The 493,815-nt window shown below is 39.1% G+C and overlaps 9 protein-coding genes across 23 annotated transcripts; 8 read left to right on the top strand and 1 right to left on the bottom strand.

Annotated features, from left to right (window-relative positions):
- Nucleotides 1-29,170: 29,170 nt before the first annotated feature.
- LOC139478416 (protein phosphatase EYA1-like) lies at nt 29,171-172,203 on the top strand. 8 transcript variants are annotated; one of them, XM_071260865.1, is made up of 21 exons: nt 29,171-29,501; nt 70,483-70,617; nt 121,036-121,109; nt 125,139-125,338; nt 126,387-126,473; nt 129,605-129,697; nt 132,838-132,898; nt 136,097-136,353; nt 138,281-138,376; nt 139,841-139,896; nt 144,612-144,768; nt 146,462-146,578; nt 148,124-148,183; nt 148,569-148,720; nt 161,249-161,338; nt 166,123-166,181; nt 167,039-167,199; nt 167,414-167,528; nt 167,917-168,038; nt 168,477-168,580; nt 168,772-172,203. In XM_071260865.1, the coding sequence occupies exons 2-21, from the start codon at nt 70,510-70,512 to the stop codon at nt 168,850-168,852; spliced, it is 2,250 nt and encodes a 749-aa protein (XP_071116966.1). In that variant the 5' UTR covers nt 29,171-29,501; nt 70,483-70,509; the 3' UTR covers nt 168,853-172,203. The 8 variants fall into 8 exon arrangements, with proteins under 8 accessions (XP_071116966.1, XP_071116965.1, XP_071116963.1 ...); XM_071260864.1 differs by having other exon boundaries at nt 148,121-148,183; nt 168,477-168,577; XM_071260862.1 differs by having other exon boundaries at nt 148,121-148,183.
- LOC139479441 (uncharacterized transmembrane protein DDB_G0289901-like) lies at nt 39,862-47,917 on the top strand. Its single transcript, XM_071262290.1, has 6 exons — nt 39,862-40,251; nt 41,270-41,337; nt 44,710-44,850; nt 46,444-46,635; nt 47,195-47,494; nt 47,530-47,917. The coding sequence occupies exons 1-6, from the start codon at nt 39,862-39,864 to the stop codon at nt 47,915-47,917; spliced, it is 1,479 nt and encodes a 492-aa protein (XP_071118391.1).
- Nucleotides 172,204-192,909: 20,706 nt separating the features above from the next.
- LOC139480297 (otoferlin-like) lies at nt 192,910-409,316 on the bottom strand. Of its 8 annotated transcripts, XM_071263348.1 has the most exons (51): nt 408,943-409,316; nt 344,207-344,265; nt 340,291-340,379; nt 325,696-325,795; nt 324,951-325,222; nt 323,264-323,352; nt 319,687-319,822; nt 319,511-319,565; nt 318,976-319,107; nt 318,402-318,464; nt 317,657-317,741; nt 314,768-314,883; nt 313,982-313,996; nt 313,007-313,047; nt 312,526-312,712; nt 311,304-311,490; nt 309,616-309,830; nt 309,334-309,442; nt 308,494-308,789; nt 307,928-308,122; nt 306,956-307,072; nt 306,694-306,846; nt 306,294-306,486; nt 305,842-306,101; nt 302,386-302,547; nt 298,555-298,584; nt 297,117-297,179; nt 295,166-295,297; nt 293,826-293,987; nt 293,497-293,668; nt 292,941-292,964; nt 292,302-292,394; nt 291,971-291,994; nt 282,129-282,256; nt 280,670-280,810; nt 275,329-275,355; nt 271,219-271,336; nt 269,971-270,152; nt 269,072-269,161; nt 266,400-266,534; nt 265,051-265,194; nt 264,426-264,553; nt 248,613-248,783; nt 244,878-245,035; nt 238,631-238,773; nt 237,219-237,307; nt 229,262-229,408; nt 217,774-217,964; nt 216,680-216,861; nt 201,399-201,499; nt 192,910-196,796 (listed from the first exon to the last, which is right to left on the bottom strand). In XM_071263348.1, the coding sequence occupies exons 1-51, from the start codon at nt 409,019-409,021 to the stop codon at nt 196,616-196,618; spliced, it is 6,561 nt and encodes a 2,186-aa protein (XP_071119449.1). In that variant the 5' UTR covers nt 409,022-409,316; the 3' UTR covers nt 192,910-196,615. The 8 variants fall into 8 exon arrangements, with proteins under 8 accessions (XP_071119449.1, XP_071119450.1, XP_071119452.1 ...); XM_071263349.1 differs by lacking the exons at nt 298,555-298,584; nt 317,657-317,741 and adding an exon at nt 316,246-316,330; XM_071263351.1 differs by lacking the exons at nt 298,555-298,584; nt 313,982-313,996.
- Nucleotides 409,317-429,016: 19,700 nt separating this feature from the next.
- On the top strand, nt 429,017-440,569 carry LOC139480298 (putative defense protein 3). Its single transcript, XM_071263356.1, has 5 exons — nt 429,017-429,157; nt 433,113-433,296; nt 433,614-433,774; nt 438,651-438,736; nt 439,936-440,569. Exons 1-5 carry the CDS (start codon nt 429,149-429,151, stop codon nt 440,144-440,146), a joined length of 651 nt encoding a protein of 216 aa, XP_071119457.1. The 5' UTR covers nt 429,017-429,148; the 3' UTR covers nt 440,147-440,569.
- Nucleotides 440,570-444,955: 4,386 nt separating this feature from the next.
- On the top strand, nt 444,956-450,730 carry LOC139480213 (putative defense protein). The gene is made up of 5 exons (XM_071263244.1): nt 444,956-445,091; nt 445,832-446,015; nt 447,885-448,045; nt 449,174-449,259; nt 450,199-450,730. The coding sequence occupies exons 1-5, from the start codon at nt 445,083-445,085 to the stop codon at nt 450,416-450,418; spliced, it is 660 nt and encodes a 219-aa protein (XP_071119345.1). The 5' UTR covers nt 444,956-445,082; the 3' UTR covers nt 450,419-450,730.
- Nucleotides 450,731-454,067: 3,337 nt separating this feature from the next.
- On the top strand, nt 454,068-455,480 carry LOC139479439 (uncharacterized). Its single transcript, XM_071262289.1, has one exon. It carries the CDS (start codon nt 454,068-454,070, stop codon nt 455,478-455,480), a length of 1,413 nt encoding a protein of 470 aa, XP_071118390.1.
- A 1,335-nt stretch (nt 455,481-456,815) lies between these two features.
- LOC139480558 (putative defense protein 3) lies at nt 456,816-460,122 on the top strand. Its single transcript, XM_071263697.1, has 4 exons — nt 456,816-457,005; nt 457,811-457,977; nt 458,160-458,257; nt 459,975-460,122. The coding sequence occupies exons 1-4, from the start codon at nt 456,816-456,818 to the stop codon at nt 460,120-460,122; spliced, it is 603 nt and encodes a 200-aa protein (XP_071119798.1).
- Nucleotides 460,123-464,256: 4,134 nt separating this feature from the next.
- On the top strand, nt 464,257-472,074 carry LOC139479134 (putative defense protein 3). Its single transcript, XM_071261909.1, has 5 exons — nt 464,257-464,504; nt 469,356-469,548; nt 469,851-470,014; nt 470,208-470,305; nt 471,454-472,074. Exons 2-5 carry the CDS (start codon nt 469,356-469,358, stop codon nt 471,608-471,610), a joined length of 612 nt encoding a protein of 203 aa, XP_071118010.1. The 5' UTR covers nt 464,257-464,504; the 3' UTR covers nt 471,611-472,074.
- Nucleotides 472,075-483,334: 11,260 nt separating this feature from the next.
- LOC139479216 (putative defense protein 3) lies at nt 483,335-489,443 on the top strand. Its single transcript, XM_071262068.1, has 5 exons — nt 483,335-483,415; nt 485,915-486,107; nt 488,221-488,387; nt 488,512-488,609; nt 489,011-489,443. The coding sequence occupies exons 2-5, from the start codon at nt 485,915-485,917 to the stop codon at nt 489,150-489,152; spliced, it is 600 nt and encodes a 199-aa protein (XP_071118169.1). The 5' UTR covers nt 483,335-483,415; the 3' UTR covers nt 489,153-489,443.
- The last annotated feature ends 4,372 nt before the right edge of the window (nt 489,444-493,815 follow it).

Raw genomic sequence — 493,815 nt, 5'->3', positions numbered from 1 at the left:
GTTATGTAATATGAATTGGTGGAGCTTTTCAAGACGAGATAATATTGTCCATATGTGCCTGTGTGCACGGAACTGTTAATGGAGATTGAATGACTGTTTGGTATTCATTAACACACCCCATACAATATTCACACAACTTGTTTGCAGCACAGAGCATGTTTTTTGACAGCAGGGTTTTTATGGAATGTTTTTACATTGTGAAAGAATGTTTTAGTGAACCAGATGACCCAATATGACTGATGTGGGTCTATTGTTTGTTCATGAGTACTTCGAACTTGGCTCTGTTCAGATTGCTGATAACCTAGATTAGGAACGAGTAAAACACTTGGTGCCATTTTATCATTGATGGTTTTGAGAAAAACAAATACAGATGGATTCCACACTTCATATTTCTTCATCACAAATATGGGACACTTATGCTTCATATAATTAATTACCCTTTTACCCCTTTTGGCACTAGGGTACAGATGGGTCTGACCATGATGCATACACTTACTGTGCAGGGTTGCATCCCAAGGCTGGATGGTTGAAGGGCTCGATTCCAAGATTCTTACTTATTATAAGCCTTGGTCTGCCAGCACCCAAGTTCCTGTGTTTCATCAGTGTGGTAAGGGGAGGTTGGGTAGCCTAGTGGTTAAAGCATTTGCTTGTCACGCCGAAGACCCGGGTTTGATTCCCGACATGGGTACACTGTGTGGAGCCCATTTCCGGTGTCACCGCCGTAATATTGCTGGAATATTGCTAAAAGCGGCATAAAACCATACTCACTCTCTCACTCAGTGTGGTAAACATATTCAAACTGGGTTACTTTGGACTTTGATGAAGCAGTTGATGTCTGATTTTGACTGCCACTGATGCACAAACACTAGCTATTACACATTCACAAACACTAGCTATTACACATGCACAAACACTAGCTATTACACATGCACAAACACTAGCTGTTACACTTGCACAAACACTAGCTATTACACATGCACAAACACTAGCTATTACACATGCACAAACACTAGCTATTACACTTGCACAAACACTAGCTATTACACATGCACAAACACTAGCTATTACACATGCACAAACACTAGCTATTACACAAGTTGATACCATGTCAGATCCTTCACATAGGTTTCAGTAGGTTGTACATCTTCCCGAGCCAAGTGAGTTTCCACCCTTGCCGAACTAGGCTGGTATTATGGAGTTACATTTTGGCTGGTCTAACGAGTTTATGCATAGTCCAATCAAGATCGCGCACCGAAATCGAAATCCGGTTCGTAAAGTGTCATGCTGATTTTGGTCGACTGCAGGATTTGCAAAGCATGTGCACCGCTAACTCGTTGTCAACAGATATTTTCTCACTTTTCATGCTTTTAATCAAGGTGCTTACGTGATTTGATGCACTTCGCGTTGTAAGACTCGTTTTATCACAATATAGATCTTCATTATCAATCAGATCGTCTTGACTCGGCGCCATCGTTTTGTTTGAGGCAAATGCAAGTGATACGAGAGGTTGAATCTGATTGGTCAATAGGAGAGGCATAGAAAGGGCATAACTCGTTATAGCCACTGCTGGCGCTACGATCCAGCCAAGGAATTCCAGCCTAGTTCGGCAAGGGTAGAAACTGGACTTTTAAAGTCAGTTAACTCTCTTGCCTCGGGAACATGTAGGTTGTATGACAAGACATCTAAATTCACACAGAACACATCACAACATATGCAGCTATGTTTTAAGGAAAGGAAAAACATCATTTTAAAATGTTGTTTTTGTGTGTATTTTCCCTATGTTCTGACTCAACATAAGTTTTCAACCAGGACAACAAAGTGAGCATCTTCCCGAGGCAAGTGAGTTAACTGACTATAAAAGTCCAGTTTCCACCCTTGCCACACTAGGCTGGTATTATGGAGTTGCATTTTGGCTGGTCTAACGAGTCTATGCATAGTCCAATCAAAATCGCGCACCGAAATCGAAATCCGGTTCGTAAAGTGTCATGCTGATTTCGGTCGACTGCAGGATTTGCAAAGCATGTGCGTCGCTAACTCGTTGTCAACAGATATTTTCTCAATCTTTTAATGTTTTTAATCAAGGTGCTCACGTGATTTGATGCATTTCGCGTTGTAAGACTAGTTTTATCACAATATAGATCTTCATTATCGATCAGACCGTCTTGACTGGGCGCCACCGTTTTGTTTGAAGCAAAGCAAGTGATACGAGAGGTTGAATCTGATTGGTCAATAGGAGAGGCATAGAAAGGACATAACTCGTAATAGCCACTGGTGGCACTACGATCGAGCCCAGGAATTCCAGCCTAGTTCGGCAAGGGTGAAAACTAGACTTTTAAAGTCAGTTAACTCTCTTGACTCGGGAAGATGCAAAGTGAGGGGCTGCGCTTACAATGTACATACACACAACTGGTAAATATGAAGGCACCAATTTGCATCGACATTGTCAAATCCAAGATTAGCATTGGGATTTTTATGCAACAGGGGAATTCTAAGCCATTTGCCTCCTCAGAAGTAGGGTTCTCAGCAATAAGCGGAGATTGACTTTATCAGGTAAGAGGACAGGTATGTCTCCGTGAAAATGAATATTGATAATATCAGTTTGACCACATTTGGTATGTGTAATCTCTGCAGCATGATACATACACTCTGGATCTGAATATATTTTGGGTCATTTCAATAAAGGATGTCATTATATATAAAAAAAAAAAACAGGTGCATCAATATCTACAATATGTTCTCCACAATGTCTCGTCTTTATGATTGGGTTGTTCCCGCTCTTGATATACAGTCACTTGAGCATGGGCTTCCATTAAATTTAGACCACCAGAGGTCATATCTTAAAATATGGGACAGAATATCAACAATTTTCCAATCAGTATTGATAAATTATATATGAGGATCCTTAGTCAAAAGTCAATCTGTCACTATTAAGGTCATGCGCTCATTTAAGATGCATTCAAATCAACATATCTTCAGCCAATTAGAATAACATAAAAAATTTAAGATCTCATAAAAGCTGCACTTCCCCTGATTAATCACTGAAAATGGCTTCAGAAGTAAACAGTGTCATGTAAAAACCCTCTTGCGCCTGTAGGCAGCTTGAGTTGTATACTCCCAAGGGAGTGGAGAATGATAACTGGAATACAAACAGATCAACTGGTCAGGTAGCAAATAAAACCGCATTTGAGCAGATACAATTACCTGGATACCTGTGGTATAATAATAATAATAATAATAATAATAATAATAATAATAATAATGGTGCGTTGTTGTGTAAACTGTGAACAATCTTCAAGAAATCCTAGGAAATAGCAGGAAGCTGGATGTTGGCTATGCTGTGCTGCAACACAGTGGAACTCCTCTTCATTACGGTGAATGTTTTAGACATCTTCTACCCGGAAACCAGAAGGCCCAGAGAACTTTAATAATGAGGATATGAAACAACATACACAAGATCAGATTTGTTCAGGAGATTATAATAATAGAAAGTGATTCTTTGTCATTGAATTAACATTGCTAAACTTGTACAAGCAAGCATGCTCTTTCCATGGAGATTTGAAAGAGTGTCATATTACTCTTGCTTGAAAGTTGCTTCATCAAGGTTACTCAGTAAATCTTTCAAACTGTTTTATGGACGACATGTGAAGGACGTTTCCAAATTGACACATCACTGACAAGAATGATGTCCGATGCAATTCCCTAGTTTCGCATGTAACATAGTTTCCCGTGCGTTTTTTTAGATATACAATTGACTTGGTTTTGCAAGTGTGTGACGGGTGCCACCTTTTCGCGAACACTTGGTATTATCACCATTTGATAGTTATTCATAAACGCTTGCTCATGATATGGTCGGAATCGTTCCATCCACTGTTTTTGTCAGAGATTTCTGATAAATATGGAAGGGGTTTTTTTTTGCTTTTATTTAGCAGCTAGCTGTTATGATTATGGAAACGGTATTTGTTACTTCTTATGTAAGCATCATCTCAGAAACCACAAGGTCCAAAAATATTATACCGTGTAGTATAAATGTGGCACTATATCTCGGCGTTTGATTTAAGAATTTAGTTGATTTACTTAAAATAGAAAAAGGGTTAGAAGCCACAAGTCACAGGGAGCTGAATCTATCTGTCAATGATAATGACAACACGAGTTTCAGGCACAATAGGTCATTATTAATGATGTCGATGAACAAACATGTTTAACATCTATGAAACTGCAGTACCAGATGCATTGATATTGTTATAAATGTTTCATAACATATTGATGCCTTCCACGTCCAATATACCACAGTTCACAGTGATTTGTCTTTCTCAGTAGCTTGACATTTCACTGCATATAACCTTCAGCTCACTTGGAATAGATGATGAGCAACCGTGCTGTACATTTACATTTAGGATATTACCAGATATCGTGTTATGAAACACAATATGTTTTAGTTATTAGTACATCTTTGCTAAAAACAGAGCCCATTGTATCTTTCAATTCTTTATTCATTTGTACCTACGGCCCATGGTACAATCGAAAGTCGACAGAAGACCAAACGGCGATTCATTGCGTGATGTACAAACATGGCTGTATTTCTACTTTTCCGAGAATTTTCTCGGTTTGAAATTAGCGTATTAAACATAGATAATGTGGGATGGGCATGAAACCGTTCTGGAATATACTGCTGGCGAAGGTTACCATATGCTTTACCGTTTAACAAGAAATGGTATTTGTCCTCCACCTAGCCCCTGTCACATGTTTTACAAAACCTCTGGTGTCCAGGAGTATTATTCTGTCTACCTGTTTCCATATGTAAAGCATGTGAGCTACAGAGGAAGCGAGCCATTGTCGATCTAAATGTAGCAAAATGTACAACTGATAAATAATATTCCATAGTGATGGTTGATATAAAAAAGAGCATAATGGTGCATCTTTGAGCTGCCAACAGTTGCTGAGTGCCAGTCCTGTTTACAAGCCGATTTCAAACGTTTTACAAATTGAGAAATAAACAGATAAGCCGGCACCCTGACTCCCCCAAACCAAACTTTACAGCTTAATTTTAGATGCACAATTACATTTACCATTGACAGCTTTAAGATACAGCAAATTATAACACGTTTTAGGGTAACGAGATTCAGGTATATTTGCAATCTTACACCAATATGAAATACATTGCTTAAATCCTGAGATACTAGTATACAATGAACATTTTGCACATTCACCCCCGACCCAGAGGTTTGACGTGGATGACTTTACCCTAAAAACTGCTTACATGCAAATAGATAGACAGATTAAATTTCTTTGTAAGTATCGAGGCCGCAAACGTCAGCTCCATATAATAAAAATGAGGAAACATTCGTATAAAAAAAATCTTAAAATACACATCATATTGATATAGTTTTAGATTTCTCAGGGACTTTAAAGCTGAGAACAAAACCTGTTTTGCTTGTAGCGATACATTTGACACGTTTGCTCCAATTTTTGGTTGTTGTTAATATGACCCCCAAGTGTTCATAAGATGACACACATGCCAAGGGCCAGTCACCACAATACCATTTCTCATATTTTGACCCTTTTTGAAAACAACAGTTTTTGTTTGATCAAGATTACACTGAGTGAATACAATACGACAATAACTCCGAAGAGCGTTAATACAACATAACTTTAAACAATAATGTCATGTATGAATCACTATCAGATAGTGGTGATACCAGGATGTTGCATATCCTTCCCCACCGTTGCACCCAGCACAAGCACCTGCAAAGGCAGGTCAGTTGTTCACCTGACAAAAAACAACAATACAAAATGGTTCAAGTAAATTGTAAATGTCCTCCTCATATCGACATTAAATCCTTTTGAACGCTTGACATGTCACGTAAGCCTAGGCAAAACCTAGCCATTCAATCAAATGTTTATACATGATTATTACAGGAAGATTTTAACAGTATTGTATCATTACATACTCATGATATTTGAGATAAAAATCAGTGTTTATTTACTATGTTGAGATGAGAAGACTGATGAAGACTGAGCTGTGAGATGCCCAAACCTCTGAGACACGCATGTAAGTACGGCTTCCCTGTGTCTCCCTCACAGGGAGACTGGACTAACCTTGGTGAGATTACCAAATCACAATGACCCTGTCAGAGACAGATGGTTGTATGGCATCCCCCTGTCTCCCTCACAAGGAGACTGAACTGACCTTGGAGAGATTACCAAACCACAGTGGCCCTGTCAGAGACACGCATGTAAGTACGGCTTCCCTGTGTCTCCCTCACAAGGAGACTGAACTGACCATGGAGAGATTACCAAACCACAGTGGCCCTGTCAGAGACACGCATGTAAGTACGGCTTCCCTGTGTCTCCCTCACAGGGAGACTGAGCTAACTTTGGAGAGATTACCAAACCACAGTGGCCCTGTCAGAGACACGCATGTAAGTACGGCTTCCCTGTGTCTCCCTCACACGGGGACTGAACTAACTTTGGAGAGATTACCACAGTGGCCCTGTCAGAGACAGATGGTTGTATGGCATCTCTGTATCTCCCTCACAAGGAGAATGAACTGTCCTTGGTGGGATGCTCTAAATACAGTGGCCCTGGCAGAGACACACCTGTATGTACAGATTCCCTGTGCCATCTCCTGGCTGCCTATTCGGGTGGGACTAATGCTCCTTGTGGGCATCAAGTTGCAGGTAATGCTAGATCTAGAGACAACATGAGTTGTACGCTCTGGCAAGGGTGACAGTAACAGTATATCTCCACACGACAGGGTGCGCCACTGACATGCCTCTGAAAGTACAACCTTGATGTAGAAGTAAGGTGGCGTGAGTCATGTATTGTGTGGAGTAATGCATCAACTGTTTTGTAAGGAACATACTATCTGAGTTGCCTCACCTTTGTACCTATGTGGCTGTGACCAGGGAACCTGCTCCTTGTGTAGGAATACATAGAAAAATGCAACAGGGCTAAGCGACAGTTTTTATATATCAGAAAATAACATAAAAATATTTAACATTGATTTGTTTGGCTTGGCTGCTCTATCGTTGATGGATTAGAATAATAAAAAGACACAACAACAATCTAACCAAAAGTAGCTGTTATTTTTTTTATCAGTATTGCATCATCTTGCATCCCGTCGTGATATTGCTGAAATATTCTTTTTAAAGCGGCGTAAACCCATACTCACACGCCGTGGTATTGCTGAAATATTTGTTTTAAAGCGGTGTAAAACCACACTCACTCACTCGTTAGGTCATCAATCACACCTGGACACATTCTAAGTGGAACACAGAGTTAAGCCATCAATCACACCCGGACGCTCTCTGAGTGGAACACAGAGTTAAGCCATCAATCACACCCGGACACTCTCTGAGAGGAACACAGAGTTAAGCCATCAATCACACCCGGACACTCTCTGAGAGGAACACAGAGTTAAGCCATCAATCACACCCGGACACTCTCTGAGAGGAACACAGAGTAAGGCCATCAATCACACCCGGACACTCTCTGAGAGGAACACAGAGTTAAGCCATCAATCACACCCGGACACTCTCTGAGAGGAACACAGAGTTAGGCCATCAATCACACCCGGACACTTTCGGTGAGGAATACGGGGTTAGGTCATCAATCTCACCCGGACACGGTCTAAGTGGAACACGGGGTTAGGTCATCAATCACATCTGGACACTCTCTGAGTGGAACACGGGGTTAGGTCATCAATCTCACCCGGACACGGTCTAAGTGGAACACGGGGTTAGGTCATCAATCTCACCCGGACACGGTCTAAGTGGAACACGGGGTTAGGTCATCAATCTCACCCGGACACGGTTTAAGTGGAACACGGGGTTGGGTCATCAATCTCACCCGGACACGGTCTGAGTGGAACACGGGGTTGGGTCATCAATCTCACCCGGACACGGTCTAAGTGGAACACGGGGTTGGGTCATCAATCTCACCCGGACCATGTCTAAGTGGAACACAGAGTTAGGTAATCAATCTCACCCGGACACTTTCGGCGAGGAACACGGGGTTAGGTCATCAATCACATCTGGACACTCTCTGAGTGGAACACGGGGTTAGGTCATCAATCTCACCCGGACACGGTCTAAGTGGAACACGGGGTTAGGTCATCAATCTCACCCGGACACGGTCTAAGTGGAACACGGGGTTAGGTCATCAATCTCACCCGGACACGGTTTAAGTGGAACACGGTGTTAGGTCATCAATCTCACCCGGACACGGTCTGAGTGGAACACGGGGTTGGGTCATCAATCTCACCCGGACACGGTCTAAGTGGAACACGGGGTTGGGTCATCAATCTCACCCGGACACGGTCTAAGTGGAACACGGGGTTAGGTCATCAATCTCACCCGGACACGGTTTAAGTGGAACACGGGGTTAGGTCATCAATCTCACCCGGACACGGTCTGAGTGGAACACGGGGTTGGGTCATCAATCTCACCCGGACCATGACTAAGTGGAACACAGAGTTAGGTCATCAATCTCACCCGGACACTTTCGGCGAGGAACACGGGGTTGGGTCATCAATCTCACCCGGACACGGTCTGAGTGGAACATGGGGTTAGGTCATCAATCACACCTGGACACGGTCTAAGTGGAACACGGGGTTAGGTCATCAATCACACCTGGACACTCTCTGAGTGGAACACAGACTTAGGTCACCAATCACACCTGGACACTGTCTGAGTGGAACACAGCGTTATGTCACCAATCACACCCGGGCACTGTCTGAGTGGAACACGGAGTTTATGCAAGGCAATCAGCAATATTCCAACTCTATCACTGCAGTCGGTAGTTCACCTCGTCTTAGCCTGGGTAGTCCGTGAAAAGAGCATGAGCACAACATCACTGCCAGGACACGCTGACATTCAACCAGATCACCGCCAGTTTCGACAACAAATATACGACTCGAGATTCAACTATGTAACAAGCTCACCAACACTCATCTTGACGAGCCCAGGGCCTTTTTCAGGTTTGAAGATGAGAATATGATTTCCATTTCTGACCCGATGAATGTGACAATATGGGAATACAGTCTGCAGTTATGCAGAGGACGTGGGATAAGCTGTGTGTGTTTTGCACTTGCTAAATGTCATCGGATGTGTAACAAAGAATTGGATGAGGATATTTTGACTAGATTGTGTATCATATTACAAACACAACAGAGTCTGTAGCAAGACATGGAAACGTGTATATCATCACGGGAAATGCAAGTCAGAATTCTTACACGGTTCACATGTATGGCAGTAACCAAGAAGACGCAGGCTGTCCTTTCTCAGGCCGGGAAATTGTCGAGCATTCTTGGATAAAATTTCTTCCCTTCGGATTGTCATTAATTTCTAATTACTGATCGCTCTGGTTGTTCTCAATGTTTCCGATCCAAGGGACATTAACGATCTTACAAATATGTCATCTTGGTAATTCAAGTAGAGATTATGTCTGTACCGATTCATGTGTATTTTTGTCGGGGACAGAAATAATGAAAATCATTTAGCAACCGTTGAATATTTTACTTTAACATCGCTTACCAACATATAGCAATGATACATATGTTTACTTAAACGCGTTTGCATTGTGTTTTTATGTGTATACTGATGAATTATCGTATTGCTAGATTTTGCAAGAAACGGGTGAAATGAAGATTCCTAGTAACAATTAGGATAATGTGACAGAACATTTGATTCTATTACCCACCTCAACAGATCGGGTGTGTCTCTCCAGGGGCATAAATCAGAGACACGATCCCTTCTGGTTGAAGGTTTGACATATAAACATTACCCGCAGGTAATTAAACTCAGGTGCGTAAGTCATCGTTTGATGTAATCATACCATGCACCATATGGAGGACTTTAAGTACGACGCCCATTTTCACCTAAAACATTTCAATATTTATAAAACTAAAAAACACAATAAAATTGAGATATTTAGAGGTAATATAAGCTTCCCAAACCAAACACAACAAAACAAAGACAACACTGTTAGTCTGTTTTAATTACAGAGTGTATTGCTTGAGAAATAGAAACTATGAATAAATTAGATCCCTCCAAGCCGGGGTCTAACTTTTAAAATTTGATCCCGGCTTGGAGGGATGTAATTTATTTAAACCATGTCCAACATTTATAGCACCTAAAATGCTTGAAAAACCATTGTTTTGTTAAAGGTATTTTGAAAGATATTCAGGAACTCTATGCTCAACTGTGAGAACACTGTGTTAGTCAGCCCTGCGTGAAGCACGTGAAATGTGTTCCCCGTGCCTTTCGCACGTGCACCTCGCACTTTGCCCATGTGGGTTATGAAATGCATGTCCCGGGGAAAGTATACCATTCGTTTTGGACCAACTCGAGCACATTTATCAATCAACTAAATATTACTTGCCCATGTGGATGGGCCTATTATGAGCAAATATAGCCCTGATCAAGATAATAGTAATTTCTTTTCTGTCTGTTCGTTTCGTTAAACGAAAAGCTTCAAAATCACACGTACAGTACAAATGGTAGAATGCATAGAGTAATATACTGTATAAAAGTTGCATAATACACATTTCGCAGTTGATGAAGGGATAAGCATTTGGTATTGATGTAAGTAAATATTTACTTGTTAATTTCACACCCTTTCTCCAATGTCGTCATGGCAGAAGACTACATTCGTTAGCCTTCCGTGCGGACTTCGCGGGTACGAATCCCGCTGGCGACAAACGTTTTTAATGAAATTGTTCTATCATCAAGACAAATGTTAGGGGGGAAAAGAAGTTCCGTCATTGCCAACAGGTGTTTAACTAACAATTCAGTTAGTTAGACCACGGTCAAAAGAGCCATGGTTTAAATGTAAATAAGCCCACACAGAGATATATGTTGTTTATATTTGAGAGGCGCTGAAAATATAAAACATGTTATATGAAAACAATAAATGATGTGAACTTGCAATCATAACATATACAGACAGATACACACAGAAAGGATTATTCCTCGTTTGAGCAGATTTTCCAAGGTTGTTTACGCATCGAGGTTGGCAAAACACTTTTTGAACTAAAGTACTCACGGAAATGAAAAAAACCCTGTTTTTTCGACCTCAGATCTTAAATTATTGCAGTTAATATACAAAATATGTAAATATTCCAACAACTAAATTAGTATTATTGGGCCGTGGCACAAATACAGCGTATCAAATGTTTTTATGCCTTTTTACACGTAAAAGTGTGTAAAAATGTGAATAAAACAGACTATTGTGAAACAGGGCATAACCAGGTGTAAGTAGACACCTTGACGACAGGTGAGAACAGGTGCGTAATGCCTATAGTCTGTTTCTGCTATGTCAATTTGGATTTAGTTTCATTTTTGAATGTTGAAAGTGCCGACAAATTACCTCCTGTAAAGTACATTTGGTATTGTTCACTGAGATCAAACTAGCAAATCCAGACTAGTACTTTTCGAGTTGTTTTGTTATTTCGTATTTACAGCTACGTAACACTTTGTGTCGATTTTTAAATTGAGAAAAACAGTGTTTTTTTCATTTCCGTGAGTACTTTTTAAATGTGTTTCTTCTTACTATAGTGTCTTCGAAATGATTAATGCTATCCACAATCTAGGAGTCATCCCCCGGCGGTCCTCGTTCAGCACCAAAAGAAGAAATACGTGATATTTGTCTGCGATCTCACCCATTAAATATCTGAAAAAAATTAATTTTACACACAAACATGCATAAATATTCTACTAACATCAATATTTTATTTTCACTTTCATGGAAAACTGAGCCGACAGTTAATTGCTTGCACGCGTATGTCATTGTCCGTCACACCATGGAAGCATGTATAGGAAGACAAATGCTTGCACGCGTCTGTCATTGTCCGTCACACCATGGAAGCATGTATAGGAACACAAATGCTTGCACGCGTCTGTCATTGTCCGCCACACCATGGAAGCATGTATAGGAAGACAAATGCTTGCACGCGTTTGTCATTGTCCGTCACATCCTGGAAGCATGTATAGGAAGACAAATGCTTGCACGCGTCTGTCACTGTCCTTCACACCACAGATACATTCAGATGACAATTATTGTTTGCACGCGTCTGTCACTGTCCTTCACACCACAGATACATTCAGATGACAATTATTGTTTGCACGCGTCTCTCACTGTCCTTCACACCACAGATACATTCAGATGACAATTATTGTTTGCACGCGTCTGTCATTGTCCTTCACACCACAGATACATTCAGATGACAATTATTGTTTGCACGCGTCTCTCACTGTCCTTCACACCACAGATACATTCAGATGACAATTATTGTTTGCACGCGTCTCTCACTGTCCTTCACACCACAGATACATTCAGATGACAATTATTGTTTGCACGCGTCTGTCACTGTCCTTCACACCACAGATACATTCAGATGACAGTTATTGCTTGCACGCGTCTGTCACTGTCCTTCACACCACAGATACATTCAGATGACAGTTACTGTTTGCACGCGTCTGTCATTGTCCTTCACACCACAGATACATTCAGATGACAGTTATTGTTTGCACGCGTCTCTCACTGTCCTTCACACCACAGATACATTCAGATGACAATTATTGTTTGCACGCGTCTCTCATTGTCCTTCACACCACAGATACATTCAGATGACAATTATTGTTTGCACGCGTCTCTCACTGTCCTTCACACCACAGATACATTCAGATGACAGTTATTGTTTGCACGCGTCTCTCATTGTCCTTCACACCACAGATACATTCAGATGACAATTATTGTTTGCACGCGTCTCTCACTGTCCTTCACACCACAGATACATTCAGATGACAATTATTGTTTGCACGCGTCTCTCATTGTCCTTCACACCACAGATACATTCAGATGACAATTATTGTTTGCACGCGTCTGTCACTGTCCTTCACACCACAGATACATTCAGATGACAATTATTGTTTGCACGCGTCTCTCATTGTCCTTCACACCACAGATACATTCAGATGACAATTATTGTTTGCACGCGTCTCTCACTGTCCTTCACACCACAGATACATTCAGATGACAATTACTGTTTGCACGCGTCTCTCACTGTCCTTCACACCACAAATACATTCAGATGACAATTATTGTTTGCACGCGTCTCTCATTGTCCTTCACACCACAGATACATTCAGATGACAGTTATTGTTTGCACGCGTCTCTCACTGTCCTTCACACCACAGATACATTCAGATGACAGTTATTGTTTGCACGCGTCTGTCATTGTCCTTCACACCACAGATACATTCAGATGACAATTATTGTTTGCACGCGTCTCTCATTGTCCTTCACACCACAGATACATTCAGATGACAATTATTGTTTGCACGCGTCTCTCACTGTCCTTCACACCACAGATACATTCAGATGACAATTATTGTTTGCACGCGTCTCTCATTGTCCTTCACACCACAGATACATTCAGATGACAATTATTGTTTGCACGCGTCTCTCACTGTCCTTCACACCACAGATACATTCAGATGACAGTTATTGTTTGCACGCGTCTCTCATTGTCCTTCACACCACGAACACATTTAGATGAAGGCAATTGCTTGCTTAACTTTATTCATCAATATATAATGACCCCTCAATAATAAGTATTGTCTTTCAGACAGTAATCATGTCGTTGTTCGGGTAATCGAGGGCATTAACACATGAAGCCCCTATTGAGCATGACATGAAGACACGTGTCACGATATACCGTCAATTGGCGAGCTGGCGGAGCACGTGCATTCCGTGTTTCTCGACCAGGTGAGTGTTGTTAGACAAAACACAGAGAGGAAACCCTTCCCTTCCGCCATCATGTCGCTTCCAGCATACAAGCCCGTATCATTTGGACGATTGGCAAACATTCACACAAACAAATGTGTTTTTCCAAGTTTCTTGAAAAATTAAAAACGTGAATGATTGTGTGTTGAACAGATGATGAAGCCCGCCAATCAGCTGGAAAACATCCTGAATTCTGGGGCTGTTCCATGTTGTGTTTGTGTGTAGCATCTATGCGAAGGTCGGTTTGGGCAGCTACATTAAACGTTGTAATACGCAAACCGACGGACAAGTAGACTACGACACGTGGAAGATATGCATGCCATATTTGTAATGTGCAGAAGTAAGGTGACTTTCAAAGGAGGAGGTTACTCTATTAACGCGGGATTCAGCATTCGTATCTTCAACTGTATGTAGTTCATCCTGTGAAGTTTACCTTCAATTATCTGTAGCTCATCCTGTGCAGTATATATATACACGAGTTTTACCTTCAACTGTCTGTAGTTCATCTTGTGAAATATACCTACACCGTATTCTTACCTTCAGCTGTCTGTAGTTCATCTTGTGAAGTAAACCTTCAGCTGTCTGTAGTTCATCTTGTGAAGTAAACCTTCAGCTGTCTGTAGTTCATCTTGTGAAGTATACCTTCAACTGTCTGTAGTTCATCTTGTGAAATATACCTACACCGTATTCTTACCTTCAGCTGTCTGTAGTTCATCTTGTGAAGTATACCTTCAGCTGTCTGTAGTTCATCTTGTGAAGTATACCTTCAGCTGTCTGTAGTTCATCTTGTGAAATATACCTACACCGTATTCTTACCTTCAGCTGTCTGTAGTTCATCTTGTGAAGTAAACCTTCAGCTGTCTGTAGTTCATCTTGTGAAGTAAACCTTCAGCTGTCTGTAGTTCATCTTGTGAAGTATACCTTCAACTGTCTGTAGTTCATCTTGTGAAATATACCTACACCGTATTCTTACCTTCAGCTGTCTGTAGTTCATCTTGTGAAGTATACCTTCAGCTGTCTGTAGTTCATCTTGTGAAGTATACCTTCAGCTGTCTGTAGTTCATCCTGTGAAGTATACCTTCAGCTGCCTGTAGTTCATCCTGTGAAGTATACCTTCAGCTGTCTGTAGTTCATCCTGTGAAGTATACCTTCAGCTGCCTGTAGTTCATCCTGTGAAGTATACCTTCAGCTGTCTGTAGTTCATCCTGTGAAGTATACCTTCAGCTGCCTGTAGTTCATCTTGTGAAGTATATCCACACCGTATTCTTACCTTCAGCTGTCTGTAGTTCATCTTGTGAAGTTTATCCACACCGTATTCTTACCTTCAGCTGTCTGTAGTTCATCTTGTGAAGTAAACCTTCAGCTGCCTGTAGTTCATCTTGTGAAGTATACCTTCAGCTGCCTGTAGTTCATCCTGTGAAGTATACCTTCAGCTGTCTGTAGTTCATCCTGTGATGTATACCTTCAGCTGCCTGTAGTTCATCTTGTGAAGTATATCCACACCGTATTCTTATATTCAGCTGTCTGTAGTTCATCTTGTGAAGTATACCTTCAGATGTCTGTAGCTCATCTTGTGAAGTATATCTACATCGTATTCTTACCTTCAACTGTCTGTAGTTCATCTTGTGAAGTATACCTTCAACTGTATGTAGTTCATCCTGTGAAGTATACCTTCAGCTGTCTGTAGTTCATCCAGGGGCGGTCGGGTAGCCCAGTGGTTAAAGCGTTCGCTCTTCACGCCGAGGACCCGGGTTCGATTCCCGACATGGGTACAATGTGTGAAGCCAATTTCTGGTGTCCCCCGTCGTGATATTGCTGGAATATTGCTAAAAGCGGCGTAAAACAAAACTCACTCTGTGAAGTATACCTGCACCGTGAAGGTCAGCTACCATCAATAACGCGTATGTCCCCTGTTGGAATCGATATCTGCCCGTGGAAGAGACGAGTCGAGGCGAGAATCACATCCTGGGGAATGGTATACCACTCGGCCTGCAAAGCAAAAAACAACTGCTGCAACGTCTGGGGTTGCGGTTGACGTCGGCGTAGCCGTCTATCCAATTCATCCCACAGGTGCTCTATCGGTTCAAATCCGGGGATCTGGAGGGCCAAGGGAGAACCTCAACGTTGTTGTTGTGTAGACAGGCTACTGTGATCCGTGCTGTATGCGGCCGAGCGTTGTCCTGCTGGAATACACCGTTCCCGTTGGCTGCAATTGGGCGGAGGTAGGAGAATTTCGTTGATGTATCGTTGAGCCGTGAGATTGCCCTGGAAATGGACCAAACCCTCCCTGCCAGTCGGGTGTAGCGATCTTGGGTGGGAATGGTTACTCTTGGCCGATCACGTGTTGACCCATGCTGTTGAAACCGAACCCATGGCATTGTGATGATGCTGGGCGCTACATTGAAAACTCTGGCTACAGCTGATCGGGATTCCCCTGGCTGCAAACGGCCTATGACGTTGTTTCTTTGCACTTTTGTTAATCTTGCCATGCTTTTGAACTGTCTCTGTTCGATTGACGCAGATGCGAGGCAATAAAGAAGCATGCACTTCAATTCCGTTCATAGTGCTGCTGCACGTGAAGTGCGTGCAGCCTCATGGCCCTTCTGTTAATGCACTGGGTGTGTTTTTCCGAATCGTACGTGTTTCCCGACTAATGGTTTGAATGTCCTTGTAGTGATCATTTTGATCCAGCAAATTTGTCACTGACACTTAACACATTGAACCTCTTGGTCAGCTAGTTTTGCTTTTATGGCCAAATATATCCGTATTGTGTTTCTGTTTTGAAGAGTTTATATCAACAAAAATATGTTGTTAAAACAAACATGGGCTGCTGAAGACCAGTTCTAACTCAGATCGTCGTAGGATGAGGATGAGTAGCATACATCTGTTGATCACCTTATTGGGTTTATCATATAATAAACAGTGTAATCGATGCGATAAACCGACAGGATGAATAGGATAAACTTATCACAACATGGTATCACAACCCAATAAATATGCAAATGAGGTTACCGAGCAGGAACTACTTTTCATCTAAGTGTTTAGATAGGGGTTTCCCGATGTGTGGGTGTCTCTGGACAAACATGGCCGTAAATCATTGGCACTATATAATAAATGGGCGGTTCACTCAAACATTGTATTCATATGCGGTTTCTAAAGATACTTCTTTCAGTAAAACTACATATTATTCATAGATTATGTTACAAATGACATTATATGATAAATGTTTGGAATAATAAACATGTTTTATGTTCGCTGAAGGCTCGCATAATATAATTTTTATTCTTACATATAATATTTTCGATATGGCTCGCATAATATAATTTTTATTCTTACATATAATATTTACGATATAGTAACACAATCTGTTAATAATCTCTACATGCCTACACAATAAGCGTGGATAAAGCTCTAGCAGGCTGGCCTACACCTAAATATCAAGCGCAAATGTTCTTTTGTTCTTATTCGACTAAAAGGTACCGTAGTGTATTTATTTGATTTGTAGCAATATATCCACTACTACATTGACTAGAATACTTTTTTAAATACCGTTATGCAACAACCATTTGCATTCCAAGACTACTTGGACAGCCTCCGTGGTCCAGTGGTAGAGCGTCCCCCCAGAGAGCAGAAGGTCCGGGTTTGATCCCCGGCCGCGTCATACCAAAAGAAGGTACTTGTTGTTACCCTGTCTGGCGCTCAATTGGCTAAAACAAGGACTCGGATCGGAGTCAGAATACTGTGTCTGGGTGGTTATAAATGTAAAGCTGCGGCATGGTATCTTGTGAGTTAGCACTATAAATCGGCATGAGTCCGGAATAGTACAGGCAGCTACACACACACAAACACACACACGCACGTCGCTATATCTTATTGCAATATATTAGCTGCAATAATCTTGGACGCGACGTTGAACCGCATTTCATCTCAGCTCCAAGGCTACTTTCAATACTTCAGGGATGTGCACTGTTTCTTGCCCGGCACCAATGACTCTTCCTCGCCAAGGTCCGGTTCTGTTCTGTTGTCATTGTGCGTGTTTGTTCTTGCAACAATTACACTTTTGTTTTGTATCAATATTCATAGACGTTCTTGTGCCAAATGCCAAAATAATATTAAGAATGTTCTAATTTACGTTCTTACCCCTGTATCTATGTTATCCACTGTATCTATGTTATCCCCTGTATCTATGTTATTCCTTGTATCTATGTTATTCCCCTGTATCTATGTTATTCCCCTGTATGTATGTTATCCCCCTGTATCTATGTTATTCCCCTGTATCTTTTTCATCCTCCTGTACCTATGTTATTCCCTGTATCTATGTTTAATTATTCCCCTGAATCTATGTATTCCCCTGTATCTATGTTATTCCCTGTATCTATGTTATTCCCTGTATCTATGTTATCCCCTGTACCTCTGTTACTCCCTATATCTATGTTTAATTATGCCCCTGTATCTATGTTATTCCCTGTATCTATGTTATCCACTGTATCTATGTTATCCACTGTATCTATGTTATCCCCCTATATCTATACCCTCATCCTGTATCCATGTTATTCCCTGTGCCAAATGCCGAGTTAAGTCTAATTTACGTTCTTACCCCTGTATCTATGTCATCCCCCTGTATCTATGTTATCCCCTGTACCTATATCATCCTCCTGTATCTATGTTATTCCCTATATCTATGTCATTCCCTGTATCTATGTTATTCCCCTGTATCTATGTTATCCCACTGTATCTATGTTATCCCCTGTATCTATGTTATTCTCTGTATCTATGTTATTCCCCTGTATCTATGTTATCCCATGTATCTTTGTTATTCCCAGTCTCTTTCTTATTCCCATATATCTATGTTATCCCCCTGTATCTATGTTATCCCCATGTATCCACGTTATCCCCTGTATCTATGTTATTCCCTGTATCTATGTCATCCCCCTGTATCTATGTTATCCCCTTTATCTATGTTATTCCCTATATCTATGTTAATCCCCTGTATCTATGTTATCCTCTGTATCTATGTTATCCCCTGTATCTATGTTATCCCCTGTATCTTTGTTATCCCCTGTATCTATGTTATCACCCTGTATCTATGTTATCCCCTGTATCTATGTTATCCCCCTGTATCTATGTTATCCCCTGTATCTATGTTATTCCCTGTATCTATGTTATCCCCTGTATCTATGTTATCCCCTGTATCTGTGTGTATATATATATTATCCCCTGTATCTATGCCATGTCTGAAGTGTTTACATCTTCCAATTCCATCCCAGTAGTCCGGCTCCTGGTGGGGCAGAACATTGTGTCAGGGGCATTCGGCTCAGTTCAGCATTTCATGGCGGGTTGTTCGCTTCTTCCCCCTCAGTTGGTGGGATAGCGTGTGAGGCACGACGTTCCCTTGCTGGGGTAACACCTGCACAGCCGGCCGTCAAGTGGCCTTCAACACTGACCTTCATGCTTCACCCCGGCGGACAGAAAAACTAGCTGCCCACACACAGGCACCCCTGAGAATGACGAATTACTCGAAAATGTGCATCTGATCAAATGATCTCCAAATAATTTCATGAATACTCTACTGCAAATGTTTCTATTTAATATCGTCATGTGAAAGCACATAAGAAAATACAACTTGTTAAGCAAGAGACGTTCCCAGCTCTAACCTTATAAACTAACCATGTAATCTGTACCCCCCGGCATTTACACCAAGTAAACACTTATGTGTGTATATTCTTCTTACTGTTATTTTTTCCCTGTTTACCACACATGCGAGTGTTAATTCAAGCCGAGTGTGTCATTTAGCACATCTTGTTCTTATGTCGATTTGTCTGAAGAGCCATGGCTGTCAGAAGATGTGTATGACATTTAACCAGGCAGATGAATGGTATCACTGTATACTTTCCAATGTTCTACATAGGGGATATATGTTATTTAATTAATTGCGTCCAGTTTGGTGTGAACATTGTAGCATATCCAATAATGAACGTATGACCAATGAGAGTTGGGAACAGTATGTGGTCGTGTACTTTACAGGTGCCATCAGGGGCTGCGGCAACTCTTACACATTTTTAAGCAATAAAATAAATTTCATAGTTAATCTTTCTTCTTAGTTTATTGCCCCAAACGTATCATGTTTGGGTAAACATTGTTTTCTTTATTCGTGTCATATAAAGAAACGATTCAGGATGTAATGGTGGCTGAAGATTGATTTGTTTGTATTTTTTAGTTTATTAAACTGTATACCCGTAAGGATCCGGGTTAGACTAGGTCTCCAGCAACCCAAGCATGCCGTAAAAGGCGACTATGTTTGTCGTAAGAGGCGACTAACCGGATCGGGTGGTCATGTTCGCTGACTTGGTTGATGCATGTCATCGTATCCCAATTGCTTAAATCGATGCTCATGATATCAATCACTGGAATGTCTGGTCCAGACTCAATTATTTACAGACCGCCGTTATATAGCTGGAATATTGGTGAGTGCACAACAAATAACAACAGACACACCATTAAACTGCAAGTAAAAAGCAAATTGACATGTGGTATTATTCTTATGGCTGACTTGTTTGTTTACTTGTGTAACAAAGGTCTAGAAGTATGGTTCACTAGCAGAGGAGATATAAAAAGTTGGTCATCTTGGAAGTAGATTAGCTTAAAGTGTTAGGTAAGTAGATTGACATTGATAACGAATGTCACTTATGTTACAAACAGTCATTACCAAAGTAACTTTATAGATGAAATATTATAACAAGTTAGCATGCTAAAAAACTGTTCTGTTCGTATTTAGATAACTTTATCACACGTCATAACAGGACATATTGGAAGACTGCAAAACTATCATTATTCCATCACTTGTATAAGTTATGATTATAATTACAATGTTGTGAAAAACAACAACAACTAAACGATGATTTGCGTATCTGTTCTTCTTCACTTAATGTGATACTTTATCTCGCTTACCGAACTGATACGCGTTGGTAGCACAGACAAAGAATTATCTGATTTAACGTGTGACTGAAAGTTTGACTGCATACAACCCAGATGATATCTGAGGAGACTATATAACGAAACTTTAAAAATTCCATAACTAAATCTTACCTATTTTATCTAACACATCGTTTAAACGTATTAAAAATCCTAACCAATGGAAAGTACTCCTACGTTGTGCATTTGTTTTAAACCTATATCACTTATTTAAGCTGTGTTGATATATTGTTTGAGAGAGATGCATATAATGCAATGTTGTACATAGACAGTACAGATATGTATAATAATTTAGGCACACTCCCAACCACTACCTTGACAGTAAATAGAGTGTAATAAGTGCCTATCAGGAGTGCCGCAGGACCGACAGTGACTTACTAAAACAGTCGATCGTGAAGAATGCTTGTGTGGGCACATGTTGTGAAGTGATCTGACGGTTTGATTTTTGGCGTTTCGGTATTGATCCTTATACAGAATGTCACTCTAGCTTGACAACGGTACAAGGATCTATTTAATTTCAGATAATTAATTACTAGAAGTTGGTCGACCAGATGATTCAGTGATTGTGCATATATCTGGATTCATGACAAACCTTTTCTGCTTCAGACTATTCACGTGGGTCATAGAATGTCGTATAACAAAATTACGGTCAATGACGAGTCAGATGGTGATTATTTGGCAAAAGTAGATAAACAATGTTTTCAATACTGATTGTTCCTTAGATGACAACGTTGCCATCGGTGTCAAATTACTGTTATTAGACAATCAGTATCAGACAATGAGTAGAACATTATGTATTATGCATTCTTCGAACAGGACATCCCTAGTTTGTGTAAATTGGACTCCGATCCAAACTAATACACGACTACACTGTATAAATGTTCCGTTTCATAGTTCTCTTGTTACAGAAGAGTAACCGATTATTTGTTAGCAATGGTTTTCATAGACGATTCACATGGCTGACTTTGGGATGAGTGAATGTTTGCAGTATTCCAGCAATATCATCTCATCTGGTCCAGCCAACCAGTCACCAGAGGGCAGTGTGTATGTTATAGTCACGGGCTAGCTAGGTATCCAAGCCGTCGAGAATAATATTAAGGACTGCATTAAGTTGTACAAGAAGAGATTTGTTGTTTACAATCGCTGAACAACTTTCAGCCAATATCTGTACACGTGCTATTCTTCCTTACCCAGTGAAGATCCGGGTTAGAACCGATCTTCAGCAACCCATGCTTGTCGCAAGAGACTAACGGAATCGGGTGGGCAGGTTCGCTGACATGGCTGATGTATGTCATCGTATCCCAATTGCCCAAAACAACAACAAACAATTACTCATCCTTATGATATGCTGTCATCGTGATGTCAGCTGAAAACAGTGATATTATGACACCCCGAGAATCTCACCGGCGTGTATCGGTTTTCATATGATGTGTTTTGTTTGTTGTTTGACGCCGCACCCAGCAATACTTCAGCTACTTTCAGTATATGACGGCGGTCTGTAGATAATGGAGTCGGGACCTGATAATCCAGCGATAGACATCATGAGCATCGATCTACGCGATTGGGATACGATGACATGGATCAACCAAATCAGCGAGCGTGACCAACCGATCCCGTTAGTCGCCTCTTACGACAAGCACAGTCGCCTTTACGGCAAGCATAGTCGCCTTTACGGCAAGCATAGTCGCTTAGACAATCTTGGGTGACTGGAAACCTATTCTAACCAGGAATCTTCATGATTGATGATTGGTTATTATACAGTTTTTTGGTTTTCGTGAATCTTCATGGGACTTAATATGCTGTATGCCGATCCATATGGAATATCATATCAACCATTACAATGATGTGCACTCTCCTGGCGCCTGCCAATAGCTTTACACTTGTGGTCTCACCTGCGTGCAGTTATTCTTGCCTATTATGTGCTTTAATGCGCGTAGAAGTCGGACAAATAATTCTCACATTCTGTTTCCAACTTTCCGAATCATGCGGATTCATAACAACGAGTCTCTCAAATACGAACAGCCTATCACACATTGGAAATGACCATCAATAATTGACAGTAATTTGACTTTAGTTGTGGAGAAAACAAATATGACATGCACAATCTCTCTGTCTGTCTGTCCGTCCGTCAGTCTGATGTTTGTCTGTCGGTTTCTCTCATTAAAGGGAGTCGGAAGAAATGTGGTCATGCGTATGCGGAAGTGCGTTTATTAATGCGGGATTACAATATGGACGCTTTGGACAAGGCGGATCTTCGACTGAGACCACAGTTAATTACTAGCGAACAAGCTTAGATCTATTGTGTTTAAGTGCGTCCTCGGGTGAGGCGTATATACCAGGGTTAAAGTCTCACAAAGTGTCGCCGGTAACACTAGATCTCTGGATCACCTGTCACTCGTCCCAGTAATGCTCATCGCCTTTATTTATTCTTTGTGGGCACAGTTGATCTATGTTCAGTGGAAACGATTTAAATAAATTAAACAAAGATCCGCTTAAAGCAGGATCCCGCCTCGCATTTCCTCGTGAATGCTGTGTGGCAGGATCACACTCTGGCCCGGATATAAGTTTAAGGATTTTTGTTGTTGTAAATGTGGAACAGGATTTCTATGTTACTGTTAAGACGTTGATCCGGAATTACCGCCAGCATATACTCCGGCTACAGTATATGTGGATTGTTGAAATATCACGTATTGTATTAAATATAAAGATATTTTTACTGCGGAGTACACATATAACCTGTCTTTACGAAGATTACCATGAACGGGTCACCATAGACTAACATGTAGTCTATAAAATCTTATATTACGCAATACTCTTCTCGCCTCTAAAATTGCACAAATAATTTTCCTGATGCTGATTTCATAGTGGAATAGAGCTGGCTAGACTTGCTTTTGTATACATATCTCGATTGGTTTGTTTTCATAAAATAAATATATTCCACAGTCATGGTGTGGGCCTAAGGACCCCAACGAAATGTCCGTTACCATGGTCGGGTCTCTAACATCACAATGTGTAGATGTCATCGGGGTCCCTGACATCTTTACTTGGGGTGCTCATGTAGGTTTAACAGACATTAGCAAATGTCCAAAAGGGCTGAGCTTGAATAACATACTTCCATGGCTGTTTAACAACTGATGTATGGACTTGCGGTGGTGGTCTGTTTATATCAGTGTGTCATCGTATACTACAGTATACCACTGACCGAGGTGGACCGATTGGCACACTTTGTCAGCCGGTAGGTTACTGGACAGAGAACGCTACAATGAGACACACTGCTGGCCATTGCTTGTCATGAGGTTATGAATTCAGTCACCACGAGTCTGTGCATCTACAATCGAAACATCCACGTGGTTATGCACAGGTGATACGTCGGGGATCTCCGTGCGTCAATGTTCAAATAAATTATAGCGTGACGCCTTGGAGTCGACGGAGTCACCTCTGTCTCCTTCTTGCTGGCTGGCATCAGATCGAGGTTATCCGTACACGTGACATTTTGGACACCTCAAGGATCTCCGAGTATAGATACACTGTCAACATGGACTCTCTGAAAGTATGCGTGCACTATCCTCTACTGCAAGTACTACTGACAACCACTTCGTCTACTGCAAGTACTGCTGACAACCACTTCGTCTACTGCAAGTACTACTGACAACCACCTCGTCTACTGCAAGTACCACTGACAACCACTTCGTCTACTGCAAGTACCACTGACAACCACTTCGTCTACTGCAAGTACCACTGACAACCACTTCGTCTACTGCAAGTACTGCTGACAACCACTTCGTCTACTGCAAGTACTACTGACAACCACTTCGTCTACTGCAAGTACTACTGACAACCACTTCGTCTACTGCAAGTACCACTGACAACCACTTCGTCTACTGCAAGTACTGCTGACAACCACTTCGTCTACTGCAAGTACTACTGACAACCACTTCGTTTACTGCAAGTACTACTGACAACCACTTCGTCTACTGCAAGTTCTGCTGACAACCACTTCGTCTACTGCAAGTACCACTGACAACCACTTCGTCTACTGCAAGTACTGCTGACAACCACTTCGTCTACTGCAAGTACTGCTGACAACCACTTCGTCTACTGCAAGTACTACTGAAAACCACTTCGTCTACTGCAAGTACTACTGACAACCACTTCGTCTACTGCAAGTACTACTGACAACCACTTCGTCTACTGCAAGTACTACTGACAACCACTTCGTCTACTGCAAGTACCACTGACAACCACTTCGTCTACTGCAAATACTACTGACAACCACTTCGTCTACTGCAAGTACCACTGACAACCACTTCGTCTACTGGAAGTAGCACTGACAACCACTTCGTCTACTATGGGTTCCATGTCCTTGTCCAGTAGAGAGCCAGGCCTCTCCCCGCTGTATGCAAGGGCAGGTTATGGTAGTGCAGCACCTGACGCCGTACCATCTGTGCAAGCCGGCAACATCACTGGCCAACAGACCAGCTGGCTCCTCAGAACCCTTGTCTGTGACACATTAAGTACTATTTCAATACTAGGATGTATTGATTAACGCATACCAGAATCCACGAATCATATATAACGAGGAGTATATGTACGCCCCACGTTACCAGAAGCTGGGGGAATGTAGCTAAAGAGGGCATTGGGCTTCATATGAAAGTTAGCATCCACCAAAAACGTCAGGTGCACACAATTCAGGTGCTCATCTGTAGCACATTCTCCATGTTATCTTGTAGTTCTCGGACCTATATGTAGCCTGGTGGTGGGAGTTGGGGGGAACATGTTGGCATGTGACCGGGCCGTGTCATGGGCCGCTGTTCCAGTCACTCTGATATCTGACAGACGTTCCCCCCATAACTCTCTCATATCCAGCCGGCCATTCATATCCCCATAGGACCACGTGACCTGCTATTCCCAGTCTGCCGGGCACATGTGTGCACGGGTTAACTGTTTACGCATCAACACTGAGCAAAAAATGCGGAATGCTAAATGCAAGAACATATTGATGGAATGACAAGACCGACCAGCCGACCGGAGAGAGATGCCATATGATTTGCCATATTTATAGTGCAGGTTTTGGCTAAAGTCCATACAGGCTTATCTACGCTTCTACACTTTATTACAATCGGAACCTACCGGTACGACACACAGCGACTGAACCCAAGTTTTAAACGTATTGTTAGGCACACAAAGATGTCTTATCATTGTTTATAGTGTATCTGATCAAGTGTCACATACCAATCGCGCCTATCTGTGAGACAAGGAAACACTGACGCACGTCCCCGAAACTATATCTAAGTACTTGTGACGTCATGAGCTGGTGACCGTTTTTTCTAATGAGTGACGATGACAATCTACATGACAATCTGTTAACTCCAACATGACAACAGGTCACAACTGGTTGCATGTGTTAACAGATGCATGCACGGGCAATTGGAGACATCTGTAGACATTACAAAACATATAAGGACACAAAATACTTCAAAACATGTTCATCATCTACAAAGCGGCCTCTCTGGCTTACACATGACAAGAAATACATTCCAGCTTAAAGTTTTTTCAAATGATATTTCATTTCTGAGTTCCTCCTGTTACAGATAAGACCAGACATCCAGAGTAGTGCCTGGCCCATGTAGAAAACTCATACAAACAAGTTTAGAAAACACAAGCAACTTCAGAAGCCTTTGTTATGTAAGTTGATATAAATAGTAAGGGTGAAATTAGAGGTATGGATGTTATGGACTCCGATACTTGGACAGTTGACCTATTCCCACATTGACACTTACTCTCTGTCCTGAACCGCCACACTTCACACATGACTATACATTGTGGCAGCAGTGTTGATAATAGTAGGTACATAATGTACAAAACAATGGAAGTCATGTTGTACTTTTGATAAACAGAGAAATACAAATAAGACTCAGTTGTGGAGATTAGAAGAGAGATTCCTTACGCAAATGCCAGTGATAATACATGGGGTAGGGGTATACAGTGCTAATGAATGCGGGACACTCGAGCTAATATTATTAGGTTACAGGTTTCATATTGTCGGGTTTGGCTGCACAGCCACCACACATACATTCTCCACCCTGGCAGATTGGTACGCATTAATCGATACACCCTTATCTTTAAAACATAGAAGTCCTCGATGAATAACCAGTGCAAACCGATATGGTAGAGAAATTTGAAATTTGACACGATTTATGAATAAATAACGTCGACTCGTTAAACCGCTTCATGAGTCAATGGGATACGTTTGTCATATTCTAGTAGAGTTTACACAGTGTGAGGTACTTGAGATGGAGATTGCTGCTAGATCTATGCATGGCTAAACGATGAACAGGCGATGGAATAAGGACATCCTATCTCCAATATAAATTAAAATAAAATAAATCGAGGTTAGAGAGAAATTTTCAGTCGTGTTAGGGGTTTGTATCATGTATATATATAGTCGTCATAATCTTTCATCACAAGGAGTCAAGGCGGTTGTGACAGAACATATTCATATTACTGTTCCGGGAATTTTCATTGCAGATCGGCGGTTCACTGACAAGCGGAAGAGAGTGTCATCGTGGTGATTAAAGCAGGGTTGTAGACAATTCACTTGATTCAAACACTGGGAGAATCAAAACAGTTCATTCCCGATGGGCAAACACCATAACCTATGGACCCACACCTGTTTGTTACGCTCAAATAGTCTTGCAAATAGCTTCTGTATATGCCACTGGCTAGCTCGTTTCATGAAAAATAAGATTTCTATGTCTTATAGACAAAACCAAAAGAAATACTTTGAAAAGTCATATTATAATTCCGTGCATAAAATGTACAATAATGCAAGGTGTATGCACAAATGTACAATTATACAAGGCGTATATGTAGTACAATTATACAAGGTTCTGAACTGATACAATATTGTTGTTAGAGATTAACTGATGTTGTTGACAGCTTTTGACTGATGAAATTGCCATCACCGTTAATTCACCGACGTCCCTCGCACTCACTACTACACATATACATTTAAGTGTTCTCTCTGCATGCATGCATACATAGCCGGCACAAAATTAACAGATTAATCCATGAAAGGTTCTATCTAAACGGGGACCAACATTATGCCCGGATAAAACAGCAGGGTGAAAAGATAAATCACAGGGAATAAAAATGTCACGATTTCATACGCACAATATTCATGAAGTTTTCCTGCATACAGTCTAACATAAAAAGGATTTTCCTCCTCTAAATGGGTGTCAATTGACGGGTTTTATCAGTATCACGCCGTATAAGGCATTATATTTTTCATGCTATATATCGAGGTGGATAAACGCCTAGATATATCAGGAAGATGGTTGCGTCATGCATGGCGGGCTTCTTCGTCCGTGCCAAACACGATTAACATAGTCTATTCACTTCTACCATTAAATGTGCTGAGAGAGATGACAGATATACAATCTTGAAGGGGCTGCAATAAATATTCTTCTCTGGCTGAGAGGCTGGTGTGACCAAGTCGCATTACTGTCTCCCCCGTTTGAAAGGTGATGAGCGAGACATCTGGATGTGTACACCCGCCTGGCGAGGAATTGAATTTCCAGGAATGTGTCTTGGCTGAGTCTCTTGTAAAGGCTGTAAACGTAGGGGACAGTCAATGTCGATAAAAGATATCAAACACACCTAAAATTACAGTCGGCTGAATTTATTGCATTTGAACGAGTTGAGACTGTGGATATTATACGTGCACGATTGGAAATTTAACAAGATTACGAAAAAGGTGTTTCGAGTAAATTTGTTCCGACTCTTTACAATATCTAAATATTCCGACTAAATTGATTTTTTTTACTTGCTTTATGTAAAGGTTTGAAATCATGAACGATTAATCGAAAATATATACTTTGGCATAACTGACATGATTCAAGTTGATTAAAACATAAGTTAAACGAAAACAAAATTATTTGCATGTGTACAGAGTCTATGAATCCAATTAATGAAAGCGTCTCATGTGAAAACTGTAAATTAAGCTTTATAACCCTGGTTACACAGAGCGCTAGAAAGTGCCAGTAATGATAAACAGCTGCTTATGTTAACTGTGTTGTTCGCTTGTCCAAGCAAATTAATTACATGTAAACCTCTTCGAAATAATTAAATAAAAACCTCTCTTCTTCAACAGAAGGCAGCTCGGCTGCTGTCAGATTAACTAGTGAGTGATGCGTCTTCCTAGCAGCCGATGCAAGTCAAAAAAGATAGTCCGGTGACCTAATCTAAAATCTTTCCAATTGTTGAATAAGAACATCATAATATCTTTCCACGACTATGAGGTCATATGAATAAGAAGCAGATAAATAAATACAAACTAATAATGTTATTATGGAGCCTCTTAAAGTTCTAGCGGGCGCGTAGGAATACAACAGGTGCTTTCCCATGATTCCATGCACATTCGCATGGCGAACACAGCGAAGTTTTAATTTGACAGCTGGTGTTTCCATGTTCTCCCATGCAATTGAAACGATAACGAGCTGAAGTTTCTTCAAATTTCTATTCCTATAATACCGAAATTATTAACCCTTAATTTCTGGAGTGCTACACTAGTGACAAAGGGAGATAACAGCCAAGAGCTACCACGTGCAGCGATTGTTTTGATTCAACATGGCCTCTGTGAGCGCTCTAAGACAACGAAGCAACAGTTGATTCCAGTGAGTGCGTTGGATACGAGGTGTTAGAAAGTATTCACGCGATAAGGATTTACTCCCAAGTGAACACAGGTACGTCCAGGCTCTTATTTTGACCAATACCTTGCACAATCTCTGTTAGAACCGCAGTCAAACTTTCCTGTCCCAAGTTGTGCGATGCCAGCAGAACTTTTGTCTTTGAAGTTCCATGCCGGGCCATGTCAGCTGTTCGATGTAGCACTACGCCAGGACTTGTGTTTATAGCTCTGTCTTCCATAATGGCACCTCCGGTGTTAACTGTTAATTAGCATGTCAACGGCTACACGGATCCCGTCTATGGCATCGTTGTCAAGTGCAGAAAATCATGCAAAGACCTGTGCTTCACCTGCCTCATAACGCGAAACCGTGCCTAAATGCAATCAACCGTCGGTTCCTTTGTTGTTTTGGCTTAATACACAAGTAAACAACATGAAAATAACACTCTGAATAGCAGGCGCCATTCTAAGCTCCTTCACAATACACAAGCGGTACACGTACATCACACATCATTTTCTTGAGAAATTTAAGATTCCTGAAATATGAATCATATATATCTCATTCACTTGGTGATAATTGCTGCATGTGAAGTGAACATACTTGGAAAAATTCCCGTGATGGTAGACAAAATGGCTGTTTGGTGCTACTTGTTTCCCCGTCTGCCTGTGTCTGAATGGAGACTATGTAGCTATGTATATATGGGGAGCCTAGGCTGTGGGTTCACATTGCACTACAGATCTAAAGTTACCATTTATAATGAGGAGGTATGGATGTCATGCCATGGCTAAAACAGGGCCTATCTTGGCAGTAGGAACTATCTCAGTCAGTAGGATGCACTTCGAGTTACTGTTGTATTACGTCATATTTGATTGAAACTTCACTCTTTGTTCCTCATGCCAGTTTTGATCTTTCAAAACTATTTTTAGTTTTATTTATTATTTATATCAATTCAATTGACAATTCTGGAGTCATGATATGACCTTTGTGCCTAACTGTCTGTAGATAATCATGATATATTTTCTACATCCAGTTTTCTTTGATATTTCTATGTAAGATAGTGATTCATTACCATGAAGCTACACGCTAGAAGTGTAAATATTATGTTGCTCACATATTGTCCTGTTCATCCGGTCATACTATGGACATATATTGTATTGTCAAAAGAAAAGGAATTCCATCATGTTCAGGTTGTGTCTTCATTGTCTTCCAAACAGCTTAAATTCCAGGAATGAGAAAATATTGCAATACGATCAATCATATATCTTAAAAAGGAGTTTATGATTCTCAAGGTGGATTAAACAACTAAAATTATAATAGAAATTTGAATTGTTTCTTTTTTTCAGGGAGTATGGGATTATTTCAGTTCTTAAAATGTTCTCCAGCTGTACTGATAAATATTTATTTCATACTAATAGTTACTGTGTCATGTAATAGTTTATAATACCTTGACACAGACATTGTGAAACATGAATAACAATGTATGTTATTCACATTGTTGCAGGTAATATGAACAAATGTAACACTTGCCGAAAAGATTTACCTGTCATGTAATATAATTAATGTTTATGATCACTTATATCATAGTTTACAATTAGGTATAACCAGTGATTTGTGATAATTATCGGATAAACATGTTTCATTTTGTGTGAATATTTTTAGAACAGCACTATTTGTATAAAGAAAACAGTAATGACTATTTTATCATTATGGAAACTTGATAATTAATAAATATAAATAAATGATAGTTGGAAGTTCATATGAATAGTTCTCATGAATATATTGAACTTACACATTTTTACAAATTTGTAAAATTCTAAATATCAAGTTTTCTGGTCATATAAGAAATTCATGTTAATAACAACATGGCAATCATGACTAAAGTTAATTTGAAATGTATTATGTTGCAACATACAATGAGACATTTACAGGTATTTTGTTCCTGATTTTATGACAAAACGAGTCTCTTCCCGTGAGTGAAGGTGCATGTGAGGGCAGGGCAAGGCCTAAATGGGTGCCACATGTTTGCACCCATTGGGAGAAATGAGCAAAGCTGACCTGGAGAGTTCACCACAAGACTAAGAAGAGTGGGGCTAGTGATGGCACAGATGGAGGATGCACTGATACACCTGATAATGGAGTACATGAAACTAACCATGGTCATGTGCAGTACCAACCTCTGGCCTTGAGTTCCAGAATAATCAATTAACTCAGGACAATCACAGAATTTGAAAAATACCTTACTTTTTCAAATGTCTACTTGTCATGTGTTAAACAAATTTTATATTAATGATACTTATGTCTTGAAAATTAAAAAGAAACCATGTGGTATATATTATAGAAATAGGAAAGCAATTTTCAGCAAGTGTTCTTACAAAATTACATGGACAAAATTTCTGTTTGGAGGCTGCAAGTAGCTGAAACCACTTTCTTCTATTTAATTATGCATAATTTAAAAGTTAGAACATGTGTTGAAATATTTAGTAGTCATGGGTAACCAATGGTAACATATTATGTTGTCTTCAATGTATGGGAGTGGATGGCTTCCATCCCCTCCACAATGTAAGACCTATACTAATTGTACAGGGAGATTTAATGTAAATTACACAAGCTATTTCTTCAGCTGAATGTTTATTCCAGGCTCATGCTCCCATCAAAATATGTTTATCTCAGGGTGTGTGTGATTGGTTGACTTCTGTCAGGACTGAATGTCTGACTGTTGAGGCTCTCTGCATCCGCGTGTACATCAGTGCTGTTTCATGGCAAATGTTCATTTCTTTTTGATTGTATTGATCAATGTCCTGTTTCACTATTTCTGTTCTCTTGCCAAATGAATACCTGCAACTTTCAGTAAGTACAGTTATGTAGATGAAGAAGATTCGAAGATCCACATATTGTCTTTCAGTTTGGCCATTTGTATACATTTTGTAAGCTTTGATCATCATTGCTCCTTCAGAATATTCTACATGTTCTAGATGTTATTTTTATCATTACACACATTCCAGTTAAACCTACTTTTGCTATTGGTCCCAAAACCTTTTTTGTACTGGACAAGAACATTCTGAGTATTGAGAAGCATTTATTCACATGTTCATCTGACATATTTTACTTAAATTGTGATGCAGCTGTGGTAGTAGCAGCAACATAAGCAATTATATTATGTCTGAAGTAGTTCATTTTACTGTTGAAAGCACTCACCACTACTTCTCCATGTTCTCTGCATGGAGGGTCAAATCCCTGGGGAAAGTTTTGGGGAGTATGCTCTGCTACTTCTGATTTAATTCCACTTAAATTCTGTAATAATTACTGCTGAGTACATTTGCTTACATTCTTGAAAAATATCTTTTAATAGAATTAAACATATTAAATTGAGATTTTGACATACACAATATAATTTTGAAAATACATTAGACATCTCAAAGTCTGACAAGTGATGATGAATATTTATCCAGAATTTGTCCTACAGCAAAAACTACTTTGCAGTTAAGTCTGTATTTAAGTCTGTTTGTTTTGCAACTCTGCATATGTCCCAAGGATTACGCTATCATTTCCTGACTTGTTAAACCCTGACCCTTGTACAGAGGTTATAGTTCCCAGGAGGACACAGCAAGCACCTGTTCCTAGAGCCCTGTTCAATACATCATACACAGCTTATCAAGCCTTTCCTTATCTTACAGTTTTATGTACAAAAACTCTTATTATCTTCTGAAAAAAGTCTCCCCACAGCTGGTTGCGGGTGTAATTTCCATGGTTGGAAAAGTGTGATGTGTTCATTGTTCATCGGTATTGCAAATAGTCAGGCAACACATGGGTATGTGTTCAGATATAGCTGAGAGTTAGATATATCCTGTGAATTTGTGGATTGCACAGCCATTACAAGATTCTGTTGCTTGATAATACTTGCATATGACTGGTGGCAAACATCTTCTCTAATGGGTCGAGACCCTGGTCATGCTAGCGGTATATCATAGTGATGCACAGCGGAACATGTAGCTTTGATGATACGTAAAATAAGAGAGAATAAATTTTAGCCAGTTAAAAAAGATACAAAGCAAATGAGCACTTGACCATTTCAACTTGCACAAGTCAATTTATCTAGATATTTTACATTCAAATTTACTTTTAGATAATTGACATCTTCTTTTTAAAAAAGTTGAACATTATCCCAGTAATGTCAACAATTTCTGTATTGTGATCTACCTAGCCCTACTATTGGTTCTTGTTGCAGAAATCATTTACATTTAAGTTGATGCTCACTATTTTATATACGACATGCACATGATGTTAATAGTATAGCAATCACAGTACCACATAGGCATGCAAGAATTAAGGTAGGGTTAATAATGGTGGCAAAATTAAAGGTGTCTTTTGAATTTACTCCATGGCGATAAATTACAAACTTTAATACAAAATTGACAACCTTATAGTTGTGCTAGTGTATCGATGAGATTTTCTGAAAACAAATATTTGGTTTCTTGAGAAAATAATGTAAAATGTTGAGAAATTCCTTTCAAGATATTAAGAGATGTCATTGCATTTATTTTACCTTGAGAAGTCCATTAGGACGGTATGTTGAATGTATGTCCTGGTGCTCCTTTATGGCCTGGCTTACTTTGCATGTCAAAACCCCTTTTTTGTGAAGCACTTTATTTTTCAAAGTGTCAGTACATGAGCGAGCATACTATGTACGAATATATTAAGTTTGAAACTGCACAGAGAATGACTGTTTGGTCAGTGTTGAGAGCTGTTTGTAGGATCAGCTTTGCCAGGGTTGACAAACTGATGTTGGTTAAACAAGACCTTTATTCCTGGTTCTGTGAATGAAGTTAGGCTCTATGTTTTTTTTAATACAGTGACATTCCCTCCCATGTTCAGTATTTGTGCCAAGTGTGACCAGCTCTTCATCACTGTCATTTGGCTTATTGTTTTCACACTGCTAGTAATGATATATGAAGTTCAAAATAGTAACCATGGTAATTGCTGCATATCAACATGTTAATTATGAACATGGTAAAGAGATAAATGCTTTGTGTTTTTCTACTTTGTCGTACACTGTGTCAGTAGTACAAAGTGTAATTGCAGGTGTTTTTTAATGGGAGAGTGCTGCTGGAAGTGACAGCAGTCAAACTGTAAGTAAGACATTCAATTTGGGACTCAGGAAGATTGGACATGTTGGATGTGGTATTGCCCTCCACTTCAAAGCTGCTGGTTGTGTTATCTTGAGTAGAAGTAAGTGTCATGGCATATTAATGTGGTAGGTAGAGGCCATGCCAGGAACAGGAAAATCATACTAAGGTGTGAGAGGGTGTTGTTATCTCTACTGAACTCTGTTGCATCCTTGGTATGTTAACTGTGGTCCTCTTAGACATGTTACATCATGAAGATATGGGTTGGAATATATATAAGTAATTCCCAATTATTAAAGGTGTTTTTTTCACTAAAATCTGTTTGACAGGCAAATGAGAATCCGGTAGATTCGTTTGTTATACAGAAGCCAATGTCCACCTCCTCCCTTCCCTTAACCAAGCCTGTTTTTATTTAACACAAACTGCCTTCTGCTGTTTGGGATGACTTCTGTAAGTTTCATACTTTTGAAACATATCCATGGTGACTGCTGGTGCTTGATTGGAAGATCTTGCTACCCTCTGGCTCCAGATTATTGGCAGAATATGCTGGTGTTACAGACCTGTGACCTATCATTGGCCATGTTGGCTTTTCATGGAAACAACATTTGCTGTGACGTTACATTTGATGACAAGCAAGATAAGATATATAACTGTAGTCTGTGTAACGCTTCAAGTGAGTACTGAATTATCCACTGAAGACTGATGGTAGAATACCTCTGATTATGTATTCATGCAATAAACATACTCAAATATTTCCTGAATTCAATGCTGGTGCAAAAAAACAAAACATGGCAAGAATCTTTGTTTTAGGATATTACTATGTATATTTAGTTCCCATATCCTCCTCAAGTGCTGGGCAATATTGACTTGGTTCCTTCCTATTGTTTAGTGCTCTCCTCCATAACTGAATAGAGGCAGGATATTACGAACATGGAGCCAACAGCCCCAGGAAGACACTTGTCAAAAATGGCCATGTAGTCGCCAATAGTTTGTATTTACGTATGATAAAGGCGATATATAGCTATGAACTATTAATAGCTTGGTCCATGTTTTTCACATCAATTACTGGCTAATTTTAACAGCTGAAAGGTAGGTCACTTTTCCTTTTCCTCAGTACTGTTAGATGTTATAGCCCTCAGATAGTACTACTCAAGTACAAGAAACATGCTGGAAGATTTGGTATCAAGGATTTCTGTTGTCATTTTGTTGGGAATGTTTGGTTCTGAATGTTGAGGTCTCCTTTGTTTGTTGTGTTGTAAGATTATATGAAACTTTAGTTTCCCTATAGACAACAGTTTGACAATCTGCAGTTTAAATAATTATCTTAGAGCAGCGTCAGTGCAGGAAAATACAACTCCTGTAAGTCGGTGTTCCAACATGTTACCATTAGAAACTATTCAGTATTTTATCAGCCCCAACAAAACAAGTAATAGACTACCGTGGGTATTTAGCATGCTAATATGTTTACACATGGTGTAATAAAGCATTGAATCCTGTCTGGCATAACACAGGCTTCATTGAGACCTTGGTGTCTGTGTGTGATGAGAGCAGATTGGAGATGCCTTCATTCAGTACTGATTATTTGAAGGGATTACATAGCATTCTCCTGCCTATTGACTGTTGGATGCCAGGTAAGAGAGGAGATGTAATATGAGGAGGTCCCCATGCTTCTTGGGTAAAGGTGGTTCACATCGGATTGTTCTGCTATATCCCCTGCTGGGAAGACACATGCTTTGAAGTGTAGCACACTTAATGCACAACTGGTAATTGTTTGAATTACTATCTCACAATCAGGTAGATTCGACTATGAACTGTATGGAACACGCAAAACAAGATTGACTTCCTCTGAAATTCATCTTTGGTTTGCCTTAGCATGGGAGAGACAAATTTCATGTTTCTGTTGTACATTTTTTAATTATGTCACTGGTTATAAGCATTTAGAAAGGTTGTGTTAACATGTCACTTTTTCTGAGTGTTGTTTGTATGTATTGCTGTGAAATTTGGTTGTATGACAAGGCTCGAAAATCCACTTATCTTCTTGTATTGACGAGTGGCATTATGTGCATGGCGAGAGAGGTGACCAAACGCTTGTTCTACTGGGCGATTGTATCAATTCATCTGTAATCGTTTTCAATATTTCAAACCTAACATGCATTTTCAGATCTCGTATGTTCTTATAATCTCGTATGTTCATTATGAAATGCATAATGTCATAAATAGACAGCGTACTTGGCAACTGGCTGTTGTAGAAATGAACCTGAAAGTACATTTGCACAACTTGTCTCAAAACTAGTTTTTGAAGGAAGGCCATTTATTATTTTTTTGTTGTAACTGAATTGTTACTGATCCTCAGATGACAAAGCAAAAGTGAATGATTTTGTTAGGGAAAGGGCTGATATACTTCACATTGTATAAAATATATATTAATGTTTGGGGGTTGTCTCCCTTGTTCAGCTTTGATGTTTGTATGTTTACCATTTTTGGCCAAATTATCACCCTTGGCCCTAGAGAGCGCAAGTCGCAGCACAGGAAAATTTCAAAATCACATTTCACATTTACAGAAGTATTTTTTGGGGATGGTGGGGTTGACGAAAGAAAATATGATTTGATTTCTAAACAGGTAAAGAAAGGATCTATTTATTTCAAAGGCAGTATGACTAAAAAATGAAAAGGAATTGTGCAAGCTGTATGTTTGAGTGAGTTTGAATGGGCAGAGATGAATGTAGATGCATGTGAGTGTGAAATTTTTTGTACTGACTGTTGTAAATATCCTCAACTCAAAGGTAAATTACAGAAAATGGTACCAATAACTAAAGTCATAAAACTTTATAAAAGTTAAAAATGGCAAGTGAAAATATTGCAAGACGAGTACAAAATAATACAGGCTTGCCCTTCAGCATGTTCAGGACAAGTTGGGAAAGAAAGTTTTTGTGCCCTGTATAAGATAAGGTTTTGATGCAACTGTTCAATCGGTTTATTGTTTATGGGTTTTCAAGATAGAATTCATGTTCTAATACTTCATTAATACCTGTGCATGTGTGTTGTAAAGAGTTATTAATGATTCTGTTTGAGGGTGCTGGCCTCAAAGTTGCGACTAAAACAGTCACCAATATGACCTTAATTTCAGTTTGTCAGCTATAAAAACTTCAGAGATCACAATATGACTACCTAGAAATAATATTTTGTGGTGACTAAATTTAATTGCTTCACATTTGTGGACACGAAAATAAATAACTTCACTACACTGCTTTCTTGTTTGCCATGTTTTCCCAATTGCAATGGTACTCATAACCTCACTCATCGTCTGTGTCAATGAACATTTCGATCTTTTGATGCAGCCCTGCGAGGAATCCGTTAGACAGTTATGCTAAATAATTTTATTGTGTGCATTGCTTCAAGTTTACGAACTTCTGGCATGTAGACAATTCTACTTTACTTGACAACATCATGACACAATTCTTTTCCATCTTTGCACAGCCAAAAAACGATTGTACAACAGAAAGTTGTGAGTGAAAACAGTTACAGTAACTCAGGAACTAATAGTAATGGTAGACAGCATTCCAAGCTGATGGACGCAAATAAAGACATGCAGAAACCGTCCGTCTCGGTTACATTTAAAAGTAAATCCAAATTGGTTCCGGACTGTGAAAAGAAAATTAAACAAAGAATGGCTGAAGAAGTATGAAGTATTCCAAAACTGATGCTATGACTTGCACATATAAAAGGAATTTGATTAAAATGCTTTTAAAAGATAATTTCAGATGTATTTGTTTGTCTTCAGCATTGGCTTGACCTTTTGATTTTAAGAAGCTACCTGGAAAAAGGTATTTGTATCCATATGGCTACTTGGTTAACCATTACACTTTGAGCTGTGGTGTACTGTCATATACAGGGGGAGTTGAAAAGCATGTATGAGTTGGTCAGAGTGACTTGTGTGTCATAAGAGCAGAACTGATCCCCAGACCGTGCTGACCATTCAGTACATAGGGCAGTGGGGTAGCCAAGTGGTTTAAGCGTACGCTCGTCATGCTGAAGGCCCAAGTTTGATACCCCACATGGATACAATGTGTAAAGCCCATTTTCTGGTGTCCCCTGCCATGATATTGCTGGAATATTGCTAATATTGGCGTAAAACCATATTCACTCTCTCACTCATTCAGTACATCATGATTCCTGGACTGATTGACAAAATCCTCATTGGGCAGAATCATATGACCCAAGTTGGAAGCTATCAAAACTATTTCAAGGAAATCCTAAAAGATTATGTGCCTGGAATCTTTCACAACAATACACATCAGAATGTATGTTGGTGTTATTCAAACGATGATGCATGTAACAATATGTATTTGATGAACGTGATCAGTGAGCCCCCCAAATCATTGTGCTGTCAGTGTGAGTAGTGTGTTACTCAGAGATGCCAACCATTACGTTTTTTGTAATAATTACACTTTGAGCTAAAATTATGCTTGTCCTCCCAAATTATGGTTTTGGACAATTTCTTCACAATTTTTTGAACGTGCATGAAATATGGAGATGATATCGTTAATGCATCAGTCATGCAACACATTCTACATGGAACTAGTTGCATGTACACCAATATTCCCTCGGAACTCAAAACACAACATTGACTTTCTGCTATTCAGTTGATAATAATTAATTTTATGAATGTGTGGAGCTTTGACCACATGTTTCGTCACGAATGCTTTAATACCAAACACCTGCAAGTTCTTTCGACGCTATTTTTTATTGCCCCTTTTTGTTGTGGGTGGTGTGTCTGACAATGTGTCTGACAGTGTGGGTGGTGTGTCTGACAGTGTGGGTAGTGTGTCTGATACTGTGGGTAGTGTGTCTGATACTGTGGGGTGTGTGACTGACAGTGTGGGTGGTGTGTCTGACAGTGATGGTAGTGTGTCTGACAGTGTGGGTGGTGTGTCTGATACTGTGGGTGGTGTGTCTGGGTGGTGTGTCTGATACTGTGGGTGGTGTGTCTGACAGTGTTGGTAGTGTGTCTGACAGTGTGGGTGGTGTGTCTGACAGTTGATAATAATTAATTTTATGAATGTGTGGAGCTTTGACCACATGTTTCGTCACGAATGCTTTAATACCAAACACCTGCAAGTTCTTTCGACGCTATTTTTTGTTGCCCCTTTTTGTTGTGGGTGGTGTGTCTGACAATGTGTCTGACAGTGTGGGTGGTGTGTCTGACAGTGTGGGTAGTGTGTCTGATACTGTGGGTAGTGTGTCTGATACTGTGGGGTGTGTGACTGACAGTGTGGGTGGTGTGTCTGACAGTGATGGTAGTGTGTCTGACAGTGTGGGTGGTGTGTCTGATACTGTGGGTGGTGTGTCTGGGTGGTGTGTCTGATACTGTGGGTGGTGTGTCTGACAGTGTTGGTAGTGTGTCTGACAGTGTGGGTGGTGTGTCTGACAGTGTGGGTAGTGTGTCTGACAGTGTGGGTGGTGTGTCTGATACTGTGGGTGGTGTGTCTGATACTGTGGGTGGTGTGTCTGACAGTGTGGGTGGTGTGTCTGACAGTGTGGGTGGTGAGTCTGACAGTGTGGGTAGTGTGTCTGACAGTGTGGGTGGTGTGTCTGATACTGTGGGTGGTGTGTCTGATACTGTTGGTAGTGTGTCTGACAGTGTGGGTGGTGTGTCTGACAGTGTGGGTAGTGTGTCTGATACTGTGGGTGGTGTGTCTGATACTGTGGGTGGTGTGTCTGACAGTGTGGGTGGTGTTGTCTGACAGTGTGGCCAGTGTGTCTGACAGTGTGGGTGGTGTGTCTGACAGTGTGGCCAGTGTGTCTGACAGTGTGGGTCGTGTGTCTGACACTGTTGGTAGTGTGTTGGTAGTGTCTGACAGTTTAGGTAGTGTGTGGGTAGTGTCTGACAGTTTAGGTAGTTTGTGGATAGTGTCTGACAGGGTAGGTAGTGTGTCTGACAGTGTGGCCAGTGTGTCTGACAGTGTGGGTGGTGTGTCTGACAGTGTGGGTGGTGTTGTCTGAAAGTGTGGATAGTGTGTTGGTAGTGTCTGACAGTTTAGGTAGTGTGTGGGTAGTGTCTGACAGTGTAGGTAGTGTGTTGGTAGTGTCTGACAGTTTAGGTAGTGTGTTGGTAGTGTCTGACAGTTTAGGTAGTTTGTGGGTAGTGTCAGTGTAGGTAGTGTGTAATCATCATGACCCTATTTATTGATGATATCCTGCCTTCACAAGTATTGATTGCAGTTTATTACTTTCACTCAGTCTTTGTTATTAACCTATTTGCTGCCATTACTCTAGCTTGAAAGCTCATAAAGTCCCTGATTAAACTGCAACAAGATTGCCAGTTTGTAAAAGTCATTATTAATATTTGAGCTTAAGTTGTAGTAATGATAATGCTTGTATGCCTGCAGGTAGTGTAGTTAAACCTGGTTGGATTGGCAGGGAGGTAGTACAACCATTGTGCATAGTGGGTGAATCAGGTTTCTCATTAACAGCCAGACAGTGTAATGGTGAATGAAAGCAGTGGAAGGAACAAATTACTACAAACGTAGTGGCCATGTGGCTGTTGTGAAAACGGAAACCCTGGGTGAAAGTATGAATGAAGGTAGTGAAAATGATCCTGACAGTTGTACATACAGCCAGCCTGCTACTAGTGTGGTGGAGGCCGCCTGCTGCATGGGCTGAGATGCCTCAGCCACTTTCACTTGGCTCTCTCCTACACAGAGTGCTGTCTCGCAGACCCAGGGACAGGGGCTGCCAGAACAGGGCAGTAGGCCAAGCCAGACTCTAGTGTAAGATGACGCTCCACAAGCAATGGTTAGTGTTGGTCACATGATGATGATGGGGGCAGAGAGCATCCATGAGACTTGTGAGGTCACTTGCCCTCATCTTGGCTGTGCCATTAGCTGTGACTTCATTTGCTAAAGTTGACATGTTAGAATCCAATCCCAATGTCTTAGGAGTCTTTATGATTATATTAAAAGAGGTTATTACTGTGCAATGACTGCCAAGGTTAAGTCTGAAGCCAGGGATAAGTGTTCTTCCCAACAAGTAATATGAACAAACATGTGGGCAGTGAACATTAAAATGTACATGATGATTCTCAAAATAAACTTGGGGATTTAGAAATTTAAAAGAATATTTTCAGTCTCAGTGAAACAAAAGGGCCAAACTTTCTAAATTGCAGCTGCTATCTAGCTATGGTGAATTGTCATTCTCCTAAGATGGCCCCAAGTTTGTTGGTCACAACCAGTAATTCCATAACAGCTATCACAAGCTGAAATGGTACAAATTGTACTTGAACTTTTCCACAGACTGTATCTGTGTTGAGCATGTCAGGGTTTACTGCTATAGTATCCACATAGTATAGAGGGCGATCGGGTAGTCTAGTGGTTAAAACGTGGGCTTGTCATGCCGAAGACCCGGGTTCGATTCCCGACATGGGTACAATGTGTGAAGCCCATTTCTGGTGGCCCCGCCATGATGTTGCTGGAATATTGCTAAAACCGGTGCAAAACCATACTCACACACTCGTACAGTATGGCTGTAACATTGCATTAGGGTTATGACAAGGAGCCGCAACTTGTATTTCTAGTTTCCAACATGGAATATGGTATGAACTCTAAGAGCGAACAGGGTTTGGCGTGAAATGACATCAAGCATGATGACATCTGATGTCTGCAGGCCAGCAGACTGAACTGTAACAATACAGTGATGAGTTTCTTTACCATGTTTACAAGTAGTCATACTGACTTTTCATGCAGCTGTGATATTACTATGACATTGCTGTGATGTTGTGGTAATATTGCTGACAATGATGTGGTGAAGGCCAACTCCCTTGTGCTTGAATGCGTTGAGCATGTGGAGTGTGATGGCCATGTAGGTGTGCAGGGGGCAAACAGGAGCACCAGTCATGAGAACACTGCCGGAGGAGATACAGTGTGGGAACCACAGTCAAGCCACAACCTTTATGTCATGTACTGATTAGATTCACATGTGTTCGTTTGTTAATTAATATGGATGTCAGAGCTTAATATTTGTGGAATTTTAATAGTTTCTTTTTTTGGAATAAAACCTATTGAAAAGATTAGTAAAATAAATGTAATGAAGGTTTTGATAAATGGTTTGGCATTATTATTAATCCATCATCTTTGCCGTTGTCATAGTGATTTGGAGAGAGGTAGAGTTTGGTAACTGTTAGATCATGATAGCTCCACCTTGATGACACACAATGATTAAGTCTGATGTTGTAAACGTGCTTGGCAGAGAATGATGAAAAAAGAAAGCAAGATAGAAAGGAGGTCAGAAATGTGTCCCAATGACTTCTGCCATATGTCACTTTTGGCCAGTTTCCACATTTGTTTGCATCATTTGGATTTATTTACTGATGTTTGTGGGCGTGAGTGTAAAAGGGTTTCTCCATGCTGTTCATACCAAGATGTCTGAGAGAGCCAGGGCTGGCACCCTGCCGGGCTGGATGCTACAGCCTACAGATGGTTTATAACTTGCTCAAGCAGACAACCGACAAAGTCAAGAGCTTGGGCAATCTAAAGGAGGAATGTTCCCTATCCCCATGCTGTGACCTTTGTTTAAAGCGCTCCCCCTTGCATGGAGATAAAGGCCACAGTTTTGGGCTTTCATGCAAACTTTTCCTCCTTTTTTGCCCACCAGAGCTGTGCAGACAGATTTGTCATGCTGCTCAAGTCCCAGGAACCATATGGGGAAGTTTTTTAGCAGCCTTGTTAATTGAGAACAACCAGTTTTAATAACAAGCTGGAAATGAGGCCAGAAGAGGGAGTGAGGGTCAACATGGGTGGGGTGTCTTACCAGAGTTTATGGAGAGTTTTTCCAAGGCTATTGCTTTAACGTTGTTTGCCTTAGTTAATGCTTTGTTTCAAGTGATTTCGTGGAAGTTGCATATGTGGCTTGTGGAAAATAGTATGATTGTTGTCAAGAATTTTCTATTAGTTTGCTACAATTTTGAAGTTCGATAACAAAATCTGTGTGACCAATACAATTGAACCATTTGAATATGACTTGGATGTCTTGTGATTGTGATTGATGTTCTTTGAAGACCTTCGATATAGTTTCTGTTACAAAATGGTTATTTATCCTATTACCAAAAATATGTATTATCTCATTTCGTATGATCTGAAAATATTATTTTTTGTTTTTGTTTGTCCTAACTGTCTCACTTTATCATATGTTCATATATGGATGCGCTTCTGAATCTCAAACTTTTTTGAAAAAGATGACTTAATGTACTTAACAATGTTATTGCTAAGAATCTACTGTAGTCAGAAACCAAGTCAACCATGCATTTGTTTTATAATATATACCAGTCTAGCAATATTATTACTCTTATTAGTTGTTACTAAAAGAAAATTTGGCATTCACAGCATTTAGGTTTGTAGAATACAGTTCAATAGCTTGTTTCCTGTCTCATGTAATATGAAAAAAGGGGCCTTTCATAGGTGGCCCACTTGTCTATGGCATTGCTTAGGCACACCAGAAACCTATGGTCATAGGTTTGCATTCCAGTTTGCCCAGATTATGTTTCTGGGTTTGTTAGCACCATACCCGTGGTTGTGGGTTTCACCAAAGTGGTAAACATCTAACTCTGCGATATTACTGGAATACCGTTTGAAGCGAAGTTAAACCAAACTCACTCGCTCATTTCCATTGAAATTATTCCAACAGTAAAGCACTGGTAAAGTATCTTAAGAGTTAAAGTTAGCATCTTATACTAACTGGGTAAAGAAGGATCTAGAATGGGAATCTCAATCTCATTATATTTTGGCTCATGTTGTGGAAGGCTACGAGGGTCGGCTGGAAAGTGCTGAAGCTGACTATGAAGGATGTATGGAACACCCTTAAGAGGTGCATGTTGCTTCTTTGTTTTGTTGTCTCACTCGGCAATAATTCCAGCTATATAATGGAGGTCTGTTACTAATTAAGTCTGGACCAGAGAATCCAGTGATGGATGTCATAAGCACGATTTACTCAATTGGGATACAATTTCATCAATCAAGTCACCATGTGTGACCACCCAATCCTGTACGTCTCACCTTACGACAAGCATGAGTTAGTGAAGATCAGTTCTTACCCGTATCTTCATGGGTCAAGGGTGCATGTATTAAGTGTAATACTTTCCATTCTCACAGGCTGCTTTTATACCAAATTCACAACCTGACAGCATATTTCTACCGACACCAAAGTGACAAGGTATTCTCTGTGAACATGGACATGATTGGCTTCTATGCTGTCATCAAGTATCTCCCAACTGAAAGGGGTAACTCCAATAGGTAGGCATGTGGCCATGGTGTCAACTTTAGGAGAAGATGCATTTTCCTATGCCACTGTTGGGAGACTTGAAGATAATCCAAGATCAGGACAACCTTCAATTGCCACCACTAAGGAAAGTGTTGATAACATGCGCATTATGTTCATGGATGATTCTGATGAATAAACTGGGCACAACAAAGTTTTCAGAACACTGTTCCATGGCTCCTGACTCCTGATTAGAAAGGCTCTTGGTTCATCCCCTGAGAATTCATGTTGTTTTAAGCAGTTGAGCGGTTTGTAACCAAGTGTGAGTCTTTGGTTCAGTTTGTTTCACACAGGACAAAAGTCAAAGCAGGTGGAACATCTAAGGTTAGTATTTTCCATCAGCTTTCAAAGTGATGGCTTCAATTTTCTGGGATTCCAAATGAGTAAAACTGATAAACTAGCTCCCAAAAAGTCAGATTCATGAGATTTGGCACCAAACTGAAAGAAAGAACTGTCTGGCAGTTGCATCCAGGCACTTTAGCATTGTTGGCAGAAGGGTATGGACCTTACGAAGGGATTATGATATTACTAATTAGCACCCAACTTCATCATTGCAGTCCATCATAGTCAGGCTCAGAACTTTTTAGCCACCTCTCTATTGATGTTATGCTTTATTATTCTTGTTATGGGCCAGTGGCTTCATGTACAGAAGTATTTAATTGAATTGAATGTAAAGATAACCAAATGATTCATGAAGCATCAACAGTAGGGACTTGACCAAATTCATACATGAATACAGAAGTAATTTCCAATGACATGAAAATTGTTCACAGAAAGCAGATCCAGGAAGCTGAAAGCTACCTGGGATATAAAGGCTTGTTTGTCATTTGTTCCTTTCTTTTTTCTTGACCAACTGACTGTTCTTTAATGTTAAAGATCTTCTCTGGTGTAATGCTGAGATGCAACAATAGTTAAAACGGTTGAGGAGAAATTACAAACATTTGGAGACCTATGAAGAGCCGGGGTAGAATAGCTCTACAGCAACCCATGCTTGCCGTGAAAAGGCGACTAAGCTTGTTGTAACAGGCGACTAACGGGATCGGGTGGTCAGGCTCGCTGACTTGGTTGATGCCTGTTATTGATCCCAATTGTGTGGATCGATGCTCATGATGTCAATCACTGGATTGTCTGGTCCAGACACAATTATTGACAGACCGCCGTTCCATATTGATGGAATATTGCTGAGTGTGTCGTTAAACAACAAACACACAAACAAACAGACATTTGGAAGGTTTTCTTGTATGTATGTATACATGATCATAAGCATGACGTGGACTATTGAGTTAAATGAGTAAGTTTCTCCTGTGTAATGAGATGACTGGGTGATGTCCCTTGAAGGATGTGTCCTGGTGTTGATAGTTATAGCGTGGGTCAGGGATGGATGTGTCCTGGTATTAATAGTGATGGTGTGGAGCAGGGATGGATGTGTTCTGGTGTTAATAGTGATGGTGTGGAGCAGGGATGGATGTGTCCTGGTGTTAATAGTGATGGCGTGGAGCAGGATGGATGTGTCCTGGTGTTAATAGTGATCGCGTAGTGCAGGGATGGATGTGTCCTGGTGTTAATAGTGATGGCGTGGAGGAGGGATGGCTGTGTTCTGGTGTTAATAGTGACGGTGTGGAGCAGGGATGGATGTGTCCTGGTGTTAATAGTGATGGCGTGGAGGAGGGATGGCTGTGTTCTGGTGTTAATAGTGATGGTGTGGAGCAGGGATGGATGTGTCCTGGTGTTAATAGTGATGGTGTGGAGGAGGGATGGATGTGATCTGGTGTTAATAGTGATGGCGTGGAGCAGGGATGGATGTGTTCTGGTGTTAATAGTGATGGTGTGGAGGAGGGATGGATGTGTCCTGGTGTTAATAGTGATGGCGTAGAGCAGGGATGGATGTGTCCTGGTGTTAATAGTGATGGTGTGGAGCAGGGATGGATGTATCCTAGTGTTAATAGTGATGGTGTGGAGCAGGATGGATGTGTCCTGGTGTTAATAGTGATGGTGTGGAGCAGGGATGGATGTATCCTAGTGTTAATAGTGATGGTGTGGAGCAGGATGGATGTGTCCTGGTGTTAATAGTGATGGCGTGGAGGAGGGATGGATGTGTCCTGGTGTTAATAGTGATGGTGTGGAGCAGGATGGATGTGTCCTGGTGTTAATAGTGATGGTGTGGAGCAGGGATGGATGTATCCTAGTGTTAATAGTGATGGTGTGGAGCAGGATGGATGTGTCCTGGTGTTAATAGTGATGGCGTGGAGGAGGGATGGATGTGTCCTGGTGTTAATAGTGATGGTGTGGAGCAGGATGGATGTGTCCTGGTGTTAATAGTGATGGTGTAGAGCAAGGATGGCTGTGTTCTGGTGTTAATAGTGATGGTGTGGAGGAGGGATGGCTGTGTTCTGGTGTTAATAGTGATGGCGTGGAGGAGGGGTGGCTGTGTTCTGGTGTTAATAGTGATGGTGTGGAGGAGAGATGGATGTGTTCTGGTGTTAATAGTGATGGTGTGGAGGAGGGATGGATGTTTTCTGGTGTTAATAGTGATGGCGTGGAGGAGGGATGGATGTGTCCTGGTGTTAATAGTGATGGTGTGGAGCAGGATGGATGTGTCCTGGTGTTAATAGTGATGGTGTAGAGCAAGGATGGCTGTGTTCTGGTGTTAATAGTGATGGTGTGGAGGAGGGATGGCTGTGTTCTGGTGTTAATAGTGATGGCGTGGAGGAGGGGTGGCTGTGTTCTGGTGTTAATAGTGATGGTGTGGAGGAGAGATGGATGTTTTCTGGTGTTAATAGTGATGGCGTGGAGGAGGGATGGATGTGTCCTGGTGTTAATAGTGATCGCGTAGAGCAGGGATGGATGTGTCCTGGTGTTAATAGTGATGGTATAGAGCAGGGATGGATGTATCCTAGTGTTAATAGTGATGGTGTGGAGCAGGGATGGATGTATCCTAGTGTTAATAGTGATGGTGTGGAGCAGGATGGATGTGTCCTGGTGTTAATAGTGATGGTGTGGAGCAGGGATGGATGTGTCCTGGTGTTAATAGTGATGGCGTAGAGCAGGGATGGATGTGTCCTGGTGTTAATAGTGATGGTGTGGAGCAGGGATGGATGTATCCTAGTGTTAATAGTGATGGTGTGGAGCAGGATGGATGTGTCCTGGTGTTAATAGTGATGGCGTGGAAGAGGGATGGATGTGTCCTGGTGTTAATAGTGATGGTGTGGAGCAGGATGGATGTGTCCTGGTGTTAATAGTGATGGTGTAGAGCAAGGATGGCTGTGTTCTGGTGTTAATAGTGATGGTGTGGAGGAGGGATGGCTGTGTTCTGGTGTTAATAGTGATGGCGTGGAGGAGGGGTGGCTGTGTTCTGGTGTTAATAGTGATGGTGTGGAGGAGGGATGGATGTGTTCTGGTGTTAATAGTGATGGTGTGGAGGAGGGATGGATGTTTTCTGGTGTTAATAGTGATGGCGTGGAGGAGGGATGGCTGTGTCCTGGTGTTAATAGTGATGGTGTGGAGCAGGGATGGATGTGTCCTGGTGTTAATAGTGATGGCGTGGAGGAGGGATGGATGTGTCCTGGTGTTAATAGTGATGGTGTGGAGGAGGGATGGATGTTTTCTTGAGTTGATAGTGATGGTGTGGAGCAGAGATGGATGTGTCACTGATATAAGACAGCATCATCAATGATGCAGCCTCATTATGGAGATGATGCATGTTGCAGCTGTGAGGCCAGTACTGCCCAGAACACAGACCAGCTGTTGATAAATGATGTCACCACTGCCTCATAGTCTTATCAGCTTCTCTTGTCTGTAGCTCTGAGTAATATCTACTTTGGTATGTAACTGTTATCAGTCCACTTTTTGGCTTGCCTTTTAGGCTTATACGCGCATTTGTATGTGGGTCCATCCAGACCTATGTACATATTTAGTGTCTTCACTAAAATGAAACAGTAATTTCTTCCACATTCCTGGGTCTCACTCTACTAGCATCAATGTAGAGATCTTTCATTTTTGTGTTGTATTTCTGAGATATGAGCCTTGTGCTGTACCCACACTATGAGTTGACCTTTCCTGGCTGCTGAGTGTACAGGCCACGTGATTGAACTTCTGTACATTACCAAATGTGTCGGACATATCCTTTATGCTTGCTTGTGTTATCAAACAGAGAGGAGATACCTACTTGGCCATAATCTCAGGTGCCAGAGCTTATGACTGTCCTCTCGGGGTAAAAACCTCGAACATAACCATAGGGTGACAGTCTTCTTTACAAGCCTCTGAAGCAGGCCTGGAAGTATCCCCCAAGAGGCAATTGTTCCTGATATGCTTAATCTCACTCAGAGGTCATCAAGACAGCTAAGAATTGAAATTATAACCACAAAATATGATTCTGAATTTGGAAACGCAATTCCTTTGGCTGAAAGCTTCTTTGTCAGTACTGGGAGGAAGATGTGTTTGTGAATGTGAGCACACTGCTGATATATGTGATATGGCATTCAATTTGCCTTAATATGTTGCCTATCACTCCTGATGCAGTCACTTCTTCTCATCTTCTTGGTACTGTGACATGTTACCAGGGGTCCGGAAACCGTCATATGGGCTGGACATGTCCGATTGGGAATCTCAAATGTCCGGTTTAACATATTGCTTACCGGAAATTTTAAAAAGTATTGTCCGGACATTCTTAAATTTTGATCAACAGTTAGGACTGAGCAGTTTCTGTCTGCAGTTGTAACACAATGAAGATTATCTACACTGACAAGCTTTGTTTGTTTTGATTGCTGTAAATACATCGTACCTACATGATAGTCCAATCGGTCGATCACTGTAATAGGCAATAAACTGAGTTGACACTGATTAATCGAGGATTAATTACTGAGAACATCTTGTTAATTTGAGTGAAAGGATTTTACAACCGTACATAAATACCTTGCATCATCGATGTACCTCATTATCCTCACAATGCTACGATATGTAACCTCAGACAAGAAGCAAAAGCGTTGACGACAGCCAGTCGACCAATGCAGATCAGTCGAGCGGATCTGCCAAACCCTCAAAGTCTGGACGATCATTTTGTAAGTCGTGGCTAACATCTTTCACTTGGTTGACATACAATGAGGATTTGCAGATTTTATTGTTTTCAGTAGCAAGTCGTATATTGAATCTTGATTGACCGCTATTTTGCTTTCTCGGAGGATCGATATCAATTTTTTTTATGGTCTATAATTAAGTACAGATGAAAAAAGTATTCAAATAATTATTTCTATCAACGATATTTTAGTTTTTGTGATTTAATTATCTGTCTTGTTTTTAAATAATCTTTAGTTAAAAAAAACCCTTTTCCCGTGAGGTCACGTGATAACCAAATATGGGATAATAGTCTCGATCCAAATGTTACAACGCGTACACTTGAGCAGACTTATGAATATAACTCATGAATATTAATTAGACCGTTCACTACGTTGACAGATTGTTAAACGTATGTTTTCCATGTATCTAAAATGATATTATTTGTTATTAATTGTCTGGTGAATTAAACAATTTAATTCATCATTCATCATGTTATGAATACGTAAACTTGTAATGTGTGTGAAAAGTCGTACTAACATACGCTATTTGAAGGGGGCGTGGCCTAAATGCAAATGTCTGATTGGGATTTTAAATTTTCAGGACCCCTGCATGTTACTGTCTCAGTCATTTCCAGGCAGGAGTCCTGTGTGACATAGTGGCCCTTTGGTGTGAGGTGTATCCACTCATTGTGCTTGCTGTAACTGACAGGAGCTGCTTGTCGTGCTCCAGACTTGTCCATGGAATACAAGTATCATACCCATGGTCTTGGGCCTTCCCTCTCCCTTTAGCTGACATACTCTCATGTGACCAAAAAGGTGGCAATGCAGCTCTCTCACTCACTCTTAAGTTACATTTCTGTGATAAAATTAAATATGATTACCTTACCATGGTATTTTTGTCACATAGGCAAAGGGGCAGAGTTCAATCTTCAAAAAGAAAATGAATATGTGAATGTTTTGAAATTTTATCAAATCTTTTCTTATACTACAAACATCTGAAGCTTTGTTTTAAGGATAACAACAATGTTACCTGTTCTGAAGATCTGGGGTAGAATGGTTCTTCAGCAACCCATGCTTTTAAGATGTTAGTAATAAATGCTTGTTACTGATTGTTAATTGCTATTTTAATTATTCAAAATGTCAAGATCAAAGGTCATTTTACCCATTCAACAATGTATATAATGATGTTATTGGTAGGATTAACAGAAATAGCAAAAACAGTATATGTATAACGGCTAAGAATCACAAGAAAGATTAACATATCAGGCAATGAAAACAGTTGTCACCACTGTGCCGGTAGCTTTAGGACACTTTAGGACATTTAAATACTTTCTACAAATATTTTGTTTTGTTTTGATTTTTTCTACCAGAAATTGACTAGATGTATCTAGGACAATTGATATTTGCAATAATGTTTTTCACTATACTTGCCCTTTCACATAGACTTGTGATAGTCGTAGCGCTGAGATGACTTTGCGCAAATGGTCCCTGGGCTATTGCAGATGTGACAATTTGAAACACAAGCATGCAAATCATTGCTCACAATATCAGACTCGATTATTTTTACGTCGGCATCATATAACTGGAATATTTCTGAGTACAGTGCATGTGTGTTAATTAAACAAAAAACAACTTACAACAGCAGCATCACAATTGTGGGCATCAACACCTGACAGAGACAGTTTTGTTTATATTTTGCTGACAAAACATCCAATACACAACATGATTTCAGATAAGGGGAAAGTTCCAGGTGAACTACATATCATGACTTTATTTGCAACTAATCGGATGTTGACGCTTACAGGAAGACGAAATAGTCGTTATATTTGAACATAATTGCACTGTTTCTTTACTCTAGATATTCTGAAATACTGATCTTTGCGGTGGTAGTGAGCCAGCAATAAGGCACAAAAGATGTGCCAGAGTACTGTGACTATCTGGAGATCGCTCCAGTTAATATACTGGAGAACTGTTGTGTGAACAATGGAAGAGAGGTTGTATCAGTACAGCCTTTGTCAGTCAGTTGTGTTTTCTGATCCCTGATTGTTTGCCACTCTGGCTTTGATTTATGGTGGAGTTGCTACTGTGTAGGATTTCATTTTAATCATGTTAAGATGAACAGAGAGAAAATTGTGATGCTTTCAGTATTAAATGATGTCCTTGCAAGATAATGAGAAGTTAAGTGTTCTGACTGAGATTAATGTCTTGGCATATTCCCAGGGTACTTTGGGCCCAGGTCTTGCTGTTTCTAGTTAACTAAGGGCAGCTGCAGGTCTAACAAAGCGATACAGTGATAAGTCATAGTTTACAATGGTTGATTATTGATTTGTGGCAAACATTGAAGAATTTATTTTACAATCATTTTGAAAACATTTGTAATTATTTTTTAAAAGCATTTGAATCAAATTCCTTTTATAATATGTACACGTCATAGCATTAGTCTTGGTATATATTAACCACACATACTTTGTTAGCCATTCTTGGTTTAATTTTCTTTTCACAGCAGCCAATTTTGATTTACTTTCGAATATCACAGGCATGGGCGGTTTCTCCATGTCTTTTATTTGTGTCCATCGGCTAGCAATCACGTCAACCATCACTATCATTAGTTCCAAAGTTACCGTTGTCATTGTTTTCACTCACAACTTTCACTGGTACGATTGTTTTTTCTGTGCAAAGATGGAAACTACTTGCCATATGTTGTCAAGTAACACGGAACGGTCTGGTTCGTAAACTTGATTCAGTGCATATAGTAAATTTATTTAGCTTCACCAATTCCTCGCAGTGGTGCATTGAGCTATCTTAATGTTCATTGACACAGATGATGAGGGCAGTTTTAGGATTTCCATTGCAATTGCAAACACTGGCGAATGAGAAAACATCATAGCAAATGTCAATCAAATTATTCATACCTAATTTGAAGTAAATAAAGGCATTTGGTGACCTGAATTTTTTATTGAAGACAAACTGAAATTTTGGTTGCATTGTCGGCAATTTTAGTCTCAACTTTGAGGTCTGAGTATACTAGTGTCAGTTTATTATGTCCTTCAGAGACAGTAATTAGTGCTGTGTCCCTGTGATATGTACTTAATGTGATTTGTTGAATTGTTCTTATTCAGACACCATCTTTTGTAATCTAATTTCACAAGAATCGTGAGAAAATGGATTTTTTTTCAGGCATCATCTTCATGATTCCAGTAGAAGAGCAATTAGGAGCCATTAGCTTTGATGGTAATGGGAAGGTGTAACATTAAGACTGCCCCTTGGAGAATCAAGCTCCTAAATTAACTGTGTGTTTGCCAAAAAATCAGGGATGGCCAAATTACAAGAGAAAATGCTCACCTGACTTAGCTGGCACAAAATACCAAGATCAAATTAATGCAAACCCTACCTTTAGTTGAAGAAATGATCTTGTCATAAATAAATGTCAAATGTAAAACTTTTGATATTTAAGCATTTCATTGATTATCACATTATCTTGTCATGTATGTTGTAAAGACGTATGATTTAAATACATCCAGATTTTGAAAGTGAATCATTTTGAAAAAAATATGATCCTACAATCGACAAAAAGTGGAAATGGCTGGATGTTTCCTTTCCCCCATGTCTTACATATTTTCTTAAACCTACATGTCTCAGGGTCTTCCGCGACGCACAAATGTGTGTCCAGTATGCACAGTTGTAGAGAATGGACGCAGAAAAATAATATACTGCGTCTCTAGGGAAGCACAATAATATTCATTGTACCTACAGTGCATCAAGAGCAGTTATGGGTGTCTGTTATTTCATCCATCAATCAGGTCCACGGTCTACATGATCTTTGATTCATTCCAGGTTATAAAGAAATTATCTAAATGTACAGTACACTACACCATGTCACTACTTTACAGGACCCTCATATTGTTTCCAAGGACCCTTAAAATTAATTATTGGGTCCCTGGACCACCACATTTGTAAGTAAAGGTAAAAGCCTGTTGCCTATTATAATCAGTAGTAACTGTGTTACTCCTACTGGGAATCATGAACTAACAAGGCAGAAGAGCTACCGTGCATCCCTTGGTCCCTTACTATGTTGACCTTAACTTTGTTGCTAACAATCTATAGCCCCATTTTTATCCCCCCCGGCATATAATCAGAGAGCTATGTGTCTGGTGTCTGCACCGTCAGAGAGCTATGTCCCTGGTGTCTGTGACATCAGAGAGCTATGTGTCTGGTGTCTGCACCGTCAGAGAGCTATGTCCCTGGTGTCTGTGACATCAGAGAGCTATGTGTCTGGTGTCTGCACCGTCAGAGAGCTATGTCCCTGGTGTCTGTGACATCAGAGAGCTATGTGTCTGGTGTCTGCACCGTCAGAGAGCTATGTCCCTGGTGTCTGTGACATCAGAGAGCTATGTGTCTGGTTTCTGCGACATCAGAGAGCTATGTGTCTGGTGCCTGCAACATCAGAGAGCTATGTGTCTGGTGTCTGCACCATCAGAGAGCTATGTGTCTGGTGTCTGCACCATCAGAGAGCTATGTGTCTGGTGTCTGTGACATCAGAAGGCTATGTGTCTGGTGCCTGCAACATCAGAGAGCTATGTGTCTGGTGTCTGTGACATCAAAGAGCCATGTGTCTGGTGTCTGTGACATCAGAGAGCTATGTGTCTGGTGTCTGTGACATCAGAGAGCTATGTCCCTGGTGCCTGCAACATCAGAGAGCTATGTGTCTGGTGTCTGTGACATCAGAGAACCATGTGTCTGGTGCCTGCAACATCAGAGAGCTATGTCCCTGGTGCCTGTGACATTATAGAGCTATGACTATAGCAGAAAATTATATTTAGTAGTTGAGCATGTTACTGGCCAGTGAAGCAAATGATTGTGTGCCATCCATCATGTTTTTGTTGGTCTGCCTGTTTTGATAACTCACTCAAGCAGTTTATGAGTGGGTCTTGTTTCGGTCATGATAAGTGAAACACAAGCCATGTCATAAGACTCTTCTCTCAACATGAGCAATGTTCTGTTTGAACAGCACAACTTCAATTTAATTATATGTTTTTTTCTGAACTCATGCTGAAGGTGTTCATTGTATATACACTGATAACATTGATGTAGGAAGAAATTAGGTCAAATTGTGTACACACACACTGTTTTGGATCCAGGGATTACTTTCAGCATTGTTCAGGATGGCGATGCAAGGTTTCTGTATGTGCTAGAATATTGTTGCATGCCAAAACCCAGATATTTCAGGAAAACTGTAGTAAATGCCATAATAGCCTTAATGAACAAAGCACTTTACAAGTTACATAGTTATGAACTTGTCATTTTAAATGCCAGCTGTAATGAAGATGTATTGTAACTTACAGTGAGGGATTGGCTGGAGATGCTTGTCTATGGGTTTATCAGGCCTAGCTGATGACTGAATCACTGTAGTTGTTGATGGCTGATGGAAAGGTCCTGTATGTTACATAGTTAAGCTTGGCTTCAATCTGTGGGAAATACCTGTGCAGACCAGCAATTATTGACTTCCACTTGAAGCCATGGCAGATACTCTCAGATATTCCGACCATATGTTGATGCAGATAACTAGAAAGAACAGCATCTAGATTCTTTCCATAATTATTCTAGGTAAAGATTGTTTATTTTGACCTCATATTTAGCTAGTGATCGGAGCTCCACATGGTATTCTTGTGAATGTCCAAAGATCTTTCATCCAGTACTTCAGCAATGTTCAACAAAGCCATGAATGATGGATAAATGACATCCCCCCCTCGATATGAGACAAGATGAGCCTGGTTGTCCACTTCTGGATCAGTGCTTCTTGATATGCACGTCAGTGTTTGTAATGAGTAGATGGATTATAAGTATTGCTGATGAAAGATAACGGATGTTGTGAGGTGTCACATATCACTTTAATTAATTTAAATTATTACTCATCTGTGAAGTGATCACCCATTTAGTTTAACATTATACCTTTATAAACAGTGTTTAATAGGGACAGGACTATTTTTGGCATCGGCTGGTTGTTCGAATGCGGATCTAGCATCATGGCATTATACAGGTTCAGAGCATCCTTATTAAACGAAACATTTTGTGGAAGCATTATCACTCTTCATCACCGTGTCTACTTACAACCATGAACATTGTGTTCTAAATGAGTGAATCCTCCTTTGGACCCAGAGGACAGTTGTTAGAAATGTCTCATGTCAACCTATGCAGTCTCGTGTTGTAAATCTTTCATTCTCCAAGATTGCCCAAATGGTGCAGCTTAGTGGTAATTAGAATCAATTTCATAACAGATAAACCATCTGCTCACTCTTATGAAATGAAATAGCACACATCACATGACTCGATGAGAGGATCATCATCTTGCGGGCTCCCCTCACCTACACTGAATCACATTTGAAGCAGATGTCTCTAACACATACACACACACACTCACACATATATATGTATATATGTTATTTTGAATATGTTTTTAAAATTGCCATCTTATTGGTTTTTATAATCATTCTCGGAGAAAGCTGAATTCTTGATTGCTAGGTTACTCCTTGACAGAACAGTCTATGGTCGAATCATTAGCTTCTTATGTTGTATTCATACACCACCCTTTAACCAGCAACATCTGTTTTCAACATTGAATATGTACAAAGTTTAAGTGAATAATACATATATTACTACCCTTGTCCATGTTAGATACTGTATCTAATAATCTATATATCAGGCCCCCCTGCTCCGACAAGATAGCTACCATGTTGGGATATTTAACCTTGAAAATGGACAGGGTTAAGTTCTAGAAGATGAGTTGTTAACTCATAGGATTTTCCGACCAAAAATATGAAGGAGTTTATGATAAAACATTTGGTAACATCCTTGAAAAATTAATTGATTAAGAAACAGATTCACTGTTATCTGCTAAACACTGCATATCAGAGCTCATGATTATACTATGCTTTGCCTGATAAACTGAAAAATATATCTGAACAATGGTTTTCTTGTTATTTTCTGTTTCCCAAACATGAACATAGTTTACGGGGAGAAAGGAGTATTTTGACTTTCTTGGAGATATATAAATATGCATTACTCCATGGTTGTCACCAGTCCAGCTTCAGTGTAATGAAATATGCAGACCGTTATGGAAGAAAGGTGGGGATGGGGTGGGGACCAGTTGTTGTTTGATTGGTTTATATCTACCCCCACACTCCATCCCTACCAGCTCACCTACACCCCCACAAGCTCCATCCAGGCACAAGCTCCCTCCTGGCACCAGCTCCATGCCGACACCAGCTCCATGCCGACACGAGCTCCATCCTGGCACCAGCTCCATGCCAACACCAGCTCCATCCTGGCACCAGCTCCATGCCAACACCAGCTCCATCCAGGCACCAGCTCCATGCCGACACCAGCTCCATGCCGACACGAGCTCCATCCTGGCACCAGCTCCATGCCGACACCAGCTCCATGCCGACATTAGCTCCATGCCGACACACGCTCCATGCCGACACCAGCTCTATCCTGGCACCAGCTCCATGCCGACATTAGCTCCATGCCGACACACGCTCCATGTCGACACCAGCTCTATCCTGGCACCAGCTCCATGCCAACACCAGCTCCATCCAGGCACCAGCTCCATGCCGACACCAGCTCCATGCCGACACGAGCTCCATCCTGGCACCAGCTCCATGCCGACACCAGCTCCATGCCGACATTAGCTCCATGCCGTTATGGAAGAAAGGTGGGGATGGGGTGGGGACCAGTTGTTGTTTGATTGGTTTATATCTACCCCCACACTCCATCCCTACCAGCTCACCTACACCCCCACAAGCTCCATCCAGGCACAAGCTCCCTCCTGGCACCAGCTCCATGCCGACACCAGCTCCATGCCGACACGAGCTCCATCCTGGCACCAGCTCCATGCCAACACCAGCTCCATCCTGGCACCAGCTCCATGCCAACACCAGCTCCATCCAGGCACCAGCTCCATGCCGACACCAGCTCCATGCCGACACGAGCTCCATCCTGGCACCAGCTCCATGCCGACACCAGCTCCATGCCGACATTAGCTCCATGCCGACACACGCTCCATGCCGACACCAGCTCTATCCTGGCACCAGCTCCATGCCGACATTAGCTCCATGCCGACACACGCTCCATGCCGACACCAGCTCTATCCTGGCACCAGCTCCATGCCAACACCAGCTCCATCCAGGCACCAGCTCCATGCCGACACCAGCTCCATGCCGACACGAGCTCCATCCTGGCACCAGCTCCATGCCGACACCAGCTCCATGCCGACATTAGCTCCATGCCGACACACGCTCCATGCCGACACCAGCTCTATCCTGGCACCAGCTCCATGCCGACATTAGCTCCATGCCGACACACGCTCCATGCCGACACCAGCTCTATCCTGGCACCAGCTCCATGCCAACACCAGCTCCATGCCGACACCAGCTCCATGCCGACACCAGCTCCATGCCGACACCATCTCCATCATGGCACAAGCTCCATCCTGGCACCAGCTCCATGCCGACACCAGGTCCATCCAGGCACCAGCTCCATCCTGGCACCAGGTCCATGCCAACACCAGCTCCATGCCGACACCAGCTCTATCCAGGCACCAGCTCCATCCTGGCACCAGGTCCATGCCGACACCAGCTCCATGCCGACACCAGCTCTATCCTGGCACCAGCTCCATGCCAACACCAGCTCCATCCTGGCACCAGCTCCATGCCGACACCAGCTCTATCCAGGCACCAGCTCCATCCTGGCACCAGCTCCATGCCGACACCAGCTCTATCCTGGCACCAGCTCCATGCCAACACCAGCTCTATCCTGGCACCAGTTCCATGCCGACACCAGCTTCATCCTGGCACCAGCTCCATGCCAACACCAGCTCTATCCTGGCACCAGCTCCATGCCAACACCAGCTCCATCCTGGCACCAGCTCCATGCCGACACCAGCTCCATGCCAACACCAGCTCCATCCTGGCACCAGCTCCATGCCGACACCAGCTCTATCCTGGCACCAGCTCCATGCCGACACCAGCTCTATCCAGGCACCAGCTCCATCCTGGCTCCAGCACCCAGCACCCAGCACCAACAAGAGCCTACACCAAACATAGGCCAGCTGAGTACCCATACACCAGACACATATTGCCAATATAAATCAATTAGGCTTGTAGTTGTGTGGAAGACAATATTGTTACAAACAGGTGATTAACACACACTTGTAGCATTAAATACATAAGTATCAGTGATCAGCCTGACTACATTTGCTGTTTGACAGTCCCTGGATATTAGAAATGTTAGTCAGAAAGTTTTGGGCATAATTTGTTTACAAGAATGAAAGAGGACATTTGTCATTGCTGGATATATGGTGCAGTCGGGTAGCCTAGTGGTTAAAGCGTTCGCTCATCACGCCAAAGGCTGGGTTTCAATTCCCGTCATGGGTACAATGTTTGAAGCCCATTTTCGGTGTCCCCCACCGTGATATTGCTGCAATATTGCTAAAAGCGGCATAAAACTCACTCACTCACTCATTGCTGGCCATGTTAAGTGGGAATCATGATGAGTTTGTGGTTGGGTGCCATCTCTCCTTGTTGGCCTGCATGTGCTGGAAGACTGTTACATGTAGCAGGACACCTACAGCATGAAGCGTGGGGGATTACTAATGGAACCTTCCTGCAGTCTTATTTTCCTGGTCCTGGTCACTCTGATGGCAATCGAGTCTGCATAGTCTATTTCTGTCCCCAAATTTGTTGTGAAGCTTTTATTGGTGGCTATTTCTAGTGTGCAATTGTTAATGTTCTTGTGGATAAAACCCTTTTAGATGGCCATGTGACATCTTGATAGTATTGGGATCCAGTACCTGCTATCTGATGATTCAGTGCATCTGCACATCTTTGTGGATTGTTACTTACTAATTACAAGTCGGGGTAGTTGCTAAAAATAATTTCTTTGCAAGGATGTCTTATATCTCAATATTTCTTGTACATACAAGTACCTTCTAGAAAGTTGCTTGATTTCACTAGGAGCAGAACTTGCCTGCATAAGAAGCATTGCTATCACCAGTACAGCGGCTATACCACTGATGAGATAACTTGATGGATGGCCCATTTGTAAACAGATGAAACTGAAAGTTGTTTACACGAAGCAGGCTAAATGTTTTCATTTGTTGATGTTGTATGGGGCAGCAACTGTTGGCTTGTGCTTGCAGCCAATGTGAGGGCTTCCATCTGTTCTGTGAAGGCTTCTTCCACACTGCACTGGTGGCTTACCAACCATTAAGATTTCTCTGATTAGAAAACTGACTTTTCAAATGCAGCCCAAATGCCTTTGAAGGAGGCTTCATGAACTCTAACATTTGTCTTGCGTTGTGTCTTTATTGACTTTAAAAGAAATAGGTCACATGATTTAGAAATTCAGTATGTCACCCTATGTAATTGCTTGCGTGAGACCTGGAAAACGAACTTGTGTTGTGTGAAGCTGATGTTCTTGGCTATATATATCTTATATATCGGACTGCATTTTTCATGAAGTCAGAGTTTGTTACTGTTTTCATAGAATGACAATTTGAGATAGGTAGCAGTAGTTATAAGCAGTACAACCTAAAGGTTGTGTTATCGTGGTTTTCATTGACTGATATTTTGGTTAAGCTAGCGTTTACTGCCATTTATCTTGGCTAATAGTTGCTCCAGTGTCTTAGCACATTTTATAACTACTTGAGTCATAAAACAGCAGTCTTGTCTCACACTCATACTTACATGCATCATAAAACTCCTGGAGAGATACTGGTTGCTTTAACCCTTTGTTTCATGGAGAAGTTAAAGGAACAATTATGAGTTAAAGCTTTATTAAAGGTAAAAGTCCCAATTCTTCAATACAGATTTTACATAAATTGTGATGTTTTGTACTCAATTTTGGAATGCAAATAATTTTGATAATTCTAGATTAATGAAATTTAGATATTTTCTTTTATGTTAGAAAGGGTTAATGGTATGCTTGAGCTATGTCATTTATGTGAAAGAAGCCTTCAAGTTGATTGGTCAGTCATGCTTTGATATTTCATAATGATGTTTTACCACAAGTCTTCTATGGTTCTTGCAATGATAGTTTCAAGCAGATGCTCATCTTTTGCAGTGTAGATTCTGTAGTTACGCATCACTTCATCTCCCACAATCATACTCACCAGGGATGAGAAGTGCAGGGAATATACAACATAGTATGCTTTGTGAAATTCTTTTCTTGATGTACATGCTGTGTAAATATTATGTAGGGGTTGACAATATTCCTAACAAATATTGTCCAGGCTCCTCATTAGATAGTAGGCACATATTTACCCTTGTTAACCATTGTATATTAATAACAAAAAATCATTTAGGTTCACTTTGAGTGCATGTTGACAGTGTTACTTCGGCTACCTGTCACTTATATATGCTGTATTCAATGTGTAACAGTGCCTGAAGCTATCTGTCATTGATAAGCATGTACTTCACACATAATGGACATTTGTATTCTGATCTGAGTGTCCATTCCTGATTTTCTTCAGTCAATCCCTATGTTTTCGTTGCTCAGGACTTCAGAGCATGCACAATGTTATGAGGTAATTGAAATGCTTCGAAGTCAAGTAGGTGACCTGCAGGTTGAAGTCATGTAACCTGAAGATGTCAAGTAGGTCCCATGTAGCCTGAAGATGTCAAGTAGGTCCCATGTAGCCTGAAGATGTCAAGTATGTCTCATGTAACCTGAAGATGTCAAGTATGTCCCATGTAGCCTGAAGATGTCAACTAGGTCTCATGTAACCTGAAGATGTCAAGTAGGTCTCATGTAGCCTGAAGATGTCAAGTATGTCCCATGTAACCTGAAGATGTCAAGTAGGTCCCATGTAGCCTGAAGATGTCAAGTAGGTCCCATGTAGCCTGAAGATGTCAAGTAGGTCCCATGTAGCCTGAAGATGTCAAGTAGGTCCCATGTAGCCTGAAGATGTCAAGTATGTCTCATGTAGCCTGAAGATGTCAAGTATGTCCCATGTAGCCTGAAGATGTCAACTAGGTCTCATGTAACCTGAAGATGTCAAGTAGGTCTCATGTAGCCTGAAGATGTCAAGTAGGTCTCATGTAACCTGAAGATGTCAAGTAGGTCCCATGTAGCCTGAAGATGTCAAGTAGGTCCCATGTAGCCTGAGGATGTCAAGTAGGTCTCATGTAGCCTGAAGATGTCAAGTATGTCTCATGTAGCCTGAGGATGTCAAGTAGGTCTCATGTAACCTGAAGACGTCAAGTAGGTCTCATGTAGCCTGAAGATGTCAAGTAGGTCCCATGTAGCCTGAAGATGTCAAGTACTGTTATGTCCCATGTAACCTGAAGATGTCAAGTAGGTCCCATGTAACCTGAAGATGTCAAGTAGGTCTCATGTAGCCTGAGGATGTCAAGTAGGTCCCATGTAGCCTGAAGATGTCAAGTAGGTCTCATGTAGCCTGAGGATGTCAAGTAGGTCCCATGTAGCCTGAAGATGTCAAGTAGGTCCCATGTAGCCTGAAGATGTCAAGTAGGTCCCATGTAACCTGAAGATGTCAAGTAGGTCCCATGTAGCCTGAAGATGTCAAGTAGGTCCCATGTAACCTGAAGATGTCAAGTAGGTCCCATGTAACCTGAAGATGTCAAGTAGGTCCCATGTAGCCTGAAGATGTCAAGTATGTCTCATGTAGCCTGAAGATGTCAAGTATGTCCCATGTAGCCTGAAGATGTCAAGTAGGTCTCATGTAGCCTGAAGATGTCAGGTATGTCCCATGTAGCCTGAAGATGTCAAGTAGGTCCCATGTAGCCTGAAGATGTCAAGTAGGTCTCATGTAACCTGAAGATGTCAAGTATGTCCCATGTAGCCTGAAGATGTCAAGTATGTCCCATGTAGCCTGAAGATGTCAAGTAGGTCTCATGTAGCCTGAAGATGTCAAGTAGGTCCCATGTAACCTGGAGATGTCAAGTAGGTCTCATGTAGCCTGAAGATGTCAAGTATGTCCCATGTAGCCTGAAGATGTCAAGTATGTCCCATGTAGCCTGAAGATGTCAAGTAGGTCCCATGTAGCCTGAGGATGTCAAGTAGGTCTCATGTAGCCTGAAGATGTCAAGTAGGTCTCATGTAGCCTGAGGATGTCAAGTAGGTCTCATGTAGCCTGAAGATGTCAAGTAGGTCTCATGTAGCCTGAAGATGTCAAGTAGGTCCCATGTAGCCTGAGGATGTCAAGTAGGTCTCATGTAGCCTGAAGATGTCAAGTAGGTCTCATGTAGCCTGAGGATGTCAAGTAGGTCTCATGAAGCATGAATCTGGAATCTGTCTCTGAAGAAAGACATGTTCAGGTTGTATTTCCCCACAAATTTCCACTGTAAATTCAGTACTACTTCTCTAGTAATCAGACCTCTTAGTTTGTTTTTTTATTAGGTCGCTATAATCATAGATTTAAGGCACATTGGCATTCGAAATAGTCGATATTTAGAGGGTTGGTTATTAGAGGATAATCACATAAATATATTATTTGCTGAACACTTTGTGGATGGACACTCCCTCACTCTTAGATAGACACCACAAAGTCTACCATGTCATTGCTGGTTGTTGTATGGCTGTTAGTGTAAACATGAAGTCACATGTATAGATCTAGTGCTACATGGTAGTGCTTGAGGTGTAACATTGTGATATGAAAAAGCTATTAGAATTGACTTTCACTTTCTGTAAGTTCATTGGAGTATGAACCTTCATAGAGTGAGGTCCAGGTTCTGACGTTCATACAGTTTGTCCCTCACTCTCTGAAGGTTCATACTCCAATGATCTCACACAAAGTGAAAGTCAATCCTTAAGTGGAACAGGTGGGCACAGGTGGCCCAGTTGCGTTCTTTGGGCTCGCCAGAAACCTATGATTTTTGGTGTAAATCCTGGCCCTGATATGTTTCTAGGTTAACAGCACCATACCGGTGCTCGTGGGTTTCACCAAAAGGGTAAACGTCTGAGACCTGCATAACTTCAGGCTTTTCTCCCTCCTGAAATGCCTTGATATGACTGGAAAAATGTTAAAAACGGTGTTAAACCCAACTCACTCACTCACTCACTCACTCACTCACTCACTCAAGTGAAACCCAAACCACTTGGAAATGTCAATGAGCATGACATCAGTAGCGTAATGGATGTACCTTAGATGACATACCTCACTATGAGTCAGTGTTCAGCCTGACTGACCAGAAGGTGCACCCCTATATTGTCTCTAGTTCATCATGTTCTATAACTTCTTGTTACAAGAAGCCTTGAGCTGTGTCCTCATCTCCAATCATCCACCGAAGAGAAGCTTTTGGTGGTTACAATTTGTGACGTGGCTGTTGGTGTCATTGTACCCTGATCACAGTGGCATCATCTGTTACTCATGCTCTTTACCATTGAATGGCCATTGGGCGGGGATTTTAGGTTTCAGTTCCGTCCATCTGTCCAGCAGCAATGGGAACACGTTTATTGGGGAAAGCACTATGGATTCAAAGGTGAAATGTTTAAATTCTGTTTCTTCTTTTTGATGGGTTTGTCCCCTTGTTGGTCTTGAGTAAGTTTTCTCATTAACTGGTATGGCTTTTTTTCAATCGAGTGTAAGGTACTCCAAATACAAACTGCTTTAAAAATAGATGTTTAAAGGATTATTGAAATAATGACAAATGTAACTGAAAAGGTATTCGAAACATAATCACTTTTGTGTACATTGTTGAGTGTGCTTCCACGGTGCGGGGGGGCACAGGTAGCCCAGTCGTCTAAAGCATAGCGACTCGCTGTGCAGAGTTGCGTCCCTTGGACACGCCAGAAACCTATGTTGGTTCGAATCCCGGTTCGCCCTGATTATGTTTCTAGGTTTGTCAGCACCATACCCATGCTCGTGGGTTTCACCGAAGTGGTAAACGTCTTGAGACCTGCATCAGTTCGGGCTTTCCTCCCACATTAAGCTGACACGCCGCGATATAACTGGAATATTGTTAAAAGCGGCGTTAAACCCAACTCACTCACTCACTCCACAGTGCGGAACTGGTAACATGCATGATCTCACTGTTACAGTAGTTTTATTTGTTGTTCAATCGTCGCAATATGCCTGCTGTCTGTAAATAATAGAGTCACAGCCACACAAACACACACACGTACATGCACGTCGCTATGTAAGTGCAATAATTTTGGACGCAACGTTAAACCCCATTTCACCTCACCTTTTGAAATTGAAAAGTACTGTTATGAGTCCACTCTTAGATGACAGCCAAATACTCCAGTCCCATGAATAGGACAACCTTGTGTGAAGTGAACAGTTGGGGCAAACAGCACTGTTCACCTGCCTCTGGAGGCCCACGACTGCACGGCCCAAGAGTCTGTGTTGATCTTCAGGTATATACAGCCCGAGAGACAGTGACATATAAAGTGTATTGTTTGGAGGACATTATTGGTATATGGTTATACTACACATGACCCAAATGACCAAATTTGGTGCCATTAAAAAGTAACTATTGTGCGGTGAAAAATGAGTCTAAGCGTGGATGTGTTGATGTCATTCACCATATCCTGTCTTAACTTACCTGGTTTAAACCTCTTTCAAAACTGTGTTCAATTAATTCCTTCTGAACATGATAATCTTTGTTTGATAAAATTCATGTATACTCCTTATGATGTATCTTGATACTGATGACTCTTCTTTCAACTAATCATAACAATACACTTGTGTAATTATCTCAAAGTGTCGTTAAAGAAATGGTGAATGGGTTGTGAGATTTTGAGTTCTTGATAAACATGAAAGATTGTTGAATTAGATAAAAGGGTTTGATTTGGCTGTGTCCATTTTTGTATGTAATGTGAATACCTGTCTATTTTTTCAACACAACTACTCTCAGGAATGTATAACATTTCAAGCTTGGAATGATTAAATATTGATTTCATTGTTTAAAAACATTCATATTTTTGCAGTTTCAAAGGATACTATTGCTAAATATGACAAAGGCAATCATGATATGAGTAATTCTAAACAAACAAGTTAATAAACTAATCTTGTCTCGATGGCCAGTTGATGACTAATTGGACATGTTGGAGAAATTAAGAAAAATAGAGGAAAACTGAAATGTTTAAAGAGACTAGTCTTTTCTTGTGTTTCATCATGTGGGATAGTGGTAGGCCAATGGAATATTTGAATGCACAATGTTTTGACACTTGAAATATTTAAATGCACAATGTTTTGGCTTTGTGCCTACTAATGAAACTGGTCAATTTCATCTTGACTATTCTTGTTCCAACCCCAAGAAAATGGACTTTACTGTTTATCTTTACTCTGTACAAATGTGTCATTAAAATGATTATGTACAATTTCTGTCAGTACACAGGAAGAACTGTGAAAACAGTGTTTCATTGAATCATTAGATCTAGAATCAAGATACTATTTCCCCCCACTATTCCTGACTCTCTGACTCATCCTTAAACTATTATAGGACTTGTTGATTGTCTTAAAATCTTTGACTAATCAGGCACCACATGATGAACATTTGGCAACATATCATATGGAGCTGTTTATTTGGAAAATAGGTAAAAGTTGTTAAGATTTAATTTAAGATATAAGAATCTTATCACAAATCTGAATGAATGTGTGTTGGATGTTCCTTGTCCTGAAAGTGAAAACTTTGTTGTTTAAAATTTGTATATATTTGAGTACAGAATATGGAAAGTTACACATAAATATTTGTATCCACAAAGTTCTGTGGGTTTAATCAGTGTTTGAAATAATTTAAAAACCTAACAAGACAGTTGGACGGGTGGCTCATAAATGGTTGCCTGCCCATCTTCAAAGTTACCTGCCCCCATTGAGATATTATAAGAATTGAAAAATCATGAAAAATAAGACTAGAATCATGTCTTGATTCAGTTGAAATAATGCAAACAACTACTGGAGAATCTGCAAGGAGTTGTGATAAAACTGAATATGTAAGTAGTCTTTAAATTATTTACCAGTCAGTCGGGCAGTTGGAAGAAAATTTCATGCAGCCTGACTGAAAAGTTACCAGCCACTGGCAGTTATTTTGGACACTGGTTAATCCGTCAACTTAACTTAAAAATAGTCTGCTAAAAACAAAAACAGGTGAGACTTATTGAATTGTCTTTTTCATTCAACAGTTATAGATAATGTTGATTATGTTTTGAGCTTGTTATCCTCCGTCCACAAAGTCCATTCAATATTTCTTGATCAAACTTGGCACAGATATCAGTCTAGCCATGTACTAATGCCTTTTGCTATTTAGGAACTTTTGTAATTTTAAGATTGTTTCTGATTTTCATGACAACAAATTACCATAAATAAGCCATTTATAAACCATGTGTATTTCCTAGAGGTGGGACGATAAATCGGTCCCCGAATACATTGATCTTTTTTAATTTCTGATTCTTGAATCGATTCAAAATCCTTACATAGCGATTCAGTAAAACGATTCATGCTTATCAAGTTTAACATGCTTAAAATATTTCTATGTTAATGGTGTTAGTTTTGTACCGTTTACGTGTTCCATTTCAATTTATCGTTTTTGATTGATAGATTATAAAAAATTATACTCTATTTCCCCCTATGTTATTGAGACACACTTCGACAACGGGTCAACATCGAATATGTCAAAGAGTAAAATAAGGACTTTTCTTGCAAATCTTTAAATATAGTATACAAAGAAATAAGTCAACAAAAATATATCTAAAAGTTGTCAAACTTGCGGCTAAGTTATTATTTCCATCTTTTCGTGCGATCACGTGTAATGTATATCAAATGACGTCTCGGGTTTTGTCGCCTCAAATTCTCAGCTCTGACACGATGTTTAATGCAAAAATATATGCCTGAACAATCTTAGTCACAGTTCGTAACCTAGCCTGATACATCCACGAAGCTCCATATTTTTAATGTAGATCGTGATATCCTGCTTAAAACGTTCAAAATAGCACGATTTAACAAAAATCTTTCGTCAAAATCTGAAATTTGCTGTATAGATGTAATTTGATTGGCTGCCGTTGGTCATGTGCTCAAATTTGACCAATCCCGAACATTGTAGCAGATTTCAGCAAGAAAGCGTCATTAGAAACCAATTTTTATCCAATGAAAAGACTCTAGGGCGATGTTATGAGCGTATAGATGAAAGAATAAGCTTTCTAGCAATGTGTCATATGCCAGTCTTTGACGAACGTTGTGTTATTCATACGAAGCCTCGAAAACGGGGTTATTTCTTCATGTTAATGAGTGGACAGTCGCCGTTATCGGGAAATGGGTGATGACAGATACTATTTATAATTCTTTTTAAAATGCTTTTCCAATTACATAAACAATGAAAATAAAAAAGAAATAGATAGATTCAAAGTGGGTTTTCACACTTCTTTGGCCCTAAATGTGAATGTTATGGATGTGTTAGCTAACTTGTTTTTATTTAAATAATTTATCAACTTAATTACCGTATTGGACATAATAAGCACCCAGGGCACTCTCAAAATTAGAAATAGGGGGCTCTTATTAGAATATCATTTTGGTGAAGTTTCGTAAATTTCGTGGTTTATGCTGACAGACTGAAATGTTTATGTACGACAAATATTTGTTTCCAGAATTTAATTGCCCAGAAATTAAGGGTGCATATAACACACGAGTACGTATTATACGCTGATAAATAAATCTTGTGTACATTGATCAAACGGAAGGGGTACTAACTGGGATTGTTCAGTAGCCAATATATTAGCAAATATCAGCGAGGGCGCTTATCAGAGAGGGGTGCATATTACGTCAAATACGGTAAGTTGTAAATGCATCATTCAAATAATGTGATAAACATAAACAATAGGATCAGACCTTTCAAACTGTGTGACACATATAGTAGCAAAGATGTTTTACAAGCAGATATTTTCTTTGATAAATGTTGGCTTCATCTATCACACAAGAGTCTCTGGGATCTGGGTGTCACAGCAGTAAACACTTCTGGTTGACTGGTGCTGAAAGAGTGAAGTAGTACCTGAAGTCATGTCATAAGTGCTGTTCTGCCTAGTAATACAAATTTGTTAGTTTTGAATGAGTGTTTAGGGGGTGGGGGGGGTGTTCATATGTCTTGCTGTTGATAGTAATCGATTTTTCAAGGAGCTTTCAAGAGCAAATTGATACATCTTGACAGATTTCTTCTCTTTCTTGCCATATCAAAATTAAGTTGGAATTAGAACAAATTTCTCCCAAACTAGCATATATTGTAATGAAATGTATGAGATCCCAACATGAAATTGCTACAACATGGAGGGAGGTTGGAGCTGACAGTTATTGTGAATATTGTGTGGATGATAACTCGTTCAATGTACTCCATACACTCCCCATGTGTTCAAGGTGGTGTCATGACACTGGCATTATGTTTGATAACACTGTAATGGATTCCTGCTGCTGGTCCTAATTTTCAATTTCTTCTGTAGCTGAGCAAATGTAAGAAAGAGCCATCCTGATTGGCAGACTCCAGTTGAAAGCACATCTGTAAAGTTTAACCAAGAGAGACCTTCCACTTTCCCATAATTGTTTATGTCCCATGTGTTACCTGTCAGTCAGTCAACAGTCTACCTAATTATGTCTTGCACATCTCCTGCAGTATGCTGTGTGGCTAGCTAACTGTAGGTTTCATGAGGACACTTGTGAGTCTGTGTGTTGCTTTCAATAAAATTTTGATAAAATCTCACCCAGCAGTGGGAGTGTGTGTTACTTTACGAGCACTTGATTAGTTGAAATTAAACTTGGTGACAGATGTTACTCTTTGGAAACCAAAGAAAATAATTTTTGAATAGTGCAGGTATCCTTTGAATGAATATGTTCATTTTTGCAGTTTATCTCTTCTTCGATTTCTTTTCTTCTTCAGATTTGAGATTTATAGAAACAGAAGCTGACCTATGAGTTTGCAAATTGTGTTTATCACATGCTGATGAATTCCCCATGTTTCCATTGCTTGTTTGAGCATACTGAAAGTATTGTTTCAGATGCTGTCAAGGATATTCTGTGAAGCTGATCTATCATTCATTTTGAACATGATACAAACTGATAAGATGGAGAAATGCACTCTTTCAATGTGACTTAACTGTTTGAATGTTCTTGTTTGTATTCCTAAGTAATCTTTTTAATTGTTCTGAAATAGTGCAGTGTTGCCACTAGGGATAAGAGTTCTGGAAATATTGGTGAAAAAGGGCTTTTTGGTCATGCTTTATGAATTTTGAACTCCTCAGTAAGGCAAGATATAAATAATGTGGCCTCGCAGTGAATTGTTCATGAGACAAGGGAAGTAACTCTTCTCACCATCATGTCCCCAAGCCATGATTCTCATAGTGACCAGCTATTCTGGTTGTGCATTATCCTAAAGATCTTATTGCCTTGATTGCTGATATTATTGATCAGGTTAATAATAATTTTGAGCATTTAAAGATTTGCAAACTATCAATTATCATGTTTACATTTGCTGCAGTACCTTGTTGAAGACAAATTTTTATATATGAATCCTCATAAACATTTTAACATTATATATATATATATTTGTGTTGTTGCAGAGTATTGATGTCCACTAACCAGCCCGTATGACTGAGGTGTACATAGGCCAAGTTCCGTCCCCCCTCGGTATGGAGCCCCCCCACAAGCTGGATGTGAAGCGGTCCATCTCCCCGGACCTGGACACAGGCCTGGAGGTTTGTACATCCCGGGCTGCTCAGACATTACCTTTTCTCTCTAAATAATTTGCATGATATCCATCGAGCTGTGGGAAATGTGGGTAGATTGTCTGATATTAACTCTTTCAACATCAGTCAACCAGAAGCTCCTCCTGCTATGACACCGAGTTCCCAGAGACTCTGGGGGTGATCCATGAAGCCTACAATTATCAAGGAAAATATCAGTTTGAAAAACATCGCTTGCTGCTACATGCCATTCAGCAGTAGAAAAGTCTAATCCTACTGTTCATAAATGTGAAAGTTATATTTATCACATTATTTGAGTAATGCATTTATAACTTAATAAGGCTTGTTTCATTAGATCAAGATCCAAGGAAGTGAAAAATATGGGGATTTTTAAGTATTTGTAAGATTTAATAATATCCATTTACCTATTTCTCTTTTATTTTCAATGCGCAAGTAATCAGAAAATGATGCTAAAAATAATTTTAAATATGTAACTATTATCACATATTTCCCAATATTAGTGGCTTTCTTTTCTTAGCAACATGGCAGGGTTTGTACAGACTTGAAAAAGCCTAGAATTTTAAGGTCCATTTTAAATAGTGTCAACGTTGAACAGCCTTGGAAATCACCAAAATACCTTGAAAGGACTTGAATTTGTAAAAAATGACATATACTTGTTAATCAAAGTATTAAAGCACACAAAAATATGTACCAAAGATATTTAAGTCCTGTGAAGACCTGGGTTAGAATAGGTCGTCAGCAACCCATGCTTTTCATGAGAGGCGACAAAGCTTGTCTCAAGAGGTGACTAACGGGGTTGGATGTTCAGGCTCGCTGAGTTGTTTGATACTCCGTGGATCGATGCTCATGATGTCTATGACTGGATTGTCTGGTCTGGATTATTTACAGACTGGTGTCATAATTATAGCTGGAATATTGCTGAGTACTGTGTTAAACAACAAGTGGGTGAAAAAGTAAGCTTGGTGGAAAATATGTAATGGTCATATTGCAGTTTAGGTCTTACTACTAATATATAGTATGCTGGATTTATTAAAATATTGTCAGACTAAGGCTAATGACCCAACAAAAAAAAGGCCCTGAAATGACAGTTGGCTGCCTTGAAAAGCCTTGAAAAGGACTTGAATTATAGTGTTCCATATCTGTATAAACCTTGCATGAGAACATATCGGTAAATACCTCTGTTTTTGAAACTGTTTGAATGACACATGCAAAGATTCGTTCAATGTTTTGTTATCGTTATAAAGCTCTGAACATCAACAATATTACAGTAACCTCACCAGGAGTATTTTCATAGATTTTATTGTGTCATTCTGAACATTTTAAGCTTAAAATCACAACCTACGGTTTTAAATTGTCATTTAACTTACGTTTCATGATCATACGAAAAGATTGAAACTGTAACTTTTCATAAAGTACTTTGTCATACAGTAAGTTACTTTGTCATCAAAGTACTTTGTCATACAGTAAGTTACTTTGTCATCATAAGGTTCTTTGTCATACAGTAAGTCACTTTGTCATACAGTAAGTTACTTTGTCATCATAAAGTACTTTGTCATACAGTAAGTTACTTTGTCATCATAAAGTACTTTGTCATACAGTAAGTTACTTTGTCATCATAAAGTACTTTGTCATACAGTAAGTTACTTTGTCATCTTAAGGTTCTTTGTCATACAGTAAGTTACTTTGTCATCATAAAGTTCTTTGTCATACAGTAAGTTACTTTGTCATCATAAAGTACTTTGTCATACAGTAAGTTACTTTGTCATCATAAAGTACTTTGTCATACAGTAAGTTATTTTGTCATCATGAAGTACTTTGTCATACAGTAAGTTACTTTGTCATCATAAGGTTCTTTGTCATACAGTAAGTTACTTTGTCGAGCAGTAAGTTACTTTGTCATCATAAAGTACTTTGTCATACAGTAAGTTACTTTGTCATCATAAGGTACTTTGTTATACAGTAAATTACTTTGTCATCATAAATTACTTTGTCATACAGTAAGTTACTTTGTCATCATAAGGTACTTTGTTATACAGTAAGTTACTTTGTCATCATAAATTACTTTGTCATCATAAGGTACTTTGTTATACAGAAGGTTTCTTATAAAGATATCAGAATGCTGTTGCAGTAGTGTCTATGAGGTAAAAATGTCCTCAGTAGTCACCTCTATCTGAAAGAACAAATTAAGATTACATTCAAGTTTGATCAACCATTAATTTCCGATGTAATTGTAGAGAAGACAATCCACCAAAAGTTCTCCATTTGCCATGTACAGTGTTGTTAATAACGTTTCCTCTAGTCAGACAAGTAGTATGTTGTACAGTGTATGATGCATCAGAATGTTTTAAGGCTAATAAATAATTTTTTTCTTGATTTGTAAGTTACTGACTTTAGTGTTGTTGGACATGAACATGCTAAACTGCGATGTGAACAGCTGTGGCATATGGTGGTGTGACCATCAACTGCATGTGTTGTGAATAAAAGGACAATTAAGGGGAGATGACTGGGGTTGGCCTATCGTCCCTGTCCCCCACTGCCAGTCCACACAAGGTAGGTGCTCACTGGCAGGGCAGGAAGGATTTTAAGCACTGCAGCTGTCTGGATTGATGAGTGACTTCAATAAATACTGGCGATTCACAATCTTTGCTGGTAATTACTTTTTCAGAAAGTAGAAATGAAGCAAAAGATGATGGGTCTGTGTTGCCTGTTGTTCTTGAACTAGTTGTTGTGTGAGATGGGGCATTGCTCTATTAATCACCTGTTATGAAAGAGGGAGTAGTTTGTTCACAGTCATAGCATCAATGACGATGTTAAGGTCAAGCTTTTTTCATAACATGCTATGAAAAAGGTCACCCACTCTTTCTTGTAATGAGGTAAACATTGTTCAAAGTTACCGAAAATACAAGAAAATGTCTTCATATTAATAGCATGAACAAGTGAAATATCAAAAAGGGAGGAGGATGTATTGCAGTAAAGAAGCTGGACGAATCTACTGGCACATGTCTGATGGGAATTATTCCACTGCTTATTATGTCAGTTTCCCTCTCCTGTGCTCCACTGGAAGAGGATGTTGAACAAATGAAGTGTTATTAATGTTGGAGTTTTATAGCGTTTGACACCGTTTGTTGGAATGTATAATGTGTTCTCAGTGAGGTGGGGCTAGGCTGGTGCAGGACCAGCTATCTGGGGCTCCCTGGTAAACGGCCTGTGGTTATCAGTGTTTATGTTGACAGTTCAGACAACAAGCCTTTCATGTCAAAAAGTTCACTTTTTGAATAATGATGAGAAAATTGTCCTAAATTTTATTTATTTACCATTAGAGGGTGTGTAAATGCTGATTGGGCTGTAATCTTGCACATAGCATTTCCCTGATAATGCTTCATATCAGATGGTAGGACATTAGTTATCTTGATTTACTTTTGTCAGTGAAGCATAAATTGATTAATACAGTTACATTTTGTCTGATGCTCACTGCTAATAGCCGTGTTTTATCGTATTTGCCATGCGTGCAAAGAAAAACGGTAAAGAAGTGATACAACTCAACTAGAAATGAAATTAGTGTGGAACAATTTGATTATCAAAATCCGGATGTTTCATGGATGAGAATCATAATGGTTTTAAACTTCATTTCACAGAAGTCGATGAGCAGTTTATCAAATTTCCATCTGATAATTGTTGTCATTTAAACCGAGGAAGGAAATTATTTTTTTGTAGGTTCTAGTAGAGACGTTCAAATCTATCCCATGGTTGGTGAATTCAGGTCCACTCTACCATGATAAGAAGCTATAACTCAAGTGGAGTGTCACTTCCAAAGATAGTACGTAATTGTTGCAGAGTAAAGTCCCTGTCCATTTGTTTAGAAGTTATTTATGGCGAGACATACTTGGAATTATTTTATTTGTTCCGTTGCATCCTAAGTGAACCTTAAATAAAGGTCAGAACATGATCTTGGGTCTCCTGATAGATTAGGTTTATATAGGACCACCGTATCAGCTGTTTCATCTACAGGCGTGATTAAAAATTGAAACGTCATTGTGCAACAGCTTCCCTGTTCTTGTGATCTTATCTCTCCTATGTGTGGTGGTGCTGCTTCAGCCAGGCCTCACTTGCTTTACCAGCAACACAAGTAAAAATAGTAATACTGCTGGTCTTAGAATGTTCATGTTATCGTTAAAAAAAATGTGTGGTGTTTTAATCTGTCCACTTGATCTTGAACAACTTGACTGACAGTGGTCTGCAGCAGTATGCTTCTTCATATCGGACACATGTTTTTAGGGTAATACTTATATTATGCTGTATGAAATGAGAATTTTGTATTGGAATGATAATTGTGACATTTACAGTTCAGTCATGGCCAACAAGTGATGCTTCAGGAATTCGGTAGATGATAAATTGAAAATAAAGAAAAAACATTTTGTTGTATCCAGCTAAAATCATTGAAATATTTGCTCTCTGATATATTGTCCTCCTAATGTTCTGACATGGTACTCAATATTTCCTGTTTGATAACTTCTGCTTTCTTGGCCTTGTTTAACCATGATGTGTATTTGGCTCTATTGGAGACGAGTGCCAAGTTGTAGGAGTAAAATCCCCTGTCTGTTTCCAAGCATAGCATGACTACCCCAATACATACACATCTACCTGTTCTTCTCTCTTGATTGGCTCCATGCTTTCATTCACAAAATTGTTTCAAGTGATAAGTGGATGATCTCCATATGTCAAAATGTGGGGAGTTTTCAAACACTTCTTTTTTTAAGTGGCATCCAGTGCATGTCATTATCCTATATTTTAAGGGAGAAATTCAGTCTTCGACAACATGTTTCTTGTGTAATGTTTACAATGCAATGCTTTTCACTGAAATGCCATATGCATAAAACTTATGTGATTGAATGAAAGTAATTGTTTTTCTTGGCATGAACTGAGTGGTTTTTAACATTTCAAGAAAGAAAGCATGGACATAATCAGGTGCATAGACTCACATGTGAACATCTGCCATTGATCAGCTGAATTGTTATGGATATGAATATGGGTAACGGAATGAGCTGGTTCCTTGCCCAATAACACTGACAGATATGTGCAGAAGTAGGAACTGAATGGTAAGAAGTTGGCCAATCTCACTTGCATCAATAAGATGAGTTGTTGTCTCCCAGCACACTCTGAAGCTGGCTTGTAATTTAGAACATGTTTGATGAAGTGTAACTTAGTGACTACTACCAGGATGCGTTCTATTTTCAGTAAATGTAATGTGAAACACATTAATGTTTTACAAAGATGACATTGTCACCATGTATAGCTATGGCATCAATCTAAACATTTCGTCACAAAGTGAGTGGAGCTCCAAACATAGGACATGGATAGCTGTGACATCCCCTTTGTAAACAATGCATTTCTATATGTCTCAGTCTCTTTATGAAGTCAGTTATCCGCCTTTGGCAGTTCACAATTCTAATCTAGGATGTTATGGTAACTGAAGTCCAGAAATCAATCCTCTGTCTATGTTAGTGGTCAGGTTATATGGTAGAGCAAAGCAGTCCTGCAGGCTGTGTTCTTGGTAGCTAAGGCCCATTTTCTGTGACTATATTATTTCAGAATTTATTTTGTTGATGTGGATTGAATACCTTTTTTTGGACGAGTTGGAATGAAAATGATGAAGACACTTCACTGACAACTCATATCATACAAACATATTTTTCTATGTTTGAAGAGCCAGGAAGGAATTCCATGTTTTCCTATTCTTCCACCATGCAGACAAGCCTGCATTGAATAAAGCAGTTCCAGCACACGTGGAGCCCGAACTGCAGCACTGAACTGCACACGGCAGTACACAAATGAATGTGTTACTATTTATGATATGCACCAGCTCAAATTCTGTTATGACTGTATCTGCAGGCAGATCTGTGCCTTGTTGACACACTATCTACAATCTACAGAAGCTAGCTTGTCTGTCTCGCTCTGATTTATTAAGGATATTAGCTTACTTTGCTGCATATAATTGTAATTAGTAAGTCAAAGAAGACATACACAATGATGCACTTTCCTCCAGAAAATGTCCTAGTTTTTTTGGTGAATGAAGACAATTGAAATCAGAATCAGACAGATTTATTACCAAAGCATTCTAAATGTTGTTAAAATATAAGGTTGCATGTAAAAAAATACAATTATAATTTAATATGGCTGGATACGTAACTTTTTAATAATATTGATGAAAAAGAGTGAATTGTTTTGTTTCTGGTTGATGTAGAATATTTATTTGTTGGTGCAATCTAGGTCTCCTTTAGAGTAAGGGATATGGTAGAGGTCTTGAAAGCTGGGATGACACTTGGACTACCCGCACAATTAGCTTGAAAGGCAGCGATGTTGAGGTAGGGTGTAGGATTGCATCAAGTGGGAATACCAATACCCCTCTTTTCTTCCACTTCCATCTGCCCTCCACTTGCATTGTCTTAGTTGGAGGAAATGTGACAGAGAAAATCTGCTTATGGAGATTATTTTCCTCACGTCCCCCACCTTGTAATGTCTCCATTGCCATGTGCAAAACTAAACTAGTAAGAGGCCGGGCATCAGTTGTAAGACTTTCAGCACTGGTTACTGACATGCTGCTCTCACTATAGCTGGAATACTCGCTCCTCATACAGTATTCTCACATTGGAAGTCGTTTTCTTTCTGCTGAAAAACCTGCTACATGCTATACATAATTCAGATATTCCCACATGGAAATTACCTGTGAAAGATTCAATGGGTAAGTTCTGAATAAGTGGTTATGTATGTTCTATCAGCATGAGTTGTTCTCTCTATTACACTCATGTGTTTCTAATGTGCTTAATGAAATGAGTGTTTTCTTTGCTATATTTCTGCTAGAATAACAAGGACTCTACTTTAATGCTGTCATAAAAAGCCCCTTCTGATGTGTAGGTATTCGATTGAAATCAAGACTTCATGGGATAGGAAATCAAATGGTTTGGATATTTCAGCTTTTCACACAGTTGATAAAATTCTGATAAGTGTGTCACGACTTTGGTAAATGATCGAAGTGATGAGCGGTATTCTTTGCCCTATCTCGGGATTGATCACTTTGTTCCATCTACCAAAACGAAGACACAGTCTTCAACAAAGACTGCACGCTTCAATTGTTTTGTAATCAATATTTGAAGTCAAATAGTATACAGATATCTGGGGATGTGTATTGTTCTCCAGAGAGATAGGATCATCTCAGTGTTAAATGCTGTTCAGGGGATTATGCCTGACAATATTTAGAATGGGAATTTGTCAGGACATCAACATTCTCACACATTTAACCCTATTTTTATGGTGTATTTATCTTTGTGAAAATGTTGCAAATGGTTCCTTTGTGCTTTTTTTTCCTTTTCTGAATGTATTTACAATGAATATATTTAAATAAATCATGATAGCAATTAATGAAAACATAGCAATAATCAATTTGGTATTGTAAGAAGATGTATAACAAATATATGGAATTAGGTAAAAACAATTTGCAAGATTTTGTTAATATTATGAGATATGATGTAATTCTTAATTGCAAAATTATGTATTTGTCATAGAAAAGTAAATGAGACAGTTATCACCCTATCAATAGGAAATTATGATTTCTGTTTACAATTTACTTATTTACAAATTATTATGTAGACATCTATGTTCATTTAACTAAATATTCAGCTACCAATCAATATTGTTGATATTCCTGTACATCAATATTATCTTACAGAAATAATGAAAATGTGTGTTGTGTAATATGTGTGAATACAAGCCAACAGTATTTCCTTGTATTTAAATATTTGTGAAGGCAAATGTTTGGGCCAATCTGTTTTCCTCCTTGCACTCCTTATCTCATCTAAATCTGGCTTGAAGGTTTACTTAACCCCCTACCTCTAATCTGATAAAAGTGTCATAGATGTAAGTAAAGTGTAAATATTTGTTAAGTACTTGTAGACAAAAATCACTGCAAAATACCAGTGGTCTCTGGCTAACTTGACTGACGATGTTTTGTTCCAGTTTGAAAGGAAATATAAATTTATTTCATTTATTTAGTTTCTGTGTTAATTTCTTCATCTATTTAGAGATGTTATTTATTCATTTGTTCAGCAGTGTATTTGTGGAATAATATGTCAGAGCTAGTTTTGTAATATTGTGTGTCCTCTCCTTGATTTTGTTGAAATAAGACTAGGAGGGTTTCTTCTCATTGCTTATGATGTGAAGAGAGGTAACGTGGTGAAGTAGTAGACAAGAGTGCGACTAGCTGACTCAGTCAGGAAACCCTACCCTCCGATGTTGGCCCTTTTACTAGGAGGGTCAGAGCCCCTATAAAATCCCCTGTCATGCTCATCACAAGGAACTTTACCTGTAATGCCTGTCCCAATTCTGTCAATGTTGTCTTTGGGTATTGTCGACTTGGTGGGAGATGAACCCAGATTGTTGGAGAGGTGTAAAACTGGTCTGGGTTCTTGGTAAAGTTTGAGCTTGTCTATTCATACATATTGTGGCCATGCCCCATCATACATACACAGGGATTAATCGCAGGCGGGAAGAGTATGTGTTTATGAGACGACCATGATCGGGAGCTGGCTGCGCAGATTTCCCCATGTTTGTTCATGGACCCTCATTTACATGAAGAGAGCACCCTGACAGCATAGCCGGAATGTTTCCACAATTATGTGCTCCAAACAATGTTGACTGTTCACTGGCATTATAGGTCTTTATCATCCAATTTAGATGCCTGTCAGACTCCCGGCTTTAAATAATTGCCAAATGGATTAATGCTTCTGAATTTGTCCTTTCTTCCTTGAGGTCTTGAGTCACTCCCCAAGCTCTCTCCTTAGTATCTACATAAGCTGGTAGGACTGGCCCACTAAACACTGTTCCTTGGCCAATATGTCCCTGTCCATCCAGCACAGACAATGTGTTATTGTCAAACACTGTATGTGTGAATATTTCTCTCAGACATAGCAGTCCCATATACTGAAAAACATGAAGAACTTTAGAACAGGGCACTCCCTTGTCTCAGTACTGGAATTACATCTCCCCTAGTTCTGCCCATGTGGTAGAAGTGTGTATATATCCATCATTATTGTAGGGAGGGTAATGGTATATCTTGTACCTTCATCATCAGGAGGAGCTAGTACCCTGTATAAGACTGATATAAGTGAACAGAAAGATTAATGTTGATGCACAATTGCAGCCAGGTAATTTCATATTGCAGTTTGTGAAGCATTAAAGAAATGTATTTGTGTACCCTTCCTGACATGTGATAGTTACCCCATGGCTTCATTCGGGTAATGAAGCAGAGAGCCTCATACTTCATCAGAAAGTCACCAAAATAGATCAGTTTGTGCTAATGAAGTATTTCAGATTAATGTAAAAATACAATTAATGAATGAAGGATTTTTTAATCATTTTAAAACTGAACATGATCAGTTTTCATACAATTGACCTGCTTTGAAAGTATGGCTATGTGTGTTATGAGTTGAGGCAATAGAAATTTAGGATTGTCATACCAGTGGCTCCTCCTCAACCTCCTCCTCCTATCCCAAACTCCTCCCAAACTCCTCCCAGTTGTCGTCCTTTCATTTCCGACCTCTACTAACCCAGGTGCTCTCACACTGATTACTAATCAACAATGTATTCTAAATAATTTCAATCTGAGCCAAATGGGAAGTAGAAAATGCCATAATCTTTGTGATAGATGACAATCTAATCAGAACTAATAACAATTAGTGTTGAAAAGATATTTCCTTATTTTTATTTAACACCATGAAAATGAAAAAAAAAATGTTTCTTTTTACGTAAGAAAAACTTGTGTAGGGAGGACATACAAATTTGCTTCTTAGATTGTAAACAAATGTGTTGAATGCAGAATATACAGTGCTCATGCAGTTTCATTAAAGCGCAAATGTAGAAATCATTCTTTATGGTATGTGGAGATTATATTTTGTTAGTTGTTTTGATAAAAGCTGAATATTTTGAATACTTTCAGTCTTGTTTGAAATTATGGAATATTTTTTTAATCATGTTAAGATTACTATGTACCGATGAAAATGAAACTTTTTTTTTTCAATAATTGTAATGTGTATTCTGAAGAGAAAAACAATTTAACATTATGAGTTGCCACGTCAGTTTAATAGTTAAAACTATATGTTGTATGATTCAAGGTATGGTCACAGGAAAAACAAGGCTGTTTATTTCAAGGGTGATATTACTCTTCCAATAAGCCTGAAAAAGCAGATGTTTAATGCATGAACCTGCGAGTCTGTTGAAGATAGATTATTGAAAAAAAAGAGTGTTGTCTTAAATTTTACAGGCATTATTTTTGTGTTGACCCTGATATCACAAACTCGTAGAATTCTGCTTGCAGAGCAATACTAGACAATGTTTATACACCTGTTGGCTCATAGATTGTATACTGGTATGTCGACAATGCTAATTTGGTATATTTTGTGTTTGCACACCAAAGTTCCTCTAGGCTTTAAAAAACATTGTGCATCATCAAAAAACATGCTGGACCTTTGGCGAAAAGCACATTTTACGTATTACATCGTTTTGGTCATCATTTTGCCGCATCAAGGTGTGGCAGAAGGATGAAAGATACATCGTGGGGAAATTGCTTGGAGCACTAATTTGCTGTATTACTGGCGGGAGTCTACCTTTTAGAGATTAACAAAACATTGCCTGCAGATGAAAGTTTGGGGATGTTTGTTTATTTTTGTTTCTGGCGCCACCAGAATTTGGGGTAACTATCATGAGAATCATCAGGGAGGTGACCTAGCAGAAGGTCGGGACCTGAAGGCGGATAAAAATCTTGTAGATCACCAGACTTTTGAGTCCAGTTTGGTCCTGAAGCACCTGCCAATGGGCCAGATAATATTTGGCCAATTTGTCAATGTGATGATGTTGACTGATCGACAGATACCCTGGCCCAACCCTGTTTTCTCATTGTTAAGAAATTGGAGTTAGGAGTCTTATAAAAGGTGGCTTTTTGATGCAGTGGGGAAGGAAGAAATATCTTTAAATCTGATCCACCTTCGTTGACTGATGCAATGAAGATAGTGCAGAGAAAAGCATTTTGTCAGACAAGTTATTTTATCCAAGTGTTTGGGACACAACATCAAAGGCACATAGAAAACATTAAGATTATCTTGAGATTAACACATTTGTTGTTCAAAATTATTTATAATGAGAACTTGAGAGGTTTTTGTCATCTCTTTCAATCAATTTTCCAAAACTTTTCTTTGAACAGTAAGCCATACTTCAGCATGTAATATTCAACTGACTAGATCTTTGTCAATAATTTCTTTCCAATGTTCCAATTTCCATTTGTAAGTCTGTAAGTGACATGTTCTATTTGTATGATATTGTAAATATAGTTTATCTTCATGTTTCCTTAGATGTTCTTAATAAGTGAAATTTAGTCAAGGTGGGTGTCAAGTCATTTGTTTACAGATTTTTAATATAATTATAATAAATTCCTTGCAGATTTTAGTAATACAAGCTTAGAGAATAGTATATAATTTTTAGCTTGTGTGTCATCAGACAATACATATTTTTGGTGTTCATAGAAATTAGAATATCATAGTTAAAAATGTGTATACTTTGAAAGCCATTAGAAATGTATAGAAATTACAGTTGATATTGTGAAAGAGTATCAGAAAGTTGCATCTACGTGAAATGAAATGAAATGAAATGGAAGACACATATCAGTAAGTATAGTAAAGATGATACTTGGCCTGTTATGAGATGCAAATAGAGGAGGAATGGTTTTAATCAGGGATGGATTGAAACATGACTAATTAGTCATGACAATTGGTTTGGCATTTCACTCTGTTAATATTATCTAATGGTTTTAATCAGGGATGGATTGAAACATGACTAGTTAGTCATGACAATTGGTATGGCATTTTACTATTTTGTATGCAGTAAATAATTTGATATCCACTTCATAACATATATGAAAGAAAACCAAGAGGCACTGATAAGTGAAATAGCTGTCACTCGTTCACTCTCAAATTTTTGTTGTTTAAAATTTAAGATCAAACATGTGCCCCAGGTGTGTGGAAAAGTTAAGCTAAGATCTGATAAAGTTGGGCTTCAAAATTTCATGACAGATAACAACTAACAAGACAATGGCTTTGCAACTTCAACATATCAAATTAAATTCTCCATTTCACCAACCTATCTCTCTGACAAAAGGTTTGATGTTCCTGCACAGAAATCTTGTCAAATCATATCATCCATGGTTAAGAAGTAAATGTTTGATGCACTTGTAGGCTTCAGGGGAGAAGTATTATTGGACCGATAAGGTTATTCTAAATACTTTGGGTTAAACATGAAGATCTGGTAATTGAGTCAGTTTGATGAGAGATGTTGATTTGGTTTGTTATCAGTAGGATTTTGTGGACAGTGTAGTCACAGTATACTCTTTACGTGAGTAGGCAGTAGTGTGCTAACACTATCTTCTTCACAGCAGGCCAAAATGAATTCACACAGTATTCAGAGTCAGCCATGTGCACAGGATTGTCAAGGGAGATAACTTTGATGAGAAAGGTGATAACTCTGTTTGCATGATCGTTGAGAAAAAAATGAAATGCAACTTAAATTGTGTGTAAAGTTTTTTTTGTCCAAATTATGTTAATCTATGTGCAGTCAGAGGGTATATACTTTTTATGAGATGTAGGTATTTCCTTAAGGTGGAATTTGAATGTGATTGTACAATTATTAAGACAGATTGAGGGTACTAAAGCAGTTCAAGGGATAAAATACTGGCATATATGTAGGCATGGAAAGTGACTGAAAGGGTCAGGTTCCCTGGCCAAGTATAAACACAACTGCCCTAATTCTTACACATTCATGCTCAGATAGTGAAATTTTTAGATTATTTGTTGAACATCGGGTACATCAACACACAGCTAGTGAAATTTCTATAAGGTTGTTGAATTAAAAACACTTCAAAGAAGTCGGCACTAGAGCAGCAGAGCCGTGTTTAAAGGTCCTGATAGTGAACCATGTATTTACTTTTGTCATTCAATTAAATCAAATCTTTGCTTCCCCAGGTACCTGTCTATTGTATGTGACATGATCCACAGTGGCGGAACATTTCGGCCGCAATGGGCGCGTGATGGATCGTGTTTTAGAGGACGAGGGATGTTAGACTCTTAATTCATGAGTTTCCCCTCCTCCCTCTTTCCAAATTGCTTGTACGTATAACAAGGAAGGCAAATATTATGGTTTGTCTTATAAGTAGATGAGTACACATTGGCCAAGCAAGCACATTGTCTGTAGGCAACAAAGCATTTCTAATGTGTTCTTAATAGATCACTGCAAAGATGCTGTGAATTTTTGTCAGACGCCAAAATAGCCATTCTGAATAAATTTGAGTGGAATATTGAGTTACACAAAGAAAATAGGGTAGGAGGTTTACTTGATATATTCAGAATTATTGTTTGTTTTCATTTTGGAAAAATGGTGCTTTAAAAAATCTGTTAGTGAATGGTAAAGAAGCGGTTTTATCTGAGAAAAATATGTCTTAGTGGTTTCTGATACATATATGATTGGTCATGTTCTTTTTTCCACTGTACGTTTGGATTCAGAATTTAAGGTCTTATTTAAGTGGATGGTCAGAGAAGTGTTAAATTAGTAAGGTTTTAGAATTTCAAAACAATGAGAAATGATAAGCTTTTGTTGCAATATCGTATTTGACATATTAAGTGCCCGTAATCCTTTTTAGCACCCCTACTAAGACTAAAACTTTACGAGGCAGTCCATATCTGCTTGTGTAAGTTACAGGTTAAAATTTTACAGAAAACAGCAGCACACACACACAAACACACCTCTTGTCTTTATCCAAAGTGACCCGAACACTTGCTATGGTGTTTACAGTAATTCTACAGTGGCTATTTTTTCATAAACAAAACTATGCTTTCAATGACTATTTTGTCCAACAGCTGCACAACGTGCCTGATAAGTACCACCTGTTACTGGCCGGCATCTCCATACATACCAGGGTGGCTGCAGTCAGGATCACTCATTAGAAAGCTCAATTTTAATTGATTTCTATGACTGTTATGTTGAAATGGTATTTTTTCGAAACGAATAACCAAAAAATGTTATTTGTTCACAGTTCACTACAAATTGTACTAATTGAAGAGGTGCCATTTTGAAATAGGTACTGAATACCTTTTATTACTTTTCTGATTCAATGTTTGCTATAGGTTCGTAATAGGAGTGCCTTTATTATTTGTCATGTAGCCTGAATTAATGGTCATAGGAATTTGGATATTTTGTCACTCATTCAGTATTTATAGGTTAATGAAAAGGATCATTTTGCACCCCACTTTTTGAATACATATTTGATTATTTCTGTTTTCCCAAGTTCCCTTATTGGTGAATTTCTAGATATAGTTGAATCTTTATTGTCAATTAAGTATGTTAAAATCAAATTAGTGTGTGTTTCACAAATTAATCAGCAGGTATTTCTATTTTGTTTTGAGATACCACTTGAAATTGGAAACTGCATCAAAATTGTAATGAAATTATTTGAAATTGGATGTCAATGAAAGGAGTGTTTTGTGTTAAAGTGAATTTTGGGTAATGACACGTGGTATGTAATATTGTAATGTTTGAAATTGTTCATGTGTTGCTTTAGAATTGATCAACATGTTTCAATTAACTGTCGCTATGGTGTGATGTGTAGCGAAAAGCAATGTTTATGTCAATTACTCATTAAAAGAGTAAGATCTTTTTTATGGCGCTAGGTTAAAGATAGTTGTAGGAAAGTTGTGGAAAATATTTGTTTTCCTACTCTTTTATAGAATTATAGAATTGTCAAGATAATTCTGAGAGCTGACGGTAGAGGTGCAGAGGTGACACTCAATTTGTGAACCTTGTTGATGTGAAGTGAGTTAGTCCCCTGTGTTGGACCAGGCCAGTTCTGTAGCTTCAGTGGCACAGGAAACAGCCTGAAGATCCACCTCAATGTGCAGATTATAGCCCACTGTGTATCTACTGGATTCCAAGGCAAACCTGTCCATAGCCTCATACTTACATAGGGCGGTCAGGTAGCCTAGTGGTTAAAACGTTCGCTCGCCACGACGAAGACCAGGGTTTGATTCCCGACATGGGTACAATGTGTGAAGCCCATTTCTGGTGTCCCCAGCTGTGATGTTGCTGGAATATTGCTAAAAGCGGCGTAAAACCATACTCACTCACTCATGCTTACATAGGATGCTGTGTCCTAGGTGTGGATCAGCCACTCCTCCAGGTTGAAGATCACCCCGTGTTATACAACATTCACTCACGCCTGTGTCCTAGGTGTGGATTGGCCACTCCTCCAGGTTGAAGATCACCCCGTGTTATACAACATTCACTCACGCCTGTGTCCTAGGTGTGGATCAGCCGCTCCTCCAGGTTGAAGATCACCCCGTGTTATACAACATTCACTCACGCCTGTGTCCTAGGTGTGGATCAGCCACTCCTCCAGGTTGAAGATCACCCCCTCCCGTGTTATACAACATTCACTCACGCCTGTGTCCTAGGTGTGGATCAGCCACTCCTCCAGGTTGAAGATCACCCCCTCCCATGTTATACAACATTCACTCACGCCTGTGTCCTAGGTGTGATCAGGCACACCTCCAGGTTGAAGATCACCCAAGACTGACCATGTGAAGGTCAGGATATAGCCCACTGTATGTTTAGTCTCTGAGCTGTGGAGTATGGATTTAGTAACACACGGGTGACAAAAATTTGCTATTAAGGCAGTTCCGGGTAGTTGAATGTTGACAATGAAGTAAATCCAGGATAATTACAGGCCATGGTGGGTCACATTTGATGATCTGCTAGCTGCAAGTACTAACAGAGAGAAACAGCATATTTTTGTCTCCCTCTGACGGCTGGAGAGCCCTAAAATGAGACAGAATGCCATAAATCTCTGGCCTCCATTTTAGTTTGTTTTGTAGGAGTTGTGACAGTTTTCCCAAGCCATTGTTGCACCTTTATTTATCATCCAAAGAAGAATAGGTGTCCCAACAATGACTGCGGCAAAGCATTGTGGCAGAAATTCAGGTTGATGTATGCTTCGTTGTGGAGGTCCTACATAGTCATTATGACTAAATGAACTTTTTTAGGAGGCTTTTATGAGCTGGTGGATTCTGCCACACTAGGTATAAAGGCATTTCAGTGTATTACGTTAGATGAAGGATGTTTTGCTCCAGGGAGTTTGATAAATACTAAAACATATTTTGTCAGATTTGATGTATCTCCTGTGGTAAAATCTTTGTCAGCTTGAATACTTAGATATCACAATAATGAGTGCTTTTGTTATGATTTCTGGTCTCTTTTTAGAACCGATTATAATTTCCAAGGAGCTGTATGACTGGATGTCTTAGATCGTGTTGGATTATATCTAATTTGATGCTTGAAAGAAGTACAGAAATGATTAATCATCATGGGATGGACATAAGGAATGGATTATCGTGCTGATCTTATACAATGAGACAAACCCATCTGAATGTCAACATGTAAGAAATAGGAAAGTCCTTAGTGCTGCATGAATTTTGATGAAACTTGGCACAGTGTATCCTTGGGTCAGCATTATTTGACAGAACAGGCTTGTCATGGTGGAGCCTCTCAGTGGACAGAGCTGACTTTGTAGGGGTATTCTCTATTGAGCAATCTGTGGATAGAAATGGCTTGTCCTTGGGTCAGATCAAGTTTTATGGATAAACTGGGATTTTCATGATGGGTTGGGTAGTCCAGTGGGTAAAGCGTTCGCTCGTCACACCAAAGATCTGGGTTTGATTCCCACATGGGTAGAGCTGGCTTTTCATGATGGATATTCTGGTTGGTTGTCCATGGATACAGCTGGCCTGTCATGATCAATGTTTGTGGTAACTTTATGTTTATAAACTCAGGTATTTTCTACCTGGATTTGGCAGTCCAGGAAGGGAAGGATAATGATGTCTATGTAATTTAAGTCTAGGTTGGTGGAGGACCTAGGTATTTTGAATCTTGGAAAGAGAAAGGCTTTAGAGAAGATTTAGCTGCTCAAAAACATAATTGTCCAGAACTGATGCTGCTTAGGTCCAGGAAGCAGGAAACCCAAGTTGATACACAATATTGGTCCTTGAGGGTGGTTTAGGCAACCACATGATGACAATTAGATCTTTTACAGGGGTAGAGTTCAAGGTGTGTATTGTGGACTGCCGACATTGCATTCACTATTGCTACGCTCGTTTACCCCGTAGGATCAAGCAGTGAACATAATTATGTCCAAGGAGGGCCAATCCGAATCAAACCAAACTCCTCCCTTTCCTTGCTTTGTTGTGAATGTGTGTGACTGAATTTGTTGGTATAATTGCATATTTCATGAGTAGATTTTCCACAAGGGTTCCGATTGCTAGCATCAATGTAATTAGATTTTCCAAATGAGTAGACATGTTTATGGAAGTTTGAATGAGTTTGAACAAGCACCAAGGTCATGGCTGACAGACCACCAGCTCCTTGAGGGCAAGCTTCTGGCTATACTCCAGGGAAAGCATAGTACAACTTTGTAGAAGTAGTCGGGACACAGATTATCTTTTCTGTGTAACTTTTGTTGTGTCATTTGTCAGTGCAAAGGGAACAGTCGGCAGACATGTAATTATGCTAGAGATAATTATCATAATTAACTAACAGGAGAAACGGGGACCATCACTATTAAGAAAAAGAGTTTTTCTTAATGAAAGAATTGTGATTACGTCTGATATCAAAGATTACAATTAGGAAAACTTTTGAAGAGTAATGAAGTGTTGAGGCTCCCAGATGTGATAAAATGAAAAAAGAAAGAAAAGAGTTTTAATTTTGTTTTTTCATTTTACATACTATTCTTTCAAATGAGATACTCATCATAATAATTTAGAAAATTGTTGAGAATTATCGAATGTCAATTAATGTCTTGTGACCAATTTTCTTCGATCGATCAAAAGTGGAAAGTTAATTATTGCTTAAAAACCTCATTCAAACTTTGAATCTAAACACCAATTAATGTAATCTTATTTCTGTTGGAGTTGTTAATTAGATGCCTATCACTGCCATAGTAAATGCATAATACTGTTCCATTTCTGTCAAGCCTCTTACAGAGTTGTTGATACATTGAGTAAACATCCAGATATGACAGGAGATAAGGAGGCTGTAGTTATCTAACCTTGATGTCACCAACTTTGATAGGGGGAGCCAGGGGTGAGAACACACTCCCAAGGACCTTCTCAATGTCTAGTTTTACGTCAAGCTTGTTCAGACTTTCTTTGGTGATCATATATGCCAGTCTTTCCAGGAAATGTATGTAACATCCAAATTTAAATTGAAGTTAAGCATCCCAGTGTGTTCTGTGATACACGTGTTGGATAAGATAATCCTGATCGGAGTGAGAAATGTCCCCTGGTGTAGTGAGGTTGGTATAAGCTGTCCCAGATGCTTGAAAGAAGGGAAAACTGTGGTATCATTGCCAATTAAGTTCCAATTTTCTCCAACTTGATAAGACTGCTACATCTTTTGTGTAAGCTAAGTGGGATATGAGATTGGCCTGGCCCAGTTCCCTGAATTGGTAGAGTTTCTCCGAGAAAGAGAGCCTTCCCTTTCTCAACCCTGGCCCCGGGCTAGTTTAATTGAATGGGTTAATAGAGCCAAACACTTTAAGATGGACTAAGTAGGGCTGGTTATGAGAGCTACGCATCACAGATTTCATGGCCTGTCACTATGTCCATGTAGACTAGACACAAGTGATAGCATCGCAGAAGGAGATATAGCATGATTGATGATGGCTTATGCTGGCTGTAAATCGCAATAATGGACTTACGCAAATAAAGGTTTTGAGGAAATAATACATTTCAGTTAAAAACCATTGTGTCAAACTTCGATGTGTCGAACTTACGTTTGTCTCGAAGATAAAGCTCGGTCCCTGGGTATTCCTTCTTATTCATCATTTTTGCTATTTATGTTGCTCCCTTCAACTTAGAGATAATGGTGTTTGACTGTACTTTTGTGTTTAACATATAAAGTATGTCATAGGTATTTTGGTTTGTTGAGATCAGTAGGATTATCTTGAGCAGGTTGAACAGCAGACTTCTGCTGGGTTTAATATCAGCAATTCAGCATTTCTGCAGTCACTTGTATGTTCAGTTAATAGGGGAAAACACAGACTTTCAAGGTGCTAGTTTGATATTAACTGCAATGATAGTTTGAATAACATTATTTAAGTTTATCTTCATTAGTCTCTTTCATGTTGTGCATGAACACTATTGGGTAATGTTGAAAGTTTAATTGGTTATTATGTAAATAGTAAAACGAATATTTGGGTAAAGAATTCTCAGATCATATTGCTTTTGTGATTTAGTTTGTTTTCTTCATTTTCTTAGCATGAAATAGTTAGGTTGAAATGGCGGGGAGTAAAAGTTTATCTCAATTAACGCTTTGTTATAAAGTCGCCAGGTTGTTTTCTTTGGCCACTTTGTGTGGTAACTCTATTGAGCCGCCTTGTTTGGAGGCCAGGAACAGTAATTGCTGTTGCAAAAACATTTCAGAACTATTTGTTAAAATTAGCCAAGAAAAGGGAAATGTTGGCAACCCGATAGGCCCTTTAAATAGTTTTTGTTTGGGTGTGGTTTCTTGTAGAAAAATAAATAGTGACAAAGTGAATAAATAACTGTATTGAGCATTGATCAGTTCCATGGTGGGTATGTTTTGGGTCAAGGTGCCAGAATGCCAGCTATGTCTGTAGTATTGCACAAAGCCGTCCTGAGTTGCGTTTGCCTGCAGATGGAACAGAGGCCACATGAAAACAATGATATGAAGTTAATATGTAATGGTATATATGTACATCTTGTAGCTGATCTGTCTCTGCCTTTAGGTTTAATGAAAGGATTAGTTTTCTTTCTGACGTTACATAAGTTAATTAAGTGTTGGATGATCCTACCCATAAGGAGATTTGTAAGTGAAGATGTCTGATACATAAGTATCCGCGCAGACTCCAGGGCAGGAATGAAATGAGGGGAACTCAGTTCAATGTACAGGGGGCATTTTAAATGAATGACATCAAGTTCCATAGTTGTGTTGTAAATGCTAAGCATGTGTTCATTTTAATAACCTGAGTTCTGGTTCAAAGTCATGGAGACATAGTTTTCAGTAAAACAGCCTGTGTGCGATGCTGTAAACTTTGCCTAATCAATGTAATGTTACATATGTGTTTGGAATTACGGTGCCATTTTGGTTTGGATTTGACCAGCATGTCTGCCAGTAATTAAGCTGCTAACAATTTCACGGCAGTTGGCAATCCCTAGTAAGAATAAATGGTTCAGTAAGTCCAAGTGCAGGGCATCCCATCAAGTTCAACAAATGATTTTGTTACATATGACCCTTTGTGGGGGGTAAGTAGAAACTGCAACTACTTGAATAGCTGCTCTTGTACACTGCTTGCTAGCTGGATGAATATAACACCTTTATAGAAACAAATGGACAGACAACAATAGTAACATAATTATGTAAATAAATGTGTTGTCTAAATAGTAACTTACAAACAATTAGCAATTATGGAATATCTCAGTCTTAAGTCTGTTTGAGGGACTTTAAAAATAAGTTCACTTGGGATGGAGGACATGTAACTCTGAGTGTTGAGTGTCTTGTCATTTACCCATAGATACAATTTGATTGAGTTTGTGAATAAGCCCACTACCTTTTCAGGTGGAACTGTTGAAACAGTGACCCTTGGTATTGTGTGCAGTAGGAGGTCACAATGGCAACAAGTCAGAATCATTGAAATGTTGGGACAGGACAATGGCGGTGAAATACTTGAGAAAAGAATATTCAAGCTGTCAGAATCTGTAATTCCTACAAGAGCCAGCCAAAGCAGAAACAGTTATACAAACTGAGCTGCTCTGGTTCCAATATAATGCTCAGTGTCTGTTCCAACATTGGTATTTGTCAACTTTTCATTTCAAGTCTGATCCTTGTGTGAAATAAATAAATAAATAAATAAATAAATAAATAAATAAATAAATAAATAAATAAATAAATAAATAAATAAATAAATAAATAAATAAATAAATAAATAAATAAATAAATTGATGTTCAAAGTCTTTCCATAATAAAACATTTCCCAAGAAATATTTAATAAATGTTTTGATTATAATTCCTAATGGAGGTAGTTTTAACAATAGCATTTTGACTGTGACAAAGTGGCAGGAAGATAGACAATAGAACAGAACAGTAGTGACAGTTACATGCTAGATAGAAGAAATAGGCCCTTTTCAACACAGCTGATTTGCACTAACATGTCATGTTCCTGACAACTACTATCACTTCATGAAATCACTTCCGAAAGCTTCACTTGATTATTCAGCAGTGATAACAAATCTTGGTTTAAATGTGAGGAGATTGGCACATTTGTGGAGAGCTGGATTTGTGTGTTGCTCCTATGTAGGTGATAACAAGACCCAAGATGGCAGGGGTGTGAAACGTGATGAATATTACATGAGAAGATGTGCAATCATAGCCCAGACACTTCATGAGGTAGCACAGTCATCATCGAGTGAATGGCTCATATCTCTCTCCACAAATTACTGTTTCATACTGTTTTGAGGTTACCTGAAGGTTTATGCTGGGGCAGAAGATTAAATGTCTTTCTAGAGCCACATTTGTTTTGAAATGATTACACAAATTGTTGAATGGTCTCCTTTATTAACTTTCATGTTATCTGTCACAGGAATAGGGTAAGATTGGACGAAACACCATCTGGGGACAGGCTACAAAATATATACTGTAGTACAAATATAACATATTTTACATAACTCAACATTGTACGACTTACAAAATTGCACACAGTAGATGATATGGGATTAATAACAGTATTTATGAGAATTATGTAGCAGCAATTGATGTGTTTCTGGAGACATGTCTTCTGGAGAGCATAAATAATTTTAGAAACATTTTGGCAGTGGCATGGCCAGGATTTTGTATCCTTGCCAGAGAATTGACTTTTAATTGTCATGAAGTTGAGATTAATTTTCTGCAGCAATAATTATGTAAGTGAAAATGAAGAGGAATTATTTTAAGTTAGTGAAGATGAAGAAAGTTGGGGGTAGATGGTTGTGAGTTAAATGGGGTTGGTTGAAGATGATGGTTGGTAGGGGGACAAGGGGGTAGGTGAAGTGGGGTTTTGTTGAAGGCTGTTGATGATGTGGTGGGTGGAGGAACACATTAAGGTGGTGGTAGGTGGTGTGAGGGAGGGTGAGTGAGTCAAGTGGGGTAGGGTATGTAGGGAAAGGAATTTAGGAAGGAGCTGGTGAATGAGGATGACAAAAGGTGAGGAGGACATGAACAAAGAGGAAGCTTCCTCCTGCATGGCCGGAAGAGAGCAACTTCCTCTTGTCACATGCATCTATTTCATGGTATGAAGGCCATCTCTCAATACTGGAACACTCACCACTTATTAATGTAATGGAACTCTGATTATCAGGTTATATGAAGTAGTGGAAATGACAAATTATGTTAAAAGCGAGTTATCAGTTTCTTGTTTTCTATAATTTAACATTCTGTACAACAAAAAGAAGCATTATTTCTTCATTCAGTGGTCTATAACCATTTGTCTAACTTACATGAAATGGAAAAATAGTATAAATCTCAGAAAATTCAGAAGCCCTTCTTCAGAGGGAGTGAAATATAGTGGGATGTCTTTAATAATGCACCCTAATCAGATGCCATAAATTAGATTTACTAAACCTCTCCTAATCCGAACATTTTGGATGTTGATATTTGTTATAGGAAAGGGTATGTAGTTACATTTGTTATTCTGCCTATTCAGCTTTCACATTCATTTCTTGTGTTTGATTAAATTGTCATTTTCATAAGTATTGTTTCTGAAACCTTCAAGTGATTGGCTTCTGCTTTGATTGAATCTTCATTGGTCAGAAACTGGTGGGCTCGGGTAACAGAGAAGCCTTAATTACGGAAACCATTACTGTATACCTCAATACCAGTGCAAAGATTTAATAAAATGTCTCCTATAGTCCCTTGCCTGGCAATATCACAGAAGGTCAACACATTTGTTAGTTAAGTGTTAAGTAGTTTATGAGAGGTTGAAATTGAAACAGAATTGACTGTTATTAAAAACTGGTGGTAGTAACTGTGAGTGGTTTAAAACTGTGCCCTCACTGCTGTATGTGTGAACCAGTGATGGTCCAGGTCTGCAGCCCAAGATAAGATAGCTAAAAAACACTCGATAAATAAGATTTGATGCCAATTAACTAATCATGTAACTTCTTTTCCTGAAAAAAAATTGTTTTTAGATAATCGGTTTGTGAGTGGAAAAAATGATTACGACAATTAATAATTTGTATTGTCAATAAGGGTATGTCTAATAAATATAAACAGTTTTATCATAAAGATTTAGTATTGGTATTTTATTAATAAATGAAGTTCATTGTTAATTATTATTTTACTTAGGTTGCTCAAAGTGTATGTTTTGAAGAACAGAAAATCATTTGACATTTGTTTTTAGAAGTACCTCATTTGGGTCAAGTATTTTTATCTGTCCCCACGATCATTGCACCGTTTCTGTACATTTATTGTGTGGAGTGTTTCTTTACCTGAAGCGTATCATTTTCTAATTCCTCTGTCATTTTTAAACCATTCCACTTGGCTTGATAGAGAATTTAATTTATGTAGTCAGTTTCATAATGAGTGAGTCCAGCCAACACAGAGACTAATTCTCTCACTTAGCCAACTTTCTGATTGGGCTTTCAAATTTGAGTATGAAAACCCGCCATAATTCAGTGTTTACTGACCTTAGCCACTGAGGGTTGACTGTTCTGTTCCATAGAAGGGAGATAGAGTTTCGGTAGAACATTGAACACTGAAACGGGGACTCGTATTTCTTCCCCTGTCTGCCTCTGCCCTACTGGTGGTGGCCAGCCCAAGGCAATCTCACACCCGTCCTACTGTCTCGCTTCCTTACACACCTCCAGCCTCCATCTACCACTTCCAAATTCTCACTTGGACATTGCCTTTATTGGAGTTTCTACTTCATCGTGCGTTATTGTTATGGGACATATTTGACAGGCAAGTGGACGTTCTGAATAGTTGGTGAGTTAACATTTCAAACCATATTTTAATTTTGATTTACCAAATTTTGTACAATCAGAATGTTCTGATGGTTCCATAGGTCTGGAGTTTATTTCAGTATGAAGTGATGACAACACTGTGATAAGCAACTGTTCTAAACAAGAACTGGCTATGTTCTCTTTCGATATATTGATAATTTTCATTTTGTTCAAATTACTGAAGACAAACCAGTGATCATGTTAACCTTACACAATTATTTATTTTACTCTTGCTCACACACAATTATGGTTGTGTTAGAAATGGATTTGTTCCCACATCAATTAGTTCAATTTATAGGAAGCAAATACTTAAGAAAACTGATAAAATGTTAATGTTTATAAAAAGCCATTCAATTTCAAAATATGTTCTAATTTGTAAAATGATATCAGCTGTAGTATGGCGGCTAATTGAGACAGCCAATTTAGTTTCCATTTTGAAATTTTTCAGAATTTGCTTTTAATAATTTTAAAAGTTAATGGTTATTATGGTGGAAATTTGATTTCTGACAGTTCACAATTATGGTAAATGTTAGAAGAAAATCTGATCTGTGTCTTATTGCTTGTCACTAGATAGAGTATCACAGAAATTATTTATGATAGTGCAGTTAATTATGAGTGCTACTTTCCTATAATAGGATTTATTATTGCCAAAACATTAGGACTAGTGTGTGTGTGTGTTGTATGTGCTTGAATGTAAATATATGTTGCTTTTTTGCTTCATGTAGAAATAAATAATTTGTTCTATATATACATACAGAATATAAATGTCATATATGCCACTTGGCCTTTGTCAAATTACGCGGTGAAAATTGTTTGGACACAGGAATTGGTCTAATCTTAAAATTACATAGATTTTGTCCATAATAACATTTACCATTATATAGTAATAAAATTGTTTGTGGTGTAATTTTGCTGTCAACTGCGTGACTGATTTATCAGCAGTTTGCATGGCTGTAGGATGTCTAAACGAGTTTGACACACAAAATACGCAAAGTACTGCTCCTTCCCAATGATACATTGTTTGGGATCCTAGGGGTTGTGAGTGGACAGTACATGTATATATCAATACACACAAGTAGGCATGCAGAGATGCCAGATGAATATAGTTCAGTTTATTTCTCTGAAACAGTATAGTTTATACTTGACTGTCATATAGGTAGGCTGTAGATTTGCTCTATGGACGTGTGGGCCGACTTTAGGTCAGGGTATATTAGGACATGGTGTTTACATGTTAACAATGTAGAACTTAACTTGTATTCTATAAGTTAAAACCTAACAGAGACAGGGAACATAAGCTGAAAGAAAATTGTTAGTGATGGTAATCATATATCAAATCTTTATTGTTGAAGAAAGTATGTTACTTTTAATAATTACAATATTAAATTTTCAACCTTTGTTGTATTTCTGTGTTGTGTTTGTGTGTGTGTGTCTTATTTTGCATGTAATAATCTTTATGGAAAATGGAAACTAAAATATAATTTTTTTTATGATGCAATTCAAATTTGTGGTGATAAATCTAATGTAATTTCTATCCTATTAGTACAAGAAATTAGCTTGAAGTGCATAGCACAGCTTTTCTCTGGGGACTCAGTGTTAAAACAGTATGGCATTTTGTTGACGAGAGGGGATTAACTGGCTGTTATGAGCTGGAATGCAGTAAGTTGAGGACAAACTTACCTGGGGAAAGAAAGGTTACTTGTACATGTAGTTTTTATAAATGGTGTCACATTTTCCTTCAAATTACGACTTTTTACTGGTTAGAATTCATTAGGGTATCTAGGATTAATAGCATCTAGAATGACATGATGAGAGGGTTTCTTTTTTCTTCTCCGCTCAAGAAATCCTGGGATGGGAAGAAACGTAACTGTACTCGCTAAGAATGGGATATTGTAATTTCAGAAGCATCTCCCGCTAATAACAAAAGTTAATTTGAAATTTCCAACTCTCTTTTCTTTACCCCAAGAGTGTTTATAACAGTACAGTTCCAGTTGTACAAATCATTAGATTACATTTGACTGGTTCATTTTTGTTTGTTATTACTTATTGTAAATATCTTATTGCCAATATAAATTTTGGTTTAATTTTACAGATGGTATAGTAAAAGTAATTAGAATTCAAAATCAGTACAGAATAATTTTTAAAACTAACACCAGTATCTCCAAATTATGTATTCATGTTTCCTGTTGAATTCTTCTTTATATATTTTGGAAATGTTTAGTAGGGCAATTACCAGTTGAAGTTCTTCTACCTGGAGTTATGTTTGCCAAGCTACGTTATCTTAGTACACCCAGATTCAAATGGAATACATGCATCATCAAAGACATTTGTGTTATAGTTCATGTATGTTTCAAGTCATATAAAAACTGATTTAAAATGGATGCCAAACCAACTTTTCACATTCCTCAACAGATGAAAGAAAATCACCTTCAACTAAGGTGATAATAATGCAGAAATTCATAAAGTGTAGGGGAAAATTTATGGCTTTAGAAAAAATGCAGGAATGACAGGTATGCTTAAAACAATATGGGAGGGGTATTTTTTACACCCTCAGGAATGGGAAAAATTGGGGATCAGTGTTGAAAACTCTGCACAGCCTGTCAATCCCGATGAGGGACTCTCCCGTTCTGGGCTCAACTATACATCTGGGAGACAAACGGCAATTTTGTTGGGCATATGTGCGCATAAAATATTCATTGTTCATTCAATGGTGGCTTTGTATTGTTCAAACTCTGGTTGTTTAAACATACAGTCCATCAGTCTTCACAGGTCACATTGAAAAGTGTTTACCAAAAATTAAGCTTTTGAAAATTTCAAGGTGCAATTACTTCTAAGTTCAATATGGCATTGATTTGTGAACATTTCTTTAGCTGGAGTTGTAGATAGACATCAGATTTAGGAAAATATGTTAGCCAAAGAGAACGTGCTAAGAAGCGGAATACAAGTTTGATTGTTGAGTTTGCTTGTCTTGTAATGAAGTTGATAATACACTTAACTACTTCAAATATTCATCACTCCTTGATAGCTGTTGAGTATGGAACGGAGAGCTTTGTGTGTAGACACTTTTATAAACGGGCATTTCATATTTTAGCATTGAGATCGTTAGTGTTTGGCAGGATTAGAACTTATGGCTTTCTATTTTGGATATGGTGTTATATTCCCGCTTTATACAAGCTTCCATCACACATATACATATTAGATGTAAAAATATTATTCCTATGATTGCAATACATGTTTTAACCATTATGTACAAATTCCGTGTTTAAAATGGGCTTATTGAAATAAGAATGTCTGATCGTGTTTTTGTTTTTCTTATTCTTCAAATATCAACATGAAATACTTGTTTCAGTACTTGATTTATACATTACATCCTATATATCCTGCATAGTCCAGCACAAGAGCATGTCGCATTGGGAGACTGAATTTGACTTGAGAGCATATCCAATTTTGATGTCTGCAGCAGTGTTGGGGAATCCCATCCTGAAGTTGACTTGAGAGAATCTCTAATTTTGATGTCTACAGCAGTGTTATGAAGTCCAATCCTGAAGTTGACTTGAGAGCATCTCCAAGTTTGATGTCTGCAGCAGTGTTGGAGTAGGCCAATCCTGAAGTTGACGAGAGCATCTCCAAGTTTGATGTCTGCTGCAGTGTTATGAAGTCCAATCCTGACGTTTACTTGTGAGCATCTCTAATTCTGATGACTGCAGCAGTGTTGGAATAGCCCATCCTGAAGTTGACCTGGGATCAGTAGCATGATTGTAGCAGATTTTGAAAGCCGCCTCCTGAATGAGAATGGAATCGTTAGGTTTATGTGCATGTTGTGATAGGAAGGAAAGCAAACACTGGTCAGCAGAAGACAGTAGCCTCCTTAGTTGTGTAAACACTGGGGTAATGTCAGCAGTACCACCAGCCAGCCATCTGCCACCCCTACGCTCCCAGCTAATGCACAAATGTTCGCCATCAGTTGATAGGCACTCTTTGATTCTTCCATCTTGGAAATATTGGCAATGGAACCAAAGAATTCTTGAAAATAATGTTTTGTAAAGGTGATAAGTAAAATGAAATCTTTAAAAGTTAAAAATTAATATATGTTTTATCAAAAGTTTGAATACATTTGACCACTTGACAAAATGCTACTTTAACATGTCATTCAAATAAAAAGATTTTGAAATAGAAAGCAGAATTTGACAAATATACATTATCTCCTCAAATATTTTTTGGCTTCTTATGTTTTGTTAAGGAACTAAATATGATGGTGTTCTTTCCTATGGCACATTGAATTCTGGAAGATTCTCGAGACTTAAAAATGTCACCTTGATGTTAAGTGTGTTTAAAGCTACCCACTCTCGTATTATTTTAAAATAATTTAAGACAGTCTTATGCTCATTAAGGGACAGATGGAAAGCAAACAGTGTTCTGGCCTTCAGTCTAGATTAATTATAATTTCATTCACTATTTTATGTTATTAAATATTTTTTGTTGTTGTCATATGTTCAAGTTTACTATAAGTAACAGGGGACACATTCTTGTCAAACAAGGTTGCATCCAACAGTATCACTTTAATCCAGTTGCATTTAGCTGCAAGTTGGTGTTCCATTTCATTCCAAAATTTGAAGAGGGAAGTCAAAGTAGGAAGATAGAAATCGGAAATTCTTATCAAAGTGTTTACCAGGCTCTTGACCTGCCTTCCGTCCAGGGATTAATATTTCTCAACTAAGAGGCTCATGTCTAAATTTTTTTTGCTCCAGCTTGTATAATAACGATGGTAGTTCGGAAGTTCTTAGGAAGACATACTCATTGTACATCTCTGTCTGAATTGGAAGTGAGAGATGCTTTCGCCTCTGGGTTAGAGTGAATGTAGCAGATAGTGCAGGTTGCGGTGGTAATTCTTCCTACCATGGCGCTGGAAGGCTCAATGGGTGCTACTGCTGCTGCTGCTGCTGCTGTTACTGCTGTTGCTTGTGTAAGGACTTGTTCCTCCATGTGACTCACTACACCCAGGATCAAATACCACAGTACATTGATGACACTCATGTACTGTACCACGTTGTGGGGAAAACACTCAAGTACTTCCACGTTAGATATTGTGGTGCATAATCAAACAGACCACTAAATGAACTAAAAAATATTGCATGCAAATCTTTTGTTTCACTATTTTTTACATTTGAGTGTGATGTTTCTGACTGAACTCTGCTAACTTGTAAATTGTGTGAGCCACTTAAATTTTATATAGATATGTTTGATCTTTAAACAATAATTTTGATAATAAAGCCTGAATCAAACAGTAATAAGTATTCTATATAATTTTTAAAAAAAGACCCCTTTCTCTGAAAACAATATGAAGTAAAAAAATAAAACATTCAAACAAAAACAAGAAGGGGACATTTCAGTTATATTCTACTGACATTTATTTTCTAAATTATTAATTATTAGAGCGCATGTTTTGAGTTAAATGGCACTTATATTTTTTTCAGAAAACCTGGTTATTCTGTGAGTAATCTTGTTCTGTTTTGTCCCAGGGACATCAGTTTTGGCCAGTGTATTCATGATGCAGGAGGGTATGGAAACTGTCCGACAGCTGACCCACATAATAATTACCCTGCACTGCCCCTAAACTTTACCTGTAATTAACTTTAACACCTGTAATTAAGAAGAGGAAAGACCAAATTAGCTGGCACTTGATGTGGGAAAGAGGGCTTTTTGAGGCAATTTGCCTCAAGGCCTTATTGGAAAATTTCACACCATTGTTTTTGCAGCTGAGTCGGAGTGTTTTTTGTTGAGCAAGATCAAAGCCCACACTTGAGGCTGCTTTATTGGGTATTAAGATCTGGCCAGAGTACACAGCCTCCAGAACAAAATGCACTCAGTTGATTTATTTTGGTCAGGAGGGTTTGTTTTGTACCTATAAAAAAGATCTTAAGTTACATCAAAGGTAAATTTCAAATTATTGTTGTTAATACAGTAAATAAACGGCTATTTCATTGCTATTTTGGTAAGATAGTAATAATTTCAGTACATATATGGTCAAAGCAAATTATGACGTCAATAAATTTGAACTGAATTGGTCTCATGAAATATTTTCATCAAGGGTGATGACGTGGTAAGAATTGAGGGTTTGGTATTGACATTAAAATGCTGCTGCTTCAGACATGTTTTTCATATGACAGATAATATTACTCATTCTAACCATTACGTAGTCAAATCTTCTATATAAAAATTATTGGAGTTCTATTTTTTCTAAAAGACGGGTGTCTACTTAGGGCGGAGAGAGATGGAGCCAAAGTTGATGTGTAAAAAAAAGAAGCTTTTCCCACCTTTTTTGCTTGCATTTCGCTAACATATGATAATGAGTAATGATAGGAATATGTCATTCTTTGCCAGGAATTATTGATTATGAAAACAGGCCTTGCTAGAATATGGGAAATAGAACTTTAATTTGACTTGAGATTGATCAACCTAAATTGTTTACCACATGTTCTGTATTCTAGACGTGTTACTGTATAGTTCATAAAGAGCTTTACTATTTGATATTTTATTAATTCACACTAGTTTATTAATTCAAACTTGTCTCAATCGGTGGTGATAAAATGAAGTGTAAAAACACAGCACACATTTGGTAATGTGATATAGTTTGAAAGCACCTGTGTCATATATTGAATCATGGCCCATTCTGTTGCTGCATTTTGCTTTCGGATGACTTTTTTCTCAGCACAATACGTTTTGCTTTTAAAGGCTCCACATGACCATTTCCTTCAGAGGGACGATGGAAAGGTGTTGACACTATAGCATTCATTCTCCCCCCCCAATCGTGGCTGAATACAAAGCTGTGGGATTCTCCTCTGGTTGTGGGCTAGGCAAACACAAGCTATGCAGATCAATTCGGCCTATTTATTAATATTTCAGCCAGCACGGGGATAACGTGAGCAGAACTGTGGAGGATGGCTCGGCAATATGTTTGCTCGTGTGATGCGGAATTTAAGTTAGTGGCGGTGTGTGAAGTGGGAGCGATGTTTTGGCTTGTCGGAGGAGCTAGCCAAGAGCAGATGATGGCCGCACAGAATATCATTCTGACCAAGGAAAGGAAGTTTGCCATCGACTAATCTTATTGGTCAATAAATTCTTTCCATAAGTCCTGCATAATCTCATTTTGTAGTCTGGAGTTTGTGAGAACAGGAACAGTTGGGTCGTGGAAATGCTAGTCTAAAAGCTCTTGGCTGATGTGTTGACAGTGTAGGCTTTTAGTGGGATGATGCTTAGTCAACATCCACAGTCTCTGCTGCTTTCAGAGACATGGCGCAAACTTAGGAATAGCCACAAATTACTCCGGCAAAATCAATCCCACAACAAACGCCTTTAAGTTTTACCTTTTGTAACTCTAGAGTTTGTTTAGCTCGACTGCAGAAAAATTATAATGAACACAATGATATTTTTTGTTGGGATACACTAGAAAAAAAATAATACTGAAATTGATTTACACCGTTTTGAATCCAGTTGGCTCTATAGAAAATCTTTTGAAGTTGTCCTTTTGTGTGGTGAACTCGGCTGAACCAGTGACAGACAGTGACAGTTTGGGTGACTGTCTTACATTGACTGCCTGTGCTAATGCTAGTACTGCCTTTGTGGTACTGTTTGCAAAGGAACAACACGGCAACTGTCTCACACACGGACTGACAAGGAATTGCCCACCTCATTGGAACTAATGTGGCCACAGATAGAAATCTGCCAGCAACATCTTAATTCAGTTAATATGTACATTAGTTGCCACCTGTAATCAGCAAGTGTATCAAACAGTTGTACCTGAAAGAATTATTGTATTTAAACAGTGCATGAAGTACCTTGCAGAAATGGTATGGTAATTTATGCAGTGTAACAGTTGACAGAAGCCAGTTGTCATACAAATGCTGATTTATGTCAAATGTTCCCGCTTCAGTAGGTATTTAACATGAATTAATCATCTTGGTAGGGCTGTAAATATTTCAAAGACACCCAATCAAGTGGAACAAGCCGCTGACTTGGATTCCTCTTGGGGAGACCCATTAGAAGTCGCTGTTCAGTGTGGGAAGAACAGATATGAATAATTGTGAGACACATTCTTACTGACTGTGCCCCCACTTGGCAACAGACATGAATGCGTTCATGACAGTAACTTCTGTGAGACTATTGCAGCAGTGAATCTTGAGGGACCATGGCTGGACTTCTTCATCATTATTGTAGAAACCATTAATATACACTTGTTATTGAATCATTAAATATCCCATTTAAATAATTTCACAGCAGGTCTAGTATGTGCACATGTTTATATTTTATTTGGTTTATTTAAAGCCCAATAACATCTGTTTGTTATGTTCCATCAATAACCATAGTAAGTATCCAGAGGGAAGTCAATAGACTGTACAAGTAAGATGTACATATATACATTTATGTAAAGTAAATATTTATCACTGCAGAAAGCTGTAAGTTGATGTCAAAATAAAGGACAGTATTTTCAACGAGAATCAATACATTCATCTTAACACTAATCTGAGAGCATCCATTGTGTAATGGAAGTTGAGTGAGACTGTCACAAGTTAAATTTCTAGTTCCCCCCTATGTGTCCCTCCCCTCAATGTCCCTCCCCCCCCCCCCCCAATGACCTCCCATGTCACCTGTAATCAATGGCCTGTACAGGTGACAACAGAAGGTTGATGGCCAGGTCCTTTGTCCTGATGTTCGGGACTCAGTCATATCTCCACATCTAGATCTGCAGGTCACCTCGAAATAGCTGGGAGGTTATTTGCCACTGACCTGAGCAAGTGCCATGCACGTGTGCCTGCATGTTGAGCATCATGCCTGTGATGGAAGCTCACCTTACCCATTATGCAGCTAATTTGAGGTTTTATAGATGGACACCAAGAGGCTGTATCAAAGTGATGATGAAAACACATACAGATGATGTGACTAGAATTAGCATCAGCTCCCCGCAGCTTCTTGATGGGACACAGTTTCTGTATTCTCTCGATTATTTAATGCCTATTTGAAAGACACCTGCATATCGACATGTATGTGGACTTTACGTTTACAGTACAATTTACACTCTGTCAGAGAGTGAACCAAATATTGAATGGATATTGTATAAACTGGCATTGCTCCTTTTCTGTTGTGGTAACTGTTGTTGTCTCGGGTACCTAGAACACCACCACCACCACCCTAGTGCCTGTCCCCGGAAACACCACCACCACACTAGTTTTGGTTTGGTTTGTTTGTTGTTTAACGCCACACTCAGCAATGTTCCAGCTATATGACGGCCGTCTGTAAATAATCGAATCTGGACCAGACAGTCCAGTGATTGACATCATGAGCATCGATCCACGCAATTGGGACCGATAACATGCATCAACCAAGTCAGTGAGCCTGAGCACCTGATCCCGTTAGTCGCCTTTCACGACAAGCATAGTCGCCTTTTACGGCAAGCATGGGTTGCTGAAGACCTATTCTACCCCGGATCTTCACGGGTCACCACCCTAGTGCCTGTCCCTAGAAACACCACCACCTCCACCACCCTAGTGCCTGTCCCCAGAAACGACACCACCTCCACCACCCTAGTGCCTGTCCCCTGAAACGATACCACCTCCACCACCCAAGTGCCTGTCCCTAAAAACACCTCCACCACCCTAGAGCCTGTCCCTAGAAACACCACAACCACCCTAGTGCCTGTCCCTAGAAACACCACCACCTCCACCACCCTAGTGCCTGTCTCCAGAAACGACACCACCACCCTAGTGCCTGTCCCCAAAAACGACACCACCTCCACCACCCTAGTGCCTGTTCCTAGAAACACCACCACCACCACCCTAGTGCCTGTCCCCTGAAACACCACCACCACCACCCTAGTGCCTGTCCCCTGAAACACCACCACCACCAAAGTGCCTGTCCCCAGAAATGACACCACCACCACCACCCTAGTGCCTGTCCCCAGAAACGATACCACCACCCTAGTGCCTGTCCCCAGAAACACCACCACCACCACCCTAGTGCCTGTCCCCAGAAACACCACCACCACCAAAGTGCCTGTCCCCAGAAATGACACCGACACCAAAGTGCCTGTCCCCAGAAATGACACCGACACCACCACCCTAGTGCCTGTCCCCAGAAACACCACCACCACCCTAGTGCCTGTCCCCTGAAACACCACCACCACCAAAGTGCCTGTCCCCAGAAACACCACCACCACCACCACCCTAGTGCCTGTCCCCAGAAACACCACCACCACCCTAGTGCCTGTCCCCTGAAACACCACCACTACCACCACTACCACCACCCTAGTGCCTGTCCCCTGAAACACCACCACTACCACCACCCTAGTGCCTGTCCCCTGAAACACCACCACCACCAAAGTGCCTGTCCCCAGAAACGACACCATCACCACCACCCTAGTGCCTGTCCCCTGAAAACACCACCACCACAAACCACCCTAGTGCCTGTCCCCTGAAACACCGACACCACCACCACGACCACCACCACCACCCAAGTGCCTGTCCCTAGAAACACCACCACCACCACCACCCTAGTGCCTGTCCCTAGAAACACCACCACCACCACCCTAGTGCCTGTCCCTAGAAACACCACCACCACCACCCTAGTGCCGGTCCCCAGAAACACCACCACCACCACCACCACCCTAGTGCCGGTCCCCAGAAACACCACCACCACCACCACCACCACCCTAGTGCCGGTCCCCAGAAACACCACCACCACCCTAGTGCCTGTCCCCTGAAACACCACCACTACCACCACCCTAGTGCCTGTCCCCCGAAACACCACCACTACCACCACCACCACCACCACCACCACCCTAGTGCCGGTCCCCAGAAACACCACCACCACCCTAGTGCCTGTCCCCTGAAACACCACCACTACCACCACCCTAGTGCCTGTCCCCTGAAACACAACCACCACCACCACCCAAGTGCCTGTCCACAGAAACACCGACACCACCACCCTAGTGCCTGTCCCCAGAAACACCACCACCACCCTAGTGCCTGTCTCTAGAAACAACACGACCACCCAAGTGCCTGTCCCCAGAAACACCGACACCACCACCCTAGTGCCTGTCCCCAGAAACACCACCACCACCAAAGTGCCTGTCCCCAGAAATGACACCACCACCACCACCCTAGTGCCTGTCCCCAGAAACACCACCACCACCAAAGTGCCTGTCCCCAGAAACGACACCACCACCACCACCCTAGTGCCTGTCCCCAGAAACACCACCACCACCCTAGTGCCTGTCCCCTGAAACACCACCACCACCAAAGTGCCTGTCCCCAGAAACACCACCACCACCACCACCCTAGTGCCTGTCCCCTGAAACACCACCACTACCACCACTACCACCACCCTAGTGCCTGTCCCCAGAAACACCACCACCACCAAAGTGCCTGTCCCCAGAAACACCACCACCACCAAAGTGCCTGTCCCCAGAAACGACACCACCACCACCAAAGTGCCTGTCCCCAGAAACGACACCACCACTACCACCACCCTAGTGCCTGTCCCCAGAAACGACACCACCACCACCACCACCCTAGTGCCTGTCCCCTGAAAACACCACCACCACAAACCACCCTAGTGCCTGTCCCCTGAAACACCGACACCACCACCACCCTAGTGCCTGTCCCTAGAAACACCACCACCACCACCACCCTAGTGCCTGTCCCTAGAAACACCACAACCACCACCACCCTAGTGCCTGTCCCCTGAAACGACACCACCACCACCCTAGTGCCTGTCCCCTGAAACACCACCACCACTACCACCACCCTAGTGCCTGTCCCCTGAAACACCACCACTACCACCACCCTAGTGCCTGTCCCCTGAAACACCGACACCACCAGCCTAGTGCCTGTCCCCAGAAACACCACCACCACCCTAGTGCCTGTCTCTAGAAACAACATGACCACCCTAGTGCCTGTACCTTAAAACACCACCACCACCACCACCCTAGTGCCTGTCTCTAGAAACAACACGACCACCCTAGTGCCTGTACCTTAAAACACCACCACCATATTGTCAGACACAAGGGCAATAGAAAACAAGCAAACAAACATTGTTTTGTTGAGTTACTGATTAGTAATGAGGCTATTCATTAATGTGTAGTAGCTAATGTCCTGATCTGTCCTACAAAGTGTGAAAGTTGGTGATTGTGTTATGAATGCCAGGGTCCGCCAGGGTCCACGTTGGGATGGTAATTGTGCCACCAATTTGAGACTGGTGTTTGACACTTGGCATTATAGTTGTTGTCAACTGGGTACCACTCACAGAGTTAATCACAGCCTCGGACTTCACATTGTAGTCAGTACTGTGTACCACAGAGTTTTCCTCTGTTCAACAATATTGACATTTGTAGTGTAATATTTGAGGATGATTTCACACATTTTAGTAAGAAGTACAATTTTTATTTTTTTTATGAAAACAGGAAGGACCCTTAGTTAGATTTATAAGCTTGCAGCAGGACAAAATTGCTGCCTATCCATAAGACTTGCATGATTTTTCAAGTTTGAATGTTTACAGAATATGTCAAAAATACATGTGAGCATAGTTTGCTCCTCATAAGCATCATGTGATTGGACAGTCATGCAACTTTAAAAGTTACAGCTGTCAACATATCATTTCCAGTTGCTCAAGGTAGCATCTACAGGGACATGGAGAGTGCAACCATACTTTGTTCAGTTTTGCTTTGGTATGAATGAACAAAAACACTTTTGACTTTCTAAATTAAGTCAACTGTGTGTGCTCCCATGCATAGAGACTAAATATTTAATGTCAGCTGAAGTGTATCTATGCTATTCCAGCAAGTATGTGTGTATGTTGGTACAGTGGTACGTTCTGGAATCCTGAATGTACATGATGTCCAGGCTGTAGGGACAGATGAGTGGGGAACATTTGAGCAGGGAGATTAGCATGTGTGACTGTAAGCAGATATATACATCACTAATATAACAACTATGTTCCTGTACATGTGCCTTGTGACATTGTAAACACACTCCACTTGTAGCACATTGAGATAGAAAGGAAGTATTAGTTCTCACAGATCACTCACTATATTTGTTCTTAAATTCTCTGTTGTGAAAGGAAGAGAGACAAGTGTATCATTACACACAAGTCCACCCTTCAGATTGCTGCTAATTTCCACCCTTCTTATTAGAGTCCTAGCATGGAAAGGTAATGGCAAGATATCACCAGTTTAGGAGAGAGTGTATCTTTTTCAGTGGGTCATTACTCCCAACTGTGTTGCATTTCTCTTGGTAAACACAAAAAATGTGAAGTGGGCAGGCACTGTTGTGTAGTTGCGAGCCCTGCCCTTCCCCCAGCTTACAGGGAGGCGGGCTGATGGGAGCTATGATTGACACGTGGAATTTAGCCCTGGCTTCCTGCAACCTGAAGCCCTGTTTTCTCAGCCTTCACCTGAGCCAGCAAACCCTGCCCACCTTGCACATTAATGACAGCTCATCGACCAATCACGCAGGGCCTGTAGCTCCCAGCATGCTAACATCATGCTTGGTCATTAATAAACATTTAGACAATTAATAAGCATGGATCTGGTATAGTGACTGAGGGTTAACAAAACATCAGTAAAGAATAGATCTTGCTTGATCAGGTATGTGTTATATGTGATGTTTCCTGTGTATACAGAGACTGTCCGTAAACCAAGGTAGTCGTTGATACTGCTGGATTGAGGAGGATGTTAGCATAGTAATCGCGGTGGCGGGCGATTTCTCCTCCTACTTGTGTGTGCGACTGTGTCACATGATAGTGGAGATTCGGGGTTACTTGTAGTGGTGATAGTCAGTGACCAGCTTGGTTTATATCACACTGACCAAAGTGATAGGTTCCTTCACAAATTTGGGAGTCATTGGAGGACATCGCAGTGAGTATTACGGGATGTTACGCAGCAGCTTGCTCAAAACATGTGGAATTTCCTTCCGTACATTTCTTGTGAAAGGTTAACCCGTCAGTGAAATATGGTAGTGATTATTCCGATATGTGCTTGGTGACAAGCAATGGACAGTGTCATATCTTATTGGTCTCTTGTTTCTCACAGATATTGTGTCAGGTATTGCAATATGATTCAGAGCAGTGTATGATTGATATGGCCGTCTCCAGCATTGAAACTGATAATCTACAAGAAAGTCAAGTTTCAATTTTGGGCTTGTCATATTTGATGGTGTTTAAATAATTTGGATGTTCCTTGTGCCTATGGTTTTAGAGGACATACCTGTTTTGTGTAGATAATAGTTAAGTACTTTGCCCGCTATGTTCCAAAGCGTTACTGCTACTTATTTTGTCTTGTCAAATACATTACTGAAAGATTAATTGAATTCATTCTAGGTTAATTCCTGGTAAATATGGGCAACAAGAAGGTTTATCTCTGTGATAATATCAGGATGATACTGAATCATTGCTGAACCATTTCTTAGTCCGGGTGCTGTCGGGGTGGAAATTCAAGTCATGTTAAAAGACTAATTCATTTTATGATTTTATTTGATATTTACTGTTTAGAAATCTAGCAAGTCATATTTACACGCAAGTTAAAAAATTTAATTAAACATTAACAATATGAGTGTTATTTCTTAAACAAAATCATGGACATATATTCCTAAACATCTGCAGTGTTCAAAGTTACTCTGAGTAGTCACCAATTCTTAGATCAACATTGTCTTATAACAAATTCAAAATAATATTCTGAAACTGTCCAGACAATAATTTTTAAATACCGCATTCATTTCTATTATTCAGTGGTTAGTTTTTAAAAAAAATGAAAACTGTACATGAAGAGAAACATCACAAGTGCAATGGTAAATGTGACATTTTGAAAATAGTGTGGAGCTTTTTCAAGATTACAGATGATTTTTTCCAAATATGAATAGGACACCTGAGAATACTGATTGCAAAGCCACCCCACTCTAATGTTAATATGCCAGGTAGGACATGGATCGTTAGACTGATATCATGTATGATGATTAGAATTTAAAGAATATATTACGGAACAAAAATGAGAAAATTAAACCACGAAATTTAATTTGGATGTATGCTACAGCAGTTTGATGCAAAATACACCTCTTTCATTTGCTGTTATTGTGTGAAAGCTGTTCTCAGTCAGGACTAACTTGGATATGTTTATTACTCTTCTGTATTTAATAGTTGTATGGCAAAATGACAACGGATACAACCACTGTGAAACTCCCTATTACTGTCCGCGGCAAAACTTGAGGATAATAAATCAAGCCGAGTTTTGTCAGTTTTAGGCAACAGCTGCACTGGAAATGTTTATGTCGCTTAGTGGTTATTCCAGAAAATAAACCCTAGATAAATACAACAGGATGTATTGCCTCTTAAATCTTTCTGACAATTTTATTTTCTGATCAGAAAATACCATGTGAAATTAAATATATTTAGATATGTTTTAGAAATTGTTTGGAGAGTGGTTTTAATTTTCCCCATTATTCCTACAATTTTCATTTATTTAGAAATCAGTAAGAATTACAATTCATCATCAACATAATTATTTATGTGAAAATAATTTTGTTGTTGAGGTTTTTATTTTAGTTACATTATCATATGTGTTTTTGTTAATTCTATTGATCCGATTGCAATAAACCAAATTCTTTTTACCTTTATAATAAATGTTTTAAGGGAAAAGAATAAAATCACAATATTATTAAAAACTCTGCCAGGTTGAATTTAAAATCATGTTAGTTAATATGCAGGCTATGTTCTAATTTTCCTTCATAGAAAATCACTTCTGAAAAAGAAGCAGCAAAATAGAAATCTGTTTATATATCAAATTGCAGCCAATAAATTCTGGGATGGCCATAGTCTAGGGGGATTACATGATAGGACCAAGAGGCCTCCATTTGGGCTCAGAATACAAAATTTACCGGACCTAAGTGAAAATCGTAACTTGCCATTTGCAGTAGTTCCATGGTGGACGAGATAATCTGACAAAGTATTCTCTTGAAAGTTTGGGGGAAATTGGTGTTATTATGACTGTGATGGAATCATTGATCTTTTATTACTGAATGAAATTGGTTTTCAGAAATTTTTCGCCCTAATTTTTTCCAACTTGATATTCTAAGGATTTTATGATATGGTGCGATAGGTGTGGTGAATTGGGAATTTAATGTTAGTCAGGTTGAGTCTGTTTTTTCCTCCATATTAAACATCTTGTGTATTTTGTTTCAAAGAGTTCTTGCGTGTAAGGTTACATTAAAATTTGTGAGCTTAAAAATTTAAGTAACAATTATCCAGAACATGCCGATTCATTTTTCCCCCATTACATTCTTATCTTAGGTTTATTATTTATGAATCCTTTCAATTTGAATATGGGATAAACTTGTACAACTACTACAAATATAGGTATTTAACTGGTAAAGAATTTTTTCTTTTCTGTTTTTGAATGCCCAAAATTGGTTAAAATAGACTCTTTTGAATGAACAAGTCTCCTTTAATTCACCACAATATATTTACCTTTGTTTTTTATGTGACATATTGACAAAAATTTCTTGAAAAGAAAAATATTTTCTGAACAATCCTGGTTTCTACTCCTTGAGAAACACAAAGCCACAAAGTTAGTGTAGTTGGTGTGACTTAATAACCAGTGATATATGTTTGTTTGTGAGTGTCCGTATTGTCCAGCAGACAAAGCCAGTTTGTATCAGCGCAGAGATTCTTCACACTAACATTCCAACACAACCAGCTAAAAATGCCTGGGTTTGCCTGCTTTTGTGGAACTGTGAATAGTGGCCATGATGAGCGCCCTTATAAATTACACTTGACTTGTTTTCTTGGAGTGGGAAACAGTTTTATTCAGTTATAATACAGCCAGTTCTATAGGCGGGAAGTAGAGCGAAACACGGGAACAAACGTATGAAAAGGACAGAGATTTTTCCTCTGATTATTGGCTACTCAAAGCGCACATAATTGTCAAATTTTCTACCTCCAATACCTGGAGAGGTTAGAAGAAAAAAGGCTGAGTTTTGACATGAATGCTGCCAAATTGGGCATAGGAGTGACATTATTGAGACAAAGTGTAACCATAGCATACACACTATTGAAATGCACAAAGTTCAGTCCAACCATGGCTGCAGTATTTCATAGAAAAGTCAAAATACATCACTTTTATAGCTGCGTATCACCTTTCTTCTGTATTTGCAAGCTGTTTTTCCTTTCTTTGAAAAAATTACCGAAATTGGATCTGAAAATTGGACATGTTTGTTTAAAATTGATAAGATTTAGTCTTGGTTCATGTCTATGAATTTGAGATAAGAGACACAAAGAATTACTGTGTGTTAGAACCTCTTTATTGTGACTTAGCACGTATGTGGAGGGACTGGAGTGTTTTCACACCCTGTGTCAATGTTAAACATGGAAAAATAATCACAATATATCTTTCAATCTTTTAAAGGGTTACACCGACTAAATAATTAATTTGACAGAAAAATGCATTTTTGAATAATATGGGGAAATGGCAGCAAAACCATTTCATGGTGTTTATTTTTGAATACTAAAGTACAAATTCATTCAAAAACAGTTTAAATAATTTTGAGAATAAATATCTAGTGTAAATTTCTTTTTGAGTTTTCATTTTGTGTTAGCTGTGTAAAATTATTTCTGTATGATTTTTGGTTACAAGAATTAAAATGCTGTTTTTCAGAGACTGCCTCTGGTATAATGTTAAAATCTTTATAGTTAATAGTGTATGTTAAAAAACTATTGGATAAGGAAAGGGATGAATATGGAAAGTTCAAAACATCAGATCAAATTCTGAACCATCCAGTAACTGGTATATTCTTTGTGTTACTATTTGGTAAAGATTGTTTGAATTCTGAAAATACTGAATGATAGATGATTTCCTTTGAAATGTCCGTGTTGATAGGTACTATGCCTTCCGTAGGGTATATAATGGGATCAACTGCCCGGATATTCATCGGTATTACATAGCACAAAATCAAATATTTAGTAGAAAGTGGTTACAATGCATTTCATTTTCTCTGAAGAACAGTTTCTAGAATTTTAACATGTGACCTGATATGAGACATTTGAGAAAATCACATTTTTGTGTGGCATTTATTTTGAAAAGTTTGATTGATAAATAAGACAATTTTGACATTCTGTTGTTAGAAACTCACAGTCAGAAAATACATCAATTGTTTTGCAATATCTCTGGTCTTGCCTATTGTCCATCTGCCATACTTAAAATATATTGTCACTTGTTACAATTCAGGATTTGACCTGTTTTGGAGACAAGACATTTCTCCCAGGATAAATTTGTATCTTGCTAAAAAATATCTTTTGTGGAGGGATTGTAATTCATTAAATCACTGTACCAGCATGCAATATTTGCAGTGTCTTTGTTAGATTGAGTACTGCATATCTATTTCCTGGTGATGTGCTAGATCCAGTGTGGGAAAAAGAGAATTCACAACTATATCGCAATATTGAAATGTTTCATAAACTGCTGTCCGAGGAAACACTTATAACATATATAACATGCAGCCAGCTCATTATATATGTCAAACAGGGTATGTTTGGATCTGTGATTATCTCAGGACTATCTGTCAGCAAATGATGGTAATTAACGATAGCAGGATTTAATTAGTGGTGACTTGTTAGTGCAGAGGAACAAGCTTGGTAGATTTGGACAAGATTGAGATGACATCTGGTCTAGGTTTGGGGACTATGCAACAGCAATAAACATGAAGAGAGAATGCTAAGCTGTTTTTGTATGCAGAGAACCATTAATTGATGCCAGTCCTCACTGTTTTCTTTTTCAACATTTGTCCTGGCCTTCACAAGCCTTAGTGTGGGAACTGGGTTACCTATTGTTGACCAAAACACAGTTCACACCCCAGGAATACCTTGTCCTTAATTTGAAATGATATTGACAGTGTTCCTTCTTGTCAGTCCTGGGTGAAGAGAATAGCTGGTATATACCTTTGATGGATTTGCGGCTCCTCTCTCCCCCCCCCCAACCTTTGTGTATAGCTGAGCTTTGGTCACACATCAGCTAAGTGATTATATGTGGTGCAGCAGGTTAACAAATTACTGGTTGTTTAAGGAGATGTCCTTTTAGGAAATATTGTGTAATTTTTATCTTGTGTTTTATGACAAAATAGATTGCAGGTTTTAGTAAAAGACTGGTGGCTGCCCATTTGATCATTTCCTAGTTTAGTAGTTTAGAAATTACACAGGCAGCGAAGTACATAGAAGAAGTGCAAATACACAGTAAATATCAAAGGGTTTTCTTTTTGCCAGTGTGAATGTGAATAATATTCATACTAAAGGATTTATATATTGGAGCCTTTCTGATTAAATGAAATTTATCTTTCAAGAGCTGAATATTTATGAAGAAAGTGATGAATTGTTTATATTGTAAACTTGAAGGCATGAACATGGTGTGAGTTAATGATTAGTCATTGTGACAGGCTTTATCTACTTGACAAGTAATTAATTAGACTAAGCACAGGTGTGAAAGCTTGTATAGAATTGTCATAACAGGATTCTAGGTAAATCACCTTATTTGAAAGGTCTTACAATGCAACACACATGTCAACCCTCAGTTCTGTGCCAATGACACAGTTGTCTTACATGATAAGGATGAATATTTTTCAAACATGCATGATAAGATGGGACCCATGATTTTGACTATTCTGGCAGATTAGACTATAACCTGACAATATTTGAGGATGTTATAAATAGTTTTGTTTAATTCATGTTTGAATTTTTACTTGAATCTGTTAACTTGTGTAATGTGATACCCACATTGTATTCTGAACAAACAATGAGTACGTTAGTGATTACTGTGGAGCACAAATCAGGTAAACCACGGCCAGGGTTAAGTTGACAAGAATAGTTTGAATTATAGTAAACTCAAGAATCGTTAAAAAAATATGAATCTATCAGTACTAACTTTGCTGTTGTAAGATTAACATTTTTGGTCATACAATGAGTGATCCTATTTCATTATCGATTATTTAAATAAGGCAGAAAATTATATTAAAGGGCTTTGTTCTCAATGCAGAAACAGAGGGTGTTCATAAAAATGGCTGTCAAAACCATTACTGGAATTAGAAATAGTAATTTTGTTTATAAAACTTGATCTCATTAATGATTTTAACCTGTGCTCATTCTGACATGAATTATGAAGGATTGATATTTTTTTAAGTATTATCTTTTCCCTCAAATTTGTCACTGGATGTGTTTTTAAAAAATACCGTCACATATTGTGACAAGCAATTTTGAGTGGCTTTGTGTTTTTTGTTCTATTTGTCTTCAGTTTAACTGTATTCAGGAATTGTTTCATGGCACAAGTGGTTACTTAAGATTGATAAATTTCAAAATGAGTCCTCAATATTTATCTTAGTCAAGAGAACAGAATAATGATGATTGTGGAAATATGGGATATTTTTCTTTGGAGGTACAAAATGGATCTAATTTCTAAAAAGTGTTTCATAAAAACTTTTTGTAACAGGAAAAAACAACAGCAGTTATTTCATCTGATGGTGGATGGAAACTGACTTCAGGCAGCCTTCAGACCAAATTCAAAAGGGAAATACAAGATATTAATCACTTGTAAACTAGTAACTTTCTTTGCTGCTACACATTGTCAGTTTTAAAGGAAAATTATTGAAGAAATGGTTTATTTAGGTATTTAAATATAGAGAAAATGAGGTTAGATTTTGGCATGTTTATGGCTTGGCCGAGGTGAGGCCCAGCTGTTGTAGAATGATGTCTCTGCTGTGAGGCCCTCCTCCCTCAGCTTATGGGACAGGGGGAGGAATGGAAGAGAATTTCACATGACTCTCACTCCCAGCTAGCACAGGGGCCCTACCAAGGTATATCTTATGTCTGTCAGACAGTGAAATTGGTTACTCTCAAGGTTTAGCCTTGTGAGTTGGTATTTCTTGTACTTCTAGTTGTAACATGTAAAATAATTGTCATAATACTTGCAGCAAGAAAAGGTCTATTTAGTGAGAAATCGTTCTATATTTACATCTGGCAGAATTAAATTTTTTTTTTTTTTTTTTAAAGTTATTTCTCAGTTATTTCTTAATTATGCTTCAGTGTTGAAAGCTTTAAAATTCAATATTTTCGCTTAAAAGTTATCATAATAAAACTTTCTTCTTTTTTCTTTTTTAAGTTTGTGTAGTTTTCAGTGAATATAATTGTTTAATGCAATTTGTAGAATTTTTGAGAATATGTGTCATCTGCAGTCATTTCCATAGAATGATAACAGCATGGTAGTATTAGTATTCCAGTGGAGTGAGGAATGTAGTTGTCCCCCACCTTAACAGTGCCTCTGTTCCACCAGCTCTACCAGGGGGCCAGTGATAAGGCTGGGGCCAGCAACACAACATTCATGTAAATGTCTGTAGATAGCTAAAAAGTCCTATCCTCAACTTCAAGCCCTACCTGCTTGCAGTCCAACACATTTGACAGGATAAACAGCTCAAGTTTTGATAGAAACAGGATTATAGATATTGTAACCATGGCAACAGGATGTCAGCAGCTTGTCCCAGAGTGTATCTGGTCTTGTGTGTTATTGGTAGACAGGGAATAACAGAGTGGAATCTACATACATGTCCCAGTTTGTCACAAACTTGACTAACTTCACCACAAGTCCCTGTTGTCCCTGCTGACTTGAAGTCTTGGAGGAGTTTTGTTTCATGTGTCAATTATTGGAGGAAACTGGTGGAACTCATTTGCTTGACATCCATTTTGTTGGAAAGTTCCATTTTTGAATGTGCATCTATAGAAAGTTGCTTGTATCCAGGATAGAAGAGACTGTTTCACTCCCAGGAGGCTCTACCCAGTGAATATTTGTGTGCTGTACACAACTTGCTATTTGTGCTTAGTCATCAGTTGTATCTTTGAACTAGCATTGAGTTCAACATCAGTTTAAGCTTCGTGACTGATTACATTTGAAAAAAAGCCTTTTCAAATGTTGGGTAGATATTAGGCAATCTTTGTCTGGACTTTTGCCATTTTTGCTTTCTTGAATGTTGTGAGCTTGTCAGCACATTGATCTGAGTATGGTTCTGACAGGGACCATTTAGCAAGTTGACAAGAACTGGCTGTACTGATAAAGTGTCCATCCCAGCTCTCACCACTTTATGGTGGGGCCACAGCACATGTTTACAGATTTCTGGAGAGATAAGTCCTCTCTGCTGTGATTTGCATCCATCAAATACCATAATGGACCAGCCTGATTCTCACATGCAGATATGAGAGTTATGAGGCAAACAGTTGTTCTCTAGCACTGTGATGTGCTCATTTCCCACACTCTTTTAGACACCACAACACTGAGGCCGAGTCTCCTCCTCACTGACTAGACCACGTGGGAACTACCCTCAATATTGTCATCTCAGGCCTACATTCTGTTATCATCATCCCCTTGTAGGTGTGGTACATGGATGTAGACTACAAACAAAGGGAAGATTGCCTGGAGGTGTCAACAGTCACCTGTAGCCCACAAACGCCTGTATGGATTGATATTGCTGCAAATACCCTGAAAGAAGATGAAGCTTGTTAATTTTGAGACTTGTTTATATTGTGTAAGACTGACTGCTTTAGTACAGTGAGAGTGTGTGGAGAAGGAACATGTTTACACATATCCTGGTTGTGGGAACAGACAAACACTACTCATCCTAAGTCGCTGTGCCAAGGGAAAAGTAAAATTTACTACTTTGTGTGTGAGCCATTTGACTGTACCACATCAGGGCAAGATGACACAGATCCTGCCGATATCCGCCTTCCTGGAAAACCTCACAATGGTTAGTGCTGCCATATCCTTTATGTAGGCCTCTTTCACCACCAAGTAGCACAAGAATTTGGCCAATGTACCATGCATTTCCTGCAGTATTTTCACATCATAGAGCTCAAGACTTTCATTAACTGTGACCTTTCTGTGGCATTATTATCACATGCTTAATCATACTGCAATGATGCTGTTAAAATGTGCAGTATTCTGAAGGTTAACACGTGTGCCAGTCATTATGGTGGTAATTTCATTAAGGATCCTCCGCATTTGACGACAGAAAACAATCATCTTCGATAGCCATAATAGTGTAGTAGAAATATACTTGTCTCCTGGAAAACCTGGATAAGTACTTCTGGCATTGTGTCAAACTAGATACATAAAACCCATTTCATGATCTTGTCTTTGCGTGATATTACTGTAGTTCATGCAGCTGTGTTGTGGAAGGAATAACACATATCAAATTTGATTAGTTTTGAAAAAAGAAAAGACCACAAAGTATAGTTTCATTGCAACTATTGGTGTTTTGAATAATTTGGGTTACAATTGACAACCTGTTTGAGATGAAATCCAAGGCTGCAGTGAGTGTTTTGTGGCTGGTAGTGTTTGTTAGTGTGGAGGTCACATTGCTGTTTTGTATTTAGAACTTGAACAAGGAAACTACCAATGTATTCGTTGATTTCAGCTGTAAGAACTATAATAGTTTCAGGAAATTATGTTTCAATATCTTCCTGAGTTTTGAGTGGTTGTTATGTTCCAGTGCTCCAACAAAAGAGAAACAAGAAATTAATGTTTTGTCACATACAAAAATTCAGTTGAATGTCAGAATGTTCTGTCAGTAACATCATCACCTTTTGCTTTTAACCTTTAACTACTTTTGAATATTTGATGCCTTCTATGTTCAGGATCTTGTCATTTAAACAAGTGACCACTTTGAGTTTCCCCCCAAAGTGTATTAATTGTCTTTTTGAATTTCAAAACCTAAGAAAGATTGAATCAACATGTATTTCAACATTCCCCATCTTTAGAATAGAAGTTTCGATCCTAGATATTTTAGTGTCCGATGTTTCATGTTTGATGTTGTCATTCACTTTGAGGATAAGTACACCTTGCAAGTCTATTAAACAGCCTTAAACTTTCACAAAAGAATCCTAACAGTGTTCATTGCATTGAGTGTGGATGTCGTAAAGTTATCCCATTCAGTGAGGCCTTTTGTTGAGCTTGTAGAGAGGACAATTATTATGTTTGAAGGTGCGCTAACTCTGCTGTTTCCCTGTATTGGTGAACTGCTGCAGGACAGAGGGCGTAATGACTAGGGTATATGCAACACTGGGTTATTACGGCTCCCAATAATCACAACCTCTCCATCCCAGCAGAATCAATGAACTGCTCTCCCACACCGTACCAACTATTCAAGAATCATGCTTATGATGTCACAGGATTTAGCCTGGGTTTTATGTCAAACTTTCACACACAGCTCTGTCTTCTTCACACCAGGGAACATTCTTGTGAAGTCGGAGAGTAAATCAGTGTTTCGGGTGGAAGGCATATTTCCTGTGCTTTTCTGCGGTGTATTTGCAGTAGATTTTACTTTCACTATAGGGTTGTGCTGGGTTATGTTGTGTGTGTGGGATTGTTGTTGAGGATTGACCCTCTTCCCCGTAGTCGTGACATCTCCATGGCATCCTGTAGCCGCCCTTTGACTAGGTCACAGAATTATTGCTCTATCTCTGTTTGTTAACACACTTGTTGGATATACTTGTAAGACATTATGTAGGCTTAAATGATTCGACTTCTATAGAGCATTTATGGCTTTGGAAGCTTACTTTTGTCATGGAAGAATATTACATTTCTTGTTGAGAATTTTAAGTCATTCATCTCTTTTCATTCTTTCTATCCTTAATGAGTAAAAGCTATGTACTATTATCAGTTTATTTAATTACAAATATCTGTTAAAATTTAAAGGTGGGGGGAAAAGGCTGTTATTGAATTGTCTCTGGTTCCAAAGGCATGCATGACACTACTTTGCTGAAACACAGTTATAGATTTTGTACATTAGAAATATTTTATGATATATTGAAATGCTGAGTTGTGTTTTGTTTTTCACCTACGATGTCCTGTGTATACATGAATCAGGGATCTGATTGAATGGAGGCGATGCATCATGTGTACCACTGTAGTGCAAAAGGGAGGTTAGCCATTTACCTGTGTATTGGTTGAGGGCTTGAGCAATGGACACCAGATGCAACCTGTCACAATTAATTTTACTCTGCTGAATAAATAATGCTTAGGACTCTACATGGCGGTTAATACTGTGAAATATTCATACACTTGCCACCTGTCAAATAGTGCACACAAAAATCTTGCCTTTTACCATTTTGGGCTTTGAAATAATTTTATTGTTTGAGGAAGAAATAAAATGACAAGATGAGACAATTTCTAACAGAATTGTTTTGTTGAAAAGATCTGACCTTGATGCCAGGCAGAATGTATGATATTTATTGACTGTTGATTTTGTATGTATATTCACTACAGTGGCTGAGTCATGAGAGGACAGTCCTGAGTTGTTGCCATAATCACATAATTAGAGCCTCTCTGGTCTATTTGCTTTACATGTTTGCTCTCTTGCACTTTTTGTGTAAAATCCTTGCTGTTAAGCTCTTTCAAACAAAATTATATAATGCTTTGGAGTTTTGTTGAAAGTGAACTTTGTGGCATGTTTGCTGTGAAAATAGGTCAGTGGACATAAGACTTAGCAGTGTGTAGTAAGGAGGGTTTGAGGAAGGGAATGTGGCTTTCACATTCTCCACACAGTCACAGCCAGGAGTCAAACTTGGGAGTTAGCTGCATGTGCATTTACTGTCTATGTCCAGTCCTCAAGGAGTTTCTCAATGGAAACAACTTGTGCTTTGTTCTTGGTCAAGTAGCATTTGAGAAATTGACTGTTGCAAGCTGTTTGTGGATTCCTTATACTACACCAGAGTCACTTTGTTGGTGTGTGATTTATACTGGAATGTTAGACTGGAATATTGATGTGCAAGGGATTACTGAGCCTACTTATCAGATAGTATATGAATAATATACTACAGATAATTTTGTGTGTTCAAAGTGTATTGACTCATTATTTCCATTCTGAGTGACGTTGTCCTATCCCTGAGTCTAGGAGCGTGGGCCTGGAAAGGTGTATACAGTGTTTATACAGGTTCTTAGCTAACAGTCTGCCCTTTCACCTGTACGGAGTCCACTGGACTCCCACATTCTTTTTCATTTGGCCTTTGTACTTGAGCTTATTGTTGTCTCCATCATCCCAGGCTATTAAAGTACTATCAACTCTACTGATCATTCAAGTGGCAAAGTCATATTGTCTAAGGGCAGCTTTCTAAATTGTGATTGGCTGTGTATGGCCGCATCGTTCTAGTCAAGCGGGAACAACAGAACCCTACAATGTTCTGTCAGTTTGATGAGAATCCACATTGTGTTTTTCAGGTGAAGCGGTCGCGACTTGATAACGAATCTGAGTTGGTCGACAACACCAGTCCTGTGGTGTCAGCAGCATCCAGGTATGTGTTTGAGTCTGGTGTCCCTTGCCCTCTCACATTCACTGACTACATATCACCTTGGCCTAGTGTCACCTAGCAGGAGCTACCAACAGGGGCACAGGGAAGAGAACGTAATAGCCAGGGTAATAGGAGTGTGCAGGAGATTACAGTGGAATATAATCTAGCAGACATGTTGAGGGCCACCTGTCTATAGGAGTAGGATGTGAATGGACTAGCTAGCCTGACACAGAGTCCTGCTAACTGACTGTACTACACACCCCAACATACTACTGCATGCGTTGTGGGGGAGGGACACGTGAGGTGGCCATGATTAGGATTAGGCAAGGATTATCAGAACCATAAGGTCAGGGGACACCTGTTCTACGTGTTCACATGTGCACTACATCTTGGCCTAGCCCACCTTGTTCTCTTGCAGTACCTCACTCCACTGCTGGTCCTTGGCAGTCTACTAATTTGGGCACACGCACACACCGTACGCACATGCGCCTGCACACACCACATGCACACACGCATGCACGCACACTCGCACTCACGCACATGCACGCACATGCATAGGCACAGGCACACGCACACGCGTAATTTTCATATTGATACTCAACTTCAGTCACAATTTTCTTGTTTTCATGTTTGTATCATATATTTAAATAGATTGTTCTTAAATGTCTTCGAATGAGTTCTGTAATGTACTTGTGGGTGACCACTGTGGATGATGTGTAGAGTATGCACTAAGTTGATGAGCAGAGCATGAATCAACAGAATGGCATGTGATATCTCCAAAATTCCCGTACTTTGATTATACTCATAACTTTTGTTTAGAAACTTTCACTTATAAAAGGATCCCTTGTGATTCTTGACAATCATGAACTAATTTATTTGTTAATTGCAGTGTAACCCGATGACAAGTTAAGCAATGCTTTCAGGTGCTGCAAGCTTAGTTTGGGTAACATCATCTTCATGTGGAACAATATTTTGACATCCCTGAACCAGTTCACCTATGTAGATTCTTCTGATAGCCAGTTTCTTCTGGGCCTCAGTGCACTGTCAGGAATTCCTTAATAATTAATGCAGGGATGTAACGCCTCGCCTAGCAACCCAATCATGACCTTCAGAAATAACTTCTTGACATCACTAATCTCATCAGCATAGAGATCTTCTTTCTACACTAAACTACCAGATCTAAGATCTTAGAAAATGTATATTGCCCATACCATTTGTAACTATGTGGACAGTACAATATGACTATAACATAATGCTTTTGTAACAGTCTTTTTTTTCTAGCTTACGAAGCCTACAATTACTCTCTATATATATTGGTTCATTTCACAAAGATTCAGTTTAAAGGAAAATATTGGCCTACTTGAAAAACTCTGGTTGTTTCATTGATTGGTTAGTAATGCTGATATTGCCCTTCTTTCAGGTCAATATGTGTAATAATACACTGGATCTGTTTCAGGAACAAGAACCTTTAGGAAACTGTGAATTAAACAGTGAAACAAAAACTTTCTATTTTGTGATAGATTTTCCTAATATGACATAGTGTGTCATTTTACAAATGAAATTGCTCGACTGAAACCTTTCTGTGTAGTTTAGCGTGAACATTTATTAATGCCCTGGACTGTCAGCTGTGGACATTTTTTCGGGGAATCTAAAATGTCTTCTGTTTCACTGGTTTTAATTGATAAAATATTACAGACTTGTAGGCATTGTCGCTCTTTGATATTGAGATGCACTATTGATTTCTATGCTAGGAAAGAGACTGACTGTGTTTAAAAAAATAGAAGCAAATTTTTTTGTGGGAATAATTAGGACAATTTTCTTTGGTGCTAGCGTCTAGATACGCCATTTAAAAGAAAAAGTGTCAGGATGGATTTAACTGGAAGTCATACACTTCTTTTTTGAAGATTTCATATATGTAATGTGGACATTATCTAATTTAGCCTCGGAACATGAACTTCACCAACTTCAGCTCAAACTAGTGCTAAATTTGATGTACTATTAATTATTCATCAGAATATGCGTATTCAAAGTATTCATTTCAGGAAGTGGGTAAATCTGATCTGATCTCCACCATTTGTATAAATGTCATTTCAAGGAGGGTCTTTGGCCATTTTTATGAAACACATTGTACAAATTTGTTGTTGGTTGTTTGATATGCATTGGTTTTGTTGTTATTGATAAAGTGTCTAATGCTTCATTCTACAGGGGAAGTGGGATAGGATAAAGTTTGAATATTGGCCTGAAGCTCGCTGCTCTGATGGCGCTGTCTGCCAGGGGTACTTAAACATTTATGATATGAGCAGATAATCAGGTGGACATTCCTTCAATCACTATCTGCGGGCATTATGGAGCGTTTAAACCAATCACTTGACAGTTAGGCCAAATTTGTGTCAAATTGAGATGCTTAGACAAGAGATCTCACAGTTTGATTCTAGCTAAGAAGCTTAACAGCCATAAAAAGCATTTTCACAGTCTAGATTGTATCTTGGAAAACATTCAGCAAGAAATTATATCATCAGCATTAACAATTCATATTAGATAGCTGATTCTAGTTGCATTTTACTCAGTATGGAAATTAGGGAGGGTATTAGTGATGGTGGAGGCGATGTGATGTGGTTGTATTTATTATTTTAAAAGGTTGGAGCATCAAGGAACTATTTATCGATAACTATTTGTTTGTGAAAAAAAGTAAAGAGATATTTTATTAAATGTTTCTTGAGATCGACTCCATTTTTTTGCCAGGTAACATTAAGCTTATCTATTGTTGTGAGGATCATGCATTATGGATTATACTGTACATAAACATTGAGTTAATGTATAATCATTAGCAACAATGGTAGGTGTTTAGTTGTTGCTGTTTAATGGACCATTAACATCATGCAGCCTTGGATATGATTAATTGCAGTAAAGTTTTAGAACTAAGTGAAACTGGTTTTATTGGTATAGTGGTGAATGAGTCTTTGCCCACATCCTGCTGCGTTATAATTACAGATGCCCAGTTAATGTCCCAGCTGATCTGTAACAGCTTGGGTCATAGAACTCATGATTAATTTCTTCTATCAAACTTTTAAATGAAATCTATTTTTTACACATTAACATTTGGTTGAAATATGCCCTATACCAACCTTAGCTTGCATAGATGGAATGAACGAATTCAAGGGTTTGCATCAATATTTATAAGCAAAATTTTAATTTTTGTTTTGATATAATGGTTATGCTTACAAAAGAAAGATACGTGATTATAAATGTCAATTCCTTGACGTCAGGAGATTAGGAACCCATTTAGTTCCTGCTCTGCATGGTTTAATGGTAATTTCCCCCACTGAAATTAGGTGGTGGTGTGTTTAAATAAGAGGAATATAGAAAAAGCTGGCTGGCAAAGTATTCTTGGAGACACCGGATGACAAGGCTAATTCATTAGAAATGCCAAAAACAGTTTTGAGAGAAGAAAGCATGTGATTATTGTGCATCCTGTCAAAATCCCATCCGGTTGAAATTCTTTGATAAAAAATCTCCCTGCTTTTTCAAAGAGCCTTGTATGACAAGTATGGTGTCAGACACCCTATGTAAGACTAACAATAGCCCTACTGATGAACTAGCAATATGCCCTTTTCTGGGAGAATTGATCAAAATGAGAAGTTATGTTGCTACAAAATATTTGGAGACATTTTGTAAGTATTAACGTGTTAAGTTGTTTGTAGATGGCATTAAATTAGAAATTATGTTGTGGTTCAAAATGACTTTTTTTCATGGGAGTTCGAAACACATCTGTGTCTGCCTGAGGATATCAGAAATACATGGACTGGTACCAATGAAAGAATTTTCAAATTTAGTTCAAGAGTAGTCACGATTTATTATTTGCCTAAAAATGTTATTATAACCTTGATTGGTTCTTGCATTTAGAGGCAGTTTGTAACAGACAGGTAATAACAATGTCTTGATGTGATGTTGTCTTTGACATACATAAGGGCGTGTGAAGAGGAGGATGATACCAGGATATAGATAGAACTGAAGTACATCACTGTGTTGTAGGTTAGTAGATCTGCAGCCCCTGTCCAGCAGTCCAGGCAGCAGCTCACACCTTGACAGTGCCACCAACTCCCCTCTCAACCAAGTACAGGCGCAGGCTCAAGCACAGGCTCAAGCACAAGCTCAGGCTCAAGCACAAGCTCAGGCTCAAGCACAGGCTCAGGCCCTCACTGACACTCTCAACACAAATGGCAGTGCTGAGGGTAAGACCTCTATTGTTATTTCCAACCTAACTTGTGACATCTTGAGAGCTTTTTGTACAGACGGGCCCTGTCAGCCTCCTTGTAATCCAGGATGTATCTGTGTGTTTATTTGCGATCATTCTCTCATCTCTTTAGATTTTGTATTCACTCCCATAACCCTGTGGAATTATCAATTTATCAAAAAGATGTAAGATAAATATCTTTTCAATTTCATAATAAATATTCATTTCAGGCTAACAAAAAAATGTCAATTTAAATAACTTGTCATATGCTTTTTTTATGTTTGCTATTGACTTGTAAATAAGATACAGTCTTTCCTTTGAATGTCAGTAGACTCATCCCAAAGCAAGAGAGTAATATTTTTATTTATGACACTTAATGGATTGCGCTATATACAAAGATTTAATGTCAGAATTAAATAAAGAATTGGGGCTGGGGCATTTCCGACATATTTCACCAGTTTCACATTGACACTGTGACAAGAAAATTTATGAGTTATTGTCAGAGGTCTTATCAGAGAGATGATGCGATAGAGCTGGGTAGTGTCCATTGTTATGGAACTAGGGAGACATTATGGTTGGTCTGCATCACTGAATCGCCCATCAATCTCGAGCACGCTGGTACTGACACCATTGCAACTTATCAGAATTATCACCAGGGTCCAATCATGGCCCAATCTTCTTCATCCCATGAAACCAATTTGGATGAGTTGACATATGCTCCAAAACTGTATCACGATTTGAAAAAATGATGTACGGCATGATATAACTGCCTTGCCACATTTCAGTGTTGTGATGGGGGAGGAGATTGCAACGCAGCTGTCAACAGACGTTTTTTTTTTGTTGACACCTATACTTGCTCAGGAAGGCTTCTGTCTGAAAGGTCAAATTGATTTAGAAGCCTCAAAAAACTTTGGTGGACATTTCTTTTTTGCTGACAGTCAATTTTATTTTAAAAAATTAGTGCATAGCACTCGCACTTTGTTACATACTTTGTTCATGTATGCATGGGTAAACTCAATGTTATCATGTTGTTTCTGTGTGTACAGGCAGCTTGGTCCTGCCCGTGTCAGATGGGACGACTTACACCAACCCAAACTCTTGGGTGATTAGCAACCCTGTCAATACATCCTCATGTAAGTATCAAACAAATAATCTTTAATATGTTTATCAACAGTCGTTAATACAGCTGACTCCACACCACCACTGAAATCCTCTTCAAGTCATTCCTTTTCAAATCTCTTTTTCAAGATCTTAATGACAACACTGAATCAAATAGTTTTCTTCCTTGTCCCATCAGTGACATTGCAAGTAATAGAAATATTGCCCTCATATTAGTCCAAGAAGATGTTAGCTTAATTCCTAAACATTCCCACTTCAGCTGATTGTGAGAACAAATTCTCCTTTTTACAGTCTCTAAATGGTTACACTTGTGAGACAAATAGGTGCAGGCCCTCCAGTTTGCTGTGGTAATGCCTGTGTCTGTTGTGGATCAGTTTGTCCAATTCATTAAGACCAGGGACTGGGGAACTCCCCAGCCAGAGCCCCAGCTCCCCACCAATGGCACTGATTAGATTTACCAACTCCCAGTCCATTGGGCACTTAGACACTCAATTGCTAGTAATTGCTCAGTCTCCCTCTCTGTGCTTGCTTTAAATGGAATCTCATTGTATTTATGGCCCTTCATCTCTACCTGATACAATTTGCTTCAAGTGAGTGCATGATTTTTTGTTGTCTTCTTCACCAACCACAGACGGCCATTTTGTTTTTAAGGAGCTCTCAGCATTATCACGGCGTGGTGCATAAGTCAGTACATTCTACTTGATTGCCCTGACAAGTTGGAGTGTGTTCTCTTGCTTCTGTCGTGAGAATAACTTTGCTAATTGTCAAATCAAGAGCCAAACCCTTGCAAATCATACCAGCAAAATTAGTAACACATTTTCCAAGCCAAGCATGTTAGTCCAATATAAGGGGTCTTCATTGGCCCAGTGATTTATGGGGTAATGGTGGCAGAGGTCCTGGTACTTTTTGGGTTGCATTAAAATGTGGAATTTCTATATGTGTTTTAAATTGAAGTAAGTTATTTCAGTTATTCCGTTAAATACGAACACAAGGGCAAACATTTTGAAACCTTGCACCTTCTTCTTTAGAAATAGCCTATTCATGATAATTCTTAATTTATGTTCTTACCCTAGCACTTAGTTACATCAGGGACACAAGCTGAAAGAACACCACCCTAGCTACCGTATTTTCTTGAGTATAGTGCATACTCTCCCCCCCCCAAAAAAAAACAAACACACAACTGTGTAGAAGTGGGTGCGCACTTCACACGCCGTAATGATTTTTTATGACTCTCCCCCCCCAAGACAAAGACCTTAAAGGTGAGCACGTAACATCAGAAATACCATGTCAACAAATCCGTACTTGAGTACACAAAGTAATCTTGTAATTACACTGTCTGGTTATAAAAAGTGTTCATTGTATATCTGACTTACTTTTGTAACTTTTTTCATTAATTTCCGCGAAATCATTTTTGAACTCACCGTTATTAACAGCAACCACGGTTCGATTATTCTATGTCAACATGTAGTTCTCACGATCACGTGTGCGGGAGTCTCGACGATGATTGGTCAAATTGCTCCATGTGAAAAAAAATAACCGGCAATAGCAATCAGCTGCACTGACTGAGAGTGCTGTGCTTAGAGTTATTATTATTTTAAATGTATTTAGTAAAAGCTGCAACTAAAGTGACATGATATTGGAATATATTATTCTTGGTAAATAAATAGTTTCAGATGCAATATCTCCCTATCCGTGCATCAAAATCCTTTAAAGTTATATCATTGAGTAAGTTTTAACTGAATCACCGGTAGATTCCAAGAAAAGGTGTGTACAGCTGATTGCTGTTTCCGGCTTAGTTTACAAGAAAATACACAAGGTAATCTTAATCCCTGCATATAAAACAATGCCTAGGAGAACAAAAAATACAAATTAAACGGTAAATCAACATGTCTGGGGATTTTTTTTTATCTTGGGTGCGCACTATAATCAAGAAAATATGGTACACCCAGGACACAAACTGAAAGAACACCACTCTAGTCAGGGACACAAGCTGAAAGAACACCACCCTAGTTACGTCAGGCACACAAGCTGAAAGAACACCATCCTAGTTACAGCAGGCACTCAAGCTGAAAGAACACCACCCTAGTCAGGGACACAAACTGAAAGAACACCACCCTAGTCAGGGACACAAAGTGAAAGAACACCATCCTAGTCAGGGACACAAACTGAAAGAACACCACCCTAGTCAGGGACACAAACTGAAAGAACACCATCCTAGTTACGTCAGGGACACAAACTGACAGAACACCATCCTAGTTACGTCAGGGACACAAACTCAAAGAACACCATCCTAGTTACGTCAGGGACACAAACTGAAAGAACACCACCCTAGTTATATCAGGGACACAAGCTGCCTGCTGAAAATACAGGGTTATTTATAGTTAGGTCCAGCATTGTAGAAAATTACTGTTGGTGTCTGTTTGACTCATTTGAATCTTTCAGCTGTTAATTTTATGCATGAAGCCTGTTAGGTAGAACAAAGAAGTGCCTATTTATTCTAATCTTCAAAAAGTATTTTCTGGAATTATATCCTGTATATTGGAATAGTTTTGAGCAGTCCATTTCCTAAAGCTGAATGAGGGAGTGATTTTACTTATTAAGATAATTTCCCCAAGATATCCGGGTCTTTATCAGTCCCTAAATGTCTGTAATCTAAGTTATGCCATGCTGTTCTTGCTGTAGACAAAGCAATTAATTTTGGTGAAAGATGGAGAGTTTATCCTGATGGTGATTTGGCTTGTCCGTGTGCAAAGGTTATCAGAGCAGGTCTAACTAATCATTGCCAGTTCAGGGTTGACGAATGAACAATGACTGTACTATTACATGGAAATGAGTGCAAAATTGTTTGCACATTTCATCTATCAGCAAAATGGGTTGCAATTGTTTTGATGTTTGTAGTATGCATTTTTGCATTGGACTAGTCAAAGGCAGACATATGAGTTATGTCCCCGGAGGACATATTACAATATGTAAAGCAGGAACAACAGAAGTATATTTGATACACAAATATATTTCCTTGAATGGTTGATGAAGTCCTGTAATTTTATCATGTTAGAGATCAGCTTATATTCCAAATTCAAACTCAAGACTTGATTATTGAATTTGTGAGCTTGTGATGAGGTATGGTGAAAATGGTATGTTTCAGTGATTGTAAAGAGTGAACCCTCCACAGAGAACAGCTCGTCTGAGTCTCCCTTCACGGCAAGCACAGCCAGTGATAATCTGGACACTTTCACAGGTCAGAACAACAAACTAACAAAAATTGAAACGAATAGATTTTCAGAATTTTTATTTTGGACAATTATCTGTTTGACAGTCTTCATCACATTTTCCATAGAAAATAGCCCTTTTAGATGAATTTTGTGATTCGATGGTCTAAAATGTGAGTGTGGCATCTAGACCGAGGAGGTACACAGCTAGGAATAGAGAAGCGGGACTGGACAGGTAGACAGGGGAACACAGCCGGGAACAGAGACTGTGCAGGTAGACAGGGGAACACAGCTGGGAACAGAGACTAGGCAGGTAGACAGGGAGAACACAGCTGGGAACAGAGACTGGGCAGGTAGACAGGGGGAACACAGCTGGGAACAGAGACTGGGCAGGTAGACAGGGAGAACACAGCTGGGAACAGAGACTGGGCAGGTAGACAGGGAGAACACAGCTGGGAACAGAGACTGGGCAGGTAGACAGGGGGAACACAGCTGGGAACAGAGACTGGGCAGGTAGACAGGGAGAACACAGCTGGGAACAGAGACTGGGCAGGTAGACAGGGGGAACACAGCTGGGAACAGAGACTGGGCAGGTAGACAGGGAGAACACAGCTGGGAACAGAGACTGGGCAGGTAGGCAGGGAGAACACAGCCGGGAACAGAGACTGGGCAGGTAGACAGGGAGAACACAGCCGGGAACAGAGACTGGGCAGGTAGACAGGGGGAACACAGCTGGGATCAAGGACTGGGGTGGTATATGTTTGAGGGAACGACTTGCTTAATGAATTACTGTTTTAGTGCACTGGTCAGCATGCTGCATGGGATTTCAGGGACAGAATACGCCCCAAGTTCCTAAAAGGCAATGTGATGGTCACACTATGTGGCCAGGTTGGGTGTGTGACATACCAGACAGCATGGCTTATTTTTCTCATGAACAGTGGTTTTGCTGCCCCAGGCTTGAATATACAAGCTCATGTGATATTGTTATATTACTCACTGCAGCTTAAAAAACACTGACTCTGTCCAGTTCCACTGTTTGTCAAGTTTTAATTATCACCCGCTCAATGAAGTTAGCGGGGATATAGGAAAGGGTTCCGTCCGTCACGTTTCGTTTCCCAAGCATAACTCATAAACCGTTCAATATTTTTTCATCAAACTTTGCAGGTCTGTCAGGTACATGCTGAACTGGTGCCTTTTGCTATTGAGAAATTTTAGAAATATTTATTTTTTACGTTTCCATGGCAACAAGATGGACTTAGGTTCTGTGAGGGTAGGGTTCATTTCCGGAGCATAACTCATAAACCGTTCAATATTTTTTCATCAAACTTTGCAGGTCTGTCAGGTACATGCTGAACTGGTGCCTTTTGCTATTGAGAAATTTTAGAAATTTTTATTTTATTCGTTGCCATGGCAACAAGATGGACTTAAGTTCCAAACTCATCTTTTTTTATACAATTTCCATGACAAGTTCCACCTCGGTTAAACAAGGTTAGGGTTTGTTTAGATTTAATTATGTCATAAATTCTGCAACAGGGGCAGGGGATATAGCCACGTTAGTGGCAAACTCTTGTTACATTTATTAAGCTCTTAAGGTTCCACTGTTTCAACTGCCAACTGTGACTACCAATATTCTACAAACCTGTTAATGAAATATATGCAGTGTATTCCTATCCCAAATCCTACATTCCTTTTGGAAGAAATGTTCAGTCAATTTTGTGATTTGAACCTGTCAGTATTCCTCTGCAATTGTTTTGAATGTGTTGTGCAGTGTGGTGCACCTGTTTCCACAGCCACAGTTTGATACACCCAACCCATATGCCAGCTTAGCAGTGTAGACCAGGTACAACTCCTATTATGCTGGAATTGATTATCATGATGTTATTGTGCCACTAGGGATTTCTCAAACAGACATGTTTTAATTATGAAGCTGGCACAAATAATATTGAGATTATGGGATTGATGGTGATTTTCAGTCTCTATTAATTGTTTAAGTGAGTCTCCAGTACCGTTTCCATGGTGCCATTTGTTTTGATTTGCCCACCATTTCAATCACTGGTCTACTTTATATGGACTAACGCACACTGAATCCTGGATGTTGGGCTTGGATGATTAAAAGATCTCTGTTTAGATGGAAATTGGGAAGTTAGTGGTTGTATTAGAAAGGCAATGTCTACATGGTTTATCCTCAGGCTGGTAGTGGTAAATGGTCGCAGTTAAGTATGCCATGGTTTTCTTGTTTGTTGTCTGCATGCTGTGGCAATCGTCTTTATACATACAGAATTATTTTTCATGTTATATTGTATTTTTGCCCTCTTTCCTCTAATACAAATAGCCCGGACATTATTAGAAATACGCAAATTACCTTGGGAACTAGAAATCTTAAAAGAAAGTATATTATTTTGAACATAGGTTATTGAAATATTGAATCTATCCATTAAATAATTATATAGATTTTTGAATAATTTTTTAAATACTCTTGAATGTACACTGGACATTAATTCAGTGTTTAATTTTTCTACAAGGTCTTAACAAAATAGAAATCACTTCAATACATGTAGGCACTTACTGGCATCGTGTGGGGCTCCCGTGTTTTCCTTGTTTTAAGTGTGATTGATCAGTCTGATTTACCGTGCCAAAGCCATGACCCTCAGCTTCCTACCTGGCGATTCAGGATGGACAATCAGGACATCCCTGGGGGTGTCAGTCTTGACCTAGTGGGGTGGGGGAGGTGGGCCCAGCTGCTGGGGGACTAGGAGCAGGGGGTGGGGGACCCCCAAGGAGCAGCTGGCATGTGGTGTTCACAGTTAACAAGCACTTACTTAATTGTGCTTTGTTAGTGCTGCTTATGATGAGGTGAAGATGGCCGACTGTAGAGACAGCAGAAGCAAGCTGTGTGTCATGCTGATCTGAAGCTGTGGATTTGTCATACTGGAGAGAAATTAGGGAATATGGCATTAAATACTTGGCACACAGATATGAGAAGGTTAAAGGGTTTAGCTTGCTCATGATAATTCATTAGAATATGCCAAAGGCACCCCCCCAAAATAACTGTTCCTGTGAGTTAAATGTAATTTTGTCTTCAAATCAATTTTAAAAATCAGCAGCGTTATATGAGGATTGATGCTTTATTTTTATTATAAATATGTTGTATATATTTGTTTCATTTCAGCTGATCCAAACAAGGCTTCTCCAACTTTCCAGAATTCTACATATCCAGCCAACTTTTATAAGTGAGTTGTTAATCTTGTCAACCTTTATGGATATGCTTCAGTATTGAACTGTTGGATATATAATATCACATCCCAATCAAACACATTATTTTGTTTCATCTTACTTACTAATGATGATGAATGTAAAAAACAAAGGTGAACAAGAGAGAGCATAAAATATTCAATAAACTACCTAAAACTAGGGTCAGTGTTGTGGTGTAGGAAGCAGTGAAATATCCCAACCTCCTCCAAATCTTTTACCAATATGGTAAGATTTATGGCAGTTTAAACTCCAATTCCGACTGTGATTTGCTAATTCTTATAGCTATTGTAAACAATCTAGCCAAATGAAGGTTTGCTCATAAGGCAAATGTTATTCATGTGAAGGGACTTGGAGCATTTGTCGGAAGGTCTGATCTGGCTCTCTCCGCCTCTCTCTCCCAGACTATCCCCAATGAAGCTCTCCATTGATCCCCGACTTGACCCTAAGTGGCTTGGGTAATTTTCTTGAAAGATTGCTTATTGCTAAATGGTTTTAGTATGATGCTTTACGATGATAGTTTGTCAATAATGGCTATGTGTTATGACACCTCGGAGACTCGTTAGACATGGCTGAATTTTGGTCATATACTTTCAAAACTATTTCCTAGCATGGCTGGGGACAGCCTAGAAAATGAAATTGATTGTCGAGTGTGGAATAAGGGAAATTAAATTCTGGTGGTTGTCATGGTAACAAGTCGAAGGGTCATTGGTTTGACTTTTTAAAGTGGATGCTATGGGGTTTTCCCCTAAATTTACGAGAACACAGCACATTGGGAATGGGCTATTTGCAAATTTATAGGCATGGGCTTAATAGGTTGGAGTTTATATTATGGCAAAAAATGACAGAACCTCTATGTTTCCAGTAAATAACTGGTCGTAACAAGAAGCATTTATGGCTGATGTATGGATTTGTGTTATTTACACAGTATACTTAGTAGATGTTGTAATTGATTCTGGCAAAGGAAAATAATCATGTGTTTTATTCATAGAAGTCCTGTTTATCTCCAGCCACTTGCAATGGACATTGAGCAATTGTAGGATTAGTTTCTGACAATTTACCTTTTAGTTGTGTGTCTTACTTGACGTAATAGTTACTACTGAAACAAACTTCAGATACTTCAAGCTTTGTGACCCAAACCTGCACAAACAGTGTCTCATGTTCATGGGAATAAGAAAGTCCATTCAAGAAGAAAGGATAAGGGTACTCCCCATTTGACCCCCTGGAAATGTAAAATTTGAAAGTTGTGGAAAACTTTGAAATATTGGTATGATAATTATCATATAAGTTCAAATGGCTGACAACAAGCCTTTTTGTCTTTCTTACACTTGCATTATATTTTTTTTTTAGTTCTCACATGACCAAATACATAAGCATGACTAAAATATGTGATAAAGACCAATTTTCAAACTTCAAGAGAAAGTCCATTCACCAAGAAGAATTTATTACCACATGTTTGTACTGTTTTTATCTACATCTCCTGAGAAAAACAATCCGTGGTCAAAAACTTGCTCTTGTTTAAATATTAGGGGGCAGTTGGGTAGCGCAGTGGGTTAAAGTGTAGGCTCGTCATGCCCTGAAAAACCTGGTTTAATTGACCACATGGGTACAATGGGTGAAGCCCTTTTTCTGGTGTTTTCTGCCGTGATGAAATATTGCTAAAAGCGGCATAAAACCATACTCACTCAAATATTAGCGAAACGCTTCCTGAGAACCTATAAAATCAGTCTTCTTGACACATTTTAGCCTTACCTATGCATTAAGTGATGTAAGTGCAATCCCAAATGTGAGAATTTTCATGCTGATAAGGTTTTCCTCATTTCTTAAATTAAATAGGGGCATTATCATACTTTGTTGTTTTAAAAAAAAAAAAATCTTATTTTAAAACTATATAGAACTTGGTGCATTATCGTTTAAACTAAGTGAAGCAGGTAGATAGTGTTGAGCAGCTGGCGGTCTGTGTTGGACTCGAGGGGCTTGGTGTTCACAAAGCCCCATGAAAGTGTTGGCCTGGGCTGCCAGCTTGATGCTAGTTTAGGTGACTACTGAGCGGTTCAAGTGCATGTAAATCTTCACAGGTTGAAGTCTGTATTGGTTGGAACAGCCAGTCTTATCCTACATTATGAGATACCTGTCTGTTTGATGTGAGTGGCTACTTTGTACAAATTAATAGGTGCAATCAAGTGGTATTTAGCTGTGTTGGGTCGCCACTTGAGACTGACCTGCCATCAAGGGACCGCACTTTATGTAGACCCTAGGTTAAACTTTCTGAGCTGCCATGCTGGCATTTGCTGCCTGCCCAGAGCCAGACTTTTTATTTCAGTAAGCTGTATTTTAACTTTCCTGGTTTGTTGATGGCTAAAGGGTTAAACTTGCCTTAATTCAAAGCTGGGGCGATGCAAACTTTGCTTGTCTTGTTAGGGGTTAGTGGGTTAAACTTGTCAAACTTTCTTAGTCCTGAGTAAACAGGTTTAATTTAAGTCAAACTCCCCAAGTGTAAAGAGTGTTATGTGCTGACAATGTCAAGCTCCTTGTTTGCCCAAGGTTTACAGGATTAATTTAGCCCAACTGCCCCTCTTGTTAGGTTTTGTACCTTCATATGTTCATGTTTCCCCGACATTGATGCAGAATCTAACTTGGAAATATTGTCCTGCAAAGTGACCAAAAGAAATGCAATTTCGACTTCTTCCCATCAGCTATTTAATTCACATGTCTATGAATTGTTATGTATCTGGGAGTTCTGAATGGTTGCAGTGTAAATGTATGGTTGGTCGGGTACTGCTTCACCTCATATGATGCCCAGATTCGTATATATTGGCGACTGCTGATCATCCATTACGTCTTATATGAAACACAACAAAGCTACTTGTATCACTTGGTTTAATGACATAGGTTTGTATGATAACTTCCTTGACATGCTGGTGTCTTCTCCCTACATAACTGTAAGTCACCAAGGATGTTCACAGCTCCAATGATAGACATATGCCTCTCATCACATGGTGATGTAGCAGCATATTTGTACCATCAGTCGGAGAACAGCGGAGTTGTCTCACATTATGTGCCTCTGCTATATTGTAACTGATACAACTACTCAACAGTAGAACAGGCCCTATATATCTGTAGCCAGTTTTGTGCAAGTTTGACAATTCATTACTCTATGATGTTTTACTTCATAACAGAACTGCTGGCCAGTTTGCTCAAATCCTTACAACATCAGCAGCGGCTGAGGTGAACAGCATCATCACAACAGCCTCCACACAGGACACTGCTGCCACTGTTGCTGCTGTCGCTGCTGCTGCCACAACTGCCACCACAGAAAACAACATGGCCTACGTCGGTGGGCAAAGTTCAAATTCTTTTATTCCATCAACGGGGTACCCGTATCAGGGTGGCCAGAACCCTTACAGCATGCTGCCTTCTGCCTACGGGACTGAGTGTAAGTTGTCGCAACCTTTTCCTCTTCCTGTATTGTAACACACTTTAATATTGTCACACAGGCAACAAACAGAATTATTCATGTTTTATGCTAATAAGAAGAAATGCAGTGAATTAATGATAGATCCTTTCGTAACACAAATTTATGATTTCATTGAAGTTTGGTATGGATTCAGTCCATTGAAGTTTGGTATGGATTTTTGTTAATTTATTCTTAACATTTTCTTTCTTCTTCGTGTTGTGAATGTCCATACCATTGTGAATGTCTCAATCCACGTTGCTGGGGAATGACAGCATTTTAGTGCTGTGATGTTTGAGACATACAGCTCCAGTCAACAGAATTATGCTAATTCTTTTCTTTCCATGTTGTACATTAAAGTTTCTTTTAACTCTAATGTTTACCATATTTTCAAAGGTACCAGTTCCCTTTATCAATTGCATACACACATATATCTTTGTTTTACGGTTACAATTATGATACACTGATAAATATATCTTTTTAAAGCCAAAAACATTGTGTTCAATGTAATGAAGGAACTGCTACCTTTGAAGTTAACATTGTACTGCATTTTACTTGTTGAATTAATTAAGTTTCTCTCACTTGCCTTGCATATGGTCTGCATTTTGATGGCGTTGACAAATCCATTATACCAGCTGATATGTTCTATTTGACTCTCCCCCCAACCCATTTGTTGCCTGTTGCCCCAAACTGACACAGATATGTGTGTGGTGTATGCAGCCCTGTTCTTGGTAGTCATGTCATCAAATTCAATTATCATGGTATAGTGCCTGACTTCAAGAGATTAACATGTGTATGTACACAGTGGCTATTCAACTCCTTCCACTTTGTATATGGACATTGCTTATATTAAGTTGATGGTCCTTCGTAAAAGGCACAAAATTAACACTGATATTGTGTACTCTACGAAGCATGGCTGTGTTACTATAAGAAAGCTTTTTGTCACAGCTGAGAAGTAATTTAAACTGCTTGCAGTGATGGTATGTATCTATGGAAAGTGTGAATAGAAGCAATTTTGTAGCTGATTTACCTGTCCGTACCCTCCAGCAGTGGTCGGAGGTGGCACCCATGTAAGATGCTCAGATGAAAGACTGGTCTTGAATGGAAAGCATTTTTTCTAACAAATGAGGTGTTGTATGCATAGAAAGCTGTCAGTGATCAGCTGAGAGGCTATTTATGTGCTGGTGGGGTTGAAAGGACTGATTATGATGGGTATATTGTCCTGAGACGAGGAAGTCTGACAATGTTGAGCAACACGCGCCATTCTGTCTGAGGGGTGGTGGGGAAGTTGTAGCTCACGATAGGACGTCTTTGAAACTCACTCACATGTTACATGCTTTTCAACTTAACAGAATGAGTTGGGTTTGCTCTGTCTTTGTCCACAAGCCATGCTGCGACTTTCTTGTGGGAAATCAACTTTGTTAATGCTGTGAATCCTCTTTTTTACACCTCCAAAGGATGCAACAAAGAATTGATCTCCACAAATAGTGGTCATAGGGAGAGAATTATTCATTGCAAACTCTGTAGTTTGATTTGGATATTTTCTCACATTCATCGAAATATTATTCTGTAGAAACCAAAAATAATCACAAGCAAACTGAAAAGGAAAAGATTTTAAGGTTGTTAAAAACAAGTAAAGGGTGAAAGTAACATTGAATGTGCCAGTATGTGACTTTAGCAATAGAAAAAAAAAATGGCAAATTTCTATTCTTCCTTATGATACCTTAAATATTGGACAGTTTGGAAGGACTATAGGACAAGGGACAATTTCTAGCGCTGGACTTATGTTGAAAGGAGTAGTTACGGGAGTGAAATACAGTGGCAGGATGTGTCAGTAGGATTGGGACGTGACACAAGCAGTACATTGCTTCATGGACTTTCCCCTCACCATCTTTTCCTTCTTCTTCAGTGGGGAAACTTAAAACCCAGCCCAGCCAAGTCGTGTCGCCTCCTAGCTATATGGCAGGATATAATGCTTTAAATCAACCAAGCCAAAGCTATTATGGTTCGTATACCAAGTTTCATCAAATTTACTACACTTTTCTCTTTTTTCTAAGTCACTGTAAAATTACATTTGGTTTCTTTGACTTCAAGCCATGCTAGTTGCTTAGCAAAATCCTGTAGAACTTCTCCTTTGCTTAGAAATTAGAGGTAGGTAGTCCTCTTTATTTGCATTTTAGTAAAATTTGTGTGAATGAAAAGGCCATTCTTTGAGCATAATATATTGTTAAGAAATTGTGTGCTAGGTGAATGTGTGGCAGCTTGGAGTGTGTGTGAGCTGTGCTTCAAATGGAATGGCATGTTGAGCTAGATTAATGTCATTTGTTTCTTTCAATAACTAGCCTTGCATTTGTTTGCCATGTTACCTACTGCTAATCCATCCTAGATTAACTAACACTGATGCCAAATGAATCTCCAGCCTCCATCCCTACACAGCTCCAGTAGGACAAGTGGCAGGGGTCGCCATTTACATATCTCAGATCATTTCTTTTAGGTTCTGGACATAAATGCCTAAATTTTGTATTCCAAATAATTATGAAATATGAATTATTAAGGTATTTTGTATTTGTTTCTTTATTGCAATATCTGATTATGAATGTGTTTGCAATACTGCTGGCCTACTCTGTTGAATGTCTGTGTATATGCTTTGAAAGCACAACACAAATTACTTTGCGAGTATCTTATGTAACCCATTATTTACAATATGAGATACTTTTTTGTTAACTTAAGCTAAATGTTGTGAAAATTGTGTTTGCAGAATTTATTTAATTTTTTTAACCTGATAAGAATACTTATATCTTGACCCTATTTAATGATCCCTGTCTTGACCCCATTCTTATTGATATATATTTCAACTCCTAAGTTGGGGGATTGGTCTCCTTGCGGCCGGTAAAGGTCATGCCCTTCCTCCCAAGCTCTACCTGTGTTGGGGGGCATCATGTTTCAACAGCTCAGCCTGTCACCCGAATCTTAAAATAGTCCTGTCACTGGCCCCAATAAATTTCCTCCTATAGAAGCTGAAAGTTTTACAATATGTAATCCACCTTTCAAAAGGTTTTAATGATAGCTTAATGTGTATTTTCCGCAATTTAAATTCTCATGTACGAAGCATGAACAGCTAATTTGACACTGAGAAATAGCCTTCTGTAACGGTCGTGTTTAGCCTGTATGCCCGGAAACCAGTGTGTAAAGACATTATGATGTCTAAACAAATACTAACAATAGAAACAAATTATAAATTTGCCTCGATTTGAATGTCGCTTTTGTGTTTCAAGTGAACTGTAGGTTTGTGAGTTTGTATACTTGAGAGTAAGTTAGCAGTATGCATGTGTGCCCTCCACTTAAGTACTATGCTGTGTGCAACATGAAAACCCCTTGTATTTACACTTGTGTAAGATGACAGCTCTCTTTAATCCATGTTTTCTGATTTATGGAATATAAATCTTGATCTGTTTTTGTTTGTTTTCAGGCCCTAATACAAATATCCCTTACACAAACACAGCGGGAAGTTTTACCTCACAAACGGTAAGTTGCAGAATACGCTGCTATCCCTGACTCATTCTCTATACAGGAAATCTGCTGTAGTGATCTGGCAATTCAGTACTAGGTATATTCTCTTCTAACTCGTGTGTATCAGGTATCTATGTCGCTTGTCCTACTGTCACCGGTCAGTTCGACCCTGGCCATGTCACATCCTCATATCCTGTTGTATATGTATGCTAACATAACCAACTGATATGTTAGTAACTCTGCATATTTATGCATATGCACACATTAACATACGAAATGTGATGGATTGATATATTTGTACTTGAATATAAATATTAACATACGTAATATGGGATGTTGATATCCTTCTTTATATGTATGTTAACATAGCTAACGTGATATCCTGTATATGAATGCATACATATACATATATATATTATTGGCATACATAATATAGTATGGTGATTTCTTTGTGTGTTTGTATGTTAACATAACCATGGTGATATGTTCGCATACATCTGTTAGTGCAGACAAACAGATATAGACAACGTGGCATGATAACCTCCTGTATAGTTCATTAATGGTGTATCGGTTCCTAGTGTCCAGTGACAATACATACATGTACAAGTTGAATATGTGATATCCTGCTGTATCGATGCCATGGCCAACATTGCGATACGCAGAGCCATAGTTATGTAAGATATTGATGTTTCAGGCCTATCAACTAGGAGTTTTACTGTTAGAAAAAATGTTTTTAAAACAGCATTGTTACTATATATGACATTTTGGCACCTTCAAAAACTCATACAAAGTTGAATTTATTTATGAAATTGTCACCTTATCACTACTAGTATGTATCATCATACACATTATGATTTGACCCATGTATTAGGATACATATAATATCACACCCACTACCCTATGTTATGGCAAAATGTTGAGAGAAAAAAATAGATATTGTCCTGTGTATATGTTAAAACACCCGATACAGATAATGTGATATCGTGATATCCTCCTGTGTATGTGATCACACAGATGATGTGATATCGCAATATCATCCTGTGTATATGGTCACACAGATGATATGATATCTTGATATCTTCCTGTGTATATGGTCGCACACGTGATGTGATATCGTGATATTGTCCTGTGTATATGGTCGTACACGTGATGTGATATCGTGATATCCTCCTGTTGTCCTAGCCCCAGGAAGATCTGGGTTAGAATAGGTCTTCAGCAACCCATGCTTGCTGTAAGAGTCGACTGTGCAGGATCGGGTGGTCAGGCTCGCTGATTTGGTTGATGCATGTCACCATACACCAATTGCGTGGATCGATGGTCATGACATCAATCACTGGATTGTCTGGTCCAGACTTGATTATTTACAGACTGCTGTCATATAGCTGGAATATGGCTGAGTGCTGTGTTAGACACCAAACAAAACAAACTAAGTCCCCCTATCTGCTGTACTGTGACCTGCTTGGTGTTTGTGTTTGAGATTAATGAGAGCAAATACAGGCCATCTTAAATGCAAGGTGACAGTTAAGCTTGTAATTTGATACATAGCTCTACTTTCATTATATCTCCCATGACAAACATATTGACAAACTGTAGATACACCGCACCAACGTGAAGGGTGTGTGTGTTTGGGGAAAGTTAAACTTAGTTTGGTCACAAATAAAACCAACATTGCCATGTTATTTCAATATGTACATCTGAATTATTTGACATGTTTCTTTACAATAGTCATCTGTGAACATTTCTAAGCTTCCCTATGTGATGGCAATGTGACAAGCATATTTGGAATATGTGCGCTGTCATCAAAATGTCTGATTAATGTGCCTACAAATATGGCTTTACATTTACAGTATCCATAGCCCTGCAACTGATTTAATGTCAAGCTTGGAAGGACAAAACAGGCAAAGACCCCTTCATAAATAAGTGCAGTACAGCACCAACATTTGTTCCCTGGTGGTGTCAGAGTAGTCAGTTTGGGGCAGAAACATAATTGACTGGTACTGGGTCATAGTTTTGCATTGTATATATATCACATCTTTAAACATAGTGAGAGGATTGTCACTGTTTAAAAGATTGCTATTCCTGGTGAGTTATCTGACTCTGTGGGCCACGCCACATCAGTGATGGGCCTATACAGGTGCATGATGATAATTAACACACAGGATGTTCTTTCTGGTTGAGATATATTTTGTGCCTTGAAACTTTTGGAACATTGATTATCAGTATTCACTTGGGTATGTCTGAAACAAAGATTGTATTTGTCATGGTTGCATGAATTTTTTATCTACACATTTCTATCAGCAATTATTTATTTGAATTTCGAATGAATTAGTAGCTGGCCTAGCTGATGACTGAAAGAGTCATTCTTCCTCTATCAAATGCCAGGTCAAATAACCATTATGTGAGATATTCACTCCTTTTGTAGTAATACATGCTAAATTGTTGTGTATTTATTGCTAGACTCTCGTCATTAATAACGCCAGAGGAGAGAATTGATGCATATCTTTTAGTTCTCAGATAAACATTCAGCCCATGTTAGTCATGCTATAGCTCATTCTCCTAACCTTCTTGGACCTCCCCTAACTATGTGCGGTATAGGGGACCTTCAGATCTTCCTCCGAACAGGAAAGGCCTAAATGACAAGCACTATTCATCAACTCGGAAATGATTTTAGATTGAGCATTTGTCTGAAACAGCTAAGCAGTAATTTTTCCCACTATTGTCCAAGGTGCCATGTAGACAGCTTGTGGCACTATAAATCTACAATTGTCGCCATTTTGGATGTCCTCTTTTCCTTTTTTTCGGTATCATGTTACCCTGCAGCACACTTGTTTCCATCAGCCGTGAACTTACCTTTTGTTTATGGGGAGGCAGGCAGAATGAAATCGATGGACAATCCACGTACCTGTCACTGTTATAATCAATGAGAACACCTTGTAAGGCAGACAAGGCCTGAATTCAAACAAGAAGACAAAACCAGCCTTCATTCACATCACAATGATATGGCACACTCCCCATTGTTCTGTTTGTTTTCTATGCTGATTGGTTTTGCCATCATTTAGGTGTAACAAAAGAATTTGTAATTTGTGTGTCATAACTTCAAGGCTTTCTGCCCAGTTTGTTTTGATAATATTCTGTAACAATAAATGACAATTTCCAGTAGGATGCTGATTTGAAGTAAATTAATTTTGGCTCTGTCAAATTGGCCAATGACAGTTAAGCTTTTTTGTTCTAATTGTCACCAATAACCACTAGTGAACTTGTGGCCTTTGCAGTATTTTACTTGATCAGTGCTCGTTTGTGTGAATATTTCCATTGATCAATATATATTGATAATACTTCAGCGTAATTGATATCTCATAGAAATTAATAAGGACAAAAGAACTAAATGCCAGGTTGATCCGACTTGCCTGGTTGTGTCTGTGTGGTGATAATCACCAACTCTACTGTAGTGTTGTCCTTATGTCTGTAGGGTGTGAGAGTATGGCACATAGTAATCACAGGTCAGGTAGTAAGGAGGAACACTTAGATTGGACCAGGTCTGTGTGTTAATTGTACAACTCAGGACGGTATATGCGTAGACAGGTGATTACATGTGCTAAACAGGGCTGTCCATGGATGGACCAATGTTATTTTGTTGTACCTGTAGTACAGGGTGTACATGTGATACAGTTTGTGACACACAACGGTAGTAGTGCAATCTGAATCCTGTTATTCCCAGACGCGGTAGCATTTTAGACAGATATTGAGTAAGATTTGGCTTCAGAAAATATTGGATTGTTAATTTTGTCCATGTCTGAGACAATGTCATCGAATTCTGGTCCTCAGTGATGTATGGCTTATTGATTACAAGTGAAACAGACGCTGATTGGGAAAATTAGGCACTTGGATTTGCCGGCTGAGGTCAATTATTAGAGACACTTGACTTTTGCCACATATTTTTGGTATGAAAGTCCACCATTACCTAGTTGTTGGTTTGGTAGTTGACAGGCAAGTGAATGTGATGAAGGAGTCAGCTGGAATTATGAATAGGATCAGGCAGGTAACAGATGGGGGACTATTTCTGGCGCATGGATTTCACAGTATTAAGCTGCCAGAGCTGGCACCAGATGCATTTTATTTTTATACACTCATTAGACAGAAATTATCACTTTCAACCTTTAATCACCACATCAATATTTCATTATTGTAGGCTCTTCCATTGAATTACTATTTGTCCAATGAATGTGTGTTGAAAGGAAATGTGAAATTTGTCCTAGAAATAACATCAAATATGTCAATATTTAGTTTACTAATTTATCAGTGAACTGTTTTTTATCACGATCTTGTCCAGCAATATTTGAAATTAGGATTTGCTGTGGTTAATAATATTGTGTTCCCATCATGTATACAGACCTGATTAACCAGTAGCTATTCCATTGTCCACTGATCAACAATTGGGGAAGTCATATACTGTTTTGAATGCTCTATGTTGCTAATTATTACTTTTCAGTTCAATAAATTCTGTACACAAAATAGAAATATCTCTTAAACTTTGACAAAAGAAATTATGTAAAATATTAATCATCTGTCATAGATTGATTTTCAGTTTGATGTCATATTGAGTGAGTTCTTACTCCACCCGTAGCTTCTATCTATAATGTTGATGCCAACTGTTTTTTAACATATACATACACATTATTCAAGATATGTACACTGGTGAGTGCTGTACAATTGCTGTGTTGTGTTTGCAGGCCATAGATGGGTACTATTCTGGTTATGGCACAACAAGTACAGGCTTCTATCCCCAGTACCCCTACAACATCCCCACAACGTCAGTGTCCACTGCCTCCACAGTGCCTTCTACACAGACATATCAACTCATTGATGTCCCCAATACCACCACCACAGGTGGGTACACCCAGTACTGATGTCTGTGGACCTTCTTTGATTGCACCACTCAAAATCAGGCTTTTACATTCGTGTAATTGTTTTGCATGATTGAAAAAACGTATCTGATCATTTCCAGTTACATGTCTAATACTTCAATTGTCATTTTTGTACTAAGTGTATTGGACATTGTTGGTGCAGCAAAGATGGTCCACCTGTTTCAGTTGTTGCTGTTTGATTGTGAGGACTCTGCTTGTAGTTTAGAAGCCTCTGCATGCATATATATCTTCACATGCACTCGTGACTTGCACCTCATGATTATAGTCACACAGCAATATTTGACAAAATTTACTTTTCAGAATTAGGCTTTTGCTGCAGTATCTAAGCATGAAAGCTGAGAGGAAATAAATGAGATATTTCATGTTTAATGATTGAGTAAACACGCTTTTTTATATATGTTTGAACAGTAAGTTGCTTAAGATTCATTAAGATACCCCCATATGGTACGTTATCGCATGTTGCATCACTGAATATGTAATGAGGTATTGCCTAGCCCTTATGTACAACATAAGCCAACCATGTCTGTTGTTCCTAGCCGCCTTCATTTCTTCAGGAAATATAGTTTTCTCATGAATATGTATTTCCATTATCAGTGTGATGGTTTTCACACTGCAATCTGTATTTACATATATAGGCATCATCTGAGCAATTATGTCTCAGTTATTTTAGTTATTTTATCCAAATGATAGCTGATGTTATCGGGATGTCAGTAGGAATATTACTTTTCTTTATGTTGTGTTTTCATTTATTGCCTGTAGGATTTGCTTGGCATGAGGCAGTGATCATTTGTAGCCGCCCCCACCCTGTGTGCTAGTCTTGAATCCTGGCCTAGTTGTCATGTAGTAGTATGCTCTTGCTATGTTCTGTCTGTCCAGCTGCCAGAGTGCTGCTGTGTCTTTATAGTATGCAAACCACTCACTTGAGGTACTGCGTTCTCCTCCTTCATGTGTACTGGTGCAGTTTGTTTCTTTGTCCCACCCTGGAAGAGGTGATCAGCTCCTCCGACTATAACAGCATGATGCACTCCAATGGATGACCAATTGTTTTGACATTTCATTGTATCCATGTCCTCTGTCTTACAATTCAATTGATAAATGCCTGTTTATGGGAATCTGTTAACAAAATGGCCCAATTCATGATGACTGAATGATGATGAACTGATTTGACATTTTGTAATGCCTACATTAAACAAGTACTTCAGACCAAACAAACTTGACTGTCATTTGACATTTGTTTTGTTATAATGTTTTCATTCTGAAGTTCATTTAGCTGATGCTCAGTGTAGATGATAGAAGATCTCAGAATCCTTTATTTTCTTGAAGTATTCTGTAATGCATTGCCATATCATACCTTTGCAGTGGCTTCTGATATTTATTATTTTTATCTAATAGTTTGATTGGAAGATGAGAAAGATTCCAATTTCAATCACTTAAAGTTTTAATTTTTTAGCAAATATATTTCACTTCAAGTTTGCCTTCCTTTCTAAATGCCCCCCATTTTTTTTCCATAAATTCCTTGTTTTTTTTCTTTGTACATTTTATAGTTTTAGGTAAAAATTTGAATTTTATGTCTCGTAAGTTCTGGATTTTTTCAAGCCCTATTTCAAAGGTATACTGGTGAATATCTTGTGATAACAATGCTGTTTGTTCTCTAGTCTCAACAAAGTGTGCCAATGGACTGTATCATCTGCATGGGCACCAAATAGACAGTTTACGCCAGTTGTCTAGTGAACACAGTGACCAACAACTCACACCTAGTGTGCATGAAGCAGGTGTGTCTCCCCACCACTTTCATTAGTCTCCAGTCCCACTTACTGGGCAAGTTAGTTCACTGTGTCTTACTGAACAGATATCGGCACTGTATTGGTAGATGTTCCCCTACCTGGTACTTCCATCATAGCCTATCTGGAACTTTAATTACGAAGGCAAAACTATTTAGGAGGTTGTATGGTAGTTTAATATGAAAAGAGCTAGGATTGAATCAGCAGAAGTCCCGGACCTTTCCTTTTGTATATTCTGTCAGCCTGTTACATGGGAAGTTAGCTGTGTGAGATTTTGAGTGGATTGTATAAATATTCATGTTCAGTCCAATCTCAGTGTGGCAGCTGTAACTGATGAAATTCTGCAGTCTCATGGTGATTTCAACAACATATTTTTTCAAGAAAACACATCTATGTGACATGTTTATACCACCTTATCAGAACCAATCACAAAAGGATCATAAGGATTTGAAATTATGATCAAGGTGGATTTTGTGCCCAGTCAGGTGTGACAGATTTGTCCTTAGTTTTCCGTGGCTAGTTTTAATGCTGTCCATTTTGATGTGGAGTATGACAAGAAGATCTCGCCAGCAGATTAATACTGCCGACCATTACAATAGCACTCCCTATATTGGGACAATCGCTTGGTGGCCATTGTCCTTGCTAGCTGAGAAGGAACCACATCTGACCCTTCCCTCGTAAATTCTCTTTCACCCCTGCCACCAGTGAAGAGCCGGCTAGGTCTGTCACAGGGGGATGCGCTACAGGCTGATTTATTCCCAACAAGGCCTGTAATTTGTCCTGTTGCATATTGTCTACCTCAAATAAATGCTTTTATTTTGCCTGGGTTGTAAATGTAGGTTTTGAAAGGTCTTAAAATCTCTAAGTTGATGGATGAATCTCCGACACACATGGTTGGCTTCATGTCGATGATTTGTTTATTCTAAAATGTCATCTATAAAGAATCATAGCAAAGTGTTTCCTTTCCTGGAAAGCTTGTAGGTTTGTATTCTATCAAGGATTCCTTTCAGGTCATAACCTGCAAACATAACTAAATGGTGGTGTGAATTTAGCCTTAAAGATCATGAAGTGCCTGAACATACCTACTGACTGATAAATGCTATTCAGGGCTCCACGTTTCAAGTGTCGGCTGTAGTTTTCAGAGAAGAAGAATTGTAATGATGTATGGATCATGGCCCTTTTAAATTCAGCTTCAATGCAAGAAAAGAAATAACAATTTACATGTAGTATTTGTTAGGATTTCATCAAAGCACAAGACCCAGTGCAGCATGTTAATAAGTTCAGTGCACTTATGATTATATCATGGTTGAAGGTATTAGGAGCAGTCCTTTCATTTTTGGAAACATTAGAAATGATATCATTTAGATAGACTTTGAAAGATGTTCGAACTCAAGACGTTCTCATACAAATATTAAAGTCTTATGTTTTGTCTTCAAACCTAACATACTTTGTAGATTAATTACTTGAATTTGGTAGGTTACAGAAACCTGTGATGTCTAGAACATGAAGTCATGTGATATATGTCTTTTTCAGCAGAGAGTCAATATAACATAACAAGTCCATCCCCACCTTTGAAACAAGAGAATGGTAGCACAGGTAAGACAATCACCTTTCTGCCTCATAGTGAAACAAGTAAATGATTGTGAAAAGTTACTCATTGTAAAGGGTGTGTTATAACAGACTAATTACCCCTTGTCTATACAGCATGGTCGTTTGTTATATTAATCTACTATGCTGCCATATTGTGTTTATTGATTTGTAATGCTTCCTGTTTCCAATGAACAGTTCTTTACTGATGTTCAAGCGCAATGGCCCTGTTTACTTATCCTTGAATGTTGGTGAAACATTGATTTTAATCCTTCCAAATTAAATTAACAATCAAGTAATTATTATTATTAATGTGGTTTTTTTAGACATGATGAACTGTGATGTGATGCCTGTATTTGTACTGAATGTTGCTATGGTGTTGGTGTTGTTACAGGCAAGAGAGTACCGAGAAACCGTGGGCGGCGAACTCAGCCCTCTCCGGGGCCAGAGTCGGACTTAGAGAGAGTTTTTGTATGGGATTTAGACGAAACAATAATTATCTTTCACTCGCTGCTAACTGGGTCTTATGCACAGAGATATGGCAAGGTAAGTCCAACACTTTTGCTACCCATCTTAATCAGTTTGCAGCTTGTTCATGGCTTGTTGGCAGCAGTAGATAATCAGTTTGTACATTGATAATAATTATGCCAATCATTTCATTCAGGGAAATGGCTGGTTTGAGAGGTGGTGAATTTAAAGTTAGGAGTTTGCCATTTGTTTTTCCACCACTATTGTGTGTTGTTGTTAGAGGAAAGATGTATTACCTGGTGTTTACATAGGGGTTACACTACATTCAGTAAACTAGCAGATCCTTTTGATGCAAGCTTGCCAGGGCTATTTTTATATGCTCATTTGTGCAGATTTATTACAGGTCCTGTTATATCTGTTCTTCAAATTATCAGTCTGCCCCTATGTATTGGTGATCAGCAGTCGTGAAATTAGATTTGAGGCTGTTAAAGGCCGTAAGAAAATGAAATAAACAGTGTAAATAACAGTAAGTGTCGGTTGGAGGTGTACTAATGTGCAGGTTGCCTGACTATGAAGCTGTATGTGGCACTCACCAGATTTCCCGCCCGCCAAACAACATTAGTACATGAGAATTCATCACTCTGCGTGAGGGGAAATAAAATTTATTACAGGCCAAATGAAGGCTATTCTAAATCTGCTGCTTTTCTCAATAGACTCCTGGCCCATATTGTTCTAGTGCTCTGTGGAAAGCCATTTAAGGACATAATTAGCACAAGTTAATGCTGGTCCCTAATAATACGGACAGGGACTAAATGGCCCATATGTAAATACTGGGAGTTTAATGGCCAGAGCATGTGTCCAGCTGCCTGAGAGAGGGTTAATGAGGCATGGCAGCTCTGCAAGATTGGGCCCTGATGGAGATATGTGTTAGGGTGAGAATGGCAGGGGTAGGGGTGGCCAATTGATGTATGGGACTTGTGACATTGAGGAAAGCAGGATGTAGTAGAGCCGTGTTCATGATGAAGAGTGGGTTTTAAACATGGGGGTGGAACCATAGGGTAAAGTGTGGTGTAAGAAGCTTAATGCTGAGTTCAGGTGAGAAGGAGGATTGGGTGAGCATGGGAGCCTTCTAGGTAGAGGGAAAAGAGTGCTATAGGAAGGTCAATGCTGAATTCTGGTGAAAAGAAGGATGGGGTGAGTAGGGAACTCAGTGCTGAATTCTGGTGAAAAGAAGAATGGGGTGAGTAGGGAACTCAGTGCTGAATTCTGTTAAAAAGAAAAATGGGGTGAGGTATTCTAGATATTGGGTAGAGAGCGGTGTAGGGGCTTATGATGAGTTGAGGAGAGACTGCTAGATAGTAACAGTCAATAGGCACAACAGATACAGAACTATCCTGAAGGTGCTTCATGTGCAGTTTCTCCAGTGTAGGCCTGTCCAGCTATTGTGAATGCCAGCTAGTTTGCCACTTGTGTTGTGATTAGAGGCAGCTGGCTACAAGAGGGGGTTTCCTGTAATCTCCACAACATTCCTACACAACCACTTACTGATGAATTCACATCAGCCTTCTGATTAGAAAAGTACAGGAATTGGAGCAACTTTTGACAGCTGCTTCTTGATATTTTACAAGTCTAGACAGACTATTACAATATTGTCTTTCATAATAATCTTGCTTGGGATTTGTTTTGTTACTGAACAGCACTAACTGGTGGATTAGAGGAATTGCTATGTGAAGGAATATGTGGAATGATGTTCCTATTGCATTCCTAACCCTCTGTCAAATGCTGCACAGGTCTTGTTGACAAAGATACCTATTTTAGACCAAGACGAGTAGGATTATTTAGACAACTCTCATCCCAGGAAACAACATTTTCTTTTTTTCTTGACATTTTACGCTGAAAGCCTAATTGTGAGTAGTTTGATCTTGGGAGAGTGTGAATTGAGGAGATGCAATGCTTGTGAAATATTTGTCCTTCCAGTTGGAGCAAAGCAATTGCATGAGAGTTTTGGTAAATAAATTCCAATCATTGTTAAAAATATTAGTTCAGACATGTGAACAAATATTTTGGTTATCCAAAACAATTTCAGAAACTAGTTCAATGAAATTGTAAACATTCACTTGAAACTCTATCCAAACTGAATTTTCTTGTTCTATGAACTTTGCTGGTGTATACTAGTATTAAAGAATTGGGGAGATTTATAAGAATGTTTGAAGACAAGTGAAGTGTAACCTAGCAGTGAAAACATCTTGACAGCTCTGCCTATCATCTCCGTCACCTTGTTAGTTGCGCCACACAGGTGATTCAAATTATTCGCCTCTTCACACTGCTAAGACTTGTTGCGCTGAGATCGACCTTCTGCCACAACAAGCAAGATAACATCTATGGGATACATGTGTGAAATATTTCCCATATCACCTGCTTGTAAGACGCTGTCAGGACATAAGCAGTGTTGTCATTGGCTCATCTGGTGTATGTCTGCTGCAATCTGCCCAACCCCCCATCACCAGCTTGTATAAGTGATGTTAACACATGCTGATATCACACCAGGCTTTCACCAATACAGATTACACACCCATCTGGGGGGACAAGACCACTCCTTCCATGATAAGTTCACTCCTGCAGCATGTTGACATCAGCTCTGGATCTTTGTCATCATCAGCTTCTGCTGAGTTTCACAGCATATTGTTGTATAGCATCTTGGTTTAGATAATGCTTATTGGGCACACTTGTCTAAAGTCAAAATTTCTTTGTGCATTGTGATTCAGCACCATCCATTTAGATATTAGATGCTATAATGATGGAAACTGTTTTGAGGTATTTTTTTATGTTAGTCATTTATGATTTAAAGAACTAAAATGCTGATGTCTTAATGATTGACTTCAAGTCCCAGTAGTTCCCAGGAAGAATCAGGGTGTTGTATATAAATCACCAAGGTTGTAGTCACATAAAGTAGTGGAACAGGTCACCAGATGGGTGTAAACTTTAGATCCCCCACTTGGTTCTTATCAACTGCCCTGTACACTCCAATCTTGCTCCATTTAAAAAATACACTTGTCTTTAGTAGTGCTGCAATAAAATGTGACCAATCAGTAGACATGTCAAGACAGGGAAAGAATTATGGGATGTGGTCACCTGGTGCCTGGCTGGAGACCATACACCAAGTATTGCTGGGTCATAAAGGGCTTGAGAGAAGGGATGGAAGAAACCTCCAGGCTCCCAGCAGCTTGACTTGCCATCCTTGTGGGACAAATAGACTTATCACAGAGGACTCATGTGAAAAGGAAATTTTGTTTCAAATGATATGGACCTAATCTGACTCCATTTTTTCTACATATGTATGAAGCATCGTTTCCCCTCTTTGATTAATCAATAAATTAAGTAATAAATTTACATTAGGAATAATTCATTTATCCTTTGTAATATGAAAGTTGAAGTTGGTCAGTTTTCTGTGATTATTGCCTACTAGTCCTGCTATGCACCTGGGTGTAGTGGAGGGTTGAGGGTGGTTGACTCAGTGAAGAGTGCTAAGTGGACCACCTTGGCCTAGCAACCTCAAGTGCCCTATAGTTCCTGATAGATGGGTTTGGGCGGCCTCGGGTGAGCTTCTTATCAGTGGTATAAGCCACCTTCATTCCTACAACAACATGAAAGTGGCTACTATTTATGTGTCTGGGGGCCAATTCACAGATGTTCTCATAGTGTAAAAATCCCCACATTGGGGGCATTATATGGGATAGCTGAGAAATTCCTACAGGAAAGAATTTGGGTGCTTTCAGGAACTGTTGCTAATTGACAACTGTTTTGTGAGGCAAAGATTTCCATGCCCATTTGTCTATAAATGGTTGAAGAATAAACAAGAATGATGAACCATCTTGTTCTCATAAGTACATGTATTTTGATGCCTTCTAATATCTGCTACAAGTTGATCTTTTGTCACTGATTGAAACTATTCTTTTGTTCTTAATGTAAATACAGACCAACCCTGGCAAGTAGCTCACTCTTGATCATATTAATAATATTTGAACTATACAAGATACAACAAACATTATTTGAACATGAGTACTTTTAGTCATTGTAGCCTACTGCAGACGGAGCTAGTTTGTCATAAAGGACGTACACAAGACCTCACACAGTTATTGGAATAAAGATGGAAGTTGCTGTGCGACCTTTCCTTCAAGCGATTACAAGAATTATTTATGCTGTTTCCCAATTATACTGCAAAGACTCACTTTAACTAAAAAATCATTATGAAAAGGCTTTTTCTTCAACAGTGTTAGCCAAATACTTTTTCATTTAAGACAAACTGCAGTTTTTTTGTTGTCCTTTGTAATAGATCTTCTCTAGCTTTGCAGGTGCAAGGCTCTCTGAATCATTTAATTGGGGGAGATAAAAATCTTTCATAAAGGTCCTAGCAGTTCTATTTTATACCCTCCTAGTTGTTTGATCTTCCATTAAAGCTCCAGAATCAGTGTTAAATCAGCCAGAAAACTTTTAAGTAGGCTAATTTGGAGATTTTCAACATCACAGCCCCTGGCAAACAGTTATCTTTCCCGATTGTTGTGTTTTGCTAATGGGGGATAAAGACAATATTAAGAGGCTGATGATTCCCTCCCTACACCTACTGGCAGTACTCACTTTCAGCCTTTCAACTTTCCTAACTCAAATACAACAGTTGTATTTAGAGACAAACTTTGAAAGCTGTCACCATAATAATATTCTTGGAAAGCAAAGTGATTTGTTTCTTGGTTGAAAACAATCATGTTTTATTTGTACATATGCAAACATCTAGTTTGTTGGTTTAGAGTGGCTCTGACGTCCCATATGTTGTTGATATTAAAGGAACTTTCCGTTTTTGTGTAAGAAACGTTGTTCCCAGAATGATTGGCAGCTAAAGGTGGTTGATAATCTTCTGAAATTATGAACATTCTCAAACGAAATGATCACTGATGAATTTACGCAGATCTATATAAAAATGTGTGTGACTGTTTGTTAAAGAAGTTAATTTGAAAAATATAATCAATTAACACTATGTATTACCATGTATGAGTACCCAGGAAAAATTACTTGTCAGCCTAGCAATGAAGCTTCCTGCTTGTAGCAGGATTAGTGCTGATTGGAAACAAGCACTGACAACAAGGCATGGTGCAGATGTTTGTTTCCTCTAATATGTTGATAATCAAGTGTGTTATCTGTGCTGGCAGTGAGAGTTGACAGCCATCCTGTCACCATAGGCCTGGCAGTATCGCCCAGGGAGATACCAGGACAAGCTCACAGATCTGCTTCCACGCTTTATGCTTATACTCTGCTGTGCCCAGCACACATATTCCCTCCTCCCCATCAGGCTCCCAACCCCCTGCTATTATCACGTGCTGCTAGGCCATCCAGCCCTTCATAAACCAGGACTGACAATTATTTTTCCCTCCCAGACTGCAGTTTACAGGATGCTACAATATGCTCTCTGATATTCTGTAGTAGCTACATTTGCCCTCAAGATTTGCTTTGACGTACAAGGAGAAAATCAATGACTTGCTAGACAGTATGCCCCTACTAACTTCACGTGAATCATAGAATCCTGTTTTTTCATTGGATAATTTTGCTATACATTATGTTTTCAGTTGGTTAGTCAAGCTGAACGGTTTATGAGTTCTAAAATATTAATGCTTCCTTGGAGGTGTTTTCCTTATTGTTTGCCTGTAATGATCACCCAGTGATTGATTCTGCGCCCTTGGTAGCATCTCTATTTAAATTATATAGCACTGTTAGTGTATCCCTTCAATACCATCCACATCTCAAGTCCCATCAACAATGATCAAAAGATAGTTTGTAAAGTTCCATGAAATCTCTCCGAGATACATAATAATTCTTTCATTACCTGATTATAACCATATGTGTTAGGACAAATACACTGCAGATAGACCACTTACCACATAGTTTCAATGATTTAAGACATTTCCATCAACTTTATGATACACGATCAGCCTTATATTGTAAATGTATATGATAAAAGTATGTGATGATTATCATCAGCTAGGTATTTTTTCCCAAGTGCACTTGTGAAGCATGTAGAATGGCTGTAAGATTCACACTGAACAAGCATTCCCCATGTGTTTTTCATTGAGGTAATTGCTTATCCCTTGCTTGACAAATATGTTTTCACTTGTTGAAGGAAGAGGGACTCCTCTCAGTTTGAGGCCCTGAGTGAACCTGTCTAGCTACAATGTGCACTACCTGCTAGTCACAAATCACCAGCTAACTTGTCTCTGCTGCTTCCAGTTATTGCTCTTTAAAACACCCCATATATTTCTGTAATAGCTTTCTTTTCAAAGGAAATTGGAGAGCCCATTTGCTGATGTTGGCGATTTTAAGATGTACATTCATTCTGAAATCACTCCTTTATGGATATTCATTGTGTATTATTTGAAAAAGAATGGATTTAGGAGTCATTAAGAGGTGATCCCAGTTTTACTCAACAATCCTTATTTGAAGCCATCATTGACATTTTACACACCTTAGATTTGGTTTTGAAATGACAGTCAAAATGATACACAAATATGAACACGCTAGACATTGTTAATAAGTTTGCCATGTCTGCCCCTGTTGTATTGTTGCCATAGAAGTCTTCACTAATTGCATACATCTAGCAGGATGGCGCTTACATATTAACTACTCTTTACCACTACCAATTCATGAGTTTGTGGAGGAAAACTGCATTTGTCCTGTTTACTCCTCCGTGTTTTTTTATGTTTAAACAGCATATTATTTCTGGCCGATCTTCACAATTATACTGACATGAAAAATGGCGACTCTATGACTCCGAAGGGTGTTGTCAAAGCTTGATAACTGACAGACACAGGCATTTTGGATACCATCTGTACATAGACTTGCTATCTTTTCAAAATAAACAGGCCTACACTCTACTTTGCTCAGTTTGCCACAAATCTTGAGCATTTCGCCTGTCATTTTTTTCCTTCCATTCTTGTAAAAGGCTTGCTTGGGTGAGGTGACCATCTGTTTTAGGTAGACATTTTTTTCTGTCCGATGTTGTCTGTGTACTGGGGGATGAAAAGGAATCAGCCAAGGTGCCATGCTGCTTCAGCACCGAGGTTTGAGGATTGAAAAATTTGTAAAAGTGCCTGGAGGGTTGCCCGTCAATATGTAGCAGAGTTTTGTTTATTTTCACTCCCGGCTTGACATGTAGTTCAAAACCTCAAAGGAGAAGCGAGGAATTGGCCCATGTCCACACTGATGTCAGATACCTACAAGTGTACCTCTATTTATTTTGATGTCTTTTGAATAGCTAGGAGGACCTTGTGAACATTGGTATAGGCTGGTGGGAATCAGGTATTGTTGATATCAGTAGAAATATAGCCTTCACATTTCGCTTGAGAACAAACCTTTTTCATAACAGGTAACATGTCGCTTTTATACTGTATGTATAAAAAACTACAATTCTGATAGATAGTTACTGATTTACAGTCATCTTCTTTCCGTTGCTTATTAATGTATCTGTAGTGAATATATGCATAGAATTCCAAACTTTAAAGACATTCTTGAAAAGATTGCTATGCCTATCTGTTTGTCTGAGGGTTCCTCCAGAAGGTTGTAGAAGTGTTTGTAAGTTTGGTATATACCACAACAGAGAGGGGAACTAATTGAAAGAAAAAGTGAAGTGGGTGGGTACACTTTTGATGGAAGGGAATGTCAAACTAAGTGTTAAAAGTGACAGCTTTTGTGATAGATGACTTTACACTCAACTTTAGAGGGGCAACTCTTGCTAATGAGAAACTGATTTAAAAGCCTCCCCTCACAAACCCCCCTCCATCCTTTCCAATGGCATTCTGGGAAGGGGCACCTGTCTAAGAGTTCTGGGAACCAGTAGAGGTCTATTGTTTGTGACAGCTATATGGCCATGCTAGGTCATTGTAATGGCTTTTGGCAAACTTGTTTCCTGAATTTTTCAATAAATTGCTTTCTTTTCTTATTACCTTGTTTGACAGCAGAATGGAGTAAAGATAAATGTTTCCTGTACATGAATTTTCAATCAATTTCCTAATGGTGTTAGGAAGAACGGCCTCCTGTGATGAACATGTAGTACTTTCGATCGGGATTGTTTTTGAAAATGTTGGTAACTGTTAATGTAATTCTTAGTGTGTTTATTTTGACAATATTATAAGTCCAATTACACTTTGTAGTTGAAGAATTTATTGAATGTTTCTACAATGAGCGAAGTTTTCTTTGAAGTTGTTTTGATTTCTAGGCTGTTGACATGTGTTTAGAGAAAACCTGTGGTGATTGTGGGAAGCCTGCATGCTTTCAACTGACATACAATATACTTGGCATCAGACAGCAGGAATAGTCCCTTAACTCACCATTGAAATTCTCTCTTTGATCTTCTGTCATCATGCAGAGATTGTCAAAATATGCGTACAGTTGTGAAATATGCGTATGCTAATTCATGTGCTTCTTTGAGGTACGGGATTACACCCATTAGCCAAGATGTTACTATTATTTTGCCCTTGTCAAATTGTAGCAAGACCCTCCACACTAAGTGGGCTTATCTTAATTGAAATCTTAATTGTTTGATTTGGGAGGGGGGCAGTGTAGTGTGGTGGGACGCTTGCTTGCCGTGCAAGTTGTGAAGGGGTAGAAACTTGAAATCGCTGGCCAAGACTTGCCTACATCAAATCAGTAAACATAAAGTGAAGGACTACAATGGCAGTATGTGGGGGTCTGTGGCTCACAAGTCTGTAGACAAATTCAAACTGACAGTGTGTGAGTTAGGGGTGAGCAAAGCGGTAAAGTGGAAATGATTGCCTCATTATCTTCTGTGTTTGATGTTGGATGCTCGCACCCACGGGAGACAGACTGCTTCCTCCGTCAAGGGCTTGTTTGAATTTTACTCCATTGGAAAGACTAGTCCTAATAAGATAATCCTGGAGCTAGATTTGGAGGCTATATATTGGCTTGATGTCATTAGTGGGACAGACTGCCCATCCAGCCTACCACATCCTGAATAGTGCTTGATAAACTTTATCAATATGTCATTGCAAGAGTTTCAAACACTGGTTAGGAGATACAAACTTTTTATCTCACATTTGTAAACTATCACATACTGAATAGTGTCACCATTTGCTGTCATGGCATCCTTGATTCACCCAAAAAAAATGTAATTTTTTTTTATAGGTTTCAGTCATGAGTTTTTAATGATTTTTTTTTCTCTTGAGGCAAAAAATACCTTTGTGTTGTGAGTAGATACTGTAAGGTAATACAAAACAGAAATCAAGAATTTCATGGATTTGCACCTAAAATACAAACTACAAAATTTTAGGCATTTTCAGGCACTATAAATAGCCATTAGCCATTATGAGTATCTGATATGCTTCACTTTGAATACTGATCCACAAAGTTCCTTTTAAAAGTAGTGGGTCGCATTATTAAAAGTGAGAAATTCAATTTGTCCAAGTCCATATCTATCACAATGTAGATAGAGCTTGGCAGTGCTAAAGGATGGGTCATCTGTTAGCATGTTAGAGATATAGTTCAACACACAGTACTTATCTCTTTGATTAATGGCTTGCTGATAAGGCTCCTTGTCATTCACAGAAAAAAACATTATGTCTCAAGATGTATTTGTTTTAGATGTTTTGTGATTGTTTAGGAATGTTTTCGGGTTACTCAGTGAAGTCCTTAGGCCATGTGCTTGAAAACTGTAAAATGATGAAGCTAATTTTGCAAGAATTGTTTATTTCAAGTTGATCCATACAAAGATAATCATTTGGGAAAGCTTATTTTTTAGTCACATGACTCTTATTTATTTATTTTGTTGGTGTCAGACAATGTTAAAAATTAATAGATTATTTCAGAAATTATTGGATTTACCTATTTCAATTCCAAGATATATAAAAACACATTTCACATTTTCTAAATGTCTTTGTCACTTTTCATGAGTGAAAATAATTTGATTACATTTCTGATTGTGAAATGTATGAAGGTACTTTGATTAAACATAATAAAATGTTAAATTCATTGTCATTGAGAATTTTCTTGATATAATTGTTGAGCAAATACTTGACTTTCCAATAAAAGCCAAGGAAAGAAAACATGGCCCAAGTTGAAAGCCTGTGAGTGTTGCTTGTTACCTGAACCTCCCACCATAACAGGTGCAGGGGGCAGGGGTTAGTACCCCCTAAACCCCCCCTTGTCCTGAATTACACACGAGTCTTCTATACCGCGCAATGATATGCACTTGAAGTAATTTCTCCCTAGTTTGCTGCCATTCGCAGGGATGGGGCATTATTTTCAGCAAATATCCGCCATGCTAGCGCAATAGGGGAAGACTGATAAGTAAACATCGTACACATGCGTTATAGAAATTAGGCTGTAGCTGTACACACATTTTGAATAAGTTGGAAGACGACAAGGATCGAGCAAATCTCTTGATGAATCGACCATGTGAGCCATGGCCATTCTGCGGGATGAAAATGTCGGAAAGGATTAGTGACCGTGTTTGGGACTATTCAAATTTTGTGCAATTGGAAATGTCAACAGAAAGCTAAAATGGTGTGATGGTTGATTTAGTTGCCGCCAGACATCATTGGGAGGTGAACAGCGAACATGGAAAATCAGCCGTTATAACAATAAATTTGCAGCCAGTCGCAATCGCTAATTCTTTATGAGGCTGGGGCCTCCTGTATAATCAATACCGATTAGGGGAGAATGGCCACGGGATGAATTAGAACAGACAACTTGTTATTTTACAAATAGGAGTGTCTTGAAGGTCGTACCATCTTCAAATGTGTTCTGCTTCAAATTCAAGTATTTTCCGACACCAAAACTAACACTGACAATCTGAGAAATTACAACTGACTGAAGAAGTAATGATTACTTGGAGCGAATTTTCATTGTGGCAGATACTGTCTGGTTTAATCTTAATACAGAAGTGTTGTGTTAGGATTGTTCTTTTTCTACACTGTTCGATCCTAATTGTTTGAAAATCTTGATTCAAAAATGGTGATTTTTCTCTTCCTGCTTAAATATTTGTATAAATTTCAAACAAGGACTTTGAAAATGTTAAATGTAGAAGTGTAACATGAATGGCCACCAGCATTTCTAGATAGTCCAAATTACTGATTTGAAACCTGTTTTGTGTAAATTGTTTCTTGTCTTATAATCATCATGTTTGTTCTCCAAATGTAAAGTTTGGACACATTAATAGAAAATTGAGAGATATGTTCCCCAGTTGTACCATAAAAGAGATGCCATGATCCTGGCAATGATGAGTTAATACCCCACTGCCCAGGGTTAAATTGTGAGAATTATTTCTAATATGAAAACCCTTCTAAGATTAGAGACTAGTAATTGCAAACAAGGGATTTTGAGGAAGATCAGAACATTTTGTATGATTAGACATTTATCCCTAAGGAAAACATTACGAGCACATGTGTGACTGGAAGTGGAAATCTTTAGTAGCGGAGGAAGAGAAACAAGGCATTTGAAGGCCAAGCTTGGATGTGCTGTCCCAAGAGGGGGAATTGTAATGGAAAACTGGGTGTCATCAAATCACTGTCAAACAGGCCTGATCGGGAGCGATTCCCACATTATTTTCTCTCTATTACTCCAAGCTTAATAGAATTCAAACCTATTATCCCTCATCAAAAAGCAGGTCTGTGTGCCAGAGCAGAGGGAATTTGCCGAGCAAGCCCATGTAGTAGTGAACACAGCTCACATCCAGGGTCTGGTGTGCCCACTGTCAAGCTGGTCCAAGTAACTTTCTCAATCTTAGCTTTCTACTCCTTGCCTTTCTAAATCTCATTAATCAGAGCCTCTTTTGCTGATTGTGCTCCAATGGAGAACAATTACTGGCTGTTATTGGTGATTAGCTGAGCGTCAGATAGGCCGGGTCACAGACACGACTTTCTTAGATTGGCATTTATCCTCTTTAACTAGATCTGACAGACAGTAATAAAGAAAACTAGCCCCAGATCAGCCTTATACTGCCAGGCTCAGTCATCCATTCCCCTCACTTACCTCTCACAGCCAGCCATAATTAAACTCATTTCTGCCTTTCAGCTACAAAAACTTATGATAAATAATGCTTATATCGCAATCTTTTTATTGTTGAAGAAGGTTTGGAGATGAATTTTATCAGTTTTTAATATAGAATTTTCAATATATTTTATGTAAAATGTAAACTTATTTGCAGTGTCATCTGATATATTTGATCATGTTTTTATAAAAAATACAAACAGACATTTTCTGGTGTGAAATGAACAAAAAGGTGCATTATTATGATGATGAGGGAAAGGATTATATAAAGTACCTATTGTGCAAACCAAACATTGACTAAAAATCCAGGAGTCTTACAAATCTTGCAAGTAGGTATTTTCTCCACTGTGGCATGCATTGTTAGTGGAAGGAAGGGAGGGAGGAATGTCCTTTGCCTTCTGCTTGGTAACAATGTTGAATGACTCTACATCTATAGTAAGTACTTGTGTATGCTTATAAAAACGGCTAAAAATATCTTTAGTATTCATCCAGGAAATGTGTGTATTCTTTGATGTGTGCAACTTTAGTGAATGTGTTTAACTTGATATCTGTTTGTTTCAGGACCCCCCTGCTAGTGTGTCGTTAGGATTACGCATGGAGGAGATGATTTTCAATCTAGCTGACACGCATTTGTTCTTTAATGATTTAGAGGTAGGTACATTTCTAATGGTTTATACAGTCCGTTTCTTGCAATTGTGCACATGGCTGACTACGTTTGTGCTATGTGATCCTACAGGAAACTACCTTGTGTGTGTCAATTACCATGATACTACATGCAGACCGCTGTCGTCTTGGGATGAACACCTATTAAGAGTTATGTGGACACTTTTGTCGTGTAGCCTGTCCCTCAGCTTTTTATGCATGTAATTTCATTGTAATCATTTTAAACATTTGTTACTATAGCCCTGCACAAATATATCTCTTCTGAAACAATGTCACCTATTGACAGTGTGTTGCCATATATTTGAACACAAGCTCAATAGATATTCTTAGAATAAACATGAAGAATACTTGCCCTCTATACTTGTTAATGTAATCTATTTATTATAAACCGCAGTCTCTAATTTTGAGTCACAATTTGTCGTGGTCTGTTAGCTAATTGAATTTTTTAAAATTCCTAATTGTAAAACAAATTAAACACAAAAACTAAAAGCCTTGCACAATTTGTCTTCGTTTCCCATCTGGCTTGTCTCTTCTCCCCAAATTGTCGCTCCGGATTTGGTCACATCCCAGTGATTTTGCCGTAAAGATTTACTCAACAATAGTGCTGATAATGACAGTTTTTGCTTCAGTGTTATTTTGTAAATAGCTCCTGGCAATAATTGAGTTACAGTTGAATAGCTGATTAAAATTTGCCTGTGGTGGGTTGAAGATGGCGTCTGTTGGAATAAGGCATTACTAGCAGACGGACTGGGCAGCATCATTGTCCATGGTGTTACAGTTAGTTTGAGGTGGCACAAGACAACGGGGTCTCTACTCAAACATTGATGGCTTTGTCCTGTTCTAGCCACCAATTTACACCAAAGGCCCACATTGTTGTCTAATTATGCTGAAAAATGGAAAGGTTCGTTCAAGTAAACTGTCTGGTTAATCAATTATGGCTATGGGTTTTTCTTGAGTAAATCCCTTGCGAGAAATATGCAGAAAGAAAGTTCAAAACCCCTTGAAGATCCTCGTCATATGTCTCTGAATTGCCTCACTGTCTGTGTCGTCAGAAAGCTTAATTGAAGTGGCCAGAATTCTGTGAAGTTTGGTTGGTCCACTGCTCCCGCGTCAATGCTGTGTTCCTCAGCTGTTTACTCGCCCGCGCCAGTCTGTCGCCTGAGAGCCTGACGGGCCATGAAGGGGACTTATTAAGCAATGTGTGTAAATATTTCCCCATAAAGACTTCATTTCAATCCCTCCAAGCTTTTTTGTAATGAGATTTTCATCAGGACATGATCAACTCGGACCAAAAAGGGGACGGGGCAAGATTTCAACAGGCTGAGCTTATTTCAGGCTTTGAAGTTCAGACTAGGGGGTGACATTTTTCGGGAAAGGTGTGCGCTTTTTATTAAAAGATTGACTCTAGATTGAGAATATGACCTTTCATATTGAAATAAGCCTACTATGCAGCTGCTTAGCTTAACTCTGAAAATGTACACTAGATCCGGCTGGACACCGTTTGTTTTGCTAAGCATTAATCACAAGTCTTGAGATGGATCCAGGAAATTGATGTTGATGATCTCTTGTATCATTTCAGGATTATTTTAAAAATATTCACTACTTTTGTTGTCCAACTTGATTTTCATATTTCCCTTAACTTCTGAGAGAATGATGCTGCATGTGGTAACTTGTTAATCCCCTAACCCCAACACATGCATGGTTGGCACATGATGCAATTCACCAACTGAACTGTAAACTGACTAGTAAAGAAATTAGAAGACAATTTATTAGTGTACACATGAAAACCCTTAGTGAAGCTGCTGGCTGTGTGATTAAGTTCTTGACATAAAAAGTGGAAATTGTATTTGTAGACGCATTTGAGCTTTTAGATCAGGTTTCAAAGGTATAACGGCAATAGTGCATTTACCATAATTGGCATCAAAATGTATTTCTATTGCAGACACTGTCAGTATCCCATGGCTGATAGATTAGCACAGAATTCTTAATAGAAGAATTGAAAATGTCAGAGATTTTATGTTGGTGCAAAGTAGTAAGGATTACAGTGCATAATGTTCCGACTTGATGAACACTGTCACAATTGAAATGGATGATAAAAACAGGTTTTATTTCTGAAATAACATGAATCATTAACCCATAAACGATGTATTCATGCTTAAAATAAGTAGAATCTTTTTTTTGTCCTAATAGAAAAAAGTCACACTACATATGTGCTTCTGTAGTTTGTCTGAATTCTTTAAGTACACACAGCTCTATGTCATGACTGAATCCCATATGTACAGTTATAATTCAACAAGTGAAAGTCTTTTGGCCAAGTCACGCCTCCATGTGCTCGTCAAGGAATTTGGGAATGATTAAGAAACAAGATGGTTGTTTCTTTTGTCTGAGGATCAAATTGAAGCATCTGTAGCAAGGTAATGTACTCGCGGACATTGCATCCTGACAAATATTTGAGTATAGGTGTTAGGATTTTTCACTGAATAAGGCTGTCAGCAGTCATAATTACTGTGGGTTTTCACCATGTTAGCAAACAAAACACAGCATGGATTGACTCGGGGAGAGAGGGAAAGGAGAGTTGATGGGAGGAGGATTGTCTGTATAATACCTGCAAGTCGGCTTTGTCTAGATCACATTGCAGCTTCATCGTATTGAGTTTAAGCGATCTTTATCTCGTGTACCGTAATACTGAAATGAGAACCTTCATGCCTATATACAAGTCTGACATGCAAGTCATTGGTTTGATACAATTAATTTCATACTCACACATCAGATTATTGGAAAAGAGTTTTAATGATAATAAACATTAATCATTCTTGAATATTATCATTTACCTTCTATGATTGTTGTGTGACTAACATCATGTGTAGTGACCTGAGCAAAATTCTATCTTGTGTAAGAAAAATAATTATATGAAATTAAATGATGTTATTTGTTATGTTATTTGGGGTAAACTTAATGTTGGTTGAAATGCATCAACAATGTGTCAGGTTTTCTCCATTCAACCCATCCCGATGTGCTGATGCAAACCAAAGGAGAATAATACTTCATAAATATTCAGAGATAGCCCATGCGTACCAGTGCATGTTTGCATGATTATCATTATAGCATTTATTATTTCCAGTTCTTTGTGGTTATAAATTTCAAAGCTGAAAGTGGTTGTGCTTCAGTGCTTGCATCCTGTTGTGACCCAGATTGACTTCAGTGCATCCCCGTACATATCATACAAAGGAAGAGAAAGAAAGGGTTAAAATTATGTATTTCTATTTGGTTTGTTTTTTTAAAAACCTCTTTGTTATTCCATTTATAGATAAGCTTGTATGAGGAAGTCTGATTGGTTTCATTTGAAAGATTACTTTCATCTGTTCATCCTAAATGTAGAAAATCTATAGGTAGATGGTGTAGGTTGGTTTCTCCACCTGTGATGTGGCGTAGGTGTTGTCATGTACATCTGGACACAGTGATGGTATTGTTTGTTTACGACGGCAGACACGGACATGTCTGGTCTGAAGTAGTTGTCAAAGCTTTTCTAATGAGTAAATGACCGTTGTATAGAGTTCAAACTGCGACAATGTGATTTGTTTTTGATAGTCACTTGAAGTGCTTTGTTGTTGTCAAGGTCTCTCCAGGCTACTTGTCAATGGTTGGCTTTATACAAATCAAGTGAGGCTCTTTTAGGGTTTCTGTCTGCAATATGTCCGATTGCAAGAGTGCGGGCGGGTCCAGTGCCAGAGGGTTGTTAAAGAGCGAGCCAGAGAGCACAGTGACGCAGCCATTGTCTGTCACATGGCTTTATAACACACAGCCATGTTAGTGATATTTGATAGCACGCAGTGGATAAGAGACAAAAAAATTATTTCAGTGATTGGGATTTTTCTTGTTTTAAAGATGAATGTATCAGTGTAAATAAAGCAGAACCAAAACAATGGTATACTTTGAGAAATGTATATGAGAAATAGATCAATCTATTATGTGAACACACGAAGTTAGTAGTGATATTGAGGGACTGAGGTACCTATTAATAAACAGTCCATAATGTAATTTACTGAATTGTTCGTTGGCCCAGCCCAGCCAAATCTGCCTAATGGGCAGGTCCATGCAGGGCCCCATCTACCTTCATGTGTGACGGATAGCTTGATTTTTGATGGACAGGCGTTTTATAGGGTGGTCAGTTTGATAGACTTCCCCACTCCATATCACAAGTATTTGAACACACACACTCATCATTGGCAGAAATTACTCTATTCATAGCAGGTTTTCCCTTGTCAAGCCATCAACCACCTTCTTTACTTGACCAATGACCCTTACTGCTTGTGTACAAAGAGAGAAATTACCAGGTCTTTTGTTACCACCGTGTTGTTTCGGAGGCTTCTGGCAATTTGTCCACAATACTTCGAGTAGAGCCGGGAGAGCAAGTTTGTCCATTTCTCTGAATGATTTTGTCAAAATGTCAATGTCACTTCAGTGAAAGTGATTAATTAGATCTCTCCATGGAAAGAGGTACTTAACTTGTCCAATTTGTCTCCCAGCTTGGGAAACTGGGAAAGTGGGTTCTAGGCTGACACAGAACATTATATACTCAATAGTACTGGACCAGCAGTCAAAAGAGAAATGTGAAATGCCATAATATTAATTCATACATGATATATTTTCTTTATCATGCAGGTAGGAATGAAATTAGTTTTTTAATAATATCTGGCTGGTGTTAAATGCAATATGATCTCTCTTTTCTCCCATGTTATTATGAATTCAAATGGGTTGATTTGTTTTTCCAGGAATGTGACCAGGTTCATATAGATGACGTTTCTTCTGACGACAATGGACAAGACCTAAGGTGCGTGTAGAAATAATATAGCAGCTAAGAGCATAATTGCATGTTTATGTGAGCATCTGAAAACTGTAATCACCTCAATGCATGTGGTGCCAAGTAAATCAGATGCACCAATAGAATGTGAATACATGTAGTAAAATGATGTTTAATAAATTGCCACACTCCACTAGACATGCAGTAACATATATTGTGATGTGGAATAATCTCTTAGAATTGGAGTACAGAACTGATTGCTGCAGTACCGGTAGTTATGAGAACACAGTGAAGAGGTACAGAATTGCAAGCTGTGGTACTTGGGTTCTGATGGCCTTATGTTTTGGCTTGCCTTCTAAATTGTCGGTTAATTCCACTGCTGTCAAGTTGGACCCTGCAGGGAAGAAGGCTGATTTTTCTTTCTTGTCTATCAGGCTTCAGTGTGTTAATCAGTAAAATACAATATTATTCCTGGCAGACTGACAGCCTCTCAGTTAACCTCCCATCACCTTAATCACACCTTAAACTTACACAAATACTCAAAAATGGGGGGCAAAAACATCATTATCTATTGGTTTGGATAAGTTAGAAAGCAAAAAATATGTCATCTTATGTTCCTGTTGGTCTATTTATGTTTTAAAAGTTTTCATAGCTATTTGATGATAATTTAGCTTTTGGAAGTTGATACGCATAGTGGGACCATGCAGTTATTCAATGTGTTCGGTTAGTGCGAGATTAACTGCTCTTGGTGTGTGATAACATGCTAGGAAAGGTCACCGTAGTGTGATAACCAGGCTTGTATTTAGAGGATGTATACTGCACTTCTCTCTATCGTCTATTGCCCAATCTTTTATCATCACCATTTGTTTTATTTATTTTTTTTGCAGCAATTATAATTTTGCCACTGATGGTTTCCATGCGGCGGCAAGCAATGCGAACCTGTGTCTGGCAACGGGCGTGCGGGGAGGGGTGGACTGGATGAGAAAGCTGGCCTTCAGATACAGGCGCATTAAGGAGATCTACAACAGCTATAGGAACAATGTTGGAGGTAACTATCCACCTACTCGCTCTGTGTCACACCAACTTCCAGATGCAACTGTTGCAGGATCGCTGTCACTCTCCAGACAGCCATGGTGCTCTGTGTGCAGGCAATACACAAACTGGGTTATGTGGGGGTTTTCAACATATTTATTGAATCTAATAGGAATGTTTAATATCTTGTTGTAACTAAGTGAAATTACAGTTGTGTTCCTTTGTTTCAGGTTTGTTGGGTCCCCAGAAGAGAGATCCATGGCTGCAGCTGCGACAGGAGATTGAGAGTTTAACCGACAACTGGCTCACCCTGGCTCTCAAGTCTCTCTCTATCATCAGCTCTAGGTGTGTATATCAACTACATTAGACAGAAAATATTCCCTTCAGCTAAAAACTTGTCCTTTGTGTTTATGGTGGAGGTTCAATCTTATGACTATCATAAGTCAATGCTTAAGTATGGGAGTTATGATCGTCTTAGCAGCAATGAAGGTTTGGTGTGGCATGGTGATCAGTACTTCATGGCTTAACGACAGTAGTAACAAGTTACTTGCTATTTGTTTCATAAGCTAGAGCCTACATCCTGATACCAAGGTTCCAGTAACTGTGGTTCACACCGTAGTCATCACAGGAACCTTACCAGGAATGCTTACATTTTCACTCATGCTGCATCTAGATTGCATGAATGATTTAGGATGAGAATTCTTGATGGTAACATGTTTTTATTCTTTTTCAGAAATAACTGTGTGAACGTTCTGGTTACTACGACGCAGCTTGTGCCAGCCTTGGCCAAAGTTCTATTGTATGGTCTGGGGGGTGTATTCAACATTGAAAATGTCTACAGTGCAACAAAAATAGGTAAGGAAATTTATTCATCTGTAACATCCGAGTTGTTCATGAATTCTCCCATTCATGTTTATAAGAGTTGATGTAATGAGGAATTACCATGCGTTTCTTGGCTTATTGTGTGTCATACCAGCTTAAACTTAATATAACTTGAATATTTGCCTACTGTGGTATGAAACAGCATTCATTCACTTACTCTTCATGAATTGACTAATTGAATAAGGGTAATTGCAAAACACTTTGTATCAAAATGGTTTGGCAGTGTCTTTGATGATTAGATTCCCTTTATTAGGACTTTACTCCTTCATGACAGTACTAGTCCATATTAGTGAGAAATATGTCAGAACAAAGAACAAATCATGATGCAGAAGTCATTGTAGATATGCAGCAGAGGGGATTGTCATTGACATACTTTGTTTGGAGGTCCATCATCAATTTTCCATGATGCAGGTAAAGAGAGCTGTTTTGAGCGGATCATCTCCCGGTTTGGCAGGAAGTGCACTTATGTTGTTGTTGGCGATGGGCGGGATGAGGAGTCGGCAGCCAAACAGGTAGTTAGTACCATTTGATGTATTTTTCCCTAAACTGCTTCCTAAGTGAACGTAAATACTCACAATGACACCTCAAATACGACATGCAGATATTTAATTCTATTCTAGTAATGTTTATTCGTACTATAGCTTAAAGTTTATTGTTGAAGTTGAGATGCTGAGTTTTTTCTGACAACTTATGTCTTGCGTTCCAGATGAACTGGCCTTTCTGGAGGATATCCAACCATTCCGATCTTGCAGCCCTTCACCATGCACTGGATCTAAGCTACCTCTAGACTCCCACGAGTGTTATAGCCACTATATAATACATCTTTTGATTGGTTCTCTGAGATTACTGTCCAGTGACAGACGAAGCGCCACAAGGCGGTGAATGAGTGAGCACACATCCCATAATATACTCATGATTGTGCAGTGATACTCGTGTGCCCACAAGCAGTGACTGACTTACTCAAAGGGATGGCCAGATCTGGAGCAGGACTCTCTCTAAATGACCTGATGACAAATGGATGCTTCAGAATCTGGCCTACTCATTTCCGGGTATTGTTGTGATATCCGTTACCCTGACAATCAGGAGAGAAGAGAGGACTATAATGGCAGACTGCACCTTGTGCAGAATCACCTACTCACAGTTTCTCCTTGTTTGAGAATGATGACTGTATTTATTACTGCATGTTGAACTAAAGGGATCAAACTATAAGACGATCGCACAAACTGAGCATTATCGCATATTGGTTTCTGCACGTTGGACCTCCAACACGCCTGGCTGCTGACAGCAGGATGGATGTATTGACAGTGCGTGATGCAGACATTTGACACAGTGCTATGAGGACTATCAAGTCCTGTTTACCCACACAAATGAATAGAATCCAGAAAGAAAGTTCACTTTGAAAACAATAAATTCACAAAGAACCTTATGCCTTAGGAAAATCATTCCCAGAGAATTTGTTGAAAGCCGAGATTTTATTTTGGTGCTGATCTTGAGACTGTGACCTTGACCTTGTTCTTTGTGTGCGTGTGCATGTTGCGTTACAATAACGTTGGCTTGTAGCGGACATAGTGGCATTGACCAATGAAAATGTCTGCAAGAAAAATTCACTCACAGAAGAGAGATGGCTTTCTGAATTCTGGCATGCAAAATGTGCCGGTCTCTAGCAGATTGTGAGTGTAGGTCTGTTGCCCCAGGCAACGGTGTATACCTCCTCCCTCACACGTGGACCTGCCATCATGATTTGTTTATTTTGTGTAGGTAGCCTCATTGGAATCAGTGTTGAGTGTTGTGTTTTCCTTGTTTTAATCCAGTCTTAAAACTTGTAATCTGGACAAATGTGATTTCAAACACCAATCCTAGCATTCCAATAATAATGATCTAATTTTTCCATCATTGAAAGCGCTCCTCCCTTTTAATCCACCCTTCCTTGTAACAGCGTCCGTCACTTTGAGTGTAGTGTTTCCAGTGGGCTTTAGTATTAATGTTTTGTTCCATTATGTGTCCAGTGTTGACATTACTGCAGTATAGTTGTGAGAGAGGAGGTATAGGTTTGCCACCCATGTTATATACATACATACATATATATATATATATATATATTGCCATTGGAAGAGACTTTGTGTGATGTACAGTTCCATTAACTGAAGACCTTCTCCTACCATATCGACGGACTTACAAGACTGTCCATATGTCCTGGACACAAACTACCTGTGTGTATTCTTATAATGGTTTTCTATTGTGTGCCACACAGTTTATATCAAAGATGAAACTAGATTTTGTGATGAAGGTTTTAGGTAGCCTCCCTATATTCCAGTGTGGAGTGGACATGTGATGCTCCTGCATGAGGTTCCGCTGAGGTGAAAGTGAACTGTCTTCATATCACCGTGATCATTACGTGTCAGTCAGTGCTCACTTCAAGTCAGACTGAAGGTTACTCAAAGCTTTAATTGTCATTACAAATATGTTTTATAATGCTTCATTTTAATACTTTTTAAACACATTTTATTTATCAATTTGAAAAAACAGCTTTAACATGAGTTTTTGGTAGTATCATCAAGCCGTCAGTCCTTTTAAAGGAACTTGTGAGAGAAAATATGTTTAATAAATGTTAATACTTAATTTGAAATTAAGTTAAGTCATTTAAATGTTGTATTTGATATAGGTATGTTATTGTTATTGATCTAAGAGGGAACATTTTGTAAAATGTGTGCAGGGAAAGCCTTTAAAACGATTAAGTTTAACATCCTACTAAGTGTGAAAGATTTGTAGCTAACACTATAACTGGGACAAGTGAATTGGGCAAAAAGTCTTTTCACGCAACTATTCCTAAATTCTAATTCATGTGTGACATTTCTACAGTGTAGTAAAATGGGTGTATGCTTTCCTTGTATTTTGGATCCATACGGGAACAGAGAAACATTTCCATTAAGGGAAAACTCAGACTTTTAGGCTGGCCTGGGGGTGTTGTTTGTTTGAGGTTTGGGGGAAGAGAATAAATCTGTGTCATGTCAACAACTGCTTTGAGTGACATTTGTCAACAGTCATCAAAAGGAAAAGGATTTCTTAATCTTTTACATGCGAGTTGAGTGTAATGAGACAAACCACAGTGTTAAGTAGATGAGTTTTATAGCCACTTCTTTTATCATTGATGCCACAAGATATTTAAACTTTAACTTTTAAGCAAATGACATATTTGAAAATGTGCAATATTATCATTTTAGATACAAAACGAGTGTTAGCATCATAGTGGATAGATCATGCATTCATTTCATGCATTTGTAATTAGATGTCACTATCATTCTACAATGTATGCAGCAGATACTTGAGACATATTCCCACAGCAGTTTGGCAATCCACTGTTATTTATGTACAAACAATTTAATGCATAATGATTGTTTACATCATACATCCACTGTCATTCAGACTGACTGTACATGACGTTTGTGAAATGCACAAATCTCATTATCACAAACAGTATTAATTGTTTGATTTTTGTTGATGCTTAGTAAATTATTCATGGGACTTGCCATTGAAGTTTATTTTGAAATCTTGATACACCTTTGAAAGTGAAATAAACTCTTATTATATAAAAATATTGTTTCCCAGATTGCAGTGATTACATGGTATAGTGTGGAAAGAAATACTGGCTTCTGAAACTAAGAAGAGTGTTTACCATTGCATAATGTCAAGAGGTGCAGCTTGAGACAAACCCAGTCCTTCTACTAACAGCATAGTAACCACTGTGACTTGACCACAATCTCCACTGGTGTATTTCTGTGTAACAAGTATCATTAACAATGTATAGTTTAACTGGAATATCTTCAAAACTCATAACCTCATCCACCTTCAGGTATGATGTGATGCTCTCGTCAGAATCACTGTACCTGGAGGGCGTCACATGACCTGTAGTCCCAGGCAGCGACAAGACAATCATTTGCAGGAATCGTGTAGCCTATTTTCTATGTGTCAGTCTGCAGCTGGCTGACTGTGTCCTGTACTGTCCTGTACCATGTCAGCCCATGGTAAGAGTAAAATATTACTGTCATTTGGTTTATTGGATGTTTGAGATCCAGGGGCTGTCTTAATCATAAATGGGTGCCATTTTCCACTTAGATGAAGTATTGTATAAATAAAAGATATCAGGATATATACCCTCCGTTTTCTGTGTTGTTTTTCGGGCAGTGGGGTAGCCTAGTGGTTAAAGCATTCGCTTGGCATGCTGAAGGCCCGGGTTTGATTTCCCACATGGGTACAATGTGCTGGAATATTGCTAAAAGCAGGGTAAAACAATAATCACTCACTGTGTTGTTATGTCCTGATCTGTTCTAAAATGGTAATAGCTATGTACCTATTCTGGAGAATATGTGTGTGACATTTTCGTCTGCCACTGTCTAGATGTTGTGTATTGGTAAATAAAGTTCACACTCATAAGCATAATTACCAATTAAGTAACTTTTAATTCCATGTAATATTCTATTAATTGAAATGCACTGCTGACATCTAACTGTTTTCATAAACCTAATTTATATGTAAATATATTATGGTTTTGTCTCATGACTAGAAAAATCGGGAACAGTTCAAGTTCAACTACTTTGTATTGGTTAATCATTATGTAAATGATTTCTTTTGTCTCCACAGTTGAGTGATACATGCAAATGTCCTTTTTGCAAACTTTGGTTCATTGCTAGATAAAAGAGAATGCCATCAACTGATAAATATGTTTGATGATTTCTGAAATTGTTGAAGCTGTTGCATGGACCTTGCAAACAGATGTTCCCAGCTTCTGACATAAATTTACCTTCACTGTTGTACACTGCAGCTTTCTTTACTGTCCAGTCTGGAGGCCTATGTGAGCATATGGCTAGCAGTTCTTAGCAATATTACCAGTACACCTGTTTTTACAGCTCACCTGGACTGCAGGTCCAGGGAGTGTTGTCTGGTGTATCATCTGTAAAGTTCCTCTGTAACTATGGGATCATGCTCATACACATCAGTGATAACTCCCTAATCTGTTCTCACTGTTGTAATCTGATTTTAATGTGGCTGTCAATCTCATTTAGGGTAATTATTTTCAACATTATTTCTCAAATGGAACTCGACATGTACAGCCTGTATTTTGGTGTTTTATAAATATTGACAGGACATCCATGGCTCTGAAACTTTGAAACAGCTTACTTGTCTCTGATCGCCTTATTCTGTTTCTGCTCCAGTGACCATACTGCGATCAAATGACTGGACTTTTCCCTTGTTCGTAAACAAAAGCACTCACGCTGAAATAAGAACAGACTGGCCTATTGCAAGCCTGTCAGTGCGCTTTACCTTAACCTGCATCAGTATTAGGGCTGGGACGGGTAACTTGGGTACTCGGGTCGGGTGGGTACTGCGTAGGATCCGGGTACCCACAGGACTACCCGGACCAGTGGTTAGTCAAGTGATATATTGTTTGACAAAAATTATCGAAAACTCTATGGTGACACTAATGTTCGCATTTCTTTCAGACTATGCACCCATTCCTTCTGATTTTTCATATGGTTGAATAAAGATATAACTTAATTCAACTTCAGTGTATGAATGACCAGATTGTTTAATACATGTATCTAAATATGTTTTGCCAGGGGTATGCTAAAAATGTTCCCAATCGGACATTTTGAGGCATCCTGATGCCTACAGTGGGTCCCCGGGTAGGGTCGGGTAATAGGATGGGTAGTAAATTTGGACTGATAGAGCCCTAATCAGTATATAGCTATACAACTACAACTGCGACAGTGAGGTGACCATATCGCTAGCTCCCCACAGGGCTTCGGTGGACAGCTAAGACATGGAGGATAAAGATGCAAGTGGAAATAGGTTTTTAATGTTTTAAGATATTTTCTTAAAGAAAGTTAAACATTTCATGACGTATCTTTATCTAAATGTGTAGACATTTCCAAAATGAAAAACACATGAATAGACTAGCTGTGTATGATCTGACGACAATGTGACAGAGGTACTCTCTGGCCTCTAGGAATGGCATAACTTTATTGCTTGTGTTTTCACCGAAGTGGTAAACGTCTTGAGACCTGCATCACTTTGGGCTTTCCTCCCACATTAAGCTGACACGCCGCGATATAACTGGAATATTGTTAAAAGCGGTGTTAAACCCAACTCACTCACTCACTCTTCAGTCTGCCTCTATTAAAAAACAAGATCGAAGTCAGTTTACTCAGTGCAGCACTTGCATTATCAGCTTCATTGTATGGAGCTCTAGTTGTTTCAGTTTGAGAGTTGAATCAGACATGTGACGTTACACTCAGAAATTATTTCATGCATGATTTAAAAACACAGAATCATTGACGTAATGTCCCTTTAACCTTTATCTCTCACACTGCATCTCTGCTGGAGCAAAAGAAGATGAAGTCATGACAGCATAGTCTGTTCAATTCATTTTCATTGTTATCATCCTAAAAAGGTTTAATTAATTTTTTCTGAAATAGTTTCACAAGAAAGCTGAAACTTTGTGTGAATAGCTGTGGCTGTGAGTAGATTCGATCACTATTGACACTCAACTTCTGGTGTCATGTTGCTAAACTGTTGTTCACCAAATCCTGATATTGATATCACTTCCAATTCGGGTAAAAGTATAGGTTCAGTGCAATTGGATTGAACAAAGTCCCGTGCTCTATGTTCCTTCATTAGACCGACATATGCACTTCTGCTCTTATGTTGTCTGGTTTTTAAACCCAAATGTACATGTTACTCATGAAATCACTTGATACTGGTATAACACTATACAAATGATACAATTGTATACAAAAGTTACACAGAAAAAGTGGAATTATGCTTGGGACCTGGACAGTGAATTTGTCATTGCTTATTACAATCAAGGTAATGCTACCGTTTTCAAGTCTCAGGACTGTAGCAGTAAATGTGCACAAGTGTGAGTTTGTTGTATATGGCCACTCTCTGCAATGTTCCAGCTATGTGACCACTGTGCCTGAGTATTGCAAACAGTGATACAACCACTTTTCCAAATGACCCACTTTGATACCATCACTTTCAGATATGCCAGGAGGTATTGGTTAGTTATGACAGTAGTTTGGAAAATTCATCTCAAAGCAGGGCTAGGGCATATGTATATATAAACTTGGTGATAAAAGCAGAACGCATTTCAAGACACTAACCAGAAACATTTTAATGGGCATTTTTGTCAAGCCTTGACCTGCTCTGGATGTGCCAACTACAAACATTGTAGTGACCAAACATCAATGCTGGGCTGATGTATTTGGTGCAACAGATTGAGAACATCTCCATTTTGCAATATTGTTTACGACAGTTTAAGTTGAAGGCCAATCATGTTTGACAAGTAGCTTCAAAATTGTATCTATTTGTGGTATCTATTATCCTTTGCACAAAAGTTTAGCATTTTAAGGCTTCCTGTTTCTTTGCCAAAATTAGATTTTTAGGAATATTTTTAACAAAATCATGAATACCAAATTTCTGCTTCATCTGTCCAATTTCAAGAGATGTCTTGGAACTAAGAAAGAAACATCTAATTGAAAAGGTCCAATCAAGGTCAATTTGTAATATTGCAACGTATGTTTGTGTTAAATTCAGTCACAATACACACAATATCAAATTGTAGTTGCATTTTTAAATCATGGCAGGGTAATGAGTTTGTGGTCATGGCTGCCATGTTGAATATCAGATTCAATCTCATGTACATATTCAGGTCATCCTTGGTTAGACCAAATATGTCAATGTTTTGCTTCCAGTGGATTCAGAGAAGATGTTTACTGATGCCACTTGATGGTGATGTGGGGCACGGGTGGCCCAGTTGTCTGAGGCGCCACGATTAACTGTGCAGAGTTGCACCATACCTGTGCTCATGGGGTTCACCGAAGTGGTAAATGCCTGGGACCTACATCACATCACTTCGGGCTTTCCTCCCACATTAAGCTGACATGCCCTGATATAACTGGAATATTGTTAAAAGCGGTGTTAAACCAACTCACTCACTCATGATGCTGATGGAGCAGGTCATGACATGAGCTCTCTTCACTTTTGGGTAAAGTTTGAAGATGTTTAAGAATCTGTACAATCACAAAGAGGCCTGACCTTTGATCAGGACATATAGGACACAACATGCCTTGGATTTGTTCATGTCACAGATGATTATTGTCCAAGTTCTTTTAGAAATTGAGAAAATATTCAGATTGTCAGAAATTATCAAGCCTAATCTTCTCAGATATGACATCTGATATTTGGTTTAACCACAATGGGATTCACATTTCAGCATGGCATTTTTATGAATTATAGGTGTTTGGAATGGAAACAACAAATGTCTAGAGCGTCATAGTGATTAGACTGAATGTTTGTGTAGATACTAATGATACTACTTCTACTACTACTACTACTCCTACTACTCCTGAAGATGATGATTGATGATTTTGATGATTGATAATAATTTCATACTTCCCAGAGGCCTTCCCTCATATCCACTCAGTGGTTTATTATGTTGCAAACAATAAAATAAATCAACATCTGACAAACTGTTGTACTCAACTAAATGTAGTAGTAGTTTACATTTTTACCTCTCTCAAACAGACCACATAACAGCCATTTAATATATTATCCATTCAGAACTCATGCAACAGCCACATTTTAATTACTAAATTGCATTTCAATGATATAACTTTCAGTTCTATCAGAATTACTTCAATAACAGAGCCTTGGCACCAAGTTTGCTCAACAGGCCCAAAAGTCCCAGTGATGTAATGGCACGGCACTTTGTCCATTGTCTATCCATCCCTTTACCTAATCTCAGTTGAATGGCATGGCACTTTGTCCAATGTCTATCCATCCCTTTGCCTAATCTCAGTTGAATGGTACGGCACTTTGTCCATTGTCTATCCATCCCTTTACCTAATCTCAGTTGAATGGTACGGCACTTTGTCCATTGTCTATCCATCCCTTTACCTAATCTCAGTTGAATGGCACGGCACTTTGTTCATTGTCTATCCATCCCTTTACCTAATCTCAGTTGAATGGCATGGCACTTTGTCCAATGTCTATCCATCCCTTTACCTAATCTCAGTTGAATGGTACGGCACTTTGTCCATTGTCTATCCATCCCTTTACCTAATCTCAGTTGAATGGCACGGCACTTTGTCCATTGTCTATCCATCCCTTTACCTAATCTCAGTTGAATGGCACGGCACTTTGTCCATTGTCTATCCATCCCTTTACCTAATCTCAGTTGAATGGTACGGCACTTTGTCCATTGTCTATCCATCGCTTTACCTAATCTCAGTTGAATGGCATGGCACTTTGTTCATTGTCTATCCATCCCTTTACCTAATCTCAGTTGAATGGCACGGCACTTTGTCCATTGTCTATCCATCCCTTTACCTAATCTCAGTTGAATGGCACAGCACTTTGTCCATTGTCTATCCATCCCTTTACCTAATCTCAGTTGAATGGAACGGCACTTTGTCCATTGTCTATCCATCCCTTTACCTAATTTCAGTTGAATGGTACGGCACTTTGTCCATTGTCTATCCATCCCTTTACCTAATCTCAGTTGAATGGTACGGCACTTTGTCCATTGTCTATCCATCCCTTTACCTAATCTCAGTTGAATGGCTTGGCACTTTGTCCATTGTCTATCCATCCCTTTACCTAATCTCAGTTGAATGGCACGGCACTTTGTCCATTGTCTATCCATCCCTTTACCTAATCTCAGTTGAATGGCACGGCACTTTGTCCATTGTCTATCCATCCCTTTACCTAATCTCAGTTGAATGGTACGGCACTTTGTCCATTGTCTATCCATCGCTTTACCTAATCTCAGTTGAATGGCATGGCACTTTGTTCATTGTCTATCCATCCCTTTACCTAATCTCAGTTGAATGGCACGGCACTTTGTCCATTGTCTATCCATCCCTTTACCTAATCTCAGTTGAATGGCATGGCACTTTGTCCAATGTCTATCCATCCCTTTGCCTAATCTCAGTTGAATGGTACGGCACTTTGTCCATTGTCTATCCATCCCTTTACCTAATCTCAGTTGAATGGTACGGCACTTTGTCCATTGTCTATCCATCCCTTTACCTAATCTCAGTTGAATGGCACGGCACTTTGTTCATTGTCTATCCATCCCTTTACCTAATCTCAGTTGAATGGCATGGCACTTTGTCCAATGTCTATCCATCCCTTTACCTAATCTCAGTTGAATGGCATGGCACTTTGTCCAATGTCTATCCATCCCTTTGCCTAATCTCAGTTGAATGGTACGGCACTTTGTCCATTGTCTATCCATCCCTTTACCTAATCTCAGTTGAATGGTACGGCACTTTGTCCATTGTCTATCCATCCCTTTACCTAATCTCAGTTGAATGGCACGGCACTTTGTTCATTGTCTATCCATCCCTTTACCTAATCTCAGTTGAATGGCATGGCACTTTGTCCAATGTCTATCCATCCCTTTACCTAATCTCAGTTGAATGGTACGGCACTTTGTCCATTGTCTATCCATCCCTTTACCTAATCTCAGTTGAATGGCATGGCACTTTGTCCAATGTCTGTCCATCCCTTTACCTAATCTCAGTTGAATGGCTTGGCATGAAAGGAGTATGCCTGGCATAATCTGATAAATATTTGTTAAAGGCATTAAAATAAATAAATTAGGTGGTACTTGGGTGGTAAAATATATATACCGGTACTCTTTTTTTAAAAATATAAACAGCGAGGGAGCTGAAACTACATGATGATATGTGTAAGACCATGATATGACTTTGATATGTTCATGGCATGGAATTGACACATTTTATTATTTTTTAACATTTGATAATATTTTTCAATTGTAGAAAATGTTAAATCATAAGCTCTTTATAAGAAAACCCTTGTGATTGCATATATATATATATATACCACTAAAATATGCAATCACAAGGGTGATATATATATATATATATATAGTACAACAATGGAGATAAGATTTCACAATGACATTTTGATTAGGCTTTAGGTATGTTCTCAATTGAAACAAAACTATCACGTAATAACAAATATTCATGTTAAGTATCAATACTTTTTCTTGGTCAGTTTCTCAAAAGAAACAACTACTACAGTGAATGCAGATGATTCTTGCGAATACTCTACCTCAATTACATCATTGCCACAAATCCTATATTTTGGCTGCCATCACATCACACACAACTTTCAGATTTCAACTTGGGTCCCTTTAAATGTCAACTATACAACTAGTTGTTCCTCTTTCGCACATAGCAGCCCACAGCTCTTCTGTGTGTGAAGGCAGGAAAACCTCATTTAATTCCTGTATGTGCTGGAATCAACACATCTACATATTTCCAGACACTTAACTATTAGCCACACTATTCAATATGTTTCGGTACAAGTTTCTTAATCCTACTAATGTATTAGTAGTTTTATGGGCTTTGATTCCAAAGTATTCGTCGCTCTACCAACGGTCCAACAAAGCCAGCAGGGAAGCCATCTCATGGTTCTCTCATGGACCTTGCTGGTTATTCAGCCTCCTATTTCATTGTTAAGGAGTCAGCCTTACCAGGGCCCGGCTTCCATACAGACCACATGATCTTGGGACTTGCAAGCTACCGTTAAAGAGACAACACAGCCACTATACTGTGGATTACCAACCGTTAATGGGACTTGCCACAACACAGCATGACCTCTGAACAGGTGTTTTTGTTCCGCAATAGCCATTGACAGATATTGCCAAAGTAATGGGCACCGTTAGACATTACGTGGACCTGTTTAGCTACCTGGAGTCAAACCATTTAGATGACCAGGATACAACGGCCTCCCACATCCCTTCTGATTCTGAAATGCAAGTTGAGGAAGAAATTCAGGAAGTTGAGATTTCTTCACCACAGGAATTTGGCACTCCTTTATCCTTTGTTGATTTACTAGAAACACTCTACCATAACATGCCAAGCTTAACTCCCTGTACAGACCAGGCTATTCCATCACTATGTGGGAATATGCAGGCTGTCATACCAGGTGACATTCCATGTTCACCAGACTCTCCCATGGCTGTGGTATGCGCAAGGGATTATATGACCATGCCTCAGACATTCGTCAAAAACTTATGATGACAGACTGCTTCTTCCTAACTTAAAGAGAAGACTGTACCAGATACATGAGTCACCATTCCCTGAGACTCTAGAACTGGACCAAGATTTTCTCAAGTTATTGAAGAATCCAAGCATGAGATTCTACCTGCTAATTGCCTCAATGACCTATCCACCACCAACAAATACTCCATGGACATCAGCTCCTATTTTGTAGTGGAAGTTCATCACACCACTACGATCTACGATTACCCCCCATAAACTTTTCGCCAACCCTAGGTACTGTGGGCAGACATCATCCAAGCAACCAACTGGAAATTGATCATCTCCGATAATGTAGTCTCTCATGGCTACAAACTACACTTCTGTATCCGACCTCTTTTCACATCTCGACCCCGAGGCTGCAGATTTCATCTTCATCAACACATTATTGGAGAAAAGAGCCATATGCATACTCCAGGACAAGGACGTCAGCAAGGGCTTTCACTCTCCTGTATTCCTAGTACCGTAGAAGAATACCACTGAAGATTATCATCGACCACAATATCAGAGACAAGGATTTTTCAGACCTCCTCCAAAATTCCACATGGAATCTGTCCGGGAAGCTAAGATCTACAAGGAGTCAGGGACTCAGCATAGATCTTTCAGACGCCTATCTCCACGTGCCTATTCATCCCTTTTCTCAGAAATACCTCCAGTTTGCAGAGAATGGGCATTGCTACAAGTTCCAGGTCCGTCTCTTCAAAATCTTGATTGCTTGTAGTGTTGTACTCTTCAGGATGGCTATGGTGTATCTAATGGGTATCTCCTTTATAGCCACGGCAAATCTTTTTTTGCACGTCAATATGTCACATGCAGGTCATCTTCAAGGTCATTCCCTGAAAAAAAGGGTTTACCCTACTTGAAAAGGAATTCCTATAAGTCAATAAAACTTGGTCTTCCTTAGGCCGGGCCAAGATTGAAAAAGGTCATTAGTTACCATCATATAAGGTCAAGGTCACAGTGAAACTCATTCGTAACGTTTGCCATTTTCACTTACTTGACCTTTTCTGCAGATATTTGTAGTCGTTATATTATTGGACTGCAGAATTCAGCGTATCAGAAGCAGATGTAAGACCCCAAATGACTTGACTGTTGAATACATGGACATGATAGTAGCATGTGACATATTTTTGTTGTTACATTAAAATTCCACCAAGGAAAAACATAATTCCTTCGAATCTCTATTACAACATAACCAATATTCCTGAAAAAATCCTAAGATTTTCAACAGACGTCCTCTTCACTGTCAGCTATCCCAACCAGTTGTTAGGTAAACTGTACCTTGTGGAAAAGCCTTTACAAACGGCAGACAATGTCACTTCTTTTCAGTGTGTGCAAGGAACAACACTTGAATTTTGTTTCAGTTTATACTCGCACACGTTTTTTGTGTTAACATCAGTACTAAGTTAAATTCTTGAAGGGTTCAATGGTCATATACCTATTTGTTTGTTCCAATCACAGTTTATAACACATAGTTAGAATTTTGTAAACATATTTTGGGAACATGGAACATCTACCCATTGCTGTCCAGCCTCACAAATCACTTTACAATATATGCCCAAGCTTTTCCAACAAGGAACCAGACAGCCAAAACTACAGCAGGAGTCCTTTTAAAAAATATTATGGTTTACTACGGCTTTCCGTTTGGACTGCACTCAGATCCAGGAGCCATCTTCAAGAGCAACCTTATCAAGGACCTTTGTAAATTGGCTGGAATTGACAACAGTAGGACAACACCTTATCACCCAAATGGAATGACTGGAAGATACAGCTGCACTTTAATTGGTAGGCTTGGGTCCCTACAGCCATCCCAGAAGACTAACTGGAAGTCCTACATTGCACCACTTGTCCACGCCTACAACTCAACATGACATGGAAGGAAGACAGCCTTGTCTGCCTGTGGATGTAGCTTGTGGTATTGTGAACCACATATGATGTCATAGATCCGTGACTTGAGATGCATTATTTGTTTCGTACAAGATTAGCATGTAAAGTTTAGAAATAACGTGCAGCATATTGTGATAAGAATAAGGATGCTCTGTGGTAACTCTTGACTGATTATTAGTTTTGTCATTAATTGGTACCTATCAGAAACATATCTTCTTAACTTACATACTTCTCGAGATGTTTCTATGGTTCGCGTTCTTTTGGGTGGTGAGTATAGGATCTTCCAGAAGATGCATACAGAGCCATTGTTTCTTTGACTACAGGTTCTACCTACCCAGCCATGGGACATTGAAAGTATGGACAATGTTTTCCCTGCCAGGGAGAATGTAGCAGAATGTAAATATGGTGTATTTGAATTAATGTACTTTAAACTTTGGTAAATAGTTTCGTTAAGTATGGTAGCATCTCCTCTTCACTGTCAACTACAGGTGATAAGTTGTTCCCCTAATAGCACATACAGGTCTCCTGTATGCAAGGCATGAAAAAGTCATTTCTTTCCTATGTGTGCTAGGGGACACTTCTTCTTACAGGGCCTGTCTATAGCACTGGTTGTTTTCACACTTTAGACTTTTAGTTCAGTATTTCTAGTTAAATTAGTAATATATATTTTTCTGTATAAAATTTACTATCAGAAGCCATATACTTTTATTTATTTACTCTGGTGAATTTACCTGAATACACTTGGTTGAGTGCATGAGTGTGTGTCTCCCATGGTGTCAATGGCCTCTCCTTCCAATTATAATGGAGACCTTATCGATTACTTTGACACTATGGACACCATACACCAAGCAACGTAGCTTCCTGGGGTATGTCACATGGATTCTTATTCGGACGCTCTTGAAGATTTTTACTCCCCATCATTAGACTCAGTATTATGCTCCCGGACACACATTTGTGGAACTTATTGAAGAACTTTACCATGTGATGCCGATGTTACAGCCCTACTGAATTGTCTCTGATGCCAGAGTATGCAGGTTGCCACTCACCTTCTACGTCAAACAATGTCCACAAAACTTTACCCTGGCCTATTTATGCCTGTCAGATGATCAAGCATGCTTTGGAGAATTTACACAAATTGAAACATCACGATAACCTCCCCTGACCTAATCTCAAGGAAAGGCTTTACTAGATGCATGAGAGCCCATTTCCTGATTCTCCAGTACTTGATGACGAATTCCTCAAAGGTCACCTTACCTGCAACTCAGATCAAAGATGTCAACAACAACACATTCTTGCTCAGATTTGATCTTGTGCCGTCTCGAACTAGACAAAGAAAATGATGACTCAACCTATTACTCCTCCCAAGGTCTTCAATGACAGGTTGGGAAAGGTTATTGATGAAGTCCGTCAGGGCATCACTGAGCAGTTCCAAATGTCTACGATTAATCTGGCAGCCAAGGTTCATGGTCCTACCTCCTCCTCAAGGGCGTCCATGATGCTTGTTTCAGGGAACCTCCCTGGAAAGAGTTTGTTCCTTCTGGAAACCCAGTCATCGACCTGATAGATCCCGTCATATGTCAGACTCTTTTTGTTACCCAGATTATAAATGCTTAGGGTCTAGCAAAAGAGGCCTCCACGTCGCCCCAACCCCATTGACCTGGCTTTGTGTATGGATTATGATCATCGGCTCCCTCCATTTCAAATCAAGCTGACTCGGGATGGGATGCCCACATGGATGATCCAAGGATTATGGACACTGTTGAAAAAAATCACTCCACATAAATTGCCCGGAACTGAAGGTGATTTATCATGTTCTCAAGACCTGGAAAACATTGCTATCAATCCTCATAGCCACAGACAACACTACAGTAGTGGCGTATATCCAGAAACAAGGGGGAACCAAATCTGGAAACTATTCAATTATTTGCCTTAGCCAAATCCCACAATTGCCGGATGGCATGAGACGTATACCCAGGAAGTTCAACATTCTTGTGGACAGCCTTTCCCGCAGTGGATGTATTGCATCAACATATGGACACTTACATCAAGTCAACGCGCTATCTATGGACTAGATGCATTTCTTTGCTTATGCGTTTCCCCCCTTGTTCCCTCCTTGACAAGGTATAACAGGAAATAAACCTCTTGTATTGCATGATCAACCTGACCGCATCGTTTTGGCCAAGCAGACCATGGATCCGCTCCTGCTTCTCTCCACAGTGATCTTCTCTACACAGCCCAGGTCACTCATCTTTTACCGAAATCTGCAAGGTCTTCATCTCACTGCCTGGATGTTTTTGCACAGAAAATGTAGGCATCTGGATTCCCTCAATCTGCCTCGTCAGCTGTGGCTAAATCTTTGAGACCATCTAATTCTTCCGTCTTCTTTGACAACCATTTGGATAAGTTCGCGCACTGGAGCTTAAGTTGAGGAATAGTGGTGAATTTCCTCTTATATCTGTGCCAGGATAATCAATTTTGGCATGGCACCATAGAAGGTTATCGCTCAGTGCTTCACTCTGTTCTCCAACATGATGATCTCTGTATTATCTCTTGGAATATGTTCAAACGCCTAAGATCTTACCCAAATGGAATTTATCTGTCATCTTGTCAACTCTGCTCACTGATCCCTATGAACCACTTGGTTAAACCATCTTGCTTCACAAATCCAGAAAAGTGGCTTTCCTCCTTTCCTTTCCTCCAGAGTTTCAGAACTACATGCTTTGGATCCGTTACTCAAGCACTGAATTGGACTTCCATTACGTAATGTTCTCCTCTGGAATTTGTAGCCAAGAGTCAGACACCAGCAATATATACTATCCCTGCTCTACCGCCCACTGTTGACCATCCTGATCGACTACTATGTCCCATCCAGGCAGTTTGATATTATCTCGCTGCTATGGATCCACATCGCTGCTGCAGGAAACAACTTTTTATTTTCTAGAAACCTCATTCGAACAATATCACCGAGGTTACCGTGTGCTCTAGCAACGACCGAGCATCTTGGACATCAGTATCTCTGGAACAAGTTTGTGAAGATGCCAATGGGGATCGCACCCCACTTTCACTGGTTACTGCTTACGTGATGTTTGGGGGTATCCTTTCACTGGGCTCCACAGTAGTGGCACAAACTGTCCTCAAGCCATTGTTGTCACTCCTTCTACGGAAAAAGGGGGATGGGGATATGACATCAGCAGCAACAGAAGGTGAGTACCGGTACACATTTTCTGGATCACTAGCTACTGAGTGTAAGAGAACCAAGGGATATCTGTATCCAAATTAAGTTGGATGTTGCTAACAGACCGGAAGTGATGAAAGTGAAGAGAAATTAGACCGGAAGTGACATCATATCCTTAACTATGATAGACTGGAAGTGACATCAGAGTTATAAACTGGAGCAAATGATGAGTTAGGAGAGAACAAAAGACATCTTTTATTGAACATCAGCAAATATATTGGTAATTCAAGTGAAGGTATCAGATACATGTATTTGACGGATTCATTCATGTACTTGATTTCAAGTCCTCAAGAGGTGATTCCAAGGTAATTATCTCCCAAGGTTTTGAAACAGTAATATGAAATGGTATTACAGGCGGTTTATAGGATTACTGTCAACTATGCAGGAAGTGTACTGGAGGCAGAACCCTTCCCTCAGGTATTTTCTGGCAATGATGTAACAGAGGTAGATGGTTTGTTAGAATTATCAAAACCATAGTTACCATTCTTAATGATTCTAAAAATACTACCTCCCACCTCCCAAATCATCTGTCAGTAGTAGTTTGATGATTGGAAAGTAGTGACGTTTTTCCCGCCTTACAGACAGGAGAACTGTATTTGCTGTTAGGGGAATAACTTATCATGTGTAGTTGACAGTGAAGAGGAATTCTGTTGAAATCTGAAATTTTAGTTATAGTGTGATTGCATCCAGAATACATGATTTATGGCAATGATGTAATAGAGGTAATATTCTTAGAACTATTAACAATGACTATTGTTTTGATGTTAGCTGTCAAACAAATTTGTTTGTTTCCATCAATGGTGAAGAATATTCTCTGGGCATGGAAACTGAAGCTTATATGGTGTAGAAACAATGGTCCAGAGCAAAGAAATTTTAACTGTGAAAATGTATAACAATGTCCTCAGAGGCAGGAGAGCTCAGGAAGGTGCAACTTTATGAGGAGACCACAGTGTTCTTCCATCATGCCACAGCACTCACTTGCCCATTAGACCTGCCATCATTTCTTGTCAATTTGCATCCATCTGAGTTCACACTTTGCACAATCACACAATCAGTTTGCACTTACGAATAGTGATAAGCTGAATAGTTTCCAGTTGTATGTTGCCGGATGTTTGGGGGTTTGGTAGTGACAGAGAGTGCTGAGAATGGACAGATAGATGATCACCAGGGAAGACCTGACTGATCTTATCTTCAATTTTGGCATCAATGCACATATTATCAAGGCACAATTTCATGCAACCCATATTCCAACAGTTATAACAAATTTTAAAACTTATCCTATTTCACCCTATGCATTTCATCCTTATTCTTCTGATCCTTGTCTGGAAACATCCTAAAACAAAGTTTCCAGCTTCACCAAAACACCCCATGCATCCCCATGGCAACCACCCTAACAATCAGGTCATGCACCTGAATCCTGTGCAGCCTGATGTACATGATCTGATCACCTGACACCCTCTGCCTCATCATTCTCTTTATCTTCACCTCCATGTGGAGACGTGCTATATTCTAGAGAGAATACTTCCCCTTTATTTTCTCAAAATTTGGCCGGAGTTCAGTGTACTACTTGCAACATTATGGGCAAGGATCAGCAGAAACGTTCGGCCTACAAGAAGTGTCGCCACATATTTTCACTGGTGGTTCCACACAAATTATGTTGTGAATGTCGGAGGGGTTCATGGATACCAGCCTATGTGATGTACATGGCCCATGCTAATAGGAAACCTACATGAGTAGGACCGAAAATTTAATCCAAAGCAAATTCCAGGATGTCATGGACCACCCATCAGTTGGGATCAATTCCTGCTCTATGGCAGAGAAGTCTACTTACCTACTGTCCTTGGGAGGCACATCATAAAGTTCCTCCCATCATAAAGTGAGAATCTTCCAAATGCCATGGTCATCTCCCTACCTATTCGATAACAGGATTTAGGAGGTTGAGCAGGAAGTCACAAAGGAGACTCATGTCCAAGTATCAGTAGACCTCCTCTGACCTGTAACTCTTACACCAGTAGACGATCAGTTTGCAGCCAACTGGACCATCCTGGATAACCCCATTGTGTCCCAGAACCTCTGAGACGGGTACTGGCTGCCGCTCAACAACATACCTACAACGATGTCCACTCCATTCCAGAGGGTGTATCCAGCCAAACAGTTGATGACAGTACACGACACACTATGTATGTTGATATCCAAACATGCTCCAGAGTGTTTAGGCCCCAGTCTCAGAACTCCTACTCACTGATATTGTCCCCAGATTTGTCTCTCCGATTCCGGATCAAGAGGCGTGGGAGTATGACGCCCTGGCCATATCTTGGGAGATTCTCGATGCTTACACCTCTCTACTAACAGCGCTTCTACCACAGGTGATTCTGAAGGTCGTCGTCATGACTCAGCTACATCTGATTTTGATTGCACCTTACTGGCCAGCTCGCACCAGTTGGTTCACTGTGTTGTTAGACCTCACAAAGGGAAGTCATCATCCGCTTCCTTTTCGAAGAGATCTTCTCCTTCAACCTCACCCTAGCCTTCTACATCCATTGCTGGACATCCTACATATAGGCGTCTGGTTCACCTCCAAAAGTCATTAGCAGCAAAAGGGTACTCAAGGCGAGTAGCGAAGACCATTACTGAGGCTCATCGTACTTCGACCAAAGCTTTGTACAACCATAAATGGAAAGCCTTCGAGGGATACTGCTGTGGCAGGGGTATCACCTTTCCTACTACTGCTTCCCCACCGCAAATTGCAGAATATCTTCAGCATCTTCATTCTACCACGAAGCTTAAGGGCTTAACATTATCCACATACCTAGCAGCACTTAATTCGGTTGACGCTACTACAACGGGTGTGAAGATCTCTGTCGTTGCCGAATTCCAAGGTCTCAGTTCCTACAAACTCCAAACCAGTCATCCAGATTCCGTCCACCTAAATTGGATTTGAACGATATTCTTCATAACTTGACATCCCCAGAATACAAGCCTCTGGAAACTAAAGACTTCCAGCAGATCACTCTCAAAACAGTCTTCCTTCTAGCTTTAGCTACTACTACGAGGCCACTCCTTTGTTTATCATTGTACTTCAATGATGAGGCAAAAAACTCATCTGTAGAAACAATAGTCTTTCTCTATGAAGTCACTGTAAGGTGCGACCATTTTGGTGGTGTCCCAAACCCTTACCTGCTCACCTCTGCCTCGAGCAAGTGATGTCACAGTATTGGTTTGAAGATCATCTTTTGGATGTTGATCGTTATCACATCTTGCCTAAGCATACTTCTATCATGCAGTGGCATTGATAGCTTTGAATAAGATGCCAAGCAAATCCGCCTTTCGTCCTGGAGCATATGTGGGGGTTTGTCTTGTAGAGCCAATTGACTGGTTGAATAGGTTGACTACTTCAAAACCATGTGGTCGTCATGGAATGATGTCCTATGTGAAGACACACATCTCATGTTTTAACCGATGGTATTACATTGTGTCCTAGTAGTGAAATTGCAGTGATCCACCCTTAAAATCAGGAGTCTTTGTCACTCGGAAGACAATCTTAGAGTTGAAGCATGTTTAGCACCACCTTCCTTGTGTATATCTCAAAATTATATGATGAATACAGGCTAGGGAAGTCATCACGTGTCAGCTAACACAGTTCGTCGTCGTTTAAGAGTGGCGGGAATCAGATGTCATCATCCTTACGTCAGGAGCATCAATTATCATCATAGGACCCCTGTACACTGTTCTCTCAGTGTGTGACTGCTGTTCTGTACAGGGATGATTGATATTCTTCATAATCAGGTCAGACCTCAACCTCAACTCCAGGTCTTTCAGCAGGACAATGCTCCCCAGGAGGAGACATCTTCAGGAACTGGAAGCCTTTACTGTGTGGGAATGGAACAGGATTCCTCAATCTGTCTTCCAAAGATTTTTGACTCAATGAGATGGCAACGGAGGTCATACACACTATTGATTGACATGACTGACACCTGTCATTTTTCTGTTTGGGGGTACCCTGTTTTCAGGGTGGGGTGGGGGGAGGGGATTTTTTCAATATACAAGGATGGTTGTCCTAAAACAATGTGCATTTGTTACCAAATGCTTTTCATGGTCTTTTATGGTCTCAAAGTTATCCGCATAATATGTACAAGTTTTGCTTCTTTTGTGGTTGTATAGGATCTTGCAACTCAATGCTGAAGAAATGTGGCCTGCTAACGCCATTTTCACATTTTTTTTCCCACTCAAGGCTGCCAATCACCATAAACACCATTTCATCTATCCATGAGTACAAATAAAATGTAAAAAATATTAATCGCATGATAAAAAAATAGTTTTTTGTGTGCATGTCATTCAGACTGATCTGGTTTCTGTTTTTTCCCCCTCAACCGCCCAAATATCCCCTCCCTGTCATGCCTCCTCCCATTTTGCCCCCACTAGCCAAGATGGGCTCTAGATAAGCTTGTTATTGTGGCCAGCCGGTTAAAATAAATACAAACTAAGGCGGAGTTCAGATATTATCGAGGGGAAACTTCCACATCTAGAACTGTTCTACCAGCTGCACTATATCAGTAAAACAAAGTCAGCAGCTATAGCTTAACTGTATAACAAACTTAGCAAGGGAATTTTTTGTATTGCCATCTTTGATAATTTAAAGCAAACCTAACATTGGAATAACATTGATGTCAGAGTTCAAATATAATGAACTGTTGCCGGTCATTTTCAAACGCACACTTTGAATCTCTCAAATTGTGAACACATCTTCTTATGTTCTGCATTAATCATATTAAAAAGCACTGGCTAAGAAATGTTATGGTGTTAGCAAATGAAGTAAAATATCAAACAGAACACAATCAATTGTTTTATTTGACAAATATTGATCAACTGAATGGTAAGAACAGCCAGTAAGTGTAATGCTTAACAGAATAACAATTCCTACACAACAACAGCATAACAAGATGAAGGGGCTAGGAATAATAGAGAAACAAGAAATGTGAGCATGTCATGGAGAAATGTGTCACATTGGGATATTTGGATGGAAGTCATGTCCAGGACCCTCTTTAATTCTGTATATATTTAGTCAGCCTTACAGTCAGTGCAGATATGTTCTACAGTCACAGTAGATGCCTTACAATCTGTCTGATGATGCCTTACAGTCAGTGTAGATGCCTTACAGTCAGTCAGTGTAGATGCCTTACAGTCAGTCAGTGTAGATGCCTTACATTCAGTGACGATGCCTTTGTCAGTGTAGATGCCTTGCAGTCAGTGACGATGCCTTACAGTCAGTGTAGATGCCTTGCAGTCAGTGACGATGCCTTGCAGTCAGTGACGATGCCTTACAGTCAGTGTAGATGCCTTGCAGTCAGTGACGATGCCTTACAGTCAGTGTAGATGCCTTACAGTCAGTGTAGATGCCTTACAGTCAGTGACGATGCCTTACAGTCAGTGTAGAAGCCTTTGTCAGTGTAGATGCCTTTAGCAGGGTTCATGCTTTTGTGTTGATGTCTGACACTCTCTGTTGATGCCTTTATATTTAGTTCCAAGCCCTACAATAGGGGTTAATGCCTTACAGTCAGTGTTCATTTCGTACACTACATTTCTACACTATTGATATAACACCTTATTCAGTCTGTCTTTCATGAATCTGTGTGTTTTCCCCCAAGAACAGCCTGCTTAATGCCTTAAGTTAACTGTACATTCATCGTTTATGAGCCGCATGACTCCCATCCATGCATTCCCAACTGAAGCACTGTGTCATATTGATGCATGCTGATGTCCATCCATATGTGTCTGCCAGTAGTCTACAGCTGAAAAATATCCCAGTTTGATTGACATCCTCTACTGTTTTATGTAAGAGAAATGTACAAACAAACAAGGAGATATTGTCTGTATCACATGATTGTGAATGCTAGGAAAACAACAATTAGTTAAACGTCTCATAAATTCATACTTCAGGGTGATACATATTTAAAACATCATGATAATTCCACACTCAGTCTAGAAAACCTCCCTTTTCTCTTCCTGGAAACTTATGGTCTTGTGGGATCTGTTCTGAAATCAGATCACCTCTATGTCCTTCTGAACTGTGTTACATTGATTTTACTGCATTGTCACAGTGCAGAATCTGATACGGCCCACTTCATGACAACCCTGGAAGCAACTATAACAAAACCCATGGGCGTTTGTCTCCCCAAAAGTCTGTGGTGCACCTTGGGTTGTTTTTCCATTTCTCACAATAAACATAACCTAATACAGATGTTCTATTTAGGATGTGTAAATACCAGTTCTACTTTGGTTGAATATCTGTTTAAAAAAAAGGTACTTGCAATCTCACCACTCTTACTCTACACACATAGCTTTCATTGATATTGTGAAAATTAACTTTTATAATCCCATCAATGACAACGAGAAGGAAAGTTGATGTTTCTAGACTGAATATGCTCAATAAGAAATTCAAATGATAAAAGTGTTAACAAGTAATAGGACTCAAACTCAACAGGTAACAATGTAGTCAGAGTAATCTGGCAGTTGCATCATTTCTACATATCTACACATAGTATGTATATAAACATCCTTCAAAGTGAATGTAGCTTGTCTAGGAGTGGTAAGAGCATCTTACAGAAGCATTACATAAAATTATTAAAAACATGCATTTAATAAATGTGACCTGTTCCATGAAATGGGGCTACAACTTGTCAACTCAAAAATATTGTTTCACATTTTGGGTAAAGCCAATTATCACAAAACAATATTTTCAGATTTGTGTGACAGATATTTTATAAAAGGACCAGTAAATGAAACTGACTGTTGGCATGTAAAATAGAAATAGTTTTAGTTTGGTATCTGTATTTTGATCAGGAAATTAATACCAACAAGGTGTGTTGCTTACTATAATCATACTTCTAATAATTTGAAAAGGATTAAAAGTATGTAGTAATTTATCTCAAACCCTTAAGACATTAGAAGTTCCATCACATGTGGGTTGAACTACCATTAAAAACAGAAATATAGTCACTGCAGCTCTGTATGTGTTTCGGGCAACAAGCTGTCAACACATGGAGCCATGTTATCCTAATGTGAGCCACACGCTATCACAGCAAAGGTATTGGCACAGTGAGACCGGCACAGTTGAGCATATACACATTCACATCAACTACAGACATGAAATACAGTAAATAAGGTGACAGAAAAACAAACCCCCACACACTTTGGAGAAGATTATTACAGCAACAGACAAAGAAGACAAAAATAGAGGTCCAAGAAAATTAAAATTTTGACGTTCTTGTTGCACAACATTTTCCAGAACGATATGTAAAAAAATAAAATTGCATCTTTTAGTTTCTGCCATGTTCTAGTTGTACATCGATCAGCAGTGCTAAGTTCTAAAGGACTGTTGAAAATGCTAGAGAAATGCTTTTCTGGATTCATTTAATAAATATCAATCATAGGCCTATGCATATATCATAGTAATGCAAATCCACCTAATTTAGTCTATCCTAACTGACACTGTGATTAGCCTAAATAGGTACTTGAATAGGTAAAGTGATAATAAATATTTGTGTGTTGTCATTGCATACATGAAGGGCCTTAGCCTGAGGTAATTACCTGTCCCCCGCTGATGACCTCACACCGGCCCATGTATTTGCACAGACCACATTATGATGATTATAACAGTCAGAGAATATGTGCATATTCCTTTCCCTCATTGGACTTATACTCAATATGTGAAAAGCAACCTTCTGTGAAACCATTTTTTATCAGACAAAAATAATTTTTCTAGCATTTCAGACAGTATTTTATGTATGATCTTGTTGCAAAACATTTTTTCAGAATGGTATTAAAATTGCATCTTCTAATTTCTGCCATGCCATGGCTGAAGTAACTGGCATGTTCTAGGAATATTGTTGACTCCTCAAAAAGGAAACATTACACCAGTTTACTATAGAAGTACTAATTCATCTATGTTGTTAGATTTATCATACTGTTGCTCTTCGTAAACATTTCCTGGAATGTGTTCACCCTTAAATGGAACAGGTCACATATGAATGCAAGATGGCCTCAAGATGCTCATACCTGGTTGTATATACTCAAAATAATACATCTTTGTGGAAATGTCAAAAATATTTCCATAACATATGACAAGAAGTTTCATGGACATCTAAGCTTTAAAGTTTGATATTTGCAAGTGTAAGCAAAAAAATATACATTGTAAGCAGTGTTTGAAACAAAAACAGTTTGCCAGGCTGCCATCAGGACCCATAGACTTAAGAAGCTGCAGGACTAAACTCTTTGGGTCCCCATTTAAAAAACCCTGAAGCTTATACAGATAAATCAACACTTAAATTTACTGTAGGCCATAAGGACCATACAAATGTGAAACTACTGGCAGGTGCTTATTTGGAACATTGATTGTAAGATATATGCTGTTTAACTGCAGTGACCATTCTAGCTTCATGGTGTGTTGCAACTTCAAGGCAACTAGTAAGCAAGGAATATCGATGTGTAGCAGCTTAAATAAAATGTCCTGAATTAAGCAGCTGTTGTCTTTCATCATGCATTGCAGTTTGCCTCAATAAATACAATTAGCTAAACTAGAGTGTTTGCATCACAGAAGTACACCTGAAGGTCTACCTGAAGCCTCTACAGGGAATTGGAATGTCTTGGTAAAATAGAATTATGTCCTAGGTCTTGATGTCAAATTTAAGAAAAGATAAAACTTAAAACATTACATTTACTTGTACAGTCGATTCTCATAAGTGTGGCTGTGCCAAAATACCTACTGATCTGGAATATTGCTTGTCCCACCCTAGTGATTCCAACAGTTTTTTTTTTATCTACAACAACCATATATTATCATATTATTAGACCTGTTGATAAAATAAACAAAGAGAATTTATGCTTAACAATTGTACATTCTGATAACAATTAATTCCTTATATAAATACATACTGCTTACAGCAATGCGCAATCAGTGACAACAAGGGAGTGTAACGTGTGTGTGGTGATCCAGGTGCAGTCAGTAGCTATCAGTCACTGCATTGTTCTTCAATATTTTCCAGTCGAGTTAAACGATCAAATTTTCTATGGATAGTGAGTCAGTGTTCCAGAACATCTATCTATAGATAAATACATGTGATGTGTGTGTGAGTCAATGGGTGGGGCTTAACACAGCTTGAACAGTAGTTTACTTATATTCAGGTATGTCCTCTGAATGGAACGTCCTAAGTGATGTAGGTCTTAGACATTTACCTCAATAGTAAAACCCATGGGTATAGTGGTGACAAACCTAGAAACATAATCAGGATGAAACCAGGTTTCTAACCCATGATACGATTCAGGTACACCTAGGGGATGCAACTCTTCACAGCAAATTCCAGTGTCTTCCAGTGTACAACGGGGCCATCCATGCCCCATATAGAAAGTTTCTAGTAGTCCAGGTTATCAAATTATGTGGATCCTACTTATTGAGAGTAGACTGTACTCAGTTTCCAATCCTATACAAAGTAACTATCTTTGGCAAAACATTGTGGCCTTAGAAATATATCAGAGAAATTATATTAATGTACATAAACATTGAGTAAACAGGTCGACATGGAATCATATTTTTACATGAAGAGTATAACATAACCAAGTTTGGATCACTCAGATCAACACGTTCCATGGACATTATTTGTCATCAGTATGAACACTGTAAGGGGTTGTACTTCGATGCAGACATTGAGAATGGGGACAAAAAACAACTACCTGACTACATGCTTTGTACATTTATACAATATAGAGTGGGAATGCTTTGACAAGTTCCTCTGTGCAATGTCTAAATTATGTGGATCTATATAAGTCAACAAATCTTTATCCTCTGTGAACAGATTTGATATCTGTGCACACTCAATCAAGGGTACAATGATTTTGGAAAAAAAAGAAAATACATTTCTCAACAATGCTTTTAAATACATGATGTACATGACTGCATTAATGGGATGATATTTATTTTGTTTTGGAACAAGTACAAATTAACAGCTTCCAGTTTACTATTTCAAGTAATGTATTCTTATTCACTCGAGGATATTTAAAAAATAAATTCTGTGTTTTATGACATCTAAAATTGATGTGTTGTAAGGTCCTGGTGAAGTGTTATCATAGTGTAAATTAGTACAATGATCAAAGACTTAACTTATCAAAGCACATATTGAATTACATATTTTGATTGAAACAAGTTGAATGTGTAAATTAATTTAATAATGCATTTAAGTGAAATACTGAGACTGTCTTGGTTCTGATTCAGTACTGATACGTTCCTTACAAGGCATAAGGTCAGGAACTCTTTTGGCACAAATGGTCAATAAAGTACATTCTCTAATCCTTGATTGAGTGTGACAACTAAACAATCTGAACTCCTGCAAACTGTACACAGCTGTTAATCTTTATACATGATATGACATTTTGTCACGCACTTCACAGAAGATATAGGTGGCAAGGAGACAGACAACAACAATATTAAGATGTTATTGCACAGACTTGGGTGGTGTTCCCAACATTGTATAGTTGATGTGGGTGAGCAGTGATGCTGCTGTAACCAAGGACCTCTCACAAGGTGAGTTCACATCTCAGAAAATTACGACATCTTCAGAACAGCATCTCTGTACTTAGGTTCAAAAATCTCCCTCCTTCTTTAATACATTTGAACAATTACAACTGACAAGAATCCAAGTGACTATTGTGTGTTCTACTGCTGTGATATTTCTGACGTTGGCTGGAACTAAGGGTTCAAGGTCTCTACAACCTACTTGTGAGTCACTGCTTTTGGAAATAGAATATAACTGTGTAGATCATGTGATGTGAACCAAACTCACAACTGCTACATGTAAACGGTTCCACCTATTCAGAAACATCATTCTTATTGTCATGACAACACTTTATGCACCAATGCAGCCAATCAGATGCCAGTTTTCATTATTTCAACCAATCAGTTCCAAAGCATATGCCAATAACTGATACCATGCTGATTGTGGTAAAATTGCCAAAGCATACACAGATGCACTGGTTGAAAATGCTATAGCAAGTTTACAATCACAGTTGTATTCAACCAATCACAGACAGCTTTCTCTTCAAATCAACCACTCTCATACATTGCTCACTGATTTAATTGGTCCAGATTAAGTTCAAATGCCTGAGATCCATCCAATGAAAGGTCAATGGCACCTTTCAGTCATCCAGCCACAATCCAGTATTGAATTGATTGACTAAAGGCTACCAGAAATCTTCTAGACTGCAGTAGCCTTCAGCCAATCAACTGATTGCTGGTAAGTGACCAGTTATCAAGCTCCAAACATTTTCTTGACTGTGTAGCCAGGCATGGAGTAGAAGAAGAGGACCAGTATGGCAGACAGAAGGAGAACGATGAACACCTTCAAGATGACCCACTTGTAGTTGTGCCACAAAATGTAGCGGATGGACTTGAGTGGATTGAGGAACCAGATAAAGGATGAGTCAGGTCGGCTGAAAGAAGAAACATATTTTACATTCAAATGTAAATTTCTACAAAATTCACCTCAGGCAATTTATCAACATATGTATTTATTAACATACAATAACTAGATTTCAAGTGATTCCGTCGCATTTGTTTTGTTAACCATGTAAAAGGTTTTGGCATTAATGTTTCATTAATATAAAAAAAAATATGGCTGCGCCCACTAATGGACTACTGCTTCCTGATTGGCTGATTATAGAATGGGTGGGTCTTTTGTTGCATTATTGCGCTGAACGATGTCACTTATTTCATATTGTTGTCTATATCATTTATGTGTGTTAATGAATAAATAAGCAGTCTGTGAAGTCATTATTGCTGTTTAATTATATTATATATATTATTTACTTATAAAAAGTAAATAAGGATGTGTCTATGGAGGTTAAACGTAAAAACTGGTGTCCAGATTTACACAGTATACACATTAATACCCCCAAATCACAAAAAATATTGTGAAGTCAATTCTTTATTAACCATATTGAAATTTGGATTGATACTTTAAATCTAACATTTAAAGTTACATTGAAAATCAGCTGGGAATGAATCCAACAATTCCTGGTATTCTCTACAGAGGATTTCATCTTCAGTGTGGACAAACTTGCTGACATCTACAGCTTTTGGGGGCACTTGATGGTCACATAGTTACCGTTAAACAGTTGGATTGCAATTGGAAACAGCTCTGTATAACGTATGTATTGGGCAGTGGGATGTAACATACATCATCAAAGTGCTTGGGCACAGCAACAATGCCCAGTAATGCTTATAATGGCATCAATGATAAAGAATGATAAAAAAACATTTGGGCAAATTATTATTTTATCACTCATGGTCACTCATGGTTAAAACATATTTGCATTTGATATAACTAATAATGTCATTTCAGAGCATGGCCATCGGGATGTTTACATATGACAAGAGATGACAGTCAATGGCATTTATATAAGTATTCATGTATTAAACATCAATTATATGACATATGTCAAGAAACAGAAACATGTTTGTACATACAAGACATATTTTCCAAACAGTATGAACCAAAGTGTAAATAATAAATGTTTTGAAAGGACTGTGAAAGTGATCTTTTTTCAAACATTAAATACATGGCAATGAAAATAAAACAATTTACTACAGCAACAAAGAATTTAAATAGATGACATAGTTAAAAGGTTCAAATGTATAATATGGTAATATTATTTTGCTCAAAATCTTTATCTACCAGTGATATTGAAATATGATTGGAGCATTATCCTCGGGGAGTTTTATCTTCCTCCAGAGAATGTTTACACAGGTGAGGAGAATGTTCTCAACATGTGTTTTTGCTTGTGACATGCATTTCATTACCCCACAGGCCTCCTAAATCATAGCCGTTCTATCATTCCTCGCATCATTATGTGTCTTTAAGTGTTTTTGCACTCTTTAAAAACTTGAATTGTCTCAATCGAGCCACAGAAAGGGGAATGAAAATGTTGGACCTATGTTGTGGAAATCACTAAGTAAAACAAACAACTCAGGAGATGCAGTATAAGTATAGTTTTACTGCCTATTTGGGTAGCCACGTTAGTTCTGATACTTAACTATCCTCTACTGAAGCCAAATGAAGCACATCTTCTATGCTAAACAAGATGTATATTCAGATCCACTTTTTCTCATTTGATAAGGAAAACTCGCAAAAACAATTGTTGTGAAAATAGTCATAGTCATTAAGTGTCTAGACATCTTCATGAAAAGTTATGCCTGAGAAACCCACATCAAATGCCTTAGGTGAATTAAGCAGTCAATTCATATACTAATACTTCAATAACATTCAAGTGATACATTATATATATTTATGGTTTCACCAACCAGCCAGCATGTCCACTTGCCCTGGTAGGTGTGGGCTAAGTTCAACACTTCCCTGGTTACTACTGTACATGCTGTGTATGTCACAGCAAGTCAGAGATCAGGTACAGATTGCACTGTTCAGCTAATCCTAGCGATTCATGTGAAAACCCATCACTCATCTCAATAATCCTCCCTGTGTCCCCACAAAACACCCAGCATTATTGGCCAAAATTGTGAAAAGGCTTGTGTGAGGTAAAAGAAAAGGGAGAGGTTTTGGTTCTTTTTGTAAATTAAAGGCAATGATGAAGGAGACGTAAGATAAGATAAAAGCGGCCTTGGGTCCAGACCTACATGCCATATAGTATACCTCCCTGGACTCCTCCTACTCACAACTAAATGATAATCTCTCCATTATCAAATCCACCCTTGTTAAAGTTACCATGGTTTCCATTGTAAACAAATAAAACAGAATAAAACAATTGTATTTATCGTGACCAATGATGGATACGCAGGATTAGTTGATCCCATAATGCAGTCTCCTGTCCTCTCTCTCTCTGACGCTAATCCTGCCAATGCGGAATAATAGAAATGCTGCGATGATTGTGATCTAGGGATTTCCTCCAACCCTGACCTTTCACCTTTGCCTCATTAATCAAGATTGCAATTTCCTGTAAAATCTGTGTTTTTAGGCCCTATTATGAAGTCTGTCCCACCCATCCAACTGAAAATGATTTGTCAAATCTTGTCACAAGACGGCTTCCCCACTTTCCTTAATGAAAACAACTTCTGTGAATGGTTATTCAAGGTAACATAAGTGAACTAGGTACAAGACAAAAACACTCCTGCTCTCAGACAAGCGAGACCACATCTGTCCACATTACCTACTGACTCGACAAAAAAAAAACTTGAGAAAAGATTTCAAAAAACTATAACCTCATTTGTTACACCTGTGATTTGGGATGCAGGTTAAGTGATTGATTGTGTTCCTATCTGTCTGAACACAATGCTGTCACAGATATGTCAAACAAACTTTTAGTCAAATTAGCTTATATCAGCTTAAACTTTCTCAAATTTCACTGCACTATCTTTCTTAGCAGAGGAAAAAAACACTCAAGGGCACAAAAGTTTAAGCAAAGTACAAAATAATTAGGTCATGGACAAAAAAAACTGTATTTCAGTACAGTATAAGAGGTAATTTTTAGATGACTTTTTCTACAAATATTACAAATATGGACATTTTGTAGACTTAAATTCCATCAATATTTCATATCAAATGATTTCTGCTTAACTAAGGAATTACATAATGTGTAGTGTTAGAATTAGGGAGGAATGAAAACTTGTCAGAAGGCTAGTGTTTGGGGTCCTTGAGGTTTCTAGCTTCTGAGCCTCTCTAAATATTCAGTTGTTAACATGAGGGTTATGATAAGAACCCATTGACTTTCATCCCAAATTTAAAAAACAAAGCAGCAAAATAACTTAAATAATGTTCATTAAACCACTATTGACCACTTGACCACATATTTCTTTAAATATATGATTTTCTAAAATTTATCTGGACGGTGTCAGGTTTTCTTGAAGAAATGCATGGCAGGGTATTGGGTCTTCTTAAGGAAATGCATGGCAGGGTATCGGGTCTTCTTAAGGAAATGCATGGCAGGGTATCAGGTCTTCTTAAGGAAATGCATGGCAGGGTATCGGGTCTTCTTAAGGAAATGCATGGTAGGGTATCAGGTCTTCTTAAGGAAATGCATGGCAGGGTATCGGGTCTTCTTAAGGAAATACATGGCAGGGTATCAGGTCTTCTTAAGGAAATGCATGGCAGGGTATCGGGTCTTCTTAAGGAAATACATGGCAGGGTATCAGGTCTTCTTAAGGAAATGCATGGCAGGGTATCGGGTCTTCTTAAGGAAATACATGGCAGGGTATCAGGTCTTCTTAAGGAAATGCATGGCAGGGTATCGGGTCTTCTTAAGGAAATACATGGCAGGGTATCAGGTCTTCTTAAGGAAATGCATGGTAGGGTATCAGGTCTTCTTAAGGAAATGCATGGCAGGGTATTGGGTCTTCTTAAGGAAATGCATGGTAGGGTATCTGGTCTTCTTAAGGAAATGCATGGTAGGGTAACAGGTCTTAAGGAAATGCATGGTAGGGTATCAGGTCTTCTTAAGGAAATGCATGGCAGGGTATCAGGTCCTCTTAAGGAAATGCATGGCAGGGTATCAGGTGTTCTTAAGGAAATGCATGGCAGAGTATCAGGTCTTCTTAAGGAAATGCATGGCAGGGTATCGGGTATTCTTAAGGAAATGCATGGCAGGGTATCAGGTCTTCTTAAGGAAATGCATGGCAGGGTATAAGGTCTCCACGAAGAAGTGTAGGCAGAATGTCCTTTCTACAGAGGATAGTATAGGGCTGGGGTGTCATGCTTTCAGGAAGACAGGTAGGGTAGGGTGTGGGTCTCACATCTCCAGGAGGTAGGGTAGGGTAGGGTACATCTCCATGGAAGATTGGTAGGGTAGGGTAGGGTAGGGTAGGGTAGGGTAGGGTAGGGTAGGGTAGGGTGCGGGTACATCTCAAGGGAAGATGGGTAGGGTAAGGGTCTCAGATCTCCAGGAAGAAGGGTAGGCAGGACGTCATTTCTACAGAGGAGAATATAGTGATAGGGTGTTTTCAGGAAGAAGGAAAGAGTAGGGTGGAGTGTCAGGTATCAAGAAATTATCAGGAAGGATATAACATTAGAATCTATATCATCTTACTTTGGTTTTTCGAGTGGGTCCGGCTCATTCCGCCCAAGTCCTGCTGGGTGTTTCTCTGCCTCCTCTACAGACAGCAGATGCAGCTCTGCCTCTACCTTCCCCTGAAGTAGAAGAACATCATGATAAGTCTAAGGTAAATCCACTCTCAGGAGATATCTAGCTGACAGTGAAGATCTTAACATCACCAGACAGTAGTAACATAGGCCTGGTGAATAGCTTGTACATTTCATATGGATTCCAAGTAAAAACTAGTCCCCAGTGCTCTTCCCTTGTCCTACAGGCAGGCACAATTGTAGCGCTGAGTGTGGATAACGCATGGGTGGTTCTTTGAATGTGTTTTGTACCTCTGATCATGAAAGGTTTGGCTGATCCATCCCCAGGAATTCAGTGAGAGTGATACCACTGAAATGCTGGTGCAGACAAACCATATAATTTCAGTAGCCTCTTCACTGATGATTGAACTAAGGTCTGTATTTGGTAGTTTCAGTAGGCAATGATTGTTTTACTTCAAGAAATGACAGGAGGTTTTGTTTGAGACACTAACATTGCCACTAAGAATCCCTGCTTTATATGGTCATTCTTCATTTCATTCAAAAAAAGATCAAACAATTTTTTCCAGTAATTTCTTTTTGCTTTTAATGAATATTTTCAGAAAAATCTCAGATTTCATTTCCCCAGATATAAAATGTATCCCTTAACAAGCTTGTCATATGCATGTACTACATCAAAATGATGGTATAAAAATATACTCAAGCTGACCTTTCAGTTTCTAAACTTCATACGCTCAAAAACAGATATAAGATTTCTATCTACAAACACATGTATCTTCAGATTATATCTTGAGATAAAATGATCTGATAATGACCAATTGCATGCATAAAAAACAGAAATGTGCGACAGGGAAGTAAATATTAAAGTGAAACTTATAGAAAAGCTCCATGCTTAGAGAAAATGCTAATTCAGATTCTTTTCAATCTAGTGTGACTTTTAAATGTTTTAAGACTTGATTCCAACCCTGTTACAATGTCTCTTTCGGGCCACTACAACAGATGGCAATATTTCTAAGCATAGAGCATTGGCTGCACATTTATTTTCTCAGTGAAATGGAGGAATAAGCGTTTATTTGGAATCCACTTTGTTGTGAGTTGGTTGTCTGGAGGGCTTTTTCTGAGTGTTGCACATTTGCTTTTGTAATACAAGTTGTGTAAAGGAAAGGCACCTCCTGTTTTATAACAATCTATTGTCAGGGCAAGGGCCGGGGAGATACTGCAGGCCATTTCCCAAGCATGAGGCTTCAAAATAGGGTCACCGTATAACACAGTATGTCTGAAATATTGCATATCATTCAGGATAATTGTAAAAATCAAAATCCTCCAGTTCTTACAATATAGAATACATAATCAGATAAATTGTGTAATCCTCCACACTGCTCGTTCATCTCATACGAACAAATGAGGTTATAATTAAAGGATCACATAATTGTAGTTTTCAATAAGATGAAGTTTATTGAGACTGAACATATAAATGGAAATCAGATGCATTTTGGGCGTTATTTTTACTGATGAAAAATGGGCAAGAGCTATCAAGTAATGACCTCTGAGAGGTCACTTAAAAAATAGGGTAACACATCTACGCCTAAAACCTGGGAATAAAAACAGCTGAAAGTCATTGGAAAATTTTATGTGAGATTTTAATCTACCTTAAACAAGCCAAATTAGCTTTCAAGTTGGATTGAGCAGGCATAACTAGCCAATATTGAAAGAGTAATTTGGTGAGGTTGTGATATGGTGGCGACGGAATGACAGATATAAGTAAAAAGGCTTCAGTAATGGGCGAGGTGGTGTGGTGGTACCAGTGACAAGAATGCCAGATAAGAAGGAGGAATCATGGTTGGGGCTAAGAAAACAAGCTGTTACAAGGGAAGAAAGCACACTGCATTCGCAGGACTGTCAGTTAGAGTTTATCACCATCATCAAGAATTTCTTTGAATTCTGCCCCTGTTCTCTGTCTTCACTGTTCTTGGTGAGGCTCCATAACTATGGTAAGCGGTGGATATAGGTTGGGTATGCAGAAGAGAGAAGAGAGGAGAGTGGTAGTGGTGGTGGTTATTAATGGAACAAAAGATAGGCTGTCGTTTACAGTTGGCCTGGGTGGCTTATTGTAAATATAGAACATTGTTCTGAGTATAAATGGAAAACACAGGCTAGTCTTATGACTGCTTTGTCCAGATGGAAACAAATATTGGTCTGAGTAATCACATGATGTAGAGCTCATGATGTTGAGCTCATGATGTCATTAGACCAAATGTAGTACAGTGAATGTTGTCTGTCACGGGATGAGAAATGTATAGCCAAAGTAGTGTCCTCCAACAACAACGATGGATAGGTGAAATCAGTGTTGTTATCAGACAACAACATGATGGGCAGGTGAATCCAGTGTTATCAGACAACATGATGGGCAGGTGAAATCAGTGTTATCAGACAACAACATGATGGGCAGGTGAAATCAGTGTTATCAGACAACATGATGGGCAGGTGAAATCAGTGTTGTTATCAGACAACAACATGATGGGCAAGTGAAATCAGTGTTATCAGACAACATGATGGGCAGGTGAAATCAGTGTTATCAGACAACATGATGGGCAGGTGAAATCAGTGTTGTTATCAGACAACAACATGATGGGCAGGTGAAATCAGTGTTATCAGACAACATGATGAGCAGGTGAAATCAGTGTTGTTATCAGACAACCACATGATGGGAAGGTGAAATCAGTGTTATCAGACAACATGATGGGCAGGTGAAATCAGTGTTATCAGACAACATGATGGGCAGGTGAAATCAGTGTTGTTATCAGACAACAACATGATGGGCAAGTGAAATCAGTGTTATCAGACAACATGATGGGCAGGTGAAATCAGTGTTATCAGACAACATGATGGGCAGGTGAAATCAGTGTTGTTATCAGACAACAACATGATGGGCAGGTGAAATCAGTGTTATCAGACAACATGATGAGCAGGTGAAATCAGTGTTATCAGACAACATGATGAGCAGGTGAAATCAGTGTTATCAGACAACATGATGGGCAGGTGAAATCAGTGTTATCAGACAACCACATGATGGGCAGGTGAAATCAGTGTTGTTATCAGACAACAACATGATGGGCAGGTGAAATCAGTGTTATCAGACAACATGATGAGCAGGTGAAATCAGTGTTGTTATCAGACAACCACATGATGGGAAGGTGAAATCAGTGTTATCAGACAACATGATGGGCAGGTGAAATCAGTGTTGTTATCAGACAACAACATGATGGGCAAGTGAAATCAGTGTTATCAGACAACATGATGGGCAGGTGAAATCAGTGTTATCAGACAACATGATGGGCAGGTGAAATCAGTGTTGTTATCAGACAACAACATGATGGGCAGGTGAAATCAGTGTTATCAGACAACATGATGAGCAGGTGAAATCAGTGTTATCAGACAACATGATGAGCAGGTGAAATCAGTGTTATCAGACAACATGATGGGCAGGTGAAATCAGTGTTATCAGACAACCACATGATGGGCAGGTGAAATCAGTGTTGTTATCAGACAACCACATGATGGGCAGGTGAAATCAGTGTTGTTATCAGACAACAACATGATGGGCAGGTGAATCCAGTGTTATCAGACAACATGATGGGCAGGTGAAATCAGTTTTATCGGACAACATGATGGGCAGGTGAATCCAGTGTTATCAGACAACATGATGGGCAAGTGAAATCAGTGTTGTTATCAGACAACAACATGATGGGCAGGTGAATCCAGTGTTATCAGACAACATGATGGGCAGGTGAATCCAGTGTTATCAGACAACATGATGGGCAGGTGAAATCAGTGTTGTTATCAGACAACATGATGGGCAGGTGAAATCAGTGTTATCGGACAACATGATGGGCAGGTGAAATCAGTGTTATCAGACAACATGATGGGCAGGTGAAATCAGTGTTGTTATCAGACAACATGATGGGCAGGTGAAATCAGTGTTATCGGACAACATGATGGGCAGGTGAAATCAGTGTTGTTATCAGACAACATGATGGGCAGGTGAAATCAGTGTTGTTATCAGACAACAACATGATGGGCAGGTGAAATCAAGAGTTATAAGACAACATGATGGGCAGGTGAAATCAGTGTTATCAGACAACATGATGGGCAAGTGAAATCAGTGTTGTTATCAGACAACAACATGATGGGCAGGTGAATCCAGTGTTATCAGACAACATGATGGGCAGGTGAAATCAGTGTTATCGGACAACATGATGGGCAGGTGAATCCAGTGTTATCAGACAACATGATGGGCAGGTGAATCCAGTGTTATCAAACAACATGATGGGCAGGTGAATCCAGTGTTATCAGACAACATGATGGGCAGGTGAAATCAGTGTTATCGGACAACATGATGGGCAGGTGAATCCAGTGTTATCAGACATGATGGGCAGGTGAAATCAGTGTTGTTATCAGACAACATGATGGGCAGGTGAAATCAGTGTTATCGGACAACATGATGGGCAGGTGAAATCAGTGTTATCATACAACATGATGGGCAGGTGAAATCAGTGTTGTTATCGGACAACAACATGATGGGCAGGTGAAATCAAGAGTTATAAGACAACATGATGGGCAGGTGAAATCAGTGTTATCAGACAACATGATGGGCAAGTGAAATCAGTGTTGTTATCAGACAACAACATGATGGGCAGGTGAATCCAGTGTTATCAGACAACATGATGGGCAGGTGAAATCAGTGTTATCGGACAACATGATGGGCAGGTGAATCCAGTGTTATCAGACAACATGATGGGCAGGTGAAATCAGTCTTGTTATCAGACAACATGATGGGCAGGTGAAATCAGTGGTATCAGACAACATGATGGGCAGGTGAAATCAGTGTTATCAGACAACATGATGGGCAGGTGAAATCAGTGTTGTTATCAGACAACATGATGGGCAGGTGAAATCAGTGTTATCAGACAACATGATGGGCAGGTGAAATCAGTGGTATCAGACAACATGATGGGCAAGTGAAATCAGTGTTATCAGACAACATGATGGGCAGGTGAAATCAGTCTTGTTATCAGACAACATGATGGGCAGGTGAAATCAGTGGTATCAGACAACATGATGGGCAGGTGAAATCAGTGTTATCAGACAACATGATGGGCAGGTGAAATCAGTGTTGTTATCAGACAACATGATGGGCAGGTGAAATCAGTGTTATCAGACAACATGATGGGCAGGTGAAATCAGTGGTATCAGACAACATGATGGGCAAGTGAAATCAGTGTTATCAGACAACATGATGGGCAGGTGAAATCAGTCTTGTTATCAGACAACATGATGGGCAGGTGAAATCAGTGGTATCAGACAACATGATGGGCAAGTGAAATCAGTGTTGTTATCGGACAACAACATGATGGGCAGGTGAAATCAGTGGTATCAGACAACATGATGGGCAGGTGAATAAGTATACATTAGCCACCATGTATAACACTATGCCTCAGTTTAGCTTCCGCAGTTGACTGTGTGAATCACTTTCATCCCTGCCTGATAACACCAAACAAGCCTGTTTCTATTCGGATTAACTCTGACATAAAATCTGTGGAAGTGACAAGAAGAAATTATGGTTCATAATTGTTCTCTTTACGTCCATAAGCGAGCTTTCCTACAGTACACAACCTATAACAGCAGTTAGAAAACATTAAGCAGATGTTTTGAAGACTTATAAGCAATTACACATCAGCACTGCTTTTATCCTTAGGAGATAATTGCACTAAGGAGGCAGTTTCAGCAAAAACTTTTCTTAATGTTTGCCAGAAGAAAGATGACAATAACAATAATTTTCAAGTAATAGTTTATTAGCATTAATACCACAACCACAATATTCAGATTGAATTTGACATTAATTGCAAGTAGATAAATAATAATAATAATAATAATAATAATAATAATAATAATAATAATAATAATAATAAGTCATTTTACCTTGTTACTCAACATAGATATATATCAAACCTATTGAGAACCAACAAAATCACTTGTTTTACATATCCGTGTGTCACTTTTTAGCCATAACTCTCACCACCCTCAAAATAAAGTGATGACAGGAAATCATAATCACAATTATCTAACATTTTACAGCTACCATGACATTTGGACACTTTGTTCTCTCCTGCACCTCCAGAAAAAGTTCACATGAAGCACAAAAATAGTAATCTTCCCAAAAGATTTAAACCCAACAAGAAAATATAGAAATAGGCACACTACAACAATAAATTTATTGATTTATTTTTATTCTAAAAGATTTAAAAGAAATTCCATTCTGCCTTCATGTACTTAAGCTCTGTTTAACAAGTCATTAAATAGATCAGGCCTAATAAAAAAAAATAAAAAAAATGTCTAAGTATGCTTTTATACACAATGCTAAGAAACTGATATTAATTTTTACTGCAATTATGTATTTCATACTTCTAATCAATCTCCCGGTGTAACTAATTCTCAGCATTATTATTTAGTATCTAACCATTTACCACTATTCAATGAAACTTCCAGTCTCATGATATATATCATCTTATTTTACCTTACTCCTTATCTCAGGTGTAAGGAAAACTAATAGTTATAAAAAAGCTAATAGAATGGAATTCTCAAGTGTCAAAAACAATGTGATTTATAGTTCATGAAATAATAAGTGGCGGAAAACATTTAAGCAATTACTATTGCTTCTTAAACTGACATCCTTTGTTCTTCCAGCAATGCCACATAAATATACAATGAAGCAGCATTTAATCAGGTATGATATACCTGGTTTTCTAGCTAGACAGCTTCAATAATTCATGTACATAGTATTTGTCAGCCTCTTGTCAAAGGCGATCAGCTGTCAAATGCATTTCCAGCTTGTCATTGTCCATAGCTTTCCTTCAAAGGGCATGCTTCTATCTGATATTTAACACGCCTCAAACTGTGTATGCAGGTAGCAGAGAGTTCCCTGATTTAAAGAAACAGCAATATGTGTGACAATGGGGTCTTGAATATATGATGAAGTAATTGTGTAATTCTTAGGATTAATATGAAAATAGTGAATAGGAATAAAGCTGCCACAATAAAAGTTACTGTTATAAAAACAATCTACACTTACGATCATTGTCACTTGAAAAACATCATAAAAATTCCATCAAGTATTGGGACAAAACCCATTAGAGAACAGCGCATGGTGCACAGCAATTTAATTTTTGTACGAAGTAAAACTTCAGTAAAATTAGGAAATATAATATCGTGAACATCTGTCACATGTTATATTTGTCTTTCTCATTATTGTTCAATGCCCACTAGACTTGCCCAAACCCCACCCATAAGTACAGGAAAACATTTCATTTATCAATACAATTGGTAGACCTATATATTTTTACTTAGCATTTAAATCTTTTGCAAATATATTTCAATTTGTCGTTATAGAACAGCTGTTTTTCATTCTGCAAAAAGTCAGATTTCTATTTCAATTATATCCATATCAAAATCCATTGTTTTAAAAGCCCTTTTGAAAGTGAGAAACGTTATTGTAGAAATATAGACATTTCTTAACAAAAGAAAATGTAAAATGTTGTGAGTCAACAGTGTCCATTCGGCCACAGTGAAACATGACGGCGTCAATGAATTTGCTGCAATGACTTTCTTAAGCTGTGTACCTAATCACAATAATGAAAAGACCTGCACAATTTCCTCTTCATCATTTTGTTCAGCAGTACAAATTGAAATCTGACAGGGAGGCTCCTCTCTCTGCAGGCCCTAGTAATTTTCTATCTTGGGTGATTTCCTCGAGCCAAGCTAGGCCTATTAACATCGCAGCAGTGTCGTGTTACAATAATCATAACATCACTTGCTCATGTCCCTAGGTGTGCCTAGCCTTCATCTACTATGTACTGCTAATGGTTATTACAAATATTTCACCTCTGCGTAGCAGATTACGATTGTGTCTCTCTCCGAGGCTTCTCCTGAGATGGCGGGTGATTTGTGCTGGACCGACCGTCACTACGCTGTCGCCAGCACAATCAGGGACAACACACTCCCGTATTAGACGTGTCACCCCGAAATGATGTATGGGCCAAATACTGAATATTACACGCTGCTTCATGTATTTGCAATTGTGTTTCTGCGCTAATTCTATGTCTCCGGACTCTTCTCTCGCCGTGTACACAATGCATTCACTTACAACGCATTGCACTAATGATTTCAGAGCCATTCACCACCATTATCACCAGTTTCCAGTTCTGCCCTAGGGGGAAGTCCCTCTTTAAAGTGAGCGCCTACATAAACTCGTTCTTGCACTTGCGCCATAATGTGCCTGAGAGTGGTGACAGAGTGTCTATATTCATCTCCACAACTAATGTCCACTAATTACACACACAAATAACCAAATTACTACAAAACATCAGATGCATTATTTATCTCTTTTGTTAGTTCTTCACAAAGTGATTTCTTTTTGCAAAAAAAGATCAACTACATTACATTAAAAATAATTACTAGTGTGAAGACCTTTATAGTCTTTTGCATTAAAATGCAAAACTTCACATAGACACAGCAAATATATAAACTATACAATTTAATGAAAACAAAAATATTCCTTTAATTCACAATTAATTGAAAATATTTTCATACAATGTGATAATCTAGCAATTAGTTCATGATCTCTTTATATTCCAACAGAGAAAGGTGGTTTTTGATAGTCATATTCTTCCATTACACATCAAACTATTTACTAAATACATAATGTTAGAAACATTTTTTAGAAATCACAACAAATCAACAAAATAATTAGTTAACTGTTTTGAGGGTTTATTTCATGTTGAAAGTACAGAACTGGCTGCCAATGATGGATGTAAATGAAAAGAATTCTTCCAAATTTTGTTTTTACAAAGGTAAACCTTCTCTTGGTTGATGTCTGCATGTTCCACTGTTTATAGACATTCAGGGTTTAGAGAATTCAGATTTATGCTTTCTAAAATACTGGGTAGGTAGGAGTTAAAAACAATTGCTTTTGCCAGGGAGATTGTTGACTATACAAATGTTGTTTACACAAGTCGGCAAAGGGTGAAGCTACATCAGCGAGGCATGCACATAGTCTCGCCCCGGACCAGACAAACCAGGTCACCCAGCTACTCGTGAGGTGGTCATGTGGTCCGCCAGGACACACGGAGTAGACACTGGACCCTTTTTCTTGTCAATTTGGGGGATTATTGCACCAGGCTAGCCCCCTAATTGGGGTTGCCTGGTTGGTATTTTTGTAGTCAAATGTCGTAATTTATGCCTTATCGTTAAATCAAAACAAATATATATATGTGTTTAGATAAACATTGAATAAACCTCAAGAAGTATGTCACTTGGTACATATTGGTATATATATATATATATATATATATATAGTGATTTTCTAGTCTCTGGGACAATTTACTGTCATTGGCAAGCTTTGTGACATACGGTCCTGTCATTATGCAGATGTAGAATTTGTCACATCTTGTGGATGTATGTGGTAGATAGCAACTGGTTTTTCAATGAACACAGACTTTATAGACAGAATAATGATTCTTATGTGTCATACACACTCACAGTGTTTACAGTAGGTAATAACCATTTGTGGTCAATGCGTAGACATGGAAAATCAAGTATTCAAAATCATAGACTATCTAATATTGTCATTTTATCATCAATCAAATAACAACAGTAAACAACTATAAATGTAATGCAAATATAATGGTATAAATATTCACATCTATGTAATGCCTTGTGCACATTTGTCTTAACAAATGGCACAGGTGAATGTCGTTATCTAACATCAGAGCGAGAGAAGAGCATACACTCTGTCCCTTTGCCTGCACCACAGGATAATTAAGCAAAATGTACTTTGCTTACTGTTTAATTTATCTACTGGGTAGTACAAAGTTTTATCTCTTTAAGACATAATATTTCATTATACTTTTTCACTGCTTATAAAGCTGTTATAGTAAAGTATTCTTTGCACCCCCTGTCCATCAGTCATCAGTTCAATCAGTTCGGCATCCTGTTAATAATGTTATGTTAACGTATTTGCAATGAAAAAGTAACATCTGTCAAGGTACAACGATGCATGTCTATTTACATAGTGGCAAGAGTTTCCTTATTCAGAATAAATTACCTCAAAGTAATTTGGTTTAAAAAGGAATTATTCCATCACTGTGTGTACCACGTAGCAAACATTTGTCTTATTCTTTTGTTTTCCTTGATCTTACATGTTAAGTTCATGTCACACAACTCCTCCTAATACCATCTATATACAGACATGTCACACGACCCTCCTAATACATCTATATACAGACATGTCACACAACCCTCCTAATACATCTATATACAGACATGTCACACGACCTTCCTAATACCATCTATATACAGACATGTCATACGACCCTCCTAATACATCTATATACAGACATGTCACATGACCCTCCTAATACATCTATATACAGACATGTCACACGACCTTCCTAATACCATCTATATACAGACATGTCACACGACCTTCCTAATACCATCTATATACAAACATGTCACACAATACCTCCTAATACATCTATATACAGACATGTCACACAATCCCTCCTAATACATCTATATACAGACATGTCACATGACCCTCCAAATACATCTATATACAGACATGTCACACAATCCCTCCTAATACATCTATATACAGACATGTCAGACGACCTTCCTAATACCATCTATATACAGACATGTCACACGACCTTCCTAATACATCAATATAGAGACATGTCACACGACCCTCCTGATACATCTATATACAGACATGTCACACGACCCTCCTAATACATCTATATACAGACATGTCACACGACCCTCCTAATACATCTATATACAGACATGTCACACGACCCTCCTAATACATCTATATACAGACATGTCACACGACCCTCCTAATACATCTATATACAGACATGTCACACAATCCCTCCTAATACCATCTATATATAGACATGTCACATGACCCCTCCTAATACCATCTATATACAAACATGTCACACAATCCCTCCTAATACCATCTATATACAGACATGTCACACGACCCTCCTAATACCATCTATATACAGACATGTCACACGACCCTCCTAATACCATCTATATACAGACATGTCACACGACCCTCCTAATACATCTATATACAGACATGTCACACAATCCCTCCTCATACATCTATATACAGAGATGTCACACTACCCTCCTAATACATCTATATACAGACATGTCACACGACCCTCCTAATACCATCTATATACAGAGATGTCACACAACCCCTCCTAATACATCTATATACAGACATGTCACAAGACCTTCCTAATACCATCTATATACAGAGATGTCACACGATCCCTCCTAATACATCTATATACAGACATGTCACACGACCCTCCTAATACATCTATATACACACATGTCACATGACCCTCCTAATACATCTATATACAGACATGTCACACGACCCTCCTAATACCATCTATATACAGACATGTCACACGACCCTCCTAATACATCTATATACAAACATGTCACACAATCCCTCCTAATACCATCTATATACAGACATGTCACATGACCCTCCTAATACCATCTATATACAGACATGTCACACGACCCTCCTAATACATCTATATACGGAGATGTCACACGACCCTCCTAATACATCTATATACAGACATGTCACACAATCCCTCCTAATACCATCTATATACAGACATGTCACACGACCCTCCTAATACCATCTACATACAGACATGTCACACGACCCTCCTAATACATCTATATACAGACATGTCACACGACCCTCCTAATACCATCTATATACAGACAAGTCACACAATCCCTCCTAATACCATCTATATACAGACATGTCACACAACCCTCCTAATACATCTATATACAGAGATGTCACACGACTCTCCTAATACATCTATATACAGACATGTCACACGACCCTCCTAATACATCTATATACAGACATGTCACACGACCCTCCTAATACATCTATATACAGACATGTCACACGACCCTCCTAATACATCTATATACAGACATGTCACACAATCCCTCCTAATACCATCTATATATGGACATGTCACATGACCCCTCCTAATACATCTATATACAGACATGTCACACAACCCTCCTAATACATCTATATACAGACATGTCACATGACCCCTCCTAATACCATCTATATACAAACATGTCACACAATCCCTCCTAATACCATCTATATACAGACATGACACACGACCCTCCTAATACATCTATATACAGACTTGTTACACGACCCTCCTAATACATCTATATACAGACATGACACACGACCCTCCTAATACCATCTATATACAGACATGTCACACGACCCTCCTAATACCATCTATATACAGACATGTCACATGACCCCTCCTAATACCATCTATATACAAACATGTCACACAATCCCTCCTAATACCATCTATATACAGACATGTCACACGACCCTCCTAATACATCTATATACAGACATGTCACACAACCCTCCTAATACATCTATATACAGACATGTCACACGACCCTCCTAATACATCAATATAGAGACATGTCACACGACCCTCCAAATACATCTATATAGACATGTCACACAATCCCTCCTAATACCATCTATATACAGACATGTCACATGACCCTCCTAATACCATCTACATACAGACATGTCACATGACCCTCCTAATTCATCTATATAGACATGTCACACAATCCCTCCTAATACCATCCATATACAGACATGTCACACAACCCTCCTAATACCATCTATATACAGACATGTCACACGACCCTCCTAATACCATCTATATACAGACATGTCACACGACCCTCCTAATACTATCTATATACAGACATGTCACATGACCCTCCTAATACCATCTATATACAGACATGTCACACGACCCTCCTAATACTATCTATATACAGACATGTCACATGACCCTCCTAATACATCAATATAGAGACATGTCACACGACCCTCCTAATACATCTATATACAGACATGTCACACGACCCTCCTAATACATCTATATACAGACATGTCACATGACCCTCCTAATACCATCTATATACAGACCGGTCACACGACCCTCCTAATACCATCTATATACAGACAGGTCACACGACCCCTCCTCATACCATCAGATAGAGTCATGTCACACAAATATATCACAGCATCTTGCCACCAGTTCTCATCATTCAGCCCAATCTTCATCAAGATGAAATAATATTTGCCACAAAATTGTTTAGATCTATCAACCAGATTACCTGTCATGAGGATTTGTCCATTAGAAATGTTTTTGTCTTTGCTGCAAAACCATGTATGAACTACACATCCTTCATTCACTGACAAAACAACCACTCCCTGACCTCATGGCATCTTCTTGCAATACAATCTGGTTGGTTAATACCTTACTCTAGTAGATGATTATATTGCTTTGAAATAGTTAGTTACTACATTCATACAGAATTAAATCCTAATATACGGAAAGATAACTGTGCTATTTACCTTGTTTTATATCACAGATGTTCAGTCATGACTAGTTTAGACCTTCAATCTAACCCTAATCTAGGATATCAATGTTGATTTATAGTTTAAATGAATTACATTTTTTGTTTAGAGTTAAAAAAAACCCCATTGTACTCGAGCTATTAATACAACTAATTGCTTTTTTCAGACAGTTCCATTATTTTATTTCTTTTGCCTGCTGATATTTGTTTTTCGCACAGTTTCCGGCTTTAATTCCGGCCTAATTATGTCCACAGTGACTTGACAACGATGACAAAGGGAGAGAAGCCAGCGCAAGGTAGATAGCAACTAGTGTCGCATATGGACGGCAAGATTTAATCATATGGTGCAGCCCAAGATCTCATCAGCGCAAATAGCCTGTAGTGAATTATCAGGCTCGGACTGGCCAAGGCTGTCAATTATGGAGCCCTATTCATTGCGACTGCCATTATTACGGACTCTATTAATCCCCCTCACAGCCCGAAGAGCTATCAATAAGACCCTGCGATATTACAAGGGCAAATCATAGTTAATCATGCACACAGATCATTCATTATATACAGAGGGTTTCACAGACAGGCTCCTCTGGCTTACCGCTACCACTATGATAATAACCAACACATGCCCATTTACGCTTTGTTTAGAAAAATAATGTTAGTTCAGCATCTAAGTCCTTATTATTTATTAATAGGCGTCTTTGTTGTATGAAAAATGTATTTCTGAAAGGTTGGAAGTATGTGTGATTTTGGCACGAGTCATTCATTCCATTAAAATGATTGATCTTTGAAATATGTGATGTGTTTACTCAGGTATTTGTGTTATTAAAGGAAGAATCAAGGAGCATTACTGTAATATGTTAATAGGGACCAAACCATGGAGCATGTGGAGGGCTGGTGTGCGACACTCTGTTTACATAAACTTGGTCACTGCTAGTCCTTCAAACTGTGGAATAATATTTTCACAAATGACACAAATGAGCTAAGTGAGCCCACATCTTTAATGCTCTCTGGTCATGTTTCCTTAACAAGATTCCAGGTGTATACAGGTAGCACACGACAAAGGAAATGTAATGGCAAAATTATCAGTTTCACTACAAACAGTATCACCTTTATTTCTTGGACGTTTTTGGTATTTTGTTCTGGGTAATTAAAATAATATGTCATACTTAGGAAACAAAACCATGTTTAAATATTACATTCCATTTACTTCTATTTCACATTACAAAAACTATTCTCTGCCAACTATCTTCTATTAAGTATACATTCAATGAAGATTAAACACTGCAAAGCTTGGAGGGGGAGCGTCTGTCTTAGTTACCTATTTCTTTCAAATCTGTTTGTTACTTAACTGTCTATGTTGTGAAAGTAAGTCTAGTTTTTTTGTGGAAAACCAGTCAACTAGAATGCACACACTTTTTTCTCCTTCTTTACAACACAAAATAAACATTCTCAAGCACTCAACTGTACCACGATGCTGTCACATCCATTAAAAAAACAGCAGATGCACCAAAATAGAAAGTGATGATTTGAACAACTTTTTTTGGTCATAGCAGAAAGTACAAACATCACGATATGTGTTTGTTGAACTAAGACAAAGAACAAGAGATGAAAAAAATTAAAATCGTTAAAAATTACCGTGAGCTCTAATTCATCATTTGACTCATTCTTGACAGCGAAGGGCCACCATCCCTTGACCCTTTTGTGTTTGAAGAGTGACATTTGTGGTACACTTCCGTCAGTCTTAAGCATGTCTAACGAACACTGCTTTGCTGATTTTGCTCCTCGTGGAAAACGGTTCATGTCCAAAGTCAGGGAACCTGGATACAACAGAAAAAGGTTGACAGGCATAAAAAGAATGAAGATTGAAAGATATCATACTCCTGATTAATGGAATTTTAAAATCACTTTTTCACTAAATTAGTACCTTGAAGCAGTCACAAGCATCCATTTCATTTCATGATTAGCAAAAACACATTGGATGTCTAGTGGATGAATAAAGCTATTTGGCTGGAGTCGTTTTCTATGATTAAATGAAGACTCTATTGAAGACTCAGACACATTCCTAATTGTGGTAGCTAAACAGTATTTCTAAATTACAAATTGTGGTTGTTCCACACATACACACAGAGTCAGAAATCAGTTTGGTCTCTGTGAATGATTTCAGTAGGTCTTGCATGATAGAAGATTGATTGTGTGAAATGTAACAGACTGAAAAAAGGACTTTCATATAAATACAAATTTTGATGAAAAAACTCAAGTGACAGGTATGAATGAAATATGAACATTATATTTACTGTAACTATTTGCTTTATGTTTTGAGATGCCTGATTTGATTAATGGTTAAAACATCCACCCTCAATGAATGGAGGAGGGTATAATTGACAGCCAACAATCATGGTAGCACCGTACAGGGACTACACATTACTGTAATATGTCAAATAGATCAGAGAAAATAAATAACTTGATGTATGTCTTTTATAGTGTGATATTTGGGATATTTTATTCACTATTAATATTATTTTGATTATCACTGATTTATATACCCAAGTTTAATTACTTAATTCACCATTTACTTCACATTATAATTGTTTCAGTCTATATCCCACTGACTGTACATGTCTCTGACTAGTATGATGCCACAAGATGCCTGATTGGTGGTTATACTTATATTTGAACAGGATGGCTAGTTTCTGAAACTACATGGGAATAACAGCATTGAGAAATTTTACCTAGAAAATCATCAGCTGAGAAGTGGTCGGCATCCCAGACCTGCAGATTGAGTCTGGCAGGTATCTTTGACTCTGTCTCATCCCAGGAAAACAATGTCTCCTTCCGTGAGATGACAATTTTCTCCTCAGCAACCAGGTAGTCAAAGGGGAACACAAACCTCCAGTTGAAGTTGCCCTCACCTGTCAGAGATCTGGAAAACAAACACTGAGTATTAGAGGAAAGGTGTATATAAAGTTTCATTCAAGTAACATTGTTACACATCATAGCAACACAGCTTGCATGGAGGATATGGTGCTCAGCATATATATATTTAACTGATATCTTGACACAGAGGATACAGGTATACCACTGACATAGGTACAAGTGTATATCATGACATGGAGGATATACATATATCACTGACCTAGGTAGATGATGGTACAAGTGTATATCATGACATGGAGGATATACATATATCACTGACCTAGGTAGATGATGGTACAAGTGTATATCATGACATGGAGGATATATATATATCACTGACCTAGGTAGATGATGGTACAAGTGTATATCATGACATGGAGGATATATATATATCACTGACCTAGGTAGATGATGGTACAAGTGTATATCATGACATGGAGGATATACATATATCACTAACCTAGGTAGATGATGGTACAAGTGTATATCATGACATGGAGGATATACATATATCACTGACATAGGTAGATAATGAAATTTGACATTTTCCCTGTTCTTTCAAGCAACTGCATATTATCAGTAATTGGTAGCCACAGTTGATGGCAATAATTTTCCAAGGGTTATCCAACATTAAGCTTACATACTACAATTTATGTGTTCTGCTAAAAGAGTTTGCCATTGCGATACATTGAAAGGATTATTCATCATTAACCTTTATTTGGTTTCAGGTAAATATACTTGCAGCAATCTACACAGACCAAAGGGAACGCTAGCTTACAGTAATGTCCAAAACATCCCATAGCAGGACTTGAATGAGATACAGCTTAAACAGACTGACTTTGCAGGGAAAAACTCCTGCTGGCGTGTTCATGTTTACAGCATATATCATCTCAGACAAGACAGGCTAGGGAGAGGCATGGTAATCCACTCATTGTGGCGGTCTTATCCCCACAGCCAAACACTTTAGAAATTTCATGGAACATTTGCTGAAACAGCTGACAGGCCAAGAGACAGATCACATGCTGAGAGTGATACTAGGATTGTCATGAGAAAAATCTATGACAAAAAAGTGTGTTGGATCCAATGTATGATACAGGTTTCCAAACACGCTCATTATTTCACAATGATGGCCCACTCTCCCTGTGTGGTGGAGCCTCGAAATGAGGTATACTGCTTTAAACATGCTCTGTTTGTTCTTAAATCAGCTTCAGTAAATACTTACAAAGTACAGTTCATATAACATATGGTGCAGGTATAAATATTTAAAGACAAACATTTAGCATTAAATTTGCTTTGGAATGTTAACAAGATAATTCACATTTCAGGACAAAAAAAATATTTTCCAACAAAAAACATTACAATTGTCATTTTTCAAAGCATACAACAAATATAATTAAAATGTGAGAATATGTTTTATATAGATATTTTTCTAAAGTTAATACCTTAAACCAACGCGTTTAATTTAAATATTCTGAAAATTTCATCAGGTTAGAAAATAAAACACAAAAACATGAAATTTACAGCCACATAAAAATTTACTGTTTCATTGTCAAGTAATCATCTTAAGAATGTCTGCTGTGCATTCTAGTAATCAATCCAAATACCATACTTTTTCACAACACATTCATCTGAATTCTCTAGTTCTAATTCAAACCTTTTCATACATAAAACCAGCCATATTGAAACATATGTTTGCATTATTTACAGCAGCGTGCTTTTCTGTTACTTAATAAGGCCCAACAATTTATAAGAAGGATAATACAACTGAACAATCTGCTGGCCTATTTTGTCTCGTCTCCACGTGGTTCTAGCTTTGTTTACCTCCACATCAAAGAGCGATGAAGAGTTGCAATTGAGATTCTCCCTCCGCCCATGTATACAACTTACGCAGGGGGTAACACAAGACGGATGTGTTTCTCTCGCGTCTTTTGATTCAGATTCAGTCAATAAAGCACCATGACATGATACCAAACAACAACAGAAACATTTGTCCCAAGTGCCACATGATATTGGTATAGACTTTTTGCACAATGACTTGCATGGTGGATGTTGTAACATATAGTTGATTCGTTTCTTTAACTTGAAAGGCATTATTTGATATGTGTTGAACATCATTAATACAAAAGGGTTTTTAAATTGTCTAATAGTTCTGACATTTTACGATTTGATTTTTTTGTCAATACAGCAAGTCAAACAAGGAAGTTACTAACATACCACAACAGTCTGTACATATTTGATTTGATCAATGGATGATAGTCTTTCATCACATACATATGGCAGAATTATGTATAGGAAATCAAGACGCTTTTTATGTAATTTGTCAATCTCTCGGTTACAAGATTTATGAATAGCACTATCATATCCTATAAAGTGCATTTATATAAGATGGGGAAATGAACAATTCTAGAGGCAAATGTCATCCTAAATGGCACAATAAAATCTCAGGATGATAAAATGCAGGGCAGATTAAATGCAGATATTCCAAAATCAATGATGATTGTCACACAAATAGTTCTGCAATCAAAATGTCCAAGAGAAAGGAAAGCTCGAAATTAAAATGGAAAAGAAAATCACATCTAAATAGGTCAGGCTGACCATTAAAGCAGACCAAGATCACCTACATAATGAATTCAAACAAAATCAGATATCATTAAAAAGCAACATATCTCAAAAGACCAAAAACATCTAAATGGTGATTCCTAATCCAAGCATCTGACCTCTCTAGTTGTGTGAACAATGTCATCCATACACAAAGGCTGGTTTATTTGTAAATTTATCCCCAGTGGGAAATGGATGGCAGATGAAGTATGCATACTCGATCAAGGGGCGTAGTGGTTTCTCTGCACACCAACAATGTGAGTGAGTGTGTTGGGTTTTACGCCGCTTTTAGCAATATGCCAGCAATATCTAAGTAGGGGACACAGAAAAGGTTGATGCCTCTAGCTAATTTAATGACCCCACAATCATGTATACTAAAGGTCATCAAATTCCATTCATATATACTCAAGTTATCATGTACACCAGCTTTTTAAAGCCTAGTGGAGTGACCTTGACCTTCAACATTATCCAATCATATGTCAAAAAAAGTATTCAGAGGTATAGAGGGGGTATAAGTGGTAAGAAGTTTCTGTCATAACCTTGTGGTTGAGAAAAGCAATTGTGGCAGAGCTCAGATTCAAGAAAGCACAAAAGCAACCAACAACTGCTTAAGTATCAACATGAAGACATGAACTTTGTTTCTAGGGAAATGTAATAGTGAATGGAGCTTTAGTTTCTAGTGACAGGCACCGAGATGAAGGAACTGTTGTTTCTAGGGACAGATACCAATGTGAAGAAACTGTTGTTTCTATAGGAACAGATACCTATGTGAAGGAACTGTTGTTTCTAGAAGGACAGATACCAATGTGAAGGAACTGTTGTTTCTATAGGAACAGATACCTATGTTAAGGAACTGTTGTTTCTAGGGACAGATACCAATGTGAAGGAACTGTTGTTTCTATAGGAACAGATACCTATGTGAAGGAACTGTTGTTTCTAGAGGGACAGATACCAATGTGAAGGAACTGTTGTTTCTATAGGAACAGATACCTATGTTAAGGAACTGTTGTTTCTAGGGACAGATACCAATGTGAAGGAACTGTTGTTTCTATAGGAACAGATACCTATGTGAAGGAACTGTTGTTTCTAGAGGGACAGATACCAATGTGAAGGAACTGTTGTTTCTATAGGAACAGATACCTATGTTAAGGAACTGTTGTTTCTAGGGACAGATACCAATGTGAAGGAACTGTTGTTTCTATAGGAACAGATACCTATGTGAAGGAACTGTTGTTTCTAGAGGGACAGATACCAATGTGAAGGAACTGTTGTTTCTATAGGAACAGATACCTATGTGAAGGAACTGTTGTTTCTAGAGGGACAGATACCAATGTGAAGGAACTGTTGTTTCTATAGGAACAGATACCTATGTGAAGGAACTGTTGTTTCTAGGGACAGATACCAATGTGAAGGAATGTTTCTAGAGGGATAGGTGAAAGAGTGAAGAAATGTATTTATTTCACCCCAAAGTGGTGCAAACTTGGTAATCCATCTTATTTGTATGAAAACAAATCTCAGGTTTGAACTGTCCATATGAAATTCACAATTATAACAAACCAAATAATATTCACAATGAGCTGTAACTAACCAATGATGGCAAATTTCAGATCAACCTTTCTAGATCTTTGCATCACAGAATATGTTGACTTCCATCATGTAAGAACCGTCAAGGTTTGGACACAGGCAATACAGGCCACTAAGGGATGACATCCCACTCCATTCACTTGACAGCAATATTTCAATAAATGTGGATGATATATAAGAGAAGATTAAAATCCACAAATCTCTTAATGTATTTTGTTAATGTAGCAGTTAATTTTCAAAATGTATATTTCTATTACCCTATGATGACTGGGGTCAAATGTGCCCAGTGGGTACTATCATTTTATTTCATAAGATAAGATAGACTTTATTATCCTGAGGGAAAGTATTCTTGCATGTTAAATACCCTCTTCACAAGACAATATGTATAGTTGTATACTTTGTTTTGTTACTCCCATTTCATTACCAATTGATATAACAGTAATGTCGGAAAAATACATTGTAAAGGATTAAACAAAGGACACTACCGGTACTTACAGTTGTCCATAATTTTATTATTTCAATGAAATGACCGTTATATGCGACATATAATAAGATAGCTTTAGAGATGGAGGCCAGATAACAACCAGGTATTGTTTTCAGGAAATCAGGTTTCATTCTAAAACTCTAAAATAAATCCAATGATATATATTTTAAAAATCTGCGACTGAGCTAATTTGATAAACTGAGATGCTCTGGTTTGAGTTACACTACCATAAAAATAATTAATTGCAAAGTAGACAATAAATGTGACAATATAAAAGCAATAACTTTCTATCAAAGTTTTCTGGTAAAACTTATTTTATGTAAAAAAAACATACAAACCCTTTTTCTTCAGGCAAAAATATGTTTCTCTACCAAACACACCTCTTCATAAACAAAGATGTTTTCTACTTAACCCAACACAAGCTTCTATTGCAGTGTCAAAATGTTTTTAAATGTGGGGACAAATGGAAATAATAAATCTCAGTACTTCTGTGTCTAAAGAGACACATTTGGAACATTTCAAACTCTGAATTAACAACTTGCCATATAATCTTGCATCAATGCAAAAGTGTTAAATCTGAATAGCAAAAAGACACAAAAACAATTGCTAAATGGTGCATATCATCTCTATTTTGCTTCATGAAGAGATAGGAATCAGTGATAAATGGGCCTTATCTCTTGAAGGTCTGTGAGAGTTAGCGCCTTCTTCATGAGGCATAGAGCTGGAACACTGATGTGGCACAAATGCCTTGTACCGGCCAGTGAATAAATAACAGTGAGAAAACTCTTCCCATATTCAATAGAAATCTCTGCTAAAAGCAGAGTCGATTGTATGATTCCAACTATATCATGAGCATGTGCCCATGAATCACTTTCATTGTTTGGCGAAATGTATAAAAAAGAATGATTTAGTTAACAAGTGAAATAACAAAAACATAATAAAGAAAGGAATAAAGGTAAGTACTCATATCATAGCACAACACACAGATATCTTTACATTCCTCACTGAACAATGTTTGACACACACATCTGGATTAATACCAAAAAGGGCTAAACTCTACTGAGAGTTTTGTATGTTTACAATCAACAAAGTTGTAGACAATATATAGTGCATTTCCTGGAGTCTACACTCTGGTATCCATGAGGGTTGAACCTGGCCGTGTTTCTCATGTAGCAATTACCTTCAGTGTGGACTATAACCCAACAAGTGCACTAGGCATGTTGTGGTGCACATCTCTCTGTCAACAAACACCTACACATTAAAAGAGGTGTCAATTTTTTCAGTCAACAATCCTAGCCTGGATGCAAGTTTGAAAACAGGAAACCTGGCTAACAGATTCACACCGCTTTTCCCTAGTGGATCTCCACCATGCTTATTTACCAGCCAATATCAACAAATATATTCTGATTAGTAATGGTGACTGACAACACAAGAGGGCTGTTTTGTGGCCAGTGTTTGACACAAGTGCCTGCCAGGCATTCCACTGATGGGGGAACAATTTCACCTGGTATTTATACATGCTTTTCAATCTTAGTCTATCACAACAAACTTACCCTACTATTAATCTTTTACACCTAGCACAAACATAAACATTTTGTATCACTGTCCTTTTCTTAATAAAAATAACTACTACATGTTCAATAAAACTATAGAAGTTATGTACAGTTATATTATGTTTTATAGGTTTATGGAGTTTGTCAGACTTGAGCAATGACCACATCTAAAAATGCCATGTTTAAGATCACCATGGGATGTAAAGTTGATCCTCGGATTTGTGTGTTGGACAACAAAGGTCACTGACATGAGGATCATATGGAAATATGATTGAAAGCAGTTAAGGCCTATATTTTTATAGGCTAAGCCATTTCTATAATACTAGATGCATGTAGATAACAGTATACTGGTCACGTATGGTTGACTGTGTAGATCAGGCATAGACATAGACATTGCCTATTCACATAATCAATTGTTACCATCTAAAATACTGTTCATTTCAAAGGGATAAGCAAAATTAGAAAAAAATATGTTTACCACATAATTTTGGTTAGAAATGTTAACTTTGCCGTTTCATAAATCCAAACACTGAAACTGAGTGAAGATAAACATGTGTAGCACCCAGCTGAAATACTTGTCTGTCCTTTCCACAACCAAATGTATTACAATGTAATGATTTGTTTTGTTTCAAAATGCCAGTATGTTTTTCGGGGGAGAACAACCAATCCAAGATTAAATGTAGTGAATTATTAGCTCACAAAACACCTATCCTTTTCCTCTTTGGATCACAAGACATCTATGAACATACAAAATTTTTGTCATGTTTATACATTAATATCTTCAAAAGTTATATATATAAACAAGACAGAATTGTGCCACTATACGAAGGAAAGCAGAATCTTCTAAAATGCAGCCTTTCAATGTCTTGGCATGCAGGATGTCTATAATGGCATAATAGGGGAATCATTGCGGAAAATATGAACCAGTGAAAAACATAGTGAAAATGTGTGACATTTAATCCCTGATTGGTTGCTCCAACGAAAAAAATATTTTGAAAACCAAATTAGATGCTGCCAGGCCAGGGCATCCACAGTTATAAATACTGTACCACTCATAATGATTCATATTCCTCATTGATAGCATGAAATTGTCTGACAGCTGTCCAATCAAGAATTTCAATCCCCACTTTTGTATTTCTGTTTACCACTCTAATATATGTATCCCTATAACTTGGGATACCTCCTGGATGAGGAGTATGATGTACCTGAAAGCCTATCAACCATCCATTGGCTTGAGCCCTGGCGATTGGTAAGTGGATATCTGGTCATCAGTCATTGAACAATACGAGTTAACACAATGAAAAACATAGAAAGACGGGTTCAAGATTTGAAGATTCCATTTTCAATCCCACAAACTGCAGCAACTTGAGATCATCAAGCATTATTCTCTCACTCTCCTAGGCTTACAGTTCTAAGGAACCGAATTATTGTCTCTAGGTACAGCTGAATCCAAGGCAGTGGGTCAGCATTGGAATTTAAGAGTGAATCCTATAGACATACATGCATCAAAGACTTCTGGAGAAGTCTGGGAATCTAGCTCTGAACCATATAGGAGAGAAAGGGGATCTACATTACAATACTGCTATAGAGTAGCACAGACTGATGGTTGGCGGATACTGATCTGCTATCTAATCTTGGATACAGGTACAAGACATACGATTCGATTTTAGCTTGTTCATACATCATTGCGAATTGGAGTAAAAATTCAAAGTGCAACAGTCAAATTGGTAATTAAAAAAGGAATGTTGAGCTCAAAATACCACATCTAACTTTACTATCTCAAAAAAGGCTAACTAATGGCCAAAGATTGCTTTTCAAAATGGCCGCCCCGGCTGTGCACATTTTAAGTTGGATCATAGCTTGGATCATAGTTGGATCATAATTCTTTAACAAAAAGCAGGTGTGATGAATCAGTCTAGTTTATGCTTCACTGGCCTAGAGGAAGGTGGTCCAACAACAGAAAGAAAGCCAAGGCATAAACACAATTAACATCATAGCTGAGGAAAGGGTTTTGTAGGTAATGTAATTATTGGACTTACACCAACACCCACTGTTTCACGACATCATTAGAGAAAAATACTTTCTTGTATAGGTGAATGATAGAACAACAGATATTTTCAATATGGCTGCCAGGCATGGCTGTGAACATTTAAGTTTCAGCCTCTTAACCCATGTGGTTTCAGAAAGCTGATGATCAGTAGACAATGTGCAATAATGTAAGTCTGGTTGAGGCGACATAAACTTACCAGTCTGGATCTGAAAACATCCTTAACAATGAAAACAGACTGAGTACCGTTAAATACATTTACCGTAACAAAACACTGTCTTTAGTGACAAATACGTCTTATAGAAACAGAGCTTACATGCCCCCACTGACGCATCCTATCGAAGGGCGTTACCCTGTGTGATTATCAATTGATGCAAGTAGTTAACATGTCATCTACAGTGTGCTGTGAGAGTCCGTCACAGGTTCCTAGATCAAGGAAACACTATGTATACCGTAATGGGAATTTCTCTTGCACAAAAAAGCCATAATTAATTCCTTATCTATTTGATTCTTGTAACCTTTTGTTAACTTTTCTATTTTTGTTAATGTTTTTTGGGGGGTGAAAACATAAGCTTTATGGTCACTATGAACATGAGTAACAACAAATACCTGTCATAATTATTTTCAAATTAGCACTCAAATTTGCTTTCCTTGAATTCTAAGACCATTACTATCTGCTAGTTTCTTCAACCAGTATTAACAAAAGTCCATCATCTCGTACAGTCGTCATTTAGTGAAAATATAAGTTCAAGACTTAATGGTGATGTGAAAATCCATGAATCATAAAACATCCATAAATTTGAAAGAATCTAAAGGTAGGAATGATTCACAAAAAACAATGCAGGAACGAGTTCGAAATGTCAAAATACAAAAATCACATTTCAGAAATAATAAAAAGCGAACCAGCTAGAGTAATAATAGCCTCACAGACAAGTATCCAGCGCCAGGAGATGTAGAATGATGTCTCTTGTTACAGAAACGCGTTTTGTGTTCTAGCCACAGGCCATCAAGAGGAAAGGTTTGGGACGTTACTTCAAAGCATTATCTAATTAAGTAAAGACATCGCTTCAAGGTGGCAGGAAACTACAAGGAAAATAAGGCTGCCACCAAATAATTAAATACATCAGATTTTATGTCTCATGTGCTTAACAAGGCTACCTCAGGTCTAGTTACTGTGACACAAGGCAGGACGTATATGGAAGTGTCCGAGTTTAACCAACCTTGGTACATACTGACAGGTAGGAACTTGGCCAACAGATAAATCCAAAGCAATGACTGTTTCTATACAACTACATACTCTTATCAATCACTGTAAAGGAACAAAAGAGTATTCGAGGAACATAATACAACTATGTACATTACATACAGACTAATGATGTTATACCTAATGAGGTAATGAGCTCATTTCAACAATCTATAAAAATTAGGAAAGTCGATCAGTGATCACATCTACACCTTATCTAAAACTAACATACGATAGAAACCAAATATCAATATGGCATTTTTATACTTAGGTAAATAATGATTATATAAGTGATATGAGAACTACAATTCCTTAATACAGTGTTAGGTTACAACAGTTAACTGGTATAGTATTCAGGTATCAACAAAAAGGCATTACAATCTCTTTTGGCACCATTTTCAGTGTCACAGAAATATGGAATGTACATTATATAATCACGATACATCCTAACACACAATACATATACAAACTTACTCAGTGCCATTATTTTCACATGCTACACCAAGCTGTGGTAGATTGTTCAGCTGTTGAAGCTGTGATAGATTACTCAGCTGTTGAAGCTGTGATAGATTACTCAGCTGTTGAAGCTGTGATAGATTGTTCAGCTGCTGTAGTGAAGCTGTGATAGATTATTCAGCTGTTGAAGCTGTGATAGATTGTTCAGCTGTTGAAGCTGTGATAGATTATTCAGCTGTTGTAGTAAAGCTGTGATAGATTATTAAGCTGTTGTAGTGAAGCTGTGATAGATTATTCAGCTGTTGTAGTGAAGCTGTGATAGATTGTTCAGCTGTTGAAGCTGTGATAGATTATTCAGCTGTTGTAGTGAAGCTGTGATAAATTATTCAGCTGTTGTAGTGAAGCTGTGATAGATTATTCAGCTGTTGTAGTGAAGCTGTGATAAATTATTCAGCTGTTGTAGTGAAGCTGTGATAGATTATTCAGCTGTTGTAGTAAAGCTGTGATAGATTATTCAGCTGTTGAAGCTGTGATAGATTATTCAGCTGTTGTAGTGAAGCTGTGATAAATTATTCAACTGTTGTAGTGAAGCTGTGATAGATTATTCAGCTGTTGTAGTGAAGCTGTGATAGATCATTCAGCTGTTGTAGTGAAGCTGTGATCAGAATATTGTTCAGCTGTTGTAGTACAGCTGTGATAGATTGTTCAGCTGTTGTAGTGAAGCTGTGATAGATTGTTCAGCTGTTGACGTTATGATAGACTGTTCAGCTGTTGTAGTGAAGCTGTGATAGGATTATTCAGCTGTTTAAGCTGTGATAGATTGTTCAGCTGTTGTAGCAAAGCTGTGATAGATTATTCAGCTGTTGTAGTGAAGCTGTGATAGATTATTCAGCTGTTGTAGTAAAGCTGTGATAGATTGTTCAGCTGTTGTAGTGAAGCTGTGATAGATTATTCAGCTGTTGTAGTGAAGCTGTGATAGATTATTCAGCTGTTGTAGTGAAGCTGTGATCAGAATATTGTTCAGCTGTTGTAGTAAAGCTGTGATAGATTGTTTAGCTGTTGCGAAGCTGTCATAGATTATTCAGCTGTTGTAGTGAAGCTGTGATCAGATTGTTCAGCTGTTGTAGTGAAGCTGTGATCAGATTGTTCAGCTGTTGTAGTAAAGCTGTGATAGATTGTTTAGCTGTTGTGAAGCCCGTTTCACCCGTTGTAGTAAACCTGTGTTAGGATGTTTCAGCTGTTGTAGTGAATCTGTGATTTGATTGTTCAGCTGTAGTAAAGCTGTAATCAGATTATTCAGCTGTATGAAATGATGAAGTGAATGAGTGTTTGAACTTACCTGTAGTGAATGTCTGTACTCTGCATGTCATCTGAACCTTTCACCCAGCCTTTAACATAGATGTCACTCATTTTCTCTCCTGTGAAGAAAGCATCATCTTCCAGCACAACATCATCAGTGTTCCAGATGATGCAGCGGAGTTCATAGCTAAAATGAAAGTAGATTCATCTGTACAAAACATCAAACAGCATTCTTGCATTCTCCTTAAAGTACATTACACTTCTATTCTTCAGTTTACCGATTTGACCAGGACCAAAATTAACAATCAGCAAACAAAATAATAGAATATATTTATCTTTGACGGATATGAAATAGTCTAAAAGCAATAACTACAAATTATAACAAAATGTTCCCAAACTCTTTCCACAATCATAAGAAATCTCTGCTGGAAGTAGAGTCAATTTAATGATTCCGACTATATCATAAGCATGTGTTTGTGAATCACTAAATATTCAGGATTTCAGGGCAGCATATCCTGCCCCACTGGTGGCGCCTTTCACAAACACAAGTCAATATTTAGTTTTATCTTCATTCTCTAATACAACTATGCTTGACGCAAGAGCTAGGTAAATTGTTTGATAGGCATTACTTAGAATTTGATGGATGACAAGGTAGACAAAATTTTATAGAGAACAACTTCTTTTATACTGTAGCTAGGTGACAAAATGGATTGAGTGGTGAGGGTTGGTCACTTGGTTGATTGAGTGACATCACACCATGAGGGTGTTGGATGTTACACATAATATCAATCACTGGTTTAATTCTCTACCATAGGGATGTTTACATGTTCTCATATCAAAGCCTAGTTTGATATTCCATACAAATTAGTAGAATCATAAGGAATTTTAATTCTGGTGCCATCAAACTTTTCATCATTTGTATTTAAAAGAAAAAGAGTGTCAATTTTTCTAAAGACTGATAAAACATAATTTCACCACTGAGGTGCCAAAAACCACTATTAAACATCATTCTATATAAACATTTCCACCTATGGCCATTTCTCAGTGTCAGATGGTATTGGAGCTCAGTTGCAAGTCATTGAAAATTAATAAAAGTAATTTGACCCAACTTAAATTAAAATCTTCAGCCAATAATTTTGTAAAGCAACTAATATAACAAAACAAATGAACATTAGTCATTTCCTCATTATTCACATGTGTTAAACCAATTTGGGCTTTCGAAAAACATGCCAGCATCAGTAATAGTGTTTGCTTCCCTTAATACTAGGTAGTAGCTTTATAGAGGATTCCTATAAAGCGAACATGTATTTAACTTGGGTTTCTATTTATTGCATGCAGTACCATGCATCAGGAGACGCTGCTTCTCGCTAGCACACACTGTACAGCCGCCACAAGGAGGATGAAATTTCCAAGTCAATAATCACATGACAAAATTCTTACACATATGGGAAATTCCCAGATGGAAATCAAAGGCAGGCCTGCAAAAATATCACCTATTCAATATCTTCATGAATAGGACGGAATTTTCTTATTTACATGTGAGATGAACGATTTGATTAGTTAGAAGTGCAAACTTAGGTGTGAATTATTTATTTATTTATTGGGTAAATGCAGTTGAACAGTGATTGGATTGGCAGCTACCTGTTAAAGTCAGTTTGGATTTTATCATGTCCCATGCAAATGGTTAAATTGAGAGATTAGTCTATTAAAGTTCATAAACTGAAACTTCCAAACTATATCTTGCAAATCGTGATCAACCTGCTGGCATAGAGACCAATCATTCCTATGTAAATAAGATATTTCTTGTACCCTATCAAATAGTGGTAAGTATTCCTAAAGGACATTTCCGAATTTGAAACATTAGTGACAGAAATGATGTCCGATGCATCTCTCTATTTTGACTTGTACCACAAGTTCCCATGTTTTCACAGGTAACAATTGACTTGCCTTTGCATGTGTTTGTGATGGGTGCCACGGGTGGGGCAAGATACTCTCACCTTTTTGCAAACACCTGGTATCATCACAATTTCATAGAGATTCATAAACACATGCTCATGATATAGTTGCACAATCGCACAATCGACTCTGCTTTTAGCAGAGACTTCTTCTGATCATGGAATAAATTTGGTCGCTTTTATTAAGACAAGAGATACTACCACTGTAGCAAATATGAATATTTTTCTATTGACCAAGAATATCACGCATAAACCAAGATAAATTCTTCACTTTCTAAGAAATCATAGCAGCAGCAAATGGTGCAGTATTAGCTAGCACTGTTGATTACTGAAGTGAGGGCACTCTGAAACTATATTCCCAGCAGTAATGACAGTGGCAGGATCTTCATGTATTCCCAGCAGTAATGACAGTGGCAGGATCTTCATGTATTCCCAGCAGTAATGACCGTGGCAGGATCTTCATGTATTCCCAGCAGTAATGACTGTGGCAGGATCTTCATGTATTCCCAGCAGTAATGACCGTGACAGGATCTTCATGTATTCCCAGCAGTAATGACTGTGGCAGGATCTTCATGTATTCTCAGCAGTAATGACCGTGGCAGGATCTTCATGTATTTCCAGTAGTAATGACTGTGACAGGATCTTCATGTATTCCCAGCAGTAATGACCGTGACAGGATCTTCATGTATTCCCAGCAGTAATGACTGTGGCAGGATCTTCATGTATTCTCAGCAGTAATGACCGTGGCAGGATCTTCATGTATTTCCAGTAGTAATGACTGTGGCAGGATCTTCATGTATTCCCAACAGTAATGAATGTGGCAGGATCTTCATGTATTCCCAGCAGTAATGACTGTGGCAGGATCTTCATGTATTCTCAGCAGTAATGACCGTGGCAGGATCTTCATGTATTTCCAGTAGTAATGACTGTGGCAGGATCTTCATGTATTCCCAGCAGTAATGACCGTGACAGGATCTTCATGTATTCCCAGCAGTAATGACTGTGGCAGGATCTTCATGTATTCTCAGCAGTTATGACCGTGGCAGGATCTTCATGTATTTCCAGCAGTAATGACTGTGGCAGGATCTTCATGTATTCCCAGCAGTAATGCCTGTGGCAGGATCTTCATGTATTCCCAGCAGTAATGACTGTGGCAGGATCTTCATGTATTCCCAGCAGTAATGACTGTGGCAGGATCTTCATGTATTCTCAGCAGTAATGACTGTGGCAGGATCTTCATGTATTCTCAGCAGTAATGATCGTGGCAGGACCTTCATGTATTCCCAGCAGTAATGACCGTGGCAGGATCTTCATGTATTCCCAGCAGTAATGACAGTGGCAGGATCTTCATGTATTCCCAGCAGTAATGACTGTGGCAGGATCTTCATGTATTCCCAGCAGTAATGACAGTGGCAGGATCTTCATGTATTCCCAGCAGTAATGACTGTGGCAGGATCTTCATGTATTCTCAGCAGTAATGACAGTGGCAGGATCTTCATGTATTCCCAGCAGTAATGACTGTGGCAGGATCTTCATGTATTCTCAGCAGTAATGACTGTGGCAGGATCTTCATGTATTCTCAGCAGTAATGACAGTGGCAGGATCTTCATGTATTCCCAGCAGTAATGACAGTGGCAGGATCTTCATGTATTCTCAGCAGTAATGACTGTGGCAGGATCTTCATGTATTCCCAGCAGTAATGACCGTGGCAGGATCTTCATGTATTCCCAGCAGTAATGACCGTGGCAGGATCTTCATGTATTCCCAGCAGTAATGACTGTGGCAGGATCTTCATCCTGGGCACTCACACATAACCTTTACGAAAGGAAATCATTTTCCTTTGAGCTTATGTTCGACTTCCCATTGCCTTAGGTATACACACTGTTTGGAAAGGTAATTGCTATAATGTCATTTGTAGACTGAATGTAGAGAAAAACGACCGTGACAGGATCTTCATGTATTCCCAGAAGTAATGACTGTCGCAGGATCTTCATGTATTCTCAGCAGTAATGACTGTAGCAGGATCTTCATGTATTCTCAGCAGTAATGACTGTGGCAGGATCTTCATGTATTCTCAGCAGTAATGACTGTGGCAGGATCTTCATGTATTCTCAGCAGTAATGACAGTGGCAGGATCTTCATGTATTCCCAGCAGTAATGACAGTGGCAGGATCTTCATGTATTCTCAGCAGTAATGACTGTGGCAGGATCTTCATGTATTCCCAGCAGTAATGACCGTGGCAGGATCTTCATGTATTCCCAGCAGTAATGACCGTGGCAGGATCTTCATGTATTCCCAGCAGTAATGACCGTGGCAGGATCTTCATGTATTCCCAGCAGTAATGACCGTGGCAGGATCTTCATGTATTCCCAGCAGTAATGACCGTGGCAGGATCTTCATGTATTCCCAGCAGTAATGACCGTGGCAGGATCTTCATGTATTCCCAGCAGTAATGCCTGTGGCAGGATCTTCATGTATTCCCAGCAGTAATGACAGTGGCAGGATCTTCATGTATTCCCAGCAGTAATGACCGTGGCAGGATCTTCATGTATTCCCAGCAGTAATGACCGTGGCAGGATCTTCATGTATTCCCAGCAGTAATGACAGTGGCAGGATCTTCATGTATTCTCAGCAGTAATGACAGTGGCAGGATCTTCATGTATTCTCAGCAGTAATGCCTGTGGCAGGATCTTCATGTATTCCCAGCAGTAATGACTGTGGCAGGATCTTCATGTATTCCCAGCAGTAATGACCGTGGCAGGATCTTCATGTATTCCCAGCAGTAATGACAGTGGCAGGATCTTCATGTATTCTCAGCAGTAATGACAGTGGCAGGATCTTCATGTATTCTCAGCAGTAATGCCTGTGGCAGGATCTTCATGTATTCCCAGCAGTAATGACTGTGGCAGGATCTTCATGTATTCCCAGCAGTAATGACAGTGGCAGGATCTTCATGTATTCCCAGCAGTAATGACCGTGGCAGGATCTTCATGTATTCCCAGCAGTAATGACCGTGGCAGGATCTTCATGTATTCCCAGCAGTAATGACAGTGGCAGGATCTTCATGTATTCTCAGCAGTAATGACAGTGGCAGGATCTTCATGTATTCTCAGCAGTAATGACTGTGGCAGGATCTTCATGTATTCCCAGCAGTAATGACCGTGGCAGGATCTTCATGTATTCCCAGCAGTAATGACAGTGGCAGGATCTTCATGTATTCTCAGCAGTAATGACAGTGGCAGGATCTTCATGTATTCTCAGCAGTAATGCCTGTGGCAGGATCTTCATGTATTCCCAGCAGTAATGACTGTGGCAGGATCTTCATGTATTCCCAGCAGTAATGACCGTGGCAGGATCTTCATGTATTCCCAGCAGTAATGACCGTGGCAGGATCTTCATGTATTCCCAGCAGTAATGACTGTGGCAGGATCTTCATCCTGGGCACTCACACATAACCTTTACGAAAGGAAATCATTTTCCTTTGAGCTTATGTTCGACTTCCCATTGCCTTAGGTATACACACTGTTTGGAAAGGTAATTGCTATAATGTCATTTGTAGACTGAATGTAGAGAAAAACGACCGTGACAGGATCTTCATGTATTCCCAGAAGTAATGACTGTCGCAGGATCTTCATGTATTCTCAGCAGTAATGACTGTAGCAGGATCTTCATGTATTCTCAGCAGTAATGACCGTGGCAGGATCTTCATGTATTCCCAGCAGTAATGACTGTGGCAGGATCTTCATGTATTCCCAGCAGTAATGACCGTGGCAGGATCTTCATGTATTCCCAGCAGTAATGACAGTGGCAGGATCTTCATGTATTCCCAGCAGTAATGACCGTGGCAGGATCTTCATGTATTCTCAGCAGTAATGACTGTGGCAGGATCTTCATGTATTCCCAGCAGTAATGACAGTGGCAGGATCTTCATGTATTCCCAGCAGTAATGACAGTGGCAGGATCTTCATGTATTCCCAGCAGTAATGACTGTGGCAGGATCTTCATGTATTCCCAGCAGTAATGACTGTGACAGGATCTTCATGTATTCCCAGCAGTAATGACTGTGACAGGATCTTCATGTATTCCCAGCAGTAATGACTGTGGCAGGATCTTCATGTATTCCCAGCAGTAATGACTGTGGCAGGATCTTCATGTATTCCCAGCAGTAATGACTGTGACAGGATCTTCATGTATTCCCAGCAGTAATGACTGTGACAGGATCTTCATGTATTCCCAGCAGTAATGACTGTGACAGGATCTTCATGTATTCCCAGCAGTAATGACCGTGACAGGATCTTCATGTATTCCCAGCAGTAATGACTGTGGCAGGATCTTCATGTATTCCCAGCAGTAATGACCGTGACAGGATCTTCATGTATTCCCAGCAGTAATGACAGTGGCAGGATCTTCATGTATTCCCAGCAGTAATGACCGTGGCAGGATCTTCATGTATTCCCAGCAGTAATGACCGTGGCAGGATCTTCATGTATTCCCAGCAGTAATGACCGTGGCAGGATCTTCATCCTGGGCACTCACACATAACCTTTACGAAAGGAAATCATTTTCCTTTGAGCTTATGTTCGACTTCCCATTGCCTTAGGTATACACACTGTTTGGAAAGGTAATTGCTATAATGTCATTTGTAGACTGAGTGTAGAGAAAAACAAATTGCAAGTAATTAGTAACACAATGTTAGTAATGGGAGACGACAACCTCCTAACCTGCAGGGGGGGGTAGTTTCATTGCATTTGATGTTTTCCAACTTTGCCAGCAATCTGATATGTGATGAGTATTAGGATGGGGAGGATTCTGTCTCAGCAGTATACCCCCCTTGGCTGTTGTAGGAAATACACACAAAAACAGCCACTGGCCCTATTTGAAAATTAATATACTGACTTGTGACGTGCAGATAAGTGTTCAACAAGCCTCCAGATCAGCTCAGAAATACAAAGATTTTCATAAAGAAACTATGAGCCATTAAGATATCATAAGTGTTTCTTTAAAAATATACACGCACCACGTCTCTGAAATGGCTATGTATGTCAGGTTTATCAACACCTTAATTAATAATTTCATTAATTTTGTTGCATGATTTTGATGGAAATACTATTGCAATTGCAATTTCAACAACTACTTCACATTCACATTCAAGTACCAGTTATACTGGTATCTGGTATCAACACATTCACATTCAAGTACCAGTTATACTGGTAGCTGGTATCAAACCATTCACCTTCAAGTACCAGTTATACTGGTATCTGTTATCAACACATTCACATTCAAGTACCAGTTATACTGGTATCTGGTATCAACACATTCACCTTCAAGTACCAGTTATACTGGTATCTAGTATCAACACATTCACATTAAAGTTGTACGTTTTCTTACTTACTCATTAACTTCTAGAATGCCAATCAAACAATTAATTGATTTTGGGTACTTCAAAAAGACAATGCTGCCATAATGTTCTAAATAACAATATATGATATTTCAGATATCAGATATGCCACTTATAGATTAAAAAAATAAAATCTAAAAAGGGTATTGTCTCAAGGAACAGGGAGAAAAACTTACAAGCTACAAGAAATTTCCCAGTCAAAAGTGGTGGCATGAGCTTAGTCAGTCTATTGTTGGAACAAATGAAACTGTCTGTTACATCATGAATAAATGGATGACTTCCTACTCAATGATTTGTGACAGTATGTTCATATGATATCATGTTGCCATGGGCTGCTTTTCAAACAATCAAACACTGGAACACTGGAACAATTGGCACAACCCAGCTGATCAGCATGAAGCAACTGGTCAGTGAGAACTACTGAAAATATGGTCACCAATGTGCCCCTATGGGTAATATAAGGAAAGTTACTCTGATATACATTTCAATGCATGGAATTTTGACAGTATGTGTGACTTATGCCCACAATAGGTATAAGAGCGGAAGTGTAGACTTAGTTTTAGTGTCAAGCTGGTTAGTGCTTGTCTTGTTCATGACCACTAGAATGCAGATGTTACCCTCCTAGGTTGTGACTGGACCTTACCTCTTAGGCTTTCGTGGGGAGATGTCCACCGGTGCAGCAGGACAGGGCATATCCATGGGGAACATATCCACCCACATCTCAATCTTGCCCTGAAGCATAAACACCAGTCTCATCCCATCTGATTGTCAAAACAATCATCAGAAATTTCAAAGTACAGCACATACATTTTTTATGATACAGCTATGACCTCAACTTGGTAAGGGTAGCCATATATACCATATACCTGTCAAAGGGAAGAACAGTCGTCAAGAACATTTACTGAGAATCTGGTAGTAAGTTCCACCACCGAGAATCATCAATAGCTTCACCAAGTTGACACAGTGCATTACTACCTCATCATTCCGAATTGTTGGAAACATGACTCTCAACAGCTAATGTGGCCATGTTGCTGATACAACCTCCTATTCAAATTGTGCAATCATCCTCAATAGCTCTTGGAGATGGCAGAAAACAAAACAAATCACAAAAACAATATGTAAACCATTATTTATTCTAACAATCAAATCAACATGTTGTCCTGGTAGGTACTTTTTTCTTTTCTTTTCTATGATAAGATATCTCTGCCTTGACACTGCAGCAAGGAAGGAAAATCGTGGTTATACCAGTTTGGATTATCAATGCACCACTCACATTGGCTGACCTATACATTAAACTGCTTCAACATACAATGCAATATATCACAAACTCTTTGTGCGAAGAATGCATCTTCATCAAATGACCATCCATGATCATGTGTGCTTGTTCCTCTGCCTGAATGGTTACAGTGTGTGTACCCTCATCCCCAGTTTACTGAAGGCTGCTCTGGTCAACATCTTGTACTCAGGCTCAATAGTCAAACAAACCATCTCTGGACAAAGAATTTCTCCCTACTTTGTGGACATTGTCAACACTCAACATGTTTGGAGAAATTTAAAGCCATGCTTGAGGGTTACGATTTCAAACTTTTGGACAAATACACTTTAAAGAAGCTGGATTTGCAAAGACAGCAATGATTATTAGGATAGAGGTGGCAAAGCCAGATTTCAATATTAGCTTGCTTGGCTATCCATGAGAGCTCCCTGACCCTCTGAATGGTGAACATTCTGAACAGCGGAAGAAGGCGTGACGACACATGTCAGTACCAGCATCAGCATATCTTAAGGATTACTTCATTAGCACTTAGTCTGTAATAGGGCTTAGACCAGAGTCAATATGTGTAGTCTTCCAATTCTGGGCATTGTCCCAGGTGTGAGGACATGTGACTCCACCAATCCCTGGAATGTTCAGCCACAAAGAAGGGATTCCTCAAATTCTTCATGTTTCAATTTTCAGCTTGGATACATGCTCATGTCTTAAGAAAACATAATGTTCGTTTAAGATTAAAATTATTGTTGTATGATGGCGAGATGTAGGCAAGGGCCATGTTGCCTTACCTGTTCAATGCCAGGTTTCTCTGGGTTGTAGAGAGGTCGGGTCTCCACATGTTCAGGCACCAGTTTACAGCCGACTTTGGGGATCTCCTCCCAGTGGTTTAACACTGCCAGAGCAAGATGCTCATCCGTTGCCTTCTTCACACCTGCAATTCAATACATGGCATAATGTACTAATCTACAAACATAAGCCAAGTATTAGGACAAACATCCAAAAGGTTCTGTAGCTCACATTAGCAGGAGCATCAATATTCTTAATCATATTTGAATATACCACACATACACAGTGGCTTGAACAAAGATACTGTTGAACTTATAAATTGGTGGAATAATTGGAGAATCTCAAAACATCTTCTTCAACCCATATTCAGTAATTTGTTTATGTTCAGGTGAAAGTCTGCATGTCATGAACAGAAAATATGCTACAAAATGAATATGAAGTGTAATCTACTTCCAAAACATATTATTGATAAAATTACATAAAGTAGAGATGGCAATAAAATCAGCTATTATATAAATGATCAGAAAAAAAATCTCATTGAATGTAGCTAGTTGAACATAAACTTCCTTACAAAGGCATACTGATATACATAGAACATACAACAAACGGAGTAATGAAGCTTATGAGGTATGGTTATTCGGTCCAGTACACACGACACAGTTTATATGGTTAGTGGTTTAAATGAATCAACTGCCTCTGTATGCTTCATGAATCATGACTTTATCCACTTTACATACATCACTATTGCCTGAGAGAGATTTTGTTCGACATTATTGATTTTAGCATCAGAAGTGTATCTTTTTCATATCAGCTTTATTTACTGCTTAGTAACTTCACATATGATGGCTTGACAGAGTAACACTAAAGAGGGTTCTACATATCTCTTTCTTCATTCATTTGGATTAGATTGATTAGAAACTCAACAGCCAAAGGCATTTTACAATAAGAGAAAGAAAGATGTAGAGCAATAGCAACTATTACAGATTATGGTAGAGATGTATTCATTAAGCTGAGTGAGTGTGAGCTCCCAGCGTTAAGACATGTAACACAAAGTACCAGATGGTGACACCAGCATACACAGCAGCACCCTCACATGAGTGGACAGCGAGGATAGACTGACAATGGTCAACAGCAATACAGGAGATGTTAGGTAAGTTATATACAGTGGCCAGTTGACTATATTGTTACATCATCTCGTAGTGTTCTTGCTCTAGTGTAACAACACACATAAGGCAGCCCAGCTGGCAAGTGGAAGCAGGTGGCAAACAAGACATGATCTGGTTAGCACAAACAACGTCATCATCCACCGTGGACCCTGGGGTGTTGCCCCGTGTGACAACTTACCCTTAGATTGTCTGCGTTTGTTCTTGGGTCTCCTATCCTCATCTTCATCTTTAATAAATAGTCATATTTATGATGTTTACTTTGTGCATCTTGTTCCAGTATTTTTACAGTTTTTTTTTCAATCCTAGTATGCAAAACACTCAAAACTTTTTTTCAACTAACTACCTACCCCACTTGCCATATGTTGGGCAGTTTTTTTTCATTTTTTCACTTTGATTTTTGTCTGACATATAATAGACCCACTTGAATGTTTTCATTGGGTAAAAAAATTGGTAAGCAAATATTTTTGCATAAACACTACAGACCCTCCTCTGGCAAATAAGCACATTACCTATTCCTCCCTCCTCTACCAGGAAACTTAATGCTCTCAACATGTGACAATTAATCTCTCAATTTTAAACTTAGCAAAACAACTTTAAAAACAAGAAGATAAACACAGTTGGGTCAAAGTTCAGACATGAGGGTCATATCCAAATAGAGGCTGACCCCAGTTAGGCAATCTGCCAATTTACGCTTGCAGCCTATCCAAACACATTAGTCATGGCATTTAACTGGGTCTGTCCACTTTCTCAGAGCAAGGCCTGCATCTAATTTATTCCTGTTTACGTTTCTGATAATCTGTTTACATGGCAAAATATTGTAATTTCCTTCAGTAATGACTGGCCATCAGCATTACTGCAGAGGCAAAGGGGGGCAAGTGTTTGCCCATGTCTTCTTCATGGTTTAGGACTGTAACGCAAGAAGCCAGGACAAACGCTTAACTCCGAAACAATTGCTGACATTAGGGAAATGGCACGAAACTCAACTTAGGACAAGTGCCAGGACTATGCCGTTTATTCCCCATTAATCATACTTCATCCAAGATTTCTTTTATATGGAAACGTACAAACTATTGTGTCAAAAAACAGCATTACAATCACTGGGAAGCCATAAGCCACATCTTTCTCCACTCAGCCACATACAGGTTTGGGGAATAATCAAAGATGTGATCAGACAACGAATCCAATCTTTATATCACAAGATGAAAGGCAATAATACAAGATCACATCTCATTTGTAAATTGTTTAGGTGGACATTTTAATTTCTTGCTGGATGACCTATAATTAGACTTCAGAAAATCCTAAGCTTATTTAAAAGGACAAAAATGTAATTAATCTCGGACAAACTCATCTGGAAGTAGAAACATAAACATGAAAGATAATTGTCTTATTGTGATATACAGAGAATTTATAAAGGGAATGGATATTTATTTATGGATTACCTAATATTCAGAAACAAACATCAACCCAGGAACATAAAAATATGTATTTATAATCCTCTGCACCACAAAAAAAGACAAAGTTTGTGTTATATTTGAAAAGGCTATGACAAGGTACAAGCTGAAGCTTAAACATCAATATTGACTTTTATTTACACAAGAAGTAAGAGATGACTAAGAGAGTGACAAAGCAAAACTGTTCAGGAAATAGTGTCAGAAAATATTTGTGCAGAACAACATTAAATAAAGAAATACTCAAAGTCATCGGAAACAAATATTGGACAAGAAATAAATATTTAATGTAGGGAATTGATTTACAAAATAATTGTATCACTACTTTGATGTTAGCATGAGGATTAATTGATTCAAACTTGAGACGTTTCCAAACATAACACCATAGATTTTCACCCAACTTCAACATTTCTTTTCCAATTGAGAGAGATTGATTAATACAATAAATCAATTGGGTGTGCAATGACATTATCACTTGTTTTCTTTAATATCTTTCTGATAAAACACATTATATTTTTTTCCTGTGCTTATTCAGTCACACAAAAAGAATAACTGAACTTGCACCTTTGAGATTGTTTTTCACTCTTTCAACACCAGTCAATCAGAAGCTTTTACCAGAGTTCCCAGAGTCTGGGGTGATAGATGCACATATATTTATCAGCTTATAAAATATATATACAGTAATGTTTATCATATTAGTTAAATATTGTATTTACAACTTAATTAAGTTTTTTTTAACAAAAATGTAAGCTAACACATTCATAATGTCCAGATTAAGCACCAAGGAAGCAAAAATTATAGCAATCCACTTACATTTATGTAATCAGAAAATTATGATAAGAAGAACTTTTAATACTATCTAACATTTCTACCACCTATTTTTCGATAATAATGGCTCTCTGTACAGTAACAGGAGAAACCAGCAGGCAATACCTCGCTTTTTGAAGCTGTGTATGAATAACAAATGCATAGATTTGTTTGTTGTTTGGTATTGTTAGGAAGCTCTGATAATCATTAATATTACAGTAACCTTGCCAGAAGTATTTTTGTAGTTGTAACATGCAATTATATTGGATAGAAATTATTTTCTAAAGACACTTTTGTAACCGGAATATACTATAAGGAATGTGATTGGTCAAATTCAAGCATGTGAGATAAGGTAGCCAATGTAGCAGGAAATCATGACCTATTTCTAAATATAGAACTTCATGGACATATCGTGCAAAGTTACGACCTCTGACAAAGATCTTTCAAGCATATATTTCAATTTTTAACATCGTGTCCAAGGCTACAAAAGACGACATGTTGTTTGACTTACATTTCACAATCACTTGTAAAGATGGAAAGAGTAACTAAGCTGTAAGTTGGACAACATTCAAAAATGAGTTTTGCTGATTTTATTTATTACAATTAATTTATTTAAAGATTTGCTTAAAATGTCTCAAATTTGCTCGTTGTCATAGCATGTGTCCCAGAATTGTTTTTTCAATAACAGAGGGGGAAACAGTTAATAATTTAAAACTATATATAAAATATGGTAAATTGAAATGAAATATGTATTTTCAGACATTGTGATTACTGGTAGGTTCATACATTAATATTATTTTGACGTGGCTATGGCCTGGCCAGTTTACCTGCCTGCAGTGTCTGGAGACTGCGGTATTGAAAGAGTTAATATGCTTTAAACTTGAAAAACTGCTTATATATGAATTGCCATAGTTGTTGTTGATGAACATCAGGCTCTTTTTGTATTCATAGCAAGTCCAATAGATGAAACAGGAATTGAAGTGTCTGACGTCAAACATTAAATAAACAGTGTCAATATACATGTGACTATCAAACATCAACATCAGAGAATGCCTCCAATTTTTTCCATAACAGCTTTTTTTACTCTTCCATGTAACCATTATTAAAGTGTTTCAAAATTATTGATATTCCTACTTTGAAGCGTTCCTCCGGCCCATGCCTGCGCCTGACACCAGGAACAATACACCACAGCTGTCTGTGACTTCCACTAAGAGTAAAATTACTTTTCTTAATGTATAAGCATTCAACTTGTCAATAATTATCAGTATGAGATTGTAATCTTTTATATATATCATTTGTTTTTAAGCCATATTGTTTTTGTTTTCTGTTTATTTAACACTACCCATGATCCTTCCCATCCTTGAAAAGAAAATGTCTTCATTTTATTAACTTATTTGTTTTTGATATCTTCTACATTACCTTATCAGCATTCGCATAATTGTATTTGGTAATTTATTTTCATATTTGGATGGGATCTTTTCCTATAGCCGTCTAACCCTACCATTAATAAATGCTTGGTTACTTAGCTGATATATCACATCTTCTCGTATTAAGAACAGTTTTCATTGGGTGCCATAGAAAAACTTTTCATCAGAGGATTAGATATAATACCGTTACATGATAAAATCAATCACATTAGATCAGAAATTATCTAAACAATACGATTAAATGAATTAATGAATAAATTATGCAGTTTGTTATTTATTCAAAATAAATGATATTGCCACATACAATTCGACAAACAATGAGCTTGGTTTAAGTGACTGATGAACACAAGCACAAAACCTCCAACCACACAAATCAGGCCGAACATCTCGGCATGATTAAATATATATTTGATTTATTGAATAATAACAGTCACTCACAATAAAGAACACTGAATTTCAATCTGTGGCTCTCACCACAACATCCAGGTATCAACTATCTGAGGTGACCATTCCCCAGAGAGTTACACATATGGCTTGATAAACACAAAATTAAGTTTAAAATCCATTTCTGTTCTCTTAATGTGCATAAATGAAACAATGTTTCAAATTTTAGGCCTCAGTAACTTCACCAAAATTTCAGTTTAGACAGATAATGGTTTGACATCTGAGGTTGAACTTTGGAAAAAAACTTTGGAGACAAGTAATGTGTGATATAGTACTGCCATGGAGCCAAATCGTCTGCCAGTCAGCTGATTGAGTTTGCTGTCTGTGTTTGAGTTACTCTCCACGGGACATTAAACGGAGAGAGTTGTTCATGCAGGCTTGCCTTATTTGGAAACAAAACACCTCCATGGTACTTAAAGTAGAACTGACATGCAGCAGCAATATTGAAATCCAGTCTTCACTTTTTGATACTTTCCTTTCCAGATTACTTGTTATCAGTTAAATCACATTTGTCATTTATAAAATATTGTCAGAATTTTGTTATGTTACTAAATGTGTTTAGAAATAACACACCTGATAGTGGGATGGTATTTTTAACTATTTGATTTAAGCAGGACATTCTAACATTGAAAATATAAATAATACAACTGTTCATTTATATAACATAATTTTTTACATTTCATCTGAAACATAATATTCATGAAATTAAATTCAACATCAATAGCAGTAATTAAAAAATATTTCACATAAAATACCACAACATAATATATTATACCGGAACTTTTAATGATATCATGACATACATAATTTAAAAATATAAAAATCAAGACACATATTTTCATAAAGCAATATTATATCATTTGAAGAAATAATCTGCCATGTTAAATGAAATCACACTATGAAGTATGAAGTATGATACATAATTTCATGCCATGATATGCCATCATAATATCATACCATTTTCATCTTCAATCTCGAGGGGTGCTGTGAAGATCCTGTTTGCGACCCTGACCTTGCCAGCCTGATAGTGTGGACCATCCACCTTGCCATCCTTACACATCTTCAGCAGGATCTGGGTTGGTTTCTGGGGGTCCCGCCATGCATTGTAGCCATGCCTGAAACAAAGCGTTGCCAGTCATCTGTCATGTCATGCACTATACACAAGTAGCTAGCATCAGTGGCTTTATAAAGATATAAAGATATAACTTTTATAAACTGCCTGTAAAACTACAAAATTGCATTAAAGAAAAGTAACAATAACATATATGTAATTATCTGTTATTTGTTAGATTTAATAATGATCAACATGTCTATTTCTGACAGTTACTAAAAACTCCTGGCTTTATCATGTTTTCCCTACTGTATGCACATACACCTTTCATAGTTAGCTCAAGCATATATACATTTGTTTCATTTATTCCCAAATAACTAAATTGCAAGTGATGACATGACATTTCACTGGCTTACCAAGCAATCTTTTTTGTGTATATTTTCCCATAAACTGAACAAAGGCCACACCTACTAGCGGACTAACAGTTTCCTCGATGGCTGATAACAGGGAGGGTGGGGCTTGGTCTATGGCACTCAACCAAGTGACTATTTTCATATTGTTGTCTACATTTTCTGTGTCAATGATTAAACAAGCAGTCTGCAAAGTTATTATTGTTGACTTTTTTATTCATGAGAATTGACTTCAATTGTGTTGATGAAGGTATAAACTTAAAAAACGCTGTGCAAACTTTATGTAAAGTAGCAATTTATGTGTTCACACTAGATTTTACATTAATACCTCCATAAACACAAACAATATTGATGTCATTTCTGTATGAGTTTGGAGGATAGACTGGTAGAAGTGTTTTATATAAGTTTCTTGGGTTATAGATCATGACAGGAAGAGAAGAAGCTGTAGGAGGGACTAAGTATTCCATGTCACTCAAATAAATCAAAATTAGAAATACTGGCTAATTCTTAACTACTGGTAGTAATAAACATCTGATCCAAACACAGATAAAACACACATTAACCGTTTGAATCATTCAGCAAGTTAATCTTGTTGCTGACACATACCTAATCCTGGTCCACCTAGACAAGTGAGTGGAACAACTACAACAGCAGAGTAATGTAACACAACAATAGTGATGGGTGTGTTAGTCGGGAAAACAAGCACCTTCACCCACATTTGACATAAACTTGACATCATACAAAGATAAAAACTTGAGAGGGCAATTTTTTTAATTTGTGTGTCCCTGTCATTTAGAATAACACAGAATGTTAATATTGAAACTGCTGCTGTTATTACCATCATGTGGACCACTGCATCCCTGGACTATTATAGAATTAAAGTGCCTGTATCTTCCCCAATTTGTCTCAACTCATGAGATTAACCCTTGTAATAAGATAAATGTTACTTTGAGGAAACAGTTTGATTGGATGAGTGGCTCTCCCATGGGAAGGAGGAAAAGTACCATTCCCCCTGTCCCCCACATGACAATTCTGAGCAATTTCCATTCAATTTCCTCCCCATTATAGCCTGTCAAAATTAATTTTCTTGATTAAAGTGAAGTGTCCAGGGCTTGTGATCTTTTGCCCTCCCAGGCACTGTAAAGATAATGTTTACAAGACAACAAACAAATTGGACAGAAATGCCTTGGGTTGGAAATGTTTTTAATCATTCTGTAGTCAGAAGAAATTTCCACATTATTGACTTTGCTTAAGCAACATTATTCTCATTCTTCTCTTGTAGGAGGTAGTTGTTAGTATATAATCCTGCAGCTATTCCATATTAAATTTCCCCAAAGCCTATACTTTTTCTTCCTAAATAGAAAAGTTAATACAATTCAATATTTTGATTTCACCATAATTTAGAAGAAATTCCTAACGTCCACGGTTAAATGTGTGAAATGAGAAAAAATAATGTTTCTGACGGAAATAGATTCAAAGATTTCCTAGTTTCTTATACGACATACACAAAGAGGAAATTAGTGTTCAGGTCAAAACACATCTGCTATAAAAATTTGAAATTAACATCATACAGAGCCTCATTTAATAGCTTAGGGCTTTCAGTCTGAGAAAAACTTAGAGTTGTAACCGGACCGCCTGATTGAGAATATTAATATTGATTGAAATTTCACAAATGTTTCACGCTGTCAAGGTGCAATATTTAACAGCCATCATGTTTTACACACACATCACTGACTGTGAATGCCCTTCACATATCTTCATCCTTCTAAGAAAAGCTAGGGTAAATTAATGTGTATTAATGTGCAATATACTGATACAAATTGCTTTCTTTACAGATTTTAATTCATGTATATTTTTATTTTTTAGTTTCATTACACATACATTTGCAATCATTCCAAATCTAATCTGGTTCAAAAAGAAGACTTTTAAATCATGAATTTAAAACATGTTGGACTGAATCTCACTGTTTGTGACTTGTCTGGGAATAGATAAAATCATCCACTAATGACACAAAAATTAAATGCTGAAAATATGCTGGAGAGACCTCTCCCATCCTTTTTCCTTGTAGGTAGCTGTCAATCAAACATGAGCAGCGAGGAGATAAAGAAGAAATTAGTATGGTGAATGACAGGGATCACACCCGGTGCATCCTGCCTGGTTATCAGCCACAAATGAAGTGAAAACCAATCTACCTTGAGAGAAAGGTCTTGGGGATTGCCTGTCCAAACATCAAAATTTGACAAAGTGCCATTGCTCATTCAAAGAACATTTCTACCCAGATTCTTTAGCAAAATGTGACAAGCGGGAATTTCAGCCATGTTACAATCATTTCCGCAGTCATTATATTTGGCCATGTTCAAGTTCCATAAATACTGATTCAGAACTTGGTTGCCAATTTGTCTTCCTTTGTTTTTTCAAGTAACAAAAAAAATTGATCGCTAGGCCCTATGTGGTATGTGTAGATAAACAGTTAGGAAGTCGACTGGGAGCTTGGCCTTTCATGTTGCAGCCTCATTCAAGGGAACTGTCGCTTAATTGAGGCCGTCTCTCTAATGAGGTAAAGAAACAGTGTTTTGATCTCACACCTTATCAAATCTACTTGTCATCATTAACAAATTTCTTCACACCCAGAGGGGATGTGTTGACATGGCTGATGAAGACGTCAGGGCCACAAGATCAGATTACCTCCCCTGAATGTCCCATGATGCCTCTACACCTCATGCCTAAAACTCACTCAATTAGAAGCATTGTTACAAACCTCTAAGATGGTTAATTGAACAAATTAGCCCAGGATCTGCTTCTTACTCACAGGGAACCATGCATGTCTGGTCTTAGCCCAGTATGATGATGACAAGACACTATTTTTTCAATCTCAGCCTCTTGGCCTCTTGAATAATAATTTTGATGATTCAGATTTGATATTTTGATGAACAGTATTGCCATCTGGAGCTCCCAGGTATGGTGCACTAGGCATCAACTTTCATTTTCAGTTTACAGTATACCATAGCACTATCTAGCCCACAGAATCATAAACAAATTAAACATGTCATGTAACTTGTATGAAAACCAAAGCTATAGACTTTCTGATAATTAGACAGTTCTTCAATATCTTGTCATGAAAGGAAACCAGTTCCAGGTCCTGGGTGCTTCAAAAGAGAGTACTTGAAATGTATTTTCTATGAATATAACATCTCACAAACAACCTGTAAAGTAAACAGTTTTCCCACTTACAGTTCATATTTGTGAGCTAGTCCAGAAGTGGCCCGATGCCGACTGTAGAACCTGTTCTCCAGATCAATCTTGCTCTCTCCTATGAGGTCATCCATACCAACCAGGTCCCAGTCAAACACTTGCACCGACAACAGGGACTCCATGGGGAACGTGGCTTCAATCTCAACACACCTGCACATAAATAATATTACATTTACTGTGGGGTCAATCTCAACACACCTGCACATAAATAATGTTACATTTACTGTAGGGTCAATCTCAACACACCTGCACATAAATAATATTACATTTACTGTGGGGTCAATCTCAACACACCTGCACATAAATAATGTTTCATTTACTGTAGGGTCAATCTCAACACACCTGTACATAAATAATGTTACATTTACTGGCGGGTTAATCTCAACACACCTGCACATAAATAATGTTACATTTACTGGAGGGTTAATCTCAACACACCTGCACATAAATAATGTTACATTTACTGTGGGGTCAATCTCAACACACCTGCACATAAATAATGTTACATTTACTGTGGGGTCAATCTCAACACACCTGCACATAAATAATGTTACATTTACTGTGGGGTCAATCTCAACACACCTGTACATAAATAATGTTACATTTACTGGCGGGTTAATCTCAACACACCTGCACATAAATAATGTTACATTTACTGGAGGGTCAATCTCAACACACCTGTACATAAATAATGTTACATTTACTGGAGGGTTAATCTCAACACACCTGCACATAAATAATGTTACATTTACTGGAGGGTTAATCTCAACACACCTGCACATAAATAATGTTACATTTACTGTGGGGTCAATCTCAACACACCTGCACATAAATAATGTTACATTTACTGTGGGGTCAATCTCAACACACCTGCACATAAATAATGTTACATTTACTGTGGGGTCAATCTCAACACACCTGTACATAAATAATGTTACATTTACTGGCGGGTTAATCTCAACACACCTGCACATAAATAATGTTACATTTACTGGAGGGTCAATCTCAACACACCTGCACATAAATAATGTTACATTTACTGTAGGGTCAGTCTCAACACACCTGCACATAAATAATGTTACATTTACTGTAGGGTCAGTCTCAACACACCTGCACATAAATAATGTTACATTTACTGTAGGGTCAATCTCAACACACCTGCACATAAATAATGTTACATTTACTGGAGGGTCAATCTCAACACACATGCACATAAATAATGTTACATTTACTGGAGGGTCAATCTCAACACACCTGCACATAAATAATGTTACATTTACTGGATGGTCAATCTCAACACACCTGCACATAAATAATGTTACATTTACTGTATGATCAATCTCAACACACCTGCACATGATTTATTTATACAGAATTTAGAAACAGAAAATCATTTTGATTAAGCAATATTTCTTGAATACATATAACTGATCCTTAAGAGAACACATGACACAGCTGTAAGAAAACATCACATTCATTTATTAGGATTTTATATGCTGCAGTTGCCATAGTAAGAAAGTAGTGTCCTTTGGATCTCTTCAGTCTGTCAACAGAACTTGATGGGATATTAACATGCTTGTGATGAAAATCTTAAGTTCCAAATATAATGAATTCCCACGGAAAACAACGCTACCATAAATTATCTTGTATTCAGAGCACTTAATCAAATCCATATAATCAGGCCCCACCCTCTTAAAAACCTGGAATGTGTCATGTTTTTTATTCAACAAGTGGAATTTTCTTTTCAGAAAAAGTTCTGTATATTTTCTCGGCACTGAGAAGGTTACAACATCTTGTGTATGAAACAGTAGAGTGAGAAAATGTAAATACAGTCAGATGTTCAACTTAAACAAGGGTAAAGTAACAAAATCTTTGATTAACTATAAGGTTATCAATTTTCAATCACAAATACCAATTTCTTCACATAGCTGTTTATTACAAAACTAACACTTAGATTGTTTGGCAAAGATAATAAAATGCACATTTCTGAGGAAAGTTGTTCACGTCATGACATTAAACATAATATAATGATGCCTTTTGTGCTGAATATCAACTTTTGTTTTCCCCTTTCTGTTTTTACTGCAGAAGATGGAGACATGTTGATAGCAGTGGAGAGACTGACTCCCACAATCTAGTCTGAAATATGGAACAAGGGAGATTTCAACTCTGCATCTGACCTCTTAATTTGGCACTTGAAACTGTTCTATGTACTGGAAGCCTTATGGACAGAGAATAGCTTTTGCGCTTCAGTTTATTTTATGGCTTTACTAGTTTGCTACCAACAGGTCACTACGGCAAAACAAAATAGCCCATGCGTACAGATAAGTTTCAGGGAAGGGGTATTGGCTTTCTTGAAAAAGGCTACATCATAGCTAGCCGTATTTTGCCGTGGCATGGTTCATCTACCCTCCACCAAACAGCATTGTTTCTCATGACAAAGGGTGTCCTCGAATTGGGGGGTCTATTTGGTCCCATACTAACAAAGCAAGCCTTATGACATGTACACAAATGCCATCGGGGATGTTTTTGATTTTGTGTTCCTACAAACATTTTGATAAAAACACAAAGGGATTTACAGCAGACATTTTTATAGATTTTTAATGACACAAAGGTGATCATTGGTGTGTGGAATTATTGAAGTGGAGGCTATACGGGAATTCAATATGTCAGCATAAAGCTGGGCAGTGATACTCACAACATTAATGCTATCACTTACTCCTCCAGGTATAGGGCAATGGGACTGAGGAACCACAGATAATAAGGAAAGGCTTCATACTAATCAGCTTACACTTAATATTGTAAAGATAAATGCTGATACAAACAGACACATAATAGGAAAGAAAACATGTTTTTACAAATTTCTTGCTTGTTATAGTAAAATAAATAAAGAACATTTTTAGATAGACATCAAAAGATGTACTGGTCAGATAAAAAAATAACCTTTCAAAGTTGATTATTTATAACTTTTAAAAAATGTAAATAAATGTCATGTCAGCTATATTTCCACGTATAGTTCAACCATGAACATTAAATAAACAAACCAAAGAAACTCTAGAAAGGTTAGTGTGTAGGGAAACATTATCTATGCATGATCTGTATCACAGACACCTGCACTGTGTGTGTTCTGTATCACAGACACCTGCACTGTGTGTGTTCTGTATCACAGACACCTGCACTGTGTGTTCTGTATCACAGACACCTGCACTCTGTGTGTTCTGTATCACAGACACCTGCACTGTGTGTTCTGTATCACAGACACCTGCACTCTGTGTGTTCTGTATCACAGACACCTGTATTGTGTGTTCTGTATCACAGACACCTGCACTCTGTGTGTTCTGTATCACAGACACCTGCACTCTGTGAGTTCTGTATTACAGACACCTGCACTATGTGTTTTGTATCACAGACACCTGCACTATGTGTTTTGTATCACAGACACCTGCACTCTGTGTGTTCTGTATCACAGACACCTGCACTGTGTGTTCTGTATCACAGACACCTGCACTGTGTGTTCTGTATCACAGACACCTGCACTGTGTGTTTTGTATCACAGACACCTGCACTGTGTGTTCTGTATCACAGACACCTGCACTGTGTGTTCTGTATCACAGACACCTGCACTGTGTATGTTCTGTACCAGACACCTGCACTCTGTGTGTTCTGTATCACAGACACCTGCACTGTGTTTTCTGTATCACAGACACCTGCACTGTGTGTTCTGTATCACAGACACCTGCACTATTTGATCTGTACCAGACACATGCTCTGTGGGGAATCTGTACCAGACACATGCTCTGTGGGTGTTTTGTATCACAGACACCTGCACTGTGTGTTCTGTATCACAGACACCTGCACTGTGTGTGTTCTGTATCACAGACACCTGCACGGTGTGATCTGTACCAGACACATGCACTGTGTGTGTTCTGTATCACAGACACCTGCACTGTGTGTTTTGTATCACAGACACCTGCACTGTGTGTGTTCTGTATCACAGACACCTGCACTATGTGTTCTTTATCACAGACATCTGCACTGTGTGTGATCTGTACCAGAGTCCTGCACTGTGTGTGTTCTGTATTACAGACATCTGCATTGTGTGTTCTGTATCACAGACACCTGCACTGTGTGTGTTCTGTATCACAGACACCTGCACTGTGTGTGTTCTGTATCACAGACACCTGCACTGTGTGTTTTGTATCACAGACACCTGCACTGTGTGATCTGTACCAGACACATGCACTGTGTGTGTTCTGTATCACAGACACCTGCACTGTGTGTTTTGTATCACAGACACCTGCACTGTGTGTTTTGTATCACAGACACCTGCACTGTGTGTGTTCTGTATCACAGACACCTGCACTGTATGTGTTCTGTATTACAGACACCTGCATTGTGTGTGTTCTGTATCACAAACACCTGCACACCAGCACTGTGTGTGTTCTGTATCCCAAATAATAAATGTCATGTAAAAGACTTCTGGACCAACCATTGATGGAAACTAGTTCATTGTTGCCAGCAACTGAAACAATCACAGACTAGGTAACCACAGAGTAACCACACAGGAGTAAAGGACATAGCAGACTATTCCAATGTGATCACCATCTTGAGACAATAGCAGACTATTCTAATATGATTACCATCTGAGACAATGGCAGACTATTCTAATATGATAACCATCTGAGACAATAGCAGACTATTCCAATATGATTACCATCTGAGACAATTGCAGACTATTCTAATATGATTACCATCTTGAGACAATTGCAGACTATTCTAATATGATTACCATCTGAGACAATAGCAGACTATTCCAATGTGATCACCATCTTGAGACAATAGCAGACTATTCTAATATAAAAACATATATCAAAAATAAAAAAAAAATATATCCCAATTTCATTGTGAAAAATGACTGTATGCAATATACAAATCAGTTTCTTCAGGTTTCTTCAAGATTAAAAAAAAATAGCAGAAAAAAACAATGAATTTGATATAGACTATGGTGAAGTGGTAATGTGACATGGATTCTAAAACCATGTTAATGCCAGGCACTGTTCATGAGGAAGTCCTTTTCATAACAATAATCAATTTCAGAGTTTTGAATTTAGAGGTCTATTTCTCCTTGGTTTAAGCCCTCTAACCATAATCTGGAACCAAAATTGATGAATTGAGAGGTTTCAAATCAACACGGATATACATCCAAATTGAAAACATCCATTTCCCTAGTCTCCATGATAAGGTTAACCACAAACTGTTTGGTGTTGGAAAAGCTAGTGAGGTCTGTGCAGTCTAATGTTCTGAGTGAGCTGATTAAAATGAGGTAATCTCTGATAATCACCTCAAGTTGCTGTTCATACTCAGATTTTCATCCACAGAGCTATTTTGCATGAAAACATTGACAGGACAACTCTATGGAACAAAAAGTGAGTCTTGATGTCATAACCCTTATAACGTGACAACAGTCATACCATAGGTGTAAAGGCGAAGAGAGGGCCTCCAAATTTCAAACTCTCTTTTCCATTTTTTTCCCCCATACACTCGTAAAGTTGTATTTTCTTATCAGAATGTGTTTTGAAAGAAACCTGATGTTCAAAGTATATGTTTCTGTTGACCTCTTGCATGTACAGCAGATACCATTATGAATATTAAAAAATAATAAATACTAACCTTCAATTTTATCATCATCAAATCAAATCTTTAATAGCTTTTGATAATCTTAGATATGAAAAAGTATAGCTGATTCATTTAAGATATCTTGCACAAATGGCCAATTTTCCAAATAAAGAATTCTGAGAAATAATTTATGATTAAAAGTTAGTGTGAGATGGTGTACTTTGTTTCAATAATCTTTTGACAATCACAAAGAAATTCTTTTTCTTTGCAAAATTAAGAAATGTTATTTCAAAGTTTCAGAGAAAATCCTTTTCTTTCATCAATGAAAGAACTTCCGATTCATCTTATAAAGTGACCAACTAAACCAGTACTCAGTGTTACATGATTGCTCCACCGACAGTCCTATCTATCAAGACATCCACTGTCTGAAGGCATAGTGAAGGAGTGTTTTGAAGCTACATAAGTGAAGACAGTTAATGTTCTATGAACTGCCAACCAAAGTTCACACAAAGTACTGCGACAAAACAAGTTTCTTGCATAAGCTCATTAGCTTTGTTTTCCACAAATTAAGTCTTCATGTATCCTTTAAGTCAGTGTGGCCTACAGATAAGAACAATGGAATTTGCCAAGCATAGCACACTCCCCAAGAAACAAACTCAGAACAATTTGTCAAAGCTGAGCAGCTCAGCATTAAACCAATCGTGCATGTTTTTTAAGCTGTTTTGTTGGCAATCTCTCATCAACATAATAACTCCGACTTTCAGGACATAGTTTCCTCTTGCTGAAATAATTATTTTTAATACGCCAGCTGTTGTAGCCAGCTTATTCTGCTGGTCAGGCCTTATGGTTCATACACTTATAAATGTTTCACCCGGAGTATCTAGTTTCCCATGCTAACCCAGTTTAATTAGTGAGGAGTCATTTTGACAGCTTTCCCTAACAAGATAAATATAGTGCCCTACAAACATAGCTTTCTATGAAAAATAAATAAATTGTCATCAAAAATAGGTTTGCAGTAAAATACATGTATGAAAAGCGCCATGCATGCCTGAGAAATGATTGCATTGATGAATGCTACAATGAAGACAGATACACAGAGTATACAACATATGTGCAGCTGCACCCACAACACCATCATATAGTCCAGCTTGTGCTACCTAGTGCATGTAATTAAACAGTGCTGGAACATTTGCAGGATGTAAAATAAACACAGGCAAGTTTTATATTTTCTTAAATGAAGATACTCTGGATGACAGAAAAACACTGTTTTGTTAACAATACAAATTCAAAATACATGATAGCTTATCATCCTGTTGTCAACTTTCAAAATATTTTCATATTATGTTCATTAAGTGTTATGACAGGTATGTCTTAGTAACATGCATCATTACTTACATAATTACACGCTATATATACACAAGTGTCAATTTAATATCAAGTTTATGTCCCCTATGAAATATATTTTGGGTTAGCCAAAATTATCTATCTTAATGATGGGAAATTCTAGCTTGACTTCAAGCTGCAGACACAAGAGGTGTTCAAAAAACAAGTTTTGATTTAACATTGCTGCTCTTTCTGCCATCTAAATTATGCCGTGCAGTGGTTCATCTCCCAGTCTGTATGTGTGTACAATAGAGACAGTATGAGTTGACAGCACACAGTAGCACATGGAACCTGGATTCTAAAATGTATGAAAGACGATATGTATACAACATTTTAAATTCAGTTAGATATGTTTATTCAGATAATGTTGGTATCATTGCTTCATTTAACTTTTAGAATTTCCAATGGTTGGTCCCGCTGTTTGGCCTGAACACAGTTTACAGCTTCACAACAATTTGTTCTATTTAAATGTTGACCATGAGTTTGATGAGAACAAAACATATTCATGTGGCGTAACCTTTGAAGGTAATAGGAGAGATATAACAAAATGTCAAAAATGTTGGAATTATTAACTCTATGAAATCAAGGTACATGTATCATTTAATTCAAAGATTTTTACTCTCTTTAAAGATAAACCTTTTTCGTGAAGCTGGATACAATAGATCTCAATAGTAATCACAATTAGCATCACTTGATTTGAAAAGATCATCACAGTTCCAAATACAGATGATTTTGTTTTTAATATGAATGTCATAAATTTCTTCATGGAAGTCATAAATTTTTGAAAACCCTAATCAAATCTGCATCTCTGACAGGCTGGGCCATTTCATTCATATTCTTTATTGCATTCTGTAATATATCTATTCATTGCAATGATTAATGTAAGCATATACAAAAAACGATTTCATTAAATCACACTTAGTTACACTAAACTAACTTGCATAAACGTGATGAAAGTAATAATTAGATTTAAAGAAATAAATCATGAGTATTAATTCATATTCATTCTTCACATTATGAACAATAAATCATGGGATTTGGTTATGATATCAATAAATCAAAATTATGAACATTTCAAGGAACAGAAACAAATATCTATTATATATGTTTCTTTAAATAATTTTTTTTGGGGAAAAGAAATGTTACTATTATCAGTTGGAGAGATTACAAAAACTTTAACAATGGAACTTTCAAATAGAAACAAGAAAATAATGACGATGCATGTTATCACTCATTAATTGACCATCAAATCCACATAACATTTGATTACATCGTATTTACATGAACCATATCACATAAACATGCAATAAGAAGCCAGTAAATCTAACTTGACATGTGTATTTTTCATCCGAGTAAATAAATCTCGGTTTTTGACTTTTGTTTCTTCCCCTAGCTTATCATGATTAAATAAAACAAAATGTCATGTCACTGTACACCATGCTTTCTGTCCTAACAAAACCTAATGAAAGAAACTTTCTCAGGTGTCTTCAGGGTGGTTTTATTTACAGGTGATGAACAATAGATGTGTAGAAAATAACTAAATGTATTCAGGAAAAGAATGAAATAGTTTTGTTTCTTCATCATTTAAGCAATATTTTGTTATCTGATGCTCACTAAAACAAGACATGGATGAACACAAAACTAGTCAGAGATTGACTGGAACAGAGTGTACAGGCACCGAGAGTTCAGGTGTGTACAGGGATGTGCCCCCGGGACATCAGTAGCATGGCCAAATGTCAATATCTTTCCATCTAAACTATTTTTAATATTTAACTTCTTTCAGAATGATACTTTATCCGTGATTAACACAGATGGATTATTCCTATGCTACAAATCACCAGAGTACAGTTGCAATGTTGAAACTGTTTGGGCATCTGTTTCACATTAGGCTGGGTAACACACTAACATATCCACTAGGGAGGTACTTAACTCTGGTGTATCATTCTGGAAATCACTTTCACCAGATATAAAACTAACAGACAAGTAAATCTACTGACTCATATTACTTTTCAAAATTTCGGAATTGGAGGCTTAGAGTACAATATGAATATGTAGCTTACAAGTTTACTTGTGTATGGATTTGAAAATGATATTATTTCAATAATAGTTAATGCATTCATCTCAGTGTAGATAATAGTATTATTAGTATCAATAAATTATAAAGCATGTCATATTAATTTTGGACTGTACAATACAGTCAGTTTAGGAGATTTGGTATAGGAAGTAATTGTCTTTGTTGAATAATGTACATAATTACTACTTAAACTATTCCGAATCACTTGCTAACAGACTGAAAACTGTTGTGTTGTAGAGCACACTAGAAGACAATGATAGCAGTGTTTGTGATAACTGGAGACAAAACATGCAACCTCTTTACTTCCCAAACAGTAACATGATAACGACATGGACTCTGACACAAGTTTAATAAAATGAGTAAGATATATACATTGATTCCTGATCTTTTTATTATCCATAATTACTTGATAAATAGTTGTAGAGATGAAGCAGTGTCCTCTCGGGGGAACTTCAATGTTCACATGACATCAACAATAAACATGACATCATCTACTGTCACAGAAACAAATTTCACTCGCTCCTCAAACTGATGTCATGTATTAGTGACATAACCAGTGTAATCATAGTTTATTTTGCAAGGCTACTATCACCAATGATGTCTGCATAAGTCAACAATGCTGTAGAGCATGTTAAATCATTATTGAACATGAGCTTCCTATAGCTTTTTATCAACTTGAACCATTTGGATAATAAAAACAAATATATTTCCCGAATTAGACCTTGATGAGTTCCAAGATCAACAGACCGAGAGGTCCATGTGGTGGAGTGGGGAGTGGACAACAGACATGGATGTCCACACGGTGGAGTGGGGAGTGGACAACAGCCCTGGAGGTCCACACGGTGGAGTGGTGAGTGGACAACAGACCAGGAGGTCCACACAATAGAGTGGTGAGTGGACAACAGACCTGGAGGTCCACACGGTGGACTGGTGAGTGGACAGCAGACCTAGAGGTCCATGTGGTGGAGTAACAAGTGGACAACAGACCGAGAGGTCCATGTGGTGGAGTGGGGAGTGGACAACAGACCTAGAGGTCCACACGGTGGAGTGGTGAGAGGCAAGTGGACAACAGACTTTGAGGTCCACACGGTGGACTGGTCAGTGGACAACAGACCTAGAAGTCCACAAGGTGGCGTAGTGAGTGGACAACAGACCTGGAGGTCCATACGGTGGAGAGGTGAGTGGACAACAGACCTAAAGGTCCATACGATGGAGAGGCGAGTGGACAACAGACCTAGAGGTCCATGCGGTGGAGTGGAAAGTGGACAACAGACCTGGAGGTCCATGCGGTGGACTGGTAAATGGACAACAGACCTAGAGGTTCATGCGGTGGAGTGGCGAGTGGACAACAGATTTAGAGGTCCACAAGGTGGAGTGGTGAGTGGACAACAGATTTAGAGGTCCATGCGGCGGAGTGGTGAGTGGACAACAGACCGAGAGGTCAACGTGGTTGAGGCGAGTGGACAACAGACCTAGAGGTCCACTCAGTGGAGTGGTGAGTGGACAACAGACCTAGAGGTCTACACGGTGGAGTGGTGAGTGGACAACAGACCTGGAGGTCCACACAGCGGAGTGGCGACTGGACAACAGACCTAGAGGTCCACACGGTGGAGTGGTGAGTGGACAACAGACCTGGAGGTCCATACGGTGGAGAGGCGAGCGGACAACAGACCTAGAGGTCCACACGGTGGAGTGGTGATAGGCAAGTGGACAACAGACCTTGAGGTCCACACGGTGGACTGGTCAGTGGACAACAGACCTTGAGGTCCACACGGTGGACTGGTCAGTGGACAACAGACCTAGAAGTCCACACCGTGGCGTGGTGAGTGGACAACAGACCTGGAGGTCCACAAGGTGGAGTGGTGAGTGGACAACAGATTTAGAGGTCCATGCGGCGGAGTGGTGAGTGGACAACAGACCTAGAAGTCCACACGGTGGAGTGGTGAGTGGACAAAAGACCTAGAGGTCCACATGGTGGAGTGGTGAGTGGACAACAGACCTAGAAGTCCACACGATGGAGTGGTGAGTGGACAAAAGACCTGGAGGTCCACATGGTGGAGCGGTGAGTGGACAACAGACCTAGAGGTCTACACGGTGGAGTGGTGAGAGGTGAGTGGACAACAGACCTAGAAGTCCACACGGTGGAGTGGTGAGTGGACAAAAGACCTAGAGGTCCACACGGTGGAGTGGTGAGTGGACAACAGACCTAGAAGTCCACACAGTGGAGCGGCGAGTGGACAACAGACATAGAGGTTCATGCGGCGGAGTGGTGAGTGGACAACAGACCTAGAAGTCCACACTGTGGAGTGGTGAGTGGACAACAGACCTAGAGGTCTACACGGTGGAGTGGTGAGAGGTGAGTGGACAACAGACTTAGAAGTCCACACGATGAAGAGTAGTCCTGTGCCATGACTGTGGAATATATACAAATATATATTTACTGAAAGCCTAGGCAAGTTTTGATCAAGCTAAACCTAGTTTCCTTGATTTCACACAGCAGAAGAGGAAAGGTTCTTTTGAAGAATAAAAAATATAATTTAAAAAAAAAATGTTTTCATAGACTCTTTGTTAGTCTCAGTGCAGTGGTCATTGTACAACAGACCTAGAGGTCCACAGTGGAGTGATCAGTGTCTCAGCAAGATTTGCTCACTTTCGATAAAATCTTTAAGAGACAGTTTAATTTTGTTTGCCTGATAATTAGTTCTCTTTAATAGCATCACAGTATGGCAGCTTTGCACATCAAAGCAGCCTGCCCATTAAATGGGATAAGATGTGGGAAACAGGGTCATAGGTTATCTGTAAATGTGACCTCCGCCCTAACATGTCACCTTGAATAGTGCCTCCCTGATTATAGTAAGCTATTTTCTCAGGACTGAATACAGACAATTACTAAATCAAGGACACCATAGATTGGCAATAAAAATATACTCCGCTGACATATAATATTCTAGTGCATAGTTCTTTGATAAAGATAAAAACAATCAACTCTATATTATATCATGTGACAATATGTACAATAGGACTTGTAATTTATGTTTTTGTTAAACTGAATGTTGTCTCATTGTAGGAGTTTACAGTATTTTGCAAACATCTTAATCCTAGTGGTATAATATTTTAAAATAATCACAAATAGTGAATAAAACAGTTAATAAATTCCAACCAGCCTCAGAAAACTACCAGCGGAAAGATTCTAGCTGTTGGCGACTAGAGTTATTGTTTTTGTACATGTAAAATGATACATTGCTTGATTAAAAAGTATTGATTATCATCGTTTGGGTCAGTACCTTCAGTTGACCTCACAGACTCCTATGAAAATTCTCCTATGCAATTAACTTTTATTTGTAATTGGAGACATACAGATATTTTTTTGTATGTCATCTAATGAAATGAAATGAAAGAACACTTCTAGATGCCCTGACAATAATATCTAAAATGCTGGACAAAGGTCTAGGGTCAGATGTTTGCTTCTTTAACTGCCCACTACACTAAACAATTGTTTCAGATTGTCATTATTGTTAAATTGATATAAAACATGTCAGACTGTCTCAGAAATATCAATATAGTTTCCGCTATGTGTCCAGTGAATAAATTACCAGTAATTCTTTATAGTACTTTGTCTACAACACAGACTATCATGATTTGCAGATTATTAACAAAGAGATATACTCTTAAACAATCCCATCAGTTTATATGATGGTCTTACAATGTGTAATATTTAACCATCTAGTGTTCACAGGAGACAGATTAGAATGTGAAACGCCAGGGTAAAATTGTTTGTTTCTCTAGCCTGTGATGTGAACGTCTCATAGCGAATCAATTAGCATAGTAAGAAATAAAGTCTTCTCGTGCCCCATGTGTTGCGTGGTAAAGTAGTCTTTGTGCTTTAACTAGAACAATTCAGGGTAAAACTATACTTTTTTACACTACACATGGGGTAGAGCAAACTTTATTACTTTTCTATGATTCTGAATTTAAGATTAACCATGTGTTTTATATGAGTTGGGTCTAAAATTAAATATGTAAATACCTGTGACTGAAAAAAACCCTGAAAATCCTCAAACAGGGATAACTTATTATCCGTTCAGTGTGTGATTATCCATAATCCCAGGCAGCAATAAGTAGGATGTAAATTTTAAAGTTTGCATATTAATTTGCTTCAATTTATTCACGTGACTCGAAACATTCGCAGGATAAAGTACAGTTGGCGCCTTTGATATTTTAGTGAAGCATCTTAGAATACCGTAACTACCGTGAATCAACATGGGGCGAACATGACGAAGGAAGAGCAACAGTGTCCTGTTTGTTTGACTGTGGTATATTGTTAAACGCTTTACGCTGGGCAACAGGTGAACAGGTAGTTATGAAACTTTTCAAGGATTGCTCATTCCTTTGTCCTAAGAGACATACATAATTCGAGGGAACCAATGTCCGCTTTGGACAATTTTGTGTCCGCTGTGGCATGGACAAGTGGTTTGATTATGTTTGGGATAAGTCTGTGGCATGAGAGATTGTTCATCATCTTTCCATATTTTTTCCAAGGTAATGACATTCAAATATCCAACAAGTTTAAAAAAACCTACTTCACCGATGTTACCGGGGATACGTTAGATCAAGGGGGAGGTAATTTCAACAGCTTCATGATGTCATCCCATTATGATGTAACACAAAAGGCGTACTTTGTCGCAGGATAAAGTACAGTCGGCGACTTTGATATTATAGCGAAAATGAAATAAAGTATAGGTTTGAACTGAACTATTACAGTTAAAGCATGAGGATGCTTGCATCCAGTTCTTCGACATCAAAGTCACTTTTTTTTACCTGTACATTGTATATTTATCCAAAATCCAATCCAGCAGTAAATAGGATTTGTATTGATGTTATGTATGTTTATATATGAATTGGGTTCTGATTAATCACCTGATAGTAAACATGTAAATATCTTGTGTCGTTTGTTATTGTGAGTTCAGGTATTTTCAATCATAAAAGTTGAAGCCCCTAATGTTAGCAGATAGCAGCAACTGCGAACCATGAAATGGGAGGCTGACCAAGTTGGTTGCAATATGCAACTGATGTGAATCGATGGCTTGGGATGAGGTGACCTGACGTGAAATGACGTTGCCATGGGATGAATATGTCTCTTTGTTGGACAATTATTAGCTGCATTATACTGAGCTCCTGCATGCCTATGTAATATTTCAAGGATTGCACCTTCCTGTGGCCAGTGACGGACTTAATTCACAGAGCACAACGCCTGCCTCAAACAACTTGGCCATGTGTTTGTGTCTGCTGGACACAGTGATCTGTGCATGGTTGGGGTGACCCCATGGCACGGGAGGTGATTGACATCATCTACTTCAGAATGTTTTCATCTATGGGATGCTGAGCATAACAATAATCCGAATGTGGATTCGAAAGACAAAGTTGAAAAGAACAATTCAGTCAATTTGTTTGTTTTTGTTAAAAAAAGGGTAAAGTTGTAAGCTTTTTACCAGGCAGTTGTCACCATTCAATTACTTTGTATACATCCATGGTTGGTTCTGTGCCTGAAGTCGCTGTGCCACCAATGTCTGCTTGTCATTCATTTATTACCCATTTAAACTTTACACATCATCAAAATTCACCATTGAAAAAAGACATCGCTGGTGCAAGGGTGGCGCATGAATACAATACTAGTAGCTGATGATTCGACCATATGTTCTTTCAAGGAGTAGCCTTGCAATAAAGTGTGCAACTTTCTCTAGGACCAATTATAAAAAATGATAAAGATGCTGATACTAAAATCATGTTCATGATATCATTTATTTACACACCAACCAAGTTAGAAACATCAGCAGTCTATATTCAGTTTAGCGTCTGTGAGGGGAGCCTGAGAGACAATCGACTCATTCAGTCATGTCATGCTGGCTATGTGATTTCATGTGAGTCAGCAGATGGTTTATCTGTTATGAAACTGATTGTAATTACCGCTGAGCTACACCACTTAGGCAAGTTCTGAGCACAAAAGATTCACAACATGATGACATGGTGGACAACAATTCTACCAACTGTCCATTTGGTCAAAGGGGTCTACTCTCTATTGCAACATGAAGATCAAGGTCGTAAGCAGATATGACGACAAATGTTGTGCTAATGCTTTGACAAAATCTTTTGTATATTAATGATGCTCTGAAACTTTTTTAAAGATGCTTGCACCACTACAATACAAAAGTTGGAGTCCAAATCTGCTCCCTGTTTCAAACATATTTATCCATGAGTCCTTCGTTAAAATACAGGAAACTGCAAACAAATATGTCAATAGCACAGCAGATTTTGAGATGCATGCATTGTGGGTCTATGCACCTTTGATAGTAGGATCTATATATCCTAACTACACCAATGATCTAAGAGCGGAGTAGACATTGCAGAGTACTGTTGCGCAGTGACACTACTCCCCCAGTTCAATGACCAACTGATGCCTAAATAGTCCTGTAATGTTATTACACACTGTTTGTTACTAAATGGGTCATTTCTTCAAAGTATTGTTTACAAACATTACTGCTTCCATTAGTACCAGGAGCAGGCCATGGCACAAGTGACCTGTAGTCCGGGGGAGGAGCAATATCTGGCCTCAGGAGAGACATTCAACCAGTCCATCCCAACATAAACATCAAGGGTACACAGACACACAAATCTAGGAGTATATTTGTATTTCACACTTATATTCTGTATCTCACAGTACTTACTTTCCAAAGACAGGATTCAACTGTTTAGAGATGTAGTTTTCTTTGTCATTGATGGTAGTTTTCCCCAGCTTAATGATCAGGTAGGGATCGGCCTTGCCATTAATGTCAGCAGGGTGAAGATCATTGGCCTAAAACGCATAAACAGCAATTTCAGTTCTGGCAACACAAAGCACTTAAAAACAATAGGCTAGTTTCCCCACAATTATCTGCCCAAATCAAAACAAAATGTTTTTAAATTAACAATTTCAGATCGAACCAAACTCTCATGGGTCCCACAAAACAAGCTTATCATACAGGAACTAAGACTTCTGTATGACACAACAACCGTCATATCTCTAAATACTACTCCAAAAGTTTGGTTTACTTGGTTTTCTTATATCTAAAAAAAGGACATACAAACAGATGTGTTAAGCAGTTCATGACCAAGTTTTTTCTGATGACATTTCATCTCCTTGGGGGCCTGAGATACAACTGTAAAAACAATGTAGCATGGGGAAACATGTTTGGCGTTTTCGGGACAAAATATATTTATTAACCAACTACGTGTGAAACGTAAAACATGTTTCTTTGAATATAAAATGGTTGATTCCAACCTAAGTAAATTGTAAATTCAAGCCGCACTGACCTTTACTACATAGACCCTGACAAGAACTTTGATCGGGTCATTGCTGGGCAGCCCCTGAAACAGACCAAAGGCAGGGTCGCCTCCTGTGATGGTTGTGTCTTCAATGTCCGGGGGAAGGGGGTACTTGTAGATCTTCAAGGAACCCTGCAGACACACACTTATTACTCACAGTTCAGCACTTATAATCTTTTGATAAAAGAAGATTGTTTTCTACAATGATTGTGAGAAGCCAATTTTGACAATATTATAGCTTTTTATTCCAGTATTGGAATAATGCAACAATGAAATAACCCACTACATTGGAAATGGAAAGATTTTGCCATGCATGAAAAATTAGCAAGTAGTTGATATGCTTAAAGCATATGTCCAATAGTGGATTAGCATTTCAAGAGGATCTGCCCATACTCTTCTTGTGCCAGAACAGTCTCTAGCAGTGTCAGACAAAATAGTTGCATGGACAAAGGGAGGTAACTCATTTTATGAAATTACTCCACATCTTATCCAGGAACATGAAAATGAATATTATATGTATTGAATTTGACATTTAAATTCTCTGTCTGTCAAGATATTTGAGCAATGAAACCACATTTATTTTCTTCATTCTCTTTCTAAGCCATAGTATTTTGTCAGGCAGTGAAATACGATTCAAGCCATGACATTCTATAGATAGAGAATATTATACGAGTAGGGGTGTCATGCTGTTTTTATGAAATGAGTGTCAGAATTCTTGTATTTCCCAAGAGTGAGCGAGGGTAATACATGAATTCTTACACAAGCTTCCTTAAATCAGTATGACTCACATGCAAGTAATAATTTCTTTATTACCCATCATTTCTTAATCCTATGAGCTCCCCTGAGAGAGAGAGAGAGAGAGAGAGAGAGAGAGAGAGAGAGAGAGAGAGAGAGAGAGAGAGAGAGAGAGGGAGAGAGAGAGAGAGAGAGAGAGAGAGAGAGAGTACTCAGTCATTCGCTGGTTAGTCCTAACATTATCGTGAAGAGAGCAACTTTGGCTGCTTTGAACAGTATTTCAGTTATATCATGGCAAGTGCAACTGGAGATTTCGGCCTTTTTTTAAATGTGCGAGCATGGGTATGATCATGACCAACCAAACCATGATCAGCAGATCCTGCCATGAGTAAGGAATGTCATATTGCACAGCACAGCAAATAGCAGGACCTAAGACCAGTGGGCCCTTTGTGCTTCATCATCATGAAGCCTAGAGTACATGAACTAGTCAGATGTGGGAGTATGACATGTGGTGTGTACAAGCCCTATCACGTGATGCGCAACATGAACATTCAGCTTCCCTGTCCCCTTGCTGCAAACAAACACGTGCACTGGAGACTCACCTTGAACTTGCCGACCACTCTGCTCTCATCTGCCTCCTCGTCCCCTGTCTTTTTGCCACGGTACAACTCAAATGTGTGAAGCCATTCACGGAAACCTTCAAACTCTGACTGATTCTCAAGTTCATTGGGAAAAACCTGTGAAAAGTTACAATAGTTCAACAATCACCACTGTCAACTTTCAGGACTCACATAAACAATATACATTGATCATATAGCCAAAAACATGACACAGAACATAAATTTAACCATGGAGCCATATTAATGTATATACACTAGCAATGAAAACTCTGTCTATAACAAAATATTTTCAATTTATTTATGCAGTGTGAGAAAAGCTTTAAACGACTACAACCAACTGATACAAAACAAATACTGACAATAAACGGTAATGATTGTGATGAATTAAAAGAAAACCTAAAACCAACAAGAAAGAAACAGGTAACAGTTAAAGGGAAGCAACCCATGCACAGAACCATAGATGAGCATGTAAAATCTACTATAGCATTTCATTGGGTTCTACGATTTGAAACTGGTGCATAGAGGTATGATGTGCTTTAGTAAAGGATATAAGAAAAAATATGTTTATAAGGACATTAGGAATGTACTCTAGGGCTAGGTTGTGTTTGGGTAATCAAATAACTTTTTTATATTTTCTGTTTCAAATGTCAAGATGTCGCTGCCTGTGTAGTTCACCTGACTTGAACTGAATTTGTTAAATGAGGAAGAATGAACACAAATGGCTAGCGATGAAGAAACTGCCAAGAACAATCCTGTTACTTATATATCTGTGTAAATGGAAAGGTGAAGTGAACACTGTTTCCTTATCAATATTGCAGTTATAGCATGGTGTCCTGTAAAGTCGAGACCTCACAAGCCAAAGACTGAAAGCAAGAGCTATGACTGCTGCCATCAAGGGACCTGGACACACAGTCATCAAGTCACAGAGCCTGGCCACCTGACCCCAATTTTGGCAAATCTTACAAATGTGAGGTATTGGGATCTATTCTCCCCCAGAATGTAAACAGGGAGTATGACCAATGGTCCTACTAGGTTGTCATGGACAGGTTGTAAGTCAGTTATACATGTTGAATAGAACAAAGTGTAAGGCCTATCTGCACACTAAATGTATACAACTAATTTATATATAGAGCATACTTATATTGAGTACCAATATGGTTTGCCTTGGTATCCAATCTAAACTAATTTGACAGAAAATACATGAGGTCATCCATGCAATGTTCCCACTTCACAGCATTTAGTTTGGGAGAATATTTAAGAAAGAAGTCCCTGAAGATTACATGTTACCTGGTAGCTGTTGAGGAAAAGGTGTGTTTTTGTAAGAAGCAACAGTATTTTGGAAATTGTACTTGTTTTCTGCTGCATCTCAATACCTGCCCCACTGGATTAACTGAAATACATACCATACGGGGAAACCAAACAGAACGTTTCTACATAGTTTCTCCACTGAACCTGCCCCGGAGTGCTCTGTATGCAACATGCATGACTATCTCACACACTGGATGCATTTTACAAGCAGTGGTGTACTTTTCAGTTAAAGTATAAACGTGGCTCAGTTATGATGCCTGTTGATGGCCATAATTACACTTATATTACATGTTTATAATAGGATGAATTGTGACCTTTCACCCAAACATATAGTCTACACATTCAACTCAAGCTGCAGGAGCTCAGGCATTGCTCCTGTACAGTAAAATCAGTTGAAAATCTTTCATGCAAACTTCAAGCAGATCTGGTTTGCATGTTCAAGTCCATATGTTGATCAGGACATGGAAGACAGTGCAGTAAAACAGTGTTATAACAAACATGATGGGACTGTTGAAAATTGTTTGTTATACATTTGTAGTTTGCTTCACACAAAACCCTCAACTTTTAAAAAAATGAATGTCAAATTACTAAGTCATTGGTTGAAGTAAAAGTTTGCAAGTGAAATGCCAGTTGATAATTTGGAAGTAGTTTTAGTGATTAGGATTGAACCAGTGACTAGCCTCAGGAACACCACCACCACTGACACAGTTATGTGAGTGTTACTATCGATTCACCACTGATTGAAACTGCCATCGACCGAGGTTCCCTCATCTGGGTGGTCTGGTATACTGTAGTGATAACATTACATGTTCGTTGTTGGATTTACTGCTGATACAGACTGATGCTGGTTGCAGTTTCACCAGTTGGTTACTCATGAAAGGAAATAGTGACATGTTTGGGGTGGAAAAAGGGTTGAATTTCACAGATAATCCATTATGCACAATTAGCGTGTGAATGTTCTATGACAATATATAGCAAAGCAGTTAGAACTATTGAACTTGTTTATTCTAAACGTTAGTAGTTGTATTAGTTATAATCGTGTTCTACTGAACAGAACTTTACACAAACTAATTTTGTTCAAATATTTACAATTTACAGCAATGAAATGGAGTAATTTAGAATGATAACAAAATGATATTTTTCTCAGTTTTACATATCTTTAATGGACATGTGAAGTTATATATCTATGTGAGAAAGACTATATGAATAATAATAGATCTTGTTTATGGAGGATGAAGAAATTCCATTCACGTAAATATGAATATTTTTAGTCAAGATTGATGTAAATTTGATCATGCAAGTAGATGCACTTGATCATGTGATATCACACGACCTTGCATTTATACCTCAAAGATACCCTCCACATCTTGTTTTTTCTCTTCTTTTGCCTCCTCCTCAAACTCTCTTCTCATCAACTTGTTTACAAAACCATGGAACTGTGTGCAACAACACTTTCTCATAACCATCATAGACATACTGATATAACTAGTACACAGGTTATCTCATAGTGTGACATTTAAGACCTTGGTCACATGTATGTGTAAATGCCCTACTGGAGGAATTCAGAGCTGCCTGCTGTGACACATAAAGCTATAATAGAGGCAAACAGCAAAACAAAATACACAACAGGAAGAAAAACAATAACAGGGATTTGTAGTCATGTTCTCAATGACCTTAAAGATTCATATTCCATGCATTGAAATGTAGAAAGTGAACCCTGACCCATAACCAATGTTACCCCGGTTTTCTGAATGAAACAATTCTCACATCTTTTAGCTTTCATTGCCAGCTGATTGTCTATCAAAGTCTTCACCCAACCCTGCACGTTATGATGGAGATGCCCAGGGGTGTCACATGTCAAACACACCAATATGTGAGTCAACAATAATGTATTTCTTGCAATAGAGCATATAGCCACAGCGGAAAATGCCTTGTATGATTTAGATATGAGCTCTCATTACAGCAAGAAAATCAGACAGTGAGATAAATGGCCAAGATGTATGTAAATGACCATGGAGGCTTGTATTGGTGCTTTATTTAGCAAGAACAAGCAGGGTTTTCCTTCTCTGTGAGCTGCAACTATCGCGGTACCTATGGAGCACAATCAAAGACTGTACACTCCTGTTATGATTAGCTTTTTTGTCAGTTTGAGCCAGGGACATTTTGACTTATTTCAGTTCTACTTCTTGAATTGGGAAAGAAATGTTGTTACTCTGTGTGTGTGAAGTCTAACACCCTGTCTCACCTTGAGCTGTGATGTCGAGTTGAGCAGTTTGTCCTTCTTGCGTTGGGTTTTAGGTGAGAGCTGCTTTGCCAGGCTGACAGCTTTTGCAGTCCCCTTCAGTGTCTTTTTATCTCCAGCCTCCTTCTTTTCCATTTTCTTCAATTCTTTCTCCATCTTTTTAGCATGTTTTGGGTCTGTGTCATCTGAAACACAGGCAAATCTATTGATACTGCTGTTACAAGCAATATCACAAAGAATGTGGAATTCTTCACCCACACTGTGATTGTATGTGATCATGTTGGTAATGGGTGAAAGATTATGCTAAACATATACTTGGCTTTCTTCATATTTTGTATCAAAGCAAGGGCCATACATGAGTTTTGCCAAAACTATATGGTGCCATAGAGAGAATGGAGATTAACCATCCTGTGCTGTCTCCCTGTAAGGGATGGCAACATGTAGAAAGAGATGGACTTACCATCCTGTGCTGTCTCCCTGTTAGGGATGGCACCATGTAGAGAGAGGTGGACTTACCATCCTGTGCTGTCTCCCTGGTTAGGGATGGCACCATGTAGAAAGAGATGGACTTACCATCCTGTGCTGTCTCCCTGTTAGAGATGGCACCATGTATAGAGAGGTGGACTTACCATCCTGTGCTGTCTCCCTGGTTAGGGATGGCACCATGTAGAGAGAGGTGGACTTACCATCCTGTGCTGTCTCCCTGGTTAGGGATGGCACCATGTAGAAAGAGATGGACTTACCATCCTGTGCTGTCTCCCTGTTAGGGATGGCACCATGTAGAGAGAGGTGGACTTACCATCCTGTGCTGTCTCCCTGGTTAGGGATGGCACCATGTAGAAAGAGATGGACTTACCATCCTGTGCTGTCTCACTGTTAGGGATGACACCATGTAGAAAGAGATGGACTTACCATCCTGTGCTGTCTCACTGTTAGGGATGGCACCATGTAGAGAGAGGTGGACTTACCATCCTGTGCTGTCTCCCTGTTTGGGATGGCACCATGAAAAGAGAGGTGGACTTACCATCCTGTGCTGTCTCCCTGGTTAGGGATGGCACCATGTAGAGAGAGGTGGACTTACCATCCTGTGCTGTCTCCCTGTTAGGGATGGCACTGTGTAGAGAGAGGTGGACTTACCATCCTGTGCTGTCTCCCTGGTTAGGGATGGCACCATGTAGAGAGAGGGGGACTTACCATCCTGTGCTGTCTCCCTGGTTAGGGATGGCACCATGTAGAGAGAGATGGACTTACCATCCTGTGCTGTCTCCCCATTAGGAATGGCGCCATAGGGAGTGGTAGATTGTTGTGGTTGTTGGGAGGACTTGTTCTCCATGTCCAGGTCGCCATCATCTCGCAGCTTCTCATGGTCCTGGAGTCAACAACAGCAAAATGGTGTCTCAGTTAGGCAGGTGCTTGTGAAGGGACTACACTTCTTGTACTATTGCATTAAGGTAAACGGATGTAACCATTAATGTATAATGACAAAACTTTCATTCTGTTTGCAGAGCATAAAAGTCTGCATAGTACTGACCTGTACAGTTTGTCATCTGTACATTCTTACTTCATTACAATAGATACAACATCTTCATGCAGAACAAAGTTTCAGCACTGAGAGACATCTACAAGTTTAAGAGTAACAAACATTCTAAAATCACATATATCAAGCACATTTTAGATTATGTGCTATTTTATCTGACCTTATTCTAACAACACATGGTAACAGAAACTCCTTGTTTCATCATCTGCTAGCCATGATTCAGTATGACACTACATCAGTTTCCAGAACAGTGAGGATCAGATGTTCAAGTGCCAACATAAATAAAGGTTTGTTGAAATGCATCTATTCTGTGTCTGCAAGGGATGCTAAAATCAAAATAATGCAAACCAAATACTACTTCCTTTCAGGTAATATTTAACAAACGTAATATCAGTTAATGTGTCATCACATTCATCTGTAAGTTTGTGGAAAACATATAGTTTCAAAGTGAAATATTCAAAGATAGAAATTTAAATGCATAGTTCATGCAAAATTAAATTCTCCAAATGTTGAAATGAGAGTAGTTCCCGCATCATACCAAGCAGCACAATTGAAGCCCTTGCAATTAAAGGGAATATGGTGGACATATTTGCAAAAACCCAAACAGTGTTGATCGAAGGCATAATTCATGCTGAAATTGTGCAAATTAAGTTTGGTGGAAATCCATAAAAAATACCAAAGCTACAAAGCTCAGTGCCTCACCTGATTACCTGTTTCCCTGTCATAAGTGCACATAATTGACAAATTAAAGATCAAATAGAAAAAGCAAAGGAAAATTGAATCTGAGACTAATACTTGGTGAATAATTGCTGGGAATATTACTGCACTGTTACAGATGTTGCAAAGATGTAAAGATGTATGTTCCCCTTGAGAATATACCATAGTTCACAACACTGTATCCTTCCCCTTGAGAATATACCATAGTTCACAACATTGTATCATTCCCCTTGAGAATATACTCTAGTTCACAACACTATTATTCCCCTTAAACAATATACTCTAGTTAACTATACTGCATTAATCCTCTGGAGAATATACCCTAGTTTACAACACTATTATTCCCCATGGAAATACATGAACTTCTGAATAAACTCTTGTATATTCCCCTTGACAATATACTCACAAAACCATATTATTCCACTTGAGAATATACCATAGTTCACATCATTGTATCATTCCCCTTGAGAATATACCATAGTTAACAATACTGTATCATTCCCCTTGAGAATATACCAAATTTAACAAAACTGTATCATTCCCCTTCAGAATATACTCTAGTTCACAACACTGTATCATTCCCCTTGATAATATACTCTAGTTCACAACATTGTATTATTCCCTTGAGAATATACCATAGTTTGCAACACTGTATCACTCCCCTTGAGAATATACCATAGTTCACAACACTGTATCATTTCCCTTGAGGATATACCATAGTTCACAACACTATATCATTTCCCTTCAGAACATACCATAGTTAAGAATACTGTATCATTCCCCTTGAGAATATACCATAGTTAACAACACTGTACCATTCCCCTTTACAATATACCATAGTTCACAACACTGTATCACTCCCCTTGAGAATATACCATAGTTCACAACACTGTATCACTCCCCTTGAGAATATACCATAGTTTACAACACTGTATCATTCCCCTTGAGAATATACCATAGTTCACAACACTGTATCATTCCCCTTTACAATATACCATAGTTCACAACACTGTATCACTCCCCTTGAGAATATACCATAGTTCACAACACTGTATCATTCCCTTTCAGAATATACCATAGTTCACAACACTGTATCATTCCCCTTCAGAATATACCATAGTTCACAACACTGTATCATTCCCCTTGATAATATACTCTAGTTCACAACACTGTATCATTCCCCTTTACAATATACTCTAGTTCACAACACTGTATCACTCCCCTTGAGAACATCCCATAGTTAAGAACACTGTATCATTCCCCTTTACAATATACTATCATTCACAACACTGTATCACTCCCCTTGAGAATATACCATAGTTCACAACACTGTATCATTCCCCTTCAGAATATACCATAGTTTGCAACACTGTATCATTCCCCTTTACAATATACCATAGTTCACAACACTGTATCATTTCCCTTCAGAATATACCATAGTTCACAACACTGTATCATTCCCTTTCAGAATACACCATAGTTCACAACACTGTATCATTCCCCTTCAGAATATACCATAGTTCACAACACTGTACCATTCCCCTTGAAAATGTACTCCAGTTCACAACACTCTATTATTCCCTTGAGAATATCCCATAGTTAAGAACACTGTATCATTCCCCTTGAGATTATACCATAGTTTGCAACACTGTATCATTCCCCTTTACAATATACTATCATTCACAACACTGTATCATTCCCCTTTACAATATACTCTAGTTCACAACACTGTATCACTCCCCTTGAGAATATACCATAGTTCACAACACTGTGTAATTCCCCTTGAGAATATACCATAGTTCACAACACTGTGTAATTCCCCTTGAGAATATACCATAGTTCACAACACTGTGTAATTCCCCTTGAGAATATACCATAGTTCACAGCATTATGTGTGCCTGAAATCACACTATCGGTAGTCTTGACATCCATCTTATCATTATGCAGGAATTACACACTTAGTCTTGAAAGTCAAAGTTCTAACATGGCTTGTTAATTCTTGACTGTCTTGTATTCAAAATAGAGAACATTAACATTCTCTCATATCTAGAATAAAAATATTAGATTTCAAGTTTGGAAACATCGTTGTATTTAACTACTGTATAAGTGACTGACCACCTAGTCTGCCCCAGAATCCCCACATTGGAGCACCCAGGTGTACATCTCCATGTTACCACAGACACTGTAGTCTTGCAGTACAATGCTAAAGAGAAACATTTTTGTAATTTACTATTGTTTTATCTGAACCTGAGGACAATTCCTGATTCATGTGTAACTGTTTACAATATGTTCATTTTTTAAACAGATTTTCAGATTTTCCATCATCACATCACACCGAAACTGTTCTTTGATCTTGCTTGTCTCTTATCCTTTCAAGCCCTGAGACTGATACAGAAATATCAACAGTATGCTGTTTGGTTTTCCTCGGCCTAATCTGTTTATCCCTTGAGATTTGAGCTACACTGTAAAACAAATGCAGGATCTAAGAATTGTTCTAGTCTGTCATTACATGTTCTGCTGACACAGCAACACTGACGCACTGTAGAAGTCATACATATGATAATTCAAGAAAACATGCAATCAAGTGTTTCAAATGAAACATCCATATCAATGATAAGAAAAAACAAATTGCACTAGAAAATTAATTTTGGACAACAGAAACATTTGCAAATAGATATATAGGATCCCCTTCACCTCATTCTAAAGCAAGATCACTTATTGTATTTTGAAAAGATCAAGCAAACACATGGAAGAGTCTTCATGATATTGTTGTCACATCAGAAGAACTGTCATATCAAACTCCAAAATGCATCCAGATCTATTTAAGAAAAGAGAAACAGAATAGGGGTAAGCTCATGTGTAGTAAGTTGCAATGGTTCTTGGTGAATGAATGGGAAGCTGTATGGCACATACACAGGGCTAGCCTGCTCCGCCTTATGCACAAGAAAGCATACCTGATTTTCTCTGTACAAGATGTTTTAAAGAAAGTGTGACTGCTCAGCAGAAAGACCTGTTACTGAATGAACCGTTGCAAGATACTGTATAAAACTGAAGAAGGAATGAATGCACTGGGCAGTTGCAGAATGCAAGCAACCAAATGGTTTTACCTCACACCATGAATCTTTTCTTGGGGCCTGCACAAACACATAAGGTAAACTACGTGAAGCAACACAAAACAACGGGCACATACTGTCTGCACAACACAACTGACATGACAGGGTACATGTGTACATAACACAAGACAGTCTAGTCACAGTGGTGAGCAATTCACTGGCATATCCCGTAGAATGTTCTTGTGACTGTGTAGATACATGTTAAGGGCAATTCTGGCTTTGTTCAACATTGGTCATGAAAAGATATTATCTTTTACACCAATATTTCTAAAACAGAGCAACGAACATAGTACATCTACGTCCTTAACCCTCTTGGTGCCACGGGACCATATATGGTCCCTCACTTTTCACACCCGCATAGTGCCAGGGGACCATATATGGTCCCGAGAAAATGCCCTTTTTAAACTGTGAATTTTGATATTTAACACTAAGTGCGCAAAGTCAAAACTGTAGCCATCATCACCCCAATCATCTTAGCTTTAATATCGTGTAACTCATACTTTATACAATGCTACGGATTGCGAAATATGGCGAGATTAGTAAAGTGGCTACCGCTCTTCTCGGCCTTTTTCTGCCATGTTTGAACACCAAGCGAATGACGGCGAATTTTGATTATGCACCAATGTCACATACACGTAAATATTTTCAGACAAAATCCGTGTTCATAAGAAAAAATATGACCTGAGTGGTCAGAGAGACATATTTTTCCCAACTGTAATACTTATTCACGTAAATACAATTCTGTTCACTCCTTTATGAACACGTTTATTTACACGTTTTGTATATTTTTATCGACTATCGGTAATGGCGGAATGGTCGGTACGCATGAGAAAACGACAGTGTATATTTCCAGTACATTTATGCCGTTCATTGAATGAATTTATAACCATCATCACCCTAATCATCTCAACGTTAATATCGTGTAACTCATATTTTATGCAGTGCTACGGATTGCGAAATATGGCGAGATTAGTAATGTGGTTACCGCGCTTCTCGATCTTTTTCTGCCATGTTGAACTTCATGCGAATGAAGGCAATTTTTTATTATGCACCGTTGTCACATACACGTAACTATTATTATATCAGACAGCCAATTTGAAAAAGAAATCTGATCAGACTGGTCAGAAATATTCACTAGTCCCCACTGTTTAGTTATTGGCGTAAGAGTACTAACGTTTAGTCGGCCAGGGAAGTTTTTTGTTCAAGTATTACATATGTTTATCGACTGTGTCATGGCGATTTAGCACGGCGCTACATACAAACAGACAGTGCAGATTGTCTTTTTGTTTATGATGCTGATTTACAGAAAATATTAAAATCAAAGATACGGAAAGATAGCTATAATCGTTAATATTAAGTTGGTATAGTGTATATTTATGGGCAGGAGGTTCATGATCAAAACCTAAACATTGAATGGCCAAGCCCGAAGTGATCGACAGGGCACGTTCGCATCATAGCAGTGCCGTGATTTTTTTGTCTACCGGTTGCCCTACATACTCGCCCGTTCAGACAAATAACTGCTACTTTTTTCATATGAAATGACTAAGAGTCATGTGTGATTGCTCAAACTAGCTGACCGTGTGAGTGACTTGCCCTAACTGTTTCACATTTTGTCGCAAATGGAGATTTTAAAAGTGTGGCCACGACATCTAACGTGAGTCGACGCCATATTGTAAACAAATATTGTGTCAAGGTCGGTTCCAAATGTGGTAGCTCGGGCCCCGTTTCTGTCGATGGTACAAGCGAAACAAACATAATGGAACTACTGAAAACATCAACATAACTTCTACAATGATGCCAGCAATACCTCTTTGCATTTGGATTAACTGCTTATGGATACGATGTGTTGTAAAGTTCGATTGCGATTTATTTTTCCTTTCATTGAAACTGTGATAATGGCGCTGTGATTGGTGTGCTGAAATAGTATTTTCCATGAGTCTAATGTACATGGTACATGCTGTGATTGTAGAAGATAATTGATAATCAATTGTGTATGCATATATATCATCAAATCCACATTACTAATCTCTTCAGAAAATGGAATATATTATAGCTCGTTTTCAAACATTCTGCTATGGATATTAGATAAAAAAATAATATTAGATTTACAAATTATTTATGTACACTGTACTCTCGATTAACGTATGATAATCTATTGCAAGTCTTCAACTCTTATTTGATATGTCATCGGAAATGTCAGCAATGAGTACAATTAATTTTATTTCGTTACAATCTGCAATTTTATTCAAATAGGCTAATAGACGGTCGATGATTTCCCGCCGCTGTGAATTTGTCGTCTGGACAGGTGCGCGTGATTTGACCTCGCGTGTTGTGACGTGGATGACGTCACTTGAAACAGCTGATCTAATGTTGAGGTAGTATAATGGATACACGTGGTTTCCTTTTCCAAATAACAATATTCTCTTTGACTGAACTAGAAAGCATATCTAGTACATCACGATTGGAAAATGTCTACGGCGACCGACGAGTGAATGAGATCGCTTATCATTTGACTAACGGTGTTAGTATATTTGGCGCAGTTTTCTAATTTTGGTATGTTGACATGTGCTTTTCATATCTGTTTGAATGCTTGATATTCCAAAAAAATAATATGCATTTAGTTGAGTACAGTGAGAAAGCTGTCAAAATGGATCCAATATTAAACCATCTAGATTTTTAATATTTTAGCTTCATCTATTAGAATCTCGAATGGTTCAATTTATAACATAAACAATAAAAGTAATCATAGATCTTCTCACAATATATAGATAATCAATTTCTGAAAGACAAAGAGTTTTTAGTGTAAATGTGAATTCGTTTTGTATGTCTTTTTTCACTCTGCATTATCTAAATTACCAAATACTTCGACCAGTGACATAGAGTAGTAACTAGATTCTACTTAGTTTTTTATCCTAGGTGTGAAATACATTTTTCTTTGTATTGATTTGTCCAAGAGTAAAATCAATACATTCTTGTGTTTTTTTTCCACCATTTTATTTTGTATATCTTACCTCCAAGCTGTTGTTTATCTAGGCCAAAATTAAGAAAAAAAGGAAAGACATAATAAACCATTTTTATGTAAGATTTTGCTGGTTCAATTTTCGAAGTTCAATACCAAGAATATATTTTTCCTTTTATGACAAATAATTCCATTACTTTCATTGACAAACGATCATTATCTTTTTCAAACTTTTCCTTCAGTAGAATGGGATGGAATGGGAAACTAGTGGAAATAAACTATCACGTATGCCCTTTAATGTACATGTACATACCTAGCTAGGTGTAAATACACTTCTAAAGTCGTATTTATAAAACAAATGAATAAATGAAAGAAAAAGTGGTATTTTATGGACTGGCCATACAAGTTTATTTTGAGCAAAGGTCTAAGTTAGGCAGCCAAGTGTGAAATACGAGCTGATACGAGGATGTGTTTTCTGGTGGTCATAGTGAAACAATGACATATGGCGCCCGAGTTGCGAGTGATCGAAAATAAGTTTGTTGAATAGATTTGCTGCCCATGAAAACGTTTCAACAATTTTGATTGAATCTACATGTACTTACTCTTGGGTGGTATTACGTTAGTATAATCTTGTTAATTATTATGAAATAACAATGATGCCTGATATTGAGCGATGTCAATTTGAGTATTGTTAGGGCTGTTTAGCGATCTTTCACATTTTGTCCTTTGAAAATGTACGATGTCAATTACCCGGAAGTTGTTTTTATCACTAATAAAAGAGCACGGTCATTGAAACATACATGGACGTAACCGGGATTTCTTCACGATATACATTCCAAACTGTCATTCGATTTGTGACATAATCTTTGAAACAGTCTGTGTATGAATTAATCACGACCACTTCCGTCAATTTTGTTTTGACGTCAAAAACACGCACAATTTCATCGGTTTTTTTATCGGTAAATATAACTCACGGAAAATTCTCAGTGAATGTGTACTACAACATAAATATTATATGTCTATCACTGTTAGGACATGTACTTGCCAATGATATGAATTATTGGTCATTTAGATTTCAAACAAGGGCGCTTACTTGACTTTGCTTGCCATATTCGGGTGCGTCCATATTACGATTAATGTGGAAAAGTAGGAAACTTTTAATACTAGCACATTTATCCATGGCTGGGCAGTGCATAGATCTTTTGGATTTGGTGACTTTAGATACTGTTGGAAAGACAATCAACCCGAGTTGCATGTTATACAATTTGGTTACACTGTGTGAAGAAATAAAGACGTTGCAACACTTTTGATACAATGTATACGTTTTTGTAACCGCGACGTCAGCACAGCGCGGCACTGGGCGGTTTGCAGGCTGACTGACGTCCAGGCACCATGAGGGTTAAGTTTTACTTGTGGTCATGGTACAACTGACACACAATCATATTGTCCTGAGAAGTCATTTGTTCTTGAAGTCCAACACAGTACTGCTCCTGTATTATGGATACAGGCTGCACATCCAGCAAGAAGTTGGTGACTAGCTTTGTTCCAGGATGACGAATCGTGTAAAATATATGTGTACATGTATCACAATGTTAAGGCTGACCTTATTCCATTGAATCCAATGATATTATAAAGTTGTTTTCATCAAGGTTTGACATCAGTAAATACTTTGTGATATGTTATACTTAAAACAATTTTTCCTTTACCAAATTCAAATTGTGCCGGGGGACCTCCATGGATTGACTGTGTACTGATTAAACTTGCTGAGTATAAACTGAGGAGGGCTGAAGTGTTGGTGTACATAACGTGGCCATGCCCTGTTGGACTGCACATGCCAGTGCTCTAGGACTTTGTTGACAACTAAACAGGTGCAGGGGGACTAGGAACTACTATACTGACAGAAAGTGACTCAGGAAAGATATTAAAATCAAGTTTGGATATTTTAATTTTAGGGTTCAGGTGTGACGATACCAAAAGCAGAAACTTGATTTAGGCTCATGCTAATTTGATTACTTTTGGTTTGAACTACATTTTCATTACTACACTTATCCCACAGTCCATGTCTATAACATGATAGACAAGTGCTGTATGTGACTCTGTGAGGTGATGAAGAGTCAACAACAACAACAACAACAACAACAGACTCAATCTCTACCAGTGTGCACTGCGGTTCAAAGTACAATAATTTTAGAAATTGGATTCTTTCATTATCTTGATTGTCTTTTGATTTTTTTAATGTATATGGTTATACATTGTTGTTAGGAAGGAATAAGTAGTTTCAGGAATATGCATAACCGAGAAATTGATTGCACCTGGTCTGGGAGAGGTGAGTCCTGACTACAGACGGACAACATGGCTCATGAGACACCAACATACGCGTATCATGGTTTCCACTGAGGCAAAATACTTGCTCCACCAATCAAGGCTCTCCATATCTGGCTCATCATCATCGATGGACTGACGCTTCTTCTTCCTGTTTTCAGCTGTCTTCAGGTCCTTGGCACTTGGTACATCTCCCTGTGTCACAGAAGTATACTTCCATTTATCATATAATGGGTAGGTTTCTCGGCAGGATAAAGCCAACGGATAAAAACGATATCCATTGGGGTCATATGCGGATAGAGATGCAAATATCAAAGGTAAAGTAGGGACTACTCTAGTGTTTATAAACAAACATGGCATCACCCTCATCATTCGGCGATCGAGTTAGAATTAACCATCGGGAATCTGGATTAACTACAGGAATAATTGCTATCATTATCAAAAGAAAAGTCTAATATACTGAAATTCAGTGTCTAACTATGACGTAGCTAAGACATTTTATAAGTTTTTATAAGTAAGGCAACTTTGGAGATATAAATTTCGAAAAAGAATTGCGAGGGCGCTAGGCCTAGCAAAGCGGGATCAGTATCCATATCTTTGCTTGTAGACCTCTGCGGCTTGAAACCTTCTCCTCAAATTAAAATAATTGGATTTGGCCGAAATATATTTGAATTGTTACCCTGTTTCGTTTTGTTGCTGTGTGTACATCTGACAACACTTCTTAACGTTATGACAGGACAGACCGACTGTCAACAACGTCTGAACATGGCCAACTTATAGACTAGGGTTAGAGTAGCTTCCCTTTGACAAAGGACTGAAGTTACTTTAGCGGACAGACCGATGGATTGCCACGAAAGGCAATTAAAAACAATTGTTGTTTTGCGTATATTTTGCTTCGACACTGTATAAGAAACAGATTTCAGTTGGAACTATATTGGCTACTGTCACAGTCCGACTGACACATCACTTACCCTGTGATGTAATAAATATTAATGCACACATTCCAGGAAAACTTGCAATGTTTCGGTAATATTTGTGAGAGAGAGAAAGCAATTTTGAAGCTCAGAAATAAAGAATGACATTATATGATAAAGAGGCTATCACACTTGTGTGTTTGGGGATGGTAAATATCCTGTATTAGGAATAAGCACTATGTATTTAGCTTGCCAAGGCTCGCTAAATACAATGTTTATTCCTAATGCAGGATATTTACCATCTCCAAACACTCGCGTGATAACCTCTATTTACATGTCTACCTGACAGTAGGTGAACAGCAGTATATATATTCAAAGAGCAATCTTTGATAGTAATTCATAAACACATGCCCATGATATAGTCAAGAGTCATAGAATTGACTCTGATTTTGGCAGAGATTTCTTACAAATATCCAAAGTGTGTTCTTGCTTAGTGTAATCACGTTTTTAAAATGCCTTAAAACCACAAAGCCATGTGTGACAGTATGAAGTGATGTCTTCTAATTCTGTAATGAAGCTACTGGAGAATGTCTACTCACTGTGTTGATTGTGATAAGATGTTCCTTCTTAATAAGGGGCTGAGATTCGTTGATAGTGATGGCGACATCGTTTGCCTTCACGGAAACCTGCCCTGTCCTGATGACCTTGGTGGCATCAATTCCTTTACCTGGTAATAAAGGCAACAGCAGAATCAGGCTAGGATCATTCATGCAGCAGACCATTTGTCTGATTTAGTACATCAATGAAAAAGTAACATGACAAATTTTTCCAAATGTTTTTGAAAATGATGAATGATGAAAGCTATGATGGTACATCCTTATTTTGCAATCCAGCCTGCAAGGCCATAGTGTTTTTGAACATTTATCAAGATCACAAAGCTAGTAAAATCTAGATATTTTTTTACATTTGTATACTTATCTTGACTTACTCCTTAATGCATTTACCGTTCACTTCTGACATATAATGAAGCTGTAATGGGTTTAGCTGAAGAGAAAAAGTTGTTCCACTTACAGATGCAGGGCCCAAATCATCAACTGCCACATCATTCTAGATGTAGTGATGTTACGGATCTCCATATTACTGTTGGTCACACTGTTGGTAAGTTTGCTGAAGATATCGCGGGGAGGCAGGTCCTATGATGGCTGGACCCTTGTAATGCAGGATAAGTATACAAATAAAAAAAATATATAGATTTTACTAGATTTAAAAATTTATCCTGCATTACTACTTAACACATCTGTATCTGACGGCGGGGATACCTTCAGATGTGTCCTCAGTAAACACTCTCACCACGTGCAGTCGTGTGAGCCATGCGGCGCAATTCTTCTGCACAGAGCAGTAACTGATCAACCAATCCTGTCCACGGAAAGGTAACAAGAATATGAGTATGTCCGGATGAACAAACAGTAAGAGACAACAGTGTGCTAGGGTCTAAAGACTGGATTACCAAGCCATGACTGTGTAAAATTGGCAAAAAAAACTAACAAGCGAGTAAAAATACTATGTGAGTCAGGTAAGGCTGGCTCTGGGCTGTACGGCTGGTTGCGGGTTGGTCACCTGCTGGGTTACAAAAGTGGACCAAAACTCTGAATGCCCTCGACGTCTTCTAAGGTCACATCCTTCAGGAAGTGGCTGGCGAAGACCGAGTCTGACCTAAAAAAACATCCTTCCATGATGGCTCTAGATGTACAATTACTGTGTAGCGCCACCATCAAGGCAACCACACAAATCTCGTGGGGGTTATTGGCAATCTCATATGCCTGGAGGATGATAGCTCCCAACCATAAAGAAAGGTTATTGTGGCTGACTTCGATAGTGGACGTCTGAGAAATGGGAATAAATAACCGTTTTTGCTCACCACACCTACTCTTGGAGAGGTGGATGAAAACTTGTAATGTGCACTGGGCATCCTCGTCTCCAAAGTCCACAATTGATGATAAGGTCGGATGGTGAAAGAATGGTCTGGTTGTCCTGGAGGCTGTTTCTTTTCTATAAAATCCCAGCATAGACCGAGGTGAACCACTCTGTGCGTACCATGCTCAAAGCATACATTAGTGATGTCAAGCATATGAATCTCGCTCATTTTTGCCACTGTGGCTAGTGCCACAGCGATGGATACAGGTGGGTCTTTCAATCTGATGTGAGAAGTCAGGAACTGTTGGATCAGGCCTAATTGCAACTCACCCCTGATCGTCAAGTCCTGTGATGATGTAAACAGTCCCAGAAGCAGTTACCATTGGTGAAGTGTGATGGGCTGCTGAAGTGGGGGTACAGACGGCGTAGGATCCTGATCCATCTGCCCCTTGGCACTATTAAGAGGTCTAGATCTGTCTGGAGCAGGCCTCCTATGAACTGGAGTCTGCAGGATGGAATTAGTTCTGACTTCGCCTCGTTCACTTTCCAGCCCAGTTGATAAAGAAGACTGGGTGAAATCACAGTGACTGGTTAAGATTCCTGCAACTGGATGATTCAGTATGCAATCGTCTATGTATGACTTGAACCTGATGTTCCTCAACTGGATGAACTGGAACCTGAAGGACTGCTGGTCGCTGGAGTGGATGGGCACTTGCATCCAGCAAGACAAGGCTGATCAGGGAATCGTGAGCACTGATGCTGCCCCTGAGCAGTCTGAAGGTTATGAGATGGAAGTAGGGAGGATGCTCCAGGTAAGGTTCGTTGCACAAGGCACGGTTGTGTGTCATTCGCAGCTTGTTCAAATACCTCATGGGAATGAGGAACATGAGAGAGTAGAATCTTGGCGTTAAGGCTTTGGTCTGCACAACCTCTATGGCTCACTTCTCCCACAGAGTGCGTCCTCTTGTCAACCGTTGGCCAACAAGTTGAGGCGGTACTCGTACCTTATGATGTTGAGAGCATAACGGTCTGCCATACCAATCCAATTGCTCCAAAACAGGCCTAGTCTCCCACCTACTGGTGTGTCGACTATTGGGACGACTGAAGGTGGGAGATCCCAGTCATGATTGTCCACTGGCTCAATGTTTCTTCCTCCAGTCCCCGCTCTTACCCTGGGAACTAACCCTATGGGATTGATAGGAGCCTTGGCCTTTGCCCCAGTCTCAGTTCTGGGATAAATGCTCAGCAGGTGGCAGTGATCTCAGCTAGGGCTGCCTTTAGGTGATTGTGCATGTGGTCAATCTACCTCTGTTGAAAATCCACAACCTTCTGGATTGATGGATTGATGGTCAATAGAGAAAAATCTTTGTCCAGTGCTCTGACCATATCCGTCATCAGAAGCTCAGGTGGGATGGAAGTCGACGCCTGAGCCAGGAGAAGGTGCTACCACTGATAAGCGGTCTGCCATCCAATCTGACACCTGGACAAGGCTGAGATGTGTATCCCACTCTGAGGGGTTATCAAAAAACTCAGCCAGAGACACTTCAGAGGAGTCTGATAAATAGTGCTCTGAGTGGCGAACAGGAGAGCGGCTCCTGGAACATCGCTTGGACCTTGATGCCCTGGAGGAATGTGCTGGGAGATAATGAATACTGTGATGTGATCCAAGACAAGGATGGGGTACCCAAGCACATCCTGGGCGCAGCCATAGATGTAGACGGGACTGAGACAGTTGCCATTGTCTGTTGAGCAGGAGGCGCTACAGGTGCTAGAGGTGTTACACAAGCTTTGGGTAGCTGTGCAAACCTGAGGTGCAAGTGGAGCATAATGCACCAGAGGCGCCAGTGTAAATTGCTGATAGGTAGGCGTCGGCATCTGAACAAAGGAAGGCGCATGCGCTTGCTGAAACATGACCTGAATACAAATCTGCATCCACGCCGTGTCCATGTAGGGCCCCGGCGGGAAGAGAGCTTGTGGTGCAGTGAGGAACCTGGGAGGAGCGGTTAGCAACTAGCCATGGGGGGCAGTCAGCACAGGTGACACGAGCAATGCCCCATTAGCAGCTACTGCAGGCAATGTTGAAGTGCCCGGAGGCACAGGCAATGTTGTCGTTCCCTGAGGTGCAAACATCATGAATGTAGCCGGTGGCGCCGTCATGGTAGAGATTCCTGAAGTAGTAGAGTCTATTAGAGGCGCCTTGAGGCACATAGGCAGGCACTGCTGAAGCCATAACTACAGTTGATGCCTGTGCTTTGTCCTTGACGCTCGGGTAGATGTAGCCATATTGCTCTGCGCTTGGGTCGGGTGAGGCGACTGCAGGATGTCAAAGGTCTCTATAGGCGTGGATAACGCCCAACATGAAGGTTGGGTAGTAATAACCATGGAAGTCTGCAACATGGACTCCTGGGAGTCCGACATCCTCTTGGAGCGCCGCTGAGATTGTTGAGCCAGGCGCTTGAAAGATATTTGCTGGTACCTGTTAAAATATGCGGGAGAAAGCAGTGAACAAAAGTTACACTTGAGCCCCAAAGTGCAGAATTGATAACAGTTTAAATACCGTGTGAGGATCTTTGATAGATTTGTTACCCCAGCAATTCGTACAACTCGCAAGCAGAAAATTGCAAAGCAATTTACGTTGAAGTTGTGAATAGAATAAGACGTGTAATACACTATAAACGGCATTAGATGGCTAAAGGTATTTATTCGCAATGCTAATACTGAGCCCACACTGAAATACAGAACTTACGCGTGACACTTAAGGATATTCAAGATGGCGGAATGGAACCTCAACATGTGAAAAACTTTTACTTTCATGAGCTAATATAAATATTATTGCATATAAACAACACCAAACCTTGATACCACCAGTCAAAGGGAGGGGTTGTTAGAAAGCTTGACGAACATGGGTCAAAGGGAGGGGTTGTTAGAAAGCTTGAAGACCATGGGTCAACCATGGGACCAATTTTGAAGCACAACTTGTCTGTCCAGTGACCAGAGTAATATGGAGATCCGTAACATCCCCACTTCTGGTAAGACGTGGCAGCTGATACTTTCTCTTCAGCCCATAACAGCTTCGTTTTCTGTCAAAAGTAAGCAGTAAATGCATTAAGGAATAATGCAGGAAAAGTTAAAATATATATACAGACAATACATATGATCTAGAATACACTAGGCTACACCATGAATATCACTTGAAAGGTGTTGCTGCAAAGAATGTCCACTCATCATTACAGAAGATTCTGTAAGACTAGATTTGCATTACGTGTCATCATATTGGTATGTAGTTGGATGAAGATGTGAACCTCTTCATCTCCTCCTGTTTACCACATCTACCACTACATGTGCTAAGGCTGCTTCTTGAGAGGATACTTCTTTCATGCAAGGTGAGGTCTTTATTGGGTAGCTCTACTACTGTATGTTTACATGTACTATATTGCATCTTGGCTACATTGGACCTGGGCACGGCATTGGGTAGAGGAGAAAATACTTAAAAAAACCAGGTAAGTCATATTCGTAATGTTCTCTTGTCACTTTGTGATATGTCCTTGATTTCCATCTGTGTGCCTACTTTCACATCTGTGTGCCTACATTTCCATGTGTGTGCCTACATTCCCATCTGTGTGCCTACATTTCCATGTGTGTGCCTACATTCCCATCTGTGTGCCTACATTAGCATGTGTGTGCCTACATTTCCATGTGTGTGCCTACATTCCTATCCGTGTGCCTACATTCCCATCCATGTGCCTACATTCCCATCCATGTGCCCACATTCCATCTCTTTGCCTACATTAGCATCTGTGTGCCTACATTAGCATCTGTGTGCCTACATTACCATCTGTGTGCCTACATTCCCATTTGTGTGTCTACATTCCCATCTGTGTGCCTACATTAGCATCTGTGTGCCTACATTCCTACCCGTGTGCCTACATTAGCATCTATGTGCCTACATTCCCATCTGTGTGCCTACATTAGCATCTGTGTGCCTACATTCCCATCTGTGTGTCTACATTCCCATCTGTGTGTCTACATTACCATCTGATTTAAAGACTTACAAAGATTAAGAATAAGCCAAGTGCTAGTTTGTTCAAAGCATATTAAACATGGTAGAATTACAAGCACAAGCAGTTATCAAAACAAACTTAACCATTCAAAAAATGTGAGAAAAGGATAGCAGTATCTGAACTAACTACCAGTATATGTAACTATTTGTCACAATAACTCCTAAAGCAGATACAAACCTAAATTAAACAAAAATGCATAATTGCTATCAAAAGGCAAATAGTATCTTGCATATATAATTATTTGCATTCAGACAGAACATAAATCTACAAGCACAACAATTCAAGCAAAATCAGTTTACTCATCAAAGATGCATGATCAGATTCAAATTTCTAAGACCAATGATGTGTTTTGATATTCTAAAAATGTTTTGTTCGGACACTCAATATCTTTTAAATTTTAGCATGACTGCAAATGATGTTTAACAAACACTAAATAAGTCCATCCTCATTTCTTGCAGTGCAACCCGGACTTTGACCTGACTATTCCATGCACTGATTAGTTCAATCTGCACACAGCAATAGTGTGGCCATTCACTACAGAAACCATAAGGGATGCAATTGGCCTCATAGAGACTGGTTCCTTTCACTATTTCCACTGGTCATCTTTATGATGTGTACAGATGAAATATTTTTTTCAGCCTCTTTCAGTTTTTTGACCAGCAGCCTACTTGGTACTTCGATCCCTTTCATTCATGCCAGTGCCAATAACATTGAACAGGGCTAGCAGATACATGTGTATCAGGTTTTCACGATTTGTCTCCCTGTTTGAAATCTGATTTGCACCTTGATATTTGTGAATGATAGTGTACCGCCTAAGTAAAATAGTTCTGTCTTTCAATAAAGTGATAATAAATCAATATTTTAAATCTAAACAATGACACTAGTGCTATTGAAGATAGCATCTATATACATCTATATACATAAGAGCAAGCCAACAAGGCAACAAGATAAAAGAGGAAAACTGTATTCACATGCATGAAATTGAATACAAAACATGCCTGTGACTTGCTGATAGTGAAAAGACTATACATAGTACCTGGACAAGTTTGAACTAAAGTCTGACTTTGTGATGGCCTTGTTTTATGCCATTCCATGCTCTCATGTCAGACTTGAATGGTCTCTCTATTATTCTCTTGCTACTAAGTTTAATAGCTTATCCTATTGGTATTGCACTTACTTTTGATGTGTACTGATGCAAATATTCAACTCAGTCATAGCAAGTGTTAACTCTACAAGTTACACATAGCAATACCTCTGCAGACATACATGTTGGCATAATTGAGAATTTCAGCTTCATCTATGCCCAATCCATAAAGCAAAGATGAACAATCTTCTCAACCAGATATGTCTCTATGACATGCAAGATCTATAGAAAAAGGAAGAAACACAATAGAGGGGTAGTGTTCTGGCATTTCAGCTATATCCTATAAGGTACATTTGTAAGTAGACAGCTCTACTAATATCTTCACTATTGAAATAGTCACTATGAACATAGATACAGAGAGATTATTATATGAGCATGTGTGTCATACTGATTTTACGAAACGTTTATCAATATTCTTGTATTTTCTCAGTGAGAGTGGGGTAATACATGAATTCTTACACAAGTTTCATAAAATCAGTATGACACACATGCAAGTGAAATAATTTTTTATAACCAATTATTTCTAAATACTTTTGAGCTCTCCTTCAGGAAGAAGCACTGATCACGGATGCCGCCTTAGGAAGCCACAATTGTCAAATGGCGTCAACAATTTTCAGCTATGACGTTGTTTCTAGTGTGACGTTGTTACATTACAATAAGATTCGAATGAAGTCACCAATGCCATCCGGATGACGAAAACAATACACTAACTACTGTGTGTGAAGTGGTATTTGCTCTAGTGCACATATGATATTTATTAACTTTGGGTAATAAATACCAGTATTAATGATCATTACTGTCAGTAGAATATACATTATAGGTGGTGCTGTTTTCAAGCATCATATGTATTGTTAACTGGTACATTCTTTTGATCAAGATGCTTCAAGGCACTGATTACATGATCATTCAAAGCTTACATTATGACATTATGACATTATACGAGATAGCTCAAAAACCTTGAACACATCTTCTGAAGTAAAGGAACACCCTAAAGTGATTCATAACTAAGATAAAAGCTAAAAACAGCTTCATCAATGTTGAAAGAAATGTATGCTCAAGGCTAACTGAGCTCGATTATATATCACTAGAGTGGTAGGTATAAGGTAGGTCACATGTAATACACTGTACCCTGATTTCATGCACTACCATATCTATACGTGAAGTAAGCAGTTAGCAGGATATTGGCATGAACACATCCCCGTCGTGATCATGGATACACAATCTGCCGTGTGCCAACCTTCTTCTACAATCTAGGTGAATCACTTTAGAAACATAATGTAATGAAGGAAGCAGCTACATGGACTGACGGACGGACGGACGGACACTCCCTGGTTAGACACAAAAGGGGCAAGCCATTCCACTTACTCGGGACATCCAGAGTGGTTTGATCTAGGAGCAAATGATACATCTGTTACTAGCAAATATTCCAAGTCTTTATACAACAATAAACAACATTCCTGTCGACCTGACATTGTGCAAGCGTGAAGCCAGCAGCGCTACCTCAATAACATGTTGTCAGTAGCAGCAACACAGATATAAACAATCAAACCTGATGACCAGAAAATATATTCTGGGCATTTTGTTTGCAAGTCATATGACCCAAACAAAATAACAATGCCTGAAAGATAACAATAGTGGAGACAATGTGACCCCTGATGATGGCATCACACAGAGGGGGAAGAAGAAGCTGTCCCCACAGTCATGCATCTCACACACATCCAGACAGATTACACAGGTAAGTCAAAGTTAGGCCGAACAAACAAATGAAAGATTAAGCATGAAACTTCTGAATTAATCCAGTGCTGTGCTATTATGTAACATCTGAATCAATACACAGCTCTGGTATTATGTATCATCTGAATCAATCCAGTTCTGTGGGATTATGTAACATCTGAATCAATCCTACTGCTGTGCTATTATGTAACATCTGAATCAACCCAGTTCTGTGGTATTATGTAACATCTGAATCAATCCTACTACTGTGCTATTATGTAACATCTGAATCAATCCAGTTCTGTGGCATTATGTAACATCTGAATCAATCCTACTGCTGTGGTATTATGTAACATCTGAATCAATCAACTTCTGTGGTATTATGTAACATCTGAATCAATCAACTTCTGTGGTATTATGTAACATCTGAAAGGAGTAAGATTGATTCAGTTGTCAGTAAGGGACCAGTTCAAAAGTTTGATGTCGTATAAAAAACTTCATTCCTTAAGTTTTGAGGCATATTCCCCCACACTCCAAAAAACTTGAGAAAATGTTTAAGTCTGGAGTTTTGTGGACTCACTCATTCTTGTGTTTTCCCCTGCTTTTTCAGAACGTTCATTGACTCAAATGTATTTACTAGATGTTGAAAATCATTTGTATGGTTTGTTTAAATATAATCTGCCATTCTATATTACACATTGCACTAGATGGACTTACCACTATTGTTGGCGATGAAAATAAAACCTACCTTGTGTAAAAACTGGATGTCTTGATGACAACTCCTAACAGCATATGAATGAAAACAGGATCAGTTTAGTTTTTGTTACTACATTCAACATTGAGAATTCAGGTAAGTGGATTTGGGCAGATGGAAAACTTGCAGAGCCATTAACCCCTACCCCTAAACTTAAGGAATAGAGATTTTTATCCAACATCAAAGTTTTGAACTGGTCTGTAATGATGTGAAGGATCCAGGCATATATAGGTACAAATACATTGCAGAAAGGTTCAATTGCTGCAAGATGTTTTTTGAAGCATACTCTGTGTCTAGTGAGAACTCCTGCTTTTACATCATGATCATGATCTACATAACATGGCAACATGTCATCAGTGATACCAGTCAACTGACTTACTTGAGTCTTCTACCTCAACATAAGATGTTTCCTCTAGATGGGGAAATGCATATCATATCACAGCATGTATGTTGTACTCTACTGTACGACTTCAAGTTACTATGAAATTACCAAATGTATCATGTGTCATCACGCGACATCACTGGTCTGCTTTCCCAAAGTTTCACAGATTACGTTTCTGATTTGGTATCAACATCTAAAATTTTGCTCATATCATCGGCATAATCACTATTTACTGGTTATTGAATAAAAGATCCCAAATACCATGAAACCTGAAGGAGAAAAACAAAAGAAAGAACTTAATGCAATAAAGAAAGTCTCACATGCAAACCTGCAGCACTCCTTTAAGGATTAGTAGCATTAGTAGGAAGAAATATAGGTATTTAGTTCAGTCTCTTCATTCCCGATAGTAGGAAGTAAGGTTTCCGTGAATACTTTTGTAACAGCCTCTATGCAAGGTAAGTCTGTGAACTTACTTGAAGTTTCTGGCATAGGTTTATCTACAAACCAAAATTATTTTGTTCATGTAAGATAACTACAAGTAGAATAGAATAGATGCTTTACACTACTCCAGGTAATATAAACAGATGATTACAATTATAACAGAAACATTTGACGTTAATGTTTTAATTTAGAATATGAATGAGCATGCACATTTAACTCAAATTAACAAAGTTGCAATATTTGGAATGTCTCTGTATACCACATCATCATAGATTTGTTTTCCATTACAAATTGTGGAATCTATTACTTGTTCAATCTGAATGTTACTCAACCAGAAACCAAACTACGTCGTATCTAACTTACTGAGGGGCACATCAAGCATGTGGACGTCAAGCAAGATGGTGGGTTGGGCTGGAGCTGCAGTGGGCAGGGCTTCAAGTACCCCAGTAGGAAGGGCTTATTGGAAACAGTAGCATAACTTTGACTTGTCAGTAACAATGCTTCTGCTTAGGAAGGTTTACACACAAATAATAAATTTTACATATGAAGAAACACATATTCATAGTTCATAGATACTCACTTATTGAGGATTTCAGGTATATTTTACATATGATAACAACATATTCAAAATTCATAGATACTCACTAATTGATGATTTCTGGTATATTTTCATATGAATTAACAAATTATTAATCTTTCATAGATACTTGCTTGTTGGTATACATAAGCAGGCAATAATCTTATGGAAATTTTCAAAAGCAGATTTCACAAGCAATTTTTCACAAGACCATATTTATTTCAGCAATATTATTGTTCTTACCGGACTTTGACTCTAAAATATGTTTTAAGATATTCTAATTGCATTCATGAACAGGTGTTTACAAAATGATTATTCAGTGGTGAGTTTGTTACAAGGTCTGACTATATCTGAATGTCCTTGAGAATGTATTGTTTAGTATGGTTTTAATTTCAATGCCACACAATTATCATGCTGAAACTTACTTGACCTCTCTGTTGTTTTATCACCTAAAACAAATAAGGAAAAACAAAAAAAAACTAAAGTAAACCCATCTGACTATGGTTCCCTTTATAATACAAAATTTTTATAAACTTCTTTAAATACCCAATGGCATATGACAAGGTGTCTGTCACTGCTTCTTGGGACACACTGGCAACCTTCCTATGGTAGTGATGACATCAATCCATGGTTCAACCCAGTGAACCTGCAAGGTAGCTTAATTATGCAGACTTCCAACATGAACTTCCTACACTAGACTTACGTCTGTGGCTATGTGCACACAACCACACGGTCTACAGCATGACGTGGAAGTGTGACAGCATGATGGTGAGACTGATGGAAGTGCACTTGGTGACAGCAGTGAGACACATATCTATAGCACAGCACACAACAATACATGTCGAAGCAAATTTATTATTAACATTTGAAGCTTACTACTGCTTGCTGTGCTTCTGATGCCTACAGTGTTGTATTTTGCATTCTGGTGATGATGATGTGTCAATAAGATGCTCTTGACGCTTGATTGAAGGGCAAACTCACCTGGGAAGAGCTTCTGGAGAACGTTCTTGGCCTTCTTGGTGGTGGGCACAAACATAAACTTGTGGATGTTGCTGATGACGTGTGTACCCACAAGCACAAAGCGGCCAAAACTTCGACAGTCAACACACCGGATTGAAATAGGTGGACAGTACATCTCATTCTCTGGCAGTTCCTGAATACACAGCATTTCTGTTTGTAATCTCATAATGTAAAGAACACATGACATCTAGAGTTGTGTATTTGATTGCTAAAGTAGAAATGTTTTATGGAACTCATTTGAAAACTACTTCCTGAAGGCTGTAAACATGTCATAATGGTGGGGCACTCACCACATCAAAGTACTTGACTGGAATGTTGAAGTTGGGATTCTTCTTGGTGTTGAGGATGATAGAAGACTGGAGGACATGGCCTGCACATTCAACATCAATCCGGGGGTGATCCACAGTCTGCAGCTGCACACGCTTCAGGTCCCTCACCCCCCAGAACAGCACCTGTACAGGGACAGACCTATCTGGATACAACACTCACACTCGATACAGCAACACTGAGACAGCTGCACACGCTTCAGGTCCCTCACCCCCCAGAACAGACTTGTACAGGGACAGACCTCTCTGCATACAACACTCACACTCGATACAGCAACACTGAGACAGCTGCACACGCTTCAGGTCGTACAATAAAACACTGCAGGGAGAATAAACCACGAGGAGCTGTCTTACATAAAATGTAATATGTCTTTATCCAAAGGGATTTGATAAGGTATGTATACCAAACAGAATAAACTGTAAATCTAAATGGATTATGAGTATTGTTATTTTCTAGTGCCATTATACTTTCGATCATGTTTATAATTAAATTAAAGTACTCACTTCTTGTCTTTATGGAGTCAGAAGATCCAGTGTTACAATACAACAACACTGAGAGAGCTGCACATGCCCCAGTACCCCATCCTATCAGAACACCCATAGAGGAACAGACATATGTTGATACAACACTGTCTGTTCAATTTTCCTCACTCATTCTGACCTGATACACGTATAGATGACCAACGTGAGTGTTAAGCAAGTGTTATATCCTTGGATAGAGACTAACTATGCTAAACCTTCTAAAGATTCCCAGACAGAAAAGGAACCCAGAACCCATGCTTGATGTGAGAGCTGACTAGAATTGGATCAAGTGGTTACCTCACACACTGCATCACTGAAACCTTGACCACAGTCAATGACATTTACAGGAAACAGATACAACTGTAATTAATATTATGTTCACATAAAAAATGTTCACTTACCCATTCATCAATTGTATTAACCATTTCATTTCCTCTAGGTATGTTAGATGTTGTAGATATGAAGGTTTCAATGTTTTATAAACTGGCTTGTAACAATTGGCACAAGTGAATTAGAGGAACAAGCACAGCACACCAGATCTCAGATTTGTTGTTTGTTTGTTGCTTAAGACCATACTAAGCAATATTCCTGCTATATGATAGCAGTCTGTAAATAATCCAGTCTGGACCAGTGATTGATATCATGAGCATCGATCCACACAATTGGGATTTGATGACATGCATCAACCAAGTCAGCGAGTCTGACCACCCGATGCCGTTAGTCGCCTCTTATGACAAGCATTGTCTCTTACAACAAGCATGGATTGCTGAAGACCTACTGACCTCAACTCTGTGCTTGCTGAGGATTGGTCGGATGCCCTTTGGAACAGGCATTATTGGTCCTCTGTCTTTGTCCTGATTCGGCAGCTCCATTGGGGGGAGGTCTTGGCCAGTCCTGTCACCAAATGGTGCCAACTGAAAGTAACAACAGCTGCCTGATAACATCCATCCAAACATGCCAACTCAATCTCACCCTTTTTTCATAATTATTTCATTTTTAACATCTATTTCATTTTATAATGACAATTCATACTTCATTAACTTCGCTGACGCAACTGATCTTGGTTTCAAGAAGACAACAGTATCTTTCTGAACGTATTTTGAACAATTACTGTGGTTAGAAAATGGCCATTTCAATGTTCCTTTCTTTCACTTATAAATACTGTTCATACATAACAGATAGTTAAAATATGCAATACTTAAGTCTACAACAGTAATATTGAACAAATAAAAACTGTGATGTTACTACAATTAAGATGTGCTCAGTACTCTATTTATACAAGCAAATTGCCATCTATATAAAAATAGTCTTGCTGAAATGTTTGCACTGACTAGTTCAGTTATGAAAAGTAAGTTTATAAGAAAAGGTTAAATGTGAGTAAAATGTTTGTAACATAACAGTCTGACAACAAAACTAACGTGTTGTGTTAACTACAACAATTCATTGCCTGTGCATTGTGAAACCCAGGAAAAGGTTTACAGTTGATGACATGATATGAAAGCCTTTTCGGCATCACAGACATTAATATACTCACCAACTGTTTCATAATTAATCATTACATATATGTTAATTCTCAAACTGAATACCATGTGCCAGAACTTTATCCCTTATGAATAGGTGGGATTAATAAAGTCACATCTAATTTCGTGCTTAGAAAAAAGTATACGATTCACTTCCACTTCTTTCAACTGTGATATCATACAATTCATCTTACTAGTTGAGAAAACAAGTTTACTTATAACTAGAATGAATTTTGCAACAAAGAAGACTCATATTTATGTGTAAGATTAATCATAAATAATTTGCACGACGTTTAAGATTCTAACCTGGAACATCTTAATAATTTGCATGATGTCTGCAACCCTTTCAAATGTGTACATTAGTTCTATAAATATGAAATCATGTTATATGTTGATATTGTTTGATGACATATGTAGGCTACTTTCCCACATGAGACAAACTGCTGAAAGAAAGCATGGATGTTATAAACAACACACCTTGGAAGGAACAGTTTTGCTGTAGATGTGATATCATGATGCAGATACAAACAAAACAGAAGCTTACAAGCCTGCTGAAATCAAACTGTGGGAGATTGCACATAAAGAAGCCTATTTCAAACAAAGATAACACTGCAGACCTGTCCCTGCCACACATTATTTAGTGTTTCAGAAGGGCACTAAAGCGAGTGATGATGAAGTCCTGAATAAAACTTCCTATGTAGAAACTGACCGAGGGAAGCAAATACAGCCCTCATCCTGGGTATTATGTTCCCCAGGAACCAATACTCCTGGTATATCGATTTCCCCAGAACTAATGTTCAGGGGGGAATCTATTTACTCTCACTTTTACAGATGTATAGGAAAACATAACTTACAAAGTATACCAGTAATTAAGCTGAGGAAACAACCCAAACTGTATTTTTTAATCAGACATAAAATGAAGCATGGGAACTCATCTTTGAATATATGAATTACATAAAAATATATTTCATATCTTCACAAAGTTTTTGACATAAAAGGTTTTCAGGGAAAATACCACCTACAAAACACTTATAAAAAATTCATTGGTGTTGAATTCATTGGAGCTGAATGAAATAGTCAAATAGAATGAATCTAACACTCAAACGACATGCTAAATTGCTGAGATTTCATTTCCTATTTTTTGGTGTCTGGCTTGCAATGTTATCTAGTTTGAGTGTTGGACAGTGATCTGCATGTGTGACTATACCCTTACTGTCTTCCTGGCATATAGCGGGGTACGATAGGCACTCCGCAGGTCACGCTCATCAAATGGGTACTAAACAGAGGGAGGGATACACAGACGGGTTAGACATGGACACAACGACACATCATACATCCTACCTTTATACTCTGTAGGTAAGGTGGCCTCTCATACAGCTGGTTTAGATGGCTACTCTATTTATTGCATAGACAAACTCAATGTCAGTGTCTGTTATTTGTGTCTGTGCTGCAGTCACTTCATAAACATCTTTACCATAGAAGTAAACTATAGCCAAGTGACAACTGTAACTGTATGTTATCAAACACATCATGTATGTACTCTTTAGAGAGCAAAACACAAATGAGACTTGGTGTAAAATGTCTTAGCAATGCATGTTGACTATGTATCCTTATTGTGTGGCACCTAAATAAACAATATGCCAGCTGTGGACAAGTTGCAGAGTTCGCAATATTTACTTGCTTACCAATTTGATATTGCGATTTGTTAATACATATACTTCTAGTGTAAGCAAGGTTCATTGATTGAGCAATTTGTACACATAACTTGTTTTTTCTCTTAAAACATAGTATGTGTTGCACTGGTAGCATATATCTCTTTACACAATATTATAGGTTTATGTGACCAGACCAACAAGCTTCCAGCAGTGTTGAAACTAAACTTATTCCCTTATTAGTATATAGAAAACAGTTGTCAAATATAGTATTTAAAACCAGATTTACTTCTTTTTTTTATTGTATAAGATCAAAGTAATGTGTTTCATAAAATACCAAAATCACTAATGTTTTCTTGGTTCTATGAGACACAAGAAATGTTACCCATACAGAAATTCCTGTATTACTGAAACAAAGATGCAGGGTCAGCATATTCTCTGTTAGTCTGTCATACAGACCCTGAAACAAATATGTCCAATATGGCCCATGCAAGTCTATAATGTTTGCAAGTCTAGATTACTGCAGTATCAGGAAAATAAACAGAGTCTCTGGGCTCCTTTTTATTACGTTTCATTAATATAATTTAACAACTGTTTTAATCTGTAAAATATGTATATTTGAGAGACTTGATGTGAGTCAGGTTCTCTGGATGACCATTAGCCTACACACAATATTTATCAATGTATGTGAGAGTAAGCGGACGGACACCAGCATGGAGACTCATCAAGCAGTTGTACTGACATAGGAACTATGACAATCATCTACATTACTGCTGGCTAGATGGTGAATAATGTGAAAAAATAAATTCACTTAAGCACACAATTGTAACTAAATTTTGTACACAGATTACTTAGCTCATTTCTGTGGGTGAAGGAAAGTGACATGCTTTTCCTATGACTGGAACACAAACTGGGCTGGATGTGGTTGGAACCTGACTAGCATTTACTGTTCCTGTGTAGCATACTGACATTTAGTGGGAGGTTAGGCTATATACATACACTCGGATTGCCTTTGGCCTTGTGTTTTATCTAAAGGAAAGATTACAAAAATAACATCCTTTATTCAAAAACATATCTTGTTTAATGTAAAGAATGTCATGGGCCATGTTTGCTATGTGACTTGAAGCTGTTGCACTGTGCCTTGGAGCATAGGTACGACTAACCTCCTACCGGGGGATGACGTCCCTTCCTACTCATCTTCCAGATCTACTTACCTAATTTGAAAAGACTTTGTGAGAAAAGAAGTTCAACATTTACATGTTAGGTACTGAAGCTCACCTCATTTGCACTAAGCCTGTTGGCACGATAGAAATCAAATAATGAATGACTTTCCACATCATGATAAAGTCCCTAAACAATGTAAGAACCATGCCAAAGGCCAAATAACAATAGTTTTGACAATGTGTCCAACCATGTTGTTTTATTTTGATTAATTTTCTACCATCAAGAGATAGGATTTGGTAAAAGATCACAGCATTATGTACATTATTAACATGAAAACACTAGTGATCATTGTTAATAATTATAGCATTAACTCCATTACATCATTGCTATAAATTCTGTATTTGCAACCACACTATAAATTAATCTTCAGATTTTCAACAGAAGTCCGCTTCACTGACCACTAGATTCAACTAGTTGTTCCTGCAATAGCACCAGTAGCCTAACAGCTCTACTGTGCGGGAAAAAACTCACTTCTTTCAAAGACATCTAACAAAAACAAAAACATCCTCTACCTCTATTACATCATTGCCAGAAAATACCAAAGGAAACATGCAGGTTCTGCTTCAAGCAGACGTCCTGCATAGTTGACAGCAATCCTATAAACCGCCTGTGATTCCATTTCATATTACTGTTTCAAAACCTTGGGAGATAATTACCTTGGAATCACCCTTAGAGGACTTGAAATCCAGTAGTTTGATGAATCAGTCAAATACGTGATACCTTCACTTGTATTATCATTATATTTGCTGATATTCAAAAGATGAAGAGTTCTGTTTTAACGCAAAATTTGAATTAGACATCATTTCCAGTCTTATTTCTCTTCCGAATGTGACATCATCTGACACTCAGTAGCTAGTGATCTATGAAAGGTGTACTCACCTTCTGTTGCTGGGACAAGTAGCAGTGGATTAGTTCTTAGCCCTGTGTCCAGGAGAGAGCGTAATGTAATGGAAGTCCAGTTAGGAGCATGAGTAAGACTCAAATTGTCAAGAGCATGGTGTTCACAAACTCTAGCTGTTGTAGCCATGGACAATAGGAAGGCAGCTTTACGAGACTTTTGGAGTAATGTGGTATTGGCGAGAGGTTTGTATGGATCAGCTAAGGGAGTTGACAAGACGACAGGCAAGTTCCATTTCGGGAAGATACAGGGATTTCGAATATCTTCTCAGAGACAAGATTGCATGAGCATGAGGACAGGATGACTCCCGATTGACAATCTGTCGTGGTGTAGGACAGGATGGAGGGCACATCTGTAACCTTCGATCGAACATGTCTGAATTTGTTATCCTGTCGAAGAGTAGTTGTGGTAACCGTACAACTGTCAAGAAAGTCCCGGGGAACACGTGTGAGAACTGTGCAGTAGTCGGTTTGACCTCACAATGGTAGAAGACTGGTAGTCTTTGTGGTCGACATGGTCTGAGCGGGAGCCCTATGGGACTTTAGATGAACCCATGCTCTTAGGCTGAACCTCAGTTCTCCGTGGGTCCAATGGGATATCTAGATGGTCGTGCAGACTGTGTGGGGACAGCTGTCAGGGGAGGGTTAAAGCATGGTTGCCACAACCCAGCTGGTAGTCTGGAGGTTGTGCAACTGAGACGCTGGAAGACGAAGATGGTCTGGGTTCAACTGGAAATATTTCCGCATGCGACCTCTTGGCCAGGGAATTCTTCTAAGCCTGTAAGGTCTGAGCCTGCTTTAACTGGTCGACCTCCGATGTTAATGCTGATAGACGGGAGATAAGGAAGACTTCCATGGATGCCTTCTGCTGTGCAAAAAGTTTCTCCAACATGCTGATTGGAAAACCATGAAGCTGAGTTCAGCTGAGGAGTTGTCGGGGTAGAAGGTGTCATTATAGACGCCGTAGTCTCGAGAGTGGATGTGTCAGACAAGGACATGATGGCTTCAACTTTCTTCTAAGCAGCCTCCTTACACTTGGCTTAAGTGAAGGAGGCATCTAGCTTCGAGAAAGATGTCTTGGCGAGATGAGTGCAAACTCCTCTGCACTTCCAGCAGAAATTATGTGAGTCCCCAGTGACGATAAAATTTCCACACTTCTGACATGGGGCGGGAAAGACATTGCCATAACAGATGAAAAAATCGAAAACCAACCACAGAAGATCCTCTGTAATCCAGTAATTTGATTATATAAAACATTTTTTAATGCTAATACTAAGTACTGATAGGATACAAGTTAAACAGTGTGGTAACATAACCAGGTGCTAGAGTAAGCTAAACTATAGCACATACAGGAAAGAAGTAAAATGTTTCCCGCCTTTGTGCACAGAAGAACTGTCCGTACTATTGCAGAAACAACTAGTTGTGTGTAGTTGACAGTGAAGAGGACTTCTGTTGAAAATCTGAAGATAAAGTTATAGTGTGGTTGCAGACAAAACACAGGATTTATGGCAATGATGTAATAGAGCTAGAGGAATCGCAAGAATGTGTGTGTGGAACTTCCAACAATGTCACAAGGGTCTTGTTGAGTCCCACATATGTATCATACTACACAAGACATTCATAGAGGAGACATGTGATAATGTGACACACAGGTGCCCATAAACTTTTACCAGGTTTTACTCCAATATGTTGAATATGACACAACAGTGAGAAAACAGTTTTGCTCTAAATTCTTGTAGTAGCATGATGATAGCACCATCGATATATAACAATAAACACAATAGGACAGATATCTCAATGAAGTCCTTAGAACAAACACACATATGTCATTCAGCAAAATTAATTCTACTACGCAACACTGGACTATATCTTTCTGTTTAACAAGATGGAATGCTTCGATGCAGTGACTACGTGAGGTTATGCATCATCTGTAGCTACCAGAGGGAGGTGTTAATTATGGTATGAACACAACATGCAGGCATGAGGTTATCACATGGTTCAGGTCCTGTACACACAATCCTACCTGCTGTAGTCTCACACTTGCATAGGACTTGAAACATGTGACAAATGTGAATGGGTAAAATAACATGTATTTCTTATGCACTGTTTTTAGATGAAATGTATCACTGAATGGTAAAGATTCTGCTAAATTTCGGTTTGTTGTTTTAACAGATGATATTTTACCCAATACAGGAACACAGGGGATGCCACCAGACAATACTGTTCTAAACGGAGACTACCCACCAAAAGCAGCTGCCTAGTCTACTGCATGTGAAGGTAGCAGGGATGCTACTCTAGACAACGCAGGCAACTACACAAGACTGGTTGTCCACTTGCTAATAACACCTATCTTATGCAAATATTCTCTTAATGCAAAGCATTGGTTACATTTTGTTTTCACAAATTGATATATAATATAATAAGAATGTGATATTAATGACATATCAAACTCGCTTTTGATAAAAAAAACATTAAAATATTTGCTTTATATTCCTCTTAACTTTGACATTGAGAATTAAGTGAAAGTACTGAATAATAAAATTCAGTTTAGGTAATACAACTTGATAGCTGTCTATTATGGTAGGAAACAATAACATGTAGATTCTTCTACAAGAAGCAGCTAGTCTTCAGTGTAATGATGACCACCACCACGGCTACTACTGCAGGTCAGCTACCAGCACCATGCTTGACACACATTGTTATTATTACCTGTAGGAGTTCAAACGCTGACAGCAGCTCTCCTGCCTCGTCCGGACCACGCCTCACATCCCACCACTCCAGGCGAGGGGGGAACTTGGGCCCGTCATACTTCTCATTGCTCAGTTTCACCACAGGTTTACAAAGGGCTCTGCCAATGAACTCAGATTTTCCCTGAAAACGTAGAATTTCATGGTTTTAGAAAAAGCATGTTAATGTTTTGTCAAGTAGAATTGCAACAAGTGCATTCTTAATTCCTGAAAACAATAAAATTGATAAAAATATGGTATATTGAATTTATTGAGATCCTAGAGAATAGCTACATTTGTAGACACATATTTATCAAAGCCATTCAAGCTACAAGAAAGAAGTGAGAAAGTCATTTAACCTACTGTAGCTGTAAACAGAGTGAACATAGTAATTACAGTCATGTTTGCTTTTAGATTTAAGCATTACCCACTTTCCTTGAGATATTTGATAATCATCTTTCTTAAACTGACCTTGAAAAGGACCTACTTACCTCTCAGTATCTGGTATTTCTAGAGATAATGTTTAGCTAATACTGTAATACATGGGTATTCAATTGTGATGTAGTTCTCATCTCCTGCTACTGACAACATAGAGTACCACAGGGAAAGCATGTCATACACAACAGCTTACTGTGACACAGAGTGTTGAGTTTAGCCAACGTAGTCTTACAATGACAATGTACACACAAGGCTCAGATATTCCCATTGGTCCACATGCAAAAGAGTTGAGAGTGACAGCAGCTAGCAGGACAAAACATTCTGTGAACATCTCATCGTTCAGTTTACCCAGGAAACTCAGATGATACTTTACCACAACATGTTTAGTTTCATATGTTTTACTTCCCATGGACATTTAACAAAGTGTATGTGTACAACGTCGATTTATAGACACTTAAAACACTGAAACATTTATTGAATATTTAGAGCCTCAAAGCTTTGCAGGTGTCTTTATTGTAACTCAATTATCATGTCAACACATGTAACGTTCAGAAAAATGGGTTTTTGACTTATTTCATCGTGTATTGCAGTACTAAAATGTGAAATATTAAACCTGTCTTGTTATCCCTACATTCAATATTATAGTGGCACAGAACTACCATATTTTGTGAAGTGTCCGCTACAAATTGCAGTATGGTTTTGTGATTGTTAGCGGGTTATTTGTGAACAACAGTGTTACATTGACGATATCCTGACATCCTCCAACCTGGTTTACGTGAACTGTGGCTCTACATGGCCTACTGTGTGACTCGCCATTTTCTCGCCAATACTCTAGAGGAGTTTCTTTCAAAACTGTTTTACTTCCTTGATTTTTCTGGAATTTGGCAAATATCCACTGTACATATCATTTTAAATTTCTGCTTGTGTCAGACTCTACACATATATCATGTATCATAACATTTAGAATATTCATATAATACATTAAAATTGGTTAAATTTTCAAGCCTGAAAAGCACAAATCTGCATGAATCTCTTCTGCAAAACTGAAGGATATGGATCTCCTAAAACTTCAATAATATCCTCACACTCTTGAGGGATGCCTGGTATGTGCTTGATGCCTCCTTTCGAACAATTATGTCAGGACGTTCTTACATGTCAAGTGAATGTTGTTTGGTTGTTGTTTAACACTACACTCAGCATTATTTCAGCTACGTGACGGTGGTCTGTAAATAATTGTGTCTGGAACCAGACAACCAGGGAATTGGGATATGATGACATGCATCAACCAAGTCAGCAAGACTGACGATCCGATTCAAATAGTCACCTCTTACGACAAGCATGGTCGCTGAAGACCTAATCTAACCCGGATCTTCACGCGTGTGAGTGGGTATAATCAATTGCTGCCAGTGTTGGTAGAGTTCACAGTAGCACCCTTCATGCTTATGAGATTAGATCATGCAAGTGTTCTGCATCAGATCTGAAATACAACTCCAATCAGTAGAATGAACACAGCGATGAGGTAGCAATGAAGAATACATGTGTCTTGCAATATCACTGTGTACCAACAGACAAAACCTAGAATATATCTCCCTGTGCCCATCAAACACTACCTTAACGTAATATCACTGTGTTGATACCTAGAAAACATCTACCTGTGCCCCTCACAGACGATACCTAGAAAACATCTACTTGTGCCCATCACAGACGATACCTAGAAAACATCTACCTGTGCCCATCACAGACGATACCTAGAAAACATCTACCTGTGCCCACCACAGACGATACCTAGAAAACATCTACCTGTGCCCCTCACAGACGATACCTAGAAAACATCTACCTGTGCCCACCACAGACGATACCTAGAAAACATCTACCTGTGCCCACCACAGACGATACCTAGAAAACATCTACCTGTGCCCATCACAGACGATACCTAGAAAACATCTACCTGTGCCCACCACAGACGATACCTAGAAAACATCTACCTGTGCCCCTCACAGACGATACCTAGAAAACATCTACCAGTGCCCCTCACAGACGATACCTAGAAAACATCTACCTGTGCCCACCACAGACGATACCTAGAAAACATCTACCTGTGTTCATCACAGACGATACCTAGAAAACATCTACCTGTGCCCACCACAGACGATACCTAGAAAACATCTACCTGTGCCCATCACAGACGATACCTAGAAAACATCTACCTGTGCCCACCACAGACGATACCTAGAAAACATCTACCTGTGCCCCTCACAGACGATACCTAGAAAACATCTACCAGTGCCCCTCACAGACGATACCTAGAAAACATCTACCTGTGCCCACCACAGACGATACCTAGAAAACATCTACCTGTGTTCATCACAGACGATACCTAGAAAACATCTACCTGTGCCCGCCACAGACGATACCTAGAAAACATCTACCTGTGCTCATCACAGACGATACCTAAAAAACATCTACCTGTGCCCGCCACAGACGATACCTAGAAAACATCTACCTGTGCCTGCCACAGACTATACCTAGAAAACATCTACCAGTGCCCCTCACAGACGATACCTAGAAAACATCTACCTGTCCCCCCCACAGACGATACCTAGAAAACATCTACCTGTGCCCACCAAAGACGATACCTAGAAAACATCTACCTGTGCCCACCACAGACGATACCTAGAAAACATCTACCTGTGCCCGCCACAGACAATACCTAGAAAACATCTACCTGTGCCCACCACAGACGATACCAAGGAGACATCTACCTGTGCCCACCACAGACCATACCTAGAAAACATCTACCTGTGCTCATCACAGATGATACCAAGGGGACATCTACCTGTGCCCCTAACAGGCGATACCTAGAAAACATCTACCTGTGCCCCTAACAGATGATACCAAGGAGACATCTACCTATGTCCCCATACAGACACTACCTAAAAGACATTTCCTTGTGTCCCCCACTCTCAGCTATCATTCCCAGCAGTGTTCTGCCCCTGCTTACCACTTTGTCCTGATCAAATATTTCCACAACGATGGTTGGTGGGTCATCCACAATTTCCTCCATAAGCCCATACACCTCCACCTCCTTGATGATGAGCATTTCGTCCCAAGTGGGACTCAGGGTCTCCTCTATCACCTGAGTGCATGCACTCTGGTCAGCAAAGGCAATACGGGCAAATGGATCAGACAACCCAGAAGCATCTGAACCAATCAGCTGTCTTGCCTGGTACATGTGACAGCGCAGTTGGAACACCTGCTTTTCTGCAATGGCAAAATATTCAAAACAGTTTGCTATGGCAAATGGCAGTTTCTAACATTGATATTAAATGAAAGTAGTCTTTGGGATAAGCTGAATGAAATTGAGTATGTATGTGTTTTGGAGATAATTTCTTTCGTATCCTTTGAACCATTTAATTGTGGTTACTTTCAACATGTTTCTTAACAGTGTGTTACCTTTGTAGTGCACAAAAGGTGGTGGGTATCCCTGAGGTTTGCAGGACAGCTTGAGAGGCTTGGTCTCCTCGTAGCCTCCTGGAAGGCCCTTCAGATAGTCCTTCTTGTGTTTGGTCAGCCCAAGCCACAGGTACAGCTGTAGCTTGGCCTGGATGTTCCAGCCGGCCTGGCCCTCTGCCTTCTTCCCTGGCAGCTGTATACATAAACACAATCACTTGTGGTACTTTCTGCACATAATGAGCATCAAGCAATCAGGTCTTCATCATGTCCTCATGTGTGACCGAGTGATCGAGTTAACAGCAGCAGTTCCGCAGCCAGTTAATGTTAAACTGTAACTCTCCATAAATATATGCAGAAAATGTATTGAGACATACTCAGCGTATAGAAGAAGTGAACTCACCCTGAGAAGCATTGTCTGGACCTTGCCACAGAATTTGCCCCTCTCCTCGTCCACAATGGAGTAGATGATGTCCCGAGACTTCACCCGCTGGTATGCAACACGCTTCTGTCCAGCGATCATCCACACAAACATGTCGGGCACTGCATGCTGGGGCTGCAGGACAAACAGACAATGAAAGTTAGCAAGGCAGCAAAAGTGCTATCTCTTCTTATACTATGTTACAAAGAGGGATAAACACAATCTACTTCAAGGGAATACATACCTCATTCATGAGATTACGCAGTTTGGAGAGGTACTGGTTTGCACTGCGCATCTTTTCCCTCATATTGGTCTTGGTTACAGTGGCCTTCATTGTTCTGGCCAGAGTGGACTGTTGATCCTGCAATCAACAAAGATATTGTCCGTGTGTGTATCCGAATCATTTATCACTCTCAATACAAGATATACTAAATCATGCTTTAAAATAGCAATGTGGCAAAGCTTGAAGCAACTTAGGGCCAAATGATAAAAGACTGGGAAGCGACAGTTCAAGTTTGATGGTTTTCAGTACTAATGTCAAAACAACAGGGAGATAACAATATAGGGGCAATTTCAACTTGATCATGAAGCCTAAGTATGTCTATTTATTAGTCGTGTAACGATATGGAGATACAGTATTGAATCACGATACGAGGCCCACAATACAATACATCGATTTACGACCCCTGTATTGCGATACATTTGATACATTTTATTGCAAGCTATATTGGTGTAATGATAACACATTGAACCTCCAGCATATGCTGCTTTTCTAGTATTTCATGGTTGGACATAAATGACATAACATTCACAGCGCACTCTACCAATATGTTTCTGCCCTACAATATTCCATCTTTGATCTCAGAAATGTAATAACAAATTATTCAGGGTTGTGATTCACCTGCAAAATGTAAGAATATCTATATTTCGAGTAAAGGTATCGGGACACAAATCATATCGCACCCATATTATCAGGATACGTATCGTGCGCGACCCCATGAATCATTACACCTCTACTATACATAGACCCAATATCTTTCCAAAATCTGCCAACTTCTAACCATGACAGACATGATTGCATAAACTTGTATGCGAGTAACCTTCAGCAAATATTAATCATTTTGAATATACAACCATTCAATCAACGTGTTATTTTCAGGTTGACCATATATCTGCAAAAAAGGTTTTAGCCTATAAGACAAAGTTCCTGCCATACCATCTCTCTGACTAAGAGCTTGTGCCTCTCCTTGTCCAGCTTAGTCTTGGCTGCCGACCCCCCTGCTGTGCCCTTCACCAGAGACACAAACTTGGAGCACCCCTGTCCAAGCTCCTCAAACACACCCCTCAGGCGTCGCTCAGGGAAGGGTGTCTCCGACTTGATCATGTCGTGCACCTCGGTGATGCCAGCTTCCTGTAGAAGGTCATATACCTCAGTGAGCAGGCCACAGAGAAACAAGTGGGACACACTTTATACTCAATGTAAAACACAATTGGAATATCAATAACATATTTATAGTAAACTTTTGATGTTATCTTGAAGGGATATCACCTTCATAGTGTTAATTAGAAAAAAGTCCATAGATCTGGAGTACATTTTCACTTCACTCAATACTGAATATACACTCATATATTCAAGCAGAATACACTTAGTTGTGGCTATTAATGTACATAACCTTTGGATAGATAGACTTTGGGAACATAGTATTTATTTCATATCAAATATTAGGTGAGTAAAATATGATATCACCCACATGAAAGAACCTGACAGATTGCCTGACCTACCAGTTTCTCAACAACTTTCTCTATGATGTTGCAGTTGTACATCCTCCTGCGGTGGTCCTCAAACAGCTCTTTGATGTACACACATGGCTTGTCCTCGTAGTAGGGAAGGTGGTAGTAGCACTTGTCCCGGGTCACTGGCTTGGTCCCTGGGGTCATACTCTGCCACTTGGGGATCTCCATGCGAGAACCAGATTCATCTTCAGAATCACTGTCTTGCACAGGTTCATCACTGTCACTGCTGCTACGACTGTTGCGACTGGGTGGGTTGTAACCATCCATGACATTGCCTGCATTACCTGAGGGAAAGGAAATGATTTCATATTTCAATGAATTTGTGTTACAAAATATTATAGTCCCTATAGCTTACCCAATAAGAATATAACAATAACAAAAACTCTTCTATGTAGAGGCCACAAGTGACTGTTGATTGTGCTTGATGCATGCAGTATCTTTGACTTCACCTAAAGATCATCCTCGATCATTATGACAATAAAGTCACATAGTGGCCTTGGTGTATGTGAAGATTTTTAAAGTATAATATTTCTTTGGCTTTGGTATTAAGGTAATGAATACAGATTAAGACAGTTACTTAAGTGAGACAAGGAAAGAGCTCTGGTCCACAGATAGATGACCATTTCAAGTGATGGTTCAGATGCTATGAGTTCCATGAATGAAATTGAGACATTGCTTCAATGAACTTCATCAGTTTCAGCCAGGTTCAACTGATAGTACGAACTTAACCCGGTAAAATGTTTGTTTAAATGCCCAATTATTTTACTGAAATTAAAATGTTGCAGCAATCTGCAACCGATTATGACACAAACCTATTTGAACACTTACCAACACTGATTTCAAAGTGCACAGGTTTGTCCCCCACTTTTTTCTCTATCATAGATGCTTCAAGGAAGCAGCCATACAGGAAGTACTCCTCTGGTCTACCTGCTGCATTCTGGGATAAACAAGTGTCATAACATTTTGAAATTTGAACATTTTGAAGAAGAAAAATACTAATTAGTTTTAAATCTTTATTTTCATATTTCATACAATTTATCTCATTCTGTTTTTAATGAATTACATGTGATGCACAGATGGGAGCCCCAGTCAGAAGCTGACAGATTTTACCTCAGAGATTGGTAGGGCATTTTCTACATCCACTGTTGCAGGTCCACTCTCCATGCTCTCCAGGATCTCCATCTTTATTGCTATGAGTAATCTGCCCCTGAATGACACACCCTGACCTAATCCATCGTTGAGGTGAGTCTGTGATGTCAGGAGCTGGTAGTAGCGGGTGGCGCCATACAGGTTCACCCAGCAAGGTCCAAAGGTTGGCAGAAAACCTAGCAGGCAGACACAACATCAGCTCATACTATAACTGTCAACATTGTCCAACAAAGGCATAATTGGAACTAATTCTGCCATAACACAAATAACATTCAGACTTGACACTAACATCAAACTTATTGAAATATGCCTTGCAATCAAGACAGGAGGTCAGATAGGAAAATGGGACATTAAAATTGGTGTAAAAATACATCAAGTGTGCCCTCTTACATGCACATTTTATAAACATGAAAATAAACCTTCTACATCCTGTGTTTTCAGAGGACCACTATCAGGCCCTCTTATCTACTTGAATGAAAAGAAGCATTATTGAAATGCTATATAAATGCAGTAACTATCGTCATAACAGCGGTTCTCATTGGAATCACCGCACAGCCGCTATTAGAACCGACAGCATCAGCAATCGAACACATTCAGTTATGTCCGTTAAAATCTGCATTTTGCCAAACTATAATAACAGTTACTGTTGCCACAGCACACTAAACATGGCTGTCAGTGGGGAAGAAGAGAAATGGTGAACGCTTGTCAACGCCTGTTTCCAGAGAATGTTATTCTTGTTAAGATTTTAATGCGTATTGAACGTAAATTATGATTCTCCTTCAATACAGATTATTCATTTTCAGCAAAAATGTATTTTGTATGCATTATCAATGTATTTTGATGGGAGTCAAATTGAAAGGATATCAGCCATAGAACCAGATAAGTTACTTCAATCATAATTTCATTCACTGTTTACATCTTAGAGCTAGTAGTATGTGCTCAATAATCGTTGATATAACTCGGCTAATAAATAATTTTGTCAGTCAATATCTACGGTAAGGAAATCATCTGTGACGGATTGGCACTTAAACAATAATAATAATTAATATGTATTTCATTAACATATACCATTCCCAGATCCTGATGTGTTGACTACAACACACAGTTGCCAAGATTGCTGGGATCTGGTGTGCAGATGGGTGAGATATCAGACATCTTCAGATCGGACTACTGCCCATTGTTTTGCAACAACTGATACAAGAAAACACGTCTCCCACTTTAGATAACAAAGTTAGTTAGTTCAATGCATATGAATACTACGTGCTCAATTCCATGGATTTTATGCTTTATTGTCAAGACTTCGAATCAGATTAACCGAAAGAAATTACTTCGCTTGTCGCACATTTATTTTTTCGCCTTCATTTCTTGCACACTGAAAAGATGTTGTCAGTTAACTACGATGGATACAGCCAGGGTAATTCCGCTGCATTTGGTCGAGTTTCCCATAGCGGCTGTGCATCTATTCTGCTAACAAACACTGTCAAATCTGATAGTGTTTCTTTTCGTTCACATAAGAAATGCATTCACTTCCAATCTGGAAGCTAAGCTATCAATACACATTCATTTTAAACCCATTCAATGCAATTTATTCAAATAGGTAGGGGGGCCTGACTATGAAAATGACCGTTTGATTCTTGATTCTTCGATACCTTTCTCTCCTTCATTCGATATGTGTGACAGATCAATGAAGTGAGTGCCAATGATATCATCATTGACGCTGTCACTGTCTCGCAGTTGTATTCTGATGCGTCTACACAAGGGAGGGAACATCTCGGTGAACACAACCTGCTCATTCCAAACAGGTTCATAGGATCCTTTCTTGAGTGATGTTCGACCCTTGAAAATAAAGTTAAGTGTATGATGGTTACTTGAACTATTGATTCCATGTCAACCCAGTAGCTAGATATAATGTAGTGTTACCACATAATCATTGGACATCAGCTACAGGTAGCCTATACACCATCATAGATCAAGAACCATCTAGCAACTGATCTACCCTCAGCCAACCACCCAACTGATACCCTATATGGAGTCAAATAGTTTACGTAGGTAACTTGACATTATCTAAATGTGCATTTTATTAGTGTTGATTAAAGGCTGTTGGTTTGTGCAACCATCTCACCCAACAAAATACTGAAGCTGTAGGATAGCTTATATACCACATTCTCATACCTCAATGTCAGAATGATGAGATATGATTGGTCCACATGATCTTGAAAAAATACTGTGTATCCCGCCTTGGAGGGGAATAAATTTCTCAGAGGGGAATAAACCTCTTATACCCAAGTCAAGCTGCACATGGATTTCTGAGAGGCAGAATAAATCCATTATAACCCGCTTCAAAGCAAAAAGCTGCACGCTTTTTCCAAATCAATGGAAGTCATGTGACAAAGCGGAAGTTAACCTCTGCTCAATCGAACAGTTGTTTTCTATCAATTTTGAATTTGTTCGAATTATTTTACAATTTCATATTAAAACATGATGGTAAGTTAAATTTGTTGTAGCAGGATTAATTGGAGAATATGAGGTTTATGCGTCCCTCGTTAGGTTATATACCAATTGCCTCCGGCTCGTGGTATAAAACCTAACATGGAGTGCATAAAATCCCATGTACCCCTTCTGATCCTGCTACAACTATAATGTTAACAGGACCTTTTGAACTAACATATTTCAATCCCATGGATTCATCTTCTCATATTATGATAATTTCTTCAGGCCTACCAATCCTTGGAAATGGACCAAATCAATACAGTCATAATATGAACATGGGACTAATATTGGAAGCTGGTTATTGCACTGGTTAGTCTCACTGTTTGAATATAGGGACCTTGTCATCCATCAAACATGAGACGTCGCTGCATCTCTTCTCACCTTGTGGCCAGCGAAGGAGACCTCAACATAGGGATCCACAAGGTCCTTGCTCTCTCCGGTGAAGGCTTTCTTGACATTTGCCATGATGCCAGTGTTCATCTTGGGCAAACCCTCTGCTCTGTACACCTTCACAAAGAACTTGGCTCGTTGTCGGTCAGCGGGAACACCATCCGGCAGCAACAGATTCCTGCACAATGGTTACAAGTGGGGGAATGTTGCATTAGGACATCATGTGTCACATATTTCAATATGATGTCATGTAGAATACATGGCTGAGTAGCACACACACTACATGGCAGTAATGCCAAAACCTTAATGATTCACCTAACACGATAATGGCCCTAATACTGTGGAAGGTCTGCAGTTAGTTTGGGATTGATCATTTTAAAAATATAAATAATGAATAGTAAAGAAACTTTAACAGTAAATACTACTTGACATTGTTAAAGAACCTGTAGTGCAATGTTCCATCATAACTTACGCTTCAATGTCATCTTCATCTTTGTCAGATTTGGGGGGAACCTGTAACAACATGGTAAGTAGTCAAAGTCCAATATGGATTTCCAGGCCCTCAGCAAAATGCATTAAATGTCTGGTCATATTTTATTTTTTTTAGATTGATAATTTGAAAAATATTTTCTTAAGTGTGTAAGCAATGAACATGACAATAACTGTCTTCTGTGGTCGAGACAACTGAACTTATAACCATGCATGGAGAAAATATGACCAACACATGTTTAAAATAGGTAGTTGTAAAAAATTAAATACAACATTTGGATATACAATTATAAACTTTTGACATGAAAAAAGATGTGAAACTTAATTTCCAAAATGTATTTTATCAATTCTCAGTACATAGTACTCTGTACCCATTCACATGTATAATTTGATGATACATTGTATTTGCATCTTTGACGGATACATGCACAACTGTTTCTAAGGGGTTTCTTTTCGGCAGGGTTCTAGATGGTGCTCTCTATGAAGCAATAAACAAACACCTGGCTTGTTGTAATTAGTCACACATGCATACTTATCTTGTCTTGAATTCATCATGCAAATTTTAAATCAGTTAAATACAAAGTTAGGAATATGTTACATTAAGAGCTTTATATTAACATGAATCATCATCTGAAATCTGACATTTGATCTAGTATCAATGAGAAGCCAAATGAAAGTCACTAAAATCTAGTCTAATACGTGTTAGGCTGTGCACAGCAGCTGTTGTCTTTCCCTTTATCAGCAGCTCCATAACACAAACGTGTGAAGGTAGAGAAGTGCTGATCAAACCCATCAGCCAGTTTATTTCAAAAACATAGTTTGTTATTTTCTCATAGTTTGAACTAACGCCAACTGATAAATGGGAAAGACATATTCTTTACTGAAAGTTAGTGTTTGATTTAGCATTATTACTCATGAACAACTAAACACTGTTAGTCTATGCTATGTGATAACTTACGCAGCTTCGCCTTATCTGTTTGGGGTAAAAGTTGCAGTATTTACAGTTTGGACCCACAAGACCAGTGCAGGGTACAAAGGTATGGATCACATTGGACCTAATCACATGTTTCATAAAGATCATAACATTTTGATTGAAATTAAAATCATTACATTTACTATTCATAAGTGGAAGGGGCTGTGATGCACCTGAAGCACTCATAAAATATCAACTTTACGCAAAGACAATGTATTCCAGGTCTGTGTCAGATATGTTCATTGAAAGTGGATGCAGTTTTCCTTTGTTTGGAAAAGGTAACAATTTTATGTTTGTGAACTGTCTCTGAAGCAATGGTCTTGAAAATATGTAGCATCTATAAAGGCATACATTTTCATGATCATCTAAAGCAAGCATGCTTCCACTATAAGTGCCCCTTTGTGTTATAGTCAGTATAGTGCTATAGTGACCGGAGGGGCGGTGGGGTAGCCTAGTGGTTCACTGGTTACACCGCAGACCTGGGTTTGATTCCCCACATGGGTACAATGTCTGAAGCCCATTACTGGTGTCCCCCACAGTGCTATTGCTGGAATATTGCTAAAAGTGATACTGTATTCACTCACTATAGTTGAAGGTTTACGATCTTCAGTGAATCGTAATGTGCACACAGAAGGGGAAATAAGATGTCAAGTCAGAAGAGGCATATGAGAAAATACAAAGTGATAAATACTGTTCAGCTTCAAGGACCATCAATGATGGATACAACACCTAGACTATAGAACACACACCGGCCAGTGATCAACACTATACCTTGACGGAGTCCCCTTTGCCAATGACAGCTATGTCACACTTCAGGTAACCCTTCACTCCACCATTTATGTCATCCGGATCTGTCAGCATGGCCCACTTGTGGTAAAACTGGTGGTCTAAAAGGAGGAATAACTTCACCAGACATGTAGGAAACAAACAGTTACAACATTAATTTATGTTTCAATTTGTGAATTCTAGACTATATCAATACTTTATTAATGTCATTACTGAATGTAGAACTATTACACTTAACTTAGCATCTACAAACATGAACCTACATGAATCAATACTGGTTGACTTCCTTGGTTTGTCAATTCCTAAAGCAACAAGGTCTACCTTCATAGTCTGTCTCATATGACAAATCATAAGAGGAATATTTGCAATTTCTAAAAATCATAGTTGATATATGAGTTAAGGGAATCTGAATACATGTACAACTGTTGGTGTTTCATGTGTGTTAGTGTGTGTTTTAATGGCCAGTCAAATGTGTACTTCTCTTGTTAAAATCAACTGCCTATTTTGGAATGTAACAAAAAGAAGACTGTAATGACAGACAGACAGACCCTACACAAAAATATGAACATAATTTTTCAAATTTGAATTGATATTTCAAAATATATATCTGTAAATATGCTTTCTTAAATTTTGTCACATATCAATGTAATATGTTCAAGAAGCACACATCAATATTGTATGTTAATAATTGCAGGCACAGCTGCTAAAACCAAGAAGTGTGATAAAAAATATGATATTTTGTGAAGTATACCTACATAATTAATGAAAATGACACATGATCCTGTAATGATAAATACAATTTTCTGTTCAATAATAATAATGACAGATAGATAAGCCTTTTTGGAAATAAGATGTACAAAAATACAGGTACAAGTCATCAGTAGCTGGTCTTCATAAAAGATGCCATTTTGAATTAGACTGAATTAAATATTCAAATTGTAAAACATATATATTTTATTTCTCTTATATTGGATAAATGTTTTGCACAAAAAATGGTTTGTTGTTTAATGCTGCACTCAGCAATATTTCATCTAAATGACAGAAGTCTGTAAATAATCGAGTCTGGACCAGACACCCCGGTGATTGACACACACAATGACTTGAAATCAACCAATTCAGCGAGTCTGACCACGCTATCCATGTGGTCGCTTCTTACAACAAGCATGGGTTGCTTGTGACCTAATAATTCTTACCCGGAATCCCCACGGGTCTTTAGTGCAAGATGAAATTTCTGCTGTGTAATGAGTTACAAATATGACTGTAAAATGAACCTAGGAGATGATCAATTTACCATATCACAGTATCATTACATGAAATAAAGCCATACTGGAAATATAATTGGCATATGAAAACATTGCAACATTGCAACAATTTGAAATATTCATTCAGAATAAATTTGATTAAACAAACGTGCAAGTAAAATTTTATTTGAAAAATGAAAGCTTGGAAAAAAAGCGAGATACCTTGCTGGGCATAGACAGTGGCAACATCAAGTTTATAAGTCCCAAGGGGCCGGTTGGAGCGAAGGAGTCTGCCAGACTGACAAACCTGATAGAATGGCATGCAAAGGCAAAACAGTAGGATAGAAACATGGCCAAAAAGCGCAAAAATGGCTTCGGCATAGTGTGTTAAATATCAGAAGGACCAGATTAGTGATCATGAAAAGTGAGATGATGGGACGTACTGAACAATGATACAAGTATATGTGTTTAAACTTTCACGCACACTAACAGAAATCAGAATGTGCAGGTATTTCATGATTGTTTTCCACTGTTTAGGCAATGTTTTGGACATACTGGGCTACTTGAATATAGGGCAATATTTTGCTTATAAAGCCAAAATTTGGAATGAATAAATTATATCAGCAGGCAACCAATGGTTCAGAATAAATGGCTGTATTGTGGTTTTTTTGCCTCCCAGTTTAGCAACTGTTAAAAGTTGTTTGTTAATCTACACAATCTATAATAATTATTATGATGAAGATATATAATTTTCCATTCTGAGCTACCTAAGCTAAACTGTTCTTTAAAAAAAACCATAAGCCATAAGTACAGCCTATACAAGTTGAGATCGGTGTGTTACTCTGTTAACTGCGATTCTGGCATTCTTTAATGATGACATGGGTTATGGAATATTAATTATTGTACAAAGTATAGATATTTATTATGACATGATGACAAAGTATTGGTTTTGTATGTTCCTATTCCTGTTGCTTCTCCTATCTGATCCTTCCCAATCCACACATCATACATTGCTGGCAGCAGTAGATATGGGAGCACTGCTAGGTCATGCTAACACTGCCATAACTAACAGAAAAAACTACATGCTTGGGTTTGAGGAGGGAAGAAAGGGGTGAACAGCCCACCCATCTATGGCTGCCCATGTCTTGTAGGAAACATGGATCTGTTGTAAGAGATGTGCACAAATGTGTTTAACATTTCCTGATGTACACATGTACACTTTCAAATATCTCACCATTTGTGCAGCATCTCATGTTTGCAATGCTAGTTTTGAATTTAAGCCAAACACACAAATAATTCTGTCTAAGATAAATAACCAAAAGCCGAAATAAACTAAGAAAATATGTAACAGATCAGAAACCAATCTCCAAATGTTAGTGTTAATACTGGGGTTAAATGTGCTTATTAATAACTTCTAAATCATGCAAAAACTCTACAATACAACTGCTGAGCAAGGAGCCAGTTACTTGACGTCAATTTCATGTAACTGAACATATAGTTCCTGGATTACAGGAACTTAAAACATGTGCTTCCTTGCTAAACAATTGCAGCTAGAAGTTAATTGTCAAAAAGATGATAAATATGTAAAAAAATGGATAAAAAATATAAAAAAGGACTAGAATACATAATCTACCAGGTGCCATGTATATTGTGGAGACATCTAACTTGAAACTGCCTACAATGGTGCCCGAACGGAGGAAGTTACGAGAATGTAGCACCTAGGTAGATAAAGGAATGGTTAACTATTGGATTGCTTTGCACATGCACACATCATACTGGGTCAGTATCATGGCTATTGATGGTCAAGCAGTTCATCTGGTGTAATTTGTTAGACTGTTGTTGAAGGTTTTGTAGTCAATACATTTTGGAGTCAATGGCATCATTAAAATATATTTTGAAAACTATTTTGATATATGGAAACTGTTGCCATTGACTTTCCAGTCTATCTCATTACACACAGATATGTTTTCATGAGATGAACATTGGGATTTATATACAGATCATTGTAACCTGACATCAAGAAAATACTGTAAGAAACATAGGATCATTTTTCACTCTGATTTGAATCCTTATATATCTTTCTGAACTCAAAGACAACGCCAATATTTAGAAACGTTACCGTACATTACATATTTTCTTATCAAGTTATTATGATCTGCAAATGACATATCAAATCAGTCATCAATTATATCCAGCATCATTTATCAGTATTAGACTTGCTGAAGAATGCACGAAACATAATTATCAAGTTCTTAGTCTTACTGATCATTACTGAATTTTACAATAACATATTAATAAACGGTGAGAGAAAATCCAATGTTAACTTGTGGATAACTGATATGGTCATATGAGCAAACCGAGTGTTCACATAAGCCTACCGTCAGAGTGACAATCTTGTCAAACAGCATCACAGGAGGCAGGTGGAAATCAAAGACAAAATACTGGAAGAGAAATGCAAGTAGATCTGTGATATAAAGTACTTAATTCTATTTTACCGGTAATTAAAACTGGAACATAAGAGTTATATTGTTAACCTTTTTTTTCTCCGTTTGTACAAAAACATTATTCAAATGGCCAATGGCCAATGCCCACACATGTCAGCTTATAATATATACATTGGACAAAAGCTCAACATTGAACCGCTTCAAAACATTTGAAAGAGCTTTTGCAGTCCAGTAATTAGGGAACAAGTCGATATCAGAAGGGCTGCTTTATTGTACACAATTGTTGACAACCATTTTTACATGTAACATGTATTTTTATCTTCAAGCTATGGCGTGTCTCAAATCTAAGTTGTATCGTATCATGAATTTACAGCCATCTGTCCTAAACAAGGTAGTTCCTGTTCCACCTGTTTATATCTATGACTGGCCTGGGATCATGGACATCAGGTCTTGCAGTTACAACTAGCTTGCCTGGGGTACTACAATGGAGTGCATCCAAAGGTCCTACCTCGTTGTAGTATGGGCAGTTGGTGGATTCCTTGACACTGGTGAACTTCTTCTGGTCCCCCACCTGGACACACACTACAGGGTCCATGTTCAACCCTGCCAGCTGACGGGCCTCAATAATTGTGATACACACCTTGGCAAAATAACTACAATGTTATAGAAACTCATAACATTAACTTCAGAATCTATAGCTAAACAGTTTTGTATTCATTGATACTCACAACTTATTTGTTCAAAATACTGTTCAAATATCCTTGATATATGCATTGAACAACATATACGCATCTGACATCTTTATGCTGTAATGAAGTTTTTACCGTGATAATCACAACTACCACAACTACCAGCTGGTGTAACTACCTGGTATAGAAAACTAAAGCAACACAAGTAACGTACAACCATCTCTACTCCAATTCTAACATTATGAAGATAAGATCTCATTTGTACAACATAATGATCTGAGATCTCTAGGTTGAGGGAATTCTGGATAGAAGAGAACCACACAACCAGCTAAACATGTTGAACGAAGGACTTACTTGGAAATCTTGGCTCTTGAGAGTGGGAGCATCTGGAATGACTCGAGACCTCATCCTTCAATCATACAGGGGACAACTTGCAGTGTACAGAAATGGGTTTGATAATATGCATGGAGACATGTTGCTTGACTAGTACAATCCTGACTAAAGAACATAAAGTTTAACTGTCCACCTACTTTTTGCCGGTGCCTGACATTGTGATGGTGGAGCCTTGGCTGTCTATGCTCTGACTGTCGTCCATGAGTCGCTCCTGTGCCGTAGATGCCAACATGGAGGCCACCTCTGCCGCCTTCGCATCCAGATCATGGGAATCTGTAACATAGTGGGCAGGTCAGACAGCATCAACACTGGTATCGGAGGAGATGAGGATAACTACTATTTATTTCTTCAGCCAGTGATGAAGTGAAGACTTCACCCACCATCAAACCAGACAGAAGTCAACATTCCATAGATTCATGGATATTAACTGGACACACTGGGAAACAAGAAACATCACAAATTATTTTGAATGTCAAAGTAATGGTCAGAGGTTCACTCAAACATTGTGAAATATAGACATACCTTCTCTTGCAGCACTACTCAACAAATCTTGACGTCTTATGTGCCTAAGTATGCTTTCCATATTCCAGGCTTTGAGAACAAGAAGAAGGCTTATGAGAGAGATGTGTCCACATCTAACAAAATACAAGATGACATTTTGCGCCCTGTTTGGCAGACTATATATTAGCTGGAGGAACCCTGAAGGCAAGTCTGCAAGTAAGCCAACATGAAAGATGTGGTGCTTACGAAATAGCCAATTAACCATTGTCACCAAGGAACAGGTAACCAGACAACAAGAAGTGGAGCACATCTGTTATTCATCATCTGTTTCTATAACTATTAAAATTTGATAAACACTGTCAAAGTTTAGGATGTAAAAAAGCTAAGCATACCTAACATATGGTTGATTGATAAGTTCTGATTCTAACATAGAGGGAATCATGTAATAGTTAAATCCTTTATTGTGGTTATTCCATTATGTCATAGAAGTATATCCATAACAGTGGAGTCAACTGAGCAATCAGTTAGTAAAATAAAGCTGGGGGTCTATGATCTTTGGAAAATGGACAATCTTGAGGAATTTGCAGTGATCAAGTATTTGCAGAGACACCAAAAGTCATTCATAAAGTTATTAGACCAACACAAGGGAAAGATGCCCCTTCCTATGCCACTGTAAGGAGGTGGGCAGCAGAGTTTAGATAGCCTTGAAGATTATCCCTGTCCAGGCAGACCTGTGACATCTACAACAACAGAAATGATCAAGAGAATCCACCATATGGCAAGGACTGATTGGCGAGTGAATGAACGTCATATTGATGGTTCAGTGGGATTACCCATGAGAGAGCAAATTCCATTATCATAAAAACTTTGACAATGCAGAAAGTATCAGTTTGTTGGATTCCATAGCATCTGGTATGTGAGCAAAAACTCTCCCAGCTCAACTTATCACGGGATAATTTAGCTCTGTTTGAAGTTGATCCAGAAAGGTTCTTGCAATGATTTGTGCCTATGAATGTTCACAACTTGCAGCCTCAGTCCAAACAACAATAAAAACAGTGGAGAATTTGATATCACCACCAAAGAAGGCTAAGACTGTCCTATCAGGGGGAAAGGTTATGGCCTCCATGTTCTGGGATGGCGAGGTTTGTCATAGTGGACTATTTTTCAAAAGGCCAGGCGATAACCAAAGCATATTATGCTGCACCTCTGAGTCAATTTCGGGATGAAATTATGACTACTAGACTTTGGAAGTGGAGCAAAGGTGTGCTCTTCCATCAGAATAATGCACCATTGCAACAGTCATTGTCAGGCTACAAGCCACCTTATTCTCTTGGTTTGGCTCTGTCAGACTTCCATCTGTTCCCAAACATGCAGAAAGCTTTAGCCTGAACCCATTGTCTTGAACAACGACATAGCAGCTGTGGAGAGCCTTTTGGACAGCCAAGAGAAGGACCTCTACAAAACTTGGATAAAATCATTGTTGGCATAAATGTGGAAGGGAAATATGTTGAAAAAAAATCTTTTTAAAGTCTCAGAACCTATCAAAAAAACCTCAATGATAGAAATGGATAAATAATTGTAAACTAAAAGTAAAGTAATGATAAATAATTGATCAGTTACAAAGCAATAAATTGTGTTGAAAGAAATTCAATGTGTTCATACGATATATATTTTGTTTCCAAAACCACATTCCAAAAGCAAGTATATACACCCACTCAGTGAATGTTAGGGGGACATACCAAAGTCCTTCCTTTTAGAGCTGACTCATATATGCCCAAGAATAAAGACTGAACCTATCCTTAAGGATTCAGTTTAATTTCAAGTACTCAGAGGTACACGTGCTCACACAATACAAAATGTGATTAATCTGCATGATCATGTAACAATGAGCTAAACCATTCAAACCAACAGGCTCAAACATCAAAGCACACATAATAGTTTATTATTATCAGTTGGATCAGCATATATAAAACGTGTCGGTGCCAAGTGATTCATCATAGTGATCAAAGCTGAGAGCTATCCTCCTTGCCTCGAGTAATCTGCATAATTGATAGACATTGTTTTGCCATGACCAAGATGCCTACAAGCATCAGAAGACGTTGTATGACAAATGTGGCATACACCTGTATTGACTAGGCAAGTGGGAGCTGACAATGCTTCTTAATTATATATATATATCCTGTGTAGTTACTGAAACAGAATCAGCACAACTCCTCTCTGGGGAAATGATTGACGTCATCTACATACCAACACCCACAACAACATGTGCATGTAAGCAGGCTCCAGGACTGACCTGACAGGCTGTATTACACCCGGCACACTCATCACATCACTCTCACCATAAGTAAAGAAGAATCTGATACAATGGAAGTATTTCTTAATGTCAGAAGTTAGGTCGACATGTCATTGTACGAGATATAAGGTCTAACAATGGGCAATGTTCTTTCAGTGTGGCATAAAACACTTTCACCCAAGAGTAAACAAATGAAATTGATTGAAATAAACTCATATATTTTATTTCCTTCATGAAACAGCTGAATTTAGAACTACTGTTAGTATTCCAACAGTAAATGAATACACAATGCCATTTAGAAAGTGGTCAAATGTATCTAATGGTATATTTGGGATAACACTTTCTTAGTAAAGTACAGATTCTAGTACTTTTTGGGTTGAGTCCTGTCCGGGATTCGAACCCACACCTGCCAGGGTGAGGCACCTAATCGCCAGCACACAAAGTCAGCGATCTAACCCACTCAGCCACCGAGGCTTCCACAAAAATGGAAGTCCAACAACTTTGACTCAACCCAAAAAGTACCAGAATCTGTACTTTACTAAGAAAGTGTTATCCCAAATATACCATTAGATACATTCCAACAGTAAAGACAGAAATTTGAGATCCATAACACCTTGCAGCTGACCTGGTTAGAGTACATGTGAGAATAATGTTGAGTGCTGCTTTATCTTGGCACTTATACATGCCAGTACAGTTGACTGGCAACCATTTCAAATCACACAAAACAGGTAATAAAAATATGACATTGTGTCTTCAGTAGCCTCCTTTTGCCAGTATTTTGTTCCAGATGTCATGAGGTGTCATACAATGCACCACTGAGTATTACAGCTTGCAGGTAATCCTCTTTGTCCAACTCCTTGTTGGCAATATCTTACTTCAGATGACATAAAGTGTCATGCAATGCATCCCCAATGTATTACCTGAGTCCAGATCATCAATGAGTGCCTGTTTATCATCATCTTGCTTCTTGCTCATCATCATCTTCACTACAGATGTCAGGTTCTTCGGGCTGCGTTGAAAACACATATTAATGCAATATTATTCTTGTCTCGACAAATTTACCAAAGCCATGTTTAGCTCAATATTTTTATGACCAGACATTTAAGGTCATAATCATGTGTGTTATACTTGTCCCACATCACGCCAACTAATGTCATCCCCTGACTAGATATCAATAAATAATGCTCTCAATACTAATTTTAACGCTAGATTGAGTTGTGTCCTCAAAAATGTAAAACCACACTAGCTACTATCAATCTTCTTTGATTCCATAAACAACCTTTTTCTGGTGACACTAGGGCTTGAATAACTTCTGGAGATTCTATAGTTTTGAACCTGAGCTTTCTGATGTGTCAAGCAATCAAGTCTCTGCCTGATCTTATTGTATGTCCACTCGCTTTGGTACCATAAAAACAGGTTATATGCCTCACCTTTAAACTTTTGTGGACTCAAGCTAAAATTCAAGTAAGATAACTGATTTCACACAAGTGAGTGAGTGAGTGAGTGAGTTTGATTTTATGCCGTTTTTAGCAATATTCCAGCAATATCATGCTGAGGGACACCAGAAATAGGCTTCACACATTGCACCAATGTCGGGAATCGAACCCGGGTTTTCAGCCTGATGAGTGAACGCTTTAACCACTAGGCTACCCAACCGCCCCTGATTTCACACTAAGGTAATGCATGGTTCCTATAACACACTCTGACAGATTGGGTTCAGTCAGTCACATATGTGATATTGTAGTTGCAGCCACAATTTTAACCGAGGCAGTTAGCTTATTCATGTGTTATTCATTACTTCCCATTAGTTCAAATGTCATGTCACATTCATGCTTTTATTGTTATCTTCACTTGTGAAATGGCATACCCATTTTCTTAACATCATGCTCAACGGCCACTATCAATTCTTGATATGAGTTTATGAAAGATCATTTGCACTTTATGAATAAAAGTTGTTATTCCATGTAAGATACTGTAATATTTAATTAAAACCTTCATATAAGATAAACCTACAGTTCACAGCCATCATAAGAACCGCTTCTACATAGAATGATTGTCATGTGTTCAAAATAACACCATTGCACAAATACTAATATTATTGTTGCTTCTAGTTTGTAATTCAGTTGAGATACTGACTTCCCAACGAAACATAAGAAACAATAAAATCAGATATGATGAAATTTGTAAACATTATACACATAAATGTGATCTTTGGGTTTCTTCAACAATATTGATTTCTTACAAAATCATAACACATTGTTATCAGACCTGGGAGTAAGAGGATATATGTCATATGTCAGAAACATGAAACATAGCCAGGAAGTAGGGAAATGATTTTGATGACAATGTGGTGATTTGGGTTTTTTATTGTTGAGACAGTGCAAGATTGTATAATGTCAACTAGGACCAAATCCACACTTCACCTTGAAGTGATGACATAGCCTTGTCTACTGCAATGCCTCAAATAACTTCTTGAAAGAGTAAAGCATAACAACCTTAGGTATTTAGTAATCTACTCCCAAAATTAACACCTCATAGCAATATGTGGATCATTGAATGGCCACTACAAATTTGTCTCCAGATACAGTGGATGCAAACAGTACTTACTTTTTGGGTGATTTTGCTCGTCCAGATGATGCCTTTGATGCCAGACTGAGTCTGGAACCTTTGAATGAGCTCTTGGAGGGCGATGACTTGATAGAATCAGAGTCTGGAGGATGAAGCTCATTGTCAGATTTCTGGATGTTCATCTGATTCCTCTCGTCCTCTGACAATGGTCGTCGAAGCTCATCACTCTTCAGTTTCTCGAACCCTCCCTTCTGCCACATCCCGACACTTCCATCTGGGGCATTATACGTCAATTCAAAGGTCAGTGTTGTCTGAAAGAAATAACAAAGATGATCATTTTGAACATTTATACCTTTAGTGTAGGGCTGGGACAAGTCCAAAATTACTACCTGGGTACCCGACCCCCTATTACCCGACCCTACTCAGGTGCATCGTCAGAAAGAAATGCAAACATTAGCGACTTGCAGTATAACCACTGAGCTATGGTGAGTTTTTGTCATTAAACAAGGGTGCGGGTAGTCCTGTGGGTACCAGGGTCCTACTCAGGACCCACCCGACCCGAGTACCGAGTTACCCGTCCCAGCCCTACTTTAGTGCTTAGTTTTCTCAAATGGTGACATTGTTTCACTTATAATATAAATAATGATCATACATCCAAACAATAAAACCTTTCTCTAACCTTGCAGACTAACATTTTATTACCTGTATACTATAAAACTGTAAGTTGTTAAAATGGTAAACAGTAACCTTATTGAAATAGCAATAGGTTTAGGTTCAGCCTTACTCGCATAACCACATTGTTTGCATCCAGCAGCGAGTCTGATATCTTGACATTGCCAACTTCAATGAGTTCCTGCAGTATCATCCGGAAGGTCCCCACCAGTCTGTTAAGAAAGGAACAGAGTTAGTTATATTAATGTCTAAACTACACTCATTTCCATGCACTGTTATGTGACTTCATCTCTGAATATTTGAACCCCAGTTGTCTGGTCATGAATTCATGTCTAACAGTATATGAAACAACCAGGCGTGTCAAACAATCATATTCATTCACATATTACTTACCTCACACACTTCAATCCTGTCCATCTTGCTACAGGCAGAACAAATTACAGAAGTATGTTCAGAATGTACTCAGTTTTGGCACAATTCCTCTCTTTTCCCCTACACATTTTCATCCAGTTCCAGACCAAATGGACTGATTTATTTATTACATGCCACAACAACACAACAACCAGAAGTCGCAAGTCACTGTAGTGTTATAAAATATATATACATATACAACAAATATAAAATGTACTTAATTACCTTACTATGAAAGGTTTAGCAAACAAATCTTCAATATACACATTTTACAATTTATTTTAAACCATTGTCAAAGCCAAAACTGTGACAAATTATAGTTGGTCAGATGCAGACGTGGGCTTTGAATCATTAATGTAATGCAGTAGTTTCTGCTTGCCTACTTGGAAAAAAAAACCAGAAAAATATTGGACATATTGGACAATAAAGTTTGATCTATATTTCATATGTCAGATGTCATCAATGTGTTGAAAGCTGTCTAGTACTCATTCAACTAGGAATATTCTTTCATAGACCTGTCAGACAGTATACACAAAAGAATATTTGTGGTCTGAAGTGTCTGGGTTGTTCAGTCTGCTGTTTCTGGAGTTTCAATTATTCATGGACAGGCTCTTTTCTTTATTTCATAAACACTGTAGACATTTCGAACTCAGCAAAGTAAATAACAAGTTCTTTTTACGTTCCAATGTATCCGTCTAACGCATACCTGAAGATCAATCATTCATCCTGTTATCAACATCATTTGAACAAAGTAACTATTAAATGGATAAGGATATTACAAAAGATTGCCATGAAATGTATAACAATCAATTTCCTCATCTCAAGCAGCGTTATCCTGCAAGACGTGTGCCAACATCAGAAGTCTTGATCTGTAGCTATTTGATCCCTAATCACAACTACAGTATATCCTCCCTAAATGTACATTTACACCAGTTTTGAGACATCAAATAAAGAATAAATACTAATTGATTTCTTGCCTCTCTCAAACATATATAAATAAGGTATGTTTGCTATCGTGGCACAGAAAGTTTGATTTGACTCTGAATCGGTCATGAGGGAAATCTCACTGTCTTTCGATAATGCTAGTCAAACAACTACTCCTGCTTTAAATAAAGTTGGAAGAATCGTCTGCATTTGCCATGAATGATGAATAACAGATTTTCTGTTTTCTGAGAAACCTGCCAGCACAAAGAGAAATACACACTTGGCAGCCTTGGGCTTATCCATTGATTTCCCTTGTAGAAGGAAAATAGAACACTAACGTATGTTTTAAGGATCTCTCAAGACATTCAGAAACAAAAAGTCTTGTATCAATATTACAGAGCTGTTGATAAGTCGAAGTGATCCCACACTTACAGAATGGGGAAAGAAATGAATGATTGATCTGTTTACCTTCAGTGTATGGGGGCCATGCAACCACTTATCACAGTGTCCCTCTGTCTGAATGTAAATACATATCCTACCAACAAAAAATATGGGAACGATTTGAATGTAGTTACCGTTCAGGTGTACATTTACAATACCGTGGCGTTGCATCTGAACACAACATCTAATCACAATGACATTTCACATCATGCATGAACAGCATGCGATGCACACAGAAGTCAAAGAACTCACAATCACTAATGCAATTGAACTAAGCACTTGCTTAAAAACGTCTCTGAGACAGTACCTTATTAAACAGACAAAATGGCGAATTGTGGGAACGATAGTGGGGTGGGGGGTGGAGGAACGTCTGTACCCTAAGTTACCCAAATCAAAAAGTGTAATTTCTTGAATGTGGTGTAATGGGTGGGATTGCAATGAGACCTGGGCATGTGTTAGGCCTAAAAACTAAAAAAATACACCTAGAAAAGATTGTCTCATCACATTAACTGCACTAAGCAAAAGAGTCATATCTGCTCCTGTTACAACAGAGAATTCCATACAATAACAGGAAGGAAAATTTCACCGTTAAAAACAGGCTTTTTGCAGCTCGCCTGAAAGCAAGGCATCCTGTAAAGGGTGTGACGCCAACAGCTTACCAAAGGTGCCAATGATTGGGGTTGACTTGGCAACACCAGGGAAAAACTGTGTGCCAATGGCGTTACACCATGTTAACAGAGGAATCAAGGTTTTGCCTCTGATTCACAGATGGCAGAAACTCTGTTGGCTAGGTAATGGCAAGTGGTAATCCAGGGCAACAATTCTTGACCTTGATCTGTATGGGGGCCATTGAAATGGCCAGCGATATGTTGACAAAGTTTTGAGTACTGACATTCTTCCATTTGCTAGAATCATCGCCAAAAATGTTAAATTGGAAGATGATAATGCCATACCACATCATGCCCAGGTCATCACCGATTATTTCTGATGAGAAGACATATGGTCATTGGACTGGCCAACTAATCCCCTCATATGTCCCCAATAGAGCGGCTGTGTGATGTTCTCAGACGGGGAGTGTATGCCAAAGACCCAGCACTGGCTGATGTGGTCCAGCTTTCTCTTCAGGCAGAATGGGCAACCAATGGCAACCATATGTAAGTTAATCAACAGTATGCCATTAAGGTGACATGCATGTATCACCCAACTTGGTGGCCACACCAAATACTGATCTACACGCCCCGAATTAATTTTCCAGACATTTATCATTATCATTATCACTATCATTTCATCTGTCCCTTATTTATTGTCGGAAGTATATGTATGCTAATTGTGGTTGCGGCCTCCATAGTAAAGTACAAGCATGGAGCTGGCTATGTCAGACCAAGGATCATAATCAGTAGTATATCTTGAACCAATCCCCTATCTGTGGATCCTGGTATCTGAAGGGTTTACAATGTGTTTACTGTGTTAACAATGAGTTGCAGTACATAAGACCACAGACCCTTCCATCCACGGTGCCATTGTGCAGGTACTGTCAGCAACATCATATGACCTAGCGTATTCACATTTTCACCTTGTTGGTATCACACTTTCCTTTACAAATATTGTTTAGGTTTGAGAATATTAGACTTTTGACATAATATATTTAGGAATGAAACATGTAGATCATAGTCATGGTTGTTGTACATCCTTGGATTCATTGATGCCATATGTATCTCTGGTCTTCCTTCTTGCATCCATATCAGGACAAATGTCCTTCCCAGTGTGCAGATGAAGCTAGCTGTATTGCCTGTACAATCCACTTACCGGTACACATATTGGTATACAAGCGTTGTCAGGAGGAATAATACATACCACAGGTAGTGTTAAAATCAAATATCCAAATACATATAAAATTTTAACCTTAACAAAAAGCAGAATTCAATTGCTTAATCATCACCAAAATATATCATATCAAATGTAAGTTGCAAATATGAAAATGTGTCTTATTCATATACATGTACTAACATAAACCAAATGAAGAAACTCAGATTCATGAAATGAGTTATTTCTGATATGGTTACAAACATACATACGAGCGCAAGACTGTTTGGTTCGAAGTGGATCAATGATCAATTGACCATGGCTTATTTCAGTACGATAGCATAAGGTGCTGCTAAATAGGTTCCGGTTGGCCCACAGGTGTTTGGTATCAGGTTTTGAAGTTAAATATGCCATCTTAATGAAACCTGAAAGGTCCCTTGGGTTGTTGCTGCAGAGGTTTTCATTAACTGATGCATCAGTTTCACGATTAGCACAGCCATTATGACCAGTAAGTGGCAGCATTGAAATAGATTGTTCTCACAAGACTTTGTTTGGCACAAGAACAAAAATATAGGTTTTTAAGAACTCTCATAGGATATTTTAGAAAGAAGGCATTTCCATAAAGCGACACCATTTTTTAATACATTAGCTGTGTGGGTTAGTCTGCTGTACAAACAGTTTGAGCTGACTGTTTTACACTGAAGCATTTGCAACATATAAGGAAAGATTTATATCAGATATAATATGGTTATTAATGTTTGATATAACATTCCCATTCTGCTACATATTGTCAGTCAGGCATTTCCTGTAAGTGTAAAGCCACATCCTCAAATTCAGGGTACAGGAACAATGACCAAGGAAGGGCATACTTATATGCAAACAACTGTACATATGCTTTCAGCATTATTCCAGCAATTTATCCCACATTGTACCTATGTGGGGAATCAAACCTGGACCTTTGGTGAGCTGAGCAACCACTTAAACTTTAATTTGTTTGTTGTTTAACGCCGCACTCAGCAATATTCCAGGTTTTTAATGATGGACTGTAAATATTCAATTCTGCACCAGACAATCCAGTGGATTGACATCATGAACATCGATCTACAACATTGGGATACGATGACATGCATCAACGAAGACACTGAGCCGGACCACCCAATCCCGTAAGTCGTCTCTTATGACAAGTATAGTCGCCTCTTACATCAGACCTGTTGCTGAGACCTATTCTAACGCGGATCTTCCCTGGTCCCACTTGAACTACATGGCTACCCAACCCTAATTCAGTTACACAGAAGGCTGCAGGCTTTATTCAGTCATGAATGGTCCATTCTAACAAAACTCGATTTGGGCCAACATATACAGTAACTAAGAGTCTAACAAGGAATCATTTTTTAATTGGCATCTTTAATTATCACTGATCAAGATAAACACTGAGCTTTCATTCTGGCACTAAATCACTAATGATCCCTATGTAATCAACAATTATGCCTTCAGGGTGCAACATTAGAGTAGATCATTACTTGTAGTCTAAGTTCTTTGTTTGGTTGTTTGTTGTACTCAGCAATATACCAGCTATACGGCGTTCTGTAAATAATCAAACCAGACTGTAGTCTAAGTTAAGTTACTGTATTCGACGTAATAAGCGCCCCGCTCTTATAAGCACCCACGGCGATATTTGTTAATATATTGGCAAGTGAACAATCCCAATTAGCACTCCTTCCGATTGATCAATGTATACAAGACTTATTTATTCGTGTATAATACGCACTCGTATGTTATATGCACTCTTATATATGGGCAGTTAAATTCTGGAAAAATATATCTGTCGTATATAAACAGTTCAGGCCGTCAGCATAAACCACGAAATCTATTTTTCAACTCTGTTTTTTTCCACCAAAATAATATTCCAATAAGAGCCCCCTATTTCTAATTTTGAGAGTGCCCTGGGCGCTTATTACGTCAAATACGGTAAGTTGAGTAGGTCTACAAAATAATTTCTATGTACCAGAGCAATTGTCTATTTTTTTTCTGATATCTGACTTCAATTTTCATCAATGTTCCCCCCAAAAGGATAACATTTCCATCAATGAGTATTAATTGTAGCCTACACCAGTCAGTTAACCTCACTGACATACTCATGACTCCCTAACAAACATCTTATAGGTTGAGTGCAATATTCAAAGATGTACAATATAAGTTGTTCTGAGGGGTAAATGGGTTGATGTACCCTGTGTGTGAACCTATATGAACAAATAATTATGACAGGCCATGGATGAACTTGACAGCAACTTTTGAAGTATTACTTCTTGTGGCTCAATCCGGTCAAGCTCTGGTGTCATACAAGCATATGGTACACGAGGGACATTGCTGCTGGTGAGGACAGATGGCCATTACCAGGGAATATGATGCTCCTACTGGAACCTGTGCTTTAGACAGCTCTTCTCATATTGACTTTCATTCGCAGAATTGCTTGGATGTGAGATTGTGTTGTCTCGTCTACATCAACCAGCAACTGTACAGAGACATAGTAAGGTGCTGATGGACAGGCTCAGGCACCACTGAGAGTGCTGGGATTACCATCAAGTGACATCCAAAAGTACAAAATAACAGGGCATCAGGGACATGGAGTCGTTATGTATAGGATAAAACACGGCGCCAAGGTTATGCTGGGAGTTTTACTCATAGATTCAGACAATTGACAATCAAATATGTCTGAATAAATTGAGAAAATATATATCAAGCAAAAATATATTTTGGCATTAAAGACGCTTTATTGGAGACATAGATTATTGTTAAGTATATAAAAACCTATGTCAGTAGGGGTACAGGCTTTAATAAAGTATACCATAAATAACCTATGTCAGTAGAGCTTCAGGCTATTGTATAGGTGGTGAAAACCCCTATCGGCGGTGATGTGGACATCATTCTGTCATTGAACATAGCTGAACCAGACAATAAGATCTACAGATGTCAATATACGAATATCAGAGACATCCAAAAACAATACATGACATCTGTGTCCAACAGGGACCCTTCAATGTAAGTCTTTCTGGACAGGAATTTTAATTCATAGCTGTTGTTAGTGCTATGACTGGTGTTGTTAGTGCTATGACTGATGTTGTAAGTGCTATGACTGATGTTGTTAGTGCTATGGCTGATGTTAGTGCTACTGCTTACATTGTGAGTGCTATGACTGATGTTAGTGCTATGGTTGATGTTAGTGCTATGGTTGATGTAAATGCTATGACTGATGATGCTAGTGCTATGACTGATGTTAGTGCTATGGTTGATGTTAGTGCTATGGTTGATGTTAGTGCTATGACTGATGTTGTTAGTGCTATGGCTGACGTTAGTGCTATGGTCGATGTTAATGCTATGACTGATGATGCTAGTGCTATGACTGATGGTGCTAGTGCTATGACTGATATTGTTAGTGCTGTGGCTTTCATTGTTAGTGCTATGACTGATGTTGTTAGTGCTATGACTGACGTTGCTAGTGGTATTGCTTACATTGTTAGTGCTATGACTGACATTGTTAGTGCTACTGCTTACATTGCTAGTGCTATGATTGATGTTGTTAGTGCTATGACTGATGTTGTTAGTGCTACTGCTTACATTGCCAGTGCTATGGCTTACATTGTTTGTGCTATGACTGATGTTGTTAGTGTTATGGCTGACGTTAGTGCTACTGCTTACATTCTTAGTGCTATGACTGATGTTGTTAGTGCTATGACCGATGTTGTTAGTGCTATGGCTTACATTGTTACTGCTATGACTGATGTTGTTAATGCTATGACAGATGTTGCTAGTGTTATGGCTTATAGTGTTAGTGATATGACTGATGTTGCTAGTGCTATGACTGATGTTGTTAGTGCTATGACTGATGTTAGTGCTATGGTTGATGTTAGTGCTATGGTTGATGTTGTTAGTGCTATGGCTGATGTTAGTGCTACTGCTTACATTGTGAATGCTATGACTGATGTTGTTAGTGCTCTGACTGATGTTAGTGCTATGGTTGATGTTAGTGCTATGGTTGATGTAAATGCTATGACTGATGATGCTAGTGCTATGACTGATGTTAGTGCTATGGTTGATGTTAGTGCTATGGTTGATGTTAGTGCTATGACTGATGTTGTTAGTGCTATGGCTGACGTTAGTGCTATGGTTGATGTTAATGCTATGACTGATGATGCTAGTGCTATGACTGATGGTGCTAGTGCTATGACTGATATTGTTAGTGCTGTGGCTTACATTGTTAGTGCTATGACTGATGTTGTTAGTGCTATGACTGACATTGCTAGTGGTATTGCTTATATTGTTAGTGCTATGACTGACATTGTTAGTGCTACTGCTTACATTGCTAGTGCTATGATTGATGTTGTTAGTGCTATGACTGATGTTGTTAGTGCTACTGCTTACATTGCCAGTGCTATGGCTTACATTGTTAGTGCTATGACTGATGTTGTTAGTGTTATGGCTGACGTTAGTGCTACTGCTTACATTCTTAGTGCTATGACTGATGTTGTTAGTGCTATGACCGATGTTGTTAGTGCTATGGCTTACATTGTTACTGCTATGACTGATGTTGTTAATGCTATGACAGATGTTGCTAGTGTTATGGCTTATAGTGTTAGTGCTATGACTGATGTTGCTAGTGTTATGGCTTATAGTGTTAGTGATATGACTGATGTTGCTAGTGCTATGACTGATGTTGTTAGTGCTATGACTGATGTTGTTAGTGTTATGGCTGACGTTAGTACTATGACTGATGTTAATGCTATGACTGATGTTGTTAATGCTATGACTGATGTGGCTATTGCTATGGCTTATGTGGCTAGTGCTATGGCTTATGTTGTTAGTGCTATGACTGATTTTGCTTGTGCTGTGGCTGACGTTAGTACTATGACTCATGTTAATGCTATGACTGATGTTGTTAGTGCTATGACTGATGTTGTTAATGCTATGACTGATGTGGCTAGTGCTATGGCTTATGTTGTTAGTGCTATGACTGATGTTGCTAGTGCTGTGGCTGATTTTGCTTGTGCTGTGGCTGACGGTGTTAGTACTATAAATGATATTGTTAGTGCTATGACTCATGTTAATGCTATGACTGATGTTGCTAGTGCTATGACTTATGTTGTTAGTGCTATGACTGATGTTGTTAGTGCTATGACTGATGGAGTACTGCTGCTGTGTTGTCCTTGTTTGTATTCCTAGGGAACTACTGCAGTGTAGGACTGTTTGTGACAGGAAATCCATTGGCTGCCCTGCATCAATGGGATGTGGTGGTGTTCCCAGTAGCTGGTGGAAGAACTCTCTCCAACAATTACCCTGACCCCACCTACCCACTCACAAGGACATCAGATGAGTTGGTGGGGTGGGGAAGACATACAGACACTCAATATACATAGCCTGATCAAATGCTTCCACATTGTATAGACAGGCAGAGGTCTCAAAATAATCGCAATTGTTGAGTTGCTATGGATACCATACTTCATGAGAAAAGTGGATTCTTTCGTAAACCAACACACTTCTTTTGAAAAGGCAAACATGCATCTTTCACATGCATCTTAAACATGAAATCATCTGCTGACATGACATTAAAATTGCTTCTAAAAGGACATCTACCATCCATTAATCATTATTTACGAGCAAACATTCCTAACTTCAGTAATGAAAGTCTGTATATAATTAATGTGACGTACAGATCATAGACAATTTTATCCACACTATTTGCCCATGTTTCACAATTGGTGCTGGTTCTCAGTGAAGCTCCTACACAAAAATAGTATTGATTCCAACCCCCTAGCTCGTCATCATATTGTCGTTAATGTCAGAGGAGAGCAGGACATTGTGATGTCCAAATGTCTGTGATGGAATTCTGTTAAGCAGTGGAGGACAGGATTAGTTGATCATTACCACAGTTAGGGCTTGCCAACCCTTGGGTGCATGTCACCGATGTTGTATTTGCATGGAGCATCTACAGCCCAGAATATCAGTAAAACAGGAATAAGTCTTCATAAGAACTCACATAATCCTATCAATTCTGTAATGAGCTGTTGTCATATAATATGATATGAAGAAATATCCCAGACAATATCCTATTGAGAATATCTGAGGTCTGATGTGAATGTCTTGTACACATGGCAATCTTATGGCTATCTGATGAACAATATTATCTTACAGCTTCTCATGTCAAGGTAATTTTGGCTGTTGAAATTAATTTTGCCGTCATGATGAATGTGTCAATACTATACCACCCCAGGAAGGAAACTAAACAATTCAAAATCAAACCATTTTGTTGGATCCGAAGTGACAGCCTGTCCATGTTTCTGGCCAGTTTGTAGCACAGACACATGCATGTGCTTCTTCAAATATAGGTATAATCAGGAATCATTCTATTTTGAAATAATGGAAGGATATATTTTATTTTCTCTATAGGTAGGCTGAGACAAACTGAAAATTGACAAGCTGTAGACAGACACTTGATGCAGGGGCCTGACTATTTTTAGCATTAATTTCTGCTTGTTTGTGGTGATGACTAAAATGTGTGTCACTTGTGCCTAATTTGTTTGATTTTTTGCAAATTTTTGTATTTCAATTCGCACAAAATATAAATTAAAGTTTACCCAAGTGAAGTGATCTATCATCCCTAAAGTTTTGTCTATTCTAAAACTTTAACTAACAATGGTTCAGAAAAAGGACTGAAACATGTTTATGCAATACTTATTTAGGAATGATATCACTGCTTGACATGAAGCTTCCATAAGCAGTCAAATATCAATTGGTGCATGCTTAAATATAAACAAAAACATGAACCTGGCAAATTCATCATCATAGATATCTTCTCCTTCATTGAATAGTTATTTCACAATTTCTGTTTAATTGCATTCTATTAGAAAGCATTTACAGCTGATTCTTTTATAAAGAAAAATACATTAAAGTTTGCAGTTTTCAAGTATTCATTTTTATCACATAATGAGTAGGTTACTCTGCAGTATAAAGCCAATGGAAAAAAACCAATATCCGTTGGGGTCATATGCGGATAGAGATGCAAATATCAAAGGTCAAGTAGGGACTACTTTCAGTGTTTACAAACACCAAGGTTCACTAAATACAATGCTTATTCCTAATACAGGATATTTACCATCCCCAAACACACTAGTGTGATAACCTCTATATAATTCTATTAAGATTTTCAACATATCTGGAACCAAACCCCACCATCATATGACAAAATGGTGCAATACTCTGCTGTGTACAAACAGATTTATGCCTGGATAGATCTTCATGCACAGTATCAGTATCAATATCACTAGTGAATGTTTACGGCAGGCCCAATCAATGAATTACAGTCAATAATTTTATTTTTCTCTCTTTAGACATATAATTATTGTCCTCAGATTTGTGAATTGTGTATGTGAAATGCAATGCTATCAACTCAAGATATACTGCTATGAGGCAAGACTGATACTACCCTGCACCAAACCATGTTTGTTTGTTGTTTAACACTGCACTCAGCTACATGACAGCGGTCTGTAATCGAGTCTGGACCGGACAATCCAGTGACTGACAGCTTACACTTGGCTGGTTGGTTGGTTTGTTGTTTAACACCGCACTCAGCAATGTTCCAGCTATATGACGGCGGTCTGTAAATAATAGTGTCTAGACCAGACAATCCAGTGATTAATATCATGAGCATCGATCTAAGAAATTCAGATACAATGACATGCATGAACCAAGTCAGTCGCCTCTCACAACAAGCACAGTTGCCTGTTACCGCAGGCATGGGTTGCTGAAGACCTATTCCTCCCCGGATCTTCATGGGTCACCAAACCATGAGCAATCCTTCAAATAGTATGATATGTCAAGACAAATAATGTATAAGCATATATCTGAATGATTATGGAGATCAGGTATCTAACTCCCATCCTGAATGTCTTGGTATGACTGCTGTCGATGATAATTAGGTCACATCAGAATTGTTTAATTTCGGTGTCTATGATCAAAGACATTTGGAAACATATATGCTACATAAGCAGAAGATGCTTACAAACAGAAAACTGTAAATGTTTGTTGTCAGATTAGATACAGTTTAAAAGTTGAGTACCATGGAAATCCTGCAGGCTCAAGTTAACATCAGGGATGAATAATGCCATATATCTCCCTACTAGATTGTGCAGACATGGCCCCCTAGCCAAGTCAATAGGTTTTCTGATGGACTGATACTGGGAGGTCTGGTAGGTCTTGTTTTAAACCCTGCCCTTATTGCTTCATTTTTTCAGTGATGTGTCTGGAACTTCCCCCATCCCCGGCCATTATCTACTCAGACACTCCTTGCAGCATCTATTGAGTGGGCCAGCACACTGGTACACAGGATAAACAGGCGGCTTAAGATTATTGCACTGTTATTAGGTCAAGCTGACAAAATACACTTTTATTCGTTATGGGTTTTAAAAGATGCACATTTACTGTGCATGCTGATGGTTTATTCTTGTTCTCAGTGTCACTTCATTCACTTTTGTATTAGGAGCATACACCAGGTACTAAAATTATTTTGCATGTAGTAAGCATCATAAATTTAACTTGTACTGACCTGTTACCATGGTTACTGAGGCATTTGTTTTAGTTTGTTCATCTTATGAACTTGTATTTGATATTTTGTTATAGTTGTACTGACCTGTTACTGAGGTATGTGCTATAGTTGTACTGACCTGTTACTGAGGTATGTGTCGTAGTTGTACTGACCTGTTACCATGGTTACTGAGGCATTTGTTTTAGTTTGTTCATCTTATGAACTTGTATTTGATATTTTGTTATAGTTGTACTGACCTGTTACTGAGGTATGTGTTATAGTTGTACTGACCTGTTACTGAGGTATGTGCTATAGTTGTACTGACCTGTTACTGAGGTATGTGTCGTAGTTGTACTGACCTGTTACTGAGGTATGTGTTATAGTTGTACTGACCTGTTACTGAGGTATGTGTTATAGTTGTACTGACCTGTTACTGAGGGATGTGTCGTAGTTGTACTGACCTGTTACTGAGATATGTATCATAGTTGTACTGACCTGTTACTGAGGTATGTGCTATAGTTGTACTGACCTGTTACTGAGGTATGTGTCTTAGTTGTACTGACCTGTTACCATGGTTACTGAGGCATTTGTTTTAGTTTGTTCATCTTATGAACTTGTATTTGATATTTTGTTATAGTTGTACTGACCTGTTACTGAGGTATGTGTTGTAGTTGTACTGACCTGTTTCTGAGGTATGTATCATAGTTGTACTGACCTGTTACTGAGGTATGTGCTATAGTTGTACTGACCTGTTACTGAGGTACGTGTTATAGTTGTACTGACCTGTTACTGAGATGTTATAGTTGTACTGACCTGTTACTGAGATACTATAGTTGTACTGACCTTTTACTGAGATGTTATAGTTGTACTGACCTGTTACTGAGGTATGTGCTATAGTTGTACTGACCTGTTACTGAGGGATGTGTCGTAGTTGTACTGACCTGTTACTGAGATATGTATCATAGTTGTACTGACCTGTTACTGAGGTATGTGCTATAGTTGTACTGACCTGTTACTGAGGTATGTGTCGTAGTTGTACTGACCTGTTACCATGGTTACTGAGGCATTTGTTTTAGTTTGTTCATCTTATGAACTTGTATTTGATATTTTGTTATAGTTGTACTGACCTGTTACAGAGGTATGTGTTATAGTTGTACTGACCTGTTACTGAGGTATGTGCTATAGTTGTACTGACCTGTTACTGAGATGTTATAGTTGTACTGACCTGTTACTGAGGTATGTGTTATAGTTGTACTGACCTGTTACTGAGGTATGTGCTATAGTTGTACTGACCTGTTACTGAGATGTTATAGTTGTACTGACCTGTTACTGAGGTATGTGTTGTAGTTGTACTGACCTGTTACTGAGGTATGTATCATAGTTGTACTGACCTGTTACTGAGGTATGTGCTATAGTTGTACTGACCTGTTACTGAGGTATGTGTTATAGTTGTACTGACCTGTTACTGAGGTATGTGTCGTAGTTGTACTGACCTGTTACTGAGGTATGTGTTATAGCTGTACTGACCTGTTACTGAGGTATGTGCTATAGTTGTACTGACCTGTTACTGAGATGTTATAGTTGTACTGACCTGTTACTGAGATGTTATAGTTGTACTGACCTGTTAATGAGATGTTATAGTTGTACTGACCTGTTAATGAGATACTATAATTGTACTGACCTGTTACTGAGGGATGTGTCGTAGTTGTAATGACCTGTTACTGAGGTACGTGAAATAGTTGTACTGACCTGTTACCAAGGTATGTGTTAAAGTTGTACTGACCTGTTACTGAGGGATCTATTGTAGTTGTACTGACCTGTTACTGAGGTACGTGTTATAGTTGTACTTACCTGTTACTGAGATGTTATAGTTGTACTGACCTGTTACTGAGGTATGTGTTGTAGTTGTACTGACCTGTTACTGAGGTATGTGTCATAGTTGTACTGACCTGTTACTGAGATGTTATAGTTGTACTGACCTGTTACTGAGGTACGTGTTATAGTTGTACTGACCTGTTACTGAGATGTTATAGTTGTACTGACCTGTAAATGAGGTATGTGCTATAGTTGTACTGACCTGTTACTGAGGTATGTATCATAGTTGTACTGACCTGTTACTGAGGTATGTGCTATAGTTGTACTGACCTGTTACTGAGGTATGTGCTATAGTTGTACTGACCTGTTACTGAGGTATGTGCTATAGTTGTACTGACCTGTTACCAAGGTATGTGTAAAAGTTGTACTGACCTGTTACTGAGGTATGTGTTATAGTTGTACTGACCTGTTACCAAGGTATGTGTAAAAGTTGTACTGACCTGTTACTGAGGTATGTGCTATAGTTGTACTGACCTGTTACCAGGGTATGTGTAAAAGTTGTACTGACCTGTTACTGAGGTATGAGCTATAGTTGTACTGACCTGTTACCAAGGTATGTGTTGTAGTTGTACTGACCTGTTACTGAGGTATGTGTCATAGTTGTTCTGACCTGTTACTGAGGTATGTGCTATAGTTGTACTGACCTGTTACTGAGGTATGTGTCGTAGTTGTACTGACCTGTTACTGAGGTACTTGTTGTAGTTGAAGACCTGAATGTCAATAACCTCCTCACTCTCAATAGGACGAGCCACTGGCCACTCAAATGACTGAAAAAAACATTCATTTGGAGATAATTGTCACAAACAACATCTTGTCAAAGAAAGGTCACTATATTGTGTTTCAGTCAGCTTTTACGTGTTTTCAACTTGTTTTGATGCTTTCCAATATATTTCCATCAAATGTATTATTCTGATGCGATTCCCCTCTGTGTCAAGATCTGACGACACCTCCACAGGTCACTTCAGGTCAACCCTGAGTGAACTTTGACCCCAGTCTAGAGACAGCAGCATGAGGTTTTGAGCCAACCAGCTGTTCATTTTTCAAAACTGATTCATCTTCAGTTTTAGAAATTTCAATTTGTAGAAATGAAAACACACATAGAACGCAAATATTCCATTGACTGTTCTCTGTAAAGGGGGTAGATACCATGTGCTCAAAAACAATAACAAACACAGAACCTTAAATTGATACGAATTTTAGCATGTAGTGAAGCCTGATGGTGTTATCAATATTTTTGGTTGCATTCTTGAAGCCCCGAGTAGAAACTTTAAACATAAAAAACGAATTGCCTAAACTCACCATTTCAATGAATATGTGGGTATCATGCACCCATTTCTCATGAAATTGAAAATGCACGAACAGTCACGAACTGTAGTGGGTATTAAACTGTGGCCAATTCTTGGACCTACAACTCCTTGGTCAACAATGCCACGCCTAACTCAAATTCAGAGAAACCAGACTATCGGACATTTGGAAGCTGGAGAGTCTGTCCAAGATGTTGCCCATCATTTCAATGTTAACATAACCACAATTTACCGTCTCCTGCATCAATACAATGCTACACAGACCACAGATGACATTCCTCGGAGCGGTCATTCTAGGGTCACCACACCTTGACAAGATCGGCAGATTACCCGTCATCCATTCCTAACTGCAAGTGAAAGTGCTCGACAGACCATAGGAACAACATAATCGACACATTAGCCGGGCCACTGTGATTTGATGTCTCTGTTCCAACAACCTCAGAAATCGCCGACCAGCACATCGTCCTGTTCTCCAACCACGGCATCGACAAGCATGACCTCAGTGGGCACAGGGTCATCACATTTGGCGTCATCGTGAGTGGAGGCATGTCATCTTCTCTGATGAAAGTCACTTTTGTACCTCCATTTCAGACAGAAGAGTAAGAACTTGGCGGCGTCGAGGTGATCGCTTCGCTGACAGTAACGCTGTGGAAAGGGATCCATGGTGTGGACCTAGCGTCATGATAGGGGCAGGGATTGGACTTAATGCGAGACTTGGACCCATCTGCTTTCTGAATGTTGGTCAAGGTCGGGGACACGGCGTCACTGCTCAGCGGTATATCGACCAAGTGATCAGATCCCACGTTGTTCCATTTTTTGCACAACACCAACAACACATTTTCCAGCAGGAGAACGCTCGTCCCCATGTTGCCAGAGCTACCATGGCCTTTCTGTAACAACACAACATCCGTGTTCTACCGTGGCCAGCCCTCAGCCCTGATCTGAACCCCATCGAACACTTGTGGGATGATGTTCAAAGGCGTCTGCACAATGTGTGCCCAGTCCCTACAACTGCCGATAAACTACGCACAGCTGCTCTGGATGTGTGCAGGAGGATCCCTAGGGCCTTCACAAATCATCTGATCCACTCAATGTACAGGAGATATGTGGCAGTGATCAATGCTAATGGTGGTCACACAAGGTACTGACTGACATTTTGGGTATTGACCCGAAACTGTGTAAGCCCTTAACATTTGAAAAAAAAACAATTATGTCATCTGCCTTTTAATCCATTAAACTGTCTTCAGTCAATTTTTTGTCAATCTTACCCTATTAGTATTTCTTGTCTTTACTGTTGAAAATAAATAACATGCATACTGCATACTCGACTTGCATTTCTTTTGCGTGTGAGTATATATGTGCATCCCCTCTACAAGTTGTATTTCTCTTTTAAAAAGTGCACACCATGCACAATACGGTCATGGCGCAGCTGTATTTCTTGGCAGCTGGAAGTCCCCAAGTTTTCAAGATACAGACATCAGATATGCTTGTCTGAATGCATTACTCACTTGTACCAAAAACTTAGAAGCCTTGATTCTGATTGGCTGATCAGAAAATTCAACTGACGCAGTCTCCTGAATCCTCAGATTTACATGCAGAGATCGAGGTACTGTATCGAAGTAAGAGATCAGATTTTAATGAGATTTAGACTTTTAGCTGTATGGTGATAGTTATTGACCTTCACCACCATCGTGTTTAGACAACTGAGTGCTCAGGCTTTGAATCTACCAATGGTGTGTGCCCATGTGTAATAATGTTTCTGAGGCTATGATAGGTTGTGGCATTAACACTTTCATCTTTCAAGCAGGAAAATGCTTACCCTTTTCGCAAACACTTGCGTCATCACTGATTTTCAGAGATCCATTTATACAATTTTCACTGCTGTTTTGCCTTTTACACCCAATGGAAACTGCTTCGGTGAATAATAATTCTCTGGCATTGACATTCTTTATTCATTACACACTGACAAGTGGGCATGTTAAAATGACCTTTTTATGATGCATTCACAGTCACATCCAAGAAATTGTCATTAAGAAAGCAAAAACTGAGCAATAAGACTACACTGCTAACTTGATTGCTAAATATTTGCAACATTATAGATCATTAAATAACAGACATCAAAATATCCCAATTATCAAAATTATACAGGTCATAAAAGAGGCAAAATAGATAAAGGTAATTATCATTTTACTACATGCCATATTTACTGCATATCAATTTACACAATCACTTGCAAATGAATTAGTGAGGAATGGGTAAAACTTCCTATTGCTGCTACACTCAAGAACCTAGCACTCAAGCTTTCTGTGTTATTTCAGTGAAGCAAGACTCTTTCTGACATATTTTGTTAATCCTGCAATAAGTCAATCCTCTTTTACTTCCATGAAAACACTTAATGACACCTTGATTGTTACTTTGTAACCAAATTCTTGTTGAATTTGTCCAGAATAATTTCAGAAGTGACGATGTGGTGTAAAGCAATATTCATGCCCTCACCCACATGATTTTTTCATGAAAGTGATTTGGTGCAGTCATTGACTAACCATTACACAATGCCACATTAAAACTTATCCCATAACCTATCAGCCACTCAGGAAAATTATTACACATGGGCACACTTCATCAAGTTGTCTAAGCATTATGGTGATAAAGGTCAAGAAAACACACCATACAGCTAAAAGTCAAAATGCTAAAAAAAATCATGACATGTCTTGTGTAAACCTTCACCCATTTCAAATATACCTGCTGTAATGGCGGTGTACATGACAAAATGACCTCCAGTTCTGAGAGGACACTGTTGCTCGGATCATCCATGTCAAGCATGAAGTTCATGGATATATGGTTTAAGAAGATAAATACAAAATCTAAGACTTCGGTAGTTGTGTGGATGGATGGACAAGGTCGATCAATATGCCCTGATACAGCTCAATAGAACGTTCAGTTCAGGTGAACCAAGTTACAAAAAGGCCAGGATGGATATAGAATGTAGGTTATTTTCTCTACTTTAACACCATGTTTTCACAGCTAAGTTTCCAAGCCATGAAAATATCATTGAGGCACTTGTTTGTATGTTGTACATCTAATTACATGCATGGAATAATGTGCATAATCCACCTGCTTCAGGTGTTCTAACCTCAGTGCACCACTTAACTTCATGTTTCAGGAGAGGATATTGATGTTTTGGCATATATCGAACCAACAGTCGACCATCATGTTGGTCTGATGTCTAAACACAGGCTCCCCATGCATGTCTGTAACAATACACTTGAAGAAGGTCAGTTGGTGCTCACCTCATCAAACAGGCATGTGTCTTCTGAGTTCTCATGGGTTCTTGTGTAGTGGGACACGCCTGGAAGCACAAAACAACACAATCAATTAACAATCAAACAATATGCAATTCTCTTGTATCAAAAACTTTACTTCATCCAGACAATTCTCCTTCATATTATCAAACAATTCCATCTCAGTTCATAAAATATTTCTGGCAAAGACATAAAGGCAACCGGCCCAAAAGAAATAGTTTCAAAGTAAATATCAAATATGCAGTTATTTCTGTTTGAGGGACTGTGTAATTTCAAACTGTATGAAATGTTTAGGAGTTACAGGCAATATAATCAGTTTACTATAAATATATAATGAAATATATGTTCTTATTGGCCATGCCAATCCTATCAGCATTCACTACTTTGTGCCAACTGTATCATTTACCCACAAATATTGTAGAAATATTGGAGATAATTGATCATCTCTATCTATAAATTATAGGAGCAGTAGAAGAATAGATGGAAATCATGTTGAGACAGTTCTAGCCAAAGGCAGTCTCAGTTTCAGCTTTTCATCAGGTCTGTTCTAATCTTTCCAACTGTTAGATTCAAGCTCCAGAATTGGGCTAGACCCCTATAATGAAGCTGTCACATTTGTCTACACTACACCTAAATGAAGTTATATGCAGGCAGATGGCACATCAATTCTGGCATTCTGCATGCCAGTTTCTACCCACGCACACAATTAAAAGGTTAGTATGAAGACACTCTACTATGGAATCACTGGTCTTGTTCCAGGCATATATGAAACAAGATATACCAAGACTGCATTTTTTCAGTATCAGTGGGTTTGCATCTTTAGATAAGTGTGAGGTGTCATTACCAATATTTAACTCATTTTTGTGGGAGGAAAGCCTGAATTGATGCAGGTCTCAGATGCTTACCACTTTGGTAAAACCAACAAGCACAGGTTTGGTGCTGACCAACTAAGAAACATCATCGGGTTAAACCGGGATATGAAACCACAGTCATAGGTATCTGGCATGCACAAAGGACGTAACTGTGCACAGTGAATTGTGGCATCATAAATTAGTATAATAAATTAGTAATAAACGTTATTCTATTTATATAAGCCTTTTGTAATATATTTAATATAGCTCAGTTATATAATATTTTTTGGTATGTAAATTTGTTATGAATATGATATTTTGATATAGCTCAGATTATATGTACCTTTCGCCCTAATAATGATTGACATATCTCGCCAACATTTGGATGCAGTCGTTAGACCATGGCGTTTTTCTGTGTTGCCTATGTTGCCTACATCTATGGAGAAAACTCACTAGACACTACCCTCTCAAAGATAACATCGTCCAATCTATGACATCATCTCGGGAAATGACGTCATGACAGAACAATGTTTTATCAGGAATATAAAATAGAACTGAAGAAAGTGGTGACATATTGTGTGCTGTGATTGCCCCCCAAACATATGTAGTTTTTATCTGGGAATATGTGAATCAAAGTGCTTTGCTGCATCTTACTTTTGAATTGATTTTGAGCATTTTCTAATTGATCATCACATCTTCACTTACAGATCATTTTCATAGAATAACCGAGTACATGATCCAAAATAGTAAACTATGATTTCCAACATTAAATGTATCAAACGTCATTTTTGTCACATATAACACATCAAGAAAAGCACAACCATGGAAAGGGTTTCAGAATGGCAGCCCACAATTAATCAGGTCATTTCACTTTTGCAAGACCTGACCATGAAATGAAAAAGGGCAAGTTTTGCAACTTGACACAACAACTGAAAATAATACAGATGATATTTTAAAAACCTTTTTACTTAAATACGATTTTATTTTCCAATATTTTCAATGGATTCAATTCACCTTTTGAAATGGCAGCATGTTGGAATGGATTCCTATGTGAGGACACCATTTGTTTGTAAGGCGACATTTTTTTTATTTGTTGGTTTACGGATGCGCCGCTCTTTCAAAGTCCAAATGTTAAAAAAAAATAAAAATGAAAATTAACCTTTTTTTTATTACCGCCGATCTTTTCGACAAAAAGTTCAAACAAAAAAAGATTTCTTTTCCTCGTCGAGCGTAAAGCAAAGGGAAGTCACTCTGATATTTCTTGCTGGGATCCTTCTTTATACCATCAAAGCTTGTCAACGCAAAGCGCAGTGGTGACCAGTTTAACTATTTCAACACTGTTGGCCGTTCAAAGCCACAAGTCACACCGCACGGTAAACCGTCCAAGCCACGTCAAAATAGTTTATAATTATATTAACCTACTTGTCATATCATTCATTTATTAAATCTATCACATTTCACAATGTCTGAAATACCTATTCCATTTGATTTTATCATTTTTTTATCTATAGATTAAAAATATATTCACTTGACACTATTTCCCGCAATGTTATTGAAAATAAAATTCTCGGACACACTTCGACAACGGGTCCTCACGGGCTGAAACGTCTTTATTTACAAAGTAATAAAATCATCAAAAATGTATCTATAAAAGTTGCCAAACTGACATCTTAGTTATTATTTCCAACTTGTCAAATGACATCTCGGCTTTCGTCGCCTGGATTTCTCGGCTCGGACACGATGTCTTAATGCCAAAATATATGCATAAGAAATCTTTGTCACAGCTCGTAACCTAGCTCTATGCATCCATAAAGTTCCATATTTTTAATATAGATCGCGATTTCATGCTAAAACGTTCAGAATTACATGATTTAACCCAAACCTTTCGCCAAAGTCTGAAAATTATCTTTGCTGTAATTTGATTAGCTGCCTTAGGTCACGTGCTTAAATTTGACTAATCACGAACCTTGTAGCAGATTTCGTCGGTGAAACAATATAAGTTTTTTTAATGTATACTGACATGGCAGGACGTAGGTGTTATTCATACGAAGCTTTGAAAACCGAGGTACTTCCTCATGTTAGTGAGCGGACAGCCACTATCATCGGGAAATGGGTGATGACAGATATTATTTGCAATTCTTTTTAAATAATGTTCAACGTAAACAAATGAAAATTAAAAAGAAATAGGTAAGTGGATTTTATGAATTCTTATATTTGCCGAAAAAATCGTTAGATTTGCGCTAAATTTGGACGTTATGAATGTTTTAGCTTATATTATTATTTATTTAAAACGAACTTTATTTAGTTGTTCATGAATTATATAAATAATGAAATACACATAACTTTCATATTTATAAACAATAGGATTAATTAGACCTTTCAAATAGTGTATGGCCAAACATGTAGTAGCAAAGATGTTAATTTCAGCAGATAATTCATTGATAAATGTTGGTTTCATTTATCACACAACAGTCTCTGGGAACTTGGTGTCACAGCAGTAATCTTCTGGTTGGCTGGTGTTGAAAGAGTTAAACGTTGCCCATGCATTTGCTGCCAAAATAGCAGCGTCTTTCATGCATTTCCACCCATGACATGAATATTGTTATGTTGTCATCCCTGCACAAGCTGAGTGCAAGGGATATAATAAAATGTTCTTGAAAAATTGAGTTATTTTACTTTTATTACGCCAGGATATTTTTTTTCATACCTACCTAACTTTTTAGGACAAAATTCAGGTAAAAAAATGTGAGAGGCTTTTTTTTTTTTTTTTTTTAATTGGCCTGCCTCACTTTTGAAATGAGTTTGAAATCCGTAAACCAAGAAATAAAAAAAGTGTCGCCTAAACAGTAGCTGATAACCTTCACGCTTACTTGTCTCTGATCGCCTTATTCTGTGAGAGAATTTTCTGCTCCAGTGACCACACTGCCTGTTTAAGCTTATTATGTGACTGGACTTTTCTCTTGTTTGTAAACAATCGCACATATTCTGAAATAAGATCAGATGGGCCTCATGCAAGCCTTTCAGTGCACTTTACATATTCTTTTGCATAATAATATAGAACTTTGGATAGGAGAGTAATAGGCTTCAAACAACAAAGACATAGCCATATCATAATCTAGGCTTTGATAAACCTTCTAATCAAATCAAGCTGGCAATTAGTCTTTTGTTACTCGTCCATAAGAAAACACACACGCTTTCATTTCAATTAGCCTCTTTCTAAAAATCATGTATTGAAGCCAGTTTGCTCTCCGCAGCGCTTGCATTTTCGGCTTTGCTGTGCAGAGCTCTACTGTTTTAGTTTGAGAATTGAATTGTGCATGAACGAAAGGTATGATGACACACTCATACTTTTGTGCATTATTTCATGCATGATTTGAAAACCCAGAGAACCGTCAATGTACTATTTGTTTAAGGACTTAAGGGTATATTGCTATCTGTCCCGATAAAACTGCAAAATGGGGAAATCAAACAAACTGGAAGTGACAGTTATATGAGAGCTATGACTGACAGCAACAAAGATCTCTGTTTTCCTGGGGATTATTGGAAACTGGCATTGAGCGTAATAAGAGACTTCATCATAAACATTTTAAACAAACTAACCCAATTCTGAAAATAAACATTATTGAACCTGCTAACCTATTGTGTCATTAATAACATGCTATGAAAAGCTATACAAATTGCCAAGTTGGCAACCTGCACACCATGGTCATTGAGGTTAAACAGTTTTCTTCACCACACAAGTAGGAAATATCATGTCCAGTGATAATCTGATGCAATATGAGCTTTCATATATCTGACTCTATCCAGGATAAGATTCTGCTGAGACATTGCAACCAGATGCAGCTCATCACATTGGAGATGAATAATGAAACTTTTATCAGTATGAAATATGTGAATCTTGTTATATTTCTCTATAAAATCAATAAGTTCAGTATTTGTGGTGCGTCTATGGTTGGATCACCTGCAATCTAACAGGGCTATGTAACTGCAGTAAATTATTGATCATCTGGCTCACAGTTGTTTGGTTTCTACAATCCTCACTGCTCCTGAGGAACATGCACAAGTGGATGCTTGGCTATATTTTCTTGTACAAGGATACAAGTAACACAATCCATACACGATAGACAGAACAAATTTCCAGTTGCTCCACTATTGATTGGAATGATTAGTACTACAGCATAATTAAAGCACTAGAGAGGTGGCGCTACTTTAAATTTTAGACTTCCCCTGATTAATCAACTTTAGAACTGAAAAGTAGTTTGATCCTACTACTGCTAATGGAATACTGACACTACCATTTTGAAAAAAGTGACATTTATTTGGATGTACTTATACAAAATTAATCAAATCAATTTGGCATTGGCTCTCCACCCACGCTTAGTCCACCGAGAATTCAATACTGTAAGTATTCCGCCTAACAACATGAACCGATCAACTTTTGCAGCTGTAGGTCTTAACACATACATGGGAATTCCATCTCATCCCATCTCCATGACTGGTTCAAGACAATACCAACATCAATTGCCAAAGTAAAAAGACAGGACTACAGGAATATTTATGCTTTGTTATCAATAACAAAAATTGCTCACAGAAGTATGAACCAAGGACTGAGATGATTGAAGATTAATCAAAAGCATTATTGGTGACTACTACTTGTGAATTATGTAATGTGCTACAATGTTGGGAAGAGTACAATGTGTTCTGTGCCATGAATGTGGCAGAATGTCTGTTGCTTCTCAGGAGTAAAAACTAACTAATCCTGCGGCCAACAGAACACACTATCTGACACTAACTGGCCTTTTCAAACATGGGTGTCAGACTGATTAGACACTTTCTCCGCAACACACTTCACAACACTATCCTAATCAATGTTTCGAAATTCGACTTTTCAAATTCACTGAAAATGTCTTCCTGGTTAACCATACCAAACAGAATCTTACATTTAAAATGAAAATTAATTTTCTACAGAAATGTCCACCATAATTTGTGATGTACTACCGATATTTATTTTGAATGAAAAGTCAAAATTTATGAGTGTTACAGCTTTTGGTTACCACAAATACAGAAGAAATGACATAAACACTTTTGGTCTGTCAAATTACAATTTCAATAATTATTTGACTGGGTTGCTCTGCAGTGTTTTTGAAGCTCAAGGTACACCCCCAGCAAATAAGCATGCCTGATGCAACTCTATGGCACACATAAAAATAACTACCAAAACATTGGGATGTAACTTGAAGAGCTGGATAAACAAAATACACAGGACTCTGTGCTCCTGATAAATATATCAGGGTGGGAATGATGGTGAGCAAATGAGATGGATGTTGGTGGATCTGATCTGCTGTATCGATCAAACACCTTCAGTTTGCTTTCACACACCAATCTAGGAGCGCTGATTGCCCACTTGTACCAAGGCCAATACCATGTTAAAAATAATCAGCCAAGCACATATTTCTCTTAGACAAAGCACGTTTCTTCTACAAAATCACACTTTTTACTTCTCTGCTTTGGCATCTGTGCTTTGCTCATCCAGAATAAATTCTTTATGCTAACTATAAGCCTTTTGGATTGAAACCTACTTTTGTTCCATATGTATCTTTCATGAGAAATTGGCGATATCTATTTCAGCATACAGTCAAGGAAGGCAATCCGGGCAAGAATCAGTAAATAACCACATCATTCGGGCCCACTTCTTCACATCATGATAAAATTACGTCCAGAATAGGAAAGATTCTATAAACGACTGCTACACATGATAATGATGCCATAGTAAGGATACAATGACAAAATGTAGAAACCCCACAGAGGACCTAGTTACCCAATCGTCTCCTCAGTAATGCTTTCATGCCCATTCTTTCACAACAAATATGACGTCCTGTCAGTGAGGTACCCTGATGACATGAGTGGTTTACAGTGAGCCAGTGTATCACTGTAACACAGTTGTGAGATGGTTGACCAAGACAGCTCACAGTCATTACAGCAGACAGGGTCAGTGAACACATCAACAAAAGCTTTCAAGATGATCAATCAACACGTTCGGGCAATTCTGATAAGTAGAGAGTTTCAAATCAATATCACTGCTGCCATTTTGTAGGATTCCATACAAAAGATGCTTGTGTCAGGTGCATCGTTATCTCCAATCAGGGGTTATAGTTTAAACTGTGATACTTTGTACTTCATAATGCTTATACCAAATGTACTGTAAGTTAATCTGATGAAATAAGATCAAAATCAGATGATTATAAAGTGGCCAGGTCAGATGATTCTTGTTGAAGTAAGAATATCATGTCAACAAATATTTTTATAGAGAGACTGGCAAATCAACACAAACCAAAAGAAATGCACTAAGGAATAAGTACATAGAGGCACTTTTGACATTGATACTACAGATGGAGGTGAAACATGAGAGTTGCAATATTCTTCATCCACTTTTACCTGACCTATATTGGATATGGCAAAACAAGTATTCAAATATCACATTTAATACTCAGTTCCAAGAAGTCCACATTAAATACAAAAGTGCTTCATCCACAAGTATCAGCTAAAATAAATCCACTGGATATATCATGCAAAGAACCTAAAAATAAATCTGCAGCACAAAGACAGCTTAAAGTGTATAAAGTGTTACACCACAAGAGTATAAAGCTGTGCATCATTAGTGCTAAATAAAAGATACTTTCCCCTAAAAACAACAACTTTGAAAAATCAATTCCAGGGCAAATCTGTTCTGATGCTGTTAAGCTTTTTTAACAGCATGTACACATATGGAACAACTTGTAAGCTCAGAAAGCCTTCATCTTCACCAATTCTTAGTCTACAGGACATTTAATATTTCAATTTAACATTTTAATTGACACAAAGAAAAAACACACTTATGAGAAAAGGGCCAACTATGTGTATCAAGTTTAAAGGTGTAGGTATGTGCGTATTCAGAGAGTACAATATCTGCATTTACCTGAAAACATTCTTAATCTAGTGAATCTCTTAGAGTTGAAATGCAAAGACAAGTCAATTGTTCACCTGCAAAGCCACATGGCCACATAGTACAAGTCAACTGTTCACCTGCAAAGCCACATGACCACATAGTACAAGTCAACTGTTCACCTGCAAAGCCACATGACCACATAGTACAAGTCAACTGTTCACCTGCAAAGCCACATAGTACAAGTCAACTGTTCACCTGCAAAGCCACATAGTACAAGTCAACTGTTCACCTGCAAAGCCACATGACCACATAGTACAAGTCAACTGTTCACCTGCAAAGCCACATGACCACATAGTACAAGTCAACTGTTCACCTGCAAAGCCACATAGTACAAGTCAACTGTTCACCTGCAAAGCCACATGACCACATAGTACAAGTCAACTGTTCACCTGCAAAGCCACATGACCACATAGTACAAGTCAAAAAAGGGAAAAGCACTGGAACAAATGCAAACATACGTAAAACTATCCTTCATCATTTGTGTGACAAATGTTTATTCAGAAGAAGAGATTTCACATAAATGAAGCTCAAGCAAAGAGCCCAAAGGGGCAGTTCATCTTGGTATAACATCATAGCCTGGCATAGTGGCACTGATATTAATTTAGTGTTGACCTTATCCTCATAGGCTGCATTTCTCCACAGTGTATTATTATTCTGCATCACCTCCGGGAGATAACCAGCCCTTTTATTCAGCAGGAAAAATAACCCTTCATTATCTGACTTTCTGTTGCGTGAGAAAGGAACATTGCTTTACTTGCTGATTGTAGCTTGCATCAGACATGGCTGTATGATGTTGTGAGGTAATCTCTTGCAATACAGATGGATGTGATGGCTATGCTGTGTCCTAAGAGAAATTTGAATTTCAAAAACAGTTATGCATTATAGGTTTAAATTATCATGAATATATATGATACTTGACTGCCAATGGTTATATAAATATCTTCACTGAAGTCAAACCATGCTGATTTACAAATGAAGTTTATATCAATAAGCAAAAAAGCCTATAAGTATGTGCCTGTAAGTTGAAGCCATCTCATCCAAAGTATTTTGAGACATTTGTCATGTATGGCAGTCATCTGCTTGCATCATGATGTGTCGACATATTGCTTGACCAAATGTCATTACATATTTCCTCACAAATAAAACATATTCATGTTTGAGAAAATGGATATTATGATATTAAGATAGTATGTTACATCATGGTGTGTATATTCTTTTAAAACAAAATCTTCTTCTGTAACTTTCCTAAAATTGCTTAAGTGAATGAGCTGTGGTGAAAAAGGACTGAATGTGTGTCCCCAGTGACTGTACACACAATGACCTTCATCAAGTGCCCAACAGTCCCACTTATACTTGTTAAGTGACAAAGAAGAAAAATCTTTTTTTGTTGGAGTTGCATTCCAGGAGGCTTCCAGGAGTTGGATTACCATCCTAATGAGGTTTTGTTGTAGTGCGCACTGTGAAGAAAGCTCAATAGGAAGCTGGTAATTGGTAATTTTATGGCTGTCAGTCTGACATCTACTCACCCTATCTATTACAAGTGATGCCACTGCAAGAGTGCGAAGTCATCTAGTGAAATAAAATGCCCATCATACCTCTCTTCAAAGACTTTACTGCATTTAATTAAACCTTAACTAGTTTTTGATCATTCATCCACATCATGTGAACACCAGTACTAAATTCTCATGGCAATAAAACATCTTTTTGAATAGATTGGGAGATATATTCTTCATAAAGTTAAGTGAATCTGAAGTGAAATCAGCAGTCTGAAAAAATCTTATGGCTTCTACTTCACTCCAGAACTGATTCCTGTTCCCAACAATGTAATCCTTCAGACCTGAAGTGTCAGGATTTTTAAGGTGTCTCATCACTTCCTATAGCCAGACAAACAACTAAACATCAGTACCAGTAACTAATAATAGTCCAAAACAAGACGATATCATATTCCATCCTCTATTTTTTTTAAAGAGATGGTTGAGTATATTCTCACAAAATACAACCAATCCTCACCAACCAGACACAGTATTATACCAATATCATAATAAAATATTGCTGTCATTTCTCCAGCTGTGATGAGAAATGTCAAAATAGATCTCAAGATTACCAGTATGACATTCAACACACCCTTATCGAAGAAGTTTATTTTAGTTTAGTTTATTAAACATGTGGAACATTCACACAATGCTAAATTTGTATATATAAATCAAATCAACCTCACAGTAGATGAAATAGCCACCTAACCAAAAAGTTTGATAATCTAGAAAATAACAGTTTGTATACTTGAATATATGCAGTTTGTGTACTTGAATGAATTCAATGACAAATGGAGTCTTGAATAGGTGTAAACAATCCACAGATGATATCAAATTCTAGTCCAGTCCAAATTTTACTCTTTTTCTTCACATGTTTATTTTAATTGATGAATAGTTTGTCCCAGTGTGTGAAACCCCTAAAACAAAGTGTCCACATATTTTTTTGGAATTTTCAACCATCAGTGATGGCAAATGAATGTTTAAGTAACCGTTCATATTTTCCCTTGAATCTTTCTAATGATGTATCGATCTTCAAAACAGTCTTCTGGGAAATCAGGAAGTGGTATTACCATATAATCTGCGTAGGATATAGCCACAACAGCACATGGATCTCATGATCACATGGCAATTATCACCAACGTTTCAGACATATAGCCAGGAAGGTCAACTTGCATCAGGTCAAGACTAAGAGTACAATCAGGTCAATTGATTCTCCATATGTTTTGCACGTCAAAGAATACATTATAGGCATAGCAGAAATAAGACCATGTATAGGGAGGATACATTGTTTTGAAACAGTATTTCCTTCTGCATGCTCACAGTACATATTTCACCCTGAAATGTCAGTCTATGAATGTCTGAAGGATGCATTTAACTACTAGCTATCCTGGTGATAAACGAAAGTAACATCTCCCATATGAGTTGCCTGATCAAGTATGCAGATTCCTTATTAGAAACTACTCTATCAGCTTAATTAGGCCCTGATGAGCAACGGGTTTGAAAGATTCATGACTAACAATTCCCATTATTGCTACCTGTCAGAATTTATGTTTGCCCACGCAAAAAAGGAGGGAATGGTATGTCAGCAAAATAGTACTTCATGACTAGTTCTGTACTTTCTCTTATGATGTATTGAGTAGATATCTCTGTTGGAAAATGGGGCAACTCATAACACATGACTTTGTTCAATCAGTTTATTTTTCGTAAAATGCATTGACCATGTTTCTTTACATATCACACCTCCTTATGCCTAACGTTGCTATGTAAGTGAAACAATCTTGAATGCGATGTTAAACCCAATTTCACCTCACCTCACCTTCTGAAACTACAAAAAACATTTCTATTTCCATGTGACAAACATAGATGTGCATCATATTATGTTGTGAGTGGACAAACACAAATATTTCATACTGGTTTATGAGATTTGTTATAAAGTAATGTTAATCAAAAGTTAAAACCAAGGGTTGAAGGGTGAAGGGTTACTGCATTGGGAATGCTATTTGTATTAATGGAAACAAGTAACTGTGCTTCATATATAGTGGTGTAAATGTTATGTTATTGAAAATAACAATCAGTGTTTTATCATAAGAAATTTATTGACCTTACTCATACCAAGTAACATTTGGAATGTTATCTTCATCCTTGTTGTGTGTGGGGTTACAGAATCAGGAATGCTATCAACATCCTTGTTGGGTGTGGGGTTACAGGATCAGGAATGCTATCTACATCCTTCTTGGGTGTGGGGTTACAGAATCAGGAATGCTATCAACATCCTTGTTGGGTGTGGGGTTACAGCAAAGGGAATGCTATCAACATCCTTTTTGGGTGTGGGGTTACAGCAAAGGGAATGCTATCAACATCCTTGTTGGGTGTGGGGTTACAGAATCAGGAATGCTATCAACATCCTTGTTGGCTGTGGGGTTACAGAATCAGGAATACTATCAACATCCTTGTTGGGTGTGGGGTTACAGAATCAGGAATGCTATCAACATCCTTGTTGGGTGTGGGGTTACAGCTAAGGGAATGCTATCAACATCCTTGTTGGGTGTGGGGTTACAGGATCAGGAATGCTATCAACATCCTTGTTGGCCTGAGCTTACAGCAAAGGGAATGCTATCAACATCCTTGTTGGGTGTGGGGTAACAGCATCGGGAATGCTATCAACATCCTTGTTGGTCTGGGCTTACAGAATCAGGAATGCTATCTACATCCTTGTTGGCCTGGGCTTACAGCAAAGGGAATGCTATCAACATCCTTGTTGGGTGTGGGGTAACAGCATCGGGAATGCTATCAACATCCTTGTTGGCCTGGGCTTACAGAATCAGGAATGCTATCTACATCCTTGTTGGCCTGGGCTTACAGCAAAGGGAATGCCATCTATATCCTTGTTGGGTGTGGGGTTACAGAATCAGGAATGCTATCAACATCCTTGTTGGGTGTGGGGTTACAGGATCAGGAACGCTATCTATATCCTTGTTGGCCTGAGCTTACAGCAAAGGGAATGCTATCAACATCCTTGTTGGGTGTGGGGTTACAGAATCAGGAATGCTATCAACACCCTTGTTGGGTGTGGGGTTACAGGATCAGAAATGCTATCAACATCCTTGTTGGCCTGGGCTTACAGCAAAGGGAATGCTATCAACATCCTTGTTGGGTGTGGGGTTACAGGATCAGAAATGCTATCAACATCCTTGTTGGCCTGGGCTTACAGCAAAGGGAATGCTATCAACATCCTTGTTGGCCTGGGGATACACAGGCTATAGATGCAGTATGTTTATTAAAAGATCAACATTCTATTAATTGCTTCACAACAAACAAAGAAACATCATTTGGAAATACAAAGTTTGCAAAAGACTATTATGGCATGCGAGTCAATAAATTTACATACCATGATGATAAACATATAGAGTTCTCATTGACTACCATAATAAAATAGATACTACGATCTTTCACTTTGTGTAAATACTATTGTAATTCCTGCAACAAAGGTCAAACAAAGGTGGCACCTTTTTATAACATAAACATGGTAATTCCCTATACATAGAAACATTAACATCACTGGCTGCCATGTGTACACAAACAGGGTGAGTTATAACCCTGAGTGAGACGAGGCTAAGCAGATTCAACAACATGTGGACGTTATGACTGGCCACACGGGAACATGGCATCACTATGTCTGTGAATGATGGATGGGGAAAGACCCCATATATGACATTACTCCCTCTGTGGAGCACAATGGCACCCACCTGATTGCACTGCCTGAAACCTCTGCTGAATGACACTTAGAATACCACTACAGTATATAATCAGCAAACTATGTGTTCAATACACTGTGTAGGTCTTTTCTGTTTGATCAATACAAATCCTACAATCCTGATTCTCTGACACGTCGTTCATGGATATGCTACAGTTTTTTTGGGTCATTCTGTCAAAGAAGTAAACATGTAATGTAGCTAAGCCATGAACTTTTACATGCCAGAGTAACAAAGTATTGAGCAGAAATTCTGCACTGAAGCTAACCTCCATTTTATAGTTCTTTAAGCAACTTCTCACTTCCAGTGAAACATTATTAGGAGTAAGATCACATGACTGAACAACATAATTGTTATACACCCAAATATACCACATCAAATAATGACAAAAACATGATGTATTGGAGGAATGTAAAGGAAGATTCTAAATTGTGGTCTGTGTTATAATTGAAAATTGATATTTTCATTGGCAGTCTACTTCTATATATGAATACAGGAGTGAACCTGCATGGTATGATCTAGCTTCTAACACATAAGGATCATTCCCACCAGACCAATCAGCTCTGAAAACAAAAATGAAGTTCTTTATTGGAGTTCTTTCTGGCAATTCCTGACAATGCAGATTGACCACTGACACCCACAACTTCATCGACACCATCTCGGACTACAAGTAAAATGTCTGAATATATTTATGAATGTAATTAACAAAATTAGGTTATGTCAGAAATAATGTTAGATTCTATAGGTCAAAGGTGCAGGGAAATGGAAATATAAAGAACTGAGCAAAGGGATGACGTCAAATGATCCCCTGTCAAAGGCACAGGTCAGCAGTGTGCTGAGCTGTGTAATGATCCTGTTCACCAATTGTTCTGCCTTTGTTCTGTGATGAATAATACAAGAGTAATCACACGCCTGTAGTCATGGCAAGTGTTGAGAAGCGTCTGGTGTGTTGATGGAACCATATAAGTGCTTTCCAAACATGTACCTAGTCATATATATGTTCTTGCCATACCATGCAATTCAGTGATCAGATAATCCCTCCCAAGGCTCTACTGGGCTCTGTAGCTTGTGTATCAGCCTTTATGTAAACACTGGTTTGGACACTGTAAATATTTTTCAATGTATGGATGAGAATGTGGGGCACATAGTTCCAACATTTCAGAGTGAACACAAAGAAGACAATAGCACAAAGGACAAAGTAATGCACTGCACAAGTATGGAAATGCTGGGGTGTACACACAGCTTATACTTGGCTGGCTGGTTGGTTTGTTGTTTAACGCCACACTCAGCAATATTCCAGCTTTATGACGGCGGTCTGTAAATAATTGTGTCTGGACCAGACAATCCAGTGATTAATATCATGAACATTGATCCACGCAATTGGGATCGATGACATGCATCAACCTAGTCAGCGAGTCTGACCACCCGATCCCAATAGCCACCTCTTACAACAAGCATAGATGCCTTTTGCGGCAAGCATGGGTTGCTGAAGACCTATTCTATCTCGGATCTTACACTTAGTACTCATATTTGGTCCCTATATTTGAGTGTTAGTCATGATGCCTCAATCAACCTAGAAACTACTACTAATGGACATCAAGATTCATACAGGTCTGTGGACTTGGAAGACCATTGACCCTTTATCTAGTTAGAAGCTGAAAAAATGATTTTTTCCACATCATGTACAACAGCCAGACAGCTACTAATCATGATCATTATGATTCATACAAAGTTTCAGCTTTCTGGCTTTGTGACATTTCTTGATCGAATGCTTTGCTACCTTTACCAATTGACTTGTTTTTAACTACAAAAAAGAAATAGGAATTTTGATACAAAGAAGAAGATAATACCTTTTCTTTGTCATCTATCTCCAAAAAAGGTTTCAACTTTATATATACTCTTAAAAAAAAAAGAAACTTAACACTGACTTTCAAAATGTAATATAATGCGACACAAAATAGGACACAGAAAACATAATTGAAACACAGTTTGAAGATCAATGTACACAATGTTTAAAACATTAATCGTGTCATCTAGACAGACAAACGTACACGATACAGTTAAAGTCACAGGGGTACAGAAAATGTCAGTATCGGTTGTGCCCATCATGTGCATCAATCATCGCTTGACACCGACGACCCATAGATGCAATCAAGTTGTCAATAACACGCTGTTGGATGTGCTGCCATTCATGCTGAAGTGCATCAAGAAGCGCCAGAAGTGTTTGGGGCGGTGGATTCCTTCTGCGAACGCGTCGATCCAACTCGTCCCACAGATGCTCAATCGGGGACAAATCTGGTGACCGGGCTGGCCAAGGTAATGTCTGGATGTTGTTGTGCTGAAAGAAGTCCTGACAAACACCTGCAATATGCGGTCGAGCGTTGTCCTGCTGGAACTGACCGCCATGAACGTTGACGTGAGGAAGAACATAAGGCTATAGGATCAAGTCTCTGTAACCCATACTTGTCAATGCACCTGCCACATGCACGAGAGGCGTCCTACCACCATGATGAATTCCGGCCACTACCATGACACTCCCGCCGCCAAATGGGACAACCTGCTGCACACAGTTGGGGGCGTAACGTTCATCCCGACGTCTGTAGACATGTGCGCGCCCATCAGCACGTGTGAGTAGGAAACGGGACTTGTCAGTAAACAGTACATTTCTCCACCTTGCACGTGCCCATCTAACCCTCTGTTGGCACCAAAGCAGACAGTCCGCCAGATGATGTGGGGTCAATAAATGACGTCGAACAGGTCTTTGTGCAAAAGGTCCAGCCTCCCCCAGCAGGGGGGCCTGCATGCCTAAATGCAGGATCCTGTGCTGCACGTTTTTTACAGGTGGTTGCGTTTGGATGAAGCTGTAAAATTGATCCCTAAACGCTACATTTATGTGCTTTGCATGTGTTTTCGCTATTATAGACACATCATCTTTCTGTTTGACTTATTTGGTTCTCATTTAATGTAATTATTTTAGATATTTGGCAAAAAGTTTTACATCTATGTCAAGTTTCTTTTTTTTGAAGAGTATATTTATACAATTTGTTTTCCAATAAATGTATCTATAGTACTAAATTTACCGTCACGTTTATGTCATTTCTCTCAGTATTTATGCAGCTGTTTCAGAGAGATTAGACTTCACAACCACTGACATTTCAATAAGCATATACCTAACATCTGTCAAGACATATTTGTCCTAGTGTTTGCAGGGATCAGCTTCACAGGCTGGAAATTCAAAATGTCTCTTGTATCAGGCTATTGAGAAATCACTTTTCACTTTTATTTCAGAGCAATATTTCAATACAAATGGATGACTGCAGCCAAACAAAACTGTGACAGGTAAAAATCTCATCATTCAAAACCTCTGAATCAATAAATCAATATCTCTCATCTGCTAGACCGGAGGAGAAAACAAAATTGAAGAATTCAGTGAGAAAATGCCCCGAATGTGATTGGTGGTGTGAGATGACTGAGGAAAATTGAACTTCGATGAGATTATTTTCTGCAGCAACAACTTCCCCAAGGTCCTTGTCAAAGCTCTCAGATGGCAACTGGGCCACAATGTGTCTGTGCTATCCTAAACCAGCAGTTGAGAGAAGACCTTCATGTCTACAGTGCAGGCATGCTTATCTACTGCCCCAAACCATCAACATATCTACAACCAGAGATTCAAAAGGAATATACCAGATGATGTTTTTAATGCTTTGAACTTCATGTTGTACCTAGAACATGACAAGTAGGGACACATGACATGACATGTGCACTGCAGAATTGCTTGTGGTGACCTGAAGACTTACAAAAATAGAGCTTCTGATGTTTTCTGGGTTTTCTGATGCATCAAACCCAGCTTGAGAAAATCTCAACACAAGTGTACTTAACAAGATAACTGTATAATCATGGGAATATCTTAACATACTAATTTACAGATGGAAAAAAGAATTATTTCAGTTTAAAGCATAAATCAAAAACTTTTTCAAATGGAACAAGAGTTTGCCAGTGACGGGGCTATATCCCCTGCCCCTGTTGCAGAATGTATGACATAATTAAATCTTAACAAATCCTAACCTTTTTTTAACCAAGGTGGAACTTGTCATGGAAATTGTAAAAAAAAGAAGAGTTTGGAACCTAAGTCCATCTTGTTGCCATGGAAACGTAAAAAATATAAATTTCAAAAATTTCTAACTAGCAAAAAGCACCAGTTCAGCATGTACCTGACAAACCCGCAAAGTTTAATGAAAGAATATTGAATGGTTTATGAGTTATGCTCCGGTAACGAACCATACCCTCACAGAACCTAAGTCCATCTTGTTGCCATGGAAATGTAAAAAATAAAAAATTCTAAAATTTCTAAATAGCAAAAGGCACCAGTTCAGCATGTACTTGACAGACCTGTAAAGTTTCATGAAAAAATATTGAACAGTTTCTGAGTTATGCTCCGGAAACGAAACGTGATGGATGGACGGACGGATGGACTTTGTTGGGCGGGGGATAAAAATATCCATTACAGACACTCTTTAGATATTAACATAAACTGAAATTGTCGATTATTAAGTCAAAATATAAGTTGATTCTTCAGTAACAACCTGTTCTTATAATACCAGTGATACTATATTTTTAGTTTATCCTTTGAAATAAGGATAAATGCAAGTACAAATTGAGTGGAGATAAACCTGTTTTTGAACTGAGACAACTGTGTCACATGTAGATATTTAGTGATAATAGTATCTTCTAGTCTATGTCATAATATATTTACAACACTCTTGCCGAAATTCAAATATTTTACGTGAGAGAGCAAATCACAAATATGGACATGAATATGGTTTAATTTATTAGCATAGGAAATATCAAACAATAGTTATCATCAGGGTAGAGAATTAATGGATGAACTTCTTTATTTATGAGGTACTCCAAAAATGTTGTGTCCCTCATAACAAAGAAGTTGACATCCTAAATTCACTTCTAAATGCCTTTCAAAGACTTAATAGTTATCATTTTTAATAATTCTAAGAATACTACCTCAATTACATCATTGTCAGTCCTCTTCACTGTCAACTATACAGCCCAAGGCGCTCTCTCATGCATGAAGGCGGAAATACCTCTTTCCAAACATCAATCAAGTACTTCTGATGTAATAGAGGTAGTATTCTTAGAATTATTAACAATGATAACTATATTGTTTGATAATTCTTACAAATCTTCCACCTCTTTTACATCATTGTCAGAAAATCCCAGAGGGAAAGGCGGGTTCTACCTCTAGTACACTCCCTGTATAGTTGACAGCAATTCCTATAACTTCCAGTGATAAACCTGCTTCAAATCCCCAAGAGTTTTACATCCATTGAATTCCTTCTAGAGAACTTGAATCGTGCAGTAGACCACCTCCATGGTCTGGTGGTAGAATGTCAGCTAGGAGAGCGGAAGGTCCAGGGTTCGATCCTGGCCGTGTCATACCAAAAGACGTTAAAAGATGGAACTTGTTGTTACCCTGTCTGGCGTTCAACATTAAGGTGCTAAAACAAGGAATGGTCAGCTCGGGAGTCAGTATACTGTGTCTGAGTGGGTTATTCATGTGAGAATGGTATCTCAGTGGGCTAGCACTAAAAATCGGTATCAGTCTGGACTAGTACAAGCAGCCACACTATTTAAGCACAATAATCTTGGACGCAACGTTAAGCCCCATTTCACCTAACCTCACCTTGAATCGTGCTGTAGAATAATCAGTCAATATGTGATACCTTCTTTAGAACTACTGTTATATTGATGATATTCCTTTTAATGATTATCCCTGTAGTCATTATGGATATCATTATGTTTACTTTTATGTCACCTACGGTCTTTTACTACAAGAATTGACGTCATTTCAGGTTTATGATGTCACTTCCCATCTTTTATTGGTGGGCACACCATTCTGTCAGTTCTGCTTTAACTGTACATGTTTGATCCAACGATAATATGAATAATTTTTTTAAACATATAAAATGGTGTGTGGGTTAAATGGTGTTCAGAACATTGTATTGAAAAGTATCATGACATGTTAGCTAAATGTGAGCTCAAAATAAAGCAGGTTTAAGATTAAGCATTTACAAGTGATACACAGAAGAAAGACAAGGAAGAGAATTAATGGCTGTCAACTTCTTTATTATGAGGAACACAATGTTTCAGAGTATATACTTACTATTTCATCAGGTGAAAGAGAACTTTAGTGAAACACAAGCATGGTTTTGGTGATCACAGCCAAGCATCATATTTAGGGATATTTGGATCTAAAATGTCTAAATATGGATATTGTGATTATAAGAAACGTCACCCCAATTAACATTGCATGAACAGTTGTCACTTAAATATCTGGGTAATTTTTGTCCAAGTTTCTAAAATTCAACATTACCTTGTCCGGAAAAATGAAATTTGATGATAAAAAAACAAAGGGGATGACAATTAAACCGATCGTCCAAACACAACAGCCATGGTAACCCGATGCACGTGAGTTCCCCCATTTCTTGCCCTATAAAAATTCACTAAGATCGGATAATACCTCACTTCTTTCCAAACATCAATCAACTACCAAGATCGGATAACATTCATTCGTTATTGAATTGCTACCACATGCCAAGATTGACAAGAAATCAGCAACAACAAGCCCTTGGAGGATTGCAAGCTGGACAAACCACCCGGCAAGTAGCCAATGCATTTCAAGTCCATGTAAGGACCATATACAGGCTCCAGCAATGGTACCAGACCACCAGCACTACAGATGAACGACCACGTAGTGACAGACCAAGGGTTACCACCCGACGTCAGGATCGTCAGATTGTGCGACAGCAGTGCTTTGTTACTGCTGTGGAAACTGCTCGACAGACCATGGGAACACACCAGCAACACATTAGTGCGGACACTGTGCGTCGACAATTGACGAGAAGACACCTCCACTGCACAGGCCACACCAAGGACCCATTCTAACACCACAGATGGCAGAGAGAGAGAGTCTGGTGACGCTGTAGGGAACGTTATTCAGATACTTGTGTTGTTGAGAGAGACTCGTGGGGTGGTCCGAGCATCATGGTGTGGGGTGGAATCGGTCTTGCACATAGAGTCGGCCCTGTGGTCTTCCAGAACATCGGTCCAGGGAGAGGCAATGGTTTCACAGCAGCAGCTCGGTACATTGATCAAGTCTTGAGCAACAAGAGACTTCTTCCAGCAGAATGGCATCAGAACTATGTAGTGGCATGCCCTCAGTCCCAATTTAAATCCAATTGAGCACCTGTGGGATGAGATTCAAAGAGGGCTGAATGACGTCTGACCAAAGCCAACACACTGCAGCTGAACAGCATCAGGCAATCACCAGAGAGTGGGCTCAAGTGCCAACGCCTCATCCACGTAACGATGTTGCAAGGCAGTCATCAATGCACATGACGGCTACATGAGATACTGACTTGTGATGTCATTTTCTTAGCTACTAGTGTTGTGTTTCTCTTTAAGAACATTTGACACTTTAATTTAAACCTTGATGATCAATTTTGCCGAGTTTCATTTTCATAATATGCCTCAGAGTAAGTTTACAGTGTTTTGGACAAATAAGATTTCTCATATATCTATCCATGGTGATGTTTCTTTTGCAGTTCAGTATATTTACATATCTTACACAGAATATTATTGTCAAATTAATTTTATATAAGTGGAATTTGTTACATTCCATACACAAATTGTATGTGGGCCGAGAGGAGAGAGATATTCCACACAGGAAGCGCTACAGCCAAGTAGCTGAAATCAACCCCTAGATTACATTTGCACTAGGGAATAGGATCCTGCTGACCAAATATCTTCGACACGAAAATATCCTTGGAGAGCAAAAACTGGGCAACCAGGGAAGATGAACCTGTTGAATGTCTTTCAGAGTGAGTTAAGTTAGCATGTGATGTTCTCATTGGTAGAATGCACAAACTGAAGAGACAAAACAGAATAAACCCAAACTGTCCCAGCCAGCTGTGATCCAAAGTCTGGCTACCCTGCATGAAAAGTTTGTAGTTCTCACCACTGACAAGGCCTAAAATAATGTAATCATTATTTGAAAGCATCATAACATTAATCATTTGATCAAAGAACTTTGTACTTTGTATAAGTAACATATCAAATAATGCCTCATATAAGGCCAATATAATAACTGAAGACAAAATCTGCCAAAAACATTCTTCAGTACTATCAACTTTGGCTTAACTCTAAAACCTGAAGATATGTTCATTCCTCTTTTGTATTGGATTCTAAGGCTCCACAAAAAATTGTATAAAGAGAGATATGTTGCTGGGGCCAGTAAATGTACTATCAAATTCCGGTTTCAAAGATTAACCGTAATCCTTAATACAATCAAGGAAGGACTTGTGGAATTAAAACCATGTGGATTCTCAAAAAGTCCAAGGAACTGCTTGAATATTTGTAATCTTAGAAATAAACTTTTGATTTTTCAACCTTGTACACCACAATCCCATACGACAAACTTAAGGGCAAACTTCATTCATTGATCCATGGGGCACTGGTCATGCAACATGGTGACCACAGATATAGTTACATCTGTATCTTAAAGGTACAAGACAACTTGTTTGAAAAGTAATCTATGCACATGTGTGAAGCACTGGACTTCCTCATGGGTAACATCTATGTGAAATTTGGGGATAGGACATTTAGGCAAGAAGTAGACATTCTCAAGGGCCCCAATTGTTACTCTGCCTTGCTGATCTGTTTCTTTATGCATACGAGTCAGGATATCTCCTCGGATTGGCAATACTAAAACAAGACTATATGGCCAAGAAGTTCAACTCAAGCTTCAAGTATATCGATGATCTGATATCGTTCAATATCCATCAAACAGTCAATTCCCTTCCACTGATATACCCATGTCAGCTAGAAATAAAAGAGGCTAATTATGTCATATTTGGACATGCGCATAACGAGTCAGAGTGACAAAGAAATATCAACAAAACTGTAGGACAGGATGATGACTTCAACTGTCCAATAGTCAACTTTCCCTTCATATCGAGAAATGTTTCAGCAGCTCCAATGTTTGGTGTCTCCATTTGATGTACAATTGAGCATGCACTTTTATAAAGATTACAAAGAGCATCATATGACTCTTGCCCAAAAGCTGTTTGATCAAGGTTACAACTCTCAAGGCCTAAGCTTTTAAAATCTTTATGGTAGACATGTGGAGGACATTTTGAAATTTGATTTATCAGTGACAAAAATCATGTCTGATCCAATGCCCTATTTTGCCTTGTTCGACATATATGCATGTTCCTGTGTTGTTTTTCTGCAAACAATTAACTTACCTTTGCATGTGTTTGACACAAACTGGTTGAAAATCTTAGTAGCCTATGGACTACTAGTTCCATGGATGACACAGTTATGAGTGGATTTACTCATCTAACATCATGACGATCATGCAACAAAATATGGAAGTATGATGATGCAACAAAACATTATAATTGATGTGTCCTGGAGTGTGTGTTACATGGGCATGTACACTGTGTGGAGTATCAGAAAACCTCCACGACTGATGCAAGCATTAGTCCAGGACAGACATGGAAATGATAGGTTATCAAGGTATCAAATGGAAGTAACTCCGCATGCTGCCAACGAAGGGGGATGCCCGCTTCATTACAGCAATCACCCTTTAGACTGGTGGCCATTCCCATGTCTAGCATGTCCACACTTTCTGCCACCAGCTGCCATCTTGAGGATGCACATCTTGTCATGCGAGGATACAGTGAGCCAGCCTATAACCTTACCATGACATACAGTTGTACCACTTTCTACAGGGTAGGAACTGGATATTGTTACACATGAAGCTCTTACATTACTTATAATACTTATATCAATATTATGTCAGTGCTTTTAACCTTTATAAAATGTTTGATGGAACTGGATGTGGAAAAGTGCTATATATCTCTTTTTATACATTTTCACTTTGATGAATCAGTTAACTCCAGCTGTTTGGTTGTTATTTAACACTATACACAGTAATATTCCCGCAATATGATGCAGGTCTATAAATAATCATGTCTGAGCTGGACAAACCAGTGGTGTTATTATGATCAAAGTCCCACATTGTCAAGGTTTGGCGACACACAACAACCACCCAATGACGTGAATGTTTTTGTTTGTTTGTTGGTTGTTTAACGCCACACTCAGCAATATTCCAGCTATGTGATGGCGCTCTGTAAAATAATCCAGCCTGGACCAGACAATCCAGTGATTGACATCATGAGCATCGATCCACGCAATTGGGATCAATGACATGTATGAACCAAGTCAGCGAGCCTGACAACCCGATCCCGTTAGTTGCCTTTTACTACATGAATGACCATAGACTAACACTTAGTCTCTGAAAATATATAATTTTGATAGAAACAAACAACTCCCTTTAAATTGAAAAGGAACCTTGATGAAATTGGGAGATTCAGATCCGGACCTGAGGAAAATCTAGACTTGCTTCATACAGAGTTGCATCATTACAGTAAACGGTGGGAAGAAGGGAAAATAATGTGGTTCTGGAACTGTGAGACAGACTAGCATGACCAGTGTACACCACAAAATATCTGTGAATACTGAAATATCTGTGTTGTCTTAACATTTGATATCCATGATGAACAACTGTAATCAAGAATCATTGAAGGCACATACAACATGTACCAGCAGAGATACAAAATATCATGGTATGCAACACTAGGAAGTCGTGACACCTACGATAAACAAACAATATAGAAATGTAAAAACACTAACGCTACCTGGTATTTTGTGGATGTTTGTTATAGCGGTCAGGATCATGCTGGAAATTGTCTCTCAAATGCCAAACATGACAATTATGATTTGAAGATGAACAACTATTTATAACTAACTTAAACAAATTTTGGAGTGCCACCATTAGATTACTTTAAAAAGGCATGTTATAAGTCATCTCTTTGTTTCTATTAGGATTCTGTAATACATATATTTCTATTTTAAGACACGAAACATTTTTCTCCATTTCTGTCTGTTGTTCAACTTCATTTGAACAACATTGGACGCCAATCGTTCCATTTTATCCATAGATTTCTGACAGTAACAAAGACGTCATTGAAGGTAAATGTCATGACTTGAAAAGAAACGCCTAACATACCACTCAAAATTGTGAAGGCGGACACACAAGAAGGCTATTTTGGTCCTTATCAAATGTTGAGTAGTATAGAATACATCACTTTGTGTAAGGTTTGACGACAGCTAAAGTACTGGGTGTGGGGAAACACTGAAGCATTCAAGCTCCAGTAAACTCTGATGCAAGTATAGAAGACATCACCTCCAATCAATATCACAGTGTCTTTCTCCAAATTGAAAGTGAAGACCTCATTTCACATGGTATGAACTCCCTTAATTATTTATAGGCATGTGGTGAGGAGAAAGTTTACGGTGAAATGTCAAACGATGTGGAAGAATCATACAATTTTCCTTCATTTGGCATCTTCTAAATTCCATATACTTTATATCACCATGCCAGCTTAATTTCAGGGATGAAATCTTTTGTCTTGCTTCTCTTCTAATTACCAATAGATTGAAACTGGTCAAAGTAAAGAAACATTTCTGAAGCAACATTTTTCAGAAACCATTAACACTATAGAGTAATTAAACATTCACTTACAACCAACCAATTATGCTGCTATATCATTGGAAGCATGATCATTGTAGACAGTTGAAGAGATCAAATTGCTGACTGAATTAAAGTAATTTAATTTGGTTTGAACAAACACTTTGTTGATTCTTCAGCTCCCTTTCCTTGGTGGCTGGCTTCTGGCAGATCCAGTATTACATGAAATGACAGGAACATGCAATTTGCTCTAACCTTCATAGCTATCATGTATTTTTCATCATCATTCTGCTCTGTTCAGAGACTTCCAAGTTAACAGTGCACATGTATACATGTTTTCCTGCATTACTTCACTGCCTGAGGCACAGCCAAAGAGGAACTCTCTACACTCTGTCTGTTGCACAATATTGATCGAGCCAGGATATCCTCTCTGTGGTGGTAATGACAAAATGAAATTAAGGACCTCCAGGAGATGCTATAAAACTTGTAATGGCTACTTGCAAAAAATGACAAGGGTGAGGAATAGTAAGAAGCTGAGGAACCAGGATCCAATAGCAGTCGTGGGTTTGATGTCCGTGTTTTATGATGGCTCTAGATCGAAGGTGGTTGGTGTGAGTGTAACATGTGGCATCGAGCAAAACAGGTGCGACTATAAAACAACATTGGGAAACTATCAAAACAAAGTAAAAGTTTACAAATAAAATTTGACATAAAACCTTATTTCATGTATTTGTTTTTACTATTCTAGAATTTTCAATCAATACAATGAAAATATACCACACCACACAATGGCAGTCTATCAGAAATTCTTCTGAAAGTTTTTGAAGTATTCGATATTTTGGATAGCGTAAAATATACAAGAATAGGATTATAAGGAAGATATTGATTTCTCATAAATATTCACATTTCTCCTTGTATGTGGACAAAGTAGACAGTCTCTGAAACATCACTGCAAATATTGACCTTAGAGTCTGTTCCTAAAACCCCAGGATCAAAGTCAACATGGCTGATATTTTGTGTTTACACACATATCTCAGAGCATTTGAAAATGTTGCAAATGTGATTTTTCCACAATGCCAAAACTGGCACCAAATGTTGGACGAAACAATATCCATACAGACGGACACATTTCCTATTCAGTTTTACCATTTTTGCTTTGGAAATGAAGAATATATAACCATTCATTCTCCTTAATATATATGTTCAGTACACGATGGTCCTATTCATGTCAGTCACTAGCTAATAGATAGCTATTACTTTGTTCAGAATGGAAACAACAGACACCAATCAACATGAACATTTATCACAGTAAAATATCAGCTGTGTTAAGTTATGACATTCTAAAACAGCATCACATAAAGCAGGAATTTTACCAAAAGTGGATAATTGTCACACACAAGTACTCTGTTTGAATCCCTTGGATGCACACACTGAACCTTTAGCTGGGGACTTTATACATACACAATATGTTTGCATTAGGAAATAACTTGGTTTTCATGTTTCATTGATTTTTTAGGTAGGACTGGCACACACAATGTATCTGCAACCAGAAACAACCAGTACCATAGAATCTCTGAATTAGAGATGAGACGAAGATGACATGCAACATTTGATTTTTGCATCTGGTAATTAAACATTAATCTAACAATAGTATTTCGATTAGAAAATATGTGGAGCAGAAACCTTATTGGAAATCATTGATGTCTTTTCATCTTTATAACCAAAACATGTTTTTTGTAGGCAAATAATCATCTGAGCTTTTCATCAATGAACTTAATCAAGATAAAGTGTTTAACAAGTAATTAAATGAAACAAGTTTCACAACCGATTTTAGTTTGTTTTTCAGAGCAACTGGGGACCTGAAGTTGTGAATAATACCTACACCATCACATCAATCACTGGGATGGCTTAAGTAATTACAGCCAGGGAGCAGTAATAAAATATACACTCTGAAAATAGACTTCAACAATGGAAAGTAGAAAACAAGGGGGGAAAAATCTATTGTGAGGCATAGGAAAACTTCGTCTTTCGAAGAATAGAAATATTTTATTCTAAGCAGCTGAGTCTGGAGAAATCATTTTGAACTTGCCATAAATCCTCTTTCAATTTGTTAACTGTTCAGTATTCATTGATTACAAACTTGATTCCATATAACTATATCCATGGTTATATATGATATGTCTTTATGCATACGTGGAATCAGGACATCTTGGAAACTCAATAATTGATTAATTAATCTTGAGATTTATGGAGTTGTCAGAGACTATATACATTTTTGAGTGTATAACGTGATCAGTTTTTGTATGTTAAAGAGCAGCTTTTGACTATATTCTTCATATGAACACATAATACTTATGATATTTTAGGGGTTAAACGAGACATTGGTCTACCAATGCATCATGAGTTGTCATGTGATGATACGAAACACGATACGTTAATTTCAGTATTGATACAAGATGATACACTTGCTGAAATAAATTCCAAGTTCACTACTAAAAATAGATGCTTTGAACATGTCCTTTTGAACCTCCTCTGAATTATTTATTTCATGAAGTTTCCATGCCGTCTGACATAAATATACATATTGCAATATGTATCGTATCGTGACCCATGGAACATGATATATATTGTATCGTGGCCTTGTTGTATCGTTTCAGCCCTTTAATTTCTTGTAAAAAAAGACAAAATCATGCAACAACTTCTCTTGACCCAAGCCCTATCTATCATTCCTCTTTGTGGTTGAAAACCCTCAGTGGCACAAAACAAATTCAAGTTCAGCAACAAGAAACAGGGGCTCCTGTGTCCTGTGGTCATGTACCATACCTCTACTGCTGCGTTTCATCAAAGTACTTAACACATTACGACCTATATAACTTTGACCTTACCTCCCACATTTCAGTTGATTGACCTAACGTATGACTGAAAACCAACAGTCCTCACCTACAAACAGTGACACACTCCAAACAAAACACATATCAAATACGGTTGACCAACACAGACCACAAACATTCTACAACTTATCATGTAAGTCCCAGTCAGTGCCAACATACAATTTCCACAGATATGTTTAGTACAAGTGGGAGTGCCCTACCCTTGTGGACTGTATGTTCGAGAACGTTCGTGTAATAACACTATCTTGGCACAAATCCCAACAAAAAGCCTTCTGATCCGGTTAGATGTGATGGCATTAGGAAGTGCACAATCAGGAAGGGTCTGCATGACATCTGAGTGACAAGGGCTCAATGTATTACATCAAGCATCTCCAGCTATTCCATAGGTTAGTAAAGCTGACTTATTGATCCCAGATCATTGATATGTATCATTAGGTCTGGTCGAAAGGCATGACCACAATTACCGATGGGTATATGGTGTGCATGACATCATGGTGTCAAACCGATCATCGCAGACTAGCGGGAACTGACTGCTGTATCATATCCAGTACGAATCCTATTCCGGAATGTTATTCTACACTGATCGAGTCAGCTTTCTAAAAGATAAATTACTCTCTACTTAAGACAATAATTCAATATTTGAGTAAGTGAGCTGGGCAGCTTGATGTTGGAGGAAAGCCCGAAATGATGCAGGTCTTGGACGTTTATAATCCACACATATGGGTATGAACTATAATCAGGGCGAACTGTAACTCGTACCCTTGATCATAGGTTTCTGGTGTGTCCAAGGGACGCAACTCAGCACAGAAAATTCAATATTTGAACTAATGTACATTTGTGTTACTTTTAGTTTTACAGCTCCCTCTGAAATGACACTGTAGTAAGGACCTGATTAAATATATTGACGTAACATCGATTTCAAGTGTATTTACATCAGTGGTCTCTGGACGAGCACAACGAAAGTAATTACATCAGATGACATATTAATACTGTTATTAATCCTGAAGGAGTTTCAGAGAAGCGTTACCAATGAATGTGCAATAAAGCCTTTCCATGTTGTTTGGCAGATATATATATTTGATGGCAGTAAATATTGATTACATCTATCCACACATACATATGATTAGCAAATTATTTCTTATTGACTAGATTCATGAACAAGTTATGAAGATCGGATTAGGTGCAACATGATATGACATGTTTTTGGTCCTGACATGGCTAGCAGATATACAAACACCAAGTACACTCTAGACATGGTCTCTCCAGAAGTTACATATGAGGTTTGGTTGTGATATCTAAACCAGCATAGGTACCTTTCCAAACTGCCACCCACTAGATGTGCCAGGGGGACAAACAACCCAACGTCTTTTAAATCAAAGCATATCAATCTTTCAGTTCCTCTTTAGGCCAGACCAATATAATTACAGTTGTGCTTAGTACTTTTCAGCCATTTTCAAACAACAAAAACAATTTTAAAAATGCAATTTGAAATACCATGTTAACAATGACACTGAAATTTTGACAATGTTAAATTCTCTCCCACTTGCTCAAGCACACTTCCACTCCAGCCATCCCCAACACACACATAAAACAGTAAAAAATAGTGAACCCTAAAGGATGAGGACGTATAATACATAAAATATGTGATATGCACTATGTACTAATAATATTTAATTTTCCCAAAGTGATTTAAACAAAAATAAATTTCCCCTTCTGCTACAGGCACTTTTGGGTAAAAATTTGTGAAACAAGAAATTAAATTGGTTTGGCAAAATAAACATGTTTGTAATACAACCAGGGTCAAACCACCTACAGAGAAACTGAAACAACATCAGTGAGGACACAAAATATATCCTGGTAAAATGCCAGTGATTAATACACTGTTTCAGAATCTGAGCTCCCCATCAATCAAAATGAAACTATGTTCCACATCACTATTATTTCACTTGCTATGTATAGCCTTCTGACTCCAACAAAATTTGTGTACACAGCTATGATATTTTATTATCAAGATATAATGACTTGAGCTGATGTCAGACACTGTCAACAAGATGCTAGATTTTGGCTGATTCGGGAAGATGTGCCTAATCAGGCAGAGACATAATTCCAATATTCATGCTCATAATTCCAATATTCATGCTATCAAATCAGGTCATTCTTTCTTCCCTTCAGGAAATCCCAATCTGGCAATGCAACTTGCCTTTGGAATCAGAGAATCCTTGAAGCTATTGGAGTTCCCACTTTGACATTTTGTATCATGGATGTAGAATACACTCACACTAGCTTGTGCCATGCCAGCAATGGTCAAATCCAGGAACTAAAATGAGGACACAGATCGTCATTAGCTTCTGCTTGATAAGCAAAAAATAACTTTCACGTTTCCATTCAATGTTCTAAATCTCATAACAATAAAATCAATTACAGTAGAAATCTGTCAAAATTTTAATGTCAAATTCGGAGTTCAATGAAAAACAGACTTTTTCTCAGGTCCCTCAGTTCTTTAATAAATTATTATTGCTCAAGCTGACCTGTAACTCTCTTATTCGGACTTTTTACACTTTGGAATTCGTGATAAAACTATGAACCTAACAACCAATTTACTATTGAAAAGAATGAATACACAATGCCATTTAGAAAGTGGTCAAATGTAACAAATGTTATATTTGGGATAACACTTTCTTAGTAGAGTACAGATTCTAGTACTTCTTTTGGGTTGAGTCCTGTGCGGAATTCGAACCCTCACTTGCCAGAGTGAGGCACCTAATCGCCAGCACACAAAGACAGCGATCTAACCCACTCAGCCACCGAGGCTTCCACAAAAATGAAAGTCTGACAACTGGTAGTCTAGATCACATACTCTGAGTACCCCTCTTACAAGTGTAAATTGGCACGGCTCCCATGGCCGAAAGCTATGAATACACAATGCCATTTAGTAAGTGGTCAAATGTAACAAATGTTATATTAGGTGCCTCACTCTGGCAAGTGTGGGTTCGAATCCCGCACGGGACTCAACCCAAAAGAATTACTAGAATCTGTACTCTACTAAGAAAGTGTTATCCCAAATATAACATTTGTTACATTTGACCACTTACTAAATGGCATTGTGTATTCATAGCTTTCGGCCATGGGAGCCGTGCCAATTTACACTTGTAAGAGGGGTACTCAGAGTATGTGATCTAGACTACCAGTTGTCAGACTTTCATTTTTGTGGAAGCCTCGGTGGCTGAGTGGGTTAGATCGCTGTCTTTGTGTGCTGGCGATTAGGTGCCTCACTCTGGCAAGTGTGGGTTCGAATCCCGCACGGGACTCAACCCCAAAGAAGTACTAGAATCTGTACTTTACTAAGAAAGTGTTATCCCACTGTCTATACGGGACTGGACCGGACTGAATGTTCTCTGACTTTGAAGTAAGCTCAGTCATTGTCAGCAAAACACAAACAGTGCTAATCCTGCACGTAATCCTATTGATCTTAACACTTTGTTGTCCGATTAGTTAATTAGATTTTACTCACCTGCTAATGTGTAACTCAATTTAATTTGATGAACTCGGTGTCATCAGCTATAAGTGTGGCACCAGTAAGCAGATTGTCTCGGATAGAAATATCGTTGCTTTTCATTTTGTCTTCTGCACACATTACCAACAACACAGAACGATAGTAGAATCAGCACTAAACTGCAACTCTACTAAACACCTTAAATAACTTATAAACCTATAAAGCACTAGGCATTTTTCTAATCGAAACAGACCTACTCGGCTGCATTAAAAAAAAAAAACAACCCCAAAACCACAACAAACAAGCTAGCAATAAAACATAAATCATAAATCTATAAAAACACACCTCACAAACTCCTCTAGTTCCCCCACTTTATTAGCATGGCATATTTCAAAATTCCAAATTAATTAAGCAACCCTAAAGCCCCTCCAGGTTGCCTTACCTTTCAGACATACCCTTCTCGACCACATCACCAAATAGCCTAGCGGGCCCTTGTGCAAAATACGCATATCTTGGAAAGCGCATGTTGAAAATCAAACTAAGTAAGTATTTTGTCTTCAGTCCAACTTTTGAGACTGTGTAATCTGGACCTAGCTGTAAACCGGACTTTTTTACCAGTCCCAACCGAGTCCGAATTGGACAGATTCCACTGTAATCAATTTTGAGGTGAAAAGTAATTTCCTGCATGGAGATTTCACTCGTTTTCCTGTCTCAAGGGCACTGGTATATGCTATCTTTTTTCTAAATGTAAACTTAACATCTATTACAGTTTTGCATGTAATTTGTGTGTTGTAAATGTATGTTAAGAGACAAGTAAATAGAACCACAGGTCTCTTGTTCTGAAAAAGAATTGTTCTGAATTACATTACTAATGTTTCAAAGAAGAACACGCAACAAATAATATCCTCACATCATGTCCATGAAATAACACACTGACACATGCATCACCGGCTATGTAGAAATCCAAAATGTCACTTTCAACTTGACTGGCTGCCAGTGGTACATGCAATTAAATGGTCAACACTGTCACAAAATGCTGAGAATATAAAATGTGTTTTTGGGCATAGCACATGCTTATTTCTTTTGAACATCATAACTATATATACTGAAATGGATCAGAAATGGGCAAAAATGCCATTTCAAATAAGAATCTGTGAATACAATAAAGGAGACACCAATGTTTTCATCATCATACACAAATTTCATGTGGTTTCAACGTCCATATATAGAACGTTAAATAACATTGTAAAATATTACAAGAATACAAGTTGTACAAAGGAAACCCATTTAATATTTTTTACTCTGTATTGAGTGCACAAATATCACCACTGTACTTCATGAATATTCTCATGATTACATCTGAGACCTTTAAAATAAACGCTTTGATAAAATGACTTTCCATAAGTTTTTCTTTTTTCATAACAGCACAGATGTAACACATATACATGTGCGGCTCAATATAATGTAACTCCAAATGATAAGGCTAATAAGTTTCTACTGAGAGTGTTTGGCCCATCACACGGACAGGACAAAGGTTGTCTTGGCCAATGTCAGCAGGGGATAGATAATGAAGGGACATTTTCCTACACATGCAGTAATTGATAGGGTTATACCTGGAAGGTAGAAGGAAATGGGAAATAGTTTTGCATTAAGCTTGAGAGAGCACACCAAAAGCTGCATATCTGAGACCCATATGTGTTATCTATCAAAGGAAAAAGCACAATGTTTAGATGACAACCATAACTGATTGATATAAAGCTATTCAATTACATGAATTAAAGTCACTTTTCTCTAACAAAAGGATGAAGACATCTTAATTTATCTCAGTCACTATCATTATATTTTCCTAAGTTGTAGTAGTTAGCTATAAACTGAAACATTTGGCTTATGCCTATGTATATAACTGTTAAGAGTAAACACTTCAGTGTATCACTACAAATCACAAGCTACATCTTTATTATGACAATTTGACATCCCTGAAGTAAACAGGTGTAGATGAGGGTGATTTCCCTGGGATTTGATTTCATCAATAGATACCGACTAAAGCACATACACAACGATACCACTTCTGATGGCAACTATGAATTAAGTGACTGAACGACACGCAGAGCACACTGGGATGCAGAAGAATGATTCAACCAACATCCCCTGGTACATGTGCCCCAACAGTCATCATCTAATGTCAATTGCAACATAATGTCTTCAGAATACCAAACAATTAAAGGTTTCTTGTAGACATGCAGCTCCTGGGCCCCATAATGCGGTCATATCGTTACAGCTCAGAGCAACTCTCCATTGTCATTGTTGTGAGTTCATGCAAGAAGTCATTTGCCCATCCTTTAGGCTCACAGCAATGTAATCCAAGACAGGATAGTAGCACAACTGTTTATTTGAAAAGCTCAGATTGTAGAAAGTATGTTGAATATACAGTACAGAGGTTTAACATGGAACTCCTTAAGAAGAACACACTGTATTTCATCAAACAGTGCTTGCCTTTGATGTCAGCTTCTTGATCCCTCTTTGACACTGACATTGCGGTAAATGAAGAAGCGCTTTGTTTTTAATCGCATGCTATAAATACACACCATTGTCATGTGAGTGTTGTGATGTTATTCCTAAAATAAAATAAACAAGAGTTTGCCAGTAACGTGGCTATATCCCCAACCCCTGTTACAGAATTTATGACATAATTAAATCTAAACAAACCCTAACCTTTTTTAACCGAGGTGGAACTTGTCATGAAAATTGTAAAAAAAAGAAGAGTTTGGAACCTAAGTCCATCTTGTTGCCATGGAAACGTAATAAATAAAAATTTCTAAAATTTCTAAATAGCAAAAGGCACCAGTTCAGCATGTACTTGACAGACCTGCAAAGTTTCATGAAAAAATATTGAACAGTTTCTGAGTTATGCTCCAGAAAACAAAACATGACGGACGGACAGAGCCCGTTTCTATATCCCCAACCAACTTTGTTGGGCGGAGGAAAAATTATAACAATTGAAAGGACCCTGTACATTTATTTGAACAAGAAAAGCTAGTTTTGACTACAAAAGTATTTTCATAATAGAAGCAGTTTTCTAGTATGTTCTACTTCTCCAGCGCATGACTAGAGATATAATACTACAGTTACTAAACAACAACATACATTAATCCATTCATTTAAAAATGTCACAGGTATCAAGGTGAGGTGAGATGAAATGGGGTTTAACGTTGCGTCCAAGATTATTGCACTTATATAGCGACGTGCATGTGTGTGTGGCTGCTTCAACTAGTCCGGACTGATGCCGATTTATAGTGCTAGCCCACTGAGATACCATGCCGCAGTTTAACATGAATACCCCACTCAGACTAAGTATACGGACTCCGAGCCGACCAGTCCTTGCTTTAGCCCCTTAATGCCTAGCGCCAGACACGGTAACAACAAGTACCATCTTTTAACATCTTTTGGTATGACGCGGCCAGGGATTGAACCCCGGACCTTCTGCTCTCCAGGCGTCACAGGTATCAACCGCATACCTTCACTGCCAAACACCAAATAGTAAGATATTTGTCTAAATATTAATCTTGTAAGAGGTGCCATTATGTTGATCAACACAAGTATTAGATTTTCATCCTGTCAGAAAATCCCTTAGAATGCAGAGGATCAACAAACCATCAAGATATAGCTCATGCTGACCCACAGTTCTGAATGCAAACCTTAATTAACTTTTATATAGAATCAGCTTATGTCCTTGTGCAGTACAATTCTGAACTGTTTCTCCTGTGGTAGTGTCAGCTTATCAGATGCATCTGTCACGTTGGACCCAAGGTTCATTGGCTAGCTAACTGAAACATTTCTTGAGAAACCATCAGTATTGATTCAGGCAGCCCATAGAGGACAGTTTTTTCAAAACCTAGTTCAGGTTCAAGGCTTATACCACTAGCATGATTCCCAAATGTCCCTTTACCCTTCACCATGGTATCAACAACTTACTGTCACATGATTTCAAGCACCGAGTTGCAACATTTAAAGGTGGAAAATCCTTTTTTGTGATGATTACGTTACTTAATTAGACTTGACTATTTACACGCTGCTGTCATGCAACTGGAATATTGCTGTGTGTGGGCATTAAACAACAAACAAACATGAACCAGGTCAAAATAAAAGAGAATAAGAATTATTTGTAATTAAGGTATCCCTCATTATACCAGATCAGCACAGATTATAGTCAGTCCTATAAATATCTATTGAATATCCTACAATTAATTCAGGGAATCAGGATGCATACTTCAGGATGCATCAACAGTGAACACATGTACTTTAGAATCAGCTGGACTTCCGCATATTTCAGGATGCAGCAACAGTGAACACATGTACTTTAGAATCTGCTGGACTGCTGCATACTTCAGGATGCAGCAACAGTGAACACATGTACTTTAGAATCTGCTGGACTTCTGCATACTTCAGGATGCACCAACAGTGAACACATGTACTTTAGAATCTGCTGGACTTCTGCATACTTCAGGATGCAGCAACAGTGTACACATGTACTTTAGAATCTGCTGGACTTCTGCATACTTCAGGATGCAGCAACAGTGAATACATGTACTTTAGAATCTGCTGGACTTCTGCATACTTCAGGATGCAGCAACAGTGAACACATGTACTTTAGAATCAGCTGGACTGCTGCATACTTCAGGATGCAGCAACAGTGAACACATGTACTTTAGAATCTGCTGGACTTCTGCATACTTCAGGATGCAGCAACAGTGTACACATGTACTTTAGAATCTGCTGGACTTCTGCATACTTCAGGATGCAGCAACAGTGAACACATGTACTTTAGAATCTGCTGGACTTCTGCATACTTCAGGATGCAGCAACAGTGTACACATGTACTTTAGAATCTGCTGGACTTCTGCATACTTCAGGATGCAGCAACAGTGAACACATGTACTTTAGAATCTGCTGGACTGCTGCATACTTCAGGATGCAGCAACAGTGAACACATGTACTTTAGAATCAGCTGGACTTCTGCATACTTCAGGATGCACCAACAGTGAACACATGCACTTTAGAATCTGCTGGACTTCTGCATACTTCAGGATGCAGCAACAGTGAACACATGTACTTTAGAATCAGCTGGACTGCTGCATACCTCAGGATGCAGCAACAGTGAACACATGTACTTTAGAATCAGCTGGACTGCTGCATACTTCAGGATGCACCAACAGTGAACACATGTACTTTAGAATCTGCTGGACTTCTGCATACTTCAGGATGCAGCAACAGTGAACACATGTACTTTAGAATCTGCTGGACTGCTGCATACTTCAGGATGCAGCAACAGTGAACACATGTACTTTAGAATCAGCTGGACTTCTGGATTTATGAACCATAATGTGACAATATCAATTTTGACAAATATTTACGCCTCTACACATATTATCGTCGAATCTGAACTGAACCTAGGATAATGATAAAAAATCCTTCATTTTTCATATCTGTCCATGCAATCCATTACCGTAACTGTTTTGACAACAACTACATCCATCATACACCCAATAATCAATACAGCACACATTGGACTCAAATATCATTACTGGTGCACCCAAATGTCCGGTGTATCCACTGCATCAGTACCACCTGCCTTGCATTAGGCACAGCTACACATGGTGCCAGCATATGCTTCTATGGCTTAATGTTAAAGTGACCTAGTAAATTCATTAGGAAGGATTTGATTAAGTTGGTGATTAGGGTAACTGGCTGAGCAAAACTTGTTAACAGGGTGTGACAAGTGAGAATTGATAGAAATTTCACAGAAATTATTCCATTTACTACCTCAAGCCTTTACTGCCAAAATTTGATTAATTTGAACATAATTTTCAAGGTTGAGAGGTTAATAACAAAAGATTAAAAGATCATTTGATAACAGCATTTTGACAAGCCATAGTGAAAAAGACACTTTATGTTCATTCCAAATTGGCAAGATTTCCTATGAAATGTCCATTAATTTAAAAAAACCAAGATAGTACACATGAATCTAATATTACTATGTTACATGGTTGTGGTGCATTAAATTACATTTAAATTTGTAACAAACAACAGTATTTTATGCATTTAGCCCAAGGCTATTCCATATATATAAAAAAAAGCTATTCATAAAAATGCCTTATTCCCACTCATTATTATAATAACTATCCTGTTTCCACCAAACATTTCCAATCCTGTCTCCTCTCTTCAAGAATCAATACACATCCATGACATATCACCAAACTAGTGACAGGATTCTTGTTTGTTTTGTTAGATAAAACAACAGCACATACACAAGATGTGAGTTGTAGATAGCCTGTGATCACAGGGAGACAATACCTGTCATTTCTTGCAGTATATTACATTCATGTGGCACGGGGTGACTAATTAACATTTTACAGAACTAAGGCAATGCAATTGTTCATTGTGTACAACTTTACCTTTTCTTGACAGGATTTCAAACACACATACATTATTCAGTATCTGAAATATATGGCTCCTTCATATTTCCCTTTATAACACAGATGAGTTTTATATTCTACAAATCAATATAGCGAGCTGGAGTAATCTTCTATTTCAGTGTCCTTGTATTTTCTGTCTAGTCTGTTATAACATAGTGAATAACACAAACCAGGCTTATCAATGAAATGGACTTAGTATTAACTCACATTAGAATAAACAAATTTGTTACATGAACCATATCTTTCACTTTGTTTCTCCTATATGTGGAATTTCCACTGACCATGTCATTCACTACAAATGACAGCAAATTGTTGATGTCATGTTAAACAATATTGACTCACCCAATGAAACATAACTGAAATGGACATTGCCATACATATTTTATAAGTGACAAATCCTACATGAAACTTACTATACAAGCATGTGTGTCATACTGATTTAAAAAAACAAGATTCAGAATTCTTGCATTTCCCAAGCGAGAGAGAGGGTAATACCTGAATCCTATGAGTCTCATAAAAACTGTGTTATTTTATGGACACTCTTAGTGAGAACATTTAAGAAGTCACCCATTACTGTTCACATAACATTCTGAGACTAAGATCATTACTCTGTCTGGAAAATATTCATGTCAAAGTTAGACCATTGGTGCCAAAAAGACAACACAATTCAAATAACAATGTATGGATGTTGTACTGATGTGTATTTGTATTAAGCAATGCTGAATTATTGATATCCAGTGCTGTAGGGATCCTTGGATAGATATAGATCTCATCTTTGTGCCTAGATGCAGTTCCCATCTTTGTGTCTAGATACAGTTCTCATCTTTGTGCCATAATATAGTCCCCATCTTTATGCCTAGATATAGTCCCAATCTTTATGCCTAGATATAGTCCCCATCTTTGTGCCTAGATATAGTCCCCATCTTTGTGCCTAGATATAGTTCCCATCTTTGTGCCTAGATATAGTTCCCATCTTTGCCTAAATATAGTCCGAATTTTTATGCCTAGATATAGATCTCATCTTTGTGTCTAGATATAGTTCCCATCTTTGTGCCTAGATATAGTTCCCATCTTTGCCTAAATATAGTCCGCATTTTTATGCCTAGATATAGATCTCATCTTTGTGCCTAGATGCAGTTCCCATCTTTGTGTCTAGATACAGTTCTCATCTTTGTGCGTTAATATAGTCCCCATCTTTGTGCCTAGATATAGTCCCCATCTTTGTGCCTAGATGCAGCTCCCATCTTTGTGCCTAGATACAGTTCCCATCTTTGTGCCTAGATATAGTCCCCATCTTTGTGCCAAGATATAGTCCCCATCTGTGTGCCTAGATGCAGCTCCCATCTTTGTGCCTAGATATAGTCCACATCTTTGTGCCTAGATGCAGCTCCCATCTTTGTGCCTAGAAACAGTCCCCATCTTTGTGCCAAGATATAGTCCCCATCTTTGTGCCTAGATATAGTCCCCATCTTTGTGCCTAGATGCAGTTCCCATCTTTGTGTCTAGATATAGTCCCCTTCCCATGCTCAGATGCAGTTCCCATCTTTGTTCCGAGATACAGTCCCAATCTTTATGCCTAGATATAGTCCCCAAATTTGTTCCTGGATATAGTCCCAATCTTTGTGCCTAGATAAAGTTCCCATCTTTATGCCTAGCTATAGTCCCCAAATTTGTTCCTAGATATAGTCCCCATCTTTGTGCCTAGATATAGTCCCCATCTTTATGCCTAGATATAGTGCCCAAATTTGTTCCTGGATATAGTCCCAATCTTTGTGCCTAGATAAAGTTCCCATCTTTATGCCTAGCTATAGTCCCCAAATTTGTTCCTAGATATAGTCCCCATCTTTGTGCCTAGATATAGTCCCCATCTTTATGCCTAGATATAGCGCCCAAATTTGTTCCTAGATAAAGTCCCCATCTTTGTGCCAAGATATAGTCCCCATCTTTATGCCTAGATATAGCGCCCAAATTTGTTCCTAGATAAAGTCCCCATCTTTGTGCAAAGATATAGTCCCCATCTTTGCCTAATTATAGTCCCCATATTTGTTCCGAGATATAGTCTTCATGTTTTTGCCTAGATATAGTTCCTGTCTTTGCCTACATATAGTCCCCATCTTTGCCTAAATATGGTCCCAATCTTTGCCTAGATATAGTCCCCATCTTTGCTTTAATATAGTCCCCATCTTTGTGTCTAGATACAGTTCCCATCTTTGTGCCTAGAGATAGTCCCCATCTTTTTGCCTAGATACAGTTCCCATCTTTGTGCCTAGATATAGTCCCCATCGTTGTGCCTAAATACAGTCCCCATCTTTGTGCCTAGAGATAGTCCCCATCTTTTTGCCTAGATACAGTCCCCATCTTTGCCTAAATATAGCCCCAATCTTTGTGCCTAGATACAGTTCCCATCTTTGTGCCCAGATATTGTCCCCATCTTTGTGCCTAGATATAGTCCCCATCTTTGTGCCTAGATATAGTCCCCATCTTTGTGCCTAGATATAGTCCCCATCTTTGTGCCTAGATACAGTCCCCATCTTTGTGCCTAGATAGGGTCCCCATCTTTGCCTAAATATAGTCCCCAGCGACGGGGGGAAACAAGTCCAGCTTCATGTTTTACATGGTGATGATGACACTCCCACAGACATACTGCCTCTGGGGAAACAAGTCCAGCTTCATGCTTTACATAGTGATGATGACACTCCCACACACATACACATACTGCCTCTGGGGAAACAAGTCCAGCTTCATGTTTTACATGGTGATGATGACACTCCCACACACATACTGCCTCTGGGAAAACAAGTCCAGCTTCATGTTTTACTTGGTGATGATGACACTCCCACACACACACACACATACTGCCTCTGGGGAAACAAGTCCAGCTTCATGTTTTACATGGTGATGATGACACTCCCACACACATACTGCCTCTGGGGAAACAAGTCCAGCTTCATGTTTTACATGGTGATGATGACACTCCCACACACACACACACATACTGCCTCTGGGGAAACAAGTCCAGCTTCATGTTTTACATGGTGATGATGACACTCCCACACACACACACACACACATACTGCCTCTGGGGAAACAAGTCCAGCTTCATGTTTTACATGGTGATGATGACACTCCCACACACACACACACATACTGCCTCTGGGGAAACAAGTCCAGCTTCATGTTTTACATGGTGATGATGACATTCCCACACACACACACACATACTGCCTCTGGGGAAACAAGTCCAGCTTCATGTTTTACATGGTGATGATGACACTCACACACACACACACACATACTGCCTCTGGGGAAACAAGTCCAGCTTCATGCTTTACATGGTGATGATGACACTCCCCCACACACATACTGCCTCTGGGGAAACAAGTCCAGCTTCATGTTTTACATGGTGATGATGACACTCCCACACACACACACACATACTGCCTCTGGGGAAACAAGTCCAGCTTCATGTTTTACATGGTGATGATGACACTCCCACACACACACAGCCTCTGGGGAAACAAGTCCAGCTTCATGCTTTACATGGTGATGATGACACTCCCACACACACATACTGCCTCTGGGGAAACAAGTCCAGCTTCATGTTTTACATGGTGATGATGACACTCCCACACACACACAGCCTCTGGGGAAACAAGTCCAGCTTCATGTTTTACATGGTGATGATGACACTCCCACACACACATACTGCCTCTGGGGAAACAAGTCCAGCTTCATGTTTTACATGGTGATGATGACACTCCAACACACATACTGCCTCTGGGGAAACAAGTCCAGCTTCATGTTTTACATGGCCTGGGGGAAGACCAGTTTCATATTGATGCCTCTCCAACAAACCTTGAGCTTCAGGGGAATCAAGACCAGCGTCATATTTCACATGGTGGTATTCCCTGGAAATCATAGTACATGCATCTCCTAGATACACAGGCAATGTCATTTTCTTTGTTGGCATTCAAATTGTCTTTTATTGTGTGATATTTGCTCTCCTAGTTGGTGTTGAGTGTCATCAATAGGAGTGGTTACCATTTACACTAATGCATCTACAGGTAATAGGTTGAGAAATTCACAGATGCAACAGCTATTTATGGGGAGCCCAGCACCTCCTATGATGCTACAGCAATCAAGAAATAAATTATACATCAGGGAAAGGATGAAAACAGTGTGCTCTAAAAGCTTCAGACAAAAACAAATCTTGGCAAGCCAAGACAGTCAACATGAAGAATTGTTTCCCAAGTACATGCATGAATACAGCAGTTTAGGAATCCATCAATTTTTTATTTATTATACAGTATTTAAGGCTCCAAGGATTATTATCTGGTACTTTTAGTATATCACACAGACCTAATAAAGGAAATACGTAAAATGTACTGATGACAGATAAATAGATAGATAGATAGATGGATTCCCTAATTTAGAATAATAACTGAATCCAAACACCACATCTAAAATGGTCCATCCATTATATCTTGACCATCAGTTTGGATATGACACACATGCTTAACCGTCATTTCTTGGCAGTAAGAATAATTGCATCAGATCCAAAATGATAAAAAGGCTCAAAGATTATTATGATATATTCCTTGAAAACAATGTATTTCCCCTATCATGCAAAACAAATAAATAAATGATCAGTAACAGCTTTCTTCAGTAACAAGGCATATTTTGTCCAAAGATAAAAAAACAACAACATCAGTTCTGTTGAAGGATATGTAATGAACTGGGTGAGGAACAATACTACTTACCCCACACACTCAGGTCAACCTTGTCCATCTCACACTTATAAGCAATAGCAAGGCTTACTAACTGCATTTGTTTGCTTCCCTTGGGAACTGCATCCTTGTATCTTGATCATGGTAGCTATAATTGGTTCCAAATACCACAGAACAAGACATATCCATATTTTTTATTTAGATAGTGTTCAATATTGTTTTCATGAGGAAATCTTGAATTCACACTCATTGTTTTCCTAGCAGTGCAAGGCTACAGGATTTGTACAAAGCAGGCCATGCTTATTGATGTGTTTGTTTACTATAGACCTATAGTATAATACATGACAATACATGTATTGCTCTTAACGCTCTAAACAGTTAATGCAGGACAGAATGCGGTTTCCTTGCAGTTAAAGTTTTGGTTTTTGATAACTAATAACTTTCTGTAAAAGTAATCAATTAAAATCACACACTAAGAGTGAACAGTATATATTCTGTATAGGTCATGATCGTCAGATAACTTAAATATTGACCTTATGAAGATTCCAGTTAGACTTGTTCCCTTATGCGACGTTATGGATCAGGTGGTCAGGCTTGGTGATTTCCTTGATGGGCTGTCAAGGATTGTAGCTCACAATATCATTCCCTTATTTGTCTGGTCCAGACTCAATTATTTACATTCCACTTTTATATAGCTAGAATATTGCTGACTGTGGCGTTCCACAATAAACACACACATACATCTTCATTTAGTAATTGTCTATTTTTCATTGCTAAATGTATACACATCCATAAATACTTTCTGGCTTGGCTGTATAGCTGTGTCCAGTAGAACTAAAAATTGTAAAATATATGTTAAAACCTATTAGATATGTATTGCAGAATCATTGGTATGCCTGAGATTATGCTAGTAATTTGCTAAAATGATAAATGCAACATGACCGTCATGGTGGTCATGTTCAAATTAACATGACATTTCTATCGCACATTTTGAGACACCATTGTTTAATTTATCAATAGCCTTGAGGTTTCACAGATGTAAAAATTGGAACAGTTTAAAGTGCAAGTATCATGAAAATAGTAATAGATTGTTATTACCTTATTATGTAGCAAGTATGATGTATAATACGATGGCTGAGAAAAAAGTGTGAAAATGTAAACTTAGCGCTGTTGTGCTCAATTAGGCGTACATATTTGAAGGTCTGTATTTGTAAGAGTGAGTGAGTGAGTGAGTGAGTGAGTGAGTGAGTGAGTGAGTGAGTGAGTGAGGTTTCACGCCGCTTTTTGAGTCAGTAACATGTCACTTCATCTTTGCAGTGCTGTTTCAAAACTGTGATATTGTGATTTAGAGAAAATATACTAAACAAGAGTCATCAGAAGGATGACATATCCCCCCGGCAGCTGTCTGTAAGGTAACCACAAGTAACTGTGCTATTCTGTATTCTGTGGGTTTTTTTAAGCAAACAAATGACAAATTACAAGAAACAATGACTAAACAAGCGTACAGTCACGAAGTCATCTATATCCCCCACCCATTTTAACATGTTATGGTCCCAAACCAGGTAAGTGACCCAACATTTCTTTTAGCCCATTTCAAAATGGCTGCAATGGAAATTCTAAAATAAACATTTCGAAAACTTATAAACTTCCTTAATATAAAAACACCAGTTCAGTATGTGCTTTATATATATATATACTAATATACTAAACAAGAGTCATCAGAAGGATGACATATCCCCCCGGCAGCTATCTGTAAGGTAACCACAAGTAACTGTGCTATTCTGTATTCTGTGGTTTTTTTTAAGCAAACAAATGACAAATTACAAGAAACAATGACTAAACAAGCGTACAGTCACGAAGTCATCTATATCCCCCACCCATTTTAACACGTTATGGTCCCAAACCAGGTAAGTGACCCAACATTTCTTTTAGCCCATTTCAAAATGGCTGCAATGGAAATTCTAAAATAAACATTTCGAAAACTTATAAACTTCCTTAATATCAAATGGCACCAGTTCAGTATGTGCTTTATAAAGTTTAGCAAGCGTCTGATAGACATGCAAAGTTTGTTAGAAAATTTTGAATAGGTTTTGAGTTATGCTCCGGAAACGAACTCTACCTTATAGAACCAAAGTCCAACTTGTTGCCATGGAAATGTAAAAAAATAAAAATTTATAAAATTCCTAAATAGCAAAAGGGACAACTTCAGTATGAGACTGATAGATTGCCAAGTTTCGATCAAATACACTGAATGGTTTTCGAATTCTGCCCCGGAAATGAACCCCATCCCCAATTGAGTCTATGTCCAACTTCATTCCATAAAAATTTAAAAAAAATAAAAATGAGAAAAATCCCTAAATATCAAAAGGCACCTCTTCAGTATGTGCCCGATAGATTTGCCAAGTTTCGATCAAATACATTAAATGGTTTTGGAATTCTGCCCCGGACAAGGAAATGATTACAGACGGACAGACAGACGGACAGACAGACTGGCTGATCGCTATATCCCCCGGCATATAATGCGGGGGGTATAACAAATGAACCAATCTGTGTTTTGCACTTGTCCCATTTGTTCAAGATGGGTATCATCTCGAACATTTTCGTCACTATTGTCAGTCACAGGTTCAAACATGTAGGGGTTCACTTGTACTTCCTCAGAAACAGCAAATTCATCTTCTGAGAAACATTCACATACCATGATAACTCTTAACTAGTGTCACGGTCAGAGTGGGGCATGCATATCGAAAAGCCATGATCAACATAAGCTCATGTTATCGCAAAAAGGAACAAAGTAAGGACTATGCGTCATCATTTTATACACAGATCAGACATTATTTTGAACAAAGAAAAATCTCACAACATCATAAATGAGATGAGTCCCGTAACACGAAAAATAAACACAACTGAAGAAATAGCATGTTTCGCACATTGTTTTCTCACTGAATATTGACCTCCATTTATTATATACATGGCCTTTGTCACATTTCCGGTTGAAAGAAAAAGGAGCATATCCTTGAATCCCACTCATACAAAGGAAAGAATAGGAACAAATGGAGATTGCGGTTTGTGGAAAGGACAATATATTAGGGTTAAAGAGGATGAAGACTAGGTTAGCCTGACTGTATGACGAGAGGGATGACTTCAACTTTCCCACTTTCCCCTTCATGTCGAGCAACATTCCAGAAGCTCAAGCCTTTGGTGTTTACATTTCACAACTTTTTCTACTAAGATTTTAAATAGCGTCATACAACTCTTGCTTAAAGTTGTTTACAACATTCAAGGCCTCAGTAAAGCTTTCAAAAAGTTTATGGTAGACATGTGGAGGACATTCCAAATTTGACACATCAGTGACAAAAATGATGTCTGATGCAATTTCCCTACTTTGACTTGTAGCATATATTCCCATGTTTTTTCATGTGAACAATTAACTTGCCTTTGCATGTGTTTGTGATGGGTGCCACTGGTAGGGCAGGATACGCTCACCTTTTCGTGAACACCTGGTATCATTACTATTTGTTAGTGATTCATAAACACACACTCCTGATATAGCCAGAATTGTACAATCAAATCTGCTTTATGCAGAGATTTGTATTGGATATGGAAAGGGTCTTTATTTATTATAATAATTAATTATTATTTTGCCAAGCATGTGCAGCTGACCATGGCCATGAACACTGCACAGTTGTGCAATCAAGCGTGTAATTTTAGAGGTGATTTCCTCCAACAAGACCACATATGGAGCCTCTGTATATAAAGGCTCTGTCTCCAACGTATTCTTGTTACAGCCTTTGAAATTGATAGACCGGACAAAAGTGAAAATAAACTATATTTATGCACCACTTTTGATGTTTTGAAATGATATTTGCAAAAATGATGTTACAATCTATCCAAATCTGCAAAGTTGTATATACCCATGGGCTTTGCACTTTAATGCAGACAGAAAAACAATGGCAAGGTCACTTGAAGCTATTATGGTGCTAAACATCCTTCTACAGTGTCTCACTCATCCCTTAAGAAGGTCCAGAGAAGAACCTTAAAGTTAACAGATTGACAATGGATGGTGGGACTCACAAATTCACCAAAAGCCATAAATCTTCAGTCCTGGTGAGCTAAAAATGTGAATATGAAGTCTGAACTGGATAGATGCTTTCCTTGATTCAATCAGCTGCTCCTGCCTGTGGTACATGGATTCCATCATCAGATGAGGTAAAAGCATCTTTCTGACATTGAGAATATATATGTATGGTCTGGTTCTGATCAAAATTACATCTGTAATGCTATCACAATTAAACATATTATTTCACAGCAATCAAACTGCACTACAATTAGTTGAGTGAGTTTTGCAATTATCTCTCCCAAGAATAATTGGATCAATCATGCATTCACATAAATGTCATATCAATCACGTCATGTGTTTGTGTTAATAGTATGTGTTAGCTGGGTAAGTTCCAGTGTTTTCATCATGGACGCCACAAGGCGTCTGATATTTAACGCAGTGCTATATATCAAAATGGCTTCTCCCTTTGTTACAGTCATACTGTGCTGAGAATAAATAAAACTGCTTGATATTTTTAGAAGAATATGAGAGCATTACACATTGCATGAAACCTAGTCATAAGTAATTCAATGCACAATGAAACATCGCAATAATGAACTCCCAGCCGAATCCTTTATTCATCACTATTTGATCTCTTTAAAGTATATAGTTGAGGAGTCAATATCAGATATCAAGATGTTTTATAATCGTATTTGGCATCAAACACATTGTAATTGGATCTTAGTGACCCTTTCTCCCATATAGGTAGCAGTGATGGAGACAGAGCAGAATAAACATTCCTGCACCAGTTAAGGTTTGCTTATAGACTTAAATCATAATACTGAGAGAGTGAGTGAGTTTGGTTTAATGCCTCTTTTAACAGTATTCCAATCATATCACGGCGTGTCAGCTTAATGTGGGAGGAAAGCCCGAAGTGATGCAGTCTCAGACGTTTACCACTTCGGTGAGACCCACGAGCACGGGTATGGTGCTGACAAACCTAGAAACATAATCGGGGTGAACTGGAATTCGAACCCACAATCATAGGTTTCTGGCATGCCTTAGGGACGTAAATCTGCACACCGAGTCGCAGCGCCTTAGACGACTGGGCCACCCATGCACCCCATAATACTGAATAAATCTATGTAGAACAAAACTAAACTAGAACCTAACTGCAATAAATTGATTGCTTTGTTTCAATGCTGCTGATTACTTGAAATGGTGGATGTAACAAAGATATATCAATAGCAATACCCTATAAGTCTCAAACTTATAGATAATCTAATTCTAACACTGTATAAAGTGAGTGAGTGAGTATGGTTTTACACCGTTTTTAGGAATTTTCAAGCAATATTACTGCAGGGAACACCAGAAATGGGCTTCACACATTGTACCTATGTGGGGAATCAAATCCGGGTCATTGGCGTGACGCGCGAACGCTTTAACCACTAGGCATCAAATACTAGTATGTTATTTATGTAGAGTAGGTGTGCTACCTCCAACAGTATCAACATCTATGATGCCACGATATACATCCTGATTCATATAATTTCAGGGAAAATCATGGCATTTCAGTTTGGTTGTGATGAGGCAATACAGTCACTTCTATATCCCCACACCTTTTCGGGTCTCACCTTTTTTCAAGCCCCTTAACAATACATGACCACCCGCTTAATGACGTAATCAAGGTAGACGCTTCAAAGCTCAATGAAGTCATCAAAGTGTTCGCCACTTTCCGCTGAAATTAAGTTACAAATTAAGCTAAGTCATGAAAACATACCTCAAAACTTACTTTTTCACTAATGCACATTTTAATCAAACTTAAACTGATGATAATTTTGCATCAGAACAATCACATGCATAGATGATGTATTGGCTGCTGTTTGTATACTTCCTGTGTGTAATGTCATGTGACTGAACATGTTGTGCATTTATTTTTAACTTGACTGTAATGGAAGGGCTTGAAATCATGTGAAGGTAACAAGATGGTGCCTGACTGACTTGTAGGTTTCAAGATGTGATAGGACTTTCAGCCTTGACCAGTACATACCACTGGTGTTCCAGAAATGTACTAATTGATCACTGGGTCATCAATCATTGTCACCAGATGGTATTAATTTCATTGTAAAGTTCTTGTGAAAACATTCACAGTCATCATTAAAATGGCAACAGAAAATATAATTACAGAAAAGAACAGCCAAACCTGATTAATCTATCTTATCTTTAGTATTGAATAATCTTAACACTGTCAAGTCTGTGTAATCCTGAAACTGATTGCTACAGAATATATTGCTCCCACCAAGAAGTTTACATGTCATCCAAACATAATCATCATGCCAATAATATCAATTTCTGATCTAACTTTATTTCATTTAATACAGTAATATGGGATTGATATTTTTCTTTCAGCCAGTGTTCTCAGATCCTTGTCAAGCCACTTGTATTGAATATGTACAGCTGAAAGGATGTTCCTGGACCGATGTAATAACATCAGTGCTTATACTGTTTGTATCAACTGTAATGAAATAATGAGATCTCTATGATGTCTTACAGTATTCAAGTACTGTACACTGTATCTGTTGTCTAAGATTTGTTCCATGGATGTACACATGACTGTGTAAAGTGAGTGAGTTAAAAGTTAACATCACATCAGCATTATTTCAATGGCACATTAATGGTACAGTCTATTCAGTATGAAGCAATTAGGGCCGCTCTTTACCAAGAAGGTCAACAAATATTGTGTTCTTGTTTTGTATGATAAACTCATTACCTTAAGTGATATTATTGGAGAAAAAGCAATTGGAGAAGACAGAACTTTTTATGAACAAATAATTAAATTGCTCTTGTATGAAACTGCCTTTTCTGTTAATGATTTTTAAGACATTTCAAAGTCTTTTATTTGTTTACCCAAGATGACACAGTACATCAGATAAGATCTTACATAAGATACCCAAGCTGCTAATTCGGCTTTATCCTCCGTGAGACTGTAGCTATGCATCATTTCATGCTTATAGAAATTATGAAACAGACATTCTTTGGTATTCTAAAATAGCCTATATCAGTTTGCCTATATTGGTACCTACTATACTAACAATATGGGGACCTTGAGTTTTCTTACAAAAATATTATTTATTATCAACATCCCCTTCCAACTCAAACCCTACTCTTTTGTCCCATGCAATGTAAACTGACCAGTGCATGAAGGAGGTCAGGTAAATATAGCATAGCCTGACATTTTTCTCTCTTTTCTGACATAAAGCCACAGAAAACAGACACATCCATCATACAATTAACTAGCTGACAGTTCAACTCAGAACCATCAGGTTCCAGCTACGCCATCATAGCAGTTCAAGGGCATGGTTTAACATACATGCTTCCTAGTCAGCTCACTCTAACATGAATGGTTCCTTGAAGTCTATGAATTCTGTGATCCAGTTTTCTGCAAACTTAGTCAGCATTTCAACAAATGTCATATGTGAGAACCATGGAAGTAATAAAGGCTCCATTTCACCAAGTCACTGATATAATTACATTATATAAAATGAAGAATTATTTACAGGATTTTCAGCTCATGTCATGTGAAAGACATACAAGGACTGGCAGGATTCATACAGAATTCATATATTCACTACAGTTATTGCTTTTATGATGTTAGTTCTATTGAAAACACCAGAGAGCATCAAGCTAGATTTTAGCAATTCCTTGAGCAGCTGAAATGAATTTCCATGATAACCTAAGCTTACTATTTCTGTACAAACTAGATTACCTAAACTCGTTTTGCAGTGATACAAATATAACATTGAATTAATATGCTTGTTAAATGTAATGGTTCATTACAACAACAATGTATAGAAGACATCACAACTCTTACCACACACCCACTAATGTCATGGTAGCTCTTATTTCATATCAAACACGAACATTAATATCATAAAATTTCACAAGGCATATCACACAAACACAAGGGTCACAATAACTCACAAGGCATATCACACAAACACCAGGGTCACAATAACTCACATGGCATATCACACAAACACCAGGGTCACAATAACTCACAAGGCATATCACACAAACACCCAGGTCACAATAACTCACAAGGCATATCACACAAACACCAAGGTCATAATAACTCACAAGGCATATCACACAAACACCAGGGTCACAATAACTCACAAGGCATATGACAAAAACACCAGGGTCACAATAACTCACAAGGCATATGACAAAAACACCAGGGTCACAATAACTCACAAGGCATATCACACAAACACCAAGGTCACAATAACTCACAAGGCATATCACACAAACACCAGGGTCACAATAACTCACAAGGCATATCACACAAACACCAGGGTCACAATAACTCACAAGGCATATCACATCACACACAAACACCAGGGTCACAATAACTCACAAGGCATATGACAAAAACACCAGGGTCACAATAACTCACAAGGCATATCACACAAACACCAAGGTCACAATAACTCACAAGGCATATCACACAAACACCAGGGTCACAATAACTCACAAGGCATATCACACAAACACCAGGGTCACAATAACTCACAAGGCATATCACACAAACACCAGGGTCACAATAACTCACATGGCATATCACATCACACACAAACACCAGGGTCACAATAACTCACATGACATATCACATCACACACAAACACCAGGGTCACAATAACTCACATGGCATATCACATCACACACAAACACCAGGGTCACAATAACTCACATGGCATATCACATCACACACAAACACCAGGGTCACAATAACTCACATGACATATCACATCACACACAAACACCAGGGTCACAATAACTCACATGGCATATCACATCACACACAAACACCAGGGTCACAATAACTCACATGGCATAAAACACACAAGCACTACTTGTTATAACAACTAATATATCATCAAAGCAGTGGCATTTGGACACAACTGGTCACAGCGATTGTGCCACAGTCACTTATGCTCCTAGCTAACTACATACATATACTCAAAGGCAAAATATATTTAACATACAAAAAGAACAAATAATGTCAAACTGTTTTTCTGCAAAGCATGGAGTTATTTCACATTGATAGGACAATATCTGAAGGTACTGTAATGAGGTATGGAATGCTCCTGCCATATGCACGTGCATCACATCACACAAGGTTAGAGGCCAGTCCACACAGTCATCAGCAAGTGTGTCCATCTTGTACATTGATGCAGGCCTAATACTGTTGCCTCAATGGGGCCACTAAGTGTTGAAGAAAGGCCATGGAACAGCATTCCATAACTGAGGAAGGATAAGCAGGAGTTCCTGCAATGTGTTTGGAGGATTTGGTAGACATAAATGTCAAGCATCATTCCATTTTATCCCACACATGTTCAGTTGGCGACAGATCAGTGGATTGTTCAGGCCAGGGAAACACATCAACATAGTTCTGAGTCTGATATACAGCAGCACAACTCTAGCAACATGTGGTTTTGGCGTTATGCTACAATGGAACTCTAGGGCTGCTCTGTTGAAAAAATGGTGAAATAGCCATTTGCAAAAGCTTGTCCCATGACCTTGGGGCATCCAAATTTCCTTCAATCACAATCATTTGAGTTCTTCCTACTGGCGACTTGGACAATGATGTTCTACCATCAGGATTAGTCATCTGGCTGGGCACCTCGCTCAAATGTAGATGTGTACACGTCATCAAACTTATCACAGATACACTTTGTGTTACCAGGGATGGTTCATACAGGACTGTGAGAGTTGCTGTTTGGAACATGTGTCAACGATGCATGGTTTTTAAGTATATGAGAGGGGTGATTGATATGTCCTGACCCTCACGTGGAAGTACTTGACTTAAGGACATAAAAAGTGCAGCATAATATGCTCCATTTATTGTCTGGTTTGATTGCACTTTGGTCATTGCAGAACACAGAAGCCATAACCTTTCTTTGGTGGTTTAGTTGTCAAATATTCCACTGTTTTGATTGTTGTTTGGACTCAGGTGAAGTCATGAAGCTAGGTTTCATCCATAGTCACAAATTATTGCAGGAAACCTTTCTGGATCATTCAATCGGGTGGCAGATTGTCTTTACTTGGGACCGCCATTTTGTTTGATGCCATTTTTGTTAAAGCATGGCGCACAATTTGGATGTTTGTTAGGAACAGCACACAATGTATTGTTTAGCTATCAGGTGCTTATAAAAACACTTTAGTTTAACCATAAATAACGATTACACAACATCAACCAATCAATTGATTACAATCAACATGTACGTGCTGTGGGTTCGCTGCAAACAGGAATGGCTCAAAACAAAGTCGCCAGATATCTTAAAGTTTACAATATCATCTATTTAAAGACGTTATCTACAGCAGTACAACACTCGTGATTTGCCACAGGCTAGTTGTCCACATTTTATGTCACGTCAAAAAAACAACACCTGTAATGTGTGGTTTGGATAATGCCAAACCACACATTACAGGTGTTGTAACAGACTTTTTGAGGCACCATAACATTGCTCTACTGCAATGGTCGGCTGTTTCTCCAAACATCTCCTCCATGAAGCATGTCTGAGATCAGATGGATGCCTACGCCAGGACCAGAACCAGTCAGTCACACTAGCTCTGTTGGGCCAATCTTTGGGTGACATTTGGAACAACATCCCCCAGTCTGTTTTCCAAGTGCACACAAATGGTGGCCACACTCGACATTGACACTGTTAATTGAATTGTTACCCCACCCCTCTTTTACAGTGTGTTGCTCTGTCTCCTGTTACCAGGTATAGGTTTTGCCAATGAATTTGTTATGATAAATGTTGATCAGACAAATAACCAATATTGAGTTGTTTTTTTCAATAACATAACATTTACACCATTTCATATGAAGCACAGTTACCTTTTCCAAGCAAGTATACACATGCAGCAACTACCTTTATTCACAATACTGTCAAGATTCTGCTAACAGGGTAGAATGGAACATACTGGCACAGTTCGCAGTTTTCTTTCAGAGAGAATTAAATACACGAAATACTCCATGGTTGACATTGACATTGAACTTTTTACAAAATACTGTCAGTTGACAATATACTCAAGTTTCAAATCTGCCAAAAGCCATCATATAACAGTTTATGGTTTTAAGCTGACCAAAGAAATTAGTAATAGGTATGTTCTCATTAGCTAATCTGTGCTGTCTTTGTGTGTGAGTTGGGGCCCACTGGTCATCTTCGTGTCTGACAGCTTTAGAGCTTGTCATACTGATTACTGTCATTAATGGCTCCACTCTCTTCCAAGACCTACATTTATCACTAATGACAAGACTTGATGATGATCACACACTTTGTTGATTAGCATTGCAGTTTCATTTATCACAAAGATTACATCCTAATGTAAGCAGTGCAAGATGGAGCAATTACAAATGTTTACCCAGTAGCCTGAATAACAGACATCCCGTAAACAACCATTAAACCACCAAAATGACTTAATGGTAAAGAAAAACCTCCGGATGGAAAGCAGAAAGTTCCAGCAGTTTGCCTTTTCACAATTGACTGATCAAGGTAACAGATGCAAAGACACAGTAAGTATATAGACACAAGATCTCTCATTAACCCTCACCCCTATGTAACATAGCTCTGGTTACTGATCACAGAGTACAGACACAGTTTGCCCTTCTATCAGCGAAGAGTGAATTACAGGTCTCCATTGAATACTACTTTATATACAAGTGTGGTCGATGTTCCTCTCCTTTCACTGCACAACGCCCTCACCTCAATTTTACTGAATTCTATTGGAAACCTTATGAGGTGCATCAATGAATAAACTCGTCTCAGCTTGGTAGTAAAAAGCAATAATGTGTCTAAATCACTCTGCCTTTATGTGTCCGCAATAAAACACTGGTCTGTATTGATTAGATATGGAGTGAATATTGATGATGTCCAAGTCATCATTGTATTTTGTCACCAGAGGATTCACAGGCACATCTATGTACAATACAACTCATTACATCAACCAAGGAAAAAGTAAAAAATACAAATCTGTCAATAACTACATTCTTTGATGCCCAGTATTGCATTGTATGATTGACACCTTAACCCCAGAAACCAACAAGAAATGGTCTCAAATCAATACCTTTTTCGCTGATGCCAATGCTTAATTACATTTATGACATTTCAGAATGATACTTTTCATGGAACCTTCAGGGCATTCTCACACTGGAATAACTTAACTCAGCATTCTGGATTGACTCAAACCTGAATAAAAAGGTGATAGATTTTCCAACAGTGTTTGTTTGCAACATATAAGAGGGTCTAGTCTGCAAGACAAAATGAACTATGCCTGGAAAACAACTGAATTTCCGAACATTTGCTCAACCACTGAGTGATAATACTGCCTATAAAATGATGACTGAAATCTGATAGTGCCTGACCAAACTGTTGAATCCATGATAGAAAGAGACAACAACAATCATGGTTAATCTTAGATGCATAATGCATTGGATTACTGAATAACTGAATACTGCTACATGTACTTATATGTTCTCAATGATGCACATGCCCCATCTAAATGAACAAAACATATCTTGGAACTGATTCAGTAACCAGAACAAGTGTCATTGTAGGTGTAGCATCCATCGTCTAACAAGAGAATAACCAGTCTTGATTGTCTGTTGAAACAGGTTCCATTGGGTGTAAAATGCAAAATAACAGTGAAAACCCATGAGTTTCAGTTGCTTTCTTAATACTTTCAAACAAATTTGCAACAATATATATTAAATTCTAACATCATATAGGAGAAAAAGAGGGTAAAATAAATCAAAACAGTTGCCTTTTTTCATGTCTTTTCACACCAAGTGTCCATGAACCATTGACACCTCTTTCTCTAACACCAATTGTTAGTGATGGTCAAGGTCATTACAATGACCTTAGAAAAGTACTGTGACCATCCATTTCAAAATGTTGCAAATCTTTCGGTGGTTGGTAGGTGTGTCATTTGTTGGTGATAAAAAGACTGGGCTGGGACGGGTAACTCAGGTACTCGGTCAAGTGGGTACTGAGTTGGACCCAGGTACCCAGGTACCCAAACCCAGGGTTTATCAGGTAATATATTATTTCATGAGAAGAATTTACTACTATAGTTCCAGGTTACCTACAAGTCACTAATGTTGGCATTTCTTTCTGACTATTTGCCCATTCCTTCTGACTTTTATATATTTTGAATAAAGATATAGCTTGAGTCAACTTCAGTGTCTGCATGACCAGATTGCTTTATACATGTATCTAAATACTTTTTGCCAGGGCTTCCATTAAACAATTCCCATCAGACTTTTTGTATACAACTCATGAGACCTACAGTATGTATCCGGGTAGGGTCATGTAATAGAAGATCAGGTACACGGGTAGTAAATTTGGACTTGTCCCAGCCCTACTTGAGATGTTATTTCTGACAAGATGCATATGATTTCAATGGCAGTCCCTACATGGGAAACACTGGAGATGCCCCTGCTTGTGTCTCACATCAAACTCAATCACTTGTAGGAAGCATGTATCAATTATTCAACCCTGTATTCCCATGTACTGCCTGCATGATCTCTGAACCACTCCAGGGCTGGCAACACACATGGAGAGGAGGGATTTGTTGTTCCATGACAGACAGACAACATGGAAAGATATATGCTTTTGCAAGCATTAACTCAACAAACATACACAAAGGAAAAATGCATGTGCGAAACACTGCAACGATTGATGTTCATATCTTGATTTGAAGTGTGATGTTATTATTGTACTGGAGCAGTGTTGTTCCATAAACATGCTTCAAACCTTTCAATAATCAATCCTTAAACATTAGAGTTAAATTGTTGGTTATGGATTTTTCAATATTGCTTCCAATGTTTGTGGTTGTCAAGACGCCCAATGGAATCACAAAAGGAAGTTGCACACTGTACGTACAGTATCAGCCTCAACAAGAACTGTTCATCTTGAATCTCATTTGTTTAAGGTATGACATATCATATTCCCATCATCAAATATGGCTGACTAGAAGCCTCTGAATAATACCTCAGACCAGTACAGGCCTATCATCTAATTACAGCATTGACAATTATCACCTGGACATAAAGACTAGGTACATATATGTCAATTATCAATAAGTTACAGGTAGAATCTATGATTGCCTAAGGCAGTGAAACAGCTGAGTGCAATGATATTTGATACAGTCTTACTGCTGCAGAATTGACCTTTAGAGTGATATTTGAATAATTTACAAACCAACCACTGAGGGGGATCTCGAAAGTATTAGAAAGACCAAATAAACCATACTTGAGCCTATCTGTTATAGTGGGCCTAAAGCACTTTCCAAAGAAGGGTGATAGATAATAGTTTTCTCCCAAAGATAATTATATGGTGTAAAGTGATTACTGCTGTGTGTTCCAGCCATTTACACTGCTATCTCTTTACCACAAGTAAATAGGCAGAGCTCATGCAGGCTCTCAAGGGAGCACACCCATTTAACAAATGACTGCTGATGCAAAATATGCCACCATAACATTGGCTGATGCAACATGCAATAAATTTCAATTTTCATATGAATTGATCTAAAAATAGAGAATTACTTTGTACTGTGAAATGCCATCACCCACAACGGTTTGCAAACATGCTTATGAAATACTTGGCAACAGACAGAATAAATAGTATTGGAAAAGGGCGCATTGAATGGGTGAGCTGGGAACATGCCTGAAGACAACAGATAGGTCTGAGTCCATAGGGACATGGGTTACATAGTACACCTAACTAATGCATGAATGAGAATGGGCTAGAATCAAGTTCTCCTAAACAGAACAAAAAATGTTTAATACTACCTAGGGTATTGCCAGATGCTCTAGGGTACTGCCACCATTCTGTACTGGTGCATAAGTGTGTGTGTTGATGTGTGTGTGTTGGTGTCTGAGAGTGTGTGTGTGAGTGTGTGAAGGTGGTGTGGGGAGGGGGCTTGTTTAAGCCTAAGTGCTCAAGGCTGTGGAAAATCAATGCCTGACCAGCCAGATCACTGGACAAACCAAAAAATAGTGCCACGGCACTGAAGCTCTCCAGGATAAACATGAAGCTGTATAAAATGTCAACGAGGACAGCCACTTAACAAAACATGCTGTCCACATTCATATTCAAATATGTTTCTGTATAAATTGTTGAATAATGAGGACAAACTGACAATAAATTCTCAGGATTCAAACATATATATGCCAATGTTCAGCTCCCTCAGTCGGACAACTTCAGAGAAGTTCTCTACCATATTCACAGAGCAAAATATGCATTTTGAGAGAATTTAAGATCATGGTTAAGAAATAGGTCGAAGTTAGTAATGTTAAAATGGAATACAAGGGATGAATCCCACAACAATCTAAACAAAAACCAAATTTCATACATCTTGTACAGAAATGGCCTAGTAATGGTCATTAAGAGATTTTTCAAAATGGCAGCTGTGGTGGCCATATTGAAAAGTGGATCTGACCCTCTTGAGTGAGTGATTAAGTGAATGAGTTTAATATTACACCGCTTTTAGCACTATTCCAGCAATACCACGACGGGGGACACCAGAAATGGACTTCACAGTTCACACATCTGACCCTCTTGAAACAGATGAGGTGTCATCATTGGTTTCAGCTTCAATTTCCAGTAGTTTCTATTTAAGAGAGGAAATGCCCTTTGAGAGATTTTTAGAGCATTGTCAAAGTGCAAGGTCAAATAAATATCCAAATTCAAAACATTGTAAAAAACGGAACATGTCTGTTGAACCTGACAACTAACTACACCCATACCAAATGTATCACATTTTGAACAAAAATGGCGGAGTAAAAGCCTTAAATATATTTTTCAACAAGATCCATAATCACAGATCATACATCCAAGGTTGTGGGCAACTTCACACATATACTGCTTCATTAACAATTACATTTTCTACAGATTGTGTCTTGAACATGATATCAAACTACAAGAACCCATTATGTAAATCAATTTAGCTTCAAAATGATATTTTGGAATCAATCTGTGTTTCTTTGATTAAAATACACATTAACCTCCTTTCATTGAACCATGATTTGCATTTTAGTGTCAATATCACTCCTGACTGAGCCACAGTTTGTCTATGTCACTCACTTCCAACTGAAACAACACACCTAAAGCCACCGGCAGTGTACAGAAATAGCCTGGCAAAGCAATTGTTAAGTGTTCACACTTCACTGATAAACAATAACATGTTTCATTGCAGGCCAGTGAGTGGAAAATGTTCTCAAAGAAATTTTACACTTCATACATCTTACTCATGCATGTAGCTTAAAGTGTGCATGTGACACTACAACATATATAACCATCTATTCATGCTTATAGTTTCAAGAGTCTTGGAGTGTGCATGTGACACTATAACATATATAACCATCTATTCATGCTTGTAGTTTCAAGAGTCTTGGAGTGTGCATGTGACACTATAACATATATAACCATCTATTCATGCTTGTAGTTTCAAGAGTCTTGGAATGTGCATGTGACACTGTAACATATATAACCATCTATTCATGCTTGTAGTTAAATTGTCTTGGAGTGTGCATGTGATACTATAACATATATATAACCATCTATTCATGCATGTCTTATGTATGAATAGTAATTTGATTTTACAACGTTTTGGCTTAATTCGTAGATCCAAAAGTTTAAATTTGAAGCTGTAAAACATAGCGCATGAGTGTAGAGGTAACCTACGCTATGAAAGGACATAGTAGTTTGTGTATGTTGAGATTTATAGACTGCCTTATCATTTGTAACATTTACAAGTCAAAATGGGGGTAAATTTACATTTTCAAAGTTTCAGGAAACTTGAAGCAACCTATTTTAAAAAACCTTATTTAACATATAATTTACTTCATGATGAGGTACTTTCCAGCACAAGTGGATATGCTAGGTGCACTGTCTTGTCCATATCTAAAAGGTCTTATCATCATGATCATATGTACCTGGTAGGCTGTGTACTTTGTGCCTATGTATGGTGATTTGAGTGTAAAAAACATTCTGCTCTAGTGACCAAACAACATTGTTGCCCTCTTTTGTAACTGATATCACACACTTGAACCTTCAGATGTGCATGAGTTGACACACACTGTGAGGTTAGGTATTGTGTACTCAGGGTTCCTCCACTCACGTCTTATGACCTGTAGAAGCCAGCATCACCGGTTGCATTTACACAACAAATACCTTCAGCCTCTGCTTAATGTGAGCGTCAAATGTAACACTAATTCTCATGACACCAAACATGGTTTGATAATCAGACATTTTTTATCAAACTGTAAATTGGATGACCAATGAATTCAAAGTAAGCCTGTTGAATGTTTACTTACCCCAATTATAAAAATGCTCTAAATGTATGTCCTATATATAACTAACTACATTGTTCAGTGACTGATGGCAGGGAATAAAGCATATCTTACACTTCCCACTTGACAATATGCAGCCACCAGTTACTCCGGGAGATTATATGTAAGTGCAGTGCCATTACACAAACAAATTGTATCTTAAGTTACTAACTAACAGTGAACACATTCTCCTCTTACAACATGCCTGACCATTTGTAGAACATAACATTTATTAAGCTCATTAAGTAGGTCTATACCACTATACCAGTTAATCTCTGATAACCCTACAGGCTCATAAACAGTTGGAGCTCTAACAGATGTACATTCTACGTCATATGAACTACTTAGTCGCTTCAAGGATAACTAGCTTTGGCAGTAAAAGTCAAATGTGCCAGTAGGATGAATGGTCCAAATGTCAATGCCGTCCCAACAGTTAACATTGCCTGGAGGTATAAACAGGTGCTTCAACCAGGTATGTGTGGCAGTATTTCACGTGCATTAGGATGAATGGCTGTGAGTTATTAATGACTGACATGCTGGTGTACAATGAAGCCTGAGGTCACCAGGGGATTGTCTGTGTCTGAGACAGATATATCTTCATTAGGTGCTGTACAGTAATCCACTTAACACTGCCAGCATAAGGCAGATTCACAACTGTACACCTAATGCACAGCTCCATGGCCTAGCTGGAAGTGGTAATTGGCAACTCGCTGGGAATCATTAACTAAATATCTTTCGCTTATTACTGCACCATAATTGGTGAACTAGCTAGATTACAATATGAAGAGTTATTGATTACACTCAAGTTGAAAGTGAAATGTCAACAATAGTTTCTCAGGCTGAAGGCTGGAAATCACTAAATACATTATGCATATCATTGTATATTTAAAACAATTCCTTAAGCATTGCTTGTTTGACAATACAGGATTAGCATCACTGTGACGTTCATGTACCGCTGACTAAATATCATATTAGTATGGAGATGGGAATAATTCACTTATTATACACATACACAGAATATCCACTTTTTCACACTGAACTTTATAACATCTGAATTAAACATTAGAACTTTAGGAGCATATACCAGAGAAGTGATCTCATGGTCCATATTGAAGGATTGCTTTAGGAAAGTCAGTCTGACTCAGTTGACAGTTTATTGACAAAATTGCCTTAACATGTTCATTTGCCACAACAGATTGTAAGACCAGCAAAATGAAACACAGTGAAACTCACAAAGAACAACACAGCAGTATTATCATACTTATATCACATTGATCAAAAGGAAAGATATGTGGCACAATTTCCATGTAGTAACATATTTTAAACAAGATATGATTAATAAAATTATGAATCGCTAACAAAAATTATATGTTTTGTTTTTTGATTGCGTATTTAAGCCCTTTCTTGCTGATAGTACTGTAGATACTGTAATTTGAGCGCAATATTGCCAGTGGAAACCATTTATTAAATGAGGCCAGAATGTTTTCCTCTGTTTCCAAATGACAAGAGTCGCCTACAGCAGTATTTGTCTTGCCAGCATAAAGGTCACATTGGAAGAATGCATGTATGTATCTTCTTAGTGACCTTGAAAGGTTGGATATTATCTGCATGGAAATTATAATTATCTGTTTGATGCAACAACGATTCTTGACAAGCAAATTAGTAGAATCTGGTTACATGTTGTTATCCAGTATATACTGCTGTCACATATGAAATAAGGGAACAGAAACACAAGTATGACAAATACATCAATTTCTTGATCTGTCATCATCAGTTCATATCCCCTTTGAGAAATAAATAATAAACAGGAACAACTTACATGTTTTACCAGGTGCTGGGAGTAATGATACTATGTAAAAACAATTGGTGCTTATCCATATAAGACTTATATACAGTTTCAAAACTTGGTTCAATCCGATTTAAATATCACCTTAGCTTGGAAGTGTTGTGTTTCTAAAAACCTTTAGGGATAAGGATGAATAGCATTATTATCAATTTCATTGGGACTATTTGGTGAATGTCATACTACACAGCACTGATTGAACCATGGAATAAGCATGTTTAGTTTGATATCCCTGCAATGGCTGCATTGTGTGAGGGAGGGTATGCTGAAATTGAGTTAACGTCAACTTTTCATTTCATTATTTCTTCAACAAATGAATTATCATACAAGCAGAATGCCCTGAAATCTTTGAAGGTACATGATACAAACCCCTGCTGCTTTCATCTGACAAAACACAATCTGTTTTTGCTAACACTGGTTGTGAGTGTCCGACTTATTCATCTAGAACTGCCTAGAGAGCCATGTGCTTAATAACACAATATTCAATATTTGACAGCACCTTTATTTCAGCTGGAGACTCCCTTGTTGAAACTACCATGTGCATACTGCAGTACAGCAAGGGTGCTGACTGCTAGAGGGACTTGATGGAGAGAATGTTTGGTATACCATTTCCAGTTCATGTTCCTGGCATTCAGCAGAACTCATTAGCAATGTATCATTGTGTCATTATATGACCTTTCGCTTCGGCAGAGGAAAAAATAATCTTCATTTCAAAATCTTGATTTTAACATTTATATTCCATTCCCCCCACTATAGTTCCATATCATACTTGAACATTAACAAGAATGGGGTTGGCCTGCTTCTCTCGTGACAAGGGTGTATGAAGAACTTTAAAGATTGCTTCTACAGCTGGGAGGAGTAACTCGGGCACGCGGGTCAGGTGGGACCCGAGTAGGACCCGGGTACCCACACGACTACCCGGACCCATGGTTAGTCAATATTTTAGTCATGTGATATATTGTTTAACGACAATAACAATAAACCTCCATGTTTACACGACAAGTTGCTAATGTTTGCATTTCTTTCTGACTATGCATGCATTCCTACTGACTTTAATATAGTAAAGATGAAGCTTCAGTCAACTTCAGTGCATTCATGACCAAATCATTTCTTATGTATATCTAAATGTATTTAGTGTATTTAGGGCCTGGTAAAACAATTTCCATTCGGACGTTTTGAACAAAAGTCTTGAGACCTATGATTGGGTACCCAGTAGGGTTGGGTTATAGGGTATTGGGTACCTGGGTAGTACATTAGGATTTGTCCCAGCCCTACTATCTACAAAAAAGTTCAAATCTGTCTTGGAAATGTATGGTCATTATTATGATGTCAAATACACACTGATCATTTCACTATCAAATGAAGAAAACAATCCTGGTATATGTTATAAATAATCATGATGATTCAAACAACATGAAACTTGTACTGATGTCTCTGAATTAGATGCTTTCCAAAAATCATATTAAATGTTCATGACATATATATTCTGCTGAGGATAGCATTGAATGTGGAATCAATAATAGGTGCAATAGATACAACATTACAGCACCCAAGGGAATAGGTTCTAGAAAGATATCAGTACCACGTAAGTTACTATACTCTTTCACAACTTTGCACAAGAGAAATGTGAGCAAAATAAAGAATTTGATAATATTCTCTAAAAGACATCCTGCATGAAGGAAACACTGAGAGAGCTGTGTGACTCGACCAATAATACACATGGGAAATAACATGTCATACGAGTACTTACAAACCCATCACACTGGCTGTCAGTGTTGCACTCACTTCAATTGTAAACCTTTGAAATAGAACCACTTTATCAGGTGTTTGTATTATTGAAAGATTTATGTGATGGTATGCATGTCTGCATTACAAGTGTACACGATTCCAAAAGGTTGGATCCAGATGGCATAGTCTTCTTGCACTAGGGGTATGATGACATTTTCACTTCTGATCCTTAGCTTCAACAGCACATAATGTTCATCTCAGAGGCACTGCTTAATATTCTTCCAATGATTTCAATTACCCCATGTTTTAAATAGGAAGTGATGTGCAATTTCTCTTTTGTGAAGCATTAACCAAAGATGGTTAAAAAAGGTAGCATATCTCAATATTGTGAGGCACGTATTACAATACTGGTCTCTAAGGGAATACTCATTTCTCTCCGATGGCAATTTTCTGTAACAAATTCTATTTTCATGAAAAACAACCAACATTCTAATCTTCCGGGTCAGTAACTCAAAGCTAACCAATAAGGCCTTTGACACAAGCTAAGGTTCTTGTGTTAGCAGCCTAAGTGATATAGGGGGATCAAAGCAGAATGGTGGTAGGTGATTAGTACATCACAACTGCTCCCACCAGTAACAGTGTGATTACCATTTAAACATTAATATTAAATAATATCATAAAATGGATTTATGTGTATAAGAAAGTGATGTTAGGAAATATTTGTGCACACATGATATCCAGTTATTTCTATTCTTTGTAAAATAACTACCAATTATAAATAACTAAGAAATATGTAAAAAGGACTTAGGCATTGTGATTTGAGATCAATAAAAATATGCTGAAAAAGATTAAGACTGAGCATGTTTCGCCATCTACATGCTGACTGTCAGATGCTAAAGACCAGTTCTGGAAGCATTTCATGATAATGTGCTCAAAGAAGCGGAACAAATAGCATGTATACCATTACAGAAGTAACACAAACTTCACCTATTGTCAGACACCTTTAGACAAAGATTGCTGAAGCAAATCAGCACAGGGCAACAACAATAATCTCTCACGAAAGTACACAGATATCTGACCAAAATGCAAAAGCTTGTATCACTTATATTCCACATAATCTGACAGCGTACAATATAATTATTATTGTGTGCACATTATCATTGACTTAAACATGCATTCCACCTCAATGATCAAATCCTTTACTGAGAATTAAGAATCTGGTTACATGTTTGTATCCAACATATATTTCTTTCACATATGACATGTAAATGCGAATGAAAACCACATTCAAAAACATGTCCATGACAACAAATATCACTCTGCATGATCAAATTGTCACTGCTATCTTTCAGCTGGAGAGATTTTGAAAATCAATGTGACAAAATGAACAGATTAACCTCACTCACCTCGGAATGATACTTTGGCAAGACGATCCGCTTTCCCCCGTAAATTTTCTGCATATTTGAGGTGCAGTATCAAAGCCATCCTTATTGTAGTGTCCCTCTAAAGTAGATCCATGTGCAACAGACCAACCTCACTGACTGTCACAGCTCTGGCTGTGTGTGTACAATCGTCCTGTGCTGTAGCGATGCCAGAGAAACGATGCCAACCGCTTCCCTCACTGATTCACTCTGGGCTACTGCATGTGTAGGAATCAAGCATTACCAACGTACGTACATAATTCATGGACTTGCTGTTCCAGTAAGTGTAGGCCCCCCTGCAAGTGATAAGCCGTCTGTCTTTACTTACTCTGCTTAGTCAATGGAACAGGGCTATTGATTTCTCCACACAAAACACGGCACACATCTCCCTGGAATAATGGGTCTGCGCAAAACCTTACAACTTTCAACTGACACTATCAAAGTATTTGAGGTTGTTATGGTTACATTTCTAGCCCTTCTGTATCCTGTAGACACAGGGGATTAGGAGATGATCCTGCAGGCACACCTGTCACCTGGCCATGCATATTCTTTGACCAATGGAAGCTTGTGTGATGTGGTGGTAGGATGCAATGGGTGGGTGGAGTTGTGAGGTCCAACACTGGATTGAAGTGGCTGCAGTCACTAGAACATGGCATCATCAGCATTACCTCATAGTAAGTTTCTCATCTGGACCCCTTTCATTATCAGTGATGGATAACATTTGTGAATACAAACTGAACAATTACATCAGAAGGGTATTTTAAGAAGATTCTCCTGGTAATTTGGGATATCCAACATGCTTTTTTAACTAGTGATATACGACAATAACTATGTTGTGTGGGAGTTGGCAAGGTAAATGAGGGCAGATTAGAATATTGATTTCCTTCCAGTGTGAATTAGACAAAGCTCATGCTGATGTGGTTTGACAATATTGTGATGTACCCAGCCCATGAAAATGAAACTGAAATTTGTCACTGTACCAGAACTGCTTCCTGGATTACTTGTACTATGTAACAGCCACAGTGTTCATACTTTGTTAACAATTTACATAATCAGCATCATTATTATACGAAAGATTGTAGCCACACAATACAATGTTCTCTGAATACATACTGGGTACATACAAATTCAAGTTTGGCCTGGCACAAAACAATGTTAGATGCCAAATCTGATACAAACAAAAATGCAGAGTGTTTAGTGCAGACAAATTTGGAAAAAAATATGTCTTGAAGGTTTACATGGGTGTGTTGTCAACTGCTTTATATGTTTAAAAGAGATAGTGTCATAGTGAAAATTGGTTTTGGACCTCTTGAATAAATTCAGGTGTCATTATTGGCGGGAACAAGCTTGTAAAATTCAAACTTTATTGATCCTGTGGTTTCTGAGCAGATGATGTTGACACAGCCTGGAGAGCAATTTGAGGGAAACTAGACCATGGTTGAAGTGCGAAGGTCAAATTAAGGTAAACATTTAAGATATCACACAATAAACATATTTGTAGCAGCTCCATTACCAACAAAAAATACACCAAATTTCATTACATTTTGGCAGAAAGGTGCTGAGTCATGGCCATAATGGCTGACATGGTGGTCTTATAGAAAATGTAGTCTCAAACCTCTGGAATAAATTCAGGTGTCTTTGTTGGTGGGAACAAGCATGTGATGTTTCATCTTTTCAGTGGTCTAGTGGTTCCTGAGAAGATGATGTGATCAACAGACGAAGGACAATGGATGAAAAATCAAAGATGTTGGACCATGTAGGCCATCACATGTCGCTCATGATGATGGAGCCAAACTGTAGTGTAAGATATTACTGACAGTAGTGGAGGCACACTGTAGTGTAAGATGTTACTGACAGTAGTGGAGACACACCGTAGTGTTAGATGTTACTGACAGTAGTGGAGACACACTGTAGTGTAAGATGTTACTGATGGTGATGGAGACACACAGTAGTGTAAGATGTTACTGATGGTGGTGGAGACACACTGTAGTGTAAGATGTTACTGATGGTGATGGAGACACACTGTAGTGTAAGATGTTACTGATGGTGATGGAGACACACTGTAGTGTAAGATGTTACTGATGGTGATGGAGACACACTGTAGTGTAAGATGTTACTGATGGTAGTGGAGGCACACTGTAGTGTAAGATGTTACTGATGGTGGTGGAGACACACTGTAGTGTAAGATGTTACTGATGGTGATGGAGACACACTGTAGTGAAAGATGTTACTGACGGTAGTGGAGGCACACTGTAGTGTAAGATGTTACTGATGGTGGTGGAGACACACTGTAGTGTAAGATGTTACTGATGGTGATGGAGACACACTGTAGTGAAAGATGTTACTGATGGTGGTGGAGACACACTGTAGTGTAAGATGTTACTGATGGTGATGGAGACACACAGTAGTGTAAGATGTTACTGATGGTGGTGGAGACACACTGTAGTGTAAGATGTTACTGATGGTGGTGGAGACACACTGTAGTGTAAGATGTTACTGATGGTGATGGAGGCACACTGTAGTGTAAGATGTTACTGATGGGGGTGGAGACACACTGTAGTGTAAGATGTTACTGATGGTGATGGAGACACACTGTAGTGTAAGATGTTACTGATGGTGATGGAGACACACTGTAGTGTAAGATGTTACTGATGGTGATGGAGACACACTGTAGTGTAAGATGTTACTGATGGTGATGGAGACACACTGTAGTGTAAGATGTTACTGACAGTAGTGGAGGCAAACTGTAGTGTAAGATGTTACTGATGGTGATGGAGACACACTGTAGTGTAAGATGTTACTGGTGGTGGTGGAGACACACCGTAGTGTAAGATGTTACTGATGGGGGTGGAGACACACAGTAGTGTAAGATGTTACTGATTGCGGTGGAGACACACTGTAGTGTAAGATGTTACTGATGGGGGTGGAGACACACTGTAGTGTAAGATGTTACTGATGGTGTTGGAGACACACTGTAGTGTAAGAGGTTACTGACAGTAGTGGAGGCACACTGTAGTGTAAGATGATACTGATGGGGGTGGAGACACACTGTAGTGTAAGATGTTACTGATGGTGTTGGAGACACACTGTAGTGTAAGAGGTTACTGACAGTAGTGGAGGCACACTGTAGTGTAAGATGATACTGATGGGGGTGGAGACACACCGTAGTGTTAGATGTTACTGATGGTGATGGAGACACACTGTAGTGTAAGATGTTACTGGTGGTGGTGGAGACACACCGTAGTGTAAGATGTTACTGATGGGGGTGGAGACACACAGTAGTGTAAGATGTTACTGATTGTGGTGGAGACACACTGTAGTGTAAGATGTTACTGATGGGGGTGGAGACACACTGTAGTGTAAGATGTTACTGATGGTGTTGGAGACACACTGTAGTGTAAGAGGTTACTGACAGTAGTGGAGGCACACTGTAGTGTAAGATGATACTGATGGGGGTGGAGACACACCGTAGTGTTAGATGTTACTGATGGTGATGGAGACACACTGTAGTGTAAGATGTTACTGATGGGGGTGGAGACACACTGTAGTGTAAGATGTTACTGATGGTGTTGGAGACACACTGTAGTGTAAGAGGTTACTGACAGTAGTGGAGACACACTGTAGTGTTAGATGTTACTGACAGTAGTGGAGACACACTGTAGTGTAAGATGTTACTGATGGTGATGGAGACACACTGTAGTGTAAGATGTTACTGATGGGGGTGGAGACACACTGTAGTGTAAGATGTTACTGATGGTGGTGGAGACACACTGTAGTGTAAGATGTTACTGATGGTGATGGAGACACACTGTAATGTAAGAGGTTAGTGATGGTGATGTAGACACACTGTAGTGTAAGATGTTACTGATGGTGATGGAGACACACTGTAGTGTAAGATGTTACTGATGGTGATGGAGACACACTGTAGTGTAAGAGGTTAGTGATGGTGATGGAGACACACTGTAGTGTAAGATGTTACTGATGGTGATGGAGACACACTGTAGTGTAAGATGTTACTGATGGTGATGGAGACACACTGTAGTGTAAGATGTTACTGATGGTGTTGGAGACACACTGTAGTGTAAGATGTTACTGATGGTAGTGGAGACACACTGTAGTGTAAGATGTTACTGATGGTGATGGAGACACACTGTAGTGTAAGATGTTACTGATGGTGGTGGAGACACACTGTAGTGTAAGATGTTACTGATGGGGGTGGAGACACACTGTAGTGTAAGATGTTACTGATTGTGTCGGAGACACACTGTAGTGTAAGATGTTACTGACAGTAGTGGAGGCACACTGTAGTGTAAGATGTTACTGATGGTGGTGGAGACACACTGTAGTGTAAGATGTTACTGACAGTAGTGGAGGCACACTGTAGTGTAAGATGTTACTGATGGGGGTGGAGACACACTGTAGTGTTAGATGTTACTGATGGTGATGGAGACACACTGTAGTGTAAGATGTTACTGATGGTGATGGAGACACACTGTAGTGTAAGATGTTACTGATGGGGGTGGAAACACACTGTAGTGTAAGATGTTACTGATGGTGATGGAGACACACTGTAGTGTAAGATGTTACTGATGGGGGTGGAGACACACTGTAGTGTAAGATGTTACTGATGGTGATGGAGACACACTGTAGTGTAAGATGTTACTGATGGTGATGGAGACACACTGTAGTGTAAGATGTTACTGACAGTAGTGGAGACACACTGTAGTGTAAGATGTTACTGACGGTAGTGGAGACACACTGTAGTGTAAGATGTTACTGACGGTGGTGGAGACACACTGTAGTGTAAGATGTTACTGATGGTGATGGAGACACACTGTAGTGTAAGATGTTACTAATGGTGATGGAGACACACTGTAGTGTAAGATGTTACTGGTGGTGGTGGAGACACACCGTAGTGTAAGATGTTACTGATGGTGATGGAGACACACTGTAGTGTAAGATGTTACTAATGGTGATGGAGACACACTGTAGTGTAAGATGTTACTGACAGTAGTGGAGACACACTGTAGTGTAAGATGTTACTGACGGTAGTGGAGACACACTGTAGTGTAAGATGTTACTGATGGTGATAGAGACACACTGTAGTGTAAGATGTTACTAATGGTGATGGAGACACACTGTAGTGTAAGATGTTACTGATGGTGGTGGAGACACACTGTAGTGTAAGATGTTACTGATGGTGATGGAGACACACTGTAGTGTAAGATGTTACTGATGGTGGTGGAGACAAAATGTAGTGTAAGATGTTACTGATGGTGGTAGAGACACACTGTAGTGTAAGATGTTACTAATGGTGATGGAGACACACTGTAGTGTAAGATGTTACTGATGGTGGTGGAGACACACTTTAGTGTAAGATGTTACTGATGGTGATGGAGACACACTGTAGTGTAAGATGTTACTGATGGTGGTGGAGACAAAATGTAGTGTAAGATGTTACTGATGGTGGTAGAGACACACTGTAGTGTAAGATGTTACTGATGGTGATGGAGACACACTGTAGTGTAAGATGTTACTGATGGTGATGGAGACACACTGTAGTGTAAGATGTTACTGATGGTGGTGGAGACACACTGTAGTGTAAGATGTTACTGATGGGGGTGGAGACACACTGTAGTGTAAGATGTTACTGATGGTGATGGAGACACACCGTAGTGTAAGATGTTACTGACAGTAGTGGAGACACACTGTAGTGTAAGATGTTACTGACGGTAGTGGAGACACACTGTAGTGTAAGATGTTACTGATGGTGATGGAGACACACTGTAGTGTAAGATGTTACTAATGGTGATGGAGACACACTGTAGTGTAAGATGTTACTGATGGTGGTGGAGACACACCGTAGTGTAAGATGTTACTGACAGTAGTGGAGACACACTGTAGTGTAAGATGTTACTGACAGTAGTGGAGACACACCGTAGTGTTAGATGTTACTGACAGTAGTGGCGACACACTGTAGTGTAAGATGTTACTGATGGTGATGGAGACACACAGTAGTGTAAGATGTTACTGATGGTGGTGGAGACACACTGTAGTGTAAGATGTTACTGATGGGGGTGGAGACACACTGTAGTGTAAGATGTTACTGATGGTGGTGGAGACACTGGTACCAAGCAGAACTGGAGATTAACTGTGTTTAATTTAATTATTCATGTCTCTGTAACATGGATATCAGATGGACCTGAACATACACAATTAACAATTGATGTTCCAAGTGGGTTAAGATCATTTCTTGTGAATATGGAAAATATTTTGTGGTTAGTATTCTTAAGCTTAAGAAAGCCTTTTCATGGACTTTGTACATATAAAGTAGGGATTTTTTAATTATCTAATATCTGGAATATTGTTTATACTTCCTTGCTCATCAATTGTTCTGTCTCATCCTAACTGACAACAGCCTACAAGCCCTTTCAAACATGGCAATTAACAAACTAAGACCTTATGCAATTATGCTGATACATATTCAACAAACAGCATGTCGACAGTTCACATTCTACTCTCTACAGCTGTATTATCCTGATCTAATACTCTCAATTGTAAATGCAATTAACACACAAACAGAAAGTGCTTGATGGTTCGCCATCTCCCATGGCAATACCAAAGATCAAATTTATACTGAAGTGTGGATGATATTGCCATTTTTTCTATCTACGCCCACAAAAGTCTTCCATCACTGAAGGGATTCCCATGGCAACATAAACAGCCCACCAAATGCCAGGGTTGATGCAAGAAGTTGAATTGCTTTGAAGTATTTCTTTCCTGGTTGTCCCAGAACAATTGTGCTTTCTTCTGTATAATTAGTTCCGGACTCTTACATCACAGCCAAGAGTTTTTAAAAAATATGTATCAGTATTGATGAAGAAATTAACTTCAGTGAAAAGAGTTGTCATATTCAAAAGCATTTCATTAGATGATGGTTTTGATTTTGCAGTTTTGGAGGTGTTTGACTTTGGGAGTGTAGATCAATATCTGTATATGACAACCTGATGGCATACTGTTGATAAACTTGCATATGGTTGCCCTTGGTATTACCTGCCATTCCGCCTGGAGGGCTACCCCATGTCATGTTGGAGGGTGCTAGGTTTGTGGCTTATTCTCTCCGCCCGAGAAGATCCAACAGATGTCCCATTGGGGACAAGTCAGGGGACTCAGTGGGCCAGTCTATTGTCTGTGTGCCTTCTCATTGGCGATAATCGGTGAGGACCTGGCATTGTCATCTTGCTGTTCAAACTGCAGGATGCAAAATGTTGTCAGCATGTCACTGCTAATCAAATGTCCATTCACAATAACCAAATCAGTTCTGCCATGTGTGATACTGCCTCTCACCATGACACTACAGCCCCCATACCGATCATGGTCAAGAATAGTTGCCACCATACGGATCAAGGTCAAGAATAGTTGCCACCATTTTTTTACCGATCATGGTCAAGAATAGTTGCCCTCATACCGCTCGCTGCGGATTCTGCAATGCAGTTACATCATGTAACAATGAATGACGTCATATGCTTTCTTGACAACCGAACATCCTGCTGATGGGAGAATGTTGAATCAATCACAGCGAAGGTTTCCAATCAATATTTGATGCAGTTGGATCTAAATTGATGAAACGCAGTGTCTATTACATATATGAGCCGAGAAAATTTAAATATTAACAAGAAAGTATTCATTTGCAGAAACTGGCAAGTAGTCAGGAGGATTTCTCGCTGCAAATCCTTTAACACAATTTTAACCAATCAGATAATAACACAAACTCACATTTTGAACTCACATCAGGACAAATGTTTAATTGCCCCATAAAAAAATACATGCTATATTCTCCAAGACACAGTTTTGATGGTGGCATGCAGGCTATCTCCTTCAAGCAGGCACAGCATGGGTATAAAGGCAACTATGTTCATATGTACAGCCGAAAGGAAGGTAGGACATGCCAAGATGTTACAATGTGACAGAGATTTTACTTCAGCTTCTATTAAATCTCATATATTATAACTATTGTGTACGATTTTACATTTCACATTTTAACCCATTTACATGGACCATTTTAGTCGTAGTACACACTTACAATGTAGGCCTTCTATACGGTCAAAGTCTTGAAAAAGCCATTATTCAAGGCATCATTGATGTGTTACTAGATCTACGCATATATAATGTGACCCTACACAAAAGGTTTCCGCCATATCTGTGGATTTTCAAGGTGATGATGATAGTGAAAACTAGACAAAAACAATGATCACACTGAATGCTGAGTTAAAAGTTTTCACCTCAAAGAAATTACCAAATATGTACAAGAATGTTTACTTCTGTATGACATCACCATCTGTGACCACCTTTTACAAATTTCAGGGATGCATGTATCGCACCTGAGTTTGCAATATACGTGATCTAACAGGCGTCACATAATTGGCATTTTGTAAACACAATCCAATATGGCAGAATGTACACTTCGGTATTCGTGTTTGCGTATTTTCAAAAACATTCTAAACGATTCTAGGCTTATCCACGACATTTCAGAAATATTATGAGTAATTTGATGAAAAATAGATACCCGTGATCACTAAGATGCTATTTTAGAAATATAATTCTTTAAGAAAATATCCGATTTTGAGATTTCTAAACACGCAGTAAACAATGCAGTGAATTGTGATTTGGCGAGATTTACGATGTACCTAATTTTCAGAAGTCACTTTCAGTAATTTTGGTTTGCCTAAAATGACAATGAATGATATCACAGAAGAGGGAATTCAAAACCTTGAAGTGTATTAGCTTTGCGTGATGTACTTTTAATTTTATTCGTCTTTGAAGTGAGGATTGAAGAGGGACATATATGTTGCTGTGGCATTCAGGGGGCTTAACAATATAACAACAGATAATGTAACTGATAATATTATCAAACAAACAAAGACATTGGTGAACATTCAACTGAAGCACAAGCAACTTATCAATGACTACATTCAGGAAAGTAGTCCGTCATAATCTGACCTCAGGTCATCAGCATGGAGTAGCCAATCACAGGCCTGAAATTTGATCTCACACATGTTTGATACGAGTTATCTCAAATGGGTTTTTCACCCACCTATCCATAGAAGAATATCATCCACAGGCACCAGGCCTCATGCTCGCTGCAATGAGTACATGATGACACATCATCAACCACCTCCGCAAAACCCACCTTTGAGTTTCCTGGAAATATGTTACTCATGTGCTACTGATTGGCAGAAGTGTAAACACGCTTCTTATCACAAGAAGGATAATGGTGTATTTAACATCAAGAGAATATAAAACAGCACCATTATTATTGTTTACACAAGCAACAGCGATCAATGTTCATCATCATTACTCTGGTCTTTGAATTATGCACAGCAAATAGTTTTGAAAAACACTGAATTATTTCATCTGAAATCCAACTGAAGAAATCAAAAGGAATTAATTCAGCAGTGTATCATGGTGTATTGCAAACTGTTCCCTGGCAAATCCAATGAGGTATGTTGACTTCCACTTTACAGGACTATAACTACAGCACATTTCCACTGGGGGTGTTAGAGTATATAGATGCAGTGGTAAACACATTTTATCCAATAAAACACCTATCCATAGAAGAATATCAATAATACAACATCTACAAAATAGTATGTAATGTATCTTGGTAAAGTCATGGACACTTCTTAAGCAATGTGAATTTTGTAAGAAATATTAAAGAAAATGTGTGCCTTTAAGTATTTCCCTGTCTCTACATGTGATTGGGGCCGCCCTGATGTCCCTATGGTGTCATACAGCAAGGTTACAATGTAGTGATATGACAGCTAAAGGAGGGGTATGCTGCAGGATCTGGCGGACATTTCCAGCCTTGGCCGAGACGATGAAACTAAGACTTTGTCTCTCTATAATTAGGGTAATCATTAACTGACATATTGATCTACATTATCAAATATGAGTTGGTAGACAAACATTGGTTATAAACATCACAGTTTGCTGTGACTGCCTGTTGTTTCTTGCCCGTACCCTTTCACTTCACCCTAAACAATATGCGACCTGTCATTGGAGTTAATTCACTTGTTTGTATCATACTGAGTAGCATCTTGTCCCTGATTCTTGGCTGCATCACTTCACATTGGCTATATACTGATGGGACATATGTAGTCCTACGACATTTCGAGATGCACACTCCACTAGGAAGTTAAATGAATCATAATTATATGGGATCCACACTGTGCAACACATGTTTCCGAGAACATTTTTATTTCAATTATACAAAAATATATAGAAATGTGGGTCCTGTGTCATGGTTACAAGATAAAGCCTAACGAAAAAACATAAAGCTTAATTCATGTTGTGGCTGGTATTTCGTCCTCATGTAGGAAATACCACACAACCTGTCAGCTTCTTATTTATCATTTTATATGTAATAAATCTGTAATAGCCAACACTTCAAATACCGCTCCTAGTGTTTTCGGCACCAACTTTACATGCATGTGCAGGTAGCGGTAAGGGTTTCTCATAGCATTACACCTGACATCCCCAAAATAGACTGCCTCAACCCGAATTCTAATCTTCATTTCCAGTGCTTGTAAATGATTGATGTGCTTCAGGAAAATTTCGCATGAAATGTCAGATGACTGTTTTCTATTGCAAAAATTTATCAACAGATTTAGCCTTCTCACATCAAGAAGTGTTGAGCTTTGACTATTTACTTCTAATCACATAGAATCAATAGTTTCTCACTCAAGAGTAAATGATAGAGCTTAATAATTCACATGCTGAAACATGAGATGCAAGGTACCGTATTGATTGAAGAACACAAATTGCTGTTAACATCAATAGGATAAATCAACAGAGACAAGGAAATCCAAACCTGGAAGGATGATTCAGATAGTATTGTTATAGTCATAAGGCGTGACCATTAGTCCATTTGGTATTCAGGTAGCCTTCTCTCGGTGCTACAAGTGCATTGTGTCACACATGCATGGCTGTCTTGTCACGCTGCTATGGTGTATCAACTATAAGTCTTCATTCTCCAAGTCTCCTACGAACTCAAAAGATATTTTCATTGAAAAGGTCCAAGTCTGAAACACCTTTAATCACTTTGCATGTTTAACTGAGTACCCGTATTCGACCCTTTAAGCCCCCCAAAGCTGTAGATAAATGAAAATGTGAGTGCATGTTAAGAGTTATTATTGACAGCCATAGATAGAACCAAAGAGAAAGGCATATTACCAAAGGCAGAGTTGAAACCTGTATAATGCATCTATTGAAATGCTGTCTTGAAACAGAATAATAGATTGCAAGGATGAAAGTCGAGTAGAAGCAGTAATAGGAGAAGTACACTATGCCCCTTAACAGGAAAGGAGAAACAGCAACCATGACCTCAGCACTGCAGCCTTCCTGTACTTCACATGATCACTGATAGTGAAAACTTGGCTGGTTTGAAGGAGGTCAATAGAGTGAGTGAGTGAGTAAGGTTTTACGCTGCTTTAAGCAATATTCCAGCAAATATCATGGCGGGGGACACCAGAAATGGGCTTCACACAATGTACCCATGTCGGGAATCGAACCTGGGTCTTTGGCGAGACGAGCGAACGCTTTAACCACTAGGCTACCCGACAGCCCGGAGGTCAACAGAAATTAATCATACTGACAAAGCTGTGGAAGGTAAGGACAAAGTGCAACTTGTGGATAGCAAGTAGTCTAACCTGAAGACTGAAGAGCCATTAGGACAAACTACCACCCTTTGATTCCAGACAGATAAGTCTCTGGTTGTTCATGCATCTGAAACAACAAATCAGCTGCAGTATGTGAAGGTCCAGATGGTTGTTACTGCTGGGAGGGAAGACATGGATGCTAACAACCCTCTCGCTATGGAAGTTTTCACCATATTGTGTGCACTTAACACAACTACTATGTTCAATACAGCACTCCTGGTGCAAATGTCATGTCTGTGCCACAGCAATATTCTAGCTATAGCACTACTGCCTGATGATACTTAAACCTAGACCAGACACCAGTTTGATGTTATCATCAATATCTCAGACCATCAAGAAATGATAACATACAATCAATCAATCATTTCCCTGTGCCGAAAACAATGTGTACAGTATGCTGAAAACAATGTGTACAGTATGCTGAAAACAATGTGTACACAATGCTGAAAACAATGTGTACACTATGCTGAAAACAATGTGTACACTGTGCTGAAAACAATGTGTACACTGTGCTGAAAACAATGTGTACACTGTGCTGAAAACAATGTGTACACTGTGCTGTAAACAATGTGTACACTATGCTGTAAACAATGTGTATACTATGCTGAAAACAATGTGTACACTGTGCTGAAAACAATGTGTATACTGTGCTGAAAACAATGTGTACACTATGCTGTAAACAATGTGTATACTATGCTGAAAACAATGTGCATAGTATGTGCATAGTGTACACATTGTTTTCAGCATAGTGTACACATTGTTTTCAGCATAGTGTACACATTGTTTTCAGCATAGTGTACACATTGTTTTCAGCACAGTGTACACATTGTTTTCAGCATAGTGTACACATTGTTTTCAGCATAGTGTACACATTGTTTTCAGCACAGTTTACACATTGTTTTCAGCATAGTGTACACATTGTTTTCAGCATAGTGTACACATTGTTTTCAGCATAGTATACATATTGTTTTCAGCATAGTGTACACATTGTTTTCAGCACAGTGTACACATTGTTTTCAGCATAGTATACACATTGTTTTCAGCATAGTGTACACATTGTTTTCAGCATAGTGTACACATTGTTTTCAGCATAGTGTACACATTGTTTTCAGCATAGTGTACACATTGTTTTCAGCACAGTGTACACATTGTTTTCAGCATAGTGTACACATTGTTTTCAGCATAGTGTACACATTGTTTTCAGCATAGTATACACATTGTTTACAGCATAGTGTACACATTGTTTTCAGCACAGTATACACATTGTTTTCAGCATAGTGTACACATTGTTTTCAGCACAGTGTACACATTGTTTTCAGCAAAGTATACACATTGTTTACAGCACAGTGTACACATTGTTTTCAGCACAGTGTACACATTGTTTTCAGCATAGTGTACACATTGTTTTCAGCATAGTGTACACATTATACTGTGCTGAAAACAATGTGTATACCATGCTGAAAACAATGTGTATACTATGCTGAAAACAATGTGTACACTGTGCTGAAAACAATGTGTACACTGTGCTGAAAACAATGTGTACATTGTGCTGAAAACAATGTGTATACTATGCTGAAAACAATGAGTACACTATGCTGAAAACAATGTGTGCACTATGCTGAAAACAATGTGTACACTATGCTGAAAACAATGTGTACACTATGCTGAAAACAATGTGCACACTATAGTGAAAACAATGTGTACACTGTGCTTAAAACAATGTGTACAGTATGCTGAAAACAATGTGTATACTGTGTTTAAAACAATGTGTATAGTGTGCTTAAAACAATGTGTATACTGTGCTGAAAACAATGTGTATACTATGCTGAAAACAATGTGTATACTATGCTGAAAACAATATGTACAATGTGTGGAAAACAATGTTTTACTATGTGCTTAAGACAATGTTTATATACAAAAGACATGTAAAGATTGTAATGCTACTTGTAATTACCCTGCCTGTCACTCAGCATTAAGAGTGGGACATTCATATTAAATTGTGCCATGGTATCTTAGTGGGTTATATAGTACATGTACTTTTGCTCTATTGGAAGTACATTTGGTGAAGATTCCATTTTGGTCACTATCAAACCGACATAAGTCCATACTAGCACAAACACACATGCAACAACCTTTCACCAATAATCCATACCTAGGGACACATAGGTGGTTTATGTAATCACTCAAGTGCTGCCATTGTCAATACTTTACATGGGTTGTACAAACTGCATTCCCCCATCAATAGTGAATACATGCCAGTGAAGTGTTGACGACGGTGCAGTGTGTACAAACGACATATTAGGAGTATACAAGTCAAGGGTATTCTACGTAACACTAAGTAAACAAATGTGTGCTTATAGACGTTGTGTTATTTCATGTGTTGGAAAGGTGGTGTTGAGAAAATGTGGGAGAAGTGTTGTTGAGTTTATGTAGGAGAGCATCTTCCTGAGGCAAGAGAGTTAACTGACTTTAAAAGTCCAGTTACCAACCTTGCCGAACTAGGCTGGAATTCCTGGGCTAGATTGTAGCGCCACCAGTGGCTATTATGAGTTATGTCCCTTCTATGCCTCTCCTGTGGACCAATCAGATGCCACCTCTCATACCACTTGTATTTGCTTCAAACAAAACAGCGGCACCCAGTAAAGACAATCTTATCTATAATCAAGGTCTATATTGTAATAAAACGGGTCTTACATCGCGAAATGCATCAAATCATGTGAGCACCTTGATTAAAAACATGAAAAGATTTGGAAAATATCTCTTGACAACGAGTTGGCGGTGCACCAGCACCAATCGCATTAAAATCAGATCAAGGTTCTCACTGCCACTAAACAAAGATCTGAGGACATCCTATTACAGGTCACGTCAGAACGACCTTTCGTGAACTTTGACCGACTACTGAAATGACTAACAGGAATTCGACATCAGCCAATGAGAAGGCAGCTTTCTCGAGCTTCACGACACTCGTTTCAACCTGGCGACTTCCATTTCAGACTATGCTTGAAAAATATGTTTACACAGTTCCTGATTGAGATTTTGAAAACTGAACAAAGGAACATTAAGGAATGTCTAACATATGGTTGAGTTGTATGGCAGTGCTTCCCACGTACTGAGCAACCCCTCCTCCATTTAAATGTTCATCCCGCGGAAGCGAGAGTATGACGATAATTTTGACGGAATCAGTCGTACGGGTCTTAACATTCGTGACCAACTCGTGTTATTCCGGGACAAGCCGAATAGCGACTCGTGCCCCTCTCATGGCCATTTTTGCGACCGGGTTCCGTCTTAGCGCAAACGGGCATACCTAAAACAATTGTCAACTCGTTGCGTAATGGTTCACATATCTTTCCCCATATATTATATATATTTTAGATACAATTTAAAGCACATCGGGACATGCGGAATTATACAGTATGATTGACCACGTTTAACTGTGTCTTGGGTATATTTTTAGATGTAAGACACATGTTAAATCAAAAATTGTTTCAGAGGGATTCTTTGACGGAGAACTTGAAATCATACGCGCATTCTGATTGGTTTGTCGTATTTTCGCACATAACATTCATCGATAGGGGGACGAGTCTTCTTGCAGGTTACGGAAAGGGGCGAGTGGTGACGAATGGGGTCTTAACTGTCATTCGGAATACCCCGTGTTAACGTTTTCGAGGTTGCATGATTAGAAAACATTCGTCACCACTCGCCCCTTTCCGTAACCTGCAAGAAGACTCGTCCCCCTATCGATGAATGTTATGTGCGAAAATACGACAAACCAATCAGAATGCGCGTATGATTTCAAGTTCTCCGTCAAAGAATCCCTCTGAAACAATTTTTGATTTAACATGTGTCTTACATCTAAAAATATACCCAAGACACAGTTAAACGTGGTCAATCATACTGTATAATTCCGCATGTCCCGATGTGCTTTAAATTGTATCTAAAATATATATAATATATGGGGAAAGATATGTGAACCATTACGCAACGAGTTGACAATTGTTTTAGGTATGCCCGTTTGCGCTAAGACGGAACCCGGTCGCAAAAATGGCCATGAGAGGGGCACGAGTCGCTATTCGGCTTGTCCCGGAATAACACGAGTTGGTCACGAATGACCTTGATCTACTTACACCTGGTTATGCCCTGTTTCACAATAGTCTGTTTCATTCACATTTTTACACACTTTTACTTGTAAAAAGACATAAAAACCTGTGATATGCTGTATTTGTGCCAAGGCCCAATTAGTACTAAGTGCGTTGTTTGAATATTTACATATTTTGTATATTAACTGCATTTATTTAAGATCTGAGGTCGAAAAAACAGGGTTTTTTTCATTTCCGTGAGTACTTTAATACAAAGCATCGCTAGTAACTGTGTGTTCGTAACTTTAGTATCTTGCAATGTGTTTGTGTTACCTCTGTTGTTTTGTCGTCCGCTGCACTGCACACCTGTCTCGGGTGTCGGAGTTGGTCACGAATGGGGTGTCGAATATATTTTGGGTCACGTGATTTGTTTTCATTTCCCAGACAGCGCCTCGGAGGTAAACATATCAATAGAATTTTTGAGGATTTTGCTGTTGACTTAATACATTTTAATTCAATATGAAAGCGAACGCGCATAAAACTATTTAATTCAATGACTAGGTGTACATTTCAGTTTTTGCATGGTGTCTACAAGCACGGCGTTTCGGAAAGTAGTATGTATTTTTGTGATTGTCAAGTTTTTGTTCATAGTCATTATGTAATGGTGTTGAAAATATATCAGGGAACAGATATGTTTACCGCTTACTGAAGAGCATTCAGTTTTAAACACTGTCGCCATAGTCATCTAATCTATCTGAACATATTTATAATGTCGCATTGCCGCCCTTATCCGTTAACTGTGCATGTGTTGTCAGTGGAATAAACTACGCATGCGCAGAACTGGTTATCCACCTCGAAGTACAGTTCTTCTGCTTTGATCTTTTCTTTTGAAATTATTTCACGTGTCGTTTTCATAAACCATGTCGTTTTGACACCAAGGAACAAACTCTTTGCATTTCGATTTCATTTAATTCCAATCTCTACCATTGTTTTTTTTTCAAATGAGGGCACGGTCGATCCAAACGTCCCAGGCGGCAATTCGCTGTGCAGAGTTCCGTTCCCTAGACGTGCCAGAAAAATGTGATAATAGATTCGTATCCCAGCACCATGCACTTGCATCTCTTCGGGATTTCTTCCAACATCAAGCTGAGAGGCCATGGAATAACTGAAATGTAGTTCAAAGCGACGTTAAACCAAACTCGCTCAAATAGATGAATTCGCTGTGCAGAAGCGTGCACCCATTCTTCTGGGTTTCACAAAAGTGCTAAGGCATGCATCACTTTAGGTAGTCTGTCTCCCAGACCCTAGAGAACTTCTTTTTGAAAAACGGTCCAACTCAAGTCTAGAATGATTTGGCAAGTCTAGATTGCCTCAGCTCTGAAATTAAGGATTGTTCTGGGCTTCATTTTAGATTTTATTACTTTTATTTTGTATATATATTTTTCTAAATAAGATAACTTTATTTCTCTAACTTAATGTAAGACGTCACTTCCAGCGTTCCTCCCACATGCAGGTGACACGCCTGATATCACCCAAATACTGTTCAAAGCTACCTTCAGCAATACTTACTCATGATATCCCTTTAGACGAAACGACGGTTGGAGAAGAGTTAAAAATTAAGAACATAGTTTAGCTTATGATTTTGCAATGTCTATTTACGTCATAACAGATAACAGATGACCCTTAAACCCACAGACTTAGCGCATTCTTTACGTACGTATGTATCAGTTCCACCCACCGTCTCAAAGCAAAGAGTGAGTGAGTATGGTTTTACGCCGCTTTTAGCAATATTCCAGCAATATCAGGGCGGGGGACACCAGAAATGGGCTACACACATTGTACCCATGTCGGGAATCGAACCCGGGTCTTCGGCGTGACGAGCGAACGCTTTAACCACTAGGCTACCCGACCGCCCGGAGGTCAATAGAAATGAATCATACTGACAAAGCTGTGGAAGGTAAGGACAAAGTGCAACTTGTGGATAGCAAGTAGTCTAACCTGAAGACTGAAGAGCCATTAGGACAAACTACCACCCTTTGATTCCAGACAGATAAGTCTCTGGTTGTTCATGCATCTGTAAAAAGTGTTAATCATTCAGGGTTCACCCCAAATATGTGTTGTCACATAGCCTACATGAGCGCACACATAATTTAGCTGTTCCATTGTAGGTGTATTAGACTATTTGTGTGTGTTATAAAAGATACACACGAGTGTAGCCACTGATCCCGGTTCCCTTTCATGACTCTTTATCCCAATATCCAAACTGGCAAGGTGTATGTACTTACTTTGAAAGTTGTAACCTTGATCAACAGCTTTTTTAGCATTAGTCGTAAGGCGCTCGTTGAAATCTTCGTAGTACGAGCATGCGCAATTGTACCTCAAACGTTGCTCGACATAACGGGAAGGTTGACTATTGGAAAGTTGACGTCACCCCTCTTGTTATTTACTCTTGCGGAGAGGCTTTTAGGCATACAATAAAATTGAAGGGCTGTTGCAGTACAGAAGGTATTCCGAGGAAATATGTTTTACGGTTAATTTGTGTCCCACGCCCGGCGCTGACACCAGTATTATTTGTGTCGACATGTCGAAGTACTTTCACTCTTTAAATGTCCCCTCTTTGTCATGCAGCATGTGTACAGCTTTAGAAACGATACTAACATTCAAGAATCATTATATGAGGTTTCATTCGTCACCACTCGCCCCTTTCCGTAACCTGCAAGAAGACTCGTCCCCCTATCGATGAATGTTATGTGCGAAAATACGACAAACCAATCAGAATGCGCGTATGATTTCAAGTTCTCCGTCAAAGAATCCCTCTGAAACAATTTTTGATTTAACATGTGTCTTACATCTAAAAATATACCCAAGACACAGTTAAACGTGGTCAATCATACTGTATAATTCCGCATGTCCCGATGTGCTTTAAATTGTATCTAAAATATATATAATATATGGGGAAAGATATGTGAACCATTACGCAACGAGTTGACAATTGTTTTAGGTATGCCCGTTTGCGCTAAGACGGAACCCGGTCGCAAAAATGGCCATGAGAGGGGCACGAGTCGCTATTCGGCTTGTCCCGGAATAACACGAGTTGGTCACGAATGATGAGGTTTGCGTGCGTGCGTGCGTGGAAGGTTTTACTTGTCCGGACTAATGTCGATTTATAGTGCTGGCCCACTGAGATACCATGCCGCACTTTAACATGAACACCCCACTCAGACACAGTATACTGACTCCGTGGCCCAGTCCTTGTTTTAGCCCCTTTAGACCAGTTCTACCACTAGATTACGATTGCGGTCTTCTTGACATTAACTAGTAGCAATTTGTAGTACTGGCAGTAGTAGTTGTTGTTATGGTTGTCATGGTTGTTGATTCTTAGGTTGTTGTGTAGTAGATGTTGTTGTCGGTGTAGTCGCTGTAGTGGTAGTAGGTTGTAATTAATGTAGTAGTATCAGTTGTCATTTAGGCGCATTAGGAATCCTTATAGAAACAATATAATACATTTACAATGTTGTTTAACAATACATTACAGTATGCACACTATATATACAAAAGATAGGAAATTACTTTATACAAGATTGTAAACAACCTTTCCACATTGAGAATATTGTGAGGGGCAATACTATAAATTATGGTAGTAGCAGCAATCACATGAAGAATGCACTGGCTGGAAACGTCATAGTATGCTGATGGAAATAAATAAGGGAACACTTAGTATTAGACACAGTAAAATGATGTTCCCAGGCTTGTCCACCAAACACAAGTTCGAAACAATGCACACAAACACATTTCAACATTACATGCATGCTATTTCAAATGTGCTGACCGTAAAGTTTATTTCCCTATATTTTAGAGAGTAATAGTAATAAACAGAAGGCTAATTAATAATAAGACACTTTTGCCACGGATGAACTTTTGAGTCAGAATAACAAATACACGTCACTAAAAGTAGACTTCTTCCTCATAATGATATTTACTTAATTTGTAAATACGTTCCAAAACAAGTGTTTTCGGACCCCATGACCACTCTAGCTGGCTGATGACCCTTTTGTTATGAAATCAATTTCCCCGCTAATTTGCCATATAAATGCACGACAATGACATTTCTTGTAGATGTGTGACGTATTATAAGCCTGTTTGCCGACAGTGGTCTATAGCAATCCCTACCCGAATGACCCACTATGATTGTATGTACCAAACTCTCGTGACTATTCTTACTCATTCATTGCATTTTACAGTAGCTTCCCCTGAACAACCACATGACCACTATGCCATGCGCAAGTAAGCCCATGGGAACTGAAGCCACGCCCCTAAGCGTATACCCAAAGTAGGCTACTTGACAAGTTCAGTCTCACTTTTGACGTTTGACGTGAACAACTACTAGCTGTACTCAAGATGAATCAGGTTGGTGGAAATGACTGACGCATTATACAACATTATTATCCTATTCTATCCATGAATGATACACTTGTATTTTGATTCTGAATTGATCTTTCATGTCTAAAATCCTGCCTATAAGTAATATTTACCTGGTAAGTTACCCTTGGTTGAAACCAAGTTATCACTTCTATACCAATGTCTTTGACAATTCACGATATGTGACATTATTGATACAATGAGACACAAGATAAGATCACTGGCTGTCTGAAACACTTGTTTCCGTGTTAGAAGAGACGGTGATTCGGTATCATATCCGACATGTTCAATAGTCAGAGTCGGGATAGGTTTGTTATGAATATGAAAGGCAAGATAAGAAATTAGACGTTAATATTTGTTGATGGGAATTCTTACCTTATACACTGTAAACTGCTTTATCAATCTAGATGTGAAACGGCATCAATAATGATTTAAAACACGATTTGTGTAACTATCGGTTGGAATGATGGGGTGGTTACAATGTGTGAGTTGGCTGATGGCGTCTCACAGTATCAACTCATGTTTTCAACCACTGGGTTGTCTTCTCTTGGCTGCGTCAAGGGCGGAACCAGCATCTTTATAAGGGAGGGGTCCAAAATATCGAAATTCATCTCTCTAAATAGTTTTACTGCCTACAATGTTGAGTGTCAGTAGATGTGGTTAAACAGATTCTAAAAAAACTTGGCTAAATACTTTTAATGATGCCTTAAATCTTCTTATAGGCATCATCCTGTATGTAAAGGTTCACCTTTCTAAGACGTGGGTCCTTGAGAATTAAATCTTTGAACGTTTTGTGAAATTTGATTTTTAAAATATTTTAGAGACAAACCAGCAATACAATTCTTATGATTTAAAAAATATGATCATAAGGAGAAACAAAACTGCCACACTTCAGCTTTCTCAGTCCGTCAGTTCAGGAAGAGGTGGTGTTTACTCGGTATTTAAGAGCATGGTCAAAACGCATACATCAAATCAAGGTTAAACTGTAACATATTGTGAAAAACGAAACTCCAACCAAATTTCATTACGTTGTGAACACACATGGCTGAGTAGTGGCGGAACTGAACATGACTGCACTGAACCCACACAGTTTCCCCTCCGAATCCTAACCACACAGTGCTCCATTCCACCACCCTTTGGCCAACATACACATACATACGGATTATTTACCGCGAAACCTAATTTAGAATCAATATAAACGTATATACATAATTACCATGTTTCAAAACACACATCCGTACAAAACTGTATGTCCTGTTTGTTTGGCCTATACAAGTTCAGTAGAGCGAGACCAAGTTCTGGCTGTTTATAAGAAAGAACATAGATTGCGCAAACCAAGAGAGGCGACATCGACAGCGGTTTTATAGTCAGTCCATTCACCCGTTGTTCGCGCATGGCAACGTTCGACCTGCGAAGTTGCAAGCGAATTTCTGTTTCAGTGCGTAGAATATCTTCTATATTGTATATACACAATGAACCGAATTATACATGTGTGTCTCGGTAACAACGCGCTGCATGCTTTACTGACACTTTTTACATTAGTCGTGATTACTTGAATACACTCCAGTTTGCAAGGGATCGATGTACGGTTCTCGGTAGGAAGTGACAACATGGAGTCGTGTGGTATATTCAGGTTTGCTTTATACAGGTAGATATATATACACACAAGGTCGACACATGGTGGTAGTGGTTGTTGTGATGGTGACCCGGATCACATAGACTAACCCTAGCTGGGCTAAGGGTAAGACCTTATTGCTCGTCTCTGGACCCTGTCTCTGGTAATAACAGTGAGTGAGTAAGGTTTTACACCGCTTTATGCAATATTCCAACAATATCATGGCGGGGTACACCAGAAATGGGCTTCACACATTGTACCCATGTTGGGAATCGAACCCGGGTCTTCTGCGTGACGAGCGAACGTTTTAACGTGTAGTTACATACGTGTAGTTGCACACTTCGTTCAGGATGGCTGACAGTCATGTACAATACAGTGGGGATTAACAATTGGGATCAGCATCTTATAAGTAATTGCAGTTAAGTGATTCTAGACATATACATGTCATGGCCATAGGGTAATTAGCCTTTGGAATTGAATGTTCTTTCAGGCAAAGGTTGTCACAAATCGGCCATGGCACTATTTATCAATGTGAGACTATCAGAAATCTGACGGCAAGCTAAAACACTCAAAAAATCAAAAACGCCATCATAAAATAACCAAATACAAACAGGCCACACTAAGTTAAACTCCCACCTACACCAAATTAAAAAAAAACAAAAAACCGGTAAATGCCCCCACTGCAACTTAAAAGAAACTCCTGAACGCGTAATACTATATCACACACATTACCAGCAACACAGAACAACACTCCAATCCACACTAAACTGCAACAATCAAATCACACTAGCAACGCTATTAAACCTCCCTAAAAGTCCCCCTAGGTTGCCTCACCTTTTCGGACATACCCTTTGCGACCAATCACTAAATGGCCTGGCGGGCTCGTGTGAGAAATACGCATTTGTCGGAAAGCGCACGTTAAATTCCCAATTTAAGTAAGTAAGTAAGCAAGCAAGTAGGTGCGTGCCATCAGACATTACGGTTCGCCAAACGATGTGTTCTGCAGGGACAGATTCTAAATAGGCCACGAGAAGGTGAGGTGAAACGTCGCGTCCAAGGCTACACTGCTAGCCCATTGAGATACCTTGCCGCCGTTTAACATGAATACCCCACTCAGACACTGACACCGAGCCGACCAGTTCTTGTTTTGCCCTTTAATGCCGAGCGCCAGACAGGTCGGGTCTCATGGTCTGGTGTCCCATTTGCAGTCCAGGCCTAGATCAGAGGTACTACGGAGGTTTGTGAAAATATGCGCGCTGTACAATACAATTTGCTTAAGCAAACCTACCAGGAATTTCAGTTGGTCCGTGTCTCGACAGCCTCAGGCAAGGCTGCAACGATGTTTTATGCGGAGTTTAACCACTGTACGTATCTTATGTCAATTACTGTCAGTAAATATTACCATATCGAATACATTGTACTGTTCGTCTTCCTCAGTACAACCAGGTAACTTGTCAAATAAATCGTCAAACTATTCTATCAGCTCGTTGCATATGCCAGGAGGGTATTAAGCTTATATTAGCTGAGGACTTGTTTTTCCGGAAGTGGGGCGGTCGGGTAGCCTTGCGGTTAAAGCGTTCGCTCGTCACGCCGAAGACCGGGTTCGATTCCCTACATGGGTACAATGTGTGAAGCCCATTTCCGGTTGTCCCCCGTCTCGATATTGCTGGAATATTGCTAAAAGCGGCGTAAAACCATACTCACTCACACACTTGCCGGAAGTCCGTGTCACTTCATATATTCCTTCATCACATAGAGTAAACATTTCAAACAATTCCACGAATTCCACGAATCCGCTGATCCTGAGTTCGAAGAATTTTTCATGATTAGTATCCTTGGTTTTTCGGCACCATATACCCGTGTCCATGGGATTCTCCTTGGTGAAATGTTATACATCAGATAAATGCATTAATTCCAGTTTCCTCCCACATGAGTGAGTGAGTGAATGAGCTTTGAACCGTATTCAAGTATGCCAGCTTAATGTGGTAGGAAAGCTCGAAACATGTCAGACGTTTACCAATTTTGTGAAACCCACAAGCATGAGTATGGTGCTGACAAACCTTGAAACATAACAGGGATTTGAACCCACAATCATAGGTTTATGGTGTGTCCAAGGGACGCAACGCTTCACAGCGAATTGCGGCGTCTTTGGCGTTGTTCATTCATTTTTCTCCTTTACTGTTTAATCATAGGTGAGTGGGATTGACAATTGTTTCAAAGCACTGACGGTTATCGACCGAGTAACTCATCGTTTAGACGAGAAATATGTTTTGGGGTCGTACTTGTTCCCCTCTAATAATGCTTGCTTATTATACCTTTTTTTTCTAGATCTTACTTTTCGTGTGTGCTCTAATGAGTTGTCTGTCCCTGTGTCATGGCTACGCGGCCGGTGCCCCAGCACAGGTGTGTGGCGACATGTTTCCTCATCATGGCCATGACTCCCAGCCTACACCGGCGCCATACACCATAAGTGTCGATACAATGAATTACCGTAGGGGACAAGATGTCAGGGGTATGTACACGCCATTTCTGGGTTGTATATTCAGACAGAATTGCTGTTTTAGAATTTGTTCTGGAACCATGTTTTGATTCTGGGGCAGGTGATATTGTTTTAAACATCGCCTTTACTACTCATGCACCATGCCCACACACGTCCATTTACAGGACGCCGTGATGAAGCTGCAATGTAACTTAATCACTCAAACCTGTATAATGCACAAACCAATCCTATAGCGTGGCAAGAGACATACCAAGACTTACATCCAATATATTAGTTGGCATTAATGCAACGTGCATTTTATCTTATGTTATCTTTATGTTATCTTTCAGTTACACTCACCGCCAACTCGCCGACTCAGTTCTTCTTCGAGGGTTTTTTCCTCCAGGCTCGTCGAGCAGATTGCCAAATGTTCGGCCAGGCAGTCGGCACCTTCAAACTTACCAATTCCACCGACAGTGAAGTGGCGCTGAAGACCTGTCAAGCGCCAAACGTAAATACTGCTTCGTAAACAGTTATAGGAACACGTCGAGCACTGATAACACACAACATTACCGTAATATAATAATCTTGCTGGGAACTATTTAACTTTCTGAGTCTTATGATTATTCTGTATCTTTCAATATACATTTGATTGCATACACATTCGTTCTATATGAGGAATGCATTATTCGTATTTCTATGAGAGTTCTTCAAAACCTACCTACACTCTTCAAAGAAAGAAACGCACAGGTAGATTTTTAGTAAATTTATTATACCTAATAAAGTCGATTTATCCCGCGATATGCCAAGGAGAGGCACGGGCCACCGAGCCGTGGATGCCCGTGCCTATAATAAAAACAGAAGATGAGATTGGGTTAAATGGCCGAGGGTGTGCATGTACTAGTGGGCTATTAAGGTGCTAATTGTGTATACCAAAATGCTACCGTTGCCATGGCCACTAGCGTGGCCAACGGCGATTCGCAGCTAGTGCTGCTGACCTGAGACTGCTACCGCTGTCCCGCCCCCACGGTAGCATATTTAAACGCTACCATTGCTTGGCAACTCCCACGCTGCCAAAAGCAGCTCCCCGCTGCTGGCCTAAGTCAGACTACCGCTGCCTGGCCCCAGGTAGCCGGCCAAAGCAGATCCCACTGCCTGGCCCCATTAGCAAAACCATTGTGCGACTACCGCCGCGGACCCAACTGTCAGCTACCGCTTGACAAGACGACTTCCGCCACCGGGCCCATATACGTGGCAATTGTTTGCCCCAACGTATGTTATTTTACGATTCCCCGGCTGAAAAGTCTGGAAAGACAAGGTTCCCACTGAGAAGCAGGTAACCTGAAGCACGAGTATTAATTTGGAAGCAAGTTAATTCGTTACTAGCAGTGTAGCCCTCAAGAACCCCGCCACAAAGCACCAGAGTGCTACCCCACACCCACGGCCACGCGATACGCGGAGATAGCATTGTTGCCCCGCTTGCCTATGTACTGAAAAGAAACACTAACCTGTGGAGATAACATCCTTACTGGTGCAAAACAAGAGCCAGGGCATGCAATAAATTGTCCGTAAACACACACAATCCTTTGTCACTGAGGTGGACGCCCTCCCAGGCGAACCATGTCTTGTCTGATGCCAGGATCTGGGGATGTGGCACCATTGTACCGCCGAGTTCTTTGACTCGGTTTGCCAGTCGGCGGTTGATATTCTTCCGCATCCCCTCGATCTTTAGTGGATCCCTGGCATCGTGCCAGTAGCGCCTGGGCAGAATTGAGGATACGATGATCTTGGTGTCAGGAAGCTGGAGTTGTATCCGAAGGATTGATGCCACCATGTAAAGGTAGAGTTGGCTGCCCTTGACGAGCACAGGTCGTTGGAGGTGAATGATGAGGGCTCTGGGGGTGCGCCGTGTCGCCTTGACCTGTGCATCCAGAATGGTGTCCAGCTCCTTCCACCTCATCCCCCCTCGTGCCAGCCATAGCATCCTCGGTTGGTTCGGACTGGTGCCCTTCAGGAGCAAGTACTGCCGTGCCCTGGCCATGTAGCTGGATCCCACCATCCAAACTGTAAACAATAAGAAGTGTAGTAAGTACCATGAAAAACTATTTGAATCAATTGTGTAACATTGAATTTGTTGGTAAGCGTATGTAAGCATTGTAGCAATCTGATTTCCACCTGCCGTATTTTTGTATGAGGTGTTCGGGCACCCCGTTCATGGCTGCTGATGTGGCTGCCCCAATGCGGAATGAGTGCGAAGAATAGCAAGCCGTGTTTATGTTGCTGTGTGCTAAGGCCTTTTTTAGGAGTGCCTGGAATTGGTACCTTGTAACGGGGGAATGGTCGAAATGAACGAATGCATGTTGTGGGCCGGAGGGGCGCGCCTCCAGGTAGTGGTTGATGGCGACTACCGGACATAGCGGATTACCTGGTATCGATGACATTGTAACTGTTGTCCCCATCCTGCACTGATCAGACTTTGAGTGTGGTAAATGGATTGAAAGCTGCTGGGGGTTGCCCGAGAAGCTTAAATTCTGGATGGCGCAACCTGTTTTTGAGGGTCCAGTTTGGACCAGTTCGCTAACCCTAAAGAAGCCGAAGAAGGCTGTGCAGTAGACTGCCTTGAACAGTCTGGCTTCATATGCTGATGAGCATACGTGAGGCAGATTGTTGGTTACTACCTGCAGCAGATCTGCAGTGATCGGTTTTCTGGTGTCTGGTCGGCCCGCTGATTTGTGTAAGCCTGTTAAAATCTTGCCTACCAGGAAATGGTTTGTACAGTCGGTGAGCCCGTAGAATTTGTGGTTTGAAGACAGCGCTGCAATGTAAGTCTTGACTGTGTTAGGGGTGTGGTGCGTGACTGACAGATAAGCAATAAAGTTTACGACCTGATCCAGCGGGACTGGCCACACCTCTTGTAGCTGGTGTGTGGACCTGGTGCAAGGCATTGATGCCTGTTTGGTAAGTGGCCCATGTATTTGTAGACAGAGATTGTTGTAGGAGTCTGCCGGCTTCCTGCCTCAGATCAGCCATATGTTGCACGGGATAGGTGTTGGGTTCTGGTCCGCGGCTGGTGCTGCCTCTCGGAAGCGTTTGAGCTGAAACCTCGAGAGAGCATCGGCAATAGTGTTAGCAGTGGAACATACATACTTTGCCTTAAACATAATATTATATAGGAGGCACTGCAGGATTAGGCGACGGAGTAGGCTCATCACTCTGGGGGCCTTGGTCGACTGTTTGTTGATTATTGCTACGACGGCTTGGTCGTTGCAGTAAAAGAGGACCTTTTTGTTTGCGAGTTGCTTGCCCCAAAGTTGGATGGCCAGTGTGATGGGGAACAGCTGCAGGAGCGTCAAGTCCCGTGTAGTTCCATCCGTCACCCACTGGGTTGGCCATGCGCCGTTATACCATTTGCCCTGCATGTAGGCCCCAAAGCCGGCACCACCCGTCTGAAAACAGCTGGAGGAAATTGCTGTCTACCCGTAGTTGGTCCTGAAACACTGAAATGCCGTTATAACTCGTAAGAAATGTTAACCACATTTGTAGGTTCTCCTTGACCCAGCTGGTAATCCTAATGTGGTGAAATGGTTGCTTACCTTTGCTAAGTAGATCGATTAGCCTTCGACTGAATGCCCTTGTCATTGGTATAGCCCTGCCCATAAAGTTAAGCTTGCCTATGAGGGACTGAAGGGCCCTTTTTGTGACCTTGATGTTACCTGTTGACAGGATGTCTTGGATTTCCCTTGTCGCCTCCTTGATCTTGGACTCTGGGATTCTGATCTGCATTGAATTGGTGTCGATTTCCAGCCCTAAGAATGTCAGTTTGGTCGTGGGGCCCACCGTCTTGTCGTGCGCAATAGGGACCCCAAGCTGTTCTAGTGTATTCACGCATCCGTTGAGGTTGTCTGAGCAGTGGCTGGTGCCTGCTGTGTGAGGAATGCATTATTCGTATTTCTATGAGAGTTCTTCAAAACCTACCTACACTTTTCAAAGAAAGAAACGCACAGGTCGATATATTTAATATCATAGATACAAATATGAATGTTTTTAGCTCGATAGTCACGTGTTGTCGTTTTACAAAGGAATTGAAAACTGTTCATTGTCATGTCACATAAGGCCACAAGGTTGCGCTGAACTCAGTATCTCGTGTGACCGCCCCGGGCAGCAATCATGGCTCTGCATCTCCTCGGCACTGACGGGATAAGTGTACGAATTCTGTCCTGCGGAATTCTGCGCCATTCTGCTTATGACGCGTTGGCCAGTGTCAGGGAGTGTCTGCGGCATGTTCTGACGTTCATCCAAGAGGTATTCGATTGGGTTGAGATCTGGAGATCTCGACGGCCAGGGCAAAATGTTGATGTTGGCATTATGTAGATATTCTACCGTGACATGAGCTGTCTGCGGTGGAGCGTTATCCTGTTGAAACAGCTCCCTCTGGCGGTCAATGGTTGGAAGATAAACACGTTGTCTTCCATCTCGCCGGTGAAGAAGAAATCGTGTTTCATCGCTAAACCACACTCGTCTCCAGTTTCTCAAATTCCAACACAAGCGTCGCTGTCGATGGATCTGTTGCAAAAACAGGGATGATAACTGGCCTTCTGGGTCGGATTCCAACCTCGCGAAGATGGTTCCTGACAGTCTGGTCCGATAATCTCCTCAAACCAGGGATGCGTCCTGCAGTCTCCGTAGCTGTGGCATTGACGTAGGTAGAACAGTCGTATGTAGCGATCCTGTGCAGGGGTGGTAACTCTTGGTCTTGAACTTTGTGTATCGCGATCGGTCACAAAGGCGGCAAATGGTGCTGCGGTGGACGTTGAAGTGGCGTGCAACAGAAGACTGCGATTCCGCTCTTTGGATATGTCCTATGGCTATGTTCCGACCGGCAGCGCTGAGTTTAGGCATTTTCGAACTTGAAAAATGATTGACAAATTTTTGGCTTAACGCACCTTTTTACAGCCACTACCACGAGTTACGAATGCCATAACTTGCACGGTCATTTTGCTTTACTGTTTTCCTCAATGGCATTTTTTAACAAGTGTGAAGACAATGCCGTTTAAGACATTGCAAATCGACAATGACTGCGTTTTGACGCACCATTTGTCGAATATCAGGCCACAACATTTTCAAATAACAATTTATATACCGGATTTTTTGTGAAGTCAGGTTCAATGAACTACCTACTACCTGTGCGTTTCTTTTTTTGAAGAGTGTATATTGTTTTTTCTGGTTCGTTCATGGTGGACATTGAATAGGTCAGAGAATAACCAGTCTCGATTTTCTGCCGAAACAAATTCCATTTAGCACAAAAGGCAAAGTAGAGGGTGAACATTACCGGCTCCATGCCATCTGTCGGCCGTCTGATTCAGCATACATCAACGTGTGTTTTTCAGGACGCCGTGAGTCACACTACCTCCGCCCACAAGACATCCAAGACTTTCATATGGAACAACTCTGAGGGTCAGGACGTGTTTTTCCAGTAAGCACTGCACGTGTACATACCCACATGCTTATATTGTATTGGAGGACCGTGTTTAGGATATGTAAACTGCGGGATAAGTTGTGTAGTTTCAATAGTGGGTCTGACAGAATGGGTTAATCTGTGAAAAGTTTTGCAATGAAACATTTATCTGTATTGACCACATTTTTCGTTAATTGCCAATAGGTTATTCTATTCATTTACAGGGCACTCAACATCGAGAGAAACATGTAAACATTGCCCATATATAACTATGATCCACACTCACCTAATGTACTACCTGGTTGAAGATCCCGATTAGAATTGGTCTTCATCAACCCATGCTTGCCGTAAGAGGCGACTAACAGATCGGGTGGTCAAGCTGGCTCTCTTGGGTGATGCACAATCTCATTAAAATCAGACCTCAGTTCTCGCTGCCGCTAAACAAAGAGCTGAGGACATCCCATTAGGGGTCACGTCAGAACGACCTTTCATCCGACGAATCAGAGCGTCGCTTACCAGTTTATGAAGGTGACAGTCGGATGAATTTCGATTTCTAATCATCCAACCTCGAACACAGGGTATTCCGAACGATAGTTACTGGTTTAACGACTGAATGTATACAATCTAGACCGTCTATTAGCCATTCCAGAATGTTCTTTTGTTCAGGTTTCAAATTTGTAATCGAGAATTTGTCAAAATATGTTTCGAAGCGTTGTCGCCAATTTGAAATTAGTGCCGTAAAGCACGAGAAAGCTGCCTTCTGATTGGTCATTTCATTGGTCGGTCAAAGTTCGCGCAAGGTCGTTCTGACGTGACCCGTAATGGGATGTCCTCAGATCTTTGTTTAGCGGTAGCGAGAACTAAGATCTTATTTTAATGAGATTGGGGTGATGCATGTCATCGTTTCCGTAGATCGATGCTCATTATATCAATCACTGGATTGTCTGGTCCAGACTAAATTATTTGCAGACCGCCGTTATAAAGCTGGATTAAAAAGTAACAGAAAGCCTAATTTACCCAAGTCACCAAACGTCAAACGTCACTATTGTACCTGCTTCACATGATAGGGACAATCACTACAGGTTTTAACCACTGACTCAAGACATTGATTATTAACGCCAGTTGTACAGCCTCACTCTGAGGCTCCAGATTCATATCATACGATGTATGTCCTTATTAATCTATCAGCTATAATTGATGCGACTTATCTGTTCAAGGGCGACGTTTGTCAACCACAAGCATACGTTCTGGTCCAACGTACAGAGTGTGGTTGTTCACGACCTGTCTCTGGGGGACCGCATTACCCATGCCCGTTGCGAGGGAAGGACCAAGCTGAACATGATGTCAACACACGTCACGGCATCGGGGGCCTCTGTATCTTGCAGTGTTCTGCTTGTCTCAGGGCTGGCTCTGTTCGCCAAAATCTAGCTCTCCTCCCAATATCTACCAGCTACAACACATGTATTATCCTCTATCACTTTTTGTTTATATTAAAATACTTTCTAAAGCCACCCACATCCATATCGTTGTGACCATCACTGAATGAAATATGACGTAAATATATGACATGTATTGATACATGACTAGTTGCCTTGAATATTTACAAACGTCAGGAACAAAATTCACAATAATCTTTTATAGCCGAGGATGCTTTTATCAAATGTAAATCAACATTGATTTAAATGGTTTTATATCTGTAAACATTGCCTTTTATATATTCACCAAGGTTTCAATAGCCTTGGGTCAAAATTTTGTAAATTTTCATTCTCATGTTTCCAGTTACATTTAAAGCGCCTTATATGTTCAACTGTACATATTTGACAATGGGGGACCATAATTTTAAGAAATGTGTTTTCATATATTTGGAATAAAATGTTTGATTTACACAATTATGAGTTTTTATTTCCATTCTTTGTTTTAACTACAGGATCGGAATAAAAAGGACTGGAATAAAATAATATTCTCTCAGGTTTGTCAACAAACGAAATAGTTAGATGTAATATTAATTTACTTTGCTACTTTCACGTATATATATATCCCCCCCCCCCCTCCCCCCGCTCGCCTGGGTTCCATAGATTTCATGTCTACGGGTTTCATTTCTAACCCGCATTTTTTCAACTGTCTCTTCCCATTCTCACGTTCTCAGGGAACAAATGTTTGCATCTGGCGGTAATTGATCATGTCATTTTGAAACATCCGACTTCTCCCGGACGAAAAGAAATACACAGCTAATCCATAAAGAATAGTACAATAGTATATATGAAAAAACAACTGAAATGGACGGGATATATTTAGATAAATATTTTGACATGTTCACACAACCAATACATTTCAATGTTCTTTTGTTGAAATGTTTCTGTTTCATACCTGAAATGTTTAAGTTGTCAGTTCAAAATATACATTTTCATGACTCTGAAGGTATACAGGTTAGGCTGGAGTATACTCACTAACAAAAGTGCTAAATTCTTTCATAATATCTAACCCTGCCATGACAACTGGATTCAATACATATGGACGCAATGTCTGTTCAGACACACACACACACACACACACACACACACACACACACACACACACACACACACACACACACACACACACACACACACACACACATATACGGGTCAGTCGTTCATGGCCAGTGAGCATGTTATATATATCCCAGGAGACTTTACAAAGACTTTTGAGACACCCTGATATCACTCAGTACGTCCGCGACGTTGTGTGTATGTTCTTTCTGTGGCCAGACTGTTTACAACTGATTACACCAAACCAACTCAGACCCCTGATATTTATGTGGACTGAATTCTCTGCTCGTAGGTTGAGCTTACATTCAGCAATGTGATGCAATAATCTTGATGGTTTTCAGAATGACCTTAGCCCAGATTTACCACAACTTCGAAATTAGCTAGATTCATCAAATGTCTCATTGATGATGTACCAACCAAACAGGATGTGATGAACATGATGCCAGTCATTCAGCGTCTTGTGGTCTTACTGCATCATTGGGCCAGTATCTGTACAAGAGTTGAAAGGTAGATCAATTGATTCTATTCCTCTACATCAGCTGCACTGTACCAGAGCTCACGTCAAGCTGGCCCCTATGGGCGACGAAGTCTGGAGGCCAACTGAAAGAGGATGGGTAATATCTGACAGTGTCATGAATACGACCCTTTGTGGACTACACTACCACAACCTTCTTCTCTAAGTCATGCCTAGAGCTTCTGAGATGTAGTTGTAAGTCTGAGAGGGCATTCAGAGCAGGGCGTGACTGTGTTATGCCACAAATGATAGCTGTTTGTTTGTTTGTTTGTTGTTTAACGCCGGACTCCAATTCCAGCTACATGCCGGCGGTCTGTAAATAATCGTGTGTGGACGTGACAATCCAGTGACTGACATCATGAGCATCGATCCACGCCATTGGGATCGATGACAACCAAATCAGCGAGTCTGAGCACCCGATCCCGCTAGTCGCTTCTTACGACAAGCTTAATTGCCTTTAATGGCAAGCATAGGTTGCTGAAGACCTATTCTACCCCGGATCTTCACGGGTAATATATAATTGGTTCCCCACTGTGCAAATCTTGTGGCAACTGTGATCACAGTAAATAGCCACTTACCAATCAAAACCATTAGCCACTTACAGCATATTTCAATAGATACGAATTTTGTTCTTTAAATATTCTGTTGATGTCATTGTATTCACCATATTGGGTATAGTTAATTGGCCTTCATGAAGGATGTTTTAAAGATCTGCCGAAAAAGCAAGAAATGCATATCTATACACCTACAACTGTGTCAACTTTCATGCTTTTATCACAAAGTGCACAATTGACCCAGTGTCCTTCACTAAACGGGTCCACTAATTTGCGTAGATCGATGCTCATGATGTCATTCACTGGATGGTCAGGTCCAGACTCGATTATTTACAATCCGCCGTCATATGGCTGGAATATTGCCTAGTGCGGCGTTAAACAAACAACAACAACAGCAAATGATTTTACTGCTCTTCGTTGACATGCAATGAATCTTGCTTTTCGGCTGTAATCCACTCGCAGTGTATGTATCAAAGTTGAAACATTTCACATGCGCATTGTGCAAATATTTAAACATAATTGTCTGTTCAATTCGAATTTGACAGTGTGCGAGTGAGTTGGGGTTAGCGTCGCAGGTGTTTCAGTAATACCTAGGTTTTGTTTACGGGAGAAAGTTCCAAACACAGGCAGGTCTTGTGCCGATGACAAAACTGTGAGCACCTGTGGGTGCTGATACACCATGGAGCACAATCTACGAGTGGGTCATCGTCGGATTCAGGCACGCTAAAGGTTCGAACCACTGCACAGCGGACTGCGGCTCAGATGACTGACATCAGTGCTGGGTCACCCATGGGTATGAGTGTTCATAATGAAATCCCTAAAAGATACAAACAAAAATCAATCTTGCGTTGTTTTCTAAATACCCCCATAACTATTTTTCTCGTAACACTGGTACACTCATTCACAAGTTCAACATACTGAAATATTACCGTACATGAACTCATTCCAAACGTTAATCGACATGAAACACCTACTCCGCGTGTCAGTTGGCAGCCCACGCCTGTAGAACTGATCATTCGATTGTCGACATCGCATGTATCATCAACCGATACACATTTAAATCAAACTATACGATTTGCTGTCTACTTTCTCTTACGTATATATACTGCAGGACGGAGTTTGATACAGAGCAATATTCGCTCACTATACTGTCAACTGGTTGGGTATTAAACACATTCAAAAACATTGTTTGCGTTAAACTTTTTAAGGATTGTGTTAATCCTAAACGGATCAATGGGTCGCGTGTTCTTATCGGAACAGGCCTTGGATGAAAACACACGAAATAGGCGAAGATCTCATAACATACCCAAATTCTCTGAATCAAAACACGCTGTAGTACGTTTGCATTACATACATAACTATATATGATATCTATATATGATGGACTGCTTATCAATCGGTCTGTCACCTTCATGAGGCGACGAGTGAGTGACCTGGTTATAACGCGTCTTAGAAGTGTCATCATAACACAATCATATATACTTCAGCAAAGAAAGTTTGAATCTAATACTGTCTTTAAGTGATCTCTCACTTAATCAATAATAATAATGAGAATGGTGATGATGGTGATGGTGAAGATGACATAGATGGTGCTGCTGCTGTTGCTGCTGCTGATGATGAAGAAGAACAAAAAGAAGTAGATGATGATGATAATGTTGTTATTTTTGCTTTAGTAAAAGCAGAAGCTGGCATAGGTCATTGGCTGTCGAGAGGTACATATTTGAAAGGTTCTAGCTCATTAAGACATTGTTGTATCAACCTTGGCGAAACTTCAAATCTAAAACGCGATGACATATTCATAAATGTTAAGTTATATTTACACTTTCAACATGTTTAGATTTTAAATACAATCCTCCAGTTATCTGAATGCTTTGAAAATGATGGGGCAGGACACATATTAATGTAGGATCTCATTACAGTGTAGAATTGCGGTTATTTTGTACACACATTTCACACGAAATTTGTACATTTCACGAACTGTCCTATCAACATTATACTACACCTTGTTTATGAGGTATATTTTAAATGAATTACCAAGATCATTATGTTTTATAAGATGATTCAACAATACCGCATCTGGTCAAACTGCGCGTTGTTTCTTTTGATTACATTATCGTGGGTAGATTTTCAATGTCAACTTCCACCGGATGCTGTTTCTCAAACCGTGTGACCTTGTGATGTCGTCTACATATACACACGACATGCTTCACAAAAGGTATACAGCTGACCAGTCTTACCATATCACAACACATGTGTCTGCATATAATAATTGGAAGTTTTATGTTGTCTTGGAGAGGTTTTAACATAAACTTGTTTGCTTGTTTTTAATCCCATTTTCCTGTAAATTGTGGAAATGAAATATGCTTAAACACGCATGTTTAAGCGTCACAGGATGTCGCAATACGGGGGAGTGGTGATAGAGTCTCACCACTGGGTGAAAGAGCCGCGGAGCGCCAGACACGGACAGTGTTGTTGTTCATCATGATGACTTTTGTACTTTGGCGTGTCTATTTTCACGATGGCGCAATATACTGCTATTCCATGACTTGTCAATATGTGCTTCTATCGGCGTTAGGTTACATTACAATTTGATACGAAGTGTGTTTGACGACGACAAAGTTGTTACTCGATCTATATAATCGTGTAGTTAAGCTTGATATCTCCCCATTCTCTCGAGAGACTTATTCTTAAATCAGTTTATGATTCACTGTGCGAGAATACAGACTGCCAAAGCTAACCAAAGCTAGCCGACATCTACTCTCAGCGAAATGTTTCAGGTACATGTTTTATGGTTATTTAAATGTAAGTGAAAAATATTCGTAAAAGCTATAACATATATCTAACTCACGTCAGTGTTTCGGCTGATTACTTAATGAGGTATTCTACAAACAACTCCGAGTCCAGTGCGACTAACTTACATTTGTTTTGTACATGAATTTATAGACCCGTGAATGCTGACTTGGGTGATGCATGTCATCGTATCCCAATTGCGTGGGTCGATGCTCATGATGTCAATCACTGGATTGTCTGGTCCAGACTCAATTATTTACAGACCGCCGTCTATAGCTGGATTGTTGCTGAGTGCGGCGTTAAACAACAAGCAAACATGAATTTATGTAATTGACATGAATATTGATGTTGTTTGTATATGTAAGACAAATAAAATAATTGGAACCCTAACCATATAGGTGTGACGTATGTCAACTCAGTGTTGTAATACTTAAAACAGTTACTTAGCAATACGTCAGGGCTGTGCTACTCTTGCCTGGTAACCATTAAGTCTGGACTGGTTGACCAGCTTAAACCTCATGACGTTGTTCTTCTAAGCACGGTTTGGCAATTTATCAGTAGAAACACTTGTTCCTCGAAGAGATGTCTCTTTTCTGTTTAACACGATGAAACCTCAATGCATTGTTTCGTGTATCTACACGTTTCTGTAATTTTGTCTTCGGACGGATTTGTTTGCCGTTTTTAGATCAGTAATATGGTCACATTTTAAATGATGAATCTATTTCAGATTGTTGCAGTTGTGTTGGCCATTTGTTCCCTGCATCTGACACAGGGATACAGCACCGGGCCTCCTCTGTCGGCGTGTGGAGACATGTTCCCTCACCACGGGGCTGATGCCCAGATGAGTGCCCCGCCCTATGTGATCACTGTTGACAACCCTAGCTACACACCCACCGACGACAACATTACCGGTGAGCGGTAGCCACTTTATCACCTATCATATACACTAATCTTGCCTAGTTAAGTTGATAGGACATTTTATTACACGCCATCCAGAGATTGTGTGTCTTATTGGCTAGTACACAGCTGTACGGTTATTTTTAAAATTCGGCATACAAAATCACCGTTGAAGTTGATCACCGTTGAAATCAATCTAATTAAAATCAGATCTTTGTACACGCTACGCCAACGCAAAGATCTGAGGGCATCCCATTAAGGGTTACGACAGAATGACCTTTCGCGAACATTGACCGACTAATGAAATGAGTAAGACGACGTCAACATTAACCAATCAATAAGCATAATTCTTGAGCTTTACGGTGCTAGTTCAAAATGGCGGCTTTCATTCTAAACGTTGCCTTGAGAAAAATTTTGAAAGAGCTCTCAATTCAAAATTTGAAAATTGAACAGAAGAAAATTCTGAAATGTCTAATAGATGGCCGAGATTGTATGGCAGTACTTCCCGCGTGCTATTGGAAAGTCTCATCCGTTTCAAATGTTTATCCAATTCAAGCGAGATATAGACGGTGATTTTGAAGGAAACAGTCGTACAGCGTTGACACTTTCAAGATAGGATAATTAGAGACCACTTCCAATCTCATCAAAATCAGGTCTGAGTTTTCGCTACCGCTAATCAAAGATCTGAGGACATCCCATTACGGGTCAGGTCAGCACGACCTTTCGCGAATTTTGACCGACCAATGAAATGACCGACAAGAAATCGACATTAGCCAATCAGAAGGCAGTTTTCTCGAGCTTTACGACACTACTTTCAAACTGGTTACTTCGCTTCGAAACATATTTTGACGTATTCTCAATTAAAAAAATTAAAACTGATAAGAAGAATATTCTGGAATGGCTTATAGATGACCTAGATTGTATTGATATGATCATAAAACCCGTAACTGTCGTTCGGAATACTCAATGTTAAATATTTCGTGGTTGCATGATTAGAAAACACTTTCATGATCTGGTAAGTGCTGATTGGTTGGATGATAGGTCGTTTTGACGTGACGCTTAATGCGATGTCCTCAGATCTTTGTTTAGCGACTGCTTTTAATGAGATTGAGACCACTTCGTACTTGCTGAAGGTCGGGTGAATGGTCGTGCTGACGTAAGCTGTGACAGGATGTCCTCAGATCTTTGTTTAGCGGTAGCGAGCACTGAGATCTATTTTTAATGAGATTGACAAGAGATTTGTTTGGGGTTCTTTTTCGTTTTATTTATTTGTTTTTTTGTTTGTTGTTGTTTACGCTTATTTTAAACCGTCAAACTTATACTTATGTCTAACGTATGATATTTACCATACAGAAATACACGAATGTAATACTTCTTTTATCATATAACATCATTCTAAAATGATCGACGTTTTGTCACTCCAAGAAGTAACTTTAGAAACCGTTTAATGGTTAAAATGAATACAATGTATGCGTGAACAGACCCGTTTATCATATAGCACCAAATTATTTACAGTCAGGGCTGTCTACAGAATGACCCACGCATCAGGAAACTCCCACCTAAACTTGTTGCAAATGTTAGTCAATCAGTTACTGATCAAGCAGACACTGCATCGATGTACGGGGCCCACAAGTAGTTCCTGCTCGCTGTACTCATTTGCATATTTCTCGGGTCGTGACATAAAATTTATCGCACTGGTTTTTCGCAAAGATAACACTAAACATTACATGATGTAATATTATAAAATATTATGGCCTACTGCATTATTTCATATAAAAACTCTTGTGTACATGTAGTCCCGCGAAATCAAGATGGCTAATTATATAAAATGTAATGATTTCATATGACACCGTCTACATTGTGGCTGATAATGATTGTTTCAGTTACCATATCAACAACGAACACGGATCATCCATACTTTCAAGGGTTTTTCCTCCAGGCACATAGCGCTGACTGCATGTCCTCAACCGTTGCCAGGGGTTTCTTTGTTGGCCCTTTGGACTCCAACACCCAGAGCATGACATGCATGGGGCCGATCTCAAATGTACGTATTGCAAATCAACGAATGACTGGGGGAAGCAATGTAGACGCTTATGTTATTTCAAGACGTAAGAACGTGTACATGATTGTTATTGTGGAATAAAGATACATATGAAACCTGAAGCATGGTTTTGCCACAACCACTGTCTGAATCCTCAGTGTTTTTCTCCTTTACGCTAATCTACATTTAAACTGGATTTTCTGCAATAACCTGAAAAGATAAGACACAACCTGCTAATATAACTAAAATGTGACCTTGCACCTGGTTCAGCCAGTTAGAGAGGTCACGGTTTGCTAAAACGCTGTTTTTGTATGTTTTAATCATGTGCTAAACATCCAAATTTCGCCAATAGTCTAATTGATCTTTATCAGTTTCTAGCAGTGCTTTATAAGACAATTAATGGTTTAAGAACATAGACTTGCTAATACTTTGACTCCCGTTCTGCACATCAATGTCAATACATTTTCTCTTATTTCCATAAAGTAACGTATATCTCCACAATCCGGATATCCAAGCATAATCAAAGCCTTGTTTAAACTAAAGCATTCTCACATGAGATGCAAAATTAACCCTACCATTATCATCTTTTGATAACAAACAAGTGGAAGTCCATTGGAATTCATGCGTATTAGCCTACACCAATACACTGAAATAATTAACACTTAGATGATAACAATGAAACTCACCAAGAACAGTATTAGAGGATGCTTTACTACTGATTAATCGATATCTCTTGAAAAAAATCTTTGGACTTTTTCTATACTTTCTCTGAATGAAGATCCCCAAATTTCATTTCCATAACGTCTGAAATGCGCCAGTTCTAACATTTTCCATACAAATACAAACATTGTTCATACCTATTCTTTAATTTACTACGGCAGTGAAGTACCTATTGCACTGTGCAACGTGTTTTACGTCCTGAAAGCGTTTCTTTTCCGTTAGAGGTTTTAACATGTTTAGAAGTTGGAACGACTCTTGCATGCTGCTGTAATCATCACAGCTAAATGAAGACATTGTTAAGAAATCGAGTATTCAAAAACATGTTTGGGCTGATGTCTATTATTTAATTTTACTTGTATGGTTGAAATGGAAACACTTGAGTGGTTAAAGTGACTGTTCCTGATATTGCAGAACGCTGTTTCCCACACCAGCCCCAGTAGGAAGACATCAGTCACTGTTACCTGGAGGAACCCCAATGGAGGAGACGTCTACTTTCAGTAAGTGCTGCATATCATCGGAGTGACTATTTCAGTTGGATCACGGTCCGAAATTGTCTCGGCCATACACAGCAGAGGTAGATCACGCGATCAAGGTCCACACCATCGGGTAGGATGACACACAATCTGCCAGGTCGCACATTGTAGTCTGCTTTCCTTTGGCAAACATAGGGTGCTGGAAACCTATTTTGGCTTAATGTTCACATGGATCCTTAGATCCTGAGATCCTGTGTTAAGTGTTTTTAGAGTATGCACAACTTGATGAGTTGTGTAACCTTCATCAACTAGTGTGCATAGTATCAACGATATCTGTTCGAGTGAAACCTACGTGTTTAGTAAATGTACTTAAAAATATATCCTCCTTTTAGTGAACTAGAAATAGGGACCCAGTTATGATTTCATCTCGACTGAGGTAATCTTGTGTCGTTTTCATTTCTTTTTATGAGTTTTCGCTTGCTAGAGACCCCACTGTCCCTGTCCAAAACACTTGCCCTGTTTCAGCGAAAGCCAATGTAGAGTTTGCAAAATACGTTAAATTATTATTTCTTGAAAATGCAGAGTATTCCTGCATATACAAGCCTCAGATGTGCGTGACTGTACCGTATATATGCGTGACTGTACCGTATATATATGCGTGACATACTGCTGTGAGAAAGGCAGAAGTCCGACCACTGTGAGTCAATAACTCGGGTATTAACACACACGAGGACAACATCTGATAAAGGATTGTTCTTACCAACATTTGTATAGGGGAAGGCAATTCTACCTATCTGCTCGTGTATCACATAACGGGTGGAATTAATAACCTGGATACCACCACGTGTGCGGGAAGTTGTGTATCTCGGGCTGTTCAGTTTTGAGGCAGTTCATGTCACAGCTCTGAACGTTCTAACATCCAATTCCGTGAGTACTCAGAAAATGATTTTTTTACAATTGCAGGGCAACCATAGTGAAGAGGCGCGACATCTTCTGGGCCAATGTGCAGAGTAACACTGTTTATGATTCAAGTCAGAATAGCACTAGAATGTACAGCTATTGTCCTGCCCGACAGACCATATCCGTCTATCCATATGGTTCAACAGCGACAAACCACGGTCAGGAGAGGGCTGTGTTGTTTCTTGCTTTCACTGCTCAATTACTGCGGCATTTCAATGCATAGGACAACACAAGGGCGGAGTGATATATCAACGTTAACAGTGTCATACAACTAAATCACCGATGCTAAACTGAAAGTAGATACAATCTCAAGAGACATTTTATTGATTTCATTTAGGATTACTGATCAAAACAAAACTACCTGTTATGTTTATATTATCTTACATTACAAGTTGATATTGAATGAACTGCATACTGGCGAAGATGAGGCAATAATCGACTGAACCCTTTGACTGAACAATCCAACCATTATCCACTTCTATCAAACAGATGTTTGCATCGTCACCTATTAATAGAAACAATTTATCAAATGTTATATGCGATCAATAAAGTTAGCTATATATTTTTATATCTTTTTTTATTGTCACCATGGACGTATTTGCTCCGTGGTTTGTAAACGCTGCAGGGAGTTGGCCATGCTCTATTTGCATGTCCATAGGGCGTACGGAGTAACTGACAAGAGAGCCCTGTCGTTGATGATTAGGATGAGATTTACCATTGATTCATGTATTAGGAATCCTCATTTAGATATAGCAAACAAGGGTCTCACTGATGCAGCTAGCAATCAGGAGATAACTGTACAGAATAAGCAAAACGCTTTGAAGGTCTACGTCCTTAAGCGCACTTTTAAGCTTATGTTGTCTTTAATATCTTAGGGGGCACGGGTGGCCCAGTCGTCTAAGGCGCCGCGATTCGCTGTGCAGAGTTGCGTCCCTTGGGCACGCCAGAAACCTATGATTGTTGGTTCGAATCCCGGTTCGCCCCGATTATGTTTCTAGGTTTGTCAGCACCATACCCGTGCTCGTGGGTTTCACCGAAGTGGTATACTGGAATACTGTTAAAAGCGGCGTTAAACGTCACTCACTCACTCACTTTAATATCTTATTTTAAAATAAGGTACGAGGGCTGGCTGAAAAGTTCTAAGCCTAAGTGGGATATCTCAATCGGATTGAAACAAATTTTTGCCACCAACAAGTACAATCATTTAATGAATCATAGACATAAGAACTGCAATTGTAGTGTTATTATTGTCTTTGTACCAGACCATCTTGTGAACCTACCCATTGAAATCACCAGAAATGGACAAAACTGGCTATAGGGCAGTCATCAACTTCAACACAGATACATGCTGACATGGCCTCCATGTTAGGGGATGATACCCCTTCCTTTTCTCTGTAGTGGGCTACGGAATTCAAGCGTGGCAGAGAGAGCCTTGGCGATGACCCGCGTCCAGGAAGGCCTCCAACAGCAAATATTCCGGAAAACATTACCCGGGTGCATGACATGGTGATGGCTGATTGACGATTGACCACTCGACATATTGCCAGTGTTGTGGGCATCTCTCATGAGAGCACACCCGGAATCACCAGCCCCCCCAAAAAGCAAAGTCGGTTCCTTCTGTTGGAAAGGTGATGGCTTCGGTCTTTTGGGATTCCAAGGGTATTCTGCTGATTGACTATCTTGAAAAAGGTCAGACTATCAATGGAAGATATCATGCTGACCTACTGAGACAGTTGCGTGAAGCTATCAAAGCTAAGCGACGGGGAATGCTGACTAAAGGAGTCCTGTTCCACCAAGACAATGCTCCTGTTCATAAATCGGTGGTTGCCATGTCAGCGATCCATGATTGTGGCTTCGATCTCATTGACCATCCTCCTTGTGCACCCGATTTGGCCCCGTCAGACTTCCACCTGTTTCCCAAAACTAGCCGGTCGCCATTTTCATAGTAATGATGACGTCATTATTACTGTGAGTGACTTTTTTAGGGTGGCGGAAGACAATTTCTTCTTGACCGGCATCCAGGCCTTGCAGCATCACTGGCAACTGTGTGTAAACCTGGAATTGGACTATGTGGAGAATAAATGAAAACCATCGACTTGGTACGGGTCTTACACAGTTAGGCTTAGAACTTTTCAGCCAGCTCTCGTAAGTATATATCGCACAAAATTCATCTGTGCATACTCGGCTACAGCTACCCGTGTTACTATTGAAGACTAAACTATAATATATTTAGAAATATAATCGTTATGTTTCCATATATTGCATCTTCAACTCCTACTGAAATGTGTTACGCTTTAATTTTTTTTTTATTTCTTTACATTCTTTCATTTGTTGTCGGGGCGGTCGGGTAGCCTAGTGGTTAAAGCGTTTGCTCGTCACGCCGAAGACCCGGGTTCGATTCCCGACATGGGTACAATGTGTGAAGCCCATTTCTGGTGTCCCCCGCCGTGATATTGCTGGAATATTGCTAAAAGCGGCGTAAAACCATACTCACTCAGCTATTTCAACTATTTCTTGAAATATTACTGTTCACAACCCGTTGCAGTTCACACACAAAATATGCGTAACATATCGAAGTCCCCCTACCCGTCCTCTCGACGTCCAGCTACCCGTCCTCTAGCCGACCCCTACCCGTGCTCTCGACGTCCAGCTACCCGTCCTCTCGACATCCCCTACCCTTCTTCTGGATGTCCCTCTCCCCGTCTTCTCGACGTCCCTCTACCCGTCCTCTCGACATCCCCTACCCGTCCTCTCGACATCCCCTACCCGTCCTCTCGACGTCCCTCTACCCGTCCTCTCGACATCCCCTACCCTTCTTCTCGATGTCCCTATCCCCGTCTTCTCGACATCCCCTAACCGTCCTCTCGATGTCCCTCTACCCGTCCACTCGACATCCCCTACCCTTCTTCTCGATGTCCCTATCCCCATCTTCTCGACATCCCCTACCCGTCCTCTCTTCATCCCTCTAACCCCATTCCTCTCCCCTTCCTCTCGACATCCCTCTATCCCTGGTCCTCTCGACATCCCCTACCCGTCTTCTCGACATCCCCTACCCGTCCTCTCGACGTCCCTCTACCCGTCTTCTCGACATCCCCTACCCGTCCTCTCGACGTCCCTCTACCCGTCCTCTCGACATCCCCTACCCTTCTTCTCGATGTCCCTATGCCCGTCTTTTCGACATCCCCTAACCGTCCTCTCGATGTCCCTCTACCCGTCCTCTCGACATCCCCTACCCTTCTTCTCGATGTCCCTATCCCCGTCTTCTCGACATCCCCTACCCGTCCTCTCTTCATCCCTCTAACCCCCGTCCTCTCGACATTCCTCTCCCCTTCCTCTCGACATCCCTCTATCCCTGGTCCTCTCGACATCCCCCTATCCCCCGTCTTTTCGATATCCCTCTAACCTCCGTCCTCTCGACGTTCCTCTACCCCCCGTCCTCTCGACATCCCTCTATCCCCCGTCCTCTCGACATTCCTCTCCCCGTCCTCTCGACATCCCTCCATCCCCCGTTCTCTCGACATCCCTCTACATCTTCTCGACATCACGCCAGCTGTCTCCTCAAACCCACGATACCTGTCATCTCGACATCACGCCACCTGTCTCCTCAACTCCACGATACCTGTCTTCTCAACGTCACCCTCCATGTCCCCTCAACTCCACGCTACTTGTCTCCCCAACGTCACTCTCCATGTCTCCTAAACGTCACGCTACTTGTCTCCCCAACGTCACTCTCCATGTCTCCTCAACGTCACTCTCCATGTCTCCTCAACGTCACCCTCCATGTCCCCTCAACCCCACGCTACTTGTCTCCCCAACGTCACTCTCCATGTCTCCTCAACGTCACACTTCATGCCTCCTCAACGTAACTCTCAATGTCTCCTCAACGTCACTCTCCATGTCTCCTCAACGTGACGCTACTTGTCTCCCCAACGTCACACTTCATGTCTCCTCAACTCCACAATACCTGTCTCCTCAACCCCACGCTACTTGTCTCCTCAACGTCACGCTACTTGTCTCCTCAACGTCGCTCTCCATGTCTCCTCAACGTCACGCTACTTGTCTCCTCAACGTCACGCTACTTGTCTCCTCAACGTCACTCTCCATGTCTCCACAACGCCACGATACCTGTCTCCTCAACCACACGCTACTCGTCTCCTCAACGTCACACTTCATGTCTCCTCAACGTCACACTTCATGTCTCCTCAACGTCACTCTCCATGTCTCCTCAAGCACACGCTACTTGTCTCCTCAACGTCACTCTCCATATCTCCTCAACGTCACTCTCCATGTCTCCTCAACCCCACGCTACTTGTCTGCTCAACGTCACTCTCCATGTCTCCTCAACGTCACTCTCCATGTCCCCTCATCGTCACACTTCATGTCTCCTCAACCCCACGATACCTGTCTCCTCAACGTCACGCTACTTGTCTCCTCAACGTCACTCTCCATGTCTCCTCAACGTCACATTCCATGTCTCCTCAACGTCACGCTACTTGTCTCCTCAACGTCACGCTACTTGTCTCCTCAACGTCACTCTCCATGTCTCCTCAACGTCACACTTCATGTTTCCTCAACGTCACTCTCCATGTCTCCTCAACCCCACGATACCTGTCTCCTCAACGTCACTCTCCATGTCTCCTCAACCACACGCTACTTGTCTCCTCAACGTCACTCTCCATGTCTCCTCAACGTCACTCTCCATATCTCCTCAAAGTCACACTTCATGTCTCCTCAACCCCACGATACCTGTCTCCTCAACCACACGCTACTTGTCTCCTCAACGTCACTCTCCATGTCTCCTGAACGTCACTCTCCATGTCCCCTCAACGTCACACTTCATGTCTCCTCAACCCCACGATACTTGTCTCCTCAACGTCACTCTCCATGTCTCCTCAACGTCACTCTCCATGTCTCCTCAACGTCACTCTCCATGTCCCCTCAACGTCACACTCCATGTCTCCACAACCCCACGCTACTTGTCTCCTCAACGTCACACTTCATGTCTCCTCAATCCCACGCTACTTGTCTCCTCAACGTCACGCTCCATGCCTCCTCAACCCCACGATACGTCTTCTCGACGTCACACTCCCCGACTCCTCAACGTCACACTCCATGTCTCCTCAACCCCACGATACTTGTCTCCTCAACGTCACACTCCATGTCTCCTCAACCCCACGATACCTGTCTTCTCGACGTCACACTCCCTGTCTCTTCAACATCACACTCCCTGTCTCTTCAACGTCACACTCCCTGTCTCCTCAGCGTCATACCACCTGTCTTCTTGATGTCACGATACCTGTCTTCTCGACGTCACGATACCTGTGTTCTCGACGTCATGCTACCTGTCTTCTCGCGTCACAATACCTTCTTCTCGACGTCATGATACCTGTCTTCTCGACGTCGCGGTACCTGTCTTCTCGACATCACGATACCTGTCTCCTCAACGTCACGCACCTGTCTCCTCTGCGTCACACTCCCTGTCTCCTCAACGTCACTCCAACTGTCTTCTCGACGTCACGCTACTTGTTTTCTCTAAGTCACACTACCAGTAGGTACGGCGCCAGACATATGTACACTGTAGGACGAGACAACTATAAATTCGTGTCGCATGTTATTGCTGATTTGAATTGTAGAAGGTCGAAACACAAATTGGAACCAATCTATAATAACTTTTTAATTTGTAGTTAACACGATATACGGCTTTTCCATTGGACGAGAGGTCGGTCACATGACAGCGAAATTGACGTTCATAAGTGTATGAACGACACAATTTGACGTTCATACGTTTTTCACGAGACCGTGTTCTTGGAATGACGTAAACACTGACGGACTACTTCCACATTCCTAGGAAAACACCTGGGAATTCCATAGCACGAAAACATACATTAGCGTTCTTTCTGATCATTTAGAAACTTTATTCTTGGTCTTAGCGTTTCAGTATACATTGAGAAATGTCAGAGAGCGTGACTGCATAATTGTTCACGAATGTCCTTGCTACGGCCTTTCCTAATAAATGCATATCTAAACTATCGTAGTATCGACTCGGTCCGTGTCTAGGCTGACACTGACCGTCTCCAGCAATCTATGAATTTACCTTAGTGTCTGTTCGGCCTATCTTTATTCACCTTTCAAAGATCGACAAGTTGATCAATGATGACTAACACATGTAACCGCCACAGGTTCATTAACAACTTCGGAAATCTCTCCCGTCACTTTTATCGTACTTGATGTAAATGTTTTACGACGCGCTGTCATTGTGACTGACCCACTGAGGTAGTTCTTTACAGAACTCTCTCATCTCATGAGGATATGATTTGAACACATGTGCTGCGTAAGATGTTTCTGAAGAGCAAGTTGTGCATCCATATGCTCATATCACCTCTCTTTTTGACGAACTATTTTACTCCACGAAATAGCTGGTTGTTGTATGGCTGTTGTCCTCAGGTTTACGCCCCCCCCCCCCCCCCCCCGAAATACTGGACATGCTAAACATAAAGTAAATGGTGGGTCACTTATTAAAAGTGGCTATTATTTCTTGTTGACAATTAATGACGATGCGGTTAAGGATAGATTTGATATTTTGTGCCACTTGTGAAACACATAAATCAGTATTGGTGTAGATGGCTTTCTACGCACTATTCGGCATGGCCTGTGTGCTGCGTGTCACTGTGCAAGGCTACCCTTCAGCAGCAGGATCTGCCTCTTGCCTGGATCTCACTCCTCAACACGGGGCTGGTGCCCAGGGCTCCTCGTCGCCTTACACTTTATGGGTAGATACAACCTCTGTCAAACAAGGCGGGATGGTAACAGGTATGCGTGCTTAACTTTCGCCGACCTCTGGCGACGATGTAAACGTAGGCCATGTCTGCGACATCTACATAGGTCGTGATTCTGAATAGACCACCAATGCTGTATAGGCCATAATTCACACTTTACTCGTACGGTGGTGTTAATGAAAATAATAATAACAACAACAACAACAATAATAATCACAATAACAATGACGATGATGATGATGATGATGATGATAATAATAATAATTATAATAATTTCCATGCCCAAAAGAAATATCTGCCAAAAGCAGAGTCGAGAGTACAATTCCGCTCACATTGAGAGCATGTGTTCATGAATCCCTCTCAAAACGTGATCATACCAGGTGTTCGCGAAAAGGTGAGCATTCAACCTGCCCCACCGGGGGCACCCGTCAAAAGCGCATGCAAAGGCAAGTCAACTGTTCACCTGAAAAAATACGACATCCTAGTTATCGAATATTCTCGAAACAGGCTGATTAGCTCTTTGAATAGAAATTAACTTTTATCTCGGACGGCATAGATCGACACGACACGGTGGACCCACGATGTCACATAATATAATTCTGGATAAAAACAAATCTGATGAGTGACATTTTGGTTTCTCCGCTATTTCAGATTACCTTCACTCTCAGTACTACACCACGTCGGGTTATCCTCGCCATTTCCTAAACACGCCATGATTTAACTGAAAAACTGTTCAAAACGTCTATTATATTATATTTAACCTCGTATATGTCATGAATACACAATGCCATTGTGAGTGGGCTGAGTGGGTTAGATCGCTGACTTTGTGTTTGTTTCAGTCACCCTGAATGCCACGGCCGCCGGCACCACCTTCAAAGGTTTCCTGGTCCAAGCCCGCTGTACCAAGTGTAGCACCGCCGACACTGCCATAGTGCCCGGGACTTTTGCCAAGTATACCGCTTCAGATGCAAATATTATAACCATGGAATGTGAAAATGAGGCCATGGTGGGTTTGCAGCGTTAGACGTTCACCTATGTTATGTTTTGTTGGGGAATAACATTAAACTGGCCACAGGTATATATGCTAGTACTGACAATGATGCATTAATAACTTCTGTATCTAAATATCTTCTAATGGCGAACCTACCACCAGCAAGTTAATATCAAGATATTTGTCTGCATCTTCAGAACTCCATGACTCACACCAATAACGACGTGAAGACATCAGCAACATTCACTTGGACAGCACCTGCTGATTGGAATGTCGCAGAGGGAATTAAGTTCAGGTATGTTCAGATAGCGCTGTACAAGTGTAGTGCTCTGCTACATGTATACTTGTTCACAAAGGACATTCAGGACAGGTATGTTCAGATAGCGTTGTACAAGTGTAGTGCTCTGCAACATGTATACTTGTTTACACAGGACATTCAGGACAGGTATGTTCAGATAGCGTTGTACAAGTGTAGTGCTCTGCTACATGTATACTTGTTTACACAGGACATTCAGTTCAGGTTTGTTCAGATAGCGCTGTACAAGTGTAGTGCTCTGTTACATGTATAGTTGTTTACACAGGACATTCAGTTCAGGTATGTTCAGATAGCGCTGTACAAGTGTTACCGGTATACGACGCCACATAAGCAGGTCCTCATTGATCGACTGTAAAGATTTAACTGAATATATGTTTTCAATTATCCTGATTTTGTTGCAAATTGAATGCTGCAATGCATTTTCATACCAACGAACCACAATTTATTATATACGCAGGGATGCTATTAATATGTAGAGTTACTACCTTCATCTTAGAAAACAACCAACATTATCACATGGCACCGTTCTTGCGTATCTATGAAGACTTTTGATACATTAAAAGCAGTGATTGGTTCGCGCAAAGTAATCGTACGCGATTAACAGTTATTTATGGCTCAACTCACATTCACACTTTACCGAAGGCGATGCGCGACCTGTCGTAAAAAAGGAATTAATCTATATTTCCTTGAGGTGATACGCTTCACATTTAAGTATCGGCGTCGGGTTATCTGAAACATGTCGTCAGAGCACATCGATACAGGACTATACAAGTTACACAGTTATAGATGAACCAGCGGATATGATAGGGACTGCTCTCAGTCATGTTTCAGCATCTGTTCTGTTACTTCCATTTGGTTATTGTTGTGTCCGCACTGTGATCTGTGTACGCCCACAATCGTATAGTAAAATGGGTTTTTTAAAATGGATTCCACGCAGAAACATAGATTCACGTTCCATCTACTCGTGCAGCGGTTTGTTGCCCATCTTGGGCATGTTTTATTGAATCTATTATGTCTTTAAGAAACGTCTACATGTATTTTGTGATTTCCATCAAACGTTGTCACAGTTATGACAGACTGACGTATTTGTTACACACGCGATGGTACTCTATTGCCTATTGGAGTCCATCTTCGTCCACATGTCCACATACATATACAGACCCCGTGAAGATCCGGGTTAAAATAGGTCTCCAGCAACCCATGCCTGTTGTAAGAGGCGACTAACGGGATCGGATGGTCAGGCTCGCTGACTTGGTTGATGATTTCAATCACTGGATTGTCTGGAATTGATTTACTTGAATATTGCTGTGTGCGGCGTTAAACTAACAAACATATAAACAAACAAACCAAACATAATACTGAGGGACTGTGTCTGGAATAGATAGCTCACTACACATATTTTAAGTACATTTGCATGAATATACCACCTCTTGTCGAGTTGTGGTATTTCAGGGATGAATATACCACCCCTATCGATGTATGATGTTTCAGGGATGAATATACCACCCCTATCGATGTATGATGTTTCAGGGATGAATATACCACCTCTTGTCTATGTGTGATGTTTCAGGGATGAATATACCACCTCTTGTCTATGTGTGATGTTTCAGGGATGAATATACATGTACCACCTCTTGTCTATGTGTGATGTTTCAGGAATGAATATACCACCTCTTGTCTATGTGTGATGTTTCAGGGCTACAGTAGTCCAGGTGAAGGTGACCTGGTGGGCAGATGTCATGTCTGACGAGATAAGTGTCACTGCCAGCTCCACCTCTCCAGTTTATCCGGTGACGGCCCTCGTCGTGGCTGGTTTCATCGCCGTCTCTTCTTTGTTTCCGTAGTTAGACTTGATACTGACCGTAATCAGTTCAGTATTGGTTGTTATCCTAATGGTCACATGCTCGGATTGTATTTCCAATTTGATATTGAAAACTTGCAAGTTGTAAACCGAAACCTCTAAACCCATTTCAAATGTAGCGGTTAGATAGCTGATCGGTGTGGATGTAAGTGTACATGCTATCTTTATGTTGCACTTGTGTTGTATAATTCATATCCAGATATGCTATATATAGTTAGCCAATGTGTGTCATCAATAAACAAGTGTATGCTATTTTTGAGAAGATAAAAACACTTCAGTAATGTTCATTTGCAATTCTCTAAATATCATGTATTTCTCTAAAAGTTTCTAAAAAACACTGCTCTATTCGCCGGTGGAATGGACAAGATATTCGATGAGCTACAGGGTGTCGGTGTATAAAACTATATTGGCGCTAAGTTGATGTAACTCCCATACAACAAATATATCTAATACAGCCCATGCAAGTCTATAATATCTGGCAAGTCTAAATATCTGAAAATAAAGAAATTCTTTTTATTATATTTTATAACTATAATTTAACAATTATAATATGTTGATATAAAAGACTAGATGTTTGTCTACTCATATAATTTAACATAGACATATGGCAGCAGTCTTAGGTTAAGGTTCTTTTATACAACGGCACACTGGTGATGATGATCCTATCAGGTCTATCCTGGTTGTCTGAAGGCTCACAGTGTTCAGCATAAAGGGCCTAAAACAAGGACTGTTCGGCTCGGAGTCAGTGTCTGAGTGGGGTATTCATGTTAAACTGTGAGCTAGCACTATAAATCGGTATTAGTCCGTACTAGTACAAGGACACACACACACACACACACACACACACACACACACACACACACAATAATCAGTGCAATAATCTTGGACGCGACGTTAAAGCCCATTTCACCTCACCGCACCACTGCACTTCTTCAGTCTCACGAGGACTCAAGTCGGATGAAGCGTCCGGAAAATAATCCATGACACGGATATTATGTTCATGAATCAGCCCATAGTTTGTGAAATGTGATGTATGAACTCGGGCATTATCCAGTGGCAAAATGTAAGGATTTCCACTGGCCCCTATGTTTGAGTCGACGGAACCGTCTTGCATTGTGCTGTTGATCCAACTCTTGCACTGGTTTCAATCAGTGCGTCAATCCAGATTGTCGTCCCGTCCCAAACACCCACACATGGAGACAAATTTTGAACCCTTTTTCTCATATTCCAGAAATACATACTTGAAAACTGAATTTCACCTCATCCGTAAAGATACACTTTGCAAAGTCTATATCTCTATCACTGCAAACATACATATCCTCTCAGTTGTTTCATATAACCTTACAAACACACATGGCCTATCAGGAGGTTACCTACAAGTGGCTACAAACACACATGGCCTATAAGGGAGTTACCTACAAGTGGCCACAAACACACATGGCCTATCAGGGGGTTACCTACAAGTGGCCACAAACACACATGGCCTATAAGGGAGTTACCTACAAGTGGCCACAAACACACATGGCCTATCAGGGGGTTACCTACAAGTGGCCACAAACACACATGGCCTATCAGGGGGTTACCTACAAGTGGCCACAAACACACATGGCCTATAAGGGAGTTACCGACAAGTGGCCACAAACACACATGGCCTATCAGGGGGTTACCTACAAGTGGCCACAAACACACATGGCCTATAAGGGAGTTACCTACAAGTGGCCACAAACACACATGGCCTATCAGGGGGTTACCTACAAGTGGCCACAAACACACATGGCCTATCAGGGGGTTACCTACAAGTGGCCACAAACACACATGGCCTATCAGGGGGTTACCTACAAGTGGCCACAAACACACATGGCCTATAAGGGAGTTACCGACAAGTGGCCACAAACACACATGACCTATCAGGGGGTTACCTACAAGTGGCCACAAACACATATGGTCCATCAGGGGGGTCCTAAAAGTGACCACAAACACACATAACCGTGTCAGAGGGTTCCCTACAAGTGGCCACAAATACACATGGTCTATCAGAGGGTTCCCTACAAGTGGCCACAAACACACATGGCCTATCAGGGAGTTACCCACAAGTGGCTACAAACACACATGGCCTATCAAGGGGCTACCTGCAACTAGCCACAACCACACATTGTCTGTCAGAGGGTTCCCTACATGTGGCCACAAACACACATTGCTTATCAGGGGGGGTCCCTACAAGTGGCCACAAACTCACATGGCCTATCAGGGGGTTACCTACAAGTGGCCACAAACATACATGGCCTATCAGGTCTGTCAGAGGGTTCCCTACAAGTGGCCACAAACACACCTGGCCTATCAGGGAGTTACCGACAAGTGGCTACAAACACACATGGCCTATCAGGGGGTACCTACAAGTGGCCACAAACACACATGGCCTGTCAGGGGGTTACCTACAAGTGGCCACAAACACACATGGCCTGTCAGGGGGTTACCTACAAGTGGCCACAAACACACATGGTCTATCAGGGGGTTCCTACAAGTGGCCACAAACACACATGGCCTATCAGGGGGTTCCTACAAGTGGCCACAAACACACATGGTCTGTCAGAGGGTTCCCTACAAGTGGCCACAAACACACCCGGCCTATCAGGGAGTTACCTACAAGTGGCTATAAACACACATGGCCTATCAGGGGGTTACCGACAAGTGGCTACAAACATACATGGCGTATCAGGGAGTTACCGACAAGTGGCTACAAATACACCTGGCCTATCAGGGATTTACCGACAAGTGGCTACAAACACACATGGCCTATCAAGGGGTTACCGACAAATGGCTACAAATACACCTGGCCTATCAGGGATTTACCGACAAGTGGCTACAAACACACATGGCCTATCAAGGGGTTACCTACAAGTGGCTACAAACACACATGGGCTATCAGGGAGTTACCGACAAGTGGCTACAAACACACATGGTCTATCAGGGGGTTACCGACAAGTGGCTACAAACACACATGGCCTATCAGGGAGTTACCGACAAGTGGCTACAAACACACATGGCCTATCAACGGGCTACCTACAACTGGCCACAACCACACATTGTCTGTCAGGGCGTTCCCTACATGTGGCCACAAACACACATGGCCTATCATGGGGTTACCTACAAGTGGCCACAAACACACGTGGCGTGTCTAGGGGTTCCCTACAAGTGGCCACAAACACACATGGTCTGTCAGAGGCACAGTAACACTGAATTCTAGAACACTTGGTGTAACTGCTCAAATACATTCAACTGAAATAGAACTGCAGAACTTCCTTTATGTACTGAGAGTGAGTGAATGAGTGAGTATGGTTTTACGCCGCTTTTAGCAATATTCCAGCAATATCACGGCGGGGGACACCAGAAATGGGCTTCACACATTGTACCCATGTCAGGAATCGAACCCGGGTCTACGTCGTGACGAGCGAACGCTCTAACCACTAGGCTACCCGACCGCCCTGTACTGAGAGTGTGCTATCTGTGGCATAGTCTCTTTAAGGCTTTAAAACTTATACTGAAACAAAACTAAGATATTATCTCACTGTCTACTTTATATCCTAATTTTGAAGCAATTAAGAAATATACGTCATGACAGAACAATGTGATATCATGAAATAAACCACGCTTCGTTCTTCCTTGTTCTTTGCGATTTATCGCGTAGCTATTTTATATTTACCAATCCATTGTCATGATTACAAGTCGTATGATATATTAGCTTAATCTTAAGTCTGTTTATTGCGACAGAGTATACAAATGAATAGATCTACGTCCTAGACGTTGTTTCCTCGGTACAAGATGACCAAGTCGAAGGAAAACATTGTCACACGGTTGCTCGAGACCAGGATACAAATACACTTACCTCCATATTGTATTTGCAATACAAAATTGGCAACTTAGGTGCCTAAGAAGGGGAAATCGCCATTTGCACAATATATGTGTTTTTCTTTGATCAAGTGTTGTGAAGTATGCGGTAGTGTGCCGATGTGTTCAGTGGGTTGGGTTGGGTAGTGAGGGTAGTGAACGTGTATGATTGTGATGCGGTAGTGGTGTGCGTTCCGTGTGGTTTAATCATTTAGTTATACGTGACGGCGTTTCAAACATTAGAAATGGCTTCAGGCTCTCCACATGAAAGTAAGTCATCGTTGTTCGGTCGACCGAAAAAGAATGCATGATCGCTTGTGTTCAACAGTTTTGAAATTCCAACGCTGGGACCTTTTATGACTGTAATGTATCTGTAAACGGATGCGTAGCGTGTTGTGTACAGGGTAAGGAGATGACGTCACTGTCAGTACTGAGTTCCTCACACTGGAGACGCTGTTAGTGGATCTGTACAAAACTAAGGTCAGTGGAAGAATACCTCATGATTCATATCACAATAACCAAACTTCACGCTTTGCTGCATTACTTTTGTGTAACCTACAGTTTTGGAGACTTACTCTAATGTTATCACTGGCTGTCGATCTCGAGAAACCGATGAGTCACTCTGGAGTAGAATGTCAAACTGGAGTCAACAGCTTATATGGTAATGACTGACAATATGTTGTGGTAAAAGTGATACCGAAGTCATTTATCCAACCTCCAGATATTTTAGGGAAAATGTGAAACCAGTATTTGTTCTGTGAAACCAGAAGGAGAGCTCGCGGTTATTCGTCCTGACAATACCATGAGTGAAGAAAAGCGCAGCCATAAGAAGGCGAAATGCTATGTCATCAACAGAATCATCTTTCTTCACAGGCCACAGACCAAGGGTCATCCTTAATAAAATCATTATCATAACGAGCACATGGCGGGTATTTCTAATAATTGAACCCTCAGGTTATATAATAATTATACATTTATTACCTGACAAATTCTGAATTTACGTAGCCACCCCCATGCCAGGTCACCTGGAACACGACAACACATGTCGGTCAAAATGACGTATTGTCGCAATGTGGAGATTTGTTTCAGTCAGTTTTGGTTTCTGTTTTGTGCTTCCATACTTTCACGACTTTTATGTTTGTTTCGTGTTGTTGAACGCCGCACTCACCAATACTCCAGCTATATGACGGTCACGACTTTTATTATTTTACGACGTAGTTGACCTTGTAAGATATGGTACCTTATATTGTCATATACATTGAGTTGTGGCAGTTAAAAGGGGATGGATATATGCTTCAGAGGTGTGTCTGATTCTTCACCGGTTCATGTTACAACACATTATGGCCTGTGCTCTACTCCTGATTACACTGATACTAAACTGAGAGTTTGCTCAACCGTGTGGCGCCCAGACATAGACATAGACGTCGTATGTAACCCCACGTGTGGTACGGAGACAGGGGCCTGAAGTTAGCAGCGAGTTCGTTATTCGTTTTTGGAATAACGAAAAACAAGCCAGCACCGGGTTCATTATTCTTCCCCGCCCTTAAGGCGGGGAGGTATACGGGAGAGGTTAATTTTGGAGCATGTAAGTCGACATGTTGGTTTCTTTGAAATTTCAAGCCACACAGTTACCGAAACGAAACATACAAATCATGTGAAATGTGCGTGAAATGTTGATGTTTATCTTTTCCAGCAATAAGAGATACTTCAAATTCGTCTTGCTATTCTGAGACTTAGTCACTTTTCGTAATGCTGCTAACCCATGAAATTTGTTCATTTTGTTTTTAAAAGAGCTAAAAATGATCCCATTTCGCTAAAGTTAACCGGTCTATAGTTTGTAAGAATAAACTATTGCGCATTGAGCGATTATCTCCTTTAGCTATAGGCGTAGTATAGAAGTGATAAATTCACGCACTGACCTTGCATTGCTGTACATCGTATCTTATTCAAGCTGTATCACTGAGAGTGAGTGATTATCTCCCTTAACCGAACAGTTCAATTGCGCACTACCTTTGCAATGTATCGTATGTTATTCAGGCAGCCATCGAGAAACGTTCCAGGAAGGAATTTAGGCCAGGCCTGTCACGCGCACTCAATTTTCACACTGCTATTGCAACATATTGTTCAACACGATTAAATAACAGGCTTCTATAAAGTATGGTTTTCTTCAATAAACAACACATGTAAAACAACGGGTTTGATATGAGAATTTTTTTATTAGTTGTCTTCATAATCACATGTATGGCGCTTGCTGTGCACAGTTGAGCACAGCATTGTTTTAAATACTTCACTGTATGTAATGTATGGTACATACCGTTTCATGCGGCGGTTTACGTTTCTGCATGGTTTATTGCTTTGACAAAAAAAATTAACTTCCAGCAGAGATCATACACCCGTATATGTTCTTTGCTTCTGGATACATAGGAAATCAACAGGTTGGTCTGTAGTTTGCAATTATTATCCAAAAAGATAATACGGTTGCATGATATCTTCACGATGTTTGGGTTGAACATAGTAACATTCTTCTAAACAAATTTCCAATCTAAGCCGGAAGCAATCACAACACAAACCCAGTTAACCAAACGGAACCATACACAAGAGTGAGTGAGGTAGTTAGGTTTAACGCCGTCTTGAATAGTATTCCGTGTCAGCTTGAAGTGGGATGAAAGTCTGAAGTGATGCAGGTCTTACACGTTCACCACTTTGGTGAAACCAACGAGCAAGGGTTTTGTGCTGACAACAAAATCGGGGCGAACCGAGATTCAAACACACTGTCATAGGTTTCTGGCGTGCCCAAGGGACACAACTCTGCATAGCGAATTGCAGCCATGCCCCCGTAAACAACTGTAAGAAACTATTATACAACAAAGATGTTTTAGATGAGATATGTATTGCGGAACATTCCATGAAGAAACAGTGGCAATATTGCACAATCACAAACTACAAAATACATGCACAATAAACGACAATTAAAAAACACAGGAACATTCAACATTCAAAAGAGGTAGAATTTAATTTCTAAAACAAGTGTTTTATAATGATATGGAAACAATATAAGAATTGAGCATAACTATGGTAATGTAGTACATACATGTACAAGGAATTTGTTTGTAATTGTTGATATGTTAACAGATCTTGGAAGTTGTTTCTGGATAACTGTTGGTAAACTTATTAAGAATCTGCTCCTTTTAACAGAGTGTACCAAATTCTTTATCATGATTGGGGATTATTTGTGATCCTCTTTCTTGGTTGTATTATGTAAGACAGTGCGTAATGTTGTTCATCTTCTGAGACATCACATGTTTCACAGAGACGTTGTTCAAATGGGGTTGGTGTTTTTGTATATCTACAATTTTTTCAATTTTTAGTTTGTGATTACTTAAACGAAGTTTTGAGAAAAGTGACCTATGGCCTTTGTTTTTACAATATGTAAGATAATTCTCAATATTTATAGATAACGTGACCAAACTGTATGTTCCTAACTTGCTTCTAGATAAATGGGAATCCATTAATGAATGCGTGAATTTTTACATTTGAACTGAAGTATATTTGAGTGTATTCATTACATTTTTTGTGTTTACTATTTTAAAAGTTTGCTTTATTTAAACCAACCAACATCTTGACCAGAAATATTGATATTTGCTGCAAAAGCATGCTTTAGAGTGACATTTGTTGTGTTATCTATATAGGATTTTTTTAATTGGTACTAATAGTGGGTATACATCAAGTTTTGCCTGACAGGCCCAGTTTTCTTGCCTGGGTTTTCTTTGTGCTGACCAATTAAAGACACTGTTTCTTTTATTGTGCTTTCCAAAGATAAGTACATTAATAACAACCAATTTGTACTTTACACAAATTCTTTCCTCCCATAGCTTACATTTCCTTCCTCTGCACATAACATTATATGGCGGGGAGCTATTGATGCTCTGCAGCAATCTCTACTTGTTCAGACTTGGTATACATAACAAATATACGATACCTTGTTTCCAGAGGGTTCGTTATTCGTTATTCGTATTTCGAATAAGGAAAAACAAGCCAGTACCGGATTCGTTATTCAAAGGCTGTATATTAAACAACTACAGTAATGTGGTCAAATACACTGAGACTAATTTAATATATGACAGCAGGTTCGTCTTACATCGTCCAAAAGCTGTTTAGTTGTTCAGCACTTTTGAATAACGAAAAACAAACCAGCACCGAGTTCGTTATTTAGTTTATGTCCAACAATTCTATTAAATGAAGATAGTCTATAGTCTATATCTCAACAACTGTTAAGCTATTCAGTACTTTTGACTAAGGAAAACTAACCACCACCGGGTTCGTTATTTAGTTTATGTCTAAGAAAATTTAAAAATACATGGAATAAAAAATCTGCTGCTGTTTTTATTTATGTACTTATATACAAGTATTTGTATACAAGTGAATCTGTACTTTACTAAGAAAGTGTTATCCTAAATATAGCATTTGTTACATTTGAACACTTTCTAAATGGCATTGTGTGTTCATCGCCTTCGACCATGGGAGCCGTTGGACATCACCTGAAAACTAACATGCTGCAGTTAGTTTTTCGTTATTCAAAAGTACTGAAAAACCAAACAGCTTTTGGACGATGTAAGACGAATCTGCTGTCATATATTAAATGAGTTTCAGTGTATGTGACCACATTACTGTAGTTGTTTAATATACAGCCTTTGAATAACGAGCACGGTGCTGGCTTGTTTTTCGTTATTTGAATAACGAATAACGAATAACGAACCCGCTGCTAACTTCAGGCCCCTTACGGAGACATTGTATAAACTTGGGGTGATCATACAGTGCCAGGTGGATGCATATCATGTTATCAACAGACGAGTGTTTTAATGACTAAGTGAAACATGTGTGGACTGACGATTTGCCCGTGGCTAGTCTCACTTTAAATCAGATGCATCAAATAAGTAACAAGAAAACATCTAGTAGTCACTTTTTAATAAGCATTAGATTGTACTGGATACCTTAAAATCTAGCAGCTTTACACTTTTAGATGTGTTTGAATATTTATTAATGTTTCAAAAGAGCTTACAGCTAGTGTCTGTCACCAGAGAGTAGTATGTGTTTAGAGTGAGTGAATGAGTGAGTGAGTGAGTGAGTGAGTGTGAGTGAGCATCAGCAATCTTGCTGCTATTTCGCGGCGACCATTGTCTTGGTGAACAATTCTGGGAAAAACTCTGGGAGTTATACCTTGCTGTTTTCAAAGGTTGGTGGGGTTATAGCATTTGGGATGTCAATAAAACCCATCACACGAAACATCCCCGATTTTCGTATTATCGATTATATTTTTCTTCACAAATTTAGATGGCCGTGCATGTATTCCTCTTCATCGTCTGTGTGTTGCCGGTGATGGTTCTGGGTTACCAAGATGGAGCTGGTGCCTCTGCTTGCCTGGATCTCAAGCCTCATCACGACGGAACCACCGCAAACACATCACCACATCCTTACACCCTCACAGCGGATACCACATCCATCAAACAAGGCGGGATGGTTACAGGTGGGTAGAAAAGAGTGCGAGAGAGAGAGAGAGAGAGAGAGAGAGAGAGAGAGAGGGAGAGAGAGAGAGGGAGAGGGAGAGAGAGAGAGAGAGAGAGAGAGAGAGAGAGAGAGAGAGAGAGGGAGAGGGAGAGAGAGAGAGAGAGAGAGAGAGAGAGAGAGAGAGAGGGAGAGAGAGAGAGGGAGAGGGAGAGAGAGAGAGAGAGAGAGAGAGAGAGAGAGAGAGAGAGAGAGAGCAATCATAAAATCATAATGTAAAATAACTTACAGGCTAATTGCAGGTGACATTTCCTAATTATTCAGTTACTCTGAACGCAACTGCCACCAACGGATACTTCAAAGGTTTCCTGGTCCAAGCCCGCTGTACCAAGTGTACCACCGCCGACACTGCCATAGTGCCCGGGACTTTTGCCAAGTATACCGCCGCGGATGATACTAAAACCATGGACTGCGCAAATATTGCCAAGGTTTGTCTGTAGCTTGAACTCATTCTTTATGAACTGAATCCTAGCATCTATATCACAGGGCTCATTTAAGAGGACCTATAGATTGTAAAATGATGATGATAGCCATGGCGTTTTTGACAGTATCCACTGATAAGTCATCCGTATTGCAGTTTAACACAACTATTTCATGCATTTTGGTGTATTCTATTTTCAGAATTCGATGACTCATACCAGTAGTAGTATGAAGACAACTGTCATGTTCACCTGGACAGCACCCTCGGATTATGATGTTTCCCAAGGCGTTCAGTTCAGGTATGTGATTTCTGTGCAACCCACTCAGATGTGTGCATATACATAGCAGAAACTCACTTGATGTGATAGTCATGATATTCCGTAGGACACTTGATGTGATAGTCATGATTTTCCGTAGGACACTTGATGTGATAGTCATGATATTCCGTAGGACACTTGATGTGATAGTCATGATATTCCGTAGGACACTTGATGTGATAGTCATGATTTTCCGTAGGACACTTGATGTGATAGTCATGATTTTCATTAGGACACTTGATGTGATAGTCATGATTTTCATTAGGACAGGATACTCTGTAGAACGCTTATGATATCTTGTAAGACACGATATTCTGTAGGACACTTGTAATGTTTTGATTGACACTTTGTAGGCTATTCCGTGTTACACATGGTATGCTATTCTGTAGGACACATGGTATGGTATTCTGTAGGACACTTGGTATGATATTCTGTAGGACACTTGGTATAATATTCTGTAGGACACTTGGTATGATATTCTGTAGGACACTTGTATGATATTCTGTAGGACACTTGGTATGATATTCTGTGGGACACATGGTATGATATTTTGTAGGACACTTGGTATGATATTCTGTAGGACACTTGGTATGATATTCTGTAGGACACTTGGTATGATATTCTGTAGGAAACTTTATATGATATTCTGTAGGACACTTGGTATGATATTCTGTAGGACACTTGGTATGATATTCTGTAGGACACTTGGTATGATATTCTGTAGGACACATGGTGTGATATTCTGTAGGAAACTTGGTATGATATTCAGTAGGACACATGGTATGATATTCTGTAGGAAACTTGAAATGATATTCTGTAGAACACTTGGTATGATATTCTGTAGGGCACATGGTATGATATTCTGCAGGAAACATGGTATGATATTCTGTAGGAAACATGGTATGATATTCTGTAGGACACATGGTATGATATTCTGTAGGACACATGGTATGATATTCTGTATTCCCAAACCCGCTGATCGCATTCCGTCTTTTGTAATGGCAAGAAAGACAACAGCATGGGAAATAGTTCCTTCTCAGGGATGTGTCAGGTCCAGTGATTTCCCTTTACCTTGGTGACGCAGTACAGGCTGATCGCTAGACGTGTTTCAAATGACCTGTATATTCCAGGGCTACTATTGTCCAAGTGAAAGCGACCTGGTGGACTAACGTGCTGTCCCAAGAGATCACCGTCACCACCGCTGCACCCAACTCTACCACTCAAGCTGCTCCATTGCTGGCTCTCATTATCAGTTTTAGTGTCGTCGTCTCTTCACTGCTCGCATAATTCCAACTGATTATGCTGCTTTAAAAGCTTCCGACCTACACTATGCTCTACGCTAGTTTAAAGCAAGAAGGATAATGACAGGGCAGACACCCATTCTCTTTTAATTTAAACATTTTTGTTTTTAAAATTCACTCCCTAAAACACTTTGGCCTGTAAAATGAAATTCAGTTTCTTTTGGGAATATAAAAGTTTACACACAAACACCAAACACATAAAAAATGAATTATAGCAATTATTTCGCATAAGTATATAACTGGGAATTTCGTTGAGTAGTGTAATGCTGCTTTGTACATTGTTTTTAGTTATATCTAGACGTATCAGTTTAATGTTTGAGGAAAATATATCTTTCTTATGAAAAAAATGCATGGATTTTCTTAGTTTTCAACGTGCGAAACCTACACCTGAATATTGAATTGTTTGTTTTGGGCCAGATTATATATATATATATATATATATATATATATATATATATATATATATATATATATATATATATATATATATATATATATATATATATATATATCAAATATTTTAATGAAAGTGAAATGAAACTGTGTAGCAATATCAATAAAAGTATATATACAAATATTGCGTTTGTGTCAGTCATGCTGGCGCTACGATCGAGCCTGGAGATTTCATCCTAGTTCGGCAAGGGTGGAAACTGGACTTATATTCAGTTAACGCCCTTTCCACGGGAAGGTTATGTCTTCCAAACAAGGTGAACATGTTTTTACGGACATAGTTTTTTATTAATGTATACATTTTACAATTTCATGTTATAGTATATGATAAAAAGGTTATTATTTGGCAGTTTGCATACCATACCCCGTATCAACCCATATCGAGCTGATATTGTAGTCTCGGGATGATATGGGACATGGTATGAAAACTGCCATAAGATAACCTCTAATCATAATATGTGTTTGCAGAGGATGTCTTAGTTCAATCAGACACACTAAAGCTAACTGAAAGGCATATACAAATCGGAGGCACCGGTGGCCCAGTCCCCTAAGGTGCCTGCAATTGGCTGTAGTGCCACCGAGTCATGTCAGAACCAAGTCATGATAGGTCCGAATCCCGGTTCGCTCTGAATATATTTGTTGGTTTGTCAGCACCATACCCAGGTTCTTGGGTTTCACCAAGGTGGCCTTTGACCTACATAGATCCCGGATTTCTCCCCCTTTAAGCTGACACATCGTCATATAAGTGAAATACCGCCCTAATTGTACGATGTCACCCTGACTCTGAAGGTGCACGTATAAAAGATATACATTATTGCGGAGTTGAACATGTTTCTCCAGTTTTCATTTTGATATTTTTCTGTAATTCAAAAGCGCGCATTTATGAACGCTTTCATCTTCATCGAGCTTTGCTTTAGAGTATCGAGTGTTTGTTTTCAGACACTGTCTCTCATAGCAAAGCAGATATCTTCTGTGAGTAAGTGAGGGTGGTTTTATCACGGAGGCGGACACCAGAAATGGGCTTCACACATTGTACAATATAGGGAATCGAAGCCGTACTTACGGCGTAACGAGTGAACGCTTTAACGGCTAGGCAAACCCACCATCCCAGATATACTGAACATATGTTGGTCACTGACACGATTTACTGTTTACCTACCTCATATTAGTATTATCATTAGGAGTGAAACCTCTTCAACACAGTTCAAAACTATATATCGACTTATGACTTATCGGAGACACAGGTTTTTTTTGTGTACATAAAAACGAATTGGGTGTGGGGTGAGGTTCCGGTGGGGTATTATTTCTGAATCACATGTGATAACACGTCTTAGAAGATATAGGAATACATACATCCCTCACATCAGTCCACTTTCTGTACACACATCCCTCACACCAGTCCACTTTCTGTACACACATCCCTCACACCAGTCCACTTTCTGTACACACATCCCTCACACAACCAGACCACTTTCTGTACACATATCCCTCATACCAGTCCACTTTCTGTACACACATCCCTCACACCAGTCCACTTTCTGTACACACATCCCTCACACAACCAGACCACTTTCTGTACACATATCCCTCACACCAGTCCACTTTCTGTACACACATTCCTCACACCAGTCCACTTTCTGTACACACATCCCTCACACCAGTCCACTTTCTGTACATACATCCCTCACACAAGTCCACTTTCTGTACACACATCCTTCACACCAGACCACTTTCTCTACACACATCCCTCAAACAACCAGTCCACTTTCTGTACACACATCCCTCACACCAGACCACTTTCTGTACACACATCCCTCACACAACCAGACCACTTTCTGTACACACATCCCTCACACCAGACCACTTTCTCTACACACATCCCTCACACCAGTCCACTTCCTTTACACACATCCCTCACACAACCAGACCACTTTCTGTACACACATCCCCACACAACCAGACCACTTTCTTTACACACATCCCTCACACAACCAGACCACTTTCTGTACACCAATCCCTTACACTAGACCACTTTATGTACATAAATCCCTCACACAACCAGTCCACTTTCTGTACACACATCCCTCACACAAGTCCACTTTCTGTACACACATCCCTCACACCAGTCCACTTTCTGTACACACATCCCTCACACAACCAGTCCACTTTCCGTACACACATCCCTCACACCAGTCCACTCTCTGTACACACATTCCTCACACCAGTCCACTTTCTGTACACACATCCCTCACACCACTCCACTTTCTGTACACACATCCCTCACACCAGACCACTTTCTGTACATACATCCCTCACACAACCAGTCCACTTTCTGTAGACATATCCCCACACAACCTGACCACTTTCTGTACACACATCCTTCACACAACCAGACCACTTTCTGTACACACATCCCTCACACCAGTCCACTTTCTGTACACACATCCCTCACACCAGACCACTCTCTGTACACACATTCCTCACACCAGTCCACTTTCTGTACACACATCCCTCACACCAGACCACTTTCTGTGCACACATCCCTCAAACAACCAGTCCACTTTCTGTACACACATCCCTCACACCAGACCACTTTCTGTACACACATCCCTCACACCAGACCACTTCCTTTACACACATCCCTCACACAACCAGACCACTTTCTGTACACACATCCCCACACAACCAGACCACTTTCTTTACACACATTCCTCACACAACCAGACCACTCTCTGTACACACATCCCCACACAACCAGACCACTCTCTGTACACACATCCCTCACACAACCAGTCCACTTTCCGTACACACATCCCTCACACAACCATTTCACTCTGTGTACACAATTCTTCACACAACCATTTCACTCTCTGTACTTACATCCCTCACACATCCATTTCACTCTGTGTACACAATTCCCCACACACTATTTCACTCTGTACCAACATTCCCCACTCACCATTTCACTCTGTACCCACATTCCCCACACAACCACTTCACTCTGTGCACACAATTCCTTACACAACCATTTCATTGTGTACACAATTCCCCACACACCATTTCACTCTGTACCAACATCCCCCACTCACCATTTCAATCTGTACCAACATTCCCTACACACCATTTCAATCTGTACCAACATTCCCCACTCACCATTTCAATCTGTACCAACATTCCCCACTCACCATTTCACTCTGTACCCACATTCCTCACACACCATTTCAATCTGTACCAACATTCCCCATTCACCATTTCAATCTGTACCCACATTCCTCACACACCATTTCACTCTGTACCAACATTCCCCACTCACCATTTCACTCTGTACCCACATTCCTCACACACCATTTCACTCTGTGTACACAATTCCGCACACACCATTTCAGTCTGTACCAACCTTCCCCACACACCATTTCACTCTGTACCAACATTCCCCACTCACCATTTCAATCTGTACCAACATTCCCCACTCACCATTTCAATCTGTACCAACATTCCCCACTCACCATTTCACTCTGTACCCACATTCCTCACACACCATTTCAATCTGTACCAACATTCCCCATTCACCATTTCAATCTGTACCCACATTCCTCACACACCATTTCACTCTGTGTACACAATTCCCCACACACCATTTCACTCTGTACCAACATCCCCCACTCACCATTTCACTCTGTGTACACACATTCACCACACAACCATTTCACTCTGTACCAACATTCCCCACTCACCATTTCACTCTGTACCAACATTCCCCACTTACCATTTCAATCTGTACCAACATTCCCCACTCACTATTTCATTCTATATCATCACACAATGTCACTGTGCAATGTATAGGAAGTTAATGTGAAGATATATACAACCAATTACTTGAAAGAAGATATCGGATTTATGTCGGCTGTTGTTAGGATTTGGCAAACACAACATGATATCCTTCGCTCTGCACAGATTCTCGTTGTGGGAGCCCGGGGTTGAAAGTCCTATAGTAGACAATGACTGACTGAAATACAACCACACTAAAATGATTATCGGGTGGCTCTATCGTACCCGGAAGATGTGGATCGTTGCTGTCAACCAGTGGTTTACATGGTATCAGTACACAGATAACACAGCACACAAGATTCCAATGTTAACATAGTATCAGTATAAGGACAACACGGCACACAAGATTCCAATGTTAACATAGTATCAGTATAAAGACAACACAGCACACAAGATTCCAATGTTAACATAGTATCAGTATAAGGACAACACAGCACACAAGATTCCAATGTTAACATAGTATCAGTATAAGGACAACACAGCACACAAGATTCCAATGTTAACATGTATCAGTATAAAGACAACACAGCCCACACTATTCCAGTGTTAACATGGTATCAGTATAAGGACAACAAAGCACACTAGATTCCAATGTTAACATAGTATCAGTATAAAGACAACACAGCACACAAGATTCCAATGTTAACATAGTATCAGTATAAGGACAACACAGCACACAAGATTCCAATGTTAACATGGTATCAGTATAAAGACAACACAGCACACAATATTCCAATGTTAACATGGTGTCAGTATAAAGACAACACAGCACACACTATTCCAGTGTTAACATGGTATCAGTATAAAGACAACACAGCCCACACTATTCCAGTGTTAACATGGTATCAGTATCAGGACAACACAGCCCACACTATTCCAGTGTAAACATGGTATCAGTATAAAGACAACACAGCCCACACTATTCCAGTGTTAACATGGTATCAGTATAAAGACAACACAGCCCACACTATTCCAGTGTTAACATGGTATCAGTATCAGGACAACACAGCCCACACTATTCCAGTGTTAACATGGTATCAGTATAAAGACAACACAGCCCACACTATTCCAGTGTTAACATGGTATCAGTATAAAGACAACACAGCCCACACTATTCCAGTGTTAACATGGTATCAGTATCAGGACAACACAGCCCACACTATTCCAGTGTAAACATGGTATCAGTATAAAGACAACACAGCCCACACTATTCCAGTGTTAACATGGTATCAGTATAAAGACAACACAGCCCACACTATTCCAGTGTTAACATGGTATCAGTATAAAGACAACACAGCCCACACTATTCCAGTGTTAACATGGTATCAGTATCAGGACAACACAGCGCACACTATTCCAGTGTTAACATGGTATCAGTATAAAGACAACACAGCCCACACTATTCCAGTGTTAACATGGTATCAGTATCAGGACAACACAGCCCACACTATTCCAGTGTAAACATGGTATCAGTATAAAGACAACACAGCCCACACTATTCCAGTGTTAACATGGTATCAGTATAAAGACAACACAGCCCACACTATTCCAGTGTAAACATGGTATCAGTATAAAGACAACACAGCCCACACTATTCCAGTGTTAACATGGTATCAGTATAAAGACAACACAGCCCACACTATTCCAGTGTTAACATGGTATCAGTATAAAGACAACACAGCCCACACTATTCCAGTGTTAACATGGTATCAGTATAAAGACAACACAGCCCACACTATTCCAGTGTTAACATGGTATCAGTATAAAGACAACACAGCCCACACTATTCAAGTGTTAACATGGTATCAGTATAAAGACAACACAGCACACACTATTCCAGTGTTAACATGGTATCAGTATAAAGACAACACAGCCCACACTATTCCAGTGTTAATATGGTATCAGTATAAAGACAACACAGCCCACACTATTCCAGTGTTAACATGGTATCAGTATAAAGACAACACAGCCCACACTATTCCAGTGTTAACATGGTATCAGTATCAGGACAACACAGCGCACACTATTCCAGTGTTAACATGGTATCAGTATAAAGACAACACAGCCCACACTATTCCAGTGTTAACATGGTATCAGTATAAAGACAACACAGCCCACACTATTCCAGTGTTAACATGGTATCAGTATAAAGACAACACAGCCCACACTATTCCAGTGTTAACATGGTATCAGTATAAAGACAACACAGCCCACACTATTCCAATATTAACATGGTATCAGTATAAAGACAACACAACCCACACTATTCCAGTGTTAACATGGTATCAGTATAAAGACAACACAGCCCACACTATTCCAGTGTTAACATGGTATCAGTATAAAGACAACACAGCCCACACTATTCCAGTGTTAACATGGTATCAGTATAAAGACAACACAGCCCACACTATTCCAGTGTTAACATGGTATCAGTATCAGGACAACACAGCCCACACTATTCCAGTGTTAACATGGTATCAGTATAAAGACAACACAGCCCACACTATTCCAGTGTTAACATGGTATCAGTATAAAGACAACACAGCACACACTATTCCAGTGTTAACATGGTATCAGTATAAAGACAACACAGCCCACACTATTCCAGTGTTAACATGGTATCAGTATCAGGACAACACAGCCCACACTATTCAAGTGTTAACATGGTATCAGTATAAAGACAACACAGCCCACACTATTCCAGTGTTAACATGGTATCAGTATAAAGACAACACAGCCCACACTATTCCAGTGTTAACATGGTATCAGTATCAGGACAACACAGCCCACACTATTCCAGTGTAAACATGGTATCAGTATAAAGACAACACAGCCCACACTATTCCAGTGTTAACATGGTATCAGTATCAGGACAACACAGCCCACACTATTCCAGCGTTAACATGGTATCAGTATAAAGACAACACAGCCCACACTATTCCAGTGTTAACATGGTATCAGTATTAGGACAACACAGCCCACACTATTCCAATATTAACATGGTATCAGTATCAGGACAACACAGCCCACACTATTCCAGTGTTAACATGGTATCAGTATTAGGACAACACAGCCCACACTATTCCAATATTAACATGGTATCAGTATCAGGACAACACAGCCCACACTATTCCAGTGTTAATATGGTATCAGTATAAAGACAACACAGCCCACACTATTCCAGTGTTAACATGGTATCAGTATCAGGACAACACAGCCCACACTATTCCAGTGTTAACATGGTATCAGTATCAGGACAACACAGCCCACACTATTCCAGTGTAAACATGGTATCAGTATAAAGACAACACAGCCCACACTATTCCAGTGTTAACATGGTATCAGTATAAAGACAACACAGCCCACACTATTCCAGTGTTAACATGGTATCAGTATAAAGACAACACAGCCCACACTATTCCAATGTTAACATGGTATCAGTATAAAGACAACACAGCCCACACTATTCCAGTGTTAACATGGTATCAGTATAAAGACAACACAGCCCACACTATTCCAGTATGAACATGGTATCAGTATAAAGACAACACAGCCCACACTATTCCAGTGTTAACATGGTATCAGTATAAAGACAACACAGCCCACACTATTCCAGTGTTAACATGGTATCAGTATAAAGACAACACAGCCCACACTATTGCAGTGTTAACATGGTATCAGTATCAGGACAACACAGCCCACACTATTCCAGTGTAAACATGGTATCAGTATAAAGACAACACAGCCCACACTATTCCAGTGTTAACATGGTATCAGTATAAAGACAACACAGCCCACACTATTCCAGTGTAAACATGGTATCAGTATAAAGACAACACAGCCCACACTATTCCAGTGTTAACATGGTATCAGTATAAAGACAACACAGCCCACACTATTCCAGTGTTAACATGGTATCAGTATAAAGACAACACAGCCCACACTATTCCAGTGTTAACATGGTATCAGTATTAGGACAACACAGCACAGAAGATTCCAATGTTAACATGGTATCAGTATAAAGACAACACAGCCCACACTATTCCAGTGTTAACATGGTATCAGTATACAGACAACACAGCACACACTATTCCAGTGTTAACATGGTATCAGTATTAGGACAACACAGCACAGAAGATTCCAATGTTAACATGGTATCAGTATAAAGACAACACAGCCCACACTATTCCAATATTAACATGGTATCAGTACAAAGATAACACAGCCCACACTATTCCAATATTAACATGGTGTCAGTACAAAGACAACATAGAACACTAGATTCCAATGTTAACAGAGTATCAGTATAAGGACAACACAGCACACAAGATTTCAATGTTAACATGGTGTCAGTGATATATGTATCATATATACACATGAAGCATAACGCATGGCCCATGTTACATGAACACATGATGTTTAGACACATACACACATAGACACATGAAACATAAAGACATAAGGCAAAGAAACATTACATATGAGATATGACACAGACACAGCATATGCATCAACACATGACACATATATTTCTAACACATGATACAGACACATAACACGTGACACAAAGACATATAAGTACATGAGACGTGTTGGTCCCTGGAAGGTCTGAAACTATAGCATCCAGAATCTCCTCAATCTGTAATTCCGAGAGTGACAACAGAATATATATTTTGCTAGTTGATCTTCAGGAAGGCATTGACAATCCACATTTTAATCACCGAGAGAAAGATACGTTGACTTAATTGATTTGTTGTGGCATCCATTAGTCATATATCAAGTAACATATGTCAAGTTTTCAGCAGCAATCACTTATCATAAACACAACATATTGATAATGTCTTTAGTTTAGTAAACTTTCATTAACCAACCAAGTTACTGTACAATACAATGACTGCAGCATCGAGACGTATCGTACATGTGTTTCTTTTCAGAGTGTGGTAACAAGAATGTAGTTTGCCAGTGTGAGGGGCCCGCAGTGATGCCGCTTTAAGGGAGGTTGACCTTGGGACCGTGCTGACGTCCCGTGGTCCAGTGCAACCAGTGCACCATGTTGTTAGAAAGTACACCTCGAACAGTTCAGTATCATAAATCGAACCAAACGTTACTGGAACAGTGGGTGAATTAGTGAGTGGGTTAATCCGGCGTTAACTCCCTTGCCTCGGGAAAAAGACTGCTGACCGGCACCCCACCCTGGACACGCTGATAGCAGATGGAGTCTGTCCAAGCACATCCACACTTCATGTCGTAGCGTAGGTTGCCCCTACATTCTTAAACTGAATATCTAAAGATATATCACAATTACAAGGACAATATTCATTTTAGGGAGTGAGGGATTGAATATTCAGTCGTCTGAATAAAGGACTGACTCTCTCCCTCTTCCTCTCTCCCTCCCTCCCTCCCACCCTCTCTCTCCCTCTCTCCGTCTCTCTCTCTCTCTCTCTCTCTCTCCTTTACTGCGATATTAAAACGCCACGGCCCAGTGAAACTTACCCTATTGGTTGCTGTTCCGAAACTCACAGCTGTACAATGATGAAATGTCTTCATAAGCACACGACAGCAATTCCAGGGTAGAATATATATCATGTCAGGTCGAGGTGTCACTGAAATCTACTTTGCATCACGAGTAGCCAATGACTGTCAGGCAATTCATTTGCACTGCCTGTTAGTACTCCCGACAGACCACATGTCCTTACATGACGTTATCATGAGTGATGACATGCTGATACGCAGTGCGGCGAACAATACTTAACCAAACACATCCCTACGTTTTGCAGCAAATTGTTCATTAATTGGTGACGAGGTGAAGCCGATTCAATGCAGCGGGTGTACCATGTTGTGTTTGAATAAGGGATCTGGCTGTATTGGCGTGTCATCATATCCCTTTGGTATGAAACGATGGGATCTACAGTGCAGTGTTGGGTTATGATAGGGTTGTGTGTATGTGTCTGGGCGGGCGGTCGAAAAGACAGGCGGCGGCACGCGAACAAGTGAGCTTTACTCGTACATCGACACCAGGAAATACAAAGCTCGAACCAACACCCCAGGGGTCATGCACAGCGACGTGCGATTACTCCACCCGTGCACACCAAGTACATCTTATTGTGGCCAGTAGCGTCACGGAATAAGGACAAAAATATAAGTGCCTGATGAATGTTTTCCTTCACTTGCAAATTCTAGATATATTGAATCATAAATAAACGATGCGTAACACAATGATGTTCTCTGCCATAACAACTTCTATAAGCTTTCAACATCCCATATCCTACCCAGTTAAATAAAAATACTCACCTTTTCGTGAACACCTGGTATCAAGACTATTTGATAGCGATTCATAAACACATGCTCATGATATAGTCGTAGTCGAACAATGGACTCTGCTTTTAGCAGATATTTCTTATGAATATGGAAAGGATTTTATTGCCTTTATTTGGACGGCACGGCCATTCTTCGATAGTGTGTGGGTGTAGTGGTATATACACACATGGAATGCTGAATCTAAGTGGGCCAATGGTGGTGAACATCACTGAAAGTTAAGAATGAAGTATGGATCGCTGCTTATCCATGTATTAGATAAGTCTTTTTCCCTTGATACAATTCATGTGTAAAATGTTCTTCATGGCACGTCAGATAATAAAGTTATCAGATCAGTTTTGAATCTTCCACCTGATGCCAACCGGTAGGACATTAGAATGATTCGGTTAACAGCTAGTAGTTTTGGCCGTTCTTCTATTTTACTTAATTCAATGAAATATTGATAAGTCTTCTTTTTAAAAACGAACATGTGTTGCCCAATGACCAGTAAGCGAGATAGAATGAGCTCTAGGTCCAGGTATGGTAGATTGCCCAGGTAGGGTCCGAAGGCTTCGAAGTATTGTCATGAAAGCTATCTGACATGACCGTGTGACTGCATTTGACTTTCAATAACATGTGCGTTTCGGGCCGATGAATTGGTCAACTCAAAGGTATGGATAAAGGACTAGTTTGCGTCTAGAGAGAATCTAACTGTCCCCAAAAATACACGTTTCATTGTATGGCTGCGATGTATTTAACTGCATCTTCTAATTTAATCAGCGGAGAAAATAGCAGAAAATTGCTTAGTGAAAACGTTAAAATTATTTGATAGACCTTTACATGTGATGTTGTAATATATCTACAACATGCAAGTTTTGAAAATAACAAATTTTGGTCTACAAGAACTCATCAAACTAATATTATACTGAAAGATATCCCTAAATTCTGACATTTTACACATCCGCTTGGTCAACAAGGCCCCCTTACCACACCCTGCCCTTTACTTTGCAGTAACTGCACTGCTTCCACCTCAAACATGTCTTGCCATCTAGGCATCTCTTTATCACACTCAGGTGGAACGAGTCTTATCTGCACTGCTGCATATGTGTAAACCGGATACGTCGTCTGTCGTGTTCCGGTTCAGGAGTGGATTTCACAGTCACTACTGGGTCCCGCACACTGACGACGCTGTTAGACTGTAGTCTGTAGGAACACTGAGGTCAGTATACTGTATGTAGATAATACTCTTAGTGTTTTAGTGTCTGGTGTTACTTATACTTAATATGATAATAGGTTCCTGTTTTGGAAACTGTATTTTACTTTACAAAAACTCGTCCGTTCACGGCCAAGCGATCTTTCCAGTTTTTATATATAAATCTGATTATTATGTCACCTTGTTCTTAGTTGTGTCAGTACGTATATCGTCTTTGAGAGTGAAAGTCAGGAACTGTATCTGTTTGGTCACTCAACTAGAGGGGGTCAGATTCTCCCAACATTCCTCTTGTAGGTATTTAAGTAAGTGACTAGATGATGGTGACACTAAGATGGGTTCGTCTGGATCAAATCGTCACATATTTGTGATTGTTTAGGAAGGTATGAGAATGAGGAACAGTATAATGATGATGTTATGTTTCTCTGTCGAACACAACTGATGCAATGGTTGAAAATCTGCCGACAGTTTATTCACAATCACGCCTTCACATTCTCACAATCGAAAGTGTGTACGTTGGACTCCGATAGTATCTCCTAACAGTGGGGCGGTGTCATCCGCCACTTGAGTTTTCCGGATCCAGGGATGACAGCTGCCGTCTCCAGCAGTAACAGTATGGGCATCGGGGTTTGTGATTGACATTCAATGTCTCCTTGATATCTTGGGACTAACACTAACTCTATTGATGTGTCTAACACACTGTGAATTAGCATTTCTGGAATATACCAAGTAGTTTTACATTAATCTGTTTAGAAATACCACAAAACTTCAAGAGACGTGTCATTTCATCTTCTCTTCTGTTTGATAATGTAACTTGAACCTATGATCAATTCTATACAATGACCTGGCGAGTGGGACGATGTACATCCAAATGAATGATATCCCGTTAACTTCGTTAATCCAGAAACGTGATACTTTGGACGATTACATTGTGTATGATACAGTCCGGTTTTATGACATGTAATATTAAATCCAATAAATATATTAAAGCTGCAAGCAGCAATGACGGGCTCAAAGTAACACTGTGGACAAACGTTCATGTTCGAATCCTCAAAGAGTTTCCTTGTACCAAATCCGTCACTACGAAATTGGCGTGTGTCGGGGTGTCCAAGTCTGTTCTAAACCCATTTCCGACCTCGAACATGTTCGAATCCTAAAAGGGTTTGCTTGTACAAACTCCGTCAAAAGAAAGTCACCGTTTGCAAGACATCGCTGCTACGAAATTGGCATGCTCAAATATTAGTCAAATATCACCACCAAGCGATGTTACTTTTAGCATGCAACCAAGAACAAACAATGAGATGCATATGGCACACTAACTTCATGTAAACTTGCCATAGTTTCTCTCAACAACATTACAAGATATACTCTTTAAAGTAAAATTTCGGTGAAGAAAGTGTCAAAATCAAAATGCAATACAGTCGCAACTAAACAAGATATCAAAAATCTGTTAAGACACGTAATTATGTTTTGTATGGAGACAACGCTTAGAAAATTTGAATGCATTTTATGCAAGGGATGCAGAGGAGATGGGATTTGAAGACTAGTACCAAAAAAACCCTGTGAAAACCTTGAATCCAATATGGCTGCCAAACCAAGTAACCAATGACCGAAGTTAAAGAATATGAAATGACAAGCACCTAAAGCAGCAGACACATGCAAAGTTTGAAAGTAATCAGACGCGGTTGCGGAGCAATAGGGCAAGACATATCTTCAAAACTTCAGTTATATGCCCTTTGTCGTTGGGCCTACGACCTTGGGATTTATTTTCCATATCTAGTGTTCAACTGTCTCCATACACATACAAAATTTGAAAGGAATCGAGCCAGTGGTTACTTTCCTAGCTCTGGTACAAAAATCGGCGGAATAATTATAATAAATAAATCGTCCGATTACAATAGGCCTTTCGGCTTGGAGCCCTAATAATAGAATCAGCCATTAAAATAGCCAAATAGTATACTTATTAATACCGAAGTAATATATCTATCTATGCACTAAAATAAGCAATGGATCTATGTTACGGCTTTATTGAACGTGTGCATCACTATACTTGTTTCTAGCATGAGTTCAGTGTGCAGAGTTGCGTTCCTTTATGCGTCCCAGGAACCTATGGACGCTAATTCCAAATAGAGATTCGCCTTGATGTTTCTAGGTGTCTTTGCACCCTACCGGTGCTCGAGGATGTCACCAAAGTGGTAGACGTCTAAGACCTGCATCTAGTAGGGCTTCTCTCTCAGTTCATGCTAACAAGCCGGGATAAAACCGAAATATGTTCAACTAGTGCCTAAACCTTTTGTATGTTGACAAAAGTAAAATGTATTATAAAAATAATTACATAGAAGACCCGAGTAATACACTCACTTGTACAACTCTATTGTTGTAATCTACTTATTTTATTTTATTTTATGAATGAATGAATGAATGAATGAATGCATGAATGAATGAATGAATGAATGAATGAATGAATGAATGAATGAATGAAAAGATTAAATGATGACATCATTCTAGATGGCTGCGTACATCGTCCTCCTTATCGCCTGTGTCCTGCCCGTGCTGGTCCTGGGCTACCCTACAGGAGCAGGAGATCAAGCCTGCATCAACCTCACTCCACAACATGTCGGTACCATCTCCCAGAACTCAACGCCGCCATACTCACTCTTCGTAGATACAAATTCCATCAAACAGGGAGGGATGGTTACAGGTAAGTCCGCATGCGTCACATGCTTCAGCGTTATGAGTTTACGACGTTATCAACATTTGTGGTAGTTCTCCTACACATATGTAAATATCTGACAACAAGATGTCGATACAGTCAGGCTACATGCACGTTCGAGTAAAACAAAACATCTTCTGGGGGTTTTAACGAAGGTGAATAACGCTGTATTCACATAACAAATATTTCGCCAATAAAAGCGACCACACTCTTTCCATAATGTTTTGATTCATAAGACATTGTACGACTTGGAATATATCATGAGCATGTGTTTATGAATCACTATCAAATAGTGTTGATGCCATGTGTTTGCCAAAAGGTGAGTATTTTTTATATAACTGTGGAGGGTATGGAATGTTGAAAGCTTATAAAATTAGTCATGGCAGAGAGCATCGTTGTGTTACGCATCGTTTATTTATGATACTGATCATACCAGGTGTTCGCGAAAGGGGCTCCCGTCACAGACACATGCCTGAGAAACAACAACACAGGAACACGTGGTACAAGTCCAAACAAGGAATGGCATCGGACACCATTTGGTCACTGAGGCGTCAAATTTGGAAATGTTCTCCACATGTCTACCATAATACCTCTTGAAAGCTTTTTTAACAAGAGTCGTTTGATGATCTTTGAAATCTTCCAATACTGAGCATGATCGATTGTACCTCAACAGTTGTGAAATGTAGACACCAAAGGCTGGAGCTGCTGGAATATTGTTCGATAATAAGAATTATTGTCGCTCTGAATCCGTATGCAAACATTTAAATATGAAATAGATAAGACAGTTTCACGAGCCTCTTTTGTCCCCATAGAAGATCTGGGCCCACTTGCACAAAGCGATCTTAGCGCTAAGACGTTCGTAACTTCCATACTTTAACATAGGTGAACGATAGTCTTAGTGCTAAGATCGCTTTGTGCAAGTGGACCCAGGTGGGTAAATCAGTTCACTTGGCTGTTTGACCGTCATTGAACGATTTTCGTATCATCGATATCCCTAAAGCTTAAGTTAAACTTGTTGGCAAATTTGCCTTGTTTCGAATTAGCCAATCCGATCAGATGTTCCGATTCGTGCGCTTAAAGAAACAGATCTGCAAGTGTGTACTCGTCTGTAGATAATATTTCATCCATGACTCCCCAACTGCTACTCGTGCTTGTCTCATAAAAAGGTCAAGGTATAATCGTTTATCTTAACACCTCATTTCCTCTTCTCAAATTTATGCAGGGTGACTGATTGCAGAAATATTGAATTATTATTCTATCATGAATTTGTAAAATTCTTAATTCTGATTGGTCTATTCAGAGGTTTCAAATCATACAAAAACCGCTTAGTGTAACAACTGGTTTGCATCACCGCTGAGGATAGAAGTACTTGTATGTGTGAAAATACGACAGTTACGTCATGACATATCTTATGTGTCACAATGAGTGATATGACGTCATGATAGTGCCCAGGGAGTAAAACTAAACCAGGCAAGGCGTGTTTAATCAGTCCCCTACATGTAGTCTTACCAGGTAGATGCAGCTGCACTTCCCAGGACTGCCATATATGCGAGTAAGGAAGACTGGTGTTAAAAAACAGTATTCAAGCATATAGGGGGCTCTTCTTTCTCTAAAGACTATTATCTGTGGACTAAGCGCTTGCCGCTTCACTTCAGTCTCTTGATCTACATGTTATAGCTGCCTGCCTAAAGTTGTGTCCCCAAGGAATTCCAGACCGGAGGTGATCTCTAACGACTTGACACTCATACACCTAAACGATTGAGCTGTTAAAATTGAGCTTTGTTAAAAATATCTGAAAAAGTCAACGTCCATAAAATCTGACCATGTGATAATACTTTTCACTGGACTTAAATGAATTCCACTTTCATTTGATACCAACCAGAACCATTGTTGTTGTTGTAGGCCCCCCCACCCCCCCACCCCCTCTCTCTCTCTCTCCCTCTCTCTCTCTCTCTCTCTCTCTCTCTCTCTCTCACTCTCTCTCTCTCTCTCTCTCTCTCTCTCTCTGACCTAATAATCAGATCAAACGTTAACCTGAAAGCTTTTGTTTGCTAGATGGTGCCTCTCTCGTATTACTCTGTATGTGTGTTGTATATTTCAGTCACCCTGAACACAACTGCAACCAACGGATACTTCAAGGGTTTCCTGGTCCAAGCCCGCTGTACCAAGTGTACCACCGCCGACACTGCCATAGTGCCCGGGACATTTGCCAAGTATACCGCCTCGGATGGTACTATTCAAACCAAAAACTGTGCAGGTGGCGACAAGGTAGGTTTTCAAGTTCGCAGTTATTGTATATAAAGTACGGTTGCCCGGATCATAGTAATATTTTCGAAAGTTTACGAATTTTACACGTAACACGTCCAGCTGTTGACACATCATTCATTCTCAGAACTCCATCACCCACACAAATGCAACTGAGAAGACGTCAGTTATGTTCACCTGGAAGGCACCAGGTGGTTACGACGTGTCACAGGGCATCGAGTTCAGGTACGTTAAATATATAACGTCAATGTAAGAGAATAACCAGGCTAGATTATCCGCCGAAACAGATTCCAAAATGGCGTAAAGGTCAAACAAGCTGTGAAAATTACTGAATATGAATATGAATATAAGTGATTGTGTAACACTGTCCATAAGAGATAAACGTCTTTTCTACCATTACATTGAAAATTTCAAAATCAAAATCAAAATTACGTATCTCAATTCTACCGTGCCAGAATGAAACGCGAACTCTCTATTCTGCTAATGCATACAATATTCTGCGCGCCATATAAGCATGATTGTTGGGACAGAAAATCAACCTATGTCTTGTGCTGGACCTAATGACCTAAACATGTGGTGGCGAGTCTTTATGTCGCTCCATTTGTAAATGTCCCATTATGTTCCAGGGCTACAGTTGTCCAGAATCTACGAACATGGTGGAACACGGTGATGTCTGACGAGATCAGCGTCACGACCAGCAGCTGCTCACGGTCCGCATCGGCGACGGCTGTTGTCATTGGCTCCATCATTGCTGCTCTCTTCCTGTAGGAGTTTCATGCTATCCCTATAAGCACATTTTTTGTTTTCAATGGAATTCATGTAGGACCTTCTTCCACAAGAAAACAGCGATTGTTCTTCTCAAACCATTTTAAGACCCTTCAAATGCGGATCTGTAATTCCACTGTATGTTAAATTAATACCTATATCAATAATGATAATGTTCTATTTTCTTCATCAATGTTATCGTATTTGTTTGAAAGTAGTCCACAATTCTTCATCAATTCCAGCTATTAGCCTGTAATCTAAAATCCTGCAGTGAAGTTTGATTAAAGAACGATGAGCATTGCTATTCTGAATGTTTCATATTTTACTCATCTGACAAGTGTGTCATGACCTACACTGTCATGACAAGAGAGTACATCCGGTAGATAGGAAGAAGCTCAACCTTCTGTTCATTTGTATGTGTCGCCGTCATATAGCTGGAACATTGCTGAGTGCGGCGTTAAACAACAAAAAAAATCATGTGTAGAGCAGTGTAATACATGCTGGTTCCTGCCCGAATCAACGCTCACGTTAATAGAATGTCACCTTCACACAACCAGACCATTTTATTCTCACCTCACTCTGTCCCTCCATTTATACTTCAAGCAGCCAGAGAATCTTACACCTGATCACATACCTCACACGACCATACCACTTTCTGTACACACGCTCATAACTTACGCTGCCTTAGGTTTGATTAAATTGTGCATTTTTGAAAAAGTAAGTTTTAACGTTTGTTTTAATAACTCTTGGATATCTCACCTCGTGTAGTATAATTCGTAACATAACTTCAGCGGCAAATGGCGATCACTTTGATGTCTTCTATGGGCTTTGAACTGTCTACCTTGATTACTCCATTAAGCGCGTGGTTACGTATTGTTTAAAGACTCTAAAATAGGTGACGTGGGGAAACTACGTTCAGTATCTCGTATACAATGTGTAGTGTGTCAATGCGATGATATATACACCAATTCATTCACAGCAGATATCAGATAAATGTCTGCTATTTGTAAGCTTTGGTATGCATACTATGATAAACCTTCACCTTGCCATAGTTCTGGGGCAAAGAAGGCTACATTAGCCCGTCATTGACCTTATATCTAAATGTTGATCGGAAGGCTTCATCGAACCCGGATTGTGTGGATCGTTCTTCATGCTGTCAACCAGTGGTCAGTATGGGTCAGATGTATTACAGATAGGCTGCTGTAACATAGCTAACATCGGCGTAAAGGGTTGGCAGATCATTAACCTAATCAGCAGCTTCAATTTGGTCCTTAAATATCTCCATGTTCACAGTTTCTTTGGTGCCACGGTCGACCATTATCTTTATAACAAAACATGTACAATGAATCGCTATTTACTTTAATTGCCAAAAATAATAGATTGGAACAAAGAAAAAAATCATTTATTGTTTAATCCAAATTAATACAAAAACCTGCAAAAGTCAGCAGCTGGGAACGCTTTCAAGTACCCATTAATTGATATTGAGTCACGTTTTTGAAAAGGAGTCATCAATCGTATTAATTTGGAGAGGCATTAATTTCAATATTTACAATATTTCATGAGGTGTGTAGATATAACATCGGTTCGGAGTCATCTCAAGTGTGTATTTCAGGGAGAAACGTCACACCTTAAAATATTTAATTTCAGAATTATAGACATTGTGTATCAGGGATACTGAACACAAGGTATTGATATCAACGTTCAGTGTAAGGACAGCACAGCACACAAGATTCCAATATTAACATGGTTTCAGTATAAGGACAACACAGCACACAAGATTCCAATGTTAAGATGGTATCAGTATAAAGACAACACAGCACACAAGACTCCAATGTTAACATGGTATCTATATTAGGACAACACAGCACACAAGATTCCAATATTAACATAGTATCAGTATACGGAGAACACACCGCACAAGATTCCAATATTAACATGGTTTTTGTATTAGGACAACACAGCACACAAGATTCCAATGTTAACATGGTATCAGTATAAAGACAACACAGCACACAAGATTCCTAGGTTAACATGTATCAGTATAAAGACAACACAGCACACAGGAATCCAATGTTAACATGGTATCTATATTAGGACAACACAGCGCACAAGATTCCAATGTTAACATGGTATCAGTATAAAGACAACACAACACACAAGATTCCAGGGTTAACATGGTATCTATATAAGGACAACACAGCACACAAGATTCCAATGTTAACATGGTTCCAGTATAAGGACAACACAGCACACAAGATTCCAATGTTAACATGGTATCAGTATAAGGACAACACAGCACACAGGATTCCAATATTAACATAGTATCAATATAAAGGCAACACAGCACACAAGACTCCAATGTTAACATGGTATCAGTATAAAGATAACACAGCACACAAGATTCCAATATTAACATGGTATCTATATAAGGACAACACAGCACACAATATTCCAATGTTAACATGGTATCAGTATACAGACAACACAGCACACAAGATTCCAATATTAACATAGTATCTATATAAGGACAACACAGCACACAAGATTCCAATATTAACATAGTATCAATATAAAGGCAACACAGCACACAAGACTCCAATGTTAACATGGTATCAGTATAAAGATAACACAGCACACAAGATTCCAATATTAACATGGTATCTATATAAGGACAACACAGCACACAATATTCCAATGTTAACATAGTATCAGTATAAAGACAACACAGCACACAAGATTCCAATATTAGTGAGTGAGTGAGTGAGTGAGTTTGGTTTTACGCCGCTTTTAGCAATATTCCAGCAATATCACGGCGGGGGACACAAGAAATGGGCTTCACACATTGTACCCATGTCGGGAATCGAACCCGGGTCTTCGGCGTGACGAGCGAACACTTTAACCACCAGGCTACCCGACCGCCCCGATTCCACTGTTAACATGGTATCAGTATAAAGGCAACACAGCACACAAGATTCCAATGTTAACATGGTATCAGTATAAAGGCAACACAGCACACAAGATTCCAATATCAACATGGTATCTATATAATGACAACACAGGACACAAGACTCCAATGTTAACATGGTATCTATATAATGACAACACAGCACACAAGATTCCAATATTAACATGGTATCTATATAATGACAACACAACACACAAGATTCCAATGTTAACATGGTATCTATATAATGACAACACAGCACACAAGATTCCAATGTTAACATGGTATCTATATAATGACAACACAACACACAAGATTCCAATATTAACATGGTATCTATATAATGACAACACAGCACACAAGATTCCAATATTAACATGGTATCTATATAATGACAACACAACACACAAGATTCCAATGTTAACATGGTATCTATATAATGACAACACAGCACACAAGATTCCAATGTTAACATGGTATCTATATAATGACAACACAGCACACAAGATTCCAATATTAACATGGTATCTATATAATGACAACACAACACACAAGATTCCAATGTTAACATGGTATCTATATAATGACAACACAGCACACAAGATTCCAATGTTAACATGGTATCAGTATAAAGACAACACAGCACACAAGATTCCAATATTAACATGGTATCTATATAAGGACAACACAGCACACAAGATTCCAATATTAACATGGTATCTATATAATGACAACACAACACACAAGATTCCAATGTTAACATGGTATCTATATAATGACAACACAGCACACAAGATTCCAATGTTAACATGGTATCTATATAATGACAACACAGCACACAAGATTCCAATGTTAACATGGTATCTGTATAAGGACAACACAGCACACAAAATTGCAATGTTAACATGGTTCCAGTATAAAGACAACACAGCCCACACGATTCCAATATTAACATGGTATCAGTATAAAGACAACACGGCACACAATATTCCAATGTTAACATGGTATCAGTATAAAGACAACACAGCACACAAAATTCCAATGTTAACATGGTATCTGTATAAAGACAACACGGCACACAATATTCCAATGTTAACATGGTGTCAGTATAAAGACAACACAGCACAAACGATTCCAATGTTAACATGGTGTCAGTATAAAGACAACAAAGCGCACAGGATTACAATGTTAACATGGCACCTGTTTTAGGACAACACAACACACAAGATTCCAAGGTTAACATGGTATCAGTATAAAGACAACACAGCACACAAGATTCCAATGTTAACATGGTATCAATATCAGGACAACACAGAACACAAGATTCCAATGTTAACATGGTATCAATATAAAGGCAACACAGCACACAAGATTCCAATGTTAACATGGTATCTATATAAGGACAAAACAGCACAAAAGATTCCAAGGTTAATATGGTATCCGTATAAGGACAACACAGCACACAAGATGTCCACATGGTCCAACGTTGTGTTGTCTCCCCATCTCGTTTCTCATGGAGATACCCAGAAGGAATATTGTCCCACCAATGAGTTTCATTGACGACAACAGTGGCCCTGGAGGAGAAGAACATCTTATCACGTGGATTGAATGGGACAATACACAAAACCACAAACATGTCTCATCGATCTTGCGCATACATCTACGACTATAGTGACATTCCATGTCCTACCTGACCGCAGTGGGTCACACCTTCACGACGGC

Source organism: Haliotis cracherodii, unplaced genomic scaffold, assembly GCF_022045235.1.
Source record: "Haliotis cracherodii isolate W230 unplaced genomic scaffold, xgHalCrac1.p SCAF_4, whole genome shotgun sequence".
Lineage (NCBI taxonomy): Eukaryota > Metazoa > Mollusca > Gastropoda > Lepetellida > Haliotidae > Haliotis > Haliotis cracherodii.
Note: the sequence above shows the minus strand (reverse complement) of the source record. Positions and strands in the feature narration are given on the sequence as shown.

Coding starts and splice junctions, on each gene's coding strand:
- LOC139479441 (XM_071262290.1), top strand. CDS start 39,862: ATGGTAGTGTGTCTGACAGTGTGGGTGGTGTGTCTGATACTGTGGGTG. Junction 44,851..46,443: donor GAAAGGGGTAACTCCAATAG/GTAGGCATGTGG, acceptor TGGTGTTAATAG/TGATGGCGTGGAGGAGGGAT. Junction 46,636..47,194: donor GGTGTGGAGGAGGGATGGAT/GTGATCTGGTGT, acceptor TGGTGTTAATAG/TGATGGTGTAGAGCAAGGAT.
- LOC139478416 (XM_071260862.1), top strand. CDS start 70,510: ATGACTGAGGTGTACATAGGCCAAGTTCCGTCCCCCCTCGGTATGGAG. Junction 146,579..148,120: donor ACCTAGTGTGCATGAAGCAG/GTGTGTCTCCCC, acceptor TGTCTTTTTCAG/CAGAGAGTCAATATAACATA. Junction 167,200..167,413: donor CTATAGGAACAATGTTGGAG/GTAACTATCCAC, acceptor CCTTTGTTTCAG/GTTTGTTGGGTCCCCAGAAG.
- LOC139480297 (XM_071263348.1), bottom strand. CDS start 409,021: ATGGCTTTGATACTGCACCTCAAATATGCAGAAAATTTACGGGGGAAA. Junction 308,123..308,493: donor AGAAAGTTGTTGAGAAACTG/GTAGGTCAGGCA, acceptor GACCTTCTACAG/GAAGCTGGCATCACCGAGGT. Junction 291,995..292,301: donor CATGCTTGATGTGCCCCTCA/GTAAGTTAGATA, acceptor TTTGGTTTGTAG/ATAAACCTATGCCAGAAACT.
- LOC139480298 (XM_071263356.1), top strand. Junction 433,775..438,650: donor AGACCTGTCAAGCGCCAAAC/GTAAATACTGCT, acceptor TGTGTTTTTCAG/GACGCCGTGAGTCACACTAC. Junction 438,737..439,935: donor GGTCAGGACGTGTTTTTCCA/GTAAGCACTGCA, acceptor TATCTGTTCAAG/GGCGACGTTTGTCAACCACA.
- LOC139480213 (XM_071263244.1), top strand. Junction 446,016..447,884: donor CACCGACGACAACATTACCG/GTGAGCGGTAGC, acceptor TGATTGTTTCAG/TTACCATATCAACAACGAAC. Junction 449,260..450,198: donor GGAGGAGACGTCTACTTTCA/GTAAGTGCTGCA, acceptor TTACAATTGCAG/GGCAACCATAGTGAAGAGGC.
- LOC139479439 (XM_071262289.1), top strand. CDS start 454,068: ATGTCTCCTCAACGTCACTCTCCATGTCTCCTCAACGTGACGCTACTT.
- LOC139480558 (XM_071263697.1), top strand. CDS start 456,816: ATGGCTTTCTACGCACTATTCGGCATGGCCTGTGTGCTGCGTGTCACT. Junction 457,006..457,810: donor ACAAGGCGGGATGGTAACAG/GTATGCGTGCTT, acceptor TGTTTGTTTCAG/TCACCCTGAATGCCACGGCC. Junction 457,978..458,159: donor AATGTGAAAATGAGGCCATG/GTGGGTTTGCAG, acceptor CTGCATCTTCAG/AACTCCATGACTCACACCAA.
- LOC139479134 (XM_071261909.1), top strand. CDS start 469,356: ATGGCCGTGCATGTATTCCTCTTCATCGTCTGTGTGTTGCCGGTGATG. Junction 469,549..469,850: donor ACAAGGCGGGATGGTTACAG/GTGGGTAGAAAA, acceptor CTAATTATTCAG/TTACTCTGAACGCAACTGCC. Junction 470,306..471,453: donor TCCCAAGGCGTTCAGTTCAG/GTATGTGATTTC, acceptor TGTATATTCCAG/GGCTACTATTGTCCAAGTGA.
- LOC139479216 (XM_071262068.1), top strand. CDS start 485,915: ATGGCTGCGTACATCGTCCTCCTTATCGCCTGTGTCCTGCCCGTGCTG. Junction 486,108..488,220: donor ACAGGGAGGGATGGTTACAG/GTAAGTCCGCAT, acceptor TGTATATTTCAG/TCACCCTGAACACAACTGCA. Junction 488,610..489,010: donor TCACAGGGCATCGAGTTCAG/GTACGTTAAATA, acceptor ATTATGTTCCAG/GGCTACAGTTGTCCAGAATC.